This window comes from Mustela putorius, unplaced genomic scaffold (assembly GCF_011764305.1).
Source record: "Mustela putorius furo isolate JIRA1106 unplaced genomic scaffold, ASM1176430v1.1 tig00000813_pilon_pilon_pilon, whole genome shotgun sequence".
Taxonomy (NCBI): Eukaryota; Metazoa; Chordata; class Mammalia; order Carnivora; family Mustelidae; genus Mustela; species Mustela putorius.
In genome coordinates this window covers 10,059,703-10,626,808 of record NW_025421485.1, presented here as the reverse complement: position 1 = coordinate 10,626,808, position 567,106 = coordinate 10,059,703, and the positions used below count along the sequence as shown (strand labels likewise).

The window sequence follows — 567,106 nt, the reverse complement described above, 5'->3', positions numbered from 1 at the left end:
CAGTGCGGGCCATGGGACCACAGAGCTGAAGGAAAGAAACAGGACAAGGAAACACGGGGGAGCAGTATCTGTGTCCCCAGGCCCAGCGAGAAGAGAGGAGGCGGTTACCAGCTTGTAGGCTGCCCAGTGAGAGTTGGGGCCCCCGGGGCCCAGCCTGGCCGGGAAGGAGCTGGAAGGACGGGTGCCTCTCTCTTCCCGCCCGGTACCACCCGCCCCTGGAAGCCAAGGACGGGGCCAGACAGCTGCAGCCCTTCCCGGCCGCCCCGGCACAGAGCCAGGAGAGGACATACGGCCGTGCTGAGGGGAACAAAGAAGTTCCACCCCTGGATATAGGATGAAGTCTTAAAAGTCTGAGTCTTCCCACCGTGCCCAACACTGAGCTTGGTTATGGGGCCACAAAAAGTAACCGAGATGATTTCTTGGCCTCAAGGAGCCTACAGTCCAGCAGTAGAGAGTGTGCGCGTGTCAGCAGGCCTGCGCCAAGTTCCCACCGTGCGCTCACTGCTGTCCCGACGGGGATGTGTGTGAAGAGGGAACCCGGGTGACAGCGCCGGCCGCCGTCAGTCGCCTGCCTCCGGACCAGCCGGCTCAGAGCGCCATCTCGTCTCCCTCGCCTTCCAGAGACGGGACAACCAGACCCTTTCTGTCACGTGCCCGTGCGCGTGCGTGTGCTTTGCGGAGGGTATCACAGAGACCATCGAGGTCATTTAATGACTTTCTACGGATACTTACAAGCATCCTCAGACCAGGTAGCTTTATCGACTTGACACTTATTTGCTAAAATATTTAAATGGCCAAAAAGACAGACGAGGTGGTGATAGGCGTCTGTTAGGTCCGTGACTTCGATCTCTCGAGCTCTTCCTTACCACCCGTCTGAGGAAAAACAAATTCTTTCCTTCACTCCCGTTTAGGAAGGAACAAAATGAATGAGAATCCGCAACGGGGGGGGGGGGGGGGGCCGGCGAGCCCCGTGGGGGGGGGGCAGCAGCACGTGGAGGAGGGTCCGCCCCAGAGCCTGCGGGGAGGACAAGCCAGATTTGGGTTAAATCGACCTAAAGAAGGGTGGAATCATCTCTGAAGTGGCTTTTATCTTTTCCTAAAGAGGTCCTCCAGAGAGACACTCTTTCGTCAGATGGTTTTCTGTGTGCTGGGTCCCACCTGCCGGCTCTCCCGGGCTGACGTCCGCTCTCTGTCGGCAGAGGGGCCAGGGGCACAGCCATCCCAGCAAGGACAGGGCAGAGGCATGAGGGACTGGTGAACAAGTACGATATGGTGTCCTGGAACGGTGACGCCCACTAATGCGATCTGGGGGAACACGGGATAGTTGGGTGAGAAAAAAACGCATCTTTCCCAGCTTTTTTTATATCAACCCAAAGTCTCACATTAGTTGACCAGAAGGACAGTTGGATCCCAAGGCAAGCAGGCCATTTGTCACTGCAGGAATAATTTTCCCTGAGGACAGTTAAAGCAATTTTAAAAAGTAATAAAGGATTGAAAGGGGGATTGCTGGGTCAGAAATCAGACTTTTCAGAAAAAGCGTCGCGTCTCTGTACGTTGGAGTACGGAGCGGATCGGCATCAAGACCACCTGCCGGTCGGCTTTGCTGTTGTGGGAACTTCTGCGCCCGTGCAGCTGTGGTCAGGAGACAAAGTCCTTGCGGAGGGGCCCGTGTGGATTCGGCGCTCACGTCCTGTCCTGCTGACACCCGTCGACGGCAAGAGAGCGGCCGGCGCACCCGACAGCCCTGAGGGAAGCCGCGCCAGGATCGCATCACTGGAAGACCCGGCCCTGAACGGGGGCCCCGCGACCTCCTGGGGAACGATGTGCTCTGCACTGCTGGCCACGGGGGTGCAGGGGACCGGGACCGCGATCCGAGGGACGCCGCAGGGGAACAGTGGCTGATTCCTGGGAGACAAAACAGGCCGAGGCCGCTGTTCTGTGAACCGTGTGGTAGAGAGCACAGCCCGTTCCCTGCTCTCTGCGCACTGTGACCAGCTCTTTCCGTGGACAAGGAAGGCAGGACGGCTCAGGAAAGTCGGAGGCTGGACGGGGTGACCCACAGCCGGGTGAACAGTGGGGCAGACCTCTGGACCCGGCCACGGAGCCTGCGTGCTGTGAAATCCGGCGGGCTGTCAGCTTCCCGACGCCTGCCTGCCCCTCAGGAGATGAGCAAGGACCTGGGGCCCGCAGGGTGGCTGCGAGAGCGAGCGGAGGGGCTGCATGTCGGGTGGTGGCTGACGTGACCACGGAGGGCACTTTGGGCTCAGGCTTGGATTCAGTTACGCGGCTTCCAGGGACTATCTCAGTCCTCCACCTCCCGCCAAAGGAGCTTGGGTGAGGTACGCGTGAACGTACTAACCCAGAGCAGGCACTAGACAGAGGCTGGTCCCCCCAGCCCCTGGAGAGCTATGTTTTCGGGTCTCCCCGCAGTGACGGGACCCATGCTGGATCAAACATGTAGAGGTCTGGCTTCACTGAGGGCTCTGCTGTCACTGCCTAGGAAAGTGTCTTTAGACATGACTGAGGAGCCCTGAGCCTCTGTCTCTGCATCACCCCGATGACGGAACTAGAAGGAGGGATTCCCACAGAATTTCCAGCTGTCAGAGATGTTCTGATTCCCTGCGATCAGACGGGAACTTCCGATTCTGTGCAATCAGATGGGAACCTCTGATTCTGTGCAATTAGAGAGGAACCTACAATCCTATGTGATCAGGCAGGAACCTGATTCTGTGCAAGTAGAGAGGAACCTCTGATTCTATGCAATCACAAAAGAACCTCCGATTCTGTGCAACCAACAGGAACCTCTGATTCTGGGCAATCAGGCAGAAACCTGATTTTGTGTGATCAGACAGGAACCTGATTCTCTGCAATCGGACAGGGACCTCCAATTCTGTACGATCAGAAAGGAACTGATTCTGTGCAATCAACAGGGACCTCCAATTGTCTGCGATCAGACAGGAATCTAATTCTGTGCAGTCAGACAGGAACCTGATTCTGTGCAATCTGACAGAAACCTCCAATTCTATGCGATCAGATAGGAACCTCTGATTCTGTGCGACTGGACAGAAACTTCCGATTCTGTGTGATCAGAAGAAACTGATTCTGTGTGATCAGACGGAACCTGATTCTGTGTGATCAACAGGAACCCCCATTCTGTGCGACCAGACGGGAAATTTGTCTGAGCAAACCTCCCTCTTTCTCCCACCTTGGTACTCCTCGGGAAGACCAGAGACCACCTGTGGGATCCAGCTGCATATCCTACCACTGCCAATGCAGGCATCTATGCCAGATGTGGCCCCGAAGTCAGTTTTGGGAGCAAAAATGGTTGAGGCTCAGACCCACAAACAGTTTGAAGCGCTTTAAGAGCAGGAACGGGATAGTCTGCTGCAAAACCCCAGGCACCATCTTCCAGACTCCAGCCCTACGTCCTAGAACAGCTGACCACCAAGGAATCCACACAAACTCACGTAAGACTCAGACCCGCAACTTTGGGGTCTCAAATCCCCAGAAGCCAAGACCAGAAGGTCTTCCCCAGAAGCCCCCCGTGGCAGGTTGGGCAGGACCCGCAGGTCTCACAGAAGGGCTGCGTGAGGCTTGGTCAGGCCTGGCCAGATCTGTCTCCAGGAGAGAGACCAGGATGGCAGCATGGGGCTGGAGGGGAGGGCGGGCTCTCAGTCCAAACACTCAACCCTAGGCAACACCAGCTGCAGAGAAAGAGCACTGAGGGAGGGAATAAACTTTACTGACCCTCTTGGAGATGAGAAGCACCTGGGCAAGTCCTTTCCATCTACGATATCATCTATGATATCATTGACTCTTGTGTTATCCTCAGACTAAGCATTAATGCCCCCATTGACAGATAAGGAAACCGAGACTCTGTGAAGGGACTTCCTGGGGTCACAAGCAATTAGTGAGCTCAGTGAGCCAAGGCTGGGATGCACGCCAGCACCCAAGTCCCGCTCAAGTTCATCTCTGCTACGCTCCCAGCCAACCCCACTGCCCAGGTAACTGGTTTTCTGTAGGGATTCCTAAAAATTTAAGAACTTGTGGGTCCCTGCAGAAAACTTCATCTCACCAGAGAAACACTGATCAGTCACTGTCCCCATAAGACAGGAACAGGCTTGGGCTAGCCAGGGAGCCTTTTGAACAAAGGGCGCCATGAACTGTCCTGTGCGCCTGGAGGGAGGGGGCAGGGCCTCGAAGGAGGGCCCAGGAGATGCGGATTCCAGTTCTGTGGCCACAGCTGTGGCTGGGGGAAAGTCGCCGGACCATTCCCCGCACGTCGGTCCAGCCACGTCCAGGACACCTGTGGGTGTCCCATGGGAGCTATGCAGCAGAGCGGCCTTTCCATAAAACCAGCTGCTTATCAGGTGCTTTGTGAGAACAAAATTTAACTGCAATTTTAATCATTCTGGCCCATGATATCTGTAGTTCACCAGAAATCACTGTTCCATTCATGGGACGAGGCAGCGAGACACAGTTCACTGACTCGAGACACGGGATTAACGGTAATATTGGGAACAGATCTGTCCGATGTCCAGCACGCCTCACTGTGGGCTCAAGGGGCCCTCTGGTGTGGGCCTGTCGTGGACGGTGTGGCTGTGTCCCCCCTGGTGCTGGTGTTGAGGGTTGTGGTCTTTGGCAGGTGCCTGAGTATAGACGGGGTCACGAGGACGGGCCGTGGTGGGACCAGCACCCATGACGGGTGGGAGGCTAGCGCTCCCTCTTGCCATGCCAGGACGCAGGGAGAAGGTGGCCATCTGTCAGCCAGGGAGAGGGCCCTCGCCACAGACCGAGTCTGCACCCGGGTCTGGGAACTTTTGGCCTCTGGAAGAAATGAATACATGTGGCTCAAACCCAGTCTGGTCTCCCTATGACAGCAGCTGAGCTACGATGAGGCCCACCCTGGCTTTTTGCCTGAACTTTCCCTGGGACTTCGGAAGCCCACTCAGGCCCCCAGCCACTCTGACTCGCCCGCCCCGGGGCCTCTGCATGAGTGTCCACAGACCTGCCGCAGAGGCAGCTGCTGCCTTGAACCCAGGGCCTCACGTAGCCGGGGGCCGGCAAACACCCCAGGGAGGAACACAGGACTCAGAGAGAGCGAGAATCCAGAGGTGTGTGTTCAGGTCACGGGGGGCAGCCGACAGCCGGCGGCCCGGCCAGTCCACACGGCCCAGCAGCCAACACAAACCCAACACACACCCAACACACTTGGATACCTGAAGAGCAGATGACTTGACACCAAGGAAAAGGTTTTTAAAAATATATGAATGATGGGGATGCCTGGGTGGCTCGGTCAGTTACGCATCTGCCCTTGGCTCGGGTCGTGATCGTAGGGTCCTGGGACTGAGCCCCGTGTGGGGCTCCCTGCTCAGCGGGGAGTCTGCTTCTCCCTCTCCCTCTCCCCCGCCCCCAATCTCTCTCTCATTCTCTTAAATAAATAATAATAAAAACATTTAAATATATACATTTAAATGTTCATATATATATATATATATATATATATACATGAATGAAAACAGCACGTGAAGAGAGAAATACCTATTTTATTTCTATTTCTGTGTATTCTAAATGTGTCCGCTTGTGTGCGTGCGTGTGTGTGTGTGTGTGTTTTGGGGGGGAGATGAGCAGATACACAGATGCGTGCACACAGGGCGTCGGGAAGCCCGACCCCGGGAGCTGGAAGCAATTCCTGCCCACTGCTGGGTGGCACTAGGATCGTTTATTCCTAAATTCTTCTGTTGGCTTGCCTCTGTCTTCTAAACAGACAATGAAGATACGTATTGCTTTTATAACTCAGTCTTTAAAGAGTAGATTCTATTTATTTATTTTTCGGCGTACCAGAAGGCAGAAGGAATCAGGGAAAAGAAGTACTTCTCCCGTTCCTCTGCCGCCGGCCGGACCCGAGCGTCCGCACACCTCCAGCTCCCGATCTGTTCTCACGGGGTCCGACCCATGGGGGTGGGCCAGGCCGTGCCCCCAGCGGGCCAGGATCACTGGCACCTCCTGGCGTCTCCCCACTCCACTCCCCCTGGAGCTGACAGGAAAGCACTCAGGACCGCGGAGCTGCACTCACGAGGGGACCACTGCCTCCCCCACTGCGTGACTCGAAAGCTTACACGGGCTCGTCCCTACCCTTAATTTCTGACACCTGAACGCTTCAATGTGCACACATTTCCTTCCTGTTTCCTCCAAAAAGGCCTCTCTGAGTTTCCCAAGACCTGCACGGAAAAAGAACATCAGTGACAAGAACCAAGCGTTTCCCACTAGCATGCCGTCATCCCGGCGGCAGAGCCAGAGCCGGTCATCAGGGGAGCCTTGGGATCGGCAGAGCTGGCATCACCCCCGGCCAGCTGCAGCGGGCCACGTGCAACTGGTTCAGGGCCTTGACACCCCGGTTTCCCCGTGTCCAGTGCGAGATGGTCCCCCTGTCGAGGGTTGGCTGAAATGATATATCTCACGTATATGAGATAATGTAGGAGTGCCCATCGCAAGGCGCCTGCACAGGAAAACCCTGCAGCCCTTGCGAACGACCCTCTGCGGCTTCCTTCCCAAACGCCCAGCTTCGTTCTCCACATCTGTCCGAGGTGGCTGCTGCGTCAGCCTCCTGCTTTGAGGGTTTTCAACAGGAATTCCAGACTGTCCAGGAGACTGTGTGAGTCTCCGGTGCCTCGGACGTGAGATCCTGGGCGGGGGTTCTCCCCATGGTAAATATTTAAACGGAAAACCATATACTAGCCACTCAGGAAAGAAACAATTTAAGAGAAGTCTTCGAGGAACTTCCTCTAAATGGAAAGGAGCTTTTCCCTGACCACACATCTCTGTGAGCGACAACAGCCCGCTGTTCATGAGGGGGAGCCGAGGGCTGGCCCCAGGACGGGAATCGAGTCAAGCCACACGGAAGCCCCCGTGCTGGGGGACGCGTCCGTGCCAGAAAGCTACCAGGGACGTGCCGAACGGGACGCACAGGACCCATGTTTTGATGTCTGTGAACGCTAACTGTGTATGTCCACAGTCCCCTTGAGATTAGAATTTCCAGACTGAAAGCTATGCAGACGAATGTGCAAGTCCTCGGGCTGCCCTCCACACGCGGACCGGCAGGTACGGAGCAGAATGGAGAAGAGCTCCTGTGTGCTGTGATCCTTACCCGATTTCCGGGCTCCACGGAATAGCTGGGATTTTAGCGACAGAAAGGTCTCATCGCACTCCTTCGCTCGGTAACCACTAGTGAGCGCCCTCCGCGTGCCGGGCCTGCTCCGGACTTCTCGCATCGCCCTCCAAGCCGGGACCCTGGCACTCGGAGGGCCCAGGGAGCGCTCAAGACGTCACGCGGGAGCCCCGGACGCACTCCCGCCACAGCTCCCCGAGTCTGAGTGGTGTTCGCTGAAAATGCAGGACCGTTAAAATGCAGACTTGTCCCAGGGGTGCGTGGCTCTCAAGGATTCAGACCTGGGCACAAGGATTTCCTGGGCCCCCAAGCCTGCTGCCGTCCCCATCACAAGGCTCTGGTCCCTCCAAGGGTGAGACCAAGGGTGCGCGGCCCCCACCCGCTGTGTGTCAGTGCGGCCGGCCGGCCCCGCGCGCTCACGGGCTGAATGACTGAGGCGACGGTGTGAACGCCCATCGCGGACGCAGGAGAACACTTCAGGATTTGTTATTTATTTTCACTGACGGCAGATGAAAGAAAGTGAATACGTGAGATCAAAACCGTGAACGACCTTCCCGGTCACGCAGTCCGGCCTCCCACCGCACAGTGCAGGGACAGAACCCACAAGACCGCCGGAGGCTGGCTTCCCGATCTTGGCACTCTGAACACTGGGTCTGATAGTTCTTTGTTGTGGGACTTCCCTGTGCACAGCAGGAGGTTCAAATGTGCTCCCACCCAGCGGGGACAAGCAGAGATGTCTTCAGACGTTGCCAGGTCCCCCGGGCACAGAATCACCTGCGGCTGAGACCCTGGGTCGCCCGACACAGCTGCCCGACGGCAGCGAGCGGGGCCTCGGGGCTCCAGTCCGGAATGCCGGGTTTCAAAACGGGGCTGGTTTAGCATCTATAAAAATCTCCTACAAATCAACAAAAACAACCAAAAACCTCATTAAAAATGGGCAGAAGACTTGAGAAGAGATATCTCCAAAGAAGAAATACAGATGGACAATAAGGTCACGAAAAAGACCCCACATCCCTCATCACTAGGCAATGCAGATGCCTGGACAACGCGAGGCCCCGCAGCCGCGGAAGGCTGCAAAGACGGAGAAGCAGGGAAAGAAAGGAGGGAGGGCGGGAGGGAGCGTCGGTCGGCAAGATCTGGAGGAAGTGCACGGTTGTTAAGAATGTAAAATTGTGGGGCGCCTGGGGGGCTCAGTGGGTTAAAGCCTCTGCCTTCGGCTCAGGTCATGATCTCAGGGTCCTGGGATCGAGTCCCGCATCGGGCTCTCTGCTCAGCAGGGAGCCTGCTTCCCCCTCTCTCTCTGCCTGCTTCTCTGCCTACTTGTGATCTCTCTGTCAAATAAATAAAATCTTAAAAAAAAAAGAATGTAAAATGGTTCAGTGTAACAAACAATATGTCAGTTCCTCAAAAAATTAGAAATAGAAGCACTAGATGTCCCAGCAACCCCACTTGAGGGTCTGTGCCCAGAAGGACTGAAAACAGGGTCTCAGAGAGCTCTGCCCACCCATGTTCACGGCAGTGTCACTCACAACACGCAAAAGGCGGGCACACACCCGTGTCACCGACAAGTCGCTGGATAAGCACGGTGCAGCTGCCCGCACAGCACTGCTCAGCCTTTGAAAGGAGCGCTCTGACCTGAATGAACCTTGGGGACGTGATACTGAGATAATGCAGTCGCAGGAAGACAAATGTGTGTCATTCCACTCACGCAAGGTCCCTGGAGTGGTCAGATCCACAGGGACACAAAGTAGAACAGAGGTTGCCGGGGTCCAGGGCATGGGGATGGGGAGCCGCTGCTTCACGGGATGGAGCTTCCATTCTGCAGGATGGAAGGTTCTGGAGATGGTTGTACAACAGTGTGCACGTGCCTTGTGCGGCTGAACCGTGTACTGGAAAAGTGGGTAAGATGGTGAGTCTCTGCAGCATTTTACCAGGGTTGAAAATAAAATGAGAAGCAGGGTTGGAGGGGATGTCATGGGAGACAGAAAGCTGTTTTTGTCTTCCCTTTCCCATTCCTGGGCCACTGGCAGGATTTCAAAGAGCCGCTCCGTGAGCCGCCCCGCTGTCCCACTCCCCCGCCCCTTGCTCAGGACATGCTGCTCTTCCCTGCAAAGCTCTGGGAGGAAGCTCCGATGATGGACAGTATGTAGAGAACTAGGGATCTTCAAAACATGATTGATTTATTGGGTATTTCGTAAATCTTAAGCATCAACAGGCAGGACAAAGCTTCTGGACAAGAAAATTTTAAAACACAACAAAGAAAAATGAAAAACTCTGCTCTTGAGTCTACAGCCTCTGAGAAGAGCAGAAACAGCAGAAGAACTGGTAGGAGATTTTAATGTTTTTGCTTCTAGCATCATTTTGAAATTTTCTTTGAGTTAGGTTTGGCTCAGAACATCACCTGATTCCCATGGGATGATCATGCTGGTGTTTCTGGAAGCGCGAGCCTTGGCCAGCCCCCCAGCATCACCTGGGAAGCTGAGAGATGTGAATTCTCAAGCACGACCCTTGACCTACCAAATCCCAATCGCTAGGTGTGGGGTCCAGAGTCTCTACTTCAATAAGGCCTCAAAGGGGTCCTAAATTTTGAGAACCATTAAAATGTCAACTAGAAAATCTCCCAAGATTCTTCCAACCAAATAGTTTCTTACTCTGCTCTAGGTGGATACTAAGGGAGACAAAGGCTTTAAAAAAAAACAAAACCAGAGGCAACATGAAACACCAGACGGTCACAAGAAAGACCATGGGTAATTGTTATCCCAGATGTTAACTCACACTCGTTAACGCTCACGTGCAAAGGGAGGCTTCGTGGGATCTCCTGTGCTCGAGGAGAGCTGTGCCGGCTTAGTACTCCTCCGGACGTTAGAGAGCGGAGACAGGCGGCTTTCCATCGGCCAAGCTCCACTTCCTTTGCAAGGTTGCCGGGAAGAGCGCTGCTGCCTCCGGCCGGGGGCATCTGTGGGACGCCTAGAACAGGCCCCTGACAAGCACCTGCTCTCAGGACCCTGTATCCCCACCAGGAGCTCTGTGGGGTACACGGGCCCAGGGCCACATTACTCCTGCCTGCGTCTATCTCGTCAGAGATCTCTACCTGCCTCCCACTGTGGTGCGACCGTGCACGGGGAATAAAAGTGCAAAGGTTAATACAAAAGCCCAGGTTCCCGTGCGCTCTCCGCTACGGCAGTGGCTGTGGGAAAGGGAGTGTCGCCAGCTTTCACAGGCTCCCATGCAGCCCGTGTCTAGATTCCCGCCGTGGACACTGCAGCCGCCTGCTCAGAAGCGCCACCTTTCCAAGCGGACTTGTGTTCTGTCCCCATCTCCACCCTGCCTGGGCAGCCACGGGCTCAGGGACCACGGACCCGTCTTAGCTCTGGGTTGTTGGAGCCAGGCGGGGTCATCGGGCCTGGTGGTCATCCAGGAACAGGCCCGAGGACGCGTGGAAGGAGCCAGGCCAGCGAGAGACAACGCCTCTCACCTGAGGACAGAGAAGCCCGAGTCCTCCCGTTCACTGAGCGCCCGTTTCACACGGTGAGGAGCTCGCGCTCAGACCGGCCTGCGGCGGTTCCCTGGGCGAGGGGGCGTGAGGTCCTGGGCCTCTCGACTCCGACTCTTCCCTCAACGTGGGGATAGTCTCGTACCTTCCTTAAAATGAGTGAGGCTGGAACAAAGTCGTGCGGATGAAGCCCGCGGCAGTGCGCCCGGCACGGGAGGTAGCGCGGGCTCGTTACTGCAAGCGCCACTCACCGGATCCAGGGATAAACCCGATCAACCCGCCAGAGCGGCTGCCCTGCAGGTGCATAAGGACCGACCCCGGAAGGGAGTGGGGGTGGGGCAAGGGCAGAAAGAGGGGGGACGCGGCAGAGGGAAGACCTGAGCCAGGCATGCTCACCTCGGCGTGGGTGGCTCTGGAGCCGAGGGGCAGCGGGAGGGGTGCCCCGGCACGAGGACCCCGGGTTCTGCACAAGCCCAGCCCAAGACGAGTCTGGCTCCTCTGTCTGTCTGGCCTTCTCTGTCCGATCCCTCCCCAGATCCTGTTGCTTTCCACTATGACTGGAAACAGTCTCTCCCAAATTAGCCAGTGTCCACACATGAGAGGACTCCCACTGGGGACCCTCGCCTGAGACCAAGGGCCTAAAGCAGCTCTTCCTCCAGGAGGTGCGCCCCAGGCAGACGGCCAGAGGCTGTCCCCCTCTCTCTGACCCTCCCCCAGGCCATTCGTGCCCACACGCCCTCTAGCCTCTCACTGTCCATCCTTCTCATCGGACTATTGAAAAGTTGCGAGGAAAATCTATCATTCAATTTTAGCTTCTAATTCTCAAATCCTGAAAGACGTTTTTACTCCTCCTGTTCGTGACTGTTAGTCTGTTACAGACTCATTATTATGATTGTTATTTCATACATGATTTAATATTCCGAGCTAACCTAAATCCTCTATGGAGTTTGGAAAATACAAAGAAGGAATAGCTTTAGTGTTGAATGCAAAACATCCCCGGAGCCTATGTACACAGGCAGGAAGGAGGGCGGGAGGCATGACATGGACGCCTCGGGATTTTTTTATGCTTTCCCTAAAACTCACAGATTTTTAAATATCGCTGGCAAACTGAGGGTCCCACATACAAATGTCCTCGGGTCTTTCTCAATGAAGAAATTCTATGACCTTCTTGAAACGGAAGGTCTTGAAACACAGACACATAAAAGAGGGAAAGCTTTCTGCTTCATGGTGGTGGGTTCCGTGTGGGCGAACCGGAACGTTAATCCTGCGGGCAGGGCTGGGCTGGCCAGGCCCCACACATTTCCCGCACCCGCAGGGCACGGAGCCTGTCGGAGGGTATTGGCTGAAGACCTTCCACAACCTCCAGACATTCTGCCGTCCACCATGGGGCAAGGCCACTGAGAATCGATGACAAATCCTGGGGGCCCAGAAACACCACCAACGGGAGCTGAGTCTTTTTGTGTTTTCAATTATTGTTTAGCTCAGAAGGGGAACTAGGTTACTATGAACATTTTCTCAAGGAAAAGGAAAATCAAATCAATGCCAGTTGCCAGTCCTTACATGGAAAGCAGTCGGGAGCGCCACCCGGCTCACAGAGCGCCCAGTCAAATGGAAGGTCCCTTCGGCCTGCTCTGGGACAACTGTCACAGGGCTCGGTCCCTGGGGGCAAAACCCTTCCAGCTTTGACTATTGTCAAACCACAACAGAACTCAATCCTTCCTAGACCACACAGTCCTCATTGGTTTTCCAAAGGCAAAAATCAAACCTTCAGCAAAACCAGGTTCTCTGTACCTTAATCTCTTCTTATGAAACGCAGGGATTTTGCCTGTGCAGGAGAGGCCAGGGGGATCTTCCTCAGAAGGAAATGAGGGTTGTTCGCGGCAGCTCTGCGAAAAATGCGTGGGATTTTGATAGGGATTGCAATGACTGTGTAGATCGCTCCAGGTAGCACAGACATTTTAAGAATATTTATTCTTATGGATATGTTTTTGGATTGGAATGTTTTTCCATTTCTTGTGTCTTCCTCAGTTTCTTTCATAAGTGTTCTGTAGTTTTAGAGGGCAGCGTTTGCCTCTTTGGTTAGGTTTATTCCTAAGCATCTTATGGTTTTGGGTGCAACTGTAAATGGGATCGACTCCTTAATTTCTCTTTCTTCTGTCTCATTGTTGGTGTATAGACATGCAACTGATTTCTGTGCATTGATTTTATATCCTGCCACATTGCTGAATTCCTGTATGAGTTCTAGTAGTTTGGGGGGTGGTCTTTTGGGTTTTCCACATAAAGTATCATGTCACCTGTGAAGGGGAAGATTGAAAGGGAAAACCAAATCTGGTGGCATCACAGTTCCAGACTTCAAGCTGTATTCCAAAGCTGTGATCAACAGGATAGTGTGGCACTGGCACAAAAACTGATGCAACGGAACAGAATAGAGAGCCCAGAAATGGACCCTCAACCCTGTGGTCAACGAATCTTTGACAAAGCAGGAAAGAATATCTAATGGAAAAAGTCAGTCTCTTCAACAAATGGTGTTGAGAAAACTGGACAGCCACATGCAGAAGAAGGAAACTGGACCATTTCCTTACATCGCACACAAGGATAAACTCAAAATGGATGAAAGACCTCAGTGTGAGACAGGAACCCATCAAAGTCTTAGAGAAGAACAAAAGTAGCAACGTCTTCAACCTCAGCCACAGCAACTTCTTGCTCAACATGCCCCCAAAGGCAAGGGAAACAAAAGCGAAAATGAACTACTGGGACTTCATCAAGATAAAAAGCTTCAACACAGCAAATGAAACCGTCAACAGAACGAAAAGGCAACAACCCATGGAATGGAACAAGATATTTAGAAATGACATATCAGATAAAGGGCCAGTATTCAAGATCTATAAAGAACTTAGAAAACTCAACACCCAAACAACAAATAATCCAACCAAGAAATGGTCAGAGGACATGAACAGACATTTCTGCACAGAAGACATCCAGATGGCCAACAGATACATGAGAAAGTGCTGCACATCACTCAGCATCAGGGAAATACAAATCAAACGGCAGTGAGATCCCACGCCCCACCAGTCATAATGGCTAAAATTAACCAGTCAGGAAATGACAGATGCTGGCGAGGATGTGGAGAAAGGGGAACCCTCCTGCACTGTTGGTGGGAATGCAAGCTGGTGCGGCCACTCTGGAAAACAGCATGGAGGTTCCTCAAAAAGTCAAAAACAGAGCTACCCTATAACCTAGTAATTGCACTCCTGGGTATTTGTCTCAGAGATACAGAGGTAGTGATCTGAAGGGGCCCTGGACCCCAATGCTCATAGCAGCAACGGCCACAGTAGCCAACGCGTGGAAGGAGCCGAGATGCCCTTCAACAGACGAATGGACAGAGAAGACGTGGTCCATATACACAACAGAATAGGACTCCGCCATCAGCAAGGTGAACACCCGGCATTTGCATCGACGTGGAAGGAACTGGAGGGGATTTTGCTGAGGGAAGTAAGTCAGTCAGAGAAGGACGATCATCCTACGATCTCCCTCGTGGGTGGACTACAAGAACGAGTGCAGAGACCACAGGGCCGGGGCAGGAGCGGGGATTAAATAAGATGAAACCAGAGAGGCAGGCAAACCATAAGAGGTTCTCAGCTCTAGGAAACAAACCGAGGGCGGCTGGAGGGGAGGTGGACGGGGGGATGGGGTGACCGGGCGATGGGAGTTGAGAGTGCAGGAGGCAGCAGAGGTCACAGGGTGAGGACCAGTGACGGTGGGAACTTAGGTTACAGAGGGGAGGTGGCCCAGCTAGGTGAGGCCTCGCGGGTCAGGTGAAGAACTCGGAACTTCATCCTTTTGGGAGGGGGTGGGGGGGTGCTCTGTGGCATTCCGGAGGGAGGGGCCTGCCCTGGGAGGAGCCAGCTCAGGGCTCCGTGCAGATACCGCTTGGGAACTGCAGACTGGGGAGCAGGAGCCGCAGGTCACCTGGAGTCGGCCCGGCCCGCAGGGCCTCCGGCTGTGATGGGGGAGCAACCTAACACAACCGTGGGCTGAGCACAGCATCCAGAACCATCCAGAGCCACCACACTGACTGTCAGTGTCACAGGGCTCTGAGCTCTGAAAGTGGGTGGCACGTCGGCCCAGCCCACCTGGAGAACGGCCCCGCCCAACACGGCCCCCAGAATGGCAAAGGAAGCTTGGACGGGGCCACAGGGGCAAAGCCCAGGGCTGGGGTGGGCAGAGCTGGACAGCAGGGGCTACAGGAGGGGCAGTGGTGTGGACACGGTGGTGCTCTGAACTGGAAATGCAGGAGAGGCCGGGGAGGATGAGGTAGAGGCTGGGGCCTGGGGAAGCGCAGAGAGTTAAGTGAGGCCACCGTGTCTGTGAGGACAGCCCCAGCCCAAGGGACACCAGAAATCCCTAACCTGTCTCTCCTGCCCTTGGCTCCGCTAGGGGTCTCTGCCAGGCAGCACAGCCGGCTCGTTCCACGCTCTGAACAGACAGACACACAAGGAGGGGGAGAAGGGCCTGCATGAAGGGGCAGAGGCGGGTCCAGGCGGACCTCCCGAGGGACACAGCTCTCCATTGTGCCCACAGGAGAGGCGCTGGGTCAGAGGCCACCTACACGGGGCAGGGGGAGCAGGTGTGTCCACAGCTCCAGCTTCGCCAGCTTGCAGCTAGGTCTCCGAAGGACGGACGGGGTCTTTGAGAGCAGCACTGTGTCATGCTCACGAGCCGAAGCAAGAACTTGTGGGCCCCGACCTGAGCTAGCACGCGCCCTGAGCCAGCGGAGGGACGGCTGGCGGGCGGCAGGAGCTCTTCCAGGCCAGGTGAACCTTGACCCTGAGGTGCCCCAGGGCAGCTTCTAGAGGAATGCAGATGCCTGAGCCCCAGAAAACTCCCCTCAGCTGCGAGGAAAGCCTGCAGAGAGCCCCAAGGGGGAGCGAAGGCCCATCACCTGCTCCTGGTCCAGGCGTCCAGAGTCACACAGCCCCTAGTGCAGCTGCTCTTCGAAGACACACGTGGGACAAGGCCAGGTGATGCCATGCCCGCCGCGGGAGCAGACACGCACCCCACACGGCTCTGAGCCGCTCACTTTAAGCCCTTGTCCTTGAGGCGACACGTGCCCTTGCTGGGAAGGAAGACGTTTCTGACACGCTGCCTGTGGCCCTTCACCCCTGACATGGAGGCTTATGCTGGGGCTGGAGGCTGGAGGCGGGAGGCTGCTGGGGCTGGAGGCTCTCTAGGGCAGGAGGCCCGCCGTGCCCCCGTGAGACGCTCTGGACGTCTGTGGCAGCTGCACACTGTCACCAGGTCAGCGCTTCTCTGCCCCTCAGAGAGGCCCCAGGCACTTCCGATTCTGCCCATTTTTCATCCCGTGTAAGGCCACCGGATTGACTCCTTTGGGGGCTGTGCTGTTGCTACTGTTAAGAAACCCACTCGGTACCTGCCCCCGAGGGGAGGTGCTGATCCGGGGCTCTTCCGAACGCGTCCACCTGTGTGAGCTGCTCCCCCACATTTAACTTCAAACTGACGCCCGCCCTTGGAGAAGGCACAAGCCCTTGGCCTCCGCCTTTGGGGCCGTTCTGCTTTTTATGAAGAGTGATCGCCAGGACCTTGTCTGGTAGGGACGTTTCCAGGCTACGGGCCAGGCCTTGAACCCTGTCGAGGATGCGGGCCTGTGTGGGGCCCGGGAAGCCGCAGAGCTGCCCCCACCGTGGGGCTGCTGAGGGCCCCGCGGCCGCTCCAGGACCGGCCTTAGCACGTTCTTCCTTCTCTCTGACGTCTGAGGCCACACCCACACCTGGGCCCCTGACGAGACGCCGGGAAGTCAGAGTGTCACCACCGCAGTCCCCTGCCTCCGGGGATTGCTGACAAGGGTGAGGTGGCGTGTGGACGGTGCCGAACCAGGGACGCAGCCGACTGCGGTGGCACCCCCAGCCCCACAGCGGATGTCTGCCGTCTCCCCAGGCCACTCTCCTGGCTCTGCAGCCGCCCCACGGAGGGCAGACCCCCCGCCGGCGCTGGCCCCCGCCTTCCCCAGCACCTTCCCACCTTTTCCCTGGGGGTGAGCCCGGGAACGACCGTCTTGCGATGGGTCTCTGGCCGATCCCTGAATGTTCAGGTAAGGCAGGAATCATACAAACGGACGAACCTTAAACCATCTCTTCTTTACTTCCTTCCCTTCGCTTAGCTCAGAAAGCCGATCTCATTTATTTTTATTTATTTTATTTACTAGGTTCCTTTCTTTTTACCTTTTGAGCCCTTCAGCCGCGTCTTACTTTCTCGCTGATTTATGTGCCTAAGCCTTTCCTGGCGGCTCCCCACGTGGCTCGCAGGCTCCAGGACCCAGGGGACTGAATCTCGCTGGCAGCTGTCGCCCCGGGACCGAGAGCACGTGGCCTGCGACGGGCGCCCAGTGGAGACCGGCAGGGGGGCGGGTGAGCCAATGGTGGCTTCCAGAAGCATCTGCTCCTCAGAGCACTTCAGTCCTGTGGTGACCCGAACGCCCACCTTGCCTTCACAGAACCCCTGTTTGTCCCACACAGGGCTCATCCCCATCGGATCCGTCCACGGGCTCCACCTGCCCCTGGAGCACCTGTGCTGGAAAGCAGCTCCTGGACAGCTGAGACCACGGGCCATGGGGCCACAGGCTGGGTCCCCACTCCACCACCCCGAGGACCCCCAGTCATCCGTGGTTAGGAACTACTGACGGGGGACCCGGACCAGGCCTGCAGCAGCCAGCAGTGTGACGTGGGGCAAATCACACACCCCAATGTCATGATCCGTCCACCCTCCCCCTCCCCCCACCCCCATCCCCACCCCCAGGCAGCGGGGACAAGTCAGATCTGTGGCTGGTCTCGGGCTGTGAGGGAATGGGCGGCCAGGACGGGGGCTTGGGTGGGTCAGGCGCAGCCAGGCAGGCCCCCGCATCCCCCGGATAGATTTCCGTCTGTCACGCCGCTCCCTTGGGCAACGAGCAGCTGGCTCTCGCGTCGGCGGAAGGAAGGAGCACACAGCAAGGCTGAATCATGGCCCCGTGGGGCTTTCCACTGCGGGATCATTCGTGATCCTGTTCCTGAGCATAACCAGGACGCGTCCCTCGGTTTAGCACAGATTACCCCAAAGTCACGGATAATGAGCAAATTAAGTGCTAATCCCGAGAAGTAAAATCTGAGTCACAGCTAAACCACAGTTAATTTGAAATTTTGCTTTTTATATAGTGCAAACTAGCAAGGGCCTTATGTCAAGGAGACACAAAGACTGAAGACTTTCTCCCTATCATTCCAAACAGACAGAGTGCTGGGTGTGACCGTGCAGGCGTGTGGACGTGCCTGCCGTCCAGGAATCCGTCGCCTCAGCCGCGGGGCCTGCCTGAACTCAACCCCCACAGCAGCGAGACGGCCGCGGAGCTGGAGGGTGTGCGGGGAGGCCACGCAGCCAGCACTCCGGACGGAGACGCAAGACTTAGAGCATCGCGGATGGGGTCCTTACGGGCCAGCGGGACGCTCAATGGAGAGAGGGATGGCCTCAAACCCTGAACACCTGGGCACCCCACACGGCCAGGAAGGAGGCCCTCCCCCCACCGCGCCCTCAGGGGCCTTTCCTGCTCCTTTCGAAGCCTGCAGGGAGAGCCAGTGGGCTCTGGGAGCAGAGCAAAGAGGAGGCCAGCCTCTCACGTCCCCGTTTCGACGGCCTGCAGGTGCGACTCCCGCGGACCCCTGTGACCCGGCTGTGCCATTGGCCAGAGGTCCTGCAAGGAGAGACGCGGGGAACCTGCGAGCCCTTGCTGGCCGAGCTGTTTCCTTCTGTCCAGGCGACCTTTTTAAAGTGTCAGTGCTTTTTACGGTTCCTCTTAGAGCAGGTGGAAAGGAAGCACGGAGCTCAGTGTCGCGCACACACAAGCTTCAGAGGACAGTGGGACTCCAACGTCATTCTCGGCGCGGGAACGGAAAGACAGATGGCCCTTCCAGGACAGGCTGCGGGTAATTTGAGCCCAAGATTCAGGCCGTGAGGAGAGGCTATCGCCAAAGAATAAATCTGAGCCAGCGGCAAAGTAATCACTTTGGATTAAGGGCACTTTTCCGGGGCCAGAAGGAACCAAGGCTATTCCCCACAGAATAAATACCAGTTGTTTTTCACAATGAGCGAGGCTTGCGGAGGGACTATGTGCACGCGGGCCGGGGGCGGGCCAGGCTGTGCGACCTGCCGCCCCCTGCAACCTCCGTGCACACGCCCCCACCCCCCCCTTCCGTGCTCTGGCCCCTGCATGCAGCCGGCCTGTTGGGGGAGGGGGCACTTTCCCAGGCTGGGGCCTCGGGGGAGACCCACCTTACCCAGAGCTGTCAGACCAGCGGTGGAGGAGGAAAAGCAGTAATTCCCCACCCCTACCCCACGGCGTCCTGGGACCGACGCCACCCATCCCCACGCTCAGCATCTTTCGGTTTTCCTCGAAGTACCATATGCATTTACTGCCAAGTAAGAACCAATTCAGCTCCGCACACAGGCTGCCGCTCCACTCCGCTCCCTGGAGGGCAGGACCCTCTGAGCCCACCTGTCCTGGGTCCCCGTCCAGGGACAGGACATCCTGCTGCAACTTGTCCACCCCAAACCTCCCTCCGAGCACCCCCGAACTGGAAGAAGCCCCTTCACACAGTAGCAGGGGCAGCCCTGTGGGCAGCCCTGGCACTCAGCACTGGGGAAGCAGCACCCCTCCCCCCTGGCAGTCTGGGCTACCGCAGTGGTCCCCGCGGACCAGAACCTTTGCGTGGAGCCATTTCTCCGGAGACCTTTGTGCACAGGGAGCACGTCCCCTGCCTTCTGACACAGCGTCCAGAAAACGGCTTCGTCCTGTCTGGCTGCCTCCGAGGCCCCAGCCGAGCTGGCTCTGACCGTGATCCTCCCACGAGGCCCTGCTGCTCTCCCTGGAACCCGCCCTGAGAGAGGCGCTCGCTGTGAAAGCCACATGCGGTGCGGGTGCCACACAAACCCGGGGCTTCCAGCCCCTCTCCGCACGCCTCCTCCCCGCGCCCCAGCAGCTCCCGCGCCCAGGGATGCGGCAGCTATGAAGGCGGCGAGCCTTCCCTCCTAAAAGCTAAACGATTTCAAGTCAATACGCTTTTGACGGCCCTCCCGGCCTCCGCCTCTCCGCCAGGCTGTCAGAAACCCGCTCTTGCCGCAGTGAACACCGCCCACACTGGGCCTGGACCTCACGTCTTCGCGCCTCCTCCGGCTCCTTCAGCAGCTGCGAGACGGCCGGGGAGAGGGTCGGGAACCGAGCCGCGACCCTGTCACGGCCTCCAGCGCTCTGCTCTGTGAGCGGAGAGGAAGGGCTCGGTCTACACGGCATCCGGGCTGCAGGTGTCCGAGGCCCCTGGGACAGAGGCAACAAGCAAGCCTGATGCCTCCCCATGGCCTCCTGGGAAGCCCCTGGCGTTTCGGCGCGGTCCAGACCCGGACGGACGCTCTGCTCGCGACGCTCTTCTGCTAACTCCCTGCACCTTCACGACATCTCCGTGCCTGACGACTGCGGACTGTGTGTCAAGCACGGGGTACTGAGCACATGACCACATTTTAAGTAAATTATAGGTAAAAAAAAAAAAAGGACAGGGTTAGCACAGAAAGAGAAATAAAAACACCTCTTGCTTTTTGAATATCAGATCGACTCTTTTTAAATTTTGCCATGACTTATTTTTTTATTTAAAAAATGTGCACGCTCTCCGACCCAGCTGTGCTCTGCTGGCCTCCCGTCTGCCCTGCCCAACGCTGGCACAGGGCTCCGCAGGCCCGGCGCGGCCGCTGCGGCAACGTGCGTGGGAGAGCTCCCAGACCAGCCTGGCTGTGTCCCTGCAGCGTGGGGACACGTGCACACCAAGACCAGCGTCCGCCCCCTCCCCTGCAGACCCCAGTTGGAGACCCCGACACCCTGCCCGACCCCCACAGCTATCGGAGCTCCGGGCCGCAGGAGAACCATGTCTCGCTGCCCGCTCTCTGCTCCCCGCACCGGAATAGCAGGCGGACAGGACCCCGGCCGCAGCACGGCCTCGGGGAGGAGAGCCAGGATGGAATGTGGGGCTGAGGCCTTGCCCCAGAAGAGCCCAGACGGCTGCAGACCTGAGCGGGTGACGTTTACCGGGACGGGATTGTTTGTGGCACCGTGACGACCCAGAGCTCTGAGCCCAGCCTGCAAGCTGGGTGAGAAGGAAGAGAGCCTTCCGACCAGAGAACGATCAGTAGACGCCGCCCGGATGTCCACGGACGGACGAGTAGATGAGGAAGACGCCGTCCACGGGCCACAGAACCCCACCCCGCCTGCAAAGGAATGAAATCCTGCCGTCAGCAAGGACTGTGCTGTGAGACAAGAAACACAAGCACCCTGTGACCGCACTCCTGTGTGGAACGTAAGAAGCAAAACAGACGAACATAGAGGAAGGGAAGGAAAAATAAAACAAGATGTAATCAGAGAGGGGGACAAACCGTTAGAGACTCTGAATTCTAGGGAGCAAACTGAGGGTTGGGGGAGGGGGAGGGGGTCACCGGGGGATGGGCACGTGACGGAAGGACCGCTGGCTGTTACACGGGACGGACGCATCACCGAATTCCACCCCGAACTCAAAAAAAAAAAGAGAGAGAGAGAGAGAGAGTCTGTAGAGAAATTAATAGTTTCCTCCTTGCCATTTACAGTCACGCGCTCACGAAAACGACACACGTGCATTAAAATACAGAGAAGGAGACACACGTCCCTCCACGCAGCTGTCACATGGCGCCCTGTGGGCTTCGTATTTAAATTTTAAACGTTTATTTAAATGATAAAAGCAAACGTTTACCACCTTCGTCCCCTCTGTGGGTCCCTAACCCGCCCTTCCTGGGAAGCGAACGCCACCCAGAGTCCCGTGTGTCCCATTCCCGGCGCAGCTCTGTGCTGTCACCGCACGCGCATGAGCTCCCGCCACAGGGACTCCTCCGTGGCTCCTCACTGGATGACTGAGACTTACAAATGCCCACAGAGAGAGAGACCTCAGGTTCATTTGTTTTTGCTTATTAATCTCTCAATACATTGCAGCGCATTCATCCACAGGGATGGTCGTTTAGGTTATTTTGGTCTTTGTGGTTAGAAGCAATTTCGCAGCACACCAGTTTATGCCCGTCACCTCATGCCTGCAGGTGAAGTGTTTCGCCACAGCTGTGACCCCGGGGAGGACATGCAGCTGCCTCTACTGGACACTGCCGAGCCCTTCTCCAACCACGGGTGGCCACGGACACCTGCCGACAGTGACTGGAGACTCCCAGCACAGATCCCCAGCCCGCTGGGAATAACACCCTCATTCTCGAAGCTCCGGGCCATGTCACATTGTGTGTTCTCTTGCTCACAGAATGGGCCTTCCAACCACTGTCCTCCAGGCCGTCTGTGCTGGAATTGCCTTAATATCTTGTAACCAAGTGTCTGCTGCAGATCCCTCGTAGCACAGCATTTTGACAATATTGGTTTTATGTCATCAAACTTTCTGGAGAAATTATGTTATTTTCTTTTCTTAAGTGTATTAATTAAAGGTGATTTATGTAAGTATCCCTTTCCCTGGTCCGTCTGCGGATGACTCGGGCGTTGATGTAACGAGTGCCCACTCAGCATTACTGTGTGTCAGGCGCTGTCCTAGCCACTAGACCACGGATGAAAAAGACAAGGTTCCTGCCAACACAGGGCCTGCAGCGTAGTGGGGAACTAGGTACCAAAAAGTAAGCAAATAAATAAATACTGTGATTTCGAGTGTTGATCATATAAAACAACAGAGGGTAACCAGTTAAGAGAGTCACAGAGATTTTTCGATGGAACATTCAGAGGTTCAGAGGCTGTGCAGGGGTAAGGAAGAACTTTCCAGCACGGGTCATGGCAAGAGGGGAGAGCATAGAGCCCAACAGGCTCCGCTACGTCTGGTGACACAGAAGAAGGGCCACGCGGCGGGCGCGAAGGGGGCGAGAGAGCGGGCAGGCTTGCCCGCCGAGGTGCGGCTTCTCGTTCCTTCTAAGTGTGACAGAAGCCATCGTACGGTCTGAATGATAGGGCAGCCTGATCAGAAATAGGATTTAAAGGTCATCCTGCGGGGCGCCTGGGTGGCTCAGTGGGTTAAGCCGCTGCCTTCGGCTCAGGTCATGATCTCAGGGTCCTGGGATCGAGCCCCGCATCGGGCTCTCTGCTCAGCAGGGAGCCTGCTTCCCCCTTCTCTCTCTCTGCCTGCCTCTCTGCCTACTTGTGATCTCTGTCTGTCAAATAAATAAATAAAATCTTTAAAAAAAAATAAAATTAAATAAATAAATAAATAAATAAAGTCATCCTGCTCTGCAGAGGGCAGGCTGGGAAAGGGGCACAGGCGGAGGCCATCTGAGCCCATCCGGGGCCATGGCCAAGTGCAGACATCGTGAAGGCTGGAGGGGAGGGGTGTGTGGGGCTGCGCAGGGTGGTGAGGTGTGGAGCACACCGTGAGGGTCTCTCTGGTGGGACCCGTCAGTGGAGTCACTGGATCTTTGCCTTCCGTCTGGAGTTCCCAATTTTCTACAACTGACTTCCAGAGAACAACAGATCCCGAGAAGCTTCTGGTCTAGGCACAAGCAACGCTTGCTGGCCCTCTCCAGCATCTGCAGTAACGTCCTGTGGACGGAGTGCTCCGGCCTCACAGGCCCCTGGAGACCTTGCCACGCGGACCTCCGTGAGGCTCATGCTGGTTTCCCAGGGCTGCCAAAGCCGGGGACCAGCCTGAGCAGAGGCGCGCCTGGGGACTGCCCTCTGCTTTAACAGTCAAGGGCGGCCGGCCTCCTGCCTCCCAGGCCCACGCCGGCCCCACACCCCGCAAGGGATTTCTGCCCAACATGTAGAACCTTTCAGCTGACGATCGATGTGGAACTCTCTGGCTTCAGCCAATGATCACTATGGCCTGGAAGGATAGCCTCATTCACATGAAAGAATGACGGCTAATAAGAGCTTCTATCTGACCCTCTTCTGGGGCATTTTACACGAGAATGACATGTGGCGGCTTGGGGGGTAGAGACGTATCTTTCCAGTGACCCCCAATTCACACCCCGTAAACCCGGAGCAGGAAATCACGTCCTCATGCAACCTGCACTGCTGCCTGGAGAGATGCTCTGAGGGTCCGGCAGCCGGAACCAGAGACGGTGTGGGTGACCCTCATGGCCTGCCCGCAGCTCCCAGCCAGACAGCAGGACCCGGGTAAGGTGTCCTTTGCTTATGTGTGATCTGATGCCGCCAGCCCGCTGGGTGCCAAGCCTGGGAGCGCACGGTTCACCCCTCCCGTTGCTCCAGGGAAGTTGTGGGTAACCGCAGGACCTCGAGCAAAGACGGGACGGGAAGTCTGGGGTTCTGGGCTTCACACATGCCTCTCGACGGTGGCGTTAGTGACCCCATGACTCTCGTTGGGGGTAGGGTCTGCACACAGGGCAATGTCCAGCAGCACCCTTGGCCTCTACTCCCGCGTGCCGGCAGCACCTCCTGCCCTGCGGCCATGACGGTCGGGGATGTCCGCAGACAAGGGGCTCAGCTGTCCAGTCAAGAACCACGGACCTGGTGAATCACGGCGGCCTTGGCTCTTCTTGTCCCCCTTGGGTCCAACAAGTCTAGAGCGGCCGCCCAGCTGGCCCGACTCCAACAGCCCAGGACCCCAACACCGCTTCACAGCCGCTCCCTCCTGTCAGCCACCAAAGCCCCCTCTCATGGCTTCAGACATCCGTTCCCCGAGCATGGCCAGGGGGCTGCCCGCACCCACCTGGGGGGCCCGGCAGCCACATGGGGCCCCGCCAGGGACGTGCTGTGCTCATGTGGGCCTGGGCACACGGACATTTGGGTCTTCATCCTCCCAAAGCCTCCTGGCCTACGGCTCAGCCCAGCAAGCTTGTTTTCCGCAGAAATTCGGCAATCTCCACACACACTATTGGGCCGTCCTCGGAGACACGGCAGAGCTGCAAGTGTGGGATTATTTCCTTTTCTGCTTTTTCAAATGCTTTCTAATTAAAGGATTTCATTTTGCTCTGAAAAGTCCTCATTCCTTTTAGAAAAAATGTGCACACAAAATGCACAATTGTATAAACATAATCCTGTTCATTAAAAAAACTACAGTCGTCCAACAAAAGCTCATTCCCTTTCAAGGGCTGTTTTTCTTAACCTTCATGGTGAATAAACATCATTTTCACCATAAGGAAGCTAGTTCCTGTGGTAAATTCTGCAACAAATAGAGAAAGATATCAGCATCACCTGGGTGGTCAACTAGGAGTCACGCAGCCCTCGGGCGCCGGGAGGTGTCCGCCGCCCCTAGGAACAGTTTCTTAAACCCTGTTTGAGGGTTCTCCCTCCACCTCGCCCACCCCTCGCCGTGGGGAGCCCCCACCGCACACCCCTGCAGGCTGACCACCGGCCCCAGGGCTCGGCTCCACTCCACACAGGCCCACCGACCTCCTGGGATGAGGTGGGCAGATGCACCAAAGGAAACCACTCCCGGGAGCTCCCAGTGTGCAGGGAGTCATATGTGCTCGGTACGCGCACCCCAGACCCCCATAACCATCTTCCTCCACGCTGCGCGCACCTGCCTGAAACCAGAGCCCGAGGACGGTGGACTGCGGCCCGGAGCCCGGGGTGCCCACACACGTGCCTTGCCTGTCTGAGGCAGGACCTCACGAGACCTCCGAGGAAAACGCAGAGCGGCACAGTGCAGCGCAATTTAAACATCAAGGCTTCCGTTCCCACACTGGACCCCACAAAATAAAGATGTAGAGGCCACAAGACTGTCCACAGCTTTTGTGAAGCTGGGAAGCAGGTTGAGGAGGGTACCAGCTTCTCAAAGCTGAGGCGGTGGCACCCCGCAGCCGCTCCTGCCTTGGCGACCCAGGAGAGGAGTCAGGGCCGAGAGACCCGGAGAGCCAGGAGCACGTGGTCGGGGGCACGAGGAGCGGGGTCAGAAATGGAGAGCCCGCGATCAGTGGGCGGAGTAGGTGGACGACCCAGAAGGCCCTCAGACTCACAGACGACCCCTTCCCTCCCCAACCGCACCGCAGGCCCAGACGGGGGAAGGCCAGCTCTCCAGGCCGCCTGCCCGCGCACATTCCCCCGGCCGCCTGCCCCGCCGGCTGTGAGCCCCGACGGCCGCTGGCGGACTGAGCTGCGGTCGGCTGAGCAGAGCAAAGCCGCAGCTGTGGGCAAGCGCCCGCTGTTCCCCACAACCACACGGAGGTCAGCCCGGGGCACCCCGTGCCACTCGCCACCTCCAGCCCCCCCAGCCCTTCGCTGGGAACCCGGGCAGACAGCCAAGCACGAGGCTGCAAGAAACAAAGGTTGAGTAGGAACCTGAAGGAAACAGATAGTGACACAGAGAAAAAGGAGGGAAAAATCATATAGAAGAAATGCTCTCAGGCCTGGGGACCGTTTGATTCATTTTAAAAAATCCTAGAATTATAGAAAACAAGGGAAAGAGCCGTCTCTTCAGTTAAGATAATGAAACTGAAGATCCAGAGGACGAACTAGGACAGGGAAGACAGGACATGTGGCGAGACGACAGGGGCCGGGAAGATGGTAAAGATTTAGAGTCTGGGGTGCCGGTCGCCCCGTGCGCAACTCCGGGAGCGTGAGAAGGAAGCCCTGGGAAGGCCGTGGGAAGAACTCGGGATGTGTCCCCTGCGCCCCAGAGGCCCACGGAGTGCCCGCGGCCTGATGAGGCTACCGAAAGCTTCCAGAAAGGAAACATGGGTCACATGCAGTGAACGAGCACGGGACTGTGTCAGGACGTCACCAGCACTGGGTCTGGAAGACGCTGGAGCTTCTTCAACCAGCAAACCCAGCATGGGGTAAGTAAGGCATTTCCAGGCGTGCAGGAACCCAGACGCCAGAGCTCCGCTGTGAAGAGGCGGGTAAGCAAAACCCAGTGAACCACGGGAGGGACAGTGCAGGTTTAGGGTTCAGGGGACCCCGCCGCTGTGCGGGGCAGGGGAGGAATCCCAGCACCACGGCGACAGCGTATCCAGAGTGGCAGGGGCCGAGGCTGGACACGGACTTGGGGGGTGGTGGAGAGGCCGGGGGCAGCACAAACCGGTGAGTGAGTGCAGGCTGCGGATACGGCGAAGTGCCCGCAGAGCTCCCCAGCCCCTCCCCGAGACACCCCTGGGAAAGGCAGATAGGGCCGCTGGACGGCAGCACACAGACCAGAGCTCACCTTCAAAACTAACCCAGGCACTTTAGACGGAACACTGGGTCCCCACGAAAGCTCCAATTCAGGAATGACCCCCAGTGCACCACATTGGGAGGTGGGGCTGTGGGAGGGAAGAGCCCCTGTGACCCCAGGAGCTCCCACCCCCACCGCAGGGGAGGACATAGCAGAAAAGGGCCCTCAAGCCGGGACGCGCCCATCCCCCCAGACACCAGGCCTACAAGCCCCCAATCTCGGACTTCCAGCCTCCAGAGCCCAGGGAGATAGACACCTGCCTGTGGTCGGAGCCGCCCCAACCCGACGCCGCTGGTGACCCGTTGCCTCCTTTCCCAGAGCTGCCGTAAGGAGCACCGCCAACTCAGCAGCTAATGCCACAGAGACTCATGTCTTCACAGTCGCAGAGGCCAGAAACCCCCAGTCAAGGCGTGCACAGGGCTAAGTCTTTCTGGGGGCTTGGGGGAGACTCTGCCCATGCCTTTGCCAGCATCCTGGGTGCGGCCTGGCTGGCAGCCGATCACTCCACCCTCTGTCCTACTCTGCGTCCTTCTGTCCAGTCTCCCTCTCTGCTCCTGGAACCAGGGGACGATCTCATCTCCAAGTCTCCAGCTCAATGACATCTGCAAACACCCTGTTCCAAATTAAGTCATAGACATAGGGCTCTGGCACTGAAGACCTGGACATGTTTTCTGGAAAAAGACTTCAACCCACTATTTAAGGTTGCCCCACGAATCCCAAAATACAAGTAGAGGAGGACCAACCACTGCCACCGAGGCAATGTGTGTGGCGCCGGCATCCGCGAGGGGAAGCAGGGAGGCGACACAGCGGACGGCCTCGGCACGGCAGCTGGAACTAGGCACGCTTCTGGCCACGCTGTGCACGGGGCAGGGTCTGCATAGGACCACCGGGGCCAGACAGCTAACTCCAGTCAGCTAGGACTTTCTCAGGAAAGGCCACACAGAGAAAGAGCCTCTGGAAGGTGGATCAAACTAGAGCAGGACAGGGACACTAGAGAAAAAGGGAAAGAGGGCCCAGATCACAGGGGCCCTGGCTCGGCCGGCACAGCCAGGAGTGAGCAAATGAGGCGCGACTAAGCACAAGAATGAACCAGACCATCTGTGGGGGCCCCGGACCCACGAGGATGAGGGTAATGGCACAGAGAGACACGTGCCTCCTTTGTGGCCTCCAAGAGCAGCCCTAGGGCAGCCACTGGGAAGCTGCCATGCTCGGCTGGAACCCACCTCCAGCCCAGGTGCAGGGCAGGGCGGCTGTGGGGGCCACTCCCAGTAGAGGGCTTTTGGATGTGGTGATACAGGCATGCTGAGGTCCCTGGGAATCCTACCTGTGGGCCCCCCCACCCTCGGTAAAGACCATGTTCCAAGCTGTGACTCCCCTCCCAAGCCAGCCTTGTTTCTTCACTCTTCCCAGTACTTGTGGAGTTATTTCTTCTTCCAGAAATCTGAATTTCAGGAGACCTGGTTGGTTAGGCTCTTACTCATCACTGGGAACCTGGTGAGTTCTCATGGTGAACCCACACCTGCCTTCTAGAGATAGACCCCACTTGATAACAATGTAATATACTTTTTATGCAATACTAGATTTGATGTGACAATACTTCTGATATGGACTTTTTGTTTCTTTTCATGGGGACATAGGTCTGTACTTTTCTTAGACGATCATTAACTGGTATCAACATCAGATGGAAGCTGGTCTCCCCAAACGTGTTGGGCAATTCCCAGTTGCCTTCTACGTCCTGAAAGAGCTTGCATAAGATTGCTACAGGTTTATTTTCCACAAGAATTTCACATGAATCCCTCTAGGCCCAGTGTTTTCTCCACAGAAAGGTGTCTGATTATTATTCCAACTTTTATTCCCTGTAGGACTATTCAGTCTTTTCCTTTCCTCCTGAGTAAGTTTTGTCACATTCCATTGTAAGTGTCCTACTCGATACAGCTATAGAACACACAGTGATATTCCCTTGTTCTTTTCTGCTATTGGCATTCTGTGTCTTATTTTCTTTATTTTCCTTTCTAGAGATGTACTGATTTTATTATTATTTTCAAGGAACCAGTTTTGGCTTTCTTTATTGTCTCTATTGTCTTTCTGAGTTCTATTGTACTGTTTTCTGCACAGATATTCATTATTTTTACATTCTAATTACTTGGACTTAACTTGCTCTTCTGTTTCTGTTTCATCTTGTCATAAAATATGCATTTAAAGCCTAAGTCCCCCCTCTGGCCTTCTCTAGCTATTTCACACAAATTTTGATACATTGTTGGTTGACTGTCATTTAGCTTGTATTTTTCCCAGCTTCCAAAAGCAGCTTCTTCTTGGACCCAGGTGCTCTTTAAAAGCACCCTGATGTATTTCCAACAGCTTAGAGATTTTCTGGATAGCCTACGATCATTTACTTCAAACTTACTCTGTTGTAGTCAGAAGACTTTCTCTGTTACATATTAATTTTTTAAGAAATTACTGACACTTTCTATGGCTCAGTGTATCTTAGTAGACATTCTGTGTTCACTTGGAAAAAACATGCATTGTGTTGAGTGTGGTGCTCTGTAAATGCCAAGCAGGTCAAGTTGGCAGGAAACGTCATTCAGATAAATAATGTCAGCAAAGTCAGCAGCCCTGGGTGATAACTAGGATGTGCCCATTTCTCCCTTAGAACTGCTGCTTCTTGCTTCCTGAATTTTGAACCCCGGTGGTCAGGCCCACGCACACCTTGGATTGTGAAGTGTCCCACGTGCTCTGCCCACTCACTGATACAAAGTGGCCCTCTCACCTTCTAGAATCCTCTATGCTGGGAAATCCATTTTGTCTGGTATTGATGGAGCCATCACAGCTTTTCTGTGCTTCCTGTTTGCAGTCTAACTTCTTTTTTATTCTTTTATGTCAAACTATTTGTGTCTTCAACTTTGAAGTGCATCTTTTGTAAACAGCATGTAATTGGAGATTGCTTTTTATCCAACCTGACAATCTCTGCCTTTTAATTAGAATATTTAGTCCAATTAAATTTAATGTAATTCCTTACATGGTTGGGTTTACTGCAGCCTCTTCTACATCTCTGCCCCTTGCATGCTGATTTTCTGCCTTCTTTTGTGTTAATCAAATGTTTCTCAGGATTTCATTTTACAGCCTCTATTAGCTTCTTTGCTTTTCCTTTCTTTTTAATTATTTCTCATTGTTGCTCTAGAACGATATACATCCTTAAATGACCAAAGTCCATTTAGAGTCAATGCCGTAACATCTTGCACCTTCTGCCTCCCGTCTGATGTTTTACATCCGCATGTCAGGCCTCCCGCACCGATGCACCCACTCAGCGCCCTGCTCTTGCTCGGCTGTCTTACGGCCGTTTTGGCCCATTCTTTGTAAACGTCCCCTCACATTGTCATTATTTTCTCCTAAGCAGTCAGTTGTCTTCCAAGGAAATTATGAGGAGAGACGCCAACTTACATTTCCCTAGTTCCAGTTCTGGTGCTCTTCTTTCTGTGAATTCCTGTAAATTTGTGTTTTGCATTATCTTCCATCTGAGTTGTTTCCTTTAACATTTTCGACAGTGCAGGTCTGCTGGTGACAAATTCTCTTGGTTTTCTGTTTTTCTGTAAATGTCTTTATTTTGCTTACATTTTTGAAAGATATTGCATTGAAATAGAAAATTCTGGACATATGCCATTGTTTTTTTAACACTTTAAAGATGTTCTAATGTTTTCAGGACTCCTTTATATCTTATAAGAAGGTGGGCATCATTTTTATAACTGCTCCTCTACACGTGTCTTTTTGCTTGTTTTCTGGGGTTTAGGCTGCTTTCAAGATATTATCTCTGGTTTTTGGCAGTTTGGCAACAATACGCATAGTTGTGAGGTTTTGTATTAAACCTGCTTGCGGTTGGCTGAGCTTTCTGAATCTCTAAGTTTTCCACCAAATTTGGAAATTTTCAGCTAAATTATTTCTTCAAATGTTGTTTTTGCCCTATTCTGATGCTCTTAAGTGACTCTCTATGTGAGACCATTTTTTTCCTTCAACTTTTTTCTCTTTCACCCTCAAATTGGACAAATTCTATTGATTTGTCTTCAAGTTTAGACTTGAAGTTTAGACAGACTTTTTCTCCTGGCCTCTTCTATTTGATGTGGAGCCCATACACTTTTTATTTCAGCTGTTGTACTCTTCAGTTCTAGAGAATTTCCATCTGGTTTCTCTCTAGTTTTATTTCTCTGCTGGGATTCCCTGTCTGGGAACCTGTGAGGACCCTATGTTCCCTTAACTTGACACTTAATGTGTTTTACTTTGGAATATTAAACATATTTATAATAGCTGCTTTACAACCTTTTCAGACAAATCCCACATTTGGCAACCCCGAGTCGGCTTCCTTTAACTGCCCTCTTGACTCAGGTCACATTTCCTATTCTCCTATATATATTATTGGCCATTGCTGAAGAGACATTGTATAGACTCTGTGTTCTGTCATCTTCTTCAGAGGAAGGGCCCATTTCTAATCTATTAGTTAGTTCATTCACTGGCTACTCACCTTGAATGAATATACATTTCCATTGTTTTGTTTTCATTTTCCTTTTTTTTTTTTAAAGATTGTATTTATTTATTCGACAGACAGCGATCACAAGCAGGCAGAGAGGCAGGTATGGGGGTGGGGATGAAGCAGGCCCCCTGCTGAGCAGAGAGCCCGATGCGGGGCTCGATCCCAGGACCCTGAGACCGTGACCTGAGCCAAAGGCAGAGACTTAACCCACTGAGTCACCCAGGCACCCCTTCATTTTCCTTTTTACTTGTGCCCAAACTCTGTAACTTGGTAGGACTCAACCTCCAAAGGCCGTGTCTACAGGTCCTAGCAGGGCTTGGTTTCACACCTAGGGAAGATCTCGAGTAGGCCTGACTCCAGGAAGCGTTTTCTGATCCCTTCACTCCTGTGAGATGGTGCAGGGTGTTACAGAGGTGCTAACAGTGTCTGTCTACTCTGTTTGGGCTCAAATGTCATCAGCACTGTGTGGCCTCTAGTCTCTCTGTCCCCATCAGCCCCACAGTCACTACTCACCCGGGGGCCCCATACAGTGTAGCCTGGACACACGCAGCCCAGACCCCTACCGCGTGCTCACGGAGAGCCATGTGCGGACTCCCGGGCTCCCTTCTGCGCTGCTCCTCCTTCCTCGTGCCCACCCTGCCGACTCCGGGCGCATCCACTTCCACAAATACTGAGTGTCGTCTCCCTCACTTAGTGGGGTTGCTGTGCTCCTCTGGACTTCAGTTTTCTGTGCCATGACAGGAACTTTCAACCAGGCCAGGAGCGTGGGCAGCCATGGGGCACAGCTCGCCAGTGTCCCCTTTCCTGGGCTTATAGTCGCACAGTGAGTACGGTCGCCTCATAAATGCTTCCCATCTCTGTGGTTGTTGAACATAGGGTGGCAGTGGCTCAATAAGCCTTTCCTTTCCACCGAGCTCAGCCAGAACAGGCTGCAGTTGCTGGCAGCCTGGAAGCCCCGCCAAACCTCAGACTGCAGCACCTCCGTGACTGCCTCCTGGCAGGTAGATTCCCAAGTGCCGTCTCCTGCGCTGCCCTCCAGGCCAGTGACACAGGCACAGAGTCCAGCTCCGCAGAGGGAGCTCACTGTGGGGAAGGAGGAGGGAGAAAGGCCATCCACACGCAAGGCTCCCTGACGGTCCCACTGGGTTTAGGGGGAGCTCCCAAAGCACCGAGAGCCGCAGACCCCACCTGCAGGTTTCAGAGATAGCACGCCCTTGGAGACCCTGAGCTGCAGGGGCTGGGGTGGGGCGGGCTCTGCTCATCAGTGGGAGTCCAGGGTTGGCTGTAGGCCAAATAACAGGCTGTCTGCCGATGTGCCCAGATGCTGCTGTATTTTATAAAACATGAAACCATTTTAAACTATAAGTAAGTGCACAGTAGTTTTATTTATGCTTTTTTCTCAATCAACAAGTAGTACAAGGAAACCAGCAATGTTGGTGGGGAGCAAGGGGCTCTGACAGTTTTTAAGACAAAGGAGGCTTCATTTTGAAAGTGTCAGAAAGCATTGGTCTAGGTGAATGGGCAGTGAGCACTTCTGGAACCTTCCTCCCATGCCACATCTATGAGCCTTTGGTGCACACCGGTCAGGCTACATGGCGCCCGAGGCCACCCTCCTGGAAGAAGCCAGTGCAGACTGAGTGGCTCCCTGAAACACAGCCCTCTGCCTTTATTAGCACGCAGGCTGACGGTGAGGGCCAACATCCCTCATGGAAATTACAGAACTTATTCAGAGTGTCTGGCCACAAAGAAGCTATCCCACGTCTCCCGAGAGGTTACCCAAAAGAGTAATAAGCCAAGCCCCACACTGAAAAACCCAGCTGTAAATTCCAGGCGATGCGCCACGCTCCATCAAAGTCAGCACATCCCACTAGCAGCGGAGGCTGGAAATTTATGCGATGCAATAAAAGGAGAGCGAGGGCCTTTCTTGCGGAATCGCTCGGTGAGTGCCTTCTGCTCAGCCATATCCGTTCGCAGCTGCACCCCCAGGGCCAGGAGCACGGAGCCCGCGGGGCTGCTCTGCAAAGGCAGCCAGAGAAGCTGGAGGGGAAGCTGGGGGGGTGGGCCCGGCCTGGGGCTTCAGAGGCTCTGGCTCCGCTTGCCCGGGTCAGTGTCTTACTCTAAGGGAAGAAAGAAGAGAGAAGGAAAAGAACAGACCAGAAATAGGGCAGGAAGGGGAGAAAGCAGGAGAGCAGGGCCAGAGGAAGGGGACGGGACAGGAGAGCCCGCCAGTCTTCCTGGCCCAGCGGGGTGATATTCGGGGCCGCCAAGTCTGGTCCCAGATCTGCCCTCGGCCTGTCCACCCAGGAGCTCGGGCCCTGCCCTGCGTCCCCGATGTCTAGAGAAAGCCCGTCCCGTGGGTGGGCCCTAGCCGGAAGGCAGAGGTGGCGGCGGGATGGACGCCACAGTGCTGGTGGCTCCTGGCTGCCATCACAGTGGCCCCACCAGTGTCGCCCGCCCCGCAGCAGCCCCAGGCCTCGGCAGGGCGAGGGGGGCCCCCGCCATCCCCGCCCCGGGGGGGACACCCTTCTCTTTACTGTTTACGTATGTTTTATTTACGCGTGTTTGTCCTCTCCAGGTAGCCTCACAGGATACATTTTATCCCCTTTCCTACTGCTGTAAAAACGGGTTTTCATGCATTATTCATGATTTATCGATTCCCGGAAACATCCGGTGCACTTGGCGGGGAGGGGAGAGCCGGCCTCACTCTGCTCAGTTTCCGTGTGACCTTCAGCAACTGGCTCCCCCGCCAGCTTCTTTAGGTAAAAACGTGGATTCTTCTCCAAATCTCTAAAATCCTTGCATATGAAACAGTAATCGCCAGCCCTACATGACATCACTCCCACTCGCCCGAGCCCCTCTCTGGCCCCGCACCGCCCGTGTGGTTTGGCTGCCCGGGTCACCCCGCCACATGCCTGGGGTCTGCCCACACGAGTCCTTCTGTGCCTTGTCCTGCGCCCGGGTCCATCCGCCTGCAGGGGCCCTCCTTAGGGCCGCTCACACGGCCGCACCACACCCGCGGCAGGCGGCAGGCGGCAGAGCTCGGTCCTTTCCTGCTTGTCAGGCACACGCACGTGCACACGCACGCACACACACGTGCACACACCAGCGCAAACACTCCCTCCTCTCTGTCCAGCAAATCCTGCCTGTGCCGCAGGGACGCCGCTGCCCCATCCTGGCCTCTCGTGCCGTGCCTGGGCTCAGAGGGCACCGAAGAACACGCGGGTCCCACACGCTCTCGTGTTGCCCCAGAGCCCGGAGCACCACGCCTGCCGCTCCCCTGCCCTGAGCATCTACCCCTGTATCCTCTCACACACGTTTCTTCAAGACGGCCCAGCCGTCGCCCTGCGGACCCAAAGACGTCCTCAGCCTCGCTGCTCCAGCTCCAGACAGGCGCACCCTCCTCTGCAAGACCCCAGCCCACTCCGGGCTCGCTCGCCTCCCCTCTCTGCCTGAGACGGCCTTGCTGTCCTGAGCCTGAAGCCTGCCCAGGGGACAGCACTGAACGGCCACTGCAGGAGGCGCCAGGAGCCAAGGCGGGATGCAGGGACCTCTGTCCACCGCAGGTGAGGCTCTTCAAGCAGGAACAGCCCCCCCGCCCCCATCCAGTGCAGGTGAGGCTCCCTGAGCAGGTACCCCCACCCCACCCCACCCCACCCACGGCAGGAGCAGCCCCTGCACAGCACAGCCCAGAGACATGAGGCCCGGAGTCCACACCCCGCCTCGGGGAGGATCTGGGACACAGGCGGATGTCAGCACGGAGTCCTACAGGCACCATGGGCAGCGTGTCTGGAGGGAAGTAGAGCCACCATGGCCGCACTGTGACACGCCAGCGAGAAAGAAGACGACCGTCATCACAGACGCGCCAACCGATTCAAAAGCTCCTACGAATTCATGCTGAGTGCTCTCCTCTCCACATGCCTGAGGCCAAGGCCATGCTTAGGGTACGTGGACAAGATCGTGAGAGCCATGATCGTCTCCTCATCTGGGAGCCTTCCCCAACCCGTCTCCGTTCACTCCGACCGCATCACGCCCCGCACCGGGCTGGGTCCCGGAGACCCTTCCCAGCAGCAGCGTCACGATCCGGACACGTCTCCCGAGCAGCTAAGCCGCGTGGCCCAGATGGCTGCAGATTTCTAAGAATATTCAGAATGCAAGCCCCTCCGTGCCAAGATCCTTGCTCACTCGCTTGGAGAGAGAGCCGAGGACGCACATTTGTATGGGGCACTCTGCCCGCAGGGTCCTGCCCGCCGCAGGGACACGGAGCCCCGCACGTTCAGGCACGCGAGGCTTTCCCAAACCTCGCCCTTCCCTCGGGGAGCCAGGCCTGCCGCGGAGCCAGGCCCGGACCTGAGAAGGTGCTCTGCCCACATGAGCTCCAGAGAGCCGGGCTCATCCACGGGGGAGGAGGACACACCAGGTGCCGAGGAGGATGCGCGGGAGAAGACTGAGGCCGGAGGTCACCGAACGTCCAGTTTACAGCGTGATGGGCGGAAGGGAAGGTGGGAACTGGTCGGTGGTTATCTGTGCGCTTGACTTTGCCCCCTGGTGGGGACGGGGTAAAGCATCACTCTTTAAAAAAAAAAAAGTGGTTTGGACCCTGGGCTGCTTAGGTGTGTGCAGCACGGACACTGTGTGGCCGGCGACAGGAAGACAGGGCAGGGGGACGCACGCGCGCAAAAGCCCTCTTCATACCACCCGGGGCCTCGGACCTGGCGAGGACACGCACACACTGCCTCGTGTTGCAGACGGGGGTGCTGACCGTCAGGAGGGAAGCTGGGCCTCCAGGGGCCTGCAGAGCCCGTCCCCGGAGAGAACATCACCCACAGCCAGCAAATCGGGCTCCCTGCTCGGCGGGGGGCCTGTTCCTCCCTCTGTCTGCCCCTCCCTCTGCTTGTGTGCTCGCTCTCTCTCTCTCTCTCTGACAAATAAATAAGTAAACTTTTTAAAAAATAAAATAAAGTTAGACCAGTATGCTATGAAAAAAAATCAGTGAAAATGAAAAAAAAAATCTTGGAAATTGAAAAGTAGAACATCAAGCACTGAAAATACTGTAAGTTTGGATTACAAAGTAGAACAGAACAGAAATGTAAGAAATAGGAATGAAAATACAGGAAAATTAGAGTATCGGCCCAGGAGATCTAACATCAAAAAAGTCATAGCACCGGAAAGAGAGAAAAGAGCAAAGAGAAGAAACTATCAAAGAAACAACACAAGAAAATTTCCAATAACGGACAGGAATGTGTGTCCAGATGGACAGCACCAACCCGCCATCTCCCCCAAAGAGAAAGGACATTGCTGTGAGGGCTTCTGGAATCAGCTAATGAGAAGGTCCCCACGCGGCTGGAATCAGCTAATGAGAAGGTCCCCACGCGGCAGCGAAGGGATGGGCCCAGCGGTCACTCTGCTGGGGTGGCGATGCCGGCTCCACGACCCGCCTAATGTGCAGACTGGGACCAGGCACGCCCCTCCGTGTCCCAGAGCGCTTGTCCCATCCTGTCACGACGACTGCTTCAGCTCCCTGCTTCCACTCATTCACTGAGCTCCTCGGGGTGACGACTCTCTTACCTTGTGAGTCAACAGACCCTAACCCTCGGACAGTTCTCGGCACACAGCAGGTGCTCGGCAAGATTTTACTGGAGGGAGGGGAGGAAGGAAGGAACAGCGGACGGGAGAGCACGGCTGCGCCGAGGTCAGCTGAAGACTGGTAGGCGGAGGACAAAGGCAGCCACCAAGAAGCAGCACCCTCTTCAGCTAACAGATGGCGAGGAGTCCTTTCATTACCCATCCAGCAGTTATCAAGTCCCCACTGTATGGCCCGCGGTAGGGACACAGTCCTGCGCGTAGAGACGCTTACGGGACAGGACTGCTTAGCGGACAGGACCTGAAATCCGGCAGCATCTCGAACAGTACGGTCGTTCCTACGATGCGCAGGCCACCCACCGTGAGTTTCACAGGGTCGAGGACCTCCAGGCAGAGCCGCAGAGCAGCACGCCCGAGGCAGGTGCCACACGCACTTCCCAAGACCCTCCGTCGTCCTGGGATCACACGCCGGGTTTCACCGAGAGCAGTGCCGGGCGAGGGCCTGGCCGTGCCCGCGCCGGCCGCGCACCTGCGGTTTCTATCTTCGAAGCCTCTAATCCAGACACTCCCCACAGGCATCAACCCGCCCGGCTCCGGAGATGTGATGAGCTCGCAGAGCTCACAGCTGGAGGAGTTCGTCTTCATCAGCCGCGACGGATAAGCCTCGGAGAGCCGCTTCCTTCTCTCCCTCATTACTGTGCGGTCCTACCACTGCCGAGCTGTTGGCATAAAGATGAGCTGTTTCTCCTTCACTTAGAACAACCTCATCCTCGCTCCCTCTTCCTGAAGCAGTTACAGTGTAACGATGTCATGTATTTAAGCTTGATAAACATAATTACTATCAACATTTAATTGATTCTTGATTACAATCAATTATATTTCTGAAACAATCAAGCATCCTACAATTAAAAATAATTGATTCATTAGCACACCCCCTTACTTGACAATTACACAAATGCATTATTTATGTAATTAGACACATTTACAGTTCATTATTCCACATTTTATGCTATTGTTACAAAGCTACCAAACTCTCCAGCTCACTTTTTAATCTTCCTTTGGCTAATCTGAGAGAGAACGTTGAGTTATTCAAATGGACCAGTTAAAAATTGGAAGTTACCTAAAGCAGTACAATTAAGTTATAAATCAAACGCCTGAAGAGCGTGTCAATTCAAAAACAATAATTAGCTAATTTACTTCCCATATTTTCAGAGGAAGATGTCCGGGCCCATGTGAGTTGGCATCCAGGAATGTACTTCACCAGTTAAGCAGAATAATTGCTTTTTGAGGCAAAATCTTCCTGGCGCGGAGTGGGGTAAGACACAGTGAAGACGCGAGAAACGAGGCGAACCCTGAACGGCGAGTTTGGTTTCGGGGCGGAGGTGGGACGCGCTGGAGCCCTCCCCGCCCCTTCCCTGCAGGGCTTTCGGGCGTCCCTCCCCGCAGGCAGTGACCTGGCCCGCGGAGGGAGCGTCCTCACGGACATCGCCGTCGGAGCTGTCCCTTCTCTCCCGGCGTCTGTCCCCGGCCGGCTCGGCCCCAGACGGCAGCGCGGCAGGTGCGTTTTTGCTCCCCAGACGCAGCGCTGCGACCGAGTCCGTGCGTCTCCACTGCGGCTGAGAAAGGGTGACAGGGCCGCAGCGGACCGCTGAGTGGCCTCCTGGACGCCGAGGCCCTGGAACTGCGGCGGCCAACGAGCTGCAGCTGGTGGAGTGCAGCGCCCACCACCCCCGGGAGCACGGCACCCGGGCGCAGGGCCCCTGTTCCTAGCCCCGGCTCCCACGGGGGCTGCAGGGGCCGCCGGGGCACCTCCAGAGTCGCGGGCAGCAGCGGCAGGCCCTGGGACAAAACCAGAGTGCTAACGGGAGCCAGCGAGCTCTCCGATGACGGGGGTGTCGCGTCCCAGACAGAGAAGCCGCGGGGCTTAGCGACCCTTGAGGGGCTGAGGTGGGAGGAAGGAGTCCTGTCCGGGATCCAGCAGGATAGGCTTGCCCTCCTAGAGCCCTCTTCATAGAGGCTGGGGCCACCCCCACCGAGGGGACACCTGTCCAGGACCCAGACATCGCAACGTGGGGGAGCAGCCGGGAGAGCCACCCACACCCATCAGCCGGTTTCCACTGAGGAGGAGAAAGATACCACTAAGGGTCACCGTATATTTGGAAGAAAAGCAACAGCAAGAAAGACAAAACCCAAGCGGCACTGATTTCCCCTAGAGGAAGAAAAGGATCGTCCAGAAAACAGAAGAGACTCAGCGGGGTTCCGCGTCCACTTAATGAAGGTCGCTGCGGAGAAGAATTTGCGACTGAAGCACGCGAACATGTAGAGAACACCAGAAGAGAAGAGCTCAGCAGAAGATGTGAAAACAGAGCCAGAAACACTGCGCACCAGAAGGCTGCGTTCGCTTTCTAGAAGACAGAGACAGGAACAATTGAACGCAGAGAGAGACAGGAAAGGGGACGCGAAGACGCGGAGAATCAGTCCAGACTGGTCCGCAGGAGGATGACAAAAGGAAACAGGTGGGGTGGTGTTCTCTTGTAAACAGCAGGACAGATCTTTCCAGAGCTGAAGAAAAGCACGAAACTTTAGATCGGGAGCGTCTGCAAGTGTCTGGAAGTATGTAAAAGGGAAGGTCCATGTTCATGTCCACTCTATGCTGAAATTTCAGGATCTCAAAGATGGAATTTATATCAGTAAATTATGGAACGGCCATAAATGGAAAATGAATGAAAAATTTTAATATGTAAGGATCTCCAAGATAGGGGCCCCTGGGTGGCTCAGTCAGATAAGCATCCTGGCTCTTGGTTTCCAGCTAAGGTCATGATCTCAGGGTCGTGAGATCAAGCCCTACATCGGGCTCTGAGCTGAAGGTGGAGCCTGCTGAAGATTCTCTCTCTCCCTCTGCCCTTCCTTAAAAACAGATCTCCAAGATATATTAAAGTTAATAAGCACCATGCAAACAGCAAGCATCAGGGCTGAGGGCTATACTTACATGAGACGAAACAGACCATAAGCGGTTGCTACCAGAGACAAATCAGGACATCTCATAACAGCAGGAACACGGGTATATGGACCAACAGAAGAGAACTGAGCGTCCAGATAAAAAAGTGATTCTACAGGGAGAGAACAGCCTTTTTCAAAAAGGAACCCCAGGACAACTGGGCGTCCACATGCGAAAGAGTGAATGTCGATCCCTACCTCACGTCCCGTCTAAAACCCAACTCAGAATGTGTCATTGACTGAAGTGTAAGGTTCCCATAAAAATCCCAGGAATATATATTTATGACCTGTTATTGGGTAACAGCTTCTTAAATATGACACCAAGAGAATAAATGGTTTTTAGAAATTGGTAATTGGGATTTGATTAAAAACTTTTGTACCTCAAAGGACAATGTCACTATAAAAAATATTAAAAATTTAACCTGGAAAATTGGGGAAGCTATTTGAAAATCAAACATCTGATAGAGGTCTAGTACACAGAGCCAAGAAAGTATGCTTACAACTCAAAAATTAAAAATAATAATGATACAACCAAATTAAAAAAAAAGGAAGGGTACACATTTATCCCAGGAAGATACACAGACCCCCAATGAGCATATAAAAGAGATGCTCAACATCAATGGAAGGAAAGGAATGCAAAAGCACCAGGAGATAGCTCTTCACATCCACTAGGATGGCTACAGTTTACAAAGACAGACGGTAACAAGTGTTGGTGAAGACGTGGGGAAACTGACCGTCATACACGGCCCTGGCGGTGGAAATGTGCCGTGGTGCCTTCCTTTTGGAAAATATTTTACCAGTTCCACAAAATGTTAAACAGCGTTACCATAAACCCTGCAATTCCACCCATAGACATGAACCCAAGATCACTGCAAAATTCATCCACACAGTGTACACAACGTACACAACACACCGTGTAGCAGTGGCCAGCAGAGCGTGAACTGCAGGCCGTCACTGCTGGGCGGGCAACCAAGGTGGGGCCCACCCGGGAATAGAACACCCGTGAGTGTTCTAGGGAAGGACGGATGCGCGCCACAGCCTGGGTGGGAAGGAGAAGACTGGCAAGGGAAAGACGTCCGTGGCAAAGGGCCGCCCGGTGATTCCATTCATAGCACATGCTCAGAATAGGTGAGTCCGTAGAAACCAAAAGTAGACCCGTGGGTGCCGGGGGGCCGGGACGACGGGGGGAGGGGTGACCGCCAACAGGCACAGTGTCGCTTGGGAGGTAACAAAATGTTCTGAAATCTGTCGTGGTGGTCATGCGAGTCCGTGAATATACAGAAACCCCCTGGCTTGTATGCATCAAAAGGGTGAATTTTAGGATAATGAATGTGATATGAATTTAATGTGAATTACATCCATCTCGATAAAGTTATTTAAAGAAAAGAAAACGTGGACTCTAGAAATAGGAACTGAGATAAGAATTGATAAGATGCCAAATTGATAGGGGCGCCTGGGCGACTCAGTCGATTTTGTCTGCCTTCAGGTCAGGTCACGGTCTCGGGGTCCTGGGTTCGAGCCTGGCACCGGGCTCCCTGCTTGGTGGAGAGCCAGCTTCTCCCTTTGCCCTTCTGCCCTGTTTGCGCTCACTCTCTCTCTTTATTTAAATAAATAAAGTCTTTTAAAAAGGTGCCAAATCGATAGAAACTAGGAATAGCCTTAGTCAAGGAAATAATTTCCAGCAACGACTAACGCTTCAAAAAAATAAAAAATAATAAAAATGCATCCAGAAGTCCAAAAATGCATAGCATTTTTTAATTTGTGTAGATGCTAATCATTATGCAGAAAAATCAAGTGAACACTGTTAAAGGAAGGCTTGGGGGCTGGCCCGTGATGCCGCAGGACGGAACAAGGCATCCAACGCAGTGAGGAAGGGCACACTAGACATGTGGGCTACACACAGGAGAGATCATCGGAACACGGGGCCGACGCCAGGCGCCTGGGAGGAAGGGGTCCTGGAAACAGACAAACCTGGATGCTTGGAGGACACCACATGTGGCCACTAGAACTGAGGGTAAGGTTCCAACACCTGAATCAAATTGTGGAAAAAGCTTCCTTTTAAAATCCAGTAGGAAAAACGGGTTTCCTGTTACAAATACGCATCCGTCTGGGCTTCACTCTCCTTTCACACCAGGAAATCCTACAAAGCAATGAAACAGATTCCAGAGGTGAAAGGCCATTGACCCCAAATTCTATATTCAGAACACACACCCACTCGCCTCCCCTTGGGAATGCGATGCAGGTCATCAACAAAGAAATAAAGGAAAAGTCGCTCAAAAATTAAAAGTCATGGCGTAACAGACTGGCAGGCAGGATTAAAACCCCATCATCACACAAACCTGAATTAGTGTTCCTGCCGCGTGTAACTCTTGAAAACGAGAACACTGAGTATACTAGTGATGGTGTAAGGGGGGCGACCCACAGAACACCGAAGGAGAGGTCAAAGAAGATCAATGTGTCAGTTTCCTCAATTTATCTAGGGAAGATCAATAAATACATTTCATTCTTGATGTTGATATTTAAGCAATATATGCTTTTCTCCAGGAAAACAAGTCCCATAATTGAATCAATAAGCAATAGACAAAAAGCTGTGTATGAAATTGAAAATGTTATTCAAGAATTATCTCTCACAGGGTACCAGGCCAGATATTTCACAGGCTAGGCTTTGAGACCATCACAGCAGAGCAGATCATTTCCATGCCGGATAAGTGATTCCAGAGAACACAAGAAGATGTCACGCATCCCAGGAATTCATTTCACAGAGCTGGCGCATCCAAGAGACCTGAGCAAGGGCAGGTTGAACAGGAAATGAAAGGCAGGGATACAGATGCAAAAATTAGACACGAACTACCATGGTGGGACATGAAAGCCACGGCGGGGGTGGGGGCGGGTGCAGGCAGTGAGCCCAGGGCAGGAGCGGTAACACTGCAAACGTCGTATCTGCTCGCCGCAGGTGTAAGTCAGTGGAGACAAGCGCTCTGCACACATGAGGAAATGCCAGAGACAAGCACAAAAACTTTTTAATAAACTAAGAATGAGGACTACTTTCCTGAACGTGATTAAAAATATCTACTCCAGCCACAAAGCTGATAGCAGAAACCCAGCGCTACATGAGAGGTGGTGTTCCCTCTGAAACCGCGGAGAAGACAAGGCAGTCGGCCTTCCCAGCATTCCCCCAGCCCCCCAGCAAAATAAAAAAGGGGGGGGCAACCCATATCTCGCCCGCTAGCTAGCCATCATCCGTCAGGAAGGCAGGGGCAAAGTTGACATAATTCAAACACGCCTATGTGAAAAAAAAAGAATCTGAAAATATACACATTTATAAAATTCCATAACATGAATAGAAAAAGCAATAGTTTTCCTATACGGCAGCATTAACAGGGCAAACGTGAAAAAAGAATCCTATTCCTAACAGTAAAATCGAGTATCTAGAAGCTGACCTTACAAAGACTACGTCAGGCTCCTGGGATGAAAGCCACAGGCCAACAAGGTGCCATAAGAATGGATTTGAACCAGTGAAGGAAGACGGCGCGTTCCATATCCAAAGACTGATGTGGGGAAGATGCGCGCTCCTGCCGACCTGACACGTGAATCTAATGCAACTCAGGCAGAATTCCAGTAGGATCATTGATGTAGAATTGGTCAGAAAGGCCACCTAGAGTAATGAAAAGCAAGAAAAGGCAAGGGAAGTTTTCAACCGCGAGTAACTTGGATGCCTGTAGGACCCTTCATGATGAAATAAAGCGCAAGATATAAATGGGCGAGCCTCGAGGGCCAAAACACACACATTGATGGCGCCAATGAACGGAGACCCATGTGCCTGGACAGGTCTGGGCAGGTCGTGCGTGATAGACTTTGGCACTCAGATTTGAGGGGTGGCCCGCAAGAGATCACGAGCCCAGATGTGGGCGCCTGGGGGGCTCAGTCGGTAGGAGTCTGCCTTCAGCTCAGGTCAGGATCTCAGGGTCTCGGGATCCAGCACTATGTCGGGCTCCCTGCCTCTCCCGCTCCCTCTGCGGCTCCCAACTGCTCACGCTCTCTCTCTCTCACAAATAAATAAGAATCTTAAAATTTTTTTTAAAAAAGAGCTCAGATCTACCTGGCTGTCTGGTCCAAATCCTGCTTCCACTGCTGTAGCCATGTGACCCTGAGCTAGAATCTTACCTACTCTTTGTTTTAATTTTTTCATCAGTAAAATGAGGATATGAGTATCTATCTAACAGTTCTCTTGTGAGGGTTAGATAAGTTATTTTTTAAAGGTTTTTTATTAATTTATTTGACAGACAGAGATCACAAATTGTAGACGGATCTATGGTCCTGGAGAAGTAAAGCGCTTCTAACCGAGAGAGCGGGGAGGGAGGGGAGAGGGGGGGAGGGGAGGGGGGCAGGAAGGGGGCAGCAGACGGGGAAGGAGGCAACGCACAGAGGGACAAGTAAACACAGACCCCGGACAGCTAGGAGAAGGGCGAGTCTAGCGACAAGCCCTCATCAGCCGCGAGAGCTTGGTGCATGTTTGAGTTAAATAGGAGAGGACAGAGCATTTATACACGTTTAAAAGTGAAAATAAGCAGGTCAGGGCAAAAATAATCTCTGGCATCAGATCAGGAATTCCTACATTCTCCATCTTTATAGGAACCTTCAGAAAACAAAAATAGGAAACTGAAATGTCTCCAATCAATCACTTTTTTACATTAAAAAAATATTTTCTGGGGGACCGAGTCTCCTTGTTACAGCTACAAAACCCACACGAACACCAAAGAGCACACATCTCGTCCGAAACGTGCATCTACCTGGACCCAAGATGCTGCACGTGCTGCGCCTCGGGGGTCGCCGCCTCGCTGTGTGCAAAGCCGCCGCTGCTTCCCGGGGAGCCGGGGGTCCGCACAGTCAGATCACACCGGGGACGCCCTGCGGCCGCCGAGCCCATAGCTCCCTGCAGTTGTGGGCAGGGGATCAGGGACACCGAGAAGCCGCCCCACAGTCCCCAGGGAGAAGGCAGCAGGAAGAAGGATCGGCTTGGCCGGAACCCAGGCCCTCCGAGGGGCTGGCGGAACCCTGAGCATCGATCGAGCACCACCGGGATCCATCTAGGAGAAGCTGAGCCCAGCGGCAAGGACATCCCAGACAGTAGGGACGGTGCCAGACCAGTGACTTGGGGGGAGCCGGGCCCTCAGGCGGGACTCGAAGGATTTGTAAAAATCACCAGACGGGAGCAACTGGCCACGGTCTCTCCATCGCAAAAGTGAGATGTGGGCCTGGTTTGCTTCTAGTGCCTTCTCTCCACGGCTCCCTCCGTCTTCCCGCCACGGCCTGCGCGGGTGTGACAGAGGGGCACGGATGACCCCATGCCGGGTGCTCCATAGGCTGTCTCATCCCAAAGACCAACCGTGCCCATGGCCCCGGCGTACAGGTGAGAAAACCGAAACCACACAGGCGGCCCAGCATCCAGCCCTGGGCTTGCTGTGCTCCAGTGCCCGGCATCAGAGGCCGGGGAGGGGCCGAGCTCTCCTTCCCGGGGGAGGGGGGAAGAAGCCCCCAGGCCTCGTGGCCCGGGTCCTGCCCACGGACACACTGCCTTCTCCCTCGGCCTCCCCCAACACCCCTGCTCTGGACGCGCCCGACCCTCTCCCTCTCCCCACATGGAGGCGCCCTGTCTGTGGGATGACGGTGACCGCCGTGGAGGCGAAAACCCGGGGCCACTCGCTGCACCCCCGGGGACAGGCCGGCCAGCACACAGTGTGGACCCCAGGCGGTAGCAGAGGGAGGGCAGAGGGAAGACAGGTGCGTGTCCTGGAGTCCACGCGTTCGGACAAGAAGACCTAGCTTCCCTTCCTTCTCTTCCCCGGCATCCAAACGTGCAGGCCCGGCCACGTGTGCGCACGTGTGGGAACTCTCCGTCTGTGGAGTCTGCCGGTGCCCACGCGCACGGCCCCGCTGACTCTTCTCTGTAAGGAGAGCGTGAGGGTCAGGGAGGGCGGGCATGAGGGTCGCAGAGAGGCCATAGGTGTGAGGGAGGTGGTGCAGGTCAGACACAGGAGGGTGTGAGGTCGGAGACACGTTGTTCAGGTGAGGGAGGGAGGCTGTGTGGATCAGAGGGGAAGGGTGTGCGGGTCAAGAGAGGCCATGCGGGTCAGCGGGAGGCCGTGTGGGTCGGGGCTGGTTCGTGAGCTCTCGGCCTGCATCACGGAGCAAGGGCACGGAGACAGGCAGAGGGGAAAGCTAGGGCCCCTCTGGGTTTTGAGAGCATCAGAAGCATACAACGCTAGCTCGTGCTAGAGACTGAGGTTCGGGGAGATTACAATATTATTTGCCTCGAGACCTGACTCTTTTAATTTCGCTGGAGAACCCAGCTCTGGACAGGAAATCAATTGTCTGTTGTTATCGGCGGTGGAGAGGAAATCAGGGCCCACATCCCTGGGCTGCTGTCCGGGGTGTGATTTATTGGAAGCCAGGTGGGCTCCCAGGTGGCGATGACAAGTGAGAACCGAGCTCCATGCGGCGGCCCGGCCAGCACCAGGCCCGGGCTTGAAAGCAAGCAGCGCCCGGGCAGGGCGTGTCCGGCTTCCTCGCCCTCCTCCCCAGTGCAGAGACTGCGGGCTGTGCGTGGTGGAGAGAGTCCCGGGGGAACGTGCGGAGACATGCGGGGGACATGGGGGACATAGGGGGACATGGGAGGGCATGGGGGACACAGGCCTCGTGAGCACCCGGCAGAGGCCGCGGCAGACAGTTGCCGTCTCCGAGCTTCGTGACAGCGGCTGACTGTGGGCAGCAGAGCCGGCGCTCTCAGGCCTGACATCAGCGGCTGCGCCCGCGATCCCCCTGCAGGGGCACATGCCGGGCACAGGACACGCGGAAAACACACGGGCTCTGCAGAACCGCCGTACCTGGGTTTCTCCACGGAACGCACGTTGTTTCTCAGCTTCAGTAATTTCATCCTTTGGAAGGCGAAATCGTCCCTCTGCAGAATTGGTTTTTGATTTGCTGGTGTTTACCTGACAGGAAGCATCTCCAGGAAGAAATAGCTCTGCTCGGTGCCGCAGCGCCGTCTCGTCTCTCCTAAATTCCAGGCCATCTGCTCGCCTCGGTGCCCTGGAGACCATCCAGATAGCAGACATCACTCCATCCCCGAAACGAGTCCCTGGGCAGCTCAGACAGCCCGGGAAGGACTCGGAGTGCAGCGGCTGCCGTGGGGGCGGCGGGAGAAAGGCCAGTGAGGAGCGGGCTGGCCGAGGGCTCCCCAGAGGCGGCAGCCCCAGCAGGCCTGCAGGTGGCGATCAGGACCCACATGTAACCTCGGTGGGAGCCGCCTGCAGGTCGTGACCCCCGGAGAGGACACGAAGTGCTCAGATGGCCCCAGCACAGGCGTCCCCATGAGCCACGCCAGATGAGCACAGGTGAGTGTCCCTGGCACCACGGTCAGGGGGCCACCTGCCATCAGAGGTCAAAGGCCTGGCCTATAGGCGTGTGGGACCGGGGCTGGGTCTGTAGAGTCCGGAACCTCTCGCCCGGCCCACTGGGCGGCTCCGAGACCAGTCCCTAGATGAGGGGCTGCCTCTCCAAACAGTCATATACAAAACCGCGATTGTATTTGTTTCGGACGGCGTAAAGAGGTTTAACAAATCATACATATTTATTCGCTAACAAATCGGATTTATTACAAAACTAAAATACAGTGAAATCAGACAAAAGCCACTTAGCGTGTGCTCACCAGGCCCCATCCACCGTGCGCCTCCCCCACACCCACACGGCCCTGGGGTGAGCGGACACAGGCCTGCCCCGATCACATTCCAGCTGGGGACCCACGGGCAAACAGACAAGTGGACAGGATCCAGTTATCTCAGAGGAGCAGGGCCAGGGAGGAAACAGCGAGGTGCTGCCATCAGAGACCAACAGGCCCCCACAGGCTCCCCAGCAGAACCCAGCATGGATGCGCGGCTCCTCGGGGACCCTCCCTCCCTGCGGGCAGCTGTCTCCCAGCTTCCGGGCCATTCCCAGCTCCTGGGGGCTGCTGGCTCCTTCCCGGTCCCATCCTCAAAGCCAGCAACTCAGGGTGAGCCCCTCCCATGGCTTCTCTGACTCACCCTCCTGTCCCCTTCCCGCTTCCACGAGCACAGGATCACCGGGGGCCCAGCCGGGACCCCTGGGATGACGTCCCGGCTGGCCCTCGGCAACCGTTGTTCCCTCTGCCAAGCCCCGGGGGCCACACGTCATGGCGTCTGGGGGCGTCTGCGTGCCCTCTGCAGCGGCTACCCCACCCGGGCCCCAGGAAGGGCTCCTCCAGGATCCACTTGGACGCCGACTCAGCCACTGACACAGAGCAGATGTGTGCGAGCTGGAAAGGCAGCCCCTGAAGGGGCAGCGGGTGTCCAGCCCCCAGGATGGGAGGAGCCAGACCTGGCCTGAGGGCCGGATGGGCCAGCCAATGGGCACCCAAGCAGGGGCTGTGGGTCCGGTGTGGGGAGCCCCCCGGCTGCGTGAAAAGGGCAGTCAGAACCATTAAAGATTTTAAGCACAAGAATGACATGATCTGATTTATATTTTTTAAAGATCACTCTGTTATTTGACATTTGAAATGATATTTGAGATGTGTCTTGAGAGTACGGGTAGGATTCAGACAGATGGGGGGTGAGACGTGTGCTTCAGGTACAGAGAGCTGGGATGCAGGCCCGCAGGTGGACACAGCGGAGACGAGACACAGCGTGTACGTGAGCGAGGGGGCCAGGGCCGGGAGGACCGGGGGACCCTGAGCAGGAGGGGTCAGAGCCAGGAGGACTGGAGGACCCCAGGCAGAGAGGGGCCAGAGGCGGGAGGTCTGGGGGACCCTCAGAAGGGGTGCTGGGGGCAGCACAGGAACCCATAGTGATTCTCAGGTCCGGGGTGCGTGGACGGGCCTGTCCTCCTGCTCTTTAACAAGTGATCGATAGCACTGAAACGCGCAGCCGGCAGAGCCTTACATCATCATTAGTTGCCGTTAAAGAATCAATAATCGGAATGAGAGGGTCTCGGTAGAAGGTCAGATGTCGGGCTGCTGGGCCCGGTCAGCCCTGGAGGTGTCCACTCGGGGTCTGACCGCGATCTGCACACGGAGTCTCCGCATAACCGAGTTCTGTGGGAGTCTAGCAGAAAATCAACCCTTCTTGGCTCGGCCCTTCCAGTTTTTATTTTTCTTGTTTCCAACACATAATTCCACCTCAGAGAAGCGTTTGCTTGGGGGCCAGCAGGAGCACGCAGGGCAGAGCAGGGCCCCACAGGTACCTGGCGGGGGCCTTCACTGCACCCGGGGAACCCCGCAAGAGGGAGCCCTGAGGCTCTGTGTCCCCGCCTGGCGGTGCGAGACACGGGGACGCGCTCTTGTTCTGACCTTTGCAGGTGATGCGGAATGTGTGGGCCGGAACAGAGGATTGTGGGGACTCGTTAACCAGTAAGACGGAAAACAGACAGAAAAACAGTCAAATGACAGTGCGACCTCTGCTTCTTGGAGCCCCGCCCTCTAGGAGCGCGCTCGGTGTGGGCATCATGCGGCCCCGTCTGACCCCCCAGAATGACTCCGGCCGGCTCAGGGGCGTCAGCGGTCAGGCTCCACGACACCCACCTCATCTGGGGGAGAAGTGAAATGGGAACTCCTCTGCTGCGATCCACAGGCTTCTCTGCTTCTTGGAGCTGTTTAAGCCTCCACTTAAATGAGCAATGGTGGGCCGCGGGGCGGCGGGAAGCCTCGGCACCTGCCCGGCCCATTAAACAGAAGGAAGGAGACATGACTGACGACGGACGCAGTCTTCAGTAGACGAAGAGGTATTTTAACCCCCCTTTCCATCCAAAGACACAGACAGCCCCTCGCCCCACAGGCCATGTGGCTCAGGGCGTCACCCGGCTGGCCAGACCGGGCAGCTCCGAAGGGCCTGCTTCCTGGGAAGCGGGGACTCATCGCACTCCCCTGGGCTGCGGCTCCTCGTCCCAGGCTGTGAAAGAGTGTCCAGAGCAGACTCCGTGCTCGTGGTTTCAGCCCCGCCAATCTGTCTTCCACACGTGGCAGCCTTTTGTCCTCTCTCGCTCCCGCAGAAGGCGGGCTGGGGGTGGGGGCGCTGGGCCCTGCCGCGGGAGGAGCGGGGAGGGCCCAGGGCCAGTAAACACACATCTGGTGCTAAGTCTGCACAAAAGCGCCGATCTCTAGGATGGAAAGGGGGAAGCCAGGTCTGGGCAGGCATCTACGGGACCAGCCACGTGTAAGGGACCAAATGGTTCATCGCACGGTGACAGGATCAGAGCCGGCGAGGCACGGGATGCCGCGGACACAGCCGTGCCCTCTCACCCCCGAAGCCACCTCAGGAACCGAGGGAGCAACCGGTGGCAGGAAGCAGTGCCCCTTGCCTCTGGGAGCGCACCAGTCCTCTGAGGAGCCCTCGAGCTGCCCTGGCTGATGCCCCACAGACCCTGGATGCCATCCGTCCAGGCAGGGCGCCTGTCCCGACTGGGTGGTGGTGGTTTTCAGTAGCGTTGACACACAGGACGGGGGGCGACTCCCTGTCGTTGGACAACCTTTTTCCGGTGTAACTGCCTGTATCTGCCGTGCTGTGCTTTTTACCCCTGTGACTTCTTGATCCTATACACGGAAACGTGAACCTCCTTCATTCCGCTCTTGAAAAGAATGCCGGGCCCGGCTCCCCTGTGCACGGCTCGTGAGCACAGAGGGACGCTGCCTCCATGGGAAAGTACAGAAGCTCCTCGAGAAAGTAAGGGCACGACCACCCTGTGCTCGGCAGCTCCCTTCGGGACAGGCACCCCAAGCACTGAAGCCAGGGCTGGAAGAGACATTTGTGCGGCGATGTTCACGCGAGCATTTGTAACACAGCAACAGGTAGAAGCAGCCCAAGTGTCCATGATGGGAACGAAGGAGATGTGGAAATGGGTCCACCCTGCAGCGAGCGTGACTCTGCCCTGCAAAGGAGGGAGGGCCTGACACCTGCTACAACACGGATGAAGCTTCGAGACGGGCCCTGAGGTAAACCAGACGCCACAGGACAGCACAGTATAACAGGACTCACTCGCCGGACCCAGAGTGGTCACCCTCACAGAGACTCACAGGAGAGGGCGGCTCGAGGGGCCGGGGCAGGGGTGGGAAAGTAACATTTCACGAGGACAGAGCTTCACAGGGTGCAGGACGGAGCCCCTCACCGGTGGTGAGGCCGGTGACGGCTGCCCAGCAGTGGGCGTGTGCTCAGGGCCACGAGACCCCCTCAAAAAAATGGCTCAAGCTTTGAGTTTCACTGTGTATATTTTATTGTGATGAAAATATTTTCAAAAAGGAAAAAGAAAAAAAGGCCAGGTCTTCCAAGCAGTAGCCAGAGGAACAAGTTCATGTTGTTTGAACTCTTGGTGTGACGAGGTCCCTAGACACCCCACAGCGAGAGAACGGAGGTGTGGGCTCGGGTCCTGAGACCACCCCTTGTGCGCTGGCAACTCTGGACAAGCTTCAGCTCCCTCCTGTACAAAATCGGGGAGAAGCCCGGCGACCGTGCTACAGAAATCCAAAGGACGCCACACATGAGAAGCCACCACAGTGCGTCCAGGCGGGCAGGAGGCGCTCGGCAAGCCCACCGCTGCCCCCTCCAACAACATCGGACCATGAGGCCCTGGCAGAGGCACCACCAGCCCCAGCTCCAGAGGGAGCTCTACGTGGGACGGCGGTGCCACGCACCAGGAAGGAGCCAGCGGCATCGCAGCGGCAGCCTTCCATCGACTCATGGTCAGGAAACATCACCGAGGCAGGTGTGCAGGACCCTCTGCTCACGGCGCTTCTAAAACAGCAATGTGACCAAGGAAGAAGTACTGGTGGCCCATAAGCACCGTCCCCAGCTGACAGAGAACCGCGCAACCGAGCTATGCCCACGAGGACCGCTGGTACCAGAACAAGGGAAATGACCAGTGTCGTCAAGGGTGTGGAGCAACGGGACAGTCACACTGCCGGACGGAGCAGAGATGGTGTGGCCACAGGGACGCAGAGAGGCCCCGGTAGTTTCTGAACACAGGAAGCATGCTGGGCCTATATGACCCTGCAGACGCGTCCCGAAGTACATTCCCAGGGGACATGCCTTCACATGTGCACGCAACAGCCTGTGTACAAATGTGGGTGGCGGCATTAGCCATAATGTCCCCGAGAAGGGTACAACCCAGGTATCCGTCAGGCGCTGAACTGGAAACCAGACACAGTAGATTCTGTACGGCAGCACGATTTGGTAACAAACCAGTGCCAGCTGCTGGGTCACAACACAGATGAACCTCGGAAACATTCTGCCGAGTCAAGGAAGCCAGTCACAAAAGAAGACCCACAGTGTGGTTCCACTTACCTTAAATGTCAAGAATAAATAAATAAATAGTGCGCAAATATACAGAGACAAAAAGTAGATTAATAATTGCCCAGAGCCGAGTCAGAATGGGGAGTGAGTATGGACAGTGAGAAGTTGCTTTTCAGGGGGGCGCCAGTGCCCTAAAACGAGGTTGTGGGGCCCCGAGGTTGTGCGGCTGGCCGTACAGCTCCGAGAATGCACCAGCACCCACGGCCTGGCGCGCGGAGCACGTGGGGCCCCGCGTCTGCTCTCTGTGCCTCAGTAACGCCGCTTCTGAAGGCGATCCGGTCCAGGCTTCCTTAAACGGGCTGGCCGGAGCAGCCCCTCCGGCACGTGCCCAGCCATCAGACGGTTGACAGGACGGTAGCAAAGAACAGAAGCACAAACACAAAGCCAGCGTCACGAAGACCGCTGAGCGTGGACAGAAATGCGGAGCCTGGCAGAGGCCCCGGGGCCGGGCTTGTTCTTCACCGAGCACCTGGTTTCCTCCTCGGCTGTCGCGTGGCAGGCACGTTTCAGGAGAGAAAAGAAAGAAGTCACAGCCGACATGCGCCGTTGGTCGACGTGAGGGAGATGCCGGGGGCCGCTCCCCACCCCCGCAGCCGTGCCGTGCGAACGCCGGGGACGGGCGTGGGCGGGGTCTTCGGGCCCCGGTCCCCGCTGTGCGGCAGGACCGCCTTCCCCACGTGAGTGGCAACACTGCAGCAAACCCTGACACCCCCGTAGGCGTAATAAGAAAGGGCTTATTTCCTGAGCGCGTGTCGGCGTCAAGTGAAGCATGAAGCTTTACGTGAATCTGTTAATCTCTCGTAAGTCTGGAAACAGCGTATGTCGTTAACCGTTATCCCGCGTTACAGACGAGGAAACCGAGGGCTACTCGTGGGCTCCGGGAGACACAGCCGCGTTCAAGGTCCGAGCCTGACTCTGAACCCTCGCATGCCTCCCGCCAGGCGGCCGGCGCACGGGGCCTGCTCAGGGACAGCCTGGGCCACGGAGGCCCCGGCTGCTGCGGGAGTCCGTGGCCACAGGGGTGCATCCTCTGTGTGCCCCGGAAAGCAGCGGGGACCAGCACTGAAGACACACCGAGCTCCGACACAGCGATGCCGAGAGCGCGAGGACATGATAATGAACCAGCTTCCCCAAACCGGCAGAAAGCCCTGGAACTCCAGGAGACCCTAACCTAGAGCGTCTTAACCAGTGTGAGTTCGTGGTTCAACCACTTCGAGCTTCCCCTTCAGGTCCACCTCCACCAGCCACGGCCCCGGCGAGCAGCCCCAAGCCCCTCTCAGCGAGGCCCTGCCTGGGCTGGGACAAGCAGCTCAGATCCTCCCCTCAACATGGATCTTTCCTCCCCGCTAGCCCGCTGCTGGCCGAGCCCTGCCCGTTCCCAGATTCACCTCGCAGACAGAACCACGCACCCTGCACCCGACACAGCCGGCCTCAAGCACTCTCTGTCTCAGAGAACCCTCTCCTGCCGCCAAGCCCGAGGGCTTCCTCCGCGTGCCTCGTTCGCACACACACTTTCTTCCCACCCAGAGCATCACCATCGTTCGTGAACCACCAGAAAAAGTCAGTTTTCTCCCTTCCTCCGTTGCACAGTGCAACCTTCAGGCCAAGAGACGCCTCCCTCTGTGAGTTACGGGGGTGCACCCTACCCTCCTCGGCACGGACCCACAGCGGAGCCACCTTCTCCTTCCGGGCTGGGCGCGGAACCAGAAAGGACTCACATTCCAGCCATCCGGAGAGAAGGTCTGAGGACAGCCCAGGGGATGGGGAAGCCGGCCACCCTCTCTCTGTGCCACGCCTCTCAGACCTGTCCACAACCGCCCAGCATCCCTCTAGACACCATTTCTACATCGTGGAGCTGTGCCTGGGCTCGGCATCAGCCCCGCTGCTTCTCCTTCCGGCTTCCGACCAAAGTGGCCCTGTTGGACCTCCAGCCGGAAGCCAGGCAGTCAGCACTGCACTGTGCGTTCCCCACACCCGACACGAGGGACTCGCGAGCTGCTCTTCTCACCCGGTCTCTCCTCTGCCCCTCATTGACCACCTCCACAGGGCCCCTGGCCCTGGGCGTCACAGACCCCTCTGCTCTCCCTCTCCCTTGGTCCCCGCAGTGGCCACCAGCACGCACACAGCACATGTGCTCTGGACACCACGCTCCCGGGCCAGCACGACCCCGTGGTCACTGCCTTCCCCAGCACCTGGCACACAGCTAGGGCCCAGTCAGGGCTCACTCCAGCCCCAGAGCCGTGCATCCCCACGGGACGTAGAAAGAAGACAGGTGGTGTGTGAGCACAGTGGGGCAGCGGAGAGCAGCTGTCACAGCAAAGGACCTTCGGGGTTGGGGCAGGGCTGCCTGGACTAGGGACTCTGGACAGTCCCCTGGGAGCCACAGGCACCGTCTCTGGGGCGAGTGTGTTCTCACTCCCTCGAGCCATCGGTCAAAATCACCATGCGGATGAGGGGAAGGATGTGCTCAGCATAGCGGCTTCCACGAGCCACAGGACACATGGGCCCCAGCCAGTTCTGTGGCTGCCTCGGGATGGCCGGACCAGCAGAAGGGACATCCTACAAAATGCCCCTCCCATCTGAGACGGCCACACGTGACACTCCTCGCGCCCTGGGCCTTGCGGAGGATCCGCAGAGCTCCGGCTGGAGCCGTGTGGCTGGGGTGGTCTCCGCCTCGGCTCCAGGGCCATGTGGGCCACGGTGGTAAATCAGAGCACAGACCCTCCTCCTCACGCACACGCACCGCATACCGCACACGCCCCTCTCAAAAGGCCACGTCCCAGAACGGCCAGGAAGACAGTTTCCCCAGGAGTGGACAGGAGGCCGGAGGTGACAGAGGGTGGTGTGCAAGCCCACCTCTGCCTGGTCCGGGAACCTGCTAGGTCTACGCCTCTGCTCCCTTCCCAGACAAGCAAGGACACCGACCCCACGGAGGGCCCCAAGGAAGAATTACAGTCAGAGCTCCCAGAACGCCCTCCACCAGCTAAGAGCCCAGACTCATTTTCAGGGGCCTCGGCAAAGGGATGCATCAACGCGGCAAGGTCACCCTAGATCTCAGCACTGGGAGAAGGAGCGGCTTCTCCGCTGCTGTGTTAGCAGGTGGAGAGAGAGAAACACTCCCCTCCCCCCGAGTCAGGACCCGGCCCCCGCAGGCCATGCGTCTCTGCTTGTCTGGCCACCGCTGAGAGACAGAACAAAAGACAAAGTGTCTAGTTGGTCCCTTCCGAGGCAGGACACCCAGATCACAGACACAGGGCGACGTTCAGGCTGATTTCTTCACTGGGCGCTCGTCTTCTCCTGTAAGCCTGAGCGTGGCCTCTCCCCACATCCCCAGGACTCACGCGCTCACAGCAGCACACGCGTGTGTACCCGCCTGCGCACGTGCATGCCCGTGTACACACACCAGCACACACTACCCTGGGCACGCTGAGATTTCCCGGCTGGTGGCTCATTGCTGTGGGTGGGACTTCGTCTGCAGCCGCCCGGGAACAGAAACATCGGATCACTTCCACGCCACTTAGGCAGGGTCCGTGGGCCAGGCCTACACCCCTCTTCCTGGAGGACCCCACGAACCTCCTCCATCCACACATGGACTCGTGGCCCACGACAAAGCAGCGTCACTGGACCAAGGCCAAGGGAGGGGGTAGTCCTTTCTCTGGTCCCAGTCAGCACAGGGGCCACCAGAGCTCGTCAAAAACCAGTCTTCAGCTTCCAAAACAAACAGTCTGCCTTGAGTGGAAGCTTCCTGTGAAGCCACTGAATGAGAATGGAACCACGAACCACGAACCAAGTTCGTTAGTGGGCAGGTGACCTGGATTCAGAGCTTAACCCCATCCTTGCCGACCACGCAACCTCGGCTCTCCTCGGGCTTCTGCGTCCTCCAACATGAATGTGTCAGTGGAACACCTCCCTTGTGGACTTGCTGAGACAAGTGAACGCGGTGGGTGAAACATTTACGGTCCCCAGTACAATTCTCGTCCTACTGGAGGTGCTTAGGGTACACGTCCTTCCGTGCTGTCTGCAAAAACGTGAAGCTGGCTGGAGAAAACCTTTAAGAAAAAGTGCCCTGTTCTCCAGCTTTGAGAGCCTCACAGCCCCCAGTGCCAGTGTGGGGTCCCACCTGCTCCCACATCCCCCGGGGGCGCTCCATCCCTGCCCCCCGCTGCCACCAACTTGAACCACCATGGAGGGGAACACACGAGGGAGAGGAGGAGGCAGGAGGCCAGGCTGGGCGTCCACAAGCAGCGGGTCCAGCCCCGAAGGGAACAGGCTGTATTTGGAAGAAGGTGGCAGACACAGTAGTAGAAAACAAATTGTTTAAATTTTATTTATTTATTTTTTTTAGACTTTTAAGGAGTGGCAGAGAAAGGAAAGAAGAAAAAGATAAGAGAGGAAAGTTCACATTAAGAGATAATCAGAGATGGGGGCGCCTGGGTAGTGCAGTTGGTTGAGCATCTGACTCTTGATCTCAGCTCAGGCTGTGACCTGAGGGTCTTGGGTTCAAGCTCACATTGGGCCCTGCGCTGGGGGGTGGAACCTGCTTGAGAGTGTCTCTCCCTCTGTCCCTACTCCCCAGCCTCTTTAAAAAAAGAAAAAAGAAATAGAGAATTGGATAAAATACGATTTATGGCGTGGAGAAGGCTGAGATGTTCAGGGCACAACAGACAAGCCTTGGACGTCCGAGGCGCTCCTCTGGTGGCCGGCCGTGGAGCTGAGCTGCTGTGGGAGGAGGAGATGCAGAGCCAGCGCTGGGCGGGAAGGCCTGGGTGGGCAGAGACACAGGAGAACAGAGCCCAACCCGTGAGCTCGCCCTGCTCCCAGGAGCCTGGGGCCGCCAACAGCAGGTCACACGGTTCTAAAGTGGGGGAGCCGGGGCTGGACCTGACCTCTGTCCTCCCAGGGATGTGCAGCGAGGCGGACAGCGGGACGTCTTCTGTCCATCTGTCTTCCCCAGGCTGCATGATGCCATCCCAGTAACCCAGGGCCCAGACAGCAGCGGGCACGCAGACCCACGTCTCCCAGGCCACCTTGGTCTCTGGCCAGAGGTCACAGGGCAGGGACGGTTGCCAGCATTCCTGTGCTAACACGAACTCTCCAGCCCGCTTCCCGTGAGAGCCAGTAACTGGAAACCTCTTTTTTTCCCCCGTGGGGAGCCCATTCCTCTGGAGCATCCGTCCCTCTTCCCAGGGTCCTGGATCCCACACCGGTGTCCCACAGTTCTCCGCGCTCGTCTCTGCCTCGGCCCCAGACTCGCTCTGCCTCCGGCACTCACAGACCCCATGCTGTGTGCCGCTCCGGTAGCCACTAGTGCTCATGGGCTAGGGGGCCGAGCCGTCCCGTACAAACCACCCCAGGACACCGCAGCCTAAGAGAAGCACAGTGCTCGCCACCCTGAGGGGCGGGAATTCTGGTGCGCTCGGGGCGCAGGGCTCGGCTTTGTCGCACGTGGAGCTCAAAGGGCGGCGTGCTTTCCTCCCCTCTGTGAGCACAGCCGTCCTCCTCCAGGGCCGTCTCCTTCTCTCCGTGTGCTGTCATTCCCGAGGGTCCACCTCCAGAAGGACACAACGGACGTGCTAGATGGCAGCCAGGATCCAAGAGCAAAGGCAAGGCTGCCAGGCCTCGATGACCGGACCCAGACCAGCACAGCATCCTGTCCGTCCCTTCCTGCGGATCTGAGCGTCCCACGGCCGGCCTCACGGCTCCACCCTGAGAAGGGGTGGCAGGGCCATGGGGAATGGTCCCATTCCCTGTGAGCATTCCCACGAGGATCAATTCTGCCAACGGCACGAGCTGCAAGCAAACTGTCCTTGGAGAGCCCGGAGCCCTGAGCCGCTGATGGTCAGCCCCCGACAGGGCAGCCGGGCAGCCAAGTCCATGGCAGGCCCTCAGGAAACAGAGGCTGGTGTTAGCAACGGGGTCCCGGGAATGCCCTGGGCTCATTCATTCATTCACCTGGACGCTCGGACGCTTCCCCGGGAGTCACTTAGCTGGACAGGGTAGCCTGGGGTGAGTGCGTCCTTCATGCCGTGGAGAGCTCACCGGGGGAAGGCAGAGCACAGACAGTGGAGTCGGGCTGCGTGGAGATGGAACACCACCACCACCCCAGCGCGAGGCCGTCGGCAGCTTCACAAACGCCTCGGAGCCTCCACCGCGGGAACAACAGGACCCACTCGGGACAGTGCAAAGGATAAATGAGATCGAGATCAGGGCCGGGAGGGGCTCTCAGCACAGTGGGCCCGCCATCCTCATGGACGTGGGACAGTAGACACGGGCCCTTCCTCCAGGGTCACTCCCATGACCACAAACCTGACCTCTGTCCGCAGGCAGGGCAGACCCGTCAGCAGCTTCTGCGCCACTTACAACCTGCTGTGCGGGTGGCCCGTCCTCGTCCTGATGAGATCCGTGCTCGGTTTCCATCTGGAGAAATGTCATCCGTTCTGGTGATTTACCTCCCTCTGGTCTGTCAAGTTGGCCCATAACCTTGTTCTAGGGGACTTCAATCTCTCAGAGCCTGACTTGGATTTATTGAGAGAAATGTCCCTGGAATAGGAATTGCCTTATCGCCCTTTAGCAGGAAGGTCGGTGCCCTGGGAGCCCTCGGCCCGTTCAGGAGCACCACCAGCGCCTCTGTGGCGGGGGGGTCCCGAGCTGGGGCGTCCTCTGAACCCCAGCACAGAGGGACTGCAGAGCCCGGGCGAGACCAGCCCCCCGCATTGCTGTGGAGACATCTCGGCTCCCTCTCGGGGCCCCAGCAGCAGCGGCGGCAGGTGGGGGGTGAGCAGCAGTGACTGCCGGTGAGCCCCGCGGAGCCCCACCGTCCCGTCTCACCCACCGTGCCGTCCACGGGCAAACCCCACCTCTCAGGGCCCGGGCCCCCTGCCCCCGGGGTCCTCCTGCCTCCCCAAAACACAGAACTCCCCGGAGTCAAGGATCCTGCGGCCCTGGCACCACTCACCCAGACGGATGGCAGGTACGTGAAGGTGAACGGAGAAGGGTGCAGACGTCTCCTCCGCTCCCTTTAAGAAGGAATCGCACACGACGCGCTAATCCCCGCAGCAGACCCCACTCCTGCCTCCCGCCTCCCTCGGCGGAACGCGGCTGCCACGCTCCTTGGCCGAACCGGGAATCTGCGGCCTTGTCGCAGAGCAGGACTCGGACCCGCAGTGATTCTAATGCTGGGACACCCCGAACGTGTCCCCGGCGCCCCGCAGCACCAGACCCATCTGTCATGAAGCCGGCACCGGCTGTGTGGGAGGGAGGGCGACGTCCGACCCGCAAGACCAGTGTTGGTTTTGTGATACCAGCTTTGGGGCCACAGAGTGTGTCCTGAGAGAGGCCATGGAGGCCACAGGGCCCTAAAGATGATCACAAGGAAGGCCCCGGGGAGGCCAGCTGCTAGTCCCACTCTGGGCACCCCAATGTCAGCGCGGCACCCCGAAGACCTGCGCGCACGCACACACACACACACACACACACACGCACACATGCTGGGGCCCTATGCCGGCGCCGACATCCTGGTTCCTCGATCTGAGGGGACAGGCCTCTGCCAGGGTTGGTTTCTGCCTCCCCAGTTTTTACAGACTCCGTGCCTGGGCTCTTCTCCAGTAAAACGGTGGCCAGACCACCTCCCAGCAAGCCATCTGTGCACGGCCCGCGCCCCGGGGAGACCCGCAGACCACGAGGCAGGGCTTCACCCCACGCACCCTGTCCGCAGCGCCCACGGCTGCGCCGGGCTCAGACGTGTCCTCTGCACGCAGCTGCACTCGCCCCACTAGGAACAGCTTCCTGACGACCCCCTCCTCTTCCTCATGCCTGGTTTGACCCCCGGCTGGAGGCTGCCCAGGGCGTCTGACGCAGGCCCCACCTCCCCGCCACCCCCTCTCTGCACGAACCCCCACTTGTTCCCCTGGTGACGACAACCTTTCCTTGGGTGACAAGCTCAGATGTCGCCTCCTCTTGCAGACGTCTTAGCTCAGGCCGCAGAGCCCCAAGGCCTCTTCCTGGGCCAGCTGGCCCCAGGGGTGGGCGGCTGCCTCCCCCCGTGGCACCCCCCCGCCTCCTCCCGCCATGCCGCTCTGTCTAAGCGACCTGCAAACCTCGTTCTTCTGACTCGGCTCTCCTGTCAGCCCTGCTCGGCGCTTCCGGCCCCGCCACACACCCCACAGCAGCGGCCAGTGTATGTTCACGCAACAGAACTGGCCCGTGGGCTTCGCAGAATCTGTGATCGCTGGGGCACGGGGCGGGGGGTGGGGGGCACCGCCGTGAGAAGGTGAAAAGCCTGAACCGGGGCTCCTCTCCAAGACCGCAGCGGCGGCACGTCCAAGGGGGGAAGGTGGCCCTTGATGACCCCATTTAAGAACGTCTGAAGGCCCCGCACGTGGTGGGGGGCTTGACAAGTCCCTGAGAACGGCGCGCAAGGCGCTATCGATTATTAATAACCGAAGGCCCCGCGAGTGCTCGAAACAAAACCTCTCGTTCTCTTGAGTCACCTAATTTCTAATGTTGACTTACTTAGTGAACCTCTACGTATTTTCCATCTCAGTAAGTCAGAAGCGCACGCGGTGAACATACAGTCGAGGACGGAAGGCGGATGAGGGAGGGGGGAGGGGTGGGGAGAGGGGAAATGAGGGGGCGGGGGAGGGGTTGGGCAGGGGGAGACAGAGGAAGGGAGAGGAAGAAAGGGAGAGGGCAGGGGGGCAGGGAGGGGGCAGCAAGAGCCCTGCCCACCCTCCCCACCCCTACACTGCTCCTCTGCTCTGATTCCAGCTCCTCCGTGGCCCCTCCCTGCCCCCGGGATGGGGGAAGGGCTACTTCCCCCACGTAGTGGAGGGGGTGTTGGCTCCCCTACGGCACACGCCCCCCGGGGCAGGAGCACCCGCGCTCAGCCCCGAGCTCCGAGGCGTCTGACCGTGGCAGTAACCAAGGCCCTGCGGCATCCCCCTCCCCCCCCCCCCCGCTCCCCGTAGGCTCAGGGAGGGGTGGGCGCCTCCGTGCCCGGTCTGCCCCCTCCCCCTGCCTCTGACGCTGACAGTGACACTGCACCTTGTTAAGGTTGATAACATGACGTTCTATTTTTACTCATAATTGAGTCTCCTGTGCTTTGTCTACAGACTCTGCAAAGTTGAAAACCAATTAACCTGAATGAGTTAGCATCGCTAATCACTGTAACCGATAAACCCCACGTACGGTGGGGAATCACCTTCTCTGTGTCCTGGGTCCATGCAGGGGGAGGTAGACACGGCCACGAACAGTCCCTGGGGACCGGGCTCAGGACACTGCCGTCCTCACCCTGTGACCAGCACAGCATTTCAGCCAGTGGGCGGGCCAGAGCCCAGAGGGGTCCCCACAGGTCTGTCCACACACTTGGCCCACCGTCCCCGGTGCACAGAAGGTGGGCTGTCACCTGCCGCTAGACGGCCCTTACCCTGCTCCCGCGGACAGCACGAGCCAGCAATGGCCTTGGGATCGGACTTCCTTCACTCACAGGACAACGTTCCTAGGGGCCGTACTCAAGTGACTTTTCTTTCTTACACCTTACCAAATATTCAAAAGCAAGCCATTTTTGCTGACCTGTATTTGAGGGAGTGCGTTAGGTCATTCCTGCTCCCTGCCCCCCATCTCTTCCAGTCCTGCTTCGAGGGGGTCAGCTGGGGGTTTTCCTTCATTCTCTGCCCTTAGTGGCCTCATGTTTCTCCCCACCCCCCACTGAGGCTGACTGCTCCTGGGGAAGGTGCCCATTCCCCCCGCCAGGGGCATCTCTCCTAGACACCCCGAGTGGCAGGCTCCTGTGGGGGCTGGGGCCACCAGCAGCCGCCACTCGGACACCCCAGCTCTGCAGCACCAGCCCCCAGTACCTGAGACCCTGTCGCTTCCTCATTCTTTGTGTGCCCCCCATTTCACACCCCCTTAGTTAGCACCGTTCAGCAGTTGGCACAGTAAATGACAGTGGTGGCCGGTGGCATGGCCGTCACCGAGGGGCCCGCCAGGGAGGCTGGTGGGTCGGCGCTTCTGTCTCTCTGCAGACTTGCGTCCGTGCTTACCCAGTCCCTGCATTTCTCTGCACGACGGTTTGCCCCAGTGGTAAAGCTCACTAAAGAAGGGGCTTTGGGACCCTGACAAGTCGCCGTGCATCTGAGCCGCACTAACCGACAAAGGCCGGGGCGTGGGGCTCCGTGCTGGGTGGGCCCGTCCTTCCCAGAAGCACTCGTGCTGCCCTCCAGGACGTTGGTGCGCTCCGCTTTTTAAGACCGAATGCCAGCCTGATTTTAACGTCTTCCTAACTGAGTCGTCTCTTTTTGTTAAGTACTCCTTCAGTGTCTAAGCCTGGTGGTGTGACGTTCCCAGCAGCCCGTCCGGGTATGTTTCAAGGCTGTCGCTGTCGTGGAGTCCGCCTGCCCCGCCGGCCCCTCCCAACCCGCCGCCGTGCCCCTCTCGCTTCTTCAGACGTCCTCACTGCTCCATGGCCCTGGGGCCCCTTTCTGAGATTCCTGGTCACAGGGTATTGATTTTTTGTGTTGATCTGTAAGTCCCTTTCTCTTTTCTTTTAGAGTTTCTCTCTTTTGCTCTACTTCCTAGAAACTTTCTCCAACTTTATCCTTTTTTATTGACACAGTCCAGCCACCGCTTAAATGGGTCAGACCCAGGAGGAGCCGCACCAGTGGCACCCACAGGCCGTCCATGAGGAGCCGCACCAGTGCTGTCCGCGGGCCGTCCAGGAGGAGCCGCACCAGTGGCACCCACAGGCCGTCCAGGAGGAGCCGCACCAGTGCTGTCCGCGGGCCGTCCAGGAGGAGCCGCACCAGTGGCACCCACAGGCCGTCCAGGAGGAGCCGCACCAGTGCTGTCCGCGGGCCGTCCAGGAGGAGCCGCACCAGTGGCACCCACAGGCCGTCCAGGAGGAGCCGCACCAGTGCTGTCCGCGGGCCGTCCAGGAGGAGCCGCACCAGTGCTGTCCGCGGGCCGTCCAGGAGGAGCCGCACCAGTGGCACCCACAGGCCGTCCAGGAGGAGCCGCACCAGTGCTGTCCGCGGGCCGTCCATGAGGAGCCACACAGTGGCGTCTACAGGCCATCCAGGCAGAGAGACTGGGAAAGTTCACGGTAGAGACTGCGGGGCAGGGAATTGGCGCACTGAGAGAGTTCGACACTGTGACGCACGGTGTGGCCACAGTCTGTGTCTATACAACTGCCCATCACAGCTCCTTCGCACACGGGTCTCCAAGGGCCGTGTTGCCACCACGACCCCGCCACATTGCTGCATGCAGCTCTGAGGCAAGAGCCATGTGAGGACTACACGCCGACCACACCACTACCACGCACCTACCACGTGACGACCGGCCACGTAATCCCCACGCTACCACCACACGACTACCACATGCCTATCGTATGGTGTCCACGTGCTACCACACAACCCCCACGCCACTTCCGTGCAATGACCACATGGCCACGTAACCGCCACGCAACCACCACACGGCAGCCACACGGCTCCTGCCGCCAGCCCCACAGCGGCAGTGAAGGGGGCCTGCGCAGAGGAGAGCAACACTGAGACCAGGAGGACGTCGAGGTCCTCGCACCAGCTGCTGCTCCAGATCGCAGCCTCCCAGCCCAGCGGGAAGCTGGTCAGGCCACCTTCCCCCCATACACGTCGCTGCGTCTCTATAACATCTCACTGGTGCCACGAGGCCACGGGTGCCAACGCCTCCAGCTTCTGTGTCACTAATAGCAGGCCGGTCCCAGCACGGGAGTGGACACCAGAAGATGCTTTGGGTCCTGGCAAGGGAACCCTGTGTCGGCAGCCCCACCCCGGTGTGCTCCCTGCAGACAGACACCCCCCCACAGGGAGACCCGCTGCTGCACGGTCAGCACACTCCGCCTGGAGCCCGTGGCCTGCCTGGGTCTCCAGCGCCTCACGCACCCGGACAACTGCTTCCTCATCACGTCTCTGATTCGGTCCTCTTCAGGGGGAGCCAAATAGTTCTCCGGCAAAGATTTATGGAGTCCTTGCCACGGCCTTGCCACACTCCGAGTGCCGGAGACGCAGGGCGGCCACCACTGCAGACCCAGACGGCAGGTGGGGCGCCTGTGGCCAGGCCGTGAGAGCCCCGCACACAGCCCCACACAGAAACCTGCGGACCCCCGGGCGAGGCCAGGGCTTGCATCGGGGTCAACAGCCTGGCTGCAAGGTCGGCCTCAGCCCTTGCTGAGGAGACTGATGACGGAGAGGGCACCATCCCGCCCCCACCGCCACCCCCCGCCGCGGGCCTTGTCACAGCTGCGGTCAGGCTACCATGACCCCCGCATAATACAGGGAAGGGGGTGCAGACGCCTCTGCTTCACCCCCTGAGCCTGGCTCTGTAGGCCTGGAGGGGCCAGACATGGGTGCAGGGGAGCCCCCACCCCTCTGGCACGGAAGGTCAGAAGCACCCGCGTCCCAGGGACGGCCTCCACAAGGCCTCGTGCGTCTCAGCCGCTCCTGATTCAACCACTCAGGTAGACGACCCCCCTCATTCTTACCACCTGGTCTCTTAAAGGAGCTTCCAAACATTGTAACCACCTCGCAAATCAGATCGTGGGCAGAGCAGCCTTCCCCACGGTGACCCTCTTTGCTTAATTAAACCACATCTAATGAGTGACAGAGACAGGCCGAGCGGGCTGCTTCCCCGAACTCCGTGCCAGGAAGCCCTGCCGTCCCGTCTGCACGCTCCTCCCGAGCACAGGGGCTGCGGGGGCTGCTCGGGGGTCCTGGCGGCCGTGGCGGGCACCATGCCTAGTGAAGGACGCCGTGCTAATCAGGAGGGCAGCGGGAACCGGGAGGCTGAAGCACCGTTCTTTCTAATTATCTGCCACCCTCAACGGCAGAAATGACACTTGTGTCCCGTCAAAGTTAAGGGATGATGAATAATTTCTCTGTGCACTTGGCAGAGTGGCGCTCCGGATTCTGATGACAATAGCGCCTCGTCTTCACCCACCCTCTTCCCTGCAAAGGGCTCAAAATCTTCCCCAGGTTGCCTCAATCTCTCTTTCAACATTGCTGTGAGAAGAAACAAGCCACACCCATGGGTTCAATTAGCACACGAATGGGTAGGGTGCTAAGCCAGGATCAGAGACAGAAGATCATTCCTCAAAAGTCTAACATTCTTCTTGGTGGTCAAGCCAGGGAGAGACTAACTGCCCGCCTCAGACCGTACGTGGAAATCCTACTTGCTGCCCACGTCCCGGCCTGGAGTGCACAGGACAGCCACCGCGGGCACCTCCCCCACGCGGTGACTCGGGGACCCAGGGCTTCTCCAACCTGTGGCTCAGCCAGAAAGCCATGGAGGCCTGGCCGACCCTGTGCGTCTAGCGGCCGTGAGCACCGACAGCCAGCCAGCCCGAGGACCACACAGGAGGGTGTCTGACAAGGTCTGGCCGTGACACAGCTCGCAGCTGCAAGCACTCCGGGCCAGACCTCCATGCCGTGGTCACAGCTAACTGGCAGAGGGGCTCACCACTGCAGACGACCGCAGACAACACGCCATCACCGCGAGGGCCGCACCTACAACAGGAGCCCCCCCTTCTCCCTGCCGCTGTGCTGCCGGCGTCTCCCACCCTCTTCAGAGGGACATCGGAGGTGAAGAAAATACGCCTCATGCCAACCAACAGCCCTTCCGAGGTTTAAGAACAATCACCCTGTGCGCTGATTTCGAAAGCAAACGCACTTACCACCCAGACCCGCGGTTCCTTCCCCTCCTCCTTCTCGGAAGAGAAGCCTCCCCTGGTGCCGGGCAGCGTGGAGAGGGCGCCGCACGGGCCTCCCGCGGTGATCGCAGCCGGAGCTCTGGGCAGAATAGGGAAGGCCGGCATCCAAGGACGCGGACAAGGGTGCAGCCGTGGGGACCGCGAGGGGACCGCAAGCTGGACGGACGGCCAGTGCGGTGCTGGGCTGGCCGGCTTTCCTCTCAGGCTGGCTTCAGCAGGCTGGGTCTCAGACCCACACAGTGAGCAGGCCAGAAAGAATGCCCAGAGAACCCTCCTTCTGGCCGGAGGACTTGAAAAGGGGCCTCTGAGAGGGACAGCGTGCTGCGGGGAGGTCTGAGGGACCCTCTTCCTTCATTTCTCCCCCTGGTTTGCTCCAAACCATCTCCCGGTCATGAAGCTGCAGCCATGGCCGGGCTATCGGCTCCTCAACACCCAGAGAAACACCAATTCTCCGGAGATCCAGGAAAAGCGGCCCCTGAGCTCCAAAACCTTAGGGGAATCCCGCTTATTTTTCTTTCTTTTTTTTCTCTTGCCACCTTGCCCCCAAACCACCCCAGTTGTGCAAAAGCACAATACAGTGCACGGGGAGAGGACAAATCAGACTCAACGAAACCAGAACCGTCCCGCCGGAGGCCTGGGAAAGGACCCCTGTGGTCCAGGGCGGGCGGGGCACATCCCGAGGGGAGAGAGCACAGAAAGAAGGTCCAGCGAGGGTGCACGGGACGGGCTGAGCCCCAGGCTCCTTCCCAGCTGTGTGTGCAGGGAGCAGAGCCGAGGAAGCACCACAAAGCCTTTGCGGCCTGAGCGGACACCGAAATCCCTTCCCGCGGCTCGGGCGACAGGACTGGCGGTCCGAACCTAATGTTCTCCACAAGATTTAAACAAGGCCTTCTCCAAGATGGGGTCAGGAAGGAGAGAAACCACGAGAGACTCGGTCTCAGGAAACAAACTCAGGGTTGCTGGAAGGGTGGGGTTGGGCGGGATGGGGTGGCTGGGGGACAGGACCCTGGGGAGGGGGTGTGCGCGGTGAGCGCTGTGAACTGCGTAAGCCTGACGAGTCACAGACCTGTACCCCTGAAACAAATAACACGTTGTATGTTAATTGAAAAATTAAAAACCCAAGGGTTTCTTAACCTATGTGCTGTTGCTATCTTGGACTGAATAATTATTTAGGGTTGAGGGTGGCTCTGTCCTGTGCACTTGGGGGGTGGGCAGCGTCCCGGGGTCCTCTGTGGGGCAAAACCCCACCCAGCTCAGAACTACTAATTTAAGCAGAACTCGGGGCTCGTAGGCGGCTCAGCCGATTCTTCATCTCGGCTCGGGTGTCCATCTCAGCGTCCTGAGCTGAAGCCCTCTGCTGGGCTCCACGCTGCGTAGGGAACCCACGTACAATACAACACAACACAACATAGAGAATTCAGCACCTCACAATACAATATTCAACACACCCAGATACAATTCAGAATTATTCAATGTACTAAAACCAGGAAAATACAAGCAATTTTCAAGAGCAAAGACAACCAGCACACGCCAGCGTTGAGAGGACCCTGCTCTCTGAATTACGAGACAGACCTGAGAGCAGCAGTTGCGACCATGCTTTTCTGAGAGTGAGGCAAACACTTTGGAGACAAAGGGAAAAACACATGTCTCCGCAGAGAAGGAGAAACTATACAAAAAAAGGGAAGTTTTAGAACTGAAAAATCAGATATCCAAAGTGAAATGACAGATCGCCAGGGAGATTCAGCAGGAGCACGCAGCAGCAAAGGGAGTCAGGGGTCTGCAGACCCGCATGAACTCTGCCCCCTGCAGAGCGGAGGGCACGGCAGACACGGGAAGAACGGACGCGGCCCCCAAAACCTACGGGGCAGGAGCCCCTCCCAGCAAAGAAAACTCCAGAAGGCTCAACTGGCAAATGCAATGAAACGTTCTACTAAATCGGTTCCCCGCCACCGCTTCCCGGGAGAGAAGGAGCAGGAACCCCTGTCCGCGCATTCCAAGAGGCCGGCCCTACTGTGCGCCAACCCCGGACTGTGACGTCACGGGAAAAGAACAGACCAGTAGCCCTCATGAGCACAGACGCCAGCACCCTCTGCAGCACCGTAGCAGATAAGGCCTAGTCCTATTTCTTACAGACAACAAGTCATGGCCACGCAGCGTATCCCAGAACGTAAGATCGGGCAGCAACTGAAAAGTCCACCAGCAGGACTCAGCACAGTGACAGACGCAGACGCAGAGCCGCAGAATCATCTCTGTAGAAACGAAACAGAAAAAATGCTCGACAAAATTCAACGTCCTGTATGATAACGGCCCTCAGATAAACAGGGAGAGAGAGGGACTTCCTCGGCTTGACATACGGTATCTCCGCTTGGCGGCCAAAGACCAAAGGACTCAACCCCGGGCAGAGGCGCGAAGCCGGCGCAGCTCCTCCCAGCCCTTCTGTTCAATGCTGAAGTGGGGTTTGTGGCCTCCGGTGCGATGGGGTAAGACAGAGAAGCAAAAGGCATACAGAATGGAAAAGAAGAAATAAAACTGTCTCCGTCTTGCATAGACTCTGACTTCCACCTGGAAAACCCCAAGAACACTGTAAAACAAAGAAAGCTCCAAGAACTAGTGAGTTAGGCACACGGGGTAAACACACAGATCAGCCCACCAGAATAGAGAACCCAGCCCCCCCCACACACAAATACGCTCAAATGGTTTTTCAAAATATTGCAAAGGCAATCCAAAGGCCCACCTTGCTTACTGAGATGCGTGTGTAACAAAAGAAACCTCCTACTTCCCACCGCGCACGAAAATTAACTCAAGGGAGCCACAGGCATGACCGCAAGAGGGAGACCGATGAAGGTGTTCGATGAAAAACAGGAGACAACCTCCTCAACTTTGGGTTAGGCTAGTAGGTTTTAGATATGACATCAAAAGTGTGAGCCATAAAAGAATTAATAAAGCCAACATCAGCAAAATTAAAACTTATTTGCTCTGCGGAAGACACCATGAAGAGAATTTTTTTCAAAAAAGAGGACGAAGAAGCAGCACAGCCTGGAAAGAAATATTTGCAAATCAAACATCTGACTAAGGACTTACAGCCAGAATACGTACAGAACTCTCACAACTCAAAAATAAGAAAACATACGACCTGGTTGTTTTAGTGGACAAAAACGGGAACAGATGCTTCAGCAAAGAAGATTTATGGATGGAAAATGCAGACATGAAAAGCCGGCCAACATCATTAGTCATCAGGGAAATGCAACGTAAAACCGCATTTGGACAGCCTGTCCACCGACCACAGCGGCTGCATTTCGATGACAGATCACACGCGCGCTGCCAAGGATGGAGGTCACCGGGGACTCGGGAACCCTGTTGCGGGACGCACCACGGGGGCCAGCTGGGGAGCTGTTCGGTGACTTCTTGTAAAGTTAAACATACGTTTACCACAAGGCCCAGGATCCTCCTTCGAGGCAAGTGAGTAACGCAGGCTGTGATCACACAGAACCCGTGTAAGACGCTCGTGGCGGGTTTATTCATACTGAAATAAGGAGGAGCCCAAAGGCCCGTCCGCGGCGCTGTCCACGCACACAGTGGACCCAGCTCAGCAGCTCCCATGCGCCTCGCTCCGGGGAAGGCGCCGGACCGAGCGGCTACAGACCGATGCCGGTAACGGGACATTCCGAAGAGCACAGGGACGGAGACCAGATGTACGGCTGTCAGAACTGGGTGGGGGCAGGCTGACTCCAGGGGGACGCACAAGGCATCGGGGGGACGATGGCTTCTTTGAGGGGACTATGACGGCGGCCACACAGCTGTGCATCGGTCAGAAATAGGCGACTGAACGCTGATGAAGCACACGAATGTAAAAACTCGCTCTTCGGAAAGGAAACAGATCTTACAGATGTCTGCATGTGAGCAACAACAACCGGCTAACAAAACCCAAAGGGGAACCCTGTGCCCATGACCACAGAGGGGCTCGTGCCCGGGGTGGGGGCACTCTAGCAGCCAGATGAATGGGGTAAGTGGGGAGCGGAGATGCGTGCAAGCAGGCGGGCCGGTAGCAGCGAGCCTGGGCTGTGGGCGGGCCGTGGGGAGCCACAGTGCTGGGCAGGAAGTGGCCCCGTGGACGCAGGGCGGGGATGGGGCTGGCTTTAGGCCAGGCCGAGGAGGGCCTTCAGTGGGGGCCTCTGGAGCCTGACATCTTTCCGCGTGACCTCTGAGTCTATCCAAATTCTCTTGCTCTTTCGCATCCAAACTTGGGCTGAAGCTGGCGATGTGCTCCCCTCCTAAACGGGGTCCCGTGGTCTGTCTTCTCACGGCTGCCTGGCATTTCCAGACAGTTTCAGTGGTGGCTGCACCGTAACAACAGGAGAACGACCCTTTACGGATACGTCACCCACAACACACTGAGCGGACGTGGCTTGCCTTCAGGGAAGCAGAACTTTGGGGACCCAAACAAGGCCTCGCTCCCGGGTCCCCAGGTCCCCTTCCATCAGGCTGTGCCAAGTCTCCACAAAGGACTAGTACGAGAACCACCTATCCTCACCGAATCGCTTTCTCAAGAACCGGGGCGGACTAGGTCGTCTGCCCTGCTATTCAAAGACCACTTCAGAGGAATTTAATTCCAAGAACTGGAATTTAGTTCCAAGAATAAGTTTATTTTTGTACATGGATCCGTTTGGTTCTGTGTTTCATTTTTTCCTCTATACTGTAGTCTACTGAAAGATGAAATTTCTCGTCTGAAGGTAAAAATAAGCATATGTCATCATCCCTCTGAACAAGAGGGCCCTTAAACAGGGAACATGCCGAGAAAGCTGAAAGCCAGGCCCGGCCAGGCTCAGACCCAGAAGGGAGGCCCCAGCCCTGGTTCCTGTAGCCGGCGGACCCCTGGGGGCAAGCAGTGAGCAAGCACAGGCTCTCGGCCCTCCAGGTGGCTGGCCGGGAGGGACGGGCACCCCAGCCAGCTCCAGGGAGTGGAAGGGCCGTAGCCTGGACCAAGCATCTGCCTGTGCCCTCAGAGAGCTTCTGAGCTGGCTGGTCGCCGTCAGGTCCCAGGCACTGGTCCAGGCACACCAGGTGGCCCCCCAGTCCTTTGGATCCAAAGGGCCACGTGCAGAGGGATGGCCCCTGTGACCAAAGCTAATCTCTGTGATGCAAGCACGTGGAGCCCCTGCTGCTGAGCCATTTAAACGTTCTCAAACATCCCGAGGCCTAAAGGGAGAGCCGGTTACCGCTGGCACCAGGCAGGGGCTGGGGAGTCATCCCAGCACCCCCACCCCCTCCCTTCGAGGAGACGCGGAGGACAGCCACACCCATCGCAGGGACTCTGGGACCTCCCGCTCCTCCTGGCTTCTCCTTTCCCCGCAGCCCCGTTCCCCCGCCGTACGCCGTCACTCGCTTCACGAACCGCCACAAATGAAGGCAGACGGGGGCGGGGGGGGGGGGGAGTCGGGGGCTCCCGCCTCAGCCCAGGACGGATCCTGCGCTGGGGCAAAGACCGGCGTTCTCTGCCAGAGGCATCCGTCAAGGTGCGGCATGTCAGCGGCTTCGTGAGGCTTACTGACCCCGGGGTCGCCCCGCAGCCGGGTTTCAAGGCTACGCATCGTGTCGTGGGGCTGGAAAGCCCGCGCCTGGCCCATGCACACAGGGGACCAGACGAGACGGCCTCCAGGTACAAGACGAATGCCACGGCCCTCACGAGCGCGTCCTGCGAGTCAGCCCAGCTCTTGCTAAGTGGGTCTCACTTGAGGAAACCTCATGTCATTTCTTCCAGGGCAATCCCTTTGTTGTCCTGCCCTCATCCCCCGTCACACGCCCAGAGGAAGAGGAACCAGGGGCACCTTGGGGCACCTTCCTGGTGACCAGCATCCCGCAGGGGGGGCTCAAATGTGACAGGGAAATGCAGACGGCACGTCCCCTCGCCGAGGACGGACAGCAGGAGTGACGGGCTAAGTGCTTTTCGTGGAAGAGACCCCCGGCCCTGCCCAGTGCCATTCCAAAATGCGCTTTAAGCACAACAGCTGGGTTTCCGGCTGCCGGCAGTGAAGGCGGATCGCCGCTTACTTCGGCCGAACCCGCTCTGCCATCTCCAGCCCCGTGCTTGGCTTCCGTTCTCTGGCTGGTTCCAGGGCAGCAGATCAGGATTCCCTTTCTTTCACAAGACAAAAATTAGTCTATACACAGCAGGAAAGGGAGACAAATGAGAACGTGCTGTCTTCTTCATTGAAGGGGAGAGGGAGCGAGTTCAGACGTGCCCCTGAGAAAACCGTGTGCACGGGGCAGGGCCGTGCGCGTCCTTCTGAGGCGGCTTTGCACACTGCTCGGTGGCCGGGGCAGGGGCTCCGCCGCCCGGACACTCGGAAGAGCTAATGCGGCTCCCTTGCCTGAGTTCCTGCTTTCAGGACATTCAAGAGCAGATGAACAGACAGAAAGCTGAGGTTTTATTGAACCTAACTTATTCACTTCTCCCGAATCTGGGCCACGATCACCAACATCAGTTATGACCGGAGTGATACGACAGGAGGGGAGATCGCACGAAACCCCTGGATGAAGACAGGATTCTGGTGCATTTTTGTAACCTGAGAAAGCCGCTGGGGAACGTGAGCCCAGAGACGGGAGGGCTGGCTAAACGGGTCTGTTCCGCTGAGCCTTCCTTCCCAAGGCTTCTTCTCCCCTTTACTTCCACAAGTCAGGCCGTGACTACACCAGTCATCTGTGACAATGGCAACAGCCCCCAGCGAGTCCTGTTTTTCCCAGGCAATCCTAAGCAGCCACAGAGCAGTGTGCCTCCCACTCCCTGGCCGCCAGCACCCCGTGCTCTGGCTGCAGCTCCTGGGGCCCGCCGCACCCCCTGCCCACACCCCATGGCCTCCCCAGGCCTCTCCAAATATTGCCACCTGCCAGCCAATCAGCATCTTTCACCTTTTTTGATACCCTTGGGATTTTACCTCTCCTGTCATCCTACACAGGATTAAATACCTGTCCAGCGCTCTGAAGAAAAACCAGAGCTGGACTGTAAACCATCCAGAGAAAAGCAGATTTCATTCAGGAGTAAAAGAGAAGAAAACCGACATCAGTATAAACCCAGGCTCATCTCCAAACGCAGCAGGGCGAGCAGGGACTCACGGCCAAGGAGCACGGCAGGGTCGCTGGACTGGAGCCCACTCGGAGAAAGCACTGGGGCCGAAGGGGGCTTGGGGATGCGGCCTGGCCAGATTCCGCGGGTCAGATGCGGGGTTTGGGGAGATTCCAGCCAAAGCCGCCTCGCCAGATCCTTGCTAAAAGCGGACGATGCAGAGATGAACACAGAAGCCAGAAAGTCAAGGCCTAGGTGAGAAGTCCAGGGAATCGGGCCCAAAGTCTGGTCCAGAGAATCTCTGTCACCAGACTGAGTGCCCAGGGACAGGGACCACACCATGGTCCTTGTCCCCGTCCAGTGTCTGTGAAGGCCTGGAGTACCAGATACAGGACCCGTGAGCAGAACTGAGACCACACGGGGATGCGTTCTGAGCCTTGTCCCCGGCTTCTCACAGCCCTACTCCCAGGCACCCAGCAGCGTGAGGCCAAGGCACCTGCTCTCTGGGGCCCAAGGCCCAGCTCCCCCCGGAGCTGGGCGGCCATGCTGCTGGAGACCGGGCACCAGAGGACTGTCGTGGCCATGAGTGGACCCACACTAGTGTGCCACCACCTTGACTGGGGGCGGGGGACGCTGAGAGCAGGATCGGGTGGAGGTGGCAGAGGTCTCGCCAGCTGGCCGCCGGGGCCAGGAAGTTGGTCAGGACAAGCCTGCCTCCCAGCCAGCAGGTACGTGCACATCTGTCTGCTCGGCCCAGTGACTGCAGAACACAAGTCAAAGCCATGCTGGCAGGAGTAGGGGGAGAGCCTGGTCGTTGAGATCTGGGGGGAACTCGCCTTGCCAAGCGGGCCACGGTGCACACAATGTCATGGGAGCCCAGCCCAGCACAGAGAAGCTCCGGGTGGCGCTCTGTCTGGGGTCCAGAACTGCCACAGCCAGTGTCCCCCTTCATCTCCACCGTATGGCCTGGATGGACAGTGGGGCGGCGGTCATCGGGGTCCCCAGGGTCCGTCGTGTTAAGAGCTGGTTCAGCAGCTACCATTCCTTGGGGTCGACGTCGGGCCGAGCACCCCCTTCTCGGCTATATGACATAAGGCTGAGGACATACTGACAGACAGAGCTATCTTCATTTCACACAGGAAGACTGAGGCTCAGGACGTGAGTCATTTGCCACAGCGATGCCGGGGGTGAGAACAGAGTGGACCCCAAGCTCCGCACAGCCCCCCTGAACACGTGGCCTGGGGGGGACCCCTGGCAACCCCATGGCAGGCAGAGTGGCCGTCCCACCGGTGCCATGAAGGGACACCTCCAGAATCCCGCAAGGAAGTGGAAAATCCAACTAAACAGAAGAACCCTAAAAAACAAGGGCCATCCCCAAGTCCAGTCCCCTTTCCCCTCCGCGACGGTCCTTGTGCTGGGACAGGTTCTGGATTCTTCTCGAGCCCAGTGCCCTCCTGTGCCACTGTGTGTCTGCCGTGCAATGGGGAACATGCTCCAGGCGAAGGGCCTCGCGAATCAGCCAACGAGGTCGAGCAGAACAGCTCCCCTGAAAGGCTGCTCTGCAGGGCACTTGGGCCACCGGCTGCAGACACAGCGCGAAGGGAGAGAGGTTCGGGAAGGTGCCCTGCGGCCTTCCCCCGCTCAGGAGCGCGCAGGGGGCATCCCTGTCTTCGGGAGGTAATTTAATTGTCCAGGCTCCCGTCCAAGTCTCGACAGGATGACTGCTTTATGGTGCCCTATAATGGATTCCACCCCGCGCGGCAATACATCACTGCGTGAGCCACACGCGCCCTTCGCCCTCGCGGGTTTCTCGGCCCGTCCAGTGCCTTCACTTCCTGAGACGACCCCAGCAAGCCGGAGTTTAAGCAAGGCAGTAAGTCACGTTCATGTTTCTTCAGTTCCATCACACCCGCCATCGTGCTGTTTCAAAAGGAGTGCGCAGCACGGCTTGCCAACAAGGATGCCTGAAGGTCACGCAGACATAGCCCCACGGGACGCAGGAGGAAGGAAGCCTGACTCCCCGGAAGGCACCTGCCCCAGGAGCTCCAGCCCCTCCCCATCTCCTCCGCTCCTCTGAGGTGAGGTCCACACTGACTTCGAGGGCACACGTGTCTGTGGACCCTCCATTCCAGTCAGCACTTTGCAGAGCGGTGACTGTGACGCACCGGGCATGGGAGCTCTGAGCCTCAGCTCTGGGACCTTCCTGATTCTGCAGGGACCTGCCTGGGCTACAGGGAGGCCCGAGGCCACTAAAGCAGCAGAGCCTCGGGTTCTGCTCCCAATTCCTGCTCCCCCCACCACCGCTGCAGGGATGCAGGACCCCAAACCCCAGATCCGGCCCCCTGGATGTGTAGGTCCTTCACAGACATCCCTCCTCCGTAGTTCTGTACAAGCAGACAGCCCCGTGAGCCTTCCCAGGCAGGACGATGTTTTCTTAGTTTATAGGCCCAGTACTTGGTATACCACAGCAATCAGGCAAGAAAAAGAAATAAAAGGCATCCAGACTGGAAAAGAAGAGGTTGAAATGGTCTCTGTTTGCAGATGATACAATATTATACGTAGAAAACCCTGAAGACTCGGGCAAACACCTGCTCGAACTGATCAATCCAGTGACGTCGTAAAATCAGATCAGCGGGCAAAAATCAGCTGCATTTCTCTCTCTACAATGAAAACAAACTCTCCGAAAAAGAAATTAGGAAAACAATCCCATTCACAACAGTATCCAAAAGAATAATAAACTTAGGAATACATTTAACCAAGGAGCTAAAAGCTCAAGACACAGGAAACTATGACACTGATGAAATCAAAGACGACGCCAACATGTGGAAAGACACGCGGTTTGTGAATTGGAAGCCTTCGCATTCTAGAAAGGTCTATGCTACCCAAACGACCTACAGAGTCGAGGGACTCCCTCTAGAAAGCAGTGCAGTGGCGCTTTTCTCGAAAATAAAAAAGACAATCCCAAGATTCAGTGGGGCTTGCAAGTCCGAGAATGGCCAAAGCCCTGCCGAGCCAGAGCAGAGCCGGGGACAGCACAGGTCCCAGCTCAGAACCACGCCACAAAGTCACAGTGACCAAAACGGTGTGACGCTGAGGCTCACAAAGAAAGTCACTCCTGCTCCTCAGGAAGCCTGCTTGAGATCCCCCCGCCCCTGCCCCGCCCCTCACTCACGCTTTCCTGCTTGTGTGGACGCACATGCATGGGGTCACTTGCTCTCTCTCAAATAAATTAATAGATCTTTATTCTTTTTTTTTAAGATTCTATTTATTTATTTGACAGAGAGAGAGAGATGACAAGTAGGCAGAGAGGCAGGCAGAGAGAGAGGAAGGGAAGCAGGCTCCCCGCTGAGCAGAGAGCTGATGTGAGGCTCGGTCCCAGGACCCTGAGATCATGACCTGAGCCAAAGGCAAGGGCTTAACCCACTGAGCCACCCAGGCCCCTAAATAAATAAATCTTAAAAAAAAAAAAAAAAAGGACTCATAAAACACTGGGACAGAAATAAACCCAAATGCATATGGTCAGCTAATCTTTGGCCGAGTCTCCAAAGACACAGGATCAGTAAAGTTGTCTCTTCAATTGTCGGTGTTGGGAAAACTGGGTATTTACATGCAAAAATACGAAATTAGACTCTTACCTTGCACTGCTCACAGAAATTAATTTGAAGCACATTAAAGACCTGAAATTGTAAAAACCTACATGAAAACATAGGGAAGAAGATCCTTGATGCTGATTTTGGCAATGATTTTTTTTTAAGATTTTTATTTATTTATTTGAGATGCAAAGATCACAAGTACGCAGAGCGGCAGGCAGAGAGGAAGGGAAGCAGGCTCCCCGCCAAGCAGAGAGCCTGATGCGGGGCTCGATCCCAGGTCCCTGAGATCTTGACCTGAGTCAAAGGCAGAGGCTTCCACCCACTGAGCCAACCAGGCGCCCCGGCAATGATTTTTTAATATGACTCCAAATGCACAAGCAACAAAAGCAAAAATAAGCAAATGGCGCTACCTCACACTTTACATAAAGCTTCCACAGCACAAGGGGAAGCATCAGTAAAGCGAAAAGGCAGCCCAGAGTGGGACTGCATGTGGACAAACCGTGTCCCTGAGAAGGGACCGACATTAAGGATCTATAAGCAACTCACACAACTCAGCAGCAGACAGACAGACAAGCCGGACGAAACAAAGAACAGACGACCTGACGTAAAGATCAGTCAGATAACCTGATGTAAAAGTACCTGAGTACAGATTTCCCAAAGGAGGACACAGACAGGTCCAGCAGGCATGCGAGAAGGTCCTCCCCTTCGCTCATCATCAGGGAAATGCCACTGAAAGCCACAGTGAGATGTCACTTCACAACTCAGGGTGGACATTATCAAAAAGACCGAAAAGACAACAGGTGTTGGCAAGAAGGTGCAGGAGGAAAATCCTCGTGGGAATGCAACTGCTGTGGGGAAGGATATGGTGGCGACTCACTCAGAAACAGCCTCTGATCCGCAATCCCCCCTCTGGGAATCCATCCAAGGAAGGGAGCCTGGGGTCTTGAAGAGGTTTCTGCCCTCCCAGGTGCAGAGCAGCCATATTCACAACCGGATGGATGGATGGATGGATGGATGGATGGAGAAACTGTGCTACACACTTGTAGGGGGACATTATTCAGCCCTAAAAGAGAAGATAATCCCACCATTGTGACAGCACGGAGGGCCCTGGAGGACATGGCGCCCGCCGAAATACGCCAGACCCTGAAAGACAAGTACGTAAGCAGCTCACTCAGCGGCGGAATCTCGAACAGTCCAGCCGCGGTACGGAGAGAAGAGGATGCGGAGGACTCGGGGACAGGGACGAGGAAGCGCCGGTCCAGGGGGACAGACGGCAGGTCTGCGGGGGGAGAGCGTTCTAGAGACCCACTGTGCAGCTCCGAGCCCACTCAGACGGTGGGGGGGTGAGCACAGTGTGGGGTGTGAGAAATGCGTTTATGGCCCTGATGGGAGGTGCCGGTCTCAGGGGCGTGCACTCATCCCCAACCGCACCCCGCTGCGTCCGTTACAAACACGCAGCTTTCCCCGGCCGCGCTTCAATCAAGAGCGTCAACAAAACAAGGGAACATAAGTCAGACGGCCGTCCTTCCTTCCATACTTTGGTCTCAACCCTCTGAATATCAGCCAAGAGACGAGATAACCATTCTCTATATTAAAATGGGGATGAAGTCCAAGTCCAGACTGAAGTCAGACACCTGCTTGGTCCTGAACGATGTGGGCCACGTGGACACACACAGAGACATCCACAGCCCTTTCTCCCAACACAGGCCTGACCCTGCTGCTGGTCAGCTGTGTGCCCTGTGCCACGCTGTCACCTCCCGGTCCAGCCTGTGCATCCTGGTTCCCAGCGGTCCTTTCCAGGGGAGACGGGCTAGGGGTGGTGGGCAATGCTGAAGGCTCAGGGCGGCAAGACACAGAGAGGGCGCACCGGTAAAACCGGGGCGCCGGGCCACTTCTGTCCACCACGCTGGCTCGTGTATCCCTGCCAGCCAGCTCTGACCCGGGGCTGCATGCCCAGGGGAAGGGCGTGTGGCCAGGCTGCCACACTCGACTCCTGTCTTTGCCTTGACCTCACCAACTGGGGGCCCCTGGCAAACCCACCGGCCTCTCAAGGCCTGGACCCACCTGCTTAACTGTGAAGCCAGACACGTAGTCCGTGCCCCCGGGACGCCTGAAGCGTTAAGTGGGATGGTGCGTGCCTTGATGCCTGGGGTCACATCCCCGTCCTCCCCTGGCTTCGATCTGCAGGTCTCCTGCTCGTTTGGAGTCACTGGGCCGTGTCTCAGCTCTTCTCAGAAAGCAAAAGGCCCCTTTCATGAGCCCTCACGGATGAAAACCATCAGGACAGACACATTCTGTCCTCCAGGATGTTGAACAAGACGCCCTTCCCGCGTGGAGCAAAGAGTCCCAGACTCAGCTTGGAGCTCCTCCGCGGGCATCGGGGGAGGCAGATGCTCCCCTGTCGCGCAGGCTCGCCGGCCCAGCGTGTGGAGGCGGGCCGCCTCTCCGCTGTCTGCAGACTGGAGCAGCCCGGCCTCCTGCCCCATGCTGCCCGGGCCCCCCAGGGCTGTGAGTCTTCCCCGCCGCGACCTGGGAGGCTCCCCTGCTCTGGAGAGAACGTGGAGACCGCGTGCTCACTGGGGCACGAGACCCACCCGGACCCTTTCCGGAAAAGGGGTTTCTGCGGGCAATGGCAGTGGCCCCTGGGTGCGGGCCGCTCCCCAGGGCAGGGGCCGAGCCCGCTTCCCCAGTTCACAACCTCGCCGGGGCTTCTCCTTGGCCAGCAGCTCCTTCAATATCCTGACCCCAAGTTCCGTGTATTCCATATCAGACCTTCCACATCGTCACCCCACCGCATCAGCCCCGTAGGAAACCGGGTACAGTGCGTCGAGGCAGCCTCCTCAGGAAACATGGAGGTGACGGACAGACCCCACAGGCCAGAGATCACCTGGAGCTTCCCCCGTGGGCCTCAGTCCACAGGGAAGTACACCTTCGGTTGCTGACTGGCCTCGGTGGCCAACAAGCTGCGTAAATTTATTTACACCCACTTCCCAGGAGACAAGGCTGAGGCAGACAAGCTTAGTGACTCTGTCTTGGTCCTGGGGCCTAGCAGGTGGCAGAACCAGGTCTAAGCCATGTCACAGAGCTCCATCCTTCTGCTCGGTGTCTCCCGCAAGCCGGCCAGGAGGGCTGGGTTGGGGGCTGGGGGTGACCAGGATGCCCCACCATCTCCCTAGCTTGAGCTTGTCCCTCCACAGCATCTGAGCCCCGTATGACCTAAGGCACCACATCGTCCACATGGGTTTCTCATATATCCACAGAGAGTGGACAGCTGAGCTCATAACGCCGCCCAGTACTGACCCTCACCCCTGCCCCAGCCAGGGCCACTCCATCATCCCGCACCCTGGACAGGTCGGAGGGGCTAAAATCCTGGCTTCCCAGGGACAGCAGGGTGCGGCCAGAGAGATGCTGAGCCCGGCCCACCTCCACGGAGACCAGTGCCCAGGAGACTGAGGTATGCCCTGGAGGGCCCTCCATCTGCCTGGCCGGTGGGTCTGGTCCGCATTCTGTGTTCACAAGTGCCCAGAGCGGTCTGACACGGGTCGGCCTGGAGAGCGGCGACCACGCGAGTCCTTCAGAAACAGAGAGGGACCAAACAGCTTACGGAGTGCGGCCGCCGCTGAGCCTTCTGGGTGTCGGGCAGCATAGCCCGCACCTTCTGGAGGGACACATATGTGTCCCCAGGAAGCTACCACCTGGCATGGGGACATTGCCCGAACTCTCCACGTTCTAGTCAAGGGGCCCAACCGTGGCCCACCTCCAGCTGCAGAACCACACCGACTCCAGGCCCCAAATGATGCTAATCGGGGGAGGGATGACGGACAACGGTCACCACGACTGAGGCACTGGCCAGGCACGTGTGAGCTGCTCCCGGGCTGGGGAAGCAGGTGCATGCTGCACTGTAAGGTCATCCAAGGTCATTCTGGAGTCTGGGCCTACTTGGGTGAGCCAGGGGAGAGCAGGCGCCCGCCAGCCGGGGTTCTGTCGGGCAGCAAGCGAGGGACCCACGCGGGGGGCTGGCCTGAGCACTGGCGCGTGCCCGCTGCTGCTCTGTGGTTTTCTTCATCTCATTAAAAATTAAACAACATGGATCCTTCCCCATGGCCACCTGCAGTCTCTCCCGACACTCATGCACACACGCCGCCGGTTAAACACAAACAGACCCAATGGCTGTCCGCGGCGTCTCAGGGGGATGGGGAGGCCGCCAGGCTCTGGAACCGGCCTCCGGGATGCCTGTGCCTCAGTGTGGGAAATGCGTGGAGGCACCCAGACCCGGTCAGGGCCCCGGGGTGGGGGCGGAGTGGCTGCTGGCTCTGGGCTCTCTGGGGCAGGCCTCGGGGCACCTGGCCAAGAGCCCCCGGGACAGGCTCGGAAGCCTCAGTAGGAGTCAGTGGAGCTTCCCGAGGTGCACATGCAGGCCAAGGGGACAAGGGGCTTGATCTGTGCCGCCCAGCCAGGAAGCAGCGAAGAGACAGAGTGCCAGGAGGCAGGAGCCACCAGAGAGAGACCCTCGCCACCCTGGGTGACCACCCAAGGCACCGCTGCTCGGACTGCTTGTGAGCCCGTGTCCCCTGAGCCGCCTCTTCTCCTGGTACACGGAGAACTACTGAGCCCCCATGTCAGCCAGCTGGCAGGCTGCCCTGTCCACATATCCGCGAGCGAAGACCCGGCAGTACCGGCCCCATGCCATGCCTCACACGGCTCAGGAGCCGCCTCGTGTGTTACTGCCTTAGAACAGAGAGTCTGACAGTAACACAGCCCACGTGGCATTGTGACATGTCCCTCCTGCTTGCGACACACCCCTTCCCACGGTGACAGATGAGTCCCTGAGCCCAGGAGCATGCTGGTCAGTGGCCTCTGTCCTCAAGGAGCTCACACGGTGCTAGAGGACGGGACACATCCTAGTAAAAGACGGAAGGACTGCCAGGAATGAGGGCCACGGGGCCGCCGGGGAGAGGGACCACTTCCCGGGCAGGGCCAGCAGGAAGCGCTTGCTCAAGCTGTGATCTGATCTGAGCGGCCACACCTCGCAGGCCTGTCCCAAGACCCCTCTGCACACAGCCGGGACGCCAGGAGACACATTCTGGACACCGGGCAAATGGGACATCAATCAGGCCAATGCAAGGACCGCTGTCACTAGATATGTCAGCTTGGACTGTGTCTGACAAACGCTCATTGCAGGCTGAGATCTGGGGCAGACATGCCGGAGGCCACACTTGAACCCAGAACTCTGTCCTCTGGTGACCTCGGGAGCTGAGCACGTGTGGCCGACCCAGCCCACCCGCCCGAGACGGCGTCCCCGCGCACGGCCGTGCTCTCCCAGCTCCTCCCGAGCCACGGCGAAGGCAGCGTGAGCCCCACCAGGTAACAGGAGAAAGGCAGTTCTGACACCACCGTCCCCCACACGCTCATTAGGCAGGAAGACACAACGGGGCGTGAATTATTAGGTAATAACTCATGCCGAGAAGCAATTTTAGACACAAAAGTGGAAGGATTCATCATTATCATATATTCACTTCTATTTTTCTTTTTCACGCTGTAAAAAAATCACGTCTAAATCTCCTAGAACCGTCACGGCCGCATCAAGGAGCGGAGCGGGCCGTCCACCTCGACAGCTCGAAGGAAACCTGCTGCAGAGCAGGGGCGGCTCCGCGAGCTCCTTACCCCGGGCTGCTTCTGCTGCTGGGGGGTGACGATAGACACAGGTTCCTTATTGCTACTGAACGACAAAACCGCCGTGGGAGAAAGCTGCCCAGCCAACAGGCCCCTAAGGGCCAGGTGCGCCTGCAGCCAAGCCCCACCCCTAGGCCGGGATGCCCTGTGCTGGACAGCGGGCCCAGGGGCCCGGGGGTCACTGTGTTGGGACAACACTGGCTGGCGCTCAGGAAGCCTCCCCTCTGCCACAGACCGTGGCCCTGGGAAGCAGTTTGCGTGCCTGGTCCCCGAGAACCAGCCCTGAGGCCACAGCGGGGCTGGGGGGCCGCACCAGGCTCCCTCCGGCAGGGAGGATTTGCCCACGCTCCCACTGCATGCCACAGATGCCGCTAAGCCTGGGGATCCAGCCGTCTCCAGAGTGCCCCAATCTCCCACCGTGGCACTGACCTTCCCGAGGGGATGTTGGCCAGCACAGGTGTGTCAACGCCCTTGGAAGGCAGGTGAGCCCCGGCCGGCGTGCTGGGCTCCCACCCAGCCCTCCAGCTGCCCAGGAGGTGGGGCTGGAGGGCTTCCGTTGCAGAGTCCCCGAACCCGGGGTCCTCGGCTGTGGGACCAGGACTCCCCCCTGCATCTCGCCGGCTCCCTCTGCACCAGGCAGCTGTGAGGCAGGCACACGAACGTCACGGGCCGTGGCTCCTGCAGACGGAGGAGCTCACGGCGCTGCTCCCGTGACTCTGCGTGGGGCCCGCGCACTCCGTGCATCTGCCTCCACTCAGCCCTGACGTCGGCGTGCACCGCCGCTGAGAAGAAGGCGCCCGTATCATCTCACCAATCGTGGAGAACCTAACCTCGACAACAGGGACGCTACTGACGGGGAAACGCCGGACAGCCAGGGGTGCACGGAAACTGTACCTTCTGCTCGATTTGTCTATGAACCCAAAACGGTTTTAAAAGCTAAAAAATTTTAATTAAATATCTATTAATTTTTTAAAACCACACACACACAAACTTGCAAAAGAAAAAAAAAAGAAAGAAAGAAAATGGACTGGCCTTGGGTCCTGCCCCCAGGACGTCAGGCTCTTGAAGGCACTGCCCCAGCTCAGGGCTCACCAAGCCCCGCATAGCAGAGGGTCACAAGCCCACGGGCTCTGGGATCTGAAAGGCCCCCTCCCTGCTGAGGTGTGCGGGCCACAGGGAGGAGGGAAGGAGCCACTGCGGGCGGGTGGTCAGGCTCCCCCTCAAGCTCCCCCGTGTAGGTGCAGCCCACCGCACTGCCCCAGAACAGCAGGGGCACCTCTCCTGGTGCCACGTCTGCTTCCAAAGCAGGGTGCATAGAGGCCACGGCCCTGTTTTCAGGCCCCCACAATGAGGATGAGTCCAAGCTGCCCCCCCCCCACCGGAGACTCGCCAGGAAGTTCCGTGCAGCCCCTGCGGGAGCAAGGCTGCCCTGGGCTGGCCCGACACGAACCCTGTTCCAGGTTCCGGGTTCTGGGTTCTGAGTTCCAGGTTCCAGGTGGGTTTAGACACCAGTTCCCAAACGCCTGTTTGGCCCCGAACAGCGGGCCAGCCCCCGGAGTGGGAACGAGGCAGGATCTGGGTTTGTACAGGCCCATCCCCACACTGCGTTCTTTGTATGGAAAAACCCTGCCCACACGCGTGCTGCGGCTCAGGAGGACGACTCTAACAGAGACCGTGCGGCTGCGACGGAGCAGTTGGCGGCAGACGCCTGCACTGAGGCACCCCAAGCACACAGGGGGACGCGGGGCTTGGGCTCCAGGGGCACCATCATAGCCCACGATGGGTGTTGGCACAGAGCCTGGTAGCCCCAAGCCCACAGCACACCTGACTCTGCACGGGCCTGTTACGATCTCAGCCCACAGACTAGGGCCTCAGGGTCACTGCAGCTCAGGGGTGGGACTACGCCCCCCCCCCAGAGCCCCGACAGACCAGGAAAGAGGCCACCACGCCACGAGGCAGCCCAGCACCCAGGTGCAGCCTGTGGGTGCCCTGGAGCCCACTGCATCAAGCCCAGCCTTGGACGAGGCCACCCCCCCCCACCAAAGCCCCATCCCAGAGCAGCCACGAGCGGACGCGGCTGGTGGGCATGTTGCCCCAGAAGGTGTGGGCATGGTTTGTCCCCAGCGCTCGGACAGCCATTGCCTTGGCACTATCACAACCCCCCGTGAAGGACCATAGCCGTGAGCGCCGGGGGGCAGCTGGAGCTCCACGGGCCCAGGGGACTTCTCCGAGACGCCACAGCTCACAGCAGTCCAGTCTCAATTCAAACCTGCTTTTTCCAGACAGCACGGGCCCACGTCCCTTCCCCGGGGGCCCCGCCGAGGCTCCTCCACCCGCCTCTTCGGGACGCGCCTCCCTGGGGCAGAGCGGCCATGACTCAGCGGCAAGCCTCCGCCACCGCGGGCGCCCCACGCTCTTCTGCTGTCCGCGTGAACTGCCTTGAGTGCTTTTCACAACAGCCGATCGCTACAGGCCCCAAAAGTGTCCTGCTCTCTGAGCGAAGCACAAAGCCACCCCAGAGACTCCCCCATCCCTGTCCTCAGTGGACTCCACACCCACGGCTGATGCTTATGAAACGACGTGTGTGGTGTGGTGTCCGGGGGTCCGAACCCGGAGGGCCCAGAACAGGCTGCTCTAACAGCCAGGGGAGTCGACGTCCGCCCTGACCTTGAGGAACACCACCGACCAGGAGTTGGAAGTTTCGGATTCTCAACACGGGTATGTCCCTCATCAGTCTCTGCGAGGAGCTGCCAGGCCTGCACAGAAAGAACCAGGAATTATTGGCCCCACTTGGTCCTCAATCACTGCAGGGCTGGCAGCCCTGCCAGAACGCACCGGAGGGCCGGATGCGCGGTCGGGGGGTGGGGGCCAGGATGCGTGGTTCGGGGGGTGGGCGCCGGGATGTGCGGTCCAGGGGTGGGGGCCAGGATGCACAGCAGGGGCCAGGATGTGCGGGGCGGGGGTGCCAGGATGCACAGAAAGACTGGGATGCACGATGGGGGGCAGGATGCTCGGTGGGGGTGGAGGGAGTAATGCACAGTACCCCCCCCCAGGATGCAGGGCACAGGGAGCCCCAGCATCAGCTCACAGACTGCTGACCCCACGCGAGCACAGGCGCTCACCTCACCCCACAGCCCTGCCTCTCCCTCCTGTCTCCAGGCCCCCGCGACCCCCGGGCTGCTGCTGGGGTCCTCAGGCACTGCCCCTTGGGAGGCCTACAGACGCACGCCCGGCCCGCCCGCAGGTGGACGCGAGCCGCTCCCTCCCAGGAAGAAGGAGGGAACCAGGAGGGGCCCTTCGGTGCGGTCGCACGAGCCCCCAGCAGCTCTCCAGCCACCGCACCAGATCACCGGGGCCCCGCAGCTGTCAGGAAATCCTGCTGGGGGGCTGCTGATTCTCAGGCGTCCCTTCTCTGTCCTCTCCTGCTTCCACGGCATTTGGGTGGAACTGTGTCCCCCACCTGAATTCCCGTGTTGAAGCCCTAGCCCTCCATGTGACGGCTTAGGAAGTGATGCAGTCGTGAGCGTGGGCCCAGGTCAGGGGACAGGTGGCCTGTGACAGAGGCCCCACCCAGTGCTTCCCCCTCTGCCGTGAGGACGCAGCAAGCCAGGAACCTGGTCATCACCAGACCTCAGTCACGCTGGCACCAGATCTCAGACTCCAGGCCCCCAGAACCTTGTGAAATAGACACCTACTGTTTACGCTGCCCATGGTGAGCTGCTGTGCTCCGGCAGCCACAGGCAGAGACGCTGGGAAGGTGTCTGGCCTGCCCCGCACCCAGAGGACCCGTCACAGTTCAGGGCGCCCGCTGTCTACAGTCCCCCACCCCAGGCCCGGAGGCCATGCCAAGATGACTGCGCCTGACACTGGACCACGATCCCCACCACAGGCAACAGGCAGCCACAGATGAAAACCCGTCCTCTTCCTGGGGCGCCTGGGTGGCTCCGTGGGTTAAGCCTCTGCCTTCGGCTCAGGTCGTGATCCCAGAGTCCTGCCCCTCACTGCTCGCACCCAATCTGGCTCCGGCATCATCCCTTCCAGGCGCCCTCACCCAGCCCTCGCCCGCCACCTCACTGCTCCTCAGGGAAGAGCTTGTGCACCCCATGCAGCCACGCACGTCTGCAAGGCCCAAGGACAGCAGCCGGGGAGCCCGCGGGCCCCGCACACACCCACGCCTGCCCCCTCCCGCCGCACCCACCCGGCGCGCACCCTAGCCACTGGCTCAGCCCGGCTCCACCTTCTGCCTGGACGGTTCCCCATGGGCGGTGATGCTGGGGGGGGAGGTCTTCAGGAGACGGGATCATCACCCCAACTCGGGGCCCATCTCTGTCCCTGACAGCAGAGTGAAGAGGCCCGTGAACGCGTCTGCGACGCCCGATCAAGGGTCTACACGGAGCACAGAAGCCGACTTGCCGGGACTGTGGATCTTCTCCTGGAAGCGCAGGAGCCCGGAGAGTCCTACGTGGCATCTGCAGCGCGCGCGGCCACGGCCCGGGCTCGGCTGTCCCTCTGTCCTCCCTCCTGACCCAGGGGACACAGCTCGCGACGCGCCCTTCTCGGGGCAGAGCGGCCTGGCCGGGCCTCCTGCGCCCTGCATCTGTGAGCCCCACCCCGTCCCGGTTAGCTCCTGAAAGCGCCCAGCGCCTCCCTCGGCAGCCGCTGGCTCAAAGGCACCCTGAGCTCTTCCTCGAGCGGTTCTCATCGCAGGACTCGGGACGTGGCGGGGGACCAGAGACTCTTCCCGCTTCTCGCCCGCCCGGCTGGGGAGGCTCCTGCCCTGAGCCCCTGCCACACCCAGCCCGAGCTCCACGCAGCCCCGTCGTGTGCGCGGTCACACAGCTGTCGAGTGCGATTCTGTCTGCCCCGTCTGGGGAGCGAGCACCTGCGTGAGGACAGACACGTCCACGTCCGTGGCTGCAGCACACGTGTGACCGCGGTGTGCAGACCCCGCACGGCCGTGGAGGCCCCGCCTATGGCTGAGCCCAGGCCCGGCGGCCCGGAGGAAGGAGGACCAGGACCCCCATCCTGGGGGCTCACAGCCCCCAGGCAAACACACAGGCACCCCACGCGCTGGGGCTAGAACTCAGACCTGTGCCGAGGGAGAACCCTAGGACTGAGCTCATCCTATCAGGGCCATGTGACAGGCGCCCCAAACAATTGTGGGGGCCAGTCTGGGTCACGATAGGGATGCAAGCTCGGCGGGGACAGTAACTGCCACAAGGCCTGGGAGGGGGACCCTCGCCCTCCCTTGTGGGATGTGCGTGCCTCTGCCTGCAGAGTGGACAGCAGGGGCCACGATGGGGACATGGATGAAAACAGCTTCTAATCCGCCAAGGGGACTGCTGCACCTCCTGCCGCGGAGCGTTCAAAAAGAAACGTGACCAGGGCAGCAAGCGTCAGGGTCCACGGGAGTCGCTACCCCACCGCCGGCCCACCCCCAGCCTGCCAGGAGGGGGGCCCTGCCCACTGCCCTCCCCACCCCCACCTCTGCTGCAGAGCGGCCCCCTCAGGACCACCAGCACCAGCTTCTTTGGCTACAACCGTTGTCCTTTCTTCGTTTGCTTGCTGACCTCCCCAGGGCCGAGGCCCCACGACCCTCTCCTGACAGGAGCGTCCGTGCTCCCCACGCCGGAGTCCCATACTATGCGGGAGCTGCGGCGGCCTGGCCCGGCCCTTGCGTGTGGTTGCTGCTGGAGGGAGGGGCCCCAGGCCCCGTCGGGTCCTTCCTCTCCGCCTCCCGCACCGGGGCACACAGCAGCAACTCGGTGTGTGCTGGCTGGGTCGTCTCAACAAGGCCACACCCCCAGCCACGGTGCCACGACTCTTTGAACACAGGCCGGGCAGAGGCACCTGAGAAGGGGTGTGGGGAGCCCCGCACCAAGCCAGTTTCCCTGCACGGCGGGCAGCACAAGGGTCGGTACTGCTGGAAGGCTCAGGGGCTCCCCAGGGCTGGGCGCCCAGCCAAGAAATGCCGGCTCGGCCTGCACGTCGGTGAGCGGGGGAAGCGAGAGCTGCCCCACAGCCACGCACGAGCAGGGGAGCCCGACACCGGCAGCAGCAGGGCCGTTGGCTCCCCCCTGAGAAGATGCCAGGAGCCTTGTGGGCCCGACTTGGTGGTGGGTCGGGGAAGTGTCTGAAGGAGGGGACCCTGGAGCCGGTTTTCCGAGAATGAGCAGAGAGTTGTGCCAGGCGGAGAAGGAAAAGCGTGCCGGAAGACGAGGCCATGCGGCCTGGCCAGCGGTCTGTGCAGCCTGGGGGACCAGCAGCGTTCACGCAGCGCGCCCCTTGCCACAGGGACGTAAGACGTGGGTGGGTAGGCGGGGGGGCTCAGGGCACAGACACCGATGGTCAGTGGTGGACTGACGGATGAACAGCCGGTGGTGTGACCGCACACGGGCCAGCACCTCCGATCAGCCCGTCGGCTGTGTCCCTGGGAAGCCCCCAGGCTCTGCGGACTCGAACCCGTCACCGTCCTCATCGCCTTCTCCAGGGACCGCAGAGCGCAGGACGGTCGCGCTACACGGGGGTCAGGGACGAGCTGCCCCCCCCCATTCTGGTGTGCCTCGAAGGCCCTCTGCCGTTAAAGAGGACCGCGCAGAAGCTAAAGGAGGCCCATGTCGGCCCAGGACCGGAGGGAGTGACGTCTGTCTTGACTCACAGGCTCTGCTTCCCGTCTGCATGCGGGGCCCTGGGCCGGGCCTGAGAAGCCGCTCCCTCTGCAACGGGCCTCGCTGCGGCTTCCGGTGCTTGAGAGCGACTAAGAGCAAACATTTTTTCACGAGTTTCACAAAGACGGGGGCTGTGTCCACAGCGGCATTTCAGTCCCAGCGAGTACTTCATCTTGAGGCAGACCATCAGCTTTGGGGCACTGACCGCTCTTCTCCACAGAGACGACGTACGGCGGAGCCCAGGGGACTAGGAGCCCCTTCCCAACGCGGCGGCTCGTGCCGGCAACCTCCACGCTGCCGGGCCGATGCGCTCTGCCCCCGAGGGCCCCAGGTGACACCGGATGGCCGACGGGTCCTCTCCTGAATGCTTGCTTCCCTTGGCTTCCAGAACGCCCCATGCGGCGGGTCACTCGTGCCTCCCCCTGCGCCCCTCCTCTCTCCCTGGCAGGCCCCTGCCTCCTCGGCTTCCTGCCAGGGCTTGGCCCCGATCTTCCCAGCACCGACTCCACGGTAGGCAGGCCAGGGTGGCCCGCACCACCTTGGCGATGGCAGTAGACGCCTCTCCCCACACACCCAGCCTAGACCCCTCCCTGGAGCTCAGCTCAAACATCCACACGCTGCTTGAGGTGGCTGCTGGGCTCACGGGCGTGTCAACCACGCAGCCCAAACCCAGCTGCTCGGCTCCCTCACCCCCCACCCTGCAACCGCCCTAGTCGCTCTGACCAAACCTGGCCTTCGCCGGGGCCTTCCCTTGCCGCATACCTACTTCTAATCTGTCTACACATCCCACGGCCCCACCTGACCCAGCCTGAAACCAAGCACCTCCGGCCTCTCGGCCGCCTGCCGACCCCTCAATGGCACCTCGACTGGTGCCTCCCGCGTCCCTGTGCTGCACCTGCAGCAAGCCGCCCAGGTGGCCTCGCAATCACGAGTCCCAGGAGCCACGGCACCTGGGACGGCCGAGGTGGCTCCGCCAGGCCTCCCAGGGGCCGGCTCCCTACGGGGGGCAGGGAGAGGCCAGCACAGACAACCGATGTGGCCACGAGCCTTCTTTTCTTCTTCACTCCTCCCCCAGCACCCTTGCTGGACGTATGTGGGCCTTCCGGTTCTGGCTGAAGAACTTCCATGGAGTGGAGACTTTCCTGCCTTTTAGGGAAACAAAGGCTTGTTTCCTCGCACCCCAGCCCCCCACCCCCAGCGATTTCGTGTGAGCAGCATGGACAGCGGCAGCCACAGGGGCTCACAGCCGCCGACACTCGGGAAGGGGCCCTTCACCTCTGACCGCCCAGAGGGAGGGTCCCCCGCAGGAGCACTCGCTGCAGCCGTGGCCTCCCTCCACGGGCCCAGAGCAGTGCCGCCGCGCAGGGGCAGCAGAGCCCGTCTGTGGCCGGGTGCTGATGCGGGGAGCGCAGTGGCCGGGCAGCCCCGGGAAGGAGTCAGGTAAGAGCATCCATCAGCGGCTCTGGACGCCCCCGTGACAGACACCGAGACTGGTGCCATCGGATAGTCCAGAAATCACCCCGCACGCACGGGGCTGGCAGACGTCGGACACAGAAGCGAAGCAGTCAGTGCGGGAAGGTTCCTAACACGGGGCCGGAAGACTCGGAGGGCGCCGTGCGACAAAGTCTCGTGAGCAAAACCTCACACCTTATTGAAAAGAATCAGATCCAAACATAAAATCTAAAACTAGGAAGCCTTCAGAAGAAAATGAAGGGTGAGCTGGACCTCAACAAAGCCTGAAGCCCGGGCTCTCGGGAGACGCGCGAAGGAAGCGGAGACATGAAAGCCGGCGGGAGGCGTCTGCCCACCGTGTGCCCGACACAGGGCTCGCACTCGGAGCACGGGAGAGCGCACAGTCGCTAGTCCTTAAATACACAATAATTAATGGTCAATTTCACTTTAAAAAAAAAAAAAAAGCGGGCCAGGGGCACATCCAACTCTCGATATTGGCCCAGGTCGTGACCTCGGGGTTGTAAGAGCCAGTCCCGTGTCGGGCTGTGCTGGGCGTGGAGCCTGCTTCGCTTTCTTTCTCCCTCCCCCTCTAATATGAACAAACAAAATCTTTAAAAAAAAAAAATTCTCTCTTCCTCCTTCTGCTCATGCACACTCTCTCTCCCTCTCTGAAAAAGAAAGAAAAGAAAAGAGCTTCAGCAAAGGACCTGCAGACGGACAGTAAGTACGCACACAATCCTCCTCAGCATCCGCTGTGGCGGGAGCGCGAATGAGCCCTGCGGCGGCCACGCGCCTGGAGGCCCAGGGTAGAGGGGCGGGGTGGGGGGGGGCGGAGAGAAGGAGCAGCTCAGGGGAGCGCGCGCACTGCCCAGCCCAGCCCAGCAGCACACCACCAAGTGGACGCAAAGGCAGGTGTCCGCACGCTTTCTTTGTGAAAGGTCAGAGGGTAGCCATGCTCGACACTGGGGGCCGCACAGTCCCTGCTGCAGCTGCTGAGCTCTGCGGCAGCGCAAGGCCCCCGGGACCACACACAGAGGAACAGGGGGCCATGTGCCAATAAAACTTTATTGACAAAAGCAGGTGGTGGCAGGGATCTGGCCTGCAGGTATAGTATGCAAAGGCCTGCCAGGGAAAATGAAAACTGATGTTTACACAAACACCCACATGCCGAGAGTCCCAGCAGCCCCAGTCGTGACCACCTGGAACTGGAAACAACATGCGAGGCCCCTGGAAGCATCGACAGGTACTGTGCTGAGAGTGCCACCTCAGTCATTCGCACAGGACACCTCTGAGACACGGAGCGACAGCCGGGGAGCGGCACTGCAGGGGCTGGGCTGTGGGAGGGGAGGCGAGCAGCAGGGGTTTGGGGGTAAGGAACTGTTCCAGACGCAGACTGGGAACCTCTGCATGTGTTAAACTCTGTCACCAAAGCAACAAACAGTAACAAAAGCAGACGCAAAGCTTCCACCGTGGTCCCAGGCCACCAGTCCATGCCTCCGCTCTGGGGTTTCTGACCTCAGGTCCTGGGCCTCCTGCCATCTTCTCCTGCCATTGTCTTAGCAGTCTCCTTGTGCTCCTGGTCAGGCCAGGCCCCTGCACCCCGGGGCTCTGCATACACTCTCCCTTTGCACAGCTCTCCCACACAGTCAGCTACTGTGAGAGGCCCTTCACTCAGAATCAGATGCCCCCAACCCCGTCCTGCTCCTGCTTCCGCAGCACTTCCTCAGCCCTGCTCTGTACTGCCCCGGCATCTGTCCCCGTGTCTGCCTCCAGCAGAACAGATACACAACCAGCTGGCTGACAGGGGTTTCCCAGCGCAGTCTACACTGCCAGGTGGGCCCTGACCTATGCCTTACTCTGCCATACCCGTGGCACCTAGCACAGTGCCTGGCCCACGGGAGGCATGCGGAAGTTCTCAATAAACATCGTCCCCCTCCCCCAGGCCGCACGTGTCCTCCTCCCCCTGGGTCCACGGAGGAGGACCACGTGCTCTGTGTTTGGGACTACCAAGGAGCCGGTGTCAGCGCCACGACAGGATCTCACAAGGAAGAGTGATCTTGTGGACCAAGGGCAGGTGTGCCACTTCGGGGACGAGGAGTCGCACCTCCAGTACCACAGGCAGGATGCGAGCAGGACCCAGTATGGACCAGCAGGCAGGACCACGTGCCCGAGGCTGACATGACACCTGTTCATGGTCACGGTCAGAGCCCCCCAGGCCAGTGGCCCAGACGCCAGGGTCCACAGACAGACAGGTCAGGCCCAGGAGGCAGGAGTGCAGCAGCCCCTCTATGCATGGGCCTCCTTTCTGAGCAGGAACAGAGACAAGGCGGTATGGGGCAGAGTTCTTGAAAGAATGAGTCAGGAGCCCGTGTAGCATGGCCTTGTTTATTTTATTTTATTCTTAATCTCAAGAGAAAGAGGAATTAAAACTATGGAAACAGATTTTTTTTTTTTTTTTAGTGAAACTCCCAACACCCTGAAAGAGCCTGGAGAGAGGAAACAGTGACTGTGGCAGGACGGCTCTCGCCCAGTGAGGACGGGTCCCATCAGCGAGGGGAGACGTCGGGTGGGATCGGCCGCTGTCGGCAGAAGCTCCCTCGTTCCTTATAAAAGCTCGCGGGAAGAGACCAGCAACGCTGGTTCTCCCAGACGCAGAGCGACCTGGGAAATTGTCCCCAAGGACCGCTGCGCCCTCGCGGACTGCCGACGGAGGGTCGGGGCAGCGCTAGAGCAGTATATGATACTTCAGCGCCCGGGGCACCCTGTTGATGACGAGCCTCCCGTCGTAACTCAGGGAGGCAAAGAGCCAGGGGTCAGCAGAGGACCAGTCCACGGCGTACACACTGTCCTCGTGCTCCTCGTAGGTCGCGATGACGCTGTCCTGTGGAGGCTCCTGGCTCCTACAAGGCACCAGAGACACGTGTGAGCCAGGCGGCAGGGCGTCCTGCCCAGGCCCGGGGCCTGGCTCCCCTCATCCGTGGGACAGGAAGACGGATGGCAGCTGGCGCTGGGCCACAGACACCCTCACGCGGCCGTGAGGAACCGGGAAGCCACCTGCCGACACCGTGTTCTCTCCGGCTGCAGAAGAGCAGGGTCCTGCGAGTCTGCCGGGGCCCCGCGGTCCCGGGGGACGGTGACCGCAAACACCCACGAGGGCTGAGTAAAGGGTGAAGAGAAGCCGAAAGGACCCTGGGGACAGCCAGCGCAGCCCCGCCCTGCTCAGGGATACGGAGCTGACCCAGGGCACGCAGTCCCCCCCGGCTGGGCAGGAAGGGGTCCCTGGTCCTGGTCTCAGCTTCGGGGCGCGATCTGCCAGGGCTCCCACAACACCTCCCTGTAAATCAGGGCGACCGCTCTCCTTCTGCAGGGACCCTGACCCGACGGTGCCAAGTGACACCGCGTGAGCCCGGAGCACACACACGTCCCTGCCGACTCAGACAGGACGTCACGTCGTCCATTCTAAGTGGCCACACCCAGAACATGCCCCAAGGCCACGGCTCCCCTGTCCTCTTCTTCCCGTTTCTACTCGGCGCTCCTGGCCTTTCCCCAGCGACGCAGCCGCCCTCTGGGTCTCTCCCCGGCCTCTAGTGCTGTGTCCTCTATCCCGTCCCACAGACGGGCCTGCCGTGCCCACCGGGGCTTGGTTACAAACGCCGCCTGAGTTCTCTTGGGGACTCTATTCTCCTGAGTTTAGTAAGTCACGTGGACGGACCAAAGGAGCAGGACTGTGGGGACACCCACGCTGATGTCGCTGCCTCCACCAGCCTTCCCCCCCTGGGAACCACACAGGTGCCTGCTGTTCCCCCGCAAGGCTGCGCACAGAGAAGCTGGTGAAGGTCAGGAAATCATGGCCCCAACACCATGGCGACCGTGTTTCTAACTATGTGTCTGCGTGCTTGGACAGAAAACAGCTGTGAAAAGGCCCCAATACCAAGATCTCTTCTCAGACACGAAGCTGGGCCAAGCTCCGGTAGATGAAGGGAGAATTTGGACCACAGGACAGTAAAGAACCTCGAGCAGAAGGACAAGCCCTGTGGCATGGTCGAGCTCGGCTGATAAACGCAACTGGGGCTTATCCCAGACCTTCCTGCCCTGGATGCAGGAGCCGTGAGCCTCTGCGTGCAGCTCCCCTCACAAGAAAGGATCTACTCGAAATACAAGGGCTGTCCTGATTTAGAGTCCACACCACCGACCAAAGACACGGGCTCTCGGCTTCTTCCTCCACGCACAGAAGCCGCAGTCGCACTCTGCTCATAGCCCAAGGCTCTGATACGAGCCCTGGACCGGGGTGCCCCTGCTCTGCGCCAACAGAAGTGGGACCCACAGGAGTCCCGGGTCCCCAGGAGCCCCACTCTTCCCGGGGGTGTGAGCCCTGGTTTGCAGAGTTAGCCCCTAAACAGATGCAATTAGGGATGGAGAGCTCGCCACCAAGAGGCACGACAGCTGACAGGCTTCCCACGTTCCCTCCGGAGCCTCAGGGTGAGGGGTGCCGGGGAACCCCCGCATTTGGGGCTGAGGGCGCTGGCCTGGAGTCCGCACCCCGCCACAGTGAGGGCCGCCGACCGGACACACAGCTCCCATCCCAGCCGGAGACGAGGACACTGGGGACTGCCTGTGGCTCACAGGGGCTCACAGGCTCTCATTGCTGCCTGAGCCCGCGCTGGAAGACAAGTGATGGTCTTTAAGATGCCCTGGACAGCGCTCGAGAAGGAAATGGACAGACATCGACCAGGTTTGTGTTTCAGAACCCACACAAGATGGCATGAGCTAACCCACCCCGACCCCCACGCCCCTGTGGCCGGGACCAACACTCTCCAGAACTGGGAGTCCCAAGCCGGCAGTGGAGGAGGCCGCCCTGACCACACGCACAGACGGCCCGACAGGAGCCGCCTCCGCCGCGAGGGGCCTGGGAGAAGCGAGCCGCGCAGCACGGAGAGCAAGCGCCCTTACTTCCCCTCTGGGCGGCGCTCCTCCTGGTCACTCAGGTCGTCGTCATCCACCAGGTGGCCGAAGGGCTCGGATGAGATGGACACCATGTTGGACAGGATGACCCTGCTGTCGCTGCTGCCCGTGAGGACAAGCTGGTCGTGTGAGTGGTTGTAGCGGACGTTCCACACCCTGGAGGCAAGCAGGCAGTTCGGCTCCACTCGGCCCCTCCTGGACGGGGCAGCGCCAGGACCGCGGGCAGTGGACCCCAGACCGCACGGGCGGACGCGGGAAGCTCCCAGCAGAGGGCCGGACTTCCTGCATGTTTGTCTACAACCTTCTCTTCGGTCCCGGCAAAGAGAGACGAGACCAGATGGAAGCGCGAACCTCAGAGCGAGAGGAGGGCTCGCGGCCACCCTCCTCTGCCGCCCGCCTTCCCAAATCCTAACGGCCACAACTGCCCCAGGAGCAAAGGACAGAGTACAGATGACCTGGCAACGGGGCCAAACCCCAGGGCAACACCCACGAGCGGCAGCCATGGGGCCCGGGGGCACAGCCCTGCAGCGAGCTCAGTGAGCCGAGCGGAGTGCCGGCAGCCAGCGCGCGGGGTCGCGGAGGATGGCGTCTCTCCTCGGACTGTGCCCACCACAGCAACTTACAGAACCTGGCAAAACTGTACTCTATGCAGCATGCCAGGTTTCTGAATGTCCTGACCACAACCTCTACCTCTGAAACCAATAATATGTCATATGTTAATTAACTGAACTTAAATTTCTCAAAAAAGGAAAAAAAAAATTAATGTCCTGCAGAAACATGGATTCTGGTAAGTAATTCAAAGAATTTAGGGACACAGACCAGAAAAAGTCAACTTTCCTGGGATGTGCCCACCCTGGCCTGAGCAAAATCTCCTGACAGCAGTTTTGTTCTTACTCTTCTAGATGTTTCTTCCATATACACACACACAAGCCCCACACACCCTCACGAGCTCACGTGCACATGGGCAATCACACACACAAGCGCACACTTACACAAATAACACGCACACACGACCGCACACACCCTCATGAGCTCACTTACACACAGACAATCACACACAGAAGCATGCACTTACACAAACACACGCGTGCCTCACTGGGATGAAAGCTAGCTTACACCAGGCACACCGGCCCGGACTGGACTCTCACCTGCGTTAGCGCAAGTACCCAGCATGCGGTAAACGGCACGTGACGTGTCAGGAGTGACAACTGCTCTTGGGCAGCGTCTGCCCCCCACATGGAGCTCGTGTCCTCCCCACCCACCGCACCATCCCCACAGACCGAGCGAGCCCGCGCCCTGCCGATGGGTATGAGAACGGTTTCCCACCCCGCAGCGTGGCCAACGACGCTGCATGAACCTCTGTGCCCGCTGTTGGCACACACGTACTGGCACAACTGCAGGAGAACATGGGGCGATGTTTTTCTTCTTTCCTATGTTTATAAGTCACAAACATTCGGGTCTGGAATCGGTATTTCTTTAGGAAAAATCAAACCGGGTGCGCTGAATGATTCACAGCAGCACAAACTAAGCCGGTCTGTGCCTTTCCAAACAGGACAGGTGTTCGCAAAATAGGCTGCAAGCCACCCCACGCCCGCAGTGTGCAGGAGGCCCTACCAGTGGGAGTGCTGCTCCAGGGTCTTCACGGGCTCAGCGACGTTCCGGGTGTCCCAGAACTTCACCTTGCAGTCGTCCCCGCAGCTGGCGAGGTAGTACTGCTTGTTGGGGTTGAAGTCCAGGTCGCGCACCAGCTGCCCGTGGGCGTTCTCAATGCAGTATATCTGGCTGTGAGACAGCAAGGGAGGCACACGGGATAGGAAGTGCGTCATGGGGACCCCATGGTGCAGAATGGCCCAGCCTCCGGCTCCCCATCAACTGCCAGCCTCAGGGGACCGCTCGGCCCACCATGGCCAAGCAGGCTGGGGTTCCCCCAAGCAACGGGGCCGGCTTGGGTTCCAGGAGGCCTGGTGACCTCCCCCTCAGTGCCTCTTCCAGGGGTACCCAGCCGAGGCCTCTCCGAGAGCACATCTGTGACTCCCAGAAGCTGTGGGGTGATGCCGGCTCCTGGCTGTCCCAGTGTGACCTGGCCCCTGGAGAAGACATCAAGTTAGCAGGACGGTGACAGCCGCAGGAGTGCTGACTAGGTCCCAGGAGGACATGGACAAGGAAAGCAAACGGCCGGCAGCAGGCTGGCGGGACAGTGCGGGTGTGTTGGGAGACACAGACGGACAGAAGGACGAAAACACTGGAAAAGCAATAAAAAGCAATGAAGGGAAGGTGTGGGTCAGGGCTGGGCCGTCTGTCCACTCAGCACGTCACGGAGCACCTCCACCATGACCCGTGCCCCAGGAGACCCAGGTACGACGGTCACATGGCTGTTTACAGTGTATGCACGCCCATATGCACATGGCACAGACGCATGGACACACACATGCACACACACGTGCACATGAGGCATATGCACAGGCATGTATGTGTCCCGTCCTGTACACACCTGACCTCCACACTCCAAGCCGCTCCTCCACGGGTGTGGAATGAGAACATTCCATCAGTCTGACGCCCTTCTGATGTCAGAAACCCAAACGGGGTCGGGGAGTGGGGGGGACACGCAGGTCATCAGAGAGGCTGGACGAGGGTTGGAACCAAAGTTCCGTACCCGGTTGCGAGGCGGGGAGGCACTGCTGACCATGTTGCTCTGTGCATTTTCTCCCCCAGGTGTGACTTAGTTTCCCCAGCAAGCCCTCCCACTTCCCAGGCCTCCAGCAGGCAGCCTGGCTTCCTGTGATCACCTTGCACATCCCACAGCCATGCCAAGTGCGCACCCCTCCACCCTCGAGGCGGGTAAACTCACTCCCTTCCATCTTCTCCCACGCCACAATTCCTGACCCTAAACCACTTTTTTATCTTGAAATGATTTTTACATCCCGCACTTTTCCAATATCCTCAGATCTTTTCCTAAAAGAAGATACCCAAAACCCAGAAGACCTTCCAAGGGAAACTGGCAACTGTACAACACAAAATCCTGGCAGGTTGGTGGGTGCTAGGCGGACAGTCCCCCACACACAGAGCACCGGCCCAGGGTCTTTGCGTGGCCTGGGGGTCAGTGATGTCAACACCAAAGCACAATGTGTTCCAGAAGAAACATCCAAAGCATCTTGGCTAAATAAAACCAAAGCCACTCACAAAAGGAGAAGCAATAATCAGTGAGAACCCTGCCTGGGGGCAGGGCCAAGGGGACGGAGCTCCGCGGCCCAGAGCATGTCTGCTCTCGTTGTGGGGGGCGTGTAACGTCCTGCATTGGGTATAGAACCTCCTCGTGTCCTTTAAAGAACAAGGTGTGCACAGGGACTGATGGCCCGGGGACCCGCAGAAACGGCTCTCCCACAGCACGTTCCTTGGGCCGACGCCCTTGGCTCTCCGCTTCCGCAGTGAACCCCCTCGAGCAGATCCACGCACCCTGAGGAAGTGGCAACTGATTATTTATTGGCCTCTGAGTTTTCGGAGAGGCCATGGACCTAAATTTAAAGCTGTGCCCACCCCCCCCGAGGGCAGCACCCGTGACTCGGAGACAGGCGTCTCCGCAGCCTGGTGATAAATTACTATGTGCTCAGGGGTAAACTGTATCTTAACAGCGGCTGCTCGGCTCCCGTTGCCACGGCAACAGATGTGCACACCATCACTCCTTTGCCTATCAAACCACACCTGGAACAGAAAAATCGCTCTTATTTGTTCCATTAGAACCGCTGGCTGCAGCGCATAATGACTTTACATGACAAACCGTGCTTCCCCGAGGTGCCGCCCTTAAAGGCACAGCGACAGTCACAGGCCTCACCTGGGGCCGCGCCTGCCCACCTGTGCTTGCCAATCACAGGGACCGACAAGCCGGCGGTCCCCCTCTCCTTGCTGAGATGTGATGTTTCAAATCCCAATCCTGATTCTCACTACAACAGCCACCATTCACTCCAGGGACAGCCACACGAGACAGTAAATGGGCAGGGGAGGAACACTGGGCCCCACGGGGCTGCTGGCTCAAGCTCAAGCTGGGGCAGAGACACCAAACAAGACGTGCGCCTTCCTGCACAAAACCAGACGAAGACCGACAAGCCGGGTGTCCCCAGGCACGTGTGACCTGGAACCGCCCCTCGCGGACGGAGAGGGGGCGTCGGCGGGGTCACGCCATCACTGACCTCATGCTCCGCGTGTCCCACCCTCGGATGGTCGTGTCGTTGGCGGTGGCCACCTGGGTGCCGGTGTGGTGAGGGCTCCACCGTCCGGAGGTGAACTTCAGCTGTCCCTTCCCTTCCAGGGACGCCGAGCTGGCCAGCTGGGAGTGGGCAGTGTTTCAGAAAAGGGAAGGAGAAAAAACAGGAATGTAAACCTTTTTTCTGAGAATTTAAGAGGACATCCTATATTCACAGGCTATTATTGAAAATAATTTTTGGAAATAATTACTGAAAATAATTAAGAAGCTCTGTCTTTGTTTCTTTGCCTTTATTTGCACCTTATTGGGGAAAAAAACCCATCAAACTGAGCACAGCAAAAAACAGAAAACGTATGAATAGGCCCTGGATGGACTAGGACTTGCTAGGCTGTGCCCGGACCATGGGCTCCAACCAGAAGGCGGCACCACCGGGCACCTCGCACACCCAGCCTCACCAAAGCCGCACTCAGACCGGGTGGTGCGGCTGTCCCAGACACGCGTGCCGGTCAGACGCCAGTCTCAGGGCACACGCCTCCCACCCGTGGTGCCCAGATGGACGCCGGTCTCAGGACACGCGTCTCCCATTCGCAGGCCTCCAGGCTCTTTCTCCAAAGGTTTGACCAAGGCCTTGTGAGACCCGCTGGGGCTGTCTCTGGGCCAGCACCGCCGTGTCCTGAGAGACAAGGGGCTCCTGGTCATGAGCGGGAATAAGAGCTTCCCACCACGCGTGTCCCTGCCCACAGGCCCACGTGGCCCTTGATGGAAGAGGTTTTCCACTGGCCACACCATTCTTCCAATCTGGGGGTTGACCCTCTGCCCACACAGTGACTTCGGCAGGGAGAGGCGTCCCCGGAGCTCTCAGACACCCGTCCCCTGGGCGCAGCACCCCATTCCCATTACCTTGAACACCAGCCTCATTCTTTGGAGGAGCCCTGGGCGGGAACTGAGGGAGGTTTGACCGAGTCACGGGGGACAGGGAGCGTCCCTGTGACTGTCCTGGCCCTGCAGCCCATCTCAGTGCTCATCAGGGCCCCTGCAGCACAGGGTCAGGGCGAGCCCCCAGACTCGACGTGGACAGGCCTGGGGCAGCCCCACAGAGTCTGCGGGCAGTGCGAGGGGATTCAATTAGAGCCGTAGGGGAGCGCGCCGCCTCCTCTCTGGGGAGACTGGCCCATGTAAGAAATGTGATGGAGGACACATCTGTCGAGATGGACTTCTCCAAGGGACCCCTCATTCCAGCAAGCCCTGCAGCAATGGCCGCCCACCCAGGACACACTCCCCTGCCCCACCCCCTCTTCGGCAAGCTTTCCTGGCTCATCTTGTCCCAGAAAACCCTTCTCCAAAAACACACCTTTTTCCTGCCTTCCTGACGTGGTGTATCATGCAGGGAGCAGCCGTCCCTGAGGAGGCCGGGGCTGTGCTGAGCGTGCAGAAAGTCAGAAATGAAGGGACAGCAGCTGGGGTCAGAGGCAGAGGTCAGACACACAACCCAAGCAGAGAACACAGAGCCTGGCCAGGCCGGGGACAGCTGCATCAAGCGCCAGAGCCACTGGTGCCCATGAGTACCAGGCCGACATGGGCGCCCGGAGGTCCTGGAGACCACAGAGAGCCACCAAGGGCGGCAGCATGGGGCAGACCTGGAGCACAGGGCCTGAGGCCAGTCCTGTGGTGGTGGTAAGAGCTGAGGACGGGGAGCGGTCATGGGGCAATGTCTGGGGGAAGAGGAAAGGGGGCCGCCGGGGAGCCAGGACCCCACAGGCTCTCAGGGCGATGTCAGGAACCACCAGGCCCCCCACATCTCCCTCCTGTACCTGCCACACCCACTCGGGGCTTCTCTGGCGCCCCCCAGACCAGCGTCCTCATGGCACCAGGCCATGACAACCCACATGGACACCCCAAGCAAACCCCAAGACTCATCACAAAACTCCCAGGGAGGGCTGGCCTGGCTCAGCCTGTCAGGTGCCACGAGGGCCAGTCAACAGCAGCCAGCGGCAGGGGGTGACGCGAAGGGACAAACTGCCCAGTAACCACGCCCGGAGCAACAGACGAAGGACGCAGCTCGACCCGCTCTTCCCCTCCAACTCTCCCAATGACCTGGCACCGGGGCCCCTGGGGAGCGCGAGGCATGAGGGTCCATGGCGGGCAGTCTCACACAGGGCCCACAGGGGACCCACCACACCAGAGCCGCCACCGCCAAGCCACAGAAGAAAGACAACTGCCGACAGGAAACTCATGACAGGGACCCAGCCCCTGGGCCACGTGAGGAAGATGAGCAGGAGCGATCAGGCAGGAGGCGGAGAGAAACTGTCCCGGAGGAGCAACGGGCATGCTTTCCAGAGAAGCAACATGACCTCGGATGCTAAAAATGGCTCCAAAATGTATGTTAGAGACACACAGTGAGCTCATGCTTGGCTTGGCTATTCTCGCTCGTTTAACCTCCACGTGCACGGTATCAGCTAAGAAATCGTTTCATAGTTTCCCATTATGGAAAAAAAATTAAGTCAAAATTCCTACAGGTGCGATTTCAGTTTTCTGAAGATGGAATTGAGTAAGATCCTTTCACAGACTGTGAAAGGGCTGAGTGTATTTTCTAACTAATCAGCACTCAGTGCTCTAATTAATCTTCTATTAAACATACTGATTCATCATCAAACTCTTCAGAAACGTAAAAACATGAGGCTGCACCTTCAGAAGACACGTCACGTACCTTCGATGGAGCGACTTTTCTGTGAGGCCACCATGGAGAAGGGTCATGGCGTGGCCCCCAACAGGGAAGACCCGTGAGCCTCGTCCCCCGGCTGTCAGCACTCGCATCACGGCTGACCCACCGGGACTCCCCGAAGACAAGGTGTCTCCAGAGCCCACGCCACGAGAACAGTCCCCCAGACGCCGGCTGGCGGAAGCGAGTTAGGGACGAATGAACCCAATGACCAACCAGCAAGCAGCCGTGCACCCGTCAGCAAGTGCATCGAGGGGCCCCACCACACTGAGCATAGCAGAGGGATGGGTTTGGGGGGGTGATTGGTGGCCTGGCCCACATCTCACCCAGCGCCAAGGGCAGCATTCAACTCCACTGGTGACGCCAGTGGGTCATCAGCTACTGCTGTCCCGTCCCGGCGGAATCACTGCGGGCACAGGACATACACCCTAACACACCCATTTCACAGAGGAGAGCGGCAAGGCACAGAGATTTCATAACTGCACATCAACAACAGCCAACTCACAGCGGGCCATGGTGTGAGTTATAAGGGGGTCCAGACACTCCAGAGAAAACAGACCAGGTGGGCTGGAGCAGCCAGACAAAGGGATCATGAAGTTTCGGGACCCAGGACAGCCTCTGGGGCTGCAGAGAACTTGAATCAGCAGAAGACAGCATGGAGGGATTCTTGCCTGAACAAAGCAGAGCCGGAAAACAACCCCGCTGGGCTAGGGGTGGTGCTGGGTGTCAGACCAACAGGACGGCGAGGCGATGCAGGCCGAGACAGGCGGAGGCAGCAGAGCCCGGGGAAGGGTAGCCCGTCGGCACGAGGGCGGGAGGTAGGACAGCCCACGGGAGGCAGGCAGCACCCAGCACCTCAGGGCCTGCGTGGCCCCTCGCTGGTGTCAGCCGTCAAACAGCAGAGTCCTCCGTGCTGAGGGATGTCCCACGATGACATTAGCTCACATTCTCCCTGTCTCCCTGGCTTCGGTGAAGCTGGCTGCCACGCTCAGAGGCCCACGTGCAGGAAGTGAGGAGCCCAGGCCCTCGGGCCAACCACATCCTGCCATAACCTCATTCAGAACTTGGGGCCACCCCCGTCCGCGGTCGAGTCCTCAAACGAGACCCAGCTGCCAACACCTGCACCAGAGCCACATGAGGGACCTGAGGGCCACCCGGCTTCTAGGTCCCTGACATCCTCACGGACATTGCCCTGACACATGGGGGCCATAGGAAGCAGCCACCTTTGCAGACACCTGTTAGAGCTAGAGAAGAGACACAGGTGCCGACCAGAGGAGAGGGGAGACCGAGAGTGAATCCCAGCAGCTGCAGGACGGGTCGGTCGAGCCCCCTGACTTCGCAGCTGGGAAACCTGAGACCCCGAGTGGGTGGGCGCCTCACCCTGGGTCACACAGCCCGTGGGGCAGGGGCAAGACCGGCCTCCTGCTTCGACTCCTGGGCTCACTCTAGCACGTGATCTAACTGGGCAATAGAAACTCCGTGCCCCGGGTCCATTTTAGCGACACTCTGAAAGAGAGCTTGCCATCGACGTCTGGAGGCCTGCTCAGGGCAGCCGGCACAGCCTATGCGCTACGGCTAAGCAGCCACGTGTTCTGGCTTCCCAGTGACCGGAGACAGCTCAGCCACAACCCCAGAGAGTGCACGGCACACAGTCACCTGGTTTTTGATATTGAGCCCAACTATTCAGGGCCTCCCACCCCAGAAGGAATGACTAAAGCGACCCCACGAGCTGCTCTTCAGAGCTGTAACCGCCGCCAGGCCACGGACAAAGGAACACGACTCTGACGAAGGAAACGCTGCACCTTGTGCTGTCGAGAGCAGTGCACGTGGCCAGAGGCTCCCGAAGACAGAAGCGGCACTGCTTGCCACCGTGGCCTGGGGTGGTGAGGGTGCTGGGGACCAAAGACACATGCTGCCCACCTCCGAAGATCGTGGAGGAGCTGCTCTGCACCTCCTTGGCGGGAAGGCAGCAGGCGCAGCCATGGCAGGCCCTGGCTCTCAGAGCATGAGGGGTAGGAGCATCCCACACGGCCAAGTCCCACCGACATGCCCGGGCTCCCCAGCAGACGGGGGAGCGGCCACTCCCATGCGAGCCGTGACCACTGCCAGAGCCCCTTTGCTCCTGGTCGGGCTCTGCCACGAGCCCCTGCCCACCCCTGGGAATGTCGTGGGAGTGTCCTCTACCTCTCTCAGCTGGGAAATTCCAGCCCCAGCCTTGAACGTGAACCCCCTGAGCTGGAGCCCCACCTGGTCCCAAGTGACTGGAGAAGTGACCCAGTCCCTTTGAGCCCGGCTTTGCTCTTATCACTCCCCGGCACCCTCACCACCCCAGGCCACGGAAATGGAGGTGTTCAAGAGCCCACCCCGCAGGGCCGCAAACATTAAATGACCCCCTGAAGAGCGCGGCCGACAGGCAGAGCTCCAGTCTATCTTCGGGGGTGGGCAGAAGGCAGGGGCCGCTCCTGTCTTCCGGGGTGCAGGGTGAGTCACGGGACACGACGGAGCCGGTGGGAGCAGACTCAGCAGGAGAGCCCAGCCCGTCACTGCCCTCGGGACGTGCCAGGGAAGGGGAGGAAGGGCAAGGCGGCGGGGAACAGGGACAGCAGGGGCAGGACCCCCCGCTGCCCAGGCGAGTGGAGAGGGCCGCAGGGAGGCCGGGGTGGTCCTGCCGTCCCCCCGGCCGCATCCCAGGCTTCCCCAGGTCCCGGGGTGGGCGTCCCCGCCCCTGGGTGTGGCTGCATGGGCTCCCCTGCTTGGCGGGCCCGGCGGCTCCCAAGCCCCACCAGGGACTCTGTCCCCTGCCTCCCGGAAGCCAGCGCCCTCCGATCTTCAGGAAATGCACACAGGGCGTTAGAGACAGCACTGGAGAGGGGATCTGAGGTCGTTTTACATTTATTTTTAGCATATTTCAACCAGGACTCTATTTGCAGAAAGAACAGAACTAAAAGGGCTTTTCCCCTTTGCTGCACCGAAACCTAAGGTCTCTTTGAAGGGGAAAGGGTGTGTCCCATCCCCACAGCTGCCGGCTTGACCTTGGCTCCCCGCTCGAAACAGGAAAGGTCATGCGTGCGGATTTAACTTTCCTCTCCGAGGTGGATGAGAATACGGAAAATGGTCGCATCACGCCGACTGGACTCCGGTGACCCGGCGGAGAGGGCGGTCTGTTCCAGCTGATGAGCGGGGGCGCCTCTGAGGAACAACAACGAAGGCTGGAAAGGCCGGAAGCGCTGCCATGACGACGCGTCTCCTGCCTGAGCGCGGCCCTCACCTGCAGACTGGGGCACGACTGAAGCAGGAGGGGGCGCACACTGCTCTTCTGTGCCTCAGTTTCTCTCCTCTCGACCTCCGGCCCTGGCACCGCGATCCCGCCGACCTGACCCTTACTCCTAACCCAGTTTTCAACTGTGCCCTCGCGCCTCTCTGCGCGCCCCATCCCTCCCGTCCTCCTCCGGCCATCCTTCCGCTCCTGCCGGGCTCCCTCCGCCCACCCAGCCGGCCAGCTGTCCGGCGGGCACGTGTGGGTGGCTGGCCACGCCCCAGGCCCTGTGGGGCAGGCTACCACCATGTGACACCCACTGTGATATCGCCCGACTGGATCCATGTGGAAACCGGTCCCAGCTCTCCAGCGATGACACTGAGTCTTAGGCCACGCCACCTGCCCAGGTCACAGGGGAGTGAGTGGCTGAAACGGGACCTGATGTGGCTCAGAAGGCTGCCGGGCTCCCGGCACGGAGCCACAGCCCTCATCCCCCTCCCGAGACTCGTGCCCACCGCTGCCCCGGCCGGGTGGCCGGCCCACGCCCGTCCCAGCCCATGACCGCAACGCCGCAAACTGGATTTCCATCCCTCTACGCTGCGGACCCTCACACTGGGAGGTGAACCACAGGAAGGCCGAGGCTGTGTCTCCGTATTCAGAGTCCACTGAGGGGCACGGGTCCCACTCGCCGCTGCATTCCCTTCAGCACGCTCGGTTTGCCAAACGTACGATTCACTCTATCATCTGCTCTTACTAGAAAAAAATCTTTTGAGAGCTTGAGAAGCAAATGCTTGCCCGACACCAACACCCAGCCTGATCTGTATTTGATGATTCCAAGACCTAACGGAAGACCAAAGAACCCTAGTTGTCCCTGGTATTTATAAAATCAAAGCTGTTTGTAGCTATTACGCTACACGAAGATACACAACTTAGGAAACTACTCCATGTTTTCTTGACGATTACGGTTTTTTAAACGACCATCCCAAAGCACACCGCAGCGGCTGCTGTCGGCAGTGTAGTCAACGGAAGGCCCACAATGCGGACGGCGCTCAGCTACTTTGAATGCCTTTTTCCGAGGTTCAGCAGAAAACCAGCTCCCAGAGTGTTAACCCGTTTTCTGTGGACCAGTCTGACGAAGCCCGGTCAGCACCCTATTTACTGGGTTTGCCGCAAACAAGTGTTCACTGTTCTAACACTCACACCCACCCTCGACGTGACTGCGGCCACTGAAGACCGGCGAGAACCAAGGCTCCGGCTCTGGACATGCAGCGCACGCATGCCGGGGCCGCGACAAGCCCACCGTGGGGCGGGGCGGGGTCAGGAGAGCAGCCGCAAATCTGTCCCTCAAACCGCACCTTCTCCAGGACCTCCCCGGCTCCTAAGGCTCCGTCTTCTCGAGTGTCCAGTGAGGGAGCTGACCTCTGTGACCCCGAGGTCTGTGTCTTTACGTGGCCTCCCTTAAAATCAGTGTCTTTCTTACGTGGACTGCTTCAAAATCATGGGGGACCAACATTTGTCAACGCACCGTGTGAGCCCTCTTGCAACTGAGAAGGCCCACGGTGGGTGCCTGGGGACCTCGCGGACCCTCCTGCCATGCCCTTGCCACTGGCCGCCGCGCGCTGAGGGAGACCGTGCCCGTGGGACAGGCTGCACGCGTGCCTGGCGGCTTCCTCTGCCGTCGGACGGGGAAAGAGCTGCTAGGTCGGTGGAGACCGGAGCCGTCAGACCAGAGAAAGGACAGCCCCCGGCCGGAGGCCCGGCGAGGGCAGCAAACGTCGCCTCTGCTGGGGATGCGGACGGCGGGGAGGCTGTGCGCATGTGAGCCTGGGAGAAGCTTCTGTGCCTTTCCCTCACTTTTGTCGTGAACCACATAAAACCACTCTAAAGAATGAAGTCTGTTCAAAAAAAGGCCCTTCCTCTGCAAGAGGCCCCGCGGAGAAGACGGGACAGAGAGCAGGGGCCACGGCGTGGGAAGGGCCCATCCTCCGACACCCACCTGGTGGACCTGCCGCGCTGCCCCGGGGGCCTGGACACGCGGCCCCATGTGGGCCCCGTCACCCCAGGGCAGACTTGGGAGGGCCCCTGCAACATTCACGCCGGTGCTGGAACGGGCACCCCTGACCCCAGACAGGAAAAGAGCTTCTGTTCTGCTTGGGGCCGCACGTGGCGAACAGCGGGCCGGGCGTGAAGCGTGGTCATGGTGTGGCAGGCAACACACAGGCTCCCGGGAGGAAGGGGCACCTGGGGGCCCGGCCCGCTCGTCCCGAGGGCACCTCCTGCTCCTGCCCAGCACTCTCCGCCCCACGAACAAACGCATGTTTGATATTTCCAGGCACAGCGGAAGTGGCCCGACCTGCTCTGAATAATTTTCCTGCCACCGCCTGCCGCCCCCACACTGATGCGCAGTCGCTTCTGCCGTAGGCTTTAGACCTCACGTGACAGCATTTCTGCAAGAGCGCTGTGTCCTTGAAACCCATTCTCCTGAGAGGCGTTCTGGAACGTCAGTGCCTTCAGGCCCCGTGTCCCTGAGCAGGGGACACCCTGGGTTCACCCTTGAGAAACCCCCGTGTTGACGCATGGCCAGAGGAAGAGGACAGCCGACTCTCAAGGCACCCGTCTTCTCTGCGCTCTGCTGCTTGCGGCACCTGGAAAGCTATTTATTTCCACAGCGACTGAGAGCCGCGAGGCCCCGGAGACGGATGAGCACACTCCGAAACAGGGAGGCATCCCCTCTGCCTTCATCGGGGCCGGGACCCCGTGCAACCTCCCCCTGCAGACCTCCCCTGGGCTCTGCTAATGATTATAAATGGCAGAGAACCTCCAATTTAATTGCAAAAGGTAATGATGCAGCGAGCATAAGATTAGATTCACCACAGAAGGCAATATCCTCCAACGATAAAAAAAACGGAGGAGCTGGGTGTGAAGACGGCCGGAATCGATAGGAAGGTTTCGGTATTAAATACCACGGCCGAGGGCCGCCAAGTGGTATTGACAGAAGTGCTGAGGGCAGATAAAAACGAAGGAGAGAAAACTAAATTGGTCTCTGCAGAAAATAAGTTACAGATTAATCACTACCATAAAATCATTCCGAGGCGGCCGAGGGTCTGGAGAGAAGCCCCTGCCGGCTTCCAGGACGGGCTGTGGGCTCCGCGCACACCCAGGGCTCACCTCCTCCCTGGCCTCTCCCGCCCGGCAAGGCTCCCCAGCCCACGGCTCCCCCCAGCATCTCGGTGACCTGCACTCCATCAGGACAGCACTGTGCCCTTCCCGCCTCGGGTCTCTGGCTACACAGGGGCACCCTCGAGAGGGGAGTCGGTGGGGGATGGGAGGGTGCTTGCAGCCAACGGAGACTCGGACCCTGAGGCTGGCTCCCAGGAGGATCCCGCACTGCCTCCCCCCGGAGCTGCGGCCCCAGGCACTGTGTGACCCTCCAGTTTCCTGCTCCGCTCTAAAATCTGGGTGACAATTACATTCTACTCTATGATATACAAATACATCCTTTCCTCAATAAAAATACTGATTCTTTCCTTTAAATATTACTTACACGCTACAAGGACAGACCAACTCTTCAGTGTACGTGGAAGGCTAGGAAATCCCCTTCTGACCACGTGGAGTTTTAAGACACTAACGTTCTGAAGGGTCTGCCTTTGAAGCCATGATGGCGACCATCATTCTTCACACCATCTCCACCGCCTACCCAAGAGGATTTAGTACCGAGACAAACTGCGAGGGAGAAGAGCTAGCGCCGCATCACGGGAACAAAGCCACATGCAAGGAGCCACCGCTACAGAAATCCATCCCACACACGCTGCCCCTGCTACGTGTGGCCGTGGGGCGCCCTCAGTACCAGTGCCACCACAAGCTCTGTCAAGGCTCTAGATTTTTCTCTCTGAAGGCGTTACTTGGATGTAAACCAACGCGACGAGATCACAAACGGAATATAAAAGTCATAATTTAAAGTGGAAATTCTAAGGAATCAAACATGAACTATACCGATCAGCAACACATCTACTCCGGAGGACAAGGTACTGGAGGCGACGACGACCAGAAAGCAAAACCGGTTCCCAAGAAAGCCAGCGCTGACTCCTAAATGGTGTGACACACGTGGCCTGTGGGGAGCTGTGAGGACCCAGGCACTCCCGTCCTCGGAAACGGAGCCCTGAGGGCGAGGTGTGGGTCCCACGGCTCTGGCAGGGAGGTGCTCCCTGGCGGACCCACGGCCATACCCGCACCGTGTGGCGACTGCGGCCATGGGAAGGCGCACGCGTGCCAGGGAGGGAGGATCCGCTGATGGACCACAGGGGGCTGGGGGGGTCATGGGCCACAAGGGGGTCAAGGCCCCAGGGCGGTCACGGGGGATCACAGGCCACCAGGGTCAGAGGCTGTGGGGCAGCGGGGCCGCGGAGCACTGTCATTTTTACAACTCACACGGGAAGAAGTTCATAGCACCATGAAATTGTATTTTATGAGCACTCCAACCAAAAGGGAGTGTAACCAGACTTCAAAAACCTGGTCACTGATCTCCCTGATATGAGGAAGTGGTGATACAACATGGAGGCTTAAGTGGGTAGAAGAAGAATAAATGAAACAAGATGGGATTGGGAGGGAGACAAACCATAAGTGACTCTTAATCTCACAAAACAAACTGAGGGTTGCTGGGGGGAGGGGGTTTGGGAGAAGGGGGTGGGATTATGGACATTGGGGAGGGTATGTGCTTTGGTGAGTGCTGTGAAGTGTGTAAACCTGGTGATTCACAGACCTGTACCCCTGGGGATAAAAATATATGTTTATCAAAAATAAAAAATTTTAAAAAAATAAAATAAAATAAAATAAAACAAACAAGTAAATTGTTATGAAAAAAAATAAATAAATAAACCTGTGTTTGTAACAGCTTTAAAAAAAAAAAAAAAAAAACCTGGTCACTGAGAAGACGGTACACTTGGAACAAGAGAGTATATGTCCGAATATCCCACGGGCTCTTCTGGACAAATCATGTCCGAGGGTGGGCTTTTGTCAAGCTTCAGGTCTGTGCCCTTCTGCAGGGCCTGGAGGTGGCCTCCCCCGCAGAGCCCGTCGTGCAGTTCTCCGACTGGTAACTCTGTCCGCTCATCAAGTGTTTCATGCTCAATGTCAAAGCTGTGAGCTCGTCACTCACCACGGCCTGGCTGGAGCTTTCCTGCAGGTCCCACAGCAGGATGTGGCTGTCCGCAAGCGAGATGACCTTCTTCCCGTCCCCCGCGGGCTCCCACGCGACACTGCAAGGAAGAGGAGGACCCCCGTGAGTAGGCGCGTGGCCAGCCCCAGATGCCTTTGTGGCCGAGAGCCACCGCGCGCCCCTCCCGGGCAGCGAGGCCTTCCCGAGTGTACGGTCACGGCCGACACCCACCATGGCAGGACTCCAGATGGCACATGTGTGCGCGGCACTGTGTCCCTCCTGCTGAACGTCTAAGTCCTCCCGACTCAGCTGAGGTCGGGCGGTTAGGAGGTTAGGAGGAGGGGCTTGGGGGTGCTCAGGGTCACAGGAGGTGGGGAGGGCGGGCCTGTCCCTCGCTGCCTGTCTGCGGGGGTCTCCTTCTCTCCCGCCTGCCACTTGAGCGCACAGCGGGAGAGCAGCTGTCTGTAAGCCAGGAAGAGGGCTCTCACCAGATCGCGACCATGGGGACGCCCCGACTTGGACTTCTAGCCCCCAGAACCATGGCAAGCAAGGTCTGCTGTTTCAGGCCCCAGCCCAAGGTGCCTTGTGGTGTCCCCCCGAGCTGACGCATCTTCCCGGGAACGGAGGAACGGAGAGCTAACCAACAGGGCCAAGGATGGGAGGCAGCCCACTGCGGGCCCAGGTCTCAAGGAGGCCCTGCACGGACACTGCCATTTGGGGCAGAATGCCCACATCTTCTGTAGCCCAAGGAGTCGCGGCGATGGGAGGGTTCCGTGTCTGCCCTGCCTGGGACGTCATGTCCCTTCCTCAGGGGTCAGCCAGTGGGAGCCCCGGCTTCCTTGTAGCTGCAGCCAAAGCCACCCCACCTGATACAGTTCCCGTCCGAAAGATTAGCAGGGCACACAGATCTCGTCTCCTGTGCGGGACAGCCCCGGAGCTCGTCACGGGGTGGGTTTCTGCGTCGGCTGAGGATGTCCCAGCTGTGAGGGGTGTCTCACAGGAGGGGCTGCAGCCCGAGGGAAGACCCCGCTGCAGCCGCTGCTGCCGAGCCCAACCCTGACCCAGACCCCTGACCCAGGGCGCCCCTCCCTCGCCCCGCCCGCCCACGCTGTGGGTGCAGCTGGGGATGCTTGTAACCCAACACAAGTACCACCCAAAACCACAGTTTCTTTCTTCTGTTTAGTTTAAGAAACACAGAGTTCACGGCACTCTCACCACAGGCGTCCCGCTCCTCTACCGCACGAGCTTAGCGCATCTTCTGAAAAATGCACGACACCTGGTGCATAAAACAGACCCGATAACTGGTAGAGATACCAAGAAATCCGGCGCTGAAATCCGCTGCTCCTGTTTTGTTACGATAACGGCGAATCCTCATTTGAAAACACCTTTTTACAGCAAGACGGTCACACTTCCCCTGGTAGCCCGTTTCCATGGGTGACTTTGCAGGGTTCACGCAACGGACGGTGAAAGCCAAGGAGAAACGCAGGCAGGAAAGGAGAAGTGCAGCTCACAGGCCTGTCCGGGCGCAGAACGACACACGGACCTGCGCTCGACCCTTCCCGGCTTAGCTCAGTGGCTGCGACACATCCCCCCAGACCGGGCTGCCCAGACAGCACACATTTACCCCACACGTTCCACACACCGCGGGAGGCTGGCCACCCGAGATCAGGGCTCCAGCGTGGCAGCGTTCTGCTGAGGGGTCTTCTCCCAGCTCGCGGAAGGCCACCTTCTCCCCGAGTGCTTAGCGTGGTGGAAAGGGAGCCCACGCGCCTCTTCCAAGAGCACTGATCCCATGGGGAGGGTCCCACCTCCAGGCCCTCATTAGCTCCCAGAGGCCCCGCCTTCTCACATCAACACCCCGGACATCGGCATTTCAACATACAAATTTGTGGGCCCCAAAATGCCGTCCACAGAGCCATACACTGGGAGCAGAACGTTTAGGACACCGTGCCAGGGGTCCCAGAGCAGCTCTCATTCGTAACCTGAACGCCCCGGCACACACGCACACACGCACCAGAGGTCAGGATGAAGAGAGCCGCACGGCCATAGGGAGACCCCAGGGACAGTGACTGCCCCGTCCAGCGCTAGCCAGACCGCAGTCTGAAAGAGGGTGACACACATATGTAGACTGCCGAACGGAAAGCCAGAGATTCCCAGTAACTCGCAACCCACAGGGTAACAATGAGCCAATCTGATGCCAAAGACTGACGACCTTATGGTTTGACTGTGGTTTCCCCGGCCGGGCCCAAGGCTTCTGGAGAGCAGGTTCCCCTCCCCACAGGGAGCAGCGGTGTCTGAGCCACGTGGCCCGTGATGGGCGCTTGCTCGCGGGTTCCGAGGGACAGTGAGGGAGGCCAGTAAGAGTGGAGGCGCAGCGTACGCAGACGAGGCCCTTTCCAAGTACATTCAGTGAACCGCCGGGGCCTGAGGCCGGGAACACCGCCAACAGCCCCAAATGAGGAAGAGCTATACAGGCGTCCCGGCAATCCAAACCCTCCACTGAACCTCACGGCCTTATTTTATGTTTTAGACTGTACCGTCTCCCGAGCCCTTGCTCAGACCCCCTTCCCCTTCCCTCTGCCCACGGTTCTGACGTCGTCCGTCGGGGGGCCCAAGGCCACAGAACGAACCCGTGGGCCCTAGAGCGGGGGGTTTGAAGCAGGGCGAGCTGTAAAAACTAACTCCTGCGGCAGAGGGGAGCGGGGAGGGAGGGGGAGGGAGGGGGAGGGAGGGGGAGGGAGGGGGAGGAGGAGGAGGAGGACCGACGGAGAGCAGGCCATGAAGACTCACACACGTTTGCCTGAGGATCGATTCCAGAACTGTGGGGAACGTCGTGTGGAAGCGAAGTCTCGGGCTCGCTCCGGACCCCAGACCCAGTAGATGTCGCAGGACACAGCGGGCTCAGAGCAGGTCCTCCTCCGAACACGGCAGCGGCACTTACCCCTCTTCCCCCCCGCCTAAAGAGAGCGGTCATCTGGGTCTGGCTCTCCCAGGGGTGGAAGGAAAGGCGTGGAGAGGAAGGAGCGTGTCCTGTGGGAAACCACGGCTCCGCGTCCCTCTCGCAGTGTCCACACCCCCGGTTTCCGTCCGCCATTGCGCGGGCCAAGAGGTACCTCGCTCCGGGAACCGGCTTACGTGTGTCCGTAATGTCACCAGAGCAAACAACCGAATGAATTTCAAGCAGCCACAGAAGTAACTTTTTCTATCTAAAAAGAAAAAATATGTGATAGTTTAAAAACATGTTTAAGGGGCGCCTGAGTGGCTCAGAGGGTTAAGCCTCTGCCTCCAGCTCAGGTCATGATCTCGGGGTCCTGGGATCGAGCCCCGCATCGGGCTCTCTGCTCAGCAGGGAGCCTGCTTCCTCCTCTCTCTCTGCCTGCCTCTCTGCCTGCTTCTGATCTCTCTCTGTGTGTCAAATAAATAAATAAAATACTTTAAAAAATAAAAACATGTTTAAAAAGGCTTAAAAGGTATAGGAGGGAATAATGGCTTGTGATAGGAGACAGCCTGCTCTCCGGTTCTTACGGGGGGGGGGGGCGCGTTTAAGAAAACCACAGTGAGTATAACCAAGGACAGCAGCCGCATACACGGGCCACGGGGAAAACGAGGTTCGCAGCAGGTGCCCCAGCTGAGCCGGTGGGTGGGCCCTATGTCCTCTCGCGGACGGAAATCCCGGGCCTGGGTTGGGGCCACACGGGGGAGAGCCTTATTCCTGCCAGAGCCCTGTGAGACCCACTGCCCAGGAAAGGCCAGCTGAGCTTCTAGAAACACAGCTGCAGGTGGTTCTGTATCTTCAGAGGCAAGTCCCTACCCCATCGTGGCTTCGCCAAGCCCCCATCTCCCAGCAGGGGTGAACTCGCAAGGGTCTGAGCAGAGACCCAAGGCTGTGGGAGGCTGCTTGCTCCCCTGCTGGAACCAGGACTGAGGCCGGAAAGAGCAAGTCACTTCAAGAAAACAAACTTTTGCAGATTAGGACGAAGAGAGGCCGGCCACAGGAGGCAGGAGGGGCTCGGCTGAAACACCACTTCCTCCGGGAAGACCGCTCGGACTGCCCTCTGTCCTGGAGCAGCAGCCCCCGTCACTCACGTCGGCTTCCCCGCGAGAAGACAGACAAGCCCAGGCTCACCGGCGGAGCACCGAGCCCAGACTCTGACCCTCGCAGCAGAGACACTTCATAAAGAAGTGCTGGCAGGAAGAGGGACGGAGCATTAGTAAGGCTTCCTCCCGGCCGGGGCCCAGTGCCCCTGACAATGTGTGCAAAGTAAGACCGGAAAGGGTTCCAGTTACCAAGCACACGCAGCGAGGACCGGTCCGTGCTGGAGCCCCTTTGAGAGGGTTCGCTGCTCAGTCGCACACGGACCTCGTCAAGAAGAGGTGCTCCTCAACACGACTGTGTTGAGCTCTAGGCACAATCAGCCCCCGCGGTCTGCCTCCCAGCCCCACCCCCCTATGCCCCCTCCGGGCGGTGGACTATGGGGCTTTGCTCCTAGCTGACCAAACCGCAAATGGGATGCCCAGTGTGCCCCCGCAGCCCCGTGCGAACCCCTGGGCATCTCTGCCCAGGCGCCACACCACCCTACATTTCAAACGTACCAAACAGTGTTCGCTTCTCTACTGCACTTCTCTATCCCCGGGGCTAAAACTCTCCCACGGACAAAATTTTGGGAGTAAGTTTTTTACAAGTACCCTTCTCAGGTTCCACATAAAAAAGCAATAAAGCGTATTAAATTTTATTCGTAATGTCTGACTTCTTGCTTTTATACAAATCAGACCCAATCTGCCCTTGGTTTCATGAAAATCTTAGAGCTGCTGCTGGGAAATGCCGTCTCTCTGGCTCCTACTTTCCCCACAAACTCTGCAAAATCACCTGAGAACACGGCCCAAGAGCCCATGTTTAACCCATCTCTGGGCCTGTATCTGGCTTCCCAGCATCAAACTACAAAAACGGGACAAGGTCTCGTTCTTACAGAAATACCATCCTGGGGTGCCTGGGCGACCCAGTCGGTTCAGTGACTGCCTCCGGCTCAGGTCATGAACCTGGAGTCCTGGGATCGAGCCCCATGTCGGGCTCCTGCTCTGCCCTCTCCCCTGCTTGTGTGCTCTGTCTCGCTCACTCTCTCAAATAAATAAATCTAAGAAAGAGAGAAAGGGCATCCAGACAGTTTTAGCTCAAGTACCACCACACCTAGGAGACTGGCCTCAGCAAAGCTGTAGCAGCGATGTTTCGAGCACCAGTTACGTGCCACGTGTACACAGAATACTGTCAGACTTGGGTTCTGAGCTCCTATCTGTCCAAGCAACCCGTTTCTAACCACAGTGGTGGAAGGATCCAGGCCCTGCAGGCACAGTCACGTGGCCCATCAAGACAGTCTGCGACGTACAGGACAGTCACAGTCAGTCAACGCAACACGAGATCCATCTGTGGCTCCCACCACGGCCACTCTGCCCAAAAAGATGGCTCCAGAATGCCTCCCACCACACACAGCCCCCCAGCTGGGCAAGCGTGGCACCCCCCTAACGCAACACCCGCCCCCGGAAGTCAGTGCAACAGATGTGCTCAGCCATGAACCCCCCCTTGACGCCCCCTGTGCTTGCAGGATCCCGCACAGGGAGCCTCTGGGCCCATCGGAACCCCCACCTGCCTGCTCAGGGGTGGCTGTAGGGATTCCAGGACCCCCTCGTGAGCTCCGGCAAACGGGGTCCCCCCATCAGGGCTGCCATCCTGCAAAGGCAGGAGGCTTACAACAGGGTGAAACAGAGTGTGCGCCCGAGCACGTTTTCAGGTTAACGGGCATTTTGTGAAACTTTCATTATGGTGCACACATACATATGCACTGGGGACAGTCGTCATATAAAATGACCACTTCCTGATTTTGAAATTTGGAGAACGCTGCTTCAGATCACTGACGCTGGTCTTTTCTAGCAATTTCAAGTACCTGGGTAGAACTTCCTCTGCAGCACACAGTCCTCTTTTTACCTTTCCGGGCGTGCCCCAAACACTTAGCCTGGCTGAGATGACCCATTCCGTGCCCATCTGGCACTGTGGCGTGTTCCCGTGTCTCTGGGGACAGAGCTGCTGCCCCATATGAAATGGCCCTACATCACTGATCTTCTTTACTGGGGTTTGCTTTTAGGACAATTGAGTGTGCAACCCCAGCTACTGCACGTGTCCTGTCAGCACATGCTTCATGCTCCCTTTGACCCGGGCTTGAGCGGCAGGTGCACTCACAACTAACACGGTTACTGTTAAACAGCCCTCTGTGGGTGCGGAAAGCTCTCTCCCCTGAGGGAAACACATGAAGCCACAGCCCCTGCCTTCCTGAAATCCTGACTTGAGCTGCACTATTTTACACTCTAATTTAAAGTCAGATATGCTCGTTAAAAAAGCCTAAACTCCGCAGAAGTCACAGGCTCATGTATCGCTGCCCGCGGAAAGAACGCCTATCAACAGGGCATGTGGGGCATCCCGTCTTCGCTCTACACACGGACCTCGGCTGTCTCTTACAGGAACGCAAACCACTGACGACGTTACTCTGTAATGTGCTGCTTGACTTCCACGTCCGGGGTAACTTTCCATGCCAAATAAATGTAACTCTGGGCAAAGGCCACGCAGAATTCTGTTGTGTGGACACCTGCGATTCTTCCTCTCTTTGAGCTCTGATCTCCTCACCCGTCCGCTGGGGTGACAGTGGTGTGCCGACGCCACAGGTCCGGGAAGACCGGCACGCCAGTCCTCGGGACAGCCAGTACGAAGCAGGCGCTCAATGAGCCTCGACGCGCTCGGACACAGCTAGGTCTGTGCTGCTTTGACGGTGCACGGTGCTATTCTCCAGAGGCTTCTGGGGAAAGTCTTTTCCCGAAGACTGGGAGGGCAGTAGGACGGGAGATGAGGAACGGGCGTCCCGTGACCCAGAACCCGCAAACAGCCTTCCCACCCCCAATGCCAACAGCCTCCCTTGAAAAAAACTCTAAAACCCTAATTTGAAATTTGGCGGGAATATTAAAATTACCACCTTTAAATGCACCAAAAAAATTCCATCAAGATTTATTCTAAGAAAAAAATCTTCAGAAGAGGTTAGAAACTGAAATCCTTGCCCACTCTGAAAGGCAGCAGAGAGCTCAAGCGTGTCTCGCTGTCCTGTCCTGTCCATTCACACCCAGTGGCCTGGGCCCTGAGTCGCCGGCGTGACTTTCTGTGGCACCTGGGTTTTCCTCTGGTGATCTGTCCAAACATCAGCACCGGGCCCTTCCCCTCCGAGTCGGTGAGCAGTCTGGAGCTCCCCGTTACTGTCACACGCACCAGAAACTGGACTCAAGAGCTCCGTGAGCAGACCCTGTGCACGCGGCTTCTGGCCCTGTGGTGTTTTTATGGTGACGACAGGAAGGGGAAGGCTTCCCCACATCCTCATTCCCACGCTCCCTCTCCGCACCCCAGTCCCTGCTGAGTTTCCTCGGGCAGACCGCACAGGCTCCCACGACGCCCAGGGAAGAGCCGACCTGGGGTCTGGCTGCCGCAGCCCCCCCAAGGCAGCCTGTGAGCTGGGCGCCTGGCCCTGCCCCCAAGGAGCACGTCGCCGACCGCAGACGACCCTGAGGCAGGACAGGAATCCAAAGTACACGGGCCAGGAATCGATGGGGAGTGAGAGAGACGCCGACCTATGGCAAAGCTTGTTCTGCAAGTTCCGGATCTCTCTCTCTCACACACACACACACACCATACATACACACGTACACCCACAAATGTACACACACACACACGCACACCCTGGGGGAGCTGGAGCCGAGCCCTTTCCCTGGAGTATAACACAAGCCACAGCTGTGAGCAGAGCCTTCCTGCTCGGCCGCCTCGGTGTCAGGAGGACGATACAGCCACATTGAAGAATTCTGTCCTTCACAGAGGACATGCCTCGTGGAGCGTTGACTCTGCATGTCTACAGGACGTGCACTGAGGTGAGCCTTTGACGTCTGCCGTTTATTTCTGAGAGAATTTAAATCTGTAATCTCTGAATGACATGACCTGAAAAAGAAAGGGCACGAATCCGCCTTCTCGGGGCTGCGACAGTCAATCCCAGCACCTTCGTCTGATGGGGCAGAGGTTCCCCCCGCAGAACAGGGAAGGGAAGAACAGGTGCCTCAGACACCGTCAACTATGTTACCGGCAGCTTGTTAGCGCACTAGACAAGGCCTGCACGGGTCTGAGGGTGTGGGCGCCGGCCAAGAGTGTGCAGGGGCTTTGAGAGGAAAGAGCAGTGTCCCGCTGGCCACCAGCACCACTTCCCAGCCAGGGACACCCTCTCACTTCCCTGCGCCACCACATGGCCTCACTTCCCACTGCAGAGTGGGACACTGGCCTGAAAGCAGCAGCAGAGGCCGGCGGCCCTTCTGATCCCGCCCTCACAGGTGCGTGGGGGCAGGCTCACTAGGAAAAACCATGAGAAAAACAGCCATCAGACTGGAAACAGGACTAGCAGACCTGCAAGTAAAAGCAGGAAACCTAAGTTCACTCTCTGGGTCATGAAGTGGGTGACCAGATGCCCTGACTCACTGGGGGCCACTTGGGGCTGCTGATGCGCCTCCAAGCTTCCTCCGCCCACTGCCCTCCTGCACTGGCCTCTTGTCCTGCTGCGTCCACCCACGGGGCAGCGGAACTCCCAAGCAAGCAGCCAGAGCTCTCGGGCCCTTCCCAGGGAGTAGGACCCGTGAGGCACTTCCGCAGAGTGGCAGCACGCCGCCGCTCCCACCGCACGCGGTCTTGCCGCTGGGTCCCACTCCTGCCCCTCGTATTTCGTCATCTCTCCTGAGTCACACGTCAAAAAATACCTGTTGTTGATTTATGGGGAGCAACCCCCCAGATCATCAATGTTTGCGCCTAACGACACACAGCCTGGGATAACCCAAGCACGCGGAGTGGGACAGAAAGACAGATCCCATTTTATCACAGACCATCACCATGAAACTGGGGCCATAAACACAAGAAAATAACCTCGAATTTCTGCCATACTTGCTCCTCCAAACTAAGTTTATTTCTCCGTTCATAAAATCATCCATTTTTCTGCTTGATCACACTCTGCCAGTGAATTTGAGGGGACATGAAATCCCATTAAGAAGTCGAGAACAAAGTAGCATGTACCTGCTAGGAGTGGGCAATACCTCTTCATAATCGCAGAGGGGAAGGCACAAGCAAAGGGCTGCTTCTGTAAATAAACCCAAATAAAAAGTCTAAACTTCTGTGAGGCAGTTAACAAGGGCCCTAATGGCAGGAATGATGGTTCTAATCCGGCAGGTTTCACGCTGATCAAACGAAATACATGCCTCTCTCCTCCAGATTAGTGGCTCCAAATGAATGATTCACACTCTGGATGCCGGAACCTGGGGTGAGGACAGCTCAAAGGACACCAGAAATTCTTAAAACAACCTCGATATAAATTTAATAATTTAAATCCACAGCATTTCCCTGCCTTCCCTATTCTCTGAGCTGCTGGGGGTGGGAAGCGGGGGAGCCACGGAAGGCCGGCCCCCAGGGCGCGATCTGCACGAGGCAGCAGCCGCACGCGGCTGGAGGACAGGCTTCAACCCACAAGAAGCAGCTGTGCGAGGACTCCGAGCTCCCCTGCATTCGACAACCCATCATGTTCATACTTTACCAAAAGAGCAAAAACCTTAAGAAGGAAACACGTCTATTAAGTCATTGGTCACAATTAAAATTTTGAAAAACTCTAAAGCAATACAATACGTGAGTTCCCCAGCTTAGGCGTCTCTTTCCAAACGGAGATTTGGCAACCCGGCTGATTCCTTCTTGTTGGAAAAGGCACAACAGAACACACGACCGCTCTTCCCAGTGAAAGGAGAGTTTAGGAGTCCACCACCACGTCGAGAAGCTCACTGCCCAGCTCCGCGCCGTGCGGGTTCTCGACGGCCATGCGCGTGGGGACTTCTGGGGGTAGAGTCGCGTCCGTGCACGGCCTGGCACCCGGCAGGCGAGCTCGTGCCTCTGGTTATGAAAAGGCTGTGCACATGTGGACATCCCTCACCGGGACAGACTGGTAGTTCAGGAGACCCAGAGCACAGGGCAAGAACAGGCCGGGCACGACGGAGGGCACATCCTCTCCGACGCTCCCGTCTCTTGCGGAGGCTGACGCCAGCCGGCGGCAGCCGCATCGGTGCTCCGAGCTGCACATGTGCGGCTCCACAGAAAGGAGCAGTCTGATGAGAACGGCCCAGAGCGGGGAGGGGCCGTTTCCGGAGTTGGAGAGAGAAGACCCGAGCCCTGCTCGCCGAGCCCCGTGCTGCTGAGAAGCCTCCCCCGACAGGAAATGCTCACGGTCCGCGGGCTCCTCCCTGGGGTGCATGTGGGTGATGTACACACTGCCTGGCCCTCCCTGGGCATGGCTCTGACCAGATCACCGCGGTCCCCTCCTTCTGCCCCAGGGGGAGCCGCAGGGTACAGCCAGGGCTCTCAGCATGCTCTGCCTGATGGATTCTCGCCGGCCCTGAGGGCCCACCTAAGTCACCCCAGAGTTCACAGGTCTGTACCTCCAAGGCCACCCCAAAACTGGCCAGCGGTGGCTGGTGCTCCCACCACCACCTCCTCCAAGGACGTAGGAGGAGCACAAGCAGGCCAGCATGAGGACGCTGCCCCCACCTGGTGCTCCCCCACCAGCAAGCCCAAACCCCTAGGCCTTCCCAGGAAGTTCAAAGTTAATCTTTAAATGAAAACGCATCTTGGGGGTCATTAAGCCTCTGCCTTCTACTGAGTTCTGAGTCCACTGGGCTCCCTGCTCAGCGCGAGTCTGCTTCTCCCTCTGCCTCTCCCCGCCTTGTGCCCTCTTTCTCTCTCCTGCTCTATCCCAAATAAAGTCTTTGAATAAATAAATAAAAGTACATTTTGGAATAAAACTGTCTACCCAAATCCCAAGTAGCGGTTTGGGCATTTCCTCTTCTCTTGGGTCCGCATTTCTTTCTTCTTCCGTCACCCCATCTTCCAAACGGGAGAAAATGTTTAAAAGTCCCACGCATGGGGTTAGCGCACCTTCAGGCTTGAACTTTTTAAATTATTTAAACCTCACGTTTAAACAATCACCAACAGAACTAAATGCTACCTTCCTCCAAACGCGTCCCTTGCACACACCACTGCCCACGGGGAGAGCTCACACGTTCTGGGAGACACCGGCTGGTCGGTAAGCAGGTCGCCTGAAACACTCTCTGAGCCGCATTTGCAAAGGAACGTGGGCTGAAACCGTAGGAGGGATGCGCGTTTCTCTCCGGGTGGGTGTGGTTACACTCCGCGACCACACTTCAGACTCCGCGTGTGGCTTCTAGTGCGGGACACACCTGCACGTCGTGCTCCGCTAGTTTTTCACCACTTCCCTAACACGGAATCATAACAGCATCGGAGGGTACGAGAGTCCGGGACACGGGACAACCGTGCTCGGTGTACGGTGGAGACGTGAGCAAAGCTGAGAGAGGAAGGCTCTTCACGCTGTCCTGGAGCACCGTAAGACGGTCCTTTCCCTGCACAGAAGGAGGGGTGTGGGCCTCCTTCGGGGCCTCTGTAACAGCTACCGGACGTTAGTAGTGAGCCAGGAACCAGGGAAGAACTTACACCTCAGTACACCCAGGCTGGTAAGGCCAAAAAGCCGGGACACAAACCTTACGAGATCTGATAAATCTACAATCATAAATCGTCACAATCACTGAGAATTCTCCAGCACGGTTGACCGTAAAACCGTGCCAACGATCTCTGAATTCCAAATTTCTTCCTTATCCTCAAAGACAGCTTCTGTAAGGTGTCAAGGATACTCTTGAATTTATTTTGTTCACTGTTCCATCAGACTGGACTAAAAAATAAACGGGAAAAGAGAGATGGGCCGACTCCTTTCTTTTCTGGCCAAACTCCCTCAGCATCAGTGGCTTCACACACGGCTCTTCCTCTGCTCCCCTCCTGTCTCAACAGCACGGCTCACACCCCCCTCCTCCTCCTGATGGGAGTGCGCACGCCCACCGGGCTCAGCCTGCCTGGCCTTTCCGCGGGATGCTTACCTCCACCTGCACTTGGCAGAGAGCCGGCTCGGGGAGTGGAGGTCAGCCGGTCACCCTGTGGCTATCAAGCGCACTCGGCAGTGCAGGGACGCTCCCTCCCGTCCACCTGTCAGAACTCGAGGGGTGCGGGAATGTCATTCCTTTCCCTCCCAGCCCTGGAAAGTGGCTGGTTACTAAGTTTAGTGCCGTCTCCTTTAAAGGAGATTTTCGTGGTCCGTGAAAGCAGGTGACGGCATGACTACTCCGGACGTACCCCCGGGAGCCGGAGCACACTAGAGCCAGGACCACACCAGAGCTTCCACTGCTTTATGGGGCTTCCACTCACAGGCAGGCAGTGTCGATCGTAGCTAGGATGCTTAACTCCTCAGCAGCGGGGGCGTGAGGGGCTCACCATGACCGAGAGCAGGTGGAGAAGCCCGGGAGGACCCGCATGGCTCACCAGCCCCCGAGCCAACAGCAATGACGCTGCAGGGCAGACGACCGCTCACAGGGGCCCAGTGGGCCCACACGCGGGAACTCCCTGCTCCTCCCCACTGCCAGGGCTCCCGCCGGTGAGAACAGGACAGGAGGCCCAGGAGGACGTGCTAGGGCTGCCGTCACTCCACTACCGACGTCCATGCTGCGTTTGCGGACGAAGGCCCTGCACTGCAGGTCTAGTCGCTGACTCAGGGAAGAATGACCACACACCCGCACACACGCGCGCGCGCGCAAACACACATACACGCACACACACGCATAAACGCGCACACACATGCACACACCCAGGGGCAGCTGTGAAGAGTCCCCCCCCCAATTACCCACCCCGGGAAGGGAAGAAGGGCCAACAGCACGCACGGCAGGAGACTCACTCTTCCACCTCGTTTCTTACCACAGTAAGGTGGGATTTTATTCATTTTACTGAGTTATGTAGGTCTCATCCCACGCCAGAAAAACACAAGGCAGCTGACACACACAGCCTGAAGTATAATGGGGCGAGATACAGGGAAGATGCGGAAGACTTCACAATTTGGTCAAAGCATCCCCAAGGGCCTTCCCTTGGCTGTGGGCTGCACTGACCGCAGCGCGGGGGCACTCCAGAGTTCCAGGCGAGGTGGGATGCGGTGCCACTCCCTCCCAGCAACAGGCAGAGAGGAAGAAGGCTATGAGCTATTGACTGGCCCACTGAGGAACAGGTGTGTGCCACTCAGTGTGGGACACGGCGGCCCCGGCGAGTGTGGAGCTGGAGTGCTCACCGGAAGGAAGGAGGCACGTGCCCACGGGGACAGCGTCAAGTTCTCCCACACTCACCGCACACTGGCGGCAGGAACAAACCACAGGGGAAGGGAGAAAGTGCGCGAGAAATGAAGGGGGCTTTATTCCTTGCAAAATGAGGAATTCCCTGGAAAGCACAACTTACCGACACTTGTCCACGAAGGACTAGCTGGAAGACGTGTGGACGTTCTCAGAACTTATTCTGGTGAAGATGTATTTACACTCCCAGCAACAGAAACAACTTCCAAATCGCAGTGTGACGACCCCAAGTGGCTCCTTTCGCTCATTCACTCAGCAGGGAGGCGATTCTGGGCGACGTGTGGTGTCCCGGGGTCGGCCTGCCTGGCTCAGAATCCCAATGACTCCACTGCGTAGAAAGGCTGGATGCGTGCTCCTGCCTTCCAGAGGGCGGTTACCGGCTCCGCCATAGTCCCTGCCTTAGAGGACCCCGTGGGGAGGAGGCAGTGTCTGCAAACCTCAGGAGGGCTCCTGGTCACGGCCCCCTCACGAGGCAGAGGCCTGCGGCTGGCGCTGTCCTTGGTGCTGAGGGCGCCCAGCATGGTCACGACGTCACAGGAGTAGAGCTGGGCGCGGGGACAAGAATATGTGGGTGGGCGTGGAACAGCGACTATTTTAGAAAGGTCCTCTCCGAAGAGGGAACACCGCACCACAAAGCCGGTGGCTTGTTAATCCACACCAGAAGCTACGGGGCAACCCCTCTAGGCACAGCTTGGGACTTGCCCGCCGACACTGTGGACCCGAGAAAGGAAGAGAACAGACGGTTGGCTCGTCTGTATAATGTACCCTAATGAGTAGGGAGGGGCCACACTCCACAGAGACCCTGTACGGAGCCACGGTAGCTCACGATTACAACTATGAAGTGTTTCCTCCTTTTCGGGAATCTTCACCTACCATTGAGAAAAGGGGGACTTCCCCGTCAGTAACCCGATGCAGCCCCAGGGCAGGTGAGCACAAGAGACGGGGCGTGCGGCCCCCCAGCCAGCACTCTGTCTGCCTCCATGGGTGGGAGCTGAAACCAAACACAGTCAGGAGACCTTCGAGAATCTTCAGTGGTGGGTGGGCTGCGGGCACTGCTCCCTGCTGCGTGTTGGAGGACTGGGACGGGGGTGTGGGCCCACCTGTGCTGGGGCCCAGCTGCTCCAGGGCAAACAGAAGGCGAGTGGCACTGAGGACACGAGCCCGCACGGTGCCCTCTGGGGCACAGGGTCAAGCCCGCAGACTGGGCTGCGTGCTGTTCTTAGCAGCAGCAGGGCCAATGCCCGGCATGTGTCTGGGAGCCCTCTCTTGGCGCCGCTTCAGTCCCGAGTCTAAATAGGAAAGGAAAGCAGACTCAACTACCCAGTCGCCTCAAGTTCGACCACAAACAGCACCTTCTCCTTCATGTGCTCACCACAGCTCAATTGCCAAAAGCCAAACTCCCTACCTGGTAATAAGACGTCGCTGAAGACACTTGAAAAGAACCACACATGACAGTCCCAAAGGCCAATGAGGGTGCAGAGACTGGGTCCTCATATGTTGCTGGCGGGGACATCAAACACAGTCACTCCAAAGGAGGCTCCGGCAGTTTGTCCAAAACACACCTACAGGTGCCCCGCGAACTGCACACACGGTCACTCGGCCGGGAGAGATGAAAGCCGTGATCATGTGAGCCCCTGTCCATTCCTGTCAGAGCAGCCTGATCAGGATGTCCAAAGCCCGGGGGAAGCCCAGCTGTCCTTCACTAGGCAAATGGTCACACAAACCGTGGTCCCACGGACTACTACTCAGAATAAAGGGATGAGCAACTGCCGGACACAGGGGACAACAGGTAGGAACCCCAGGAATCACAGTGCGTGCACGAAGCCACAGTCAAAGCCTCCAGAGTGCACAATTCCATTCACAGAAGCTTTTCAAAAGGACAAATCTGCAGGAAGGAGCACAGACCCAGGCTTGTCGGGGATCCAGGACAGAGCAACGGGAGGACTGGGCTGCGACCGTAAACAGGCAGCAGGAGGGCTCCCGGGTCTGTGTGTTGAGTACGGTGCTGGCTGCAGCAACAGACACACAGGGTGACACGGCAGAGAACTCACTATGCACCGGCGGCAGGTCCTGTCAACACCCCATCCCCAGCGGTGACAGAGCGGAGGGTTATACCGTGTCACCACTGGGGGAGACGGGTGACAGCACACAGGGTCTATCTGGGTTGTTCCTGCAGCTACGGTGGATCACAGCTCCCTCTCCCCCTTACACCAGCAAACACGTACAGTGACGTAAGGGGTAACACAAGGATGCAAGAAACGCTTCGAACAGTAGCAGCGAGTTCAGAAGAGGGCGCCCTTCCAGTGTGAAAGTCAGGAAGACCGTTTCCCCGGATGCGCTTACGTATCAACGGGTCCTTCCTAACAAGTTCCCCTTTCACAGGGGCGCAGTCGTAGGGGGTGTGAGCCGCGGTGTGATACGGCGGTGTCGTTGCAGGGGTGCAGTCACGGCAGTGTGATCACGGGGTGTCATCGCAGGGATGCAACCACAGGGGGTGTGATCACCAGGGGTTGACCACTGGCATGTGATCACCAAAAGTGTGTCACCGGGTGTGAGGATGGGACTATGGTCACGGGGGTGCGACCACGGGTGTGACCACCGAGTGTGTGGTCACTGGGGTGTGAGGATGGGCCCGGGATCAGGGGAGTGCAAGCGAGACTGAACATCTCAGTGACATTCATTTCCTGACAAGAACCCAGAGACGGGGCGCCCCTCCTCTGATGGACACGGCACGGGCTATCTGAACACAGGTGCGAGTTGGGGCAGCCGACCAGCACCCCTGCTCCCCTGAGCTCCACGCCTCGGTTTACTCACCAGCGGCACTGAGGCCATCTGCACACACTGACCTCCCCACGGGCGCTGCTGCCTGCTCGGTGTCTACCCTGCTCCCGCACCACTCACATACACGCTGCACTCAAACGCACACGCGTGTGTGTCTGCACACGTTCCAGACTTGCTCTGCACTCTCGCAGCCCCTCGTGAGGGGGCAGGGCTCCTGTGCGTCTCCTTTTCCTGCAGATGATGCCTCTGGGAGGGGAAGGAACCGAGATCCGGCACACCGCCCACCACCGAGGACACAAAGGACGTCCGCAGACGGCGCCGACCCCAGCCCTGCTCCCGCTGCCACCCGAAACCCACTGCCGCTGAGACACCGCATCGGTCCCAGCTCTGCAGGGTGGCTCCTGAGCAAGCCCCTCTTCTATTTCACTAGTAAAAATTAATGACTCTTTCCTCGGGGGACCCACAGCCCAGAGCTCCTGACGATCGCAGGGCACGCCACAGCCTGCCCTGTGCTGCTTCGACGTTCACGCTGCGGGTCTCCCCTGGGGGATCGCGCATGGCTCCTGCAGGCCGGGTCCCCGACCCATGACCTTGGTGTCCCCAGAGCCTGGGAGGTGTGTGCAGCAGGTGCTTAATAAATAGGTGTTGGATTAAACTTACTTAATTATAGATTTGGTCCAAACAGAAGCTGACACACAGAGCTCTTTCTCACACATGCACACCTGAGTGTGCACGCAGAAGTGTTACTACACTGAGTAAAATAGTAAGTACTGTTGTAAACACCTGTACCGATGCTATGCACCCACAGTCCCTTCTAGAAAGCTCGGCCTTTGGAATCTGCAGCGGCTCCAGGGCTGAGGAGGCCCCCCAGGCATGGAGCCAAGCCAGGTAAGCACCGCTGCGCCTTGGCCACAGCATGCGGGCAGCGACAGGCCGGGGGCCTGCTGGGCGCTGGCGGCACCTCCATCCCAGCGCTGCTCGTGGCATGTGGAGGAGACGCAGGATAAAGATGCGGAGGGCTCGGGGGCACCGCACCCTCATTCACGCTACAGAAGAAGAAATTATGAACCTTCAGCCCAAAGTACACATCCACTAATTACACTGAGGGCTGCTGAACAGAAGTGCATCCACGAAGCTATAAAGCAACAGAACATTTAAGTGCTCTCCAGCGCCCGACCTCACCCTCATCCTGGCAGGTGCCCGGCAGCAGGGATTTATACAGAAGGGACACCAGCACACACGCGCCTTCACGGCGTCGGCAACAGGCTTCCCGTTACGCATCGAATCTGGAGGACAGCTGGGACTGAGAAGGAAGGAAGGGAGAGAGAGAGAGAGAGAGAGAGAGAGCCGACCATCCACAGCATGTCTTCACAAGAAAGCAGGGCCCCGAGCAGGAGCCATGGCCCCAGGACCGGGTGTGTGCACGCGGCCCAAGCTCCAGGCTTGCTGTGGGCAAGTGAAACGCGCAGAGCCCTACCAGGCCATGCTGCCGTGAGCCGTGTTGTCGAGGTGACAGAGCAGCTCCAGCGTGTGCGCAGGGCTTGTGGAATCGTCGGGGGACTCGTGGCCGCCGGGCTCCAGCTCCTTCGGCATCCTCCACACGGCCGCACACGTCAGGACTTTGCTGTCTGAAGCTGAAGCAACAGAGGGTCATGTCAGCAGAGCGCGGTGCACGGCCACGGCGCACAACCACAGTGTCCGCGGCGCCGCACACCCACCCCGCCGCAGACACAGGGCAGGTCCGCTCCGTAAAATATTCACACCCACAGGCCGCAGAGAGCCAGCGGAGCGAGGGGCTCAGACCCTGCTCGCCAGCGGAACAGCCACTGCTCCCCGCCGGCAGCCACCTCACCCCTGCTGCCTCGTGGCAAAACCATCATTCTGTTGAGAAGAAAATTTAATTTTCTTCAAAATCGATTGCCTTCGGTCCTTCCTCCATGGATTTTCAACACAGGGAGCAAAAGGTGGGGGTGGGTGTGCGGCGGACACAAACACCGAGTGCAGCTTGGGGCCACGGTGGGCACAGCTGCAGGACAGCCCCAGCTGCGGGAACCCAACACCCACAGGGGTGCCACCGGAGCCCAGGGTGCTAAGGCGAGAGCGCGTGGGAGCCCCACATGGACGCGCACACAGTGTTGTCCTGCCGCGGCCTGGTTCTCCAGGAGGAGCACAGCCCAGCACCCGAAGGCACCCATGGACACAGGGTCTCCCCCAGCCGATGGTGGCTGCTCACTGCCCGCCTCCTGGAGTCCTGACGCTTGGTTTTCAAGGTGCCCCAGGGATCGGAATTTGCAGAACACTTTGAAATGTCACCACGTGGATGAGGAAACTAAGCTTAGGTAAGAAAGACCAGGGATACCTGGCTTTAGGGAACATGCCAGGAGCCAGGTCTCTGCCCCTGTACACGACATTTCAGTAAGACAAAAAAGAGAGAACAAAAAAAAAGACGTAACATTATGTGATAAACGTGTAATCATAAATTCCTGAATACAAATCCTGTCCAATGTGCTTTCCACTTAGGTCCAAACTGCCCATGTGCTGCACACCTTCCCTTCTGAAGGCCTTTAGTACGTGACGGCGGAACGAGGAAGACGTCCCTGCTCTTCGTCAGAGCGACGTCGGGGGAGCGCCGTGAGGGGACGCGGAACAGAGAGGACACTGCGCGTGTTTCCCACGTGAAATGAGAACACGGCAGGGCCGCCCCCACACCGGGAGTGTCCCATGTCTCAGCTCTGTGGTCCTTCCACCCAAACACCAGCCAGGCAGACACCTGGCTTCACGGGTCGGCTAATGACCACCGTCACCCACAGTCAGAGGACGGGGGGTGGGCAGGCTTTCTGCCAGGGCTCTCAGACCCCAATCTCGGCGCTCATCTCACATGCCGCTTGCTGAGCCGTATGTATACACACCATGTCAGCCTTCCCATTTTACCCCGGGAAATGCGGCACGCCCTGGCTTTTCTACAAGAGAGACGGATTTTCCTGCGGAAACTTCCAGGCACCCAGTGTTGCTGCAGAGCCTGTGAGGCCGTAGCATCACTCTTAAAATATGAGGATTTCCACCTTCAGAGAGGGCTGGCAGCGCTGGGGCAGAAAGAAATGAAGTCTGCAACATCCACCCCGTATGGCACAGATGATACGAGTCACCCTCAATGCCGGGGAAAAGAACTGTGTAAGCTGCACAGGGACGGAGCCACCAGGTGAGAACTGGGCACAGCTTCCATGCGGGAGGTGCGCACAGCCTGTCTGCAGCAGAGTCCTCACAGACCAAAGTCCTCCTCTGGGCAACTCTGCTCAGGTGTCAGCAAGGGCAGCCTGTCCCGAGAACTGCTTGCTCACCCAGCACACAGAGCAGTTGGGGGTGAGACATTAAATGCTTTTCCCTCGAGAAGAGTAATTAGATAAGAATGCTTTGTACCGTGGCTGCTAGCTAACACCATACTAGACGCCCTGACTACTTCATATGGCGAGGAAAAGCAAAGGTTTAAGACCAGGAGAAGAAGAGATCAAAACACCACTACTTGTTAATAACAATGTAGGTAGAAAACTTAAGACAATCTGCACTCTACTGTTAGAAACAAAACAGGGAATTTAGCAAAATTGCTGAACACCAAGGTGATATATAAAAATTAACTGGATATCTATAGATTAGCAACAAAAATTTAGAAATTTTTAAAAAATATTAAGTCACATGAAAAAACCAAATATCCTATAAATCTCAAACTACAGAGGTGCAAGATGTGTATGGGGCAGAACGAAAACCATGGCTAAGAGGAAGTCAAGGCCTGCACATGGAGGGTATACCATGTCCATAGACACCTTCACTGCTGTAAAGCATCCAGGAATCTTCAAGTTCCAAAAGCTTTTGGATAGAAGCCAACAACCCGCTCCTGAGGTTCTACATTTACACAGAGATGTGAACTGCCCGCACAGTCGACGGAGCCATCATGGAGAAGATCGGAATCGGCTGGCTCACCAGTCTGCGACGACTCTGGTGTCGGCACATGGGTGAGGGGACCAGAGAAAGAACATGCAACCTAGAAACAGACCTTCCAAGGACAGCCAGCTGACTTATAACAAAAATGCTGCTGTGCTGGAGTGCAGGTCTGTTCAGGAAAAGATGCTACGTTAGTTGTATATTCATATCTCATAACATACACAAAGACCAACCCCAAACAGACTAAAGACCAAAATGTAAGAGACAAACTAATCCACAGTAGAATATCCTCACAACCTTAGGATAAGCAAAGATTTCTTAAACTGGGCAGAAAAAAATACTAATCATAACAGAAAAGACTGGTAACAAAGACCAGATTAAAATTAAGAGCTTCTATCTACCAAAAGACACTGAACTTCACAAAATTAAATACTTGGAAAGAATGATGGGGAACAAATGAAACAACGGCTACCTCGGTGGCTCAGTTAGTTAAGCATCTGCCTTCAGCTCAGGTCATGATCCCAGGGCCCTGGGATGGAGTCCCAGGTCGGGCTCCCTGCTCAGTAGGGACTCTGCTTCTCCCTCTCCCTCTGCTGCTCTCCCCACCTCATTCTCTCTCTTTCTCTTTCTCTCTCTCTCTCTCTCAAATAAATAAATTAATTAAATAATTTTTAAAGAAAAAATAAAGCAAAACTGGAAGAAAATATTCATAATACATATACCTGAGAGAGGGCTTATATCCAGAATATACAAATAACTCTTACAATTTAATAACACAAATAACCCAATTTTTTAAAAAATGGCAGAAGACTGAATCTGACACTTCACAGAAGAAAACATGAATGGTCAGCAAGCACCAGAAAGGATGTTCAACATCAATTGTAACTGTAGAAGGCAAAATAAAACCAAAATGAGATACACTACACACCTACCGGAATGGCTAAAATTTAATTCTCAAAAGATCAACAATACCAAGTATTGGCAAAGACATAGAACAACGGGTCTGTCGCAGATCACTGGACACAGTGTAACACAGCACACTACGGACAACACTTGGCAGTGGACAATTCAGTTACCAGGTAACCCAATGATTCCACTCTTAGTGCTGAGACTGTCACAAAGTGTGACTTGTTGATAACGAGCATTGTGGCCACTCCTGATTTCGGCAGCGAAACCTGGCCCCACAGCAATAGTGGCCTGGAGATGGTATGTGACTGCCAGAAGTCAGGGGTAGCAATTATCATAATGACCAACAAGGCAGCACGCCAGCCAAGGGAGGCCAACTGGCCGAGTTGTGGTGACAGATAACAAGAGACAGCATTCCTAGGAGCAAAACAGATGGTCTCTCACCAGAGCACAGCCTGCCTAATGCGTGCATACACACATACACACCCATTCCGAGGACACAGCAATGGAGGAGCAGGAGGCTAAGGGAAGTCACTGCCTTAAACGTCATGACTCCTCACCCAGACCAGACCAGACTTCAGACCTAAAACCCACTGACAGAAAATGTGGCCAAATCCCCAGGAATGAGGAACCCGTAGTGCCAGGGCAAGTGCCTTCCTGATGATTAGCCCAGGGTGCACCCAAGGCCTGCTGCCCCTTGGTGGTGGCCACACAGCGGGCAAAGGGTAGTACCCAAGTTCGAGGCCTACTGAACACAAGGTCTGAGACCCAAAGTGTCCTGTCCCCTGTTAGGGTGGGGACCTAGGGGGCCGGGAAATAAACAAAGTCCCGGACACAGCCTGGTCACAACAGGTCTCCTGGGTCTGCGGACCCGGCCAGGGCTCACGTCCACAGTCCGCGAGGGTGTAAAACAGGGCGGACGCTGATGCCCCACCCCATCACAGGCCGTGGAGACGCATCTACGTCAAGGATCGAGAGCACGGAAGGGCCTTGTTGAACTGGCCAGCTGGCCTCAGCACCAAGTCAGTGGGTCCCGCGGAGGGTCTGCGGGCCACTCCCTGCTCAAAGGAGCACCTGCTCCCAGCTGCAGCGCCGAACTGAGGAGCTCACCAGCCTTGGGTACGTGCCGCGCGGACACTGGCCTCCAAACCCCTTCCTTCCCACCCCATGAAGACAAGCGACTGAAGCTATCCACGCTTCTGGGAGAGAAGCTCTTCACGTGGTTTTGCTGCAGAACCGTGAGCACCCCTACTTGCTGTCACAGCCTGCTCCAAAGACATCTGGACACCCTGCAAAATTGAGCCCGAGCCCTGACAGTGATGGCCTCACACTGCGTGCAGCAGACCCCGGCCAGCGGGTGGGAGATAGCCCGCAGAGCTGCAGGACCTGACAACCGGGCGAGGTTTGAGGTCCGCTGCACCCGACATCCAAAAGGAAGCGGCACACTTCCTGAGGGCCTCCTTACCCTGGAGCCGACACGCTCTGCATCTGGGGACACCCCAGGCCAGTCCAGGTGCTTGGCAACACGGCGAGCTGCCGGCCGCACGGGAGTAAGGGCTAGAGGGCTCACACAATCTGGAGGACATGCTGGGGTGGCAGTTGTCAGTGACAGAAAGGGGACAGCAGGGGCTTCCTGGGAAGAATGTCAGGGTTCCAGAGAATGACATGCTTTTTAAAACACTGCTCTAGCCATGCTTCTGGGCCCTCCCAGGTGGACCAGGGGGCACGAAGGGACCAAGCGTCACTCATTACAGAGCGCCATCATACCCGCCAGGACACAGTTAAGCAGGACCACAAGGCACGGGACAACTCCACAGACTCCTGCTATGTGGTTCTGCGTCCCCAACACAAGAACACACGGGCCTGGGGAATGGGTACTTCTACATGACACTGTGTCCCAACACAAGAAGCTGCGGGCCTGGGATCTGGGTTTTTCTGCATGGTGGCATGTCCCTAATACGAGAACCCACAGCCCTGGGAACCAGGAGCGAGAGCAGGGCTGAGCCCACCTGCTCTTCCCCTAGGACCCAAAAGTCCCTTGTGCTTCCTGTGCTCCTAACTTGGGCCACACAGGATCAAAGGTCCTAATTCCCCTGGGGGTTGGGAGGAGCTCTTCTCAGGGACAGAGCAGGAATACCTTCAAGCCACAAGTGACAACGGCCAACATGCCACTGAGATTTTGTGGGTGTTTGCTAGGTGGCAATAAGTGACTTCTAAAACCATCTGGCCTCTAGCTATAATTCTCTGTGCCTGTACTTGCCCCCCTTTGGAGATGAGAAGACAGAGTTGGGTGAGCATCAGACACTGCCCACAAGGACGCCAATCGTACTGGAAGGCTGAAGTAACACGAGCACAAGGTGGGCAGGTGCCTTGAGAGAGGTCGGGTCAGGTGCGGCAGGGAGGAGCGCGCCTCCCATACGGAGCGGGTGAGTTGGCCACAGCCCCAGGGGGACTTGGGGCACGTGGAAGTGGACATAGGCAGTCCGCAGGTGGGGTTAAGAGCCCAGTGGCTTTGGAGGGTCGAGAAAGGCCAAGAGTTCAATTTGGGACGCGGTACAATGAATGAAAGCCGTAAGAAGTGAGGTCTGACGCCCTGCAGGACGGACCAGGAAGGGCATGGAGACGAGCGGAGGGCTGGAGAGGGTCTGCTCTGGACAGCAGCGTGGGGACTGTCGGGTCTGAGTGAGGGCACAGGGCCTGGCAGGGAGAGGACATGCTCCATCAAGGCCAAGAAAACCAGGCCCAGCTCCACACTTAAGAGCAGACGATCCAGCGTCAGTGTCAAAGACGCGCTGACCAGGAAAGAGGCCGGCAGCCTGGACACGAGTCAGGAGCCTCACTCAGGCAAGACACGGGCACAGCCACAAAACCACCAGGCAGACAGTGCGAGAAGAGAGCACACCGTTTCCATTCTAGAAGCCCCAGATGCACACTCCTACAGCGCGGCTGCCACGCTGGCCAGAAGGAGCGCAGCCTCCAGAACCACCGTGGCCCACTGTGGCGTCCACACAGCACAGGGACACTATGGGTACAGCACATTTGGACCTTCTTCCGCAGGCACCGTGCAGGGAGCCTGAGTGCAGCGTGAGTGAAGGCTCTCCAGGGCGGGACAACAAGGGAGCTGCCCAACCCAACTGGGGACACTCCACGGGGTGGGGAGGCCGTGGGGGGCCCCTGAGGCAGGCTGCCCCTGCGCAGACCAACAGTGACAGAACGGCGACTCGAGGCGGCGCCCAAGTCCGCGTCAGACAGAAAGAAACCGCACCAGCTACGCTTGCAAAATGTAGAAAACCATACATTTTTCTGAAAATCCATAAATAAAAGGAAAGAAGTTTGAGGAAATTTCTAGCATATGGAAAATTTATCTGGATTTTCTGAAAGATTATAAAATTTTGTTACAGAATTTACTCTGAAAATATGATGGGCCGCGGGTGAGTCCAGAATTCCTTGAGGAGACGGAGCCCCTAGATCACCCCGAGAAAGACCACAAAGTGACATCGTGTGCTCTCCAGGCACCCGCCAACACCACCCACCCTAGAAATGCGCAAATGTACAAAATCTGAATAAGCAGTGCGCTTTGGGTCCAAGGAACATGGTAGGCATCATCAGAAACTCTCCGAATCCTCAGAAGCAGCTGAAATTGAAGGTAAACAGAACTAAGTAAGAAACGCCAGAGTCTGCCCATTGAGACATGCAAACTGGTTCTGAAACTCAGAGGATTTTCATGTCTGCACGCATCTCGACAGAGCATTCAACGCAAATCCAGCAGCTGTCAAAGAAACTAAGGTGCTTTTAAGAAGGAAACCCCGATTTTTAGGAGGAAATGCTGTAACAACCAGCAAGGCCTTCTGCTTTTCTCCCTCCTGTCCACGCGTGTCCTGCAGGAAGGCCCTGTAGTGCCCAGGTCGCTATCGGAACGACCGCAAGCCCCACAAGGGCAGGCCCACCATCCACAAGAAAGCAAGCCCACGGCGCAAACCACAGAGAACGCAGCCACGTAAGAAGGGAAGGCCCACGCCACACGCAACGAACCGCACCCCCCCGTTCTGTGACCCGGGAGACTGAGGTCCAACGGCCGCCCCCGGGTGGCAGAGTCAGACAGGAAACGCCGTGGCCTGCCTCATCTACAGTCCACGGCTTCGGAGGAAAAAATACCAAGTTGTGTCCTGAAGGCCAGTCGGACGCCACTGACTGTTCCTCACGTGGAACGCACGAGCTGGAGGCACTTAATGAGATAAAGAGATAATCGGGGCCAATGAATGGAAGAGCCTGCCTGGGGCTGCCAACAGCGCCCGCAGACTGCGCGCTTGCTGTAAGGGATTACCCGGTCCAGGCTTAGAGGAATTCAAAGGAGATTAGGGCCTTTGTAAGCCTGAATAGCCGCTCCAGCCAGCTCAGCTAAAGGGCTAACGGTGCCCAGGCCCAGGACATAATCTGATCCCCAGCCGGAGGGGAGGGGCTTCCACCAGGCTCCGGGCAGGTGCACTCAGAATCTGGAAGCCGGGGCTATTTTTAGAATTCGACCTTCTCTGCGTCCTGCAGAGGCACAGAAGGATGAACGAAGAGCTACCCAGCCCCACTAAGCATTCCCCTGGGGCAGGAGAGCTTGGGGCTGGGCCTGCAATTGCCTTCGACCCTGGCTTGCACACGCTTTCGGGCACGCCGTGTAGAGATCACAGACCCTGGTGCGCAGGAGGGCAGAACGACAGCGGGGAGCAGGATCTGGCCGTCCCCTCACCGCACGGGTGTGGGGCTCCTGCACCCCGAGAAGCTGAGCCTGGTGCAGGGGCAGCAAGGAGCTCCCTGACCACAAGGACAAGGAGGGGTGGGGGAGGGGCACCAGCCAGGACCTCAGAGACAGGGGGGTGCAAGAACCAAGGCCGCTCAGGGCATGTTAACCCAGATGGCTCTCTGGCAGTGGGTAAAGGGAGAAGAGACCCAGCCAGGCACCCAGTATCCCCGATCTGTCCCCCCGATCTGTGTAACCAGCGCAACCTGGCCCTGGGCAGAAACCTGCCTGGAGCCACCAGGAAGAGCCCCGCCCCTGGACAGGTCCAGTCCGCAGACCACAGCCCCTGCTCTCAGGGGGACCCCGGCCTCGTTGAGGAGGGACCCTCTAACACTGCTGCATACAGACAAGGTTGTCCTCCAAGCCTTCCCCAGGTCTAGGACGGCGGCCCCACGGGAAAGGGATGGAAGGCTCCAGACTTGCCAGAGCCCATGATGAGCCCAGTGGGTACCACTGGCCGACAGCCAGACCTGAGGACTCGTGGTCCCAGTCCAACTCACAGACGGCCGGTGGCCCGACCTGCAGCCGTCACCAGACTACTGAGCACACCCAGGGAAGGGGCAGGCAGGCACGGGCAGGACCCCACCTACAGCAGAGCCGGGAATGACAGGAAGCATGACGGACGTCCCCCTCCCTCTCCAAACAGTCACCAAAGGCAGCACTGCGACGTCAGTGGGAATGGAGAGCTCGGGTCACCACTGAAGTCTTGGAAGATGCGGCCCGCTGACTTCTGTCAGAGCCACAGAGGCCCCGCTGGGCCTGTGCAGCAGGCGGAGTTCTTGGAGAACGACAGTGGCTTGTGACAAACTTCCTCGGGGACACCAGCTGCTGCCGTCTGTCGCACAACCCTGCAGCCCCAGCTTCTGAGACTCAGATCCGGGCGGGGGCAGGGGGGGCTTTCTCCTGGAACCATCTGGAGGGGTCGCCAGCAGCCGGCTCCACCGGCAGCAGGGACAACAGTCCCGGCCCTGGCAAACCTACACCGGGCTCACGGCTCCCCACCAGAACCTTGCCCAGAGGGGGCACACCTTGCTCCAAATCCTGCCCCTGCCTGTGTCTGTAGGGCCAGGAGCTGAGGAAGATGTGTGCCTCAAAAGTGATAAGGAAGGACAGGGCCGTCTATGAGCGGGACCACATAGCCACAAAGCCTGCAGTCCAGGCACCCCAGCCCTTCCTGGCTGGGCGCCCGCTCGCAGATGCCCTTTGGGCCCTGCTCTGTGATAAACCACGGGGCTCTGCTGCAATGGGGTCCCATGAGCGGCACACTCTGAGGGTGTCCAGGAAGCTCAGCCCCTGAATGGGCCCAGGTCCTTGTCTCCCCATGACCCGCCGCCCTGGCCTGGCAACAACCTTCCCAAGGCGCGCAGACACAGAACGGGTGCTGAGGCTCCCCGCCCACACAGCTCGGTGTGAGACCTCACGTCCAGGCTGGCGCTCTGGTTCCCAGGCCCCTGCACGGCCCCTCTGCACCCCACCCATAGTCTCACTCCCCACATTCCTGGGCACACCACACCCTGCTAGGACTGCTGGGACCACCTGATGCCAAGGGCGGCCAGTCAAATTCAGCACCCCACTTCCACGGCCACAGCTGCAGGCTGAGCCACGCCTTCCCCTGCACCCCTCCTCCTGACATCCAGCAACATGCGCCCCGACATCCAGAGGCATGTGGCCCCCCAATATCCAGCGGTGTGTGCCCCCTCCCCTAATATCCCATAGCCCGAGCCACGCCTTCTCCAGTACAGTCTGCACCCCTCCACTTTCCCTCCTCAGGTCTCCGACTGAGTCCTAGGGTCCAAGAGTCTTCTGCCCTTATTAGTAATTCCTTATACCAAAAATCCCTCTCTGCCGTGCTAGCTGGGGTCCACCTGCTGACCCAGACAGCACCTGGGGACCTCATCCAAATGCTGCATCACAGGGAGAGCGCAAGGCAGGGGCATGGGGTGGAGAAGGCTGTGGAACCCCAAGTGGCACTCCTGAGGGTCCGGCCATCTGGACCATGTTGGGGTGACTTCACCACTAGGAAGCCCAACTTTGGTGGCCTTTTTGAATCTGGGAGGTAGTAGGTGACCTGCTGAGCATGGGTTCCCAGCCCAGCAACCTGTCAGACTCAACCCTCAGTGGAGTTTAAACTAGGAGACGTTCTGCTGTCGGCCCAAGCATGGGGCCCCACTGGTGCTCGCAGTGTCCAGGACAAACATGACCACAAAGAGCCTCGGGCAAGCCCCCCGGCGGAGTCCCCGGCCAGACCCGGAAGCCCGCGACTGAGCAGTGCCGCTTACACATGCCATCACCGGCTTCCAGGGAACAGCTCCAGGCCAGCTCCCGGACCCCCGGACCCTGGAGGGCAGGAGTGGACCCTGATCGCTGGAGGCAGACACTGAGCGCCAAGTCAGGCCCGTCACAGAACGCGTGTCATCTGATCCACCGCGCCGCCAGGAGAACAGACACCGCCAACATCAAGTGGGAATTCTGCGCATTCCAAACAAAACCGGGCCCAGGCAGGTCCTGAAACCAGCGGGTTCCCAATCCGGCGGCGGCACTGCCTCTGCTCTGGGGACAGTCCCCCGATCCCAGAGGAGCAGCACCTGCCCTGGGCTTACAGACGGCTCTGCCCAGACATGGGGTGCCAGGGGTGCCCTACGCAGCCGTGTCTGAAAGGAGAGCACATGCCCGACGGTACCCACTGCCCGGGCGGGCGGGTGGGCAGAGACACGGCCGCGTGAGCATCTGCACAGAGGCCTCCGCCGTGGCCTCGCAATCAGGCTTGTCAAGAAGAGAAAAGCAAAGCCAGGAAGCAAAGCCGCACAGGTGGGCGGCTGAGAAGCGGCGGAGCATGAGTCTCCCCGCCCCACACAAAGGCTCTCGGTGGCGTCTCGGCCACAACGGAGGCTCGCAGGAAGTCCACCACCCAGACATCGGCCATCCCCGCCATGCCCCAGGTGCCGGTTCCCAGAACATCACCACGTGCGGGGAGCGAGGCGCTTCCGGGAGGAGAAGACCGTGTCCCACCGGCAGCCCCTTCTGGCCTGAACGCCCCGACTGCTGTATGAAATGCTCCTTCGGAAACACCTGGCGTGGCTTCTTGATCCAACGGACAACCTCACCCAGTCTCTGCGAGGCGGTGCTGTTACCCGCTGACCAGGAATGGAGACGACACAGTCCGCGTTGTGCTGCGGCAGTGATGCCCAGGACAGAGCTCGTGACGGCCACAAGGCAGCGCGAGGTCCCCATGCGAAGCCCAGGAAGGAAGTGAGGGTTTAAGATTATTTCTCTCATGGGCTCCTGGGGGGCCTGTTGGTTAAGCATCTAACTCCTGCTTTCAGCTCAAGTCGTGACCTCAGGGTCGTGAGGCTGAGCCCTTGTCCAGCTCCGGACTCAGCACCGAGCCTGCTGGAGATCCTTCCCTCCACTGCTCCCCCTGCTTGTGCACGCGCTCGCTCTCAAATAAATAAATACATTTCTTCTTAAAAAGATTATTTTTCTCTTTCAATAGGTTTTCAGCGTTTTCTTTCGGTTATCCACTTTCTAGATTCTGCGGCTTCTGACTCCAACAGTACAGCCGACTGAGCCTCTTGAAGAGAATGATGCTTCTATAAGACACTCATCTATATTTTTAAATGCACAGTTATACTTTCAGGAAAGTGAATCGCTATGATCAGGAGCAAACACTAAAGCTGTTGTTGAAGCCAGTGACGTAAGCTACAGCTGCCCGTTCCGTGTCTGCCTCCCCTGGGAGTCCACAGGCCACACAGTGTGCAGGAGACACGCACGCGGCCCTCCAAAGGGAGCGTATTGGGGCTGGGATCTTTGCAAAAGTCTGGACTCCCGAAGGGCTACTTTCTCATTAGGAGAATGAACTGGCAAAGAGTCCAGAGCTCATGGTTATCTCAGCCATGGCCCTGAGCACACAGCAGTCTACTTGAGACTCTATCCTGCTCTGGTTCTCACAGAAATCTGCATTTGAATTTAGCACCACTGGTATCCCGGGCGGGGAAATCCTCGGCAAGAATTAAACAAGAAGCCCCAGTCGTTGGCAGCCCCGGCACGCTCCGGGTGACGCTAACCCCCTGGAAGAACGCGCCCCGGGCCGGTCCCTCAGGATCCCTGTAGGTTCCGAGCAGCCCAGTAAGGCGCTTGCAATGGCACGAGATAAAACTCACACTGACAACCATGTGTCTGAGCATGAGTGGCCAGAAAAGGGAACCCCCGAGCACGAACGCCAATGACTTCAGACACTAGAATCTTTAAAATACTGAGAAAAAATGATCAAGAGAAAAAGACCACCAAAATTCACCAGGAAGTTTTTTAACAGAACCAAATAGAATGCCTAGAAATAAAACACGACTGTTGAAGTAAACATCTCCATTGGCAATTTTACAGCAGATTGGGAACAACTGGAAGAATCAGGCCCTCGGGGGCACCTGGGTGGCTCAGTGGGTTAAGCCGCTGCCTTTGGCTCAGGTCATGATCTCAGGGTCCTGGGATCGAGTCCCGCGTCGGGCTCTCTGCTTGGCAGGGAGCCTGCTTCCCTCTCTCTCTCTCTGCCTGCCTCTCCGTCTACTTGTGATTCCTCTCTGTCAAATAAATAAAATCTTTAAAAAAAAAAAAAAAAAAGAATCAGGCCCTCGGAATGGAGGTATGAAGAAGTGGCCGGAGGGTGGCCAGGATGTACAGATGGAGACGTGAGGGGGCGCCCAGCGCTGCCACGCAGCCCCGGAGGTGCAGGGGGAAGCAGAGGCTATGGGAGAGGTCGGGGAGGGAGTGGTCAGTCCACACAATCTAGAAGGACTCTGGAGTCAGACAGCTTAACAGTGTCTGAGAGCTTTCTTCGATGTACTGAAACTAAAACTGGATATCGCAGGCGACATTATATGGGAATAATTTATGTGAGAATGGTGAGGCAGAAGCAGGAGACTCCGCTCAGTGACACTGCCCGGACCCGGCGTCAGGGACGGACAGCATCCCAACAGGACACAGCGAGGGGCAGTGAGCACCCGTGGCAGACACAGCACGCTCACTATGTGCCCATCTCCAAGGTCCTTCCCGAGCATGGGCTGATGCCTCCGCCTCACAGCCCGACAACGCAGGGACATCTCCCTCACCCAGGCGTCTTTATGATCTCTCCTCTTTTTCTGTTTGAACAATTTCATTTATTTATTTGCGAGAGAGAGCAAGCGAGTGTGAACAGGGGAGGAGCAGAGGCAGAGGGAGAGACGGTATCTCCAGCGACTCCACGCTCAGTGCAGAGCCTGACGCAGGGCTCAACCCCATGACCCTGAGATCGTGACCTGAGCTGGAAGGAGGCGGACATTTAACCGACTGAGCCAGTCAGGTGCCCCTGGTCTCCCTTTTTTTCACTCAAGTGACCAAAGCCCAGGGGACGGGTAAGGTCCACAGTGATACATGCAGGGTCACCTGGGTCGGCTCTGCCACCAGGCAGGCCCCAACCCATGACCACACCCGCCTTCCAGGGGCCAGACAAGCTCAGAGAAGTGACCCACGTTCCCAGCCCGCCGGCGTGTCCGTAACCTCAGGGACTAGGGCAAGGATGCCGGGCAGCTGAAGGAAAGCACATTTAAAAGGTCGGTTCGGACACAGGCAGGGGCACCTCCTCTCCCTCGTTCTGGGTCTAAAAGGAAGTGTCTAATGCTCCTTGTAGGACAGGCCCACCCGCCAGGGGTGGAGACACGTCAGCTTAGGCAGGTCCAGTCTCCCCAGAGCGCTGCCCAGCCCCCTGCCCCGCCGGGAGCTCTTGGCGTTGTCCTCACTCACACTTCCCGAGCATCCCCGGAACATGTGCACGTGTAGCAGGACGTCCCCAGCCCCGCCGCCGTGTCCCCAGGCCCTGCAGACGCACGTCCATGGCCCCGTTGTGCCCGGGCACTGGAGTTCCTGCTGCAGATGTCCTCCAGGGGACCGCTTCTCCGCAGCTGTGGTCAGGAATGCGCCTCCACTCCCGAGCCGGCTCCCAGAAGGGACACCCACAGCGCTGTCCCCTCTGTCCACAGCCCTGCCTAGCGGGACACACAGCACCAGCACTCCAGCAGGATGTGGCCAGGCCTAGCCCACCCTCTCCATCATGACTGCCAAGCCCATGGCTGGGCCAGGGCTGCTTCTCTAGGAGGCAATGGGCTCTGACCAGACCTGGGTTGTCGTCTGACTACCAGCGAGGTCTGCTCATCTCGAGAACCCAACTACAGAGAACCTGCTCTTTCTAGGGATTAAGCATCGGAAGCTGGGGATCCACTCCTGTGCCAGCATCCACGGCACGCTGCCCAGCCTCACTCCCCCTGACGGCCTCCTCGCCAGCCACATGGGCACCCTGGGACCTCCGGCAGACCTCATCACTAACAGTGCGCTCAATCCACGTGCAGTCACTCACTTCTCGGGACCACAAAAAGGCAACAGGGACACTTGATTGGTGTCCCAGTGTTTGGTTTCTGGACAGGGACCAGCCACATGCCCATAAAAACAGGGAAGACGGGGAGTCATCCGCATCAGGTCGAGTAAATGGCACGTGCTACCTTCCGCAATGGGATCCCGAGATCGCCATCAACTACTCTGGCACCCACTTGTGTCGGAAAGTCGTTAATACCCCCAAAACACCTTCATACCTTCTCTCAGATAATGCAGTGATTTGCTGACTGATGTGTTTAGGTTTCTACTATGCGCTCCAAGCTAAAACATCGAAAGCTCGCTCCTAAAAATACCAGTCCACACGGCTTCTCCATAGAAACACTTAGCGTGTTCGGTAATCGCTGGGGACAGTGGGCAGAGTTTGCACACGGCGGGGCACAGGGAGGCGGCGCCGAGCCCCAGCCTCAGCTCAGCATGGGTGTAGCTGGGCACCAGGGTCTTCTCTGCAGCTCCAGGAGGACCAAGGAGGTGGAAGATGGAGCACATTCACGACACACCCATAAGACATGGGGGGTCGCATGGGGGGGTCGCACGGTCCCGGGAGAGCAGGGAGGACGCAGCAGCTGCGTGACCCGCGGACGGCAGGCACACACAGCCGGCGCCACCACAACGGCATCGCCCTGCACCCACGGCACAGGGATTTCAGAGCGGTCTCCTGTCACTGCGTTCCGTGACCCGGGAGCAAAGCAGTGGCAAGGACCCAGCTCAGCAGATGTCAGAGAGCCGACCATCTGCAAGGAGCTGGCCGTGAGGAGGGGCAGAGCGGGGACAATGCACAGTCTGTCCAGGCTCACCCTGTTCTAGGAATTACCCGGAGACAAGAAAGTCAAGTGCTGTGCTTCTCTCTTTTCTTTCTGGCTTTTTAACTTCGGGGCGCAGGGGGAAGGTAAGAAGGAGACTTTGGCCGTAACTCCAGGGCTCTCTCTTTGCACCATGTCTGCCCCGTGTGGCAGACTCCCCTACAAACACTGCACGACCACGGCATCTGCACGGGGCGCATCTCCCACCCCAGGTGCGCCTTGTGCCTTTATCACCGCGTCTGTGGAAGCAAATGTGTCCGTCCCTGCCGCACACAGGGTGGATGGCTCCCCTCCCCACACTGCCCAGTCTGTCCCACTCAGAGTCACCTGCTGTGTGAGTGGGACGAGGAGCCGCCCGGCCCCCAGTAGACAGACGCCACCTCCACACCTGTCTGCCCTTCTTCACCTGGCTCGGCTCCCCCCGGACTCTGAGCACCAGGACGGCGGGGCTGCGCCTGCCTGGCGGGGAGGAAAGGTCAGTGGATGTTAGCTGGGGAAGTCTGCTTGCCTTTCCAGGTCAGGGCAAATGCCCCATCTGACTTGCCTCTCAGAAAGCAAGCTGTCTGGGGAGGCTGCCTGGCACGGCTGCCTGAATGCAACACAGGCTCAGCAGGTTGACGGACCTGCTTCCTCTAGCCCCCAAGGCCCACCCAGCTCAGCTGTGTGTGCAGGGCCAGGGTGCTAAGATCGCAGACTCCTTGCTGTCTGCAAGGGGCCCTTATGGCTTCCAGGTCACTGCAGTCCCACTGTGTGCCCCCAAGTCATGCCTAGAAGGCACCCACACAGTGGCCGCTGCCGCCTTTCCTTGGCCCCTCTTCCTGGTTCATGCATATTCTGTCACTTTTCTCCTGCTCCAGGGGCTACGCACAGCTGTGGGGCAGCTTCCTGCACAGGGAGCCCAGCAGAGGGGATGGGTCAGGGCAGTGTCCGTGCACACAAACACCCCCCCCCAGCCCATGCACCACTCCCGTGCTGGCCCCGAGGGCGGGGCTCCTCTCCTCTGCGTGTGTATCTGCATCAGTGCTTGGCTTACACTCATCGAAAATCTACCCAACGTGAAGCCTAGAGGACGTACATTTGTCCACTGCCCCCCACAGGCCCTCCAGTTGCCAGTGGGCCTGCCCAGCTCCTGATGTCCCATCAGCCAGGAGGCCAGGGGGTGTGTGCGGACATCACCAGCCCCAGTGGCCGGCCTTGAGGGGGAAGGAGAGGGCAGGGAGCAACTCTGAGGAAAGAAATCATTATGAAGCACGAAACAGACTGGCGACTGGTCCCCAGGGAATTATCCTCTTTATGAAAAGGAAAAATAAAACTAAGCTAAATGACAAGGAAATGCAAATGGAAGGAAGCAGTCTGAGTGACAAGAAGAAAACAATGAGGAGGTTCAGAAATCAAGTCCTCAGCCCCAAACGGTCGCGATCCCGTCGCGAGCACCCAGCCCCGGGGAGCGCGACCTCATGCACCTCAAGGACGTTCTCGTTAGGCGGCCGATTCCAGAACAGAACCTGATTTCGTTAAGTCACGACGCTCAGTGTGAAAGGACTCCTGTACGCACCTGTCTGACTGCCCAAATTAAAACCCAATTTCAAAACAAATTATCTTCATTTCCCGTATCTTTTCAAAAGTCATTGTGATTACTTCAAATTCCTACAGATGGGTCAGAAAAAGAGAAAAAAAATAGAAACAACGAATGCTCTTTACAGAAATGAAGTACTAAAACCAAAGCTCGCATGAAACGCGCAGGGCCCGAACTGAACACAGAGGACCCTGCGCTAATTAAATTGAGTCGGCGTCAGATGGCAAGGCCCACTTCGAACACCAGACGCTTCATCAGGCGGAGCGCCTGAAAACGGGGATTCTGTGTTCAGTACGGCGAGGGGTGACCAGTGAGGACAGTGGGTCCAGCATCTTTTAGAGCAGGAAATCCCAGCCAAGTCAACTAAGTCAGCTCATGGAAACTCAAGGGCACACCCCATAAATACCATGGACAGGTGAGCCCGCGCGGGCCTGGTGTAAGCACTCGAGGCCCTGCGCCCACGCCAGGAGACCCCTCCCCGCAGAGCCCTCCCGCAGCCCCAGGCCTGCCCTGCAGCAGCTCGCACAGCCCAGCCCAGGACGCGGTAAGGGCTGCTCCTGGCCACACATCCTGTCACCCTGGGCTCAGCAAGGGAACCCATTCTCTGCGCCTTTTGTCGGGAGCAAACACGAAACCCCTGGCGCGCGGCAGACGGCTGAGCGTTCCCTCCCTCTCGCTCCCCTGCACACACCTACCCACACCCCAACTGCAGGCCCTGACTGTTTAGTCCCCTGGTTCATTCCCTCGTGTTTAACCTTGAAACCCGGCTGCAAATGCTCTGACATCAGAGCCTACAGACGGTGGCGGGCACAGCGCCGGCTCCTGGCGGGTGTGTGCTTTGATGGGCTTGGGGGCAGAGCCAGCTGGCTGCGAGACGCCGTTGCCCGGGGAACGGCCACTGAAGTGTGTGCTCGAGTGGGCACGGAGGCTCTCGGCAGCCGCCACGGCCGCCGCTGTGCACGGGGAAGCCCAGCTGGTGCCCATTAATGCTCTCGGTGTGGCGAGGACGAGGAGCCAGTTCCAGAAGCCTGACTCTTCCCACTGACAAATAGGCTTATCTCACTGCCTCCCTAATGAATGTCCCCACCGCACCCACCCGAACAGAACGGGGAGCTGCAGAGAGAAGCAGCTCAAGGCTGTGCCCTAATTAAACAATGCCGGTCGGCTGAACACGAGGGCGCAGCCCTGCAGCCCGCGCAACGTTCCACCCCTTCACCTACTGGAAACTCCTCTTTTCTCTCTTCATTTCACTTAAAGTGGCTTAAAATGCAGGAAGAGAGCGGGGGTGAATTCTGGCTGCACAGAGGGAAAAGATGCATTTTAAACATCTACGTGAGCACCAACCTTTCTAAAATGCACAGGGCAACTGTTTGTGAAATTCTGGGTCTCCCCATGAGATGCAAAATTCCCAAATTCCTTGGGGGGCTCAATGACATTTTCCATACATCCACACTTCTGCTTTGACAATCTCCACGTGCTCAGGTGTCTACAAACACCAGCGGGGCTCAGGGTGTCCAAAGTGGGCAGTCCTCACACGATGGCCTGCCGCGGGCTCAGGACGGGGCGCCCGGCCCACAGCCCACAGTGTGGCGCGGTGCATCCAGAAGGAACACTGCCTGCCGCACACCTGATCGCCACCGGCCAGCCGATACACAGCCACGGCACGGTTCTGGAACCAAGGGATTGTGTGACGGGGAAAGCAGACTCCGGAGCAGGGAGACCTGCGTTGGAAGCGAGGGCTGACTGAGTTGCTCCGTGACCCCAAAGAAGTGCTTTCCCATCGCTGGCATGGGAATGACCTCTCCTCCCTGGGTGAGCCGCAGGAGGTGAAGCCCTAGAGGTCCGCACGGAGCGGGTGCGTGCCTGCTCCTGGCTCCTGCCCAGCTGCCACCGTCTGGGGGGTGGACACCGAGGCATCGCGCGCGGGGGGATCTGCTGGCTGAGCCATCGCGCGCGGGGGCATCTGCGGGCACCCCCTTTCTCGCCCTGTCCGCTGGTCTGCCGTCGCACGCTGTCTCCCTCCTATCCTCCGTCTTGGGGAAGCCTGAGCTCCACGGAGCCACGCCTCTGCCTGCTCCCTTTCTGCGACCTGCCCTGAGCCCGTGGCTTTCTGGTTTCTTTGTCTTCCCCTCCTGGGCGAGTGGCCATTTTTAGAATGGCTCACGGGGATCTGGTTTTCCTGCCTTCGAGCAGCCTCCGTGGCTGGGGAGGCACAGGACTCACAGCCTAGGGTGCTATGACAGTGATGCCTGTCACCTCTGATGGGAGCCTTCCTGAGCTCCGTCTCCCTGCAGGCGACACCCTCAGTGCGGGCTTCCCTCGGCCGAGGCGCAGGCTGTGGAGACAGAAGCAGGACCCAGTCAGCCTGCAGGTACGTGCAACCTGAGCACAGCGGGCTGCAGGGGAGGGAGACAGAGGGGGACAGGGAGGGCAGGAGCCCCTGCAGCTGAGCCACAGGGAGACCAAGGGTCCGGAGAGGCCGTCCGGGGATTACCTACAGACCCAGTGGGCCTTCCTGGGGAAGCTTCTCCGGAAGAAGAACTCAGACAAGAACAAAAGACGTGTATGTGTAGATTTCCAAGACAGCTTTGTTGATAAGAGCCAAGTATCCAATTTAAACGTCCATCAGAGAGGAATGGTCAAGCGCACAGGGACTCCATGCCACCATGGAAGCAACCCCAGGAAAGACAACTGCCAGCTCCCACCCGGTTCGCCAGCCGGCAGTCCTCCTAGGTTGGCCTGTCCGTGGCCCCAGGCTGCCGGCCTCCATCCGCCCGCTCACGTGGTACCAAACCCCAGCCCAGAAGGCCAGAAGAAGGGGGTGTGGGAGCAGGCTCCAACCACGCCCTGGGGCAAGCCTTGGAGTGTGGAGTTCGGACGGACAGGGGCCAGACACCGGATGGCCCCGGCGGCAGGCAGGGAAGCGGCGTGCCCTCTACCCGCTGACCGCGCTAGCAGACCCCGCCCTCCGCCTCGGCCTCAGTCAGGACTCGGGGTCCCCTCGTGCCCGAACTCAGAGACCCAGTGCTTCAACCTCGCCACTCAGAACTGCTCCACATGAGCTGCAAGGCAGTGTCCCGAGTTCCGAAGGACAAAGGCCGCTGCCAACCACGTGGGACAGGCCCGCAGCAGGGGAGGGAGGCCCAGCTTTGCTATTACGCAGGAGCCACCGCCAGGGCTCCGAGGCCGGCACTCTTGCTTCTCTCGCTTGGGGACCTAGTGGCGTGGCGTGAGAAAGCCAACAGCCGTGGCGAGAGACCACACATGCGTGTTCTAGCTGCCGCCGCTCAAGCCTTCCCCACCCACAGCCTGTTTCAACCATGACGCACGGGAGCCACAAGCCTTCTGGGGACAACAGCTCCATCCTACCAGACCCGCCGGCCAGGCCCAGGCATCAGGGAGCAGAGAAGAACCAATCCTGCCGTGCCTGTCTCATTCCTGACCAGAGAAGCCACGTACCGCATAAAGGATTGCTTCCACTCAGCCAAGGCAACCCACTTACAAGGCAAAGGGCATCTTACAATGGCCACCATTCGGACGTCCACACGCGCCATCGATACCAGAAGTGCTGGTATGATCTGGTCACCGCTGGCCTCCAGTTGGTAGAGGCCACATTTCAGAAAGCCCAGGAGGTCCACAGAAGGAGGTGCGCCATCCAGGAGGCCGTCCCGCCTGCTGTGTCCCAGAGACACGGGGAGACCTGGGGTGAGGGACACTCAGGGGCTCAGATCTGGAGATATAGTGGGCGGTCAAGCTCCCAGCACGCACGCGTCCTCCAAGATGTGTTCAGTCTTCGCCTCAGTGACCTGGGAAGCCGATCCGTAAGCCCAGAGAAAAGGCAGCATGGCCTTGGGGCCAGGGTGCCCTAGACCTCCTTGTGCCTCACAGGGCCCCTTGCAGAGCACAGGCACCAAAACCCCACTGGCCATGCACCAGCAGAACGCCAGCTATTTTTGCGTCTGTCGGCCCGGCAGCCCCGCAGCTAGGTCCCTGACCTCCGTGAAGACGGAGGACTCGAAGCTCAGAGAGTAGCCGCCTGCCCGCAGGCCCCCCAGCAGTGAGGGGCAGGTCCAGACCCCGTGATTCAGGGCTCCACGGCCTCTGCAGGCCTCCTCAAGAGCAGGGTCAGGGTGTAGAGGCCACCGAGTGAAGACGCACTGACCCGCTCCCCGTGAATGTGAGCTCCCTGTGGGCAGGGTTCTAGGTCACACACATCCTGGTCTCTGGCATCAAGGCATCTGCCTGGCACACAGCAGGTGCCAACGGCCTCTACGGGGTGGAGGGACAGACGGATGCCGAGGGACACGTGCTCTGGCCGCCCATCCAGCATGGGATCCACCCACCCACTCTCTGACTGCCCACCTTCTATCAGACCCTCCACCTCCCTAAGGGGCAGACGATGCTGAGGGGGCCCCCACATAGACCCAAGCAGGGAAGGGTCCCATGTCCCTGCCCTCCAGTCACGACCCTGCCCCCCAGCTCTGTCTTAACCCGCACCTCCCCGGAGGCTCTGCCGCACTCCCTGCGTGCTCACATCACCCCCGAGCCCCTTCTTTTTCTCTCCACCGAGAGCCGTTCCTGAGAGGTGACCCAGACGTGCTGTGTGCGTGGTCACGGACAGGTGTGCGTGAACTCCTAGCACACGGCTCGGCTGCCATTCCAAGCCGCAGCTTTGTGGTGAGAGTATGAGAATCCTCTCGAAGCCCCAGGCTGGTGTGATGTGTTTGAGTGGGGTGAGAATCCGGGCAGAGGAACGCGGACGCGGAGGAGCTGGTGCCCCGGGTGGGGGAGGGCCGGGCCGCACGTGACCCTGAGACACCGCTTTTATTTCTGTCTGCTGGAGAGCGGATGTGATTGCTCTGCTTCTGTTGACTGTGGACAGAAGTCCTCTAAAACACAGATCACGGTCTCATCGAGAAACAAAAAGTGATCCAAACACTGGATTTTAAGCATATTTTGGGATCCATTTACTAGTTTCGGAGATTTCATTTAAATTACCTAACTCCTTGGAAAGTAACCACAGGAAAGACAAGCCGATGACTGTCAGGTGCCACATGTCACAGTGGAGGAAGGGTCTACGGTCATTCGGTCTGCCTGGCCTGCAGAAAGCTCTTTGCTCTCTGCCCGTTAGTACCAAGCAGACAGTGGCCCCTGTAATGGAGGAACACTACCGGTAGGAAACAGAAAGCACTCGCCAGCACAAAGCCAGGCCACCACGCGGTCCTGGGAAGAACAGATGCAGGAGGGAATCTGTTGCTAAGCAACAGGGCCTGCTCCCCCTCCCTCTGCGGGCCCTCAGGTGTCTGCGGGCGGACCTGTCAGCCAGGGATGGCCGCCACTTGACTCGAGTGCAAACGTGCAGATCCCAGGGGACAAAACCGACCTTGCAACCATCTGCGAGCTAAGCGGCCGCCCCGAGAGCAGGACCAGACAGCAGCATCACGAGGGCACATGCTCACCTCTGCGCCCGACCTCTGCAAACAGACGCATTGTATGCAGAACCCGGAACCAGAACGGGTTTTCCTGACAGTTTGCAGGGAGGGGCTTTCTCAGGAGACTCCGGGAGGGGCCGGGGAGGAAGGGCTCCCAGCTGGTGTACCCAGAAGGCAGCACCAGGGGAACACGTCCTAGACCGCACCCGGAGATGGGACGCCACCCTCCCGCCGGCCAGGGTGTGGGCACTTCCCATCACCTCCTCTGATTACACAGGGGTGCTCCTGTGCAGCGCCCGGCTTGCGGGGGTCTAATCTAACCCACTGCTGTCCTCATCGGCAACGCAACTGCTCTATCCACGGCCTCGCCGGCTCTAGCCCAAGGGGGCAAAGGACATCCACACTCCCTGGCAGATCTCCCACACTCTTCCTCACCTGTGGGCCCCCCTTCCTCTGCGACCCCTCTGTCACCATGTTCTTCTACCTGGGTTTTCTCCCAAATGACAGCTCTGCAACAAGCAACGCCAGCCTTACAGAGCTCTCTCTGTGCACACGGGGGTGCGCGACAGGACCCGAGACCCCAAGCTGCCTCCCAGACAACAGCAGGCACTGACAGTGGGGTTGAGCGACAGCAGGGTGACCAGTCCCAAGGGACCCAGGCTCTCCCCTCCACTGCCTGGGGCACCCCTCCAGCTCCCCGCACGGCACTGGCTCCCTCCAGGCCAACCCGGGCCCCCTTCTCTGTCCTGTCCCGGGCGAGCCCCTCAGCTCTGCAGCCCTCATGCTGCATCCTGTCCCCGGCCAGGCTCCAGTCATCCTGCCGGCCTGGAGGCAGAACGTGCCGTTCACACGCATGTGCCCCCTCCACATCCCATCTCTGGAGACAGCACCATGCCCGTGACGCTCCTAGTCTGAGTGGACACTGACACGGGGCCTGTCTTCCCGTGTGGGCGCCCCACCACTCTGTCCACCACTCAGTCCTCCGCGGCCCTGCACCACTCGACTCTGCCCCCCGCCTGCCTCTCCTCTGCCCGGCCCCATGCAGGCCTCGCTGGCTTCATCTGGAGGCCGGCCCCACCCTGCAGCACGACAAGCCCTTGTTCCGTGTGCTCCCACCGGCCCCCCGTGGCAACACCCAGGGAGAAGCAAGCTCCACGAGCTGTCCACTGGACGCACACGGGAATCGCGCTCCCGCACCCACCACCGCACTCGCTACCTCCCCGACCGGCACCCACAGGCCAACCTCCTGCCCCACGCGCCAGCCTGGCTCCTTGGTGCTCACAGGCTGCGGGCGGACCGGCTTCCTTGCTCTCTGCCGCCCGAACTCGAACTCGCCTCACGCAGCCCAGGCCAGCGCCCGTGCCGGCTCCTCCTCCTGGGAGGCACGGCCCCGGGATCGTGGCACACCCCCCCCCAACAGCGCACACACACACCTCGCTCAGGCACACACACGATATAGGCACACACCTTCTCACACTCGGTGCATACGCACACACAGCAGATACACACCCCCACACACAGCACATGCACACGCAGCCTCATACACAAGCAACTCGTGCACACTCTCACACATACTTGGTACATTTACACACGCTCGTTACATGTACAAGTCACACACTCACATCCAGCACATGTACACACTCAGCTCTTGCACATACACTTTCTCAATCACACTCAGGCCCAGCACATGCACAACTCTCACATGGCACACACACCCTCACACACATGAGGACACACACACTCATACATACAGGCCAGGTGTGTGCACACCCACATGGCACACGCACACACTCACATGTGGCAGGTGTTCACACATACACACAGCACGTACACCTTCACCATATGCGCAGACTCCCACTATGTGCACACTCACATGTGGTGCGTGCACACACCCTCACAGCACGTACAAACTCCCACTGTGTGCACACACACAACACGTGCTCATGCCCTCACAGCATGCGCAGACTCACGCAGTGTGTACACGCACTCACACAGCACATGCTCACAAACACAGCACACACACAGCATATGCAGACTCACGCAGTGTGCACACACACACACAACACGTGCTCATGCCCTCACGGCATGTGCAGACTCACGCAGTGTGTACACGCACTCACACAGCACATGCTCACAAACACAGCACACACACAGCATATGCAGACTCACGCAGTGTGCACACACACACACAACACGTGCTCATGCCCTCACAGCATGCGCAGACTCACGCAGTGTGTACACGCACTCACACAGCACATGCTCACAAACACAGCACACACACAGCATATGCAGACTCACGCAGTGTGCACACACACACACAACACGTGCTCATGCCCTCACGGCATGTGCAGACTCATGCAGTGTACACACGCTCTCACACAGCACAAGCACACAAACACAGCACACACACGCACAGCATGTGCAGACTCACGCAGTGTGCACACACACTCACAGCACACGCACACAGACACAGCACGTACAGACCCTCACAGCATGTGCAGACTCACAGTGCACACATGCCCACACTCACACGTGTGGCACGTGCACACACACGCTCTCACTCACCTTCCCGTTCTCCCTCCAGGCACTCCAGTTTCACTCCATCCAACCAGTCGGCCCGAGCCAATCCGCGCCCGCCCTTGCTCTGCCCGTAGCCTGCTTCGGTTTGTCCTTACAACATGTTTTCCACCAGAAGCAGATTTACACTCATGCACTGTTCACCTTCAAGCACAGCCCCGTGAGGGCACCCATCTGGTTCACCGTGGTACCCCCGGACCCACCACGGTACCTGGCGAGCTGTGAACGCTCAGTGACAGATGCCGAATGAGGAATCACAGCAGGTCGTGTAAGAACACAAAAGACTGTAAGAGATGCAAGGCACTTTTTTGAATGCAAAAGGATACAAAATCATGATCCCTTTTTAAACGTGTTATTTTGCCCCTAAAATGTGAAGGGACGTTGGGTACAGAGGGTTATAATTTGGGGAATCGAATTCCCAGGAACCACAGTCAAGAGAACACCTTTTCTGCAAAGACTCGGCCACAGCAATCAACCGTAGCTTACACTTATTTAGGAAAGTTCCCTAAAGGTTATCAATCCCAGTTCTGTCTTTGTGCTGAATTTAAGGTGTCCCTGGGCTCCTGAGCGTGAAAGTGATGGAAAGAAGAGTACAGAAAGTTCACAAAAGGCCTGGGTAGGCATGTGTGGGCCGCAGAGCCGAAGTCCCTCCGGTGGGAACAAGGAGATCTGGACAGGAGAGGCACAGTGAATGGGGGTCCTCAGTCACTTGGGGTCCTCCTCTGATTGGCCAGACTAATGGCCATCGAGTGAGGCAGGTCAGCAGGTACAGACGAGCTTCTGTATCTGCCTGAACAGAGCAGGAAGGACAGAGGAAAGCGATCTATCTCCAGTGCTACACGCAGGCCAGAGAGAGCCAGTGAACTTCTCTACGCTCAGGAGCCAACCCTCTGTGGGCTCATCAGGAAGTGGAACAGGTTCAAACCTCAGCTCCTGCCTAAGTTCCGGAGAGATTCCACAGTTCTGACAGGGATGAGGGCACCTGGCGGACCCGAAACCAGGTCTCCACACTGCAGAACACACCTCCAGCCGTGCCGGAAGGTGAGCCCTGCCCAAGGGCCGGCTCTCATCGGGACATGAGCCCCCGCCAACCTGCACGCCAGCCCCCACCTGGATGCAAGCACTCCCACCTGTGCGCCAGCCCCCACCAGAGCGCCCGCGCCCACAGCAGTGGGGGATGACGAGAAGTGGGGAGACCGCTCAGAGCAGAATCAGTCACACCCACTATTACACAGTCACTTGGAGGTCAAGAATTCAATTTTTTTGTAATTAGGATTCACATCGATGCAAAATGGGATGCCATCTTACGTGAATAGTACACAGTTCATTACATACCTGAATGCCTTCTCTGTATCAGATTCTGCTACGCATTGAATATTTATAATTTATAACCTATCTGCTTTCAAAAAGGATCTAGGAAAGATGGCTGCTTGCTAAATGCAGTATGATGTAGATCGAAATTATATTATAAAAAATAAGCTATGTCGCATTTTTAAAACTAGTTTCATCTAAATACCTGCTAAGACAATAGTTAAAAAAGTAATCAGCTCGCACGCATGTCTAGTAGGTAACGTATTTAAAGCGCGTGCGGGTGGACCCGGTGCGGCAATGAACGGAAGAGGCCGTACCCGGCACCCTCGGAACCTTCCCTCACTCCACGCACAGGAGCGCTGAGCCGCAGATGAGGCTTCCGTGTCACGTGGCATCACCAGTCAACAGCAAACTCGACGCTCCTGAGCGTCAGCCATGCTCCGGGCCTTCCGGAGAGCGTACGGCTGCTGTCACGCAGAGGCCCACAATGTCCCACAGCCGGGGGGTTCCAGGCACGGCTCGGGTGGAAACTGCCGGACTCCAAAGCCTGTCTGCACCCTGGTCTCGGGGCCATCGCAGGGCACCCAGGTCCCCACCACCGGACGACACAGTGGCCTAGGGCCCACGTGTCTTGCTCTCTGAAGAGGGACTTTAAGTTAACAGTGTCAATCCTGACCCCTGCTGAAGTCGCTCCGGGAGGGTCTAAAACTCCTAATGCCAGGGCCTCACTGGAAAACACCGAACTCAAGATGAGGCCAGGGACAGGGACCTCCACAAGGAGCTCAGGTAACCCTAGCGTGCCACCACCATGAAGACCTGTCACTTACTGCACACCACTGCTTGGCCGTCCTGGGACGGGCTCTGTAAACCATTCGCCCAGTGACGGTCAAGTGCCTCACGTGTCCTCCAGGCCTGGGTCTGCCGCAATGGTGATGTGACCGCCACGGCTCCGGTTCGCGGCTGGCCTGTGACGTGCTTCTCACGAAGGAACCTCTGATCCCCCAACCATCTTCCCAGGCAGGTATTATGACCCCCTTTTACAAATGGTGATCCTAGGCCTCAGAGAATCTAAGGAAGTGCCTCGAGGCCACAGAGGCGCATGGAGAGCTGGGACACACGGCCAGGTGCATCTGATTCCAGGTCTCCACGTTGCACTTCCTCCCACGCCACCCGGGCTCCTCGCACGGACAGACAAGGACCCCCAACACGGCTCTGACCCGGGCGACCCCAGCCAGTGCAAGAGGACAGCACCGGAGAGCGGGAGACTACAAGAGCCCCTCCCTCTCCACTGTGCGTCGTGGTCCCAGTGTGCCTGAGGGTCAGTGCCCGTGACTCATGTAAGAGACCCCAAACCCCAGGGAATAGTGCCCTGACTCACATGGGACCCCAACCCCCAAGGGACGGTGCCCGGACTCAAATGGGACCCTAACACCCAGAGGACAGTGCCCCTGACCTACGTGGGAACCTAACCCCCAGGGGACAGTGCCCCCAACTCACGTGGGAGACCCCAAACCCCAGGGAACAGTGCCCCGACTCATGTGGGAGACCCCAAGCCTCAGGGGACAGTGCCCCTGACCTACATGGGACCCACACCCCCAGGGGACAGTGCCCCTGACTCAGGTGGGAGTCCCCAAGCCCGAGGGGGCAGTGCGAGGTGGTGGGGCTTCGGGAGGAGTGGGTCGTGCTCTAACAATGGAATTGGAGCCCCAGTAGAAAGCCACTGAGGTGCTCCCGGCCCCTTCACCATCCAAGCACAGCCACTTGTGAACCAGGATGCGGCCCCTGCCAGACACTCAGTGGGCCTGACTCGGACCCCAGCCTCCAGAACTGTGAGAGACACATGTCTACTGTATGAAGGGCACCTGGTCCCCGGCATTTGTTACACAGCCCGAACGGGTTAGGACTGTGAGTCGACTCTTGTCAAAATAATAAAATATGAGGCAGAGATGGGTAGGACAATGTTTTGTTAAAAACACTAAGACTATATATAAGCCTTTGGAGCTAGGTCTAAAAAAATAACTGCCATTAGTTCGAAAAAAGTGGGAATCACTTGCTCACATTAAACAAGTCATTCTACAGCAAGCGTATAAAACCCTTGAGTTCACACACAGGCCTCCAGGCTAATAAAAACTGTGCTCTGGACTGCGCGTGTGTTCCGATGTCTCCGGGGCTCCTTCTGTCCCCTCATTCCCTCGCAGACCATCTTGGAGACGCTCAGTCACGATCCATAGGCTGCCAGTGGGATCCGCGCAAGGACCCTTGCTCAGGGCGCTCTGGGAACCATAGGAGCCTCACCACTAGCCTCCGCCCCAAGACCATTTAGCAGAGCCGACAAAGGGTGCGGTGAAGGGCATAGTGGCCTGGGTCGGCAGGTCCCCTGGGAGGACCTGTGCCAGGCCTGCTGCAGGGGCCCTGGCTTCTTGGCTCACAGCAAGGCTGCACGTTCCAGGGGCTGCCAACACCTGCCGCGGGGTTAGAGCTGGAGACGCGTGTGAGCTCGGAGAAAGGAAGCAGACCAGCAGCCTGCTGGAAAGCCCAGTGGGCCAGGGACCGTGTGCACCTCAACTGCACTCCACACTGGGCGCTTCCCATGCCCGGCACTCGTGGCGCCGTCCTGCCAGGGACAGACACTAGTGCGCTCCAGGCAAACCCAGCCACGGCGTGAGAAGGCAGTCGTCATTTACGGCAGTTATCAAGCCCTCCTCAACCTCAGGACCGGCCACCTGGATTCTGCCCAGACGCCATCACTCTGACGTCCCGAGACCGGCTTCAGTGCAGTGTGACACTGCCAGAACCACACAGACCGCTCGGCAAGATGCATCATCCCCGAACGGGATCCAGCAAGTCAGCAGCTGTGTGACGTCACAGACTCCACCACTGGAACGAGTATCAGCCATAATGACTCTCTGATGAGCTCCAGAGTGCACCTGACGTTTTCACTCCTCCGCTTCGAGCATTTAGTAAACACGGGTGCGGGGGCGCTTAGTCCTTGGAGCGTCCGACTCTTGATTTCGGCTCCGGTCATGATCTCAGGGTTTTGCACACCAGCCCACGTCGGGCCTCCCACTCAGCAAGGGGTCGGCTTCTCTGTCGCCCTCTGATCCTCCCATACCCTGCCCATACCCTTCTGTCTCTCTTCAATAATTAAAATTTTTTATTTTCTTTTAAGACTATATGTATTTATCTGAGAGGAGAGAGACTATGAGCATGGGCAAGGGAGGGACAGAGGGAGAGGGAGAAGCAGATGCCCTGCTGAGCAGGGAGCCTCATGAGGGGCTCAAACCCAGGACCCTGAGATCATGACCTGAGCTGAAGGCAGACACTTAACCCACTGAGCCACCCAGGCGCCCCCAATTTTCAGTTATTTATTTAAAATATTAAATAATTTGGGCGCCCTGGGTGGCTCAGTGGGTTAAGCCTCTGCCTTCGGCTCAGGTCATGATCTCAGGGTCCTGGGATCGAGCCCCGCATCGGGCTCTCTGCTCAGCGGGGAGCCTGCTTCCTCCTCTCTCTCTGCCTGCTTCTCTGCCTGCTTGTGATCTCTGTCTGTCAAATAAATAAATAAAATCTTTTTTAAAAAAATTAATAATCATATATATTAAACAGTAAACAAATTACTTTTAAAAGTAAAACTAAATATTACTGTATAATAATGATTTTTTTCCATGGGTCTAGAACCAGCCACAAGAGGTTACTGTAACCATGTGATTGCTTTCAACCAGCTCAGGTGACCTTGACATAGGTTTGTCCGAGACCTTGATTTGATCCTGCCCTCCTCCCCTGCACACCCACACCCTCCCCCTGCCCTCCTCCCCTGCACACCCACACCCTCCCCCTGCCCTCCTCCCCTGCACACTCACACCCTCCCCCTGCCCATTTGGCCATTCTTCTTTTGCACGGGCCCCAGTGCCTTGACCTTTCTCTCATCGCAGCTGTCTGTGTCCGAGCCCCTCATAGTCCCATCCTAGGGGGCTTCCAGTCTGGGAGCCAACTTTGTCTCCTACCTGTGATGAAGGCTTCGGCCTCGCCCAGCACCAGCTGGCGGACAGGCGGTGGCGGTGGGAACAGTTCTCTCTCATGGTGTCCCCGTGCGGCAGTGCAACACCTCTATTTGCCCGTGATCCTGGACAGGAGGCACAAGGCAGACTCCTGCTTGTTCCTCATGGCTCCAGTGCCTGGGCCAGTGTGGCACAGGCGGGGAGCTCCTCATGCACTGTGACCACGGAGGAAGAGGAGAATCCGTGCAAAGAAACACCCCGCACTGGACGTGTGCACGCAGCGGGGTGAGCGAGTAAAGGCGGCACAGTGACAGGACAGGAGGATGCGGACAGGGAAGGGAGTGCGCGGAGCCGCCAGCCCAACAGCCAGGTGCACCGAGCACCCCCAGCCACGGAAGGACACCGACCTGCTCCCCCTCCGCACGTGCGGGGAGCCCCATCTGTACCACACGCTCACGCAGACGGAAGCGCAGCACGTGGCCTGGTAAGCAGGAAGCATCTGATAAACAGTAAAGAAGGAGCCCAGACTAGCCGGCCACTGGAGTCCCTCCTCGGGCAGCCCCTGTTGTGTGGTGGCCTGAGTGCTGAGCTACTGCTCAATGTCCCAGTCCAGTGTAGTGCACGTGAGGAAGCACCAGACTTTCCCCCGCACCCCGGCCGGACAGCAAGCTTCTCCCATGAAGGGCCAGACGGTAACTATTTTTGGCTTTGTGGGCCATGTGATCCCTGCCACAATGACTCAAATCTGCCATTTCACCGGGAAATAGCCACGACACTATGTGAGCGTGGCAGTGTGGCCATAAAACTTAGTGGGTCGGCGGGCCCCCGCTAGCCCTTAGCCGTGCAGTCGGCTGTGGTCCTGGGCTACGGATTGGTTTGGGCTTCTTTGTAAGTAGACCCAGAGCATACCCTCCACATGCTCGCTCTCTCACCAAGCTCAACAAACACTTCCTCAGCGCTCGCTCTGTGCCAGGCCCTTCCGAAGGGTTGGGCAGAGTAGTGGGCGACACGGACTCCTCGGCCTTTTCAGACAGCCGTGACTCAGGGTAACTTTCTAGTGTCTCACTCTGTTAGTTGCCCCTTCCCTCATCCCGTAACAGATGCCGTCGGCAGAGACTGGCAGCAGCTCTGAGCTTAGCCATTTTATAGGGCGCGGTTCCTTGCGATGCGAAGACAAGGGATCCATGGCTTTAAGCTGACAAAAGGTTTGGGAATCACTGTTCTGGACGAGGCGCCACGGGTTTACAGACGGCTGGGGGCGCGGCCTGGAGTCAGCTCTTGTGGCATCAGATCACAGCCACTGCTTCCCCTGCATAGATCGGTCAGGCCTACGGCCGCGCCACAGGAGGGAACATGAGTCTGAAGGGACTCAGGGCTCCCAGAGTCACCCTGCTACTACCCTTGAAACCAGTCTCCAGGGTGTTTCCAAACAGGTTCTGGAAGGATGATCCTCCCTGACCGATGGCCGAGGGCCACGACAAGCACGTTGCTGCGTCCTCCACGTAACTCTGCGGGCTCCAGGCACTGCTCCGTCGGGACCCCACTCCGATGTCCCAGCTGCTTGACACTGCGTGGTGACCGCGTGGGCCACCTGCCAGCATGCTCTCTCCCCGACAAGCACATTTTGTCCTCCCACGGTGACACGGACGGCCCCTGACCGCCCCCACCACAGGCGTCCAGAGGCACCATGAACGTGTCACGTGTGGAGCGGCACACGGCTCTGGGGCAGCTTCACTGAGAGCCAGGCCTGTACCCACAGAGCACGTCATCGAAACCAGTGCCCCTCGCTCCCTGCTCTCCAGGCCCCCAGGCCTGCCCCCTGAAGTGAGGGGGAGAAAAGCCAACCTGCCTGGGAACAGCCTGTCCCAGAAGCAACCCCACCCCGGCGCTCCCAGCAGTGGTGAGCTCCAGACACACAGATGTCTCCAGGATGGGTTCCTGCTATTCTAGAAGAATGGGACGGGGCCGGCGGGCTGAGCGTGTGGCACTGCCGAGCCAGGAGTCTGGGTGCCCGGGAAAGCCCAGGTGGCCACGCGGCCACCTCGCTGGCATCTTCCCCAGGTCACGGTCATACAGTCTTGCTGGGTTTGAAAGGCCCCTGGACCCTCCCTCCACAAGCCCCATGAACCTGCCGCCTCCCGCCATGGTGCATGGCCCCCAGCGGGCTCTGGATGGACCGCGCTCCTCCGACCGATCTGGGAACCGCAAGCCACAGGAGGACGAGATCAGACCAAGTGTTTCCTCCGGCACGTGCAGCTCCTCTGCTCAGAGCGGGCCCGACGGCCGTGTCAGCCTTCTTAGCGGGCACATCCTGCACAGTGCACCGCACTGCACGCTGAAACCCCCGCTGGTGTGTGTGTTCGCGGGTTCGAAATGAAAACGCTGCCCTCCCCACCCCCACACTCCCACCCGCCCGCAAGGGCTGCGGCCACGTGTGTGGCACGGCTCCTCCCTGACAGCATCCACGATACCCTCATATCGCTAAGATGCCTGGCCAGCGGTGCCCCTCACGGGGACGAGCGTCCAACTCTGCTCGGCACCAGCTTCCTGAACGGGGACCCAGAGAACCTGGGCATCCGCCTCGGCCCCAGCACTGCTGGTAGGGAGCCCCACCACCCTCCAGCACGGGGGGCAAGATCAGAGGCCATGGCCCCCCCCAGCACCTTCCCCCGGCCACCCCTGAACTCAACAGCACCAGAAAGGGGCACAGGTGTCTGTGCCCACGAGCGGGGCCAGGTCCCTACGGGAATGGCTGGAACCTCAAACCGCCATTCTTTAAGGCCCAGACCGTTAAATTTCCTACAGTTCCCCCGACGACCAGGAAACCTCACACTAGACTCCTCCCCCCTCCTTCACTCTGCAAAACAAATGTCCTGCCTGGTGCTGAGGTGCTTTACAGATGTCGAAACTCCTGAATTCTATCCGGCCTGCTCAAGGGACCACCATCCCCGCACGGCACACATTCTCTCTCTGCACACGGACAGGGGGTGACATGAGGGACCACCTGCCTGAAGGCCATCCTGCCAGAGCCGCCTCTCTTCCTGGCTCCCGCCCTGCACCCCTCACGCACGCGTACCGTGTTTCTGCATCGGCTCCTGAAAACACCGCCCAGACGTCAGCGATGGTCTAAGACAGGCCCCTCAGCCTCTGCGGCGGGTGCGCTTTAGTCACCTCCCACAGAAGAGGTGACACGCTCTCGGTGCATCAGCCTAAATCCTACGGTGGCCCTGCCTGCAGCACCAGTTCCCATGACAGATGACTCAACGAGACACAAACACAAGTAGCCACATATCATCCATTTGCCAGGACGAGGGCAGAAAGTCCCGACCACATCACCCTCTGACCGTCAAGAGAGCGTCCGGAGCACACCTTCTGCAAGGACATGCATGCGCCGGTCTACAAAGTCCCAGAGTGAAAGAAGCCCATACACCGCCGAGGGCAAGAGCAGCTCCCACGGACATGAGCCCGGGCGCACGCTGGCACGGCCTTCACTGTAAGCGTACGCTCTTCAGGGCACACCTGAGTTCTCAACAGTCAAACTTCTTGGAGTCCAGGGGCACCTGGGGGCTCAGTGGGTGAAGCTTCTGCCTTTGGCTCAGGTCATGATCAGGGTCAGGGTCTTAGAATGGAGCCCCACCTTGGGCTCTCTGCTCCACAGGGAGCCTGCTTCCCTTCCTCTCTCTGCCTGCTTCTCTCTCTGTCAAAAAAATAAATAAAATCTTTTAAAAACAAACAAACAAACCTCTTGGAGTCCAGCCTGATGAAGGAGACAGGTACCCACACAGGGCACAGTCGTCAGGAGCCGGAAACCACTGTATCAAGTCAGGAGAGAGATTTTCTTAGCAAGAATCTGACTCCCAGACACATCCCCAAACAGGGTTCCGAAATCACCTGAGCCTGGCAGGGTCCCAGGACAAGCAGAGGCCAGCACTCGCCGGCAGGTGCAGGACGTACTCTCTGTGTTCAAGATGACATAACTGTCCTCGCTTCCGAAGTGCCCCCGGGGGTTTAGCGAGCTCCCGGCGAGGTCAGAGGATGGTGACAGAGACCCACCTTCTTCCTCGACACGCACCAAGGCGGGCATGCTGCCCTGAGGACACCTGACAAGGGGACGCTTGGATGGCGAGTGTCGGGCTCTCCCCGGGCAAGGTGCTGAGCCAGAGGCTCCTCCCAGCAGAGCCAGGCCAGGCACCGAAGCCTCTGTCACAACGCGGGGATCACCGTGGCTGGCGCTAACCCTTCGGTCAGCATGCCTCAACTGCGTTAGCTGCAAAATAAAGCAACTTTGGGGCAAGTGTTCTGGGTCTCATAACATTGCAATGATGAGTCAAACTCTTACTTTCAATTCAAAGACACCCACTGTGAGCTCAGAGCGACAGAATGAGGCGCCTGGATAGAAACAAACTCACAAGCGGCAAGATAGGGTTAACCACCTTTGAAGTCTCCGGATACTCCAATTCACCGCTGAAAATATCTCGGGCGTTGCCTATACAGGTGCTTCTGTCGGGAACACAAAGGAGGAAACAGGAGCCGAAGCTCCCCTCCGACTCCCGCGCTCTCACCCCGGGGGACGAGCTGGGAGGGAGCAGCACACCCCCGGGGATTTGACAGGACCAGCTCCGAGGCTCGGAGGGAGGAGACACGGCCACCCGCGCCAAAGCAGAACCCTAGAGGACTTGGTAACAGGCCTCCTGAGTCGACACAGGCTTCAGCAAACTCTCCCGGGCAGCAAGGACCTCAAATAAATCCACTTCTAGAATGCACCCCCAGCGACTGGAGCGGGGGGTCTCACTTCAGCCCCCGGAAAACTTCCTGGACACGGTAAAGCGAGCGTCACTGACCTCAACCAGCTCTGAGTCTGACCAGGCCTCGGGAGGGCACACGCGTCTGGCGACAGCCCGACACCAAAGTCCTGGCAGAAAGCTCTGGCTGGGTCTGAGATGTCGCCAGAAGCAAAGGGAAAGCTCGTTTTTTTCTAAGGCAGAGGAAACAGTTAACATTAAAATTGGGGTATTGTTTCCTTGGTTATTTCTAGAAAGATCTCTTTCTAAAGAACCTGCAGACACACCTCGCTCGAGTGTGCTCCGCCTCATTGCAGACAGTGTTCTGCAGACACCGGAGGCCGCAGCCACCCCGCGGCCACCGCGCGGCCAGCACGTCTCTAGGCACCAGTGTTCCCACATCTGCTAGCTTCGTGTCGGAGTCACATCTGGGCGACTCTCGGTGTCTTCCACACTCTTTCGTGATTCTGTTAGGTGACCTCTGACCCATGATGACAACTCACCGAGAGCTCACATGGTGGTCAGCTGCTAGCAGTAAACGGTTTCTAAACTCGGGGTGCACTTTTTAGCCGTGATGCTACTGCACACCGAACAGACCGCGGCACAGTGTAGACATAACTCATACGCGCGCTGGGAAACCAAGCGCACCGCCCAGCCCGCTCCGCGGAGATACTCTGCCGGAGCGGTCCAGACTTTCCCCGTGGGAATTCTCGCCGCGCTGACTCACTGCAGCAGGCTGACCCCGGATGAGCTGCCGAGTGATGACGGAAGGATGCTCTAGGAAGGGTGGTGACAACAATGAGACTCCTCTGTAAGCGGGACATTCCTGCCGTGTCCAAGTGGTCACTGTCAGAACTCAGTGGGCTCCCTGGCCCCTTGAGGGCTCATTAAACCTGACTTCCTGCCCCTCAGAACACCTGCCTCCAGACAAAGTCACGTTGGGCGGAGATCAGTTCAGTGTCCGTCCTTCCCACCCAACTGTGAACTTCAGGAAGGTCAGGGTTGACCTCTGGACACAGGCAGGAGTCTGGCACATGGTGGACAAGCACTCAGTAGTGTGGGAGGAGTGGCGGGGAGCACTCGGTGCCGCAGGAGGAGCAGGGAGAAGAGCCGGAGAAGAGCAGGCCTGCCCGGCACTGAGGGCCAAAGAAAGGGAGCACCCAGGTGACGGCCGACAAGGACCAAGGTTGGGAGCTGGCAGAACCTCGCTGCACCGCCGGCAGAAGCAGGGCTGTAACTGGCCCTGCCCGCCACGTGAGCACTCAGTCCGTGTCACTGCACCACTACCACAGCCACATTATGAAAAGGCCCCCAGGGACGCCTGGGTGGCTCAGTTGGTTGGACGACTGCCTTCTGCTCAGGTCATGATCCTGGAGTCCCAGGATCGAGTCCCGCATCGGGCTCTCAGCTCCACGGGGAGTCTGCTTCTCTCTCTGACCTTCTCCTCGCTCATGCTCTGTCTCACTTTCTCTCTAAATAAATAAATAAATATTTTAAAAAAGAAAAGAAAAGAAAAGGCCCCCAGTTCGGAGTCTCCGACAGCCCCGTCTAGAGCGTACCCATCAGATGCCAGGTACAACCCACAGAGCTGCCTCTGCACGAGAAGAGATCATTTGAGGCCTCAGGGACAGGAGGGCGATATCAGTCGTGCTGACGAACCAGGCAAGGGTGGCGCACAGGGGAGGGGCACTGGAAATCCCACCAGGGCACTGGCCTGACGGGAAACCTCTGTGGGCCCCACCCAACACCCAGAAGGCCAGACCCACAGCTGCCACCGGTCCCTGAGGCCACTGGTGTGCTCCTGGTGTGCCGGGAGCTTGCAACAACCTGGAAGTCACCTGCAATGCTGTCACCATGAGGCCCGACACCCCAAAGCCATCAGCAGCTACTCGTACCAGCAATGGTGGGAGCCCCTGCTGGTCCCGTGTGGCCAGCTGGGTCCAGCAGCACCTCAGTCGTATGCGGCAGGGTCCCTGTCACAGGGCAACTGCGCATTTGACATCTTATTCCATAATGGGAAAGGTGGTAATAACCTGGGAATTTCTCCCAAATATAGGAAACCTATTCAAAAGATGATGAGCAGCCACAAAGAAGTCAGACGTCCAGGATGTGACTTCTGAGGGCTTCCCCGCAGGCACAATGAGAACAAGGTGAACCGTGTCTTCAGAACCCAGAGAAGCTCCGCCCTCTGCTGGCTGAGTGCGCCACCGGGCCTGACAACAGCTTCTACCGTATTTCAAAACAGTACCTCTCTAGCCAAAACAGAAACCGCCTGTAATAAATAAGAACAAGTATAAGACCCAAATAAATAGCTTTTGTTTATTTTTAAATGGAAGACTTTTAAAATCTTATGTAATTATATAGGATTAAGTGGCAATTAATTATCAAAAATCCCTATCAATCAAATCTGTGATTCATAACAAAGCAAAAATAAACTACTGGGATCACACCAAAATAAAAGCTTTTACAGAGGAAAGAAAACCACCAACGAAACAAAAAGGCAACGGGCTGACTGGGAGAAGGAAGCTGGAGACAATATATCCAGTCAAGGGTTAGTACCCCCAATACAGAAAGAACTTCTGCAACCCAACACCAAAAAACAAATAATCCAATTAAAAATAGGCAGAGGACCTGAACAGACATTTTTCCGAAGAAGACATCCAGATGGCCAACAGACACATGACAAGTTGCTCCACAGCCCTCATTATCAGGGAGATGCAGATCAAAACCACAATGAGGTATCACCTCACACCTGTCAGAATGGCTAGAATCAAAAAGACTAGAAACAACAGGTGTCGGTGAGGATATAGAGAAAAAGGAACCCTCGTGCCCTGTTGGTGGGAATGCAAGCTGGTGCCGCCACTGTGGAAAACAGCACCGAGGTTCCTCAGAAAATTAGACACAGAAACACCAGAGGACCCATTCATTCTACCACTAGGTATTTACCCAAAGAAAATGGAAACAATAACATGAAAAGATACATGCAGCCCCAAATGTTTGGAGCAGCGTTACCTACAATAGCCAAGACACGCAAGCAGCCCAAGAGTCCATCGACTGATGAACAGATGAAGAAGGTGTGGTGTAGACACACAGTGGTGTAGACACAGTGGAATAGTACTCAGCCATCAGAAACAAAAGAGCTACAAAAGCTTATGCACAGCAAAGGAAATGTCAACAAAACCAAAAGACAACTGACAGAATGGAAGAAGATATTCGCAAATGACATATCAGATAAAGCGCTGGCATCTAAAATCTATAAAGAAGTTATCAAACTCAACACCCAAAGAACAAACAATTCAGTCAAGAAATGGGCAGAGGACATGAACAGGTATTTCTGCAAAGAAGACATCCAGATGGCCCACAGACACATGAAAAAGTGCTCCACATCACTCAGCATCAGGGAAATACAAATCAAAACCACAATGAGGTACCACCTCACACCGGTCAGAAGGGCTAAAATTAACAAGTCAGGAAATGACAGATGCTGGCGAGGATGCGGAGAAAGGGGAACCCTCCTACACTGTTGGTGGGAATGCAAGCTGGTGCAGCCACTCTGGAAAACAGCATGGAGGTTCCTCAAAAAGTTGAAAACAGAGCTACCTATGACCCAGCAATTGCACTACTGGGTATTTACCCTAAAGATACAAACATAGTGATCTGAAGGGGCACGTGCACCCGAATGTTTATAGCAGCAATGTCCACAATAGCCAAACTATGGAAAGAACCTAGATGTCCGTCCACAGATGAATGGATCAAGAAGATGCAGTGTATATACACAATGGAATACTATGCAGCCATCAAAAGAAACAAACTCTTGCCATTTGCAATGATGTGAATGGAACTAGAGGGTATGATGCTGAGCAAAATAAGTCAAAGAAAGAAAGACAAATGCCATATGATTCCACTCATATGTGGAATCTAAAAACAAAACAAATGAATAAACAAACAAAAAAGCGCAAACAGACCCATAAAGACAGAACAAGCTGACAGTTGCCAGAGGGGAGGCGGAGGGGAGTGGACAAAATGGGTGACCTCCAGCTATGGAGTGAAGGCACAGGGAGAAAGACGTCACAGGGACACACAGGGAGTACAGCCAATTCTGCTCCAACAGTGTCGTGTGGGGACAGGCAGGGCTACGGGTGTGATGATCCCAGGTAACACAGAGCTGACAAATCATCATGAGCACCTGAAACTACGGCAACACTGTGTGTCAACTATACTCAAATTTTAAAAAATGGTTTAAAAAAGCGTGATTTACAAAAACACGAAACTGTCTAAAAATGAAGAGTTCTGAAATGCCATCCTTTCCCTGTTGTGTAATTCTTGTAACCCTGACATAAGGGAACATATCCGGGTACCACACACAAAGGTAAGGACATAACCCACCTGGGTGAAGGAACCCCACGGCCTGACACGGCAGGCACAGTAAGGCTCGCAGAAAAGAGCTCGCTGTGCGGCCGGACGTGATCAGGACAGACCCCAGAGCTCCTCAGGATCGCCTGCCCCACCAGCCAAGCTAAGCGACTCTGTCTGTGATTCAACTGTCCATGCCCATCCTGCTCCCCATCCACTTAGTAACTGGGCCCCATTCCCAGGTCTAGCGGCATCCAGAAGTGAAGTGGACAAGGGGAAGGACAAGACACCAGAGGGACAGTTAACGTGACTACCTGTCCTCTGCTTTCTGTCATCACCGACAACACCAACCCTGTCTTTTCCATGGCCAGGCTGAACGCAGCCCGAGAGTTGTAAGCCATGCCTCTCCCGTACTTCAGGATCCAGACAGTCCTCTAAGGGTCCGCCACACCCACGCCCTGCAGACCCCATCCCCTCCCCAGAGGCACCAAGAACGAAGCACACCAGAGCACGCCGCGAGGGCCCCGGAAACTATGAGCGGAGCCACAGCACGGAGAGTAAGACGAGAGCTGCTCCATACACCTGGGCAGTATGAGCGCCCCAAGAACAAGACCCAGAAGTCCCCAGGTGCCGGGAAAGTCAGCATCTGAGTGAGAAAAGGCAATCAGGAGGCGCCAGCACCAAGACGAGTCGTCGTCGGCATTATCTGACAGGTTTGTTTTGTTTTAAGATTTTATTTATTTATTTGACAGACAGAGAGCACAAGTAGGCAGAGAGGCAGGCAGACAGAGAGGAAGGGAAGCAGGCTCCCCACTGAGCAGAGAGCCCGACGCGGGGCTCGATCCCAGGACCCTGGGACCATGACCTGAGCCTAAGGCAGAGGCTTCAACCACTGAGCCTCCCAGGTGCCCCCTATCTGACAGGTTTTAAAGCGCCCATTATAAAAATGCCACGAAGGGCAACCAATACCCAAAACCAATATGAAACAACAACAAAAAAGAAAACCTCAAATAACCAAATGGAAATCATATAACTGAAAAATATGAAAACTCAGTAGATGGGTTCAATAGCGAATGAATGTGACACAGAAAGGAATCCATGAATTTGGAGACAGAATAGCATACACCCAACTCAAATACCAGGGAGAAAACAGAGTAAAACACACACAGACTCTCAGAAACCTGCAGGACAACAGCAGATGAGCAACATTCACTCCCGGGACGTCTCAGGGCACATCGGGGAGGGCAGGGCTGGAAAATACCTGAGGAAACACTAGCTGGAAACTTCCCAAACTTGGTGAAACACACAGCATCCAGATTCAAGAAGCTGAGAAAGTCCCAAACAGGGTAACCCCAAAGAGAGCCATCCTAAGACACAACAGAGACATGTGGAAACAGAAGACAAGGAAAGAGCGGGCACGTCCGAGACGACGCGCCCCTGCAGGGCCGCCAGCCCCAGTGACGGCAGAGCTCCCACGGGGGCCATGGCGGCCACACGCAGTGGCACGAGGCTGTCCAAACGCCAGAAGAAATAAACTGTCAGCGGTGAATTCTGTGTTCAGTGGAAATACCCTGCAGGAAGGAGGGAAAATGAAGACTTTCTCCGAAGGAAAAACAAGGGAGTTTGAGGGGATCAGACCTGGTGTAAGAGAAGCTTCCGCCTTGGAAGAGAGATGAGAACAACACGACGGGTAAACATTAGTGCCGCGGACTGTCGTTCTCCTCATGACTCTGAAACCACGGAAAACCGTAGCCCGGGGCGCCTGGGGGGCTCAGTAGGTTAAAGCCTCTGCCTTCGGCTCAGGTCATGACCTCAGGGTCCTGGGATCGAGCCCCGCATCGGGCTCTCTGCTCGGTGGGGGGGTGGGGGTGGGCCTGCTTCCTCCTCTCTCTCTCTGCCTGCCCCTCTGCCTACTTGTGATCTGTCAGATAAATAAATAAAATCTTTTAAAAAAAATAATCAAACCATAGCCCAGCATGAGGACACAGGGGAAGACGGCTGTCCACAGGTCAGGGAGAGAGGCTTCCAAGGACACCAACCCTGGGCCACCCCGGCCTGCAGCTTCTAAGCTCCAGAACTGTGGGAAATTAATACCCATTGTTTAAGGGAGAGAAAACACACACACACACACACACACACGCACACATACAAAAACATCCATACACACAGGCACACACAGGCACATGCTTATGTATATGAAACACGTGATCAGTGATGATCAACGGATATAGAGAAAACACCGCAGGTAACGGTATTCTAAAACTGGAAAGAGCAAAGGCACGTAATTACTAAAATGTCCTCTACATCTTTCAAAGCAGGCTTGATAAGTTATACACATCGATTATCACATCTAGCGCAAACACTAAGAAAACTTGCAAAGCAGTATATTCAAAAACACTGTACGTAAATCAAAGTGAAATTTTACGAAATGTTCACGCAACCCAGAGAAGGCCAGAAAAGAGAAACAGAGCAATGATCAATGAGAACAGACAGATGACAAGATGCCGGCCGTCATACCCGACACCCCAGTCATTTAAGTGTAAGTGATCTAAGTAGGTCAATTAACAGACAAAGATGGGCAGAGTGAACGAAACAAAAGTCGCACACATACGACCCGAGTATATACTGTTTACAAAACGACTCGACCTCCGAAGCGTGGTCCGGAGTACTGGGCCTGAACGAGGCAGAAAGGGGCTCACACATGGCCGCTGCCTGCCCAGGACCAGGGACAGGGCCCCACAGGACAGACACCTGCCGCTGGGGTGAGGCTTGAACTCCCGGGCTCGCCCCTCCCTGCTCTTCTGGGAACACCGGTCCTGCTTATTAACAAGAGGGGAGTCGCGATAGAGATGGCTACCCAAACCGGAGGGCCAGGAAAGACACAGCCACGTGGGTAAAAGCTTCACTGCACACACATCTTTGGAGAAGTCTGGCCCCTTGAACTGGACTTAATATGTGTGGCTCAGGTCCTCATGATAGCACCTTGCACAGAGGTCAGGGTGACACGTTAAACTGGAACATCCCGTCTTCAGCAGAGCTCCCCTGCGGACAGAAGGAGCCAGCTACCACTCCGTAGCCACTGCGGGCAGGTGTCAAGCAGGACATCACCACATTCTGTCAGAGAGCAGAGACGACGAGTGACTTAGATATGAGGAGTACGTGGTCACTACAGCACTATGGTCAGGAAACAGTGTTTCAGGGGTCACCGAAGCCCGACCTCAGCAAATAGGTGTTGCTGTGTCTTCTTCCCTAGAACCTAAACAACATAAATGGTTTCCAAAGAATAGGATATTTAAGATATTGTAAAAATCTTCCCTTTCAATGCTTTTGTTAGAAAAGAAGTATCGGGGCAACTAGGTGACTCAGTCAGTGAAGCATCTGCCTTTGGCTCAGGTCATAATCCCAGAGTCCTGAGATCGAGCCCTGCCTCTGCTTGGTAGGGAGCCTGCTTCTCCCTCTCCCTCTGCCTGCCGCTCCCCTGCTTATGCGCGCACTCTCTCTCTCTCTTTCTCTGTCAAATAAACAAATAAATAAAATAGTTTTAAAATGCTAATAATAAAAAATAAAATTAAAGTCCTGATAATTTAAAAACAGAAAGTTAATCTGAAGTTGCCCATAGGTGTGTATTATAGTAACTACAACATGTAAGATCTTTAGGACATGGTTGTACTTGGGTATGACATCTCTCAGAACTCACACATGTTTAAATGTTATTTTGATCTACTAAACTTTGGTACACTACCAAATTTTATATGATTCTTCCCCTCAAAATATCATATTTTTTTTAAATAAACAAATCAGTCCTAAGTATTCTATACATTAGGAAAAATAATCGCTAGAGGAAAAATGGTAAATTTCTCCTGGAAATTTGATTCCGGTATGTTATCTATGAGATCCTGAGCCAATGAATTCCTCTGAACCTCTATCTCCTTATCTGTAAAATGGGGCACATAAAGATGTCTACACTCAGATTACCAGAAATATCACATTGAAATAGCCTGACAAGTGTTCTGAAAGTTGCAAAGCAGCATGCAGATCTAGCCGGGCCGCCATCTGTGCGCACACAGAAGCATCTCCAGCACTAGAAAAGTCCAGACCTTACACGCTGCAATAGCTGACACCAGGAACAAAACAGGATTTTATTCTCCTTGGCCTTATGTTTTACACTCGCAAATTAACCTGATTTTCAAAAAATACATATAGAATTTTCAAAAACACTAATTATTGGGGTACCTGGTAATTCAGTCAGTTAGGCATCCCACTCTTGATCTCAGCTCAGGTCTCCATCTCAGGGTCATGAGTTCAAGCCCTGCACTGAGCTCCATGCTGGGCATGGAGCCTACTTTAAAAAAAAAAAAAAAAAAGCCACTAATTATGAATTTCTTATCTTTTAGCAGTTCTTCCCTATACACAGTGTGCTAATTCTTTAGATGCATTATCTGGGTTTGGTAACGTGTATAGATTTTTACAAAGAGCTTATACGGGTTTAGAAATCTATATAGATCTTATCCTGATGTCATTCCATCCAAGACCAGCTCCCGTAAACAGCCAAGGCGTCTGCTATAAATAAGATACTGAAGCAAGATTCTTCACAGATCCTTCCTTCAGAATCTAATGGAAAATTCATGCGGAGACCCCAATTCTTGAATTCATCAACTTCACATGAAAGCGACTTGACAATCCTGATGTAGGTCAGTACCCAAAGGCATGAGTTACTAAATGTGGCAAACTCCATACCTTCAACAATTTGGGGGAAATGGAAAGCATTTATTTTCACATTTTAAAAAAACATTTAAAAAAATTAATGATAAACAATGTTTTTTTTTTCTTTTGTGGCTGGGGGGCGGGGTGGCTAAGGACAAGCAAATCCACAAGGGCGAGGACTTGGTCCTGTCCACACTCAGAACACAGCAGGCAGTCAAGTAGCTCAGACCCAGAAGCAAACTGACATTCTCTAAGAAGAGTCTGCGTCTCTTTCTCCACGTGTTTAATTCCACAGATACAGAGACTTGCGGGGAGCAGGGAGGCAAGCCTCCCACAACCTGTTTAACCATCTCCACTTCACAAGAACATAGGCAGGCACGCGAGGGGATCTACAGAAACGCAGGACTGGATGTGGACTGAAGGACCCAAGGCCCCGTCAACTGACAGTCACAGGAACCTGAGCCATCGTTGTCTGCTGCACACCTGCAAGGACAGACTGAATCGGGGCGTCCCTGTGTCTCTGGCCGACAGACGGCAGATGGCTGTAACGCCTTGCCCTGCTGCTCTCACTGGCTAGCCCACAAACAGCACTCGTCCCTCCTTCCGGCAGCTGAATATGAGCTCTCTCAAGTCAGCCCCTGGCCCTCCACGAAATGAACTGAGGCCACCTCTCTCTCTGCGCGGAGACAATGGCATCCCAGGTGTGCCCTGACCTCTCACCCCACCACCCCAGCAGCGAAGTTGCTAAGTTTGCACTGATGTCTGTGTGGCCACAGTGTAAGATGGGCTTACTGGAGAAAAACATCCCTGTTCTGGCCAAGTCTTTGCTAAGGAAAAGTAAAGCATGCCTATTTCAAAAAGTGTGTGCATCATTTTTTGGACCCAATGACAGGACTTCACAATGGTCTTCTTAAAATTGCTCTATGCTTCATCTCCTCCAGTCCCGTCCATGTTGATACAAAAGCTGGGTGTTCGTCCTTTCTGATGGAGGCATCATACTCCATAGTGTATATGGACCCCATCTTCCTCATCCATTCGTCCGTTGAAGGGCATCTTGGCTCTTTCCACAGTTTGGCGACTGTGCCCATTACTGTCTTGATGATTTTGGCCATTCTAACCGGTGTAAGGTGGTATTTCAATGTGATTTTGATTTGAATCTCCCTGATGGCTAATGATGATGAACACTTTTTCATGTGTCTGTTAGCCATTTGTATGTCTTGTTTAGAGAAATGTCTGTTCATATCTTCTGCCCATTTTTTGACATGATTATCTGTTTTGTGTGTGTTGAGTTTGAGGCGTTCATTATAGATCCTGGATATCAGCCTTTGTCTGTACTGTCATTTGCAAATATCTTCTCCCATTCCGTGGGTTGCCTCTTTGTTTTCTTGACTGTTTCCTTTGCTGTGCAGAAGCTTTTGATCTTGATGAAGTCCGAAAAGTTCATTTTCACTTTTGTTTCCTTTGCCTTTGGAGACGTATGTTGAAAGAAGTTGCTGTGGCTGATATCGAAGAGATTACTGCCTATGTTCTCCTCTAGGATTCTGATGGACTCCTGTCTCACATTGAGGTCTTTTATCCATTTCAAGTTTATTTTTGTGTATGGTGTAAGAGAATGGTCAAGTTTCATTCTTCTACACGTAGCTGTCCAATTTTCCCAGCATCATTTATTGAAGATGCTGTCTATTTTCCACTGGATATTTTTTCCTACTTTGTCAAAGATTAGTTGACCATAGAGTTGCAGGTCTTGTGGAGCATAAGGAATAACACAGAGGATATTCAGAGGAGAGCGGAAGTGCGCTGGGGGAAATCGGAGGGGGAGACGACCCATGAGGGACAGGGACTGCGGACTCTGAGAAACAAACAGAGGGTTTTAGAGGGGAGAGGAGTGGGGGGTTGGGTGAGCCTGGTGGTGGGTATTAAGGAGGGCACGGACTGCACGGAGCACTGGGTGTGGTGCATAAACAATGAATCTTAGAACACTGAAAAAATAAAATTAAATTAAAAAATAAATCAATAAAACATCAACAAATAAATAAACGCTCTACGCTATCCCAAGTGCAGTTTTCTAAGACCCTTCTGAAAGCTGCCTTCTGCCATTCGGTGCTTCTCTGTCCTTCAGTGCACAAACATTCCAGCTTTGTCCGCAGCATACAGGGCAAGCCCCGGGAAACGGTGAGAGTCCCATAGGATCACTGGGTGCCAGGGCCATCACAGGCCGGCCTAGACACCAGGCAAACGTCAGCATCAGATCAAGCACAGCCATAGCGCAAGGCCGCCTCCCGTCCAGGGGCAGCCAGCACCAGTCAGGGAATCCGGTTCCACCGTTCCTGAGACCTGTGGCGCGGCAGACACTGCTCCCGGCCCCTCTGCAGTCACCTTCGGTGACCTTCACACGCCGGAGAGGTGAATGCCAAGCATGTGTTCTCCAGATGAGGCCTGCGGTGGGGTTGAGGAAGCTGGCCCCCATTACACAGAACATCGTTTCCATAAGCTTGACTCCGAAATGCACCCCACGCACTGCTCAGCCCCCACGAGGTGCCCACAGGCCCTTCCAATGGCACGACGGAATGCTGTGCTCTGGGGAAAGGCACCCCCTCCCCCTCTAACTCCTGTCGGGCCCTGGGCCATCACTCTCTTCCTGCTCTGCTGATCACGGGCGTGTTCCCTCTGGGGTACTGACTGCGGTTCCCCTGAAGGCCAGACCCATACGTCGTTCACCTGCAGGTCCTCAATGGCCAGAGTCATGCCCTCGACAGGAGGCCCTCGACAGCCGCCGGCAGAAGGAACAGGAAACCAAGGAGGGCCTGGGCGGGCTGAGGGGATGCCCGTCTCCGCCTCCTCTCTGCAGTCCCCTGCCCGAGGAACTGTGCTGACCTGGCCAGGGCACCAAGGGAGGAGCTCCGGTGGGCTGGACAAGCGACCGTCTCCTGCTGAGCCTTCCAGAGGAACGCCTTGCAAGGACTTCACCTAATCACTCCCAGGAGCGGCTCCTAATGGTGACCTGGACAGATGGTGGAAGAGGCCCGAGGGGCGGCGGGGTGTCCGGCTCACCTCAATTCTCATGACCTCGTTCCTCAGCGGCCATGGCCCTGGTCTCACCAGAGCTGAGGAGGTGTCACAAAGGTGCAGAGCCTTGTGAGTCTTGCTTCTGACGACTCACTCTGACCCAACGATGTGCGTTCTACCAACGTCCAGGTGGAGTGAGGGATGGATCCTTCTGGAACAAAGGGTGACTCAGAAACCTGCACCTTCATTTTCAGGTTTCCAAACGACTTCCTTGTTCTTACACGTGGCTCTATCTTTCCCCCAGCACTGCCACACAAGAGGACACGGCTTCCTTTTGGATTAAACCCAACCTTTAACTCTGGTTTACCAGATCTCTGGGGGTAACCATGGCTGCTGCAAAACTGTTTCTGGCAGGGAAACTAGAGCCTTGGTGGCTAGGGGTGAACGGGAGATTTCAGTTTTGCTGCACAACCTTCTTTGCTATTAGAATTCTTAAGCAGGTACATGATCACATTTATAAAAATCTGTTTTTATAAAAGCAAAATTAAGATAAAATCTAGACACTGGGCCTCTCAAGAGCCCTTCCCGTGTGAAAGCCTGGGCAGCCCCTGCATGGCTACAGCTGGGCCAAATCAGCTCCAGCCTTGAGGGCCCGTGCCCACGCGGCCAGCAGCGTCTATGGTCGTGCGCACACACCAGCGAGGTCTGACGCCTCCTGTGGGGCTGTCCCAGGAGCACAGCGGACAGGCACTGCGACCTCCCAATTCCAAGTCAGAGCAACAGGGGATAAGACGTGTAGAGGAAATGGTGCCCGTGAGAAGCAGCAGTCCAGCCTGGAGCCGCAGCTCCCCAGATGGCCACCAGCCCACTGGGACAGCAGAAGGGCCTAGGATACCCACTATGCCCTGTGCTCCGCAAATAGCAGTGCTGGTAGGGAGAACCTCCCCTGGTGATTTCAGCTAAATCTCTGGTGTCCCAGACTTGAGAAAGTTCTCGATGGTCAGTGCTGCTTCGCCTTCCCCCCTCTGTCTTGCTGATAGCCACACCCTCTTGACTGCCCAACGTCACTCCCAGTGGATGGCACCTAAGCCTTCCGTCTGGGGCGTGCCCTCCAACAAGGGTTGGGATCCTGAAAAGTAAAAATAGCTTGCATGGGACATAAGTACACTAAAAAGTATTCCTTATGTCTCCGAAATTCAAGTTTGCTAGAGTGTCCTGTGTTTTCTGTCAGCCCTACATCTGCTCAACACTCCCATCTCAGCCTCAACACAAATCTGTAAGAGAGACACACGTCTCCTGTCTGCTCAGTGGACCCAGCATTTGCAGGAAGAAGGTTTAAGGCAGACAGATGAGCAGGAAAAGCAGCACAAGAACCACAGAGGCAGGTGGGAACCTGAGTGTGGATGAAGCCCTAGGATGGGGACGCCACACGGGAGCCGGGCACAGAAAGACAGCCTGGGGACACCGTACAGGGAACACAGCGTGTAGGGCCGGCACTTCCCACAGGAGTCACATCATCCCAGCCCCGTGTTCCCTGTTTCACGGAGGCAGGCTGAGCCTTGGGGAGGGTCTGTTCGTGCTCAAGGCCACAGAGCCGATCACTGTCGGGGCCAGCACGGGAGTCCGGCCCCTACACGGGGAAGCCCTGCGGGTTGCCAAGAAGCACCACCGCGGACCCAGATCGGCACTGGAGGGAATCTAGTTGTAGGGGTGGAGCCATAACCGTTGAGATGAGAAAGGAGGGCCCGGCTGGTCCTGGGAAGCGGGGAAGGAGGGAAGCGGGCTCCGGTGGAAGTGGGGCAGGAGGAAGGGGCGGGTGAGGTCGGGCACCGCTGGGCACATGCGTGCATCTGATCTTCGCCTCACCCAGGAGTCCTCCTCCGTGGCGGCCACAGGGTCGGCCCCTCCGACTCCCACGAGGTCCCAGCGACAGCTCCAGCTGTCCCCAGACTGAGCCGCCAGGGCCCCCGGAAGGCTCCCCTGGCCAGAGAGGGCGCCGCTCGTCCTCACTGCAGAGCAGGGCCGGGCAGGGCCACCTGTGAGCGGCAGGATTCGGGAGCACAGGGCGCACATGCCAGCCGTGTTTCACGTGGCCCTGCTGCTCTGTCAGCTCCTCCTTGTTCTAATTTCCCAAGGACCCGCTACAGCCTTCCTGTCACCTCACCTTCCTCCGCTGAACAGCGCACCCAGCCCTGACGTGGGGCGCTCTCCCCGGAGGCGGGGCGCAGCACGGACTCCTGCTGCCAGGGAACCAGCTGCCGCTCCCCCGCCCTTCTGTGGGGTCACGGGAGGAGCTCAGCGGGTCACCACTTCCCTAGAAGACTTCTAACCCCCGTGAGTCACCAACCCTGTGCCACATCTTTTTGCCTTTATTCTCCATCAGGGGTTTGCACTTGTAATTTTTATTTTTAAGGACCGTCTTCTGGTCTTTCCGTCTTCCTGAAGTTTTACCCAACATACTGAGAAGGTTTCTCTTCTCGAAAGTACTTGCGATTTTTGTTAGACCATTTTCACATAATTTTGTCTGGTGAGTCAGAGGACCGCTGAATGACATGATGACACGGACGGGCAAAGGAGGAGCAGCAGCAGGGCTCTCCCTGGGCCCTGGGCATCGCTCCCGCTCCTCAGTGATCTTTGGAGAGTACAGGTCTGATCTCAAACCCCCCCGGCCCTGGGCACGGATGCCTCGCTCCGACCTGCCCAGGGAGAGGCTGCTCGGAGAAAGGAGACTATCACCAGCCTGGGCCTGTGGCGCCCCTGCCTGGGGAGTCCTGCTCTCCAGAGGCCCAGGGCACACGTGTGATCACCACCCTACACAGCTCTTCAGAGGTGGCTTGTGGGGCGTGCGCTGCACTAGCCACCTGCCCCCACCCCCGCCGCCACCACCCTGCACCTGCCCCAGGACCTCCAACAAGACAGGCTATGCAGGACAGAGCAGCTCGACCCTCCCTCCTCCCCACCATGCCTATGGCCACACCCTCTGCCCCCCCGACCCCCCACACTGAGCCTGCCCCCTGCCAAACCCTCCCCAGGCCGAGTCTCCCCTACAGCACCCTCCTGACCATGTGTGCCCAATCACACCCCAGTCCCAACAGTGACTCAAAATGCCTCAGTGAAGTAGAAGGCAGGCCTCCAAGATCTCACCTTTAGTCAAAAACACAAAAGCAAAGTGTGAGCCACCTCACAGGTGATCTGCACCATGAGCCTCCAGGAACGTGTTAAGTGAGGACACCCCGGTCACCTGACGTTTGGTCTGAGATCTAATCAAGATGGAAACCCCCTCCCCAAACCTCTTGCCTAAGTAAATGCATCAATCAATCCAAAAATCCATTGCTGTTACGGGCTAAGTTGTATCCCACAAAATTCACATGGCAAAGCCCTAAGCCCCAGAACCTCGGAAGCTGCTGTATTTGGACGCACAGACTTGAAGTAAAGTGCAGCCGTCTGGGCGGGCTCTACTCCAGTGGCTGATGTCCTCGCAGGAAGGGGAGAGGAAGACACAGAGGGACAAGCACGTGAGGACAGCGGGAGGAGGTAGCCGGCTGCTAGGCATCGGGACAGCCCTCAGAGAAGCCAAGCCCACTCACCGCCCCCCGAGACTGCCAGCCTCCAGAGCTGGGAGAGAATCTGTCTCTGTCGTCTGAGGCCCCCAGTCGGTGGCACTTTTCACGATGACCCACAGAGACTCTTTTGTGCAAGGTACACAGCAGCCCAGACAAGAAGCAACCTGTGCCTGGGTCCTGGCCTCACCAGGCCACGACTGCTGCTGGCCGCTCCGTCTGCACGGCCTGAACCTGGCGGCCGCCCCAGGGAGAGGGGGAGGCGGGGGCTGGCACGCGTCGCTAGGCTGGGGAAGAACAAAGCCAATAGCATATCTGGGGTGGCGGGAGGAATTTGGTTTTTACGGTGTTACTGGAAAAATGAATTCAGACGGAGCTTTGTCTAAGCCCCCCTCGTGGCTGGAAACCCGGAGGAAGGACATTAAAGGAGGCGCGCTGACAAATGACGGGACATTAAGCTGTGAGGAGGTGTCCGGTGGGGTGCTCTGGGGATGAAGCCTTATTTAACATCTTCATTAGCGATCTGGAAGGAGCAGTAAACAGCACATTAATTAAATTTCCAGATGATACTAACTTCGGAGGTGCTACAGAAAGTCAGTGAGGACAGAGATACGATACAGATGGGACCCAAAGAGGTTAGCGGGAGCGCAGACACAATACGGCATAAAATCACACACACACACAAAGAAGAAGCAGCCGCAGCAGCTAATTAAAAACATGCCCTGTATTCCTGTATTCTGGAATCCTAACTACTGTCAGACGACTGTGTAAGAACAATGCAGGCGTCCTTTGTCACCTGAGCTCACCCCACTCAAGCCCTCGCTGTCCGAAACCAGCAGTCTGAGGGACTCGGCCATGCTCAGAGGACCCCTGACGACGAGAATTCTCACTGCTTGTTGAAAACTCAGAAGCCAAAGCAGATTCCGGTAACATGGCACACGTCAATCCCCAAGCGTGCACCCACGCCCGGCCTCACAGACAGACCCTACGAGGACATCCGCGGCTCCTGCGCCCCCACATGGAAGGCTGGGCAGTCTGGCGCAGCACGTGGACAGACACGGTCATGGGACCCTGTGCCTCCAGGAACCACACCAAGGAAGGGAGGGCACTGGGACTAACCCAGCTGCAGAATATCTGAGTCCGTAAAATATAATTATGTCTCTAAAGAGACAAAGGGGCCTGTCCTTAAGATCTTTGATCTCGCTGGCCTCTAAACTCCAACATCACAAACACCACCCCAAAGCGGTGACCATGGTAGCTCTATCCTTCGTGACAAACATTTTTACAATGGGTATGTTTACAAAATCCTTCCCCCAGAAACAACTACCTTAAAGCCTATTAACCTGCAGGCCAGGTGCTCAGAACTGAGGCGCACAGATGCAAATCCTGACCCCACTACTAACTAGTGCTACTAGCCTGGCAAATCCCTTTCCCAAATTCCTCACTGGGAATATGCGAACAATGACAGAAGACGAGGCTAGAGAGCCACGGCACCGCCACGTTCACAGCAGCCTCACCTCCACCAGCCAAGACACGGAAACAACCTAAGCGGCCACTGGAGAATGAATGGATAAAGAAATTATATCCAAAGAAAAATACATAGATACAGACACACACGGTGCACAGTGAAATAGGATCCCACCATAGGAGCAGGCGATCTTGCCGTCTGTCACAACAGGGACAGACCTGCAGGGCACCGTAGCGAGGGAAAGGAGTCAGAAACGAAGAAAAACAAATCCTGTATGATCTCACTCATACGTGGAATCTTAAAAAAAAAAAAGAGCTCACAGACACACAACAGATTGGCAGCTGCCAGCGGCAGGCAAGGGGGTCGGGCACAGAACTGGGCACAGAACTGGGCGGACATGGTCCAAGGTCCAAGCTTCCGTTACAACGTAAGCCGGCCCCGGGCACAGAACACACAGCACGGAGACTCCAGCCAGCAGTGCTCTGGCGCATTCGTGCGAGCTGCTGGGAGTAGATCTCGATGTTCTCATCACAAGAATGAAAACCACAAAGTGCGTGTGTAACCCAGTGGTGTTGTGACAGGTGTTAATCAGGCTTCCGATGGTGATCCTTTCCCAACACATACTCCCAAATGCTGAATCCTTCTCTTGTGTGCTTTAATACAACGTTACAGGTCAATGCTATCTCAAAAAAACTGCAAAAAATATTGTAAACAACTTAAAAACTGGATAATCCATGAAAATGCACTTAGCCGGTGACCTGGTACCTAAGCACTAACTGATAAGGGTCGTGTTCACGCTCGTCCTCATGTCCCTCCTGCACGCACAGCGATGGTGACGAAGGCCTAAGTACTCCCGGGGCCACGCGCACACCCCACCCGCAAAGGAGGCACGCCTGACCCCGGTCTCAGCACATCTCCCGCTCGCCGTCTCACACTCAAACACACCCCACACGCACAGCACACACTCCTCACACCCCAACACACATTCAACACATACACAAACCACACGCCCTCAACATACGTCCGCGCACAACACCTCACGCGGCACACTGCGCAGGCAGAGCGCACACCGAGCAGAGCCGCTGCACACACACAGCACACACAAAGCCGCACACCCGCGCACACACACACACAGCACACGCGCTCTACTGCAGGTGCAGCCGGACCTCCGCCGCCAGAAGGAGCGAAAATCTCTGGGCAAATATCAGGACCAGGAGTCACCCGGGTCCTGTCACGGAGGGTCCTCATACGAACCCAAAGGACAGCAGCTCACCCTGAAACCTAAGTCTTCGCACGCGCAGTTACCGGAGCGCCCGTGTGCGGACGAGCAGGAGCCCGGACACGGGGCGCAGCGCTGTCCGTGCCGGGCGAGGCCGGGCTGGGATTCCCCACACCCCCGACCCGCGCACCCACCCACCCACCCCACACCGCTCTGCACCGCCTCAGCCTCAGGCCCGGCGCGCGTGGGAAGGCTCCGGACTCGGCGCCGAAGCTGCGCGAGCGAACCCGCCTCCGTCCGCACGGCCTCTGCGTCTGCCCCGCGGGACGCAGCTCTCCTGTCTGCGCCCCAGGCTCTCGTCTTTCTTTCCTCGAAGCGCAGCGCTGGGTCTGAAGCAGCCAGAAACCCCAGCCGCCATCACCCCGTCCGGGCACTGGTGAAGTGCGGAGCGCGAACGGACGTCTCCAGCTGGAGACTCACGCTGCACTGACTTGGGACCTCGGCACGAACTGGCTGGATCGAAGCAGCCCCACTGGGCACCGAACTCCAGCTCGGAACGGCTGGAACAGTCAACCCAGAGGCCCAGAGAAGCGACGGCCCAGAAGGGACCCACATCCCTGCCGCGGTCACCCACGCGGCTGCTGCGGACAGGGGGAGGGTCCAGCCACAGTGACTTTCACCGGTTTAAACATGAGTCCAAGCTGTTGCCACACCTAATCTCTTCATTACAAGTGGTAAACACTAACACACAGGGACAATCAATCCCACATAACCTCTGGCTCTTTCTGGGAATTCAGAAACCAGCAGGTAAGCTAAATGCTTACGTTCCTTTCTATGTTTAAAAAAAAGAAAAAAAAACCCGGCCTCTGAAGACCACCGATGACCTCCCGGAACCACACAGCCCTTCCCAGCAAGGACTGCATGCAGGCCTGTCAGGAAGCCTGGAACAGAAGGTGCTAGGCTAAGAAACACGCCCAGGCCAGCAGGGTGGGGCACGGGGTCAAGTCTCCAAGCACCCTCTTGGGGGTGGGGCGGGCACCAGAGATGACGCAGGAAGCACACCAGCCTCGGGGGTGGGAAAGGACCCGAAAGGCCCCAGCTTCTCGGGAAGCCCACCGCAGAGCCGACGGCCGCAGGGCGCCCGGGCCTTCCCTCTCTGCTTCACCGCAAGCACCTTGCCCAGCGCCGTCCTCCGGCTGCGGGCTCTCCTTCGAGCCTCGGCGCACGGGTCTCTGAACATGACCGTCAGCGAGGCTCACTGCACGTGGGCCTTCATGAAACAGAACCAGCTGCAAGAACCACCACCTGCGGGGAGCCCCGAAGAAGGGCCCATCGGGGGTCACCGAGCCAGAATCCTCTACCAGACGCAGCGGCCTATTATTTTTTACTAGCAGTGGTCGGAGCGACATTGCCTGGTGACACATTTGAATACTGCCCTGAACTGGATCCCACACAGACAGAGCTGGAAACACAACCAAAGGTCAACCTCTCCCACAGACTGGCCATGTTCCCTGTTACATCCAAGGGCCTCGAGAGCCTTGAGGGTCTCTGGCAGCCTGGGGGTCGGAGGTCAGGGAACTGAGCTCAGTACTTGCCAGGGTAGGAAAACCCATCCATCAGGGACACCTTAGTTAGATGTCACTGATGAGCCCAATTCTGCCATGTGCTTTGCAAACAAGCTCTTCATGCCCTTGAAAGCATTTAGAAAAATCTCTGAGAAATGCAAGAAAGCTTTTAAAACAGCATCAGCCTAGGACGCAGCCGCCTGGGACGCAGCCGCGGAAGGTGGTGGGAAGAGCCAGAGTGAGGAGGACGCTGGTGCCCCCTGCTGCCCAGAAGGGGCCAAGAGGGAGCAGTCCGGGACCACACACACACACACACACGCAGCACAGACCTGTGCAAGCAGACACACGCACAGGTACACATGACAGACAGCATAGACATAACAGATGTAAGTCACACGTGACAGACATGACACACAGGACATAGAGACGCAAGAAGACACATGGCAAAGACACAAAGACCCACACGACAGACGTGCGACAGAAATGACACACACGCAGGCACACGGTCTGATACACAGGCACACGCAGACACATGGGCACACGACAGATAGGACACACCTAGGCATACTCGAGCACATGGCAGACACACCAAGCTTGACAAATATGACACAGACATGGCAGACACACGACAGACACGCATGACATGTGACACGCGCAGGCATACGGCAGACACACAGACACAGACATGCCTGACCGATATGACACACACGCAGGCACACAGACACACACTGAGAAGAAAAGGAAATCAAAGTGGCAAAGTCACGACGTTTGAAAACAGCCTATCTACTGAGTTTATCTGAAGCATCTACTTTCTTCTCAAGGAACCTGCGCGAGCAAAGGAGCCAGAACTCAGGAGTCAGGCTGCACACGAGGGCCGAGGCCCTACCGGAAGCACCTGGTGAACGGGAGCCCAGCGCCGGGGTCGGGGGGCCAGTGTGAACACCTGCAGCGGCGCAGGCAGGAAGTGCTGTGAGGCACACGTGCCCCGACGTCCCTGGGCGACCCCCACGCCGCTTGGGGGCAGTGGCACAGCCTCCTGGGGCAGGACAGAGCAAGGACAAAGGCTTTCCTTGTGTGCGGGACACAGGCCTGTCTCCCAAGGGGACCTATGGTGGACCACACCCAGCCGGCCATGTGCTCAGCCACGGTGCAGACTCCCAGCCAGGCCCTGGGGCACAGCTGAAACCGCTTCCGTCCTCCCACGGGCCCTCACTTGGCTTCTGGGAAGACGCATTTGCCTTGTAAAATTATCCGAAAAAAAAGCTTGAGTTTGGTTTTTCTAACCTTCATCCATGCAGAAGAAGTTCCCAGAAGAGTTCACTGTCCATACAACTCTGTCCCCACCGCCCAGACTGGGAGGTTCTCATAATCATGCTGGGTGATGGTGACCCATCTCCCCAACTGCCACAGACCCATCCACAGTCTGGGACCGCCTGCGTCTGTCACCTGCGCCTTGCACGCCAGAGAGGGAAGGGCGCCGGCTCACATGCGCGCAGAGACCTAAGGGAGCTAGCGCAGGTACACGACAGACGTAAGGGAGCAAGTGCGCGTGTGTGCCAGAAGTAAGGGAGTGAGCACATGTGCGTGACAGGTAAGAGAGCGAGCGCACGTGCACAAGAGACGTAAGGGAGCGAGCACATGTGCACACAGAGGTTAGGGAGTGAGCGCATGTGCATGCGGAGACATAAGGGAGCGAGCACACGCACAGGACGTGTTCAGGAAGCTAGCACAGGTGCGTGACAGAGACATAAGGGAGCGAGCGCACGCGCAGGACAGAGATGTAAGGGAGCGAGCGCACTTGCTCGCAGTCTGGTCAGAAGGGGAGTTTGCCCGTTTAGGTCACCCTGACCTGCTGCCAGTTCCTGAGAAGCTACTGCCCGCACGTGGTCGCTGCTCTGGTCCTGGGGGTAACTGAACACGGCCCCTCACCAGCCCTCCCGAGCAGAACAGAAGCTACGGAGGGAGGCCTTCTCACATGCAGTTTCAAAGATGACTTGAGTTGGATTCTTGGGTGGCTGAGCACGGGACTCTCGGTTTGGGCTTAGGTCATGACGCCGGGGTCCTGGGACGGCGCCCGCACCGGGCTCTGTGCTCAGCAGAGTCTGTTTTCCCCCCCTCTTTGCCCCTCCACAGCCCCGCACCAGGGGCCCGTGACGGCCACCGCTATGTGACAGCTTTCTGCGATCCGCTCCTGGGAGTGTGCGGGCAAGACCCCAGGCCTGCTTCTAGCGGACAGGGTGCGGCGAAGGCGCTGCGATGTCCCTCCCGCGAGTCCGCGGTGTTCTGCGGCAACGCTCAAGGTACGTGGGAGCTAAAATGAAGGTCAGCTGCTGTTAAGTTACTCAAAAGGGAAATTGGTCAAAAAAAGTTTAAAAGTCACTTTTCCAGAAGGGGACTGCCTCTACTTTCAAGGTCCCATGCCCCAGGGCGGAGGCAGAAGTCGCAGCAACAGCACAGCGGTGGGGAGACCGTGTCCCACAGGCGGGTGCAGGGACAGCCTTACACAGAACGGCGTCAGGCTTCCAAAGGGAGGAGCCACAAAACCACAAAGAGCAAGAGAGCCGGGGCGTGGGGGCCGGGGTCTCAGTGTCAAGTCTGTCACATCCCAAATGGCCAGGGAAGATTCCGGGTGACGGCGCCACCCCATCACAGTTGGCTGGACGTAGGGACCTCGATCTGAGGCAGGGCACAAGGAAGAAAGATACAGCAGCCTCTGCCAGAGAAGCCCCAGACACACTGCGACGGGGGAGAAGGGAAAGCCCAAGAGGGCCTCTGGGGAGGTTGTTCTCAGCAGTGGAAGAGCGCCAGTCGAAGCCACAAATAGATAAAGAACATAGGGGGCTCAGGGGCAAAAGAACCTTCAGAAAACAACTTTATTGCCCCAAAGACAATAAGTGTTAAAAACACAAAGGTAGGGGCGCCTGGGTGGCTCAGTGGGTTAAGCGTCTGCGCCGGCTCAGGTCATGATCTTGGGGTCCTGGCATCGAGTCCCACGCCGGGCTCCCTGCTCAGCGAGGTGTCTGCTTCTCCCACACCCCTCCCCCCTGCTCATTTGCACTATTTCTCTCTAATAAGTAAATAAAATCTAAAATAAAAAAACCAAACCCACAAAGGTCTATGTGAACTTAAATAGAAAGACCCCTGTGAAGAACCCCCAGGGAGCAGAGAGTCCCAGTGCAGGTTCCTAGACACGGCGCGCCCGGGGCCCCAGGCAGCAGCAGCAGCAGCAGACAGCCGCACACGCCAGCATCCTGAGGCCAGGTCAGGAAGGGGAGGACACGCAATGTGGGGCCCGTGTGCAGAGGCTGCCGAATGCCCATTAGCCAGCCGGGCCTGCTGACACTGGCGGAAACACCGTAGAGACTACAGAGCACAAGACAGACCATACTCCGCTGACAGAGAGATGGACCGTGGGGTTCTCCGCAAAGCCAGAACGGGAACACCAGCTACGGACAACGGCAGAGACAGGAGAATGGAAGAAGATGCGTGGCCGGCTGGGTGCCAGACATCTAGGTTGGCACAAACGTCAAAGGCCCCAAAGACTAAAGAGCCAAAGAGCACATAGGGAAGATGCTTACTAGGGCCAAGGATCCCCCCACGCACACACACGTGCACACATGCTAGCACACACACACGTGCATGCACACAACCGGCTGCCCTCCCAAAGGGCACAGTGAACTAACGCAGGACCCCTGTGTCTCTCATCAGAGACCCTTCAGCACATCAGTCCCCTGCCCCAAGGGGTCCCCGTGACTGGAGCAGCCGCGACGCCAGCCCCCGGTCTCAGACCGCAGGCCACTGACCTCGGCTGGCTTCCCTGCGCTATCGCAGCTGCTCCGTGGCTGCAGCGCCTCTGTCCACCCTCAACCCCTCTAGGTCACGCACTGATCCATCAGCAACGGAAGACCCGTGCTGCGGGGGCGTGGCAACACCTGCGAGTACTCACGTTTGTTGTAGCACGTGGCCAGCACACCCTTGTCGGCAGGACTGGTGCTAATGTGCCAGATCTCACCCACTTGATGGAGGAGGACGTTTTTACTTATAATGTTGTTCTCGTCATCGAAGTCTACGATGTGGATCTACAAGCACAGTAACAGCACGTCAGGACTTGACTTCCCACGTACCTTAATTAAATACAGTGATCACAAAGAATAATCGAAAGCATCTTTAACATTTTTACTTAACTTACTGTTACCACACCAAGAGCATAGACTTTTATGAGCTCACCTCCCTGGGTTCTTCCCAAAAGACAGGTCTGAAATCCCCATGGAGTTTTTTGTTTGTTTGTTTTTTGTTTTTTTTAAGTACGAAAATGCTTAATAGTCAAATGCAATTCAATGTGTCCAACACTTTCTCATAATCACAGAAGTTAATATTCATAAACATAAGGCAGAGGCATTTATTTGGCACCTAACTTAGCCCACCTAAAATAGTCCTTTAGCCTGCCATTTTAATCTGATCCAAGATACTATTTTATTTTCAGTTTTCCAAGAAACTGAAAACATATCCACTAATACTACTTGCCATTCTTTTTTTTTATTATTTTTTTATTTTTTATAAACATATTTTTATCCCCAGGGATACAGGTCTGTGAATCACCAGGTTTACACACTTCACAGCACTCACCAAAGCACATACCCTCCCCAATGTCCATAATCCCACCCCCTTCTCCCAACCCCCCTCCCCCCAGCAACCCTCAGTTTGTTTTGTGAGATTAAGAGTCACTTATGGTTTGTCTCCCTCCCAATCCCATCTTGTTTCATTGATTCTTCTCCTACCCACTTAAGCCCCCATGTTGCATCACCACTTCCTCATATCAGGGAGATCATATGATAGTTGTCTTTCTCCGCTTGACTTATTTCGCTAAGCATGATACGCTCTAGTTCCATCCATGTTGTCGCAAATGGCAAGATTTCATTTCTTTTGATGGCTGCATAGTATTCCATTGTGTATATATACCACATCTTCTTGATCCATTCATCTGTGGATGGACATCTAGGTTCTTTCCATAGTTTGGCTATTGTGGACATTGCTGCTATAAACATTCGGGTGCACGTGCCCTTTCGGATCACTCCCCATGGAGTATTTTTAAGTGTGCAACCCACGTAGCCCAGCCCCCCACACCCCTGGTGCTAAAGAAACAAGGCAGCGAAAGCTCCGTCCCCAGGTGGCTTGGTCAGGCCAGGGCTGTCACTAGGGCTGGGGGTGTCAAGGGTTGTGCAAATGAGCCTAGAGCCTCAGGGCTGCCCGTGGCCGTGGGGCACATGTAGCCGCCACCCAGCCAGAATCAGGGCACCCACACAGTGCTCACGCCAAACAAGGCCTAACTCAGTTCAGGCACCAGCAGTGAAGGAGTTGGGAAGAGGCGAGAAAGCGTCACACACGCACACATCTTAAACATTTTTCCATAAAGGAGTCCGACGGCTGCCAATGCTCACAATCGCACCATATGTAAACATGAGAGTATCATATTTCAGCCACGGAAGGTTATGTATGCTCCCTGAGTGATATTCTGGACAATTTTTACAGGAATAAAATGATTGTCACATTCATACTTTTATCAGTATCTAAGTCAATGAGGAAAATAAAACATTTGTTTTAAAAATGAATTTATACTAAGAAATTATTCATGGATCTTCATGAAGATCTATGTCCGGAAATGTTCACGGCGGCATTGATTATGGCGATGAGAAATCAGAAGTCAGCTGAATGTCTGGCAATGGGGAACTGCTCAAATAAATTGTGGTATTTGACTATAACGTAATACTACAAGCCATTCCATATGCTATAAAGGACCATTTAGTGCCAGGGAAGAGGGTCCGTAACTTATATTTAAGGGGAGAAGAATGAGCAGAGCCGTGTGAGGGCTGCAGGCGGTGTCTGCGTGCATGATCCAGGGGACAGCCAGGAGGTACACGGTCGGTCACGGTCGGTCACCCCCAGACAGCGGGACCACGGCAGGTTCTTCCTTCACTTCTTTGGGGGCTTGTCTGTAGTTTCCACATTTCGTGTGTGATTAATATGCACCACTTTGCGATCGGAACATTAAATGCTGTTTTAAAAAATGTTTCCATGGCATCCAAAAGCCTCACACTCCACCCTCGGTTCAAAGAGCCTGGTTCTAGTCTTCACGACTTCCTCCTCCACCTGGTTTGGATGGCAAAATAACCTCCGGCCCCGACAAAGGGTAGCTCTGGACCCAGAACGCAAACCCCACGCTGACGCTGCGAGCCCGTGTGGCCCCGCGCCTCCGATTCCCACATGCGCACTGAAGATGAAGGATCACCAGACACCGAGTGCAGGCGTGCCCGGCTCACCACGGCGCACACTCGGGCCGTCCCCCCTCCTCTAGGGGAAGAGATGAAGAATCGTTGCTGCTACTTTTACTTTTAAAAAACTGCTTTCAGAGCACCTGGCTGGCCCGGGGGATGAAGCGTCTGCCTGCGGCTCAGGTCGTGACAACAGGGCTCTGGGATCGAGCCTGAAGTCAGGCTCTGCGCGGGGCCCCTCTGCAGGGAACCTGCTTCTCCCCCTCCCCGCCTCCACCACGTGCACGCGCTCTCTCTCCCGATCCCTCCCTCTCTCTCCAGTAAACAAATAAAATCTTTTATAAATAAATAAATAATAAAAATTACTTTCAGCAAGCTCTTCCTGCCACGTAGCCCAGTGCAGTTTCCACACTGGGTTCAAAGGTACAAATCACGTTATCTTAGAACTGTTTCCTCCCCACACATGAGGGAATTTAACCCGTAAACACCTTCTCCCTCTGGGGACATGTTACACATTAAAAAGCTATTAACAATTACTAAGTAATGAAGTGATTCCTGAGAGAAGTATCTGGTGGACTGAAGTTAAACACACACGTGTCCTGAGACCCAGGAGCCCACTGCTGGGCCTGTACCCAAGTGACACCAAGGCAAAAGACGGGCACGGCACAGCTCACAGCAGCTTCGCCGGTGATCGCCAACAACGGGACACAGCCCAGCCCGTAACACGGGCTGAGGAGCTATAGGTGACAGTGGGGGCAGTACCATGGCCATGGCATGGGGCTGGGGGTGTGCACAAGTGTGTAAGATACACTGGCTGTTCACTTCAGACACACAGGATGCCTCACATGCAAGTCCACCAGACTGAGCATAAGAACAAAACTAAAAAGAAAAAATTTTAAAAAGTCATTCTTTATTGTATCCAATGACTTAAACATTTAAAAATAAGAAATCTGGGGGCACCTAGGTGGCTCAGTGGTTTAAAGCCTCTGCCTTCGGCGTGGGTCATGGTCTCAGGGTCCTGGGATCGAACCCCACATCGGGCTCTCTGCTCAGCAGGGAGCCTGCTCCCCCCCCTCCGCCTGCCTCTCTGCCTACTTGTGATCTCTGTCGGTCAAATAAATAGGTAAAATCTTTGAAAAAAAAGAATAAATAAGAATTCTGTGATGCTGATGAAATAGTGACAATCCACACGGGGAAGGCTACAGTAAAATCAGTAAATGCTGAACATCTGAATCGTTCTTTCAAAAGATTTATTACAATACATAAATAGAAACTATATAAATGTTGAAACTGAAATAACTGGATTTCCTAAAACCTGTCCCAGGAAAATAAATGAACAACACAAAAATGATGGAGTATTAAATAGTTCTAAAAATCATGCAAAGCATGGGGCGCCCAGGTGGCTCAATGGGTTAAGGGCCTGACTCTTGGTTTCAGCTCAGGTCTGGAGCTCAGGTCCGGGAATCCGGCCCCACAGTTGACTCCGCGTGCCGCAGGGAATCTGCTCCTCCTCTTCCCTCTGCAGCCTACCCTGCACATACCCACACACACGCTCTCTCTCTCAAATAAATAAAATGTTTTTTAAAAATCATGATAAAGGGAGCACCTGGGTGGCTCAGTGGGTTAAGCCTTTGCCTTCAGCTCGGGTCATGATCCCAGGGTCCTAGGATCGAGCCCCGCATCGGGCTCTCTGCTCAGTGGGGAGCCTGCTTCCTCCTCTCTCTCTGCCTGCCTCTCTGCCTACTTGTGATCTCTGTCTGTCAAATACATAAATAAAATCGTTTAAAAAATCATAATAAAGAACAATTATAAACACAGAAGTTTTATGAAAGCATAAATTTCACGAGCAGAATATAAAGTGGCTTGCAATTATATAAAAGTCATGTGTGAACATACAGGGCAATATACAAAATTGGGAATAATTTTTGTGTTGCTACAGTAAAGAGGAAATTTTTTTCTTTCTTCTTTATTATTTGCACATTTCCTGCTTATCTGGAAATCCATAAGACCGAAGAAAATGAATGAAGGCACTTCTATGTACTATTTTCCTGTTCCCTCATCTATCCCTCTGCAAGGCACCCAAATGCCAGGAGGCCCACAGGCGGACACTCCAGAGCCCCGTCGGCAGAATTCCTGTTTGCTGGCTCGGTCGGCCCACCGTGAAGAAAGCCCAACGTCGCGGCACCGATTCACAGCACCCCGCCCGCGGACCTCTCCCCCAGTCCGGAGCCTGTGGCTGCCGGCCTCTCCTGCCCGACGCCCCCCAGGTCACTCTCACCTGGGGAAGCCTTCCTTCTCACCACCTCGCCAGGATGCCCTCTTCTCCGTGTGAGGACACAAAGCCCATGCCGTCCGCATGCCGTCCACATGCCGTCCACATGCTGTCCAGGCCTTGGAGCCTGATCCCAAGTTCCTCTCGGCTCCTTTCTGCACTTCTGGGCACAGGGACACAGCAGGAAGGAGGGACGGGTCGAAGACCTCCCCCTCCCACCAAGTCCGTCTCTCCTGACCTGACGCGCTCGGGCACTGCTCCGGCCCGTCACACCTGACGGTCCTCAGATTCTCCCACACATCCTCATTCACAGTTTCCAGACAGCCCACAGGATGCATCTTCGTGAAATGTTTTAGTCTAGGCATGTTCGGGAAGAACGGTAAGACTCACCATAAACAGAGATCAGAGTAATACTGGCTAGCCTGTAAGACGGGCCAGGCGCGATGCTATCTGACACACATTATCTCCATTAATCCTGAAAAGAGCCATGAATAATCATCAGCCACAATCTACAGGGGAGGAACACAGGCTTGGAGAGCTGACATACGGTGTCTCCTGCGGTTAGAAGCAGGAGTCCAGAGCATGTGCTCTGAACCCCCAAGCTATCCAGGGCACACCGAGGCCCCTGCCCTCCGCACGGCAGCAGGAGAGCAAAAATCAGCCGCTGCCGCCAGAGAGGGAGGCCATATCTCCAGCTGCCTGTTCTCAGGGCACCACCGGCTCCCCGGCTTACACTGGGCGGGCCAGGAAATATTCTGTGCAAGACATCTCTGCAGTTACAGAGCAGTTCTGAGAACAATGCAAGGAAAACACCACGGTGTGTGCACACGATTACAGGGGTGCAAAGGAAGGAGCAACTAATATTGGTTAAGAGTCGGGCGGACGCGCCGCCGTCACCCTAAACTCTGCACACCACGGCTGAGTCCCTAAGATGCTTTCACAGCTTATAATGAAGATCAAACTTGTATATTGTGAATTACTATTACCTTTAAATAGTCTTTTAAAGTTGGATTTACTAGTGCTGGGCTAGGGGCACAGATGACTATGGAAAGTTAGGAGTAAGAGTCATACAGTTCATTAGGAAGCCAGTCAAGATGTCGACGCTCCTCATCTTCCTGGGGAACGGGGGCTTCAAGAAAGGTGTCCCTTGCCACAGACCCAGACTCCGCCGTGGCCCGGGGCCAGGTCTGAGCCGGACTCCAGGCCACTGCACTGTCTCTCCATCTCATCTCTCCCACTGAACTGAAGGTAAACAAACTCTTACAAATTAGAAAGAAAAAAATTTTAAATATGGATAAAATTAGAAATCAAAAATGAAAAGCTCCCTTCCTAGGGAACGTTAAGGTTCCGGTGGCTGGGCCACGGGCACGTCTCCCTGCTGGGGCCCCTGAGCCAGCGGGATGAAAGGTCTGGCCCGTCCACCACCGCAGACCTCACACCACACTGTCCACCACGAGACACGAACAGGCCCTCCCGGCAGTTCCTTCCGAAGAACATGGTGCAGCAGGCACTAGACCTGGAGAGGGCGTCCTCTGGCGGGTCTCACACCTCCAGAGCTCTCTCCTCCTGGCTCGAGGCAGGACCACAAAGCTCCATTTCAGCATCAGTCCACTCTGCTTCGGGGGGATACACGGAGTCTACCGTGATCTGGGACCAGGGGACCTGCGCCCAGTTTTGATTTTGCCGCTTCCCGGCCGGTGGACCCTGTGCCGGTCACTCACTCTCTGGGCTCTCGCTTCAGCGTAAGTATACTTAGGAAAATGGATTCCTAGGATTTCTTCATTAGACTTGAAACACAGTGATCCTTCAGCTAAGACTTAAACCGATCGGTTCCTGTCAAACACGCTACGTGTTTCCCGGTGCTCACTGCGCCCGTCGGCTATCACTTACCTGTCCGTATTAATACTCCTTCCCAACGCAAATAAGCTCCAGTGTATGGACAGCCTTTGTCCATGAAGCCAAACTACACTTGGGAGCCACAAAAAAGAAAGAAAAGAAAAAGACCCACATTCCACACCGTCCTTGCGCCCAGTGGGGGCACTTCTTGGACAAGCAGCGTCCTCGTGCGCGTGGGCTACTGTAACGAACAGCACAGGCGGTGCCTACACACAGGGGCATGCAGTGCTCACACCCCTGGAGGCGGGAAAGCCGAGCTCGGGATGCCACAGCATGCTTGGGTCTGGGGGAAGCCATCCTCCGGGGTCCGATGACCACCCTCTCCCCGTGTCCTCACGTGGCAGAGGAGTAAAGACACTATGGGTGCACCCCATTCACGACGGCTCCACTGCCATGACCTAAGCAACTTCCAGGGGCCCTACTCGCTCCTACCATCACCGGGGGCTGGGTTCCAACCTCTGCACCGGAGGGAGACCAACATGCAGAGCCAGCAAGTGGGCAGGACGGAGGTCCTTCGCTGCGGCTGGCCCAGGGCTGGAGAAAAAGCTGGGAGCTAACAGGTCACTGGAAAACCCCCAGCAGTCTCTATCATCCCATTTCTAGACAGAAGCCCAACAACTGAAAAGCTATAGAGTAGAACTCTGTTTTAAAAAGAAATTCTGAGGGGCGCCTGGGTGGCTCAGTGTGTTAAAGCCTCTGCCTTCGGCTCAGGTCATGGTCCCAGGGTCCTGGGATCGAGGCCCACATCAGGCTCTCTGCTCAGTGAGGAGCCTGTTCCCCACCCCCACCCCCCGCCTGCCTCTCTGCCTACTTGCGATCCCTCTCTCTCTGTGTCAAATAAATAAATAAAATCTTTAAAAAAATAATTAAAATCGAAATTCTGAGATGTAATCAATACTGAGAAAAGGGGGTGGGGAGGGGCAGCAGAAGAAGGGGTGAGGGAGGAGAGGGGGTTCCGTTCCAGGTCAGGGCAGGGGCGCTGAGTCTCGATGTCTGACAAAGGCCCAGGTGTTTCTCGAGGTAGCCGGGGCCATGGAGGACAGCTCGCAGACAGATGCGGCTGAGGAACGAAGCTGACCGTAATCAAAACACAAACACAGGAAAATGGAGTTTACAAATTAAAAACAAAAGTTAGAAAGGAAAAGATCAATCCAGGGGAAGAAGCCACTGTGTGTCACCCCTTCAGGGACCCACCTTCTCCCTGAGCGTGCGGGGAGAGGATGAGTCTGCGTCCTCCGTCACGCTGGCTCTTCCCCCAGCGGCGGCAGAAGCGGGAAGTTAGCGACAGGCAAAAGGAATCTTGGGGAAAAGCCCATGCAGAAGCGAACCCCTTGTTTGGAGTCTCTGCCTAAAGCCCCCACCGGACAGCCAGCGAGCACACGGCCTCCGCGGAAAGCGGCCCACCGTCCCGCCCGCCCCGTAAGGACCAGCAAACGAAGGACCCACACAGCCATCCGCTCCTGGCGCGGAGCCGCGTGCAAACTAAGGGCAGAAACTAGAGCAGTTCCTCTGACGGAGAAAACAGGCCAGCGACTGTGACAGCTTCAAAAATTTCCAGAAAAGAGCCCAGCTGAATTAATTAGGACTGGTTCGGGGACTGGCACTTTCTAGGGAATTAATGACTGCGCAGGAGCTACTGGCCCGAGGCGCAGCCGGGGGCTGTTAACCCTCACCAGCCAGCGGGGCCAGCCGTGGGAGGCGGGGGAGCAGGGCCGCAGGGCCAGGGCCCCCGATCTGGGCGGCGCTGCCTGATCTGGGGGCAGCTCCCAGCACTAGCGCCGTGGGTGTGGGTGTCTGCACGGAAGCCTGCAGGACGCCTTCAGGCCACGAACCCCCCCGCCCCCCCCCCCCGTGCTGCAGGTGGAAGCAGGAGGGGGAGGCGGGGGAAGGAGAGCAGCTGCGCTCCTGCCATATTCCAGCTCGCCCGCCTGCGAAAAACCCCAGAACTGCTCAGGACCAATCCCCTGCCTGCTGGGAAATGAGGTCAATGACCCCCACCCACCGAGGTCGCAGGCGTGGGAATGGCCCCCACCCGGCCCTGAGCAGCGCCCCGCTTCCCCGTCCGGCAGATGTGTGTCTCTCTGAACCGCAGTCAGTGGGCAGCCTCTGGGGCACAGGACCCCCCCCCTTCCCAGCCTGTGCCAGCACCCAGGAGGTGGTGCTGGGGAGGGCACAGCCGAGCGGGCGCCACAGGGACCGTTGCTAGCACCCTACGAAGTCCTGTTGCTCCATGTGGAGGCACAAAGCCGGGAATCCCCATCCTCACCGACCCCCGGAGCCCGGGTCACCCTCACTGTCAGCAAACAAGCAGGGAGGGCCTCCAGGAAGGAGGGCTGGGAGGTCAGGGGGAGCCAGTTTTCTCCCCTTACAAATGCGCTCCAGAACCCTGTTCTGATGAGAACAGCGGTGGGCGGGGCACCTGGGTGGGGAGGTGGCTGAAGCCTCTGACTTTTGGTTTGGGCTCAGGTCATGATCTCGGGGTCGGGGGATCAAGCCCCACAACGGGCTCCATATTTGGAATCTGCTGGAGATTCTCTCTCTCCCTTGGCCCCTCGCCCCTGATGCAGGCTCTCTCTCTCTCAAATAAATAAATCTTTAAAACTAATAGTAATAACATCAGAGGGAAACAGAGGAACAAGCGTGCTGCTCCTGGAGGACAGCAGAAGGGCAAATGCTGTGCCCTCACCGCCCCGGGGGTGTCCTCTTGGGGCCGCTGGCTGGGAGGCAGCCTCGGGAGACATACACCCCACGTGGGAGGACACACGCCACGTGAGCAGGGAGTCAGGCCTATCGCACAGGAGTAAAACACACGTTGCAGGGACATGTGAGCTTGGCCTGTGTGAGGGGAACACACGGGTTGGGCGTGTAGGGGCACAAGCTCAGGATCCGGCCCTCCCTGCTCTGGCGGCTCCCCAGCCACCCCCCAGGAATGAGACCCCCGGGCCGCGGGCCAGCACCATAGCCCACCCTCGCCAGGTCCCTCCTCCCCGCGAGAGCCCACTGGAAACCCTCTTCCTAAGAAAGTCATTCTTCCTGACATTCTGCCAGAAGGAACGTGACACACACATTCAGAAAAGTGAAAATCAGGAAAATGATCTACCTCACAAATGCTCACCTCACCCATAGGTTACTGTGGCTCAAACTTTGAGGCTGTTTGACCCGTTTCCTCCGAGTTCTTTACCGTGTGTAAGACTCGCGTTTGAACTTGATTCACCACTGTTCTGAGGTATAACTGACGTAATATTCTATGGGCCCCATGGAGACACCTAACGAGTCAACATTTGTAGCCACTAAGAAATGGTCTTTTTTGACACTACTGAGATCACACAATAGATAAAATCCTAACATTTCACTGAATCACCGAACGATTCTGAAATTATGCCATTAATGAGTTTATAACTTAATGAGTGCAATCTATGATGACGACTCCGCCACGAGGAACCAGGTTCAACGGGGTCCCATCCTGTGAATCTGCCACCATAGAAAGCAGCTCCCGTCAACCTGATTCCCGCACATTTTGATGGCTGCTAAGTGTTTCACAATTATTTGTAACATTATAAAAATATTCCTTGTATATAAAGGTTTTCCTACTGTAAGGGCCTACTTAGCCAGAGGGAGCCATTGTGTTGTTTATGCAGCAAACTGAGACTGACCCTGCCCCTCCCAGAGGAACTGACTTAAAAACAAGTCCGGAAACCAGTCCCAGGTAGCAAAGCCCAGATACAAGGGTGGGTCAGGCCAGGTGGAGACATCCAATCAGTGGGGTGCACATACTGTCTCCCTAGCTACCAAGGAGAGTGGGCTCTGCCTTTTGGGTGCCAATTCTGACCAAGGTGATAGGCTAGTGCAAATATCTACTAGGGTAAATTGAAATTCCGTTGGCCACCCGTGTGTGACCTAGCATGATTGTACAGTTGTCTCTGTGTGTTGCAATCTCATTGGCCACCTGTGTGTGCCCAGGCTCAACCACATGGCCTTTGCTCTATAAAAGTTAGTCTGTGAGGCTGGGAGGGGTCGCCTCTTTGTAAGAGACGGCCCCGACCGGTCGGTTTGATTCTCGATGCTTGGTGCAAAATAAAGCTTTGCCTGACCTTCGCTTTGTATCAGTCTTGCTCCTTTGATCACGGACCCATTATTGGGGGACCTATCACTGGGGGCTCGTCTGGGATCAAACGATGAGAACTGAGCCAGCATCAGAATTTCTGGGAAAAGCCTCCAGAGGTAAGATTTCAGGATCCTGTCTGTCTGTCTGGTTGCAGAGCTCCAGGGTATAGCCCACCAGGGAGAAGCTAGATGCAGCCATGCTCCCCAGAGCTGGAGTGGACGCAGGGACGCCCCATCCCACCACTGGTAGATCGTCAGGGGGTTCGAGTCCCCCTGTGCGGTCACAGGATTCAAGTCCCCCTGGGCAGTCAGGAGATCAAGAAAGTCCCCATCTGTGGCAGGTTCTGGGTAAGGACCCCTGGGCCTGTGGTTGTCTTTGTCCTTTTGTTGTCTGTTGTTTATTGTGTTTGCAGGGGATGGAGAAAGTTCCCACCAGCAGCAGGCTCTGGATGAGGATCACTGGGCCTGTGGTTGTCTTTGTCTTATCTTTTTGTTGTCTGTTGTGTTGTTTATTGTGTTTGGAGAAATGGGGCAAGCGGGGAGTAAGGGAACTGTGACACCCCTAAGTCTTGTTCTTTAGCAATATCAAGGATTTTCAAGGTAAAGCCACCCAGTCGGGTAACAAGGTTTACCCGTTTAAACTAAAAACACTGCCAATTAGAGTGGCCCATTTTCTCCACAGGGTGGCCGCTGGAAGGAATGTTTGCCTTGGCTCAGATCTACTCTACCCAGAGTAAGGTCTTCGATCTCCATCGAGACCAAATACCATACATCATGGCCTGGCGATCCCTGATAGAAAAGCCACTGTCATGGCTCAAGTCTCACCTTCCCCTACTAATGAAACCACCTCTCTCCCTCTAAGGCAGGGCGGATCACCAAAACCAGAACAGAGAGATGAGGGGACCAAGGAAGAGGACTGTCCTACCCCATCGGACGTGGAGGATGTGGAATGCCCCCCATCTGCCCCCTAAACCTGATAAACCTGACTCTCGGTCCTGAGATGCCCTTACCAGTCCCCCTCATATGCAGTTGGGGTCCACCTATGGGACCACCAAGCAGAAAGACCGCCCTGATCCTTCCCCTTTCCTCTATCCCCCTCTGCCTTCCTCTACCTCACCAGTTCGATCAGCGCCAATGCTGCCTCTCCATGAGGTTGCTCTATCAGACGGGAGAGGGCGCCCCCACCTAACCTCTATCCCTCTCTCCGCTTCTGACCTCTGTAACTGGAGGGCCCAACACAAATCCTTCTTGGTCCACCCTCAGGATTTAATTAGTCTCCTGGAGACTGTCTTTCTTACCCATCAGCCCACCTGGGTGGATATTCAACAGCTCCTGATGGCTCTCTTTAATGCGGAAGACAGGGATCGCATCACGCGAGAAACCCATAAGGTGATAAGGAGACCTGGCAGGGACCTCGATCCCTGGCGAAGGGAGGTCTCCTGCCCGAGGGAACCCCCGACTGGGAGTCAAAGTCCAATGAAGGTGAGGAGAGCCTGCGCCTCTACCGCCAGGCTCGACTGGGAGGCCTCCGTGCAGCTGCAAGAAGACCCATAAAAAGATCTGAAATTAGTGCGGTGACTGAGGGTAAGAATGAGTCTCCGGGAGCTTTCCTAGAAAGGCTTATTGGAGCCTATAAAATGTATAGCCCGACCGACCCAGAGGCACCCAAAAATCAGAGGGCAGTGAATCTTGCTTTTGCCAGTCAGTCAGCCCCAGATATAAAGAGGAAATTTAAGAGGAAATATAAAGAGGAAATAACTTCAGAAAATCGAAGGATTTGAAAGGAAGAATCTGACTGAGTTGGTGGGAATAGCAGAAAAGCTGTTTAACAACAAGACTGCACAAGAGGATGAAAAACAGACCAAAAAACTGGTTACGGTTTTGGCATTGCGTGAGGCGGGGAGGAGACGGGGAAAGAGCGCAACGGAAGGGGAAAGGCAGGTAGGGGTGGTCCGTGCGAGGAAAAGCCTGAGCACAGAGAAGACAGGCGGGAAGACGCAGATTCAGACCAGTGCGCTCACTGTGAGGGAAACGGGCGCTGGGCCACGGTGCGCCCCGAACGGCAGACGGCAATGCCGGCCCCCAGAGACCGAAGGGGCCGTGGTTCGGAGCCCTCCCCGGACCTCGGGTAAAAACTGAAGCGGAGGGGAAATCAAGTGATTTTTTGGTGGACACGGGAGCCCAATTTTCCTCATTACTTAACCCTATGGGAAAACTATCTGGACAGAAAGTCTGGGTACAAGGGGTGAATGGCACAGAAAGACATGAACGGACAACAGAAAGGACTTTAAATTTGGCCTCAGGAGTAGTCAAGCATTGATTCTTGGTCCTCCCTAACGCCCCGTATTACCTGATGGGAAGAGATCTCCTCCCCAAACTACGAGCTGGCATTCAGTTCTCGGAAGGAGACATGACTGTAACCTTGAGACAACCCACTGTGCAGATGCTTGTGGCAGCAGTAGATGGATACCTTCTTTACCAGCCAGTCGCAGAACCAGAGCAGACAAGAGAAGGGAGCCTTCTCCAAACCCTACAGGTCGAGTTTCCTGAAGTCTGGACAGAAGGGAAGCCCCCTGGCTCGGCCAAGGGACAGCCTCCAGTGGTGATACAATGAAAAGCAAGGGCCACGGCTGTTCGCGTCCGGCAGCACCCCCTCCCCTGGGAAGCAAAGGAAGGGATCAGAAAACACATGAACCGCCTCCGCGGAGACGGGATCCTAGTGCCTTGCAAGTCTCCATGGAACACACCTTTGCTGCCCATTAAAAAGGCCGAGACTGGGGAGTACCAACCCGTCCAGACTTGCGGGAAGTTAATAAACAGGTTGAAGACATCCACCCGACAGTGCCTAACCCCTATACCCTACTCTCCCTCCTAGGCCCCAGAAGAACTGTGTATACCGTCTTAGATCTCAAGGATGCATTCTTTCTGCATGTCTTTAGCAAAGGAATTCTCAGCACCTTTTTGTTTTTGAGTGGTCTGACCCACAAGAAGGATTCCAAGGCCAGCTCACCTGGACAAGACTTCCCCAAGGATTCAAGAATTCGCCCACTATCTTTGACGAGGCGCTACATGAGGATTTGCGTGAGTACAACCCAGGAGTCACTCTGTTACAGTACGTTGATGACTTGCTAGCAGCCACTGAGGACTATGAGTCATGTTTGCGGGGGACGAGAGCGCTCTTACAGACTCTGCAGGAAAAAGGGTATCGGGTGTCAGTGAAGAAAGCACAGCTCTGTCAGAGCCATGCCACTTATCCAGGCTTTGATCTCCACGAGGGCATGCGTTCACTGTCTGAGTCCAGGGAACAGGTGATCACCCAATACCCCCACTCCACCACGTCCCGACAAGTGAGGGAGTTTCTTGGGACGGCGGGCTACTGTAGGCTGTGGATACCGCGATTTGCGGAGATTGCCCGACCTCTCTACGAACTGGCAAAACAGGGCTCACTATGATAGAGTGGACAGCTGAGGCAGAAGGAGCATCTCGGGAGTTACAAACAGCCTTACTGCGTGCCCCAGCATTGGCCACCCCAGCTGTTACCAAGCCCTTCCACTTGTATGTGGATGAAAAAGCAGTGGTGGGCAAAGGAGTTTTAACTCAGACTCTGGGACCCTGGCGAAGGCCAGTAGCCTATCTTAGCAAGAAATCAGATCCAGTGGTGGCTGGGTTCCTCCCTTGCCTCCACATAATTGCTGCCATGGCCCTCCTGGTCAAGATGCAAGTAAATTGACTTTGGGTCAAAATCTCATCTTGCCACCACTCACGCTATCAAGGGCCTTCTCCAGACTCCACCAGACCGATGGATGACGAACGCCCGAGTGATGGGGTATCAGGCCCTCCTCCTCAATAAACCAAGAGTGACCATCCGGCCCCTGGCGGTGCTAAATCCAACCACACTGCTGCCAGAAGAGCTGGCTGACCACCCACACGACTGCAGGGAGGTTCTAACCCAAGTCACAGGAATAAGGCTGGACCTCAGAGACATTCCCCTCCTGGATGCAGAGATGACTCTGTTCACAGATGGGAGTAGCTACATGGTCGATGGAAAGAGGTATGCGGGGACTGCAGTGGTTTCCCCTGAGCAGAAACTCTGGACAGCAGCCCCGCCACACAGAACCTCGGTGCAAAAAGCGGAGCTGATTGCACTTACCAAGGTACTACAGATGGCCAAAGGTAAAATCACCACCATCTATAAGGACAGCAGTACGCCTTTGCTACTCTCCATATACATGGGGCTTTTTACAAAAAGGGGCCTATTAACAGCAGAAGGAAAAGGAATTAAAAACAGAGGAGAAACACTGGCTCTCCTCCAGGCTGTTTGGGACCCAAAAGAGGTGGCCATTTTGCATTGCCTGGGACACCGAAAGGGGACTGATCTGATTTCAAAAGGAAACCAATTAGCAGATCAAGCCACAAAGCAAGCAGCCAGAGAAACAGTGCAAGAGCTGGTGACACTCCTGGCTCCAGCCCTACCAGAAAAGCTGGACTATTCAGAGGAAGATTTAAAGTATTTACAAAAATGGGCTAAATTGGACTATGAAGGGGACTGGGCTAAGACTAAAACAGGAAAGTTAATTCTTCCTTGAAGTCTAGGTAAGAAGTTAGTAGACCAGATACATCAGAGTACTCATTTGGGGACACGCAAACTCAAGGAGCTTATAGGCAAGCAGTTCCAGGTTTCTAAATTAGGGCGTATGGTTCAGGATATAGTTGACAGATGTGCTCAATGCCAGGCAGTTAATTCAGGAGGAACTAGAATGAGAAGAGGGAAAAGAGAAAGAGGTAAGGAACCAGGAATTTATTGGGAAATAGATTTTACAGAGATGAGACCCAGAAAACATGGGCACAAGTACATGTTAGTTTTTGTAGATACCCTTTCAGGCTGGGTAGAGGCTTTTTCCGCCAAATGTGGGACGGCAGGAGTGGTAGCCAAAAAGCGGTAAAAAAGTGGTAGCCAAGAAGAAATAATTCCTAGGTTTGGGCTGCCTCTCACGATCGGGTCAGACAACGGCCCTGCATTTGTGAGTTTGGTGTCATAGGCATTGGCCAAGGCCGTGGGCACTAACTGGAAACTACCTTGTGCCTACCGGCCCCAGAGTTCCAGGCAAGTAGAGAGAATGAACCGGACTCCTAAAGAGACCTTGACAGAGCTAATTCTGGAGACTGGCGGTGGATGGGTCGGTTTGATTCTCGATGCTTGGTGCAAAATAAAGCTTTGCTTGACCTGCACTTTGTATCAGTCTTGCTCCTTTGATCACGGACCCATTATTGGAGGACCTAACACCTATGCTTTGGGTATAGGAAATAAAGGTTAAAGAACATAAACATTTATTTATAAATCTCCACATATAGGTCACGAGACCAGACGCCAAAATGACTATGTGAATTTAAAAACACAAGCGTAGAGATTTCACTATACCACACCCGGCACCAAACACTTTCAAGGCCATCTTAGAGTCACTCCCCCTGCGGGACAGTGGTAACTGGGCAGAGGCCCTGCTCCAAGACACACGGCTTTTGTCCATTTCCCCAGGATCCAAGCAGTTCACTTCTTCACAACATCCTCAGCACACACGAGGTACAGAGAACACATGGCCTTATCTCCAGCTTGGTGATGAGGAAAATGAACTCCAGCAAGATTAATCCATTCGGTCAAGGTCAAACGTCTGCGTCGAGCCATGAGCTGAAGGCTGATCTGTCAGCCGCCAACCGTTCTCACTACAGCAGTGAGAACAGCCCCTCCTGTTGTGTGCGGCAGTGAAAGCGTGGCCCTTGACAGATGATGGCCTCATCTAGACTCAGCTGGCAAGAACACTGTGTGTCCCCCGGCAGCCTAGGGACAGGCAGTAGCGCCGACCATGTGCCTGGAGAGCTCCTCAGTCACTTATGCGGCAAACCCTACATGACCTCAGACGGAAACCACAACAGCCATGCTGCACGGAGCACGCTTACATCGCTGAGCTCGATTATTATGTAAGCTCGGATATTTAAATCCCAATGAAAGTTTTATTTTGTTTGTGTGGCATTAATTTGCCCAAGTGTTGCTTGAAAAAAATCAAGAGCAAAATTATTATAAAAGTAAGAACAGGCTTAGTAATTAACATGTATACATTTGTCAAACATAGTTACCTGATTATCATATTTGAGAGACTGCGTCCCGACCAAAAACCGAATGGCATCTGTTTCTGCAGTCTGAGGTGTGAGGGCACGTGCCTGCGGGAGGGAAGGAAAGCGCACACACATTTAAGCAGTTCGACTTGACAGAGTTTAGAAGGCAGTTACCTTCTCTGCGGCTGCTGGGGCGGCAGTAGTTCAAAGTGCCCACTAGGCAACTCAGAAATGTGGATGCAAGGCCTTCAACTTTCGTATACATTGTGACTAACAATTCCATTCAAATGCATACATAGAAACAATTATAAACGGGCACAGAAAATAAGCAATAAAGATGTAGATGGTATTTTTAATGAAACCACAATTTTCAACGGCAACAGACTGGTGGAACAAATCATCCTTCAACAGTGCAGCAGAAAACCGCCCCCAGCAATGGCAGAAGAGGTGGTTTAAACCAAGCTCTGGCAGAGGGCAACCGTTAAAATGAAACAAAATACTATGAATTTGTTCCAAGGCCTCCTTTAAGGAGTTCCCACAGCGAAGAATAAACGCCACGATCTTGGGAAGGAGCAAAGCATCGAGGAGCAAGCCTGACCTCCAGCCCGCTCTCAGAAGGGTGGCTCGCAGCTGACACCAAGGAACGCTTCTGACGGGCCCCTGGACTGAGGGGACAAACACGGAGTGCAGGGCCCACCCCGGAGAAGGGGCCAGCGGAGAGCTAACAGTCAGGATTGGGGTCCCGGAGGGCAGAGGCCAGGAGTGAAGGTGTCAACCCGCACAGACTGCTGCTCCAGGTCATCGTGGTCCGCAACTGGATTCTAAGGAACTGAGCAGACGGGTGCTCCTGGGCCGGGGAGACCCGCCCATCCTCCGGAGGAAGACAAAGACCTCCAAAGGTTCTACAGTTTTTCTCACAATGTCAAACGCTCAATCAAAAATAACTAGTCCGACACCCACCCCAAACCAAATGATTAAAAGCCAAACTGCAAACAACAGAAAGGCCTGCTGAGCATTCAGATGGTCAGGCTCTGGGCAACCAGCTGTAGAACATCAGGCTTTGTGCACAGGTTTGCTGGGAACACTCTTAGGAAGGACACCATGGGGGGAGCAGGAGCGAAACATGAAGGAAGCAGGAGTGGCCAGAGGACACAGGACTGGCCAGAGGACAGGGAGGCCAGAGCCGGGATGGCTCCTCAGAGTGGAGCCATCATGGCCAGGCCCATCTGCGACCCTGCCCCCAACCCCACCAATCAGTCGTTGGCAGCAGGCTCTCCTGGAGGGGGTGTGACTTAGGGCAACGTGGCTCTGCTCAGCTGAGGGCAAACTCTAACAGCACCCACCGAGAGCTCCCAGCCACCCATAATCCCAGAACCCGCTGCATTTCCTGAAAGAGGAATCGGGGTGGTGCACCACAGCAGGAATTACGACACCTGTGCTTAATATTGTCAATAATTAAAAGACCTGGGACGCCTGGGTGGCTCAGTTGGTTAAGCAGCTGCCTTTGGCTCAGGTCATGATCCCAGCGTCCTGGGATCGAGTCCCGCATCGGGCTCCTTGCTCCGCAGGGAGCCTGCTTCTCCCTCTGCCTCTGCCTTCCACTCTGTCTGCCTGTGCTCGCTCTCACTCTCTCTCTCTTACAAATAAATAAATAAAATCTTAAAAAAAAAAAATAATAATTAAAAGACCAAATAAAAAATTTCAGGTGAAGAGTCTGAAGCCTCAAAGGAAAAGACTGTTCATAACTGGTTAATGCTCGTGGGACAAACACAACCAAACCCACATCTCTTTCAGTATGACCAGGAAGTGTGCCAGGACCAATCCCTCCATCCCCACAGCTCGTGCTCTGATGCCCGTGGGAGGAAAGGTGGCAGCATGAGAGGGACGCAGGAAGCCCGTGGGAGGCACAGGTGGCGGGGAGGTGGGGGCAGTAGCTGCGGGCGTTGAAGATGGAAGGAGTCCGTGGACCAAGGAGTACAACAGGCCCCTCAAGAAGCTAGAAAAGGCAAGGGAACAGATTGCCCCCGAGCCTCCTGGGAAGAATGCGGCCCTACCAACGCCCTGATTTAAGCCCCATGAGGCCCACATGAGGCTTCAGAACTACAGAATTGTAAGGTACAAGGCGCTGTTCTTTAAAACCATTAAATAGGGGCACCTGGGTGGCTCAGTGGGTTAAAGCCTCTGCCTTCAGCTCAGGTCATGATCCCAAGTCCTGGGATCAAGCCCCGAATCAGGCTCTCTGCTCAGCGGGGAGCCTGCTTCCCTTCCTCTCTCTCTGCCTGCCCCTCTGTCTACTTGTGATCTCTGTCTGTCAAATTAAGTAAATAAAATCTTTATAAATAAATAAATAAGTAAAACCATCAAATTGGTGCTGACTTGTTCTAGCAACGACAAGAAACTGATACCACCACACACAGTTCACCACGCAGGCCACTGTCCACATGCTCTCTTCCCACATGCAGCTAGAAACAGCCAAGACGTCCCACGTCCTCCTCCACCACATCTTATTCCTACATGTGTTTCTCAATTTCTTACTCATTCTTCCTAAAATAGGGTGAGCAGGACCCCTGGCGGACTCAATTAGTTAAGTGTCTACCTTCTACTCAGGTCATGATCGCACGGCCCTAGACTTGAACCCTGCATCAGGCTCCCTGCTCAGAGGAAGTCTGCTTCTCCCTCTGAACCCCTCCCCACTCATGTGCACGTGTTCTCTCTTTCAGATAAGTAAATAAATAAATCTTAAAAATAAATAAATAAAACGGGAGTAGATTAACAGTATAGCAGCCATCCTGACCAGTCAGTCTGTCTCATTTTTGACTTGGTTTCCACAGCAGGGGTGAACAAGACCTTTTCAGTGTCCACTGCCAAAAGGTTTGGAGACAACAATTTCATGTCATGCTCTCAGAAAATTCAACCATAGCCCTATGTCCCTACCCCTCCTCACAAAGGGTTGCTGGCATAAAAACGTTAACTACAAGAACACGTCAGTTAACAGCAAGAACATACATGTCCAGAGCAGTACCCACATTATGAGACGTCAGGACGAAGAAATCCAGTCTCGCCAACCAGCCTACAACCTGCTCAACAGAACTGGACTGCAGTCGCAGACCTCTTGGCAAAACTGATGAATTCTTTGTGAGTCTATACACCTTCTGCCAAAAATACACCAAGTAGAACTCTGCACGTGATACCAGCAAATTCACAGATGCCCTGAATCCTGCTAATTCAAGCGCCGCTCGCTTAGAATAAAAGCACTGGTGAGGAAGCACCCACACCATTGCACAGACAAAGCCCAGCTGCTTGGAAGGCAGAGCCCAGGTCAATGGAGGGGATGCGGGGCAGGCTCCCCCTTCAAACAAGAACACAAAGACTCAAATGGAGGTACATGCCATCACCCCAGACAGAAGAAGCCTGAAAGCCCCTAAAACGGGGCCCAGAAGAGGACTCATCTGAGAGAAATGATTATTTTCCACGAAAAGACTCATTCATGCTTCGAGTCAGCAAGTGCGAGCGGACTATGTGACCCCTGCACCGCGGCTACGCATGGAAGGTGCCACGGAGGACAGGACACTGGCCCTGCCCTCAGGAAACAGATTCGCAGGAGACAGTGGACAAGACCTAAACACCGCAGGTGGGAAATGACTATATCTCAGAGCCCCTGGCCCAGACCACTCAGCAGCAAATCAACATTGATCAAAACACACCCATGAGCTTGACTTCCAGCAGAAGACAGCACTAAGTGCCATCACCGGAAAGCAGGGAGAAATACGCTGTTAGTTGCCATGAGATGGAATGAAAGGCCAGCTCAGACCTGCAGGGGCTGCTGAGGCCATCATGAGCCAGCAGCCAACCTGCTTCATCCCAAAGCAATTTACAGAGCCCGGAGCCAGAGCCCGGAGCCAGAGCCCGGAGCCAGAGCCCGGAGCCGCAGCCCTGGGTAAGCATGCAAGGAAATGAAGTCAAAGAGCTCATGTGTTTCAGAGACAAAAGCTGCCACAGTTTAGAAAAGCACCATGAGTTTGAGACTCTGCATGCTGTCACACACAGCAAGCCCCTTCTTTTTTAAAGCACTGAAGAGGAGGGGCACCAGGGTGGCGCGGTCAGTTAAGCGTCCACCTCTTGGTTTCAGCTCAGGTCGAGGTCTTGGGATCGTAAGATCAAGCCCCACGATGGGCTCCATGCTTGGCTCAGAATCTGCTTGAGATTCCCTCTCCCCTCCCCTGCTTACATGCATGTACGCTCTCCAAAATGAGTAAATAAAAATAAAAAACGGAAGAGAATTACTCTTACCAAAAAAAAAAAAAATAAAAACCTGAATCTTTAAAAATTACAGTGAAATCTCAAAAACATTGAATCTAAGATCATTTTAGTACTTTATTAGGTTAAAATAATAATAACTCTGGCCATTTGGGTGACAGATATGTGTCCATAATGCTGGTCTTACGATGAAGGGAATGATCAAATGACCTTCTTAAATCTAGTCATGGTAATAGTTCTGAGGTGCTCCAATGACCTCGTTATTACAAGATCAAATTTTAGGTATAATAGGCCATAAAGTATCTGCATGTATTTTACCTTGGTTCATCTTCATAACACAATGAAGGAAACCCAAAGTCAGGATGGACAATATTATTGCTCCTTAGAAGATAAAGACGCTGAGGACCAGAGAGGCTCAGTGACTTGGCCATGGTCACAAAGCCCCTAGAAGAAGAAGCACCCGGACTCCCAGCCGGTTCTCTTTCTGCTGTGGTGATGTGGGGACCTGGCATAGGTAAGATACCTGTACACGGGACTGAAGGCAGAGCACGGTCACGTTGTTATCATTCTATACCCTGTTCTCAAATAAAGGCCATGGCATGTGCCTGACACCGCTGTCTTCCCCGCACCTCGCCATTTAGTGAGCTGACCCAGGACGCGGCAAGTGCAGATGCCGGGGAGCCAGGCTCTCGGTGGGGAAGGTCCCCTCCACGACAGGACGGCAACCCCAGGCCTCCCCGGACTTGCTGCGCACTGAGCTGTCCCTTGGGCGACTCAAAATTGTCTTCACGGGCTTATTAGTCCGAGCAAGTAAATGCTCCCTCTGCTGACCATCCGGCCCCGCTGCCCATCAGAACTTCGCCCCCACGAGCCGCGCCCCAGGCAAGCACAAGGCGCAGCCAAGGTGAGCAGGTGGAACAGAGCCGGTGCTTTCCACGGTAGAGACCGGGCGGCTGGACCTTCTATCGGAAGCGGTCTCCCCACAGAAACAGCCTCTTTTTTTTTTTTTTTAATTTTATTTATTTGACACAGAGAGAGAGAGCACAAGTAGACAGAGAGGCAGGCAGAGAGAGAGGGAGAAGCAGGCTCGCCGTTGAGCAGAGAGCCCGACGCAGGGCTTGATCCCAGGACCCCGGGATCATGACCTGAGCCGTAGGCAGAGGCTTTAACCTACTGAGCCACCCAGGCGCCCCAGAAACGGCGTCTTTACCGCGAGCTGCCCCCCCTCGCTGTCCCCCACCCCCCACCCCCCCGCTAGGAAGACCGAGCAGGAAGCCGGCGACCACCCTGCGACCTTCCTCACACAGCAGCACCTCCTCAGCGCGCGGCAGATCACTTGCACTTCGCAAACAGAAAGAAAGAGCGAAAAGGAGGCAGAGCCCCACTTCTTCACTCTGTACTAAGTAAACACCTACTTCTCCGCCCCATCTCGCACCCCCAGACCGCAGAGGTCCAGAGTGCGGCAGAGAAGCACCAAAGCTCTTGAGCTGCTCACGGAAAACTGGGGCAACAGCACTGCTCCTGGGGACGAAGGGGCCACACCACACATGATCACTGGTACATTCACTGACACCCTCACTCGTGTGCGTGCCAAGGCTGACCGTTCAGCCCCACCAAGGGGCTGCCACCTGTCCCTCACCCACTCTGCTCTGCCCTGCCTGCCCCTCTGGAGCCCCTAGTGCAACCCAGCCCCGTCGTACAGCGGAAAACGGGCCTCACACAGGAGCAGCGACACAGAAGGCATCAGCTGGCCTCCTGCAGAGGTCGCCACCTGCCCTCGTGCCCAGGGAAGGGGAGCCCCGCTGCCCGTGGGCAGCAACACTGGGCAGCCCTCTCCTCTGTCCCTCTTTTCTACTCTGATTTCTTCCCCTAACTGGGAAAATCAAGTCACACACACACCCTCGTTCTTTGAGAATGTCTTACCTTGACTCCTTTGCTTCTCAAGCTGCTGCCGACCTCCTTCTTCCATTCACTGCCGTGCTTAATGGCGGCGTAGACCGGGGGAGCCTTCCCGGACCCTGAGCAGTTCCTCCCCTTCTGCTGACCCGGCCGCCCTGCAGCCGCCCCGCAGCGCTGCTTTCCCTGCGGCCCCGGCCCCACAGCCTCAGGCACCCCTGACGAGGGACCCCTCTGTCCTCTGGCCCCTGAGGACCCCGTCCATCACCAGGGGTTCCCCTTGCTCACACTGTGGCTTTGTGTCCGGGCTCCATCCTGACTCTCCCTGGGCCGCACTTCCCTCCAAGCGAATCCCCCTCCCACAGGCAGCATCACCGTAACCAGGCCAGTGGCCACGCCCACTAGTCAGTAATCAGGTCCGCGGCCAGCCGAGAGGCTCACTCCCTAGGCCTCACTGCACTGGCCTGAGGCCCCTCCCCAGGCCTGCCTGCCCTTCTGGCTACCAGCCCGACCCCTCCCACCCCTGCCTACCAGGCGGACCACATAGGATCCCCCAACCCCGCATTGCGCCCTCCCCAGCTCCTCTCCAGCGCCACCACCCCTCTCTGCTACGTTGCTTGGACGGCATTTCCACAACCACGCACCCAACCTGCCTGACGTGAGGATTTTCACTCCAGCTCGCCCTCCACCTTCCGACCTCATCAAGTCAAATCGGGACCTCACGTTTCTGAGCAGTAGGCTGAAGTCTAAATTTTGCTCTTCTAAACTCTAGGGAACAGAACAGCTAGTGACCACAGATCGAAAAACACGAACATGACACAAAAGCAAGAGGGAAAGTGAAAGCGGAGACAGAAACATCTATAATCCAAACACACACCGTGAAGGAGAGACTCGAAGGCAGAGGTCCGAGCCAGGGGAGGCTGAGGACGGCCCCGGCAGCATCCCCCTCATGCCCCGCAGAGATGGCAGCCCCGTGGGCATGGGACGGCCGCACAGGGGCACAGCTGGTGGCAAGAGTCAGAGCAGGCCGGGCAGGCCAGGCATCCCGTCTGGAAGCACTCTGGTCACCCAGAGTGGAGGGGGTGCTGCACCGTGGGCAGCCGGACTGGGCCGTCATCTCTGCCGGGGGACGAATGAGGGCCGCCGACTCCCTCACAAACCAGACCCAGGCTGCGGCAGTTCCTGCCAGCCGGGGCCAGGTCCGAACCCGCGCACAAAGCCCACAGCAGCTGGACAGAAAGGCTCGCCCACAAGAGACCAGGATCAGAGGAGCCCAGGAGCCCTGCAAGGGCTCCACCAGGAAGGACGGCGAGGCAGAGTGGCCGGAAAAGCCCTCAGAAGACACACACACGCCGACCACATGCTGCCACAGGAGAGCCAAAGCTCTCTGTACACACTACACATGTACACACTGTGTGTACATGCTGTACACGCAGCCAGGCCTGTACGGCCCAACAGAGCAGTCCTTCTCCAACAGTGACAGAGGAAAAACGGAAGAGAAAAGTACACGGGGGAAACCAAGGCACAGCTTGGAGAAGACAAGGCACGACGACCTCAGCTGAGGTCTGGGCTCACGGAGCTCACCGAGGGAAGCATAGAGCCACCGCAGGAAGGACACTCGGACGGACCCCCACTCACAGCAGACGATGCGGGCGGGGCTGAGAAAGACCGCAGAAAGTTTCAGGTGACAAAGGACATCAAGTGCAGAACCATACAATACCCAGAAAACAGCAAAATTGAGAAGTCAGTGCTCAGAAGGAGATTCACAGTCTCGATGCTCACGTTACGAAAAGAGAATGACATCAAATAAAGTAGGCTGGCAACTGAGGAGTCTTGAAGAACACCGAAGGCTGCTCGCCTGGCTTCCGCTCTGCACTGGGGCCTCCAGGAGGGAGGGATGCTGGGCTGTTTGCTTCCCTCCCGCCACGTCCCAGGGCACACAGTAACGTCTGGCACACCGCAGACCAGAAGTACTGGTCGACAGAATAAATGAATGCATTTCCTAGGAAAGCACGAATGACCAAACCTAACCTCAAAACAAAGGAAGCAATCAGAAGAGCTGGTGACCACAGATCCAAAAGCCAGTGTGGGGAGAGCACCCGAGGCTCAGGAATGGGCAAGGCAGACACGGTCAAGCCACTTCAGTGGGATGCGATGGTCACTCGGCAAGTCTGCTGGAGGACTGGTGGCCCTTGCAACCACAGAAGGTCTTCTTTTCCTTTTTTGAAAGATTTATTTATTTATTTGAGACAGAGAAAGGGGCAGAGAGAGAGAATCTCAAGCAGACTCAGTTTAGCGAAAGTCCTACGCGGGGCCCTATCCCATGACCCTGAGATCATGACCTGAGCTGAAACCAAGAGCCAGACACACAACCGAGCCACCCACGCACCCCAAGAAGGTCTTCTTAATGCACAAAGTTTCAAAGAAATAAGTGTGCAAGAGAGAAATAATCTTGTTTGTAGAGACTTTTGAATAGTCATAAAGAACTACGGTTCTGTTAACTAAGAATTACACATTAAACTCAGCCTGGGAAGGCTGATTTCTCCTGCTCAGGACACTGAGAGTGTGTGCAAGGTATCAGAAGTCTCATTCACACTATTTCAAATTCAGACCATGCTGGAGAAACACCCATAACAAAAATCACGATCATAATTAGCATAATGCACACAATAGTCAAATACACAAATCCATAAAATGTAACTGTAAGATGGCTTTGTGCTAAAATGTGTCACTGTTAAACTGTGTGGTCTCTGTGCCTAGTCTGGGAGCAGTCAGTTCGGTGACCATCTGACCACGGTTACTGGACATCCTGTAAAATGACTCTCCTCCCTTTCAGGAAAAAGCCGTAAACTCTGGCGTGGACACGGTGGTATATTCCTTGTCTTGTTATTGTAAATAGACTCTGGTCATCATCTCGCAAAGCAAGTACGACAGGGACAGCATGTCAGGCCAGGATCGTCTAGACTAGTAAGAGAAACACAGGACAAAAGGACGCAAGACAGGTAAGTGGGACACCCAGCAGAGAACATGCAAGGGTACCAGTACATGGCCAGCAAGAGCACCATTAACTAGGAAAGTCGGGGCATGCATATACAAAAATAAGGCATCAAACTTAAAATTCTGGGTGCCTAGGTGGCTCAGTCATTTAAGTATCCACCTTCAGCTCAGGTCATGATCCCCGTGTCCTGGGACTGAGTCCCACATTGGGCTCCCTGCTCAGTGGGAAGCCTGCTTCTCCCCCTGGCTGCTGCCCCCCCTGCTTGTGCTCTCCCTCTCTGTGACAAATATATTTTTAAAAAAAAATAAAATCTTTATGAATGAATGGTAAAGAGAAGAAACAATTCTAAGTTGAATGCAGTTGTCAGGGAATCGGGTAAGATGGAAAACGTTAATGACAGGCAATCAGATAAGATGCAGGTAAGATCCTGCAGATCTTAATCAGATTTTCAGCAATCTGACTCCTTAAAAGACAGTAAGAATTACTTGGATTTTCTTTTTAATTTTCAATGCACAAAAATGAAAAGAACTAGGGGCACTTGGGTGGCTCGCTTGGCTAAGTAACTGCCTTCGGCTCAGGTCATGATCCCGGAGTACCAGGATTGAGTCCCCTATCAGGCTCCCACCTCCATGGGGAGCCTGATTCTCTCTCTGACCTTCTCCTCTCTCATGCTCTCTCTCTCACTGTCTCTCAAATAAATAAATAAAATAAAAAATAAAATAAAATAAAATCATAAACACACATCAAAAGTTGCTTTCTACGAGCTAAAAGATGTCAATCACATATCATAATGTTCCATACACAAATGTGCCCTGCATTTTTATTTTAATGACCCCTGTATGGTGCTCTTCTGACTTTATTGACATAGAAGGAACTTATTTTATCCTTGAGCCCCATTACCTCAATCATTGGTCAACAATCAGATCCTCATCATCTTTTATTGTTTTTAAAGATTTATTTAAGACAGAGAAAGCATGGGCACACACACAAGCAGGGGGAGCAGCAGGCAGAAGAAGGGGGAGAAGCAGCTCCCTACTGCACAGGGAGACCGTGTGGGTCTGGATCCCTGGACCCTGAGACAATGACCTGAGCCAAAAGCAGGCGCTTCCCCAACTGAGCCACCCAGGAACCTCCAGAGCCCTACCTTTTGAAGTAAAGTGCTCTCCACAGTGATTTGAATGTCACTGACAACCAAAAACCTCCACTGTGACTTCCAGTTCTTTTTATGTTTACTCTAGTATGGATTCTGCAGATTCGAGAATTTCATGGCCCACATACTGTCCAAAGTAAAGAAGAATAAAAATCTGCTACTTCTTTTAAGATAAAGGAGAAATTCAGATAAAACATTTGATGCCCAAGGCAAGGATCCACTCCTTGATACTAATCCCAGGAAATAACATTTGTTATCTCAAAGATCCAACACTGAAGATCAAAACCTCTGTTATTCAGGCCATTTCTTAAGGAGCTAAAGAAGTGATTAGGGACACTGGAATCAGATGCACACTTTAGGAAGTACGAGGTCAGGGACCCTCAATCTCCCCACAGGCTCCCTCCGCATGTGGCCACACGTGCACCTTTTCCAGGGGAAAGCAGTGCAACTTTGTAGTTAAGCGGCTTTGAAGTTGGCTTAGGTTTAAAGCCTCTCTAGGTTAGAATCCCAAGTTTATCGCTTGCTGGCTAGGTGGGCGTGGCCCACAGAAGAGCATCTCTAAGTAGGACTGCGAGAGACGTGAAGTCCAGGCAGTCTTCACCAGCACACAGGATTGCTCTCAGAAGCTGCTAGTTAAGGGGCGCCTGGGCGGCTCAGTGGGGTAAAGCCTCCATCTTCGGCTCCAGTCATGATCCCAGGGTCCTGGGATGGAGCCCCACATCGGGCTCTGCTCAGTGGGGAGCCTGCTTCCTCCTCTCTCTCTCTCTCTGCCTGCCTCTCTGCCTACTTGTGATCTATGTCTGTTAAATGAATAAAATCTTTAAAAAAAGAAGAAGAAGAAGAAGCTGCTAGTTAAGGCAGTCTTGGGTGACTGAGCCTGCAGCCAAAAGCTAAACACAGCTCCTTCCTCATAGGACACTTTGATACTGCCTTGTATGGATTTATCTGTAAGAATTTTTTCTTATGATAATAATTAGAACATTTCCTGAGTGTGTATTATGTGCCAGGCAATGTTCTAAGTGCTTGAATTAAACGTATTAACTCATTTAATCTTCCTAACAGCCACAGGGGATCCAAGCTCATTTTCCCATTTTACTGGCAAGGAAACGAACCCAGGGTTACGAGGTAAGTGTTGGAGACGGGATTTGAAGATTTTATTTATTTATTTATGAGACAGAGCTCACAAGCGAGCAGGGCAAGGGAAGAGGGAAAGGGAGATTGAGAGAGAGAGTCTCCAGCAGGCTCCCCGCTGAGTGGGAGCCCCAGGCAGGGCTGGACCCCAGGACCCCGAGACCATGACCTGAGTGGAAATCAAGAGTGGGACACTCCACCAAGCGAGCCCTGCAGACGCCCCTGGAGCCAGGATTTAACCTTGAGGGGCTACGGTGGTGCCCAGGCTTTTAGAAACTAACAGCACTGCTGCTCTCACTGTACGCTTCTTGACACCCACGAGCATTTATATTTCTTACTTTTGTCTTTTTTTTTTTTTAAAGACGCTTGTTTACTCATTTGAGGAGAGAGCGAGCATGAGCGGTGCAAAGGGGCGGAGGGAGAAACGGAGTCCCCCCGAGCGGGGAGCCCCAGGCTGGGCTGCGCCGCAGGATCCCGAGACGGGCCTGAGCGGACGGCAGCGCCGGGCCAGTACTTACACCGTTCGCGCTCCTGTGGGGCGCACGACCGCGTTATCGCGTACCGCACACCGCAGCGAACTGGCTTTTGGCTCCGCATCTGTCCCTGAGTGCCTTAAGGTTCCCGAAGCCATCAGCCGAGGTGACGCCGACGCAGGGCCCCGTCGGGCCGGCGCGGGGCGCCCTCGCTGCCCTCCCGGCTCCGCCCGCCCGGCCGCGCCCCTGTCCGCGCTCCCCGCACGCGTCCCTGCTGTCCCGCTCCACCGCCCGCGCTCCGCCTCGCCGCTCCCGGGGGACCCTGCGCGACGCGGAGCGGCCGCGCACAGCCCGGGGTCACGGTGGCCGCGCCGAGCCCGGGACCCGGGGGGACAGCCCGGGCTCACGGTGGGGCCCGGGACCCGGGGGGACCCTGCGCGACGCGGAGCGGCCGCGCACAGCCCGGGCTCACGGTGGGGCCCGCGCAGGGCAGTCAAGCGCCCCCGCCGACCTCGGCCCCGCGCCCCCAACCACAACTGCGCGCCGCAGGGCACCGCACGCGGCGGCCGTGGGCCCCGGCGCTGCGCCCTCGCTGCGGCCCGCAGGACCCTGGGCCTTCCCGGACAACCGAGTCCGTTGAAGGCGCTCCCCGCAGCCCCCGGCCCGCAGCCGCACAAGGGGCCGGGCCGCGCCCGCCGCGCTCCGCAAACAGCGCGGCCCGGGGGCTCCCCTGGACGCACCTGGAACTCCAGCCCATAGATGACCGGAGCGTCGTCCTCCATGCTGGGCCGCTCACCGCGTCAGGCCCGTGCTCAGAACCCGCGCGCCTCGGCCTCAGCGCCCATTCATTCCCTCCCTCCCCGGAGGCCCCAACTGCAGGCCTTCTGGGCCCACCTCGGCTCCCGTAGGCCTTACTTCCTGTATTTTCCTGCTGCGTCATCAACACGCTCCTCTCCGGCTGCCAATGGAAACGGCTCGAGGCTCTGGCGCATGCTCACTTGACTCCAAACGGGTTCTCAAACCCTCTGGCCGCAGGAGGCGGACCCGGCGGGGAGGAGCCTGGGCCGGAGCCGGATCTCCGGGGGCGGAGGACGGGTCGGTCGGTAGGACACGGACTGGCTGGGTCGGTGGGCGGGCGTCCCGCAGACGTCCCCCGCTCGGAGCCCTCCCTGCTCGGTCCCCCCGGACGGAATCGCTCACCTGGCCCTGCCGGGGGTGGTTATCATTCGTGCCCAGCAGGGCGCAGGGACAGACGCTTCACAGGCCCTGCCTTGAAGTTCTTGCCTCTAACCCTGCGCCTAAGGTAGCATTCTTCCGTCTTAGCGGTGAGCGGCTGCAGAACTGACCGTGGACGGCACCGACGTAGTAAGTGCGGAGCTGGACGTGTGCCTGGTCTGTGGACTCGCCAGGGCACCGCCTAGGATCCCTGTCGGTGGCCGCGCTCACTCAGGCCGCAGGCAGCCCCCCTCCCGGGGGGATAAGCAGTGCCAGCCCTGCGCCAGGGAGTGACCTGCACCGCTGGCAACATCTGACCAGCATTTGACTCTGAATAGGAACCTGCTGAGAAGACCCTGGGTTCCCTGGGGATGTCCAGAGATGGTCCTGGAGGACACTGCTTAGACAGCATTCCTTGACTACGCCTGCCTTGACCATGTCCTCAACAGACAGAAGGGAAACTGCACGGAATCCCAAAATGCCGTAGGAGAACCCCCTTCACTAAGCTGGGTTCCTCTGCTTTCCGGGACCGCACACCTCTCCGACTATTTAACTTCCATCTTCATGGCAAATGGCAAGGTTTGGAACAGGTGTATGAAAAGGTGCCCAACATCTCTGATCAACAGGGAAATACAAACCAAAACCACAATGAGCTGTCACCTCACATCTGTAAGGATCACTGTTCCAGCATTCCCAGTTCCGGGAGTCAAAGGAGATAAAATCACCACGTCAAAGAGACATCTGTGCTCTGATGTTCACTGCATCCTTAGTCACAGCAACCAAGACAAGGAAACAATAATTGTCCATAGACAGATGAATGGATGAAATGTGGCACACACGGGCGCCCCCCGCAACGCACACACGCACAGTGGAATGTTATTTAGCCTTAAAAATGAAATCCTATTGATGAGGGAGCAGAAGGCTGGCTGAAAACAAAGCAAAGCCGGCACCTTGCACCCCCTCTCCACCCGCTCCCCTCGGAAATATGTGTCACATTCCTCAAGCACCCCTGACTGCCCTAGAAGGAAAACTAGTTAACTTGCAGAGATCACAATCCTACAAGGCAGGAGTCTTCCTTGGCTTACAAATGTCCTTGAGTTGTACAACAAAGAAGTTACCCTATCAATACCCCAATTTCCAAAGGCACATAACTCAGTTCCTCAAGCCCTAATGTTGCCCTCCCCTCCATAAAAACTGAAGGAGGCTGAGGTAGAAGGAAAAGTAAATAAATTTCTTCTAAACCCAAATCTCACTAACAAGGACGCTTGATAGCAGGAATGTAACATTCCACCAGGAGACTCCCAATTGTCTTTATGTTAGTGCCTCATTAGAGGGAAAGTGGCCTTGGTTTGATAGTAACCAGGCCTTCAATATCCTGACAGTCTTCTTTACCCCAATAGCCCTTCTGAACACCCCTTTGTCCTCACCTACCCAACTCCTGTGTATATAACCAGCCACTCCTCACATGCCCAGTGAAGCATCTCCGTCTGCCCATGGGTCCTGTCCCCATGCTCTAATAAACCACCTTTTTTGCACCAAAGATGTCTTAAGAATTCTTTCTTAGCCGTCAGCTCTGAACCTCACCTCGGTTCTAGAACTTCATCACTATCATTTGCTAAACATGGATGAATCTGGAGGACATTCTGGTAAATGAAATAAGCCAAACACAGAAAGACAAATACTGTATGAGTACACACCTACATTTGAAATATGGAGGGGGAAAAAAGCAGCCTTTGAACTCATTGTAGGAGTAGAATGGTGTTTACCAGAGGCTTAGTGGTAAAGGGAAAGCAGCAAGTGATCAAAGGACACAACTTTCCAATTATAAGGCAAATAAGTTCTGGAGACCTGATGTACAGAATGATGATTACAGTTAATAATAAGATACTCTATACTTGAGGCTTTTGAGAGTAGATCTCAAGTGTTTTCATCACACATCCACAAAAAAAGTAACATTGGGGTGATGGATGTGTTAATTTGATCGGCTTGGTTCTCATTTCACAATGCACACGTGTCAAGACATTGCATTGTATGCATTGAATAGGTACTATATTGTCAAAAATAAAAAATGTAATCACGTATGAAAAGAAAATAGGAATGGATTTTCTCCGCTGTATCCTAGTGCCTAGTGCTCCGCCAGGCACAGTTAATACTCAACAGATATCCCTCAAACAAATAAGGAGCCCTCAGTGATTGCAGTAAAAAAATCTAGGAAGCAGCGGCCCAGATCGCTGTGTCTGATCGCCTGAGACTCAGCTGTGGAGCTAAGAGAAAGCTCTCTCGCACGGCCGGATTAAATGTACCCACGTACGACTGATACCATCACTGCCGTCTTTATCATGAATGCTGTTACACGGGTAGTCCGGATACACAGCAGGAAAAGTAGAAAATACTGATAAGCATAAAGAAAAAATTCTACAAATAAGTGTTTCCTGGGTGCTCTGGCCAGGAATAAAAAGAATAAAATGAAAAGGCCTTCTCTCTGCCACCTGCCCTTCCCACCACATCCCAGTAGTGTGAGCGTCAAACTAATTTCCCTCCCCACCCCCAGGGATGACGCAACTGGCCCCGCCCATTCCCCGCCCCCCGCAAGGCCCGGTGCAAGTCCTGCCCACCGCAGCAGGAAACGGAAATCTGCTGGGCGGCCGTCCATGCACTGCGCATGCTCGTGCGCATGCCGCGGAAGCGGCTCGGAGAGCGCGCGCAGGCGCAGAGGCCGCAGGAGGGACACGGTCCAGTCCCTACTTCCGGTCTGCGTCCGACTTCCGCGCAGTGTCCGGTCGCCGCGGCCGCTGAGCGCCTCCGCAGTCCCCGGGGCAGGTGGCAGGTGAGACTCAGGGCCGGGAATGTGGGGAGGGGTCGGGTCGTCCCTAAGCTCAGCCCCGCCGGCCCAGAGCCCGGCCGCTCGGGAAAGCCCCCGTCGGCGGCCCGTGCGCTCGTCGCCGCTGCTGCGGGGCCGGGGGTCTCCTCTCCCGGCGCCCGCCCTGGGGGCTCCTCCGCGGGGCGCGGCTCGGTGACGCCTCGTCCTGGGGGGTCCCGCAGGCCCCGGCTGCGGCCCTCGGGGAGCGCGTGGCCGGGGAGGCGCCGGAGTCCGCCGTCGGCTCTCCGTGGACGCGCGGACCTGCCGACCGAACGCGGTGCGGGGGACGTGCGGCGGCGCCGCTGTCGCTGCGCGTCGGTCCTCGCGGAGCCGCGGGCGGGCGGGCCGGAGCGGCCGAGTGCGTGCGCCGCGGCACCGAGAGCGCGTGCTTCCCGGGACGCCCGGGCGCGGCCTCCCGTTCCCGCCGCCTCGGGTCTTCCCGGACGCCGGCGCGAGCTGGGCGCGGAGCGGCCGGACGGACCGTGAGCCCGGCTCGCTGCGGGGGGGGGGGGGGGGGGGGCCGCAGGGCGGTTCGGCCGCTCGGGGCCGCGTGCAGGGGCCCCGCGCCCGGGTCCTGCTGACGCCGGTGAGCGCGGTGTGCGGACTGCGGCGCGGTCACTCTGCAGGGCCGCCGAGCCGTGAGGCTGCGGCTTAGCAGTTCCTCGGACCTGGTGCCCGGGGCTCTGGCCTGCGCTGCTGCGCGGGCGGGGGTCCGACCCGCAGCCTGCCGGGGGCACGGGCAGAAACCGGAGTCCGGTGCCCCGGCGTCCGGCAGGGACAGTCGCCTGTGCCAGGCCGTCTGGTTTTCTCGGTGAGTGGCCCTGCGCGTGGGAAGACGGTGCGCGGGGAATGCCCGACCGGGCGGGTCCTCCACCGGGGCTGCGGGAGTGTGCGGTCCGCCGTCCGCGGGGCTGCGGGACTGTGCGGTCCGCCGTCCGCGGGGCTGCGGGACTGTGCGGTCCGCCGTCCGCGGGGCTGCGGGAGTGTGCGGTCCGCCCTCTGCCAGGGCTGCGGGACTGTGCGGTCCGCCGTCCGCGGGGCTGCGGGAGTGTGCGGTCCGCCGTCCGCGGGGCTGCGGGAGTGTGCGGTCCGCCGTCCGCCGGGGCTGCGGGAATGTGCGGTCCGCCGTCCGCCGGGGCTGCGGGAGTGTGCGGTCCGCCGTCCGCGGGGCTGCGGGACTGTGCGGTCCGCCGTCCGCGGGGCTGCGGGACTGTGCGGTCCGCCGTCCGCCGGGGCTGCGGGAATGTGCGGTCCGCCGTCCGCGGGGCTGCGAGAGTGTGCGGTCCGCCGTCCGCGGGGCTGCGGGAGTGTGCGGTCCGCCGTCCGCGGGGCTGCGGGAGTGTGCGGTCCGCCGTCCGCCGGGGCTGCGGGAGTGTGCGGTCCGCCGTCCGCCGGGGCTGCGGGAATTTGCGGTCCGCCGTCCGCCGGGGCTGCGGGAATGTGCGGTCCGCCGTCCGCGGGGCTGCGGGAATGTGCGGTCCGCCGTCCGCCGGGGCTGCGGGAATGTGCGGTCCGCCGTCCGCGGGGCTGCGGGAATGTGCGGTCCGCCGTCCGCCGGGGCTGCGGGAATGTGCGGTCCGCCGTCCGCGGGGGCTGCGGGAATGTGCGGTCCGCCGTCCGCGGGGCTGCGGGAGTGTGCGGTCCGCCGTCCGCCGGGGCTGTGGGAGTGTGCGGTCCGCCGTCCGCCGGGGCTGCGGGAATGTGCGGTCCGCCGTCCGCGGGGCTGCGGGAGTGTGCGGTCCCGCCGTCCGCCGGGGCTGCGGGAATGTGCGGTCCGACGTCCGCGGGGCTGCGGGAATGTGCGGTCCGCCGTCCGCGGGGCTGCGGGAGTGTGCGGTCCGCCGTCCGCGGGGGGGCTGCGGGAGTGTGCGGTCCGCCGTCCGCCGCCGGGGCTGCGGGAGTGTGCGGTCCGCCGTCCGCCGGGGCTGCGGGAATTTGCGGTCCGCCGTCCGCCGGGGCTGCGGGAATGTGCGGTCCGCCGTCCGCGGGGCTGCGGGAATGTGCGGTCCGCCGTCCGCCGGGGCTGCGGGAATGTGCGGTCCGCCGTCCGCGGGGCTGCGGGAATGTGCGGTCCGCCGTCCGCCGGGGCTGCGGGAATGTGCGGTCCGCCGTCCGCGGGGCTGCGGGAATGTGCGGTCCGCCGTCCGCGGGGCTGCGGGAATGTGCGGTCCGCCGTCCGCCGGGGCTGTGGGAGTGTGCGGTCCGCCGTCCGCCGGGGCTGCGGGAATGTGCGGTCCGCCGTCCGCGGGGCTGCGGGAGTGTGCGGTCCGCCGTCCGCCGGGGCTGCGGGAATGTGCGGTCCGACGTCCGCGGGGCTGCGGGAATGTGCGGTCCGCCGTCCGCGGGGCTGCGGGAGTCGGACCCGTGCTCCGCGGCATCGGTGTTCGCGGAAAGAGGATTTACGTTTTCGCGGCCTGGAGGGACTTGCGAGTCCAGCGTCCCGTCCGAAAGGGAACCTGAGCTACTGCGATTTTCCTTGTTGTTCCTGGGTTGTCCCTAATGAAACTTCATCTCAAATAATCGCTGAAAAGTCAGTACTTTAAAAATACCGTAAGGTGGGGCGCCTGCGTGGCTCAGGTAAGCCTCTGCCTTCGGCTCAGGTCATGATCGTGCTCTTGGGATCGAGCTCTCTGTCCCTCTGTCCGGCTCGCTGCCCAGCAGGGGTCTGCTCGTCCCTCTCCCTCAGCCCCTCCCCCCACCTCTGCCCCGTCTCTCTCTTCTCAGGAAAATAAAAATCGTAAAAAATATATAAATGATATAAATGATCTTTGGCTTCAAGAAGCTTACAGTGAGGGGCGCCTGGGTGTCCCAATGGGCTAAGCCTCTGCCTTCGGCTCAGGTCATGATTCCAGGGTCTTGGGATGGAGCCCCTGCATCGGGCTCTCTGTCCCACGGGGAGCCTGCTTTCTCCTCGCTCTCTGCCTGCCTCTCTGCCTCCTTGTGATCTGTCTGACAAATAAGTAAATAAAATCTTTAAAAAAAAAATTTTAGATAAATTGATACACACAGTCGTTGTGTCGGAGTTTTATCTTTGGCCTACCCGACCTGCAGAAAACTTACATTTCTACTCGCAATAAATAAGTTTTCCCACAACTCTCTAGGAGCTGTCGTTTCTAAAAATCTGCCTTCATAGACTTTTTTTCCCTAGAAACTCGTTGTTTTCAATGTCTGATTCTTTACTGCTGAAGCAGCTGTTTCTTGCTGTGAGTATCCCGTCCACGGAATGAGTGGGTCTTGCACAGTGATTAGCTTTCTCTCGCTCCAGTGAATTGTGGGAAGTAGCTCCGTGTGACCTGCACAGTCCTTCTCTGGTGCCCCCATTTGGGTCTGTCTCTGTGTCTAAACACGTACACATTCACCGGACTCGTACTTATTTCTGCTAATTTTGAAGTAGAACTTTCTTCAGCCTTCCCTGTACCTAAGGACAATGTGATTTTTCCAGTTCTGATATTCGTTAACTTTTCCTGTAATTGTATCAGACCTTTTCTTATAGCCTGTGTTACTCAGCCGCGAGCTGTTGGTGTAGTATCGGGTTTCCGGACGTACAGCGTGAACCGTTTTCATTCTGAGAGAGGCTCCGAACCAGCAGTTAACCCAGCTGTAGTCTCTGGCACCTCCCAGGCAGCAGGCGCTGTGCGGGGGGCTGCGATGTGTCCGTCCCCGTGAGGATTAGTCGGGAAGGACCAAACTCCGTTCCTGCCGGTGTCATTTACTGCCAGTGATTTGGGTTTTTTTTTAAGATTTTATTTCTTTGACAGTGACAGAAAATATGAGCAGGGGAAGGGGCAGAGGGAGAGGGAGAAGCGGACTCCTCAGGAAGCAGGGAGCCTGTTGCAGGTTCAATCCCAGGACCCTGGGATCGTGACCTAAGCCAAAGGCAGATACTTAACCCACTGAGCCATCCAAGCGCTCCTACGAGTGATTATACTATTTTATTTTAAAGATTTTATTTTAAGTAGTGTCTGTCTATACCCAGTGTGGGGTTCAAACTCACAATCCCAAGATCAAGAGTCATATACTCCATTGACTGAGCCGGCCAGGCACCCCACTACCAGTGATGTTAGGCGAGTCCTGTCACTGCTCTGATTCTCGGGGTCCCCTTCTGTGTACTAGGGCACCGATGACATTGCATTCAGCTACTGCCCAGGTGAACGGAAGTTGTGTTTATTGTTCCCTTGATCTTCCTGCCCAGCCTGTGCTGTGCAGAGAGGACCCCGGGGACGGCCCCACGTGTGCCAGCCCACCCATTTGCTCATGTTCTCCAGGCAGCCTCCAGTCTGCCTTGCCGTGAAATAGTACCAGAAAAAGGCTTTTGTTCCTTTTTCCTTTCATTTTTTACTCCTTTGTAGCTAATCAGGTGCATATGTAACAAATGGGGAATTAGTCACTGTGCTGGATAAGAAACTTCTCCAAAGTGCTTAACTTTGATTCTCTACTTTAAAGTAATCTTGTTTTTAGATCCCAGGGTGACCAGGCTGTAAAAAGGAAGGACAGCTAATTTGGAAAACTGTGGAAGTGTTGACAAAGAACCACCCTTATCTAGAGATCAGCTAAGTATAGTTTCTAAAGGTCAAGCAAGCATTTTTTTTTTTTTTTTGCTAGAGAAATCCTCATCTTTTTTTTGTTTTTAAAGATTTTATTTATTTATATGATAGAGAGAGATCACAAGTAGGCAGAGAGGCAGGCAGAGAGAGAGGGGAAGCAGGCTCCCTGCTGAGCAGAGAGTCTGATGTAGGGCTCGATCCCAGGACCCTGAGATCATGACCTGAGATGACCTGAGTTGAAGGCAGAGGCTTAACCCACTGAGCCACGTAGGCGCCCCGAGAAAACCTCATTTTAATTGGACTTTGTTCACTGGAAGAATATAACTATCTACAATAGCTTTTTTTTTTTTTAAGATTTTATTAATTTATTTGACAGGGAGAGAGGGAACACACGCAGGAGGAGTGGCAGGCAGAGGGAGAAGCAGACTTCCTCCTGAGCCAGGAGCCCCCTGCAGGGCTCCATCCCAGGACCCTGGCATCCTGACCTGAGCTGAAGGCAGACGCTTAACGACTAAGCCACCCAGGCGCCCCATACAGTAGCTTTTGCTAAGAAAGTTCTTCAAGAAAAGAAGCACATTTTCTTTAGAATTCAAACTCCTTTTTTCAGTCTGTGGCCTCTGCCACCCTGTGTCAACCCAGCGTTTCAACTTGAACCAGCCCCAGTTTCTCCGCTTCCTAGCGGCACAGCTTTGAGCGGGCGTGACCTCCCTGAACACCACTTCCTCATCCGCAAGGTGAAGGACATGGTGGCGCTTGGACCACAGGGTGGCTGTGAGGACCGAGTGAGACACGTAAAACCCTCCGAACAGGGCCGAGCCAGAGTACACCCAGCAGCTCGTCTGGCTCAGTAGCCCTGGCGGTCAGCCTGCCTCGGGGAGGGGACTCTGTCGCGGTCCGGCTTCTCTTTCTTGGGCTCAGTTCAGGCAGACGACATCCCAGGGAGGACGTCAGAGTGTATCGGCTTCATGGGAGAGGGGTCTGCAGCTGGGCCGGGAAGAGCAGGCACGGCGTGTCGTTACTTCATTGTGCTTTCACACTCACGCTGTAACCTGCGACTTTCCACACCCGGCCCCAAAGCTGCTACAGCTCTTCTTTTTTTAAAATTTCTTTTCAGTGTTCAGAATTCATTGTTTATGCAGCACACCCAGGGCTCCATGCAGTTGGTGCCCTCCACAGTACCCACCACCAGGCTCACCCAACCCCCTACCCCCTTCCCTCCAAAATCCTCCGTTTGTTTCTCAGAGTCCACAGTCTCTCATGGTCCGTCTCCCCCTCCGACTTCCCCAATTCAGTTCACCTCTCCTCCCTCCATGCTATTTGTTATGCTCCACACATAAGTGAAACCATATGATAATTGACTGTCTCTGCTTGACTGATTTCACTCAGCATCATCTCTTCCAGTCCCGTCCATGTTGCTACAAAAGTTGGGTATTCATCCTTTCTGATGGAGGCATCATACTCCATAGTGTATATGGACCACATCTTCCTCATCCATTCGTCCGTTGAAGGGCATCTTGGTTCTTTCCACAGTTTGGCGACCGTGGCCATTGCTGCTATGAACATTGGGGTACAGATGGCCCTTCTTTTCACTACATCTGTATCTTTGGGGTAAATACCCAGTAGTGCAATGGCAGGGTCATAGGGAAGTTCTATTTTTAATTTCTTGAGGAATCTCCACACTGTTCTCCAAAGTGGCTGCACCAACTTGCATTCCCACCAACAGTGGAAGAGGGTTCCCCTTTCTCCACATCCCCTCCAACACATGTTGTTTCCTGTCTTGTTAATTTTGGCCATTCTGACTGGTGTAAGGTGGTCTCTCAGTGTGGTTTTGATTTGAATCTCCCTAATGGCCAGTGATGATGAACATTTTTTCATGTGTCCCACTATAGCACTTCTCCTGGGAGAATGTCACAGGCACGATCCGTTCAGGTTTCTCCACCTTTTATAACCCAAACCGGACATGTGGACCCATAGATCACTACACACGCACAGTACAATAATACAGCTTTCTCCAGACATGCAACCCAAGCAGACTCAGCCGTTGTCCCTACTGATGTAAATCCACAAGAACTGCACCGAGGCTGGTAGCTAGGCTGGAAGGCAGGCAACAGGGCCTTTGTGTTTCATTGGCTTCTCGCCTACTCTGCCAGCTAAGAATAAATAAAATAATAATAAGTAAAAGGCCGGCGACCCCATCCCTGTTAGGAAAGCTAGTATGAGAACAGGAAGTAACAAGTGTCATCAAGAATGTGGAGAAATTGAAATCCTCGTATTCTCTTTCAGGGAATGTAAAATGGTGCAACTACTATGGAAAACAGTTTGTTGGTTGGTTGCTCAAATACTTAAAAATAGAACTGCCTTATGATTCGGCAGTCCTGCTTCTGGGTACATACCCAAAGGAATTAAAAGCAAGGACTCAGAGAGATACTTGTACACACGTGTTCATAGCAGCAGTCACAGTAGCCGAAGCGTGGGAGCAAGCCAGGTGTTGGTCCGTGGACGGGCGGGGAAACGGAAGTAGCGTGGCTTGTGACTCAGCCTGAGAAAATGAGGAAACTGACCTACTGCAGCACGGGTGAACCTTGAGGGCGTTATGCTAAGTAGAATAAGCCAGTCACAAAAGGGCAAGTAGTATGTTGTCCCTCTACAGCATGTGTGGGACAGCGTACTACGTGGTACCTAGAGTGGTCAGAGTCATGGAGTCGTAAAGCAGAAGGCCATTATCAGGGGCTGGCAGTGGGGGCCGGGGAGCGCTGGGCAGTCATTGCTTAATGGCCACAGTGTTTCAGTTTTGCAAAATGAGAGGAGTTCTGGGGGCGCCTGGGTGGCTCAGTGGGTTAAGCCTCTGCCTTCGGCTCAGGTCATGATCTCAGGGTCCTGGGATCGAGCCCCACATCAGGCTCTTTGCTCAGCGGGGAGCCTGCTTCCCCCTCTCTTTCTGCCTGCCTCTGCCTCCTTGTGATCGCTGTCAAATAGATGAAATCTTAAAAAATAAAATAAAATAAAATAAGAGTTCTGGAGATCGGTGTGATGGTTGCACAGTGACAGGAATGTATGAATACTACTTTGTTGTGAACTCAGAAATGGATAAGGTGGTAAATGATTAAGGTGGTTATGTTACATACCTTTTACCACGATCAGTCGATCACTAGATGGTTGGAGAAATGGAGTCTTGAGTTGGGAACCATTTGAATATATACCTGATAAACATGTATTCATAGACTGTTTTTTGGAGCAGCTGTAGTAGGCTCGCTGTGAAATTTTGAGCAGAAGGTCGGAGATTTCCCGTGTTCCCATCACCTCCCCCACCAAGCAGCGTGTCTGTTACGGTCAGGGACCTTGTGCTGACACAGCACAATCACACAAAGTCCACAGTCTGCTTTAGGGCTCACACTTGGTGTTACGTGTCCCGGGAGTTTGGGCAAAGGTATAATGACACGTATCCACCATTTGTTTTTAAGTTTAGAAAAGAGTTTGAACAAGAAGGTGAGACCAGCTCGAGAACTGAGCGGAAAGCTGACGAGGCCGGTTCCTGTCTGTCTTTGCTTCAGGGCACCATGGAGAACGCTCACAGCGCCGAGCAGAGCGGGACTGGGGACTCGCGTCCGGCCAAGGGACAAGCCGGGAGCAGCGCTCCGCAGGGAGAGCAGGGGCACCTGCTTTATCACGAGGAAACCATCGACCTCGGCGGGGACGAGTTCGGGTCTGAAGAGAATGAGACTACGTCGGAAGATTCTAATAACTTTGTAGATAAGCTCAACGAGCACATGATGGAAAGCGTCCTCATTTCTGACTCTCCGAATAATAGCGAAGATGACGCAGGTGACCTCAGCTGTTTGCGGGATGTTGGGGACCCTGCAGGAGGCAGCGCAGGTCCCAGACTGGAGAGTCTCGAGGACGAAGGAGCCGTGGACACCCTGAGCAAGGACAGTGGAAGTGACGGAGAGGGTGCATCCGAAGACATCTCTGGCACGACCCCCGACCCAGAGCACAGTCAAGTCACAGGTGTGCCGGCCTTGGGGGAGGAGGGAGCAGAGGACCCTGGCCCAGGGGACAGGAGCCCTGGCCCGGAGGGGCCGGGGGGCGCTGCACCCTTGAGGCAGTCCCCTCCCCACGAGGAGCCCATCCCCGTGTGCACCATCTTCAGCCAGCCGCTCCCCGCCCACTCCCAGCCGCCGCCGCTGCTGCTGCGGGACGGCTTCGAGTCCCAGATGGTGAAGTCTCCGAGCTTCAGCGGTGCCAGCGAGACCGTGGCCAAGACCCCTCCCCAGGCGGTGCAGCCAAGCCCCAGCCTGAGTAAATTTTTTGGCGATCCCGCCAGCACTAACTCCTTGGCCTCAGACTTCTTCGACTCGTTCACGACGTCCACTTTCATCTCCGTCAGTAACCCCAACGCAGGCTCTTCGGCTCCAGAAAATCTGTCTTCGCTCTCCACTGCAGGGGGAGAGAGGTCCCCAGGTGCCGCCGAGCCTTCTCACTCCCCAGGGATGGAAAAGTCAGAAGCAGGGGTTTCCACAGCTTCTCTAGAAATCTCTCAGTCTCCAAAACCGTTTTCCCAGATCCAGGCTGTGTTTGCGGGGAGCGAGGACCCCTTTGCCACAGCACTGAGCATGAGCGAGACGGACCGCAGAAGTGACGCCTGGCTCCCCGGGGAGGCGACCAGGAACATCCTGATTTCAGTAGCCACCCAGCAGTACAGCACAGTGTTTGTCGACAAGGAGAGCCTCACCATGCCGGGCCTCAAGTTTGACAACATCCAGGTAGGTGGGAGACATCCTTAGGGGGGGTGTTGGTGGCGGGACTCGGCGGCCACTTCAGTTCCTCTCGTCTTTTTGCTTTCTCTCCCTCTCCTAACCCCTGCTATGGGGGGGGGCGGGTATGCCCACACGCGCACACGCGCGCGTGCCTCTCAAGGACTGAAAAGTCCTCATTTCTCAGGGATTCCTAAAATCCTCATTTGGAGAGTCTGTGTTACGTCACTAGTTAATTTGGAACTCCGTTGATTTCCCTGATGTCATATATTTAAGGCAGTGGTCAAAGTCTTAGAAGTACACGCCAGCAAGGTAGAGAGTTACCTCATAATTCTTTGATGTAATGGGGAACTTCGTGTGGTCGGGTTATTTGTGACATGTAAGCTTCAGCAATCATAAGTCCCCCATTCCTTTCATTTTAAATCTGGGGAGTTTCGCATTTTACATGCTTGATACACAGTTTTATAGACTCATTAAAAAAAGTGGATGGCCCAACAAAGTAACAAATCACATAAATGATTTCAACATTGTATATAATAGTGACATAGAGAACTTCAATCTACCAATTAAAGACAATAAGATTATCTCCATTTTCTGTTATCTAATTAGGCATTTGATTTATGATTACTCCATGTTTGCTAAAGTGTGAGAAAATGGCCTGTCTCAGGCAGCCCTAATGGGACCATAAGTTGGTACAAACTTTTTTAAATAAAGTTTTTAAATCAGCATCCAAATGTGCATATTATTTGGTCCAGAAAGCCAGTCTGAGGAATTTTTTTATAAGAGAATAATGTCACCGGTATGCAGATACCCAGCTTTTGGGATGCCTGTCAGAGTGTGGTTTATTATGGCCAAGCATCTGAAGGGACCCAAAAGTCGTTACCAGGAGGCTGCTTGAATACATCTGACTCGTTGGTCCGATGGAATATTAACGGAGGCGGGGCTCCAGGGGGCTCAGTCAGTGAAGCATCTGCCTTCCCTGAGGTTGTGACCTCAGGGTCCTGGGATCGATCCCCACTTCAGGCTCCTGGGCTCCCTGTTCAGCAGGCAGTCCTGCTTCTCCCTCTACCTCTGCCCCTCCCCACCCCCTGCTTGTACACACTTTCTCGTGCTCTCCTTCGAATAAATAAATCTTTTTTAAAAAATAAAAAAATGCTTAAAAATAATGATACAGCGGAATTTTTTTTAAAGATTTTATTTATTTATTTGACAGATGGAGATCACAAGTAGGCAGAGAGGCAGGCAGAGAGAGAGGAGAAAGCAGGCTCCCTGCTGAGCAGAGAGCCCAATGCAGGGCTCGATCCCAGGACCCTGGGATCATGACCTGAGCCGAAGGCAGAGGCTTTAACCCACTGAGCCACCCATGCACCTCATACGGCAGAATTTTTAACGAGGTTTATATTTTGTTGTTAAATTTGAAAACCTGGGTACCAGATGGCATGTAGCATGCGTGGTACAGGAAGAACGTTCACAAGTACGTGTCGTGTGCTTGTTAACGCAAGCGTGTGGGAAGGAGTCCCGCTGCAGGTGATGGCAGGGTTGTGGCCCAGCCCAGTGCATGGGGGGCACCGCTCCGGCCTGGGGGCAGACCTTGTGCACGTGCATCACCGCCCGCTTGGGGAAGCAGGTGCCATGTCCTGCACACGCACGGCTGGTTGGAAAGCCCGGAATGTGGGATGCGTGATGTTGTGGTGTTGGTGGACTGCTGTGCCCCATGAAAGGGCCATACTGGGAACATGGAGCTGGTAGCTCTTTGCTAGGGACCTAGTGGTGCAAGCCCATAGGTTCTGGACACTTCGCGTGGCAGTCTTGACTGTGCGTTCAGGTACCAAACGCTTACTGTGCACACCCCGTGCACCAGGCACCCTGGATGCTTCCATCTCCGATTTCAAGCAAAATATACAGAACATAAACTCCCTTTTGTGGGATCTTTGTAACGAATTCTGGTTATGGACTCTGAGTTCAAGGGACGCTTGGATGTGCAGGATTTGATTGGCGCATTCACACACCCCCTCCCCACCCTTCCCTGGCCCTGTCTGCCTCCACTCTCCCTGCGGGGTGGGGAGGGGGCGCTTCAGTATTCTGCTTCCTGTTCCTTCCGTCCCCGCCGTGGGGAGCACAGGTCCCCGCCGTGGGGAGCCTGTGCTCGGTGCCTCTGTTCCCGCAGCCTCCGTGGGACTGGCCTTTTAGCACTTCCGTCCCGATCTGTTGTTTGCGGTTTGCGGCCCCCGTTGTAGTTCAGAGGAAAATTGGACCGTTGCCCTGGAAATGACTTTGCCCAGGGGTTCTAGGGCACGTTTGGAGGTGTGTGGAGGGGTTGCACTCTGGGTGCCATGAAGTCTGGGGTGAGCACACGACATTGCATGGTTGGGCCTAGAATGCCAGAGAGCCTGCGCGCTGGTTAGTGTCGGACCCGAAGTACCGAGCTGCCCCACGTGTCAGTCCTTCTTGAGTCAGGAAACATAAGCGCCGAAGTTCGGGCTGCTTTCCCCTGGATCGGGTACACAGGCCGTGTCCCGGGTCCTCCCTAGCTCTGAAGCTCCCGGGACCTACCTCCCCGGTCGCACGCAGCCGCCCGAGAGAAAGTCAGGACACCGCGCAGGTCCGCAAGGGTCCGGGAGCTCCCGCTGCCCGGGCAGAGTGCGGGAGCCGACCAGGCGCGGCCTGCCTGCCTTTCAAGACCTCCTTCAGGTCCTCCGGTGGTGCCTCCAGTACCGCGTCCAGTTCCCAGAGCACGTCCGCCGCTCCCACGTGGCAGGTGTGCCGGACGCGCGCTCGCCGTCTCTTCATCTGGATGTTCCCAGCCCCCAGGCGGCAAGGGAACCGTGTGTTTACCCTTGAGCCGACGTGAAGGGAACCGTGTGTTTACCCTTGAGCCGACGTGCTGTGTTTATTTGGCAGAAGACTGAAGATTGGGTTCTGTGTTCACTTTCCAGCACACCAGCTTTTGAAACCATTGATTGGGTTTACTTATTAATTACCCCCCCCCGTCACTGTTATTACCACAGAGATGTTCACTCTCAGTCAGCGTTCTAAAACACGGGTTTTCTCCAGGTTGCTCACCTCATTAAAAATTACCTTCCTGGGGGACAAACCTTGAAAAGATTTTAATTTGTTTCTCTGTGTAGTGACATCTGCGGTGGTCTTAGCTAAGTTAGGAGCTGGAAGGGGAGCGTGTGACACCGCCTTCCTCTTCAGTGACATTAGAGGGAGGACACAGGCATTTTCAGCTCATTATGGTTGCCTGTGGCCTCTGTCCTCCAAAGAGTCAACAGAAAGTTTGTGGGGAAGTGGTAGTTCGTAACTTTTTGGAACCAGTAAGGAAGGGACGTGGAGAATCACTGGATGGTGCTTGTTCATAGAGAGACAGAAACGGGAAAAGGGAATAAACGGAAGCAGCAGAACTTCGGTGCTGAGGGTGACGGGGTGTGGGAGGTGGTGGGACCAGGCCCTTCTCGTGGGCGTCAGGATTCTCCAGCCCATGCCGGCAGAGCGAGAAACCTGGCACACACTTGGAGACTAGCTCCTTCCACCACCCCTTTCTCACTCTGTTCCCCCATTCGCACCTTCCCCCTCACCCTTCCTGCCCCTCGGAATTCACTGGAATCCCGTCAGAGAGGCCCACACGGTCCGTGTGGAAACCCCTTGTCAGGAGTCTCCAGAAGCACAGGAACCACCTGTTCTGCAGCTCCACCAGCCCGGTGTTCTCAGTTTTAATTAGTCTGTAGAAACCACTTCCGTCATCTCCATTTTTAAAGGTTATTTTTTTCTGGACATGCAGTATGTTTGCAGTTGGCAGGTGTTCTTTTCCCCCATTCAGCATTTTAATGATGCTCTTCCATCATATTCTGGATGTGAAGTTTGTGATAATTTTAAGATCTTATTTATTTGAGAGGGAGAGAGCACAAGCAGGTAAGAGGGGGACGCAGAGAGGGAGAGGCAGACTCCCGGCTGAGCACGGAACCTGAACACAGGGCTCGATCCCAGGACCGTGGGTTCCTGACCTCGGCCACAGGCAAGCACTTAAGGACTGAGCCACCCAGGCACCCTTTTATATCTGCACTCTTCTGTTCCTAATATATGTGTTTTCCTCTGGTTACTTTTAAGATTTTATCACTGGTTTTCAGTTCTTTGACCCTGATGCGCTGTCACGTGGTTTTCTTTTCTGTTTCTGTTGCTTGGATTTGTGGATTCCATTGGGATGTGTTTTCGCACTTGGGAGTATTCTGGTCCTTACTTCCTCCAAGAGTTCTCAGTTCCTCCCTCCCTTGTCTCTGCTCCTGGGACTCCAGTTCCACACGTTACTCAGATTTGCCAGAGGTCATGGAGGATCTGTGTTTGCTTTGGAGTTTTCTTTCTTTTTGCTTCCCGTAGAAATTCTTGCAGTCATGTCCCGAAGTCCGTATGTCTTTCCTTCTTTACTTTTTAGTTTGCAGCTGGTGCTTTTTGATGAATTTTTCATATTTTTTATCTCTGAAATTTCCGTTCGCTTCTTTTGCGTATCCTTTTCTTTATCCAGTGTGTTGAAGTTCTACCTCAGACCCTCACGAACATTTGTAGTAGCAGCCTGAAGGTTCTCCTCCAGACGGTCTGCCGTCTCCGCAATCTCTGGGTCTGTTTGTACTTATCTCTTCTCTTGGTTGTGGGCCACGTGTGCTGGCTTTGTCGTGTCTCGTCATTTTTGATTAGAGGTTGGACATCATGGGTTTCCTGGTTTTGGTCGGCGTTCTGGTCGGCATGTATGATATATGCAGATTGACATGATCTTTTTCAGCTTTGTTTTTAAGCTTCTTAGGGTGAGGTTAGAGGAGCTTTTACTCATGGGTGGCCTTTCTCACATCTCTTGAGAGCCTCCGTGTTCATAGAGAGTGTTCCACAACAGTTGGCATAAACTTGACGTCTCTCAACGTGTGTGAGCACTGAAAAGTGCTCAGCCCCCCTGTTGTTTCATCTTCTAGAGCACCCCCTGCGCGTGGACCACATGGTGTCCAGCAGTGGAGTCAGGCTTCTGCGCAGCGTTCCCTCCTTTCCAGCTCCCCAGCCACCCCGGCCTCTCGGGTTCCCAGCTTGGTCTCCTCACCTCAGCAAGTTCACCACACCCTACCTGCGACTCGTCTTCACACTGATGTGCCTTTGAATTCAAGAGTTCAAGTCATCTGTCCCAGTCTTGGGATCCCAGCCCTCCACCGGGTCAGAAACAATGGCTTCCTCCCTTCCTCACACCAGGACAGTCCCCTGCCGGTGCTGCTTTTGCTCACCACCCACACAGGCGGCTCCTGAGCTGAATCTGCTGAACTGAGCTGAAGCGTGAGAGCTCGGGAAGATGTGCGGGCCAGTTCAGGCCATTCTGTGGCAGCCCCCCACGGCTCTCCTTGTTGAAGCATTCTCAAATTCCAATGTGTTTGGGGGCCTCACAAGAAAAAAATATTCAGAGTTTGTTTATTTTTTGTTTTTAGGGTTTTTTTTTAAGATTTTGTTTTTTTGACAGAGAAATCACAAACAGGCAGAGAGGCAGGCAGAGAGAGAGGAGGAAGCAGGCTCCCCGTGAAGCAGAGAGCCCGATGCGGGGCTCAATCCCAGGACCCTGAGACCATGACTGTGGAGCCGAAGGCAGAGGCTTTAACCCACAGAGCCGCCCAGGCGCCCCTTTGGTTTTGTTTTTACAGCTTTATGGAAAACACTTCATGTGCCATACAGGCCACACATTCAACATACAATTCACTGGTTTTTGGCATTTTGACAGAATTGTGCGGCCATCACCACAGTCAGTTTTTATCTCCTCCAAAAGAGGCCCTTCAGATTGACCTCGCATCTCCCGCGCCCCTCCCCCAGCTCCAGCCAAGCACCGATCTCTCTGTCTCTGGATTCTCCCATTCTGGACGTTTCACGCAAGTGCAGTCATACAGCGTGTGGTCTCACGTGACTGGCGTCTGTTACAGACAATGATGTTTTCAGGAGCGCCCCATTTTGTAGCCTGCGTCACTCCTGCATCATCACTTTTTATTGTCAGGTGACGTTCCAGCTTTGCATGTTCCACGTTTTACCCATTCTTCCTTCAACGGGCATTGGGTTTGTTCCCACTTTGGGCGGTTGTGAATAACGCTGCTTGTGAACATCATGAACAGGTTTTGTGGGGTCACGTTTCCATCTCTCTTGGGTGCGTCCCTCAGAGTGGAACTGCTGGGTTCCATGGCACGGCACGGCATGGCATCTCTCGGGTTTATTTTTTTTCAAGATTTATTTGAGAGAGAGAGAGAGCACGTGAGTGCACACGCGAGAGACAGAGAGACAGACTCTCAGGCAGACGCCCCGATGAGTGTGGAGACTGACGCAGGGCTGGCTCCCGGACGCTGAGATCATGACCTGAGCTGAAACCAAGAGTCAGAGACTCAACCAACTGAGCCACCCAGGCACCCCTGGGGTTCACATTTTGAGCAATGTCTTCCGGATGGCTGCACCATTTTACATTTCACCAGTTTGGGGTTTTGCCTCGTTTTTGTTTCTTTGATGTTGTTTGTTCAGGAGATTTGGCTTACGCTGGGAGAGTGCACGGAGCAAGGAGATCACGTGCTCCCGGAGCTTCCCCACTGGGGTCGGGGCAGAGAGCTCCATGTGCGCAGGGTCAGGTGCGTGGCCCACTGTCTCTTCAGACCACTGCCCCACGACCACTGTGGCTTCCTGTTTCCCGGACAGTAAAGCCCGCATGCTGTGAATCAGCTGCTCTGGCTTCCATGTTGTCTTTGTCCCTTAAAATCAAGAAGGGACTGGTGAACAGTCCCCAGACTGCAGGAGGGGCAGCGGCCCGCAGCCGTCTGTGAGCTGAGACCAGCCCCTTGCTCTTGCATAAACACATCTGATTGGGGGCGGGAGGGGGTGGTTGGAGGGGGACAGACATCTTCCCCGTTGCCTGCCTGAGTCCTGGCTCATTCCCAGCTGTCTCTCCACGTTTCCTGCTCTGGCCATGGATGCACTAGGCCCTCACTGAAGAGTTGCCAAGGCTTCCAGGTGGAGCCCCCCCCCCCCCGGGAGCAGCAGCATAGCTCTAAGAAAATTCCAGAGTGGGAGAAATTTGCTTCCCTCTCCAGCAACCATAGGAGGATGTGCAGTCAGGTGTCTTGACTCCTGGGCCATAGTCCCCTCCGGCTCAGTGACACAGCAGCAGTAGGTTTGCGGGAAGACATGTCCCATCCCTGGGCCCTCATAGGTAAGACGTTTGTTAGTCCTGCATGTGCTCCTGTCTCAGGAACTTCTGTGCTAACAAAAATGTTAACCAGCGGAGAATTTTAAAGGCAAAAATTTTTTTCAGTGTGGTCTGATTAACAGAGAATGTTGCAAGGATGGAGGAAGTTAAATTGATTCTCCCTCTGCCGCAGCAAGATGGGATTCTTCCCTTTCCCGGGTCGCAGCTCCTCCCACTCGGATAAAGCCCTTTGTCTGACAGGAGTTGCGTTCCTGGAAGCTTTGTGGAGCCGTATGGCTCAGCTCTTTTTATTCTGCCCTTTAATTGTCCCTCCTGGACCAGTTAGCCCCTTCTGGCGTTTGAAGCATTTCATCTCATGCTCTGAAAGCAAAAAATCATCAAAGTGCTGCTTCTGGATTTTTGCTGCCATATAAGTGAGAGGTGCGGCTTGGCCTCTTGGAGCACCGGGCTCAGCGCCCTGGGCCAGACCAGACTGGTGACCTGCACTGCCCCTGCCAAGGCCCCCGCTCCCCCCTTTACCTGTGGATGGGCATCCGCAGACCCCTGCAGCACCTCTTCTGTCCTCCTGCACGCATTGTCCACAGGCTGGTGCGTTTTACCTGTCAGCATTCTGGGCGACCGTGGGAGATTCACCTTGCATGCCTATGCCAAGGGTAGGACAACAACAGGAAGGGGCAGAGACGGTTGTGGAGTCTGTGGGGGACACCTCCACGCTGCCTTCCTCTCTGGCCTGCATCAGTGTGCCCCCGGTGGCCGTGCACTGCTGGCCCTCAGCGGTCTGCGGCTGGAAGCAGGTGTTGTGCTCGCCGAGATGGAGAGAGTTCTTGGCCCCCAACACCCGCCTCCCCAGGTTGCATTGCTCCCTGGCCATTCCAGCAACTGAGAATCCGTCCTCCCCTGGCTGGGCCAAAGCGCCCCGTCCACTGCATCCGCCCCTCACCTTTCCATTTTCCCCTATGTTTGGTTCCACTTTTTTTTTTTTTTTAATCTTGGTGTAATTGATACACATTGTATTCATTTCAGGTGTATAACACTCAATATTTGCAGATATTTCAAAATGGTCTCCACGATCGGTCTAGTTAACATCTCTCACCTTCAATATTCTGGAATTGTTTTTCTCCTGATAAAAACTTGTAAGAGAGACTCTCTTAGCAGCTTCCCGGTCTACACCGCAGTGTTGCCAACTGTAGTGGCCGTTCGTCCCCAGGACTTTCTGTACCTGAAAGTTTGCGCTTTTGACCACCTTTCCCGTCTGGCCCGTCTCTGCTCCCCACCCCTGCCTCTGGCAGCCACCACTGTGTTCTCTGTTCCCTGTGAATTTGTTTGGTTTTTGTGTTTTTGTGTTTTTAAGATTCCACGTAGAAGTGAGGTCATGCAGGATTTGGCTTTCTCTGACTTCTTCCATGTAGCAGAATGCCGGCAGGGTCCCTGCGCGCTGAAGCAGGGACAGGATTCCGTTCCTTCCTGTGGCTGAACACTGTTGGCTGCGCGCATGCTGCCTCTTTATCTGCGCATCAGTCCACAGACCTGCGGCTGTTTCCACATCCCGTCTGGGAACAGGGCGGTGCAGACCTCTTTTCAAGTTAGTGTTTGTATGTCCTTCAGATAAGCAGCCGGGATCAGCACCGCAGGGTCCTATGGCGGTCCGGTTTCTGACTTTCCAAGGAACGTCCCTCCTGTGGCACGGCGGCCGCACCATCTAGTGTCCCATCGGCTGTGTGCCGTGGTCCCGCGCATCCCCGTCCGCCCCAGCCACCCTCCTCGTGAGCTGTGGATTCCACGTCTCGGCCCTCGCACCCTGTCCGCGGTGGGGGCGAGCCTAAGGAGTCAAGCCGTGCAGCCTGAGTCCCCCCGCAGAGGTCCGTGAGGGCACTTCCCGGCCCACAGCAGGACTCCCGTGTGCAGCAGGCCTGGCCGAGCTGGTGGCAGAGGACCCGCAGGGGAGGGCAGTCTTCTCTTCTCTCTGGGCTTGGGGGTGAAAGCAGGCCCCGAAGGAAATCCGCGGCCAGCTCCCAGAGGCTTTCCCGGAGACCCAGGCAAACTGCTGGATTCAGGAGGCCAGCCCATTCCAGCCCCCACCCAGCCCTGGGGCCTGAATCCCCCTGCCTGGCGCATCCCTTGTGTAAGCCTGGTCTTGGGGCTGGTGATTTCCCCCTCTTCTGAAAGAAAGCGCAGTTCTAAAATACCCATTTTATTAAAGGTGGTGATGCTTGAGCATCTGGGTGATTGAAGTTTTACTGTACTATAACCACGCTTTAACCTCCATACACCAATGGAGAAAAAAGAAATCTCGTTTAGTTATGGGTTCTGGTTAGCTGAGTTTAATTAACATTTTATTGTCTTGACATATTTTCCTTCCATTCCTTCCAGGGGGACGCAGTTAAAGACCTGATGCTTCGCTTCCTGGGCGAGAGAGCCGCGGCGAAGAGACAGGTCTTACACGCGGAGTCCGTGGAGCAGACTTTCGTGGGGTTGAAACAGCTGATCGTAAGTAATGATGGGTTTGATTTCAGTACTGTTGTTTCTAGAAGGCCGGCCTTTCTCTGTCATATTTTCCCTGGAGTTAATTACTTCGAATGTGTTATCTAAAGCCTTGCGTGTCCGTAAAATTTTGTTGAATTAGATACCAGTCCTGTGCAGCAAAAAGTGTCATATTAACATACTTTTAATTTTAAGGCCAATTAGTTAAAAAGCCTTTATTTTAAATGATTAAACTACTTGAAGCAGAATATACTTCGATTAAGTATATGCTTCATCAGATATGATAACTAACGATAACTAATTTTCATTTTTATGTTGTTTTTTTTTTTAAATACTTTGTTTTCGCCACTTGGTGTAAAGGGTTTATTATTTCACCAGAAATGCACACGAGAATCCTTGTCCGTGACAGGAGTAAGTGTGAATCATAGGCAGAGACGCAGCCCCAGATACTAATAGAGAGCTGTCTGAACTACAGGCACGTTAACATGACTGGGTGGGTGCTTCTGGCGGTCTTGAACCCCGGGAACCTGTACGCCCCCCACAGCTACCTTTTTCCTCTTTACCTTTCATCATATTTGAGGGAGTGTCTGTCCTCAAAAAGGTGAATATGGATCATTTGTTTAGGTGGCCAGCAGATATTTTATATACAAAGCAGATAAAGCTTAGGGACACCCAGGTGCCTCAGTCAGCTGAGTAATCAGCTCTTGATTTTGGCCCTGGTTGTGATGTCAGGGTTGTGGGATCAAGCCCCACGTCGGGCTCTGCGCTTGCTGTGGAGTCTGCATATCCCACGCCCTCTGCTCCATGCTCTGTAAAATAAACAAGATCTTTTTTAAAAAAATGATTAAAGTTTCATTTTTAGTAAATATAAATCAAGTGCTTCATTGGGTTTTTTGTTTGTTTGTTTGTTTGTTTGTTTTTACTGAAGTGATTCTGGAGCTATTGCAATGACTCAGAAGCTTTGGGAAGAGAAGATGCAGAGATAGGCTGGCTTTTCGCTTATTTAAGATTTTTCTTTTTTAAGTTATCTGCACACCCAGTGGAGGGCTCAAACTCACACCCAGAGAGCAAGAGTTGTGTGCTCTGCCAACTGAGCCAGCCAGGGTGCCCCGGCGATAGTCTGGCTTTTAAAGGGGTGGGAAACACCTATTTTTTAAACATCCATATGCTTTATCATTTGTTAATGAAGCGATAGGTCTTTACGGGCCAGCATTTCCGAGGTCGTGGGGCGTTTGTCGCACCCACACTCCTGCGTTTCCGGGACAGTTCTTGTCATTGCCTTGGTTTGAACTTGCAGCAGCTGCTGTGACTGTCATCACGAGGGCCGGCGGCCCTGGACAGCCACATTGTAGTGACCAGTTGTTCTTTATCTTTTTAAGTAAACTCGACCCCACATGCGGGACTCGAACTCGGGACTCCAGGATCAAGGGTCCCTTTCTCCCAGCTGAGCCACCCAGGCACCCCTGTAATGATCCGTTTGAAAAGCACACACACAGCCACACACAGTCCTTGTAACTAATTTGTTCTACGGGCAGTCTTTTTACCTTCCTTGACTATTTGTGCTGCTAATAAATACATAGAGTGGCTTGGGGGTTTTTCATACCTTGAAAATACATAACACCAGGAGAAATTTTATTAGAGTCCTAACAAGGAGATCTATGTAAGGTGGAAAATATATTTATAAAAAAATTACCTTGCCGTGGTATTTTAATTATGTCCTAAAATAATTCCTAGCCTCTTTAAGATTAGGAAAGAGTTTTGAAATGTATTTCCCTAAGTAATGTCGGCGCATTCTAAGGTTGTAATTTACAGGGAAGTGAATGTCACAGCCTGTGGAGAAGGACATTTTAATCACGTTAATGGTGTCATAGATAGAGTTAATGATTCCTTGTGAGTCGTAGATGGGGAAGGTTATGTACATACCATTAGTTACTTGAGTGACTTTTATTGGACTATTTTTCTCATCTTTTGGAAGTCATCAAGTGCCTGTATTCAGTTTTTGATAGTTCTATCTTATTTCCTAGTATTAAAAAAAAAATTAACATTTATTTAAGTTGAGATTTTTTTTCTCATACCACACTAACTTTATTTTCAGAGTTCTACATGTCATTTCCAGTAATTGTGAGATTTTCATAAGATTTTTCTCTACAGAGCTTCAAGTTTGGGAGGGTATGCTTTAAACTATAATTATAAAAATAATTTTTTCACCAATTACTTCTGACATCTGTCGAAATGGAGGAGGAGCACCAGGAAGGGGGCTAGAAAGTGGACAAGAATGGGGTAAAAATAGCAAAAAGCACTCTGAGAAAATACATAATTAAAATTTCAAATAGGCAGTGTGTAATCCAAAGCTGTGGTTCACAAGGCTGCTGAGGTGAGGTCCTGCTGGTTTGAAAGGAGGGAGTACCAGCCATTAGAACGCGGCACGTTGGGTCGTTCTGGCCTGTCTTTAAAGAGTCTCGTCCTGTTCCTCAGACCTGGCACATTGGGCACAGGCCAGCCCTGATCTCCCCTGACCTGTTTCTGTTAACAGAGGGGCCCCAGGCCCTGCTAGGTCCTTGTCATCACTCGGGCAAGTCCGAAGAGCAGAAAAGACATCAGAAAGCTGAAGGCCATGCCCTTTGGAGTCTGGAGAGGTAAACTGTGGGCACATACACCCACACGTATGCGCATGCTTGGCGTGCGTGAACAGGGAGATGTCCCCAGGCCTTCTGCATGAAGCTCGTGCAAGGACCGAGCCTGGAGAAGAGGGACTGCAGCGGGAACCACATCTCTCCCATGATAGCCGGGCAGGGGCCAGACTGGGTCAGGGAAACGCCAAGGGCGCAGGGTGCGAGTGACAGGACGGAGCCCCGCTCGCTCGTGTGCAGAGAGCAGGTTGCTAGGGAAAGGAGAAGCGGAGCCGTGATGGTACCGAATTACTGGGATATCCAAGTGGGAAAAGTTAAAAAGATCTATCTCTTAGCACACACAAAAGTAAACTCCAAATAAATTGAAACGAGTTTTGAATTTCAGAAAATAGAGTAAATTTTTAATGACTCAGGGTAGAAAAGCATTCTTTAAATCTTTCAGGGAGAAATGAATAAATTTAACTACTTTAAAACTTGAAACATATATAACCAAAACACTGTAAACAGCATTAAAAAGAGACTACAGGGGCGCCTGGGTGGCCTAGTGAGTTGAGCATCTGCCTTCAGCTCAAGTCATGACCTCAGGGTCCTGGGTTCGAGCCCAGGGTCCAGCTCCCTGCCCAGTGGAAAGTCTGCTGCCCCTTCTGTGGGCCCACCCCCCGCTTGTGCTCACTTTTACTTTGTCTGTCTCTTTCTCTGAATGAATAATAAAATCTTTTTTCTTAAAGTGAACATTAATACGCATTAATACCTTCCAACCATGCATAAGAAACAAAAACAGCCCAGTAGAAAAAAAGGCAGATGATATGGAGAGGCCACTCACAGAAACCAGATAGCCTGCAGACGTGGGAGCAGCGCTTATCCTTGCTGGGTGTCCCCGAAATGTGGTGCGTTTCAGCCGCCTGAGCACAGCAGCCGCAGGCGTCCGTGGCGGGAGAGAGTCCGTGGCGGGGAGAGTCCGTGGCGGGGAGAGTCCGTGGCAGGGGAGAGTCCAGTGGCGGGGAGAGTCCGTGGCGGGGAGAACGAGCTGGCCCGCCTGCTCCGGACCACCCGCCCCCGTCCTTTCTCCCTCCATCCTGTACTGCAGGAAAACGCTCGTACCCGTGCGTGGAAGGACGTGCTCAGGAATGTTTGTTCCCGTGTCGGTATTTGCCCCAATTTCATTGGAAAACCTTAGCACTGAGTGGGGAAAAGAAAGCTGTGCTGCACAGTCAGTTAAATCCCTTGGAGCAGTTGAAACACGTGCGGGAGAGCCGCGTTCATCAGTCTCAGTAGATTTCCCTAACAGCGCAACCCTGTTCCCACAGGGCAACGTGCAGAAAGGCTGCCGTCGCCCGCCCGCATGTGTCAGCGCTTGAAAACCAGCCGATCATCCCTGAGCCACAGCTCTGCGTCCAGGGCAGCCCTGAACACCTGGACATGTTTGGTAGCACATCTGTTCTGACCGGGCTTATTTGCTGCCTGCCTTCTGTCTCTCCCCTGCTCCCCTGCTCTGCCGGGCGGAGTGAGCCCGGAGAGCCCCCTCTAGCTGGCGCAGCCTCCTGTGGCCTCGGCTCTCCTGCAGGCCGTCACCTCCTTCCTGCCTGGGCGTCCCTCTGGTCCTTGGCCCTAGGTGCGGCTCTATCCCTCCACGGTCATCCTGGCCCATCTGCACCTGTGCAGGTAGCCCCTCGCTAGGGCCCCCCATTACTGCCGGGCTCCTGGTGGATAAGATAGTTACGGACTTTGCTGATCCCACTTGGTGTGAACAAAAATATTCTTGTCTCGAAACATTTTTGGTTTTGTTTTTTTAAGGTTATTTGTTTGGGTGGGGAGCCAAGAGGGGGTGGGGAGGGGCAGAGAGAGGGGGAGGAGCGGATACCCAGCTGAACGGGGAGCCCGACACGGGCTTGATCCCAGGACCTGTGAGATCGTGACCCGAGCGGAAGGCAGACACAATCAGCCGAGCCGTCCAGGGCCCCTGGAAATCCTTTTGAAATGTCAAAGTAAAGTTGAATTATACATGAAGAAATACTTTGTATTCTCTTACCAGGAGAAAAAATGACTTGGGTAAATGTAAATGCTAAATGCTAAATTTGTCTGACAACTTCTCGGTGTTCTTTCCTTTCTTTTTTTCTTTTTAAATTGTGGTATGAGGAAAATCTACTGGCATGTGTGGCTCCTAAACCAGAAGGTAATCCACATCCAGCTTAGTCTTTAAAGGAGCCGTGCTCAGTCCGCGCCGGCCCTGACCGCAGTGAGCCTGTGCGGCAGGAGGAGATCTGTGTCCCTCTGGCTCTTGCCTCTCTCCCAGGCTCCTTGTTCCCAAACAGGCAGCCAAGGAGGGCAGGGAGGCATCCACAGCCCTGCCCCGTGCTGCTCATTGTCTTGAGGAATGAGGTCATTCTGACTCTGGGAAAACTGGCCGTCAGGTTAGTGTAAGTTTGCTGAGATGTTGCTGTAGACCAGCAGTGTTGGTCAGACGGGGGCTAGCCCAGCGCGGAGCGCTTAGGAGCCACACCTGTCCTCCTGCGCCTCCTGCACTCACCCACCTGCGGGAAATGGTGGGGAGAAGCCGTAACAGGAGCACAGACCTTCTGCTTTCTCTTCCCAGTTAGGAAAGAAGCCGCTTTTTTCCATTTACTGGAAAATGAATCATTAAGATGATGGGTTTGGGCTTCACTTTTAATAGTTGTGATCCAGTTGGGGATGTAGAAGACATCACAGTGTGTGAAATCATAGCAAGAGCAGAGGCTTTTTATATGATACATTTTATTATTTTTAATCATTTATGGACCAGTTCATATTCACAGAGTACCTGCAAATAATTTTATCACACATTTAAACGTTTTATTGGTGGTGGGTATCTGTACATAATAGACATGAAATAAGATAGGAGTCTTTACTGTGTTGTAAATGTTTGTTTCAGAACATATAAATATCCACGATCAGATTTCCTCATCTATATAGTTTTTGCACACGCACAGATTCCACGTGCCTTTGAGGGCTGTCAGATCGCGTTGGAGCTCGCCAGGGTGGCACTGTGTCAGGCAGCTCCTTCTGCAGCTCAGTCCTGCCCCCCAAGACAGAACCTCTCCGTGTGCTGTAGCAGCCATAGCCACCATGTATACCTGCACACGGGGTTTTTTAAGAGTCTTATCTCAACAAGCATTAATTTGGTTCCTGCGTAAAGCACTGTCGCCGGTCATCAGTGCGTGCGTGCGTGCGTCCCTTCCATGTAGGGCGGAGGTGGATGGACGTACCATCCATATCCAGGTGGCCACGACACGACGTGCTCGTCGGCTAGTGCTCGTCGCCCCCGGTGCAGCCTGTCCTCTCCTTCAAAGCCCTCTGCCCTCCTTTTACGAACAGCATCTTAATCCAGAAAAATGGTTCGCATGGCCACCGTCTGTTAACATGTAGTGTCTCTGTGTGTGTGTGGCATGTCTACATGTGACTGCGGAAACTTGTATGTACATATGTGTACGTGTACTAGACTGAACTTCACCTCAAAGCTGTTTATGATTTTGTGTCTTTTTAACATATCTTAAGCATTGCCTGATATTAAAGTGTCCGAATTAAACAAATGTTATTTACTACATAATCTGATACAGTTGTAAGTAACTTTAGGGTGGGCCACTTTGTTGTGAAATCTCTTCTCCATATGTGATTACTTCTTCAGGAGGAACGTGGGGGAGCAGTTAGGTCAGAGCCTGGCGGCTGGGAGGCTGTGAGTGCGCGCCGGGCTCAGGAAGGTTCCGCCCGTGAACATGTACCAGCAGCTGCCGGCGCGCTTGCTCTAGTGTCCGCGGGTCAGCCCGGACGTGTATCTTCTCTGAAGCCACTCTTTATCATTTCTTAGGCTCGCAATGGCATTTGTTGCCTTTTTTTTTTCCCGCTAATAAAGATCAGTCACTAAGAAGTCATCCTTTATTTCTCTTTCTTTATTAGTGTACAGTTTTCCAACAACTTTTTTGTAGTTCTGTGAACTTACTATTTCACCATTTTTTGAGCACATGTACATGTAGGTATAATGCTGAGGAAGTACTTTTAGAAGTTAAAAAGCACAGACTCGACAAGGCCACGGGCCCCGGAGCTCACCTAGAGGGAGACAAGACACAGTTAATGTTAACACAGAACGGCAGGCTGTCCTTGCTTCGCACGCAGAATGGATGAGACGGACGCTACTTCACAGCACAGTCTTAACCCTTTCCTCGTTGTCAGTCCCCTGAGCAGCAACTTTCCACTTTGTTTCCTAATTGCTCCCTCCCCCCTCAGCCCCAAATGAAGGAGAACACTAAGGAATACAGTGTGGTTGGGTAGGGCCAGTAATTATTATCCAAGAACCAATTCCATCCCCTTGGGGGCTGTAGCCCCACTGGAATGTGTGTGCGGAGGAATCAGCAGGAGGGCTCACCTGGGGCAAGAGAGGGGTCGCGAAGCTCAAGTCTGAGCCCAGCCGTAGGGTGGCCGTGTGCCACCGGTAGCTGGACGGCGGGATGAGCAGGTGGGGCAGGCACGAGAGGGGTTCCAGCTTCCCCACAAGCTGTGCCCCCCTTTCCACCTCCAGGGCGGCCAGCTGACGTCACAAGGGCGGGACGAGGCCCGGTTGAGCCGCCGGATCGTAAGTCACCGAGGTCACATGGGTAGTAGAGGGGGTCGGCCTGCTTGTCTTCTCTCCCACCCCTTACCTTCACCTGGTGATGCTGGGTCCGCGCGGATGGCCTGGCCGGGCCACCGAGCCTGCTGTGAAGTCCCACATCCAAGCTCCACACTCACGTGACGCTCAATAGGACTGCCCATTTCCCAGGGACCTTCAGCGTCGCAGATGTACCCAGCCTTCTAGATTTCGCTGGTTCCACGCACCTTTTCAGGTTGTCTCTGCTTCTTTCAAACCCCCACTGCGGCCCCCACTCCTGGCTGGGGTTGGAGTGGTCCCCCGCCCCAGCTTAGAGCAGACCTGGAGGCCATTGGACAGTCGCCCCCCTCCCAGTGCCAGAGTCCTCCCCTGACTCCTGGGACCTCGTGCTCTTGATTATGCTTTCTGCCTCACGTGCAGACTTTGTCCAGCAGCGCGCGGCCTTCTCTTGCTGTCCCACACGGGAGCGTCTGGTTACAAGGAGGCACAGAGGAAGCTCCTGTTCAGTCCCGCACCTGTTAGCTTGGGACTCACACTTCACAGGGTCCCCGGGCTCAGTGCTGACCTCGTTTTCCATGAGTTTCATCCCATCCGACTCCCTGTCCCGTCTCCCCATCTGACCAGCTCTCAGCTCCCGGGCAGTCTTGGTGTCCCTGTGTCGGCCTCCTCAGCAGCCCCGAGCACTGTGGTCTCCCTGCTCCGGCCTCCCGCTCCCCAGCTACGCTGTGTCGCACAGGGTCCTCAGGGCCTGACGCCCTTCCCGCCCGTGCCCTCTTCACGCGGACCCCTGCGCGCTGCCCCAGGCACGCCTCTCTGCCGGACGTCCGACCCGCACACGGCAGCTGCTGCCTTTTCTTTTCCGCTTGAACGTCTCAGAGGCCCCTCACATTCCACATTGTTGGAATCAAATTTCAGAGTCCGAGCTCTGATCCTTTCCAGCCTTCCCTGCCTCCGAGACTGGCCCTGCCGCCACCGCCGTCTGGCTGCATGTCGCACTCGCGGGTCCATCCTGCGGCCTCGCTCCCCACGCTGCCCGCATCGGACTGTCCCCTGGCCTTGTCTCTCTGCCAGGTCTGCACCCCCCCCACCACCACGGGTACGGGTGACCCGCCACCACGTTTCCCAGGCTCGGCCCGGAGAGGACAGGTGTTCTCCTTTGTTTCTTCTGTCTGTAGCAGACGGGACCTTCTGTAAGGTTTCGTCTAGATTAAAACTGTGAAAAACATGTACGAGCACAAGCCCATCTTCTGTTACTGCTGCATTTGACATCAAATCAGATTCATGCTTCCTCCTCACAGGGACGGGGGCTGAGGATTCCGGAATGTGGGTAGGACATGTTGCCCTTGGAATCCCGCAGAGGCCGGCCTGGCCTTGCCTGCCCCTCGGCCCACGACGCTGGGCCTTTGCCCCCCGGAGCTCCCCCCACCCCCCCGCCCGCCTCGCTGCGTCTCTTGCGCATGCTCAGCTGGAGTCATCTCCTAGGAAGACAGCCCCGAGCAATCTGTTCAGACCTACTGCCCCCAGCAGGAAAGGCCAGCGTGTGTGGCATGGGCAGTTGGGAAACGAGCAGTAATTAATTGCCCGCGGATACAGGATCTGCTTAGATACAGACATAGAAGTGGTTCAAATGTGGCAGAATAACGTTCCCTCTCACTTTTCCACATATGCAGTTAGAACACACACAGCCGCGCCTACGATGATTCTGCAGAAGTCCGAGCACCGACCTTGGCCTGTGCCTCAGGGAATTCCCCTCGTGGGGCCCGCTGGCTGCTGTCCGGAGAGGCCGGGAGTCGGTCCCCACTCAAAACAGGCCCCTCCATGGCAGGACCCATGCTCGCCGGGTACGCGCCAGGGTTAGTACCTGAGAGGTGGGCGGCGCGCTCCAGTGTGTTACACAGGACCGTGTCGTTCCCGGCCCAAAGCCCTTCCGCGGCTCCCCAGCCCCTCAGGAGGAGTCTGGATCTCTCGTGGCCTTGCTGACATCCCCATGCTTGTCCTCACGCCTGCGCTGTCACTGCCGTGTGCCGGCCACCTGACTAATCGCTGTCCCTCTCGCCCGTGCCGTCGTCACTCAGGCAGCTCCCCCTCGGCCGGGAGGGTCCTACCCCTTGACCCCGCTGTTCTCCGTCACGTCTGGGCTCCAGCAGCTTTCCATCCCTGACGTTAAGTCTGGCCCCCAGGTAACGTTCCCGTGGCTTGTGCAGCAGGCACTGTGAGCTCACCCAAAGTTATCTCTCTCGTCTTTGAAAAAAACAGTGTCATATCTGCCTTCCTTGCTAGATCCTGAGACGAATGCATGCAAGGGTGCACATGGCCCCAGGGCCTGCTGGGCCTGCCAGGTGTTGGCCAGACAGGTGAACGGCGGCGTCTGCGGCGTCCAGAGGCATTAGTGCCCGGTGTGCTAAGGAGATGGGCAGCCAGCATCCACTTCTCGCTTCTTGGAAGACTGCAGCGTTCTCCCTGAGGACATCTTGCTGTGCGTTTGCCCGGTGGCCCTCCTGTCTGTCGCATCAGGGCTGAGGATAAACAGAGCAAGCCCCGCTTGATCAGCCAGCGTCCTGGTCGTTGTCATGTCGGTAAAACGGGATGACGTCAAGCTTGCAAAACCACTTATTGTCCCGCGCAGCTCCTACAGACTCAAAGAAACACATCTGGCACATACCATAAAGTTAAATTATTGATTTTATTTTATGAAAATAGCGAAATAAAGTTATGTGGCTGCAGAGGAAAGCAGTCATGGGGTGGGGGAGCTTTCCCACAGGAGCTGATGGACTGAGCGCGGTGTTCTACGCAACTCGCGTCACGGACCTCTACCTCTGAAACTAACGGTACATGACATGTCAATTAATTGAATTCAGATAAAATAAAATTTTAAGAAACAATTCTCCGCCCTGTGTTCTGTCCGTTGTTAAGCTTGAATGTTCTTGGGATTTGCTTGTCTCACGCTGCACCTCAGGCTCGGCGCCCTTCCTGCCTGACGACCCGCACAGTGTTGGCAAGTGGCGTCCTCGGTGCTAGCCACGGTGTGGCCTCACCGTCACCGCCAGGGGTGGCTGGCGCTGGGCCTGGTGCCGCAGGCACCACGTGTGGGGGTGGCTGTGCTTTTGGTGACGCTTCCTGCTGTGTCTTACAGAGCTGCAAAAACTGGAGGGCAGCGGTGGACCTGTGCGGGCGCCTTCTCACCGCCCACGGCCAAGGCTACGGCAAGAGCGGCCTGCCCACCAGCCACACGGCAGACTCCGTGCAGGTACGGCCCCTTGGGTTGGTCATAAAGTGGGGACACGGAGGGGATGGAACCTTTCGTGGCACGAAGAACAACATGAAAACAAAAAACAGATTTTTCTTAGCTCAAATTTAATATCAATGTGAGTTCCTGATCCCCACGCTGCCCCCGGACCGGAGCCCCTCTGAGCCCTCAGAGCTGACTGCTCACCCGCATCGCTCTGTCCTCTCCGCGCCTCCCCTCTGCCTCCTGCTGTGGCGACTCCCTGCCCTGCAGCGCCTGCCCGAGGCTGCTCTGTCCGCCCCCAGCCCTGCCCGCCCTGCCCGCCCTCCTGCCCGGCTCCTCTTCCAGCCCTCCCTCGCCCTCACACCCGCGCCCTCTGGATTCCATTCTCAGCAACAGTCGGCAGGTGAGGCCAAATCAGACAAAATCATGTACATCATTTTTCTTAAGCTCAAGAGTAAGTTTTATAAACGTGTAACTAGGCACATGTGCTAAGAAGCGGAGCGCAGGCTATGTTATACTGGGAATCAAGCTCTGCGGCCAGATTAGTACAGAGTAGGAATTTCTGAACCCGACGTTCATAGGTAACCCGTTGTTTCACTTGTATTCTGTGTTTTAGCTGTGGTTTGTGAGGCTGGCACTGCTGGTGAAGCTGGGCCTTTTCCAGAATGCCGAGATGGAGTTTGAGGCCTTTGGAAATCTAGACCAGCCTGATCTCTATTACGAGTACTACCCTCACGTATACCCAGGGCGAAGGGGTAAGGCAGTGCTGCTCATACTTATGCCTTTGCATGTGTTTTGCTTTGCTTTGCTTTGCTTCACACAGTGTAAGCATCCTCCGTTGCCCTAACGTATCCAGTCTGGAAAAACCAAGTGAGTAGCCTAGCAGTGAGCCCTGACTTACGGTACAACCTCACTCAGTTTTCTAGACGTGCTTCTTGGACATCCCACCACGCAGCCCTTCCCTGTCCAACAGCCCTACTCGGGCACCTGCTGAGGGACAGCGGCAAGACTCGGTGTTAGACCTGAGCGGTGGTTTTTGTTCGGACTTTCTGACTGTGCCGCCATGTACGCAGTAATCTTCATCTTGACTACTGCAGACACACAAACAAAACAACGTTCTTGCAACAGTACTTCATGCCATTGTCTGCTGGTCTCCAGCCTGATTTTAAAGTGGATAATGTGCTCAAAAACCTGGTTGCAGCCCCCCAGCGGGCCCCAGCCATCATTTGGAAGACTCTGGGTGGCAGCACAGGGTGGTTGTCAGAGAGCAAGAAACTCAGACTGGGGAAGGGAGAGCACAGAGGACAGAGAGCCTTTCAGGGCACGAGCAGCTTTGAGGTAGAACAAGTGGCTCTTGATGGAGAACCTTGTAGATCTGTCGAAACCCATCCCATGTTGCTGTCAAGCGGAAGCCAGCTTCGGGAGGACTTGTGCCATAGTGGCTGAAGGCCAGGGCTCCTCTGTCTAGCTTCCTAGTAAGTCCTGCTCTCTGCTTAGTCGCATGGGACCCTGGGCAAGTGATCGGCGTCTCTGTATCTGGCGTCCTTACCAGGACAGCAGGGCTGATGCTTCCTAGGGCGTTTGTGGCAGTTGGGCAAGGTCTTACACGCAAGGTGTGGTGATGACAGTGTTGGCTTTTGTCGTGTTCTGTTCTTAGTTCGTCGGAAACACGCTGTAGATGGCCGCCGTCCTCTGTGAGATCTGCTGGCCAGCATCTGTGGGGTGTAACTGTGGAGGGACAAAGCAAAGTTCTGGTTGTCAGGAGACAGAATCTGAGCCAGAGAGAAAATAGAGTACAGCGCAGAGAGTACAGAGGCCTGATGAAGAGCGAAGATCGTGATGGCCATAGCGTTGTCGGGATCTTACATCAGCATCTCACCTGGTTAACATGAGTAGTAGGTGAACGCATGAGACAGAAGTACAACACGTTTCTCAGCTTCCTCTTGTGCTGTTTTCTCTTAAAACTTGGATCCCGGTTCTGTAGTGGGGGACACAGGGAAGGAGCAAGCTTTCTCCTTTATCGGGTTTACCCTCCGTGAGGGGAGTACAGGAGCCAGGCAGGTGACCGAGTCTGCCCAGGCTTGAAGGGGGTTTCTAGCATGGTGCTCTCCTGCCTTTTAGCCTCACTAGTGTTGTTAGTCCTGTGTCTTCCTTCTGACGAAGGGAAGCTACCCCTTGTAGAAGAGAAGTGAATGGGAAAGCTGGGTTTTTGTAGCTAAAGCTGGGTAGAAATCAGACCGGTTGGCTTGACGAGCTTGACAGGGTGGACATGAAGCAGTGTGGCACGTGGGCGCAGAGGGGAGGAGACAGCAGGCCCCTCCCAAACTTGTAAAAGTCTTCCCAGCCTGTGGCCTGTCAGGTCGGGGCGGGGACCCAACGGAAGCTGGGAGCCACTGGGAGCAGTGTTCCTGAGGACAGCCCAGCCTTCTGGTGTCGCCCCAGGTGGAAGAAGTGGGTCAGGGGCTGCCCAGGCCCACCGCCCATCCGCGCCGCCACCGCTGCAGGAACTGTGACTGCTGTGGGCCCGGCTGGGTCTCTGAGCACGTCTCCTCCTATGCTGCAGCCCCAGGAGGCCGAGGGCTGGTGGGCTCTGTCTGTGGGGGCCCGGCTGTGGGGAGCCCCATATCCTGTGCGATGGAGCTTGAGACCACGGTGTTCGGAGGCTGCGGCCTTCTCCTAGTTGCTCGCGGGATACTTCTCTAGCTCGCAGGTGAACGATTTCCGGCCATTTGAGCCCCCTCCCGTGTCTGGAAGGCGACGAGCAAACTTCCATCCCAGAAGGAGATCAGTCTCTAGCCACTTCTGACGGCTCTGAAGGAAAGGTGCCCAGGGAGGAGTTAAGGGCAGTGGCCAAGGGGGTGTTTGGGTATATTTCTGCTTGATAAATGATGCCTGGTGACTTTGGTAATCAAGACAGGACACGATAGGGGATGCTACATTGAGTGTCTACCTTTGGTTCAGGTCATGATCTCAGGGTCCTGTGATCGAGTCCCACATCAGGATCTCTGCTCAGAGGGGAGCCTGCTTCTCCCTCTACCTCCATTCCCCCTGCTTGTACTCTGGCTCGCTCGCTCTCCCACGCTCTCTCTCTCTGGCAAATAAATACAATTAAAAAAAAAAAAAGGACAAGATATTCTCATAGTTACGAGGAACAGCTATGTTTTCCTTCAGCATAAAAAATGTTTCTTCCCACCCCGCCTGAATGCAGGCAGAGCGCGGCCTCCAGGCCCGCCCCACGGCGTGATCGTGCTGGGGGCAGGAGGCTGCCCCCATGCAGATGTGGGGACTGGCAGTGGTGTTGATGGGTGTCTCGTCTGCAGCTGGCAAGACTCAGCTTTGACTACACAGGCCCATCTCTTGGGAGATTCAACTCCTAGACTCCCTAAAGCACACAGCTTCCCAAGTGCTCTGGTTTCCGCCCCTGTTGAGGTCTGTGAGAACAGTAGGTTCAGTACAACTGCGTGCCCACCAGCTACTCTGCGTTCCCCGTGGGGGTTTAAGATCCAGTAAGAGCCCAGACGTCGGGTGAGTCCTGTGCTGGCCGGGGCTGCTCCCGAGCCTTTCCTCTGCGAGCACCGCAGTAGCTGGCGTGCTCCATGGTAATGCTTGCTCCGTCCTGCAGTCCGGAGCCCCTGCCCTTCTCCACCCGGCTTTCAGGAGCGCGCCTTGGTGCCGCTGGTGCCGAGCTTCCTGTAAACTGAGGTGTGAGGCTTCAGGGTCAGGTGCGGCACTCCCTGTCACCCCAAGCCTCAGTTTGGAGGACATACATTCCCCAGGAAAACACGCTTCTGATTCTGCCGGAAATTAAATTGCACTGGGATGTGGATAAAGAGAAGATGGTAGCCATGCATCACTAAGCAGCTAATTTAAATTATGAAATAGACATAAATCCTCCGTACGTTATCGCTAAAGTGTGTGAACATTCGTCCGCAGCAATATGCTGACGGTTTCCTAATTTTTTTCTCATTTTGTGATGTGACAAGCTTAAATGCAGGATTTTGATTCATTCATTTCATTTTAACTTGCAGTATATAAGCAAAACAAGTCATTAAGATATGCTTTAAAGAGGAGGCGATACCACTATAAACAAATAAATAAGTTTTATGAACAAGCTTTAATATATTTTATTTAAATATCAGGCATGATTTTTACACATTCACAATATTCATAGCAAATTTGTCCTGAGTAAAAATTATGAAGTGCTTTGTTTTGTTCTTTAAATTTTCATCCCAGAAAGGAAGAGTATTGTGGTCTGATACATGTCTAGCTGTTCCGTAGCTAATTTCTGCCTGTCTCCAGGGTGGAGCGTGTGTTTCCAGAAGCTCCACACTGTCCCTTACTGGGTTTGAACGCTGCCTCCTGCTTGAACAGCGGAGAGCATTGAGCCACCCCAGGCTCCACCCTGTCCCCAGGCCCCGTCCTTACTGCTTCCTCCTCCTGTCAGACGCCACCGCTGGCCCCTGTTGCTCAGGGCCTCAGAGGTCAGAGGAGGAGCTGCTGCGTCGGGCCCTCGCTCGCACTTTCGACAGCCGGGGAGAGTGTTGCTTGAGCCCAGACCCGGTGATGAGCAGCGAAGCAGTGGGGCCTGAGCAGGGTTGACACTTCAGGGGCACACTAGGCCACCAAGCTCTCCCTGTCCTTGTCACCAGGTGCAGGAAACTCCAAAGATCAGCGCTGGTGGTGAGGGTAGAAGCTGTCAAACGAAGGGACAAGCTCCACGGGACACATGGCCTCTGCGTCCAGGGGCAGAGAGAAAGAAAGATAGTGTATTGTAAGGTTCGTTCTTTCCGTAGCGCTCTGATTTTGAGGCAGAAGTCCCCTTCCCGTGAGCTCTAACTCCGGCCTGTAGGGCCCTCTCTGACCTGGAGACGCCGGTGCACGGGTTGGTTTGCACGGTTGGCCGCGTTGGGTCTTTCCGTGTCACTCGCTTCCTGTTTGCCCCATTCTTACCACTTCTGTCCCTGGGAAACCCAGTCTGGGGTGCCGCCGCTTTGAGGCCTTTCTCATCTTCATTCGGCCAAAACTGAGTATTTGGCAATTAAGTACTTCTTAATTGAGAAATTAAATACTTAATTAGTAAATTGAGTAAAAATACTCAATTAAGTACTTAATTGGCAAGTTTCTTTGTTCAATTAATTGAACAACTTTTAAATACAAAAAGGAATTTTATTAAACACTCAAATAATTAATAAATATTAACATTTTTTCCACATTTACCTCAGCTATTTGTGTAATAAGCTCGGGGATGCGTTACCGACGTGGCCTTTCACGTGCCTCAGTCCCGTTCCCCTCCCAGAGGAGTCACTCCCGTGCGTGTGTCACGTGTGCTCATGAGTCTTGTTTTCATGCCACGGCACGCACACATGTGCACACAGACGCGTGAAAGTGTCTGGAGACGTTGTAAGCGCACACGGCACGCACACGTGTGCACACAGATGCATGAACGTGTCTGGAGACGTTGTAAGCGCACACGGCACGCACACGTGTGCACACAGACGCGTGAACGTGTCTGGAGACGTTGTAAGCGCACACGGCACGCACACGTGTGCACACAGACGCGTGAATGTGTCTGGAGACGTTGTAAGCGCACACGGCACGCACACGTGTGCACACAGACGCGTGAACGTGTCTGGAGACGTTGTAAGCGCACACGGCACGCACACCTTTCTTCGCTTGCATTCTCCCACAGAACGTTGTCCGCTTCCGTCCACATCCTACAGAGGGACTCGTCGGAGGTTCCACTTCCGGGAGTGACATGCGTGACAGTCCTGAACAACTGTCCTTGGTCGCATCCCTGTGCACACATTCTTGCGCGTCTCTAAGGCACACGTTAAAAGTGCCACTACCTGGCTGCATGGCGTTTGTATTTTCAAATTTTTTTTTAAGATTTCATTTATTGCTTAGAGCGTGCGCACAAATAGGCGCGTGGCAGGACAGGGAGAAGCAGGCTCTCCGCCGAGCAGGGAGCCCGACGTGGGGCTCGATCCCAGGACCCCGGGGCCATGACCTGAGCCGGAGGCAGCCGCTTAACCGCCTGGGCCCCCCAAGCGCCCTGTATTTTCAGTGTTACGAGAAGTAGCCAGATTGCTTTCCGAAGCAGCTGTGGTGATTCACACTCCCAACGCCACAGCCTTAAGAGGTCTTGTTCCCGCACCTGTGAATCCGTCATTACTGGCCAGGCTTCCGTCTGGTGGCTCTGAAGGTCTGACCTCACTCTTCAGCGTCATGCTCCTGCGTGAAATGCCTTTTGTACGCGGAAGCGGCCGCTGGGGCTTCCTCTGCAGGGCTCACTCCCAGGCGGGTCTGGGTTCCCGTCGGTTGTCTTCTGCTGCCGGCCTGTCGCAGTTCCTCACATATTGCGAGTATTTAATCTTTTGCCTTTTGTGACTCTTGCGAACATCCTCTCCTGCTCCGGGAGTACTGTTTCCAGCGCTAGAAGATACTGTAATTTCGACGTACAAACGTCCGCAGCCTGTCACGTTTCGGAGTGTCCTCACCTTGCTTCCACGTGCTGCTGTGTCCGAAGTAGTGGGGAACCGGACCAGGCAGGCTGGAACAGGCGAAGCGCCCACCACACAGCTTTCTGGAACATTCTCCTCTCTGAGCCCCTGTGCATGGTTGCTGTGACCATCCTGGGGACGTGGAAGTAGCTTTACGAGGCGGGTTAGTGGAAGAGAGAGTGTGTAGCAGCTCACGCGCCCAGGGCCCGGAGCCTCGGAGGGCCGAGGCGACGCAGAGCTCCCCGGGCTGTGTGTCAGGCGCTGTCACAGACCGTTCCTCGCGTGTTCCCCGAACGTTCCCTGACCCCCGGCTCCCTGCCGCCTCAGCTTTCTGTAATGGGAACAGACGGGGTGCGCATTCGGCTTCGTGAGCATTCCCACATGGGTCCGACCTCCTTGACCCCGTAGACAGCCGCCCCACGACTCCCTCCACACGCCGGGAGCAGTCAGCCTCCTCTGGAAGCCCACTGCCACCCCATCTTTTGCGGCAGGGGTTGCAAGAGGAAATGGCAAGGGGGTTGTGGGCCCCAGCCTCTTGCCAAGATTAAGAATGTTTTTGTTTTTTGTCTTTAATGTTGACCACTGAGGAATGACTGGGAGTGATAGGGTTTAGCACACCTGTCCAGACCCTGCACACGGTTTCCCTTTGGAGAGTCGTTCTTTGTATGCTTGTAATCACCTTCTCTCTTTAATTTGCTTTTAATTAAATCATATTTAGTCTGTAATTGTTAATCCTGGAGCACACTGCTCTGCCCTCTGAAGGGCTTGTCTTCATGAGACTTGTAGGCGGGGGTTGTACCTACGGATGACGCAACGAGATCATTCATTGTGTCTCTTCACTAACGTCTTGTTCTGGTGTGGCGTGTCTGTGACAGTGGATGAACCAGGGTCAGCACGTGGTTGACAGCTGTTGATGGTTACGTTGGGGCTCGTGCTGTGTATCACTCATGTTGTGTGTGCATCTGCACAAACACTGAAGTGTGCATCCCCGACGCGGGTGGGGTCTCCATCGTTTAGATCCGCGACTTGTCGGACAGTGAAATTGCCCAGCGTCCCAGCACCACCTTTTTAATCCGCTGTGTGGAATTCTCTCTCTTGTTCAAAAGAAAGAGCCGTGATGAAAGTGGGCGGGCAAAGCTTACACGGCGCTTTGGGTTTTCAAAGTGCTTCTCGACATTAAAGAGTTCACTCAACTTTCTCTGCGTCTGGAGGAAAACTTTGAAGCCAAAGGTGGGAAATAAAGTGTATTTTGATGCTGCTTAGTGTGGTGCTTAAGAAACGCAGAGGCAGGGTGTCTGGGTGGCTCAGTGGGTTAAAGCCTCTGCCTTCACTTGGGTCATGATCCCAGGGTCCTGGGATCCAGCCCCGCATCGGGCTCTCTGCTCAGCCGGAAGCCTGCTTCCCCCACCCCTGCCTGCCTGCCTCTCTGCCTGCTTGTGATCTCTGTCTGTCAAATAAGTAAATAACATCTTTAAAATAAATAAACACAGCAGCTCCTCTCATACAGAGTCTAGGTCTGTGTGCTGAGTGGGAATTCTTAGAGCTGCGTACGATGGTGTCCTATGAAATCGTATTTCGGGACTGAGTCCTGACAGGTGCCAAGTCAGACCGAAACTGCTGAGGCAGACACTTGACTTGGGCACTGCCCTCTTACCCTTCCTCACCTCCGCCCTCCTCCGGAAGTGAAGGTGGATCGTCACTGGTCTCTCGTCCTCTGCTTCTCTCCGGAGTCACGTGGTTCACATTTCTGGTTCCCAGTCCACATCTGAAAGCTCTTCTCCAGCGCGTCACCATACATGATGGCTCAGAACTGATTGCTCAGCGTGCTTCAAACGTCTCGTTTTGTTTTCTGTGACAAAATTAGTTCACCTCTTGGAGTTCACCTCTTTTGCTCAGGTCACATTTCCAGTTTTTGCCAGAGCTCTTGGGCATTTATCATTCGATGCCTATTTTCCTCACTCTGAGCAAGCTGGTTATTAATTTTACTTCTTTTCACAGGCTCTTCATTTTAATAAACTTTGGCATTTCCAGTCTTTTCCTAGAAGAAATCCTTATAGACATGGAAGTGTTCCATTTGGGGTTCCATTGCTATCATTAGAACACCCCTGACCCGGGGCACCTGGGGGGCTCAGTGGGTAGAGCTTCTGCCTTCAGCTCAGGTCATGATCTCAGGGTCCTGGGATCGAGCCCCGCATCGGGCTCTCTGCTCAGCGGGGAGCCTGCTTTCCCTCTCTCTCTGCCTGCATCTCTGCCTACTTGTGATCTCTGTCAAATAAATAAATAAAATTTTTAAAAAAGATTGTTTAAAAAAAAGATCACCCCTGAGCCTGTCTCACTCAAGAACGGCTGCAGTGACAGACCGGGTCACACACAGCCCTCCCAGACTCCCGTGGAGGCGGCATGTCGGTGGCTTGTGCACCAGAACGGCCCTGGATTTCCCGTTTACCTAATAAATCACCGGGAAACTTCAGGAGATGCTCCGTTTGCTTGTGGGACTTTGTAATTTAAAATGCAGAGCCAGGGGCACCTGAGTAGCTCAGTCAGTGAAGCGTCTGCCTTCGGCTTGGGTCATGATCTCAAGGTCCTGAGATCAAGTCCCCTGTCAGGGTCCCTGCTCGGTGAGGGGGGTGCGTCTCCTTATGCCCCTCCCCCTGCTGATGTGCCTCTGAGCTGGCTCTCTTTCAAGTAAATAAATAATCTTTTAACACAATGCAGCATTGAAGGTGCGGGCAGTTTTGTTGAGGACTGTTCTTACAGTGAAGGCGGGGACACCACGTTCTTTGTCAGCCAGAGCCATCCAGCGCCCCGTGTCCCAATAACTGGGCAGTGAAAGAAGAGACGCCAGGGGTGCGGCTCCTCCTCAGGCTGTCGGAGAATCGAGAACAAGGCAAGACCAGCAGAGCCAAGGGAGATGTCCGGGGAAACACGTGCAGCGCCGTAATGCCCGGGCAGAGTCCTCCGATTGTGTGCTGTTAGTGCAGGCCAGAGGGCCCGTGCGTCCCCTGTAGGTGCTCTGCTGGGCGTCTGCACAGCTGGGCCTCACGGCAGGGTGGCCCCGTCCCAGAAGCCCTGCCCTGTCCCGAGGACGCCCATCTGCCCAGCACACGGCAGAGTTGTGCTACTGAAGGAAGGGGCACCCCCTGCACAGAGAAGCTAAGTGTCTCCACTTGTCTGAGTCTGTTCTCTGCCCAGCATGAGGCCTGCTTCATTTCTGAGTCCTCTCTGCCTCTGTGCTTCGCAGTGTGGGCTCGCTGCATGGCAAAGGACCCTCGGAAATGAATTTGATAGGAGTATTTTCATTTAATGTTTCCTAAATGATTAATGAGAATGCTTCCAGCAGCCTGGAGTTAGGGCGTGACTATACTTGGGAATCTTCTAGAAAAACAGATCCACTGGGAATGATTTGTCCTCATAGATACTGACTAGCCCTGTATTTCAAGGCACGCTGTCCCTGCAGGAGAGAGGCCTCGGGCTCGTGGGAAAAGCGTGCACATTTCAGCACTCAGCACCCCTCAGCCTTGAGGGTTTCACGGAGTCCCAGCGTCAGACACCGGAGGTGGGGTCTGGCCGGACTAAGGCAACCAGGTAAAGGTGCTTTGATGTGCTTTTCCTTAAAAGTCCAAACACCCAGATTCGTGTCACCGGGAGCCACGTTGAGTGCGACCTGCGGCCACCCCGCCCGAGGCTCTCTGCCGACAGTGTGGTGCCCATGCTGCGAGGGGCACAGGACTGGCAGGTGCACACGAGCAGGGACAGAGAGGTCCGCAGGCCGCGCCCAGAGGGCGCAGTACTGCCAGCCCGAGTGGACAGCAGTGCCCTCTCTGCCCCAGAACCCCAGGCACATCCTGTCTGCACGGGAGAAGCGGGGGACAGAGGCCTCATGGCGGCAGGGGATCCGGGACTCCGCCGAGTTGTTCCCTCTCACTGTTACATCAGGGCAAGGGAGCACGTGTTAGTAGTTCTAAAATAACATGCTGTGTTTTTTCTTAACATAAAAGAATTTTTGCTTCACTAGTATTAGTTTTGTGATTTTATGTGTGTCCCCACATTCAAGGAAGACGTGGGTGAATTCTGTCTTACCCCCCCGCCACGAGAAAGCCGCTGTGAGCTGCTGTGCAGATGCAGGACCGAAGGGAGCCGAGAAACCCTACATTGGGGGCAGGAGTGTGGGTCGCCTCTTCCCCGGGCCGGCTCTGCGCACAGGGGCCGACGCACGGACGTGCCCAGCAGGGCTCACATGCACTCACGGTTCTGCACTCTCCCATCTCCTCGCCCCGGTCCACCTCTGAACACCTTGTATTTGTCCTAGAAAGAGCAGCCAATAGCGGGGAAACATCATGTAGCTAAGGAGGGAGACTTGCACCATGCGGTGTGTGATGGATATTGTGATGCTGACGGCCAGTCGGGGCTGGGCGTGTGCAGGCACGTCCAGGCAGGTGCAGATGGCAGCTGGGTGGCCCTGGGGCTGGGACGCTTTAAACTCACGTCAGGGAGGTCGTGGGTTGGAGCAGGGCTTTTTCAGTGTTCCTGCGCGCTCAGGGCCCCCGGAGCCTAGGCGGAGACAGGGTCTCACAAGGTAGGTCCCCACAGAGCCCCAGTCAGCAGTTGGGGGAAGGACCATGCTGAGAAGTGGGGTTCCGTGCATTTCCCCATATTCCATAGGGGTTCCCTTAGCTTTGAGTTCCCTCGGGTGTCTGATTGCTTTCCGAAATCTGTTGATATCTTCCTCTACCTGCCTGCGTATCTTTAATTTTAATTTACTTTTCGTCTCCTTCAGCTAAAAGTAAATATTTCATTTGAAGCCGTGAACTTTGCAGCTTCTCATATACCATAAAGAAAATTTTTTTATACAAAAACATTTTTATAACATTCATCAAACTGCAGACCACTTTTCTTTGGTTTAACTATGAGCAGACTGCTTGCTTCACCAGTGGCACTCCACAAGTTCATGTACAAAGTAGCCAGTACTTAGAAAGTATTTTCCGTAAAATTCAATCTATACCTAGTTAGGCACTTAGGTCAGCTCACAAAGGTCTCTTTAACCATTAAATGTATCTTGAATAGAGAACTAATATCACTCCTTCAATTATAACTGGCTACCATATTTAGTATTTCTTTTTTTTTTAAGATTTTATTTATTTTTGTATTTGATAGAGAGAGGTCACAAGTAGGCAGGGGGCTTTGGCTGTGATTGCTTTGGTTCTGCAGATGAAGCTGTGAGATGGACACCTCGGCACTGCGGAGTCTTCCTGTCTGTTCCGGGAGCACTTTCCCGTCATTCACTTCTTCTCGGCCTTCTCTCGCCAGAGCCTTCTGATTTGCCTCATAAACACTTTGTGCATGTATTGCCAGATTTATATCTTCCTATTTTATTTATGTTGGGGTTAACATAAATAGTACTGTTTGGGGATTTTGTTTTGTTTTGTTTTGTTTTTGTTTTGAAGTATTTCTTTCTCTTTTTTTTTTTTAAAGATTTTATTTATTTATTTGAGAGAGAGTGCGCCAGCGGGGAGGAGAAGCAGAGGAAGAGGGAAAAGCAGGCTCCCCGCTGGGGAGGGAGCCTGACGCGTGGCTGGATCCCAGGACCCCGAGACCATGACCTTCAGTGGCTGAGCCACCCAGGCACCCCAATGCTCTTGTGCTTTTTATTTCAAATTTCAGTTATTCATTGCTGGTGTAAGTCAGACCAGTTGACTTACAGATTAACCTTGTATCTGTTCCTTTACTTGCTTATTTCTTGAGGAAGGTTGTTTTTGTTTTCGTTTTTGTTTTTTATCAGTTCTTTGGGATTTTCCCTGTAGATGATGTTACAATCTGCAAAAACAGTTTTATTTCTTCTTTCTAACCTATACACCTTTTTCCCTTTTTTTTTTTTGGTCTTATTGTATTAATTGGGACTTCTAGTATCATGTGCAGTAGGAGTGGTAAAAAGAGGACATCCTTTCAGGATCTTAGGGGGAAAACATTTAGTTTCTCATCGCTAAGGCTGTTGTTAGCTATAGGTTTCTGTAGATGTCCCTTATCAAGTGGAGGAAGTTCTCCGTTCCTTTGCTGAGAGTTTTTATCACGACGCATTTGGTCAGATGTGGTTTTCGCATCTGTTGGTACACCATGGGCCTTTTCTTGTTTAGCCTCTTTGATGTGGTGGGGTACAATGATTTTTGAGTGTTGGACCGGGCTTTCGTAGCTGGAATAAATCCCACTTGGTCATGGTATATAATTCTTTTTATGCACCTTTGGGTTTAATTTGCTAATTTTTTGTTGGATTCTGTTTAATTGGATTTGATCTGCTGATTGTTGATGATATCTGTATCTGCATTCCTGAGTCGTACTGGTCTGTAGTTTTCTTTTCCTGTGATGTCATTGTCTAGTTTGGGTATTAACGTTCTGCTAGCCTCATAGAATAGATGAGGCAGTGTCCCCTCTGCATCTATTTCCTGGAACAGAGTGGAGAGAATTGGTATCATTTCTTCCCTAAATGGTTGGTGAAGTTCACCAGTGAAACCATCTGGGCCTGGTGCTTTCTGTTTTGAAAGGTTATTATTTCTTGGTTTAATTTTTAAGTAGATAATTGGCCTATTCAGATTATCTCTTCCTTTTTGTGTGATTATTATTAAATTGTATCTTTGAGGGAATTAGTCCGTTTTATCTAGGTTACAAAATTTGTGGTCATGGAGTTCCTCATGGTATTCCTTTATTATCTTTTTAATGTCCATGTAATCAGTAGTAATGACCTCTCTTATATTTCTGATATTAGTAATTCATGTCCTCTCTTTCATTTCTTTGTTAGCCTGGCTAGAGGCTTATCAGTTTTAGTAATTTTATCAAAAAAACAACTTTGAGTTTTATTGGTTTTCTCTGTTGATTTCGTGTTTTCAGTGCCCATTGAAATGTGCTCTAATTTTTATTTTCTTTTTCTTCTATATTGCATGCCTCTCTCTAGTATTCTAAGGTGGAACATGCGGATTTTGAGATTTTCTTTCTTTTCAAATATATTCATCTAATGCTGTAAAATGCCCTCCTAGCACTGCTTTTGCAGCATCTCACAAATTTTGATAAGTTGTACTTTAACTCTCATTTAGCTCCAAATGACTTTGCATGTCCTTTTAACCGCAGACACGTCCTCGGGTGCGAGGGCACTCGTGGTGGGCACAGCTCGTGCTTCTGCCGCCTCGTCTTGTATTCAGCTCATTTACAAACCGGTTTGGGAACGTGCAGTCGAAGGTTGTGTCTGTGCTTATCCTACAGAACTTACAGAGTTCTAGAGGTGTTCTCTGTCTGCAGGTGAATTCTGACCCACGCGGGAATGATTATCACCTGCTCTTGACTTCATACGAAGGGTTGGAAATGACGCAATGAATGCGTGGCCCGCCAGGGTAGCGCAGTCCTGTAGTGAGTGATGCTCACGGTCAAGATGCTTCTTCCCAGGAACCGGAGACAGCTCATTTCAGAATGGAAATTCAGTCATTCATCCTCTTCAGACATAGGAATTATGTAGTGCTCTAGTGTTTTAAAAAAATTTTTTTTTAAATTCAGTAACTGTCATCTTTCTTTTGTCTGGACTTACAATCGCCGCAGAAGCTGCAGTTTGCGGAGTTCCTTGTTTCTGACTTCCCTGTAGGTCTTCCTTCCGTCTTCGTTAAACGCTACCGAGTGTCCCGGCATGTCCAGGAAGGGGCAGCTCGTGGTGTGGCTCGCGGTGCACTCGCCCTGGCGATTAGCGGTCCGGCGGGCGTGCAGAGGACGGCGAGGCTGAGTCGCCGGCAGGTGTCCTGTAGCTTGTTTGCTGACCGTCTCCAGACTGTACTTCGCACGCAGACATTTCCCTCTAGTCTGCTGGAAGAGCCTCCTCTGACTCTGCAGGGTCGCCCCGTGTTGCCCCCTGCACGTCCATTATCTCCTGTGTGAGCAGCGCAGGCTGTTGGTTATTTAATGGTTTTATGTACTTCGTGTACAGACCGTATGTCAGATTCCAGTCCTGGGAGAAGAGATATGGCATCAATAAAGACATCCCCTCATCCTGGGAGACGTAGCCACAACCAGACACCATCTCAGGTCACTTCGGGGGCAGCCCTTCTTCGGAGAGCTGCCCTGTCCCCCCGCAGCTCGCTCGCCGACGGTCCCCGGGGGCCGGGCCTGGGGGCGGAGTTTTCATGTGCAGCTCCCTTGCCTGCTGTCGGGCACCTGTGACAGAGCCTTTGCCCAGAGCCACACACACACGCGGGCACGCACACACGTGTACACGCACTCACACGTCACCGAGTCAGGCTAAGCTCCAGCCTCGACCTGGGCCCGAGACTCCCCTTCACTCGCATTCCTTGCCTCATCCTCACGTGCTCGCAGAGCATCCTTTCGGGGTCTCCTTCTAGGGACGCCAGCCTAAGTCAGCAGCCTCCCGCTTGAGCTTGTCATACCAAAAACGCATTTCAGAAATCCTTGAGTGTTTTGCGGCTTCTTTTACTGGAGGAGGAGGCAGCCCCTAGTTAAAGCACAGCTTCGGCAACAGTAGGGACCTCTGCCTTTCTCCTCTGGCCGTTGTCTAGAACGTACGTCTACACGGCTTTACTGAGAAAACCGGCAGGTATTTTATCACTGGCATCGTTAGATATTTTACCAAGAAATGCAGGGATTGTGTCGGCCCGTCTGCGGGGACATTGGCTGTTCCCTCCTTGAAGTGTGTGAGGTATGGAAGCGTGCAGAAGGACCGCGGACTGACTCAACTCTGATTCTGATTCCAGGCTCCATGGTCCCCTTCTCCATGCGGATCCTGCACGCGGAGCTTCAGCAGTACCTGGGGAATCCGCAGGAGACCCTGGACAGGCTCCACAGAGTGAAGGCCGTCTGCAGCAAGGTAGCGATGGCTCCGTGGCCGGCTGCTTTGTCCCCCTCCCCCCCGACGGAGAGTGCGCACCGCATCCCTTCCTGCTCAGCCCCTCCCGACGACTGCCGTCGCCGCTGCCCCAGAAAGGGGGCCCCAGTGCACCCTGACCCGTACGCTTTGTTCTCGCTGAAATCGCTTTAGGGGACAGTGAGTGTTTTTTGGCAACACTTGGGGCCCGAGATCCTTGTTCCTTAGTTGTTGCTGTTGTGGAGGGACGATGGCCACACAGTATTGCGTCTGTCTCGGGGGTACCACGCAGGGACTCAGCGGCTGTGGACATTAGGGAATCCTCGCCGTGGAACGCTGTGACGGTGACGCTGGCTGTTGTCTGTGCTGTCCGTTAGCTGCCTGTGTCTTAGTTACTGTCCACCTGAGGGTTTACCCCTCTTGGTCCGTGTCACCTGTTCTGGTCTTCCCCTCCCTCTGGCAACTGTCAGTTTGTTCTCTGCGTCTGAGTCTGCTTCTGTTTTGTTCGTTTTGTTTTTTAGATTTCACATGTGGGTGACGGCATAGTGTTTCTTTGACTTCTTTCACTCGGATCCCCGTCCGTAGAGCCACCCATGCCGCAGACGGCAAGCTTTCACTCCCCGACAGCTGAGTAGTACTCTGTCGTGTGTCCGCGCCGCACCGTTTTTACCTGCTCGTCCGCCGACCGACATGCAGGTGGCTGCCACGCGTGGACTGTTAGCATACACGGTCTTGTAGTGAACACAGAGGGGCACACGTCTTTTTGAATTCACGGTTTCATTTTCCTCAGATAAGTGCCCAAAAGCAAGCTTGCTGGATCGTACACTAACTCTGTTTTTAATTTTTTGAAGAACCTCCATGTTGTTTTCCAGAGCGGCTGCACCCGCTTGCGCTCCTCCGGCGACGCACACGGTGCCGCTTTCTTCACGCCCTCCCGACCCTTGTTTTTTCTCGCCTTTGATACCGGCCGTTCTGAGAGGTGTGAGGTAACACCGCGTTGTGGTGTTGGCGTGCATTTCCACGACGGTGAGGGACGCGGCGCCTCTTTCCATGTGCCCGTTGGCCGTCCCCACGTCTTCTTTAGAAAACTGGTCTGTTCGGGCCCTCTACCTGGTTGAGTTTTTTTACATTGACTTTTCTGAGCTCTTTATATATTTTGGATATCAGAGGCATCATTTGCAAATACCTTCTCCTGTTCAGTAGGTTACCTATTCAGGTTTTGCTGATTTCCTTCGCTTTGCAAAAGCATTTTAGTTTGATATAGTCCCATTTGTTTATTTTGGGGTTTTTTTTTTTTGTTCTTGCCTAAGGAGACAGATCCCCAAAAATATCACTAGTACTAGTGTCAGAGAGCTTCCTGCCTATGTTTTATTCTAGAAGTTTTATGGTTTCAGTTTTTACATGGAAGTCTCTATCCATTTTGAATTCATTTCTCTGTCTGGTCTAAGAAGGTAGTCTGGTTTCATTCTTCCACATGTGGCTGTCCGGTTTTCCTGACCGTGATCGGAAAGACTGTCTCTTCCCCGTTGCGTATGCTTGTGGCCTTTGTCGCAGATAAAGTAACCGTAGAAGGACGGCTTGCGTCCTCAGCTCTGTCCGACCGCATTGCTCTGTGTGTCTCTTCTTGTGCCGGGACCAGACCGTTGGGGCTATTAAGCTTCTCGTGTAAGAAACCAGGGACTGTGATTCCTCCAGCTTTGTTCTCTTTCTCAAGACTGCTTTGGCTGGGGGTCTTCTCTGTTTCCGTATGAATTATAAGTCGCTTATTCTAGCTCTGCGAGAAGTGCCATCGGTGTTTCGGTAGGAATTGCGTCGATCCGTTGGGGATTTCGACAGGACTCTTCTGGGCCTCAGCATAGAGTCTCTCCGATTCTCGCACCATCGCCGGTTCCTTTCGTCGCTGTCTCCCAGCTCCCTGAGTGCAGGGCTTTCACCTTCGCAGCTAAAATTATTCGTGGGTATTTTATTCTCTTTTATGTAGTTGTGAATGGGGTTATTTTTTTAATTTCTCTTTCTGATAATTTGTTATTCTTGCATACAAATGCAGCACATTTCCACATACTGATTTTGTATCCTGTAAGTTTAATGACTTCATTTATTGGGTCTAATAGTTTCCAGGTGATGCTTTAGGGTTTCCTGTGTGCGGGATCGTGTCATCTGTGAATAGTGGCAGCTTTAGTTCTTTCCGATTTGGAGGCCTGTCATTTCTTGTCTGATTGCTGCAGCAGGGACTTCCAATAATAGGTTGAGTGAAAATGGCTAGAGCGGGCAGCCTTGGCTTCCTCCTCGTCTCAGAGGGAGCGCTCTCAGTACGTGACCACCGAGCACGTTAGCTCTGGACTTGTCGCACGTGGCCGTCCTCCTGTTGAGGTCACTCCTTCTGTACCCACTTCGTTGAGAGTCTTTATCGTAAACGGACGTTGTGTCACATGCTGCTTCTGCATCTGTGGGGACATCGCGGGTCCTCCTTCGTGCGCGTGGCCTGTCGCGTTGACGGACTCGGGGTATTGCACCCCGGACTGCTTCCCACTTGCTCACAGCGTGTGACCCTCCCACTGTATAGTTGAATTCCGTTTGCTCGTACTTTGTTGGGGACTTTGGTATCTGTGTTCATCAGAGATGTTGGCCTGAGACTTTCTTTTTTGTTTTTCTCCTTCCGTGGTGTCTTTGTCTGATTTGGGTATCAGGGTAATTCTGGCCTCGTAGAATGAGCTTAGAAGTGTTCCTTCCTCTTCAGTTTTATGGAATCGTTGGAGAAAGATATGTGCTCTTTTTAAAACGTTTGGTGGGATACACCTGTGAAGCCGTCTGATCCTAGACTTGCGTGTGTTGGGAGTTGCTTGATTACCGATTCAGTTTCATTACTGGTAATTGGTCTGTTCGGATCTGCTGTTTCTTGCCAATGCAGTCTTGGAGGAGTGTATGTTTCTAGGAATTTATCCATTTCACCTAGCTTGTCCAGTCTGCTGGCATGTGATTCTTCTTTAGTGTTACCGGTCGATCAGAAGCTGGGATGTACTCTCCTGTGTAAGCATCACGTGCCCTTGAGTGTGGCGGACCATCCACGAGTCCTGCAGATGCTGCGGGCCCCTGCCTTGTGCCTCACAGGGACACTGGCACAGTCTTTAACAAGATAATGGTTTAAAACGTTCCGGAATCAAAGCAAATTATATTGTATAGCGACAGTTGTCATTCATAATACTGGCTCCAAAGGCTGATGAGATTCAGAAGTGCTTTCTGAATTGTTCTTGGTTGGGAAGTAACAATTATGTAGAAAGCACCAAGCGACATCAACAGAAGATCAGATCATTCCCTCTAGTGTGATTAGGAGGAGATGCCGGATTTTGAGTCTCTCCATCGCCAGATAATCCCCCTGGGTGAGCTTCCTCTCCTGCTGGGCGGCCCCGTGGCTCCCCTACAGGTGCCCCTTCCCTTCGCCCGCTGGCCCCATACACAGGGAGGCTGGTTCCGACTGGATATGCCCCCCAGGCACTCTGGAGCCCGAAGAGGTTTGTCTTTTCCCTTTCTCTTTTTTTGGAAGACTATACTTTTTTTTTTAAGTTTGTTTATGTAACGTGTATTGTATTACCATTTGCAGAGAGGTAGGAGAGTTCAGTGATTCATCAGCCGCATACAACACTGTTGCGTGTGTGACGTATGATGTCACTCACACGTGGGGTTTAAGAGAGGTTTGTGTCTGACCCAGCTGTGCGTCAGGATGTTTCTGACTGGGCTCGTTCACCTGGCAGGTCTGTCTGGGCACCTGCTGTGCATGGCAGGGGGAGCGGGGTGGAGACCGTACACCTGTGTCCTCTGCAAGCGTCCTGGGCAAGTGCTTGTCTTACCCCACCGTGTTCTGTTCAGGCCTCTCGTCAGTACATCCTGGTCATGCAGAATTACCTGGCAGGAGGTCTGTGTTCAAGCCAGAGTTCATTTACTCAAGACGGACAAAATCTGAAAATAGGAGAAGCCAGCACAGCACTCTTGGGACAGCGTGGCCTTGGTGGGTTCAGGTTAGTTCTGTGGCTGGATCACTTGTGCACAGGTCTGCTCTTGGCGCGGCCCGTGGTCCTTGGCCTTCCCCTCGCAGACGAGAGGTCAGAGATTAGGCCCCCGGACTCGGAGGTCCCATCCAACACTAGCAGGCTGGTTTTCTGAGTCCATCACAGCCAGTGGGAAACCCAAGGAAAGATTTAAACCAGAGGCTGTTGGCCAGCACGGTTCCCGGCATGCTCTGTGCTCCTTCCTGGGTCTCTCAGCCTCCCCCCGCCCCCGGCTGTGCCAGAGGTCAAACACCCGTGGTGACCACGCTGGTCATGGGGTCGCCATCAACAGGCGAGCTGCGGTCACACCGGAACAGCTGCTGTGCCTTGTGTCACACCCTCGTCACCTCCATTACTGCTCCCAGTGGCTCTTGAGGTCATGGCGTCCCCGTTGTGCAGCTGTGGAGACGGAGCCTCACGGACTGAGTCACCAGGCTGGGAAGGTGAACTGGCAGAGGAGCCTGGGCTGAAACAGGTCGCCTGGTTCCAGAAACCGGGTCCCTGCTCGTCCGTGGAGTCAAACTGCAGCCGCCTGCTCCCCGCACGTGCGCCGTGTTCCTGCCGCCTTGGGGTGGGGCCACTCCCGCTGCCCGCGCTCTGCCAGAGGTTGGTCCCCGTGGGTCTAGGGAACGGAGGGCTGTTCGCTCTTCGCCGGGGAGGAGGCCAAACCACGACGTAGCGTCTCCTCGGGTGACAGTCTCCACCGGCCCCTCCCTCGGTTTTCCTTCCCCCGCCTGCAGCCCTGTCCCAGCCTCCTGCCTGCCCCGGGCCGGCGGCGCTGAGGTCTGGGGCACGGGCTCAGCACAGCCCTGGCGCACACGGCTTGGCCCGGCAGTGTCCGGCGGTGGGCGTGGAGCCGGGCCACCCGCTCGGGTCTTCAGCACAGATGGGGACAGGCGGGAGGTCAGTGCCGGGACTGCGTGTGGCAGCCTCGGACCGATCAGGAGCCTTGACGCTGGTCTGAGGTGCTTTCCTCAAGGACGGTCTGCGCACCCGAGTCCTCGTTTCTGCGCAGAAAGCGGAGTCACTCGGTTCACATCCCCTGAAGAGCTCTCTGTCTTGTGTTTCCGGTGTTCGAGTGGTGTCTGTTGCTGGTCTTCAGGGTCGTTGTTGCGGGCCGGGGCTCTCACGTGAGATGCTTGGGGCAGGGTGAACGTGGACACCCAGGTGGTGCAGGGCTGCCACCCCTCGGGAAGGAGGCAGCTGGGGCACCTCAGGCTGCTGGAGCACGCTGCTGTCTGTGCCGGCAGTCGCTCTGAGCCGTGCCGTCCGGTCGTTGCCCGGAGCGCAGGCCCCTTCGTGGAGCCCCAAACGGGAAGAGACCGCCTCCTTCTGCAGCAGCCGCAGGGAGCAGCTGGGGCGGATGAGGAACCGCCACCACCCGTGGCTGCAGCCCAGGGGGCCGGCGTTCTCTGTGCAGGTCGGGGCTCCATCACCCACCTTGGGAGACAGCCCAGTTGGGGGTCTCCCCTTGATTCCACTCTGTGCCACCTTTACCACAGAAGGAGGGCACCGGACATGGGGTGTCCCAGAGACATGGGACCTGGGGCGTCCCGGAGACAGCGGACGTGGGGTGTCCCAGGACCGGCCAGGCCTGGGGTATCAAGGCTTGATGTGGTTTCCAGGTTATCTCGGCCATTACAGCTATGACGTGGGAAATGATTCGTGACCCAAGACTAGCTGTGGAAGCCAGCCGCAGGGCGGTGGGCCGGTCTCGGACCTGAGTCCCAACCACTGCAGGGAAGTGCAGCTGCTTGTTAGCTGTGCGGGTACCAGGAACACGGGCCGTTTTGTTTTCTTTTCCCAGTCACACGTTGTGTTAGCATGTATTCGTTTTACAGTTAGTTGTTCTTTGTTGCCAAAAGCTACACGGGCCTGCGGGGCAACCGGAGGCGAAGGCAGGCCGGTGGTGCTGCCGGTGGCAGGAGGCGGCCCAGGGGTGGGTCTGGCTCCCAGTAAGCAGGGCAGCGTGTGGCTCTCTGTGGCGACCAGCCGTGGGACAGAGGAGGCCAGGCTTTCCCCAACGTGGAAGACTCCCCAGAGGCTGGCATAGATTCCACATATCCTACTGGGGAGCCCAAGGTTAGGTCGTGGCGTGGGTCCTGCCGCAGCCCGGCTTCAGCAGCACGTCCCTCGCCTCTGCCGTGAGGTCGGAAGTGTTTGGCTAAGTGTGACTACACCAGTGACTGCACCAGACTCGATTTAAACGAGTCTGCCGTGCTCCCAGGGCGTGAAAAGTGGGGACCGCGGTCGGAGCAGCCGGTGCCTCCTTCCTGCGGGCCGGCCTCTGGCTGCCCTGCAGGCTACTCTGCCGTCAGCCCCAAGACACCTTCCCAGGCCGGTTGGGAAACAGCCAGAAGAACACGTGTCTGGCCCTGCTGGCCTGAGTAGATCCAGCCCGTAAATAATGATGCCAGAGTAGCTTGAGGTGTGGGCTGTCGCTGATACAGACCCAAGGCTGTGATTTTGAGCTCAGCTTTGTCCCTCCCACACCCCAGGTGAGCCTGGCAGCGGGCACTGTGTCAGAGAAGTGCTGGTTTAGAGAGCCCCCAGCGGAAGGAGTTGGTGGGGGAGACAGGTGTCTGCGTGCTCTGGAAAACTCTAGAAAAAATGCACTCGGCAGTGTCGATGCGGGTTATCTCTACTGATGGGTGCTAGTAAGGCAGAGAAGAGAGCTGTTTCTGGGAAGGGTTAATATCTTCTAAGAGTGGACCCGAGAACGGCCATTGTCAGCCCCACTGGCCAGCTTCTCGGGAGCGCTCGAGGAGGCTGGCCATCAGCATGCCAGCGACGTCTGGCCACTGCCAGGCCTCACCTGACCCGGACGGTTCCGCGGCCCCCTTTGCTGCTGCTCCAGCAGAGAGCAAATTGATTGCGGCTCAATCAGATAAGGTGGGAGTGATGGGCGGGTGGGGAGACGTATTTGAGAGATTGGAGACCGCTCCTGCGTGAGAGATTGGAGACCGCTCCTGCTTCCTGGCTCGAGGCGCGTCTCTGCCCTTTGCGGTAGATCCGCAGGCTCCCACTGTGCGTCCCCGGAGAGCACTCGCAGGAGGTGACAGGAGCGTCCTCGTTGTTGGGGATCAGGCTGGGAGAAGCTCAGGCTCCTGGCCCCGTGCATGTTCAGAGTGTAGCTCACGGGAGCCCCCAGGTGTCCCTGTCATTGGGGTTTTGCAAGATTTGTCTTAACTCGTGGTGGAAATTTACACCCTCAGACGCGTCAGGTTGCATCCTTGCAAGTCTTAGGATGTGGGCTTGGGAATGTGGGCCGCGCCCTCGGCAGCTGCGACCTAGCATGAAATCTGATGCCCCAGAAGTGAACCAGGAGGCACGGAAGTTAGGGACCGGTACAGCCCGACTGGGGCGGCTAGCCCAGCAGGGAGCGGGCCTCGGTGGAATGAGGAGGTCTGGAATTCTGCGTTCCACACTTGGGTATCTTGGAGTTGTGTAGTCTCTCCTTCTGTGACCTGCATGGAAAGCAGAGAACGTTCTTTCAGGGTGTGAACTCCCGGAGGACAGTGTCTGTCCACAGCAGTGGTTGGGAGGGGCTAGAGTCAGGCAGGCAGGGAAGCTTTCCTGGCGGAGTTGATGCGTGAGAGCCCCGAGCTCCTCATCTGTAGATGTGGGGGGTCGGGGGGTCACCAGCTGCCTCAGGGCTGTGTGCAGTTTAGATCGGGGTGTAGACCAGCGACTTGGCGTGGTGCCTGGTCCATGAAGTGTTTAATATTTCTTGAGTGGCTTGAAGCAGCTCCAGGAAACCTCTTTTCACTTTGGAAAGCCTCTTCCAGAAGTTCCCCTAGGAGACTGTGGTGAGGATAGGTAGGTTTCGAGACTTTCTAGAGAAATCCAAGCCCCTGTACGGAAGACTTGCTCTCATTTTGGTCTTGACTCAAGTAGGTTGTTAATCTTTGAGTCCTTGAATTAGGACCAGCCACCAGCTGTCTGTACACTGGATGCTTCGTGCATGAAACCTGTTACCCAAAACTCCCCACTGTCCCCTGCAGCCCGTGACAGTCCACCAAAGGGAGAGGTACGAGGCTCCTTCCCCAGAGCTTTCCCTCAAACTGGCCCCCAGACCATCGGTCCCCAGAATGTTATCCGAAGCTCATTAAAAGTCCAGGGTTTGGGGTCATACCAAAGGCATACAAATCAGAACCTGAAGTTTAGAATACCAGATGCCAAGGTCACATGTGTGCTCCAGGGTCCGTGAACTTAGAGGATTTCTGGAGGAGTGTGAATGGCGTGCTGCTGTGGACCGGGCGGGTGCATCCTGCCTTGCTCGCTGTGGGGAGAGACCCAGGAGTACTTGTCAGTGTCTCACCTGGCCATGGGCCTCCATCATTTCGTCAAGGACAGGAAGTGGGACCTTACCACGGCTGTAGACTAGACAGCTGGGGCTTTGGGCTGGCGGTGTTTGTGTCCCTCCTCTTCGCAGGACTGACGTTCTGGAGGTGAGCACGTGAGGCCTGTGTGAAGTCTGCATGTTGGCATCAGGGGGCGGGGCTCCCGCTTCCTTCCCTGGGACATTTCTGTTGCTGCCCTGCAGCTGCCCACCCTTCGCCTGCCAGCTCTGCCCACACCTCCCTCCGCAGTCACTGCTCCAGCCCCCGGACTCCTGGTGCCCTGTGACTCAGCTCAGGCTGCAGATACGGTAGTCCTGGGGGTGGGTCCTCGGCCACCTGCGGAGAGGCCATGGCGCGAGGCCACCCCGTGACCTTGCTGTCACGGTGTCTGCGGCGTGCCTCTGGGTAGACAGCCGCTCCTCCCCCGCGCCCCACCCCGTGACCGGAGGACGCTGCGCCGCCTGTTTCTTCAGCCGTTCTGCGCCTTCGTCCGGTCCGGCCTCCGTTCCAGCCGAGACGCAAGGACTTCCTTTCCTGGTCAGATTGGCTGAAATATGTCATCTCGCCCTGTTTAGACCCTACTAGCTACCCTCTGTGGTTCCAGCTTTGAGCCCAGCGTGTCCAGAGTGAGCGAGGGGCTCCTGCAGGTGCCGACAGGCCCTGCTCACCCTCCCTGCCGTGTCCACGGGGCCCGGGCGTGAGAACGCCCAGAGCCTGTGGCTCACTGAGGGAGACGTTAACTGGCAAGGGATCCCATGCACGAAAGGATTTTTCCCGAAAGCCCGTGCCCTGAGGCAGGAAGGACCGCTCTGACCCAGCGTCTCTTCAGTCGGCACTTTCTTCCTCTCCCCCGAGAAGCCTTCGCTCTCCATGCTCTGTTTCCCTCGTCCTGCGCTCAAAAACACGTTCTCTACCCAGATTCCAGGGGCAACAGCCATTTTTTCTTTCCAAGAAAGGCCTAAACACAAAAGAAGAAACCCAAAGTTAGGACCCAAACCATGGACACCGTGGAAAGTGACAGTTGCTCTGAGAGTATTTGATACGTTTAAAAAGGCCACACCCGCCGCGGGTCCCTGGAGGAACAAGCCGGGTATTTTCACAGAAGTTAATAATCATCCTCATGTGTAACACGCTTGACGCCTTTCTTACAAAGAGAAAACATCTGCCCGGTGTCTGATGTCTCCGAGAGCTTTATGAGCGCCATAAACCCAGTCTCCAGCACCCGCCAGAGAGGCTTCCCCTCCGCTAGGCCTCCCTGGGGGGCGAATGGAGGTATTTAAAATGTGTCTGTGTGAAACAGCCCTTGACAAATTGGTTTTCATACAGGGAAGTCTGCTCCTCCTAGAATATATTATGACAAAGTCTAGAAGCAAATTCATTTTTTATGATTTTGTTGTTCTTACTTGGAATTACTGCAGATCCTTACAAATTTGGAGCAAGGCTTAGCTGAAGACGGGACCATGAGCAGCATCACACCGGAGAACAGACAAGGTCAGTAGCCAGACTTCTCATTAAATCATTATCGAGAGTTGTCAGAAGATTCAGCCCCGAAGGTTTTCTTGTGTCTCGTCCTTTTCCATGCATTACTCAGTAATGCCCTGGTCCCTGCATGAGTTCACTGCGCGTTCCCGAGTTGGGAAGCCAGGCACCGGGCCTGGCACTGTTGGTACATGAAGAGCAGACACAGGCGTGAGGGCTGCCCACAGGCAGCCTCATTGAGTACAGAAGACCCGCCTATACCCAGTAATCCAGAAACCAGTGTGGCTTCCATGCTGGGTAAGTGCTGGGAAGGAGGGGAGCTCAGGCCTTCCTGGAAGGGGTGCTCCTGGGAGGGTCTGCCTGCCAGAGCCACAGCCTTGGCAGGGGGAGTGTGAGGCCCTTTGGGCCTGCCGAGGAGAGGAGGAGATTTGCACACAGCCGAGGCCAGGCCGACAAACTCAGTCTTGTCACTGAGCACTGCCCTGCTAGGAGCCAGCTGCATGTTGAGATCCTGCCGTGTCTTGAGAACAGTAAGGATGAACTAATTGTGCTTCAAAACCCAACTCAAATGGTGCCTCCCACGAAGCCCTTCCCCTACCCCTCCTTCCTCAGGGCCCGTCCTCCCTGTCCCCCCCAGCATCGGTGCCACTCTGTCGCACCTCCGGGGGCCCAACTTGGAGCGGGCTGTGCTGACCGCTGGCCGGCGTGCCTTATTCCGGCATGCCGTGGGCTTCCTCGGAAGCAGCTCCGGGAGGACCGGGGGGCCAGGAGCAGGCGAGATGGCCCGGGGAGGGGATCGGTCGGGGTGGAGGGCCGAGCTGGTGCCCCCGGGGCTGTGCTGACCCTGGCTGTGCCCGGGAGCACGGGAGGAGGAGGAACAGCGTGGGCCCGTGTTTGCCTTCGAGCCCGGCCGCCCCGGGCTACATTTCGGCTTTAAACACAGCGTCCTCTGAGAGATTGCAGGCGGCCAGGCGCGTAGGGCGGCGCGTGTGTGCACGTACACGGTGCACGTACACGATGCACGTACACGCCCTTCCCAGCAGGGTAGCTGCAGGTGAGTGAGCGAGGAGGGAGGTCGCTACCCTCCGACGGCCCGCTCTCGGGCATGTCTGCACGTGGCCACTTCTCCCCGCAGAGGGCCTGTTGCAGGGGTCAGCCGGGAGGTGCTAGATCCCAGAAAGCACTTCCAGGGTAACAAAGGGTCATCCTAAGCAGACTGCAGGGTGAATAGGGGAGAATTGGTGCTTGAAAGAAGCCTGGAGATAAGCCACGGTGCACTGAGACAGCCGTGTTTTGTGTTCATTAACAAAAGATACTGTTCAGAATGAAGGGAGTTAAGTGCGTAATTCTGGCACTTAGCTTTATGTGTTCTTAAGCAGTCCAAGAGGAAGCATAACTTCTAGAAGGTTGTCACCCCGCAGTGGGCCACCGGTCCCGGCAGCAGCGGGACGATCAGATTCAGAGTAAGGCAGGCCAAAGTAGAGTCGTGCAAGTATGCCCCCCGCCCTCGGCTGAACCGGCCGGCCAGTGTGCCCCCGCCCCCTGCCTCCCCACCCCCTCCCTGCTCCCAGTGCTGCCCAGCCCGCTCCCACCATGCTTCCCGTGTCCCCCCATCCCCCTCCTCCTGAGCCGGCTGTGCCCTCCTGTTCCCTTCCCACCTTCCTCCTGGGCCCTGTGTGTGACCACAGGCCACCACTGGGCAGACACCCGTGAGGAGCCGGCTTCGGTTCTGCGTCCTCGCCGCCCTCCTCCCTCCCCTGCGAGAGTGCTCCTGACCTTTAAGCGGTACGTCTGTGCCCTTCCCACACCGATGCTCAGAGTCTGACGGCCGGACGAGAGTAGAGTTTTCCTCGGAAAGGTTCTGCAGTGGGGCCTGGAGAAGGCAGAGCTCGGGGTGCAGATGCTGGTGGGCCGTCCTCTGCCAGCCCCACAGCCCGGGCTCTTGCCGCCAGGCGGCGCCCCCTGGAGGTCACCCGGAGAGGTGTCCAGCGTCTGGGCAGTGACTGCAGCCGCCGGCAGGCCCATGTGTGTTCACTGTCCGTGAGCATGGCTTGGGTTGGGCTGCGTGGTCTCCTCTGCCCTGCGGCTGACCCACTCCCCTCCCGTTCTCCTTGCTGTGGCATTTCTGCACCTGTTCTCCTTCCTGAGCCAAGGGCACTGGCCCGACGCCCCGGGCTCAGCAGGGGACGTGCCTCCAACCTGTGCGCGCTCACCCCTCGCCTCTCTTGCAGCCTCCATCCAGCTGTGGGGGTCCCGCCTGGGCCGGGTGATGTGCTCCATGGCCAACTGCTTGCTGCTGATGAAGGTGCGTCGGGTCTGGGAGAGGGTGTCTCAGAAGCTGTGCGGGGCGCCGGGACCCTGTGAGGAAGGGCCCCGCGGGGAGCGGGAGGCGCTGCCGGAGCAGAGCGCTCAGTGGCACTCTGACTCTGACATTGGCTCACAGTGAAGGAGATCTCAGCGGACGCTGAGTTGACAGTGTCAAGTCGGATTGTTCAAACGTGGGTCTCGATGATTTAATGAAAATCATCATTCATCCTCCCGCCACCCCCCGGCCTCTGTGGTTTTCTCTGGATTCCATCCCAGAAAGGTCCCGGGGAAGAGCGGTGATTTCCCTTTTCCTGACCAGGCGGGCCTGTGGACGCCCATGGCCTCTGGAGCCGGGCTTGCCCACGACCCCTGTGTCTCAGGGACGTCCCCCCCCACCCCAAGGAGGCAGCCCACACGTCCAGGAGGCTGACGTCAGGAGCTGCTCCTTTGTTTCCTCCAGCCTGGTCTCCGGTGGGCCCCTGGCAGCTGAGAGCGGTGTCCTCAGCTCCTTCCTCCTCTTGGGACCTGGCTCAGCTGGGGCCCCACGTAGGGGGACAGGGAAGGCTGCCGCGGGAGTCGCTGAGTCCCAGACCCCTTATGAGCTATTATGAGACCGAGAGCCTGAGTCCCCCACAGGTCAGCCCAAGGTCATTCCTGAGCTTGATTTTCAGCAAAGCAGAGCAGGTGGCTCCTCGCGGGGGAGTCCCATGGTTGGCCCTGCTCTGACAGCCGCGTTACACATCTGTCCCTCACGGCCCTGTGTGTGAGGTCGTGCCCTGGGTGCGGCGTGGAGGGCTTGGCTGCGGGCGTGCGTTCCCAGCACAGCCCTGCGCCTGCTCGGTCAGGGAGAGGACGGGTGGTCTGGGCACGCCCCCGAGCAGCCTGCACTGGGCAGGTCGGGACTCCCATCCAGGTGGCCCTGTAGGGGTGGGACACAAGGGCACACAGCGACTCTGCCATGCCCTTCGTGTCCAGGAGCCCTGGGCCCTGGCTCTGACCTTGACGCCACGCCCCTCAGTGCAGGAGTGCAGAGCCTCCTCCCTGCTTGTGGGGGGGGGGGGTTCGGACAAGGTGGCGGCCCTTGTGGTGACATCCGTCATGGTCTTGCCCCAGACGTGTGTGTGGGCAGGAGGGAGCATCTTCTCTCCCACCTGCAGCCTTGGCAATGAGCAGGTCCCTCCCTAGAGCCTGGCCCTGTCCCCTCTGCCCCGGCACACGGGCCATTCTCCCCGGCTCTGGAACCCCATGCCCCAGCCTCCCTCCTTGGGGCCGCAGCAGCCGCACGGGAGCCCTAGCAGCTTGTGCAGAGGAAGAGCCGCCCGCACAGTCACGGGGCTGACGTTTCCTTCGTCAGGGGCTGACACTGCCCAGGAGGGACGCTAGGTGTTCCACCGGCAGACTTGTATTCGCATCGCGAAGACACAGTAGTAGACGATGACGGGATAAAGTGCCTGTGCCACCCGCCCAGCGACGGTGAGACGCGAGCGGGCCCCATGTGACTTTGCTGCCTGCTTTGCCGGGACCCGAGACAGCCTGCTCTGGTTTCAGAAATACTTCATGAGGAATGCCATTGAATTGGAATTTCCCACACATCTGATGAGTTAAAAAGAGGGAACTCCATGCCGTGGAGGCCTGAGCCAGCACGCGTGCCCCTTCTCTGGCCACGTGGGGAGCACGTGTGCGGCTCAGGGCGACTCATGTGGCTCATGCTTGGCCGACAGCATGTTATGTCATCAGCCACTCAATTATGGTCAGTAACGTTTCTTTACAGCGAAACAAATGCTATTTGATGATGGGAAATCAGCTCGTACATTACAGCCCCGAATACCCGTGGGACGTGCCGTCGGGCTCTGGGACCGGACTGCCGTGGCCAGGGAGACTGGCCCAGTCCCACGCTATAAATCACACTCCCTCTCCTTGGACCCGTGGTGGGCCTTGGGTGCCACGCGGCAGGAGCCACACTGGCCAAGCACACGGGCAGAGCGCCTGCTGCCTCGGGGGGCCGCCGAGACCCCCTACTGGCCCCACGTAGGCTCCAGCCAAGGGGCCACGCGGCCACGTCAGCTGGCTTCAGCCCCCTTCGGATGTCCACGCAAACCCTCTCGGGCCTCCAAAGCAGCAGCTGCCGAAGCAAGAGGCTGAGTGCTGAGCTGATGAAGCAGGCCCGTCCTGTCAGCAGGTCCCTTGTGGCCTTTCCAGCCTGGGTGCGCCGTCCGCCACAGGCTGGATGCTCCCGGAAGAGCTCACTTGAGCCATTTTCCATTTAAGAGGCTGTGTTCCCTCCTCTTCCAGTAAATAAACCGTCTCAGGCAATGATAATCCCTTAGGGAAGCTCCGTGACCAGCTCCCGCTGGGCTTTATTTGGTAATGGGCTCCGTAAAACATGGCCAAGCCCATCCGGAGGCCACAGCCACTCCTAGCCCGTGTCCCCCATGGGCTGCTGGCACCCTTAGCGCCGCCGCCGCCACCTGGGGTCTGACGGGCCAGCCTCCCCAGCCTTCCCACGCGCGTCTCATGCCTGTGCACCTAGGGTGGTGTTTTCACAGGTCCGCAGCACAACAACCCCATCAGGGATCGGCGCCTGGTTCACTAACCGTCCTCTCGGACCAGTCGTCTCCTGAAGCACTGGCTCCTGGCCGGAAGCGCCAAGGCAGAGCTGTGAGGCCGTGGTGCTGGCTTCCGTGGACTTGCACTTCCGTGGAAGTGGGCGGGCCACCGCGTCCACAGGCCGGCATGTGTCAGTGACACTCTAGCGCTACCAGGAACGTCAGACCTGCCTTCGGTTCTCGCTGAAGCGGCAGCAAGGGGCCTCTGTTGAATTATAGGACGCGACTGCCCCTGGAGCCCGCGGGGGCGTCCCGTGCACTCTGCTGGGGCCCTACACCAGCCGCCAAGCGGGGCCTCAGCACACACTTGCACACCCACTCCCACACTTACACTCACAGCTGTGTACACATTTCACTCATGCTCGTGCACACATTCAGGTATCCACTTGGTTTCTCATCCTCAGGCTTGCACGCACACACTTGGTCGTGCTTGTACATACGCCCATGTACGTGCTTGCTCTCTTACACTTGTGCTTGCACTCACGGTTGTGCATAAGCCACACATCTCACTCACTGGCACAGTCATGCACGTGTGCACGATACACAACCCTCAAACTGCACAGCCCCGCTGTGGGCGGCTGTGACAGTTAGCAGAACGCCAGGGGGAAGGACAGGCGGGTGCTCTCAGGGTCCTTGTGAATCATTTGAATAAGACTTGTCTTAATGAGCGTCACTGGAAGGTTCCAGAATGGAGAGAGTTTTTTCATTCTTCTCTGAAACTGGGATTTTACTGGTCACCTGTCTGTTTGTAGACCACTCCAGTGAGCACATGGGTAGCTTGGCTCTGCCTGCAAATGTGGAGGAATAAAGCACTTGTGGGGGTGACCGCGCATCTGCTGCCGCATGGCTCGTGGCCACGTGCTGGGACTCCAAAGAACACAGCAGCCATGCTGGGCCTGCTCTATGTAAATGTCCATGATCGCTGCTATTCCGAAGAGCCGGGGTTTGGGGGAGCCCGAGACGAGCCAAGGGCCACGAGGAGACCTTGACGCCCGAGAGAGATGACGGGTTCCACCTCTTTCTTGTGGATAAACAGGCTTTTCCTGACTCAGCATCTACCGGGACCCCCCGCAGGCCAGCACTTGGGGGGCACCCGGGGAAGCACAGAGACGGCCGGGCCGGCCCGCTCCCCCATGGCGGTGTGGAAGCACTCCGACGACCGAGAGAGGCTGGCGAAGGCCGCTGGTAGCACGCACGACCCGGCTCGGTGGCCAGCGGGGTCATGCACCCAGCTCTGGCATGGCCAGACTCGTGGTCACCACCTCCCAGCGCGGCAGGGGGCGCCCCACAGAGGACTTGAGGCCGGCCCCTGGCTGTGGTGTTTGGTGCAGGGTGTCGTGTGTGTGTGAGGACTTTCCCTCCATTTCTCGCGTAGGAAACCTTAAGAGATGCTGTTCATAAATTCGCTCTAGGGACTTGGCAGAGAGAAATAGGATGAAAGTCACCCGTTCATTGGTGGTTTTGTCAGGAAAGAGAGACTGTGCGGCGAATTCCTGTTGCCGTTGAGGTGGCAACATTGAGGAACCATCAGGCCCCTCGAGGGCCCAGCTCCGGCCCTGCGGCTCCCGCCCCCCAGCGGCTCCCGCACTCCCGGGCCCGCTCTCCTCGTGTGCATGTGCGGCCACTGAGCCACTAGCGTTCTAAACCCGAGCGTGACCTTTCTAACCCACAGTGTCCCTGGCGTTCTGCCCGCAGGATTACGTGCTGGCCGTGGACGCGTACCACACCGCTATCCAGCACTGCCCGGAGCAGGAGCCGCAGCTGCTCAGCGGCATCGGACGGATCTTCCTCCAGGTACGACCACACCGGCCGCGAGCTCGGGCGGCCCGTCCCCTCTGGGGCCATCTGGGGCGGCCCGGGACGCATAGGAAACAGCACAGACGCATCCGGGAGGGGGGCTCGGGCGGGTGGGCGTCTGCCTTCGGCTCCAGTCAGGATCCCGGGGTCCTGGGATCGAGCCCACATCAGGCCCCCTGCTCCTCCCTCTGGCCCGTCCAGCGCTCTCTCTCTGAAACAGATACAATTTTAAAGAGAAAAGAAGTAGCTCCATAAATATGTCACCTGTGATGTTAGGGGTTTCGGTCTTCACAGTAGTTCTGGTTGGACTGTGTCAAGTCCCGCGGGCTGTAGCGGCATCAGGAAGCCGAACTGCCTGACGGGCATCTCCCTCGACTGCGATTGGTGAAGCCCGAAACGGGACTCAGAAGTCCCCTGTCGCACCCAGAAGAGTGGTGGTAAAACCACACAGAGCCTTCCCTGAACGCGGCTGGTCCTAGAGTCACTGGCTGCTGTTTGGCTAGAAAGAGCAGAGTCCAGCGTGCAGCAGCCCCAGCAGGGCCGAGGACGAGGCAAGAGCAGCGCCAGCGCCGGGACGCATCTTCCTGACCGTCCGGCGCTGGGGTGATGCGCGCCCCCCCCACGCCCACCGCCCCCCGGCCGCCCGCCCCACCTTTGCAGGCTGAGGCCACACGGCCTCTGCCCGCGGCACCCCCTCCGCCTGTAGGGCTTCCACCATCACGTCCCCGAGCCGGGGCTGCGGGAGGAGTGTGGGCTGGGAACGGTTGTGGGTAGTCGGAGAACGGCCAGGCGTCTCTGGGGCACCGCTCACGGGAGCACACGCTGTGCGGAGCCGCTCCCCCTTGGGCGTTCCGGCCCTTTCACACGGAGGCAGACGGGGCTCCCCGGCGGCGGAGATATGAGTGTGCCAGGAAGGACTCGACCGAGGGCTCTCTCAGCCCCGGGCTCAGGTTCTCCTCACCAAAGGGGTCCACACACCGTCCTCCATACCACACACACACGCACACGCATACATTTGCACACACTCCTCCTACACCCTGTCATACACACACACACACTCCTCCACACTGTGCACACATGCACACGTACATCTGTACACACTCCTCCTACACCCCCAGTCCATGCACACACGCGCGCGCACACACTCGCATCTCCTACTCCTGCCCCACCCCCAGCCCAGACTGTTTGTTCGTGGGAAGCAGATGAGACCCGCACTGGGTCCAAGGACAGCCTGACACGGGAGGCCAGCTGTGACAGTCTTGGAGTCCCTGGGACAATAGATTTCTAGGCACTGATTTTTATATCCTGTGACTTTACGGAATTTGTCAGTTCTAGTAGCTTTTTGGTAGAGTCTTTAGGGTTTTCTATGTGTGGTATCATGTCATCTGCAGATAGTGAAAGTCTGGCTTCCTCCTTACCAATTCGGATGCCTGTTGTTTCTTTTTCTCTCCTGATCGCTGAGGCTGGGGCTTCCAGTACTGTGTTGAATGAAAGTGGTGAGTGGACGTCCCTGTCTTGTTCCGGACCTTAGGGGAAGGGCTCTCGGTCTTTCCCCACTGAGGATGATGTCACCTGTGGTTTGTCCTTCATTACGTTGAGGGATGTTCCCTCGAACCCTACACTGCAAAGGGTTTTTATCATGAATGGATGGTACTTTGTCAGACGCCCTTCCTGCATCTACCGAAATGGTCACATGGCTTTCATCCTTTCTCTTATTGATGTGAGTATCACATTGATTGATTTGCAAAGGGTGAACCACCCTTGCATCCCAGGGATAAATCCCATTTGATTGTGGCAAATGGTTTTTTTTAATGTTCTGTTGGATTGTGTTTGCTAATATCTCATTGAGGAATTTTACATCTTTGTTCATCAGGGATATTGGCCTGCGGTTCTCTTTTTCGGTTGTGTCTTTGTCTGGTTTTGGTGTCCTCGTCACGCTTGCCCCACAGAGTGAGTTCGGGGGTTTCCTTCCTCTTCTGTTCTCTGGGACGGTTTGGGACACACAGGTATTAGCTCTTCTGTGTAGGTTTCCTGGAGTTCCCCGTGAAGCCATCTGGTCCTGGACTTTTGTTTGTTGGGAGATTGTTTATTACTGATTAAATTTCATAGCTGGAAATTGATCTGTTCAGATTTTCTGTGTCTTCCTGCTTCAGTTTGAATGGTTTATGTTTCTAGGAATTTACCCATTTTTTTTTCTCAGTTGTCCGATTTGTTGGCATATAATTTTTTGTGATGTTTTCTTACAACTGTTTGTTTTTCTTTGCTATGGGCCATTTCTCTTCTCTGACTTGTGATTTTGTTTATTTGGGCCTTTTTTTTATGAGTCTGGCTAGAGGTTCATCAATTTTGTTGATCTTGTCAAAGAACCAGCTCCTGGGTTCATTGATCTGTTTTACTGGGGGGGGAAGGGTTTATTTTAACTTTATTTCTTTACTTACTTGAGAGACAGCGTGAGCAGGAGGGAGCAGCTGTGGGAGAGGGAGAAGCAGATGCCCACTGAGCGGGGAGCTTGATCTGGGGCTCAACTCCAGGACTCTAAGATCATGACCTGAGCCGAAGGCAGATGCTCAACTGAGCCACCCAGGCACCCCTGGGGTTTTTGTTTCGTTTTGTTGTTGTTGTTGTTGTTTTAGTTTCTACATCATTGATCTCTGCCCTAATCTTTATAATTTCCTTCTTTCTGCTCATTTTAGGTTTTGTTTACTCTTCTTCTCCCTCTTTTACGTGTAAGGTTAGGTTGTTTGAGACTTTTCCTGCTACTCGAGGTAGGCTTGTGGAGCTACAGACTTTCCTCCTAGAACCGCTTTTGTTGTGTCTCGGACGTTTTGGACCCTTGTACCCTCATTGTCACTTGTTTCCATGCAATCTCCGGTTCATTTGATTTCTTGGTTGACTCGTTTATCAGTTAGCAGCTTCTTAGCCTGCCTCTGTGTGTTCGCGGTCCGTACAGGTTGTCCTCCTGTTCTGTGTCCTCTCTGATACATTGTGATCAGAAAAGGTACATGGAGTGGCTTCAGTCCTCTTGAATTTGTTGAGACTTGTTTTGTGGCCAGGTATGTGATCTGGTCTGGAGAATGTTTTGTGCGCACTTGAAAAGAAAGCATTCTGCTGCTTTAGGATGCGGTGTCCTGACTATATCTGTTCGAGTCCTCTGGTGCCGTGTGTCATCCGAAGCCGTCGTCTGCTTGTTAACGGTCCACTCAGATGCTGCGTCCGCTGACGCGAGCGGGTGCTGGAGTCTCCGCTGTTGTGACTGTCAGCGAGCCTCCTCACGTTTGTCGTGAACTTGCGTGTATTTGGTTGCTCCCATGCTGGATGCGTGAATATTTACCACTGTTACACCTTCTTGGATGGTTCCCTTTATTAGTATACAGTGTCCTTTCTCTGTCTCTCTCTTAAAGTCTATTTTGTCTTACGGAAGCATTGCTAGCCTGCTTCTTTCCACGTCTGCTTGCGGGATAAATGTATGTCCTTCCTTTCACTTTCACTCATCAGGCATCTTTATGTCCAAAATGAATCTCTTGGCAGCATACGGAGGGTATTTTGTTGTAATGCACTCTGTCACCCATTGTTTTTTGTCTAGAGCATTAAGTCCATTTGCATTCAGAGTAATTATTGATAGATTTGTACTTAGTGCCATTTTCATTACTGCTTTTTGCCATTTTCGTTACTCCGTGTCTAGCATGGACCAGCGTGGGTAGATTTTGATGGGAATTCTCCCAGAGAAGTCAAGGGACGCGTAGGTTTGTGCCGGTCCTCTGGGCGAGGGGACGCGTGGCGGGCCCAGCTGGAGGGACTGCACACAGTGCAGGCAGGTTAGGAATGAATCTGGATGGCCGTGTGGCTGTGCTGGGGGCAGGGGAGGGCACGCTGCCTGCCAGCAAATCCCTCAGGAACTCCCCCTCCTCAGACCCAGGGCAGTTTTCAAACTGCTGCTTCTGATCTAGATCTCATGGGCTGTAGGCTCTGCTGTCCCTGTGAGGGCAGGGCCCCAGCTTCCCAGTACCTCCGGGCTCTCCCAGAGCCAAGCCTGCTGGTGTTTGAAGTTCCAGCTGCCCAAGGTTTGACTCCCAACCGCATCCCCGTCCTTCCTACTCTCTGGGATGTGCCGGCTTCTCGGCCTTCCGTTGTGGGGTTTGTGCCGCCCTGAGCTCATCTTCAGGGTTGTTTGCGTTGACGTTCTCTGGCGGTAAGTAAGGCCATAATTCACCGCGTTCCGAGCTGTGGCGCCGGCCTTGCCCCGTGGCCCGACCGGCGCGGTAACGGGTAATGACCAGCGAAATTACCGACCGGCGCTCTAACGTGTAATGACCGGCGACATTACCGACCGGCGCGGTAACGGGTAATGACCTGAGACATTACCGACCAGCGCGGTAACGGGTAATGACCAGCGACATTACCGACCGGCGCGGTAACGGGTAATGACCAGAGACATTACCGTTCCCCCACCCGCTGCAAGCGCACGTTCTGAGGTTAACGTGTCGGGCGGCTTGCGCGTGGATGTGCACCTCCTGATCCTGTCTCCTGAACTGACTTTGTCAGAGCAGATTGGAGACATAAAAACAGCCGAGAAGTATTTTCAAGACGTGGAGAAAGTCACCCACAAACTGGATGGACTGCAAGGCAAGACAATGGTCTTAATGAACAGGTAAACCTCTGAAGACTATTTTCTCAAATTTCCCAAGAGCTCAGACGCTGAGTAACGCCCCTTGGGGAAGGCGTGCCACCCGGTGCCCTAGACCTGATCCCCAAGCCCCTCACCACCCAACACGCCCACTGATGTCTCCTTGAACTTAGGTACCTTTCAGTCTCAGCAGATTTTAAAATGTTTATATTGTCCCTGTTTTCAACATAAATTTGCATAAATGTTTATCCTCTCTAGCCTCCCCCAGCTGCTTCGATGCCTCATTTACATGTCCACAGGGTTCGCACACACAGTGTCGGGGTGGGGGTGGGGTGTCCTTAAGATGGAGCCTGTGCCCAGTGCAGAGCTCACGCCACCGCAGAAAGTGTCCGTTTATTCAGCAGGAAGGTACTGAAGTCCTAGGTCACCTAGCAAGAGTGCGATCTGCCCGCCAGGGCGCGATGTGCTTCATCCAACCGCGGTGTCCCCCCAGCCCCCGGCTGCTCAGAGTTACGCCGAGGAGATGGGGCACGCTCCTGCCCGTGCCCTCCACCCCTCTGCCTGCCTGCTCCCCTGTCCTTTGTGTTCCAGAGCATTCCTGCACCTTGGCCAGAATAATTTTGCCGAAGCCCACAGATTCTTCACAGAAATCCTCAGGATCGACCCAACAAATGCCGTGGTAAGGTCCCACGAGAGCCGGGGACTCACATCCGGAGCCCGTGCGGCGTCCACGGGCGCCTGTCCCAGCGGGGTTGGGAGGTTCCCGGCAGGGCCAGCCTCGGCGGCTCCCCCCGCCACTCGCCCAGGATGGGGCCCCCGTGCAGACCGCCAGTGGCCGGGTCCGACCCTGTGCGCGCCTCCCCCCCTCCAGGCCAACAACAATGCCGCCGTGTGCCTGCTCTACCGGGGCAAACTCAAGGAGTCCCTCCGGCAGCTGGAGGCCATGGTCCGGCGGGACCCCAAGCACTACCTGCACGAGAGCGTGCTCTTCAACCTGACCACCATGTACGAGCTGGAGTCCTCCCGCAGCATGCAGAAGAAGCAGGCGCTGCTCGAGGCGGTCGCCGGCAAGGAGGGCGACAGCTTCAACACGCAGTGCCTCAAGCTGGCCTAGGGCCCTCGCCCTCCGGAGCCCCAGGGCCTCCGCGAGCGGCATGCGTGGGAGCTCCTACAGGAAACCACCGGCGGACTCAGTAAAACCTTTCGTGGGTGCGGGGAGCCGTCTTCGTGCGGAGCCGCGCGGAGGCCGGACTGCGGGACTGCCGGACAGCTCGTCCGACTGCAGCGAGCTCCGTGCCTGCGGCTCTGCCGGCGGATAGGAGTCCGGGGGTGACAGGCTCTGGGGATGGCGGACAGGCGCCGCGGTGGCTCCGAGGAGGCACTGGGTCCCTTTTTTTTATTCTCGGAAGCTGAGCTGCTTCATCTCATAATTCTGAATATGCTCGGAGAAAAGCTGAAAACTATCATAAACCGTCCTCCGTCTGTAAATCCCGTACGTCTGGGCATAAAGGCAGAGAAGCACCAAGCCGACCGCCCTGCCCCTGCTCTCCGTCCCCGTCACACCCCAGAACTACGCGCGTCACTTTGATTCACCCGGTTCCTTTCCAGCTGACGCCACACTCCGTGGCCAGGCCCGGCGACAGGGCAAGATTCCACCGTATTTCTTCTGTGGTTCGTCCGTCACAGGGAGGAGAGAGGGGCCCGAGCGCAGCACGCCCCGAGGGAGAACACGGAGAGTGCACAAGCGGCTGCGCTCGGGGGTCTCTGAACCAAGCACGCCTCGATTTCGCTGTTTCTTCATCGTGCGTGTCGGGGCAGTCGCTTCAGTATTTAGAGTAGCGGGAGGCGTTTTCCGCTCTACCCGCGAGGTCCTCTGGTTGGTCTGATGAGCCAGGTGACAGATAAATGGGAGAAAGGTCTCATTACGTACAAGGGACCCATAAGGACAGGAGCCCCAAGGACTAGCCAGGCGACTGAGGCTTCTGTGCCATCCTGAGCTAAGGCAGGGCCTGGGGAGAGCGGGGGATTCACAGAACTTTGCCCCCCTGGACAGGTCAGAGTTTACAGCCGGGAACAGCTCCCCCTCTGAGCGAGACCCCCACCCCAACCCTTCTATGTCGTTCGGGGAGAGGTCAGTGTTTTCCGTGCCCTGCTGCATCCTGACGGTCTTCAGCTCGAAATAATCCATTTGCCGAAGTAGCCTACGGTGGGGGACACATCCTCCGCTGCCAGAGCCCTCCCTTCGCCGTCTCCAGGACTGTCTGCCGCCGGGGCCGGAGCCGTTCACTGACCCCGTCGCCCAGTCCTCACAGGAGCTTCGTTCCACGAAGCAGTTGGGCCTCATTTCGGGAGGCAGCTGTGCAAGAGGCTGCCGAGTCGGGCGGGGGGCGAGTAACCCGGTGTTTGCTAAGAGACCCTTCTGTGGGGACAGCAGGAAACCAGCCGAGTCAGTGGCACAGGCCGCCGCCCACTTTCCAAGCCCTGGCGCTCGGAGCAGCTTCAGATGTGTGGAAGCCATCGGACGGTTGGCCCTGGCCTGCAGTGTGACCGTCACTGGTGAGCTTTCCGCGTGGCCCACACAGCAGTGGGCACAGAGACTGTCCACACGGGAGCCGGGGTGGTTTCCCCGAGTTGGGGGGGGCAGCTCGGCCGCAGCTGCCATGGCTGCAGGAAATGGCCAGTTCTGGTTCCCGACAGCCCCAAGTGAGCAGGGCAGGGGGAAGTGGAAACTTCAGTTTGGAGAGTTGCAGCCAAATGCAAGAGGAAAGTAGAAGTTGGGACCTGGCCCATTTCACAGGTAGAAGACAGAACCTCAGAGCCAGGAGCAGCATAGACTCTGCGATCCGCGGAGGCATGTTAGGGAAGCACAGAGTCCGCGTAGACTCTGCGATCTGCGGAGGCGTCTTAGGGAAGCACAGAGTCCGCATAGCCCCCCGACTTCCATCAGAGCACCCAGAGCAAGACTAAATCTGGTTCCCAGTGAAGTCATTTCAGTGACCCAGCCTGGTTATTTACAGAAGTGCAGAAAACAGGGCTTACTGTATAGGCTCTATTAAATCTGCTTTGCTGGAACTTTCCATAAAAGGTCCTAGATGAATCTCAGAAGCCTCTCCAGGCTAAGAACCCACACCAAGGACCTGCCGTCAGACTTTGCCTGCAGTACATACAGATTTAGGTGAATTCCTCTCTTCTCAAGGTCCCCAAAATATCCTGAGGTTTCTGGGCCTGCCAAGATGTGCCCTTCCATGCAGACAGGCCGGGCCACCAGGCATCCCGTAAGCGAGAGGCCAGGATGATGTGCCCCCAGGGTCTCACTGGCTCCATAAAGTCAGCCTCAGTTCCCAAAAGCTGATCATCTCCGAGTCGTGACGTCGCTTTCAGATAGAATGTTCTAGTCAGGCCTAGTAATGTAACGAGCCTTCTCAATCATGTCCTGTCACCGGAGTGGAATCTGAGCACAGTCATCACAGATAAGGCCACTAAGATGAGAATCCTAAGTTGGCAGATCCTGGAGGGATCGGGTAGCAAGAGACACTGTTTCCTCTTTGTTCACAAAGGTGTATCTTAAATCGTTGAAACCTTACGAGAAGGTGGTTTCCTTAAATCTGGAAAAACAAAAGAACGGGCAGTGTTTCAAAGCAGAAGTCCCGGAATGATTGTTCTCCTGAATTCATGCAGCCCCGTGTGGTACTTGTCCCGCTTGAATCCGTGATCCGTTAGTTCCAGAAAGCCTTACCCAGCTCACTTTTTGGTTGGGAGATTCTCAGAAGCCCATCCTTGTCGAGTCCATTCCTTGACTCTCCCTGAAGGTGAGGTGCCATTGCGGGAATGCTGTGGCCCCAGCATCACAGCGAAGCAGCGGGTCTGTAACCAGACAGGACCTTCACTGCCCGCTGTTCACGACCCCAGGCGAGTTCGTTATAATGGAATTGACCGAGCAAGGTGCTTATTTCCGTACATTTTAAGACAACTGGAATTCCAACCAACAGTCTCCAGGACATACTAGGTTTCTAGGATTTTCATGTAATTCATAGGACATACTCATACTCCCCCTTACGGCACAACCTAAGAAAGTTCATCATCATGTATGTGACGTGCTTTCCATAGAATTCCACACCAGATAAGCTTCCTTAACCCAACGTCATTCTTAGTAGAAGTGGGAACAAATCTTGTGAGATGGTCCAGGGACCCTCTGGAAATTCTCAAAACGTAGTTCAGAGTCAATGAAGGCCTTGTTTAGAATTCGATTCTGGGAATTTTGTCCAGAATATCAGCACGTTTGGACACTTGACTGAAGAGGGTCACAGACCATCGTCGAAAAGAGTACTTGATTAGGTCGTTTTCTTCAGAGTGCCAGAAACTGAAGACCTGGTGCACAATCTTGGCTCCTTGGCACATTATTTAAAAGGTAAAGAAACTTTCACAGTCTGTTAACAGCAAAACTGAAGTCCAAGAAAATTTCATTTTAAGAGTAAAAACCAATTTTGTTCCACTTGCTCTGATATTAAAACTAAATTTTAACCTTAGCCAGCTTGACTACACATTGAAATTTCTCTTCAAAGATGTCCTTTTCTGGGGACTCAGTCCGTTAAGCATCGGACTCAAGTCATGATCCAGGGTCCTGGGATGGAGCCACCTCAGGGGCTCCCTGCTCAGCGGGGAGCCTGCTTCTCCCCCCGCCTCTGGCCCTCCCCCTGCTTGCGCGTGCATGTGCTGACAAAGAAAACCTTTTTTTTTTTTTAAAGATTCTTTTTCCACAAACCTGCAGCTTTCTTCAGCCTCACCAAAAGCGTATCTGTTCCTCAACTCCTTTTACCAAAATCACACTTTCCTTGCGTACAGGAATGTTTTCCTTATTATTTCTAGTAGCTTCGATCACATTAGAATTTTTGAAGCCTGAGAATGCCAACAGCAGTTGTGAACTCTCACATTAGTATTCTCTAGATTGTAAAGCGTATACCAATTTGCCTGTTTCTAGAGACCTAGGCTTCCTGTTGGTACAGTTTGGTTCCGTGTGGCACAAAAATGTGTCTGCTGATAGACACAGATATCCTTAGGTTCCTCTCTAACGGGAGCCAACGAGGCAGACCCGTCCCTCTTCCCCTCTGTTGAGAAACCGCTCCCTCAAGTCTGCATTTCCAAGCACTGCTCTGAGTCCTGGGGAAGCCACGGGTAGCAAGTCTACACCGCAAAGGCACGGAGAGGCTCGAGTCTCTGGCTGGACGTCAGGGGCTTAAGCACCTGCTCCCACACCGTGGCCGCCCGCTGCCGAAGGTTCCCTTCCCTGTTCTGAGGAGCACAACGGTGCTGTCCCAGAGTCGTCCTCTTCACCGGATCCGCGGCCACCGCGGACACAGGAGCAGGGGCGGTTTCGGGGCTGGTCAAGACGGACGGGACAGGAGCTGCTTCTGGGGCCGCACTCGTGGCGTGGAAGAGCTCTGCAGGACCTTGTTACCGGATCCAGAGAGCGGGAGCAGCCCCCGTGTCAACGGGCGGGCCCTGCTCCCCCCGCCCCAAGCTCAGGGACCTCAGGCTGCCGCTTTCCCTCCGGGGACAGTTTTATTCTAGCTTGGGAGAAAGGCCTACAATGAATTAAGTTAAAAAACTGATCCTGTCAGACTCCGGACATCAGCTGTGATCACAGGTCGGGCCACACCCGGGGTCCCCCTCGTCTTCGTTATCACTGATCTCGGGAGGTCGTCCACACGAGGCCTCCGTCTCTAGGACGTTCTCTGTGGCCTTGGACCTGGGAAGGGCATCCCCGCAGCCTCTGGGGTCGGGCGGCGCGGCCAGAGGGGAGCAGCCGGGCTCCGCCGGCCCGTCTGGCGCCTCGGGGACCGCTTGTAAAAAGCTGCTGAGAAATTACAGCTACAGCCGTTCTTTCAACGATGATTCTGGAATTTTTAAGTCTTGTGGAGGTTTCTGCATCTAATTAAAGCAGGCGTCGCGTTCTGTCTGATTTGGAGACCCTTGATGTTCACCGTGCTGCTTCGTGCTCGTGGCTCTCCCGACGGCCTCTCACCTTCGTCCCCGCGGCCGGCGTGCCCCGAGCGCTGGCCGCGGGGTGCGGGGACCCTGGCTGCACGGGGCGCCGGCACACGCGTCTGCCTCCCACGTGGCCGCAGACGGGGTGCACCCACACGTGGGTCGGGCCGGATCTTGGAGCCGCCGACCTGACCAAGCCCAGTTCTTAGGACACGGAACAAGCTTAGAGTCTGCCATTCCCGCAGCTTCCCGTAGCTTCCGGGCTCCCATTCTAGAACAGATGTTAAGCCGCGGTGCTGGGACGCGGGGTTTGTAATTCTTTGGATTTTAGGAGGGAGTTTGTACTGGACGTCCACTTTAGTTCTGCCGGGACTCCTTCGCTGGGTTAAGGGGGTCCCTGGCCGGGCCGCTACGCTCCGTTTCCACCCGGTCCTTCCCGCAGACACCAGTGAGGCCGCGGTCTGTGCCGGGCGCCCCCTAAAGCCGTTTTCCTGCGAAGAGCCAGTTCAGAGGCTCCGGCGGTGGAGGCTGCCGTCACGGGAGGGCAGAGGCTGCCGTCAGAGGTAGAAAGGTTTACGGGGTGAGGAGCGCAGACCGCGCCCGCAGAATGAGGAAGGGGCAGCCGTCTCGGCCCCGGGAGCTCACGCTCGGAGTCAGCCGCCAAGCCGAGACCTGCTGGGCGCGAGCGGGCAGACCGGGCTAACCCGCACGTCCGGCTTCCCGAGAGAATCGAGGTGCCTCCGGTGACCCGCTGATCTCGGACCCCGGGCAGGCGCTCCCGGAACGGGGCCGTCCCAGCACCCGCGAGACGACACTGGGACCGAGGACGACAGCCCTTGACAAATCGGGAGCTCGTGCGGCGGACAGAGCCGCGGTGGCTTCGGGCCAGGTCCCGTCAGGTCAGCCGCGGGAGTGCCCCACCCGGCGCACCGCCCAGGGCGAACGTGCTGGCACGCCTCAAGGCCGGGCCGTGGGGCCGAGCCGCCCGCAGGCGAAAGTGCATGAGACAAACACAGGGTTAACCGCCGCAGCCGAGCTTGGGCCTCTCGGAGCCAGACTGACGCCTTAGAGGAACGTGCCCCTGGGCGGGGGGCTGTGGTAGTTCGGGGCGCACCTCGCTGTGTGGAAATGCCCTTCAGGTTGGTGCGTGACCCCCTGCTGATCGAACCGTCGCGTGACCGGCTCACGCCCACGTGGGGTCCCCAAGCTCGGCGGCGAGCACTCCGCAGCCCTTGAATGCGTCTCCCGTGCCTGCTTCCGAGCTGCGGCCTCTAGAAGTCCCTGGGCAAGGTGTCTGCCTCCCGGGCCCACCATGCCCAGCGGCGCGGGTCCAGCCGCCGGTCTGCAGGGCGGGCTCCCCGGGCCGGGGCCTGTGTTCTGCCCCATGGCAGCTGCGCTGTGGGACAGAAGACACAGAACCCGACCAGCTCCGAGAGTAAAAGACCAATAGAAACCAGGCGTGCTTGTGACAACCGTCCGCCAGCTGTCACAGCCGAGGAGCGAGTGCTGCTCTCGGAGCATACCAAGGGCCAGACGGTCTGTTCTCCCTTCCCCGAGAACCACAGGCGGAGACCGCGGCTCCGGCCCATACAAGCCCTCGCCTTCTGCGGGCCGCGCTGGTCGGAGGCCCCGGAGCTCGGGCAGCAGCCGCGGCGGGAGGCGGGTCCGGCCGGTACAGACACTGCTGGCTGCGCCGGCTGCAGGGGACAAGACGTTTCTGCTGCGCCCGCCGGGTTCCTCAGCACAATGATCTCACTGACGCATAAGGGAGGTGAACGGCAGAGTTTGATTGTGTAGGGACGGGGACCCGTAAGAACATGAGCCCCAAGAACAACCAGACGGTTGGGGCTTGTGCCATCCTGCGCTACGGAAGGGGACGAGAGCATTCGTGGGTCGCACGGGAAAGCTCATGGCCGGTGCCCAGTCTCTGCGCAAGACCCTGTCCAGACTCTCCGAGGGAGTTGAGAGGGAACAGTTTCTCTTGCTTCTGCTGGGTCTTGATTGTCTTCAGCTCTGACACTCTGCACTTGCAAGTGGCATTTGGGTCCCATGTCCTGCTCCTCAGCCATGATTTCCTGCTTTTAAAGAAAATCTAGAGTACCTGAGAATTCCCTCACCAGGGAACTGCTGGCAGGAGTCCTTTAAAGATAGCTCTTGGGGCGCCTGGGGGGCTCGGTCGTTAAGCTTCTGCCTTCAGCTCAGATCATGATCCTGGGGTCCTGGGATCGAGCCCTGCATCGGGCTCCGTGCTCGGCGGGAAGCCTGCTTCTCTCTCTCCCCCTGCTTGTGTTCCTCTCTCAGGGTGTCTCTGTCAAATAAATAAAATCTAAAAAAAAAAAAAAAGGAAGTAGCTCTTGGGGCACCTGCATGTCTCAGTCCACAGAGCATGTGATTCAGTGTCCAGGTCAGGAGTTCGAGCGCCAGGTTGAGCACAGAGATTACTTAACAATCTAGCTCTTCTAACACATTTTAAAATACCCATTTTTAAGACTGTGATATAGGGGCCTCTGGGTGGCTCAACCGGCTAAGCCTCTGCCTTCAGCTCAGGTCAAGATCCCGGGTCCTGGGATCGAGCCCGCATGGGGCTGCCCGCTCAGCGGGGCCTGCTCGTCCCTCTGCCTGTCCCCTCCCTCCCACTTGCGCGCTCTGTCCAATAAAATCTTAAAAAAAAAAAAAAAGACTGATACAAACATTTATTGCATAAAGCAAAACTGTGTTTCTATCCATTTTTGTAATAAAAACAAATATAGTACTTACCTGGCAAACCGCCTCATCACAGCTCTTCAAATACAGATTATACGTTAAGAGAAAGAGCCAAAAAGACTGAGATATTGAGGTTTTCAAAGCTTTCTCTCTGAGAAGAAAAATAAAACCTGGTGACGTCACTGGAACCCTTTCAGCTTGAGGGTTTTCCTCCAAATCCGGCAGCTCTGGGGAGGTGCGCGGGCCCGTCCCTCCAGCCTGCGCCAACAGCACGAGGGGTCCCGTGGGGCCTGTCTGTGGACCGCGAGCTCGCCAGCCCCAGGTCACTTGTGCGTGGGGCAGCGGGCACGGCACAGACTCCTGCAGGACGGACCCACGGTTCCCCGGCAAACTGGTATCTGTGCCCCGGATTCACCCCTTTCCCCAACCTCGTTTGCGTGACCAGCACTGCCAGGCAGGAGGGCGCCAGGGCGGCTTGGGAGCTGCACTTGACCCCGCGGGCTGGGGCCCGGGCCTCTGCAGGGCACCCAAGTGGCCACCTCGCCCCTTCAAGGCGGGAGAGGGAGCCGCTGGCCGCCCGGGAGAGCCCGTGCGATCCATCCAGTTCACACACTTTTCCTTTGTGTTAAGATTTAAGTAAACCCATCCCTAGACCGTATCCCACAGCCAAGCAGAGTGACCCACTAACCCTGAGTGCGCCCTGCTCTGCTGGACCCTGGAGGTGACATAGACCCGGACCAATGCCCACCGCACTCCACCAAGGCTACTCCGTCAGGCACAGTGGAGACAGCCCCGTTGTCCTGGCAGCCGGCTGCCCTGCGGCCCACGTGTGCAAGCGTCCAGCGGGGCGGCAGAGGGGGCTGGGGGTGCTCCGCGCCCAGCGGCATTGGTGGGGGATGGAGGGTAGGGAGAGTAGGGGGTCGGCGCCCCGCGGCACGTGGGGGGTGGCGCCGGCCGGTCCCCAGGAGAGGAGGGGGCTGCACACAGCTCCACACCACCAGCACCGGGTCCCCCGCCTTTCCTCCTCCCAGGGTTCCAGGCCCCAGCAGCAGAGGCTGGCCCGCCGCCCCGGGATCTAGGGAAGGCTCCTGCCGAGCACCGCTCCCTCTCCCTTTCCAGGGTGGCTCACGCGGCCTCCACCGGCCCCAGGCCACAGGGTTGCTGTCCTGTTCGCAGGCCCGACAGGACCAGACCACGTGCCAGCGCATCCCAGCCGCAGAGCACGGCCCCGCGCGCTTGGAAAACACTGAGCCGGGGAGGGAGGCCGGAGCAGAAGCGGCTCAAGGTGGCTGCGCTGGACTCCAGGGCGGTGGGGGCTTCCGGCAGCCCCGAGCCTCTGGCCCCGGCCTGCACTCCCCCAGGGGCCGGCTCGGCTGCGGCTCTTCCTCCAGAGCCTCGGGCGTCTGCAGCTCCGGCCAGACCCGGCTCCACAGCGGGCTCCGCTCTCCCCGCACCGGCTCGGCCTCGCGGTCATCGCGGGGCCGGTGCGAGGCTCCTGTCGCCCGCTGGGCCTGAAGCGAAACCACGCTCGAGGGAATTCCAGGGACAGGGACAGCTGAGCGGCCATCGCTCCCGGGACGCGCCGCAGCGGCAGAGCTGTTTGCACGGACTCGAGCTTTCTGACCAACGAGCGCAATCCCGGACGGAAAATCTGCACCTGCCCCTCGGGGCCGGCGGGCTTCGTCCTCCTCCTCCTCGGCTGTTAAGGGAAAAGCAACCGGACCCTGGTTTCCTGTGACCCTGGCGTCTGAGCGACTCCGGCGTGTCCTGTGTGCTGCACACGAGGACTCTTCCAGTGGGAAGGTCACCGGGGTCACGACGGTCAGCAACACTGCTCCGTTCCCAATCACGAGCATGAGTCGTTTCTCCAGCAGCCAGCTGGGGGCGCTCTTGTTCAGGGAGGAATGTGGAGGCCTGGTGGGCAGCCTGGAGGCGGAGGCGGAGGCAGAGGCTGGTGTTCTCACCTACAGAAAGAGCTTAAATTCCAGATTCCCAAAGGGAAGCTTTTCAGCTTTTTTTTTCTTCTTAAAGATTTTATTCATTTGACAGAGACAGCGAGAGAGGGAACACAAGCAGGGGGAGTGGGAGAGGGAGAAGCAGGCTTCCCGCCGAGCAGGGAGCCCGATGTGGGGCTCGATCCCAGGACCCCGGGATCCAGACCCAAACTGAAGGCAGACACTTAACAACAGGGCCACCTGGGTGCCCCGGTTTTTCAGCTTCTAGCACCCATGTGCGGTGGGCTGCGCATACACCCCCCCAAACTCATGGTGAAGGTTAGACCCCGGGGTTGGCGTGAGGAGGCAGGGCCGCTGGGGGTGACGGGTTAGGAGAGGCCGTGAGGGCAGGGCCTGCGCTGGGATTCCCATCTGAGAAGGGCTGTTCCAGAGCCACCGCCCCCTCTGCCACGTGAGGACGAGCAGGCAGTCCCCTGCGAGACCCGTCACCCAGCGCCCAGACCTGCAGGAAACTGAGGGGGCGGGCAAGCCCCAGCGCGGCGTTTTGCCCGGGCGGCTCGCTGCCTGCCGCCGAGGCTTGCGGGCAGGTCGGGGCCACTCCTGAGGGGCACAGAACGCAGAGGGTACTGGGGGCCGTGGGTTCTGCTCCAGAGCTGCGGCCTCCAAAGTCCGTGTGTGATCCTTTTTTTTTTCTTTTTAAGATTTTATTGTCAGAGAGCGAAAGAGAGCACAAGCCCGGGAGCAGCAGGCAGAATCAGGGGAGAAGCAGGCTCCCCGCAGATCAGGGAACCCGAAGTGGGGCTCGATCCCAGGACCCTGGATCATGACCTGAGCCGGTGGCAGACGCCGGTGACAGAGCCCCCCCCCAGCCCGCATGTAATCCTGATGTGGCTCTTTCTGGAAATTTTAGGACCGCCGTGGGGCTACAGGCTCAGCAGGCACAGGGCCCAGTGGCCAGGGCAACACTCTGCCGATGGGTCTCTTATCTCCCTAGACGAACCCAAAGCCATTGTGCCGACTGCGTGAGATGTTTTAAAACCCAGGCTGACCCGCTCCTCTGGCAAAGCAGGAAATGCTGGGTGGTTTCTTTTCCCAGGCGTGGAGTGCAGGACGTCCGTGCCCGTGTCAATCCAGAACTTATGCTGTGGCTGCACACGCCACGCTGGTCCGACTTCACACGCACAGGATCTGTGGGACGCGGAGGGCACTGTCTGGGCTGTTGGCCCGGGCACCCCCCGCCCCATGTAGCCCCTCGCAGCACGACTGCTCGGTGGGCCCATCCTCACCCCGGGTGCCACCCCAGCTGCGGCCGCCCAGGACCGTCGCAGGGAAGCGCCGGGACCAGAGCTGGGCAGGAAGCGGGACAGCACGTTGCTGCTGTGCGGAGACGTCCCACCTGCCAAGGATGGGAAGACCGACTGGTGGCCCGGAGGCAAGGACCAGAGGCAGGGGGGGACACTCCCGTCCCTTCACCCAGATGCAGTCCTGGGTGTCCCACCAGCCTCGCGCTCCTGCTGGAAGCTCCCTCCTGCTGGCTTTGTGTCACTTGCAGCGAGGAGCTCGCGTGACGCACGTTCCGTGGACGAGACCAGGCGGGGAGCCAACCCCGAGGGCTGAGCCTCGGGCGCGGACATCCAGCCGGCCCCCAGGGGGCGCATCTCCTTCCAGCACCTTCTCACCACCTGGGGTGCAACACCCCCAGCCCTCAGCCCCTGGCTCCCCGGGCCCCCGGCCCTGTTCCTGTCCTGCTCACCCACAGGCCTGATTCCACTGATTTCCGCTCCCCCGAAGCTCTGGGCGGCCAACAGCACCCCGCGGGCAGAGGGCAGCGCCGCCGACAAGGACTTCCACTTACTGTCGCCACGATCGATTCTGTGCAACACGATTCCTCCGCAAACGAGTGACCTCAACCCAAGTTTGACGGCAATAACAGGGGATACACTTACCCTCATTCACAAGGCCACCCGCGGACGGCCCAGGGGCTCCCTTCCCCACTGGCACGCCCGGGGCCCTCGCTGCCTGGCACTTCCGTTAGCTTCCTCCTCCGTGACCGTCCAGTCCGCACCCCCCTCGGCACAGCCACCGCTAAGGAAGTTCAAGCCGCCTGTGGTTTATCTGCCCTTAAGAAAAGACAAATGCGGGCGCCTGGGTGGCTCAGTGGGTTAAGCCGCTGCCTTCGGCTCAGGTCATGATCTCAGGGTCCTGGGATCGAGCCCCGCATTGGGCTCTCTGCTCAGCAGGGAGCCTGCTTCCTCCTCTCTCTCTGCCTGCCTCTCTGCCTACTTGTGATCTCTCTCTGCCAAATAAATAAATAAAATCTTTAAAAAAAAAAAAAAAAAAAAGACAAATGCTTCGGGGGCACCCAGGCAGTCAGTCACTTGAGCACCTGCCTTCATCTCGGGTCACGATGCCCGAGACAGAGCCCCATCCAGCTCACGCTCCGTGGGGAACCTGCCCGGAGAGAGCCTCTCCCAACCGCCCCCACGCTGTCTCTCAAATAAATAAATCTTCAAAAAATAAATAAAAATTTTAAAAGGGTGCGTTTGCAAAGTAACGTCGACGGAGATCTCCTCGTGCAGCGAGCGGGCGTCTCTCTCAAGCAACAACCGCACGAACAAAGGCGGCGAGCAGGGCTGTTCTACTGGGGAGGCCGACCTCTGTGCTCCCCGGGAGGACCCTGAGGTCTCTGAGCCCTAACGGCGATGCCTTTACGAAGGATTCATCCTCTGCAACATTCCCCTTGGACGAGCGCCCAACCCCACGGGAGTGCTGTCGTCAGGAAGAGCCTCCCCGACTTCCCCGCCAGGGGTGGACACAACCAGGGCGCCCGCCACCATCCTCCCGTGCCCACACACACTCCAATCCTTAAACTGAGTCTGCAGGATCGTCGCAACTTGGGCCGTGGGCACACGTGCCCAAGACCCACGTGGAGGCAATGAAAAAGGCATTTTAATACGAAGATTTTTAATTCAGTTTAAAAAATCCTTAAAACGATCTGCCCATCAAAACATGAAGTTGATTTGGGATTTTTCTGTTACTGTAACAAATTAGGCAAAACTGTATCTCAAAATTATTGAGGAAAAAGATAATGCAGTAGTTTTCCTATTAAAGTCAAAATTTGCTTGTAGAAGAGTTAACAGGCAAATCAACCCAGAAATCTCCGTGAATAAATGCTAATGCAGATAAAATAGTGTCACATACATGCACGAGCAACCACGACCGTGGTGATTAGGGACCATAAGCCAAGAGTGTAAGATTAGGGCAGCTACTGAATTTTGAGCAAGAAAGTGGCCTCAGCAGGTCCGAGTGTCCCTCCACTCACAGGACAGCTCAGCCCCGACAACACTGCCCGCCAGGTTTTGGGAGACGGGTGCCGTCTATCTGGCCGGTCCTGTCCTCTCCTGTGACACGCTCTCACGAGGCAGGCACCGCGCAGGTGGACATCTGCTTACAGTCCCAGAGCCGGTAGGATGGCGCAGCCCCGGCTCACCCACTGAGGGAGGGGACCCTCATACAAGCTGACCTTGAATTAGGGGAAATGAATGTGGCTTGTCCACCGTCCCAGAGTCGCTGCCACGTAAAAAACCACTTTTATAATGAAGCTCCCTTCATTAAACACACTGATTGGATAGTCCTGCCAAGGAAAGCTCACCAGGGTCCATGTCTACGGCGTAAGAGGAAGAGAACAGGCTCTCTGCTGGGACTCAGGACCAGGGCGAAGGCGGCCTGGCCCCTGAGCGCCACTACACTGTCTGAGCCAGAAAGTCCAGGTACTGGCCCCGGGCCTCGAAGTGGTCAGCGGGCCGGTTGTACGCCGTCCACACAGGTTCGCCCACAAACAGCCGCATGGCCTTCACGTAGTTCTGGAAAACACAGACACGTTGGGATGTGAACCCTGCCTCCAAGACAAGGTCGCTGGCCACAGCAGTGGTCCTAGCCGCACACGTTCTCCCCGCAAAGCCAGTAGGTATGAGCTGCCGGCCGGCAGGCCTCAGGCTCAGGCAGCAAGGCCTCTGCTGCAGGGGTTCGGTGCTGATCCCCACTCTCCACAACCTGGCGTCTGCCCAAACGCGCACGGACCTGCCCGCCGGCGCCCTCACACTGGACAGGGCCCTCAGGCTGCTGAACACCAGGGAGGCCAGCGTGGCATTGCCCCTCAAAAGCAAAAATGGGGGGTGCCAGGGTGGCTCCATGGGTTAACCATCTGCCTGTGACTCAGGTCATGATCCTGGGAAACTGGATCAAGCCCCACCATGGGCTCCCTGCTCAGTGGCGGGTCTGCTTCTGCCTCTCCCTCCCCCACTTCTGAACTCTTGCTGTGTCAAATAAAATCTTAAAAGTAAAAACGTGGGGATATTGCAATCCCATTTTGGCTTTGGGGAAATTGACCGTGGCAACGACCTCCGATGTGTGCTGGTCACAAAAGTAGGAGGCTCCGGGTCCCAGCACCGGAGAGCAGGAAGGGACGGGACAAGGCTGCCGGCCTCGGGGGGCCGCCCACGTGGGCAGGAGCCCGCGGTGGGGACAGCGGCAGCGGGACGGCAGCTCCAGCCGGCCCGTGGGGCAGAACACTGGGGTCCACGCGCCCACACGCGGGCCAGGGCCCTCCTACCCGCTCGTCCAGCGAGAAGCGGTGGTAGATGCCGGCGGGTAGCGTTATCATGTCCCCCTTCTCCATGAAGATGCGGATCCACCGGTCCTCCTTGTCCCGCACGTCGAAGTAGCCGCTGCCGTCCAGGATGTAGCGGATCTCGTCATCCAGGTGCAGGTGCTCCTCGTAGAACACCTTAATCTGGGAGGACGGAGGGGGCGGCTCAGCCGTGGCTCGCGGCGGCACGGAGGCGCGGCGGCCCGGAGGCGCGGCGGCACGGAGGCGCGGCGGCACGGAGGCGCGGCGGCCGGCCGGCAGGAGCGGGGACCAGGGCCAGGTCGCCAGACTCCCGCAGCGCAGGAACCTGGCGCCGGGCCAGCAGCGGCCAGAGCGTGAACACGCCACCGCCGCTCCGCGTGTCCACCACAGCTCCAGGTCTCCACCAGCAACACCCCGGGGCTGCGGGTCCCCGACGCCCCCGGGGCCCTCAACGGAGCGGGGCGCACGCGGCCGGCCCCTGCCGCACAGCTCACGGTTCGGGGCCGTGAGGACTCCCTCGCCCGCGGGGACCCCCCGCCCCTCCTGCCGCACACCGGGTCTCCCGCGCCTCACGCGCACGGGCACGCGGCTGTCCCGCGCCTCAGACGCATGCGCGGTCATGCCGCGTCTCCCGCGCCCGCGCCCCACGCACGCCGTCTCCCGCGTCACACGCCGTCCACGACCCCACCGGGTCACCATTTCCTGGAAGACGCCCCTTGTTCCAATCGTTGTGTTGGTGGGAAAGCGCTCACCCCAACCCCGAGAGTGCAAACCCTCCGCTGTGGAGCCGGTGCAGCGGACGAACCCGCAGTAACCGCCCGCCCCCGCCCCGGGCCCCGCGCCGCCTCCGCCCCGCCGCCCCGCCCCAGGGCCCCAGGCCGGGTGTCTGAGGCGCCCCTGGAAAAGCCACGGACGGTCGCGACATCGCCGCTGGCAGCAGGAGCCGCGCCGCCGCCTGTCCGGAGGCCGGCGGGCTGCGGGGACGCGGTGTCGCGGCGGAGCGGGAGCGGGAGCGGCCGAGCCAGCAGCGCTCCCCGCGCGGCCACCCCGCCCGGAACGGACCCCGACCGCGGGCCTCGACCGCACGCACAGGAACAGGCACCGGGTCGCCCCCGGCCGGGCCGTGACAGCCGGACAGAAGCCCGACGCCGGGGCAGGGGCGCAGGCGCCCACGTCCGCAAGCACCGCCGGGCCGGACGCTGCGGGCTCCGCCGCCGCCCTGCAGCCCCGCGGAGGTGCAGCAACGGGCTGTTCCACGGAAGCACAACGGAGGGGAGGCGCGCGCGGAACACGTAACCGAGGCCACCTGGGTCGGCCTCGGGCGGGGGCGGACCTGCCCCCCCCCCCCGGCCTCGCGCCCCGGCCTCGCGCCCCGCCTCGGCTGCGTCTGCGTCTGCGAGGACCCGACCCGGCCGCGGCCAGGCTGACCCGAGCGGCTGCGGCCGAGGGCGAGGAGTGGTCGGTGCGCCGGCCGGGGTCCTCGCGCGGACCAGCCGTGGCCGACCCCGACGGACGGAGGCCGGAAGTCCGGTGGCGCCGACTGAAGGAGCCGCGTCCGCTCGCGCCAACCAGCTCTCCCTCCCACACAGAACTCCCCGGCCCATAGGCGAACGGGCGCCAGTGACCCCCAGGCAGCAACGAGGGCCCCGCGGGGTCTCCAAGTACCCGTGACGGCACCGGGGCTGATGCCAGGCCAGGTCAGGGGACGTGGGGGCGCCGCGCGCCTGCGGCTCCCCCAGTCAAGTGGCGATCGGGAAAAGGATGGCCACCGGCCCACGCGACAGAAACCCTCCGAGAGGCTCGTCCTCGCAAAGTCTGGGACAGTCCGAGCGTCAGACGCCCTGGCCTGTATCCACGGCCGCCAGGACTCAAGCATCGGGAGCCCGCACTGGGGTGACCGAAGGGGGCCGGCGGCCTCTCCCTGCAGACCCAGGCCAAGTCAACACCGCGGGACAGACGGCCACCACGCTGGGCACCTGCCGGGGACCGACCCGGGCAGGGTCTACCCAGGTGGACGCAAACACCGAGTGGAAGTCTGAGAAGAAACATGGCCTTTATAGACTCGAAATAGAGTCTATAAAGGACAGATTTCCTGTCCGTTATGAGGGGAGACGGAAGTTCGCAAGGAAGAACCTGACGAACAAACCTTGATCAAGTTTCCTGTCAGCAGGAAGGGTCCTGTGACACCACAGCCTCCCCGCAGCGCACACCGCGCACACACCGCGCCTTCTGCGTGGCGTTCCCGCCAAAAACGCAAGGCTTGACTCTACTCCTGGAACACAAACAGCACATAGGAGACAGTACAGGTTTGTTTCAGAGAAACAGGACAGAGAAGCCTGTACCAGCAAGACTTTTCTTCCGCGGGAGAAGCCACTCTGGGGACTAGGACGACCGAGAACACAGTTACTGCCCTTAACAGCACACGGGTCTTTGCAACGCAGTAAGACCAAGCAGTGCTGGGGCTCCTGGGTGGCTCGGGCTGCTGGGCGTCCGACTCTTGATTTCGGCTGGGGTCCTAGGTTGTGAGATCGAGCCCCACACAGGGCTCTGCACCGACCGTGGAGCCTGCTTAGGATTCTCTCTCTCCCTCTCCCTCTTTTCCTCCACATTCTCTTTCTCTCGCATGCGTGTGTGCACACGTGCACTAAAAAAATTTAAAATTAAAATTAAAAAAAGGAAAGACAAAATCACTGCCAAGAAGACGGGTAATCTAACATGCATGGCAACACACACCATGTAAATCTGAGAGAATCCATGACCCGGGGAGAAATGGGCCATCATCTTGGAAGTACCGTAACACTCATGCTCCGCCCGGCACAATCACAGCATGCATGTGTCTGCCACACCCGTGTTCTCACACCGCTTTTGTTCTCAGTCCAATCTGCTGGGACACCTGCCGGTTTCCTTCCTCTAAAACACACACACAAGACATCCAAGCTGATGGAAGAACAGTGTGCAAGACTTTCCCAGGATCCACCAGAGGACTGAAGTCACAGGATAAAATGCCACCCTAAGCTCTGAAACAGGTGGACACAGGGCCCCGTGCAGATAAACTGGTGTGACGCCAAGCAGTCGTCCTGGCAAACTGCGGCAGGCTGAGTGTGCCCCAGCTTCAAAGTGGGAACCACCCGGGAGCCCAGGATTAAGGGAAGCCCCACAGTTCTATGGCTTTTGTATCTAGAAACCCCATCAGGTTCTCAGGATGAAGATCCCAGAATATCCTTTCATGTTGCAGGCAATGAGAGGGGAAAATAGCCATTTTTAAATACTCCCAGAATGTCCTGCACCAAAGGCCAGTACTCCCAGGGAAACAGCTGCACCGGAGCCTTATCTGACTTGTGGGAAGACCCTGTCCAGTCCCCTCCAGCCTAAAGGGTGAAAGAAAAGGCCACAACAGAAGAACTAAGCCCACGAAAGACTGGCCTGAATGGTAACAGGTAACATCACAGATCACTTCTTCTCCCCAACAGCGGACCGCATGACAGGGCTCCAGAAGAGAACAGAGACTTGAGGCTTCAAAAGAAGCCGTGTGAGACACAGAATCTACGGGAGGAAGAGCGCTTAAAGAAACAAAGACCCCAGGGGAGAAGAAAATCCAGGGAACTAGAAACCAAATCCCTGGCACCATCAACAGCAAATGGAACTCCCGCCCAGATAACACACACCCTCACGCTAAAGGCTGACTTGCCTTGGTTCCTCTTAACAGAGGCTACACTCTGGCTTTAACCAAAATGACAGGGCGTGCTAAAAGCTAAGAAAAAAATCCATCTCTAGAGACAAAGCAAGGCTGAGAACCAGACAGAAGTGTGACACACATTATGGAAACTGAAGCTCAAGGTTACATAGCTATTAAGTGCTGCAGCCAGAATTTAAAAATTTTATTTATTTACTTGACACAGAGAGAGAGGGAGAGAAAAAAATTTTTTTTATTTGACACACAAGCAGGGGGAGCAGCAGGAAGGAAGAGAGGGAGAAGCAGGCTCCTCACTGAGCGGGGAGCCCGATGCGGTCATGACCTAAGCCGAAGGCAGATTCTTCACCAACTGAGCCACCCAGGCATCCCAAGAAACCCACTTTAAAACAAAGACACAAGTGAGTTAAACGCAAACTTTTAGAGAAAGAAACACCATGTTAATAGTAATCAAAAGCAAGCTCAGGGAGCTACATTAATTTCAGACAATGCAGACTTCAGAACAAGGAAAATCCATCAGGGATACGGACGGGTATCATGTAATGACAAAACGGTCCAGTCTCCAAGAGGACATGAAAATCTCGACACCTAACCACAGACATCAAAATACACGAGGCTAAAAGTAACAGAAGGAGAAGAACACATGAATCCACTATTTTAGTTGGAGATTTCAGCACCACCCATCAACAGACAAGTTCAGTTAGCAGAAAATCAGCAAGGAGTAGCTGCTGAGTAGCACCTCCAGTCGACATCCGTGGAGTGAGTCACCCAGCAACGGCAGACACACTCTTCTCAAGCCTGCACGGTGGCTTCACTAAGATAAACTGTGCTCTGGCCCATGAAGTAGCCTCAGTATATTTCCAAGGACTCAAGTCTCACAAAATATATTCTCTGATTACAGTGGAATTAAATTAGAAGGCAAGAAAAGTGAAGTCTCTGGAAAAGTCCCCATATAATTGGAAACTAACACATATCTAAAAACCCACAGAGGTCAAAGAAATCAAAAAGGAAATTAATCTGGAAGTATTCTGAACTGAATGAAAATGAAAATCATTTGAAATTCGTGTGATGGCACTAAAGAAGTACTTGGAGGAAATCTACAGCACTGAACACCTATGTTAAAAAAGAAGGCTGCAAGTCCATGACCTCAGCAACCACGTTAAGGAATTAGAAAAAGTATGGCTCAGTCAGGGGAGCGTCTATCCTGACTGCTGCTCAGGCTGTGATCTCAGGCTCGTGAGATCGAGCCCCACGTCTGGCTTCCTTCTTGGTAGGGGCCCGCTCGGGACTCTCTCTTCCTGGCTCTCTACTCCTCCTCCCCCCACCTGCAAGCTCTCTCAAATAAATAATTAAATCTTTAAAAAAAGGAAAAAGAAAATACAAAAAGAAGCTTGTGTTTAATAGGAGTGAATGTAACAATTCCCCTCTTCAAAGAACTTAGAGCTCCCTTACCTTGTCTTCATAATTTGGCAGTTTATCCTTGCATATGGTTATGATGTCCATCCAGCAGTAGTTTCTCTCTTTTCGGATCTTTTCTAATTCTGGGTCATTCTCATATTTGTCAGCATCCAACTATTAGAGTTAAAACAACAAAAAGGAGGTCACATTAATGCAAACAAAGAAATGTTCTGTTACTGGATTTCCAGTATGATTCCACTCTAAATTTATCATCCAGTCCTCTGTCAACTGCAGACTAACCTTCCTTCTCCTCCGCTCCCCCTTTCTCTGGAGGGCTTCCCCATTCTCTGCCACAGCTAAGGAGAGTGCAGTTGTACTTAATTCCTGCCTCCCTTCTCCCCAGCAGTTCTTCCTGGGGGATTCTACGTTCACATTCTAGTCCCACTTCAAGGAGCCCAGGTGAAACACCCATGACCAAGCCTGTCCAAGGTCACCAACCCCACCTCCACCCCAGTCCTGCTCCTCCAGCACAAATCCTCTGCAGGTCTCTGATCTCTCTGTGACATCTCTTTGTCAGCTGCTTCCCTGGGCTGGATGCTCTGGAAGCCTACAAATAAAACCCAAGTTCATTACCCCGGGATGAGAGCCCTTCCATCATGTGGCCCCAGTTGCCATTTCTATTCTTCTGTCCCTATCACCTGTTTAAACACACACACACACACACAAAACTTCATTCTAAACCAAGCAAAATTATTTGCTCCAAAAGAATCTTCACATCCCCACAGCCTTGCTCCTGACAGCTTCACACATCCAGAAAGCTCCTTCATCATCGTCATTCATCACAACCTTATCTACTCAAGGTCCCATTCTGAGTTGAAGGCAGACACTTAGCGACTGAGCTACCCAGGCACCCCTCAAGGTCCCATTCTATCACGTCTGTGATGAAGCACTCGCCAGGACCCCTCCTGGGGTTAATCTCACTCCTGCTTCAGAGTTAATCTCACTCCTACTTCAAACTACTGGCAATGAATTGAGTTCACCTTGCATTACGTTGTGATAAAATGCACATTTTACCACAACTCCTGAACGGCAAACTCCAGAATATCTTAAACTACTAGTCATCAACTCGTTAATTTCTACAAAGATGCCTCCCCAAAAGTCATGAAACCCACCTCGGGATACGCGCAGGACTGCCCCACACTAAAACCATCTGTCACTCTGCTTTGTCCCTAATAACAGACGCGCAAAACTTCTCCATCGGTTCCCACTGATCGAGAACAGCTATTATGAAGCAAGTATATAAGAATACACAGGACACAAAACCCAGAGAGTAAACACCATTTACTTATTTACATGTTTACGTATACTTCATGCCGCACACAGGGCTTGAACTCATGACCCTGAGATGGAGAGTTGGAGGCTCTGCCGACTGGGCCAGCCGGGCGCCCTGACTTATCCAGAGCAGAACTAGAAGGCCGGAGGAACTGGGTCTGACCCCGCGGAGAAACTGGAAGATGCCTTTAAAAGGTGGTCTTTCATCCTCTGGACACATTCACAAGTTGACCAAGATCTCCTTCTCCAAAAAGAACGAAATCCCCAAAGCGCCGTAAGTGAACTCTGTTTAGTTGCGGAGAAACTGACTTTGTGATAAAACCGAACGTATGTCCCCGTCGCAACGGGCACTACGGACCATCGGACCGCCTCAGAGATGGTCCTGCCCGCAGGTGCGTGCTCTGTGCCCACAGGTGCGCGCTCCGTGCCCGCAGGTGCGTGCTCCGTCTTGGCGTGGGCAGAGAAATAACTGGAAAAACCAACACGGCCCCAAAGCGGAGCGATCCGGGGAGCGTCGTCTTCAGGGCCAGGAGGCAGCCGGCCTCGCGCCTGCCCAGCGCCGCAAACAGGAGCCTGGCGGCCGGCAGGAGCGTCCACTGCGGACGGCCCACGGGCTCAGGGCAGGTGGACGCCCGGCCTGCCCGGCTGCTTACCGCGGCGCGCCCCACGGCGCCCCACAGCCAGTCACTGCTTTCTCTTGTGGGGGGGCGGGGCAGGGGGCTCAGTGGGTGAAGCCGCTGCCTTCAGCTGGGGTCATGGTCTCGGGGTCCTGGGATCGAGCCCCGCGTCGGGCTCTCTGCTGGGGGGAGCCTGCTTCCTCTCCACTTGTGACCTCCGTCAAATAAACAGATATCGCCTTTAGAGGAAACTTGATTCGCTCACGCGTCAGAGCGGTCGAGGGCGCACAGGCAGGCGGGGCGGAGGGACCCGGCGGGGCGACCCCGCCCCGCATCTCGCCCTGCGCCGCGCGCGCACCGCACTCTAGACGGAGCCGCCGCGGCCGCCGAGTCGGGGACCCGCCTGCGGCCCGTGCGCTCTGCGGACACCCACGGGCGCTCCGGGCGCTTCCTGAACGCGCCGGTCCTGCCGGCGAGAGACTGGCCGCGCGCCCGGTGCCGACGTTTCATTTACTTGAAACAGCGCGCGGGGCACGAGCGGGGCACGAGCGGGGCACGCGCGGGGCAGGGACAGAGGGGGAGGGGGAGGGGCAGCCGAGTCCCCCCGCCCCCGGCCGTCGGCCCGAGCGCGCTCCGAGCCTCCCCGGCAAACGGCGGCGCGCCCCGCACGCGCACGAGCGGACGGCCCGCGGGCTCGGCGGCCGGGACCCTGCAGCCCAGGGGGTGAGGGCGGCCCCACGCTCGGACACCGGCCCCTGCGGAGGACGCCGGCGCGCCACTCGGGCCCCGCACACTGCCCCAGGCAGCCCGTCCCCGGCCTCCCGCCCGTGCGGTCCACTAGCTGCGCGCGGCGCGCCCTGGCGGCCCACAGACCCTCCCCGAGCCCACCCGGACTGCCCAGCGGCGGCCCTCGACCGTCCGCGGGGCGCGCGCACGGCGGCCTGGGCGGGCCACGACGCTGAGCCCGCGCACGGCGCTCCCACCGCCTAAAGCTCGGCCAGCGCAGAGGCCCCGGGGTCGGGCCATCCGGCCCTGCTGCTGCGCATGCGCACCGCTCCCAGGTCGCGATTCTCAGCGCCGCTACTGAGCATGCGCACCGCTCCCCGATCGCGATTTCCCGGGCCGCTACTGAGCATGTGCAGGATGTCCCGGGCGCCCCGGACCACCCGGCGCCCCCTACTGAGCATGCGCACTGGTCCCAGGTCGCGATTTCCCGGCGCCGCAACTGAGCAGGTGCCCCGGGCGCAGCCCACCACCGGAGCCCCCCGTTACTGAGCATGAGCGTCCCTCTCCCTGCCACCCCCCGGCGCAGTCCCGGCCGCGGTGCCCACTCGCTGCACGCTGGGGTGCACGGAGCTCGGGACACCTCGCGGGGCCGCCCCCGCCCCCGCCTACCTTCCAGTAAAGCACCCCGAGCCGGCGCAGCTGCTCCAGGCCAACCGGGCGGCTGGGCTCGGCGCGGTGGGGCCGCCTCGGGTCGTCGGCGGACTCGTCCATGTACCAGGCCTGCACCATGGCGGAGCGGGGGCGCCGCGAGCACCCCTGTGCGCCCTCCGGCCCCCGTCCCTGACCCCGGCCAACGGCTGCGCGAGGCGGTGGACGAAGCGCTGCCGCGCCGCGCGGGGAGGGCCCTTATCCCCGGGGGGCCGGGCGGGGCGGGGCGGGGCGGGGCGGGGCGGCGGTGGGAGGGGCGGCGGCGGGGGCAGGGGTCACGGTGCGCGGAGCGAGCTGCTGCAACAACTTAGGCGGTGGGAAAGGGAAGTGAAATGCCACCAGAACCCACGCAGCCCCGTGGGGAGCAGCGGGACTTGAAGTCAGGTCCTGTACCCACCGAGGACCCTAGGGTCATGGCGGGGGGCGGGGGCCGCGTCCTCGCCTCCCCCCAGCCTGCCCCGCCCTCTATTTGTAAACTGCCCGGCTCCCTGCCCCGGAGGACTGGATACGTTCTAGGGGAGAAAACGAGCTTGCCCTTCCCAGTCCCTGAATCGATCCTCTGTTGAGCGGATTAGAAAAGAAAAGGTTCATTTTCTCAAGGCAGTCGGCCGGGAAAGATCCAGTCATCTCACCATCGGGCACAGCCTCCAACAGGGAACCAGGTCACTCGAAGGCTGCGGGATTGAACCTACCCCCGGGACAGCACATTGCCAGAGTGAACAGCCCACTCCGAACCCTGGGAACCACTGCCCATGAGGCCCAGGCAGATTTTCTGTCCAGTCTGCTGCTGCCGTCCACATCTGGGGGGAGCCCACCTCTCCGCTCTTCCCGTGACCAGCTGCTGCTGTCCCCCAGGGACGCCTTCCACATCACTGCCCACTTCCACCTGCACTTCAGACAAGACTGCATGGTCTTACCTCTGATGGGGACCCCACCCACCCCAGTAAAGCTTCAGAGTCACCCCTCCCCGCAGACAGCTCTCACGAGGTAACCCAGGACCCCCGAGTTGACGCACAGTCACTTATTTCTGCTCTTGTCTGCCCTTCCTGAAACGCGTCCTCACCTCCCTCTGATGAAGTTCTAGAACATAGATGAGGTTTGGTGGGGTGAGGTCTGGAGCCAATGACCAAGAAGAAATAGAAGAACAGCAGAAATTCCCATCTTTCAGACAGAGAAACCTGTCTGAAGAAGCCTACTGAGGCCATGCTCCCAGAAAAGTAAAGAAGGCCATTACCAAACCCGCCCTGACTCCTGGGTGGCGTCCCACGCAGCATCTGTCAGAGCTTCCTGTGTGTCAAAAGCGACCAGAGGCATCCCTCAAGATCCTGCCCGCCCAGGAAGGCATTCCTGCCGTAAAAGGCCCTGGAGGGATGCCGGTGCCCTTTTCCCCATGGCATCGTAGGCTGCCGATGTGTGCCTGGTGAATGGACCAAAATACTGTGCCATACCATGCCACCCTCTGTCCTGAAGACTGCATACTGTTTTGCCATTTTTTTAAAGGATTTTATTTATTTATTTGTCAGAGAGCGAGAGCGAGCACAAGCAGACAGAGTGGAAGGCAGAATCAGAGGGAGAGGAAGAAGCAGGCTCCCTGCGGAGCAAGGAGCCTGATGTGGGACTCAATCCCAGGACGCTGGGATCATGACCTGAGCCGAAGGCAGCTGCTTAACCCACTGAGCCACCCAGGCGCCCCTGTTTTGCCATTTTAACCCAGGGAAATACTAGGAAGGTTTTACAAGGGGAAATTACCCGATTTTGTAGCTTTAAGTAGTCTGTAGAAGACACTGACAAGACACAGTAAAGACTGAAATCCATCACGGTCTACGCGACATTCCAACACATGTGGTCCTTACAGCCAACTTCCCTAGGAAATGGTCCCCAGGTTGTGTCTTAATTCAATCGGATACTGGTTTCGGCGGGCTCCCAGTGGAGGTCACCCAGCCAGAAGTGGCTAGACCAGGGATGTGGAGGGGGTCACATTAGATCAATCAGGAGGAAACCTCACACGGGAGTCTTAAGATTGGCAGCTGTCCTGGTGACTTAGGTGGCTGTCCCGTGCCCAAGAGAGACAACTTTCTATAAGAACAGGAATAAAGAGAGGGCATCAAGTTTCTAAGTCTTATTACCATTCCGGCCAGGGTACTGACTTCCAGTCAAAAGGCAGACATTCTCCTCCCCGTAGAGTAGCCACGGGCTAGAGGACTACAGCCTGACAGTCAACATGCAAGTGTTCCAGTAAGACCGCACTCCTTGAAAAGCCCCTGAAGTGAGAGTAAAGGGAAGAGGAGAGAAAGTACTCACCAGTTTTGCACCAGAGCTCAGAGTCCAGATGTAAAGACTCAGCCCCACATTGGGCACCAAATGATGAAGTTCTAGAACATAGGTGAGGTTCGGTGGGGTGAGGTCTGGAGCCAATGACCAAGAAAGAATTCCTGCAACATCTCTGGTGCAAAATGGTGGTTTCTTAAAGCACGGGGACAGGAGCCGTGGGCAGGAGAGCTGCCGCCCCGCTATCCTGAGGAGTGGCTGACTATACACACAGGAGTTGGGTCGGTGAGGACAAAAGCAGGTGTTCAGAAGGGCTGTCACGGTAAAGAAGACTGTCAGGATACCGGAGGCCTGGTTATTGTCAAGCCAAGGCTGTTTTTCCCTCTAATAAGCACTAGCATGAAGACAGTTGGGAGGTTCCCGGAGCAATGTCACATTCCTCCTATCAAGCATCCTTGAAATGAGCTCTAGGTTTAGAAGAAATTTAACTTTATATTTCCTTTCATCTCAGTCTCCTCCAGTTTCGTGGAGGGGAAGGTGGTGTTAGGGCTTTAGGAACTGCGTTGTTTGTCTCTGGAAGTTGGGCTGTGGAGAAGACAGCTTCCTTGTTGTTAATCCGAGGGAACCTCCTGTCTTGCAGGATTGTGATCTCGGCAAGTTAACTATTTGTTTTCCTTCTAGGGCAGCCAGGGGTGCGTGAGGAATGTCACACATATGACCCAGGGGAGTGGGTGGAGAGGGGTGCAAGGTGCCGGCTTTGCTTTGTCCCCAGCCAGCCTCCTGCTCCCTCATCACCCCCAGTGCCCTCTTGGTTCCTCTCCTTGGTGTGACCACAGAGTTGTGGAGTGTCCTGTCCCCTCCCCACACACCCCCTACGTGACCTCGTGTCGTCCAGGATACGCAGGGACTTCCGCAGCCATCTCCAGCCTGGATCGCTTTGAGACCCAACCTGGTGTCTAACTCAGCATGGCCACATATGTGGTGAATTCGTGTGTCCAACCTAACTCCGCCGAAGCAGAACTCGACTCCCCACACGTCCAGATAGGTCTCCCCAGCCTTTCCCGACCCTGCCAACAGCTGCATCACCCACCCAGTGCCCGAATCCCAAAGTCTAGGGGTTTTCTGTTTCCTCTCCCTTACCCTCAACGTCCAGCCAAATCGAGCAACAGCACAAATGCACACACTTCACCCCCGCCCCGAGCGCCCTCTTCTCGGGACTGCGAACACTGACTCCCGCAGGGAACCCTGCTCCCACCTCTGCCCCACTGCAAGCCCTTCTCTGCACGGCATGGATTTAAAAGTACAAATGGGGCACCAGGGTGACTCTGTGTTGGGCAGTCGACTCCATCTCAGCTAGTCTCGATCTCAGGGTCGTGAGTTCAAGCCCTTCATTGGGCTCTATGGGGGTGTGGAGCCGACTTAAATTTTTTTAATAATAAAAAGTAAATAAAAATACAAACGGGATCTTGTTACTTGCCTGCTTAACCTCCTTGCTCGACTGCCGTGGCTCCTGACCACCTCTCCAGCCCGTCTGCCTCCTGCCTGCTCTCTGCCTTCCACACACTCAGCGTCTGAATCTGCCGCCGTCCTCTGCGCGCTTCTGTTCCTTCCCTGCACAGGCCTTCCCTGACCCCAGCCCTACACCTCTGGGAGGTCAGTGTGTGTTTTACTAGCCTTCCAAGGACCAGTGCCTCGCTCATCAGAGGCAGTAAAAGCAAGTTTGCTGAGTGACCGTGGAAAGGACGGGCAGAGAGCACGGCATGAGTTCTCACGTTACTGCAACTGCCCTCCTAACTCAGACCGGACCTCGTGCCCTAGGAAGTAATGGCACTTGTGCTGGGGAATCTCGCAAAGGCTTCATGCCTGCCCAGCCTTCCAAGCAATGTGGGCACAACTTACCACCCACACTTTAAAGACGAGACAACGGGGGCACACACAGCTCAAGGGACTGCTGGCGGTCCGGGGCCCAGGAAGGAGCAAGGCCGGGGTGCGAGGTGGGGACCCAGCCCCAAAGCCTGCAAACGCTACCACTACCACACAGTGCGGGAAGGCGCGAGGCTGCTCTCCTCCGGTCGGGAGCGGTGGTTGGAATGGGAACAGGGCAGGGTCTCCAGCGCCTGCTGGGGCCGCGCGCAGACAAGCACGCTTCACCATCTCGGGGGGCTCCATCTCACTCGGATGCTTTTTTTAACTATTGGGGAGGACAGAGGGAGCTGTGTTACGTTGTTTAAGGAAAAAAAAACAAAAACCCACATACTTTGGAAAAGCAAGACCATTGGGATGCCCTTGGAACTGCTACCCAGCGCAGCCCCTGTGGCCAGGAGCGGTTCAGGCAGGCAGACTCCGATCACAACGGCGCTCGCTTCATTCGTGTGGCCGTTGCCGGCCCACGGATTCCTCCTCTGAAGGGAAGTCCTTTGAAATTGAACTACTTCCAGAAGAATAGCCAGCAGCAGTCAAAAAATATGTTTTGTGACCAAAATTTATCACCCTCAGTAGGCAACTTGGGAAGAATCTGCTTAGATGTTCTGAAAGACAGATGGTCTCCCTCGCTGCAGCCCTGGGCGCGGGCCGTCATCCATCCCGGCGCTATGCAGTGCTCCCGGCCCAGGGCCCCCCTGGCCAACAGGGCAGGGCAATGGCAGAGCAGAAGGCCAGGGGCCCCGAGACGCGGCAACACGAAGGATGTGGACGTGCTTCTGTGCCGGCCGCAGACACCCTCTGTGAAGGCACCGAGTAGCTCTTTCTGGCTTTGCAGGCCAAGAGGCAAAGTCGAGAGAAATAGATCAGTCCTTTGGTAACAACCACTTTAAAGGGTAAAAGCCATTCTTAGTTCATAGAACATAAAAAAACAGGCATCAGGCTGGAACCTGCCGACCCCGTTCTATCCCATTAATACTATTCACATCGCATCCGGCCACCAAGTATTTTATGCCCATGGCCTGCGGGGACAGCTCTGAACAGGTTTGGGATTGCGCGCTACTAACGAGCTATGGAGTGAGCCTACCATTAACTCGCCAGCGACGGCCGAAGACACGTGTCTCCCTGGCCAGGCGTGAGGCCCAGGGTGGGGCTTCACAGCAGGAGCCACTGTCAGCACCTCTGACAGGTTCCCTGGACACCAGTTCCTGGCCAGGGATGCGAAGAGACACCCGCATGGTCCCCGAGTTGCGCTGTAGGCAAAGAACCCTGAGCTTAGGACCCAAAACCTTGATTACCCTGGGCAGGAAGCACACCTGTCCTTGCTCCAGGGAGACACTACGTCTACCTCGCAAGGCCACCCATGAGACAGATCTCCCAGAGAGGAGCGCTGGGACCTCATCTGTGCATATGCAGAGATGTCGGAGACCCACGGAGAACTGTCTCCTGTTCCAGTTCTCCGGCGACTGCTTCCATGTCATTTGAATTTGGTGGATAGTCTTAGCAGTGTGGCCGACGAATCACAGCCCTGCATGTCGGAAGTGTGGGCGCGTTGCTCTTACTCTGCTCAGTTTCCCACACGGACTCAGGGGTCATTGGGATTGTGTCCTTTCTGGAGCACAATTGCTGGCAGAACTCGTGCGTTCAGTCCAAGATCCCCGTTTTCTTCCCCGCTATGGACCAGGAGTGGCTCTCCCGGTCCAGAAGATGCCCCTAGTCCTCTGCCCATAACACAGAAGCTCATTTCTCCAACCCAGCAGGAAAGGCTTTATTCCTTTGAATTTATTCTTCTAAGAAGACCTCACCTGATTAGTTCAGGCTCACCAAAGATAACCTCCACTTTGATTAGCTTAGAGTCCAGTGGTTTGGGGCCTTAATTACGGAGAAAGCCGGCAGCTGGCTTAGTGAGCACAGCCTCTTGTCCTCCCCCGCGTCGCGTGGGAACCTGGCTTTCTCCCTGCGCCAGGGCCGGGGCTCCACGGGGGCTGTGAGGCTCGGCCTGCCCCGGTGGCCACCCACATGGGTCCCAGGTGGACCTCAGGCTCCACAGAGATCCAAGGGGTGGACGTGTGGTTCTAACTGGGCCATCTGGAATCTTCCATGACACCGGATCTCCAGACAGCACATACAAGAGCTCCTTTCTCTTGAATTCCAAGCAAGCACGGTTTTAGAGCTGCTGGCCGTGTTTCCTGTGCTTGCAGGAAGCCCGCTGCGGTAGACGAGCACTGAGCCAGGCGCAGAGGAAAGAACGGAGGCCGGGAAGGAGGGACGGAGGGAGCTGTAGCCAGTCTGGCCCAGTCCGGCCCAGCTTGAGGCAGCTCCGCCTAGCCTTCTCAACTCCCCGAGCTGGCGCATCTGTTTTGTTTGCTTAGCGAGCCGGACCCCGCAGCCCGCATCCCAGAGCACTGGAGATGGGAGCTTCCTTCTTAGAGCGCGAGGGCATGAGCGTGGAAAGGAGCTTCGGAATAGCACTAGGATGCTGTGCGCTAGGATGCTGGGGCCCCTGTGTGCGGAGCCCCAGGTGAGGGGGCAAAGCCGCCGAGGGCTGCCAGTGCATGAGTCACCGTGGCTCAGTGCTGCCACGGGTCACTGCTCTGTACACACATGTGGTGACAAAAACGAGGCAATTTCCCTCAAGAATGTCCTGGGTGCTTTAACCCACTGAGCCACCCAGGCACTGGGTGGGGTCTGCCTTCAGCTCGGGTCACAACCCCAGGGTCCTGGGATCGAGCCCCACATTGGGCTCCCTGCGCAGTGGGGAGCCTGTTCCTCCCTCTGCTTGTGCGCCTGTTCTCTCTTTCACTGTTAAATAAAGAAAAGTATGTCTTAGATGAAGCCATAAAACTTAATTTTATTAAATCTTGACCTTCGAGCGTACACGTTGTTAATAATCTCTGTGACGGACTGAGCAGTACACGGAAAGCATTGCTGCTGTGAACCAGAGGGTGATGGTGGTGAAGAGGCCTGTAGGAGCGAGCGGCAAGCCCAGCTGGCCACCAGGTCACCGGGTCACGGGGCTGAGCCAGCGGGGTGTTTGGCAGACAGCCTCTAGAGAACGAACGACGTGAGGCCGCCTCGGCCGAGTCTGACCGTGCTCAGCGCCGGGGCAGGAGCCAGGCCTGCAGGCTTGGACTGGACACGGGAGCGCCGAACAAGCAGCCCTTACTGAGGACGCTGATACCGGCTGCGAGTTACGAGCAGAACCCTCCCTTCCAGAAAAAAGTTTGTGATCGTTTTCTAAGGCTTACCTAGAAACGTCAGGAAGTGCTCTGCTTGATTAAAGGTGATCTTCTGCCTTTGTAAGGTTCATTTTACTGTCCTTTAACCCAATTCCAGTGAAACAGTGACATTCAGTCATTGTGCTTCTGTCTAAAGCACAGACTAAGGTAAATAAATAGAAGTAGAGAGGAACACTGGTTTTAACCATTTTCAGTCTCTGCTCAGGCACTGCCTCAGTAAGGACAATACGTCGACTGGCAGGAAGCATTTTGAGATTTCCACCACCCAGTGCATCCGATCCTTGAGAGCAGGTGGAGCCGTGCGTCTGACTGCTGGCTAAATTACTGACGGATGTAATGTAAACAGCGCTAAAACCGTGCTTGCTTGGAATTCAAGAGAAAGGAGCTCTTGTATGTGCTGTCTGGAGATCCGGTGTCATGGAAGATTCCAGATGGCCCAGTTAGAACCACACGTCCACCCCTTGGATCTCTGTGGAGCCCGAGGTCCACCTGGGACCCATGTGGGTGGCCACCGGGGCAGGCCGAGCCTCACAGCCCCCGTGGAGCCCCGGCCCTGGTGCAGGGAGAAAGCCAGGTTCCCCCGCATCGCACAAGAGGCTGTGCTCACTAAGCCAGCTGCCGGCTTTCTCCCACAGCGAGCGTGCGGGGCTCGGCACACGGCTCTCGGCGCGGGTCCTGGGCCTCGAGGCCGTCCTGGCTGCTGAAACCCCTCCCTGTGAGCCCACACACAGCTGATGTCTTCTAAATGGCAAGCCTGGAGGGCTTTCTGGAAACAGCGAATGTTAAGGGAGAAAGGGCGTCATCAGTAAGAGCAGGCATGCCGGCGCTGGAAGCCGCACGGGAGCGCCCGCACAGAAAGGACTGTCTCAGGCACACTGAAAGAAAAAGCTAAACATATGTTTGCTGAGAAACACAAGGGCCGTCTATAACTAAACGGAGGGTCAACACGAAGACCTCGGGAATGAAAACTGTGGGACCGTCCCACAGCCTCCAATTCAAGAAAACCAGGCAGGTTCCCTATCAGACTTGACTACAACGGACACTAATGAGACTATTCTTTCTGTACGTATATTTGAAAAATTGCAATGATATTTACAGAAAGTATGGTGTTTTGAATTAAGAAACAAGCCATTTGTGCATGAACTTTTCTTAACTGAAAAAAGGGAGTATGGGCCTGAATTTCTTTTCTTTTCTTTTTTTTTAAGATTTTATTTATTCATTTAACAGAGAGACACAGCGAGAGAGGGAACACAAGCATGGGGAATGGGAGAGGGAGAAGCAGGCTTCCCGCAGGGCAGGGAGCTCGATGCGGGGCTCGATCCCCGGACCCTGGGATCATGCTGAGCCAAAGGCAGACACTTAACAATTGAGCCACCCAGGCACCCCTGGATCTGGATTTCTTAACCGGAAGAGCAGTGCTCAGACGTCACTGCTTGGAGGCCATAGTCAGCAAAACCTGTTCACGCTAATTTTTCTTAATACGTCTTTGAAATAGGACAGAAGACATTCATAGGACTCTAGGCTCTCAAATGCAGGCTTATTTGCAGCCTTTCAATGAATCATCCCCCATCCCTGTGCTTCCAGGATGAAAATAAAACCGCGTGTTCATTCAGTGTGCGGACCCCTGGCTCATTCTCCAGTTGTCTCCCTATCCGGGATCGTACTGTCCCCCTGAACACTTGCTCAAAAGAACTCTTCCCCAAGTGTGTTGCACGTCACATACACAGAGAGAAATGATTAGCAAAAGGTGTTTTGAGGTCAAAAACTATAAGGAAACTGGAGTGCCTCAGTGGCTCAGTGGGTCAAACGTCCAACTCTTGATTTCAGCTCAGGTCAGGATGTCAGGGTCGTGAGATGGAGCCTGGTGTCAGGTCCCGCACAGGGCCTGGAGCCTGCTTCTGAGCCTCCCTCTCCCTCTGCCCACCCTCAACCACTTGCTTCCGTACCCTCTCTCTAAAATAAGTAAATAAATAAAACACTATTTAAAAAACTGAGGAAACCTCCTATGCCATCTCTCTTCTGGAGTGGTGAGGCTCAGAATGGAAGAAATGGTTTATGGGTCACAAAACTTCTCCCCATGGCGGGGTGCAGGCACTAATCCAAAGTGTCCCACCCAACTTTCTTTGGCAAACACTGTCAAAGGCGCAGTGAATCACCAAACAGTAATTAGCAGAGGTTTCCTGGGGATATGCCCAAAAGACCCTTTCCAAACTGGGAGCCCGTCACCAGAACAAGGACAGGGCTTAGGGGGTGAGGAGACAGCAACTTCCCGACTCACAGCGAGTGGTTATGATACTAGCATTTTACAGAATTGATTAGCGGTTACCTCATATCAACTTTTGGGAAACAGTATACGTTTCGCTTATGATTTCTGGGGGCATAAGAGAGAAATGACTCAGGTCAAGCTAGTCTTGCAAAACAAGCTAGATTAATCTTTGTTTGCATGACCCAACGGGTTTCGTCTGCTCGGGGAATGTTCAAAGCAGGTCTCTGTTTGCTTTTGACTTTAACCCCACCATGCTGGGGCCAGGGACAGAAACACGAGAACCCCAAGCATCTACCACAAGCGTCGGACTAAATCTTCTTAGTAACGAAACCCACGAGAATGTAGAAGTCATCGGTACTGATATCTGGACTCCAAGGAAAGCGAACCTCACTCTGCTGGAAAATAAACTCTGACCAACATAACAGACTCTCACAGACCAAACACGTGGCGGTGAGGAGCTCCTGACTCCGGCACATTGGAGCCATTAGACTCACACTGGGGCCAAGGGTCCGAAGTCACCCCTGGAGGAGTCAGCGGTGGGGGGAGGGGGGCTGGTCTCACCCTGGAGCCTGCCGAGGCCCCTCCCCCACCCCTCCCTCCACCCCGCTCCGTCCTCGACCTGCTGCCTCTGCCCTGCGCCCCGCCCGGCCGAGAGCCTGAGCCTACCTTCCTGCACGCTCAGACCCTTCAGATCGATGCTTCACCGATTCGTCCAGCAAATATTTACCGGGTACCTGCTCTGCGCCAGGACTTGCTCCAGGCCCTGGTTAGGCAACAGGGAGCCAACAGGGACCAAATTCCCAGAACTTAAAGCCTCCTTCGGGAGACAGACGGAAAGGCCACAGCCGGCGCGTCAGAGGGTGGCGAGGGGTAGGCAGGAGCACCGAGCAGGGCACGAGGAGCAGCAAGTGACGGCTGTGTGGGGCGCAGTCGGGGGTGGGGGGACGGGGAAGCGGAGCGGCCCGAGTGCCCGGAGCCCAGGAAGCTGGGACGCGGGTCGGAGTTGAGGGAAGGGTTCCGAGTGTCTGGAGGCAACACCTGCCAAGCGGAGTGAACAGGAAACATAGGGCAGAGGGCCTGGGTCCTGTGTCACAGGCGTGCGTCAGCGCGGGCGCCAGGAGGAGAGAAGGCTGCGGGGGGGGGGGTCATGGGGGCGGCGGTAGGGCCAGAGCGTGTAGCACTCGCCTTCGTCACAGAGGCTGGGGCCTGGGTCATGACAGGGGGTGTGTGTGCGCGCGCGTGCTGGGAATGCCCAGATTCTGGATCCGTCTTGCATCGAGGCCCACCAGGTCAGATGCAGCAGTGACGGGAGGGGCAGTGGGGCGCTCTGGGCGCAGCCCGAGCTCCCGGGGGGACGGAGCCGCGGCGTGCTGTGGTGGGGGAGCCCACGGGCTGCGCGGATTCGAGGTGAGGCTGCCACCGTGGGGCTGGGTTTGCAGATGTCTGAGAGGAGATGCTGCGGGATGTGGGTAGAGTCCACACTGGGGACACAACTGGCAGGAAGGTGCCCAAGTCTCACAGAAGCTGGAGCAAATGAGTGTGAGCTCAATCCGATGAGTGCAGCGGGAGGGTCTGGGGGTCGGGGTTCCGGGGTTCCAAGCCAGCAGCAGCTCCCTGCCGTGGTCGGGAGGAGACCCAGGACCCCGCATTCTGCCGCTGCCTGGCTTCCTCCTGCCTCCTGTCCTGCCCTAGCCCTGGTTTTCAGTCTTTGTGGGCTCCAGGCTCTCCCCCCTGCTGGCCGCGAGCACCCCGCCCCCCCCGCCCCGGCCGCAGGAGCTGCTCACGTGGCCACCTGTGGGAGAGTGGCCGACTGAGGGAGCAGCAGGGGCAGAAACCCAGGAACTCCACATCCACTCGGTCCTTAACGCTCAGTCTGTACCCGTTTATATTAAACACAGTGTGTTAGTTGCTAAAAATCAGGAAAGTAACTCGGGGCTTCCGCGATGCTCTCCATTCACATCCTTGATGTGTCCGAGAATGCTTCCATGGAAACCCAGAGCGAGACAGCACCCAGCAGTCCCACAGACGAAGCACTTGGGTCCAAACACCCGAACACCAGGATGGTCCCGCCCCAGCAACACGCTCACTTGAGAAGACGGCACCGTGAGTCAGGGACGTCCGCGCGGCTCAGGCGGGTGAGGTCCTGCCTTTGGCGCAGGTCGTTCCTCAGAGGCCCACGTCGGGCTCCCTGCTCGGCGGGGAGTCTGCTGCTCCCCCGGCTTGTGCTCTCTCTCACAAATAAACAAAATCTTGAAAGAAAAAAAGAAGAGAGAGAGAGAGAGAGAGAGAGTACACATAAGTCGAGACACGCTAGTTATCGAGCCTCACGCAACCGCCACTGCAGACTACCGGGGGGTGCGCCCGCGGGGCCCCGTGCGGGGTGGGTGTGCTGCCGCCAGCCAGTCTCCGCGAGGGCTAGCCTCCTGCCAGGGCTGTCACCCAAGCACCCCCTCTCAAGAGGGTGAGTCATCAAAGGGACTTGTGTGGTCTGAGGTCGAGTGTGAGCCACCCACGGTGGGCATCTGGGCGGTTTCCCTTGGAGTCTTAAGCCACCCGGGGGCAACTGTGAGTCCCCTGCAGCACGCCGGGGTGCCTCGTGCGCACCTCCAGGGGGCTCGGGTTAACCGGGCTTACTTGGGTAAGGGGGTTCCCCTGCGGCCGAGCAGCATGGGGGAGGCAAGGAAGGTTCCCTGGGTGTGGAAGAGTGGAAAGAGCGTTCCAGAAGCCGAGGGGAGGCCGAAGTCAGACTCAGAGAGGGTGGGGGAAGCAGAGGCTGGAGGTGAGGGAGAGGACAGGAGCCCTGGGGCCACGGAGCTTCCAACAATCTAGATCGTCTCTACTGTTCTTTGTGCAACGCAAGCACAGAAAAACCCCACAGTGCATTTTTGGACAGTGGGGACACGCCACAGACAAGCACGAGACGGCACTGTAGCTTTTATAAGGGGGAGACGCGCACGTACTTGAGAACGTTTTCGCTCCGATGCATCCCGGTACCGTTCGTCACCCGCATGCGGGACGTGCAGCAAGTGCCGCACGAGGCAGCTGGACATGGGGCTGTAACAAGGGACGTAAGGACAGGGAGGAAGAAACGAAATGTTATCCTTGGCAGGTGACAGGATCGTAAAACCCAGAGAAAAGAATGGGAGCAGTTTTAGACCAGGAAGAGCCCCTACGTTGGTATCACAGAATCCACGTCAGGAAAGACGGAGGCTCTTCCATGTACAAACAAGGATCTGTCTTAGCAACAGCTTGAAATGTAAGCACACTAACTTGGAAGAAACAGCAATTTTGAAGACGTCACAGAAACACTGGTTTTCTTTGTTCCCGTTTATTCATTTAAGACATTCTGTTTGCAGCCTTTCCCCCCAGCTGTCCTGAGGCATAACTGACAGATACAACTCTGTGTATGGAAATGTATGTGATGCTTCAGACGACTTCATGACTTTAGCACAGTTTTAAGTTCACAGCCAGGTTAGGAGGAAGGTACAGAGATTCCCCGAGCCCCCCCCACACACTCCCCCACCAGAGTGCAGATGTGTGACAGATGCAGATGTGCAGATGCAGAGTGCAGATGCAGCTCCTGAACTGAAGCACCGTCAAGACCCGGAGTCCAGAGCTGACCTTGGGTTCACTCTTGCTGTCGTGCTTGCCGTGGATCTGGGCCAACGGTAACGAGGTGCATCATCTCTAGGGCATGACGAAGACTATTTCCACGGCCCTAAACCCCGTGTGCCCTGCCTATTCATCCCTCCCTCCAGCACACCCCAACCTCCCGCAACCACTCTTCTTTTAACTGTCTCCGTAGGTTGGCCTTTTCCAGAATGTCACATGGCTGTGATCCGCCAGTACGTGGCCTTTTCAGACGGGCATCTCCTACTTGGTAATGTGCACTTAAGACAGTCCGTGCCTTCCCGGCCCGAAGGCTCACTGCTTTCCAGGAAACCTGGATGCCGCACGGTTGACGCGGTCACTTGGCTTCCACCAGGCTTTGGCAACTGCAATCAAAGCTGCTACAAACCTGTGTGTGCAGGGTTTTGCGTGGACCTGAGTTTTCAGCTCCTTCGGCTCCACACCGAGTGTGGCTGCTGATCGTGTGGTGAGAGCATGTTCGGTTTGCAGGGAACCGCCCAACCGTCTTCCAAAGACATGGCTTCGGGAGACATGGCTGCACCATGCTGCACCCAGCAGCGGCGAGCGTTCACGCCCTCGGCGTCCTCGCCGCCATCCGGTGTAGCGAGCGTTCTGGGTTGTGGCCTCTCTCACAGGTGTGCAGGGCTGTCTCCCTGCGGTTTTAATCCGCGTGTCCCCACCGGCGTGTGACGGACCGCGTCTTTCCCGGAGCTCACTCGCCATCTTCGGTGAAGCGTCTGTGAACGTCACTGGTCTACTTTCTCATCGGTCGTTGTTTCCTTATCCTGGAGTTGTAACAGTTCTTTGTGTATTTTGGGTAATAGTCCTTTCTCGGGTGCATCTTTCGCAAATACTCCCCCCCACCCCCCAGCCTGTGGGTTGTCGTCTCATTCTCTCCACGTCTGTCACAGACGTTTTTTATTTTAACAAAGTCCAGCTCATCAGTCCCTTCCTGGATCACGTCTTTGGCATCGGAGCTAAGAAGGCACCGCCATGCCCAAGGGCATCTAGGCTTTCTGCAGTGTTCTCTTCTAGGAAGTTTTAGGGTTTTGCATTTTACATTTAGGTCTATGATCCATTTTGAATTAATTTTTGTGAATGGCATCAGGTCTGGATCTAGATTCATTCTTCGGCACGTGGATGCGCAGTTTTCTAGCAACATTCGTTGAAGAGACTATCTTCACCCCATTATAATGCCTTTGCTCTTTCGTCAAGGATCAGGTGACCATACTTCTACTTTTGGCTAATTGATGATTTGTGTATACATTGTTAAAATGATTATTGTGATTGAGTTAATTAACACAGCCACAGTCTCACAGGAAACGTTTTATTTGTATGTGCATATGATGCTTAAGATTTACTCTTAGCAAGCTTCCAGGATACAATCCAGTATTACCAACTATAGTCACCATACTGTACACCTGTTTCCTTCCCTGGAGTACTTTTAAAAAGGCTTAAAGAAATTCATGGGAAGCCAAATACACAAGTGACCAACAGATTTATGAAAAGACGATGCCCAACCTCTCCAGAAATCTCAAATGTAACTCAGCAAGGAGTCTGGTAAAGGCCTTGGCAAAGAGAAAAGAGGAGTATTTCAAAAGAAGGTTTGGGGAGACTTAATATTAGCAAGGGTACATCCTTACAGATCTTCTTTTGGAAAAATGCATACTTGTGTCAAGTTTTCTGAAAGAAACTTGGGATGCACACACACACCGTACATTTAACCTGGAGTTGCCTCTCTCTCTCTGGGGATCGCAGAACAAAGGAAGAAGCCTTCCCCTACGGTAGATGACAGGACAACTGGTCCTCCCATGACGTCTTTCTAGACAAACTGTTCTCCTGCCCTCACTGCAGAGCATAAGGAGACCCTCATCTCCAGGTCTCAGTGTGCACTTAAGGGACAAGTACCAAGGGGTTAGCAGGGAGGGAGACATCACATCCCCCAACCACAAGCTCTTCCATGATGTCGCTTACGGAGAGGTCCTATCTGAAGCCTAAGCAAATTCACTATGACCAGTAGTGACAGACAGACAGACGCCCTCCTGAGGGAGGGTCAGCCACACAGCCCAGGGCAAGACAAGGGTTATGCGGAATCACGACACTGTGGTGGCCAAGGAGCCACAAGAGAATGATTCAAGAATCTTTCTCAGAGCCCTTTTAAAAAAACCGTAAAGGGGGTACCTGGGTGGCTCAGGTCGTGATCTCAGGGTCCCATATCAGGACCTCTGCTTGGTGGGGAGCCTGCTTCTCCCTCTCCTCCCACTCATGCTCTCTCTATCTCGGTCTCTCTCTCAAATAAATAAAATCTTTAAAAAGAAAAAAAAAGTAAAACCATAAAGGATGTGCTTCTTTGGGTATTATGGGCAGAGGAGCCACATAATCTTAAATCCGTTAATTCCAATTTCTCCTTTTACATCTCATTCTCTTGCCACCCAATAATCACCAAGGAGTTCCCCACCACATTTTAACAAACACCCAAAAACGAAGCCACGGGAACCCCCGCTGCGGGAAGTCACAAGGGCCGCAGCGGGGAGGCCCTGGAGGAAGCCTGCGGCTCTGGCTCCCACGGGACGGCGGGCTTGCTCGGCTGGGGAGCGAGCTTTCTGAGTAAGAAACCCATTTCCAGACCAGCTGAAACTCCTGCAGTCTTCTGCCTCCCCAAGTTCCGCCATCCCCAGACGAGTCTTCAGATCTGGTGAACTTCCTCCACAAAGAACCACCATGCCGTTAATAACGAGGTGGTGATTAGAGAGGAGATTTTTAGCCTGTGTAAACATTTAAGAAAGCCCCTGAGAATTTTTTTTTTTTTTTTTTTTTTGAGAGAGTGAGAGAGCGAGCGAGCGAGCGCACGTGCATGCCAGCCAGGGGAAGGGGTAGAGGAGAGAGAGAGAGAAAATCTTAAGCAGGCTCCGTGCCCAGCACAGAGACTGACATGGGGCTCGATCTCACAACCCTGAAATTATGACCTAAGCTGAAATCAAGAGTTGCACACTTCACCAACTGAGCCACCCAGGCGCCCTGAGAATTCTAAGAATTGAACAAGATTACTTACAGTTGTAGAACACACCAGAGCCAAGAAAGGTCACCAGACCCTTTGTGAAAAGTGCAGCCACTCAGGGCCTGGCCTGCAGAGCCTTCCCCTGCACTAGGGTGCTAGATCTTGCCTGACAGGGAGGTACCACAGCCCCTTAAGGGTGTGTCTTAAGAGATGGACCCTTGGGCCCTCCGCACAGCTGGGCAGGGACCCTGAACCCCAGTGGCTCTGTGCAGAGATTGGGGGAGGGATCGGGCAGACCTGCACACAGGGCCTGTCCCAGACGGCGTCCCAAGGGCACAGGCGGCCTCTCAGCAGCTGGCCCAGCACACACGGTGCCCTCAGGATCCGTCCCTGAGCTGCTGGTCACAAGGGGACTGGGTGGGCCTGGGCAGCCCTGGGAGTGATATCGTCTGAGGTTCTGGCGGCTGCACTGTGGGTGGGAGACGGCAGACCCGCCAGGAGCTCCTACTCGCAGATGGTGTGCCCACAGCAGGGCTCGGACGTGGGAATGAGGTGCTCAAACTGTCCTGAAAGCCTCTGACAACAGAATGAAGGCGGCATGGGACTGTCACTGCTGTCACTGCTCACAGCAGACGGGTCCCCAGGTCTGGTCCTCCCAGCCTGACCACAGTCACCTTGGTCAGCCTCAAGACAGGGGTTTCGTGGGCTGGTCAGGTATTTAAAGCGAAAAGTGGGGACACCAGCAGAGGCCCAGACACCAGAAAGTCTGTAGCTGCTCATCAGTCCCCATCTTTGAAAACCGAAAACAAGGACTTGCTGGAGGGAACTCACTTCACTGCTCTCTGCCTCTTAGTTCTCTGACCAGGGCTGGTCACACAGAAGGAAGTCAGGATTCCTAACTCTAAATAGACCTTTTTCTGGTTTAAAAAGAAAATCACGACCAAATATAGGAGTAATAATTTCATTTCTCTATCATTCTGCATCTTTATTTTCATTTTTGTTCTTCTGCGCTTCAGCAAAACAATGGGGATGCCATGCACTCAATTCCATTCAGGAAAACCTGTCACCTAACAAAGCAAAGTTGTCTCACTGACACAGTCACAGAGCGGAGTCTCGGAAGAATCACACACACGGCCTCCGTGGCGGGGTCGTGCTGCCCGCGTGGCGAGCGGCGAGGACAGCCAGCACCCAAGGGGCAGAGGCCCAGACCCCAACTTCATTTCCTCCCCCAAAAAGAGGAGACTGGGCTGCACCAGGCATCCTTCACTGGGGCCCCAGCTCGGAGCCATTCACAGCGCCACCCAGGCGGGGGGCGGGGGCTCATAGATTTCTCTCAATCCAGAGGCCAGAAGACCAAGATGGAGGTGTCAGCCGACTGGGTTTCTGGCTTCACTCTGTCCTCACGTGGCCTCTCCTGTTGTCGGCGGCAAGAGCAGGGAGGGAGTGAGCTCATTTGACTTAATTACTTCCTAGAGGCCCCATCTCCAAACACAGCCGCGCCGTGGGTAGAGCGTCAACACGGGAACTCGGGGCCACAGTCATTCAGCCCGTCACAGCTCGGACTCAGGTGCTGGCCTCTGGGTCTTCAAGTGTGACGTTAAAGCACCTTGTGTACCCACAAGAGGCACTGTGCCTGTTCTGGGTGCCCCAGTACCAAGGATGCGGGGGCCCGAGCAGCCCGTGGGACCCGAGGATGCGGATGTGAAGACAGAGGCTGGATGTCAAAACCACAGCGAGCCCTGCCCCACTGCTCCAGGCTTTCCGCCCGCGGTGGTCCTGCGGGTGGGCGCGCCGTCCCCTCCGTCTTCCAGGAAAACACAGCTCTAAAATCGCTCCTGGGCGCCTGGGGGGCTCAGTGGGTCAAGCCGCTGCCTTCGGCTCAGGTCATGATCTCAGGGTCCTGGGATCGAGTCCCGCATCGGGCTCTCTGCTCGGCAGGGAGCCTGCTTCCCTCTCTCTCTCTCTGCCTGCCTCTCCATCTACTTGTGATTTTTCTCCGTCAAATAAATAAATAAAATCTTTAAAAAAAAATAAAAAAACAAAATCGCTCCTGTATTTGAGCATTTATTCCGACATGACTCAAAATCAAGAGGACAGGCAGGGGCTCACACGCGGAGAGGCCGTCTCCCTGCACCTGCTCCCGCCCACCCTGGCCCCCGCAGGGTGCCCTCCGCTCTGGCACCGACGCACCGAAGGCGCCAAGCCCTCCGCGCACCGCCCGAGGCCACGGCGGCAGCCCCCGTATGCTTTCCTGCTCAGGGACTGCGAATCCCGTCTGCGCCTGGATGCCCGCAGGCGGACCTGCACGGCAAGTTCCGAACAGCAGCGAAGGCTGGGTCAAAGCTACCCGCGCTCCTCTCAGCACGCAGCGAACTTCATTCTGTGCCGCCCGCGCCGGCACGGAAGCGCGTGGTTTCCAGCAGCCTCCCGGACTGCTGGCTTTGCGGATAAATCCTGTATTACAAGGTACGGATAGGCTACAGGGAGGTCTCGGTGCAGTCAGTCTGCAGTCTTTCCTTGCTCGAGGGTGCGAGTGCTTTATGACCGGCCATTCTATTATTAGGCATTTTCTCACTTTCTACTTTAGGTATCAGAGAAATGAGCCTCCTGTCACAGCAGTTCCAATTTTTTTTCAGAATTTGTCCATGCTTAGGTCTTTTTAAAGTTTTTTTAGTTCAAGGGGTGCCTGTGGCTCAGTCGGGAAAGCATCCAACTCTTGATTTTGGCTCAGGTCATGATCTCAGGGTCGGGAGACTGAGCTCCCCGTTGGGCTCTGCATTCAGTGTGGGGCCGGCTTAGGATTCTCTCCCTCCTCCATCTCTGCCCCCTCCTCCTGTGCATACCTACTAATAAAATAAAAAATAAATAATAATAAATAAAGCCGTTCATAACTTTTTGATTTTTATGTAGTCCTTAATTTTCTTTTATGGTTAATGGATTTTGAGTCCTGGGTAAAAAGGCTGTTTACAGCACTGGTGATACGGCCCTTTATACGACATTCTTGGGTACCCTTGGGATTAAGCGCTAGAGCTCTAGGAAACGCGGCCGGAGCCGGCACCTGCCAGTCCTCTCCCACTTTACTGACCCTGTTAGTATTCATCCAAGATCCTTCCTTCCACTGTGGCTCTCAGGAAGCACCAGGGAGGAACCCTAATTTTGAGGCCTATTTTGATGAAAGCTGAAGATCCCGCCATGTTCAGACGAGCGGTCCTGTGCCTCTCACTCGGCCTCCATCCCCTTGGCACACAAACCGCAGCTGTCTTCACAAACTGGCGCAGGTTCTCTGAAGTGTCTGAAGGCCTTCCAGGCACTGGGGACACAACACGGACAGGAGCCCCTGCCCGCCTGCTCCCCTGCTGGAGGGTGTGTCTGGGCGCCGGAGCCGCGGCCGGACGGAGAGCCAGATGCTCCGCTCTGACATCCGGCTCGCACCAGTTTCTGCAAGTCCCATCAGCACAGGACATGAAGCGGGGGCGTTATGGAGCAGCCTCGTCTCCTTGTTCCAGAACTACCGGAACAGGAGCATGAGGGAGACATGTAGCACGGAGGCCGAGGTCTTCCTCTGAAGGCCCCGGTTTGCCTGGCCCGGGACGCCATCGCTGCAAACGAGAGGAGCCTGTTTACGACCCCGCAAGCTGCCCAACCGCCAGCACTGGGGTTTTGGTTTGGTTCTACTTAGCTCAGCGGTCACGTGCCCGTCCCGAGGGACAGCACAGACCCTCTGGATTTTCTCAAAGCCCAGCAGTGGAGTCACCTCATCGCGCTGGCGCAGATGCTACAAATAACTTGTGAACAGCGTCCATCTGGCAAGCGTCAAGCTCCCACTCTGAGAGCGGAGCGGCTCAGAAGCTTCTGCATTCCACCACGGAGGACTACGTCGTACACTGCGGTCACTCAGCTCCCTCCAGCTGCCGACAAAGCTGACAGAAGACACATTTCTAAAGCTGTTATGCAGCTTCGTTATGCAGCTACTTTTTATTTATTTATTCTTCGGTGTGTGGGGGGGGATCTCAAGCGGGCTCCACGCTCAGTGCAGAGCCCAATGTGGGACGCAATTTCACAACCCTAAGGTCATGACCTGAGCCAAAGTCAAGAGCTGGCCGCTTAACCAACTGTAAGAGCACTTTTGGATCTTCCCAAATCTTCACCTGAAACAGAAGCACAGTCGTCTGGAACAAAGCTAGGGAACCAGCAGCACGGGACAGGGATGGGGGCTCACTGGAACCCTCCTGTCCTGCTGAGGGGGCAGTAAAATGGTAGACGATGTCGGCTGGCGTTCCTTAAAATTGAATCCACGCCTGCCACGTGACCCCGCCCATCCCCCTCGAGAGAAGTAAAAGCACATGTTCAGGAAAAGACGAGTACATACATGATCACAGCAGCTTTATTTACAAGAGCCGCACCCGGAGGCCAAGCCAACACCCGTGAACAGGAGGAGGCCCCACAGCCATGGTGCTCCGCAGTGACAGAAAGGAGTGAGCTGCGGACAGACGCAGCTGTGCCAATGCCAGAATGAGGACAGGACGGAAAGAAGCTCCGGACACGAAAGGAGTTTATACTGTAGGACTCCGTTTATATAAATACCTTAGAAAATACAAATTATCTACAGAGACTGGAGGCAGACTGGTGGTCGCCCGAGGATGGGGTCCGGAACTGAAGGATTTCAAGGCGGTGTGAGAGAACCTGGGAGGGGACAGGCAGCTCCTGCGGGGGCTTCACTGCAGAATCCCAGGTCCGCTTTACACACGTGCCATCTGCTGTCCGTCGAGCGCACCTCCATAAAGCTGTTAGAAAGCAAAATGGTTTGGTGACTCCACAAAGCTGACACATGGAAATGAAGGACAGGGTCTGCCCACTGCAGCCTGCACACCTGTGGCACAGAGCACAGTGGGGCCACTGGGCCTCCACGGCACCGACAGGTGTTCACTGCAGTGTCACAGGCCAGCTGGAGGCCAGCGGCTGGAGCGGGACAGCTGTCCCTACCCGGGTGGTGAAGAGCCACTGCAAGAAGGCCTGAGGGCTACAGCCATGGAGCCCAAGAGCCACTGCAGCTGACCCCACAGGGACCCAGAGTGAGGGGCCAGACAGGAAGGGACAGTGGACAGAGGAAAGAGAAGGACTCGGTGCAGGTGCGGCAGGGCAGGAGCGGGGAGAGCGCCGGAGGCCAGCCGCCGTATTTTTAGCATGACTCCAAGTTCAACAGAAAAGAGAACTCTGTGAAGTGAGAGAAACTATCTGAACTAAATGTTCAGGAAAACGCACGATGGGAAAATACCAATCCCGCACCGAGCGAGTCTAAGAAAAAGGAGGAGAACAGACACCGCTACAGAGAGTGAGGGCAGGCCAGAAGGACGCACCCGGCAAGCAGACCAAAATGAGCTGCTTCAAAACCCGAGGAAAGCAGACGCGAGACCGGAGGACGACACACCGGCAGGAGCAACTGCCAGAAATAGGGCGGAGAACTCCAGGAGACTAGACGGGCAAGAAAAGAATTTCAGAAATGAGGATCAGAGCAAACACACACAACAAATAATGGCTTTAGAAACAGGACTCAACTGGAGAGCAAATTTTCGGAAACAAAAGAAACTTAAAAAGAGATGAAGAAGAAGCAGACACAGAGGACGGACAAATCTGACTTCAACACAGAGAAACTGAGGTTCCCCAAAAGAAGGCCAAAACACGGAAACCTGAACACTGAGCCGCAGTTCCAGGAAACCTGAAACAGCGGAGACCCCGCGCGCCCCCGCGAGCACCGACCCAGCGCGAGCACCACAGGACACCGTGTAACACAACCGTGGAAAACAGACCTCGGAACACTGAAGCCAAAAGGAGACATGACTTGCAAGGAAGACTCACTGGGCTTTTCACGCTGGGAAAAAATCAAAATAAAGATTCCAGATGCTCAAGGGAGGAAAACGTGAGCCGAGGATTTCACACCCTACAAAACGGATTTCAAACAAAGCAAACAAATTAAGGTCAACGTGGGGAGGTCCGGGAGCACGGTTCCGAGAGGACACTGACCAAACGCTGCTGTGTAACCACGGACTACACACAGTGAGACGAGATGGGGCGGGGTGGGGGGAGATTTCACTGTGCAACGACTGACCATGTGCATGCAGTGCTGTACTATCAGAGCTATCAGAGTGGAACACGAATATGCGTGTCCCCGCACTGCTTGTTACAGCGCAGTAAAGCAAGTGTGCAATTAAGGAACTTCTGTCCCAGGATTCTCAGTGTGGAAGGAAGCACAGACACAACATGGAAGAGCTGACTACTCTGAAATCCCAAGTTCCTATTGGAAACATCCATACGAGCTCAAGGACTTTATCTTTAAATGTGTGTACACGTGTAGGTTTTCTAACTCTGTGCACTGAAAAGCCCCAGAGGCAACGACCAACCCTACAGCGACAAGCACCGAGCATCTGAAATACCATTTCTGCCATTAAAAGAAATGGGGATTCTAGGGAGTCTGGGTGACTCAGTCAGAACAGCACGCAACTCCCAATTTTGGGGTCGTGATTTCAAGCCCCACACTGGGTACAGAGATTACTTACAAAACAAAACAAAAAGAAAGAAAGAAGCTAGAGTTAGAGAAAGAGGCAATCCCAGATCTGGAGCCGGAGAAGTACCAGATGGGTCTGGAGCACCTTCACATGGGACTGCAGTGGGGCTAGGGGCTGGGGGCTGGGGGCACACGCACGTAGGGTCTGCACATGCGTGCGGGTGTGCACGCACGGACTGCGAGTGAGCCTACTGTGTACACCTATGCGGTCAGTGCACGTGTGTCCGCACATGAACATCAAAACAAATAAAGAGGGGCACCTGGGTGGCTCAGTGGGTTAAGCCTCTGCCTTCGGCTCAGGTCATGATCTCAGGATCCTGGGATCGAGCCCCGCATCGGGCTCTCTGCTCAGCAGGGAGCCTGCTTCCCCCACTCTCTCTGCCTGCCTCTCTGCCTACTTGTGATCTCTGTCAAATAAATAAATAAAAATCTTTATAAAAAAAAAATAATAAAACAAAACAAAACAAAAAAACAAATAAAGAGCCAACCTGAAGATCGTCCTGCTACAGGCCAAAGAAGCTACAATTTGGGTTCAATAAATAAAGTGCAATGACCTGAAACCTATCCAGAAGGCTCAGGTAAATGAGTTCATGACACACATGTGTTGTAAGAACGTATGAATACGAGCGAGTTGAGAGGCAACGTGGGCGGTGTGGGAGGCAGGGAAGGAAAAACTGAAACAAGACGGGATCAGGAGGGAGACAAACCGTAAGAGACTCTTAATCTCACAAAACAAACTGAGGGTTGCCAACGGCGGGGGCGGGCAGGGAGGCGGGCAGGGAGAGGGTGGCTGGGTTAGGGACGTTGGGGAAGGCATGTGCTATGATGAGTGCTGCGAAGTGTGTAAACCTGGTGACTCACAGACCTGTGCCCCTGGGGCTAATAATACATTCTATGTTAATAAAAAAATTAAAGAAAAAAAAAAGCATGGGGGCGCCTGGGTGGCTCAGTGGCTTAAAGCCTCTGCCTTCGGCTCAGGTCATGATCTCAGGGTCCTGGGATCGAGTCCCGCATCGGGCTCTCTGCTCAGCGGGGAGCCTGCTTCCTCCTCCTTCCTCTCTCTCTGACTGCCTCTCTGCCTACTTGTGATCTCTGTCCGTCAAAAGAATAAATAAAATCTTAAAAAAAAAGTATGAATAAAAAACCTTAAGTGGCCACCTTCTAAGGACAGGGAACTAATTAGCTTTGCACTTATCCTGCCTTTCCTAATCGAGCACCACTGGGTAACCAAATAGCAGATGAGAGGCCGCATCTTCTAAAACCAACCCAGCCAATAAATGTCAGCAAAATCACAGCGTATCACCATTTTAGAGGCTCTGAACCATGAACAGACCGACGCACTGGGCACTGGCAGCGCCAACCCCAGGAAAATGCGAAGAGCCTATACCTGCAGATGAAAACACGCGGCTGTTTACCACTCGCTGGAGGTGTGGAGCCTGATTCTCGTCAGCCTCTGGGTCCAGCTCCCAATTTACGGGAAGTACAGAGGCCAGAAAAATGCTGGACCGTGCCAGGACAATGTATGTGGCAAAACCTAGACCGTGGGAATCAACAGGACCAATGGCCCAGGTTCCTCCACAGGTAACCCTCACAAGGAGACCAATATATGCAATAAAGAGACTTCAGAAATACGGAGTCTAAAAAAAAGTAGACAAGGTTCAGTTACCACGAAGAAACACAAGTAAGTCATTTCTATACCAGTCAGGATTCGCTTCGGAGGGGAGGGGCTGGGGTTGGAGAAGCACATGGAGAGCCTTCTGCGGTGTCTGGCCAAGTTTTAGTTCTTGGCCTGAGGGGAGGTCATCAGGGTGTTCACCTTATACAAACGACAACTTGAGGCGCCAAACACTTGTGTCATTTTCTGTGCCTTTTTATGATAAAGTAGTAAGAAAAAAAATGAGGCGCCTGCGTGGCTCTGTCGATTGTCTGCCTCTGGCTCGGGTCATGATCCCAGGGCGCGGGGATTGAGCCCCAGGTCAGGCTCCCTGCTCAGCAGGGAGTCTGCTTCTCCCCAAGCCTCCCCACACCCGCCTTGTGCTCTCTCTCACTCTCTCTCAAATAAAAATAAAATCTTAAAAAATAATAAATTTAATAAATTTAATTTTTTTTTAAATGATCAGACCAAACTTTAACTCGCATTGTGCTTTTTTTTTTTTTTAAGTAGGTGCCACATCCCGTGTGGAGCCCAATGTGGGGCTTGAACTCACGACCCTGCAATCAGGACCTAAGCTGGGATCCAGAGCCAGATGCTTAATTGCCTGAGCCACTGAGGGGCCCCTGCTTGCATAGTGCTTTTAACAAAAACAGGCCAAGAAATTTTAGAAGATTTACTCCTGCATCTTGCTCTGTAAGACGCTCCCAGATGGCAGTCAGGCTGCCGGGGTTGCATGCAGGCTTGCCTTGTACCAGACCCAGCCTGCTAAGACCCAGCCTGCACTCGCTTGGCCGAGGCCTGTGCCCAGGCATGGGCTGCAGCCACCAAGGAGCACTGCCTTGCTCTAATCCACAGGTACGTGCGAGTCCACCGGCACACTCTGAGACTCAGTCCTGCCAACGAGAAGGTTAATGAACACTTTCAGAACACTCCCAGACCTTGTCTGTGTCTTCAAATCACTGATTACATCAAAGTCCTAAAATTTCTGTCCAGATGGCAATGAAACTGTGAATGGCATCAAACCCAGTAAAGCATAATGCTGAAATTTCAAGTCGTGCTCAAATCCTGAAGGATGTCAATTTGTTAGAATTTAACCACCTTTTATCATAGTGTATCCCAGAATGATGGATTTATTACCTTTTTGCGGGTTGTATCTGCCCATCTAGTGCAAGTTTTATTTTTCACACCAGTAAGGAAAGGCAAGCAAAGAGCCACTCACTCAAGTTGTCCAAGAATGACGACCTTGCTCAGTCCTCAGATCGCTTTGCTCCTTCTCGAGCTAATCTGTCCGCCTCTTCATTGCCTACAAATCCCGAATGACCAGGAACATGCATCTGTGAAATAAATTTATTTTTCCTTTTACCTTTCCTGGTTGTTTTTACACAAGCAACACACAAGTACATCCTGACTCTTCCCAGTGGGGGCAGGGGGAGGACGCTCCTCCTCCTGCGCCCCCTCCACGGTTCTGCAGGGCAACCTGTATGCCCTACACACAGACACAGTGCAGGCACTTACAAAAATCCCATTTTGATTCTGACAAATTGGATCGTACTGTTTTTACTAATTTTTATAACCTGAATGATGGAACTTGGAAAGCTTTCCAAGTAAAACGTATGCCTGGGCACAGGCCTCGGCCAAGCGAGGCTCTACAACCAACGTGAGGCCAACGTGGGACTTGATCCCACGACGGTGAGATCCAGACCTGAGCGGACATCGAGTCAGACCCTTAACCCACTGAGCCACCCAGTGGCTCAGCACTTCTGTGCTTTAACCACTGTTTCCATTACACTGGGGAAGGGCAGATTTAAACTTTACATCACCAAGCTGTTCTCAGTGGTCCTGGAGTCAAAGAGCAACACAGAGTTAAGACAATGGTTGCAGTTTAACTTGCTCTGTATTGTTGGAAACAAGTTTGGTTGTTTGTTTTTTTTAAGATTTTACTTATTTGACAGAGACAGAGCAATAGAGCATGAGCAGTGGGGAGGGCCAGAGGGAAAGGGAGAAGCCAACTTCCCACTCGGCAGGGAGCACAACACAGGGCTTGATCCCAGAACCCTGAGATCATGACCGGAGTAGAAACCAAGAGACACTCAACTGACTGAGACAGCCAGGCTCCCCTGATACCTTGTGCTTTTATATAGGACAGATTCATATGGAGGATGTGTGGGTAGAGAGTCGGACTGTAGATCTGCTGGAAATTTTATTTCCTAAGAACAATTTTATTTTTTATAGTTTTTTTTAAAAGATTTTATTTATTGATCTGAGAGAGTGGATAGGAAGAGAGAGCGTGAGCAGGGAGGAGAGGGAGAAGCAGGCTCCCCACTGAGCAAGCAGCCTGATGCAGGGCTTGAGCCCACTGGGATTATGACATGAGCCAAAGGCATTCACTTAATTGATGCAGCCACCCAGGTGCCCCCTGAAAAGGGAGTTTTTTCTTTTTTTTTTTAAATTTATTTGACAGAGATCACAAGTTGGCAGAGCAGCAGGCAGGGCAGGGGCGGGGGGTGGGTGGGAAGCAGGCTCCCTGCTGAGCAGAGGGCCGATGTGGGGCTCAATCCCAAGACCCTGAGATCATGACCCGAGCCAAAGGCAGAGGCTGAACCCACTGAGCCACCCAGGCGCCCCTGAAAAAACAGTTTTAATAAAAACTATCTATTGGGGCGCCTGGATGGCTCAGTTAGTTCAGCCTCTGCCTTCGGCTCGGGTCATGATCCTGGGGTCCTGGGATTGAGCCCAGCGTTGGGCTCCCTGCTGGGCGGGAAGCCTGCTTCTCCCTCTTCCACTCCCCCTGCTCATGTTCCCTCTCTCGCTGTCTCTCTGTCATATAAAAAAAAAAATCTTTAAAAAGAAATAAAAATAAAAATAAGATAAAAACTATCTATTAATAAGAAAAATATTTCCGTTTTGGAAAAAAAGTCATGTCCCTAAAGTCTTATCACACTTTAATTTGAACAAAATACCTTATAAATTAGTTTTATTTTGACATTATGGCTGATTCTAAAGAAACCAACAGGCTGACTCTCACCAAGGCACTTTAACAGTGATGAGGTTCATGAAGGGTAGTGGGAAGAAAGGCAGGTAGGGCCAAGCGTCCTCCCGACCACCGAACCAAGAGGAAACAAGCGTGAAAAGGACTTTACACTGCTCTGGAAAGAGCCCTCCACCCTTTCCCACGCTGATGACAAAAACTTGATTGGGCGACAGGCACAGGGAGTGTCAATCAGATTAAAACAGCCTCCCGACAAGCCCAGAAACCCCCTGGACTTAGAAACGCTGGTCCCCTCCCTCTTTGGGAGCGTCGTACTGTCCGTCACTCTGAACTTGGCTTGGCTGCCCAGCACTCTTCATCTGGCCTACGTCTTCATTCTTCCAAGCAGCATGACCACAACTGCAGGCACCGAAGGAAAAAAGTCCTGCAACATGACATGCGCCCAGACGAGGCCCTCCCAAGCACTGCCGAGACAACAAGAGGACACTGAACCCCCCTCAGTCACGCGGCCCGAGCAGTGTGTTCTACACACAATCACAGCAATAACAAGCAGCGTCACTTGCAGGATGATCAAGACTCAAATATGTTGCAATTGCTAACACACGCTATGGTATTAATGTTATGTAAACTTTAAGTCATTAAATCACCTACAGACAGTACTGGTCTCCCCAGTTAACTCCGAATATTTGGTCCTAGACACCTGGGTGGCTCAGGCAGTTAAATGTCCAACTCTTGATTTCGGCTCAGGTCATGATCTCAGGGCTGCGAGACAGAGCCCCCGTCGGGCTCCACACGGAGCGTAGGGCCTGCTTAGGGTTCTCTCTCTGCTGCCACCCCCGCCTTCTCTCACCCGAGCGTCTGGTCCTCACAGCCACGTAAGAGGACCGGTTCGGACAACACGCACCCACTGGATGTCCATGCCCTGGGCGAGCTGCTCCAGCGCCACGAAGTCCTCCCGGTTGATCACCTCCTTCCCCGTGCTCGTCTTCCACCCGTTCTTCTTCCAGCCTTGAACCCAGTTAGTGATGCCTACAGGAAACGCACGCAGTCCGCTGAGCTCGCCTGTCCTGGTCTCTTCCTCCCTACACTTCCCCCTTCCACCTGCTCTACTCGTCTCCGCAGGGGCACGGACCTGCCGCTGGCCCACACGGGCTGGACTCCGGGGGCACACGCCCGGCACACTCCTCTGCTTACCCCTCGGCCTCGACTGGTGCTGACCCACAGCTCCCAGCTTAAGAGGACACCGCTCTGCTTCTTCAACCCCCTCCCCGCGTCCTAAACATGATTATTTCTCAAAGGAGCCGTCAGCACGCCACCTTCACTTACTTACGCGTGTTTACACTCGAAGGACTACAAAAGCAGAGACACAGCTACCCGCTGCCCTATCCTAGGAGCCTGGCGAAGACATGTCTAATGTGGCAAACTCCAGAGCAGCAGATCTGGGCTCCAGAATCCCCGGTTTTCTCTTTATACCGGACAAACCAAAGGTTGTCTTCATTCACCATTTGGGTCCTGCCCTGATACACCTCCCACAGGAGAAGGAAATACCTGTTTCCCTTCATGTTTACCAGGAAACACCAGAAGTAAAATGTAGAAACTTACCATTTATAGTAAACATACTGTCCGTATACAGAACCAGCTTCTTGATGTTTTGAGCCTTTGCCTGCTCGATGGCTTTGCAGGCTGCCTTAAAGAAAGAGGTCAGTCATCATGCTACAGAAGTTGTCCGATTTTCAACATTACTGAAGTTCAAAATCACTTCGCTATTTAAACATTCCTTCTTTTTCTGTGCTAAGTGTAATGATTATGCGCTCTGCGTGAAATAATGCCACACATATGGTTCTGTTTGTGCATCTATGGGAAATAGCTTTTAAAACTTTTCTGGAAAATTCCTATCCATCAGAGTCACTAGTAACCCCAAACCAAGTTTCTTCTGGACTTTGAGTATCCTGTGCGCACACAGTGTACGCGGATCGCTGCTACGATGGTCTTACTCTCAGTGGGAAATGTGTCCGACAACTTACATGAATTTCTGCTCTTTGGTTGGTCTGCCGTCCAGGAAGCCTAATGCCTATGTTCCTGGTTGCAAAACAATACAAAGGAAAATGAAATCAATTAAAAAAGCTAATTCCCAAAGGGATTCCTTAAGCCTCTCAATGGAGGACAGGCTTGATACATTTTTTTGACATATGAAAGCATCATACAAATATACAGCCTTTAAAAACCAAACCAAGAGGGGCGCCTGGGTAGCTCAGTGGGTCAAGCCGCTGCCTTCGGCTCAGGTCATGATCTCAGGGTCCTGGGATCGAGTCCCGCATCGGGCTCTCTGCTCAGCAGGGAGTCTGCTTCCCTCTCTCTCTCTCTCTCTGCCTGCCTCTCCATCTACTTGTGATTTCTCTCTGTCAAATAAATAAATAAAATCTTTAAAAAACAAAACAAAACAAAACACCAAACCAAGAGTACTAGCATTTTATGGAAAAGCACCAAGGTATGGTCTTGTGAAGAATACTGGGCCAGAAATCAGAAGCAAAGTTTTCTTTCTGGCCCTGCAATTCATTAGTGTGGGGTCCTGGGTGAGCACTAAGCCCACAGACACTCAGTGCCACACAAGCTGGTTGCTTCTTAGAGGGTTTGCAGCTAAAATGAGATCTCAAAGGGAAAGAACTCTATAGACCACAAGTCGAGAGAAATATAAAGTCTTACTCAACAGTTTATACTCCATTACGCCCAACACTGCTGTGGGCACCTGGAAATGCTGGAGACAAAGCTCAGAGCTGATGTGGCTACTTCACAGGCTCAAATTCGTCTTTTACACTGAATCTTAGGGCTGCCCAGGGTATCTGAATGATCACGCTTTGCATCCCCCTGAGCTTGTGCCTTGTGAAAAACTAGAGGGCACCTCTAAGCTCACACGTCCTCAGAAGAGTCTTGGGAACATGACAGGTTCCAAGACTGGCAACCTTGGACATCCTTGCCAGAACCATCCCGCAGGAGGCATGTGACTCTCCTACGGGGCAGGGAAGTCATTTTGGTAGAAGATGTCATCAGCGAGACACAGAAACTCCCCTAGATTCAGGGTGAAGAAAGCCATGCTGAGGTAATTTACATTCTGAAGAACAAGCTATCAGTGTCGACATGAACCAAAGCTTGCTCCTTTGCAACCTCTGCCAAAGCTAACCAAATAATCAGCAGATCTCGTGTCACTCCTTGCCAAGTTTTAGACTGTGATTCACTTAGACTTGAAGCCTTTTTTGTTTACTCACAAAGGATGGCCGGGCCCCCAGTAAACACCGATGCCTGCTCGTGCCCTCCTCCGCCCGTTACTGGAGCAGCAGCCATCAGTGTAGACGACAACAAATTCTCCTAAAAGAGGGAGTTTCATGAGTGGCACTGGAACCAAAGCACAAAAAACTGAGATTCATTTAACAAATTCACTAAGCTTGAATTCACATTTTAACTGAGAGAGTATGTACAATGTGATCTATATTCTCTATCTAGAAAAACAGGATCAGTCCCTTATAAAAGGGGCCCTCAACACCTTTTGATTAGCATGCCCTCCTATCTTGGATATGGCAATTTAAAGGTAAATTAAAGGTAAAGGCAGGCCTTTTGTGAACTCAGAACCCGCTGCTGTTGCATTTCCCACTACAGAGGTCAGAACAGTGTCGCCATCCCTCTCCCCACACTCACTCCCCAGAGCCGTCTTTGCAAACAAGTAGTGTCTTCGCATGATAATGACCTGTCCCCCAGAAGGTCTAGTCCTCTGACAAGTGTTGGTCTGATTTTTTTTTTTCTCAGTATATTTGTCTCTAATAAACTACAGTCCCGTGTTTGCTTTGTTCCATCAAGACAGAGGCTCAGGGGCACCTTGGAGTCATGATTATTATATGGAAAACTAAAAAATCCAAGATAAATACCCATGTAAGAAAATGTGCTTTTGTCAACCAAAGGCACGGATCCCGTGGTCTGTCTTGTCTGCTTTGCACAGGGCTCTGCGTTTTCATCTCCATCCGAGGGCTCACGGAGTCGCTTGTTGGCTTTCACTTGTGATTCTTGTTCATGCTTATCTTCTGTTCCTGAAAGATCAAGTCTACTCAAAAAGGAGGAAAAAACGAACACAACACGAAATGCTTAACAATCCAGAAATTCAGTATGTGACTTAGTATCACTAAATCAGACTTAAGTATGCTCTGCGGCCCTACAAAGAGGAAATCGCTTAGGACAGTCCATACCGTGTCAGATTTTCAAGTCCTATGAGCTTACTCTAAAGTTTCCCTAAGCTCGACAAGGCGATAGGAACAGAGGAGCAACATCTCTGTTAAAGCAGAAACCTGGTTTTGAGATAGTAGAGAGAGCAAAGGTTTGAATCCCACCGGGATGGTGGGCCGTTTGACTACCTGAGGGACTCTGTCCCCAGAAAGAAAACAAGGACTCGAATTTTGTAGATGGGATTACTCTAGGTACGTCAACCCCATCAATGTCAAGTTGAGAACCTCCAGGAAAGCTGAGAGGGCATGGGTAAGTGGACCTTAAGTCAGGAGACAGTGGGCCACACTGACAACAGGAAGCAGAAACCCAACAGCAGGAGGGACCGGGCCCCGAGCTTTCCTTCAGGAGCCCAGCCATGGGATGCAGGCTTAATCCCACAGGCTTCTCACACTCTCCCTCAGGTTGTGTGGGAGCAGCGTTTCCTACATTCTCATTTTATGGAGTGGGAACAGAGGCACAGAAGCAGCAGCCAAGCTTGTCTGCAAAACCACCACCAAGCCCCACACTACAGAATTCATTTTAAGCTCATCCCTAAAGCAGGGACGGAGAAATGGGGCTCCAGTGTTGACGGAACCCTTAGCCCGTGTCCGAGCCAGAACGTCCTGCCTGCAGTAGCTTCTCCACCCACACCTGGCAGAAGACTGCCACGGGTTATCTAGGCAAAATCTGACCGGAGCCACTATGGAGGGCAACGTTTGGGTCTCCACTCTGCGGTATTTACCTTTAAAATATTCCTCTGGGGGGGGGGCGCCTGAGTGGCTCAGTCGATCAGGTCACAGACCTGAGTGCAGGGACCTAGCCCGGCACCCGGCTCCCTGCTCAGTGGGGAGTCCGCGTCTCCCTCTCCCCGCAGCTCCCCCTGCTTTGCTCTTTCTCTCACTCTCGCTCTATCTCAAATAAACAAACTCTCGAAAGAAAAATATTCCTCTAGGGACTCTACGTAAGTAAACCCCAAAACACAAGTACAAATCAAAGGGTAATTTTGTAGAAGTTTAATGCCAATACAAATATTGATTTTATTTGTAATAACATAGAAAGTTAAATCGGAATCCAAGTTTTTAAAGGACAGACAAGACTCTGAAAGAAAAGGAGCCCATTTCGTCAGATAATTTTCCCTTCACAAAATTGGATTAAGTTAACCCCAAATCAATTTACAAAAATCATGGTAACCGCCAAATAGCTCAAGAATCCCAAATTAAAAATATACGTCACATTAAGAGAAAATTTGGGAAAGGGGCTACCACTTTTGCTTTGACCCAGTTTGGAAGGTGAAAGATGTTCAATCCCAATTCACATATGTAAGTCACTAACGTGGAGATCTCTGAGCTTTCAGAAAGAGGATTCATAAAGAACTGTCTCGCCTTAGGACTGAGAGCACCTGATCAGCAGAAACTTACTTCTGGTGCAAGAACTGAAGTATGAATGAAAGACTGAGTGGTTAAGGCAAAAGAGCAGTGAGAAGGAAGCATTGAGAACCCAGCCGAGACAAGAACCATACTTGCGCATTTGTTTTCTGTCCCAAACCCACCTCTCCACCGGGGCAGAAAACGGTAAGAGCCACAGCACAACTTCCTTCGAAGCTGCTGGGCAGACAGAGGGTGAAGCAGATCACAGTGAGTGAGGTCCGCCCTGCTTCTGCCCCGCCTGGTCGCGCAGGGTGGACTCCTAAACGCGACTCCTCTCTGACCACCACTGTCACGGCCTCCCAAGGAGCCGCTGTCCAGAGCCGGCGCATCTCAGAGGGACTGTGGAGTGTCTGGCCGACAAACATGGATTCAAACTCGTCTCTCTTCTCAATCCACGAGTAAAAAAATCTGTGAGTCAAGCTAATGAGACAATTTACCGCCGAACCTGGGGGTCTGAAGGCCCGCCCAGTCGAAAATCGGTATAATCTGTGACTCCTCAAACACTCAGCAGCTACCGGTAGCCTACTGTTACCTGGGAGGGCCGCTGTGAACAGCGGACTCACACGTGTGTGTCTCACATGCCGCCGTCTCACAACAAAGTACCAGAGAACAGGCGATGCCAGCAAGGGGCACCGCGGTGGCCCGGTGGACGAGGGGTGGCCCGGTGGACGAGGCGTCTGCCTGGAGTCCAGATCCCGGTGCGGGGCTCCCTGCTCGGCAGGGCGTCTGCCTCTCCTCCTTCCTCTGCTCCTCCCCCTGCTCACGACTGTACTCTCTCTCGCAATAAATAAAATGCTTTCAAAAAGAAAACGTTAGGAAAACCCTGAGGAAGAACACGTGGGCGGCTCGGTCGGGGGCGTCTGCTTCTGGCTCAGGTCGGATCCGCAGTCCCGGGATCGAATCCCACACCCGACTCCTCGCTCCGCAGGGAGCCCGCTTCTCCCCTGCCTGCCCCGTCCCCGCTTGGGCTCTTTCTCTGTCCTTGACAAACAAACAAAATCTTAAAAAAAAAAAAAAGAATCCTAAGGAGAATTTATGATAAATGTGTATTTTATGACAAACGTGACACAATGAAGTCCACATACAAGTTTCCTCGCGCAGCTCAAGCTCGTGTTGTTCAAAGGACAATTATATTCTAAACCTTTGTGCTCCCACGCATCAGCCCTGGTTCTGCACACGCGATGCTCCTTACACCGAGGCTGGACTGACGACCTGTTCCTTGTGCAACACGGGCCAGCGCGGGAGACTCGGCGGGTGAAGCCGGTCTCAGGAACCCCCGCACCGAGCCGCGCGGGCCGGGGAACAGATACGCCCCCCGGAGCCCCGCAGCCCACTCGGTCGGCAACCGAACAAGTCCTTCCTGAAAGGCAGAAGTAGGGGCGCCTGGTGGCTGAGGGGTTGAGCAGCGGCCCCGGCTCGGGTCGCGGGGCATGGAGGCCCCCGCTCGGCCGGGCCCGCTTCTCCCCGGCCTGCCCCGTCCCCGCCTGCGCGCGCGGACAAATCATAAACAAAATGCTAAAGGACACACTTAAAGATGAAGTCCAGGAAGCCCCGCGCGGAGGAGCCCCCGCCTCCCGGCCGTCCGCAGCGCCGCTCCAGCCGACGCCGCTAAGCCCAGGTGCTCTGCGGCCGCCCCGCCGAGACGCGGTTCCCGCGGGCTGCCGAGACGGCCGGGCTGCGTGAGGCCGCGGACACGAGCGCACACGCTACCTTCCGCGCCGCCCGGGCCGGCGGGCCGCCCGACGAAGGCCCAGGCCTCCTCCTCCGTGGCAAACTTCTTAAAGCGCGCGGCCGGGAAGCGGTCCACCTGCGCCCGGCACTCGCTCCTGCAACAGAGCGCCGCGTTACCGCCCGCCCCTCCCGGCCCCGCCGGCCCCTCCCGGCCCCGCCGGCCCCTCCCGGGTCGGGACCGCGCGACCCGCGCTGCGCTGCCCGCGCCGCGGGGCCTGCAGTCCGGTCCCGGCCCCGCCCGCGCCCTGGGCGCCCTGCGCCGGCCGACCGACGCCCGCGCGTCCGGGGCTCCGTCTCCAAACGCCCCAGAAGCGCTGGGCCGGGCCGGGTCTGAAGACGGGCCCCGTTAACCCTTTCCGGACGCGTCCGCGGCGCCTCCGCTCGTCCGCCCCAACGCAGGAGCGCGACCCCGGGCCCCTCCCGAGCGCGGCGGCCCCGACACAGCGGCGACTCCCGCACGGCGCCAACCCGGCTCCAAGGGCCGTGCCGGGGATCCGAGCTTGGCCCGGGAAAGGCGACCTTTCCAAGGACCCCGAGGGGCAGGCCAGGCGCGGCCGCAGGCGGACGACGTGCGGCCGCCGGGGAACGTCCCCGGACGCACGCGGGCAGGGTCAGCGGGGCCGGGCGCGCGGGCTCCAGGTGGCCTTTCCCACGCCGCCCACAGCGAAACCGCGTCGGGGCCCGCGGCCGGGACCGGCGCGCCCACGTCCGCGGAGGCCGGCGGCGGCGGGGCTCCCGGGCGCTCCAGCCCAGGCCGCAGGCCGCAGCCCGGGGCCGCCCCGGCTCGGCCTCGGAGAGCGCGGCCCACTCACCAGGTCTGGAAGACCCCGGCCTTGCGGCCCCTCCTCACGGCATAAAACATGCTGAGGCCGCTGCGGCCGCCGGGGCTGCCGCGCACCGCGGCCAAAGCAACCCTGCGCGCCGCGCCCAGAAGCCGGGTCATGGCCCACAGCCGGCCATGGCCCCGCCGCTTCGCTTCGCCGCTCGCGCCTCCATCACCAGACCCAACTTCCGGCGACGGCGCGGAGAGATGACGCGCGACCCGCTGCGGGGCGGGGCCGGGGGGCGGAGAGACTAGGGCCGGGTGCGTTCTCGGCTCAGTTTCCCGGAAGTCAGGGACAAAGCCCGGTCTGGGCGGTCCCGGAAGGGGTGGGATCTACAGGGGTGGGTGGGGACTAAGGTGGGGTGGGCGGGGCGGTGAGGGGCGTGGTCGGGGCCGCAGGAGGGGCGGGGTCGGGGCGGGGTCGGGGCGGGGTGGGAGGGCGGGCCGGCTGGGGGCTCCTGCGCCCGCCGCTCCGCGCCCCGCGGCGGTTTGCCGGCCGGTCCCGGTCGCTCCGCGCAGTCCGGGCTGTGCAGCTGAAGGAGCGGGTGGCTTTCCTCCTAACTGCCGTCGTGGCCGGGGAACTGGCACCGGCGACGGAAGAGAGAGCCGCGGCCGGAGGGAAGGGGAGCGCCCACCCACGCGGGTGCGTGGCCAAACCCGTGCCCTGGGACCCAGGGGGACAATTTAGTGGCAAAAGCAGTTAGTTAGCTTCTGCCTGCTTCTTGACTTTTCGCGCGGTGAGCAAAACCACTTCTCGGAAAAGCCGTGTCCGCGGACAAGCCTCGGTGATCCAACGACCCTGGTGTCCTCCGGGCGCTCCGTCGGGCCGACCTCACCGGACACCTGCCGTCCTCGGCCCAGGCGCGGGGACGCGCGGCTGAGTGCGGCGGGCTGAGTGCGGGCGTCCGCGGGGACGGGGACGCGCGGGGACGGGGATGCGGGGGACGGGGACGCGCGGGGACGGGGACGCGCGGGGACGGGGATGCGGGGGACGCGGGGCACGGGGACGCGCGGGCGAGGGAGCCGGCCCCGCAGGGCGGACTCGGACCGGGAGACTGCGGGCAGCGCGCGGGAGACGGCCTTGAAGGGCGGAGAGTTCGCCCACGGGCGTTCGGCGGAGCGCGGGAAGAAGGGGCAGCAGAGGGCGGTCCGGTGTGTGTCCGAACGCACAGCGCGGCCGCGCAGACAGCTCCGCCTTCCTCACGGAGATCGAGCGGGCTGCGGCCCCTTCCTCGCTGCTGCTGGTACCGCACTCCCGCCCCGCCCCGCACAGAGCCGTCCTGCGGCACCTGGCCGGCCCACTCGGAAGAGCGTGGCTTCTGGATCTCTGGGTTCTCTGTTGGCTGTAGAGCTTACTAAAAAAACAAATAACCTTAAAGTGTGATTTAGAAATTGTCCCTAAAAATCATTAATGGTTGATCATGATCTATCTTCTCGTGTGGCTGTGAAGCCCGGAGACGGCCCTGCTCTCAGGGTGACAGCAGCCCCTCTTTTTACTGCAGTTCCTTCTGTCTTCACTCGAGGCCATGGAGCACCGGTGGCCTCTGGGTGAGCTCAGGCTACACTTAGGACAGTTTATTTCTAGACTTGCTTTCCTCAGAGACATCACAAGCTCATCCTGTCTGGGTGGCAACAGGTTGGGTTACGGACGCAGACGGCACTGGAAGACCTGGTTCCAGGTGAGGAGGCTGACTGGGGCAGTGGGAGGAGAGCAAAAGTCTTCTGAGCTGGCATAGTCCGTCTGCTCTGAAATGTTGACAGAAGTACAGGTCATGACACAGCTGTGCCCATCGTGTTGCCCCGGGGAAGAGGAGGCTGAACCCTGTCGATGTGCTGCCCCTCCCACTGGCTTGATCCTGGGCTCAGATGCACCTGGGACTTTCTTCTCCATGTAAACTGGCTGGCTGTGGTCCTTTATCACAGAGCACGCATCATCCTGCTAAAGTTGCAGGTTATATCTGAATATGTTACGAAAATTGCCCATGTGGCTTTCTATAATTCCAAAACTGTTTCTTCTGCTGTTTCATTAACCAATTGCTCATCTGAAAATCTTTCCGATCTTAAACTCTGGCTCCAAGTGGATGTGATTTACCCATCCTGGGCAAAAGCTGGCCCATTCTCAAGACGGCACTGAGCACCGGCCCAGAAGTCAGTGAGACTGGACAGCATTCCAGATGAGAGAACTAGGTTTCACTGACACAATTATGCATAATTATTAGCAGTATGATACTAACTGAATAAAGCAAGTCCCCACGTGGAGATAGGACATCCTTTGTATAAATGAAAACGTATACTCCGTGAGTTACACATGCGTGCAGGAAGCCGTAATCTAAAGGTAGACAGGCGTGTCCTCCACATCAGACACTACCGGCATTTGCAAAACGTAAATCACTGCTACTCTTCTCACGTTGGGGGCAGGGGATATGGTTTGTTTGGTTTTTTTAAAGATTTTATTTATTTATTTGACAGAGAGAGACAGAGATCACAAGTAGCAGAGAGGCAGGGAGAAGCAGGCTTCCTGCTGAGCAGAGAGCCCGATGTGGGGCTCGATCCCAGGATCCTGGGATCATGACCAGAGCCAAAGGCAGACGCTTAACGGATTGAGCCACCCAGGCGCCCCGGATATGGTTATTTTTAATAAAACATATTACTTATATTAACTTGAGGTGCATTTACTGTTTAAATGAATAATTTAAAAATTTTCTCCATTTTATGTTCCACGTGGTAAATATCACTAGTCATAACCTACAAAAAAAATTCTCCAAGGTCTTCGATAACTTTTAGAAGTTCAAGAGTCCTGAGGCCAACATCCTTGGAACTGCTGACCTAGAAAATAATTATAGATCAACATAGGAACACATGAAAAATAATATATTCAAACTCTGTGCTTGTAATTCCTGTTTATACTTTGCATGCAAATTGTATTTTTTAATAAAAATTTCTACCAGTCTATAACATGCTTCTGTAAAACACATTAGGATTTCCCAAAATGTGCAGTTTGGGATAGGTAAGTGTATGAAGCCATCCGTTGCTTTGGAAGAAACACTTTTGTTCATTAGCTACCTGCAGTGTGCAGACGCTGTGGAATCACTTTTTACCGTCAGAGCAGATGCTCGGGCAGCCAGCTCAATGTCCCAGTACCAAGTACTACTCTATGCGCACAGCCACATACGTCGACCCTCACAGAGCGGTACTAACGTCATCTTGTATTCCGATGAGAAAGCTGAGGTTTTGAGTGATCAAGTACCTTGCCCACAGCCGTGCAGACAGGCAGGGCTGCGGCCAGTACTCAGGCCCCAGCCCAGCACCCATCCTGGTAAACCTGTCATGGCTCTCACAGTGTGGCCCTCAGACCAGCCACGAAACCATCACCTAGAGCTTGGCAGCAATGGGAATTCTGGGTCCTGCCCCACAGCAGCAGGGTTGGAACTCCACCAGCTCTGTGGCAGAGTAGGGGAAGTGAGCGGGGAGCTCAGCAGTGTGTGTTTTGGCAGCCCCCCGCCCCCGGGGTTGAGGACACCGTTCCCCTCGTAGCCAGCCGCACTGCTTCATTTCTGGCACGCTGTTTGCTTCCCACCCCAGTCCTGGCAGACCTTAGGTTTATTTGACAGAGAAGGCAGGCTCAAGCAGCTTTTGATGACTTGCCCAAAGTCACCAACTTAATTCTGGTACTGGAACTTGGTCCGCAATCTTCTCGCTGTTAACTTGAAGCTGTGACCAGCATCAGTGAGGAATCCGGGGGCCGTAAGGTGAGAGCAGAAGCCAGCGAGCTCATTTTGCTGCCTTTCATCAAGGAAGAGAGGTGGAGCCCCAGAGCCAGGGTTCTCTCCATGGGCCTGGCCACTCTGACAGCAGCCCACCAGACTCCATCCCCTCTGAGCCACCCATGGGGCACAAGGATCACCTGCTGCATTCAGGATCTTACAGCTCACGCCCTGAGGTCCTGGGGTTAAGACAGTCACCCCCTAGAAGTCAGGCTCATCCAGAATCTGGATGAGGTGTGGTTTGCCACTAGGGTCAGTTCCTCATCTCAGTACTCCCAGAGAACTCGCAGTGACCCAGTTGGCTCCCGCAGGCATGCACTCCCCGACAAGGGCACGGCTCAGGGGCTCTGGTCTTGCGGCACGGCTGGGTGCAGCTCTAGGTGCCGAGTCCTCTTGCATTTGGATCATTTGTTGAAGCCAGCAGGGGCAGCTCAGTGACTGTGAAGACAGAGAAGTCGTACTGGAACTTGCCTTACTTCACTGTGTCATTTCCTGTGATCACTTGTGTTCTAACTTAGTGAAATGGCCGTGACGGATTTTGGGGGCACCTGGCTGGCTCCGTGGGAGGAGCGTGTGACTCTTGATCTCAGGGTTGTGAGTTCCAGCCCCATGTGGGGTGTAGAGATGACAGAAATAACAATGAAGAGCAGATTTTAGTTTGTACATTAAATATTTTACTGAATTTCAACGATGCTTTGAAGATTGAAATTTACTCTTTTTAGGGATGCCTGGGTGGCTTAGTCGTTAAACATCTGCCTTCGTCTCAGGTCACGATTCCAGGGTCCTGGGATGGAGCCGCATCAGACTCCCTGCTGGGCGGGAAGCCTGCTTCTTCCTCTCCCACTTCCCGTTTGTGTTCTCTTTCTCGCTGTTGATAAAATCTTTTTAAAAAAAGCAAAAACTAAACCAACAACTTTCTAAGGTTTAACAAATTATTCTTTTAGATGTTAATGATTGATTTTAGAAGAGTGAGTTAGGAAGATAATGATGACCACGGCGTGGTGGTAAGTGCAAATACCATTGACCGGAGAAGGACGCGAACTGTAAGCCCCTCAGCATCACACATGTGGGGGAGGCCCCTGCCCCCTGCTCGCCCCTAACACAGGCACCCAGGTTCCTACTGGTTGTGGGTGGTTCCCAGTCTCAGTCTGAACAGTTGCAGGAAATGCCCCCATGGGGCCCCAGGAACATGGTTACTGGGCAGAGGGCATTTCAACTGCAGTCTGTTCCAGAGACAAGGACTCCTGGTATCTCCCTAAAGATGACCTGTTACCAAGAACAATACCAGCAAAGTGTGGTAGCGGAGGACCAGCAGGTCTACAGGGCTGTCAGTCACCTTCCTCAACCTCCGCAGGCCCTTGGTAATGGGGGTGTAGTTACTGGTGTGCTAGCCCCGCGGAAGGGTTGTGGGACTTGTGGAGTGCACAGGATGAGCACACTGGAGTGCGTGAATCCTGTCCCCCAGACCCCTCCCGTTCTCCCCCAGCCCTGACCTGTGCAGCTCACACACACGGGACAGCAAATTCCAGCTGTACAGTTTACTACCTGGATACATTCGATGAGTTGCCTCAAGTCTGTTCTCTCATCTGAAAACTGGAGATAATGACGCCATGTGTGTGTGTGTGTGGGGGGGGGGACTGTGAACACTGCATGCAGCTTCTAATCTGGTCTGATACACTAGCGTGTTCCCAATGTCACGTTCCTTCTTTCATCCTGTATGTTTCATGAAGGCTCATGAGAGTGATGTTGCTTTTGATGAAATATGTTGAAGATGAATAGAGTATCAGTTTATGATAAAAATCAAGTGAACTTCTCTGTATCTTAAATATTCGTATTTGAACGATTACCTCTCATCCACCTGATAGGTCACCCATGTCTACAGATCAGACACTGCTACATGGGAAGAGTGATTGAGACCTTCCAGAAGCCAGTGACCTTGCTTCATTCTATGCGTGGGTTTTCACACTCGTCGCAGGCTTCCGACTTCACTTCCTTCCCATGCTCCCTACCTGCCACCGGGTAATGATTTTGAAAACCCTGGCAGTAAGTGGTGGGGAGAAATGAAATCTTTTGCTAAATTCAATCCATTAATTCTTGATCGGTCAGACAGGTCCATAAATTTGTTTTACTTGCAAGGACTCTGCGGTAACTCTTGTCACTTTATCAGTAATACGGGGAGCAGCCGTGTGGAAAGGAGCAGCTTTGCAGTCTGGGTGCGCTCCTCTGTCTGACCTCTAAGCTTTCTGCCTCAGGTGCTGACATTACACATCCCCCACCCCAGGGGTCCCTTTAAATGGGGACTTTACGCAATGGAGAGCTAAGATACAAAAAGGGGAACATATCTTTGGTGTTTAACTGCACCCTCACCCCTGCAATATTCTGTCCTGGACCAGAACCACCCGGGCAGAGTCTATTGGTTCCTCTAGGACGAAACTGTAGATTCTTTAATTCATTTCCTTCATGCTGAAAGGGATCTTTCTTGGTTTCCCGTTACTACTGCAATTCCTCTTGACATCTGGCCCCTTGTTACTCACTGTGGTCCCTGATCAGTCTCAAGGGCATAATCTGGGGGCAAGTTACAACTGTAAAATATGGAGCCCCAGCCCAGAACTTCTGAATCAGAACCTGTATCTTCCAATGATTACCAGGTGATTCCTCTGCATGTTAAAATGGGAGAAACACTGATTTTTAAAAAATATTTTGTGTTTTAGTGACAAATGAATGCATAGTTGGGGAATTCAGGACATGACATGTTTGATTTCAAGTAAGCATTTTCTTTAAATAGCTGAAGATTTATGTAATTGTGATGTAAAACACGGGACTCATTGCAATTACATTGTGTTATAATTTACACATATTGGTGTCTTTTATGAAACAATTCTAGCAGGATTCAGACAATCTGAAAATAATGTAAACCTATGGGAAAATTTCTACTTGAAATGCTAGATAGGATTTAAAGGTATAATATATAACAGATTTCCCAGGTATTTAAAAATTTGATTTTATATACTCTGATCATACTTTCTAACATCCCTAATTGGCTTTAGGAAGTTTCAACTGGATTAGCATTAAATACTTACGTTTACCCAAAGTCTTCTGAGAAATCGAAGTTCCAGTTCCACATTTATGACTTTCTTTCATGACCTTATTTGTTTGACAAAGAGAGATCACACGTAGGCAGAGAGTCAGGCAGAGAGAGAGGGGGAAGCAGGCTCCCTGCTGAGCAGAGAGCCCGATGCGGGGCTCGATCCCAGGACCCTGAGATCATGACCTGAGCCGAAGGCAGAGGTTCAACCCACGGAGCCACCCAGGCGCCCCAACATTTAGGACGTTTTTGAGATTTGAGGGAGCGAGAACGTACACATGCAAGTGTTGGGGGGAGGGACAGAGGGAGGAGAGGGTTGTGTAAGATGTAAAATCGCTGTTCTGGGACGTGTGTTGTTTTATTCCCCTCGTGGAAAGCACGATAAGGTCATAGATACACAAGGAAGGCTAGTAATCAGTCGCAGGAACTTTTTAAATTTTTGTTTTATTTATTCGACAGACAGAGACCACAAGCAGGCTCCCGCTGAGCCGAGAGCCCGACGCGGGGCGCGATCCCAGGACCCCGGGACCATGACCCGAGCCGAAGGCAGCGGCTTCCGCCACGAGCCCCCGGCGCCCCGGTCATGGGACTTCAGCGCACTTACCGAGGATCATCACACTCGGTCCCTTGCGCCCAGACTCCGGTCTCTGATCCCGTCTCTCCAGGGAGAGGGGCCAGGGCTCGGTGGAGGAGCGGGCGACCGCGGTCTGAGCACGGTCCGAGCTGCGCTGGGTCGCGGTGCGCTCGGCGGCGAAGACGCTCGTGTCAGGGCGCGTGGGCGCAGCACTACCGGCCGGGAGAAGCCCGCGTGCTCCCAGGGACCGACGCGCGAGCCGGCTGACCGCTCCCTGGCGCCGCAGTGTCCGGAGAACCGGACGGATCTCCCCGACGCGGTGGGGCGTCCGCAGAGAAGCTCCGCGGACGCCGGGGAGTGGGCGCGCCGGTCCCGGAGGACCCCGCGGGGCGGCCCGGCCCGGAGCCCGGACAGCGTCCGGCGTGAAGGCCGAGGCTCTCCGGGGCGCAACCGGACTCCGGTGTCGGGTTCCTCCCGCGGCTTCGGCGGGGAGACGAGTCCTCGCCTTAACCGAGTGTTGCTACACGTCGTCTTCGGGACGGACTTGCTCGCGCGGCCCGGCCCCGCCCGACGCCGGCCCGGAGCTGGCGCCGCTGCCCGGGCCACGCCCGCCGAGCGCCGCCGACCGGACACGCACCGGCCCCCGGAGCGTCTTCCTGGGACGGTCTACGCTGCGACCGCTCTTCACTCGTCCTTCCGGTTTCTCTCGCACTGTTCCCGCCTCTTCCGCTTCGCCGCCGCGATTTGAGGAGCTCTCGCGAGACTCAGGCCTCTTCCTAGGCCGGCGTTCTCGGCAAGGTAGGTTGGCGGCCCCCGCGCTCTTGGAGTTTTCGTCCCACTGAGGAGAACGCGTGGCGGAGCTCGGCCTCCATGGCTCGGTCCTGCTCCCCCGGCGGGGATGCGGCCGATGACCCGGGCCGGGTCTGCCGATGGCTGGTGCGGGGTGGCGCGGGGCCGGGCGCAGGGCGGGCGGGGGCGCCTCAGCGGGCCGCGCTGTGCTCGCAGGGGCAGCCGCCATGTTCAGCTCCAGCGCGAAGATCGTGAAGCCCAACGGCGAGAAGCCGGACGAGTTCGAGTCCGGCATCTCCCAGGTGAGCGCGCGGGCGGCGTGCGGGCGGCCTGGCCCGTCCCCGGCCGCGGCTCCAGTGCCCCCGGCGGCGTGGCCCGTCCCCGGCCGCCAGCGCGGGACGCCGGGGAGTGGGCGCGCCGGTCCCGGAGGAGCCCGCGGGGGCGGGGGGCGTGCGCGGGTGTCCCGGTGTCCTCGCGTCCCGCGTCCCCGGCGTCCGAGCGCGTCCTCGCGTCCCGTGTCCCCGCCGGCCGAGCGCGTCCCCGCGTCCCCGGCGTCCGAGCGCGTCCCCGCGACCCGGCGTCCGAGCGCTGAGCCCCGCGGCCCCGCAGGCGCTGCTGGAGCTGGAGATGAACTCCGACCTGAAGGCGCAGCTGCGGGAGCTCAACATCACGGCCGCCAAGGTGAGGCGCGGGAGCTGCTGGCGCGGGCCGGCGCGGGGCTGTGGGGGGCGGGGCCGCGGTGCCCCCGGCCGGGAGTGACGCGCTGTGCCCCGCAGGAGATCGAGGTCGGCGGCGGCCGGAAGGCGATCATCATCTTCGTGCCCGTCCCGCAGCTGAAGTCGTTCCAGAAGATCCAGGTGCGGCTGGTGCGCGAGCTGGAGAAGAAGTTCAGCGGGAAGCACGTGGTCTTCATCGCGCAGGTGTCGCGTCGCGGGGGGCGGGCCCCGGGTGGGGGGCGGGGGTCCCCGCGGTGCGGGCCGCTGGGCCGGGCCGCCGACGGCCGTCCTCCCGCGAGCGCGTCTTCGGCCGGGACCGGACGCCGCGGGCAGGCCTGGGCTGTGCGCACTAAAGTCCTTCTCTCCGCGGACCCGCGGCCGAGCAGAGGAGGATCCTGCCCAAGCCCACCCGGAAGAGCCGCACCAAGAACAAGCAGAAGCGCCCCAGGAGGTGAGGGTTTCGCCGCGTCCAGCCGTGCCGCGCCCGGGGCCCGCGGGTCATCTCCGCTCGCCGCTCCGGGTGCTGAGCTCGGGCCCCGCGCGGGGGCCCCGGTCCGGCCGTCGGGCTCCGTGCCGAGCGTGCGGCGACCGTGCGGCGACGGTCCGTTCGGGACTCCTGGCCGGCGCGGGTTTCTGCGGGGACAGCGTCGTCCGGAGACCGCGTCCCGTGGGCGTGCTGACCGAGGAGCGGCTCCCTGTAGTTCCGCGTGGGGTACACTCGCAGGGCGAGAATCCGGGGCAGGAGCAGGCAGGGCAGACACGGAGCTGCTGTCTCCCGACGCGCCGTGCACTGTGGCCGGGGCTGCGGACCCTGCGGACCCTGCGGGCGCTTGCTGCGGCGCGAGGCCCTGAGCGCTCGGGCGTCCGGCAGCTGCGGCGCGAGGCCCGTTGCTTGGCGTCGGCCCTGAGTTAAGGCTGAGGAGTGAGGCGGGTGTTCCAGGCTGAAGGGCTCCTGCGACTGAGGACACCGCGTCCCGGAAGCTCCACCGGCTGCGGGTGACTTGCCATAAACTCCGGTGCCGCGCGTCGTCGGCTTTCTGAGCGGGGCCTTGCGGCGTTTCACAGCCGGGGCTCGGATGCCTGCGGGGCTGCCCTGTGGGCCAGCCTGGGAGGACGGGCCGGGTCTCTGCTGCCGGCTGGGCAGCCTCCGCACGTCCGCAGCTGCTGTGCCGTCGCCCAGAAGGAGGGGAAGGGCCGTAGGGCCTGCGGAGGTGCGGTTTCGGCCACTGCCCGTGCGGCTGGGATTTCTGACGCCCCGTCTGGCTTGCGAACCCCGGGAGGTCGTGATGGGCTCCTGCGGGCAGATGTCCCCGTGGGGAGGGTGCTGGGGAGCCGGGAAGGGCGGGAGCCCGAGCTCCGGACCTTGAGTCGTCCGGTGCAGGACTTGAACCTGCTTTGTGGGCAGTTGGAGTCCATGAGAATCGGGGGACCTTTTTCTGGGTAGTTGGTGAGGAGACCATGGAGAGCGTCTGGTCTGTCAGAGGCCGAGTTCCTGCTTCGAGTCTGAACACGAACCCTTGCTTTGGCTCCAGCGGAGCGGCCCACCCACAGCCCCCCGTCCCTCCCATCCCAAACGTGTGTGTTCCGCAGGGGCTCGGGACGGCTGGCCTGGCTTCCTGGTGGCCTCTGCACATCGGGGCCTTGTGTGCAGGCTCTGGGCGGCAGGCACGGCGGTTCGGCCGCTTCTCCCGCCTGCCGACCTCCTCTCCGTCCTCGGTGCTCCACCTCTCCTGCGTGGACGGGTCCTGGCGTGGACTGGTTTGGTTTCTCGTCTCAGCAGGGTTTCCCCCCCTTTCCGCTGCGGCCTACAGCTCTGCGGCTGGGGATGCCCAGCCGCGTGGCCTTGACCTCCCCCTCGTTAAAGCTGATGTTGGAATCTGAGGAGATGCTCAGGCTGGCTTGGATGGCCTGTGCGTTTGTTCTAAAGGAGACAGTTGGCAAATTTCGCATTTGTGTGCCTTCCTAGTAATTCCCGTGGCAGTGATCGTTCGGGCCCTCTGTCATCTGCTTTCTGGAAGGTGATGGAGGCTTTGGGAAGGGGATTTCCCGTGGGCTTGGGAGCAGTAAGGCCTTTGCGGGTGTTTGAGAGCCCCCAGAAACTGGGAGCTGCCGGATCTGAACTGCAAGCGCGTGGGGTGCAGCGTCCATCTGCTGAGCGTGAGGCGTTCTGGAGGAGTTCTCACGGCAGGGTAGGTCCGGAAGCACTGGAAAGAACCACCTCTTCACGCTCTCATTCTTGGCGTCTTGCTGGACACGGCAGATCCCCCCAGCGCTTGGAATTGGTCGAATCTTGCTGTTGCCATGCAGCCAGATGGGTTTTGAACTCGAAGTGCCACCAGGAGAGGAGTGAGGTCACAGCGGCAGTTTATGTGATGGGGTGAAGACGGGGTTCCAGGTGGGGCCGCCATCACAGCGGGTGACGGAGCAGTGCATCCCTTGGCCTAGAGAACGAGGAGGAGCCTTGGAGCTGAATTGGAGGCCATGGAGAGCTCTCGAAGGGTCTTGCCTAGTAATGTGGGGCGATCGTAGGTTTTCTACATGAACTTGGCAGCCTTGGAGGGGCTGGTTTTGGACATGAGCAAGACGTAAAGAAGCTTCTGCAGCATTTTAGTTGAGAAATCGTGAGTGGAGAGAAACCCAGAGAGCGCCTGAAAGGGGAAGCCCTCGTGAGCCTCCGTTCCCTGGAGACGGTCACCTGGGACTTGGTGTGTGCGAGTCTGTACGGTTTTGTGGTTAACAGATCCCGCGCTTCCGGAACAAGTCAGTAGGGGTGTGTTACCCCGTCTGGTGCGCGTCCTGTTTGAAAACTGGTGTCAGTTTGGTTTCAGAAACCTGGGGTTTGCTGTTGACGTGTGGGCTTTGGAGGGGCTCCCCGGAGGGCAGGCCCCCGCAGCGTCTTACTTTTGTCCCCGCGTACTTTCAGCCGCACTCTGACAGCTGTGCATGACGCGATCCTGGAGGACTTGGTGTTCCCAAGCGAGATTGTGGGCAAGAGAATCCGTGTGAAACTGGACGGCAGCCGGCTCATCAAGGTCCATTTGGATAAAGCGCAGCAGAACAACGTGGAGCACAAGGTCAGCGGCGGCATTGCCGGAGGCTGTGCGGGGTCGGGGGAAGCAGCGGGACCGACTCCTTGTGCCGCCAGGTCCAGGAGGAGTGACCCAGCCCGCTCCCATCCGAACCTCTGCCTGCTTCCCTGCAGATTGTACGACGGGTTTTATAGTGGGGGTGGTTTTGAAAATCGGAATTCTCTGCCTTTTAAATTAATAGGAAAATTAGAAGTAAAGGAATTCCTTTTAGTAAGTTGTTACATCCTTTGGGGGTGGGATCTTGGTAGTGTTAGAATCTGAGAGGACTGTCCCCTCACGTCATTCCTGGTGAAGTGTTGGTAATGTGGACAACCCCTGGGCCCCTCACGACTCTTGTCTGCGTGGCCCAGAGGAGCGCCGCGCTCCGGCTCCGGGATGTGACTAGAACCCTGTCCCTTAGCGCAGGGGGTGAGCCCGTCCCCAGGCTTGTATATTCCTTGTCTCGCCAGTCCCTGGTTGCTGCGGGGAGAAACCACACAGGGTACAGCCTCACAAAACCGTCAGGCTTCCAGCGGAATGTGTATGTTTAAAAGTTTTGTGATGAATTTTTTCTTTCCTTGTAGGTTGAAACTTTCTCTGGTGTCTATAAGAAGCTCACAGGCAAGGATGTTAACTTTGAGTTCCCCGAGTTTCAGTTGTGAGCAAAAATGATTAAATAAAACTTTGACAGTATTCGGTTTGAGGCGTGATTTTCAAGAGTTGAGCGATGTCGTCGTATAGCCAGCAGCTCCCTGCGTAGGCTGGAAGATTTTGAAAGAGAGGGTGCCTGTGGGATGTGCCAGGCAGTCTGATGCGTGGGAGAGAGAGACTTGGATCCAGGGTTGTTGTACTGGGCACAGTCCTAGGACACTGGCCCAGGTGGCTGAGTATTGGCACTTGGGCAAGTTCAACCGAAGGATCACACAGGTACCAGAGGCGTGAACGATCCGGTAACGTAGCCAGCCTCCTAGTCCCTGTGCCGCGCTCTAGGAGAATCGGATGCTGGGTCTCCTGGGAAACGTGCCTGCCTGGAAGTCCGGGGTTCAGAAGCACCTGAAATCGGGCCAGGAACGGTTCCTTGGAAGCGGCGTGATAGAGCAAAATGGGGGAAAGTGGTGTTCTCACTGAATTTTTTATTGTGGTAAAAGACCTACAGAACTTACCATTTTATCCTTTCTTGAGTGTCTGGTTGAGTGGCGGTGAGTGCTTACGTGGCTGTGACACAGACCTGCAGACTGCCAGGTGGTGTTGGACCGAGGCTTCCTGACGGCAGCCTCTTCCCCTCTTTCAGATTCCCTGAGTTCACACTTTCACTGCCGGTTTCGTGGATGCACGAGACCCCTCGGGTGTAGGTGGGATGAGACATTGGGGTCTCCGTGTGGCTGCACGGCTCTGAGCGGAAGCATAGCCGGCGCTGCGCTTGCGTCTGTCCTAAAGGGTCCTCTGAGAAGAGTGTCCACGTACGCGAGTCCGACGGACGTCTGATGTGCTGTGTCCCTCCCCCAGCTCGAGCCCGTGCCGATCCTCAGTCTTGCCGACTCTGCTCCCATGCCTGCCCTTTGTTGGAGATTCTTGAAGCAAGTTCTAGACGTTTTATTACTTAGGAATCTTTTAGTGGTGACAGTTACTAAGATTCAGTGTCAAATGAAGAACCACATTTTTTAAAGTTTTCTATGTTCAGTTTGCGTGCATATAGTACGTTACTCATTCTTGATGTAGGTTCAGTGATTGATTAGCTGTGTGCGACGCTGTCCCAGCACATGCTCTCAATACCCATCTCCCGGTTACTCCCTCCCCTCCGTAACCCTCCGTCTGTCTCCCGGAGTCGGAGCCTCTCTGGTTTGTCTCTGGTTTCTCCCCATCCAGTGTCCCTCCCTCCCCCGTGGTCCTCTGTGCTGTTCTGCTCACACCCGAGCGAGACTGTAGGGAAATTGTCTTTGACTGACTGACTTCACGGCATCATCGCCTCCAGTTCCATCCGCGTCCGGGCAGATGGCGGGCGTTCTCCTTCCTGACGGGTCCGTGATGCTCCGTTGTGCAGATGGGCCACGTCTTGCCCATGCGTCTGTTGAAGGGCAGCTCGGCCCCTTCCAGTTTGACTGGTGGACGTGGCTGCTGCGAGCATTGGGGAGCATGTGCCCCTTTTCACTACAGTTACCTGTGGGGTAAATACCCAGTGCATTTGCTGGGTTGTAGGGTAGCCCTGCTTTTAACTCCTTAGGAACCTCCGTACTGTTCCCGGAGTGGCTGCACCGGCTTGCATTCCCACCAGCAGCATAAGAGGGTTCCTGTGTCTTCACATCGTTGCCAGCACTTATTTCCGGTCTTTTTAGATTTTTGCCATTCTGACTGGTGTGACGTCGTATCCCTGTAGTTCCGATTTTTATTTCCCTGATGCGGAGTGATGTGGAACGTTTTTTCATCTGTGTGTTGGCCATTTGTGTGCTTTTGAAGTGTCTTCATGTCTTTTGCCCATCAAAGAACGAATTTTTCAAGTTGCTAAATCACATTAAACCAAGCTTAAAATAAAATTAGCTTAATCATAAAGCTTTCCCTAGAATTAATATTTATTTGTGTCCATCTAAAACTTTGGTTTTTATGACCACATGTATGCTTTTTTAGGACTCGTGTGCTTTCTATGATATGTTAATGACCACACAATACTGGAGATGACCTCAAAACTTGACTCTGGGGTGTACAACGAAATAGTTGGGGCACTAAGGTGCTAAACGTCACTACAATTCTCCTCGGTAAACTTGCTGTTGAAAGAAGTAACGCAGTAGACTTGAACAACACGGGCCAGGGCTCCGGATTCCAGTGTCGTTGAAATCCCCTCCGTCCAGGACTCCACTCTTCCCTTGCTGTTGACTGGAAGCCTCAGGGAAACGGGTAGCACCTTGGGGCTGGCTTGGTTCTGGGGCATGTGATTGGATCTCAGGGTTGGAAGTCCGAGCTTCGTGCTGAGCGTAAACCACTTAAAAATCATCTCTAAAAAGAAAGAAAACCCATTTACAGTGGCCCACTGTATTCACCAGAAACAAAATCCACATAGAAGTAGACCCTCCAAGGGCCAGCTGCATAGGCTATTCTTGAAGGGCTCGGTCTTAAAGTGCAAGGGTCGGGATGTATCATCACAGGAGGTGACTTAGATCTTTTTCCCTCCTACTTGCGTATCCGGTCCCGTCTTTCCTCCCCGACTGACAAAGGTGCACGAAGCTGCAAAGCTCCTAAGTAGTGGAACATTTTTGAGCTTTTTTGAGGCGCTGAGATGCCTAATTTTAGATCTCTACTATTGATACTTGATATTTGTGAACATGTGTGACCGTACAGTGAAAGCACAGGTCGCGGCAGCAGGGACCCTCGGGTTCCCAGAGATGGTTCTGGCTGCAGAGATCCCGGTTACTGTTTGAGACGCTGCTGATGCCCGCGGCTCTGGGTGAGGCTAAGACGCTCAGTCTGAAGCCTCTTCGGCCGTTCATTTTCACTCCGAAGGCTACACAGACACAGTCCAGTCCGTGCTCGGGAGGAATGTCTTTGAGGCTTCAGTTCCATTTAGCACCTTCCCTCCGCGCCGCACTGAAACGGGACGCGGCAGCGCGCGTCTTCAGTCGAGCCAACGGCGGGGCACTCCCCACGCAGTTGCTGCTCTGCTCCTGTTACTTGGAACTGTCCGCCGGGCAGTTTGCAAGCCCGGAGCAGCCCAGATGGCCAGCGCTGACCCCGGTCACGTAGTCCATTGCCGTTCGGGTCTGCGCCCACGTGCGTATGGTCACCGCGGGGCTGGGGCTGCCGCCTTCCCTGAGCTGCCTTGTTTCTGTGACTTCAGATCTCATTCTAGAACGGAGGACGGGCCGGGACTAGCGAGGTCTCCTAGTTCTTCCAGTTCGAAGGGTCACGGCCCCGAGTCCTGGAGCCATCACTGCAGACTACCTCTCAGCACCGGTCAGGGAGGTGCGTGTGCTTAACAGTGCCTGGCGTGGAGTCTTGTCAGCTTGGTGTAAGAATGTAGGAGCTTTCTGGGGTTCCTGGGGGCTCAGTCAGCTGGACGTCCGGCTCTTGGTTTTGGCTCATAATCTCATGTGGGGATCGAGCCCCGCATTGGTCTCCACACTCCGTGGGGACCTGCTTCAGACTACCTCTTCCCCTGCCCCGTCCTCCACTTCAACTGTCTCATGCTCTTTCTCTCTCTCTCTTTTTTTTTTTTTAAAGAAAGAAAGATTTTATTTATTTAACAGCACAAGCGGGGAGCAGGAGAGGGAGAAGCAGGCTCCCCACCAAGCAGGGAGCCCCATGTGGGACTCGATTCCAGGCCCCTGGGACCATGACCCAAGCGGGAAGAAGATGCTTAAACAACTGAGCCACCCAGGTGCCCCATAAATAAATAAATCTTAAAAAAGAAGAAAAAGAATCTTTGAGGTTTCTTGTCCTTGAAAACCAAATGGGTCGTATTACTTCCAAAGGGAGGATCAAGAATCAGGGAAATCAGTCTCATGATGAGCAGAGTGTTCGGGCCCGAGAACCATCCCAGAGACACAGGGAAACCAGATGACCGAGCCAGGTCTGTCGCTCTCCGACCTGTGAGTGCAACAGAGGAGGAAAGTCTACATTTTTCTCTCTTTTATCAATCGGTTGCTTTTGCCATTTCATTCCGTGTGGCCTTCCTGAAGTCTTCTAACGTCCCCGGGCCTCCGTGCCCTCTTGGTAACATGAGGGGGTTGTGTAAGGATAAACTCTTAAAGTCCCTGCCCACTTAAGGGACACGGTCTGGGATGTGGTGTCCGAGCCGGGACTGGTCTGGGAGGTGGTATTCGAGCAGGGGGCCTACGGCAAGCACCTCTTGGGGGAGCACAGAGAGGGCATTGCTGTGTGAGTTTCTGACTGGCGTATTTCAGACAAGATGTGACTTTGGACAAAGGCTTTGAGCCGAGACAACCGGACGTAGTTCGCGGTCAGTATATGTTGATGACTTCGCTGTAATCAGGATCATCGACTTCACGGCTAGCCCGCCCGTCACCCTCGGATCCAGCCATGGTTGAATGGCGTGCCAGTGCCTGGTGAGGACGACGGTACGGCTCGGGTCCCCTTAGGCTGTGAAGCCGGCTCCGTGCCAGGTCCTCTGGCAGACCCGGTAAGTTAGGGCCTCTGTCCTCGGAGGTCTGCCCTGCCCAGCAGGCGATGCAGACGTGGACGGCAACCAGGAAACTAGACGGCCTTGACTTGCGTCGCTGAGCGGTGCACCTAGGGCTTGCTTTCCTCTGGCTCACAGAGGCCATTCCTTTGGCTTAGGCTTCCCCGGAGCAAGGTGTGCAGGAGCGGCTTGGGAGGGGCCACAACCACACGGAAGGTCGCAGCCCAGGGGTCCCCGTGTGCAGTGCCCAGCTGGGACAGCCGGCCCTGCTGTTCACCTTCACGCTGCTTCCCCGGCGCAGGAAGAAGCCTTGTGGGGCTGCTCACCTCGGGCCGTTGCCGGGCCTGACCATGTGGTCACGTGCTGGCTCCTTGCGGCTCCCACGTGGCTGCCGTGAAGACGGGCGCCGTGGCCAGCAGGTCTTTCCCTCATTTGGTCCGGGGCTGATTTGTTGGCTTTCGGGTCCTGTGCTGGAGCAAGAGTGTGTGGTCTTGTGGGGCGACCGAGGAGAGCAGGTGGGGAGCGAGAAGGTCAGGACAGCACCACATGATTCGTGGGTGTCTCGCGCGTGGGGCCCTGCGGCGGGCCACCTACTCTGTCAGCCCCAGGCCTCACAGCACCCTGTGAGGGAGGCAGCGGTTGGCAGAGTGGTCCCTGGTCCAGCAGCCCCAGCATCGCCCATCGCATGGGAACTTGTTAGAATCGGGGGTGCCCGGATCCCCTACCAACTGCCGGCTCAGAAAGTCTGGGGCGGTGGCACAGTGGCCGGTGCTTTCAGAGGTCTTCTGGGTGGTTTTTGCTCGCTCACATTTGAGACCCGGTGATTTCGGGTGCCGTAATGACCTTGGACGGCACGATGTCGTCTGATGAATGGCATTCACAACTGTCTCGCTGGTGAGCTACACGGTGACGCCAAGGCCGCATCTCCCGGCCACGCGGTAGGCTCCAGCTCCGATGAGCGCAGCTATGGTGCCTGGACCCCCGACCGCCCGGGGACCACGTCCACAAGGGCCGGGTGTGGGCCTCGTGCTGCTCTGCACATTCAGGAGCTCTGGAGAAGCAGAGCCGTCAGGCCGTCAGGCGGGGGCGGGGGTGGCCCAGGTTAATGTCCTAAAGGACGGAGTATCCGGAGCGGTGGAGGCCTGGCTGGGTGACCTTCAGGAGAGTTCCCACCCAGAGACAGATGGGCCGGGTCTGGCTGTCTGTGCAGATTTCTCCGTTATCTCTGGGGAATGTAAACAGTCACCGGGAGCTGAGCCAGAGTCTCGTTCTGACCCGCTGTGCGGCCAGGCGGCCCGAGGGGCCCGAGTTCCGGGGGAAAAGCCTGCGCCCAACAGCATGACCTCGGGCTTTCAAGAGAAGGCGGGGAAGGCGGGACAGAGGGAGGGCTGGGAGCCAGAGCAGCCCGAAGGGAGAAGGGCCCGCTGGTTTCTCGGGGCTTTGGGGGCGTGCTTGTAAGGCAGGTGCACACAGGATTTCTAATGGCAAACGGTTCTGACAGCCTCCTTGAAGCAGGTGGTCAGTATAGTGTTGTCACTTACTCTGTAACCAAGACTAATTCTCAGTTTGGGCACTTAAAAAGCCCTGAGCAGTTTGGGACACAAAAGAGAAGTGACCAGGTGGGTGGTGAGACCCCAGGAGAGTGTTGCCAGGCTGGTGGGCTGCTGGCTCTCCGCGCTCCAGAAAGCCCGGTTCTGGGGAGACCGTGTGGGCCCCGACCTGGCACGTGCCCCAGCGGCGGCATCTGGGCAGGCACTGTCCTCTGCCCCGGCTCTGGAGCTCAAGCCGGAGTACCAGCAGCTGGCTGGGCGGGCTGCTTGTGAGGGCTGAGCTCGTGGCTGACTGAGCGGGCCTTGCTGGGACCCAGGCCCTGGCCCTTCCTCCAGCGGGCGTCCCACATGGGCCGAGGGAGCACACCCCAGCACACGGTGCCCCGTCAGTTTCCATCGCGTCTCGGGCCTTGTGGTGGGAGGCACTGGGGTAGCCAGAGGCGTCCTTGTGATCTGGCTATGGAGGTCGCGTGTGAGCACTGTCACCTGCTTGGGTCTATGGGGGCCGCCTGTGAGCGCTCTCGCCCGCTGGGTCCTGGTTACTCTTTGTGGTGAGGACCTTCCAGTCCATCGCAGTTCCCAGAAGCTGGTGCTCCGTGCCCCTGACCCCACGGTGTGACAGTATCTCCGGTCACACGTCCTGGGGAGGGAGTGGGACCAGGGTGAGGCTGAGCTGGGGCTGTGTTCCTCTGCACTGAGGTGGGTTGAGTTGCTCTGACACCGGCTGTGACAAGGAGGAACCTTGAGGACATGATGCTCCAGGAAAGAAGCCCATCACGTTGGACTCCGATCACACGAGATACTTAGAATGGTCGGGATCATAGGACGTCCAGCAGGCGTGGCCAGGCGGCCAGGAGGCTGAGGTGGGCTGTAATGCATTGGGACATGGGGACACAGCGGTATGGGGACAGAGGTTCAGTTTCACACGGTGCGACCATCATGGAGACGGACGGTAGGGCCACACGGCATCGCGAACGTAGTTAATACACTGGGCTCTACACTAGAGCGTGATTACAGTGGGGAATTGTCTGTTCAATAATAAAAACCTCCAGGCAGTTGTCTGGTTTGTCCCACTGGGCAGACTGATTCCTCCTGCTACATCCTTCATCTGAGAATTGTTTTAGCTCCTGCTCCCTTTGTCTTTTCCTATACATTGGAGAATAATCCTGTCTCTGTCTACAGAATGTCTCTCTGGGATTTGAACAGGAATTGTGTTAAGCTTGTAGGTCACTCGAGGGACAATCAGCGTCTCCCCCCGGCGCTGAGCCTCCCAGTCCGGGAGCGCGACTCGGTGTCTTAGGGCTGCTGTGATTTTCCTGGTTGGCACTTAGGTCCAGACGTGTTTTGTTAGATTTACCCCGAGGCACTGCATTTCTTTGAGTGATTATAAGTGATTTTAAGTTTTGGAGTGTATGTGCCCGTTGCCAGCTCGTAGAGGTATGCCTGGTTTCCAAACGTTCATGTTGAGCTCTGAGCCCCACATAGCCCCTTCTGGATTCTAGGAGTTTCTGTGGACTTTTTTGTGTGTTTGTACTGTTTCTGGTTTTGGTCTCCGGGTCACACCAACTTCATAAAATGAATTGGAAAATGCTCCTCCCGCTTCTTTTTCCTGGAAGAGGTGTGAAAAGTTGGTGTTAATTTTTCTGTAAAACTTCGGTAGAATTCTCCCGTGAAGTCATCTGGCCTGGAGCTTCTTTCTTGGGAGTTTTTTGTTACAAAGTCAACCGCCTTAGTTGTTAGGGGCTGTTAAGCCTCTATTTCATGTTGGGTCCATTGTGGAAGGTCGTGTGTTTCCCAGGAAGTCGCCCATTGGATCTAAGCTTTCAGATTTATTTATGCTATTTGGTGGTTTTATTTATTTATTTAAAGATTTTATTTATTTACTTGACACAGAGATCACAAGTAGGCAGAGAGGCAGAGAGAGAGGGATAAGCAGGTTCCCTGAGGAGCAGAGAGCCCGATGTGGGGCTCGATCCCAGGACCCTGGGATCATGATCTGAGCCAAAGGCAGAGGTTTTAACCCACTGAGCCACCCAGGCACCCCTATTTGGCGGTTTTAATAAAGAATCCAGGGTTCCTGGGTGGCTCAGTGGGTTAAAGCCTCTGCCGTTAGCTCAGATCATGATCTCAGGGTCCTGGGGTCGAGCCCCAAGTTGGGCTCTCTGCTCCGTGGGAAGCCTGCCTGCTTCCTCCTCTCTCTCTGCCTGCTTCTCTGCGTACTTGCGATCTCTGTCTGTCAAATAAATAAATAAATAAAATCTTTAAAAATAGAATCCAGTCTTTTTCATGGATTTTATGATGTATATGGAATTTGACAGCTTTTTTAAAAAAAGATTTTATTGGGGCACCTGGGTGGCTCAGTGGGTTAAAGCCTCTGCCGTCAGCTCAGATCATGATCTCAGGGTCCTGGGGTCGAGCCCCGAGTTGGGCTCTCTGCTCCGTGGGAAGCCTGCCTGCTTCCTCCTCTCTCTCTCTGCCTGCCTCTCTGCGTACTTGCGATCTCTGTCTGTCAAATAAATAAATAAAATCTTTAAAAAAAGAATCCAGTCTTTTTCATGGATTTTATGATGTATATGGAATTTGACAGCTTTTTTAAAAAAAGATTTTATTGGGGCACCTGGGTGGCTCAGTGGGTTAAAGCCTCTGCCTTCAGCTCAGGTCATGATCTCAGGGTCCTGGGATCGAGCCCCGCATCGGGCTCACTGCTCAGCGGGGAGCCTGCTTCCCCCTGCCCCCGTCGGCCTCTCTGCCTACTTGTGATCTCTGTCTGTCAAATAAATAAATAAAATCTTAAAAAAAAAAAAAGATTTTATTTATTTATTTGTCAGAGAGAGAGAGACATCAGGAGAGCACAAGCAGTGGGGGAGTGACTGGGAGAAACAGACACCCTCCCACCCCCGGGCAGGTAGCCTGATGCGGGACTCGATTCCAGGACGCCGGGATCGTGACGTGAGCCAAAGGCAGCCAATTCACTGACTGAGTCACCCAGGAGCCCCTGAATTTGAAAATCTTTACAAAATTCGTAATCTGTTGTGACGTCTTTCAGTCTAAATAAAAATGCATCTTTGAATGTAGCCTTTTGTGGTCGTAATTGTATGTGTGTATCTTTTTCTCTAAGAAGTCCCCTGCCTTCCTCCGTAAGAGGCAGGAGCCGGACCGCCCACCATAGACCCCTGCTCTGCCTTCGTGAAGCATCAGGGAGTGCCGTGAGTTTGGGTCTTGCGTGGGGTAGGTCTGGACAGGCAGTAGACAAGCAGGGAGTGCCTTGAAGTGAAACCCTGCAGGGAGAGTGGAAGGAAGCGGGGCGGCCACATTCATCTGTCTGATGCGGCACCTGAGGGTGACCGCCCTCGCTGCTTCCCTTGACGCCCAGCGTGCTCAGTACTCACGCTTCCTTCTTCAAAAGGAGAAGAGAAAGAGAACAGAGCAGATGCCAGAGTCAGGCTGGGGGGCTTGGGGTGAAGAGCCCGAAGGGCATCTCCGGCGGGTCCGCGACCCCGCAGTGGCTTCCCGCGTTCCCACACCCTCCATCACCCTCCCGCAGGACCGCGGATGTATTGCAAACAGGAAGCTCTTTGCAGATAAGGCTGAGACCCAGCCTGATTTGCTGGGAAGCCTGGCGGCCCGGGCCACGCTCGCCTGGCCTGTGGGGCTCAGCGGCCTCTGTAAATAGCAGCTATGAGGCTCTCGGGCGCAGTGTCCTCGCGGGTCCCTGACGGTCAGGACGTCCCCTTCGCCTGGCGTGCGCTGCAGGTAGGGGCGCTCTGCCGGGGGACCTGGCAGCCCTGGGGAGCGGGGGGGGGAGGTCTGCCAGTCCACAGGGACACGCTGAATGAGGAAGACAAGGTTCCTGAAGAGGCCAGAGGGAGGACTCTGGTGGGGGGGGCATGGGATCTGTTCTTTGGTCCCCGCGACGGATGGGGTCTGTCCGATGGATCTGACTCTAGAATTCCTAAGTCTGAGTAATTCAGGAGCTCATGCTGGAGACTCCATGGGGCCAGCTCACGAGGGCACTCACAGGAGGAGGCTTTTCCTCTCTGCACTCGTTCCAAGAGGTGGGGTTGTGTGTTCTCGAATCCCCATCCCTGTGTGAGAGGTGGCTGCGGCAGCGTGTGAAGGTGGCCGGAGCGTGCTCCTGGGGGGCGGCCACGGCCTGTGGCTGGGGCCACGTGGGCTGCAGCGGTCATCTGTGCTCATGGCCCGTGGCTCTGTTCTGGGCTCAGCAGTGGGGCAAAGGCAGGACCGGAGCAGGGACTTCTGGTCTCCCAAACCGGGTGGGACGTGGTGTGACGGGGTCCCTCCTCCCTGGCCAGCTGGCTTCCAGCTGAAGTTAGGTCGTGCTTAGGAACTTAAAAGACAAAGTGGGAAAGCCGTGGCACGTGCATAGCCAGACTTCTGATCTGGTGGGAAGCACTTGCCTTGCCGGGCAGAGTGAGCCCGGGCGTCCACCGCGATTCCAGCTCATCCACGGCTTTGAGAAATCTGGGGGCCGTGAGAGGACAGACGGTTTGCAGAAAGCTGGGGGAACGGCCTCTTCCTCCTCAGTGTGTGCCCTCTGGTTGGGCCCTGGGGAGACCCCGTGTCACCGTGGGGAGCAAGCAGCTGGGTGAGGGTGGGGGGTGTCTGTTCTCGGAGCCCCTGGTGCTTCCAGATGGTTCTCAGGCTGTACATGCTGCAGAGCTTAGTGAAAAGGTAGGATTGTGAGTTTGGTAAATTATACTACATTTTTTTTCATTGTCCATTTCTTTATTTTTTTAAAAAAAGATTTTACTTATTTGAGAGAGAGAGAGAGAATTTCATTCTCACAATGAAATTCTACTAAGAATTCCAAATTGAATTTCCCCTCGGAAACCCTGGCTTCCTGCACCCAAGGGGGAGGGTGGAAACCTCCCGGCTCTGGCTGGATCAGGATGTGGTTCTTAGGGCCCAGGGGGCCGCGGCTTCTCTGTTTACAGACCGGATTCCTCTCCTGACTCCCAGGGCAGAGCTGGAAGTAGGAAGAGTTGGAGCCCCCCTCTCCCCTCACCAGGGCTGCCTTGAGGAGACGCAGATGCAGGAGCCAGTGGTGGGGCGCGGGTGGGGGGTGGTAGGGCTGCGGGGAAGGTTCCGGCTGTGGCCCCCGGGGCCTTGTGCAGGCTCTGCACGGCCCAGGTGGCGACCGCTGTGGCTGGAAACCGTGTGTGGTAGCCGGGGGTCGTGCTGAGCAGCGTGGCTGTCCCCGGACGCAGCTGTTCTCAGCCGGACACGAAACTCCCACATCAGCTTCGGACCCTGAGACGTTAAGAAATATCTAACCCCCTCCGCCCCGCAAACACCGAGAAGCAAGTATTGTAGACTTGAGCCCAAATGTAAGTTTATCATGACTTTTTTTTAACATTATCATCACTGTTAAGAGCTACATTCTGGAAAGAACCCACATTTGCGTCTAGAGCAGCAGCTCAGCTCGACACGGTGAAGGACACAGCGTCGCAAACAGGCTCTTAGGAATTCCAGGTCCATTAATGCAGGGCCGGAGCCACCGCGAGCCCGTCCCGCACCGGCCATGTCCGAGGCGCTGACCCCGGTCCCGCGTGGACCTGAGGCACGAGGAGCTCTGGGGCAGCGAGGAAAAGCAGTCGCAGGGAGGGGAGACCTTAAATTCTCGGGGCTGCCGTGGTGAGCTTCTGTCCGTCCCTCATTCGCTGCTTCACGCAGCCTTCCGGTCCTCAGCTCAGTGCCCGCTAAGCTCCTGCCCGCGGTCCGAGCCTTTCCCGGCTGCAGGAGCTGCTCACTCATGGTCCACTTCCAGGGCAAGTCGCCGGCCCGGGACCCAAGGCCCAGCGGCAGGGGGAAGCGAAAGGGGCAGAGCTCATCCCTGCGGGCCGTGGGCAAACCTTCACCCCTTTCCCTTCTCCTCAGAGTTGCTCCCTCACGCAAGTGAAGGCGGCAGGCCCAGCGCCGGCTGGGGGGTGGTTGGGGGGGGCTGGGAGGGGTCTGGGAGGGGGCTGGGTGGGGGGGCTGGGAGGGGGGCTGACTGTCCAGCCTCCAGCCTCCTTGGCACCATCGCGTTGAGGAACCAGGTCCAAGGTGGTTTTGGGAACTAAATGAGGTTTGTGTGGCCACGTGTGGTAGTAAATAGTGGCTCCTTGTCTCTCGCAAGCGTGAAACAGCACAGTGAGAGCTGCCACCGTAGCGTAAGGAGGTGAGCGGCCCCCGCTCCCGGGCTTGGCGCTCGGACGGCCGACAGGAGCAGAAGGGAGAGGTCAGGTGCGCCAGGAGGCCCCAGTCCGACCCCACCTCCCCACCTACTAGAGGGGCGCTCTGGGCAGCCGACTCCCCTACCCTCATCCCTGGTTCCCCGGCCTGTGAAACGGGAGCGATGTGCTGGGGGCGGCCGGCCTTCTATGGTCCCCTGTCGGGGACACCGTGCGTCCTGTGCCCCCGCCGAGGGGAGCAGGGCCCTCGCTGCAGGGTGTCACAGAGCACACACGGCTTCTGCCTGCATCTGTCGCACGGAGAACCTGGCTGGAGCAGTGGCTGGGGCACAGGACCTCTCGGCTCAGAGGCTCTGGCTTCCTGGGCCCGGAGGGCCTGCAGGCCGCGGGGCCCTCCCCGTGTGCAGACAGTAGTGCTGCGGCCGTCTCGGCGAGCACTTGCCCCGGCACACTTCTCCGTGTTTCACGTAGTTGCTCTTTGCACGGACTCCTCCCTCCCCTCCACGCGGAGGGCACCAGCCAGTGATGGAGACATGATGAGCCCAGAGTCCTGGTCCCGGGGCTTCCAGGTGCACGGCCATCCCCAGATCCTGCGCTGTGTGGACATCAGAGTCTCAGGGGTGGCTCTCTGGGTGCTGCCCCCAAGACTTCCTCACTGGCCCTCTGGGGAAGAGTCAGCGTACCTGATCCCCATGGGGCGCAGGGCCAGCTGTGTCCTCCTGTGTGTCCCGGCCTCCGTCTCCCTCCCACACCCGTTGGTGACGGGTGCTGTCACAGGGACAGACGACTGACGAGCTAGGGCTGCCGTGAGCCCCGCAGCAGTGCTGAGCGGAATAGGCTTGCTCAGACTCTGCGCACAGCCCGCAACGGAAAGCTCCATGCTGGGCCATCGGGACACTGGTCAGTTAGGAGCACACTGGCGCGCGGTGGTGCTAGGAGGCCACACGAGACGCGCGTTCACAGCCCAAGAGCGCAGCTCCAAGGGGTTTGGAGGGGTCCTGGGCCCAGGGACCATGGGGGGCCGGCCTGCCCTGGGGAGCTGGCTGGGCTCTACCCTCTGTTCTGGGCGGCATGTCAGAGTTGTCCTAGGACCACACGTGTGCCTTTGTGTGCGTGACGTCTCAGCCACAGAGATGCAGAGGCGAGAATCTGGCAGCTGCGCTCAGGTTGGGGGTCCCAGCGTGGCCGGGACGGGGAGGCAAAGGTGGGCCGCGAGGGAGAGACCTGAGGGCTGGGAGGGGCCCCGACATCTACCAGCACCCCGGCCCCAGCCTGCATGCGGTCACGCCCCGGTGTCTGAACGCTCATCGCTGTGTCCCCTTCCTTGGTGCAGGAGCCTGTGTCCCCCGAGCGCTCGTGATGAAGCAGCGTCTGGCTCTGATCGGCCTGGCCTTCCTGTGGCTGCTTCCGGGGGGACACCCTCAGCAGACAGCGGAGGACGCCTGCTCCCTGCATATTCTCGTCCCAGGCCTCAAAGGTAACCTTGACCGCGGCCTCCCGAGTGTGGCTGAGGCTCGAGCGCTGGTGCTGCCGCCGCCCGGGGTCTGAGCAAGATGCGCCTCAGTTTCCCCATCTGCCAAACTCTGGGTCGACTACATAAAGTCTACTCTTCCTTTGGCCAAGGGATTCTGAAATTCTGAAGCTAGCCGCCTATCTGCACCCCATAAAGGACACTAACATTCGTTCCAGGTGCCACACACATACCTCGAATGACTTTCAGAATGAGATGGTCTCATCTGGCCCATTTTGCAGATAAGGACATTGGAGGCTCAGGGACATTTGGCAGTTTGCCGGACCGGGTCCCACCGCTTCCAAGCCAGTGCTCCGACACTGGTTCCTGAGAGCTCCTAATTTCTTCTTTAAAAAACAAACAAACAAACAAACAAACCCCAAAAGCTCTTCGCTTGCCGGCTTGCTTGTAATTTCCTTCCAGTTGGAGTCTGCTCTGCCGAGCAGATGTGGCGGCTGGGGGTACCGGCCCTGGGAATGAGCATCTTTGTTTAGAAAAGACCCTGGTTTCTCCACAGCACAGGCAAGAGATTCCCAGATCTTGTAATTCCCAAGAAGGGTGGAGGGTCCACTGCAGGATGGACATGTGGGCTCCAGCTCAAACGCTACAAAAACCCTTGAAGCAGGCGCAGGGCTCGTGACACACATCAGGTGGGCAGGCTTGGGCCTCTGGCTCTCGGAGCCAGCCACCAGGGTGCAGCGGGGCCGGCCCAGGACTCACTCCCCAAATTCCCTTCTGCCCTTTGCTTCCTGCTCCGTCTGCACGGACCGGCCAGGACCCTGGGCCTTCCGCGCGAATGTCAGCTCTCCTTGCAGAGACAGAGGGAGCAGACTCACACTTAGGGGCTTTGGACCCGTGACGAGAATGACCGCCCCCCAAGACAGAGCCGGGAGTCTCTGGAGACCAGACCGTCGTGGGGGCAGACGGGGCTTGTGAGGGCAGGCTGCAGCTGAGGGCGGCCGGGGCAGATGGCCTCAGTGAGCCGGACGGGCGGTAGGCGCCCTGGAGGACGACGCTGAGGCAGACCCTGTGCCCAGGGGCTCGTCCTGCAGCAGGTGAAGCAGACTCGTCCCCAGGTCGTGTGGAAGCCGTGGAGGGTGGTTTGGGCTGTGGAGCCTGCGTTCCAGACGCCCTGATGAAGCAGCAACGTTGCCCCATAGTCTCGATGGCCACAGTCTGTGCACACCAAAGCCACAGTTCCAGTAGAGAAGCTTTTTCCCCACAATTTGTTTATTGGAGAGAGAGGCAGCGTGCGAGGAGGGGGTCGGGGCAGAGGGGGAGGGAGAGAGAGAATTGCAGGCAGACTCCACACTGAGCGCCCAGCTCCATCTCCGACGCGGAGGTCATGACCCCAGACAGAATCGAGAGTTGGACGCTTTTTTTTTTTTAAAAGATTTTATTTATTTATTTGACAGACAGAGATCACGAATAGGCAGAGAGGCAGGCAGAGAGAGAGGGGGAAGCAGGCTCAATGCTGAGCAGAGAGCCCGATGTGGGACTCGATCCCAGGACCCTGAGATCACGACCTGAGCTGAAGGCAGAGGCTTAACCCACTGAGCCACCCCGGCGCCCCAAGAAGCTTCTTACCAGACCTCCCGAAGTCCGCGCAGTCGGGTGTCCTGTGCATGTCTCCGGCTTCACTGAGCTGTGACTGACAGGTGGAAGCTGCGTACGCGCCAGATGACGGGTGAATTCACAGCAGCCTTGTGAAGTGACGTCACCTCCCGTTGTCCCTGTTCTGGGGGTGGAGGTGGAGGCCAGGACTGGGGGTTTCTTGTTCTGGCCCAGGAACCAGGGGACCGACCGCACACCTTTGGGGACTTTGCTCCTCTGAGACACGCCAGCGGCTGGGGCCTGCTTCCTCTCCCACTGTGGGGGGACGTCCACTGTAGAGGCAGGTGCTGGAGAGCCAGGAGCACCCACGGCCCTTCCTCAACCGGCCGCAAAGATGGCCAAGTGCCTACACCAAGTACCTGATGTCTTCCTTGTTGGGTCAAGAATGACCCAAATGCCATCGAGGCAACAGCTTTGTGCTTAGACCTTCTTGAGACTGGCAGGGAGACGAGCTAGAAGTGAGTACTAGCCACGTGTGCTTTGCACGTGGGAGGGAGGAGGGAACAGGTTGCCAATGATGAAGAATGAGCTGGACACTTCAAATGTTAGCCTCTCCGGGTAGAGACATAACTTGTCACATAGAATGTCACACGGTCATTGGTGCCAGATCACTGCCTGCTAAAGGAAAGGCTGTGGGAAGAGGACATTGGGCTCCCCGGGCGCACAGTACGGCGTGCGCGCGAGTCTGCAGGGAGAGGCTTAGAGCAATACGGTCCTGAGGTTCTCATCAGCGGGGCCGCAGCTCTGAATGTCCCTGAGACCACGGATAGGGCGCAGCCCCTGTCTTCTAGGGTGCAGTGCACCCTGTCCTCGGGGTTGGGGGGCTTACCCAACCAGGGGCTCGGGAGGCTCTCTGCCTCTGAGCTCTGGACGCCCCCCTCCCAGGGACCACCCCTGCTCCCCAGCACTGGGCGAGACTGTGATGCAGAATCTTGGGGAGAACAGTGTTCGAGGGACTTTCTGATGATCTGAGATGAGACCCATGAGAGGTCACGCTCTTAGAAAGTTTTTCATGATATAGTAGTCCTCTCTCCCGCCTTAGGAAGAGGACTTGTGGGCTCAAGGTAGCACTTGGTGCTGCCCAGGGACTTTCCGTCCTCGGAGCCTTGCTACACACGCAGGTGCCACACTCCATGCGACCTGCAGCAGCAGGGGCGTGGGGGCAGCCGGGGAGCCCGCGACCGTCCTGAGGCCTGTGTCCTCACTGCTTTCTCTCTGGGAGGAGTGCGGAGCTGGGTGCGCAGCGTTGGTTCACTGGCGGTCTGGTGATCTCAGTCCTTCCCCGTGAAGGCTTGGATGCACTAGGGAGGGGTGGTCGAGACCTGCTGCCTCCTTCTCCGGGCCTGGCTCCTCCTCCGTGGGGTGCACGCGGTCCTGCCTCCCGTGGTGGGGCGAGCTCGCTGCATGCACATGTCGGGGAACACAGCAGGCAGCCTCTGGGGCTCCTCTTCCTCCACAAAAGAAAAGCTGGCGGCGTGCTTGGTGTACATTTCCTACAAGTGCAGACAGAGCGCCTTTGTGGTCAGGGCCGCTCCGGGGTGCGCTGGGAGACCCCGAGCTGGCGGGGTGTGCTCTCGGGCTTCCCGGGGTTCCTGCTCAGTGGGGGAGCTGGCACGCGGGAGCCGGTGCTGTCCCGCAGGCGGTGACACAGGCTCACCTCGGCCCGGACCCCCTCAGGGGTACACTTCCCGCTCTCCCTGACACACGGGGGGGCCCCGCTCTTTCTCTGGGCACCGCCCCGTCGCCCAGCCCTCGCTGGCACCTGCGCACCTGTCACTTCCATCCTGGCCCCTCACCTGTGCGGGTAGGGCCCCTCTCAGAGTGTTTGCCCGTTGGGCGCCTGGCTATGGTGGGTCCCCACAAGTCACTTCATCGAGCCCTTTTCTATCTCTCAGTCTCGATTATGGCTTTTTTGGGTTGAAATTATTGTCGTATTTTATCTTCCTTTACCTTATGTCCTGTGCAGCTAAGGAGAATTCCCAGTCAGCCTGACTCACGCCGGAGCCGCCGTCTTCACAACCCCGGCCCCGGGTGACACACGGGGTCTTCTCCTCACTCCCGAGTTCTGCAGCGTCACCGCGTCGCGTCTACGTTGCTTTCCCTCGTCTGTCATGTGTGGTTCCCTGTGGCGCTTGCGCTGTGGCCTTCCGTGCCTTCCCCTGGTGCTGGGAGGCCACAGCTCTTAACCTGGCCAAACCCTCACGGCTTCAACTGTCTGTTCTCCCTTTTCTGGAATTCCTCTGCGGTGCACATGGGCGTCTGTGGGGCTTTTCTTCACTCTCCCCTTGAGAACTTGGAATCCAAACACAGCTCTCCAGTCCTCGACCTCTTCCCGGTGCTCCGTGACAACATTCTCCGTCCTGACGCGTTGCGCGGCGTGGCTCGCGTCCTCGGCCACCCGGCTACTCGGCCTTTCTGTACAGAGATTCATTTCAAAATTACTTTCATGTACACTGCAGCTTGATGAGCCATTCCCTTGTTAAATGAATATTTGGGCCATTTCCAGTTTTTTTACTGTGAAGAATAAGGTTGCGATATAAGACAAAATCAGAGAGGGAGACAAGCCATAAGAGACCCTTAACTATGGGAAACAACCTGAGGGCCGATGGAGGAGGGACGCAGGAGGCGCGGGCTGACTGGGTCACGGCCGTTAGGGACGGCACGTGCCGTCGTGAGCACCGGGTGTTACAAGCGACTGACGCGTCACTGAAATCCACCCCTGAAACTAATAATACACTAGATGTTGATATATTGAATTCAAATAAAATAAGATTATTAAAAAATATATATTTCATAGGCGCCTGGGGGACTCAGTCGGTGAAGCCTCTGCCTTCGGCTCAGGTGATGATCTCAGGGCGCTGGGATCGAGCCCCATGTCGGGCTCCCTACTCAGTGGGGAGCCTGCTTCTCCCTCTCCCTCTGCCTGATGCTCCCCCTACTTGTGCGCTCTTTCTCTCTCTCTCTCAAATAAATAAATAATTAATTAAAAAAATTAATTTCACGTTTTCACGTGCAAGATTTCTAGTTGGTTCTTTTTTTTTTTTTTAAATTTCAGTGTAACAGCATTCATTATTTTTGCACCACACCCAGTACTCCATGCAATCCGTGCCCTCTATAATACCCACCACCTGGTTCCCCCAACCTCCCACCCCCGCCCCTTCAAAACCCTCAGATTGTTTTTCAGAGTCCATAGTCTCTCATGGTTCACCTCCCCTTCCAATTTCCCCCAACTCCCTTCTCCTCTCTAACTCCCCATGTCCTCCATGCTATTTGTTATGCTCCACAAATAAGTGAAACCATATGATAATTGACTCTCTCTGCTTGACTGATTTCATTCAGCATCATCTCCTCCAGTCCCGTCCATGTTGCTACAAAAGTTGGGTATTTGTCCTTTCGGATGCAGGCATCATACTCCATAGTGTATGGACCACATCTTCCTATCCATTCATCCGTTGAAGGGCATCTTGGTTCTTTCCACAGTTCGGTGACCGTGGCCATTGCTGCTATAAGGGGTACAGATGGCCCTTCTTTTCACGACATCTGTATCTTTGGGATAAATACCCAGGAATGCAATGGCAGGGTTATAGGGAAGCTCTATTTTTAATTTCTTGAGGAATCTCCACACTGTTCTCCAAAGTGGCTGCCCCAACTTGCATTCCCACCAACAGTGGAAGAGGGTTCCCCTTTCTCCACATCCTCTCCAACATATGTTGTTTCCTGTCTTGCTAATTTTGGCCATTCTAACTGGTGTAAGGTGATATCTCAATGTGGTTTTAATTTGAATCTCCCTGAGGGCTAGTGATGATGAACATTTTTTCATGTGTCTGATAGCCATTTGTATGTCTTCATTGGAGAAGTGTCTGTTCATATCTTCTGCCCATTTTTTTTGTATGATTGTCTGTTTTTTGTGTGTTGAGTTTGAGGAGTTCATTATAGATCCTGGATATCAACCTTTTGTCTGTATTGTCATTTGCAAATATCTTCTCCCATTCCGTGGGTTGCCTCTTTGTTTTGTTGACTGTTTCCTTTGCTGTGCAGAAGCTTTTGATCTTGATGAAGTCCCAAAAGTTCATCTTCGCTTTTGTTTCCTTTGCCTTTGGAGACATATCTTGAAAGAAGTTGCTGTGGCTGATATCGAAGAGATTACTGCCTATGTTCTCCTCTAGGATTCTGATGGGTTCCTGTCTCACGTTGAGGTCTTTTATTCATTTTGAGTTTATCTTTGTATAAGGTGTAAGAGAATGGTCAAGTTTCATTTTTATACATATAGCTGTCTAGTTTTCCCAGCACGATTTATTGAAGAGACTGTCTTTTTTCCACTGTATATTTTTTCCTGTTTTGTCGAAGATTATTTGCCCATAGAGTTGAGAGTCCATATCTGGGCTCTCTACTCTGTTCCACTGGTCTATGTGTCTTGGTGTTCACAGCTTTGTAGTAAAGCTTGAAATCAGGTAATGTGAGGCCCCCCGTTTTATTTTTGTTTTTCAACATTTCCTTAGTGATTTAGTGTCTCTTCTGATTCCATACAAATTTTTGGATTATTTGCTCCAGCTCTGAAAAATACCAATGGAATTTTGATCGGAATGGCATTAAAAGTATAGATTGCTCTAGGCAATATAGACATTTTAACAATGTTTATTCTTCTAATCCAAGAGCAAGATCCTAGCAAACAGGATCCAACAGCACATTAAAAAGATTATCCACCATGACCAGGTGAGATTCATCCCTGGGCTACAAGGATGGTTCAACATTCGCAAATCAATCGATGTGATAGAACAAAGTAATAAGAGAAGAGAGAAGAACCACATGGTCCTCTCAATTGATGCAGGAAAAAGCATTGACAAAATCCAGCATCCGTTCCTGATTAAAATTCTTCAAAGTATAGGGTTAGAGGGAACATTCCTGAACTTCATCAAATCTATCTATGAAAGACCCACAGCAAATATCATCCTCAATGGGAAAAAGCTTGAAGCCTTCCCGTTGAGATCAGGAACACGACAAGGAAGCCCACTCTCACCACTCTTGTTCAACATAGTGTTAGAAGTCCCAGCAACAGCAATCCGACAACAAAGAGAAATAAAAGATATCCAAATTGGCAATGAAGAAGTCATACTCTCTCTCTTAGCAGATGACATGATTCTTTATATGGAAAACCCAAAAGACTCCACCCCAAACTACTAGAACTCATACAGCAATTCAGCAACGTGGTAGGATACAAAGTCAATGTGCAGAAATCAGTGGCTTTCTTATACACTAACAATGAAAATACAGAAAGGGGAATTAGAGAATCGATTCCATTTACTGTAGCACCAAGAACCATAAGATGCCTGGGAATAAACCTAACCAAAGAGGTAAAGGATCTGTACTGGAGGAACTACAGAACACTCATGAAAGAAATTGAAGAAGACAAAAAAGATGGAAGACCATTCCATGCTCTAGTTGGTTCTTTTCAGTGCTTTTTACTTTTTTTTTTTTTTTTTTTTTAAAGATTTTATTTATTTATTTGACAGAGAGAGATGACAAGCAGGCAGAGAGGCAGGCAGAGAGAGAGGAGGAAGCAGGCTCCCTGCTGAGCAGAGAGCCCGATGCGGGGCTCGATCCCAGGACCCGGAGATCATGACCTGAGCCGAAGGCAGTGGCTTAACCCACTGAGCCACCCAGGCGCACCATCAGTGCTTTTTACTTTTCATTGTAGGTGTTTATCTTCTCTTGCCTTTATGAAAATATTCAGCGTCTTATTTCAGGGTCAGACGCTGATGGCCCCAAGGGTCACGTTCCTCTGGTAGTTATCTTCCAGGTGTTGGTGTCGCTTGGGTGTGTGCAGGCTCTGGGTGGTGGGCTCAGTCTGTTAGTTGGTATTTCTTGCGGGTCTATCAATGTGTCCCCAAGTATTTCTACTGTGATAGTTTCCTTTCTTAAGAACCGTAAAGTACGCAGAGACTTAAGGGCCACGTGTGTGCTGGGCGTGTGTGATCCCACCCTTCAGCCGGGGGCTGCGTGGAGCCTTCCCCCCAGGGGCACGCAGGTGACCACAGGCTGTTGCTGGCACTCTGCTTTTCTCTGTGTTTGGGGAAGTTTACCTGAGATGCCCCCTCCTTCAGGCCAGACGGTCAGTTTGGGGCATCTCGTTGGGGCATCTGTAAGCTCAGTTAAGCTCCTCACCAGGCTCGCAGGCCCAAGGAGGGTCACAGAGAGCTGAAGTAGCCTGGACGGTGGCCGGCGTTGGGTGCACTGGGGGGTTACGCGGACCCCTGCTGGCACACACAGCCTCATGGGGGAGCGGTACAGCCGTCGGGCAGACGAGCCGCGTGATATGGTCACTGGGGAGAAGAAGCAGCCGGTGAGCGGATCAGAAGCGCAACCTGGAGGGTCCGATGGGACGGTGGGACGGTGGGACGGTGGGACGGTGGGACGGTGGGACGGTGGCCGCCACGACCTGGGCTCCCGAGGATGGCTTTAGAAATGAGGCATCATTTGTCTCCACGTTCAGCCTGTTGGTGGTTTTAAGAAGGGACATAACAGAGGCGCCTGGGTGGCTCAGCGGGTTAAAGCCTTTGCCTTCGGCTCAGGTCATGATCCCAGGGTTTAGGGATCGAGTCCCGCATTGGGCTTCTTGCTCTGCAGGAAGCCTGGTTCTCTCTCTGCATCTGCCTGCCTCTCTGCCTGCTTGTGGGCTCTTTCTCTCTCTCTTACTGACAAATAAATAAAATCTTAAAAAAAAAAAAAAAGAAGGGACATAACATAATGGGGTCTGTGTTTTAGGAAGAAGGTTTGGGTGTGGATTAGAGTGGGGTGGGGAGGAGGCCTGGGGAGGGACCCTGACGTCTCCGTCCAACTCCAGCCTCTGCTCCTGCCGCCGCCTCTGCTGCCCGTGGGCGTCCCCACATGCATGCGTGTCTGTCCTGCGTGGGCCGCGGGAGCACGGTCCTCAGAGCCGCCGGGAGCCCTGGGCCGGCCCAGCTGGGCCAGGGCAGGGAGCGGGCCGGTCCGACCCCACAGAGCTTGGCAGAGGCTGCGCTCCGCTGATGAGGGAGACGGAAAGCAGAGACGACCCCTGGCCTGGGGCTTGCCGGCGGGAGAATCTGTGTGTCCGCGAGAACCAGGAGCATCACGGAGGGACTCACCTCTGGGAGACGCCGTCGGGTCGACGTGCGGTGTGCGAAGCGTGGGGCATCAGGAGACGAATAGCCCAGCTCCCCGCTTCAGTTCTGAGTGAGACCAGCGGCAGATCAAAGATGAGCAAGTGGCCGCCCAGACACGCCAGGACCCGTGACGAGGGCCGGCGGCATGCGGCCAGGGGACCCGAACCAGGTGGATATGCCCACCGGCTCTCAGGCTCCCCAGCCCCGAGTGTGTGGCTTCCCCTCGTGCTGAAAGGACGCAGGCATGGGCACGGCAGCGCCTGTTTATTCTTCCCTGGTGCGCCGGCCGGATACACGGACAGCCACATACACAGGGACACCTGGCACCGGAGAGCCTCGAGATGCCCGCTCTCCTCATGCTGCCCTGAGGGCAGAGGGGCAGGCACAGGGGTTCTCAGGGAGCGCTGTGCACCAGAGGGCAAGCTAGCCCAGAGGGATACTTGGAGAAGGGGTCGCAACGTCCCTGGACGGGGAAAGGAGGGCCCAGCAGCAGAGTCCCCACGCGGACCCGGGGCGGGGCCCTGAGAGCCTCAGGGATGGAGGGTGGGAAGGGGGGAAAGCCCGTGGGGGTGGGGGATGGTCAGGGTAAGAGAGGAAATGTCTGCCGCTGGGGCAGGGGACCGGAAGGCCAAGGGGCGTGGCTGGCCGCCACAGGGTGAGAAGCCGAGGCTGGGATCTGTGCTCAGAAGGAGGTCCTAAACGCCGTGACTTCTTCCGCAGGGGATGCTGGAGAGAAGGGAGACAAAGGTGCACCCGGACGGCCTGGCAGAGTCGGCCCCACAGGAGAGAAAGGTACCTGCTGCCCCTCGGCCCCGCCAGTCTGGCCCTTCCCAGCCCCCGTGGGGTCTGCCCAAGAGGGTGCGGCCGGTGCTGCTGCTGCAGCCACAGGGAGAGGAGGGCGTGCGGATGCGAGGGGGGCTTGGTGCCGGCGTAGCGAGCCAGGGTGCAGAGTGCGCCGCACGCCCAGAGACAGCACGTCCTGGGAGCGGCGCACAGCACCGGCCATCGTTTGGCTCCTCATCAGCCTCCTCTGCAACATGGGGTCATTCGGGAGTGTTACATGCACACGTGCAATTGGGAGGGTGTGCGAGAAACTCTGAAGGTGTGCCAAACGTTACGGAGGCACGGGAGCAGATCAGGAGGCGTGTGATCAGTGCTAGAGGAGCGTGAGCAGATCAAGAGGCGCAGACAGATGAGGAGGTGTGCAAGCAGTGAGGAGGTGTGCGAACGGATGAGGAGGTGTGCGAACGGATGAGGAGCTGTGCAAGCAGTGAGGAGGTGTGTGAGCAGATGAAGAGGTGTGCAAGCCATGATGGAGGTGGGTAAAGAGAGGAGGTGTGTGAGCAGATGAGGAGGTGTGCAAGCAGTGGTGCAGGTGTGCAAAGGACCGAGGGACAGACCTGGGGAGGGCGTGGGGGGTTCTACAGGGGAAGGCTCCTGTGGCCAGCCGATTCTAATTGCTGAATCTGTTTCCTTCTAAGTACAGTCGTGTAATTCTCCATTTCCCCTGGGGTTGTGCTGAGTCTTACAGGGAGCAGTTGTCCGTGCAAAGTAGCCGCGCAGTAAAGGGGTAGAAGTGCTTCGTCAGTGTTCGCGCTCTGTGCTCTGGGACTCAAACTGCGGCCCGTCCCGCTGGTCCCCCAGCCAGTCCTGCAACACTGGAGAGCGAGGCGGTTTCCAGTTTCTGGAAAGTTATTATGACGATGCAGATAAAGGCCACTGAGTATATATATATTCAAGCCCATGCACTGTTTTTTCACTTTTTTGAGGTACAATTTATGGACATTCTCCTTTTGATGTACAAGTGATGACTTTGATAGCTGCGTCCACCCGGGAACCTTTGTCACTTCGAGACCCAACATCTCTGTCACGATCCTTCCATTAGCCTTAAGGATTTCTATTTCCTTTTTAAAAAATTTTTAAAAAGATTTTACTTATTTATTTGATACAGACAGAGATCACAAGTAGGCAGAGAGGCAGGCAGAGAGAGAGGAGGAAGCAGGCTCCCCGCTGAGCGGAGATCCTGATAAGGGGCTCGATCCCAGGACCCTGGGATCATGACCTGAGCTGAAGGCAGAGGCTTAACCCACTGAGCCCCTCCAGGTGCCCCTGATTTTTATTTCATGTTTTCTCCTTTACTCATTAAAAAAAAAAAAAACAACAAAAAGCCAGTTAAAAAAAATAAATGAACTACTGTCCTAGTTCAAAGTTCGAAGCATATAAAATGACTCACAGTGAACGCTTTCCTACGTCCCAGGCCCCTGGCACCTTCCCCAGCAACAACGCTGGTGGTTGACTTCTCTTTACAGACGTATTTTATGAATCAGCAAGCACACAGGCAATACACCCGATTCTTCTCTCCTCTTGTACGAACAGTCGCACCATATACATATGGTCCTGAATTTCCCTCTTTGACTTAACAAAGCGCCCGGATCCTTCCACAGAGCACAGGCACGCCCCCTCATCCTCTTGTGCGATGACCTGCTCTCCCATGTGTGAACTTGCCACGCTTTAACTGGTCTCCCATTCCTGGAGGGGTCTGCTGTAGAGAATGATCTCGGATGTGTCATTTGTAAATGTCTGCGAGTACAGCCTGAAGATAAACCGTGTAATTGCTGGATCAGAGTCTGAAGATAAACCGTGTAATTGCTGGATCAGAGTGAGGTGCATTCGAAATCTGGGTAGAGGTGCCCTCGGGGAGATTGAGACAGTGTCACAGGCAACACAAGGAATGCGTCTCCTGCTGCCCTCCCTGACTTAGGGAAGCCGCCCGTCTGACAGTCATAAAATGCCACCTTAGTGAGTATGACTTCGCTTCTCTTATTATGAATGAAGTAGAGTCATCATCTGGGCATTTAAAAGTCATTCGTATTTCTTTTCTGTCTTTTGGGTCTTCTCTTATTTTTTCTTTGGTTGTCTTCTTCTATCTTTAAAAAAAGTTTTAGGTTCTTATTCTTGATATCTAAGATACTTTTGTACTTGTGTTTTCTGTGCATATCTCTGAGTATTTCCTTCGAATAAGTTGCCTTAAGTGGAATTTGGAACTTTAAAGAGGCCATCTGGGCATACATTCTCATGCCGGTCCATGCACGTCACCCCTGAAACGAGCAATCTTCCCGAGGTTTGGGGAGCACTTCACCCCTGCAAATGCAGGAGTGAGTGAAGCAGGAGCACCTCTCCCGGGGCCCCTGCAAGAAACAAGGTAGTGGCCATCCCCGCAGAGGCCAGCCCAGCTGACCAAGTGGAGAGCTGACCAGGGGGCCGGCGGGGCGGAACTCTTCTCAGAGTTCTTGGGTTGTGATAAGTTAACAGTATCGCAGAACTAAAGTGCTTGTAGTTTTTATTGTTATACTTTTTATGGAAGTGGGAAGGAGAGTAGACAGATTGTCTTATTTTATTACTGAACTAATTATGAAATTTGCAGAGCGATAGAAGGGATTTCCTCTACTTCTTTGTGTGGGCGATTTTATGTTTCACAGTCAGGAAGGAGATAGCTCCCCTACTCTAGACAGTCTCAAAGTCATTTCACAATCCTATTTCATCGATTTTTTTTTTCAAAGTAACCATGTTTGAGCTCAGCATGCAAGTGGCAGTTGAGTCCTACCTTCATTAAGTAACTGCCTTGTTTCCAGTTTTTCCAACATATGCTACGGTAGAAAGTTTATCTACACCTGACGAGGTGAGAAAATCACCATAATAAAACCACTGAGAGATTGGCACTTACTTTAGGATATTTCTTTTTTTGTGCCTTTTTTTGCTTTCCTATAATTGTAGTGTCCACATAAATTTGCATCTTACTTCTTTTTTTAATTAAAAAAATTTTTTTAAGTAAAACAAATTTTTTGATGTAGTGTTCCATGGTCCATTGTCCGTGTACGACACCCAGTGCTCCGTGCAGTCCGTGCCCTCCTGAATCCCCACCACCGGGCTGCCCCATCTCCTCCCTCCCCCCCTGAAACCCTCAATTTGCATTCTAGTTCTTAAATTTAATGTGATCATTTTTCATGCTGTGAAGTAACATTAGTGGATGCCCAGTGTCCACGGGTAACTTAAAAATCCCACCCTGGGCGGAGTGCTCTAGTGTGGAGTTCTCTGTGGGGTTAGGGCGGAGAGAGGAGCCTGGACCGGCCCTTTACAGCCCCGTGCGGCAGCGGCCGGGTTAACCAGCACCACTTCCTCTGAGCACGCCAGTCCCCGAGTCTCGAGGGTGGGGCTCATCAGGAGTCTGGCACCGCCACTGACGGAATGAGCAGCTCTAGTTTGGGGTGTTTGCTGAGTGCAGAATACAGAGAACACGTGAACCCAAGTTCATGTACTTGGATCCCTGAGAGGTGGAAGCAGTTATGCGGAAATGTCGGAAGTATCTTTTGGGGCGATCTTTAAGAACAGGATCGGCCCTGACGTGACACATGGGAGAGAATCAGACACAAGAATCAGATACAAGAACAGACACGACTGATTAAAATATTTACACAAAGACAGAGAAAGGACAGGAAAGAAATAACCCAAAACGTCAGTAGTGATTTCTGGGTTGTAGGATTACAGGCATTTAAATGTTCTCTTTACTCCTTTCTGTGTTTTTAGTACTCCCAGCAAAGACTGTGGCCTGATTTTCGATGTCAGTGCATTTTTGTAACCGGAGGCACAGGTGTGTAGCCTCTGGCGGCCCCCCGCAGACATGCTGACGCGGTGCTCCGGGTCCAGCCGGCCGTGGAGGGCCGTGGGCGACCTCAAAGGCGCTCCGGCCCCCCTGCAGGAAAGCTCCCAGGAGGGGTGACCTCAGCTGCCGTGGCCTCTGTATGGCAAGGGCGTGGGGCGGGAACTGTGCTGGGTCTCGGGGTCCTCCTGCCCTCTCTCCCCCGCTCCCCTGCTTTCCTCCAGCCCCGGAGGCTTCCTGGCTCAGCCCGGTTGAGCCGAGCAAGGCCACTGTTCAGGTGCGCTGCTCCTGATGTCCAGTCTCTGACTTCTATAGCTTCCGGAAGGCTCTTCGCTCAAGGGGAGTGAGAGTTGCAGAAACCAGAGGCGGGTGTGGGGGGCAGCGACTTGCCTGGTTTCAGGGTGTGGGCAAATGGACTGTTGACTTTTTCATTTTTCAGAAATTATTTTCCCTGGAATCATTTTTTCCGTGTAAATATTACTGGGCTCCTTGGGAGGTTTTTAGAATTTTATTTATTTATTTTTTAGACTTTTAAAAGAAGATCTTATTTATTTATTTGAGAGAGAGAGAGAGCACAAGCAGGGGGAGCAGCAGGCAGAGGGAGAGCAGGGAGCTCGATGCGGGGCTCAATCCCAGGACCCCAGGGTCATGACCTGAGCCGGCGGCGGATGCGCAACCGACTGAGCCACCCAGGCGCCCGTAGAATTTATTATTGTTCAAATGTCTCACATTTTACTGATTATCGCTCCCGCCTGTGAGCTTTCTCCTGTGTCCACTTGCGCTGCGTCGGGTCGCCCGACTGGAGCGCCCCGTTCTCGTCTAGAGACTCCGCCACCGATTTTCAGTTCCCGATGGGTCTCTGCCTGCGGCCTTTCAGCCGGTGTCCGTTTTATCTTGCGACGTGATTTCTACTGGTGATAGCCTTTGGGAAATTGTTGGAAGACTAATAGCTCCTGTTGGTGACCTTGCTAGTGTGTGACGGCGGTGTGCGAATTCCCTGTGGGGTTACGGGACTGCCGTTTCCGGAGCCGCTCCCCGGCCTCGGCCTCTCTGGGCTCCCACCCTGGTCTGTCCTGCGGCAGCCCTTCCTCCACGTGCCAGCTGGCTGCTTTCTGCCGGCTCTGCGTCCCATCGAGGACCTTCTGGCCGCAGGACAATCTCACCGCTGATGGCTCCTGGGACACATGCCCGTCTCTGGGGAGAAGCCAGGACAGGCTGGAGGCCACAGCTGGGTGGGGGTGGGGTCCCTGAACCCGCGTCCCTGCCCCCGCTCAGGCAGCTGTGGCTGGGTAAGGCAGGGCACAGAAGGTCAGGTACTATGCTTCTCGTGGAAGACAGGATTGCAGGTCCCCCAGACTCACTGGGAAGGGGAGGCCGTGTTCTGCAGACACCCACTTGCCCCGACACCGGCTCAGAAGCCTTGGCCAGTTGGGCTCTGACTCGGCCAGCCAGGGCGTGGGTCCCCTTGTGGTCCTGGGCCGCAGGCAGTGGGTCCTCCCGCTCCCTTCTGGAGGTGCTCTGCTGGGACGCAGCGGCATGGGACTCAGAGCCCCTCTTCAGCATCTTGTCCGACAGCTGCAAAAATGACCATATGTAGGCCTTTGTCCTCAAAGTCTTCCATGTTTCATCTGAGGCTCCATGGCCTTGAGCTGTGTGAGTTCTGGCTATGCCCCAGAGCCACTGTTCTTCTGGCACCTTCTCTGGGTGATTCCCCCTGGGTGAGGAGGGTCCCTTCCTTGGATGTCCATAAACCACTTTCCGTAAATGCTGTAGAGCAGGGCTTCCTGCCTTTTGGATCGTCCCAGACTGGACGGATCCGTGGTCGCCGACCCTGTCTTCCTCCTCAGTCCCTCCTTCGGTCTTGGACGAACTCCTTCCTTCGCTTCCAGGGCCAGCGAAGAGGCGGCAGGAGTCGCCCAGTGCAGAGCGCTGCTCCCGCTCCGGCCGCTCGAAGTGCGGGAGGGACCCTCAGGGTTCATCGAGACCCCGCCTACTGCCCACTGCTCCACGGGGACCACCCGCAGGAGCGCGCCCAGCCCGGCCTGCGTGGTGGGTCTCACGGGCTCCCCGGGGTGGGGTGCGGGGCCGTGCGTCCTCCTGGCCCGGGGCTGCTGTGGGCCCCGGCGGCCGGTCCCTCGCCCTTTGCTTCCTCGGCGGGTTGCTCTCCCTGCCCTCTCCCTGTTCTTTCTCTTTTTTTCATGCTCCGTTTGAAAGGTGACAAAATACGGTTCAGCTAAGGTAGAAATATTGGAGAAGAAAAAAATATTATCCTCATGTATAAGATGAGGTTATTTCAGTGAAATTCATGCTGTGAGGTCCCGGGTGTTCGGTGGGGCGAGCTGCACAGGTGGCTCGCGTCCTCACGTCGGGGCCCGAGGGAGACACCCGTGGTTCTCCAACTTACTCTTCTCCAGGGGAAGCAGCGTGAGTGTGGTGGTGTGGGGGGCCGGGGCCGTCACAACCCTCCTGCCCGGCCACCTCCTCTTAGGGCTTCCCAGGGCGCGAGGACCGAGAGACTCAGAATCCATTAACTGCCTAGACTCGCCGACCACCCTGGCATTGAGGCCTGAGGGACACGTCCCCTGGGGTCCTCGGGAGTGGTCCTTTGTGGCAAGTCTTGCCAAGTGTGCGGTGGGCACGGCGTGCCACAGCCCTGTCATGCCCGTTTCTTTATACACCAGACTCCAAGCAAGATGGTGGGCCCCTGGGGCAGGCGCCCTCACTCTCTTCTTAGGGCTCCAGGGCCTCCCGGGAGATGTGGCACCTGAAAGCTCCTCACCCATTGGAAAAGCTCTTGAATTCAGTATCTTCGAATATCTTTGCAATCTGTAGTGACCCCATGCCCTGTGCTGAGGGTCTGGGCGGTGCATCTGTGGGCCCTGCTCCAGGAGGTAGAGGGCAGGTCTGTGGCCACGCCAAGCCGGGCTCTCTGCCGTCTGCTGACCGCAGGGCTCGCTCCCCCGATGCCTCTCAGACTGCAGGATGCAGCAGCCCGCTGGGCTCTCGTTAACGTGCGGCTGAGATGCGGGCATCCATCGGCAGACGCCGCCCGGAGCTGCTGTTCGCGTGATGTGGCCAGGGCCTGCCGGTGGGTTGGGAGGTGACGGGTCCTGAGTGCCCGCACGCCCTCGCAGCCCGCTCCACCGCTTGTGCCCACGTGGGTCAGGCCGCAGGGGGACTGCCTCTGGCTGATGTGCGTGTGCTGGGCGGGGGTCTCAGCTCAGCCCACGGAGCAGCCCACGGAGCAGCCCCCCAGCCCGGCCGGGAACTTGAACAAGAGGAAGTGCGTGCAAGCTGACGAATCCCTTTTCCAGAACCACAAGCCAGGCCAGGGTGTGCAGACGCCTCCCGCTTTCCTCTGTCCTCCATTGGAGCAAGGACACTCCCCGCCTTTCTGGCCTGCGTTGCTCTGCGGCAGCGGCTCAGAACTGCGTGGCTGACACTGCTTCCAGCGTCACCTTCGTTTTCAGGGCTCTGCGTCCCCAGACGCTGCTCAGACGAGATCGGGGAGGCTCCTGGGCCACTTGCCTTAGGCTCTGGGGACCCTCCTGGCACTCGGAGGTGGAGGGTGACCCCATGTCAGTGACAGGCCCTTCATTACAAGTCGCTAGGGAAGCTGAATTCTGAGTGCCCCTTTGCCCTGATCCCACTTCAAAGGACTGTGTGAGATCGTCATTAAAATTAATAAGAGTTACCTGCCTGCAGTGAGCGGCTCCCGTTCTCTCGTGCCTTGTGCGTGTCTGGAGGACAGACGTGGTCTCGCACACGTCTCATTAGCGGGTGCAGGGGCATTACCTCGGCTCCCGGCTCCCGGGGGCCTCGGCAAAAAGCTCTTCAGGCAGAAGGGGACGGGGCTGCAGCGTCTGGTGCATTTCTAATCATCTCCTGCAACCGAGGGACAGAGACGTGTGTGGTTTTTGCAAGAAGCTTCTTGTCGTTTGGAGGAGCAAGAAGACCTTTCTGGAAGCGGGAGAAGGCGGTAGAGCTCTTGCTCTGACCCGCGCTCCTTGGACAGCCTCTGGGTTTGCAACCACAACAGTCTTCTGCCCCAGGTTACCTCCCAAGAAGTGTCTGCAGGTGAAAACAAGTGAGCTACGCCAGCCACCTGGGATTGCCCTGGAGAACCTGTCAACAGTCTCAGGGGATTGGTTCTCACCCTTTCTTTTCAACACACCGGAGAGATAAAACATTCCTCCTGGAGGGATGGCCCCTCCCATGATAGGTGTAGGGGGTGAGGCATGGCACCGGCGCGAGTGTATAGGGGCTGGGGGACCTCTGGGTGCCCTGGAGGTCTGGGCTCAAACCCAGCTGATGGTTACCAGCCTCACAGCCTCGGGTGGTGTGCTTGTACACATGCACGTGTGTGTGGCATGTGTGTATGTGGTTGAACAGGTGCAGACATGTTTGCACACATGTGTGCACACACGGGGCCTGTGCATTAGCATGTATGGGCGTGAGCATGCACGTGTGTGTGTGTGTGAACACTGCCCAGCACCAGCGAGGGTGGCTCTTCCCGGACTGCTCCGTCGGAGCACGTGTGCAGCGGGGTGGGCTCTCTGACCGCCCGTGGGGCCTCCTGTACGGCCACAGCACCATGGGGCAACGACCAGGTCTTCTCGAATCTCAGGGCCTGCGGGGCCGGCCCAGTGGAGGAGGCTGAGGTTAGAGCAAGAGGGACAGGCTGGTGTGGGTAAGGCAGGGCAGCCCGGCAGCCGTCCCGCTCCCCGCTGGCCGCATGTCCTCAGCCTCTGAGTCCCAGCCGGGCGGTCACAAGCCTGCGGCGCTGAGTCCTCAGCCTGGCTGCTGGAAACTGGCTCAGTGCAGGATGTCCCTGGTGCCGGGAAGCCGCTGTCCCCAGCCTGGCGCGGGTCGGGAGCCCCGGACGCGGAGCAGGGGCCCCCGTCTGTGTGAAACTGTTCCCAGGTGCTCAGCGACACAGGTGCCGACCACCGCCGTGATGCGTCTCGAGGGATGAGGACGCTGAGGCTCAGAGTGGGTGACGTGTCCAAGGTTGCACAGCTCTGCCCTGGGATCAGGGTCTCATCTGCCTGGCTGTGGAGTTCGTGCTCAGGGTCACAGAATGGCAGTCTTCCCTCGAGTGCTGTGTGACTCGAGGTGGGTCACTCTGAACTCGTTTCTCTTGGGGGTGCAGAGAAATTGTCCTGGTCTTCTAGGGCTGCCGTAACAAATCCCACAGACGGCGCTGCTTAAACACGGACATTTGTTCTCCTGGGGTTCCGGAGGCTGCTGAGGCCAGGTGCCGAGTGGCCGGCTCCAGCCGGGGCGCAGTGAGGCCTCCTCCCTGGCAGGGGCACCCTGTTCCGTGAGGCCTCCGGTTTTCCTCGGAACGCGCCAGGCAGTGTCCCTCTCTTCTCCAGGGGCAGGAGCTGGGTCTGGTACCCGCAGGGGACAGTGGCGCCTGGCGTGAATGTTTGGCTGTGTGATTCAGAGATGGGCGGACAGCCCACGGCTCTCCGGTCCTCTCTGGTTATAACTTGTCCGCGACAGCAGGTGTGTGCTGGACCCCAGGGCGGCCCAGGGGTGCGTCGTTCTGCGGGGGTGGGGAAGGCACGTTGGCAGCTGTACTTCTGACGGCGGGTGCCTGCATCCAGGGCTCTCCTCCGCCGGCACGCGTGGGGCGCCGGAGCTGTCTGGGTGGGTTAACAGGGCGCTGGTGTCGTTTCGAGTTTCTCAGCCCGGGCCTCAGGGAGAAGGGCTCCCCTCCTGCCATTCTTGCTGGGGTCTTCCCGGAGGGCAGGGACCCTCCATTCACGTGCCGGGTCCACCCTCACTGCCGGCCTGTGCACTGATGTGATGCCCACACTCCTCCGTACCGTCGGGTTTTGGGCGGGAAGGCACATCCCTTTATTCCCCGGGCTCTGGCGACCCTGCCCCGTCTCGTGGGAATTTGGCCGGGGTGTTCCTGTGTGTTGGAAACAGTCCTTCCTGCTGGTCAGTGCAGGTGCGAGTCCCTGGGTCTCTCTGGGCCTCTGTCTTCCCATCTGAAGAATGGGTTTGCTGGGACGGTCTGCACCGAGACTTCCTGCTCGGGCACCATCTTCGTTGGAGCACCGTAGGGACCTTGTGTTGTACTTACTCCGTCTGAACGTCCCCACGAGGACGGGTACGGAAGGTCACAGCTGACCGCTGCTGACTGCTGAGTGACAACAGCAGAAGGACCTCACGTTTGGGGGAGACAGGAAAGTTAGGAAAGCTTAAACACGAGGTCCTCCTGACCTTTATCCTGCAGCTCCAACTGACTTTTCCCACGCTCATGGTCCATTCTGGATGCCAGGAAGGGGGTGCACTCCAGAGTTAGGGGACAGAGAGCTCAGCCGTTTGGAAGCAGGCTGGGGACGGGAGGCTGCCCCCGTGGGGGCACACAGGGTGTGTACGCCTCCCAGGGAACCCTGATTTTCTGCAGAATGCTCTTCGCCAGCGGCTGTGCAGAAACGCTGCAGTCAGCTCCGGGATTCTGACCTCATCAGTGGGCACGAGCGTTGGGACAAGGGTGGGGACGTGGCCGGCCGGGCTGCGGAGGCAGACACCACACGCTGGACCACTGCAACAGCAGACCTGTGTTTGTCACTGTGTCGGCGGCTGCACGTCTGAGATCCGGGCGCCGGCCTGGTCAGGCTCTGCCGAGGAGGTCGTCCTGGGCAGCAGATGGCCGTCTTCTCTCATGCTGGAGAGAGACAGCGAGCTCTGGTGTCCCTCCTGACTGCAAGGGCCACAGTCCCGTGCTGGGCAACCCGCCCCCTCCCCACGACCTCATCGGACCCCACTCACCTGCCAAGGCCCACTGGCAGCCCCCATCACAGGGGGCCAGGATAGCACTGGGCGGGGAGGACACGCTTCAGTCCCCTGCGGGAGGTGACGGTGGGCAGGCCACGCGGGGGCACTCAGCCTGGGCGGGGGCCGCTCCTCGGAGGAGCAGACAGCACGGACTGAGTGCAGAGGGAGAGGCAGCGGGGCGAGCAAGTTGGAGGGGCGGTTCCGGGGAGAACAGGGCTTGCGCGGCTGCAGGGCCGAGTCGTGGAGGTGGAGCAGACCAGCGCGGGGTCTCTCTGGCACGTGGCATGAGAGCCGCGGGGAGCAGGGGGCAGAGCCACGTTCTAATCCCTGGGTCAGTCTTGGGACAGGCTGTGGCGGAAGGGGCCCCAGAGGCGTTCCAGACCGTGGCTTCCAGATGGCGGGGAGCGTGGTGGTGGCCGAGCACCTGCTCCTGCTTCAGCGGGAAGTAAGGCCCCTTCCTCACTGCCTCAGGCAGGCGGCAGCCTCTCCCCGCGACACTGAACTTGGGGCACGTTTCCCACAAGCCAGCGCTCAGCGGTGAAAGCCCCGCTGTCTGGAGCAGGGTTGCCGGGGGCGAGTGTGTGACGGGCTGAGTGCTGGGCTCGGGGTGATTGAACGCGGTTTGCTCTTGCTCCCTTCGCTGCTGGCTGCTCTGGGGGCTCAGCAGTAGGGTCACTGGGGGTGAGCCTGTTCCGGGGACCCTGGTGGGGGGAAGGGCCGGTCAGGAGCCTGGAGCAGGTCAGCAGTGACCCAGGGTCCTCTGGCCGCAGGGGCGGGAGGGGCAGGCCTGGCTCCGGTGGGCCAGGACGGAGACGAGGAGCGCGGAGCCAGTTCTCAGCGCTGTCCCCCACGGACCCCGGCCCCACACAGGGATGGGGCGTTGAAGGGCTGCCTCCCACTAGGCAGCGCCACCTCCACACCCTGCTGCTCCTTGCTCGTGGCCCTGCGCTAACTCTGCCCCACGGGGAGCCCCCCCATGCTCGGCCCCAGGGTCCCCGTGAGCTCCCAGCCAGAGGTCCATGCCTGGCCTCATCCCAAGGCTTCTCTGCCGTGTTCAGCCGCTGACCCCGCTCCGGCCAGGGCCTCACGCTTGTCCCTGTCTCACCACGCAGCTCCGACCCTGTGGGCACCCCTCCTTCACCGCCCCGCAAGGTCCTCTGGGCTGCCCCTCCTGTGGGGCCACCTCACCGCTACCACTCACTGCTGGTCTGGGGCCTTCGCAGAGGCGGCCGCTGCGGGCCCCGCCAGACATTCCTGCCGTGCGGGTGCCCCCGGGAACAGCCTGCTTCCCGCTCCTCCCCCCTTCCCTGCCTGCCCAGGGGCCTCCCCAACGTCACCCGCTCCTGACCCCTTCCCAGAGGTGGCCTTCTCCCACCGCCCTCCCTGCCCCCCGACCCTGCTCCTGGGCACCTGTCTTCGGCTCTCACCTGCTGCCTGGCCGGGTGCCCTCGCCCCTCCCAGCCCCTCTGCGTGTCACCAGACGCGGCAACCCTGGGTCCCCTTGCCACTCTCTTCTAGCTCCCCACCTGGAGGTTTGTGTCCCTCGGGGCACCTTCCCCACCCCTCACTCGCCAGGGCTGCCTCACAGCCCCTGTCCTGCGTCAGCACACCTGTTACAGGTGTCCGACCGCTCCCCGCCTGCCGCCGGGCTAAGTCCTGCTGCGCCACGCGGAGCTCACAGTCCACAGGATCTGTGGCCCGAGTCGTCTCTGTCACGGCTGGGCCAGCCTGGCCTCGGCCTCCCTGGGGTCCCCGCCAAACGTGGTGCCAAGAAGGGGGCACTGGCTCTCAGATCTGCAGTCGCAGCTCTGTCTCGGTCCTGCCGTACACCGGCCGCATGACCCAGACCAGCCTCTCAGGCCCTCGGGGCCTTGTCTGTGCAGGGATCGCTTCTGTGAGCCAGCAGGAGCGTGGGCGTGAGGGTGCTTCGTGAATAAGTGTGTGAATGTCAGCCATTTCTGTGTCACGGGGATGCGTTTCCATGTCAGCCGGGCTTGTCCCCAGGCCTGTGTTCTGTCCTCTGACCTCTGTCTGTCTGCAAAGCTATGAGTTCCGGGCTGGGAAGTCCTCAGGTTTAAGGTGAGAGTCGGCGTCAGAGCAGGACAAAGCCTTATCTGTATGCAGCACGAAGTCCCTCCTGTCCCCTCCCTGCTGCGGAGGAGCTTGTGCTCAGTTTCCCTTAGTTTCTATGTTAAATGAAGTCTGACCGCGTGTTTCTTTTACTAAGTGTTCTGTGTGTGTGCGCTGTTTGCCGGCTGGGTTTGCGGTCTGGGGTCAGCAGCGGACCAGCAGGGACGGCCCGAGAGTTCGAGAGTTTGAGAGCACCTGGGGGAGGACACGCCCTCCGCCCGCATGACCCCTGCTGGGAACGGGGGAGGACCGCCGTCCTGGGTCTTAGCGCGCCGGTCAGTGAGGACGGTCCTGTGGGGTCAGGGCGTGAGGACGGTCACCGGGCCAGCCTGCAGGGATGGGCAGCGTGGGAGAGGCTAAGTGAGCTGCAGGGCTGACCCTCCAAGCTGCACGCAGGGAACGGTGGCGCTGTGTGGCCAGGCCCTGCTGGAGGACTAGACCCCTCGGAAGCGTGTGACGGAGCATCCCTGGACCCTCCTTCCCGCCCCCTCCTCCAGCTTCCTGCGTGAGTGAGGCTCCCCCCTCGGGGGAAAGGAGCCTCGGTGGTCACTGCACACCCCGCTGAGGCTTCCCGGCTCCCGAGAGCAGCCCGTGTGCCCTGGATGGAGCGTGACTGCTGGACGTGGGCCGGGCTGGGGCGGAGCAGCTGCTGGACGTGGGCCGGGCTTGGGCGGAGCACATCTCTCTACCGATGTGAGCGCAGAGCAGGAGGGGCCTGGGCTGAGGTCTGGACGGGGACCCACCGGTGGTCTCCTTGGTTCCGCAGTGCGCGTGGCTTTTCGGGGAGGTGTGTCCTCCTCTGGGAAATCTGTCAACAAGTGACCATGAAGAGCCTTCGGGGGTCAGTCACGGAAAGATGAGAGCCGTACCCGGTCCGTCTCCTCTCGTGTGCGTGCACGTGCGAGTGTGCGTGGGTGAAGTTAAACGGGAGGTAGGCTGAACTACCTGCGCACCAACCAATTTTGATCTTGTGTTTTCCGCAGGAGCCGTGGGCGACAAAGGACAGAAGGGCGGTGTGGGTCGCCATGGAAAAGTCGGTCCCATTGGTTCTAAAGGTATCTGCGACGCACCCCGCGTCCCATATTCCCTCCCAGGCTCCCGGGGCGGGCGCTGGAGAACGCGTGCAGACTGGCCAGTTGCTTCTTTCTGTGAGCTCTACACGTGATACCTCTGGTCCCAGGGTCTGCCTCTGGGGCCGCTCAGGGTTGCCGGCTGGCTGGGTGCCCACCAGGGTGGGGTGAGCATGCCCCGACCTGCGGATTCACGGGGCACCCTGGCGGAGAACTGGGGGCGGCTACTCAGACAAGACCTTTCACTGCCACGTCTGTAACCAGTTTAAGGAAGCACCGAGCCCCATCTGAGTAACAGGAGGCCTCCAGAAACACTGTCCACTTCCAGCTTCGGTGACTTTTTCAAACCATGTTGGGGGGGTGGGTTTCCATGAGAATGGGACCCAGGAGGCAACAGCCAGTTGAGAGCAGCCGTTTAGGGACAAGACACTTGTCCTCGTCTGCGGCTATCTGGCGACCTCATCTGACCACACAACCCTGCAGCGGGGACAGGCCAGGAGACTAAGGCCCAGGCAGATAAGGAAGGCTCCGAGACACCCAGTCAGCAAACACTCTTGGAGCACCTGGGACGTCCTGCGCCTAGCCCCCGGGCCCCGAACTTTCAGAGAGCGATCCCGATCCCGTGGAGGTCTCCCCACCTCCCCCTTGGTGCTAAGGAGGGGCCCAAGGCCGGGGAGGACTGGTGATTGGGAACGTGGCTGAGCCTGTGTGGCAGGGAGGGGCTCAGGGTGGTCTGCCCAAGCCTGGCGCTGGAGTCCTTCAAGGCCTCATTAACCTGCCGGGGGGTTGAGCTGTGAGTGGGTTCGGGTGGTCGGTTCTGACGGTGCCAGGCACCGCCCCCGGACGCAGCTCGTCCCTGGCAGGAAGGGGTCCTCGGCAGGAGGGTGGCAGAGACCAGCCAGCCCAGCATCTGTCTGGGGAACCCTGCGGGGAGCACCTGCTGGCACGGCTGCTGGCTCGCTCCAGAGCACGTCGGTGTGTGCGGCAGGAAGAGGGGCCGCTGTGCTTCCCAAAGGCTTTGAGAGATGGTGGTAAAATCGTCGTAACGTGAAACTGGCCGTGTTAGCTGTTTTCAGGTGCGCAAGTCCGTGGCAGTAAGCACCTTTGCAGGTTGAGCAGCTGCTCAACCTTCTCACCCCCCGAGAGGAGCCGTGTCCTGGTGAGGCGGGGTCTCTGGTCCCTCCCTCGGCCGCGGTCCCCCCTCCTCTAATTCCAGTCCGTGAGTCAGTGTGTCCGAGGCCCTCACGGGTGTCTGAGGCCCTCACGGGTGTCTGACTTACCCACTCAGCGGCACGTGTCCAGAGATCATCTCCTTCCTTCTTAGGGCTTGATCATGGCATCTCTATCTGTTGAGAGAGAACTGGGTTGTTGCCCCTTTGTGCTGGCCACTGAGTAGGGACACGTGTGCCTTTCATGTACGACGTGTGCTCCGGGCAACGCCAGTGTCTCACCGAGGGGCCGTGTGCAGACAAGCCCCTCGTTAGCTTAGTTTACCTGATCTGCTTCCTGGGCCTGGTTGGGCTGACCTTGCAGACCTCTCCAAGCCCCGAGGCTGACCAGGGAGTCCCAGGGATGCTGCAGACAGGGCTGGCAGGCTCCCCCGCTCCCCACGTGGACAGGATGCATGGAATCCACAGGGGGAGGGGGCGCTGCTCCTGCCCCTCCCACACGACTGGGACGTTCAGGTTGTCTCGGGGAGGAGAGAGCGCGCTGCGGGAATATTCAGGTGCCTTTAATAGACTTGTCTAATTTTAGAGCAGCCAGAAAGTGTTGTTGGCACGCTGTGTCCAACCCCTTGGCTTTATACGCTGGGAGGCTGGGGGGTGGGGTGGGTTGTGTGGCGTGTCCTCTGTGGGAGGCCGTGTCTCAGGCCAGGCCGGAGCCCACGTGCTGCACTGGGGGGGACTGTCCCCAGGTCCAGCCAGGTGCCAGCATCACTGTCTCCCGGCCGCCAGGTGGGTGAGACTTGGAGTCAGATTTAGTTGTTCCTGACCCAGGGGTTCACGACATGGTCTCGACAGACCGTTCTATGACACAACCGGGACTTGTTGGACTCGACTTAAAGAAGGGGGTCCGGTCATCTCTCCGATCTCGTGCTAGGCGTATGTTCTAGGTCACATCGACAGAGCCCGAGGTAATCACCTTAGAACACAACTCCCTGTGTTCACAGCAAAGACAGGGTCTGCGGGAAACACTAGGGCATCACACATGGAAGAAACGACATTGTGAACTTCGGCAGTTTCAGCCTCAAGGGACGTGCCCCACCTCTGCTTGACCTTGCTTTCCTTTTTCAGGCGAAAAAGGAGATTCTGGTGACATGGGACCCCCTGGCCCCAATGGAGAACCAGGTATGGCACACGGGCCGCCGGGCTTTAAAACATGCATGAAAATTTGCACTTGCCCCTGTTTTATTGAGAGATAATTAACATATCTTGCTGTAAAGGTTTAAGGGTTACAGGACAGGGGTTTGGTTTACAGATAATGTGACACGATCACCACCATCGCTTCAGCTAATATCCGTCTTCTCATAGAGACACAATAAAAAGAAAAGAAAGAAGAGAAAAGGGGAAGAATGATCGCTGGGATGAGAACTCCAAGGACTTGCTCTTACCAGCTCCCCCGTGTGTCCCACGAAGGGCCGTGGTCCTCACCGCGCGCACCGCATCCCTGGTGGGCGTCTGCACCTGCCGGCCCCTTGCTCCGGCTCCCTCCCCCCACACGTGGAAGGGGGAGCCTGCAGGGTTGGCCCTTCTCTGCCCGACTCGCTTCCCAGCAGTGATGACTTAAGGGTCCATCCTTGTTATCACAAATGACAGGATTCCCTGGGGCGCCTAGGGGCTCAGTCGGTTGAGCATCTGCCTTCAGCTCAGGTCATGATCCCAGGATCTGGGATCGAGTCCCGCGCCTGGCTCCCTGCTCAGCGAGGAGTCTGCTTCTCCCTCTCCCTCTGCCTCTTCCCCTGCTTGCGCTCTCTGTCATGTTCCCTCTCCTTCTCTTGTGCGCGCACTCGCTCTCTCTCTCTGAAATGAATAAACAAAATCTTAAAACAAATGACAGGGTTTCCTAATTGTTTGCAGCCGAGTGTCACTCCATGTATACATGTCACAGCTCATGAACCCTCCTCCGCGGATGGACACGTAGGGTGGCTGGCTGGTTTTGGTTCCTCTTGGAAACAGTCTTGAAGGGCTCCCATTTCTTACGGGGCTTATAATGTCGGAGAACCAAGCAGGAGGCATCACACGCTGAGATTTCAAGCTGTGCCATGAAGCAACAGGAATGGGGCTGCTGTGACACTGGCACGGTAACAGTCCCACAGACCAATGCGGCTGCTGTGACACCGGCACGGTAACAGTCCCACAGACCAGTGCGGCAGCACCGAGAGCCCAGAAACAAACCCAGGCACATTCAATAAGGGAGCCATGAACACTAATGGAGAGAAGACAGTCTCTTGGGAAAACAGGACCATATGTAGAAAAGAATGAAACTGGACCCCATCTTACATTGCTCACAAAGACTAACTAGAAATGGGCCAGAGACTTAAATGTAGGACCCGAGACCCATGAAACTCCTGTAAGAAAACAGGAAGGAAGCTCCCCGATGCGGATCTTGGTCTCGGGTTTTGGGGTATGATGCCCAGAGCAAAGGCAACAAAAGGAAAAGTAAGCAAGTGCGACCTCATCAAACTCAAAAGCTTCTGCAAAGCAAAGGAAACCACCAACCAAGTGAAAAACTATTAGCAAACCGTACATTGGGTGATGAGCCGATCCAAAACCTGCAGGGAGCTCATACAACACCTCAGCAAAAGAGCCGGTTAGAAATGGGCAAGGCAGCTGGACGGACATTTTTCTCAGGAAGATGCGCGGAAGGGTGACAGGTACGTGAGAGGAAACGCAGGCTCTCTAGTCATCAGGAACCAACACCACCATGAGCGGTCACCTCGCACCTGTCGGAACGGCTGTGACCAAAACACAAGAGCAGCAGGTGCTGGCGAGGAGGTGGAGAAAGGGGACTGTCGTGCACTGTCGGCGGGAGTGCAGCCTGGTGCGGCCGCTCTGGAAGACAGTGCGGAGGTCCTCCAGAGGTAAAAATAGACCTAACGTGTTCTCCAGCGATCCCACTTCTGGGAGTGTATCCAGAGCAGGCAACACTAACTCCGCCGGATGTCTGCACCCCCGTGTTCACAGCAGCGCTGGTTACAGTAACCAAGACGTGGGGAAAATTGCACTCGGCACGGAAGTGCGAATCATGCAATGAAACCCCTGTGGTCCGGAAAACGGAGTACCCGTGGCTGGCATCCCCTCTCCTTGTCTGTCACACCCTCTCCTAGACTATTTCAGTATTCGACTCCCTTCTACCTGAGTATTTTCATGTCCTTCTTGGGACCGCAGTGCTCACCGACCACACGGGTCGGCTCAGATACCCCCGTCCCCAAGCGCGTGTTCCTCACTTCGAAAAGCTTCCCCCTTCCTCTGACCACGCGCTCCTCGGGAAGCACGTCTGCGCTTTCTCATTCCGGAGCCCCCTGCAACCTCCTCTGAAGCCCGAGAAGGTCACCCGGGACCCTGGCTGCTCAGGAGACGTGTCCAGCTTCCTGGTGCCGATGGCGGTGGCCTCTCTACCTGCCGTCCTGCGGCCGCGGCCCTCTCTCTGTGGAGCTTGTCTGCTGCCTGTCCTCCTCCGCGCGGCTGCTCCAGCCACATGCCCCCTCGGTGGCCCCTCCTGTCTAGACTTACCTGTCCGCATGCTTGGCGCACGTCCTCCATGTCCCGCTGTTGACGGGGGTCCAGCCACCCCTCGCTCACGTGGCGTTTCCCACACGGGTGTTGTCCTCTGTCCCACGCTACACACATCGCCCCCCATGGTTCCACGCTGTCTCCGCCATCCTCCACGGTCCCAGGCCGTCTGCACCGCCGTCCTGTGTCCTGTCCCTGCATCAGCACCTCGTTCAGGCTCTTGTGACCTCCCTGTGAGCTTGCCGTCAGGCCCTGGGGGACCGGGTGGGGGGATCCTGGAGCCGAACGGGCTTCCCAGTGGTTGGGGCTGACCGTCCCCTCCAGACCGCCGTGTGTGGGGGCACGTGCTGGGATCTGCTTGTTGAATCAGCCCATCTTTCTGTGTCTCCACCAACCGTGCCTCCACTTGCTGTCATTCACCCTGATGGTGACATTCAGAGAGTAGCTCCGGGCAAGCTCGGAGCTTGGAAACTGGCGACGAAAGAGATGTCTGAGTAAGAGCCCTTGTCTGGAGGGCTCCTCCGCGCTGCGGGGGGAGGAGGAGGAATGGCCGGTGGGCGTGGATTTGGCCACGTGAGGTCACGGGAGGGATGGCAGCGCCTCTCATGGCCGCCTGTGGATGCGGACGGTCCCGCAGGGAAGAAGAGTGGAGGGGCGCGGGGCCGGCCTGGAGGCCACGGCACGATTTGAAGGCCACGGAGGAACCAGCCTCCTGCTTGTCACCGCAGAGAATAATCCAGAAAGCAGGGCAGCCCTGGAGGGCGTGGGCGCGGGTCTGGTCTCAGACGGGCTCTGCCCCAGAAACGCGCCCGGGCCGGAGTGTCAATGAGCCGCCGAGTGTGGAAGCGAGGGTGCTCCAGACTCTGGGGTGGAGGACGGTGAGGTTCTGGAAGACGGGCCCCGTCTCCTGCCGGGGATGTTCTATCTGGAAGTGCGGCTGCGCTCAGCGCCGTGGGCTTTGCAGGGAGAGAGGAGGTCCTGCCTGCGGGCTGTGGTACGGCCAGGGCAGGCCGGACATGCTCCGGTCCGGGGAAGGCAAGGGGCTGGCAGTGGCCAGGTCCCCGAGGCTGGGGACGGGGAGCGGGGCGCCGACAAGTGGAGCTCCTCATGGCAGCAGCTCAGGGGCCCCGGCAGGGCCAGGACCCCCGACCAGAGGTGGCACGGCTGTGCTGCGTGAGGGACCCTCAGGCCCTGGGGCCCCGCTGTCCTCAGACGTGCTGGCTTCTCTGCATCTGCATGTCCCTGCCCCGAGCCCCTTGTCCCCTGAGCTGCGGCCACGACTCTACCCCCAGCCCCATCTCCCCCACCCTCCCCTCTTCCCACCCAGACCTTGTCTCAAAACGGGTCAGTCCTGGTGCCGCCCCGTTGATGTCCCTGGGCTGCTTCTCCTTGCCTTCGGGATGAAGCCCGGAATCTGCGTCCCGGCCTCGAAGGCCCATGGGGTCTGCTGGCCCAAGAAGCCTTCTGTCTGGGTGGGGGGCCGCTTTCCTGAGCCAGCCCCCAGTCGCCTCTAACACGGGGGGCCGGGTCTCCGCAGGCATCCCGTGTGAATGCAGCCAGCTGAGGAAGGCCATCGGCGAGATGGACAACCAGGTCACGCAGCTGACGACGGAGCTAAAATTCATAAAAAATGGTATGCTCTCCGCGTCTCCCTGCTCCCCCTCCCCCCCAACCCCGAGACCGAGGGGCCGGGCGGCGGGTCCCGCCCGCGCCCACGCCCACGGGCGGCGGGACTCGCGTGTGGGGCGCACCGAGCGTGTTTACAGAAACGCGAGTGCTCACTTTCCAGCACTGCCCTCCCCCGCAGCTGTCGCCGGCGTGCGCGAGACGGACAGTAAGATCTACCTGCTGGTGAAGGAGGAGAAGAGGTACGTGGACGCGCAGCTGTCCTGCCAGGGCCGCGGGGGCACGCTGGGCATGCCCAAGGACGAGGCCGCCAATGGCCTGATGGCCGCCTACATCGCGCAGGCCGGCCTGGCCCGCGTCTTCATCGGCATCAACGACCTGGAGCGGGAGGGCACGTTCGTGTACGCGGACCGCTCGCCCATGCAGACGTTCAGCAAGTGGCGCAGCGGCGAGCCCAACAACGCCTACGACGAGGAGGACTGCGTGGAGATGGTGGCCTCGGGCGGCTGGAACGACGTGGCCTGCCACGTCACCATGCACTTCCTGTGTGAGTTCGACAAGGAGCACGTGTGAGCGGGCGGCCGGCCCCTCCGCCCCGCCCCGGGCCGCCCCTGCCCCCCGTGCCCCTGCCCCCTGCGCTGGCGGCCCCCAGCCCGCCGGCTGCGTTTCTGGGCCGTGGACAGCGCGGTGCTCGGGAGGGAGGCCGCGGGGCTGGCTGGGGGCCTGGTGGCCGAGGAAGTCACCTGTTAGCCCTGCGCCGTCGCCTCCTGCTCCGTGGGGAATTGTTACTCAGCATCGCTCTGCCTTTGTCCAAACTATACAATAAAAGCTTGAAATACGACCGCAGTTGAGCACAAACAGTGGCAGCAGCGTCTTCCGTTCCCATCGGCCCTTCCATTCCCGCGTGGAGAAGAAGCTCTCCCTCTGGCCCACGTGTCTGCAATTGCGTTAAAACGTCTGCTCCTTTTCACTGTGACCTAAATAGGGGACATTTTGCTTGGGGCAAGCGCAGGTTTCGGGGGAAGGAAACCAAAGCTGTGTGCAGCTGACGTGCGAGCGTGTGGTGTCCTCGTGGTGTCCTGTCCCGTGGGCGCTGCCCATCGGTGACGGACGACTCGCCCTGGACCGAATTTTGTGACAACAACATTAAGGATCTCACGGTATCCATGGATCTGGACTCTCCTTGGGGTGCAGGCGGACCCCCTTCTGCCCACCGGTGGTGGTCGTGGGTTGGGTCAGGCTCCTTGTCACGGGGGCCTTTCCATGGGCAGCTCCCGCATGGCGGCGGCTGCGTCAGAGACACGAGCGAGACCTGATCTGGGAGGTGGTGCGCCGTCCCACCACGAGGGCGTTCTGTCCACGAGGGGTGACCCCCCAGGTCCTGTGCGCGCTCAGGGAGGGGACATCACAGCGTGTAGACACCGGGAGGCAAGTCCGGAGGGGGCCGCCACAGCATCTGAGGTCCCTTTCCTTTTTGGGCATCAACCACACTTCTTCATGTTTCAAAGAATACAGCACAAGGGCATGGCCTCTGCCCTGAGGCGGCTTTCCAGCACCCCGCACGGAGCCCCTGCTCTTTCAGTCTGAGCGTGGGTCAGAGGTGAGCACCGGCCTTCTCATGGGCTCTCCTGGCTCGTGTGCTGTCCCGGGGGAGCCCCGGCCCCTCGGGGTCTCCTCCCCCCTTGGAGGCAAGGGGGGCAGAGGGCAATCCCTCTGAGCTCTCATGTCCCCTCCACCTCTGGAGAAGCGGGAGGGAGCTCAGCGGGTCCCGCTCCTGCTGCCCCTCCTGCATGTGGCTGTCCTGCCTTGATGCCCACTCAAAGCCAATCTGATAGGAGATCAACCACGGGGCAGAAGACAGATCATTGCTCCTAACTTAATCCCCGACTTCTCAACAAGGGACCTGTTCCCAGGGCAGGGGGGAGGTTCCTGGCTGGGGTGAGAGCCGGGATTCACGAGGTGCCGCTGACAGCACGGAGCTCTGCTCCTTCAAGCCCCCGCCCTGGAAGCGTGGGCGGAGGTGGAGGAGGGAGCCCAGCCCAGGCAGCTGGTGGGGCTGCAGACCCGCGGGTCCACGCTGCCATCCAGCGGCGGGAGGAGGCCATGCGTCTGCAGCCGGGAGCGCGGGGAGTCGGCGGGACACAGATGCTGGGGGTGGGGGCTCTTTAGGATGGGGGGTGTGTGCGCGCATGTGCGTGCTTGTGCGTACGTGCGCATGGGTGTGCATGTGCGTACGTGTGCGTACGTGTGCATGGGTGTGCATATGTGCACATGCGTATGCGTGTGCGCGCTAGAGAGGAGGGAGCAGTGAGAGGCAGGGGGAGATGCTGCGGAACAAAGGGCAGGCAGGCAGGGAAAGGAGAGGCTCTGGCCCCCGGACCCAGGGGAGCCATGTCCTTCAGAAAACCCTCAGCCGCGTGGTTCCTCCTCCACATCCCCAGGGCGGTGGCGGCCATCTAGACGGACAAAAAAAGCCCACTCCGGGGAAGGATCGGTGGTTCTGACTGTCGGAGGCGGCGGAGCTAGCTCTAGGAAGGGGATAGGATTAATCTCCGGTCCCAGCGTCCCCGCACAAAGCCTGGTCCAGGCCGGGAAGATGACACAGGGGCGTTTCTGTGGGGGCAGGCTCGGGTCCCTGACTGGTGTCGTGAGACTGTCCATCATTCTTCCGGGGGCAGCATAGTGTCCTGTTCCTGCCTCATTCAGACTTGAGCAACGACTCTCGCTGTCTGCCTGTGCCGGCCGGCTGGCCGGCTCCCCCTGGGGCTGTTTGGACAGCGTGCTCACCCTAGTTCCTTGGGGGACTGGGTGGGCAGGTGAGGACCGAGGGACAGTCACCAGGCGTTACCCACATCAATCCAGCAGATCCGAACCAAGGGTGGGAGGTGTTTCTTAGCCGTAAGCAAGAAAATCAGAGTCTGGCTAATTTAAGCAGAAAGGGGATTCGTTGAAAGGTTTTTGGAAGTTCACAGGAATTTTGGAAAGACTGGAGAGCCTTTGGGGACCATGTAGAAGGGAACAGAGCCCATGAATCATGCTGCAGAAGGGCCCAGCTGCTGCTCTTGCCATACAAGCTGCATTGGTATCTCACTGGCTCACCTCCAGAGTCTGGAGGGCAGGTCTGTGTGGGTACGTACTGTCCTGTGGCCATTTTGTGCAGCTGCACAGGTTGTGCACTGCACAAATCCAGAGAAGCCATTTCACAGAACTCCCACACGTGGCGGCTGGTGTCTGTGCCCGAGCTATAGAGGAGGCTGGGAAAGCAAAGCACAGAGTTTTCAGTATCTCTGGTGGAGGAATACTGCTTTCCAAGTATGAGCATAAACCGAATGCGCTGTATCGGTTCGTCTGTGCCGTGCAACGGCCTACCCAGAGCTCAGTGACTTCAAATAGTAACCATGTTTTTACCCATTCCCCATGATTCTAGGGGTCAACCATTTGGGCTGGGACAGCAGGGTGGTTCTTCTGGTCACGGCTGGGCTCCCCTGTCTCTCGGCAGCTGCCCAAGCAGTCACGCCTCGGTGGGCAGGCCAGGATTCTCATCCTCAAGTGACCAGCCCGGGGGTGTGAACAAGGTGGCAGTTCCAGAAAGCAGGAGTGGGCCCACAAGGCTGCCTGAGGCCCAAGCCCTGAGCAGGAACGATGTGGCTCTGTCACCTTCTATAGCTACGTGCGAAGGTGCGTCCGGATTCAAGGGGCCACATGGGGTGTGAGAAGACGCAGCGGGATCTGGACGGTTGTGGCAACGTTTGCAACCTGCCACCCACAGGGAAAGGGCAGGTATGTCCCGACAGGACAGTGGGAGCAGGAGGGACCTTGCAGGTGGTCAGTAGGAGTTTGGTGCGCGTGAACAGGAGGGAGGAGCCCCGAGGGGACGCGCGCTGCAGCCTGGATCAGGTCCTTTATTTCTGTCTGAAGGTGCAGCAGGCGCTGTGAGCTGCGGTGGGTCCTGCCGCTCAAAGTCAGGGTCTGGGAGGAGGTTGAGGCACAAGGTGGGTTGTGAAGGCAGACGTTTCTAGCATAGCGCTGGGGCTCAGGGGCAGTGGGCTGCTTCTGGCTGTGGTGTCCTGGCCCGTGTCAGGCCGTGCCTGTGGGGCCATGCCCAGCCCCGGTGACCCCGAGAGACACCCCGCCTGCTTCATCCACGGGCGCAGATGGCACAGAGACAGCACCCCGAAGCAGGAAGAGCCCACGCCTGCAGTCCGCGTTCTCGCTGCCGTGGGCCACCCTGGCCCCAAACCTTTCTACCTGTCATCCCCCATCAGGGGCCCTCGTGGGGGTCAGTTACCCACTGCTAGGTCACAAACAACCCTACAAGCCGGCAGCTGTGTACTGTCTTGCACGGGTTCTGTGGCTCAGGAACGTGGGAGCAGCTGAGCCGGCTGGCTGGTTCCGGCCCCGGCTCCTCTGGGGCTGCTGTCGAGGTGCGCCGCGGGCGGCTCTCAACTCCAGCCTCTGGGTGAAGGGTCTGCTCTCGCCGCTCCCATGGCCCCGACGGGCTCCATCCAGCTCCGGGCTCTGGGACCACCGCTGTGCTGGCTCTCGTCTTCCTCCCCCCCCCACAGCGCCGTCGAGAAGCACGGGCACAAAGCCAGGAGGGCTCGGTTTCCACGTCGCCGCATGTGGCATGGAGCACGTGGAGCTGAGTGAGGCAGGGGACGTAGACTCTAAATTTAATTCAACTTCTATTAAATTAACTTAAATTTTATTTTCATTTATTATTATTTATTTGAGAGAGAGAAGGAGAGAGAGTGTGAGAGAGAGCACAGCGGGGGATGGGCAGAGGGAGAGGGAGAAGCAGACTCTTGGCTGAGCAGAGAGCCTGATGCGGGGCTCGAAACCAGGACCCCAAGATCATGACCTGAACGGAAGGCAGACGCTTTACAGACTGAGCCACCCAGGCGCCCCTTAACTTCAACTTTAGATTTGATTTTAAGTAGCTAGTGGCCGGACAGTGTGGCTCACAACACCCTGTTCTCCAGGTCCTGGACCTGCCGCCCGGCACCGCCTTGCCGCGTGCAGAGGTCCAGACTCCCGGAGCCTCCCAGATCTGCAGTCAGAACCTACACCGTAGCGGCTGTCCCGTGGCGCGGACGCGCTCCACACTCAGGGAGCTGGGCTCCAGGTGCAGACAGGCGGCTCCGCAGCCTTCTTGAGCTCCGAGTATCCCTCTTGGCTGTTCTCTGTGCTCGACTCAGGTCACGGGTGAAGAGAACCCCAGTACAGGGTCTGCCGCTATGGACAGAGGCACAGATGTGGCTTGTGTTCTTAAGAATTCCCCCTGGACGGCTGGACGGACGTGTCCGCACGGACCTGAGGACCTGGGCACCAACCAGAGGCTGGGGAGTACCTGGAGGGGGCGCACTTTCCACATCAGGGATGGGGGTGCAGGAGGGGAGAAGGGAAGGCCAAGCTGGTGACGAAACAAAGGATGGTGACAGACGTCCACACCGCACTGCCAGCCCCCAGGCCTCCAAGGCCGGGTGCCGGTGCCGTGTGGACGAGCCGAGCTCCTGCTCCCGTTCAGCCGCTCATGACTCAAGTGACCTTGCATGAATCTCCGACCTCCTGAGCCTCAGTTTCTCCATCTGTGGACCCGGACATGACTGCTCTGCAGGGTGGGGTGACAATGCCACCCGCTGGGCGCCACGCACATTGGGGCCACTGTGCTGTTCCCGCCTCACAGAGAGCTCTTCCTCTAGACCGTGGGCTCCAGGGCAGGGACCGGCGTCTGCTGCACTCCACAAGGCGGGGCCCCTCTCATCAAGGTCCACGGAGTCCTTTAAATCATGTGAACCTCGCGGCGCATCCGCCTCTTCCTGGGCACTGAGGGTCCTTCCCTGTCCAGTCCCCCAGAGGCTGTCCTCTCTCGAACCGTGGCTGTGTGTGCAGAATCCGTGCGTTTGCTGGAGGCTCAGAGACACGGCACTGGCCGTCCTGTCCCAGCTGTGCTGAGGGGGTGTTTCAGGAACAGGCCAGTGGGGATGGGCTCTTGTGGGGGATCAGGCCTGGCTGTGTGCCCCCAGTGAGGTCCCTGCAGAGACTCCCTTGACTTCTCCAGGGAGGGGCTGCTCCATGGCCGAGCCCCCGCCCCCAGCCCTTGTGACATCACAGAGGCTCCGCCAGTCTCTGGGAAGTTCTGTCTTGCTGGGTGAGGCCCCTCTAAACTTCCTCCTGGCCAGCAGTGAGCACCATGGGACCCTGGCTGGCTTGTGGGGAGCAGGAAACCGGGTGCTGAACACTGAACTTGGGGTGCTGCGTGAGGTTGGGTGCCGCTCAGACACACCTTCCTGCTTTAAAGCTGTCTGTGACGGAGGAACGGGCCAGGGAGGGACTCAGCGCGATGAGCCTCTGATGGCATCCATAGGTAAGGCCGGGGCCAGCGGCGTCCACGGAGCGTGGGGTGGGCGTGGGACCAGTGCCGGGTTGGGGGTGTTCCAGACCCCATGGCCCGTGATGCCGGGCTGGGCCCTGTTCTACGCCCCGCGCTCCCCTCCCCACCCCTGCTCCTCCAGCCCCCCCGTGAGTCGTGGGTCTTTGCAGAGCTGGTCCGGGGGTGAAACAAGCTGGTGTCCTGCCCACAGCAGAGCCGCAGCGCCGCGCTGGGAGCCTGGCCTGGGCTTTCTGCCCGCCAGCTGCACCCGCTGCTGCTTGAACTCCCTCTGGTTTTATGCCAAATATGAATCAACTCCTTTTATCTCCAAAAACCTCACACTTCTGGCCGAAGCTTCACTGAAGTCCCCGCAGGTGCAGTGGGTCGCTGGGGGTCGCAGAAAATCTGCTCCCGCGGTCCCACACCTATGGGCAGAGCCCGGCTTGCTGTCCTGCTCTCCTGCCGTCCTGCACACCCTCCACGCGTCTTGTCTTTTAAGGCAGATCCTGAGGGGACAGTAGAGCGTGAGCGGCGCCTGAGCGTGTGGAATTTCAGGATGATACTTTCTCCGTCAGAAAGACAATGATCGCCCGCTCTCCAGAGGTGACTGTCCTCAGGCTCCTCACGGCGGACGAATCTGATGCGACTTGTAGAAAATGCTCCCGCACACTCATGGCTTGCCCCTTTCAGAGGGGATCTTGTTCCCTCACAAGGAATTATTTTTGAAAGCCTCATTTAAACACCCAGACTTGGAAGTAGACGCACGGGTGGTGCGGGTGGAAGGCGCCTTTGGGTGAGGGAAGGTCAGGTCCGGCGGGCGCTCCCTCCCGCACAGAGACCTTGTCCGCCCCGCGGACAGGACGGCAGGACACAGTGGACGGCTGGGGAGATGAGCAGAGCCGGGTGAGCCCACGCCACCCAAGGTGCCGAGCTGTGAGCTCCCACGGCCAGGCAGAGGACCTGCTTCCCCACAAGTCCCCAAGGACTTGGAGCCTGGGCCGTGAGGGACACGTTCGGGCTTCGTGCCTCAGGAGAGAAACCCAGACACAGACCGCGAGCTCCCCCCGTGCAGCCGGGGTGCGGTGTGTGGTCAGGCCTGCACAGTGTTCTGGAACCGCATGGGAGGGGTCCCCTCTTTTCCTTGGCACACTAAAAGAGATTCCAGGAAAGTTAACGCACGGTGTTACGTTACTTTCAGGCGTAGAACATGGGGGTCCAGCAGCCCCACGGATCACCCACTGCGGCTCACGACCCTGTCTCCTCCATCCCCGTCACCTGCTCCCCCCCCCGCCTCTGGGGACGTCCGTGTGTCTCTGTAGGTAACAGTCTGTGTCTGGGTTTGTCTCTCTCTCTCTTTTCCCTTTGCTCGTTTGTTTTCTTCCTTAAATTCCACGTGAGCGGAACCATATGATACTTGTCTTTCTCTGACGGACTAACTTCACTCAGCGGAGTACTCTCCGGCTCCATCCGTGTCCTTACAAGTGGCAAGATTTCATTCTTCCTGATGGCTCAGTGACAGTCCACTGTGTGCCTACAGCACATCTCCTTTCTCCGTGCGTGAGTCGGCGGACACCGGGCTGCTCCTTATCTCGGCTGTCATAGAGGATGCGGCTGTAAACCCGAGAACTCGTCCCTTTGGACGGGTGCGTCTGTGGTCTCCCATGAATCTGCAGGAGTGTGAGAGCTGGCTTGTGGGGTCGTTCTGTTTTCTTCCTCACATGTGTATCCTGGGGTGGAGAAACTTACCCTATCCTGGCCTTCCAGAGTGTCTGGAGAACACACATAAGGAATTATGCAGCTCCTGGGGAGACAGTGAAGACAGTGCTGTTTTCTTCATCGTTAACGAAGGGGTGGGTCTGTGGCTTCCTCCCCAGGCCCCTGGAAACCCGTCCCCGCCCCTTTCATTGCCGTGTGACACTGGCCAAGCGCCCGGCCTCTCTGGGCATCTCTGCAATGGGTGTGATCACAAGTAACGCCCCAGCTGGCGTGAGGAAGGCAGGAGAACAGGTGTGAGGCAGGAAAGCAGGCGAAGAGGCAGGGTTGGGACCCAAGATGCCCCTTGTCTTCCGGACGCCCGTCTCATGCTGTTACACTTATTTTAGGGAAAGCGTGGCAGGACCCAACTGCAACCAGACCCAGACCTTTAGTGGAGGCGCCAGCTTGGTGGACAGGCCTCCAGGTGACCAGTGGGTGCTGTCGGTGTTCCGCCGCGGGGAGGCCAGGATGGCCCGAGACGGGTCAGGCGGGCCTTTGCCGGGTCGGGCTGGATGCTCCCAGACAGCAGGGTTGGCTTGGGGTCCCCGGTGGCTCTAGTGAGTGTCCCAGGTGCACCTCTGTGTGTCCCTTAAAATGGGCACAGCTGATGGTGCCACAGCCTCTGCCCTCAAGGATCCGATGACTCCGTTTTCTCTCCTGCTTGCTCGAGGGTGCGGAGCGGCCCTTGTCCGTGGGCCCCGGGATCTGTGAACACAATCCCGCCTGCAAGATCCCCCTTGCTGTGTGAAGTCCCTTGTCACGGGGTCAGGCATGAGGGAGCCAAAGAGACGGGCTGGCCTGGGTCAGCATGTTCCGGCACTGACAAGAGGCCGCCAAAGAGCTCTAAGATCACGGAACGTTGTGTCTAAATTAATAAAAAGGGATATTAAGACAATGGTGCTCCCTACAGTGGGGACCGTTGCTAGAAGCTTCTCCAGCAATGGAAATCGCTCTTCTGGGCTGCTCTGTGCAGAAGCTCCCAGGCACACCTGGCTCCTGAGCCCATAAAATGCGGCCGGTGCGACCAAGAAGCTGAGTTTTATATTTCATTGGACCTGAAGTTGCATACGATGTGTGGCAAATGGTCCCCATCTTAGCACAACCGTAAAATACCCGGCCAGTGTTACGCCTTCTGCACACCCAGGGCCTGGTAGGGACGGTCTCTGCTACTTGTAGGCCTGACCTCTGGTACGGTCGGGGAGGGTGTGAGCAGCAGGAGAGAACCTCGTGCTGAACTTCACCTGCGCCCTCCCCTCTCTGCTGTTTCTACGAACCAGTCCCGGGCTTTGGGCTCCTTGCCCATTTATCTCTGGTGGCGCGTCTGCTGTGTGCGGGGAGGGCTGGTTTCTGCGTTATCTCAGAGAAACACATGCGAAGCTCGTGGCCGCCGGCTCGTGGCCACAAGAGGAGCTTCAGCAAGAGAATGTTGGTGTCTGCGCGACGGTGTCCCGAGGCAGCCATGCCGCCTCCGCTGGCGCCCCAGCTCGGGGCGAGCGTGCAGGCTGGGGGGAAGCGCCGGGACATGGGGGCGGTGGGAAGGCCAAGGCAGGAGCCCGGGGGAAACCTCTGCCCCAAACCGAATTCACAAACCGAAAACAGATGGGTCCGAACGCCGGGTTTCACTTGGAAAAGCAAACATTGGCGTTGAAAATCTCCAGCTGGTTTGCGGGGCTCTTCAACAAATGCTCCTGCACACTAAGGGGCTTCAGGAAAGCGTGTTCATCCAGTTTGAGGAGCAGGCTGTATGGCCTCCCCCTGCGGGTTCCCCTGGGGCCGCCTGCGCCACAGACACTGGGGCTGGGAAGGCCCTGCCTCGCTGCCTGCACCATAGAGGGCACTGCGACCCTGACCCTGAAGTTGGTGCTTTCTTGAGAGCTGCGAGTTTATTTATTTGCAAAATGGAAACATTCATTTGCAGAAGGGAGCAGGGTTTTTTGTTTGTTTTGTTTTGTGTTTTAAGGAAGTGCTGAAGTGACTGCCTAAATCTGAGGGTCAGGATTTGGGGGTGGGAGCACTGATCCCTTTGAGAAATGTGGAAAATGCTCGTCTGTCTGGCTCTTTCCCCGCGCATCTGCAGCCTCTGGTCCATGGCGGCTGCGTGCACTTCTTGGTGGAGGTCACCCAAGGCACAGTGAAGAAAAAGATGGACTACAGCAGGCGTGAAAAGAATGCCCCTTCCCGCTGCTCTGGCGAGGAGGGAGGCAGGATGACAAGACCCGCAAGGCACCTGCCCCGTGTTGCCAGAACACCCGGCGTTTTCTGTCCAGCTGGGTAGCTGGGAGAGGGGCCTTAAGCTGTTGGCTTTGGCGGAATGTTAGCGAGCTCCGTCCTGTTGCATATGGAGCTCGCCGCAACTGCCAGGGAGAAAATGGGGACTTTTCAAAAGAATGACCAGGTAAATCAGATGTCACGGGATTATTCAAGAAAATTAAATATGCGAGAAGGCTTTGTCCAGCATCCATGGCTGGCTGGGCTCCGTGTGATCTTGTCGGGGACACGGGACGGTTACTGCGCTGCCGTCGGGGGAAAGCCCACGTGGCCCACAGGTGTGGACCTGGCACTGGGCGGGCTGGCCCCCAGCTCGGAGGTCCTGAGCCCAGGTGGGGCCGCTGGAGAGCCCGGCCGAGCCTGAGCCGGGACAGAACAAACCTGCCACGTCTCGGCTTTGACGAGCTGCCCCGGCCGTGGCAGAGTGAGGTCCACGCAGGAGCCTTAGACGCAGGCTGTGCGGGGCGCGTATCTGACTCGTGGTCCGGCCTCCGTGCGTGGCGGTGGAGAGGAAGCCCGGCACGTCCCCGCACAGTCGAGTAGAGCTTTCTGTGACGGACTGTTCTGCGTGTACTCCACGGCGTGGAAGCCACGTGTGCTCCCGAGTCCACTGAGCATGGAAGCCACGTGTGCTCCCGAGCCCTCAAAACGTGGCTAGTCCGAGGGAAAACGGCACTGTTCATTTTATTAGATTTATTTAATTATAATGAAATTGTATAATTACATCATTAGATGTATGAGATGGCCACACATGGCCAGTAGCTTCTAGGTTGGATGGGGCAGGTGCGGACAGATGTTGTCCTCTAGCTCGTGGGTCCCGCAGCCTCCCCTCCCTGCGTGTCTCCCCTGCCCCTCCTCCTCCTCGAGTCCTGGCTCAGGAGTCCATTCCCAGTGGGAGCCCCCGGGCCCCCGAGGTCCCGGCGTGCTAGAAGGGCGTCACTGCCATCTTGATCACCAGCACTGCCCGCTGTCGTGTCCGTGTCCTGCCCGCGGCTGTCAGCCCCTGAGGAGCAGGTGTAATCCCCGCCTTGGCCCAGGGCCTGAACGTCACAGGACGGTGCACACGATTGCAGAACGGCCTCACTCGCCGTCTGTGTTGTCCCCGTAGGCCAGCACTGTGCTAAGGGCTTTCATATGTCGAACAAAGTTAGGCGCATCTGGGTTGGAACTGTGGCACCCTTCCCAGATGTGTGGTCTGTACACTTCACTTGGCCTCTCAAAGGCGCGTTTCTTCATTTGTAAGATGCCAGCAATACCGGCATCTCAGCATTCTGCGGATTAAAAGAGAGAAACCCCACGCACTGTGTATGACTTTACTGAAAACTCATGATCAACGTCAGCAGATTTCTCCGGCACCTTTTCATCCTCAGGAAGATTTTAGTCCAGTGAGGGAAGCAGTATTTTAAAACACGGAATGAGTTAGAAAACATTATTCATTCACTCATGTATGGAGGAAATATTTACTAAGCATCTCGCACGTGCCGGGCCGTGTTCCAAGCCCCAGGGCAGTGTCCGTGGACCAGACGGAGATCACTGTGCTCATGGGGCTCACGTCTCACTGGGGGAGACGGACGAGACAATGACAAGCAAATTACACAGTATGTGTGTCTGCTGTGGAAACAGAGGTAGATGGGTTCGGGGTGTGGGAGGTGCTGGAGAGTGGGACTGTTGCTGTGAATGGGGCGTCAGGCTCACTGAGAAGGTGATCAGGCTTGAAGGGAGGTGAGGGCGCCTGTGCAGAACCCCAGGAAGAACCTTCCGGCAGAGGGGGCGGGACATACCCGGGGCTGGGACGGGCGAGTCGGGGGGGGGGGGTCGCGCCCTGTGGACCTTGAGGGACACCGGCTCTTACTCTGGCTGGAAGGCGAGCCACACCCGCCAGCCGTTTGACAGGGGCCCTCTAGTTTGAGAAAGGTGGCGCTGGTGTCCTGCTGGGGGCGACGGCGGCTGCCGCGAGGGAGGGGTGGCCCCGGGGACCAGAGGGAGGGGAGTTCGCAGGGACCAGCTGGGGTGAGCGAGTGATCCAGGAGAGAGATGACGATGCCCCCCGCGCCCCATTCTCTCTCTGTGTGGATAAGGCATATAACGCGTATAATTTCACCGGGGAAGATTTCTGTGTGTTCAGAAGGAGAGGAGGCTTCTCGGGCCCGTCGTGCGTGTGCCGTCACCCGCGACAGCAGCCCTCGGGCCACGGCCAGCCTTTTTCATCCGCGCCTTTACGCACTGCCTCCTGCTGGGGTGATGCGGAAGGAAAGGCCATGTTCTGCCGTTTCCGGGTTCTGGATCCAACTTCTGGGCCGACGTGATGTTGGGATAAGTAGGATTCGAGGTCTAAGGGGAAGAGGAGACACAGGGGAGGTGATCCTGAGATTGCGTGAGCAGCTGGAGGACGGGGGCGTCCAGGGGAGGCGGGAGATGAGAGCCCTGTGGGAGGCGCGCTGGCCCGGGGACGCGGTCACACATCCGGGAGACAGGCGGAGTGGGCAGGTGGAAATCCAGGAGGGCGATATGCATTTGGGGACAGTCGTCATGGGAGTGCCGTTAGAAGCCAGGAGACGGTGTGAGGCCACCGGGGTACGTGGGGCGGTACTCGGCGGAGCCAGGGGCCCCCGGCGTGAGCAGCTCAGGGAGGCCTGTGAGGGCAACCGCAGGGAGCCGCCGGTGCTTCCCGAGCTGCAGGAGCTCATCAGCGCAGACGTCGCTCCAGCTCCCACTGCCGAGAGCAGGTCCTGGGGTGCGATTGCTACAAAAAGTGTCCACAAGTGTCATAAGGAAAGCTGCCATTGTCTGAATCATCATCGTCCCGTGATTTCGGGAGAGAGTTGACTTCTCATGTCCATCGACCATTTCCGTTTCTTCTGTCGTGAGCGGATCTTACTGAGACACTAGTTTTTGTGGGGCTTTCTCCTTTCACCACATGAGGGGCGGAAGAACAGTAGGAACAAGGCGGGCATCCACTGGCGTAGGAGAGGGGCGACTGCCAGGCCAGCCCCGACTCCCCCGTCCACACCTCTGCCCTTCTCCAAATCTCTGTGTTCTCAATTTCAAAGTAAGTGTGCGTTGGATTGAGTAATGTTAGCCCCACTCGTGATGTAGCAAAGGGCCCTGCATCCCCTTGGGTGGAGTGACCTCTGTGCCTTAGTCTCGGAAGGTTCCAGGACACTGCTCTGTATGGGTGTCTGGGGGCGTCGGTTTCCCCTGCAGGCAGGGCAGGCATTCGCCTCTGCACCCCATTTCTATCCAGGGCCTGCCTCCTAATTGCTCAAGTAAATGTTTTTTGAATGGATCTAACTACACACTTTGAAAGCAAATTATCCCTTTCTAAGTTATGTTATGTTAAGTTATGTTAATTATTCCTTTCTAAGTTTTGTTATGTGCTTCAGAGGGAAAGCAGGCTCTAATTGCAAAGTCACTTGTAGGGACCCTTGGTGGGCAGGCACGTGCCCCATCCCCCGGGGGAGGGCCTCACTGGCTCGCGCGCCCTGCGTCCTGCCGCCCCCTCACCCAGGCTGACTGAGCCCCCTTTCTCGTTGCCAGGAGGCATGGCTGACTCTCCCCGGGAGGGCAAACTGGCCAGGGGTCCAGACTTCACCCAGCTTGCGGACATGGCGTGTGAGTCTGTAGGAGGAAAGGTAAGTGGGGGGGTGTCGTGGACGAACGAGGGGTCCGTGTACCCACCCGCTGAGCACCAACGCCCCCTCTGCAGAGAACCTGCTTAGAACGGCAAGAATCAGACTCAAAAATGCCAAATAATCTTTTAAAAACTGGTGACGATTCTGGCAAAGGCAGCATGGTTTTAAGCTTAGAACAAAGAGACATTTTGCGTCCGTGCGAAGGGCTCTCTGTCCTGCGTGTGTTCTCGGTGCTGATCCGTGGTCCCCGCCCGCGAGCGCAGGCGTACCCTGCCACCTTGGTAGCTCCAGCAAGGGGCGCGGCGCGGGCCGTGGGCCGTGCACACGCGAGGGGCGCGCCCTCAAGCGAACTAGGCGAGCAGAGAGAGTCCGTTACCGTATGGTTTCGCTTACTCGAGCACAAGGAATATCACGGGGGACATGGGGAGATGGAGAGGAGAAGGGGGTTGGGGGAACCAGACGGGGAGACGGACCATGAGAGACTGTGGACTCTGAGGAACAAGCTGAGGGGTTTGGAGGGAAGGTGGGGCAGACGGGAGGGCCTGGTGGTGGGTATCGTGGAGGGCACGGACTGCATGGAGCCCTGGGTGTGCTGCATAAATAATGAATTCTGGAACACTGGAAAGAAATAAAAAAATAAAAAAAAAAAAAAGGAGACAGACCTGGGAGTCAAGGCAAGGGCAGGGGCCGGGGGAGTGCATCTCCGCTGGCCGGGGGCAGCCCGAGGGAGCGGGAAGCGATGGGGAAGCCCGTCCAGGTGAGTGTTGCTCCAAGGAGGCTTCAAGCGGGAGAGGGAGCCAGCGCGGCAAAGGGGTGAGGGGCGGTTTCCGTTGGGACACCAGGCAGACGGGGACGCTGGGCAGGGGAAGCACTGCGTGCTCCTTGGTTTCGTGTTTCTGGAAGTCGTCAGCTGGTGCTGGGGAGCAGGAGCCTCAGGAGGTCGGAAAGGCCCCGTGTGCCCGCAGAGGGCTTCTGCCAAGGAGCCGGTGAAGGATCTGGACAGGCGAGGGGCTCTAGCGTCCACCCGCCTGTGCTTTGCCCTGACACATGCTCCGGGCAGGTCCACCCCGGCACTGCAGGGACTCCCCTCCACTTTGCGTCCCAAACAGCCAGCAACTGCGAAACTGCCAGGTCTTCCCCTGCCTCTGAGGTTCTGGGCGGGGGTCAGAGACCAGGCCTTTCATTGGAGGCGAGCTGTGCTCAGAGACGGACACGGTCATTTATTTAACATGGGTTCTCTGTGGAAACTGTAATTTCTAATAATAATTTGCAAGCCAGTAGCACACAAGATAATGTCTCCTAAACAACACACCCTAAACCAATGATAGGCTAATTACACTGAATTAAACCAAAAGCTCGGTGCCCCCTACCAGCTCGGGTCCCTACACCTGGTGGGCAACAGCCCGGTATTGGCAGGAAAGGTGGGCTGGTCTGATGGTATCACCCAGGGGCCGTTGTGGGGTCCGTGAGGAGCAGCCTCGCCAAGGCAGGGGCAGATGTCCCTTCTCCCCCGGCGACCGCTGCCCGGGAACCTGTGCCGACCGAGAGCAGCCGTCCCTGGTCCTGGGTGAGGTAGGGATGACAGCAGCCTGTTTTGTTCAGAAAATCCATTTTATACCCGTTTTCCTGGTGCAATTAGCAGCAGTGCCCTCACTCTCCAACATGTCCTGCTGGGGTTGAGAAATGATCGGCCAACCTTCCATCAGGATGTCCTTCAGTGAGCCGGCAAACCACGGGGGCGGGGGGGTTGTGGCGTGTCCTGGGCCACTGCTCTGCCAGTGAGACAGTCACAAAGCCCAGTGTCCCCCGTTCTTGAAAAGAAGAGCTGGTGGGTTTTCTCACCAAGCGTAAGACGTTAGCGCCTCCTCGTCCGACCGGGAGAGAGTGGACACCAGCTTGGAGGAAGGATGGAGGCGGGCGACGAGGTCTGGACCTTTACAAGCATCCTGGGTTAATTACCTGCTGTTTCTCTCCCCCTGGCAGCGGCACATGTCTTTTTACTGTGTCCAATAATGTTTCACCAGGGCATGAAATAAAATGGTTTTTAATTTATGGTTATTTTATCTTCTTTCTTTGTCTAGATTTTATTCGCAACAGATGACTTTTTTGCTCCTGCGGAAAACCTCATAAAGGTATCATAAATTGGCATGAAGTGTGGGCACAGAGTGATCTGAGTGGTTAGAATCCACCGGAGTACTGGGGATGGGAGTCCTGTAACGTGTACCAGGAATGAGCAGTTCGAACAGCAGAAGCCTGGAGAGACCAGCTCCGGCTCAGGCTCAGACACACTGGAGACGGACTGCACCTGACAAAGCGGTTTGGGACTGCGTTGCTCTGCGGGGAAATTACCGAGATCCTTGTATATTGTCCTCTGTCGAACGTGCAGTTCGCAATCTGTGACCTGTGCTGGCACGCCTCTCGAATGTCTGGAAATTGTAGGAAATTGAAAAGTGTAGGACATGCTTACTAAAAGATGGACAAAACCCCCAGCAAATACTGACCAATAAGGGGAAGAAATGGAGGCTTGGCTAGAATCCCGTGACCTTGTTATACTGGCTGTGGGGGGTGAATTCTTGCGAGTGGGCGGATAAGCACAGGTGTGCACAGAGTTCACACGCACGCACACCGCATGTGACAGCAGCCGGAGTCTTGGCTGTGGCCAGGGTGCTGTGCTCTGCGTGTCGCTGGCCTTCTGGTCGGTCTGGTGACAAGGTCACTCTCCTGGGCAGGAGCTAGCCTGGTCTAGAGCACGTTAAAGGCAGGGGCTCTCTGTGAAAGTACTCCTCAGAGAAAATGATGCTGAAATGAAGAACGGAGATGTTGATTTACTTGTTCTAGGTCACGCAGCTTTAGCGTTTTACCATGTCTGTCTAGAGGAGACATGAATGCACGCACGCCTTGACCTAGCTGTCCCTCAGATTGGTACTACTTGCATAAATAGGCAGAGATATGTAGAAAACAGCCATTCCAGTGTTGTCTGGGGCAGGGGGGACCCACGGGAATGCCCATCCATGGGGACCTGGTTAAAGAGCCCGTGATACGAGCGTCCAGATGTGGGTGACCTGTGGCCCTGAGGAGAAGGAGCTGGAGCTCTAGACGCCCACGACGGAGTTCCTGGATGTCGCACGGACACAAAGCAGTCGACAAGACGCACGCCACGTGGTGAGGTGTGGTTGTCGGTGACGTGCCGGGCTCCGCAGGGGACGAGACGCAGAGCGGGGCCTCTTCTCCTCCATGACACTTGCGTGTGTGCGTCTTTGATACGCGCGTGCGTGTCTGCACACGGGTGTGTGCAGCATAGCTGTAGAACACACGTGTGCGCATCAGCACAGTCTCCTTCCTGAGAAAAAAATTGCGGTGAAGCTGAAGCCCCGCGCCTCGCTGTGCAGAATTAGCGCTGCCGTGAGACCAACATCGTCTCCGAGCACTTTTCACTGTTATAAATACACATAAAGTCCGCCTGGAGGAAGGGGTACTGCTGTTCGGTTTTGAATTTGTAGACATGCTCTGATAAAGCACCTGACGTCACGGGACAGGTCTCGCGGAAGTGTGCGTGCCCTGCCCGTGCCCAGGGACCGCGGCCTGGCGGCCTCCCGCTGCCCACCACCGGGTCCCTCACCCCACCGGAACCCTTCCCTGTGCTGACACGCGTTTAGGTCGCTTGGCTTTTACCTGTGACAATCCCTCCTGTCCCCCTGGGGCGGGAATGCTCGCGCGGGAAGCCCGGCCCTCCCGCGGGCGTTGACGGTGGCCTGCTGCGTCTCTGCTTCAGACGGACCGCCCAGGCTTCGGAGCACACGAGCACGCCGAGTCTGGGACGCGGCTGGATGGATGGCAGACCAGGAGGAGGAGGACTCCAGGTAACGCGACGTCTCTGTCTTTCACTGCGGCGAGGCTTAAACACGGGTCCGAAAGCCAGTGCACGTCTCGGCTCGGCTTTGTCGCGGGCCCTTGGAACGCTCTGTATCTGAGGGGTCCCTCCTGAACCCCAGCTCTGACGATGCAGGAAGGGGTCCCCTGTGCCCCTGCAGCGGGAAGAGGGCGTGCACGAGTGTCGGCGAGGCTGTGGGGAGCAGGCGGGGAGCTTCTGAGGTGGGCCTTCAGCCCCGTTCCTCGGGGCAGCTGCTCTTGTGCCCACGAGGCTGCCGTGGAAGCAGCCTCACTCCCTCAGCCCCGGTCCCGTCCCTCAGGAGAAGAGCTGGGATCAGACACAGGTCCCTCTGCCACGGCACACACCTCCTGTCACCCAAGGACCTACTTCTCTTCAGCACTACTTATCAGGCCCAATCAAAATACTCCTTTTAAAGTTGAAGAAATGCTTATAAAAGCAAACAGACCCAGCACGAGGCTAATAACTGATTCTTCTGGGTCTGTCTCAAGTGTTGCAGAGATGCTGGGTGCTTCTAAGGTGCTCCCGACGTGACCAGATTCCAGCGAGTCTGGGCATTTAAAGGCGGGTCTGCATGGGACTGTGAGTAACCAGGAATTACCTGGTGACGGGTGCCGTGGAGACTTTGAGACTTCAGCTAAGTCTAAGCCGGGGACTCGGGGCACAGGAAGTCCCCCGGTAACGGTAAGCGTGCCGTTTCCAGGAGGCCCAGGTCCACCCTGAAGGCCTGGGCGGGGTCTACTCACACTTGACCTTTCTGGATGGTTGATCTCATCTCAGATTCGCTGTTGTAGAAACGGGGTTCAGAGAGGCCAGTTTTCACTTTGGAACCAGAACCGGGTCTCCCTGGTTCCATGGCCTATGTATGTCCTGCCGAGTCTGGAGCACGGGTTCTTGCGGGGCACGGCGGCCACACTTGGCCATGTTACAGGAGACGTTTTGGTCACAGCGGAGCCTCCCCCGTGTGCACTTTTCTGTGGTGGGAGGAGGGGCTGCTGTTGCTGGTCTTCAGCTCTGCTGGAGCACACGTTTCACCTGACCGGGCCGCCCTTGTTTCTGTCGCGCAGGTCACGACTGGTGCATCATCAAGCTGGGGATACAAGGGATTATCCGGGGCTTTGACGTGGACATTTCCTACCTCATGGGCGATTATGCTCCTCGGATATCGATTCAAGCAGCCAACTTGGAAGAAGGTGCCCTGGGAACCACCGGCCCCCAGATGGGCACAGGGGGCAGGTGGGGTCATCCGGGGCAGCCCCTGCTGTGCACCGCCCACCCACACAGGTCCAGCGACTTGTCCAAGGCCACTTGACTGCCACTGAGCTGTAGAACTTGGATTCCCAACGCAGGGTTCTATGAGTTCTGGTTTTTAGCTCGACCAGAGATGGGGGTTGTTACCCCCAGCCTCTTCCGGCCCCTTGCAGAGGCGCGCCTGGCTGGCACCGGGAGGTCTGGGGAGCAGGTTGCAAGGGAGGGTGGCAGGGACTAGGACACCGGACAGTGTGGAGCCGGTCTGGGCCCGCTGTGGACGGAGGTGGTGGGGGGCACCAGCGTCCTTTTGGCTCTCCCAGGGTGCGTAATGATGCCATAGGCACGGGGTTTTCGGAGAGGGTCCCTGCTGCTGTGTGCGGTGCTGGACCGCATGAATCGGACAGGCTCTGCAAGTTAGGCCTGGGTTGGTGGTCCTTCAATTGGCACAATCTGCAGCTGGTCCTTTTAGAAACGGGTACCTTTATGTGTGTGTATATACCTGTATTTAGGGACGATAAATCATGTCTGCTGGCAAATTGATGCTGAGAGCCCAGCGTCCACAGCCCTGTACGAGGCTCTGTGGAAGGACAGGCCGTGCTCCCGAGGACTGGGGGGGGATCCTGAGAAGTTAGGGGATGCTAGAGGGATGCTACTCTGGAGGCAGGAAATGACTAAGGACAAACAGTGAGGTACCTTCCCCAAGCCCAGCCATTGTCTGAGATATCACCCCAATGTCAACTCCAAGATGCCATGGGGGGAGTCCTGCTTCGGGAACTGACCTGGCGATGCTCCGGAATTTCCAGTGATCCAACCTCTAAACCCTCTAGTCATGATACGTTTGTTGCCATTGGACTTGGAAGTGGCACGTACTGTTCTGACAAGCAAGTGTCCCCCAGGCGCCTTGCAGGACGTCTTGAAGTCACTTAGTGTTTTAAATAGCGAGGAACTTCATCTTGTGTCCGTTACTGTGGTCATCTGGTGCTCTGAGTTGAGAAGTGTCATCTTTGGGGTTATTTGGCAAAATGAAAATGAACGTACAGCCCACTAGGAGAGTGTATTCTCTTTGATTCCGAGCACGAACCCTAACCCTACTGGTCAATCTACCTTTAGATAAACAACCAGAAATCCCACAGAGAGGCGTCAGGACGGAAGCCGCGGCCACGCCGGAGGAGTTTGAGGCGGTTGCCAAGGTGCGCCTGGGTGGGGCTGGGCGGCGAGGGACGGGCTCCGCGCTCCAGCCACGGCATTCAGCCTGGCGCACCTGCCTTCATCTACTGGCCCAGCGGGACTTTGCAGGTGCTTCTGCAGGGGTTCGTGCTACCCCTGTGCAAGGGAAAGACGTGGCCTGGGCGAGGTCTGCAGTAGTGGGTCTCAGGGCGCTCTGCTTCCCCGGGCTCGTCCGCTGGTGGCTTTTCTGATGAGATAAATACGGAAATCCATAGTAATAGCTTACATATTTATTTTTTTAAAATTATGTATTTATTTGACAGAGAGACACAGCGAGAGAGGGAACACAGCAGGGGGAGTGGGAGTGGGAGAAGCAGGCTTCCCCTTGGACAGAGGGAGCCTGACGCAGGGCTCCATCCCAGGATTCCGGGATCGTGACCTGAGCTGAAGGCAGAGGCTCATCCGACCGAGCCGGCCGGGCGCCCCGCTTACGTGCTTCTTACGTAGACTTTATGCCTGATGAATCTGATAGACCAACAACTTGGGCTTGTGTCCTGGTACATTCTTGTTTTTTAGTTTGTCTAGTAATTTATACTGTGTTTTACAAACGTGTTGATCACAACAGACTGGAAAATAAGTAACAGCCACCGTTTGAAGAGCGAGGATGGAGAGGAAACAGTCACAACGTCAGGTCAACTGGTCAACCGGACGGCCCGGTTTTTACTGAATGTTACTGTCACTATTCCGGTTCCTTCCAAGGATCCCCAGAGGGGATCTCAGACCTTGTCCTGCGTTCCCAAGCTCCCTGCTTGCACTCCTGCCCCGCTCACGCAGTGGCTATTTTAATCAGGATGAAAACCTGCCCCGGCCTTTAATCTGCTTATCAAACCTGGGACTTAATCTTTATTAGTATTTTTATTAAAATGTTTTATGAGGCATCCATCATCAATTTTTATTCTCACGTGAGCACTACGATGAGTCCCCAGGAGCCACTGCTAACATCTACATATCTATTGCTAGCTGAAGTCCGACGACTGGAATCACCTGGTCCCCATGACAGAGCTCCAGCCAGGAAAGCCTGCTTCCAGCCACAATTACTTTCCCGTCGATTCCCAGCAGAGATGGAGTCATGTAAGGCTCAACATTTTCCCGGGTAAATATGACGTGGACCCATCTGCCGTTCTGGTTCTTCTTTACTTAATGTGGGCGTGTTCCAGAGTGAAGTCACTCATCACTCTAACATTTCAGGGCTATGATTTGCCTTTTCTGTGCTCTAGGAAACTCTCGTCCCAACCCAACCATCCACTGGTAGTTACTGAAAAGGCATCACATCAGGAAGTGATGGAACTGAGCTGTATGAGGTTAAATATCTCCTAATGATTTCTAGTTCGCTGGGCACACTAGCAGATCAAGCAGTGTGTGCAGATGACCCTCCCTTTCTTCTATTTAGCAGCTCTATTGTAATGTGATCCACCTTCCATGTGATTCACTTACTTGAAGTGCACAGTTCAGTGGTTTATAATATACGTTGATATATGGCATGAAGTCCGTGGAAATGTACAGCCAAGTACAACCATCACTACAGTCAGTTCTAGAAGGTTTTATCGCCTCAGAAGGAAGTCCCATACCCTTACTATCAACCCTCATCTCCCCCAGCCCTCAGCAACCACGAACTACTTTGTCTTGACAGGCTTCACCATCTCGACATTTCATGTAAATGGTCTTAGCACTGGGTGTGGTGAAAAAATAATGAATACTGTTTCTCTGAAAATAAATACATTGAAAAAATTAAAAAAAAAAGAAGCAGGACAAATTACTTAAAAATAAATAAATAATAAAATAATTCAAAAGCAAAAACAAAAACAAAAATAAATGGTCTTTTTTGACTTGCGTCTTTCACCGGTTTCCGGGCTCATCCATGTTGTAACATTCTTAGGAGCATTTTGTCATTTTCATGGCAGAATAATATTCCACAGCACAGAGAAACCACGTTGTTTCTCCAGCTCATCAGTTGATGGGCATTTGGGGTTTCCGCCTGTTGGAAACACATTACCTATGGGTAATGCTGCTATCAATATTTCTGTACAAGTTTCTCATTTGGGCTTACATGTAGGATTGGAATTGTTGGGTCAAGGAGTAACTGTGTTTTAAATAAAGCGACCGCGTTATTATATTCTCACCAGCAGCATGAAGGATTCCAACTTCTCCACATCCTTGCTAACACTTGCCATTAACTGACTTTTCGGTTGTAGACATCCAAGAGGACGGGAAGTGGAATCTCACTGTGGTTTTAACTTGCATTTCTCTAATGACTAATGATGCTGAGCATGTTTTCAGTTCCTTACTTTGGCCATTTGGAAATGTTTAGATATGCATGTGCACGTGTACACCTGTATTTATAAACATGTTTTTTTTGAAAAGTGTCTTTTGTCCATTCTTAAGTTGTTTTTTTATTATTGAATTGTAAGAGTTCTTTATATATCCTGATACATATTATTTAGCAGATATATAATTTGCAAATATTTTCTCCTGGGGTCCAAGTGTAAAGGGGCAGAAAGCAGTAGGACAACCTGAAGGGACATGTAGGGTGACAACAATTTGCTTTAAGTGAATCACCCTCAGAGCATGGAGGGATGTGTCTAATATCTTTCATAGTTTTGATTAATGCTGAGGCTAGATATTAAGCCTGTAAAGAAGAACCTTATTTTTTAAAATATCAAGTCAGCTTTACACTCAACAGATAAGCATCTTCTAAACCATCAAAGTTGATCACCATGTCCAGTGAACCAGAGCAGTGGTGACATAGGCTAGCTTCTGCTAAATTGCTCCCTCTAGTATATTTTTAGGGTGTTATGCTAACATAGTCTGGTTTTATTTATTGTAAATGTCAAGACTCTTCTACTGAAAAATTTTCAGATCCCTCAGTTTCATCAAATTTTTCATGTAAAAATTTATAGGGTTTTGTTTCAGTAGAATACTCTGATTAATGGGAAAAAGCTCTATATACAAAGCTTGCTCCCATCGTCCAGGAAGTACTGGTCTAACAAATAAAAACATTCACTTTATTAGGATCAGATAATGTGAGTTGATGTCGGCAGGTACTCTCTGCTCTGCAGGCCTAATCTTGGCTGCTGTGGCTCTCAGAAGTGATCAGGTTTTGTGACTATTATCTTTTCTATTCTCAATCGTATTGCTAAGCAACGTGTTGTTATAAAAATAAAAACATAACGTTCATATTAGTCTGTGTAGGATTTAGCAATGCTAATTTGTGACATCAAACATTATATCTATGGTGAATTTCTCAATTGATTGTCTTTTGACCTCCTTGGAATTATTAATCCAATTTTAAAAAGTGTGAGCGCCTACTATGTGCCAGGACCAGTTCTAGATAGATCATTATTCTGGATTTTAAAGATTTTTATACTCTGGTTCTGAGAGACTGATATCAGCAGGGGCTTAAACAAATAAAATGACAAGTTAATTTCAGACTGTGACTTGAACTCTGAAGTAAATATGGGAGCGGTGATACACCGAACCTGGGGAATCAGGCAGAGCCAGGCAGAGCTGGAAAGAGGAAGCTAGAGAGTGAGAGGAAAAGTCTTTCTGAGACCATGGCACTAAAGGTGAGACCTAAGAAAAGCAGTCTTTTGGAAAGCTGGGAAATTTGTTCCAGTACAAAGGAATGGTAGGTGCAAAGGCCCTGGGGCAGTAGGGTTGGTGTATTTGAGAAACAGAGCAGACAGGTTGTGGAGGGCTGTGTTGTTGACAACCTACAAGCAGCCACCTTTTCAAGGAGGAAGTAACTATGGCCTCTTGCCTTCTCAGATGGTGGAATTGCACGTCTTAGAGTGTATGGTACTGGACAGAAAGACTGGGCTGCAACTGATCCCAAAGAACCATTTGACCTGGTGGCCATCGCTCACGGGGGTGCCTGTGTAGGATTCAGCAATGCACACTTCGGGCATCCAAACAATATGATAGGTAAGAGGATGCTCTGGCAGCTGGCCTTTATTTGGGACATCTGGGCACCATCATTAAGCACCCCACATAGTCTGAATGATTTAAGAGGAAGTGCAGGAGTGGGTGAGATTAACCATCTAGCCACAGGATTTGATGCCTTTATGATATGAAGTAAATCAATAGCAATTTTCCTTCTTAATTTTGGCTTAAAGGGAAAAGTAAAACTTACAACCCTCTGGCTGTATGCAAATTTACCAAAACATTAAGCTGAATGAAAATGGTTTGTGTAGTGATGCTCAGGACCATGAGGTCTGTGATTTAATGATGCCAATGCATTCATTCTCACATTTAAGATAAAATCCTGTGACATTCCCATTAAACCATGTCATTCTTGGCAGGAGTTGGCAAGCCCAGGTCCATGGCAGATGGCTGGGAGACGGCGAGAAGGCTGGACAGGCCTCCAGTATTAGAAGTAAGAAGTCCCAAACAGCCACAGTGAAGTTTTCTAGATCTTGTTTTAACTTACCTCAAGGAAATGCTTATTTCAGAAACCCCTCAGGCAATGTTCCAGAAGTAGTTCTCCGTGTTTTCCAGATTCACCGCTGTCACAATCACATCCTGTCCTGTTGCATCACTGTCCAATTTTTTTATTTTTAAAATTTTAAAAAGATTTTATTTATTAAAGAGCGAGCAAGCATGAGAAGGGGCTGAGGGAGAGGGAGAAGCAGACTTCGTCTCGCCTGATGAGGGGCTTAATCCCAGGACCCTGTGAGTTCATGACCTGAGCCAAAGGCAGATGCTTAACCCACTGAGTCACCCAGGCGCCCCTGTTTATTTATTTTAGAGTGAGAAAGAGCTAGAGTGAGCATGTGGGGAGGGCAGAGGGAGAGGGGGAGAAAGAATCCTTAAGCAGTCTCCCCACTGAGCATGGAGCCCTCAGTGGCTCAATCTTACAACCCTGAGATCACCACCTAGGCTAAAACCAACAGTTGGATGCTTGACAGACTGAGCCGCCCAGGCATCCCCCAACCCCATTTGTTTAATAAAGAAGTGAGGATCTACAATTTAATGATAGAAAACCCACTGATAAACTCTTTGGTTGACATGGAGAAGAAAATAGTAGTTTAATCATTTTTGGTATCTGCGTGTCCCTGAATGAGATCAGGGACAGGGACGTGTGGCTGTGGGATGGATCTGGGACCCTAGGGATGGCTCAGCTGTTAAACATTTTGGCCAGTGACTAATGTGAGATGCGAAAGTCAAAACAAAAGCAAACAAAACACCTTTCTCTGTGTTAAAACTTACTTGTAAACCCCCTTTCTTGGGTCAGTTTCCATGTCAATCAATGCTTCCAATGAAAATGAACATAACGCTGTTGTCAGAAACTAAGGTTTGGAGACAGATCATATATTGGTATGGATTTGACCAAGAACATAATTTCACTGAAAGGTCGAAACAAATTTATTAGAGGATCCGGGGCATGGTTAGACACAGACCCTTCTACATGAATTTACAATTGACATAGAAAGTCATGTAAGAAATTTATAAAAACTTACCAATTGCCCATTAAACTCTTGAGTCCACATGAGGCATTTAAGGAATAATAGGCAAAGGGGCAATTAGCACAGAAAGTAATTTACATATCAGGGTCTAGGAAACACTCTTTTATAGTAAGAGATAAAAGAAATATCCTACGTACATGTCAACATTTTTCACTTGCTGGTTCCAGAATTAGTTTCTCAAATGGCACCAAGCTGGCTTATCTCTCTCTTCTTCCTTTTGGATTCCAGAATGACGAGAACGGCATTCTCCTTGTTCCGGGCTGTGAATGGGCAGTTTTCCGATTGGCACACCCTGGAGTAATAACGCAAATAGAAATCGATACAACACATTTTAAAGGTAAGTGTGATGTGGACAGGGAAGGCACATGACCCGATGCTGGCTGTAGAGATAATGTGGTCCTGTGGGAGTGGGGCTCAGGACAGTGACTTGGAATCAGCTTTTACCCTCAGTTGATGTGTGGTTTTGAGCAACTTCCTTTGACTCTTGGTGCCCTACTTTTCATCTCTATAAAATGTCAGAGTTGAACTGGATGACCCCCAAAGTTGGACGAGATTTTGTGAAGACCCTTTATAACTGGGGCCTGGATCTCTCTTGGAAAGACTGAGATAACCTTGGTTAGGACATGACAAGAACTGGATGGCATCTTCTTATTTTGGGGGAAGGGGTACAAAGCATATTGGTTGGGGTGACCATTTCTGCTCCACACTGTACTTTTAAGACAAGGGGCTACACATTTTCAAAACCATGCTCTTCCATTAAAAAAAAAAATTGCACAAGCACCCTTGGTATTCAAAACCTACTTTCTTATGAAAGTATATATGTGTCATTAAATTGGCAAAGTTCAAAAGCAGATATTAAACTTTTATAACTGTTGGGTGAAATTTTCATACATATTGGATTGGGGGTATTGTGATTGTTTAGTTGTCAGTGAACGGTGGCAGTTTATCCTTGTATTTTGGATGCCTTAATGTTTAAACGTCTTGGGAATCATTGTGACTTTACTCAGTAACCACACCAAGACACACATACACACACACATAAATATTCTTTTTTCTTTTTTATTAACATATAATGTGTTATTCATTTTAGGGGTACAGGTCTGTGAATTGTCAGGCTTACACAGTTCACAGCACTCACCATAGCACACACCCTCCTCAATGTCCATCACCCAGCCACCCCATTCCCACCCTCCCGCCAGCAACCCTCAGGTTGTTTCCTGAGATTAAGAGTCTGTTATGGTTTGTCTTCCTCCCTGGTTTCACCTTGTTTCATTTTCCCTCTCTACCCCCATGATCTTCTGTCTTGTTTCTCAAGTTCCCCATATCAGTGAGACCATATGATGGCCGTCTTTCTCTGACTGACATATTTCGTTTAGCATAATACTCTCAGGTTCCATCCATGTTGTTGCAAATGGCAAGATTTCATTTTTTGATGGCTGCATAGTATTCCATTGTATATATACCACATCTTCTTTATCCATTCATCTGTTGATGGACATCTAGACTCTTTCCATAGTTTGGCTATTATGGGCATTGCTGCTGTAAACATTTTGGTGCACATGCCCCTTTGTATCACCACATTTGTATCTTTAGGGTAAATACCCAGTAGTGCAATTGCTGACTTATAGGGTAGCTCTATCTTCAACTTTCTGTGGAACCTCCATGCTGTTTTCCAGAGTGGCGGCACCAGTTTGCATTCCCACCAACAGTGTAGGAAGGTTCCCCTTTCTCCACATCCTAACCAACATCTGTTTTTTCCTGACTTGTTAATTTTAGTCATTCTGACTGTTGTGAGGTGGTATCTCATTGTGGTTTTGATTTGTATTTCCCTGATGCCGAGTGATGTGGAACACTTTTTCATGTGTCTTTTGGCCATTTGGATGTCTCCTTTGCAGAAATGTCTGTTCATGTCTTCTACCCATTTCTTGATTGGATTATTTGTTCTTTGGATGTTGAGTAAGTTCTTTATAGATTTTGGATACTAGCCCTTTATCTGATATGTCATTTGCAAATATCTTCTCCCATTCTGTCAGTTGTCTTTTGGTTTTGTTGACTGTTTCCTTTGCTGTACAAAAGCTTCTAATCTTGATGAAGTCCCAATAGTCATTATTGACCTTGCTTCCCTTGCTGTTGGCGATGTTTCTAGGAAGAAATTGCTGTGGGTGAGATCAAAGAGGTTGATGCTTGTGTTCTTCTCAACGATTTTGATGGATTACTGTCTCACATGGAGGTCCTTTATCCATTTTGAGTCTATTTTTATGTGTGGTGTAAGGAACTGGTCCAGTTTCATTCTTCTGCCTGTGGCTGTCCAATTTTCCCAACACCATTCATTTAAGAGACTTTCTTATTCCCATTGGACATTTTTTCCTGCTTTGTCAAGGGTTAGTTGACCCTAGAGTTGAGGGTCCATTTCTGGACTCTCTATTCTGTTCCTTTGATCTATGTGTCTTTTTTTTTTTTTTTTTTATGCCAGTACCATACTGTCTTGATGATTACAGCTTTGTAATAGAGCTGAAGTCTGGAATTGTGATGCCACCCACCAAATTTGGTTTTCTTTTTAAACATTCTTCTGGACATGGGGATATGGAGAGGAGAAGTGAGTGGGGGGAAATTGGAGGGGGAAACGATCTATGAGAGACTGTGGACTCTGAGAAACAAACTGAAGGTTTTGGAGGAGAGAGGGTGGGAGGCTGGGTGAGCCTGCTGGTGAGTATTATGGAGGGCACGTATTGCATGGAGTACTGGGTGTGATTCATAAACAATGAGTTTTGGAACTCTGAAAAGAAATTTAAGAAATAAAAAAAAAACATAAAAAACCACATTCTTCTGGCTTTTTGGGGTCTTTTCTCATTTCATATAAATTTTAGGATTATTTATTCCATTTCTTTGAAAAAACTTGATGGTATTTTGATAGGGATTGCACAAAATGTGTAGATTGCTTTAGGTAGCATGACATTTTAACAATGTTTCTTCTTCCAAGTCATAAGGATGGAATGATTTTCCATTTCTTTGTGTCTTGATTTCTTTCATGAGTACTTTATAGTTTTCTGAGTGAAGATTCTTTGCCTCTTTGGTTAGGTTTATTCCTAGGTATCTTATTGTTTTGGGTGCAATTGTAAATGGGATGGACTCCTTATTTTCTCTTTCTTCTGTCTTGCTGTTGGTGTATAGAAATACAACTGATTTCTGTGCATTGATTCTATTTCCTGACACTTTACTGAACTCCTGTATGAGTTCTAACAGTTTTGGAGTGGAGTCTTTTGGGTTTTCCACATAAAGTATCATATGTGCAAAGGGTGAGATTTTGATGACTTCTTTGCCAATTTGGATGCCTTTTATTTCTTTTTGTTGTCTGATTGCTGAGGCTAGGACTTCTAGTACTATGTTGAATAGCAGTGGTGATAGTGGACAGTCCTGCTGTGTTCCTGACCTTAGGGGAAAAGCTCTCAGTTTTTCCCCATTAAGAATGATACTTGCTGTGGGTTTTTCATAGATGGTTTTGAGGGCATTGAGGTATGTACTCTCTATACATACACTGTGAAGAATTTTGATCAAGAAAGGATACCGTATTTTGTCAAATGCTTTTTCAACATCTGTTGAGAGTATTCTACGATTCTTGTTCTTTGTTTTATGAATGTATCACATTGATTGATTTGTGGATCTTGAAACAAACTTGGAGCCCTGTAGTAAATCCCACTTAGTCCTGGTGAATAATCCTTTTAATGTACTGTTGGATCCTATTGGCTAGATTTTTTTTTAAAAAGATTTTATTTATTTATTTGACAGGCAGAGATCAGAAGTAGGCAGAGATGCAGGCAGAGAGAGAGAGAGAGAAGCAGGCTTCCTGCTGAGCAGAGAGCCCGACGTGGGACTCGATCCCAGGACCCTGAGATCATGACCTGAGCCGAAGGCAGTGGCTTTAACCCACTGAGCCACCCAGGCGCCCCTGGCTAGAATTTTTGTTAGAATTTTTGCATCCATGCTCATCAGGGATATTGATCTGTAATTCTCCTTTTTGATGGGGTCTTTGTCTGGTTTTGGGATCAAGGTAGTGCTGGCCATATAAAATGAGTTTGGAAGTTTTCCTTCCATTTCTATTTTTTGGGAACAGTTTCAGGAGAATAGGTATTAATTCTTCTTTTAATGTTTGGTAGAATTCCCCTGGGAAGTTGTCTGGCCCTGGGCTCTTGTTTTTTGAGGAGAGTTTTGAATAACTGCTTCAATCTCCTTACTGGTTATGGGTCTGTTCAGGTTTTCTATTTATTCCTGGTTTAGTTTTGGTAGTTTATACATCTCTAGGAATGCATCCATTTCTTTCAGATTGTCAAATTGTATGATGTATAGTTGCTCATAATGTGTTCTTATAATGACTTGTATTTCTTTGGGGTTGGTTGTGATCTCTCCCCTTTCATTCATGATTTTATTAATTTGGGTCCATTCTCTCTTATTTTTGAGAAGTCTGGCCAAGGGTTTATCAATCTTATTCTTTCAAAGAACCAGCTCCTAGTTTTGTTGATCTGTTGTACTGTCCTTTGGGTTTGTATTTCATTGATTTCTGCTCTTATCTTTATAATTTCTCATCTCCTGCTGGGTTTAGGCTTTCTTTGCTGTTCTTTCTCCAGCTCCTTTAGGTGAAGGGTTGGTTGTGTATTTGAGACCTTTCTTGTTTCTTGAGAAAGACTTGTATTTGTATATATTTTCCTCTCAGGACCAGCTTTGCTGTGTCCCAAAGATTTCAAACAGTTGTACTTTCATTTTTATTTGTTTCTGTGATTTTAAGAAATTCTTCTTTTTAATTTCCTGGTTGACCCATTCATTCTTTAGTAGGATGTTCTTTGGCCTCCAGATAATTTGAGTTCTTTGCAACTTTCCTCTTGTGATTGAGTTCTAGCTTCAGAGCATTGTGATCTGAAAATATGCAGGGAATGATCCCAGTCTTTTTTTTTTTTTAAGATTTTATTCATTTATTTGACAGAGAGACAGAGATCACAAGCAGGCAGAGAGGCAGGCAGAGGGAGAGAGAGGGAAGCAGGCTCCCTGCTGAGCAGAGAGCCCGATGTGGGGTCCTATCCCAGGACCCTGAGATCCTGACCTGAGCCAAAGGCAGAGGCTTAACCCACTAAGCCACCCAGGTGCCCCTGATCCCAGTCTTTTGATACCAGTTGAGACCTTATTTGTGACCCAAGATGTGATCCATTCCGGAGAATGTTCCATGTGCACTAGAGAAGAATGTGTGTTCTGTTGCTTTGGGATGGAATGTTCTGAAGATATCTGTGATGTCCATCTGGTCCAGTGTGTCATTTAAGGCCTTTATTTCCTTGTTAACCTTTTGCTTAGATGACCTGTCCATTTCAGTGAGGGGGGTGTTAAAGTCACCTACTGTTATTGTATTACTGTTGATGTGTTCCTTTGCTTTTGTTATTCGTTGGTTTATATAATTGTCTGCTCCCATGTTAGTGGCATGGATATTTAAAATTGTTAGGTGGTCTTGTTGGACAGACCTTTAAGTATGATATGGAGTCTTTATCTCTTATCATAGTCTTTGGTTTAATATAGAATTTGTCTGATATAAGGATTGCCAGCCCAGCTTTCTTTTGATGTCCATTAGCATGGTAGATTGTTTTCCACCCCCTCACTTTAAATCTGGAGGTGTCTTTGGGTCTAAAATGAGTTTCTTGCAGACAGTATATCAACGGTTTTTCTTTTTTAACCCATTGTGATACCCCATGAAAGACACAATATATATTTAAAGTGGAGCTCTTCTTCAGCGGTAGTGGACTTAAGTGAATTATTTAAAGAAGTATTTATCATTGTGACCTATTTTTGGAAGACTATTTTAGATCTGATTATTGGGTCAGTTTTCACTTTTCTTTTCTTTCTTCTTACTTTCTTTTTATTATATTCAGTTAACCAACATATGGTACATCATTAATTTTTGATGTAGTGTTCCATGATTCATTAGTTGCTTATAACACCCAGTGCTCATCACCACATGTCCCCTCCTTAATAACCATCTCCAAGCTACTCCATCCTCCCACCTCCCTCCCTTCTATAAACTTTAGTTTGTTTCCCAGTGTCCAGAGTCTCTCATGGTTTGTCTCTCTCTCTGATTCCCCACCCCTCTTCAGTTTTCTCTCCCTTCATCTGTGGTTCTCCATGCTATTCCTTATGTTCCACACATGAGTGTAATTGACACATACACATGAGTGTATCCACACATAATTGACTCTCTCTGCTTGACTTCTTACACTCAGCATAATCCCCTCCAGTTCTATCCATGTTGATACAAAATTAGGTATTCATTTTTTCTGAACGTTGAGTAATATTCCATTGTATATATGGACTACATCTTCTTTATCCAATCATTTGTTGAAGGACATCTCGGCTCCTTTCACAGTTTGTTTATTGTGGACATTGCTGCTATGAACACTGGGGTGCGGGTGCCCCTTCTTTTCACTACATCTGTATCTTTGGGGTAAATACCATAGCTGATGAAGAGCTCATCCTGGGTCAGTGGTGATGTCAGCTGTACTCTTTTCTCCTGGTTTATAGGTGCTTGCATTTCTGATGGTATCTTTAATCCATGGGTGTCTGCATGAATAGTTTAAAATCCCTTATTAATTCTGTGAATGATAGTTTAGTTAAAACCAGGTAACAGTAACCCATGTAACCAGGGTGCCTGGACTATTCCATCAGGAACTTGCTGCTGTTTGCTGTCTAGGTTCTGTGCATCACAATTTGACGGTAGCCCTGGGGTGTGGGGCATGTCAGGATCCAGCTGTCATCTCAAATACACAAAACCTAATACACATGTGCATGTGTATACATATTAAAGGAATGCAATCAGAAATAGTGGGTTTAATGTTCTCCTCCTGCATCTGTTGGGTTTCTGTGTGCACCCAGGGGTGTGCTCACCCACCACGGAGATCACTGTTTTAAGAGATGAGCTGCAGGGGGCATGAGAATAATGCATTCTTCTTTTTCCTGTCAGATTCTTTTTTTTTTTTTTGAGAAAGAGAGAGTGCACAAGCAGAGGATGAGGCAGGCAGAGGGAGAGGGAGTAGTAGGCTCCTTGCTGAGCAGGGAGCCTGAAATGGGGCTCAATGCCAGGACTGTGGGATCAAGATCTGATCTGAAAGCAGATGCTTAACCAACTGAGCCACCAAGATGCGCCTTCTGTCAGGTTCTTGATCAGCAAGCCCTCCTCTGCTGATCTTAAAGTCTTAGGGGACTCCCCAAAACGTTCTCCCCACAAAGAGCATGGCCCTGAAACTCCACTGGGCACAGCCCTGATGAACTGCAGAGAGAAGAGAGATGTGGGACCTTGTGTCTCATCTGGGGAGCAGTCAGCACCCCTGGAATACAGCACTTGGGTGGGTGCTGCTCACTGACTGGTTAACTTAGCTCTGTCTTTCTCTGTGCCTCATGCGAAGAAATATGATGCCATAGGGAAAGTATCTTCAGCTTCATGAGAGCTTCAGATGAGCCACACATCCCTGTGCAAGTACTTAGCTGAATTTGCTTCTGTTCAGAGAGAATGATTTGTTCTTCCTGATAAAGGCTTATCAGGTACATTTACCTTTACAAGTAAAATGCTGTACGTCCAAACTCCAACATGCCAGCCAACTCATGTTGGCCTCATGATGTCAGGTTGATTTTGATTCCTCTGAAAAACACACACCTAAATTCATCGGGCAATCCAACACCATCACTACTGGGTGCATTCCTTCTCCCACATACATCACACTTTTAGCTTCTTTTCAGAGAGAACAATTTGTTCTTTGCTGGGTATTTGATTTGATTAAAAAGTCCAAGACCCTGTAAGTCAAAGTGCTACACAAAATGGAGAGTCACCCTGCGTTTGCTCCGACAGGCAATTCTCCCGACAGCTGTAAGCTGGATGGTTGTATCCTGACAACTCAGGAGGAAGAAGATATGATCAAGCAGAAGTGGAAGCTTCCGGGCCATAAGTGGAAACCGCTGCTGCCAGTCACTAAGGTGTGGTACCCATGGGGAGCTGGGCAGGCTGGTCCCCAGCCTGGCCGCGTCCCTTAGATGCACCGTGTTTAACAGTAACACGGACAAGCTTCTAAAAAACGTATTTCATTTGTCATGAAAACACATGCTCTTCATACTTTTGCATTTCTAACAAGTTTTGTTTTAAATCATCATGTGCAAGGAATATATACGTATTTCCGTATATATGTATATGAGAGATGTTTCTGCAGTATATTAACTTTTTGGAAGGGATGAGTAGCATATTCAAATCTCTAACTGCGTGTCCTCTGTGGAGTGGATGCTGAGACATTCTGGAAGTGTCCGCTTCCATCCGGTAGGAAGATAGTCATTTGCGGGTCAGAGTGGGGTGTGAAGGTTGCTCCCATGGAGTTATGGGTGACGACCTCTGCGAGGTCACTTGCTTTCCTTATCAGTGTGTCTACTTCAATGACTATTAAGAACCACAGATAGCATGGGCCTGAGTGTTCATGTCAGTGTTCCCCAGGCTTGTGATCCCAACTAGCTTTTCTCTGTGGTCAGCCAACTCACTATCAGTGAGTACCTGTCACGGTTCATGGGTGTTGAGCCCACAGGATGGCTGGCTCCATGGGCCTCGCCCTGTGTTATCACAAGGGTGCCTCCCTGCTTCTCTTTCAGCTCTCCGCCAACAACGGTCACTTGTTCGACAGCCTGACCCTGGAGCTCCAGGACGTCATCACACACGCGAGGCTCACCATCTCCCCGGACGGTGGCGTGGGCCGCCTGCGACTCAAGGGCTTCCCCAGCTCCATCTGCCTGCTGCGGCCCCGCGAGAAGCCCATGATGAGGTTCTCCGTGAAAGCGGGCTTCCGAGCCAACCTCTGACGCCCCGCAAGGCCGAGCGCTGGTCAACGCGGTCCTACACGTCTCCTGAAATGTTCTTAACACCCCAAACTTAAGAGGCTTCTAGCAATGAATCTTACCAAGATCAATGGGATTCCTGGTTATTTAATAAAGTGGTCACTCTCACACGCTGGCATCTGTACTTATGGTCGCTGTGAAGTGTGAGGTAGGTGAAAAACTGGCTGAGGCTGTGAAAGGCAGGTGGTCTCCTAAAGTTTACTTGACAAAACCACTCCGAGATCTTGATGTAGCACACTCTGCGCCTCTTCCGTCTGTAGATGTGGCTGCATATCCATAGCCTATCGCCTTCAACAGAAGTTTAAGCCCATCAAAACCACTGGAAAAATGTATTTCAGGGATCATTCACTGTCTCAGCTCAAGAGGACTGGCCCATCCCTACCCAGAAAAGGAATAGCTTCCACAGGGGCGCCCGTGCCCTGCGATTGTTCTTTCTCCCCCAAATGAAAGTGGATTCTGAGGGTCAGACTGGTGAGGAGCCGTGTGCCAGCTGTGAGGAGAAATCTAGTTTCTCACAGGCTCTGAATGGTTCCATACAATTCTTCCTTGAGGAGTTTTGATGGCGGAGACAGTCCTGATGCGCACCCCCATCCCAGCAACCTGTCCTGCACAGGAGGCCGGCCAGCGCAGTGGGAAGGCTGTGGTTAGTGTGGGCTGGTCCTCAGCACCCTCCCACTCCTGCCACCTTGCCAGAGAGGTAGATCACAGAGAGCGGCTGTCTCCCTTCCTTTCCCCGAGCTCTGCTCGCGGCACCTGTCTAGGCTCGCGGAGGCTCCTCCCCGGTCCTGGCTCTCCGCCCCCTCCCCTGTCCAGGCTTTCAGATGCCCGCCGCTCCCCTGCGCCGACTCCCTGCCTCCCCTCCCCTGGCCATCGTCCTGCCCCTCTCTGGGCTGCAGGCCACAGGCGGTCACAATGGTCGGCTGGCGTCAGCCCGCGCAGGGACCCGGGGTCGCACCGCGGTCCCGCGCCCACTCCCTGGCTGCGCCCCGGCTCGAGGGCAGCGAGCGGTGTCCGGTGGCCCTGGGGCAGCGCGGCCATGGGCACGCGCGGGCCGCACGTGCTGGTGGACACCACGCCCGCCAAGACCATCCTGGTGTACCGCAACGGGGACGCGTTCTTCGTGGGCCGGAGGTTCGTGCTGCCGCGGCGGCCCGTGGCCACCTTCGAGGCGCTGCTGGACCAGCTCACCGAGCGGATGGAGGTGCCTTTCGGCGTGCGGCGCCTGTTCACGCCGACGTGCGGGCACCCGGTGCTCGAGCTGCAGGCGCTGCGGGCGGGCGGCAAGTACGTGGCGGCCGGCCGCGAGCCCTTCAAGAAGCTCGAGTGAGTGCGGTGCCCCCTCCCCGCGCGGCCCGCTGCCCTCGAGGTGCGCCAGTCCCCCCTCTGCCCTCTGTGCGGGGTGACCCGGAGAGTGCGGCAGCGCAATGTTGCCCGCCGTGGGCTGTGACCCGGCAAGTGCGGGAGGCACACCTGTCACCCTCTGCCCTGTGACCGGCCAGCGCGAGCGAGGGACGCGCACTGTCGCCCCTTCTCACGGTGACCAGGCGAGCGCAGAGCCGTGTTCTGTGCCTGGTGACTCACCAGTGGGGCAGCACTCCTGTGCGCACAGCCCCCTCCTGCTGGTTGTGGCCGGGCTGGCGTCCACCTGCCCCCCGCCCCAGGTGTGTTAGAGGGTGTCAGAAAGGGCCTGGAAAGAGGAATGGGCGGGCAGTGGCCCTGAGGGCAGGCCGGCCTGAAAAGTCCACCTGGCTGGAAGATCTGCAGGAAGGGAGGGAGCTGGCCCTGCGGGGAGAACTGGGGAGCAGCTGGAAGGCAGGAGTCAGATAAGGGTCATCCTCTGCCTGGCTTCCCCCCTCCTCACGTGTTGGGCCATGCCTGGCTGGGCATTCCCGGATGAACGCACTTGCTAAGGTGTGAAATGCGTGGGTCTCCAGCAGAGTCTCCTGCTAGACTGGGGCCTTGTAAGCATCATCTCCAGACTCCTGGCCCATGAAGCAAGGCTGGCCCACAGCACAGACTGAATGTCTGCGGAGAGCAAAGAGACCCCCTCCCCAGTGTCTGCTGAGGTCAAGACAGCCGGCGGGAGAGATGTTAGCTGTCCTGGGGAGATACACTTGTGTGTGAAATCCTGATGGAAACGGAGTGGCCATATTCAACTTGTGAGTCCTGTTGGATGGCGTCCCCTCAGAATGCCAGTTTGAGGCTTTTTTGTTAAGCCCGACGCTGGTGTCACAGTCCCTTTGAGGTCTTACTGCTAGTGGGCTTACACAGCACAGTTCTATTCATCTTCTCAGGAGTACTCCAGTGCTTCTTACAATTTCTCCGAGCTTTCTTAGTAACTGTCGTTATACAAGTGTCTCCAGAACCCCGAATTCAACCTTGCAGTTCTTCAACAAATAGCCGGTGTTCCCCCCTTCCCGTGGGGTGGAGTCCGGGTGCTGGAGAGGCTGTGAGAGCTTTACGATGCAGGTTTACGGGAGATAAGAAGCAAGTCACCATAACAGAGAGAGGGGTCACGACTATGAGAGGTTCTGTTTTGGAGCAGGGCCTCTGAAATGGCTTCTTTACAAAATGCAAGGGGGGGAAGCTCTTCCTTATCCTTCAGGAATTCCTGACCTGTGGCAGGATCACCTATTTCTTGTGTCTGCCTTTAAAAGACACACTGCCTGTGTTGGCACTGTTGCTAACTCATTTCTTTTATGGTGAAATGTATTGTATACACAGCAGTGTACACAATATTCTATGTAGAGTTTAAGAAAAATCTGTCTAAGCCACATTCGGGATCCCGAGAGGACGCAGCTGGTGTTTGGCGACCTGCCACTTCCGTCCCCACCCTTTCCCACAGGTGACACCACTCTCCTGGTTTCTGTATCATCTTTCCATGATGATCGATCCTCAAAGGACAGATTTTTCAATGTTCTCATGTTTGTGTACTTCTGGTTTTCTGTTGGTTGCTTTTCCACATGATAATAAGCTGTGATTTTCATCCCCGTCAATAGTATGAGGCTGGAGGTCACTGGCCTCTGTGGTCATGTGCTCTTTCATGGACCAAAATGCCAGTTTACTTCTCCCATCTGTTGATGGCTAATTTGGGTTGTTCTAAATTTTATGCTGGAATAAATGAAACACTGTTGTAAACATTCTTTGGCTTGTCTGAAGAGCGTTTGGGTAAGACTCTCTCTAGAAGGGTGCATTCGTTACCTACTGCCATATAACCAATCACCCCAAGCTTTTTGGCTTAAAACAGCTTTATTTTCTCACAGTTTCTGGGATCAGGAATTCAAGAGCAGCTTAGCTGAGTGATTCTGGCTCTGAGACTCTCGTGAGGTTGCAGTCAGCATGTGGCTACTGTCATCGGAAGGCCGGACTGGGGTGGGTGCTTCCCGGCTCACTCTTCACCAGGGGGCAGGAAGCTTCACCCCTGCAGTGGGAGCCTCTTCATAGGTGACTTAGCAGCTGGCTCTCCCCAGCACCAGGGATCTGGGTGGGAGCCTGGCTGACGCTCCTCCTGGTTTTCTGTCATGCTGTCTTGTCTCTCTATCTGCTAGTTATCTTTGGATGCGGGATATTACTCTCAAAACTTATTGGCAGAAATAATTTGAGGCCTAGGGTGATAATGTCTTTTGCCAAAGTTGATTTTTTGTGTGTTTTGGCCAGATACCTGTCATCCACTGTTCATGATCACCTTAGTGCAATTTCAGAATATGTGATAATTTGGGCCACCCAGATGGCTTGATGACTGGATGGATCCCACTGGGGTCCCAGTTCACAAGTATGGATAGTTCACAAGGAGCCCCGTTGCTGGTGCCCTGAGCCAAGTGCTTCTGCCTGCTGGCCACAGAGCCCATCAAAGACATGGTTCAACCTCTCAGCCATCTGTCTGTGGGCAGCAAGCCCTGGGCTGCAGTGGCCCCAGATAGTGGGCTCACATATTTGGATTTTCTTTATTTCCTGGACCTTGGCCTGGTAATTCCTCATTATTTTGTTAGATGTCTTATGTTTTGAGAAAATGTTGTCATTTCGTCTGATTTTATTAGTTTTTAGTGGACAGGTTGATCAGAGCTACTTAGTCCAGTGTCCCCAGGGATGGAAGTCTTCTCTCCCTCATTCTTCATGTATATTTTTATAGATGGATGATTCTGTTTGAATGACAGGGTCCTTCAGTCCACAGAAGCTGTTCATCCTTCTCCTTTCTTTATTTGGGGAAGATTTTATTTTTTTATTTATTTGAGAGAGAGTGATAGAGAAAACAAATTGGGGGCAGGGGGCAGAAGGAGAGAGAGGATCCCAAGCACACTTTCTGCTGAGTGCGGAGCCCAGCACGGGGCTCGATCTCATGACCCTGAGATCCTAATCCGAGCAGAATCCGAGAGTTGCATACATAACTGACTGCACCTTCCGGGGGCCCTGGAAGGTGTTTTCTATTGTCTTTAAACTTCGAGGTTGTTGATGAGAAATCAGTTATCACAATTTACTTATTTGAAAGTAATATTTTATCTATTCTGGCTATTTTGAATGTATTTTCTTTAACTTCAGTGTACTGTGGTGTAAGCGATTTGTCCAAGTAGCCAGTTGATTGAACTCTCTGGAGTCTGGTGTGGTAACTTTCAACAGCCCTTGTCTTTAGAGGATGCCTCTGTCTTACACTTTCTGTGTTTTCTGCCTTGGAGTTGATGTGGGTTGGCCTGTCTCACCGACACGAACCTCGGGGAGTCCTCCTCTTTGTCCGAATTTCTCTCTTTTCTTTGGGCTTTAGGTACTTGGTTCACATTGATCTTTTGGCTAATTTTTCTGCTGTATATAAGATGCTATCAAACCAATTCATTGAGTTTTAACTTTAAACTAATTTTTCATTTCTAAAAATTCCCCCTCATTCTTTTTCAAATCACGTGTATCGTTCTTTAGACTTTCTTGGTCCTGCATGTCCTTTCACACTTGCTTTTGCTGAAATATTGTCCTTGTGCATCTGAGATGCCTGTGTTGGAAAGCTGTTTCTATTTCCTGTTATTTTAGTTGTTTTTTTTCTCAGTTGAGAGAATAATCTTGTTGGTTTACTTTTGACCGTAAGTGACTCCTTTTATGTGGATGTTAGTTGAGGAAATTCCTGCAGGGCTGAGATAAAGGTGAGACTCGTTGGAGAGGGCTGCTGAGCTGATCTTCTGCAGGCTGCTCACCCAAAGACACCCGGGGTCCAGGTAGTAACGTGGGACTTGGGAACCCACCCAGATAGTGTAATTTTGTGAGCAAGCTGGCTTGTGATCTGAATTCTCAATTGCATCTGCAAAGATGCAAATTAAACATCCTATTGTTTTTTTTTTTTTAAGATTTTATTTATTTATTTGACAGAGAGAAATTACAAGTACACTGAGAGGCAGGCAGAGAGAGAGAGAGAAGGAAGCAGGCTCCCTGCCGAGCAGAGAGCCCGATGTGGGACTCGATCCCAAGACCCTGAGATCATGACCTGAGCCGAAGGCAGCGGCTTAACCCACTGAGCCACCCAGGCGCCCCAAAACATCCTATTGTTTTTGAAGGAAAATCTTAATCCATTGACATCTGAGTTGCCAAGAGGCATTGAATTAATGCCCTGACATTTTGGGTTAAGTTTGTGACAGCGCTAATCCTGCTAAATCCTGTTTGTTACAGCGAGCCTCACTGACAAGAACACATTCCTTCATAGATGTCCGATTTTGTGATGATTGTTTTCAGGCTTGACCATATGCTATATCATGATTTATATATCACTGTAACCAGCTGCAAACAGAATTATTGTGTCCTCCCGAAATTCCCAAGTTGAAACCTAATCCCCAGTGTGGGTGTTAGGAGGTGGGGATTTTGGGAGGTGAACCGGTCATGAATAGGATTAGTGTACTTGTAAAAGGGACTGGACAGCTCAATGCTCTTGCTGCCATGTGAGGACACACGAGAAGGCAGCCGTCCATGGACCTGGACGAGGGCCCTCGCCAGAACCCAGGCACACAGGCCTCTCAGACTCCCAGCCTCCAGAACGGTGATACACAAATTGCTGTTGTTGAATCCACTCTGTCTGGGTGTCTTTACTACCATCACTCCAGTGGACTTTGACACTCTGTACCCTGAATTCTGATTTCCTACAGAATCCAGTGTTCAGGTAGCAGAATATGTTGCTACTAAAATTGACATTAAAATCCTCTTCAGTGTATGTATAATGAAGAGTATTTAATTCCCCCCCCCCCAAACATTTCCTTGTAAAATCAGTCTGTGTTTTATGTATGAGCTGATGAGGAAGGAAGCCTGGAAGCATGGGCCAACATGCCCAAACATGCTCGGTACATGCTTCTCTTTCCTCTGTCCTGTGGGTCGGGGAGTTTTCTAATAGACCCTGTTAAGACCTTTGATTTGGTGGGGAGACTGTCATAGTTTATTTGAAATGTTTTGGACACATGGTCGAAATACCGACACTTGGAGGCATTTCTCTTCCCAGATCTCTTCAGGTTTGTTAGTGTTTTCCATGAGGGAGACAGCGTGATCCTGTTCACTGGTAGGGGTGGGGAGTGGGGAGGGTCAGGGCATTTCCAGGTGTCCTCGAGACTTTGGAATCATCTGTGTACCTTCAGTGATGTACATAGATCGGTGCTCTTTGCTTGTGAAGTTCATCATGGAGAGGCATTTAAATTTCATTTTCTTCACTACTTTTTAGATCAATGAAGTATGAAATTGGAATCCAGACTTAGGTGACTAAAGCTCTGACAAATCTTTTGGCTTGATTTCTGCTGGTATCAGTAAGCTAGCACTTGTTGGAATGTATGTTCTGTAATTACTGAGCCACTGGGCAGTTAAAGTTAATTTTCTCTAGCAAATAATCTTCTAATTGTACCACCAGCAAATGAACTTTGCAGTGAAACCTAATGATGTGTTAGCTGTCCTGGGGCTCTTCTCATAATAATGGCTGCAAAATGGTACATTGAAAAGACAAACACCATCAAGTCTGTATAGAATCCGATCATTATTCAAACCCTACATTTTCTGGGATGAATTAGAGATGAGGAACATAGGTTTTTCTTCTATAAAACAAAATATTATAGGCTAGTAATTACGCTTCAAAAAAAATGTCCAGTAAAGCCTAGAATTCATGATTTCTTTTGTGGAGAAAACTGTATTCACAAAAGAACGTAAATCAAGACATGGGGTGTGTGTGCCCATGACTGGGGGAAACTCCAGAGAATCTGAGTTATACCAGGAATTTTTCCTGGTTGCCTTATTATCAAAAATCAAATGTAATGTTTGCTTACAGTATGGAAGAGCTTTAAATCACACTATCATAGTTCGCCTGCACCCAGCCTTTACTTCTGTCTCCTTTTCACCCGTTTGTATCCTGAGGATAGTGGGTATCAGGAAAAGGAGGCAGCTGAACCAGATGTCAGATACCGGGAGTGTGGTCTCAGGGACAGAAGGCCTGGGTTGCAGTGAATCCTGGCTCTTCCTATCTCAGTAGCATTTAGCCAGTTACATGACCTTGCTGAAGATCTATGTCCTCATCAAAATGGGGTGAGTTCATAGCCGATGTGGTGCTGTGAAATTTAATGCATGCAGTACTTTAAAATGCCTGGATTAATTCAAATGGGTGGCTTCTTCCTTTCCTTTGTTCTCTGGAAGCAGCACCAAGTGACTTTGCACGTTAATGTCCAGTTTCTGCTCAAATGTCGGCTCCCCTCTTTCCACCCCCAAGGAAATCCACATCCTACAAAGCCCTTCTCCAAACACTGGCCTAAAGACTCCAGTTCACTGCATCTCTGAGGAATTAGTTTTTTTCTCTCTGTTGTATTTGTCAGTTTTTTGGAGTGAAACATTGAAATGATAAACAGCATTTTGTGTTTTTTGGTTGGATCTTTTTATGCATTAGTTTTTCTCCCCCCCCCCATGCTTGCTTGTTCACTTTTTAATTAATTAATTAATTAATTAATTAACATATAATGTATTATTTGCCCCAGGGATACAGGTCTCTGAATAACGAGTCTTACATTTCCCAGCACTCCCCATAGCACAGACCCTCTCCAATGTCCATTCCCAGCCACCCTATCTCTATTCCCCCCACCTCCAGCAAACCTCAGTTTGTTCTGTGAGATTAAGAGTCTCTTCCGGTTTGTCTCCCTCCTGATCCCATTTTTTCCTTCCCTACCCCACATGGACCCCACACAGCCTCTCAACTTCCTCATATCCAGGAGATCAAATGTAATTGTTTTCCTCTGATTGACTTGTTCCGCTCAGCCTAATAGCCTCTAGTTCCTCCACATTGTTGCAAATGGCAAGATTTCGTTTCTTTTGATGGCTGCGTGGTATTCCATTGTGTGTAAATATATACCACTCTTCTTTTTTTTTAGTTTTTTAAAAAAATTTTATATTTTAAATTTCTTTTCAGAGTTCCAATATTCATTGTTTATGAACCACTCCCAGTGCTTCATGCAATCCGTGCCCTCCATAATACCCACCACCTGGTTCCCCCAACCTCCCACTCCCTCTCCTCCAAATCCCTTAGTTTGTTTCTCAGAGTCCACAGTCTCTCATGGTTCATCTCCCCTTTCAATTTCCCACAACTCACTTCTCCTCTCCACCTCCCCATGTCCTCTGTGTTATTCCTTATGCTCTGCAAATAAACAACACCGTATGGTAATTGACTCTCTCTGCTTGACTTCTTTCACTCAGCCTCATCTCTTCTAGTCCCGTCCATGTTGCTACAAAAGTTGGGAATTCATCCTTTCTGATGGAGGCATCATACTCCATAGTGTATATGGACCACATCTTCCTTATCCATTTGTCCATCGAAGGGCATCTTGGTTCTTTCCACAGTTTTGCGACTGTGGCCATGGCTGCTATGAACATTGGGGTAGAGATGGCCCTTCTTTTCACGACATCTGTATCTTTGGGGTAAATGCCCAGGAGTACTATTGCAGGGTCAGAGGGTTCCCCTTTCTCCACATCCTCTCCAACACTTGTTGTTTACTGTCTTGTTAATTTTGGCCATTCTAACTGGTGTAAGGTGGTATCTCGATGTGGTTTTGATTTGATTCTCCTGATGGCTAATGATGGTGAACATTTTTTTATGTGTCTGTTAACCATTTTATACCACATCTTCTTATCCATTCATCTGTTGATGGACATCTAGGTTCTTTCCATAGTTTGGTTATTGTGGACATTGCTGCTCTAAACATTTGGGTGTACACACATGCCCCTTTGTATCACTACATTTGTATCTTTAGGGTAAATACCCAGTAGTGCAATTGCTGACTTATAGGATAGCTCTATCTTCAACTTTTTGTGGAACCTCCATACTGTTTTCCAGAGTGGCGGCACCAGCTTGCATTCCCACCAACAGTGTAGGAGGATTCCCCTTTTTCCACATCCTTGCCAACATCTGTTGTTTCCCGACTTGTTAATTTTAGCCAATCTGACTGGTGTGAGGTGGTATCTCATTGTGGTTTTGATTTGTATTTCCCCGATGCTGAGTGACACAGAACACTTTTTCATGAGTCTGTTGGCCATTTGGAAGTCTTCCTTGCAGAAATATCTTTTTGTGTCTTCTGCCTGTTTCTTGATTGAATTATTTGTTTGTTGGGTGTTGAGTCTGATAAGTTCTTTATAGATTTTGGATACTAGCCCTTTATCTGATATGTCATTTGCAAATATCTTTTCCCATTCTGTCAGTTGTCTTTTGGTTTTGTTGAGTGTTTCCTCTGCTGTGCCAAAGTTTTCTATCTTGATAAAGTCTAAATATTCATTATTGACCTTGTTTCCCTTGCCTTTGGCGATGTTTCTAGGAAGAAGTTGCTGTGGGTGAGGTCAAAGAGGTTGCTGCTTGTGTACTCTTCAAGGATTTTGATGGATTTCTGTCTCACATTGAACTCTTTCATCCATTTTGAGTCTATTTTTTAAATATTTTATTTACTTAACAGAGACAGATCACAAGCAGGCAGAGAGGCAGGCAGAGAGAGGGGAAGGGAAGCATGCTCCCTGCTGAGCAGAGAGCCCGATGAGGGCTCTATCCTAGTACCCTGAGATCATGACCTGAGCCGAAGGCAGAGGCTTTAAGCCACTGAGCCACCCAGGTGCCCCTTGAGTCTATTTTTAAAAAAATGTTTTTATTATACTGAGTGAAATAAGTCAAGCAGAAAGAGTCAATTATCATATGGTTTCACTTATTTGTGGAGCATAACAAATAGCATGGAGGACAAGGGGAGATGGAGAGGAGAAGGGAGTTGAGGGAAATTGGAAGGGGAGGTGAACCATGAGAGACTATGGACTCTGAAAAACAATCTGAGGGGTTTGAAGGGGCGAGGGGTGGGAGGTTGGGGGAACCAGGTTGTGGGTATTAGAGAGGGCACGGATTGCATGGAGCACTGGGTGTGGTGCAAAAACAAAGAATACTATTATGCTGAAAAGAAATAAAAAATTAAAAAAAGTTTTTATTAACTTTTAAATTTTTTTCAGTGTTCCAAAATTCATTGTTTATGCACCACATGCAGTACTCCATGCAATACGTGCCCTCCATAATACCCACCATCAGGCTCACCCAACCTCCCACCCCCACCACTCCAAAACCCTCAGATTGTTTTTCAGAGTCCATAGTCTGTCATGCTTCATCTCCCCTTCCAATTTCCCCCAACTCACCTTTCCTCTCCATCTCCCCATGTCCTCCATGTTATTCCTTATGCTCCACAAATAAGCGAAACCATATGATAATTGACTCTCTCTGCTTGACTTCTTTCACTCAGCATAATCTTCTCCAGTCCCATCCGTGTTTTTTTAAAATTTATTTTTTATTTATTTTCAGCATAACAGTATTCATTATTTTTTCACCACACCCAGTGCTCCATGCAATCCATGTCTTCTATAATACCCACCACCTGGTACCCCAACCTCCCACCACCCTGCCGCTTCAAACCCCTCAGATTGCTTTTCAGAGTCCATAGTCTCTCATGGTTCACCTCCCCTTCCAATTTCCCCCAACTCCCTTCTCCTCTCTATCTACCCATGTCCCCCATCCATGTTGATACAAAATTTGGGTATTCATCCTTTCTGATGGATGCATAATACTTCATAGTATATATGGACCACATCTTCCTTATCCATTCATCCGTCGAAGGGCATCTTGGTTCTTTCCACAGTTTGGCGATTGTGGCCATTGCTGCTATGAACATTGGAGTAGAGATGGCCCTTCTTTTCACTACATCTGTATCTTTGAGGTAAATACCCAGTAGTGCAATTGCAGGGTCCTAGGGCAGCTCTATTTTTTAATTTCTTAAGGAATCTCTTCACTGTTTTCCAAAGTGGCTGCACCAGCTTGCATTCCCACCAACAGTGTAAGAGGGTTCCCCTTTCTCCACATCCTCTCTAACACATGTTGTTTACTGTCTTGTTAATTTTGGCCATTCTAACAGGTTTAAGGTGGTATCTCAATGTGGTTTTGATTTGAATATCACTGATGGCTAATGATGATGAACATTTTTTCATGTGTCTGTTAGCCATTTGGATGTCTTCATTGGAGAACTGTCTGTTCATGTCTTCTGCTCATTTTTTGATGTGATTATCTGTTTTGTGTGTGTTGAGTTTGAGGAGTTCTTTATAGATCCTGGATTTCAGCCTTTTGTATTGTCATTTGTGAATATCTTCTCCCATTCCATGGGTTGCCTCTTTGTTTGTTGACTGTTTCCTTTGCTGTGCAGAAGCTTTTGATCTTGATAAAGTCCCAAAAATTAATTTTCACTTTTGTTTCCTTTGCCTTTGGAGACATATCTTGATAAGTTGTTGTGGCCAATGTCAAAGAGGTTACTGCCTATGTTCTCCTTTAGGATTCTGATGGATTCTTGCCTCACTTTGAGGTTTTTTATCCATTTCGAGTTTATCTTTGTGTATGGTGTAAAAGAATGGTCGAGTTTCATTCTTCCACACATAGCTGTCAACAAATTAAGCCAACTCCACACAAAAGAAGGGAAATAATAAAAATCAGAGCAGAGATCAATGAGATAGAAACTAGAGATACAGTAGAGTGCATCAATGAAACTAAAAGCTGGTTTTTTGAAAGACTCAATAAGATTGATAAACCATTGGCCAAACTAATCCAAAAGAAAGGAGAGAAGACCCAAATTAATAAAATTATGAATGAAAAGGGAGAGATCACAACTAACACCAAAGAAGCAGAAACAATCATCAGAAATTATCAACAGTTATATGCCAATAAGGTAAGCAACCTAAATGAAATGGACGCATTCCTGGAAAACTATAAACTTCCAAAACTGAACCAGGAAGAAATTGACAACCTGAATAGACCAATATCTAGTAATGAGATTGAAGCAGTGATCAAAAACCTCCCAAAAAACAAGAGCCCAGGACCTGACAGATTCCCTGGAGAATTCTACCAAACTTTCAAAGAAGAAATATACCTATTCTCCTGAAGCTGCTTCAAAAAACTGAAGCAGAAGGAAAACTTCCAGACTCTATTTATGAAGCCAGCATTAACCCGATCCCCAAACCAGGCAAAGACCCTTCCAGAAAGGAGACTTTCAGACCAATATCCCTGATGAATATGGATGCTAAGATTCTCAACAAGATCCTAGCTAATAGGATCCAACAGTACATTAAAAAGATTATTCACCATGACTAGGTGGGATTTATCCCTGGGTTGCAAGGATGGTTCAACATTCACAAATCAATCAATGTGATAGAACAAATCAATAAGAGAAGAGAGAAGAACCACATGGTCTTCTCAATTGATGCAGAAATAGCACTTGACAAAATCCAGCATCCGTTCCGGATTAAAATGCTTCAAAGTACAGGGATAGAGGGAACATTCCTCAACTTCATAAAGTCTATTTATGAAAAACCCACAGCGAATATCATCCTCAATGTGAAAAAGCTGACAGTCTTCCCTTTGAGACCAGGGACATGACAAAGATGTCCACTCTCACCACTCTTGTTCAACATAGTATTAGAAGTCCTAGTAACAGGGGTGCCTGGGTGACTCAGTGGGTTGAGCCTCTGCCTTTGGCTCAGGTCATGATCTCAGGCTCCTGGGATCGAGCCCTGCATTGGGCTCTCTGCTCAGAAGGGAGCCTGCTTCCCCCCGCCCCACCTGCCTCTCTGCCTACTTGTGGTCTATCTGTCAAATAAATAAATAAAATCTTAAAAGAAAGAAGTCATAGCAACAGCAATCAGACAACAAAGAGAAATAAAAGGTAATCAAATTGGCAATGAAGAAGCCAAACTCTCTCTCTTTGCAGATGACATGATACTTTATTTGGAAAACCCAAAAGACTCCACCTCCAAACTACTAGAACTCATTCAGCAATTCAGTAATGTGGCAGGGTACAAAGTCAATGTACAGAAATCAGTGGCTTTCTTATACACTAACAATGAAAATACAGAAAGGGAGATTAGAGAATCGATTCCATTTACTATAGCACCAAGAACCATAAGATACCTGGGAATAAACCTAACCTAAGAGGTAAGGAACTACAGAACACTCATGAAAGAAATTGAAGAAGACACAAAAAGATGGAAGACCATTCCATGCTCTTGGATGGGAAGAATAAACATTAAAATGTCTATACTGCCTAGAGCAATCTATACTTTCAATGCCATTCCATTCAAAATTCCACCAGCATTTTTCAAAGAGCTGGAGAAAACAATCCTAAAATTTGTATGGAATCAGAAGAGACCCCGAATTGCTAAGGAAATGTTAATAAAAAAAAAAAACCCACATCTTCTTGAACCATAAATGACTCTTAATCCCACAAAACAAACTGAGGGTTGCTGGGGGGAGGGGGTTTGGGAGAAGGGGGTGGGATTATGGACATTGGGGAGGGTATGTGCTTTGGTGAGTGCTGTGAAGTGTGTAAACCTGGTGATTCACAGACCTGTACCCCTGGGGATAAAAATATATGTTTATAAAAAATAAAAAATTAAAAAAAAAAACAACAAACCAAAAACCAAAAAACAAAACTTGGGGCATCACGTTGCCTGATTTCAAGCTTTACTACAAAGCTGTGATCACCAAGACAACATGGTACTGGCATAAAACAGACACATAGGCCAGTAGAACAGAGTAGAGAGCCCAGATATGGACCCTCAACTCTATGGTCAAATAATCTTTGACAAAGCAGGAAAAAATATACAGTAGGAAAAAAGAAAATCTCTTCAATAAATGGTGCATTTTGAGTCTATTTTTATCTGTGGTGTAAGGAAATGGTCCAGTTTCATTCTTCTGGATGTGGCTGTCCAAATTTCCCCAAACCATTAATTCCCAAGACCATACTGTTTTGATAATTACAGCTTTGTCATAGAGCTTGAAGTCCGGAATTGTGATCCCACCAACTTTGGTTTTCTGTTTAAACATTCCTCCTGCTACTTGGGGTCTTTCTGGTTCCATACAGATTTTAGGATTATTTGTTCCATTTATTTCAAAAAAGTTGATGGTATTTTGATACAGATTGCATTAAATGTGTAGATTGCTTTAGGTAGCATAGACATTTTCACAATATTTGTTCTTCCAACACATGAGCATGGAATATTTTCCATTTCTTTTTGTCTTCCTCAATTTCTTTCATGAGTACTTTATAGTTTCTGAGTATAGATTCTTTGCCTTTTTGGTCAGGTTTATTCCTAGGTATCTTATGGTTTTTGGTGCAACTGTAAATGGGATGGACTGCTTAATTTCTCTTTCTTCTGTCTTGCTGTTGGTGTATAGAAATGCAACTGATTTCTGTGCATTGATTTTATCCTGACATTTTACTGAACTCTTGTATGAGTTCTAGCAGTTTTGGAATGAAGTCTTTTGGGTTTTCCACTTAAACTATCGTATCATCTGCAAAGAGTAAGAATTCGAATTCTTCTTTGCCAATTCGGATGTCTTTTATTTCTTTTTGTTGTCTGATTGCTGAGGGTAGGAATTCTAGTACTATGTTGAATAGCAGTGGTGATAGGGAGAGTCCTGCTGTGTTCCTGACCTTAGGGGAAAAAGCTCTCAGTTTTTCCCCATTGAGAATGATATTTGTTGTGGATTTTTCATACATGGCTTTGATGATATTGAGGCATTTACTCTCTATCCCTATACTGTGAAGAATTTTTGATCAAGAAAGGATATTGCATTTTGTCAAATGCTTTTTCAATATCTGTTGAGAGTATCCTATGGTTCTGGTTCTTTGTTTTATTAATGTATTGTATCACATTGATTGATTTGCAGATATTGAACCAAACTTGCAACCGAGGAGTAAATCCCACTTGGTCATGGTAAATAACTCTTTTAATGTACTGTTGGATCCTACTGGCTAGAATTTTGGTGAGAATTTTTGCATGCATGCTCATCAGGGATATTGGTCTGTAATTATTCTTTTTAATGGGGTCTTTGGTTTTGGGATCAAGGTAATGCTGGCCATATAAAATGAATTTGGAAGTTTTCCTTCCACTTCTATTTTTTGGAACAGTTTCAGGAGAATAGGTATTAATTCTTCTTTAAATGTTTAGTAGAACTCCCCTGGGAAGTTGTCTGGCCCTGAGCTCTTGTTTGTTGGGAAACTTTTGATAACTCCCTTAATCTCCTTACTGGTTATGGGTCTGTTCAGGTTTTCTATTTCTTTCTGGTTCAGTTTTGGTAGTTTATACGTCTCTAGGAATGAATCCATTTCCTCCAGATTGTCAAATTGTATGATGTATAGTTGCTCATAATGTGTTCTTACAATGGCTTGTATTTCTTTGGGGTTGGTTGTGATCTCTCCCCTTTCATTCATGATTTTATTAATTTGGGTCCATTCTCTTCTTTTTGAGAAGTCTGGCCAGGGGTTTATCAATCTTATTAATTCTTTCAAAAAACCAGTTCCTAGTTTTGTTGATCTGTTGTACTGTCCTTTTGGTTTGTATTTCATGGATTTCTGCTCTTATCTTTATAATTTCTCATCTCCTGCTGGGTTTAGGCTTTCTTTGCTGTTCTTTCTCCAGCTCCTTTAGGTGTAGGTTTGGTTCTGTATTTGAGACCTTTCTTGTTTTTTGAGAAAGACTTGTATCACTATGTATTTTCCTTTCAGGGCCAGCTTTGCTGTGTCCCAAAGATTTCAAACAGTTGTGTTTTCATTTTCACTTGTTTCCATGATTAAAAAAAATTTATTTATTTGACAGAGATGACAAGTAGGCAGAGAGGCAGGCAGAGAGAGAGAGGAAGAGAAGCAGGCTGCCTACTGAGCAGACAGCCTGATGCAGGGCTCAATCCCAGGACCCTGGACCACGACCTGAGCTGAAGGCAGAGGCTTTAACCTACTGAGCCACCTAGGTGCCCCTGTTACATGATTTTTAAAAATTCTTTTAAATTTCCTGGTTGACCCATTCATTCTTTAGTAGGATGCTGTTTAGCCTCCAGGTAATTTGAGTTCTTTCCAACTTTCCTCTTGTGATTGTGTTCTAGCTTCAGAGCATTGTGGTCTGAAAATATGCAGGGAATGATCCCAGTCTTTTGGTACCAGTTGAGACCTGATTTGTGACCCAGGATGTGATCCATTCCGGAGAATGTTCCATGTGCACTAGAGAAGAATGTGTATTCTGTTGTTTTGGGATGGAATGTTCTGAAGATATCTGTGATGTCCATCTGGTCCAGAGTGTCATTTAAGCCTTTATTTCCTTGTTGACCTTTTGCTTAGATGATCTCTCCATTTCAGTGAGGGGGGGGCGGTGTTAAAGTACCCTACTATTATTGTATTATTATTAATGTGCTTCTTTGATTTTGTTATTAGTTGGCTTATAGAATTGGCTGCTCCCATGTTAGGGGCATTGGTATTTAAAATTTTAGGTCTTCTTGTTGGACAGACCCTTTAAGTATGATATGGTGTCCTTCCTCATCTCTTCTCAGTCTTTGGCTTAAAATATAATTTGTCTGATGTATGGATTGCCATCCCAGCCTTCTTTTGATGTCCATAACATGGTAAATTGTTTTCTACCCCCTCACTTTAAATTTGGAGGTGTCTTTGGGTCTAAAATGAGTTTCTTGTAGACAGCATGTTGATGGGTTTTCTTTTTTTAATCCACTTTGATACCCTTTGTCTTTTGATTGGGGCTTTTAGCCCATTTACATTTAGGGTAACTATTGAAAGATATGAATTCGGTGCCATTGTATTGCCTGGAAGGTCACTATTACTGTATATTGTCTCATTTCCTTTCTGGTTTGTTCCTTTTAGGCTCTCTCTTTACTTAGAGGACCTCTTTCAATATTTCCTGTAGGGATGGTTTGGTGTTTGCAAATTCTTTCAGTTTTTGTTTGTCCTGGAAGCTTTTTATCTCTCCTTCTATTTTCAATGACAGCCTAGTTGGGTATAGCATTTTTGGTTACATTTTTAAAAAAAATTTAGTTCTCTGCATATTATATATTATGCCTGTCCTTTCTGGCCTGCCAGGTCTCTGTGGATAGGTCTGCTGCCAGTCTAATATTTCTACCATTGTATGTTACAGAATTCTTGTCCCAAGATGCCTTCAGGATTTTCTCTTTGTCACTAGGACTTGTAAGTTTTACAACTAGATTACAGGATGTGGACCTATTATTGATTTTGAGTGAGGTTCTCTGTGCCTCCTGGATATTGATGTTTGTTCCCTTTGCCATATTAGGGAAATTCTCTATTATAATTTGTTTCCATATACCTTCTTCTCCCTCTCTCTTTCTTCTTCTTCTGGGATCCCAATTATTCTAATATTTTTTCATATATGATATTACTTATCTCTGAATATTCCCCTTGTGGTCCAGTAGTTGTTTGCTTCTCTTTTGCTCAACTGCTTTGTTCTCAGTCATTTGGCCTTCTATATCACTAATTCTCTCTTCTTCCTCATTTATCCTAGCAGTAAGAGCCTCCATTTTTTATTGTACCTCAGTAATAGCTTTTTTAAAATTTCAGTTTTGTTAGATTTTAGTTCTTTTATTTCTCCAGAAAGGGATTTTATTTTTCCAGAAAGGGTTTCTCTAATATCCTCCAAGGATATTAGATATCCTCCAAGCTCAAGCACCCACTCCTCAGTGCACCCTCAGAGAATAGGAGTTGATCCCTCCTATCTTCCTGGTCTCCGACCACACTCCGTGCTCACCTAGCCTGTGACTGAGTGTTTCTATCTCTGGTGCATGGCCCTGTTTAGACTGTCCAAACCCAGCAGGTTCCCACAGGGTGGTCCTGCACTTCTCCTTCTGCAGGAGGAAGGTGAATCTCATGCTTTTTTCAAGCCTAGCTAGCACCTTGGTTATCATAATTCTGAACTGTAGTTCTGACATATTACTATTATCTGTATTGATTAGGTCCCTAGCCATTGGTACTGTCTCTTTTTCTTTCTTTCTTTTTTTTTTTTTGAGGTGAGTTTTTCTGCCTTGTCATTTTATGCAGATAAGAATAGATGAATGAAAGAACAAAATACTAAAAGGGTGGCAAAGACCCCAGAAAAATATATGCTAACCAAATCACAAGAGACCAGGTACTGGGGGAAGAAGAAAGGGGGAAAAAAAGTAGGTTCATGCTTGCCACAGTCCCCACTGTTCCCTAAGACTGCCCTGGAAAGCATTGTCATTATTTGCCTGGCCTCTGTAAGCAGCTGGCTTGTGACTCTTGACTCAACTGAATACTTTGTAATTCTTTTTCCTTCCAGCTGCGAACTCTTTGTCAATCCTTCTCCGAATATTGCTAAAACTGTCAACAACAGCAACAATCTCAGATATATGATTTTTTAAATCAGGAAGAAATCTTAAAGGATATAAAATTAAAGTGTTTATTATCATGAGAAAGTACCTGTTCTATTTTTGAGGCATATGGAGGACTCTCTGAAAGTCCCCCACTGTCAAAATTTGTACTGGTGAGGCTCACATATGTGATATTCTGGTGACATTTCCCAGTGTTCATTTTTGGCAGAATGGGGATGGTGATGTAATTCTGTGTGATAGGAGGGGATGGTGCAGATGATGAGGAGCTAGATAGGGAGGGACTCTGCTTGGACTCTGGCCAGTTTTTGGGACTCTGGGTGAGCTCACTTCTGGGCTCTTTGGTGAGCTGGTAAATAAAGAGGTTGGAGTAGATGATCGATACTGTCCTTTTGGATTAATAAGGTTATAGGAGGGAAAGAGTGCCATTCAGGCAGTTTCCCATGGGTGTTGCCAATGGCAGCCAGTGTGGCATTGTCTTGAGATGACTTTGCCATTGACCTTGCTGTTGAGTGTCCATGTCCCATGTGCTGCTCTTTACTTTAGTTGAAGTTGTTGTGGATTTGCTTATGGGAATGCCAAAAAGGAGTCCTCTCTGAAAAGACTCTGAACTTCCATCTCAATATTTACCTTCTAACTAGGTTTTTCTTTCTTCTTTTGCAGTTATATTCATATAGAGCCCAGAAAACCTGCAAAGATGAGAAGGTTGAAGGAAGTAAGTGTTCACTGCTAATTACTAAAGTTGAGATAAATTGGGTGACCTGGGAAAACTTTGAATGTCAGCACTGAATGATACCACTTTTACTAAATCAGCGGTTTGTAGGCAATGCCTATAAGAGTGTGTTTCTCTTGAAGCCCGAATCTACTGTGCAAGCTTGTCATACTTGTCAAAGCACTTAAGTAACTAACACGATGGAAGTCAGTAAAAATACTCTAAGACCATGCCTAGGAAGATCGTCATCTTTGAGACACACTGTGCAATTATTTGTTGAAATATTTCACTTGTCTTTTGTTTTTGAGGATTTGAACAGATGGGTGTCAAGAAAAGCTATTTTAAGTTATATAACATTGAAGCTAATTATAATGCTAAATTTAAAGATTTGCCCCAAGTTCTTAACATTTTTGTGCTTGACAGACATTTGAAAGGTCTAGAGGGTGGAGCCTTCCATCACTATGTTCACATTACCTGACTCTTAGCAAAAAAAAGAAAAAAAAAAAAGAAAAAGAAAAAAAAAGAAAAAAAAAGAAAAAAGAAAGAAAAAAATCCATTTAATAAGTATAAAAGAAATCCTCCTTTTAAAATAAGCAACAGAAACTTCTAGGTTTTAAATAATATATCCTGTAGATATTTAGGTGGTAACATGATTTTTAATTTTTTTTTTTAAAACAGACTTGTCATTCTGTTGGGTATTTCAAAGGTGAGATGTTTGAGAGTATTTACTCCTTTAAGTGGTAGTTTTGGTATTCTTTCATTTTCTCTGTCATGAGCTGGCATGTAATTATTCTTAACACCTGGTCACCTGCTTCCCTCTTTCCAGAAGGGCAGAGAGTGGGGATGAGCAACAATTCTGAAAAGTTGCTCTCAAGTTTCAGTCCATGTGCATGCTTTATTTGGGTGACTTAAAAGATAGGGTATGATTATCACTAGTCATTATATTTTTAAGACAAGCAGGAAAGTTGCAGGTTATATTGTCAAACCCCCTCATTTTCTAGTCAAGGAGACTTTGACCAGAGAGGTTGAGTGACGTGCCAGATGTGAAGTCAGGATGCTAGAGTGGGGACTGGCATGCACTCACAGTCACGGGAGTATAGTCATCCCCGAAAGTTTTGTAATTTTTCTTTTTATTTTTTTCAGGTATTGAAAACATTTTTTATTTACTTTTAAAATTTCTTTTCAATGTTCCAGATTCCTTGTTTATGTACCACACCCAGTGCTCCATGCAATACATGCCTTCCATAATATCCACCACCAGGCTCACCCAATTTCCCACCCCCTTCCCTCCAAAACCCTCAGTTAGTTCCTCAGAGTCCACAGTCTCTCATGGTTCACCTCCCCCTCCACTTTCCCCCAACTCCCTTCTCTCCATCTCCCCATGTCCTCCGTGTTATTCCTTATGTTTCACAAATAAGCGAAACCATATGATAATTGACTCTCTCTGCTTGACCTATTTCACTCAGCATAATCTTTTCTAGTCCCATCCATTGTTGATACAGAAGTTGGGTATTCATCCTTTCTGATGGAGGCATCATACTCCATAGTGTATATGGACCACATCTTCCTTATCCATTCATCTGTTGAAGGGCATCTTGGCTGTTTCCACTGTTTGGCGACTGTGGCCATTGCTGCTATGAACATTGGGGTACAGATGGCCCTTCTTTTCACGACATCTGTATCTTTGGGATAATTACCCAGTAGTACAATTGCAGAGTCATAGGGAAGCTCTATTTTTAATTTCTTAAGGAATCTCTGCAATGTTTTTCAAAGTGGCTGCACCAACTTGCATTCCCACCAACAGTGTAAGAGGGTTTCCCTTTCTCTACATTCTCCCCAGCACATGTTGTTTACTGTTTTGTTAATTTTGGCCATTCTAACAGATGTAAGGTGGTATCTCAATGTAGTTTTGATTTGAATCTCCCTGAAGGCTAATGATGAAGAACATTTTTTCATATGTTTGTTAGCCATTTGTATGTCTTCATTGGAGAAGTGTCTGTTCATGTCTTCTGCCCATTTTTTGACATAAAACAGACATGTACACCAGTGGAACAGAGTAGAGAGCCCAAATATGGACCCTTAACTTTATGGTCAACTAATCTTTGACAAAGCAGGAAAAAATATACTGTGGAAAAAAGACAGTCTCTTCAATAAATGGTGCTGGGAAAATTGGACAGCTATGTGTAGAAAAATAAAACTTGACCATTCTCTCATACCATACATGAAGATAAACTCGAAATGGATAAAAGACCTCAACATGAGGTAGGAATCCATCAGAATCCTAAAGGAGAACATAGGCAGCAACTCTTCTACGTTGACCACAGCAACTTATTTCAAGATATATCTCCAAAGGCAAAGGAAACAAAAGTGAAAGTGAACTTTTAGGACTTCACTAAGATCAAAATCTTCTGCACAGCAAAAGAAACAGTTAACAAAACAAAGAGGTAACCCACAGAATGGGAGAAGATATTCACAAATGACAATACAGACAAGGAGCTGATATCCAAGATCTATAAAGAACTTCTCAAACTCAACACACACAGAACAGACAATCATATAAAAAAAGGGCAGAAGATATGAACAGACATTTCTCCAATGAAGACATGCAAATGGTTTTGTAATTTTTCTTAGAGTTTATGTTTTTTCATCTACAAAATCTGATTGTAAAGAGAGTCCTTATTGAGAAGAATGTCAGAAAGCTGTGCAGAAAAGCTCAGTGAACGAAATGGGCATCACCCATAGTCTTACCTCCCGAGGTCGGTGCTTTTTGACTTTGTCATGTCTGTTTCCAAGGGCTGTTCTGTGCTCTAGCCCCAAGCATGTATACATGGAAACACACACGTGTACAACACATGTGTACAGATGTGCTTATGTGTTTGCAGAAATGGGGTCCATCAGTACACACTCTTTCCCAATCTCCTTTTTATTTACTGTATGTTGTGACTGCTTTCTCATACAGTGACTGATCTTCTGCTACATGTTTTTAATGGCTGCGAGATATTCTGTCACGTGAACCTGTCTTAATTATCTGACCCACCCTATCAGCAGATCTTTAGGTAATTCTGCTTTTTCAATATTTTGACAGTGATGTAAAGGATCCCTTATATACATATTTGCTCAGAGTCGTGACTGTACATACAGAGGTGGAATTAGAGGCACAGTTGTAACTTCTTTAATATTTACATCAGGAGGTTTCTGAGAAGTTGTACTGCTTCTGTACACCCATAACTACCCTTGGCATTGAGCAGCATAGAGGGTGTGGCTGAGCGTGCTTGGTGCCCCCTGCCTTGGGCCCTCTCCTTTTGCGGAGGAAGTCCCTAAAAATGGATTGTTACTGTTGTTTGATGTGTAAGTGCCTGTCTGGGTGGGAGTATAGTGTGTTTGGGGACATGTATCTGTGCTATTGCCAACCCTGAATGAGCACAGCCAAGAGTCTTGACTGAAAGGGAAGATTTGATCCAGGAAATCTGTTCTCATGAGTGGACTGTAAGTGCAGCCTGAAATCAAGATCTGTGTCCTGCTGTCCCATACGAGGACAGAGCACCAGAGTCACAGAGCCGAGATTCGTGGGTCACGCTGGTGGGCAGCTCTCTTTCTTGCTGCCTGCACTGCTTACCTCACTACCTGTCTTACCCCTCTTTCATCATCTCTGATTACTTACTACTACTTTATGCACCATATCCTTCCTGCTTCATGGCTTTTGGGGCACATCCCCATAATTCTGGGTATAATAAAACAATGAGTAAAAGACCAGTCTTTTATGGACTATTTTAGCTGTTTATCTTATTCTAGGGATGGAAATATTTTGGTAAGGCATCCGATGGAAAAATGCATCTCCTGATTTAGAAGCAGTGCAGCAGGCAGGCCCTGTGGTGGTTCTCGGAATAACCTGCTCCAGCCCCCTCCTCTCAAAGTTGCCAAAACCACGTTGGACACCTGCTGAGGAATCCCCACAGCAGCTCCAATCACATTGGACACTGCCCTTCCCTTGCCCTCCAGCCCAGCCCTGGAAGAGCAGGGAGGAGGAGAAGGCTGAAGGCAGGCAAGATAAACATCATGCCCTCTGCCCACTGGGCTGGGTCAGGCCTATACGGGGGCAGAGGCTCTGCTCGTGATGTAGGATTCAGATCTAAATTAGAATTGGCAGGGCTTTTTCTGTGTCTGCTGGGATGATCTTGGGGATTTTTGCTTTTTGTTTGTTAATATTATGGATTACATTGATTTTTTTTTTCTTTTCTTCTTCTTTTAAAAAAAATTTTTTTTAAATTTATTTATTTTGAGCATAACAGTATCATTATTTTTGCACCACACCCAGTGCTGCATGCAATCCGTGCCCTCTATAATACCCACCACCTGGTTCCCCGACCTCCCACCCCCGCCCCTTCAAACCCCTCGGATTGTTTTTCAGAGCCCATAGTCTCTCATTATTCACCTCCCCTTCCAATTTACCCCAACCCCCTTCTCTCTAACTCCCCTTGTCCTCCATACTTTTTGTTATGCTCCTCAAATAAGTGAAACCATATGATAATTGACTCTCTCTGCTTGACTTATTTCACTCAGCATCATCTCCCCCAGTCCCACCCATGTTGCTACAAAAGTTGGGTATTCGTCCTTTCTGATGGAGGCATCATACTCCATAGTGTATATGGACCACATCTTCCTTATCCATTCATCCGTTGAAGGGCATCTTGGTTCTTTCCACAGTTTGGCGATGGTGGCCATTGCTGCTATGAACATTGGGGTACAGATGGCCCTTCTTTTCACTACATCTGTATCTTTGGGGTAAATACCCAGGAGTGCAATGGCAGGGTCATAGGATCTATAATGAACTCCTCAAACTCAACACACACAAAACAGACAATCATACCATATCAAAAAATGGGCAGGAGATAAGGACAGACACTTCTCCAATGAAGACATACAAATGGCTATCAGACACATGAAAAAATGTTCATCATCACTAGCCTTCAGGGAGATTCAAATTAAAACCACATTGAGATATCACCTTACAGCAGTTAGAATGGCCAAAATTAACAAGACAGGAAACAACATGTGTTGGAGAGGATGTGGAGAAAGGGGAACCCTCTTCCACTGTTGGTGGAATGCAAGTTGTTGCAGCCACTTTGGAGAACAGTGTGGAGATTCCTCAAGAAATTAAAAATAGAGCTTCTCTATGACCCTGCAATTGCACTCCTGGGGATTACATTGATTTTAAATTATTGTCCTTTTTATAAATTTTTAGATTTTATTTGCTAAAATTTTGTCTGGAATTTTTGCATCTGTGTTCATGGAGGGATGCTGTTATGCAGGTTTTTATTCTTTTAATTTATTTCTCTAATTTTGGTATCATTTCTTCCTTAAGTGTCTGGTAGAAGTTGCCAGGGGAACCCCCTGGACCTGGAGTTGTCTTTGTGGGAAGGTCTTTAACTACACATCCAGCTACCTTCCCAGCTATAGGGCTCCTCAGGTTGTCTGTTTCTTCTTGAGTGAACTTTGCTAGTTTGTGTCTTTTAATTTGTCCATTTCATTTCAGTTGTTGAAACTATCACAAGAAATCATTTATTTTTAATTTCTAAAAAAAGATTTATTTAGTCAAACAGAGAAATTCAATTATCATGTGGTTCCACTTAATTATGGAACATAAGGAATAGCACGGAGGACATTAGGAGACGGAAGGGAAAATGAAGGGGCGGGAAACGGAAGGGGAGATGAACCATGAGGGACTGTGGACTCCGGGAAACAAAGAGGGTTACAGAGGGGAGGGGCCTGGGGGAATGGGTGAGCCTAGTGGTGGGTATTAAGGAGGGCATGTACTGCATGGAGCACTGGGTGTTATATGCAAACAATGAATCGTGAAACACTACATCAAAAACTAATGATGTACTACTGCATGGTGTTTAACAGACTAAAAAAAGATTTATTTACCTATTTTAGAGAAAGTAAGTTCATGGGAGCTGGGGGAGAGGCAGAGAGCGGAAGAAGGGAAACATACTCCCTGCTAAGCAGGGAGCCCGACGCAGGGCTCGATCCCAGCACTGTGAGATCATGACCTGAGTCGAAACCTAGAATCAGGTGCTTAACTGAATGAGCCACCCAGGCTCCCCAGGAAGTCGTTTATAAAGTTCTCTGACCCAGTAACGTCTGTGGAACCCAGCAGTGTGACCTCCCTCATGCCTGCTGTTCCTGGGCATCTGTGTCTTTTCTCGTTTTCCCGATGGGACTGTGTAGTTTTGTTACTTTCACCAATCTTCGCCAAGAAACGACTTTTGGTTTTATTGGTTTTCTTGATTTCTTTGCTCTGTTTTCGGTTTCATGGGTTCTGCTTTGGACTTTCTTCTGTGTTGTTGGGGAGGGAGCGCCGCTCCTGTGTGGGGTGACTCTTCTGCCCCTTCGCTTTCGTCCCTTTCTCCTTAGGACACCCTTTCCCTGCGCTCCCCCGTGGCCCTTCCCTCCCAGGGCGCAGGCCTTCAGGGATGATTTCTGCTGTTTCGTCAGAGGAGGGAGCTAACTTCGGTTCTCTGTCATGTGATACATTTGCATTTTTGTCAGAGACACTGTGGACGCACCATCTTGGCCCAACGATGGAGATTTCCATTGCGGCCCGGGGCGGATGGGGGCGGCCAGCTTGGGCACGTGCTGGAATCCAGCAGGCAGCCTTGGCCCTCCTGCTTCGCCCTCCTGCCAGCTTCGCAGGGTGGACCTGCTTCTCCTAGCCTCCTCGTTGAAGCTGATGTGGGAAACTCTTCCCCTCCATCGGTCACCAAGTGTCAGTATCTTCATTATTTCTTTTAACTGCACAGTTTAAACGTGCGCACAGAGTGAATCGCCTCTGACCCCAGGCATCCTTGGGAAGTGTAAGTGTGCTGGCCTGTGCTCACCCGTTTTGGTCCCTTCTTTCTCTGCTTCTATCTGTATCTCCCTGTCCTCCACCCCCACAGTCTCACTCTTCTTTCTTTCTTCCTTTTGGGTGCTTTATCTGTGTGCCCTCGTTCGAGCTCTGCAGGGGTCACAGGCTGCGGACGCCAGGCCGGGACGAGTGGTTAGTCTCATGTGTTGCAGTTTCATTTTTACAAAAGGAGTCATTGGTTTGCTACATTTCTGCAGGCAATGGCACCGGGCGGGAGGGTGTGAAGGGGGTAACTCTCCACCCGCTGCCTTTCCGTCCTACATCACTGCTCCAGAAGGGCTGAGCTCTGCAGATTCCTGGGCATTTGGGGGAAAGAGTTAAGCTGTGTGCGTTTCTGTTTGTTTGTTTTGTTTTGTTCTGTTTTTGGACTCACAGGATCACAGAATGAAAGCCAAAGTGACTTTGGAGGTGGTCTAGCGTGACCTTTCCCTTACTGAGCAGAATGGGAAGCGGGGAGCCCACCGCACTTTCCGTAGGGTTTCTGTGATCAGTGGCGATTGTGTGTCTCTTTACAAAAGCATCTCTTCAGGCTCTAGGCTCGGCCCCCACCGTCAGGTGGTGCAGGGCCTCTCTGTTGATTTAGCGTGCACGGCCCCAGGCCCATGTTCCAGACCCTGATGAACGCCGTTCGCTCATGATGAGATTCCCACCTTGATGTGGCTACGTGACTCAGTCTTTTCTTGGTGCTAGACTCCTTGGTGCTACCCTTTTTGGTTTGATGTTTTGCATGGAAAAGGCTGTGAAGATGTTCACTGAGGGTAGTTGGAGGAGCTCGCTGAGGTGCAGAGAGGGGGGGCGCAGGAGGCCATGAGGCCGCCGCCGGCAGCAGCAGCAGCAGCAGCAGCTGCTCTCAGTCGAGCTCGGACCCTCCCTTTGCTGGGCCCCGCAGTGCATCATCTCGTCTCGTGCTGGGCACGCTGAGAACAGACCTTCGGAGACAGGCGCCACTTTCATCTGCGTTTTCGTCCACATCTGCCGCCTTCACCCACGTTTCATGCACGGGGACACAGGTGCACAAGCTGTTCCAGGTCCTGTAAGCGGAAGGGGACTGGGCCAGAGCCAGAATCGCAGAGGCCCCCCTCAGGCTCCACGCACCACGCGGCATAGGTTCAAACCCCCAGTGTGCCACATCTACAACTACGTGTTTTCTGACGGCGTATCCAGGCCAGGACGCTTGGCAGCAGGGGTTCTTGGTGAAGACACTAGCAGCTCTGATTGTTCACCACGTGGGTAGTTTGCCTGGTTGTTTGGAGGGTTAGGTTTGAGCGCAGCGCCTGCCTCCACGGGGCATCCAGTCAACCACTGCTGCTGCCCGGGACATACACCTGCCGTGACCTTGAGTGTTCTTCTGCACTCAGTGTAGATTTGGTTTAATTCGCTCGGACTGTTGGTTCAGGAGCCCTGCAGGCTCTCAGCGCAGATGAGCGGACACATGATCCCTGCTGTCCTCACCATCAGACAGTCACAGAAACCACCTGTGCTTTCTTAGGGGCTCATGTGCAGTACTGGGAGAAGAAACCCAGAATCATGTATTTAATTGCTGGGGTTATTGAATTAGGCAGGTGATATCCAGGTTAATGAATCATTAACACATAAAAAAGCAATTAGCTCATTGTTTCCATAATTTTATGCAATGAAGCAGAAAGCTGTTTCTTAGGGTAGTTGTACTTTAATAGAATTTTGCAGACGATAGTTCCTGTTGCTTTGTTTTTAAACTAGGTCAGCCAATTCATGGTAGTTTTTGGTATTCTTGGCTGTGATATTTTGCCATCAGTGTGCAGGTGTGTAGAACCTTATCTATAGAGCGATGGGCTGTCGGCTGCATTTCCACCACGTTCACTGACCTCACTTCTCCTGGGATTCTTCCTGGAGTGTCGGCTGTTTCTCACTTGCCATGACAACATTTATTCCTTCATACTCACAACCTTCTTCTCAAACTCCTGCTCTGGGCCACTCATTCTTCAGGCTCTGGGGATCCTTAGTCCAACGTGACCATCACGATCTCTGCTTCTCTGGACGCTTACATTCCCGGGAGGAGGAGTCAACCATAAGTGAACAAGTAAACACAGACATACTAGACGGTAGTAAATGCTAGATGGAGATAAATCAAAGGCGTGATCGATCAGGGAGCACCTCTTGAGGGGCTGCTTCTAAGCCGAGTCCTAAATGCAGGAAAGAGGAAGGTGTGTGAAGACACGAAGGCACATTCCGGGCTCAAGGTCTCGTGCAGGGACAAGCTGGATGTCCGCGGGCTGCGGGAACGCATGCAGGGCTGTGGTGTGGGGAGGAAGGGAAGGGTGCGGATTTTAGTGCACGTGCGGCTCTCTCCACCACGGGGGCTCTGAGTCGGGGGGACCATTCTGACTGATGTTCCCCAGGGCGGTCCCGTGGGGAAGGGACCGTGGGGCCGGGAGGACCAGCGGCCGGGAGATGGGGCCGCCTGAGCAGCACGATGGACGCGCGTGGGTCCGGGACAGGGCTCGGGGTTAAAAGGGAGAGCCGCGGGGATGGTTTAGTTGAAGGGGTGGGGGAGGAAGAGCCTCAGGGTCTCCCCGATTCTGAGGTTGGGCACATGGAGTCGGAGCGCAGGCAGGCAGCACGCTCCGGGCCGAGAGGACGTTCAGGGCTGGCGCGGAGGGAGGCGTTTGGCAGATCGGGGCCCCAAGCCCGCAGCAAGCGCTTCCCGTGCCGGTGGGTCCAGCCGCCCTGTGAGCTGTTCCTCGGGCCTGGGTCAGAAGGGGAAGGGGTCACAGGTAGCCCGAGATGGGGACGGGGAGGGTCAGCTGCACAGGTGTGTGGATGCAGCCTGCAGGTGTGGGCGGGGCTGCAGGTGTGGGCGGGGCTGCAGGTGAGGGCGGGGCTGCAGGTGAGGGCGGGGCTCCAGGTGAGGGCTCCGGGTGAGGGCTCCGCGGACTCCCGGTGCCGTGGAGCTCACAGTGCAGCAGGGGTGGGGTGCAGCCCGCAGGAACTGCAGCGTGCGGTGTGGGGGGCACCCGAGGGCCCTGATGAGGGCCTGCTGGGCAGGGTGGTTGATGGTGAGCACTGAGGGGCTGCGGTGTGCCTGGTGGGAGGAGCAAAGGTGCAGAGCGGCCGCGGCCCCGGGTGGAGGCTGGCAGAGTGCGCAGCGGCGGAATGAGGCAGGCGGGCAGGCTGGGCTCGGGCAGAGGGCATGTGGAGGCCTCGTGGCTCGGGTGGGGCATTCGGGCCCTGGAGGTCTGGAGGGTGAATCGGACCCACGCTCTCCAGCCTGCTGGAGACAGAGAAGGGACAAACACTGCTGGGGAGCGAGTTTCAGGAGGTCATGATGGAGAAGCCTTGAGGCAGCTCCGGGACTGTGCGGGGTCATGGTCTTGACAACGGGCCCTCCCCAGTGTGTCAACAGCACAGTCCCCTCCTCTTGCTTTTCTGCACTCTTGCAAATGATAAGACTCCGGGGAAGAGAGATTTTGGTTGCCTCCGGCAAGGCTCCGAGGTCCTTTTCCTCCATGTGTTAGGCCACAGGGGGTGTGAGGTAGAAGCGGAATGAGCCCCAGGGGTGGCTAAGTCCCTCAGGTCGGATGCACAGGAAAGGATCAGGCAACGGGGGAGGTGTTCTCACCTGCTCATAGGGCATTCTAGCTGAACCCCATGGCCTGACTTAGAAGCCACCCACCATTCTTGGGCCGCACGGTTTGGCCGACCTGCGTGCCTGGGGAGTGTATCACGGATGCTGGCTCGTCAGGTGCGCTGCTGGGCATGTCCGGAGCTGCTGTGGATCTCTCTGGACCTTCCGGGACGGCTCTAGCCCGCTGTGCACCTGCTCACCTGGCTCTTACCCCAACCGGAAGGCACAGCCCGCCGATCCCAACCCCAGTCACCTGGCGCTGCTGGGCGGGAGTCCTGTCCCCCGCCTCCCCCCATTGAGGAATCCGGCCCTTCCTGGGGCCGCCCCGTGAGGCTGTCAGCCGGGCCGTCCCCACATTTGCTTGTTTCGGGGCAGGTCTATGCGGTCTGCTGCTAGTTAACAGGTGTTTGTCACTTTGAACTGAATTCTGACTCTTTTCCTCTTTTCAGATCAAACCAGTGGTACATTGTGATATGAATGTGCCTTCCCGGTGGCAGACGCTTCACCGGACCTCCCGGCACGTTAAGTGAGTAAGGTCCTGTGAGCGGTCACAACTGCTGGGCTCCTTAGAGACAGCGAGAGTTCAGCTGGACAGACTCACCTTCACCAGCCCTCCGCCTCCTCCCTCCTCCCCGCCCCTCCCCCCCCTCTGGCTCCCCCTCCCTCCTTCCTCTGACCCCTCTCCCCGCCGCCCCTCCTTTCCCTGGTTTGGAAAACAATCCAGCTGCCCCGCTGTTCAGCAGTTTCCACGGGGGTGGAAAGGCAAGGGGCTTCCCACACAGAATTTAATCTTAGGCTCTTATTTTTAAAGCTGGCAGTTGCCGCTGGTGGGTGTTGAAAGGAAGCTTACGGGCTCTTTCCCCACACTGAGCTCTTACTGGCAGAGGAAGACCAAAGGCAAAGACCTGCGGGGTTATAGCAGGTCGCGCTCCTGCGCGGTGGCAGGAGGGGGATGTCTGGAGTCTCCATTCCCCGCTGGAGCCACAGCTGATGTTAGGGTCAAGGTGCCTGGGACTGTGTGTCAGGGCGATCGAGACGGCTCTCTGGGCCCGTCTGCTTTAGATTTGGGGCTGCAGAAAGCACACACTCGACTCAAAAACATCATTGGCTCAAATCCCGCTTTCATCTTCCTATTTCTGTGACTGGCACATGCCCCATGTCTCTGCATTGGCTCCCTTGCTTGTAAAACAGGATGGATGATATCATGCGCCCGTGTGCCGCGGGCTCCTTGGGGACACGACCAGCAGCCCCGCCCAGTGTCGGTCCTGGAGCAGGAGCTCTCCGAGGCCTTCTTGTACTGGGATGTTATCATATCTATGATGAAAACCTGTGATGTGGAGATGGAGCCAGTGTCCTCCCTTTTACCATGTTCTGTTCCCAGGGCACAGAATCCCGGGGAGTTTCTGCAGAACGGTGGGCTCTCCGTGTCCGAATAGCACCAGCTGGGGCGTCTGGTCCTGGCCGTGGTCAGCACCTGCCATGTCCTCGACCCGGTGTCCTTCCTATGCGTGCTGACCAGGGAGGGGCCGGGGGCCATGGCTAGACTCCTCAGAGCCCAGACTGGGAGGCAGAAGGAGGCAGGAAACATGACCTGTTGATTAGCCACATGTGCCCCTTTTCATGTCTATTTAGAACCTGGACCATCATTTCCATAGAATACCTCTCCTTCAGCACCTGGGTCTTTCCACTGTGCCTTCTCTAGGCCTGAAAGCCGTTTTGAAAAGATGAGAGGCACAGAATTTCCAAAGTTTGTGAAAGACGCCTTTCTGAAGAGTGAATAGAAATCTTAGGAAACAGTATGGACTTATGGATCGTGCCTGACAAAAGGGCATATCCCTAAAGCTACTTTTTTTTTTTTTTTGGCATGAACCAAAATATCAGTGATTCTCACTTCTTTTGATGGATTTTTTTTTCCTCTATTACGGACCATTTACACTTGCAGCATGTGCTCCACGCATTAGATCGGTGTGCTAGAAATTCCACTAGATGGACCCAAATATCCATTCAAACGCAGTGTCTTCTCTACAGAGACCAGATGATGTTTGCTTGGAGAACCTGCAACTATAAAAAGCAAGCAAACGAAATAGTTGTGGTGGGTTCCAGAGTCTTTGATGTTCAAGGGAGAAAGGAGTTTCTCCCTTCTCACAGGCTGGGGAGCTGTGGTGGTAGTGGGGTGGCTTGCTTGAGTGTGCCCAGGTTCAGAGAGAGAGCCTGGGGCTCCCCTGGCTGTCTGGGTCTCCCCAGAACTGAGCACGTCCAGACCACGTGCATTTGAAGTGTGGAGGGTGAGGCTTGGATTTAGGTCCTGCTTCTGCCATGAAGCAAAGCTGCGTCACATGGTACCTGTTGGGTCACCATCATCACCATCATCAACACCTGAGGAAGGTCCATTTCTAGATCCATGTGCTATTTCTTATTTTTTAAAAATTTAAAATATTTCTTATTTAGTAATTTAAAATATGTTCTACTTAAAATATTTATTAAACCTTAATGAGCATCACAGCTGGTGCATAGAGTATAGTTTTATGCCTTTAACATCTCTTATTTGAGTTATATTTCTAAAAACTAACTACTTTTTGGGACCAGAGTAACATATGCCCATGATAAAGAAATAAACAGCTTTAAAAGGTATGTGTTACAAGTAAGAGTTCCTCCCACCTTCTGTCCCTAGATCTGTAGTGACTTCCCTGAAGACAACGGCTGCTAACCGCTTCTCGAGGATCCTTACAGGACAGGTTCACAGACCCAAGCATTTGGGTCCTACAGACACTGTTGGGTGCCCCCTTTTTTCCACCACACAGTGTGTCTTGGAGATGGTTCCTTACGAGCACATGTGGATAAGCTGTGCTTTACGTAACTGGCTGCACTGTTTCCCAAAATTCAGATGTGCCCTCATCTGACCATGCTGGGCTTTGACCGCCCCTAACCTCTCCATCAGGGACTTCCCTGGGAAACCGTTCTTGGGTACTCAGTGGGGTCGGTTGGTCATCCAACCACCTGGAGTGTCGGGTGGCAGGTGGACCGAGGCTCGAATTCCGGCAGAGCAGGAAGCTCTGGTTCATTATTCAGCTCAACCAGCAACTTTGGGAGCTGTGTTAACTCTGGCACGCCCTCTGAACTTGTAGCTTCTTAATTTATAGATTAGAAAAAACATTTCTTTCCTTTCTTGGTCTTTAAAAACTAAAATATTCAAATGGGTAGTTTCCCCCCATTTTTACATTCTTATTATAAATACATGTGGGAACCTGGAACCCTGTAAAGAATAAAATAAAAATACCTTGTCCAACTTCTCAGATCCTCCTCGTAGCCTGAAGGACACTCACATTTCATGGTCTCTTCATACCTTCTGGGGTGAGTGTGTGTGTGTGTTTGTGTGTGTGTTTACAGCATTAACTGTATTTGACCATAACCCCCTGTAAATACAAATTCTGCATCAACAATTCTAAGCTGCTGCGTAGTTTATCACTATCTGGCTGTGCCAGTTTATTTGACCATTTCTCAGTACCTGGACCTATAGGTTCTTTTCATATTTTGTTTCTGTAAATAATCCTATGAGAAATGTCTTTATCTAGGAGTCTGCTCCATTTCCAGGGTTGGATTTCACAAGAGGGACCATGGTTACGGACCCTGTTTGTCTCTTTAGTCTGTGTGACCAACTCGCTCTGAGGAAGAGCACGACACTTTCAGTGACAGCCCCACTGGGTGTGTGTGTCTTAGTCGGCTGGATTCTGCTGCCGCCACAATTTTTTTCTTGGGGAGGGGACACAGTTCTGTTCGTAAGAGTGCCTATTTCCCCACACTCAGTATAAGAATGCATGTTAAGTATCTTTAAAAATTTAGACAGACACACTGCATGACCTTGTTTAAACACTCACCTCTCTTATTACAAGTAGTAATCTATGTTTGGGAAGACTTTTGGGATAAGACATTTAGGAAAACCAAGAGATGAAAACATCGTGGCAAGTATTTACTGCAGGAGGGCTATCACATAAATGCATTGTACTATAACTTGCACAGAACATTTTCCAGGGTTTATTTTGGGGAAGTATTTTCCGTAGAGAAGAAGGTGGTCTCTGTATGGGTTTGAAGCCCCTTGCCATAGAGCATTAGGAAAGAAAACCGAATTTTTGTACTTTGCACAAATGTATTAAAGTTTATATTTGCTCTGAAAGAAAAAGAGATGTATTCATCCAATTTTAAATTATTTGTATTACAGGAAAACAACCACAACAAAATAACAGTAACCATGAATAATGTAAAAAATGGAAAGCCAGAATTGTAAAATTGAGCTCCTTAATGTTAAATGTAATTTATTACTTTAAGACTTACAGAAACAAGACTCATCGTTTACATTATTCTGAGTTACAAGAGTGTGAAACTGTTGCCAAGTGACTTGGTTCAGGTGGCAAAGCCTCATGAACAGGAGAACTACACTGAGTATTCTTCCCACCGCCAGCCCCTTGCCCCGACGCAGAAAACAAAATAAATCCACTGGGATCATGGGGAAGCTGCCTTAAGACTACATGAGTGAAATCAATTGTTTCTGTTATCTTTTCGGAGGATTGCACATTATTTCCTGTGGGACATTACCGTGGCTCCATGGGAAGGGAAAGGAACTGCATTTTTAAAGGCAGAATTCTCCCTTTGTTTGCCAAAAGGGCACCATTTTCTTCCATTTTACTCACCACAGTGGAGGTCTGTTATTTAAAGGGAGTCGTGTCCTGTTCACCTGGACATTGGATCGTCTGTGAAAAGATGTTTCCCTGCAGAGTCGCTGTGTCACCACGCTTTCAGCATTGAGCTTCTTGGTGACAGTCCTCGGCCGGTCACGGTCCTTGGCAGGTCAGGCTGGGCATCTGAGGGCTGCCTGGAGATCGCATGTTGCTTACGGTTCCCTAATCATGGGTCTCTTTTTGGATTTCCAGTGTTCCCCCTCAAGCGTAAGGCACTAATGAATGCTTTTTTAAAATTTTTATTCTTACAGTGTTTTCACAAATGGAAGACTATTTATCCCACCTGTAAAAGTCATCGTACCCAAATTCAGTCTGATGGAATGGAATAGTGTGCTGGCCATGATTGGGGAAAAAGTCTTCCCTCTAGGAGGCGTGCGAAAGTAAGGCTCTGTCCCCTGGGGGAGATCCGGTCACTGCATGGGAGTGTCCTCCCCGGACCGGCAAGGACCCCATGTGGCGTCGTTAACTCTGATTTTAACTATTTGAATCAGACAATATTTACTGTCTTTAAAAAAATTTATTTATTTTTTAAATTTCTTTTCAGTGTTCCAGAATTCATTGTTTATGCACCACACAATCCGTTCCCTCCACAATACCCACCACAGGCTCACCCAACCTGCCACCCCGTCCCCTCCAAAACCCTGTTAGTTCCTCAGAGTCCACAGTCTCTCATGGTTCACCTCCCCTTCCAATTTCCCCCAACTCCCTCCTCCTCTCCATCTCCCCTTGTCCTCCATGCTATTTGTTATGCTCCACAAATAAGTGAAACCATATGATAATTGACTCTCTCTGCTTGACTGATTTCACTCAGCATCATCTCTTCCAGTCCCACCCATGTTGCTACAAGAGTTGGGTATTCGTCCTTTCTGATGGAGGCATCATACTCCATAGTGTATATGGACCACATCTTCCTGATCCATTCGTCCGTTGAAGGGCATCTTGGTTCTTTCCACAGTTTGGCGACCGTGGCCATTGCTGCTATAAACATTGGGGTACAGATGGCCCTTCTTTTCACTGCATCTGTATCTTTGGGGTAAATACCCAGGAGTGCAATTGTAGGGTCATAAGGAAGTTCTATTTTTAATTTCTTAAGGAATCTCCGCACTGTTTTCCAGAGTGGCCGCACCAACGTGCATTCCCACCAACAGTGTAAGAGGGTTCCCCTTTCTCCACATCCTCTCCAACACTCCTCAGACTCAACACACACAAAACAGATAATTGGTACTTACTGTCTTTTTACCATACTTATTTTTATTTATTTATTTATTTTTTAAAAAGAATTTTATTTCTTTATTAGCGCTAGAGAGAGAGCACAAGCAGGGGGAGGGACAGAGGGGCAGAGGGAGAAACAGACTTCCCGCTGAGCAGGGAGCTCAGTGTGGGACGCCATCCCAGGACCCTGGGATCATGACCTGAGCTGAACGCAGACGCTCAACCAACTGAGCCACTCAGGCATCCCACCACACTTATTTTTAACTAATTTATTTCATTTTCCATTCAGCATAGTTTATTGAACATCTGCCATGTGCTAGGTATGGTGAATGGGTGGATGAGGATACGGGGTTGGGGAGAGGTGGGGTGGACAGTGGTGGGGTGGACAGAGGGGAGACAGAGGTGAGGCGGCCATGGCTGGTTGTGGGAGTGAATCCAGGGACAGGCTGGTGGACTTAGACCAAGGGGTTGGTGCGGATCGATGGACCAGAAGGAGGGACAGTGGGAGCAGCAGCCTAGCAGGCTGCAGAGGGAAAGGTCGAGGCTTCAATGTTGGGAACACGGCCGGGGAGAAGGATGCACAAAGTCCTACATGGGAGGGGCTGACAAAGTGTAGGGAAGGCACAAACCTTCTCAGTCAAAAAGTCTGAGACGTGATGCTGGGTGTCTGAAGTATCGTCTGTATGGACCGTGATGGTCCCCATGACGGTAGGCGTTGGGGTGGAAGGGCCAAAACATTCACTCCTGTTTCACTGGTCAGTTGTCTCTCTTGGGGGGTCAGTTAAAACGTAAGCAATTGATCTACGATCGGCAGTTGTGACGCCAGTGATGAAGACCAGGCCTCTGTGTGAGCAGAGCATAACTCTTGGGCGTCGAGAGTCGCGGGGTCGTCGGGAGTGCCGAGGGGATCCCACATGTGCCAGGGAAGTTCGATGTGACCTAAAAACCAGGACTGCGGGCACCCAGATGTTCCCGAAGGCAGGTTGATAAATGTCAGCGTGTTACTCCGAAGGAAAGAGCCAGTCCGCGGAGCCGGCGGACGTGTGTGCGCTCCTGGACGGAGCCGGAGGTGGTGGCAGAACTGATCGCACGTCACACGTGGAAAGCCAGAGGCGAAGCGAGCAAGGAAACAGGAGGTTCGGAGGGAAAACAGGACATTCGATTAATACGCTTCTGGTTTTTCTCTCCACCTCTGCCCAGTTCTTTATGGTTGGATGTAGAAAAGGTGCAGAGCTTGGGAATGAAAGAAATGCTTGGAAGTACCAATGGTACGTCTATTTGGTCTCATCACGGCAGAGAACACTGAGCTTCCTGAGAACAGACATTCAGAGAAACACGCGGGCGACGCGTCTCATCCTTGCGGGGCTCCCGCCGCTGGAGGGAAGACCCGCAGCCCCTTTGGCGTGTCCGGGACTTGTGCTGTCACGTCCGACTTGAGCTGCTCCAGGGTCCATTCCCCTCTGCTCTGCCACTGCCGAGAGCTCGGTTCCCTGCGTCCACCGCCCTCCGCCTGACCTGTCGCCTCGCACAGCCCCTTCCTCGTTTCTGCTGACGGTGCCGAGGATCCCCCGGGCCCCCGACAGGAACCCAGACTCCATGTCCCCCGCGTCTGTCTCCCGCTTCGCAGACGCCGGACTGACTCCTTCCCCTCCCCGACGGGACCAGAGGCCTCGGTGCGTTCTCCTGGGCTCCCCCCTCAACGAGGCCCGTCGCGCTGCCGTGATCCACGGTCTGAATTTCGGGTTATCCTGAGGAGGGTTTCTTTGCCTTTTTTTAAATGACAGCCCGGATTGTGGCAGCGTGCGTGGTCGCCCGTGGCACGTGACCCCGCGTCGGTGTCCTCCAGGGGCTTTTCCTGCCATTCGGCTTCTTCCTGTAGAAACGCTCTCGGGGTGAGTCGGGCCGGGGAGCCTGGTGACGGCGACGGCCTTCCCGGGCCTTCCCGGGCCTTCCCGTTTCCGCGGGGGGTCGGCGGCTGCGAGTTCTTTCCTTCCAGGTTCGCAAACACCCGGTCCTCGTCTCGGGCCTTCCGTGCTGCTGTTGAAGACTCTGGTGCGGGTGCGGCTGTGGCCGCGTTGTCCCGGCTCGTCCGGGGAGGACCCTCCTGGGGGTGAGCGCGTCCACGCGCCCGCCCGTGAGATTTCCCGGGCTCCCTCCTTAGTGACGCTCAGTGACTCAGTTTGAGCCTGTGAAGTTCATCTTCCGCGTTCCTACACATTTCTCTCCCTTTCACTTTTGTTACGTTTTGAGATTCTCTCGGGCAGCGGCAGTCCTGCTCACCCTCATTTCGGGGCCTTTCTCCCGTGCGCGGTGTTTCTCGTGCCGACCGCCTCCGGGATTCGCCCTCGGTCCTGCCCTCCCGGCAGCGGCTGGAGCCGTGGCACGGCCTCCGCGGGGCGCCCAAACCAGTTGTCTCCGCGACTCAGTGTTCACATCCATATTTCTGTTTCTTCTTCACACTTTCTTGTTTCCTGTGTGTAACTTCTCCTCTTACCGCACTTACGGTGTTTTCATGTATGTATTAAATTCTTGGCCCACTTGCTCGGACGCGTCTGCTTCTGGGGGACGCACCGGCCTCACCCGGCCGCCCTGAGCAGGAGACGCCGTCCTCCAGCCCGCACGGCCCTGCTGCCCCTCCGCCCTGTCGGCCTCCGGCCACCCCTCGCCTGCGGCCGGCGTCTGTGGCTCCGGACTGCGTCCCGGGGACGCCTGCACCGGCCGTCTGGGTCCCCAGTGCAGGGAAGCACCAGCGGTCCCAGGAGGGCCCTGGCAGGAGAGGAACAGAGTTGCCGGCACTGTGCTCCTTGTCACGGCCCCTGCTGCCCAGGCGGCTGTCGGTGGCTTCCTGTCGGGAAGGTCTTCCTGTCCCTCCGGGGCTGGTCTAAGGCAGCCGTCCTCACGCAGTTCTGGAGCCGCTGCCGCAGGGACACCGGCGTTTTTAGAGAAGCGCGTCCAGCTCTGTCCTGGATCGGGCCGGGAGGCCGTGAGGGCGGGGCCGCCGTCTGCGTCTTAGCAGCCTTCCCGCGTTCTGATGCTGAGGCTGGAGAAGGACTGATGGGCAGAGGACGGTTCTGTGGCTTCAGCCTCTTCCGCGGGAACGTGTCCTCTGCCCGCTCCGGATCGCTGCCCAGACCCCCGATCCCCGCGTACACCCTCTCTGTCCCGCCCGAGCCTCCTGTCTCAGGCTGGGCCCCTTCCTCCATCAGCTGCATGGGCGTGATGCCCCCGCACCGGTCAGCGGCCGATGGCTGGCACCCAGCTCCTGCCCGCTCTTCCATGGCAACTTCCAATCACTGCGGCAACCCCAGGGATCCCTTCTTCTCCCTAGAACATTCCACGTCCCAGAATCCACTCTGCGTGTGCCTTTCACCTTCAGCGACAGTTGACCCCGTGTTCTGGCCTCTGGCCCCTCCTGCTACCCCGGACGGCTTTGCCGGTCTTCCCGAGAGGACCCCGCCCGCCCTCTGCAGCCCTCTCGTGCCCCCACCTCTGTGAGGCCTCCGTTGAGTCTGGTTTCCTCCTCTTGGAAGTCTGGGTCTTTGCCCTTCGCTGGTCCCATTTGTGTTGATAGGTTTGTGTACAAACCCGGGTGACCTCTCTACTCGCATTTATGTCCAAGACGGCACCACCTTGTCCAGCGCGTGAAGATGCTCAGCACTGAGTGAGTCGAATCATGTCCTACGTGAAAGAACGAGTGGACGGACACTTGCCAGTCCACTTGCCAGCCCAGAGTAAGAGTAGGCAAATAGGAGTCGTCTGGGGCTTATAAAAAGGCATATTATTTGCTAATAAATACCGGTTTGTTTTCCAAGCATTGTTAGAATAATACAAGCCAATTTGTATCAATTTTTGCTGTCGTTAAAATTAATTGAACACCAACCAAGAGCTTAAAATGTTCTCAAGGGCCTCTGAGTACTTGTACATAATTGAAAATATACTTTAATTAAAAATCTAAAAATGGGAAGCAAGCCTAGCCTTGGAGGGGCAGCTCCCACGGGATTTAATGAGCCCGTTTGGATTACACTTGCTTACGTGTTCGGCGCTCGCCGGTAGCCCCCGTCCCGGTCGCATCGCCTGCGGAAGGGCCCCCAGCCCGCGGCCGCTGCTCTGACTCTCCCGCCATCTCTTCTCGCTCTGTTCACAGGTTATTTACCATGAACGGGCATCTCTTGGAGAACTCAAAGGACCTACAGGACAACCACTTCTACGTGGCCGCAGGACTGGAGACCTTCAAATATTTCCCTTACTGGAAGTCCTCCACGGTGCCCAGCGAGGTCCAACAGTGAGCCCGCTTCCTACCTTGCCCTCCTGAGTTGGGAGAGTTCGCCTTTTTTTTTTTTTTTTAAAGATTTTATTTATTTATTTGACAGACAGAAATCACAAGTAGGCAGAGAGGCAGGCAGAGAGAGGGGGAAGCAGGCTCTCCGCTGAGCAGAGAGCCCAATGTAGGACTCGATCCCAGGACCCTGAGATCATGACCTGAGCCGAAGGCAGAGGCTTAACCCACTGAGCCACCCAGGCGCCCTGAGAGTTTGCCTTTTTCCCCGGGATTGCCCCCAAGTACATCCGCTCAGCTCTTGGCTGCTTTTCCGGAGTGAAGCGACATACTCTTGTTTCATACAGGACACAGTTTTGGATTTTCACAGGGAGGCGTGAGACTCCCTGTTGTGTGATGTTGTGAGAAGGACAGGGAGCCCTTGTGTTGCGTGTACGGCTTCTTCTCGGGGGGGACACTGGGAGACTCGGACAGAACGAGCATCAGTGTGTAGATCACATGGGCCCCGGGACACAGTTGGGACGGCCCGGCCTCCGTCCACGACCTGGTTCTGTTTTCTTCCTTCGCCCGGGTTCCCTGCTCTGGAGTCCGGAGTGGCTGTGGGGCGGCAGGCTTTCCTGGTGGAAACCGTGGTGATTTTGACCGTGGATCCCGGCCCCGCTAAAGGTGCACCATGGTGTGTGTGTGTGTGTGGACTTTTGGGAACGTCTATGAGGGAGACATAGGCATTGGTGGGGTCTCCCATTCCATCACCGGAGAAAGCTAGAGTGTTGACTGTCACTTCTTGGGCTTTGCTCACTCCCTGGCTCGGCATCTGAGTTTGGCCAGAAAAGCTCTTGTGATGGTGCACAATGTTCTCCTGCCCGAGGGACGCCCGGGGCTTTGCTCTGAAGGACCCCGCAGCCTCGTGCGCGGACCTGCTTGCCCAGAGCCTGCAGGTTTGCTCACGTGGACAGGCGTGGACTCTGTCCGTCTGCTGGTCTCGCAGTTCAAGAACCTGGAAGTCCCCTGACAGGGCGGCCTGACATACGTTCCCAGGGCACAGCTGCATCTGACGCTTCCTCAGGAGACTTTGGGGTCTATTAGTCTGGGGCCCTCCGTGGCGGAGCTCCTGGCGCTCCACCGTGTGTCCCTACTGGGTCTCCCGGCTCCATGGGAGTCAGGAAGGAGGTGACCTGCGAGGCCGGAGCTCAGAGGCGCACACTGATCCAAATCCTCAATTTGTTGCCCAGATTCAAGCCTGGATATTAGGGCTGTGTTTGAGTTCGTTGCTTCTGGGTCCTGTGGGATGACACGGTGGGGCACGGGATGACAGGGGAGCAGCCTCAGGTGTGCCTGCCAGTGGATGGTGAGCCCTGGGGGGACTGTGAGCCCCGGGGGGACTGTGCCCTGTCAGCCACGCCCTTTGTCCCCTGCGCTGGACGGCGGGACTCTGCCTCTCCCTGATTTGGTACCTGGGTGTCCCGTGCCTCGCTGTGCTTTACAAGTAGCCCTCCTCTCAGCAGGCTGGGGTCACGGTGTGTGACTCAGGTGCATGGCCCCAGTTCCCACCCCGAGGGAGCTCCTGATGTCCGGGTCTGGCTGGGAGGAACGGTTTCCAGCTTCGAACAGGACTTTGCAGCCTGGACTGCTCAGCCCCTGGCTGTGTTCGCACGGCATGTGGGGCCGCAGTGGTCTGAGGACACCTGTCAGGGACCCTCCCCGTGGCTGCTTCTCCGTCACGTTGCTCATGGTCATCATCTCGAGCAGAGGACTGTAGGAGTTGGTCTTGTGCTGGAGGTGGCAGGCGGTTCACCCCTGCACACCCATGAGTTCCCCGGCCTAGAGCCGAGGGACCTGAGACGTGTTGTGCCTGTTTGCCCTCAGCCGATGTTAGGGTTTCTACCTTGAGGCAGAGAATGGCTTGTTTTGTCTGTCTGTAGGCGATGACCGCCTAGCATATGGATAGGTTGGGGGCCTGCCTCCGAGCCTGGCAAGCAGGGCTGTTCCCTGATTTTATCCATGTGTTAATTTGTTCCTGGTTGTCCTAACTGTACCGTGGGTAGAAGGACCTCAGGGGCTGCTGGACGGCGGTGCTGGTCCTCTCTGTGTCCGTGTCCGCTGCTCTCCACAAGAGCCCCCCGTCCATGTGTTTTGTTTTTCTCTGTCCCCTGTTCATGTGTGGACCCTGAACTGGGTCTGTTGGTTGCTTAAGTATCTTTCTCTGTGCAAAGAGGAGAGAGTCCCCCGAGTTGCTAAGAGACTGAAGTCCGTTCCCCACCCACAGCGTGGTCCCCAGAGGCGCCCTCCTGCCGGAGAGCGGGGTGCCTGTGTGTTCCTTCTTGTGCGTAGCACTGGCAGGGTTCAGCCCCTACAGAGGAATTGGCGGGATGTGCTCCCGGGGCTGCGTCAGAGGGAAGGGCGGCAGTTAGATGGGGGTGGGGGGGGGTCTGCCACGTGGTGGAAGGAAGCTGGGCTGGGTTTTGGACGGGGCTGGGGTCTCTGCTCCTCCCCTGGTCAGTGGTGCCACATTCACTGAACCTCATGTCTCCGAGCCGTGCTTCCTCTCCAGCAGGGAGAACATGGCGTGTGTGTCACAGGTCCCCATTAGAGCTGCATGAAAAACCCGTGTTTGTGGGAGTGACCATCAACGGCCAAAACCCTCAAACATGTTAGGATTTTCCTCCAGGACTGTATAAAAGCTTTAGGGCAGAACGTGTCCGTAGACACGACACCCTCGGGCCAGAATGCCACCCACCGTGATAGAAATGGAAACCGTCGGATTTCCCAAGGTCTCCAGGAAGGATACTGAGCAAACCTCAGTGAGGGCCCCTTCTGCTCAGAGGCTGGGAGATGCTGTTGATGTGAGCCCGTGACGTGGGGGACCACCGTGCCTTCCACGGGGTCTTGCCCTCCCAAATGCCACGGCTAAGGCCTGCATTTTTAGGAAGATGTATTTTGGCTGACTTTTATGAAGTTCTAGCTGACTTATCTTTTGTCTTTCAGAAAGTATGCAGACATCGAGAAATGCTCACGAGGGAAGAGAAAAGTGAGTCCTTTTTGGGGCGCCTGGGTGGCTCCGTTAGTTGAGTGTCTGACTCTTGATTTTGGCTGAAGGCATGATCTCAGGGTCGTGGGATCGAGCCCCGTGCCGGGCTCTGCACTGAGTGTGGAGTCTGCTTGGGATCCCTTCTCCCTCTCCCTCTGCCCCAACTGCTCACGCTCTCTCTTTCTAAGGAAAGTAAGTCCCTTTCACACAGTAAAGGGGAGAACTGGGCTTGGGGACACTTGGCAAACCTGCCCCCAGGGCAGCCCCCGCAGCGGGACTGGAGCTTCTGGGTGCAGTGCTGGCGTCAGGCTTCCCGCTGTGCGTGCGGCGACGAGACGGGGGAGCTCAGGGTGCGGCGCTGGGAGGCACCCGGAGGCGTCCGTGATATGACCCAGTGAGCGTGAGGTGGAATCCGTGTGGCGTAGGGACAGACTGGAGGGAGAGGGGCCAGGCCTGCTGTGCACCCTGGGCCTGGGGCGGGGCGGGGGCACGTCAGGCACAGAGGCGAGACGCGCTCACGTGTGTGTGCGTGCCTACACGCAGTGTGACACACACAGCCGGGACGAGAGGAGCGGCTGCGCGCGTCAGGACAGAAGCCTGGAAGGACAGGCAGATGCCAGAGGCTGGTGGCCTTACGGGTCCTTATCACCCGCCGCTCTGATGACCACGGGCCCCCGCCGTCTTGTAAGATGCTACCTCAGTGGCCGCACGGACCTTATCGTTCACTCAGCAGAGCTGTGGCGTGTCTCCCGCGTGTCTGCCGTCCCCAGCTCCCAGCCCGTTGGCTTGGTCCTCCCTCCCGGGACCGACCTGCTGGGAGGGCCCCCATGTGCTGAGCTGTTCCTTCCCCGCACCTCACGGCCAGACCTTCCCGTGGCTTTTCTCCTGGCGCCGTTCCAATGTCATAACCGCCGTCTTAGCCGCTGTCTTGGAAGTACTTTGGCTTCCTCACCCGTCTGAACCACCCGGAATCTGCCGGCAAGAGTCCAGCCTTGGCTGAGCCCAGCCCTTGCCCGTCCGCGCTGGTCCTGGAGGAGCTCAGTGTCGCCGAGGTAAGGACGCAGCCGACCTGACTCCTCACCCCGAGCTCACGACTGCAGGCCTCACCCTACTGCCTTTGCTGGAAAAGCCCGACTGCGAAAAGATGCCTTTTTGAGTATGTTTGGCTCAGTTTTGTGAGGGACTTTTGCATGTTTGTTTATAGATGAGATTCGCCTCCAATGCTGCTTTTTCATGGGGTCCTTGCCTGGCTTTGGTGTTAAGGATTTTCTGAATTGACTCTTGTTATTTTGGAAGCTTCCTGACGTAAATGATCGTCTTATTTATTTTCTTTTCTTAATTAATTAATTAATTTTAAAATTTCTTTTCAGTGTTCCAGAATTCTCTGTTTATGCAGCACACCCAGGGCTCCATGCAGTCGGTGCCCTCCACAGTACCCACCACCAGGCTCCCCCAACCCCCTACTCCTGCCCCTCCAAAACCCAGTTAGTTTCTCAGAGTCCACAGTCTCTCATGGTTCACCTCCCCTTCCAATTTCCCCCAACTCCCTTCTCCTCTCCATCTCCCCATGTCCTCCATGCTATTTGTTATGCTCCACACATAAGTGAAACCATATGATAATTGACTCTCTCTGCTTGACTGATTTCACTCAGCATCATCTCTTCCAGTCCCGTCCATGTTGCTACAAAAGTTGGGTGTCCGTCCTTTCTTCATCTTATTTATTCTCAATTTTCTTTCTCTACAGGTTGCCTTTGGTATTAAGTGTTTGTTGATTGAATGAGTGGACGAGAATCGTCGAGAATGCAGAATGGATAGACATGACTCTGCCCTAAGAATGCGTTTCCTCGCGTGCAGATGTATTTCATGACAGAGCGCTTGTGTGAGGTCATGATCTCAGGGTCGTGGGATCTCGTGTGTAGCGTGGTTTGCAGGAGGGGGTCGTGGACATGGGGACATTGGCAAGCAGAGCGCAGGTCCACGTGGTCCAGAGAAGGGGCCGACGTTCCAGGCGGAGAGGGAGCCTTCGTGGATGTGCACAGGTGTCCAGCCTCCGTTTCCTCAGCTGCCTCCACGGGTGTCTCCACGTGCGGTGTGGACATTGACTGTGAATGTTGAAACAGCCCAAGTGGCACAACCTTGGAGTCCCCTACTCGAGTGACCTGGGGAACCTCTGGGCACAGAGAACGGAGCCACGGGTTTGGGGTCGTCACGGCTTTCGCTATGTCCTCGTTTCATTATGCTACTGCGGCTCTGGGTCCCGAGAGGGGGGTATTTTACTAAATATTACTAAATATCTTACTAAATATTTGTTCTATTTGGTCTAAAATGCGGCAAGTGTTTGTTCTGATACCCTCTATATGCTTTCTCCTCTCTTTTGGAACGATAACAGGTTTTAAGGACGCTGTGTAACGGGAAGGATCTTAAACGTGAGGGTCACAGACATTCACACACTGCAATGCAAATAAAATGTGTTATTTCAGAAAAAACTAGATCTTATCGTTGAAAATGTTCTGTGATGTATGACAAGGCATGGCATGTAACGGCAGAGCAAACACGTTTTATTCCAGAAAAAAAAAAAGAGGGAATTTCTAAAAGACCAGAACAGGCATTGATTATGACAAAGGTTGATGTAAAATCTGTGCTTTTCTTGTACAAACGCCTCTCAAGGTGTCTCACCTCATTCGTTGTTCTGCGTGTGGAGGTCTGTGTAATATGTTGGGCTGAGAACTCCGTACGTACAAACTTTTGCCCCGTGTGAGGAACAGGTGCATTTCTAAGGAAGGAAACTAGCCCACGTGCCAGGCTTCTCTGGCTGCACGAGGCTGGGTTTTCTTTTATTTTGTTATTTTCCTTTTTGAGGCTGGGTTTAGAATCACTCTCAGCAGCCACGTGACGGCAAGCACCGTGGCTTCCTTACGGGCCTCGTCTCTTGCTCAACTTCTCTGATTTGTCTTCCGTGGGAAGTGGGGTGCCTCCTGCGTACGGGGCATGGCCGCAGGCGTCGTGTGTGGCTTCGCGGGCGTCGCCTGTCTCTTCGGCCGAGGCGAGCGCGGTTGGCCCCGCACGCGCTGGGCATCGTTGCTGCAGACGTCCTCACGGTGACGTGGGTGTGACTCAGAGTCGAAGTGGAAACTTACCGTATTCCCAGAAAGGTACAAAGATAGCGCGGCCGCTAGAGATTCGTGGATATTTTTGCAAAGGAAGAGCTCACTCTTCTTTGGCACCTGAGGAGGGAAGTTGGCTGCGTGCAGCTGAAGATTCAGGCTCGGGAATCTGTGACAGTGTAACGACCGGCGCCCAGGCCTAGGGGGTCAGCGCAGCCACACGTTATTACGTCTCCCAGTCCTGCGTGTTGGCTGGGTGGGTCTTGGGCTGGTGGCGCCTGCCTTCCTTTCGGGTGGCCTTCAGCTGTAGGGGCCGCTGGGCTGCTGTTGGCTTTTGGAGCGCATCTGCCGGCGGTGCTGCGCAGTCCCCGTGCAGTGGGAGGCACGCGCCCACGGTGTGTGCAAACCTCCCCTGTGTCCAGAGAGGGGTCTGGTGGCCAGGAAGCACTCCGCCACGTTCTTCCGCCTCATCTCGTGACTGAGGCACCTGCAGAAGCCTTGCTTCCCGTGCTCCCGGCAAGAAAGCACCAGCCTAAAAACGTGCAGAGCCACTTGGGAGAACATTCCAGAACAGTAGTGGTGCACTCTGTCCACAAGGCACGGCGAAGCCCCGATGTGCTCAGCTGTGAGGAGAGATGGCTCAGGGCAGCCCGACGCGGGGTGTGGGATCTCGAGCCGAGCCGAGCGGTTTGTTTCTGTGGTTTGTCCTCCTGCTTTACGTCTGGATGTGCTATGTGATAAAAACCGACGTCTAAAAGCTCCGAAAGGGCTGTTTCAGTGGAAAACAGAACTTGCAGGTAACAGAGTGTGTGGCGAGCTCAGCTGGTAGTTTGTTACTTAGCGGCACGAAAAATAACCACGTGTCTTCTGATTCATGGCATTTGATTCCATGAAATGAGGAGAAACACAATGGCCAGGTGCTCGTCTGTCTGGGTGACCGGACGCGGGAGAGGCCGCCGGGCTCCGGGTGTCCATTAACCTGCCCGTGACTGTTGAGTCCTAGGAAAATACCTGAATGAACCTGTCCTGATTTTGTTAGATCAGATTCCGTATTATAGCAACTCATTTGCCACAATTTTGTATCTCTTACTCTCCAAGAAGTGAGGCTAATTTAATAACTGTTTAAAACTTCATTCCCATATTAAAATGACGATTCTAATGTGCAAGCCTCCATGACATGTTGGTAAATAATTAACAGGCATTGTGTTTCTATCAGAGCCACAGCCAGGATGTTCATGTTACCGACTGCTCTTCTGGGCATGGAGTGCAAACGGTGGTGGTGACCTGAAATGAACAAGAGATAAAACAGTTAAAGTCCTGTGTGCGTGTGTGTACGCATGTGCACACATGTATGAAACAGAGAGTCGCATACCGTGGGCCACCCATACTCTAATGACCAGGTCTAAACTGCAAAGCATAGTGGGGAGTAAGTGCATCGGCGCTAACATTTGCGGGCTCTTAACGTCAAGACTGTTGCAGTATCACATAACATCCAAGGCTGCATTTGTGTCTCCTTCCAGTGGCTTGAAGAGGCAATAGGTTCAAATGTTGGCAAATGTTCCACTTTAATAATGCGTGGTATAGGTCCTGGTTCTCTGATGTCAGACCCTCACCCACTGGGAAGCAGGATGTTCACTCGGGAAGCTGGAGCGAGGCCTTCAGCGTGCAGCACCAGCTTCCCCTGGGAGTGGCTTGACTCAGAACTAACTGCCTGGTTCCTGTCCCTCCACCAGACACGCTCTCCACTTCACCCACGTCACCTCGGGAGGCTGCCTTTCCTGTGCCTGAGCACGACGGTCTGTTACAGCCGCATTAAGTTTAGCTGCATCGAATGAAACAGGCTCCCGAGAAAGGTGATAGTCCCTACAGCACTCCGGAGAAGTGAACACGGCGTGCCTGGGGGATGTGCCCTGAGAACGTTTTTAATGGGGGGAAAGATGAATGAAAGGGAAGGGAGCACCTGCCCCTTTGTAAGACGTCGTGTTGGTTTGAGACTCGGGACTCAGGGCAGGGAGGAGTGGGGACAGGGTGACCTGCAGGAGTTTCTTTGTGTGGGGAAGCCACACATTCTCTGTTCTCCACCCAATCCGCTGTTTCTGCGAACTGCTGTGGATCTGCGTTGCCCTGACCATGAGAGACACACAGGCTGGGTGTGTAAAGCTGAAGGCGGCCCCTTGCTGACTTTGGGGAGCACAGACCAGCCGGGAGCCGGAGGGCAGGGCAGCAGATGCGTGGCCGTGGGCTGCGTGGGCCGTGGGGGTGGGAGTGTGGGCGATGGCTCGTCTGCTTGGGACACGGTGACGCTGGAGCAGGACCAGCCCTGGAGGAGGTGGCGGCTCTGGAGAAGCATCTGGGGTGTCCCTGGCAGGTCAGGACAGCAGGGGCATAGAGGCTGCCTCAGGGGCACGGGCGGGCAGCTGGGCGGGCGCTGTGGACCCTGCAGTCCGGCCCCCAGCTTTTTAAAAATTCCATTTATTCATCTGAGGAGAGAGAGCACAAGCAGGGGGAGCTGCAGAGGCAGAGGGAGAAGCAGGCCCCCTGTAGAGCAGGGAGCCCGACGTGGGGCTCAATCCCGGGACCCCGGGGTCACGACCTGAGTGAAAACCGAGGGATAGAGATGCTCAGGTGCCCCAGCCCTTCCCCTGTCTCTGTCCTAGTCTTCTTGTTCTTTTCCTACTTTCCCCACATCTTCTTACTCAGTTCCAGAGATCAGCCGAGATTTCCTGAGCAACTGCTGGGATGACTTCCTCGTCACGAGTCCGTGTTGTGAGGTCCCTGCTTGCTTGGAGCCGGGAAGGCAGAGAACAGGGCCCGTGTTCTGTGATGACATGCAGGTGTTCCAGGAACGTGGCCCCAGGACCCTGGGCTCGGCGTGCGCTGGGATCTGAAAACAGGGAGCAAGGGTGTTGCCGGTGGGGAGGGCCTGGACGATGGGCGAAGCCTGAGAGGGAGGAGGCTGGGCCAGGGCTGGGAAGACAGGCGGGCTTAGACGCGAGGGTCCCAGCGCCGAGCCGAGGCACCGAACACCTCCCTGAAGTTGTGACGGCTCCGCGAGCATCTTGAGAGTCACAGGAGAAGAAGATTCGCGCCGGCGCCGCTCCCTCACTCCCCGGGCAAGTACGTACCGTGCGCTTTCTGCGGCCTCCCGGCTCCAGGCTCTGGGAAGTCATTAGACAAACATCTCTGGCCCCAAGGGGCTTCCAGCCTTCTAGTGCTGAGCCGCGAGCCACGGCCCTCCTGACCAGTCACGCACACTTGAGGTTGCTTCAGTGCTGGGCCACGGGACGAAGCGGAGGGAGGCAACGGGGTGCGCGGGTGAGCGCGGCTCAGACTTGGTGAGCAGCTGACCTAGCACGGCTCCAGGTTTCGGTGGTTGTCGTAGAAGTACGGAGCTTCTAGAAACGAGTGCGTTCCCGTCAGGTGCGGTGGTCACGTACGAGATTAAACAGAGATCAGATTATTGAACTGACGCCCGCTCTTATCTGCCATCACGCTGGCCCCGAGTCTTTTGCGTCTGGGGCCACCTTCCAGGTCGGTGGGGACCCACTCAGCTCTGTCGTGTCACCGTGCCTGGGGCCGGGGGGCTGGGGGGGCGGGGGACCGGGGGGCCGGGGGGCCGGGGGACCGGGGGGCCGGGGATTGGTCTTGCTTTCCCTGTGCGCTTTGCTCTGCCCCATGGTCGCACTGTGTCCTCGTGAGGAGCGTGGGACCCTTCCTGTGTCACTGTCCTTCGGGTATTACTTCCGAGGTAGCAGTGGACACAGGGTGTCTTGTCAGGAAATGGCTGTGAGGATCGGGGTCAGCGACGCTTGGAGTCAAGCAGGCTTTCTGAATGCTATCCCCCAGCTGCCCCAACACAAGCGGCACATACTGTGTTCTCGTTCTACGACCCGTGCTGCCAAGATCTTGTTTCCTTACTTGTGGACATGATTGCAGCTTTTAGGAAAGCCCCTTAAAGTAGGTGGAAAGATTTCGCTTGGTTCTTGTATTTGGTCGTGGGACTACCTTATGCTTTAATTTCTGCAAGGACAGTGCAGCCGGTCGTTGGTGCCATACATATATTGACGGTACCGGGAGGCGCCGCAGAGAGCTCGGGAGAAATCCCGATTTATATAGTCCTGCCAGCGTCAGTAAAGACAGAGAACAGGGAAGCTGGAAAGGTGGTGTGCGGGGCGGAGCGGGGATGTGCTCCGAATGCGCTCCTTGTCCACTGTGACCCCTTGTGCTCGGTCATTACTGTCTGTAGATTTCTTTCAGACCATCCGAGTTTCCCTGTGTCTCAATCCAAAACCAACCTGTCTCTGAAAACATGCTGAATAGCCTTTTATCAGAGATGCTCCCCTTGCTCTGGGGTTCCAGGGCAACAGCTTTGTCAGTGTGGAAAACAGCGATTTTATGAGGCTTCTAGGACCTCCTCAGACTCACCTGCCCCCTTCCAAAGCCTCCCCTCATTTTGTCGGGACTTGTGGGGGGATGGGGGCCCCTCCAGGGGGACGACTGGTCCCCCTTTCCTGGGAAGGGCTGTCCTCGCCGTGGGAGGGAGGTGTTTGGCCACTTTGCTGAAGAGAAGTGTAAGGGACGGGGCGTCCAGACCTGGGTGCCAGGAGGGAACGCACTCCCAGGTGCCCCAGCGAGGCTCGCCTGGTCGTTCTCAAACCAACGGGTAAGACTCAGGGGGCACTGCTGTTCCTCACACTTTTAATTTTTAATTTGTGCCTTAGGAAGACGCCAAAGGAAAAGAACCTCATAAGTACGACGACATTCCCTGTCAGGGAGATGATTCTGTTTTTTATGCCAAAGAGGGAAAGAAGAAAATGCTCGTGGAGCATTTAACGCACGGCGGCACAGGTAACGTGAGTTGGTCCGGCTGTGGGCGGGAAAACCGCTGCCATCTTAAGAATGTGCTTCTCCCGGGGCCGCTGCTCTGCAGACACAGGGCTTGTAACCCACTGAGGCACTGGACGTGTGACTGTCTGGGTCACGAGTGAGACATTCAGCTCCAGGGGCCGTCTAGTGAGAGGAGAGAAACAGCATCCGGGCGCTGAAGGCAATGGGCTTCCCCACCCAGGAAGCCCTCCGGATCAATGCAGGAATTCTGTCGTCTCCGGGAGCATCTGGGCGGGCGCGCTTTCCCCTAAGGACGGGCGACGCAGTAAACAACCTGCAAACTTCTCAGCCTTTGGAGGGAAACGTGAGGCTCAAATCCACCAGAATTGTGCGGGTTTACTTTTTAAGTGTGAGGGAATTTGAAAGAGTGAACTTTGGAGCTGACTTTAAAATGAAATAATTAGAAAAAAATACTTTTTCTGCTCTTGCTTCTATTCTGCGGAGCCCTGGCTGGGAGCCAGCTGCCCCACGTCCCATCGGTGTGTGTCCCAGGGGCGTCGCCGGGGGCTGGTGGCACAGAGGCTAGGACCAGGGGAAGGAGGGCAGCGAGCCGGCTTCCTCCTCTTTGTGCACCGGTGTTCTCTTAGCTTCCGGGATCCCTCGGCCAGTTCCCAGGGGACATCCTGACCTCCCTGCGCGTCTCTCCTGCGCCCGGTCCCCGTTGGGCCTCCCCACCCCGGATGACGGCGCTGTCCGGCTGTGCACCAGGCCCCGGTGTGGACGCTGGGCACTCACAGCGCTCCTGCCTGGTGGCACGGCGGACGCAGTGTGTGGTTAGAGCCTGACCGTGGCCAGCATGGGCCGAAGACCAGGGCCTACTGACCCTGTAGTCCGCGCAATAGACTTTAATCAGTGCATGCAAAGTTTCCTTCTGGACAAAGCCTGTACTGCATGGCCGGGCCTTCTCTCCGGGAAGCAGCGTGGTGTGCTGGGGCCCAGGTTCCAGGTACGGCCCTCCCGAGCGTGGTCCTGAGCGGGCTCCCGAGCGTGGGGCCCTCCGCACGCTGCTTCTCTACAAACGGCCACGGTAGGATTTTCAGAGACTTGTGTGCGTGTTAAGTATCAAGCAGGCAGAGGAGGGCCTGGCACCCTGTGGGGGCCCGACGGACGCTGCCCTCGGACATCTTCTTACCTTCATCCCTTCCGCCGAGGACTGTGTGACGGTCCTTCCGGGGCTGAGGGCTGGGAGGGGCGGGGAAGGACAAGAAGTCGAGTGAGCTGCGGTCACTGAGGCCGTCACGACCGTGGTGACATCCTCTGGGGGCTGAGGGAAGCGGCCGGCCCCTTGCTGTCGCTGAAGTCCTGTCAGGGTGAGGACAAGGTTTTCGAGCACCTGCGGATTCTGAGAGCCTGTGGCACGTGCGGCTGTGGGGCCGGTGAGCTGCTTCTCTGTAGGCTCAGCCGACTGCTTCCCAACGTGCGGTTTTAATACCTCGTCGGGTCAAACGCATTGAGTTCATTACTTCAAAGGAAGTTCTTGAAGTAACCAAGGTGCATGTCCTCCGACTAGGACTTTGGTGTCGGGCAGGGGGTCGCTTTGTGGTGATTTTGGAGTCGGCTGGACACGTGTCTGCCAAGTGTTCGGCGAGTCTCATCTCTGGGACCGAGCCCCGTGGGGGCAGGACGCAGGGACGGCCGTCCGTGCAGACACGGGGCAGAGGCAAGGCCATGGGGTCCTGTGGTGGGATGCAGGGCTCCGGGGCCAGCGGCCCGCGCACCACGTCGGAAACTCAGTGGTACGGAGCCGCGACCTCGGTTTGGGCCGGAGAATGTGCAGGGGACGTCGGCCTGAACACCTGTTTGTGCTGTTTTCCTCCAGAAGGTGACGTGTACAAAGCCCAGACTCCCCACACGGAAACCCAAGGAGCACCGGAAGTCAGAGAGGACGATGGCGTGCAGGTGGAGGCGCCCGCGGACCAGGTGGGTCACGGGGGTCGCACGACCCTGCCGACGGCCGTCCGAGCTGCATCAGCCCCCCTGCCCGCCACCCCCCCCCCCCATGCTCGCCGGGCCTCTAGCATGTTCTGTGCCCCCCCGGTCAGTTACTGCTCATCTTCCGGGTCCCGCATCACACCTTTTCCTGCCTGCCCCTCCCCCCGGTGGGTTCTTCTGCTTTGGGGACTGTTCTGAGCACTTGTCATGGTCTGTGGCTGCGTCCTTAGGTGTTTTTTTTTTTTTTTTTTAAAGATTTTATTTATTTGACAGAGAAAGAGAGATCATGAGTAGGCAGAGAGGCAGACAGAGAGAGAGGGGAAGTAGGCTCCCTGATGGGCAGAGCCCGATGCGGGGCTCGATCCCGGGACCCTGAGATCAGAACCTGAGCCGAAGTCAGACACTTAACCCACTGAACCACCCAGGTGCCCCTAGAGAGTTTATTTTTTAAGTCATCTCTCCATCTAACATGGGGCTCAAACTTACAGCCTTGAGCTCAAGAATCATGTGCTGTCCCAAGTGAGCCAGCCGGGGGCCCGTTCTCATTCTTCTCGGCAGACCTCCAGTCCTCCACTTGGCACTGAATGCTGGAGGTCTACCCGGGTCAGGTCAGGCCAGTGATTGCTCTACATCTTGAACTCCCCATCACTAGGGCGGCAGTCTCTCTGCAGGTCTCTTTCCCGGGGTCCAGATGTACACACAGACACACACAGGTAGACACACACGCATCTATCCACGCTGCGTCCAGACACACACACATCCAGAGAGACACACCCCAGGAGCTGACACCCCTGCTAGATGTGCTGAGACACTAATTCAGCACAGCGGGAATGCGCGGCTGTCCTTCCACACCGTCCGCACACGCTGCGCGCTCCTGTCTCAGTGGCTGCGTGACACGCGTCCATCCAGTCAGACAAAAAACAAACTCCGAGATGTTCCTGGGACTCACTGCTTCAGCCCTTCTGCACCCAGACCACCAAGTGGTACCTCCTGCGTGTGTCTGGAAGCACCCGTGCTCTCTGTCTCAGTGCCATCCCTCCTGCCGTGACTACCACCGTCCCCGGCTAGATGACCGTGACCGCTGGCCGGCCGACGACCCCCCGCACCGTGCCCCTCAGTCTCCGCGCGTCCTCCCGCAGGACGACCGCAGGAAGATATTTCACGTTGTAGGCACAGCAGAGGAAACGTTCCGTGGTCTCCTGTGTTGGTAAGGCCGTGGCAGCCCATTTAGCTCCCCGAATCCCTCTTACAAAGCATATCACAGTTGAGGTTTTATACTTAATTGTGCGACTTAATTAACGTTCATCTCCCTGTGTGGCTGAGCTTCTCAGGGGCCGCGCTGGTTTGCATTCTCCGTCACCATCCTGGGTCAGGACTGCGGGGCCCCTCATTCTGTGTATGTTGCTGAATACATGGCATCGCCGTTGGCATCGGCGACCCTTTGAGAGGATGTGCTTGTCATGTTTGTTTCTTGCTGTGGTTGGGGCGGTCCCTACATCACGGTGACTTTTCTGTGTGGACCGCAGGACGGCAGTGCTTATGCAGGCTCTGAGTTTTCGGAACGTTTGGACAGCCGAGGTCCAGGCTAGGGGGACCACCTAGACCACATGTCTACACAGCCCCAGACTCGGTCTTGCACCTTCCAGGGTCAGCTGGCAGGAGCTGCGGGGTCCTTAGGTCTCTTCATGGGCACCTGCTGTGGCCGTTTGCTGGGAGAATCCTCCTCCACCCTTGAACTCAGGTGCAGCTTCGTAGCCTTCAGTGATGACACGTGGGCGGCTGTCATGGGCCGCACGTCCGAGCAGAGGCATTGACAGCCACAGTGTCCCTCTGCCTCTGAAGTCATGGGAACGCAAGGAGTTGATGTCTGTTGGTCTGGCGTCCTGGGTGACGGATGAACAAGGGACCCCCTCGCCAGCCCGCAGTGGACACGGGGCGCGCCTACCCTGATTGGCACAGAAATAGAGTGACGTCGCTCTGAGGGACCCTTTCTTTCTTAGCCACAGGACCACGTGGCTTTCCCCTCGTGGAGAGTACCCAGGGCAGCAGTTAAACACAGCTCACTGATTTTTGCTGACAAGTCACAAAACCTGGGACATGATGCCCACGGACGCGAGGTGGCCCGCCGTGTGAGGAGCAGGACTGCCCGGGCTGTGGCGGGCCAGGCTTGAATGTCGGGGAGGTGGGCGCTGACTGGGGTCCCAGTGGCACACGGAGGTCCATAGGCATCTGCTACCCACTGACAAGAGGCATCTGGACGGATGATCCACTCCTTTCCCCCAGGAAAGGGGCTGCTGGTGTTTCCCCTTAACCATGTCCCCGACAATTTCATTCAATAGGTTAGCGTTTCGTAAGTGGAGTGAAGGTAAAACTGCCGGTCGGGGGGGTCGGAAAACCAGCCACACCCTCAGCTCCGCCCACAGAAGCGGCGCACAGAGCTCTGCCCCCCACCTCCTTTGCTCCTTTCTCGGGGCTTGGCGTCGCTCGACTGCCACTACGGCCGCCGTGTGTTTTCTCTCCAGACACCCGCGGAGATAGTCAAGGAAGATGAAGAGACACTTCATAGCGGCCCTGATTTTGAAAGCCACAAGGTGAGCCACTTCCACTCTTACTTTGTATTTGGTGCTGTGGGAGGAAGGCGCGTCCTTATCCTTTTAGCACGTGGGGTGGAGCTCCCGTGGGAGGGAGAGGGAAGCAGAGAGCCCACCGCGGTCCAGGGCGCGGCGCAGCGTGGCGGTGGAAACCTCGCGTGTTTCCCAGGCAGGTGGTCCCTTCGATCCGGTCTCTCGGGTGCCAGAGATCATGTGAGTAATTTTAATGGCTCCTCCGCTGGTCCTAATGACCTCTTACTGTGCGTCCAGTCACGGACTGAGAAACTGTTTTCCCAGCAACTTTCAAGGTGTATTTTTAGAGGGAGCGTGGCGAGCGGAAGAGCAGCAGGTGTGTCGGTGTGTAGGCGTCCGCGGACGCCACGGACCGTCTGCTTTGGGGGCGCTGGTGTTGTGTAGTAGCTGGTGTGGTCAGGGAAGCGGGGACGCGGGGCGCGCGCTCCACGGATGGCAGCACGAGCCCGCCCCGCGGACCCGGGCTGCGTGGTTCTGCGTCTGCTCCGTCCTCCGCCACACGCTGAGCTGTGCCTTCCAAGCAGGAAGCACGCTGCTGGGGTGCATAACCTCTGACATGAGGTGACGAGTCTATCTGATGTATGTGCTCTGGGAAAACATATCTTTAAATTTTTTATTTGCAGAATATTTGGCAATTCAAGCTAACTAACATATCCACCTCAGATAGTTATAATTTCCTTTTTTGGGGGGGGGGACAGAAGTGCACGAGCAGGGGGACGGGCAGAGGGAGAGGGAGAGCCAGGCTCCCCGCTGACCAGGACCCTGAGATCATGACCTGAGCTGAAATCAGGAATTAGACGCTCACCAAACGGAGCCGTCCAGGCACCCCTCTTGTTTTAAACTGTTTGGACCCAGGCAGGAGGTTGTGTGGTTAAGTCTGGGGTATCAAGTGTGAGTCTCTTCTAATGCTGAAGCCTCCTGAACTATAAGGAAACTTGGGGTGCAGCAGCCTTGTGAGCCATTCCTTTTCCACTCGTAAATGTGCTCCGCATTTAGAAACAGAGTAAGTGGCCCAGAGGGTGGGTGGAAGGGCCTGGGGCTACACGGAGCTGTCGCCAGCTTCCTGCCCACCTGGGGAGGGCGCTTGGGGGGAAGTTTGTCTGGGTTTCTCACCACCGGTGGGGGTTATGATGTAAACCAGACGGTCGCAGGGAATGTGCTTTCAAGCGATTCTCTTCCCCTTCCTCCTGTTCTTTTGATGTGGAAGTGGTTTTCCGTGAAGGCACACGTGACGGGAGGTCTTGGAGACGAGGAGGAAAGAGGACACTTCGTTGCTGTGGTGTCGGAGTGAGCGTCTGTCCTGGAGCGCCGGGAGCGGTGACACGACAGCTCCTGCCTGCACGGGGGGAGGAGCGGAGACGGACACTCTGTGCTCAGGCGTGGAGTAACCTATGGCCGTATTTCGGCAGGAAGAGGGCACAGGCATCGTGAGGACAGTGACTTTGTGCGGCAGCCAGAGTCCCTGGTGTGGTCTGGCCACTGACGTTTGTCACGGTGCCTTATTGACTCGCTGTGTGAATCTGCTGGGGCCTCGGCGAGTTTCCGTGTGTATCAGTGACTTGGCATCCATCAGTAGATTTAATTCGTTAGAGTGAATCAAAGTGTCTTTCTTAATGCATTATGGGAATAATCGCAACCCCAAGCGATTGGCTTTTAACCGCCTGGTTTTGCCACCTCAGCTTCTGGGGAAAGCCGGTGACACGGAGCAGCGGAGGCCCCCTTCTCTCTTGTCTGGACATTGCTGACGTGTGGTGGGCAGGGGGGTCCGGGGAGAGCAGCCTGCCCGTTTGCCAAGCGCTGGCTCTGCTGGGCGCTGCGCTCGTCCCTGCTGCGGGGCCTGCCTCTCCTCACACGCACGCTTCCCCGGGCGTCAGCACCCAGCTTTGTGGCCCCCGAAGCAAGGAGATGGACGAGGACGTCACGTGCCTCCACCCGTAGTTAGGAAGTGGGGGAGCTTGGATTTGGATGCGGTTGTGAGTGAGCGAGGCTCTGTTTCCTCCAGTGTCGTGAAGCCCGTGCTCGTTGTGCCTCATTTCTCAGCAGAGCTGTTTCCCGGGCCGGGCTCCGTGGTCTGTTCGCAGTGACGGCAGGCGTCGCGGCAGGTGTCGCACTGCTCACAGCCAGAAGAGCCTCCCTGCTCCGACGTCCTCATGGCGCCATCTTTGCTTCCCGCGTGGCCCGAGCAGGACTCCCTGTGCCTTTTCCTTATGGGCATGAATCGCCTCATGGAGTTGAAGGGTTTTTGCCCTGAAATCTAGCCCATGTTTTTGAGAGATCGGAAAGCGACAAGCGTGTTATGTGCACTGTAACAGGTGGTAGTAATAGCAAAGAAACGACATCCAGTGAACGCTTCCTGGGCAAGAGGCCAGTTGTCTCTCCTGCGCCCGCTGTGGATTCCTTGGGTGGGGGTCGAGCGTGAGGCTTGGCGTCACGTGTCCTTCACCGTGTCCGGGACCGAGCCTTGACGCAGTAGGGGTCTCGTGACCATTTGCGATTTGCTCTGAGCTCCTGTGGCTAGGGTGCTTAAACTGAAGTCTGTCATCCTGGGGTAAAATGAAAGTGACCTTGCAAAGCTGTAAGACAGCGTATTATTGTGCACATTATTTTTAAAATACAGATTTCTGTTTGATCAAAGGAGTTTCTGTTATCTAATTTTTTTTGTAGTAGAATATGTGTATGTAAAAACACAGCACTGGCCATTTTGACCATTTTTAGGAGTACCGTTCAGTGGTGTGAAGGCCCCCTGCCGTGGCGTGCGGCCATCGGCGCGGTCTGTGTGCAAACACCGTATTGTCCTGAGCAGGATCTCGGGGCGCATCGAGCACGGGGTCCTCGTTGCCGCCTCCCCCAGCCCCTCTCTGCGGCCGTGAGGAAGGCCTGGGGCGGGAGGAGCTGTGTCGGCGTCAGGGTCAGACGCGGCTCTCTTCCGGCCCAGAGGGGGTGCACAAGGGTTTGTTTGGTCCTGATGCACGTCTCTGGCCCAGACGGGGTGACACCAGGAGAGGAAGCAGAACCGGAGCCAGGCTTTCATCGGACACTTCTTCATCCTCAGGACACCTTACATACGTCATTTCTGCGGATGATCTCTGACATGTCGGAAATACTGTCACCTTAAAGTGCGACACCAACATTAACGCATCTGAAGAGCTCAGACAAGTGAACTAGTCAAGACGAAGTGTGTACTTGCTAGCCAGGTGTTCACGGCACACTGTTGTCGTTGAGCTGGAGGCTTGAGAACCGCCCGAGGGGAATAGCCCACCAACACACGCATTAGTCACACGAAGCAGAAACAAGGGAGGCATCCTTGGTGGCTGATGCACAGTCGATGCTCTGGTGTCGCGGGTGCTGGGAAGCGGGACGCGGGACCTGCACGCGGGTCTGAAGGCGGGGGCGGGGCCCTCGGGTGAACACCCCGCAGCAGCCGAGAATATGGTGTGTCCTGTTCTGCAGCAGGTGCTTACTGAGAAGGGCGTGAGAACGACTCAGGAGAGGAGGGGTGGAGCCTGACGAACCGGGCGGGGAAAGGGGAGGAGCGAGGCGGGCCGGAGCCGGAGAGGAAGCCCTGCAGGGTCTGCACGACTACCAGGACAGTGAGGGGGAGCACGGGTGTGTTCGACACGGTCCTTCTTGCACAGAGTTGATTACTGTATTTTTTTAATAATAGGAGAAAGAAGATGAAAGTCCTTGTGAAGACAGCGACAGGAAGGTTTGTATCAACAAATTCTGTAATTCTTGTGTTTTGTGCTCTGAAGCCAGACCTAACAGGGGAATCAGTGGATTCCAAAACCCTGCCAGGCACCTTTCAGGGCTAAGACCTCTACTTCGCCGTCATGCACCGCAGCTCTGCTCCCACAGACAGGAAGCAAACTCAGAGGGAAGGAAACATGGCTAAGACATTTCGGATAGGCGGGCAGATCCACCCGAAGGGCAGGTAGGAAGAAAGCAGGAGGGCCAAGCCTCCCCGCGAGTCGTGTGTTAGGGAGCGCCCTCCAGAAGCCAGCCACCAGCAGGCACCTGCGGATGCTCACTTGGGCTTTCCAGGAAGCCCTAAAACCTGCATCTTTGGGCCCTGGCCCTTGGGCTGAGGATGGATGTGTCCATGCATGGGGCCACAGGAGGAACGCAGGCTCCCCAGAGCCGTGACACTCGTAGCCCCCCAGGAAGGTGTGGCTCTGTCTGGACGGCTGGCCCCACGTAGCAGACAGGGACACGTTCATCCCCACGGTCCTGTCTTCCTGGCAGTATCTCTGTCCCTTGCAGAATCAAAGTCTCACTATTGGGGCACCTGGGGAGGGGTGGTTCAGTCCGTTAAACTTCCGACTCTTGATCTCAGCTCAGGTCTTGATCTCAGGTTGTGAGTTCGAACCCCATGCTGGGCTCCATGCTGGGAGCAGAACCTACTTAAAAAAAAAAAAAAAGGTCTCACTGTTATTTGTTGGATGATTAAGTGACCGTGATGATTTTTTCAGAGTATGCAAGACTTGATTGACTTATTCCTTAGTGCATGTAGACTCCTCGTGACTCCGTGGAAAACTTGGGCCAGAAATGCTAGTATTTGGGAAGGTTGCCTAATCAAAGCCAGCTGGAAAATCAGCCGGATTTGACATGAGATCAACCTGCAGTAGATGCTCCGTCCACCACTTCCCCCACGGGAACCTCAGGACAACGCTGTAGAGAACCAGAGCTCAGTTTCTTCCTGTGAAGTTTGGTGGTTTATTTATAGCAAAATCAACTTCCAGGATAGAGATAACATGTACAAAATGTACTCAATGTTATGACTTTTATTTATGCTCTCCGAGACAACTGAATTGTAAAAGAATCCTCGCAGCACCTGAGGTGGGGCGCACACATGAGCTACAGTACCATCTGCGAATACACATGTCGCGTGCAGATGTGTGCTCAGCCGTGTGGAAGCAGACGCGCCTGTCTCTGGCAGATGTGCACGCAGTCAGGCAGAAACAGACGCACCTGTCTCTGGCAGGTGCACACAGCCATGTAGAAGCAGATGCACCTGCAACATGCTGATGGGCACGTGGCCACATGTAAGCACCGTGTTCCTGTCCTAGTTCTCCTGTAAACTTGTGAAGTGCCCCTCAGTAAGTTTACTTCTCTGCACTTCATTAACCCAGTCAACAATTTTTTACTGATTTATAGGTTTACATACCTCAAAAAAACTGATCGAGAAAATGGGTTTGCAAGTTCTTGAAAAGTGCAACATATCTGTATTTAAAACAGCATTTGCAGTATTTAAAAAAAGATTTTATTAATTTATTTGACAGAGAGACAGAGATCAAAAGTAGACAGAGGGACAGGCAGAGAGAGAGGGAAACAGGCTCCCTGCTGAGCAGAGAGCCCGACGCGGGGCTCGATCCCAGGACCCTGAGATCATGACCTGATCTGAAAACAGAGGCTTCACCCACTGAGCCACCCAGGTGCCCCTGTTTGCAGTATTTTAATGAAAGTGTTTTTCACTTGGAAATCAGACACTTGGCCGTTCCCACTTGTATCTCTCTCATTAAAATCAGTGTCATCAATTTTCTTATCTTGAATTCCATCCCCTGGAATGCTTCCAACCTGTCAAGTCTGTGTAAAGATTAGGAATAGCCACGAAGTGTCCTCTCCAGTGGGTGAGGAGTAAGTTATTGGGGTATTTATTCTCCCCTCTTACTGAGATTCCTACCAGAGGTTAAAGCCTTTAGAAGGAGGCATTCTGTTTTATTTACATGTTCACTTTTCTTTCTTTTAAAAAAAATTTTTTTTTTGAGACAGAGAGAGAGAGATTTAGAGAGAGAGAAGGGGGGAGAAAAGAGGAAGAGCAAATTCTCAAGCAGACTTTACAACTAGTGTGAAGCCCCACCCAGGGCTGATCCCACAGCTCTGAGATCATGACCTGAGCTGAAATCAAGAGCCAGACATTGAACTGACCGAGCCACTGAGTGCTCCTATATTTTCATTTTTCTTAACACCAGGGGCACACAGTGCCTTACTCACTCACTGCTGGCATTAATTATTTTGAAAAATTGAATTTTCTTCTATGATATCCCATGTTTAAAAATCAAGGCTACTTTATCAAATTATAAAAATAATGTTTGTTATAGATTTATTAATACAATAAAAATGGTAAAAACACCGAATTCTTCTACTTAGAATCTATTTCCACTTTTGTGTGTATTTTTAAGGGCTATTTTCCATTAACTTTTTTATATCATGTCTTAAAGGGATCATGACTTTGCTGATAATAAAAAATATTTTAATTAATACTATGAATCAATATTTAGGGTATTTTCAGTATTTTAGGGTTTTTCTTTGTATACTTCAAATGTTGAATTTACTTATTAAAAATAGATTTGAACATTTTTGATAAGAGATGTCACTCACATTAAGAAAAACCTCAAACAACCAAAGACAACATATGAATTGTGCTTATGTGGGCTTCCTCTAGAGCGATGTTCCAGGTTGCCTTTTGAGTATTGTCTGTTTTGAAACTTGGATCTCATGCCAGAATCAAAAAAGACAATTTCATTTCTCTTTTACTGGAATAAATGTTCCATTTGATTTCTCGTTTGGTATCTTTGCTATTGGGGTGAAAACTTGAGAGGCTTAAGAAAACAGAAGGAATAATTTACCCGGTGATACATTTAAAAATGCAAAACAAAACAAACCATGAAACCAGATGTTGAATTATTCCATCCTGCATTAGACTGATAGTAAGTCTCTGAAAGTCACCAAAGAACATTGGGAATGCTGTAGGGGTGCAATTTGGAGGCTTTGTTTAGGTCTTGCATTTTAGGGTATCACTCGGACATACGGGTCCCCTATATTTAGAGGCATTGAGACAGGTTGCTATAGTGACAAGTTCCAGGTGCGGAATGTGTAAGAGGATGAAATGATGACTGTAACATTTTTTTCCTCAAGAGCTTCAAATATCAAGCATAAAGTGATTAATAGTAAGTGTGTAATAACAAGTAAGATTTTGAGCATATGTACTCATCAATTTATAAAATGGTCTCTCATCTTTTTGAGGGGAATTCTGTGTGTTTCATGACCATGTGATGTGTGATGAGATCGAGCCAGGGTCCCTCCGAATGGGTGGTCATGGCCACTGTAACCAACATCTCAGAACTGTTGAGCTTTCTGTGTTCAGTGCCATCAGTGTGACAGAAAAATAGCAGATTGTCTGCCTTTGAAGCATTTATATTGTAGCCCATTGGAAAACAAGAAAACAAGCGATGTTAATAGTGTGGGCAGTGAGAAGAAGTGGAACCCAGGTGTGGGGAAGCGGTTGCAGATGGTCAGAGGATTCCTGTCTGTACAGGTGTGAGCTCTTCTGTGGGGGGCTGGTGCTGTGTCCCCCTGCAGCAGAGGGCTGGCCCCAGCTTTTTCTGAATGAATGCTGTATTAGGTGGCACTGATTCTCATACTTAACCTTTGAGCTTATGTTTCTGGCCTGATTTCCAGTCTCTCCCCAATGCCAAACTTCATCTGGTTCAGCGGTCACCTCTTCCAAGACATGTCTGAATCACCCATCTGGTCATAGTGTTCTCTACTTTTAGCGACTGTGCTGGCTATTGTAGTACGTTATTTCCTCAACTGTCCCCAGTTATTTTGTGTGTGCTTTCAGGTTTTCAATAACTCCCCATTCCATGCCTTCTGTTCGTTTTTCTCTAATGAAGAGTCAGCCCCTTGGGTAGGAGTGTACATTCTGCTCAGAGCCTCCCTTCCTTACCCACCAAGGAACACTGCTTGTTCAAAAAATTCCTCACCGAACAGTCCTGGGAATTTTAGGATGAGAATTTGGCAGGAGAGAGAGGTTTGGCCTTCTTCTAGCTTCTAGTCTTCAGTGTTTATGTTGTTGAAAAGTAGGAAATTTCAAACAATATGAATTTGGGTGAAGTCATAAGAAAATTAAAAAAACAAAATAGAATGAAACAGTGGTAATTTTGGTCCCATAATTATAGAACAAGAGTTAGGTATCATTGATACATGTGAGCTTATTTTCTTAAAAAATAGAGTTGTGTTCTATTTAGTTTTCTGGTTTTCTTGTCATGTTGACTCCACCCCAAATGCTACTATGCTTAGACATACTTGAGAATCAAGTCTCACAAGACAGGAGGTTTGGAAAGAAATGGGCAACTTTCCCGTTCCCCCACTCTTTGTGGTCACTGAGGCTGGAAACAGTGGTCCTCATGCCCGACAAGATCAGATAAGAAAAGTGGGTACTTGATACATCACTAGCTATAAAATGAGTGACAAAACAGTGAGACCTTTTAAAAAATAATCAAAGTAATGGTTTATATCATCTGACATAAATCACAGTTAAATGATTTAATGAATTTAATACATGCTAAGCTCAGAGCATGAGGCATCTTCCTTTGCGTGTAGCTACCGCTGGACACACTGTGTAAGCATCTTGTTTCGGTAAATGGGGTGTGAACCTGGAACCGTGATTCGCTCTCGTATGCTCCATCAGTCCATCAGGAGAGGGTTTTCATTTAATTAACATTGTCAGAGATGCCAATAAAACCAGGGAGTTTTTGATCTAGCATTGTCTCTGACTCAGGGTTTTTTGTGACAAAATGAAAACGGCATTGATTCTTTCATTGATTTTTGAAATTCATTGCCTGCCCAGTATCTTAACCATTTTTTCCCTTTTTATTATCTTGATACCATTCTGTCACTACTGCAAAGTATTTTATTGCTTCTTTGAGAGATGAGGTTCATATCGATCAACACTGAAGTCGCAAAAGCTAAGTGTAAGTCATCAATAATGCTAAGTGGGGTATGGTGAATTAACTATTAAGTAATGAAATTTTTAGAGAATTACATGGCTCTAGAAAAATAAGGCTTGGCTTCCTCTATGCATAGGAGATGCATTTGGATTTAAACAAAAAAAGAAATTTGCACTTTAAAACAGTGGAGATGATTTATCTTCAACTATATTTCACTAATAAAACGTAGTGTATTGAATATGTGTTTTATAATAGGATGAACCATGAGGGGGGCTCCATTGAAACATTTCTGCTGAGTTCGTGCAATTTTAGAGATCCTGGGTAGGGACCTGGAGGGCGAGGTGGAAGGCTTCGTTCCGTCTGGAGAAGCAGCACGTGAGCGAGAATCGGTGTCATAGGAAGAGTAAGCCCGGGCTCTGTAGCTAACAGCGGCGTATCGTTCACTCGAGAGCAGATCTTACCTGTTCTGGCCATATGTATGTGCAAAGCAGGTGTCTGTGTGAGACGGGCGTGCTCATGACCTCGCCTGCAGTCCCTGTGGCACAGGGACACTCCTTAAACACCACGACATCTTGCCAACTGAATACATGGTTCTTACTTGTCCGCCGTACCTCAGGGCAGCTAGGAAGAGACCAGCAGGTGCAGGCCGGCTGTTTCTATTGCCTTCTGTCTGGGAAGCGTCCACACTTCGCTCCCGCTCCCTGCGGGGCCTGCCCGTCCCTGACCCTCTCCAAGCCGTGTGAGCAGCAGGCAGACTTCCTTCCAGCAGCTGCCTCCGAGGTGGGACTGCCCCCGGCTCCCTTTGCTCCCGGCCGGTCCCGGTGTGTCTCGGGTGTGTCTGCTACCCTTGTCTTCCCTTGTGGCTGTGCAGGGAGAAAGGGAGGATGGAGATGCTCAGGTCGGCGCGCAGCTTGTCCTGAGCCCGCGCTGGGCTGCTCGCGTGCTCGTCTGTTTGCTCATCCAGCAGCTGTCTACATTGCTCTGTTACAGAAAATCGATTACTAGCAGACGGACACAACTCTTCTTTGGACCCGTCCGCTAGGACATAGACAAGAACAGCACCAGGATTTGGCTGCGAGCAAACTCTTAATTAAAGGCATCAGCAGAGGAGCCTCCTGTAGGCTGGAGCAGAGCCGCATAGAACTTATAACGCATAAGCAGCAGAAGCAGGACCCAAGAGAGGGTCTTTCTGCATTCCGAGAGGTGGTCCCCTCTGTGCTGAGCTCCAGAATGGGGGCCACAAGGCCCATTTCTGTCTTCCGTGGGTGGTCCTTTTCCCACACTGCCGCTGGCCTCAGGCAGGCAGGGCTTTTGTTTTTGTTTTTTAGACTTATTTACTTATTTCAGAGAGAGAGAGAGAGAGAGTCGGGGGAGGTCAGAGGGAGGGGGAGAGAAGCAGACTCCCCACTGAGTGTGGAGCCTGGTGTGGGGCTCAGTCCCGCAACACATGACGTCAGCCGAAACTGAGTCAGACGCTCACCCGACAGCGCCACCCAGACATTAAAATATCACCCACAGGCACACGAACATCACAGGCACACGAACGTCGCAGCCACAAAAGGAAAGCGTTTTATTCACATTTACTTGGTTTTCCATGTGAGTTATACAGATGCTGCCTATAACTTTTAAAATGTATGAATTATTCTTAATTATGAAAATATACATGGTCAATTTAGAACATTTTGTGTGTTGCCAAGCAGTCTGGACTTTAGGTTCGAGTAGCACAGGGCCATAAATATAATTTTTGGACACAGAGCGTAGCATTTTAAATTCTCATTTCTGGGAAAGTTTAATGAGAGGCCTTTACTGGCTGTCTACACCACACTCCGGGAAGGTACTTTTAGGTGAATTTATTACTTAGTTACCCCAACTAATAGCCATATTTTGGAGGAAAAATATCTTCTCCCATGAGTAGATGAGAGAAAAGAAGATCAAAAACAGGAGGAGGAAGCGAGCCGGAAGGCTCGCGGGCCCTTTGAACGGACGAGGTGCTTCAGCCGCCTTCTCTCTCGATTCCTCGTTCTCTTCTGTGAACCTGGACACCTTTCCCTGAGAGAAAGCAGAGAAGTAGTCAGGACCTGTAGCCTGTAGCCGTCTGTGAAGCCACGTGGTATCGAGTCAAGTTAAAGCATGTTTTTCATTCATCTTCGGGACTGAAGGAGGACCCTCCCTCGGCGGAGCAAAAGAACTTCTATAAATAAAATTCGTATTTTTGCTTGGAGATAGAATGAGTCTAGGGAAAATAGTTCTTTATTTTTGAACTTGTGATCAGTCAAAAAACAAGTTTATACCTCACATTGAAATGTCTTAATGCAGTTCACAAATCGGTAAAGGTCACGAGCGCAGCGTGCATGTGAATTTCAGCAAACTGTACAGCTCTTTGGGGTGGAGTGAAAGGCTCCTCCACACCTCTCCGTTCCATCCTCAGAATCCGAAGCCTGAGCGACCTTCAACCTACTTCGTCACTGTTGTCCAAACGTGTGTCACAAGGCCTGCACACTTGCCACTGACTGACAGCCTCATCAGGATACCGGGTCTGTGGGATCGTAAAAGTGTGAGCCGGTGTGTCTGGGGGCTCAGTCGGTCCATCTCCTGGCTCTTGACTTCAGCTCAGGTCATGATCTCAGGGTTGTGGGACTGAGCCCCATGTGGGGCTCTGTGCTCAGCGGGGGTATGCTTGAGGTTCTCTCTCCCTCTGCCCTTCCCTGTGCTCGTGTGTGCACGTGTGCTCGCTCTCTCTCAAATAAATAAATCTTTAAAAAAAGTCTGTGCCAGAAGCACCCCTAGAAATGACTCTTCTCCGGCCTTTTCATGTTACTGAAACGTCGTCTCTTTCTCTCAATACTGTGATTTTGGAGATTTTCCTATTGCAACAGAACTGCCTGAACCCAGTTCCAGATACCCAGTAGCCTCTGTGTTCGGAGCCCGTGGAGCTGCACAAGTCTCTGTGCAGGGTACAGAGACAGGAAGGTGTGGACCTTGCCATCAGGGCACGAGCGGCTGCTGTCCTGGGTCCTGCGGAAAGGCTGCAGCCCGTGGGGACGAAGTGTGCTTTGGCTCCTTGCGGGTTTGTTTGCTTTTCCTCAAGCCCTCGAATGCTTGGAGGGCTCAGTGGCGTCTTTTGGAGACAGTGATCTCGTCCAGATCTTCATCTATCTATTCTAGGACCGAGTCTTCTTCTCTTTTCCAGCCCATGTGTTTCTAAAAGTACATGACGGTGGCCCTTCCACAGCTCCTGGTATTTTTCTGGAACTCTGGGATGAGAGTCAGATATGGTGCCTCTGGGTGCCAGCGAGGCAGAGGGTGGCCGTTTCAGGCTGGAGAGACTCCTAGGATGGCTTCTTGCTCAGCATCCCTTTTAGTCAGCCTGCGGCTTCAAGCCCCAGAGGAAGAGACACCCCTTCGCTCCCCATGAGCCCAGTCTCCATCCTCCTCCAGAATTTCCTCTTTCTGCCACTCACGGGGGTTGCCGTGCCTGTAGGTTCTGTCTGCCTTGTCAATGTTGTTAATCTCTCCCCTGCTCATGGACGTTTGTCCTGCTCCCCGGTAAGCAGAGGTGCCTGCTTTGAGACGTTGTCCTGGTCGTCCAGCAGGTGGCTCCGATGGTGGCCTCCAGCATGGCCATCGAGCGGGTGTACCCGGCTGTCTTCACGTGTTCCTTGTCATTTGCTTTGTGCATAGTCCCATGTGAAGAGGGTTGCCGTTGCTGTCGGTGTCAGCTGTGCCGCATGTGTCGGTGTCTGGCCTCCCCGCTGCCTCTCCCGTAGCCGCGCCCCTGTGGTGGGTGGACTCAGCAAACGTTTCTCATCTGCTGCCCCATCCTTCACTTGGTCGCGACACTGCATGTCAATCTCTTGGTCCCAAACTCCTGCATTCCGTAGCATGACACTCCTAGTCCCAACAGCCTGTTGACTTCTCTGTGTTGCCCGACCCCCAAGCAGAGACCTCCCCTTCTGTCGTTCTGGTTCTCTCTGTTGCTCCCCTCATGGGGAGTTCACCGGATGGCTGGGGTTACTTGAGTCCTGTTGACCTTCCCTTCTGATCCCCGTCTGTGTCCAAATGTCATTTCTGTCCTTTGTCTTCAATGGCAGCTTGCATGGCCGCACGTCGTCCAGACGCTCACAGCACATAGGACCTTGTGATGTTGATGAACCTCTGCATTTCCACTTAGGTGTCTCCTCAAATAAGACATGTCTGCAATACCACTTGGTTCCTCCTCGTCTCGATTGTGGCACCTTCGCTCTTTCCTCAAAAGGCACCAAATGGTGCCAACTTTCCAATGTTCCCAGCTCTGAGCCTTCCCTCCGGCCCCGTGCCTCAGTACTCGTTGGTGTCAGTCAACCCCTCGCGTCATACCCTCTCTGGACTCTACGTCTGCACATGTTTTTCTCCTTTTGCTATGTCCCTGCTCTTTCCAATCCTTCATGGTCCCTACCTAAGTCTGACCACTTCTGTGAAACCATCATTGGCCCTCCAAACTTTGGCAGTGTTTTTTAAAAAGATTTTATTTATTTATCCGACAGAGAGAGATCACAAGTAGGCAGAGGCATGCAGAGAGAGAGGAGGAAGCAAGTGAGCAGAGCCCAATGAGGGGCTGAATCCCAGAACCCTGAGATCATGACCTGAGCCGAAGGCAGAGGCTTAACCCCCTGAGACAGGCACCCCGGCAGGTTTTGAGACTCTGCACAACCTACTCCATGACCATGAGGTCATTATAGATGGTTATTAACACTGCGTTTCATAGATTTGTCATTTGCTGCCTAAGGGACATGCATTTCCCATTTGCTAATTAGTCCCTCAGTATAACCATGTATTTCTTCATTGTAAAGACCACAACTTCTGTTCCCTGCTGCCGTTAGCAGTGACCTGCAGAGCCCAGGGTGCATAGCACATACTCAAAAGGTAATTGGTGATTGGCTACATTTGAGATTTTCAGGAAACAGACATTTATTTTTAAAATTTTTTTATTATATTATTTAGTTACCATACCGTACATCATTAGTTTTTGATGCACTGTTCCATGATTCATTGTTTACATGTAACCCCCAGTGCTCCCTGCAATCCGTGCCTCCTTGATACCCACCACCGGGCTCACCCCCCCCCCCCCGAAACCCTCTGTTAGTTTCTCAGAGTCCACAGTCTCTCACGGTTTATCTCCTCCTCCCATTTCTCCCAATTCAATTTTCCCTTTCTTCTCCTAATGTCCTCCATGCTATTCCTTATGCTCCACAAGTAAGTGAAACCGTATGATAATTCACTCTTTCTGCTTGACTGATTTCACTCAGCAGAATCTCCTCCAGTCCTGTCCATGTTGCTACAAAAGTTGGGTATTCATCCTTTCTGATGGAGGCATCATACTCCATCGTGTATATGGACCACATCTTCCTTATCCATTCGTCCGTTCAAGGTCATCTTGGCTCTTCCCACAGTTTGGTGACTGTGGCCATTGCTGTTATGAACATTGGGGTACAGATGGCCCTTCTTTTCACCACATCTGTATCTTTGGGGTAAATACCCAGGAGTGCAATTGCAGGGTCATAGGGCAGCTCCATTTTTAATTTCTTGAGGAATCTCCACACTGTTCTCCAGAGTGGCCGCACCAACTTGCATTCCCACCAGCAGTGGAAGAGGGTTCCCCTTTCTCCACATCCTCTCCAACACATGTTGTTTCCTGTCTTGCTAATTTTGACCATTCTAACTGGTGTGAGGTGGTATCTCAATGTGGTTTTAATTTGAATCTCCCCGAGGGCTAGTGATGATGAACATTTTCTCATGTGTCTGTTGGCCATTTGTATGTCCATACAAATGGAAACAAACATTTAAAATGAGAATCAAAATTTGTTTTCTGTCTCTGCAGCTGAAATTTCCCTTTATTTAGAGAGGAGCGTTCCCCCTTTTTCTCCTTTGTGCCTTATTTACTGAGGAGCTACTTTCTGTTCTGTTGTGTGTTGCCCCTAATTTTGTTTTGTGGCTTCTAATAAAAACAAACAAACAAAACTCATCCTTAAGGATGACAGCAAATCCACAAAGGAAAAACTTAGCAGGAGCAGACACATTTTAAAGAAACATTTTCTTATCTTGCTTGCACTTGATTTTTCCAAGAGGTCATGGTACTTACATTATCATAAATATTAACTGAAATCCTGCCATTTTCCTAGTGAATAATTTTTAAAAAATTTCTCATGTTCCTCCCACCCACCTCCCTCTAATAACCATCTGCTTGTTCTCTGCAGTTAAGGGTTTGTTTCTTGGTTTGTCTTTTTTCCCCTTTGTTCCCATTTTGTTTCTTAAATTCCACATATGAGTGAAGTCATATGGTATTTGTCTTATTCTGACTTATTTCACTGAGCATGATGCTCTAGGTTTATCCGTGCCATTGCAAACTATAAGATTTCATTATTTTTTATGGCTTAGTATTCATTGTATTTATACCGCTTCTTTATCCATTTATCAATCAACAGACACAGGCTGTTTCCATAATTTGGCTACTGTAAATAATGCTGCAGTAAACATAGGGGTTCATGTATCTCTTCGAATTAGTGTTTTTGTATTTTGGGTAAATACCAGCCATGCGATTACTGGATCAGAGGGTAGTTCTCTTTTTTAACTGTTGAGGACCCTCCCTACTGTTTTCCAGGGTGGCTGCCTCAGTTTGCATTCCCACCGACAGCACATGATGGTTCCTTTTCCTCCACATCCTCGCCAACACCTTTTGTTTCTTGTGTTTTTGATGTTAGCCATGCTGACAGGTGTGAGATGATATCTCATCGTGGTTCTGACCTGCATTCCCTTGGCGATCAGGGATCTTGGGCAACTAGTTGTGTGTCTGTTAGCCGTTTGTATGTCTTCTTTGGAGAAATGCCTGTTCATGTTTTCTGCCCATTTTTAGTTGGATTATTTGGGGTTTTTTGAGTGTTGAGTTGTATATGTTCTTCATATGCTTTGGATACTAACCCTTGATCAGATATGTCATTCAGTAGGTTGCGTTTTGGTTTTGTTAATCGTTTCCCTCAGAAAGTCGTTACTCTGATGCGGTCCCACGAGTTCACGTTTGCTTCTGTTCCCCTGCCTCAGGAGGCACGGCTAGGAAAAACACTGTTACGGCTGATCTCGAAAAATTATTGCCTGTGCTCTCTTCTAGGATTTGTATGGTTTCAGGTCTCACATCTAGGTCCTTTGTCCATTTTGAGTATATTTTTGTGTGTGGAGTAAGAAAGTGGTCCAGTCTCATTGTTTCACATGTTGCTGACCAGTTTTCCCAACACCATGGGTTGAAGGGACGGTCCTTGTCCCATTGTGTAGTATTGCTTCCTTTGCTGAGGCTTAATTAACCACATAATTGTGGTTGATTTCTGGGCTTTCTAGTCACCCCTTGATCTATCTATGTGTCCATTTCTGTGCCAGCATCATGTTGTCTTGACGACTGCAGCTATGTGCTTTCGATCTGAGACAGGGGAGGGGCGAAGGGGCGTAACGGAGACTTTGCTGAGCAGACTCAGTGCGGGGCCCAGAGCCCGGTGTGCGGCTCCGTGCGGGGCCCAGAGCCCGGTGTGCGGCTCGGTCTCACGGCCCTGAGAGCACGACCCAGGCTGGAACCAAGAGTTGGACGCTCAACCGACTGCACACTCAGTCGCTCCCTACAGCTTTGTAATATGACTTGAAGTCTGGAATTGGGAGATCTGCAGCTTTGCTTTTCCTTTCCAAGGTTGTTTTAGCTGTTTGGGGTCTTTTGAGGTTCCATACAAATTTCAGTATTGTTTGTTCCAGTCCTGAGCAAAATCCTGCTATTGTTTCAATAGGGATTAGGTTAGATGTGTAGATGACTTTGGGTACTACAGACATCTTAACCATATTTGTTCTTCCAGTGCACAAGGATGGAGAGTCTTCCCATTGTTTTTGTCTCATCTTCCGTTTCTCTCATCAGTGTTGTGTAGTTCTCAGAGTACGGGTCTTTCCTGTCTGTGGTTAGGGTTATTCCTAGATATTTTATTGTTTTTGGTGCATTTCTAATTGATACTGTTTTCTTAATTTCTCTTTCTGCTGCTTCATTGCAAGTGCATGGAACACAATCGATTTCTGTAGTTTGATTTTTGTATCCCGTGACCTCACATTTTTTAGAAATATTTTCTTATCTCATTTATATTTAATTGTTCCAAGAGGTCATGGTTTTTACATACCAAAATCCAGTCATTTTCCCAGTAAATAATTTTGATATCAAAAGTAGGCATTTTATTTAAAAGATCTCATTGCCTTTATCCCGTAGAAGAGGAGGAACACATACATGATGTGTAAGGGAGTTTTGTTGTTATGACAGATGTTTAGAAAGGCGTCTTAACCTGATTTCAGAGTGCGTCTGCTTGGACTGTCCTTACGACTTCAGGGTGTTTCCAGTGAGATTTTCATGGTGTTATCTTCTACCCCCGTTCTGGCCTCTTGGGGAGTTGTAATGTAGATTGAGGAAAATCTACCTTCTATTGAATTATTAGTGACATTTTCTTTCTAGGTCGGTTTGGAGTAGACTGGTTTCCGATTCAACACTTGGAAATATAAAGTGAGGTAGGGATGAAAGGAATCACTGACGTGCGTCAGGTTCACATTTTTCCTTATTAATAATACGGATGACTGAAAATCAAGGAAATACCCCAATCACCTAAGTGAAACGTCCCTACTCTGAGCCCATGGGGTCCAGGGCAGAGCTGATGCAAACAACACACATTTTCCTCTTTCTGTTTTTCTCCCTGGGAGGCGTTTTGGGTGAGGGAGGGTGGCAGTCACGGGAGGGGAAACCACTGGATCAAGTCACGGGAGGGGTAGGCAGCAAAGAAACAGCTGGGATCACAGTGAGGCAGGGCCTTGGGGAGTGGCCAGGTAAGCCCTGCTGGTGACCGTGCAACCTGGCAGAGAACGAGTGTCGCCCTCACTTCCGTGAAATGTTGTAGAGAGCATTTATGACAGTTTAAAGGAAGTGACTAGGTTTTTACAAATAAGTTTTTAAGTGTTTAATCTCAGAGACTGTATAAGGCCTTACCGATTGCTTACCGCAGGCTTTCCACGATGCTGCAGGCCAAATCGAACAGTTTTGGTGAGAACAGTGATAAAATGCAAATAGAGAAATACCTCATTTGTGTCTCATTTTTAAGCAATGCCGAGTTTTGCAGAAGCGATTTTGCATACAAGTGATGCCTCTGAAGATAAAGCCACAATTTCTTCATTTTGAAAATCCCGTCTCCTGATGAAATCAGTCGTCATCCTGCACACAGCAAATCTCTTTGCTGGGTTGTTTGCTCTTTTCGAGAGGATTGAGGTCCCAGGCTTCTGTCTCACTGCCAAGTGGCTTCCGCTTGCTGTGTCTTCTGGGTTCTCCCGGGAACTCTGTGCAGTTTGTCCTGCCGCCTCTCACGGTGGGACGAGGAGTGCCTCCTGCTGCTGTCAGCGTCTCGCTCCTGATGGACTCACCGGACCCACCAGTGGGAGGCAGAGGGAGGCTCTGAGCACAGTTGCTCTGAGGGGGAGATGGAGACTTTCCCAGGAACGAAGCACGTGAACTTCCACATGTGGCCTCATGAGGTGGTTCTGATTCCTCTTTGCCCTCAGTTCAGCCTGGGAAGTGCCTCTTGTGGGGTTCTGGGCCTCGCGTCAGGGAAGGCTTGCTCGGTGCCCCTGGATTCTTGCGCCTCTGCTCTTTCTGCTGGTGTAAAGGTGGCCGTCTGGACGGCTTCTCGCAGCTCGGCTCGCCAGAGCCAGGTAGACCAGTGCCAGAGGTATTGTCCTGGGTTTTTTTTTCTTTGAGAGCTAATGTGTTTTGGGCTGTATTATTGAGCCGTAACCTACATACACTGGGATCTGGGGCATTCTGGCAAATGTACGCAAACACAGCATGAGTGGGGAGCAGATGACAGGTCTCCGTCCTTTGGCAACGTTTTCATTTCCACAATTTCACCCTCACGTTTGCAGGTGCTCAGCAACTCCGAACGGCCACCTGCCAAGCTGGGCAGAACGGCTGTGATTTCCTGCAGCCAGAGCCACCGGCGGCAAGGAGCCTCCCGGCCAGGGGCTGCGGAGGTGGGAGGCCGCCCCTCCCCACCCGCAGAGAATCCGCTTCCGTGCTGTCCCCCTTCGGTGCTTTCAAGGGCTGTGGTAGCTGCTTGTAGGAACCATAGTAATTTCTTTAGTTTTTTAATATCCGTCGGAGCGAAGAATCCCCTGGCTCACCACTTCACACCAGGAATCCCTTCGTGGGTCCGTTTTATCTCCTTTTCAAATGACGAATGTCTAATTTACATGCAGTGAACCTCGCCCTTCTCAGTGTGGCGATCGAGGAGTTTGGGGACATTCAGTCACGTCCCCGCCCACTCCGACGAGCACAGGACATCCGCGGCCTCCAGCTCCCTCGCGCCCCTCGTCGGCGACCCCCGTCCTTCCTCCCCTCCCTCGTGACGGGGCCACCACTCCGGGCCAGTCTGTCCGAGGTCCTGCCTCTTCCACAGTGTCCTGCGGCAGGAGCTCTGTCTTCCACTCACTGTCACCCACGTGGGTGGGGTGCGGTGACCGGCTGCGGCCAGGCCGGCGGCTGGGCAGTGACAGAATTCATCTCGCGCAGAACAAGGGAGAGAGGTTTATCGACAGGCAGCAGGGGAGCCGCGGCAGAGGAGACTGTCCGCCTGGAGGCAGCGGCGGGGACGGTGTGGTTAGGGGGAAGGTGAGGAAGTATGGGGAGGTGTGGGACTTTCCTTTTTTGGTACCTGTGCCTGGTTGGAGGTAGCCACGGCTCAGCGAGGGCCCGTGGATGTTTCGAGGCGGGTCCCCTGGTGGGCGCCGCGGGCCCCACTGCCTCACGCGGGTTTCTGCGGCTGCCGTCCACGGCCCGCGGGCGGCCTCTCCAAGATCCGTCTGACTCGTAGGAACCCACCAGCCGTGCCCTCACGTGCTGAGCCACGGCCACATTGCACACTTGCACACGCAACGCGGCGTGTTCGCCCGCTCCCCAGTTGAAGGACTTTGGGTTGTGCCCAGTCTTTCTGACAAGGGAGACGTTGGGGAGGACGGGTCGGCGGTGGATAGCTTGGAGTGGCCCACGGGAATCTGTGTCAACGGGGTCCATAGGGTCTTGCTCTCCAGCTCCGTCCCTGAACTGCCCGGAGGGAAAAGCTCCGCAGACTGGGGATAGACCCACAGGCCAGAGGAGGGGAAATTTTCTTGTCCACGCGGATCCACGGTCTTCCTTGATCTTGGTCCGGACAGGCCAGGCCAGAGTCAAGGCACTCGCCGTTTCGTGGAAAGGTAGATCGCCTTCCTGAGCGGCTGTCATGTTTTGGCAAATCACTGTTGAAGGCACTAACTCCTGCGGTGACTAAACCTTGTCCAAACTTCAGTCCTCAGGGTCTGGCTGTGGCCAACTGTCCCACGCCCGAGGACTCCTGCTTATAGCTCAGAGAACAAAGTTTCAGCTGCTAACACTGATGGTTTCTGTTTCAGGAAGACAATTCACGAATGTCTTTTAAGAAAAGGGTTCCCTTAAGACACAACAAAAAGAAAAAAGGTATGTCATGTAGATGGTGAAGAAATAGAAATGTGTATATATTCTGTAATAATTCAGCTCTGGGTGAGGATACTGGTGTGATCCTATTGTAGACAGCTGGTCTTTCTCATCTCTAGAAACACAGTTAAATGTCCAGAGGACGTTCAGTAGACAAAGGTCTCATGTCTCGCCCAGCACCCCTTTCTGGCTCCTCATCTCAGCCCCATAATAATAACATCACCAGATTAGAAATTCTTTCCTAAATTGTTTTCATAACTGTTTACTTATCATCATCATTTTTTAAATTTGTAGTTTTACTTACTTAAAAAAATTTTAAAAAGATTTTATTTGACACAGAGAGCGAGCGAGCACAAGAGGGCCACAGAGACAGAGAGAGAAGCAGACTCCCTGCTGAGCAGGGAGCCTGATGTGGGGCTTAATCCCAGGACCCCAGGATCATGACCTGAGCCAAAAGCACCCCTAGAGTTGTAGTTTTAGAGGAAGTTTGGGGTATATGCCTTTCTAGTGTAACATAATGACCACAAAGAGTGGGAACTGACATTGTACAGTATTAAATGACATAAAGCTTGGGAAATGCTTTGCAAATCGTAAAAATCCTATGGGCATATGAGCTGTTTATCTTTTCAGTAAGGTGGAGATTTTACAGATGAGGGGGCTGGGGCACAGAGTGGGTAGGTGTCCTTTCCAAGGTCACATGTTATTTCCAGTTTCTGAATTCTCCGAGTTGCAGCAGAACTCGGATGGCGTGTCTTCTGGGGTCTGAGGGTCTCGAGTCCGTGGGTAGGGGCAGAGGACCCTGCAGGTCATGCCATAGCCTCGATTCGTGGCTCAGATCTGTATCAGTACCTGCTGTGCTCTTTGGTTCTAATTTAGTTCCAAAGCAACACCTGCAGGCCTTTCCCTTGGAAGGGTGAGGGTTACAGTTCCGTGAGATGATAGTGTCTTCCCAGTTTACCTCACGGCAGAGATTACCTAGCTCTGTTTGTTGCTCCCGCTCCCCCTGTGGACCTGTGTGTGAGGACCTGGGCATTGTTCCCCTTGAAGAAAGATAGAGGGTGTCTCCACGGGAGAGGCTGAAGGGGGCTCTGCTGGCTCGTAGGGAGGAGATGCGCCCAAACTCCCTAGTCCTGTGGGCTGGCTGTCACCTATCATGTCTCACGGGCTGAAGTCTCTAGCAGTGTCCATGGCTAAAATAAACTAGCTTCCAGGAGAGCCTTGAGGGTTCTACGTGAAGGAGGAGAGCACTGGATTCTTGTTGGGCAGCGCTGCCAAGCGCCAGCGGGAGCCGATGTCTGGGGACCAGTGAGACTGGGTTAAAGGAGAGGCAGTGGTTTTCAGGCTCTCAGGCAGCAGTGAGGTTCTGCATGCCAGCTGACCTTTTATATTATTCCTCCTTTGTGAACTGGGAGTGGGGGACGCAGGCTGACGGAGGACCCATCCTACCTTATTATGTTTGGGACTTCAATTTTAAATTTTCATTATAATTGTTTAAATCTCCACAATCAAAATCTTTCAACAATTTCATTTTTATTTAAGATTTTATTTATTTATATGAGAGAGAGAGAGGGAAACTCAGTGGGGGGAGCAGCAGAGGGAGAGGGAGAAGCAGACTCCTCACTGAGCAGGGAGCCTGACTCTGGGCTCGATCCCAGGACCCTGAGATCATGACCTGAGCTAAAGGGAGATGCTCAACCACTGGCCACCCAGGTGTCCTTCAACAATAATTTCTACTGGATGTTGGGGAAATAGAATCTCCAGTGAATGCTGGCGAATGCCGACCTCTTGGGTTTCCCCTCTTCTTGGTAACTTAAGAGGAAAGTCATCATTCAGTATGATAAATGCCAAGGAGATGGCCAGAGAATTGTTTTGTTTCCTCTGAAAGAAAAGAAGTGGATTATAAAGTGCCTCCCTTGAATGTACTGCTAGAAGGTGGGGTTTGCCTGGCGTGGGGCTCACGTGGGGCCCCTGATCACCACCTCGCGGCCAAAGGGAACCAGCTGGGCACCGCGGGTAAGTTGTCCGGAATGTCCATTTAGTTGTAGGGTAAGGGTCTGAGCCACAGCATCTCTTCGTTATTTGATTTTTAACTGAAGGATGCTCTCCAGGTGACATTCATGCCAGAGAAATCCTCGTGAGCAACCCCTAACCTGTCTCTCCTCCCTGCCCCTCCTGTGCCCTCCCCTGCACTCAAAGTCTGGAATACTTTAAAAGAATCCCATTAAACACTACAGGCTTTTATGGAGCCGTAAGCATAGGAAACATACTGGACCATCTGCTTTAACGGTGCTCTAAAAATACGCACAGATTCCGCAGCGTCTCCATAGACGGTTCCTTTTTAAAATTTTCATTTCCACAACCTTGCCAGGTGACAATCCTCATTTTCCAAAGGAGAACAGAATAGCAACCTGCCTTGTCCTCGGTGACCTAGGTGACAGGAGAAACAGCAGAAATGCAAGCAAAGCCCTTTCTCTTCCTTGCAACGCTCCCGTTGTCAGGGAGGTGCCGTGCTGGCCGCAGGTCTGCCCCCACGCCAGCGCTGAGTCTCCTTGATGAGGTGACTATGAGTGATTTGATGACTCCTCCTGTTTTTTTTTTTAATTTTTTAAAGTTTATTTTTATTTTTTTAAATAAATAAATTTATTTACTTTTAGCATAACAGTATTCATTGTTTTTGCAACACACCCAGTGCTCCATGCAATCCGTGCCCTCCCTAATACCCACCACCTGGGACCCCAAGCTCCCACCCCCGCCACTTCAAACCCCTCAGGTTGTTTTTCAGAGTCCATAGTCTCTCATGGTTCACCTCCCCTTCCAATTTCCCCCAACTCCCTTCTCCTCTCCATCTCCCCATGTCCTCCATGCTATTTGTTATGCTCCACAAATAAGTGAAACCATATGATAATTGACTCTCTCTGTTTGACTGATTTCACTCAGCATCATCTCCTCCAGTCCCGTCCATGTTGCTACAAAAGTTGGTTTCCCAGTGGCCAGGTTGTCTCTGTGCTCTACTTCATGCGTCTGTGGTTCAATGACAGACTTCAAGGTCTCCGGGCACTTTTTCACTCGAATACAGTCCAGTCTGAAGCCACTGGAGATTGTGGCCCAGTGCAAAGATTGATTTGGGAGAAGGCAATGAGTGCATTTCACACCTCACTTAAAAAATGTCACCTTTCAGGGCACCTGGGTGGCTCAGTGGGTTAAGCCTATGCCTTTGGCTCAGGTCATGATCTCAGGGTCCTGGGATCGAGCCCCACATCGGGCTCTCTGCTCAGCAGTGAGACTGCTTCCTCCTCTCTCTCTCTGCCTGCCTCTCTGCCTACTTGTGATCTCTCTCTCTGTGTCAAATAAAATACAATAAAATCTTAAAAAAAAAGTCACCTTTTCCACCGAGTGCTTGTGGCTGTTCGTGGCCACCTGTCCCAGCGGCCTCTGTAGAAGCGGGTGTTTCAGGGCCCGGAGTTCTGGCCCCTTGAAACCCCCATTTCCAGAACAGTGCTGTGCTGTCTTACATTCTGTGTTTGCAAGATTCTGTTTTCTGGGGCCATGAGGCCATTTTAAGTCCCTGAGGTTTAATCCAAGATGGTAATAGCTTCATTTGTTTGTTTCACGTTACTGGGAATGATTCGTGGCTGCGTCCCATTGCTGTTATTTTTCTTGTTTTTGAAAATTGGGAAGTACTTCAGAGGGTGACCATGCTTGGAGATGGGTCTTTGTGGAGGTCATCAGGGAAGGGGAGGTCACTGGGGGCCCTGATCCCCACTGACCGATGCCCTTACAAGAAGAGACCAGGACGTAGACACACACTAAGGGATGACCACATGAGGACACAGGGGCAGGATGGCCACCTACACACCCACGAGAGAGCCCCGGGAGCAACCAATACCGCTGACACCTTGACCTTAGCCTTCTGGCCTCCAGGACCGTGAGACAGTACCTTTCGGTCCTAGCGGCCCTCCAGCTCTGCCGCTGTCTCTCCTGCAGCCCCTAGGGTCTGCCTGCACCCGGCACGCTCCCCACCCTCACCCCCCAGCCTGGGGCCCCCATACTCAGCTGCGTCTTCCTTGGGGGAGCATTAGAGTCCCATGTCTCTGTGTGCCTTGTCCCCAGCTGGTCAGAGCTTGGGGCAGGGAGGTGTGGTTAGAATTTGTCCCATGAGTTGGAACCTGTGACGACCAGCGGGGGCATGGGGCGCCGCGCACAGTGCTGTGGGCACTGGCATAACTGGTGGAGGGAAGGCTGTGTGTGACTTGGGGAACGACTCTGCCGCCTCAGGCCGAGGGTGACAGCAGGTGGTGGGTATTAGAGAGGGCATGGATTGCATGGAGCACTGGGTGTGGTGAAAAAATAATGAATATTGTTTTTCTGAAAACAAATAAATTGAAAAAATTAAAAAAAAAAAGAAATATTTGAAGAGAAGGAACAAAAGAATCAGAAGGAAAGACCGATACGTTTCCCGCTGGGATCCGGTCAGCTCCTTCTGTCAGCTTTTCTCAGCTGATGAGCATGTGAGGGGCTGCCCCGTCCCTGCCGGAAGCTGCTGGCGCTGGGCCTGCCACGCCCAGGGGTGGGCTTCGGTTCACCGGGGGCTCTTTGAGTTTTGAATCTAATCCTTGCCTTTAGCCAGAACTTGAGCTGCGTGATTCTAGAGAAAAGTGTTCGCTATACTTTCCTCCTTAGATACTTCCCTTACTCCTAAACCCAAGTCGTTTCTGAGAACCTCACACCTCTCTCTCTTTCGTGCTGGCCAGACTCACGCCATTCCTCTATAGGAACCGGTCTGGGGTCCTTCTGGGGAGGTACTGTGGTTTGGTCCCAGAAAACCGCAATAAAGCCGGTACTCCAGTAAGCGGATACTGCAATAAAGCAAAGTCAGATGAAGGTTTTGGTTTCCTACTGGATAGAACAGTTACATTTATACTACATTGTACTACATTCTACCTAGCAGTATGTTTACAAAACAATATACATACTTCAGAAATACTTTATTGCTAAAAAGTACTCTCATCGGAGATTTCAGCCGGTGGTAATCACCGCCCATAGGTCACCATAACACATTTAGCAATAGTGAGAAGGTTTGAGTTACTGCAAGAATCACCAAGTGTGGCATGGAGACATGAGGAGACATGAGCAGATGTTGTTGGAACAATGGTGCTGACAGACATGCTTGATTCGGAGTTGCCACAAACCTTCAATTTGTCAAAGAAACAAAAGTCAAAATACAAACCAGTATCTGCAAAGTGCAGTAAGGCAGATTGCAATAAACTGAGGTCTGCCGCAATACGCAGCCCCTCTCCGGTTTCGTAGGATTGATAATGTCCGCTCTATTACATGATCTTTCAAGGTCATAAAAATTATTTCTTGGTGTCTGTACAACAAGTTGAATTTATATGGCTGTTTTCCTCTTCCGAGATGGGACACTCTGTGCCTTATACGCAGGAATGCAGGAAAAGGGGCCTTTGTCCTACCTGAGAGCCATGGAAACAGGGTATAGGCTTTCTCCCGTTTATTGACGTCACTCCTCCAGAATGGTCTTGTGGAGAAGCTGTCATTGGCTACATTGACACTGATAAGAGAACATTTATATGTAGTTACTTACAAATTGTATGAAAACTGCTTGGGAATTGATGAGAAACAAAGTGTTAGTTGGAGGAGCTGAGCGTTCAAATGAACTATAAGAGTTTAATCAACGATGTGTGTGGAGGGAAGCGTGCTAGACCGAGAGCCGGCGAGTCCCCGCCCTGCCCCCCGGATCTGTGGCATCCAAGCAAGTCACTCAAACTCTTTGAACGTTACATTCTTCATCTCCAGAGTCGATAGCATCTGGCACTGTTGTGCTGTTAAATGAGGACAGGAATCTGGAGGTATACTGGGAGCTCTAAACAGCATCCGAACTTAGAGCCATTCTCCATTCTGTGCCGGCTTCCCTTGGATCTCCCCCAAGCTCTGCGGGTCTGTCTGGTGTTGTGGAGAGCACCTCCTTCTCCTCGCTCGGCCGAGGGCCTCTCCCGCCGTGTCACCTGCCCCCTCCTGCTGTGTCTTGCTTTGATTTCCTGCCATCTCTGCACACCTCCTTTGGACGGGTCGTCCAGTTGGCATTCTCCCTCGTTGCGTGCTTAAAAATAGTCAGGCTGAAACTCTTGCTGACATCGAATGGCCCAGGATGGAATTCTCACCGGCTTTCACCATACACTTTTGTTGAATTTCTTGGCAGATTTCACAGGAATAATACCTATAGCATAATGTGTTGTCATTCCTTTCCAATGAGATGCTGACATGTTTTCATCAGCATGAAGAAAAGAGAATAAACAGCTTACGACATGATGGGAATCAAGTCTAGGAAGGCACCTTAACGATCCGACAGCTATCCCTCCTCCCATCATTTCTCTTCTGATGAGCTTCTACTGTCATTACTATCTGGGTCTTAATTTTATGTGTAAAATAAAAGGCAAGGACAAAATCGTTGGTTTTCGGTCTTTGAAAGGAAACAGGGCAATGTTCTATAGTGGAGAACCGCAGGGGTCAAGGTTAGCACCACCAGTGATAAAGTAATGTCAGTCTCGTATACATTTTCGTACGGTGCAGGGGAAGGACGTTGCGTCTCTCTGCTCTTGCTCCGCCCAGCCCGTAACTCTGGTCCACGCATGAGAAGCGCTCAGCCACACCCCACCTGGGGGACGTTCTGTGAACACCCAGCCAGCGTCCTGGCCATGGGAAGCGAGGAGAGGCTGAGAAGCTGTCACAGTTCAGAGGACACTAGGAGACATGCCCGCTGGCTGCAAGCACGCTGGTGAATTCGGTCCTGGAACAGAAAAAGGATATTAATGGAAAAACTGGTGGAATCCAAATAAAACCTGCAATTAAATAGTATTGTCTTAATACTAACTTCAGTTTTTATTAATGCACGATGGTTACGTCAGACGCTGACTCCAGGCAGAGTGAGGTGAGGGGGAGGCTGGAGCTCTGTCAGCATCGCAGAGGGCACCGGACATGCGCTGTACATGACTTGGTGGTGACGAGGTCCAAGGTGTGGTCTTGGGAGAAGGACGGAGGACAGGCTTGCCAGATGTGATGAGAGGCAGAGCTGGCCCAGGGTTTGCCTCGAGTGGCTGCTGAGCTCTCTAAGGGCTGTGACAGAGGCTCTGGGGGAGGGACTGTGGATCGGGAGAGTCAGGGAGAGAGGGGTGGGGTGGCCTCAGGGAGAGGAAGTGGCCGGTGGGGCCCGAGGACAGGACTGGGAAGGGTTATAGGAAGGAGCAAGGGCTAACGGTCTGGAACGGGCAGCGAGGAGGAGGACCCGCCCGTCCCCACTTCCGAGCGTGTGGAAGGGCCAGCAGCCATCGCTGGGGAAGACTGTGCAGAAGCTGTGTCCTCAGGAGGGTGTGAGGTGGGTCACTTTTTCTGCAGGGCTCTTAGAAGCTTGTGTACCTCGGAGCCGCCATCTGCATCTGGAAGTTTATCCTGAGGCTGTTAATTCAGACGATTTCGTATTCTCCATTGCCAGACTGCATGTTGATTACAACTTGAAATAGCAAGCGGTGGTTCTGTGACTTAAATTTATTTCCATTTTAGGGGGCTTTTCTCTATGTCCCAAATTTTCTATCATGTGCACATTTGAACACAGAAAACTGAAATTATTTTAAAAATAAAATAGCCTATACTGGCCGCAGTCTGGCTCATTAGGTTACCCTGTTTTTCTAGGTCCCCAGTGGGAAAAGAATCCTTCAAGCCACCATCAGAGATGTTGTGACTTCAAACTACTTTTCGATTTAATTTGAAATTCCCTCTAAGGACTTGGAAAATGTCTTTCCTGATTTATTTTAAAACATTCTAGCCCACAGAGAAATCAGATGCCTAGGTAATAGTTACAATGTACAAAAATTAAATGCCATCTAACTCTGGGCTTCTAACTTTTTGCAAGGGAATTATACCCTAAACCAAAACATTGGATTTGTTTTCACCAATTGGAGGCTGAAATCTTCATTCACAGTGAGAGGCCACCGTCGACTGCGGCAGTCACAGAAGTAAGTGACAACGGAAATGAGGTTTCCGGGCAGCGCTGACTACCGTTCTCACAAAACGTTCCAGTCATGAATACTTTGAAGCGGACAAGTGATGGGATTCCCCGTGGACAGAGGCAGGTTTTCCTGACCTCCTCCAGCTGCTGCGGCGAGCCTGGCTCCGGGCGGCCTCTGGCCTCCCACGACGTCCTCGCGACCAGCCAGCTCCTGAAACTTGGGTTCCCGTTCATTCTCCTCTGCCCCAGTTTTCAGATGCCGCAGCTGCAGCCGGTGGCAGTTTAATCTTTCCGATCGAATCTTGTAACCGCGTCTCGAATTTCTTCCTCCAGAGGTCGTCAGCTCCCCCAGCTGCCCTTGTCCGTCTTGTCCGTCATTTCTTGCCAAAATGTCAGGCTTTCAGAAGAGCTTCAGTCTAGCTGTTTGGCTCCTGGATTCAAGTTCACCGACAGGCTTCTTAGCAGAAATATTTCTGTGTTAATCATGCCAGTGGAGACCTGGACACAGCAGCACACTCAGAAGCATGTATCCACGATAGGAGCGATATTTTCATGCCACGGTCCTGAGCTGGCAGCAACTCGGTAAACCTCAGGATACCTGAAGGCAGAAAAGAGAGCCAAATTGCCAGAGTCAAAGCCAAATTGCCAGAGAAGCTGTTACGCGGGGCAGACCCGCATAGGCTGCGGGAGTCTATTCATGTGGTTCCAGGTGTATTAGTGGGTTCTATCTTGCAAGCATTGATGTTAAGTCCTGCATTTCTTTCAGTGTTTTTCATTTTAGACCAAATGCTCGATTTTTATTGCTGTTTACTGTTGTTTTTGAAAGGCAGCTGCTGTGCAAGTTGAGCTGGTTTGCATTTTCTGGTTGCTCGAAGGGTACACCCGACACCTGCATTACACGGTTTACTGGTGTAACCAGAGAGACTCTGGTACCTAGCAAATCCTGTGCAGAGTGAAGGAAATGCCACCACGTGTCCCTAACTTTCCTCGCTGAAGCGGCACGAGGAAGCAGTTTAGGAAAAATGTGCTTTTCTTTAGAGGAAGAAAAATAAGGTCACTGTTCTGCCAGTTGCCCTGTGACTGCAGGAACTACAGTTTGCATGATGTGGGCACCACTTTCTGTGTCACGACGCACGGTTATCCTTTGGCTGAAATTGCTCTACACTCCCTCAAGCTACATCCCGTGGTTATGCTCCAGCCAACTCTTTAGGCGTAGATGGTCCATCGAAATCTCACGGTGTGTGAGCCCTTTGGTTAGTTTACTAATATCTGGATTTCTCTCTCTTTTCCAGCATCTCTCAAGAACCTCAGCGAGAATAAAAAAGTGGTTCCATTTCCTGGTAAGAGAGTGAATTATCGATGATCATTTGCGGGGGCACGTGTGACACATGCAGGTGGCTGTTCTGGCTCACTTTGTCCATTTGTGAGTTTCCCCATTGAAGAAGTCCCACGTGGGTTACTTTGTGCATCACCTGAGCCTGGGCACCCACCGGCCCTTCCGTCAACTGGCCGCCTCCCACTGGTATTACGTGGCCATGAACAGATGACTTACTCCTCACTAAGCAGGGTCCCCTCTAAACTGTACGTGGTAGGGCCGGGTTTTTCAGAGCGTGACAAGTGCAGGGTGAGACCCGCCGTACGGAGGTGCTCTCTGCCAGCCCACAGTGCAGTGCAGGCGTTATGCCATTACTGTAATACTTCACTGCACACTCTTCTAATATTTTGTAGGAAAAAAGGGGGGGGGCAGAGAAGAGGAAAAGTAAAGCTCCTGAAACCTGTGACAAGCAGTACAGATTCCAGACAGGAGACTTGAGACAGAGGAGGGCGTCCAGGTGATACCTTTTTAGCCCCATGGAGAGGTCCGCTGGGTCGTGGGCTCAGCTCTGATAGGAAACTGGGCACGTGTGTGTGACAACAGCATCATCTCATTGGCGACTGCACTCAAAGGACAAGGAGAGCTCAGGGAGTTTGGAAATATGTTTTATTGCATAATAATAGAACACATTTTATTTTCTATTAATATTTAACATAAGCTTATATTACATTTTATGGTAATCTATTACTCACGTAAATGTGCTTTAATATCTTAATTCTATTTTTAATCTCCCACATTCTAATTTTAGGAATGTGTTTTGGAATGCTCTATGTGTAGGGCTGGGGGATGGCTGGTTCTTTTATTCTTTATTGCCTTATTCTGCCATTTATCGGACATTTTCTGAGTCCCTTCCCGTGGTGCGCTGAGCTGGGTGCTGGAGACACAGGGCTGAGTGAGGCAGCCCTGCCTGCGCGGAGGGGCAGGTGGACGGTGAGCAGGGCCACAGCCACCCGCGGGAGGAGCGCGAGCGGCCCAGGCTGCTGAGCGGGCCCCCTGCGCCCAGCGCCTCCCCGGGTTTACAAAGAGCGGCTTGGGCCGTGCTGGCTCTCACTGCCTCGGCCTCGTTGGCTCACGGTCAGATTACCTCGGGGCAGTTCCTAGCTCCCCCTTTGCTGTTTAAACTCCAGCATGACCAGGAGAGGATCATGATCCATTTTTCTCACTCTGCTTTCATTCACTCACCACCATCAGCTGCGTTTTTAAGACTCGCATTTTACCCTGTTTCAAGAAGGAAATAACCGGAAAGAAATTGAGCTGGAACCTTGAAAGCGAAGGCGACGCCTGCGGTTCTTAAAGGAGCGGGCCGGGACTCGTGTGGACGCGGAGGGAAGCGGTGTGACCTGCCGGTCTGTGCAGTGTGGACCCGGGTCTGCGCCGGCGCTTGGCTGAGCCCCAGGCGTGTGCGTGCGTGAGGGGGGCTCAGTCCTGTTCTCCCCCCGCAGCTCACTTACGGCGGGCGGGGGGCGCAGGTGCACACGCGGGAGGCGGGCAGGGGGTGTCTCGCCGCCGGCCCGGGCCGGGAGAGGCCGCAGGGGCTATGGATGGTGCAGGAGAGGGCAGGATCCCTCGGGGGAGGGGAGGGTCCCACGTGCGCAGCTCGCGGCAGGGCCGTGGTTTCCCGCCACCCAAACGCAGAGGGCCTGTCAGGCCTGTGAGAGGAGGAGGCAGAAGTGTCCGGCGACTCCGTGTAAGGTGGTCTGCTGGCTGGGGAGGCCGCGTCACTCAGCCCCTGACTCAGGACTGTGCGCAGGAGCGAGTCCTCCTCCGTTCGGGGCCCGCGTGTCAGGACGGTGGGCAGGAGCGAGTCCCCCGCGGTTCTGGGCCTGTGTGGGGCGGAGGCCACACTGGTGTCCCTCCTTCCGGCTGGGACACTCGGCCGTCTTCCCCACAGGGCCTGCCGGGGAGCGGCAGGAGGCGCTGCCTCTGATGTTGGCCTCCCAGCCAGAGAGGCGGGACTGGGTCACAGCAGGAGTGTGTCCCCACGCGGAGGGGGCTGGCAGGAAGGGCCTAGCTGGCTCTGCCCACGGGGAGGGGGGGTGCGGTTCTTGCTGCAACCTTGTGTGTCATTTAGAGGGTTTGGGCCTTATCTTGTCACTGTGTCAGAGCAGAGGTGTGATATGGTCAGATCAGTGTTGAAGGTGATGACTTGGAGAACAGCAGGGAAGGGAGAGTGAGCCGCACCTGCACTCACAGCATTCTGGGGGGTGAGGAGGCCGGGCCTGGCCTGCGCTGTTGAGAGGAGCCAGCGTTCCCTGAACGACAGAGGCCTGGGGTGGGTGTGGGCTACCACTAGAAAGAGAATGGGCTTTGCAGGAGTTGACCAGATTGATAAGATTGGCCACAGGCTGGATATGGGGAGCGCGGATAAAGTTGGAGTTGGGGCTCTGGACTGGGGTCTAGGTCTTGGTTCTGCAAAGGTGAGAAAGAACAGGTTTGAGGGAGGGAAAGCACATCGGCTGAGACCCCTGGCTTCTCTGAGGTTCCAGGAGGTCTCTCACTGAAGGTGTTCTTCCACGGGCGGTCTCAAATAGCTCTTTCTCCAGTTTCCAGGAGCAGCCTTTGATTCCCTATGCCCAATGGCCTGTATCACTATAGGGATAGATGGTATCATCGTTGACGACTGTGGTTTGGCAAGTGGTAGTACCTCTTAATAAGTACCTCATAATCTTTCTGCTCCTAAAGGTTGTTTTCATGTGTTGGTTCCTTTTCTGGAGAAAGACAGTGGCTCTGGAGTCTTCTGCACTCTGATTCTTCCTTTTTGATATTACTAAAAGTGTCTTTTTTACCTCAGTGACCTGAGAAAAAGCAAGAGTCTTCCCTATGGTTTTTCAATTTTTAAACAACCAACAAATATATATTTAATATTTGGTAACACATCATTTATACTTGCTTTTCTCTTAAGCTTCTCTGTAACCTATTTTATGGTTATTTAAGATCTTATATCCAAGTGAGAGTAAAGGTGACGATGTATGTAAAGCATATTTTAATTGTAATATCCTGTGTATTATTTTTACTAAAATATTATCACTATCAATATGAAATCAATGATACAGTAGCAATGTTTGTCATTTTATGATTTATTTCACTTGGTTTAGATGGCTACTATGTTGATTGGTGATTTTGTCTTATTTTGTTTACTGAAAACAAGAAAAAGAATCATATGGCATTCTAGAGGAAAGAAACACACCTGTACTACTAGAAACCCCACTAGAAATAGAAGACCAAAGAGAACCACCAATGGAACAACAACCACAAGAGTCATCATTGAAACAATCAGAAGAACAACCTGAGGAACTAGAATTGCTCAAAGAGCCATATTGGAGACAAGCATCCCAAGAACAGACACCTGACAAGCAAGAATCACTTGAGTGGCCATCCTTGGGACAACAATTCCCAAAACAGATACCTGACAAGCAAGAATCATTTGACTGGCTGTCCTTGGGACAACCATCTCAAGAAGAGATACCTGACAAAAAGGAGTCATTTGTATGTCCATCCTTGGGACAACCATCCCAAGAACAGATACCTGACAAACAAGAATCATTTGAGCAACCATCACCGGGACAAAAAGAGATGACTCAGGGAAAAAACATTAAACAACAAATACCATGAAAACAAAATATGAGCCACGTTGTAAGGAACAACAGTCAGAAGCTACAAAGGATCATAAGGCAAATGAAAATAAAATTAGGCATTTTTTCACATTATACAGAAGAGGTATGCTAGTACAATATTAAAACTGTACATTTCATATTTTGGTGGCCAACATTAAAAACGAATGACCAAGACTCAATTCACCTGGAATTCCTTCCTCTGTTCCCTGAATGTGAAGCTGGAAGGGGAGGGAAGTGACTAGTGAGACATAATGTATCTTGCCCCCTGGCTCAGACCTTCATTTCTTGGGATATCAGTCCGTATCTGGCATTCCAGAGGGACTCCTCTGCCCTGAAATTGGCATATACTTACACCTTGACCTATGTTTACTTTCTCCTGTTTAAAAGTGAATTCAGGTATCTTATAATTATACATGTTATAATATACATCCAAGCACTTATACATCACACACACGGACACACGTATGTCTTATATGTTAGAAATTGATGGTAGAACCCATGGAAAGGTACAATTTGGTGATGAAGAGAATGGACTCTCAAGTCAGATGAAACAAGTTTAGCTTCTCCATTAGGTGTGTGAACTATGTCACTCATCCATAAATTGGGGTTAATAATCATACCTAATTCATAGGTTGTTGGAATAATTTAAAGCAATAATGTTTCTTATAAAGTGCTTAGGACAGTCCTGGACACAAGAAAGGCACTAAACTATGTTAGTTTATTTCATTTTGGTTGTTTTGGTTTTTTTTTTTTTTTTGTTATTTAGTGAGAGAAGACAAGCAGATTCTCTGCTACGATTATTTGTGGATTTGACCCTTATGGTTAACTGAGCTTTCCTGCCAGAACAAGGATTTTAGAATCGTCAAGGTCTTCACTGTTGTTAATGAGTTTTACAGTGTTGGCTTGTGGACGGAGAAAGGAGAGCTGCCATTCCACCATAATGATGGCTCCTTGACCTCATGGTGGACATGCCTAGAGCATTTATGACCCATAAGTAGGAAACTATAATCACACGGAAACCACCTTAGCTTTTTTGGTTAACTAGTAAGTGTCTGGTGGAGAGCCCACTGATTGTGATCTAGCTCCATGCTTAGTACATATTTTGGTGCTTGAAAAATAATTTTAGGATGGCATTTCCTGCTCCCGTTAGCCAGAGGCTTCTGTACCAGTGTCCTGGTGTGTGTCATCGTGTGAAGAGGATGCACTGGGGATGAGAACAGCAGGCCCAGGCCTCGTGCCACCTTTGTTGACTGTACGGTCTTGAACGTCTACTTGTCCTTTCCGAGCATCACCTGTTTTCCATAAAATGAGAATGTTAGAGCTGGGAGCAAACCCCGAGATGGCAGACGATGCAGCTGGCATTGTTCCATGGTCAGCACAGGGGTTTGGAGGCTGGTCCCGAGTCCCGTGTGACGGTAGCTTTAGGTGGCAGGGACAGGACTTGAACTCATGTGTTTCTTTTCTTTCTTCCTTAAAAAATTTAGTTCTAAATTACTGTAATACGCAACCCATCTTAGTACAGAATTATTGTATAAATCAAATGAAATAAACTCTCCGAAATTCCTGGTACCACCCTGGTGTAATACAGACCCATTTCATTTTGACAGACACATGAATACTGTTTCCTGTAAAATATCACATCTGGATGAGGTTTACACTTGGTGGGTAGATTAAAGGGGTCTGGGTGTCAAGGGGATGGGCTACTTAATTTCCTTCAGAGAGTTATTAAGTATGAAAACCAAATAAAAAATGCAGACCCAAATAATGTCATGGCGTCTTAGCACATTTGAAGGTGGGGCTGCAGGTTGGAAGGGGAGAAGATGGACAAAGGTTCGTCTTTATTTCATTTCATTTTAATTTTATTTTATTCTGTGTTTTATTTTATTTTGTTTTTAATCTTAATTCCATCCTAGCTAGCATACAGTGTTACATTGGTTTCCAGCGTACGGGACGGTGATTGAACACTTCCGCCCTCGGGGCTCATCATCGCAACCCCGTCACCTCCTTCCGCATCCTCCTGCTCGCCTCTCCTCTGGTGACTTGTTCTCTGCAGTGAAGTGTCTGTTTTTTGGCTTATCTCTTTCTTCTGCCTTTGTTCATCTGTTTGTTTCTTAAATTCCACAAATGAGCAAAATCGTACAGCATTTGTCTTTCTCTGGCTTATTTCACTTAGCATAATACCTTTTAATTCCATTTGTGTGGTTGCAAATGGCAAGATTTCATTCTTCTTTATGGCCGAGAAATATTTCATTATAAATATACCACATCTTTATCCATCACCTGTCAATGGACACTCGGACTACTTCCATATCTTGACTAATATAGGTGATGCTGCTATAAATAGAGGGATGCACATATCCCTTTGAATTAGTGGTTTTGTATTCTTTGAGTAAATACCCAGTAGTGCATTTGTTACTACTGGGTCGTAAGGTAGCTCTATTTTTAACTTTCTGAGGAATCTCCATACTGTTCTCTGGAGTGGTGGCACCAGTTTACTTTCCACCAACAGTGTAAGAGGGTTCCTTTTTCTCCACATTCTCACCAACATTTGTTTTCTGTGTTTTTTATTTTAGCCATCCTGACAGGTGTGAGGTGATGCCTCATTGTGGTTTTGATTTGCATCTCAGGGAAGGGGTTCTTTAGATCAACTATTGAACTAATGAGATATAAGATGGAATAATTTCAAAATAAGTTCTCAAGGTTGTTTCTGTATCCATACCTGCCTGGGAGCAAATTGTTGTTTCCATGCTCTGTCATTAGCTTTCATGAAATCTATAGATTCTCAACATGCCACATGCTGCTGTCTAGAAAAACACCCAGAATTAACAGGAATACCAGCTCTTGGGATCTGGGAATAAAATGTGGTCAGATAAGTTTCAGAAAGTTCTCTTTTAACCTGCTTTTTTATGTCTTGTAGATGGCCTGGGAGTGGACACCAATGAACTAAAAAAATTACCTTTCTATCACTTGACGTCAGTTTTCCTCCAATCATGGTGCTTCCCTCTCGCATACCGACTTGTTAGCAGTGAGAAAATTGCATCTGGTTTGAAATAAGCCCATGCACTGTGTCTTCTCAAAAGCTAAAGATGAGGGTTTTCCAGTGGATTCCATAGTGTTCTAATTCCTTTTCTTGGTAGTATTTTTTTTAAGTAAACATTTAAAAGAATGAAATGTAGTTCTTTGTGATTAATTTATACTTAAGCCTCGGAAAGATCATTAAAAAAAAAAACAGAGGAATTTAGAATGACCTGTGCTCATATTCCTCTCATTTATTTTTCTTGGAATGGGCATGGTAAGGTATTGTTGTGCATGCCAGTGATCTCTCTCTCTCCATATATATATATGTATTTTAGAGAAAGTGGGGAGGGGCAGAGGGAGAGAGACAATCTTAAGCAGGCTCCATGCCCAACACAGAGCCCAACACATGGCTGGATCACACAATCCTGAGATCATGACCTGATTGAAATCAGAAGTCAGATGCTTAACCCACTGAGCCACCCAGACACCCCTAAATCAAACTAGTCTTGTATAAAAAGTTGAACATGAACTTGTGTTTCCTTGTGGAGTGATCTTATTGGTTGGACTTGTGAGGGTTGCTGTGTTGATCTCCAGAACCTCCTACCAGTAACACGCTGTGGCCGAGGCATAGCTTGGAGTCTCTTCCTGGAGCACACCCAAATGGCTGAAGGTCTCATGCACTTGGAAACATATGAAGGTTTTCAGGAATATTTTTGCAAATTTAAAATATGGTAAAACTCATTTGTTTCTCTGTTAACTAGGCAATACTGTGTGCTTCTGTGTTTGTGGGAAAGAGATTGTTAAGAGAAGTAAGTCTTGTCTTGTTTGTTTTTTATTTAAACCAGAAAGCAGAACAGATTGGAACTCTGTTGTCTGTATTTCTTGTCTGCCTCAGATACACTAACAAAAACTTGTAGAGAAATAGCTTTTGAGTTGCAGAAATGCCTTCAGAGACATTAACACACATATCCCCCGCATTCCTCTCTACCCGAGCATCTTGTTTGTTGTTTTCTTCAGTTTAATGATTGTCTCTGCAAACTGCAGGACCTACAAGTCCCCACTCCCATCATTTCATGGACGCTTCTCCTCCAAGTGCTTGAGACTCCACACTGGGTCGGCAGTGAGAGAGTCAACACCCACATTGCCTTTTTGGGCTGATGCTTGGGTATTCGGAATATTTTGCACATTTCCCCCTTTGAATCATTTTCTCTCGTATTGATGTTTCTTTCATGGAGGGACAGTTTAAACATGGGAAATCTTATCACCACGCAGAGCCCCCCTGCCACCATCAAGAAGATTTCCTCCAGATGAAGCTATGAATTACCATTTATATCTGGATATATCTGGAATATATGATCCTTCTCCTTTAAGCTCCTTGATAGATTTACTAAATATATTTGATTAGGTTTATTTATTAAGTGAATGGAAAAAATAAGATCTGAACCTATGTTGATAAAAATTAAACATTTTCATAATGATTTGATGAACTATTGCTACATGTTAGCCCCCACCAACCAGCAAGCTATGTACATGTAATGTAGTTGCATTTTCAAGAATCAATTTGATCACTTAATTAATTACACAAGGTTGGTGGACGTCATCTGTGGACTCTATTTTCTTGTAATTATATGTTTAGAACAATGAATAGTTCATTTTTCCTGGATGTCCACTTTTTGAAAATATAATGAGAATCAAAGTTCTAATTGGTCTGAGCCTCTACAGTGCCCTGTGGAATATTTTGGTTTATCTTTCATAAGAGAAAAATGATGAGCAAGACCCACAGAAGCCCTCTGCTCACAGAACTTCTATTCTGGTAGGAGAAAGAGTCTGGTTGAGGGTTAGGAACACAGCAGTCCACTACCAATATAGCTTACTCCCTAAATGGATTAAAATATCCCCAGGAGAGGAACCTGAGAGGCTCAGTCAGTTAATCTGCCTTTGGCTCAGGTCAGGATCTCATCATCTTGGAACTGAGTCCTATATCAGGCTCTTTGCTCTGTGGGAAGTCTGCTTCTCCCTCTCCATCTGTGATTTTCTTGCTCTCTCTCAAATAAAATGAAATCTGAAAAAAAAAAAATCACCCCCACCAAAGTTCAGCAGAAAGGAGGAATCCTCCCTGGAGAAATCACACTGTCTTAAATACACAGCATCCTGCATTCAATCAAAGATTATCAGGTGTGATAAGATACAGGATTCTGTCACTGAAAATCGAGAGACTAAGCACCCAGGAAAAGCGCAGATGATATAGTGATTTCACAGGAGTGCAGATGTTAGCAGAGAAGAACTTTACAGTAACAACAATCAGTATGTTCAGGAATGTGGAAGGAAAAGAATAGAAACCTCTACCAAAGACATGGGACCTACGAAAAGGGGTCGAAAGAAAATTTTAGAACAGACCCATATGGTATCTGAAAGTAGCAATGAATGGAGATAACATGTCAAGTACAGCAGAAAACAGGATTATAAATTGATAAACTGATCAATAGAAAATGCCTGACTGAGGCACGGAGACAAAAAAGAATAGAAAGTATTTAAATGACTCTAGGAGGTACCCATGATGGAGTGAGAAGGTTTAATAAAAGTGAAGGTGGAGTCTCAAAAGGAGATTTCACCTCCCACTGAAGGACAGAGAGGATGTGACAAAAGAAGAAATGAGACTTCGGGAGAAGCAAACCTGTTAATGGCAACAGAGAAGTGAGTCAGGAAAAGTAAGGAGATGGAGGGTGAGGGAAGGTTTTCATTTCTCTGCCCTTCTGGTTCCTCGGCTTCTCCTCCCCTTTCCTCCACACACTTCCCCATTTCCTCCCTCCCCTCTCCTCCCCTCCTCTCCTCTCCCCTCCTCTCCCCTTTCCTTTCCTTTCCTTTCCCTTTCTTTCATATGATTGATACTCAAAATGTTGGAGGTCATTATTGGAATGATTCCATTGGAAGAGTGAAGAGACTGTCTTTCTTCCACTGTATATTTTTTCCTGTTTTGTCGAAGATGTGAGATGGGTTGATTTTAAGAAACTACACGGACAGGAGGCAAGAACACGTGGAAGGAAATATTTGGACATTTGTCACCACTTCTGTTGTAACAGGAGGGAATGGGATACTGATACAGATGAAGTCACAGTTGTAGGTTTGCTGGCAGGAATCTCTTGTTGCTTTAATATGTTTTAATGAAATACGCACTGGCGTTAGCAATGGAGAGTGAAGAGGGCATACAAGAAACTGTAAGAAGGATAAAATACACTTACTAGGAAAGGGGCAGTGATAGTGCCAAATTCAAGGTTGGGGCTTGAGATTAGAAAAGGAACAGAGAAAGTGAGGATGGTAAATTCCTTCAGTTGGAAGATGAAATGTTTTTTTGGGGGAAAAAGTTTGTAATCTTAGAGAAGAGCTTAGAGAGGCTTACAAGGGGATACATGATGTTTTTCAACCTTAAGGAATACTTTGATACAGGAGGCCAGACTAGAGAGTTATAAAACTGCTCTTAAAAGACAAGACAAAAAAAAAAAAAAAAGACAAGACTAGGGAGGAGAGAAGATAAAACTAGGAAAAGGAGTAGTAGTTACTATATCAGGAAGAATTATTGGAGCCTAAAGAACTAGAATGCAGGGAGAAAGGATGAAGTTTAAGGGAGTGAAATAGAATTATTTCCCTAAAGGCAGCCTAGAGTCATGAACCTCAAGACAGGAAACCCATTAAAGATACTCATAGGGACTCAGTAATAAGCATGATTGGACAGCTTCCCTTAAAGGCTCGGGATTATGAAGAGTTAGATGTGAAAAGAAGAAGGTAAGAGAGAGTATTTCAAGCACTACCAGATGAATGAAGATGCCAGAGCACTACCAGATGAATGAAGAATTTTAGGCAGAGAAGCAGGTCTAAACTTTATGGGTAGTTTACAGAGTTAGTTCTCTAAGGGAAGGAACACAAGGGCTGCTAGGGGGCAGGCAGGCAGGATACTAATATGTGGGTTACATGGTGGACTGGGGAGCAAATAGATCGGGTGGAATTTTACAACACAGAGATAGGAAGGCACACAATTTGTTCAAATAATAAATACTTTGGCAAAACAAAATTTTACCAAATAAAGGCATCCAAATCAGCAAAGAAGTCAAATTCTCATTCTTTGCAGATGATATGATACTTTATCTGGAAAACCCAAAAGACTTCACTCCAAATCTGCTAGAACTTGTACAAGAATTCAGTAAAGTATCTTGATATAAAATCAATGCACAGAAATCAGTTGCATTTTTATGCACCAACAAGACAGAAGAAAAATTAAGGAGTCAATCCCATTTACAATTGCACCCCAAACCGTAATATACCTAGGAATAAACCTAACCAAAGAGGCAAAGAATCTGTACTCAAAAAACTATAAAAGTACTCATGAAAGAAGTTGAGGAAGACACAAAGAAATGGAAAAATATTCCATGCTCATGGATTGGAAGAGCAAATATTGTGAAAATTCCAATGCCACCTAAAGCAGTCTATACGTTTAATGCAATCCCTATCAAAATCCCATCCATTTTTTTCAAATAAATGGAACAAATAATCCTAAAATTTGTATGGAACCATAAAATACCTCAAATAGCCAGAAGAATATTGAAAAAGAAAGCCAAAGTTGGTGGCACCAAAATTCCAGACTCCAAACTCTATTACAAAGCTGTCATCATTAAGACAGTATGGTACTGGCACAAAAACAGATACATAGATCAAGGGAACAGAATAGAGAGCCCAGAAACAGACCCTCAACTCTATGGTCAACTAATCTTCAACAAAGCAGGATAGAATGTCCAATGGAAAAATGACAGTCTCTTCAACAAATGGTGATGGGAAAATTGAACAAGCCACATGCAGAAGAATGAAACTGGACCATTTCCTTATACCACATGTGAAAATAGACTCAAAATGGTTGAAGGACCTCAGTGTGAGAAAGGAATCCATCAAAATCCTTGAGGAGAACACAGGCAGCAACCTCTTGACCTCAGCCACAGCAACTTCTTCCTAGGAGCATTGCCAAAGGCAAGGGAAGCAAGGGCAAAAATGACTATTGGGACTTCATCAAGATCAAAATCTTTTGCACAGCAAAGGAAACAGTCATCAAAACCAAAAGACAATTGACAGGATGGGAGAAGATATTTGCAAAGGGCATATCAGATAAAGAACTAGTATCCAAAATCTATAAAGAACTTATCAAACTCAACACCCAGGGAACAAAGAATCTAATCAAGAAATGGGCAGAGGACACAAAAAGACATTTCTGCAAAGAAGACATCCAGATGACCAACAGACACATGAAAAAGTGCTCCATATCACTCAGCATCAGGGAAATACAAATCAAAACCACAGTGAGATACCACCTCACACCAGTCAGAATGGCTAAAATTAACAAGTCAGGAAATGGCAGATGCTGGCGAGGATGTGGAGAAAGGGGAACTCTCCTACACTGTTGGTGGGAATGCAAGCTGGTGCAACCACTCTGGAAAACAGCATGGAAGTTCCTCAAAAAGTGGAAAATAGAGCTACCCGATGACCCAGCAATCACACTACTGGGTATTTACCCTAAAGATACAAATGTAGTGATCCAAAGGGGCACGTGCACCCGAATGTTTATAGCAGCAATGTCCACAATAGCCAAACTACAGAAAGAATGGATCAAGAGGATGTGGTATATATACACAATGGAATACTATGCAGTCATCAAAAGAAATGAAGTCTTGCCATTTGCAATGATGTGGATGGAACTAGAGGGTATTATGCTGAGCAAAATAAGTCAATCAGAGAAAGACAATTATCATATGGTCTCCCTGATATGAAGAATTTGAGAGGCAACATGGGGGGTTTAGGGGGTCAGGAAGGAAAAAGTGAAACAAGATGGGATCGGGAGGGAGGCAAACCATAAGAGACTCTTAATCTCACAAAACAAACTGAGGGTTGCCGGGGTGAGGGGGCGGGGAGAGGGTTGTTTGGTTATGGACATTGGGGAGGGTATTCTATGATGAGTGCTGTGAAGTGTGTAAACCTGACGATTCACAGACCTGTACCCCTGGGGCTAATAATACATTATATGTTAATAAGAAATAAAAGGTTTAAAAAAATAAAAATTTACCAGTTTTATACCTTTCACTGTGAGAGTTCCCTCAAGACTTGAATTATGGAAGAATGTCAAAAGACAAATATCATTTCAGAAGGAAGGGAACCAAAGAAAGCACCTTGATTTGGCAGTGTCAAAACCTAACGGGGCAGGAAGCTGTGCTTGAGTCTGGCACATCAGACCACTTGGCCATCCTGACACTGCGGAAAGATAAACTCAAAATGGATAAAAGACCTCAACGTGAGACAGGAATCCATCAGAATCCTAGAGGAGAACATAGGCAGTAATCTCTTCGATATCAGCCACAGCAACTTCTTTCAAGATATGTCTCCAAAGGCAAAGGAAACAAAAGCAAAAATAAACTTTTGGGACTTCATCAAAATCAAAAGCTTCTGCACAGCAAAGGAAACAGTCAACAAAACAAAGAGGCAACCCACGGACTGGGAGAAGATATTTGCAAATGACAGTACAGACAAAAGGTTGATATCCAGGATCTATAATGAACTCCTCAAACTCAACACACATGAAACAGGCAAACATATCAAAAAATGGGCAGAAGATATGAACAGACACTTCTCCAATGAAGACATACAAATGGCTATCAGACACACGAAAAAATGTTCATCATCACTAGCCATCAGGGAGATTCAAATTAAAACCACCTTGAGATATCACCTTACACCAGTCAGAATGGCCAAAATTAGCAAGACAGGAAACAACATGTGTTGGAGAGGATGTGGAGAAAGGGGAACCTTCTTCCACTGTTGGTGGGAATGCAAGTTGGTGCAGCCTCTTTGGAGAACAGTGTGGAGATTCCTCAAGAAATTAAAAATGGAGCTTCCCTATGACCCTGCAATTGCATTTCCTTGATTTTTTTTAAAGTATGTTTTAATATAGTCTATTATTAATTTTTCACAAAATTATCAATAATTGTCTTCAAAGTAACATTTGGGTTAATAAATTTGAAATTTTTGACACCTTAATTTGACTCTTCTCTATTTACTGTCAGGTTTTTAATTGAGAAAATACTGTCTCAGAGGTGCCTGGGGACCTGGAAATGCAGAGCAAATTTTGCTAAATATAGAAAATTCTCAATACTATTCAATAATACTGTAATTGAAAATATTTCAGGCAAATACTTCTGTGGTTATTGTCTTTGTTGATTCCATTTAGGGCACATTCCATTGACAAATATTTTTATAATCTCATCAGAGAAGTTGTTCTTTTGATGATTCTTTGGATGCTTTATTAAATTTATATGCTACAAAATCATGATGCTTTTGAGTTTTATTGTGGTACAACATATAAATTCAAACAATTAAAAATAGCTGTTCCATCAGCAAATTCCTCCTACAAGTTGAGATATTTTCAAGCAAAATTATAGAATTTCAGAATGAAGTCATCCTCTCCAGTTGACCTCATCATTCAAAATGTTGGGCATTTCCCTTGTTTTTGTAAGGATAAATGTCCATGAGTCCTGTTTTCAAGCTTATCCCCAATAATTGCAAGTTGTCCAGACTTCCAAATCAAGTTTTTTTTTTTTGGTTCTTTGGGTTGAATTATCTATCAAAGCTTTCAACAGATTTTGAACAAACAACAAAAAATTTAAAAAGCATAAGAAATATTTTATCAAGTGTAGAACCATTAGTTTGATGTACGAAGAAGTTCTTCAAAGCACAAACATTTCTGCAATGATGGAGGACAGGAAGCAGGGAGAAAAGGGCCTACTGGCCTGTAGAAGCTGTTTTTTGTTTAACAACATTATCACAAAAACACTGTAGTTCACATGCTCTTTGATATATAAAAATAATTTTGACAGCGATGGCTGGCTGGTGGGACATCACAAGCACAGCACAACCATTCTGAGTGCCACGCAGATCCAGAAGTCCTCAGCATCGCAGGAATATTACGGAGCCACAACACAGTGGTCCACTTCAATGTGGACTCAGGTGATCCCCGCAAAACCCATGATTTTGACGTATGTTAAAATTTTTAACTGAATTCACAATAGCATTCACTGTAATGTCAGGTGCTCTCATCTTCAACAGAATAGAATTGCAAAAATTTATTTTATGAATTTGGATGAAAAACTGAATCATCATTGGAATCAGTTAAACTGATATTCCATTTCCAGTATCTGGTGACACGGTGTAAAACTGGCATGATCTGACTCTGCAGTATTCCTCTGGATGGAGCACATTAACAGCTGTTGCTTCGCATTTCGTACATGAGCAAGAAAGCTCAGAATGAGACAGATTAATTTACAAAACCCATCATTTGACCTAATGCAAAGGGAGAAGATCTGATAACTTGACCAGTTTCTATTTGGTTTGGGGTACCAACCAGCCGGTTGGGTCCGGCTGGGCTGGACTCAACTCAGACCATCTCATAGCCCATGGGACAGACTTTTGGGGTCCTTTCACATCCTTTGTTGAGCAGGCTTGGTCCCGAGTGGCAGGGTTCTAAGCATGGTGGCCTGTGAGGAAGATCCCAGCATAGCAGGCATACACCTGCTTTGTTCTTCCAGATCAAGGCAAAGGAAGCATTAGGAGGAGTCTACCTGACATCCCAAGTCCCAAGGAACATCAACTATTCCCAGCTGAGGTGGGCTTTGGGAATTGTCTTATCTGGTTCTTCATGGTGGGTATTTTCTTGGGTAGTTATTTCTTCTGGATGTACAGATCACTTTTCATCAGAGGAGTCTGATGGTCTTGGAGCCTGCTCTGTGGGCAGCCCCTCCTCTCTGCTCCTCCTGCCCCCGCCGCTGACCCCCCCCGCCCCCATGGTCTGGCTGAGTTCTCCTGGCTTGCCTGCTCTGTGGCCTGGAGATTGTCTCCAGGCAGAAAGCCCAGAGACTGTGGCCCCCTTGTTGATTTCCCTTCTTCAGGGACCACAGTGGTGCTGGCTGTCCAGTGTCAGAAAGATCACATACTTTGTCTGGTTTTCTAGTTGTTTAAACAAAGAGAATGAATCTAGTCCCTGTTACTACCTCTTGGCTTGAAATAGATTCCTGGGTTTTACCATTAGTTTGATGGTTTTGAGGGGATTTGTTTCTTGCCATAATTTCTCTATATCAGAGAACATTCTCTCGCCTTTTTGTCCTTTTGGAAGGGAAATTTTGGGCAGACTAAATAATTTTTGTAGAGAAATACTTGGAAAGTGAGCTGAGAGATTTTGCCCAGTGGTGGTAAACAGCTGTAGACTGTAGGGTTCTCATTCTTCCAGGCAAGGGGGCTAGTTTTCTTCTGAAGGTGTATGAAGGGGAGACCGAAGGGACGGAAAGGTGTTGTATGTGCCTCCACTTGACTCGGGGCACCTTACAAGGGAGCAGGACAGGATTTTAGTGACTCTGGCAGCGGGTGCCCTGCAGGGACCGGGATAGAGGTGTGGCTACTCACTGAACTGTGGTCGCAGAGGGCTCGCACACCTGTGAGCACATCTTGGGGGGGGTAAATCTGTATGAAGGGGCATCGTGCATACTCAACGTAATTGTCTCAATGAGTCAGGACGAGCATTATGAAAACAGATCGCTGTGTGATGGTGCGTAGGATGGAGACCTGATAGGTCTTCAGTGTCCTGCTGTTTTTGTCCTTCTCTTTCTGGCTCTGCCCTGCAGTGAGCGCTTCTTACCACCCCACGGAATTTGTCTAAACACTTCCTCTTTCCCACTGTAATTGACTACCTTCAACCTATTGTAGACTAGAAACAAGATAACAAAACGTCATAGGAACGTACAAATCAAGAGTGTTGAAAGCTCTAGGTGAACTCTGGGGCTCTCATTTGTTGAAAGTGCATGCATTTGGAGCACAGACTGAGCGGGTTCGTCCCAGCTGCAAGCCTCCGGGGCTTGCTTTGTGGGTCTTGGATAAGTCCAGGTGGGACAGAGAAGTGATGCGTCTTTGTTCTGAAACAGGCAGCTCCCCTTCTTTGGGTCCCTGGGTGTTTCCTACAGTTCTTCTGAGGCTGGCCAACAGTACACCTTATCTTCTAATGAAGTGTTAGTGATGTGGAAATTCATTTAGGAAGAGGGGGGCACACGTTGTGCCTGGAAGTGGCATCTTGGCTGTATGGTTGTTTTTGAGCAGTATCTCTGCTTATTGTTCACTAGGCCCATGTGGAATAACTCACCATGGGTGACTCAGCAAAGTGACTAAAAAGAAAATTCAGTGAAAACCTGGCATTAACTGCACATCACGGATCACTGGATGCTCTCAGCTGAGAGCTGAGCTGAGCTCCTCAGCTCCTGATTCTTATTTTAAATGCTGGAATAAAGCACATAGAACAGAACCGAATGTGAACTTTGGTTTGGAATGGCGTACTCAGAGAATTTTAAAAGAGATGTTAGATGTGGTATATCTTTGGCATTGTGCACCTGTAACACACACATTAGTTTGAAGGTTTCCCTGTCACACCTTTTGGTAAGAAAACAAGTTTACATGCTAATTAACCTCTTTTTTTGGGGTGCAGAGGGAAGCACACATAGGATATTCAAAAATTTGAAGTTTGAGAATTGGTGAGTTTAAATTTTTCTTATTTTTCACAGTGACATATTTATTTTATTTTATTTTTTTTTTAATTTTTTTACAATTTTTTATTTTTTATAAACATATATTTTTAACCCCAGGGGTACAGGTCTGTGAATCGCCAGGTTTACACACTTCACAGCACTCACCAAAGCACATACCCTCCCCAATGTCCATAACCCCACCCCCCTTCTCCAGACCCCCCTCCACCCAGCAAACCTCAGTTTGTTTTGTGAGATTAAGAGTCACTTATGGTTGTCTCCCTCCCAATCCCATTTTCTTTCATTGATTCTTCTCATACCCACTTAAGCCCCCATGTTGCATCACCACTTCCTCATATCAGGGAGATCATATGATAGTTGTCTTTCTCTGCTTGACTTATTTCGCTAAGCATGATACGCTCTAGTTCCATCCATGTTGTTGCAAATGGCAAGATTTCATTTCTTTTGATGGCTGCATAGTATTCCATTGTGTATATATACCACATCTTCTTGATCCATTCCTCTGTTGATGGACATCTAGGTTCTTTCCATAGTTTGGCTATTGTGGACATTGCTGCTATAAACATTTGGGTGCATGTGCCCATTTGGATCACTATGTTTGTATCTTTAGGGTAAATACCCAGTAGTGCAATTGTTGGGTCATAGGGCAGTTCTATTTTCAACATTTTGAGGAACCTCCATGCTGTTTTCCAGAGGGGCTGCACCAGCTTGCATTCCCACCAACAGTGTAGGAGGGTTCCCCTTTCTCCGCATCCTCGGCTGCATCTGTCATTTCCTGACTTGTTGATTTTAGCCATCCTGACTGGTGTGAGGTGGTATCTCATTGTGGTTTTGATTTGTATTTCCCTGATGCCAAGTGATATGGAGCACTTTTTCATGTGTCTGTTGGCCATCTGGATGTCTTCTTTGCTTCACAGTGACATATTTTGACCTATTTCTGGCATTCTGCATAATGAGCAAATTCCAGATTGCTGTGGGAGAAAGTCCAGGGAATTTCTGCCTCCTAGGGGTACAGGTGCTGGCGAGCTGGCCAGCAAATTGCAGCTCTTAGATGTCCCAACTTCTTTTATTTCTATTTAAAAAAAAACCTGTTCAACAAAAACTTTGAACTTGTCACAAAACACTAACATTTGGTATGTTTTAATTTCTTTTGAAAAATTTTAAGACCCAAACCACTTATACTTTTTACACTACAATTAGAGCTTTAATGCAGAGACTGGTAGAAAACATAAGGAGATGAAAAGTATGGGAGACCAACTTTGTCATTCTCAAGATCAGGTACCCCGTTTATTAGCTCCGAATCACTGGCTCCTCATTATCCTTCTAAAAACGTTTTCATGATAATTCCTTTTATATTCCTTTCTTAAAAGGTGTTCTTTCTTTCCTTTTTAAAAGATTTTTATTTAGGGCGCCTGGGTGGCTCAGTGGGTTAAGCTGCTGCCTTCGGCTCAGGTCATGATCTCGGGGTCCTGGGATCGAGTCCCGCATTGGGCTCTCTGCTCAGCCGGGAGCCTGCTTTCTCCTCTCTCTCTGCTGCCTCTCTGTCTACTTGTGATCTCTCTCTGTCAATAAATAAATAAAAATCTTTTTAAAAAAAGATTTTTATTTATTTACTTTAGAAAGAGGACACTGGGGGGAGGGGCAGAAGGAAAGGGAGACGCAGACTCTCCGCTGAGCAGGGAGCTCAACACAGGACTCTATCCCGGGACCCGGAGATCGTGACCCAGCAGAAGGCGGGTGCTTACCCGACTGTGCCAGCCCGGCCCTTCCTCCCTCCCTCCCTCTCTCTCTCTCCCTTCCTTCCTCACTTTCCTCACTCCCTTCCTTCCTTCCTACCATCTGTCCCAGCTTTATCCTGATGCAGTTGATACTTAGCATCCTTTGAGTGTGAGGTGTACAATGTGTTGTTTTGATATGTTGTGTGTTGCAACACGGTTGCCACCGTAGCTTTAGTTAACACCTCCATCGTATCACATAATTACCTTTTTTAACTATTTTTTTTAAGTGAGAACACTTAAGATCTACCGTCTTAGAAAAGTTGAAGTCTACAGAACAGTATCTTTAACTATAATTGCACTAGACATCAGCTTTTAACACTCATTCATCTTAAAACTAGAAGTTCGGACACTTCCACCAACATCTGTGATTACATTTTTGAAATAGTTACATTATTTCTTCTCCTCTTCCCATATACCCATCAAGAATATTCTGGGGGAAAATGTCTTAGCTAAGAGGCAGTGGTGTGCTGCTAGATGCTGAACAATTGGCTTCCTGGGATGGGGCGGGGAAGCCCTTCCTGTAAGCATCTGTCGCTTCTGAGGTGTGACTCTTCCCACGGCGGCTGATCTCCAGCTGTCAAAGTGACACGCCGGGCGGCGCTGTGGGGAAGAGCCGTGTGTCATCAGCTTCTGTGACTCTGTGAGCAGGTGCCAGCCTGCCGCTGCAGAGACAAATGGGCTTAATGGAAACACAGCTTCCTCTATTAACCTTCCAAAGTTCCATGTGTTCCTGGAACTATTTTCTCAAAACCGTGAATGTGGGGCAAACTAAACATTTGGATTAGTTATCTAAAAATTATGATTTCTCTCCAAGTATCTTTTTACTCCGAGAGTGTAGTTCTCATATATCTGTGGTAAAGACAGATCTGTATTTTTTTTTTAACTAAGGAATTTTTTTATTTGAGAGAGAGAGAGAGAGAGAAAGGGCATGAGCAGGGGAAGGGTGTTGCGACTAGCAGACTCCTCCCCACTCAGGGACCTGGATGCTGGGTTGGATCCCAGGACCCTAGGATCATGACCTGAGCTGAAGTCAACTGTCCAACCGGCTGAGCCATCCAGGTGCTTTTCCTGAAGACTGTTAGCAATTTTCTCAGAAGAGCTGAGTTTAATAAAATTACAACAGAAATTTGTATACAACCCGGTCATTTCAAAACTCTACTTTTGTCCCAAACACTGGACACATCAACTTGATTTCAGCGAGCCAATAATCCTTCAAGAGCAAATAAAAAACACCTGAGGTGGATGTGAAGTGTGTAAACCTGGTGATTCACAGACCTGTACCCCTGGGGATAAAAATTTATGTTTATAAAAAATAAAAAATTTAAAAAAAGATCTGTATTTTTTTAAAAGACTATTTCTTCGAGAGAGAGGGCACACTAGTGCGGGAGAGGGGCAGAAGGAGAGGGGGAGAGAGAAATGTTAAGCAGATTCTGACTTTGAGTGCGAAGTCTGAGGCGGGGCTCTATCTTAGGACCCAAGAGATCATGACCTGAGCTGATACCAAGAGTCAGATGCTTACCTGACTGAGCCACCGAAGCAACCCCCCCCATTTTTTAAAAAGATAAAACAGATTTTGCACAAAATAATAAAGAGTCATAAAAATTTTGTACAGTCAGATGGAGTTCTCATTTTTCTTTTACCAGAGCTAGCCCAGCAGTCAACGAGAAACAGCAAATAGATGCTTTCTTTGTAGATCTCATCCATTTATACTGATACTTGGAAAAAGCTAGCATAACATTTATATAGTTAACTTTATGGTATGCTTTCTAGGATTCTAATGAATTTGTCAGAGAAGTGCGCATTTAATTTTGGGTGAAATAATTTTTCTCGGTCTTTTCAAACATTTAAAGAAATCTTTCCTTGACTTGCCATGTTTGGGATGTGAAAAAAAAATAGATATTTTGTCTGTGTGGTATAGACACAAGGTAAGGCTAAGCTTTCCTCCAGGACGAAAGGCAGGCTGATGGTCCACCTGTGATGGTGGAGCCCTCACTGACCTTGACCTTCACCTCTGGCACGAGGAGGGAGCAGGGGCCGCGGCTCACCCTTCTCCAGCTCCAGTCCCCGAAACCCTCTCCTTGCGCTCCTGTCATTTGGCTTTTCAGGAAGCTTGGTCTTTCTTGACAGAGTCAGGACACATATTTCTTCCTAATTCCATGTCATTCCAAACGCGTCTGATAAGACTATCGTTCACCTTTGTGTTTCCGTGGTGTAGCGGGCGGACGGCGGAGAGAAGAGGCTGTGTTCGACAGCTGGCCGGAGGGCGCCTGGGCTGAGTTCATTCTCTGCCAAACCCTGGAGCGGCGATCTCTTGGTTGCCATTTCCCTTGTAATCTTCTTTGTTTCTTATTTGCAAAGAGAGGAGAGGTCTCCTGATGCAAAGTCCTGTGGAGTCCGAGAGTCAGGCCAGCCCAATGCCAGGTGCAGCCCAGAGATGCCGTGGAACCGGCTCTCAGCTGGCAGAGGACCCGCCTGCTGCTGACCTGGGCTCATTTTCTTGCCTCAAAGGGTAAAGAGAAAACCATCAGATCGGCTCTGGTTGGCCTAAGACTTTCTTTCTGTTTCGATGTTGGAGGATTGCAGTGGCTGTCCTTAGAATTTTTTAAGCTGATCGGTGGGCGGCTTAGCTTATTTCACAAGTCCTGTGAAATAAATGTCAGAAGACTTAAAATTCCGGGCAAATGCTCTCACTGGTCTGAGTCAAACTGTGGTTTGCAGAGTAAAGCAGGGAGCCTATCCTCTAATAATGGGTCCATTTATCACTGAAAAGTTACTGCATTTAAAGGTCCAATATGATGTTACTAACAATTTTATTTGAAAGAATCCAACTTTGTCTGGATTCCCTTAAAAAAATCTGACTGTAGTAGTGTAACACTGACCCATATGTTTTATGTAGTATTGGGCTTGGGTTAGCAGGAGAGTGGGTAAGATCTCATAAATGTTAGAGTGCATTATCTATACTTTCAACAATTTATGGAGCCAAAAATCATTCTATTAATTATCAAATAATAATTAGCCCCACTTTCTCCCAATCTCTAATTGGTTAAGCAGGTGCATGATGAAGTTGTATGGTATGGAGGAAAACACGAAGAGAGACATGTAAATTGATATCATTGTAGATCTGTATGGTGACCACATTTATGCCTTTTCAACCAGATGTTTTCCAAGAATATCTTTAAAGTATTTCTAACTATGTGCTCCCTCGAATTCCCGAGTTATGATGGTGTTCAGGGAGAATGTGTCAATGTCTAGCCAGCTTCCTGGGACTTGGAAAAGCCCTATGAGAACTCTCTGATCCTTATCAGCTTTTCTCCCCTTCCGTTGAAAGGGGTCAAAGCTCTTCTGTGGGGATTGGTAACACAAGTCTTGTCATGGCACCTCATAACTATTTTGTCTAAGTGGTCATTTTTAGCAGAAATTTGGGGTGGGGAGTGTTATATGAATGGTGGACTATGCCATTGCTGAAGGCTAGACAAAAATTAGTGTGTGTGTGTCTTATATTGCAAAACTCTCTTGTGCAGCTAAAATCTCATCTGGATCCAATAATATTTAAAATACCACTTGTATCATTTGTTTAGTATATTGATATGACAGGAACATTTGTGATGAACCTCTGAGTTTTAGCAGTTGGTTTAGGTGAAGAGTTTGTAATTTGTCCTTTTTCATGGGGTGGCTTGAACAGTATGACCCTTCTAGACAAGATTTTGAAGACTCATGTGTTTGATGATTTGTCTGCATTCTTATTTCCACCTGCTCTTTCGAATGGATAAAAATCACTTGTGAGAAGCTTGCTCAGACAGTGTAAAGGAAATGTTAAGATCCCAACAGAATCACACAACACGTTGTGTGAGATATTTAAAAAGAGAAAAAGTTGCAACTGTAAATATGTTAAAAATGTTAGTACAAAAAACTGACCTGCATGTGATTTTTAAAAGTGTGTTTCTTTGTTAACATTAGATTTTCACTTCCTTTCACTGTGTATGCAGCATAAAAACCTTTCCTTAAGGGAAAAATAATGGGCTCAATGCCACAGGCACCACAACTGAAGATTTCACAGGGCGGGCGACTCGGCACAGAAGCCCGTCCAAGGAGCTGGAACAGTGTAGAGGGTATGATCCAGCAGAGAACTTGCTAGTGCCACGTCAGGAGGGAGAGGATTCCGTTAACACTTCCTGAATAATATCTCAGTCTATTACGATCCTTTGCTTTGCTTTTTATCAACTTAATTGAAATACACAATGAACTGCATCCACTTGAACTGTGTGTTCTGAGGAATTTTTTTTATGAGTTCAAAACCCCTCTTTTTTAATTAAAAAAAATTTTTTTTATTAGCATGTAATGTATTATTAACCCCAGGGGTACAGGCCTGTGAATCTTCAGGTTTACACACTTCACAGCACTCACCATAGCACATACCTTCCCCAACGTCCATCACACAACCACCCTCTCCCTACCCGCCTCCCCTCGGCAATCCTCAGTTTGTTTTGTGAGATTAAGAGTCTCTTATGATTTGTCTCCCTCCCGATCCCATCTTGTTTCATTTATTCCGTTCCTACCCCCCAAACCCCCCATGTTGTCTCTCTACTTCCTCATATCAGGGAGATCATATAATTGTCTTTCTCTGATTGACTTATTTTGCTTAGCACAATACCCTTTTGTTCCATCCACTTTGTAGCAAATGGCAAGATTTCATTTCTTTTGATGGCTGCATAGTATTCCATTGTATATGTATAACCACATCTTCTTGATCCATTCATCTGTTGATGGACATCTAGGTTCTTTCCATAGTTTGGCTATTGTGGACATTGTTGCTATAAACATTTGGGTGCACGTGTCCCTTTGGATCACTACGTTTGTATCTTTAGGGTAAATACCCAGTAGTGTGCTTGCTGGGTCTTAGGGTGGTTCTATTTTCCACTTTTTGAGGAACCTCCATGCTGTTTTCCAGAGTGGTTGCACCAGCTTGCATTCCCACCAACAGTGTAGGAGGGTTCCCCTTTCTCCACATCCTTGCCAGCATCTGTCATTTCCTGACTTGTTAATTTTAGCCATTCTGACTGTTGTGAGGTGGTATCTCATTGTGGTTTTGATTTGTATTTCCCTGATGCCGAGTGATGTGGAACACTTTTTCATGTGTCTGTTGGCCATCTGGATGTCTTCTTTGCAGAAATGTCTTTTTGTGTCCTCTGCCCATTTCTTGATTGGATTCTTTGTTCTTTGGGTGTTGAGTTTGATAAGTTCTTTATAGATTTGGGATATAGGTCCTTGATCTGATATGTTGTTTGCAAATGTCTTCTCCCATTCTGTCATTTGTGTTGTGGTTTTGTTGACTGTTTCCTTTGCTGTGCAGGTGGTTTTGATCCTGATGAAATCCCAATAGTTCATTTTTGAACTATTTGAACTTGCTTCCTCTGTCTTTGGCAATATTGCTAGGAAGAGGTTGCTGCAGCTGAGGTTGAAGAAGTTGCTGCCTGTGTTCTCCTCAAGGCTTTTGATGGATTCCTTTCTCACATTGAGGTCTTTAATGTGTGTCTATTTTTGTGTATGGTGTAAGGAAATGGTCCAGTTTCATTCTTCTGTATGTGGCTGTCCAATTTTCCCAACACCATTTGTTGAAGAGACTTTCTTGCATTGGACATTCTTTCTTGCTTTGTTGAAGACTGGTTGACCATAGAGTTGAGGGTCTATTTCTGGGCTTTCTATTATGTTCCATTGATCTGTGTATCTGTTTTGTGCCAGTACCATACTGTCTTAATGATGACAGCTTTGTAATAGAGCTTGGGGTCTGGAATTGTGATGCCACCAACTTTGGCTTTCTTTTTCAACATTCCTCTGGCTATTCGAGGTCTTTTCCAGTTCCATATAAATTTTAGGATTATTTGTTCCATTTCTTTGAAAAAAATGGATGGGATTTTGATAGGGATTGCATTAAACGTATAGACTGCTTTAGGTAGCATAGACATTTTCACGGTATTTGTTCTTCCAATCCATGAACATGGAAATTTTTCCATTTCTTTGTGTCTTCCTCAATTTCTTTCATGAATACTTTATAGTTTTCTGAGTACAGATTCTTTTTTTTTTTTTTTAAAGATTTTGTTTATTTATTTATTTGACAGACAGAGATCACAAGTAGGCAGAGAGGCAGGCAGAGAGAGAGGAGGAAGCAGGCAGGGAGCCCAATGTGGGGCTCCATCCCAGGACTTGGGATCATGACCCGAGCTGAAGGCAGAGGCCTTAACCCACTGAGCCACCCAGGCGCCCCCTGAGTACAGATTCTTTTTCTCTTTGGTTAGGTTCATTCCTAGGTATCTTATGGTTTTTGGGTGCAACTGTAAATGGGATGGACTGCTTATTTTCTCTTTCTTCTGTCTTGCTGTTGGTGTATAGAAATGCAACTGATTTCTGTGCATTGATTTTATATCCTGACACTTTAATGAATTCCTGTACAAGTTCTAGCAGAGTTGGAATGGAGTCTTTTGGGTTTTCCACATAAAGTATCTATCTTATCATCTGCAAAGAGTGATAGTTTGACTTCTTCTTTGCTGATTTGGATGCCTTCAATTTCTTTTTGTTGTCTGATTGCTGAGGCTAGGACTTCTAGTACTATTTTGAATAGCAGTGGTGATAATGGACATCCCTGCTATGTTCCTGACCTTAGGGGAAAAGCTCTCAGTTGTTCTCCATTGAGAATAATATTTGCTGTAGGTTTTTCATGCTTTGATGATATTGAGGAATGTACTCTCTATTCCTACACTTTGAAGAGTTTTGATCAAGACTTTGTCAGATGATTTTCCAGCATCTACTGAGGGTATCATATGGTACTTGTTCTTTCTTTTATTAATATATTGTATCACATTGATTGATTTGTGGATGTTGAACCAAACTTGAAGCCTGGAATAAATCCCACTTGGTCATATTGAATAACCCTTTTAATGTACTGCTGGATCCTATTGGCTAGTATTTTGGTGAGAATTTTTGCATCCGTGTTCATCAGGGATATTGGTCTGTAATTCTCCTTTTTGATGGGATCTTTGTCTGGTTTTGGGATCAAGGTAATGTTAGCCTCATAAAATGAGTTTGGAAATTTTCCTTCCATTTCTATTTTTTGGAACATTTTCAGGAGAATAGGTATTAATTCTTCTTTAAACGTTTGGTAGAATTCCCCTGGGAAGCTGTCTGGCCCTGGGCTCTTGTTTGTTGGGAGATTTTTGATGACTGCTTCAATCTCTTTATTGGTTATGGGTCTGTTCAGGTTTTCTATTTCTTCCTGGTTCAGTTGTGGTAGTTTATACATCTCTAGGAATGCATCCATTTCCTCCAGATTGTCAAATTTGCTGACATATAGTTGCTCATAATGTGTTCTTATAATGGTTTATTTCTTTGGTGTTTGTTGTGATCTCTCCCCTTTCATTCATGATTTTATTAATTTGGGTCCTTTCTCTCTTCTGTTTGAGAAGTCTGGCCAGGGGTTTATCAATCTTATTAATTCTTTCAAAGAGCCAGCTCCTGGTTTCATTGGTTTGTTCTATTATTATTATTATTATTATTATTTGGTTTCTATTTCATTGATTTCTGCTCTGATCTCTATTATTTCTCTTCTTCTGCTGGGTTTAGGCTTTCTTTGTTGTTCTTTCTCCAGTTCCTTAGTTCCTTTAGGTGTAGGGTTAGGTTGTGTATTTGAGACCTTTCTTGTTTCTGGAGAAAGGCTTTTATCACTGTATATTTTCCTCTCAGGACTGTCTCTGCTGTGTCCCAAAGATTTTGAACCGTTGTGTTTTCATCATCATTTGTTTCCATGAATTTTTCAATTCTTCTTTAATTTCCTGGTTGACCCATTCATTCTTCAGAAGGATGCTCTTTAGTCTCCAAGTATTTGGGTTCTTTCCAAATTTCCTCTCATGATTGAGTTCTAGCTTCAGAGCATTGTGGTCTGAAAATATGCAGGGAATGATCCCAATCTTTTGGTACCAGTTGAGACCTGATTTATGATCCAGGATGTGATCTATTCTGGAGAATGTTCCATGTGCACTAGAGAAGAATGTGTATTCTCTTGCTTTGTGATGGAATGTTCTGAACGTATCTGTGATCTCCATCTGGTCCCGTGTGTCAGTTAAGGCCTTTATTTCCTTGTTGACCTTATGTTTGGATCATCTGAGGGGGTGTTAAAGTCCCCTACTATTATTGTATTGTTGGTGATGTGTTTCTTTGATTTTGTTATGAATTGGTTTATATAATTGGCTGCTCCCATATTAAGGACATAGATATTTAAAATTGTTAGATCTTATTGGACAGACCCTTTGAGTATGATATAGTGTCCTTTCTCATCTCTTATTATAGTCTTTGGCTTAAAATCTAATTTGTCTGATATAAGGATTGCCACCCCAGCTTACTTTTGGTGTCCACTAGCATGGTAAATTGTTTCCCACCCCCTCACTTTAAATCTGGTGGTGTCTTTGGGTCTAAAATGAATTTCTTGTAGACAGCATATTGAGGGGTTTTGTGTTTTAATCCATTCTGGTACCCTGTGTCTTTTGATTGGGGCATTGGGCCCATTTACATTCAGGGTAACTATTGAGAGATATGAATTTAGTGCCATTGTATTGCCTGTAAGGTGACTGTTATTATATATTGTCTCTGTTTCTTTCTGGTCTAGTACTTTTATGGTCTCTCTCTGCTTACAGGACCCGTTTCAATATTTCCTGTAGAACTGATTTGGTGTTTACAAATTCTTTGAGTTTTTGTTTGTCCTGGAAGCTTTTTATCTCTCCTTCTATTTTCAATGATAGCCTAGCTGGATATAGTGTTCTTTGCTGCATGTTTTTCTCCTTTAGTGCTCTGACTATATCGTGTCAGTTCTTTCTGGTCTGCCAGGTCTCTTGGATAAGTCTGCTGCCAATCTAATATTTTTACCATTGTATGTTACAGACTTCTTGTCCTAGGCTGCTTTCAGGATTTTTTCTTTGTCACTAAGACTTATAAGTCTTACTATTAGATGATGGGGTGTGGATCTATTCTTACTGATTTTGAGCGGGGTTCTCTGCACTCCTGGATTTTGATGCTTGCTCCCTTTGCCATATTTGGGAAATTCTCTACAATAATTCTCTCCAATATACCTTCTGTTCCCCCCTCTCTTTTTCTCCTTCTGGAATCCCAATTATTCTAATGTTGCTTCATCTTATGGTATCACTTATCTCTCAAATTCTCCCCTCATGGTCCAGAAGTTGTTTGTCTCTCTTTTGCTCAGCTTCTTTATTCTCTGTCATTTGGTCTTCTATATCACTAATTCTTTATTCTGCCTCCTTTATCCTAGTAGTAAGAGCCTCTATTTTTGATTGCACCTTATTGATAGCTTTTTTTGATTTCAGCTTGGTTAGATTTTAGTTCTTTTATTTCTCCAGAATGGGCTTTTATTTCTCCAGACTGGGTTTCTCTAATATCTTCCATGCCTTTTTCTAGCCCAGCTAACACCTTGAGAATCGTCTTTCTGAATTCTAGATCTGACTTATTACCAATGTCTGTATTGAATAGGTCCCTAACTGTTGGCACTGCCTCTTGTTCTTTTTTTTTTTGTGGTGAGTTTTTCTGCCTTGTCATTTTATCCATATAAGAACATATGAAGGAGAGAAAAAAATATTAAAAGGGTGGTAAAGACCCCTAGAAAATGTGCACTAACCAAATCAGAAAAGACCCCAAATTGTAGGGGGAAAAAAGGGGGTAAAAAGAAGTTAAAAAAATTTAAAAAAATTAAGAAAAAAATAAAAGAGAAAAGAAAATATATATTAGACTGGTGAATAGAACAGAGCCACCCACTTAATTTTGGGAGTATTTTGGTCTCTTTAAGAAACTACCTCCCAAAATTTTAAAGAAAGAAAAACATATATATATATATAGTGTGTGTGTGTGTGTGTGTGTATGTACAAAAATAAGGGTGAACATGATCAAAGGATAGAATATGACAATAAAGATGAAAATTTTTAAAAAATTCTATAAAAAGAAGTTGATAAGATAAGTTGGTTGGGAAAAGAAAGAAAAAGAAATTGGAGAGATTTTGCTCAGGCTGGAGACTAGAACAAAGCCCTGTGCTAGATTTAGGGTATAGTTTGATCTATTAGAAGAAGTTGTATCCCAAAATTTTTTTAGAAGAAAAATCCTGTGTGTATACAAAAAATAAAGTTAGATACAATGAAGGATAAAATACGACTCTAATAATGAAGGTTGAAAAGGTCTTTTTAAATGAAAAGTATTGTTAAGAGAAACTAGTTGAAAACATTAAAAGAATAAAGAATGAAAGTTAGAAAAAATTAGAATAAGAAAAAATTTAAAAAAATTAATTAACTTTGCAAGGCTAAAGAATCATGGTGAGAAAGCCATGAATTCCATGCCTTGCTTTCTCCTCCTCTGGCATTCCACTGTTCTCTTGGTCAGTGAACTTGGTCTTGGCTGGATTTCTTGTTGATCTTCTGAGGAGGGGCCTGTTGTGATTCTCAAGCGTCTCTGCTGGAGGCAGAATTGCATGGCCCTTACCAGGGGCCGGGCTAAGTAATTCGCTCGGGTTCGCTTTCAGGAGCTTTTGTTTCCTGAGCGCTTTCCATAGAGTTCCAGAGGATGGGAATGAAAAGAGGAGCCGAGAGCTTGGGGCCCCACTCCTCAGTGCGTCCTCAGAGAAAAGCACTCAGTCATTCCCATTTCCCTGGCCTCCAGCTGCACTCTGAGCTCACCCAGCCTGTGACTGAGCATCTCTGTCCCTGGCACAGTCCCGCCTAGAGTCTCCAAACCCAGCAGATCCCTGCGCTCTTCCAGGGGGTCTCCCTGGGTCTTGTGGGGTCCCTGCTCACAGAGCAGTGGCATGACTGTGCCACGGGTCATGGTTTAAGGTCACCCTGCGCTGAGAGCTCACTCATCGGCTCTGTCTCTGTAGCCGGTTTCCCTGCTCTAATACCTGCGAGCTCTGTGACACGCAGACATCCCCAATCCTTCGGTGACCCTGCGGGACCTGGGGCCACACTGTCTCCATGAGGGTTTCACCCCGGTTTAGCCTCTGGAGCGACATCCCTTTTAAAAGTCCCAATTTAGTGCTCTGTTGCTCTGCTGCTGGCTGGGAGCCGGCCCCTCCCCACCACGGTCTATCTTCCTGTTGCTTTGGATTCACTTCTCCGCTGGTCCCACCTTCCAGAAAGTGGTCGATTTTGTTTCTAGAATCGCTGCTCTTCTCTTCGATCTCCTGTTGGATTTGTAGGCCTTCGGAGCGGTTTGGTAACTATCTAGCTGATCTCCTTCTGACCGATGTCGTCTCAGCTGCACTTCCCCGCCATCTTGACTCCTCCTCAAACCCCTCTTCCGTTTTGAAGAATTTTGAAAAATGTGTGGACCCATGAGCCCACCACTGATTCAAAATACAAAATGTTTGCTCACCCCCAAAGGGGGCCTTGTGCCGCCTTGGTGGTCCTTTTCTTCCTACAAGCCCATCTCCAGGTCAGCTGTCACTAAATACTAGCTGTGTTTTTCTAAACTGTATTAGACATTAGGTACCCTTTATGCTTTGTTTTCTAGCTGTTATGTCTTACAATTACCAATAAAATAGTATTTTCTTTTTTGGAAAGGCTGCTATTTATTTATGAACCTGCAAGGAAAACTCTTTTCATCATGGGAGTGCATGTGAGCTTTGCAGGGTCCTTTGCAGGTCCCTCCTGACACTGTATTCATTCCTGGGGTGGCTGTCACGAAGTATCATGAATGGGACGGCTTAAGCACATGTCTGCTCTCACAGAGCCAGACACAGAAGTCAGAAATCCAGGTGTCAACAGGGCCACGTTCCCTCTGAGACTCTGGGTCAGATCTTTCCTGGTCTCTTCCAGAATCTGGCAGTGGCTGGCAACCTTTGGTGTCCCTGGGGCACCACCCTACTGGGTGCCTGTGTAGTCTCAGGGCGAGCTCCTTTTGTGTCTGTCTTTGCTAGGCATTTCCTCTTCCTGTAAGAACACTAATCATTGGACTTGGGGTCACCTTAACCCAGCATGACCCCATCCTAGCTAATTGCATCTGCAAAGACACTGTTTCCAGGTAGGTTCATATACATGGGCACTGGAGGTTAGGACTTGAACATATATTTTTGGGGACACAATTAATCCATAACACTCAGCTGTGTCTTTGGCCCTGGGGGTATAATTTTCTGCGGGGTGTCTGCTTTAAATGATAGCATGTGAAAAGCCCGAGAATTGAGAGTAAAAGGCAAGAAAGGGTGTAGACTGAGTTCCCATTGCTGTGGGAAGATCTAGAGAAAAGCCAGACTGAGGCTGAGGGCTGGGCTGCCTCAGGCAAACCCCTGCATCCTAGCTGGGCTGCCATCTCACGGAGGACTCCTCTGAATGAGAGGAAATCCCCGCGAGGACTAGGCTGGGCGGGGCGGGGCTGTTAGAACAGCGCCGTGCAGAAGAAACCGAACGTGGGCCACAGATGGGAGCCATATGGGCAACTTCAGATTTTCTAGTAGCCACATTGAAAGAAGTAAAATGAAGCGGGTACAATTAGTTTTAGTAATACATTTTATTGGACCTCATATGCCAAAATGTTCTCATTTCCAGGTAATCATTATGGAAGTGTGGAGGAGGCCATTGATCCCTTTTGTAGTAAGCCTTCAAATCCAGTGAATATTTTCCTTGGCAGTACATCCCGGTTAGATGACATTTCATGCACTCAACAGTGACATATGCCAGTGGCCCCCATACTGGGCAGTGAGGGGACAGAATGGCCCTTGGAAGTCGCGACGCGCTGTCTTTGGAGCTCAGTGGTGGGACGCTCCTGTGACATGACGCCGAGGGTCTGCGCTGGCCTCTGTGGAGTCATGCTGCTTCCAGAATGTTTGACCCAAAAGTTCACCATCTCTGCAGGGTGCCCCTCAGAAGCGGGGTATGATGATGAGGAGGTGATTTTGCAAATAAGAAAATCAGCCAGAAGCACTTACATTACGACATTACCCAAAGTCACGCATCTCGGAACGAGGGTCAGGCAAAACGGCTGCTCTCCAGCCTGATGCTGCCTCTCCCCCGGCCTCCACCCTTAGCCTGGGAAGTGAGGGGCCGGGACGCCTCCCAGCGCTCCTTCCAGCACCAGGTCTGTCCATCATTATGCATCAGCAGCATACTTGGCCCAGCCGTGCACATGCAGACATGCTGTTTGGCATTTGGCCGTCCATCTTCCAGGATCTTAACAGCTGGGGGTTTGGAATCTCTGCATTTCCATAGCTCCAGGGTTTGGCTGGAGGAAAGATTAATGATAAAAGCAGAAAACAAATGGTCTGAAATCCAGATACCTCAGCCAAGTCTCACATGGCCAAGTCTCAGTAGTGATAAATAATAAAATAATGACATCACTCGACTCTGGAATCCAATATGGTGTGAAAGGAAAAGAAATGGCTTATCATAGCGAGTTCCAGCTATATTTTATATTGTTTTACTTCTTTTCAATGTGTTTTTCTCAGTTGCTTCCACACGACGAGCTGTGTTTCTATCAATTACACCCCGGCATTCAGCATATGAAACATTCCTCAACTTACAGATACATTTAATGTGCTTTTCCTGTTGCCCCAAAAGCTCAGGATGTAGGTGGAGCGTAATCTCTCCGATTTCCAAATCGTGGGGGCATTTAGGCATGGGCCGCTCTGGAGACGTGGTCTTGGCCCCCAGCCCTACGCACGGGAGTCTTCGCAAGTGAACCTGGAGGAGACGTGGCTTCTGCAGGGACCCACGCTTCCCCATCCACTGTCCTCCGCTTTAAATCACGATCAGACGCAGGACTTGGTTCTCTGAAAAAGTCACTGATTTCCAGGTGAGCACCCAGAGCAGTGGTCCCTGGTTCCCCCATCGGTTTGCAGGAGCACATCCTCTGGATGGCCACAGGCTGGGCTTGGGGGTCAGAGCAGAGTCCGAAAGCACCGCTGCATGTAAGAGGCGCTTGTCCCGCAGGTTGGAGCCTGTGTCAACAAACACATCTGCGGGATCCTGCGGCCCGAGAGAGCAGTCGGTCCGGAGCTGGAAGGCTGAGCGGTGACAGGGAAGGGCGCCTCGCTCTCCTGAGACGCGCGGCTCCTCCTGGTAGCTCTTTCCCCAGGGGTTAGGAGCCCTCCGTTCAGATGAGGGAAATGTGCTCCATGGGGAAGAAGCTGTGGTTTAAGGCTGCGTGGCAGGGAGGGGTCTGGCCGGCACATGCCAGTACAGGGACATGCATGTGGGGCACAGGGATGCCACCTGCAGGCAGGGACACGGGCACCGGGTTTCTGCACCTGGCGCTTGGAGTTGAGGATGGTGGGGATTAAAAGGGCTCTATGGGGCCTCCATGGTGGATCCCTTCGTCCATCCTCCCGCCGACATAACCCGGTAAGTGCCTGATCCAAGCTCGCAGGAAGCCAAGTCAAATACCGAGCAGTGATGACCGTCCACTACGTGAACACGGCACCCAGGCAAGACGGCAGGAGGGCTCGGTCCGGGCTGGTGTCGGGGGCTGGGTACGTAGTTCCTCGGACAGCGCTGGCTCCGAGGGGACAGCCTCTCTCCACACCCCGTCCCCGTCTCCCCATCTCAGATGGGGGTCAGTGAACGCTGCCCCACGGACAGGGCTTTCAAGGTTGTGCGCTGGCGGGGTGCCCCTGCCTTCCCCGGCCCCGGGAGGCCAGGTCCCCAGAGCAGGACCCTGCTGACTCTGTTGGCAGAGACTCAGGGTCCCCGGTAATCCTGTCACTTCCCCTGCGGGAGCCTCCGCTCCTGCTCCCTTTACTGACGATTCCAAACTCACCCTTTGGCCGCACACCTCGAAGACGCTTCAGACTTCATTGTTCCTGCTTTTCGGCAATAGCTGGGCCCGTCACTTCACGGGCAAGTGGGGGCTCTCTCCGGTCTGGTCCTAATGCCTTCAGGGAGCCGTAGGTCCACAGCTCTCCCTTTCTCCTACTTCCAGAAACATGAGCTGTGGCGGAGAAACGAAATCCTGGCTTTCATTTGATTTTAATTAACTTACATTTGATGAAGTTAAATCTGAATCCGCGCCGACCACACCGGAGAGCACAGCCTGGGCTCTTCCTTCCTTGTTAGTTCTCACGGTTGGCGCTCAGCCCGTCTCGTTTCTCAGCTCCAGCTCCAGAGCTGCCGGCAGCTCGAGGGCAGCTCCAGGGCAGCTCGAGGGCTGTGCTCCTCCCTTCCAGCGTCCACACGGGCCTGGAAGGTGGGATTCTCAGTCCCAGTTCCGGAGATCCAGAGAGCGTCTGAGCCCGGGGCCAAGCGCACGTCTCTATCCACATTCCGTGTCTGTGTTTTCCACGGGCTGGGACCAGGGTCCCCCGGGTTAATTCCGAACTCCGTGCAGCTTCGGCTGAAACACGTGTCCATGAAAGAAGTGACTTAAGAGATGTTTGTTGGAGTCAGCATCCTGCAGTGGGGGAACCACTCAGCGGAGAGGGACAGACCTGAGCCCCGTTCTCAGGGAACCCACGTCTCATGTGTCAGACTAACTGGTGCTATCGTTTTGGGGGCCCGGGAGTGCCACCGGCCCCAGGAAGGACCTGTGAGCTGCAGGGCACCAGGAGCTCTTGGAAGAGGCATCTGGGCTGCTGTCCATCTGGAGTGGGCTTGAAGAGGACGCGTCCTCCAGGCCGCAGAGACAGGCCTCTGGAAGGAGTCCAGGGGGACTCCGGATGCTTGGGGTCAGGGCCAGTTCAGTGGGGCTGCCCTGAGAGAGGGACTTGGGATGAGCAGATATGAGACCACAGAGGCCAGCAGGGGTTGGGGGGGACATCAGGAAGGCCTCGGTGCCTTCTCTGGAAAGCAGCAGGCAGACCCCGAAACCTCTGTGGGGACTGGCAGTCAGGTCTGTGGAGGGCCTTCGGATGGCGTGGTGGGATTCTGTCCAGAGGGTGGGCAAGACTGGGGGCTGTGGCACCTCTCTGGACACTGGGGGAGGATGGTCTGGGGGAGACAAAGCTCTGGGCCAGGAGACGGAGGCTCACGAGTGTGGGGTGACGGTGGATGGGACCCATGAGGGTCCTGCCTGTGTTTGCACCGTGCGCCCAGCTGGCCCTGTGGGAGTGGGGGGCTGGCTGGGGGCTGACAGGGGGCGGCTGGCCCAGAGGTGCTGAGTGATTTCCCAGGAGGCCCTCAGGATGCTGCAGACCCGGGCTCAGATGACAGAAACGCGTCGCATCCCAGGCTGGAGGCCAGAAGCCCGAGATCAGGGGGTCTCAGGGCGGTTCCTCCCGAGGCCATAAGGCAGAGTCTCTCCTGTGCTTCTCATGGGTGGAAGGCTGTATTTGGGGTTTCTAGCAGCTCCCGGCCCTCCGGTTCACGTGGTGCTCCCTTGTGCGAACGCGAGAGTCTCAATTCCCCCTTAAATGAGGACCTGCTGGTGCTTCTGGATGAGGGCCCACCTGCTCCAGCGTAAACTCCTTTAGCCCAAGTGTATCCACGATGAACCTATTTCCACGTAAGCTCCCAGTCTGAGGTGCTGGGCTTAGGGTCTCAGCATGAGAATTTGGGGACTTGATTCAAGCCACAGCAAGGTCTGGCAGCTTCGGAAGGACATGGGGCAGGGGAAGGGGATGGTGAAGTTGGGGAGGCCCTGTGGGGTGACACACTGTCAGGAGGGTGGCTGCTTCAGTCAACGTCCATCCCACTAGGAGCGGCTTTTAATGGTCACCTGCTGTCTAAAGGATGGGGGTGTTTCAGGGTTTGGCATTATGCTGTGCGTTTAGTACGTTTTCAGTAAACGCTGCCGATCTGCTTGGCTGAATTGGTCAGGCCACCGCTGCCCATGTGACCTTGCCCTCGTAATATATGGGGGCCGTGGTCATCCCCAGGGGGACTGTTCCCCTAGCAATCAACCCACTAAAAATCTTTATATTTAGGATTTGTTGACGCTCACTCATGTGTGGAGGTTATCGTAGGACGCACAGATGACACAGCTCCACGCTACACCTAGAGCAGGAAAGACGAATGGCAAGGCAGCTTTCCTGTCAAGAATGGAATCCTGTTCTCTGAAAATAAAAACTCTGTGTGCTCCTTGTGCAAACTATTTGCAGAAACTACAATTTAAAATAAAAAACAATCGGCCTAATCTCATCGCCCAGAGATAGCGGCCATCACTGTTTTGGGGTGGCACAGGCCGATGAGGGGACCCTCGGAGCCCGTTTGCACGTTCCACTCCATAAAGATAATCATAAGACGTGACTTTGCGGAGGCGAAGACTGCACGGTCCCCTGCAGGAAACCGGATGTTTCATGGGTGTGATCGCTGTGCGGGGGCTTCATGGGTGTGATCGCTGTGCGGGGGCTTCATGGGTGTGATCGCTGTGCGGGGGCTTCATGGGTGTGATCGCTGTGCGGGGCTGCTGTCCTATTGTCCCTTCTGCCCTGGGGTCCCCTGCCCTGATGGGAAGGAAAGGAAGTGCCCTGCACCCCTCTGGCAGCTTTTCTCAGGCTGAGGCCTCGACTGGACCCCTGGTACCGCCCGAGAGTGAACGCCCTGGGCTTGGCTTTGCCTTTCTCCGGCCGTGGGCAGGAAACGGGCTGGAAATGGCACTGCCGTCCGGCTTGTGGTGAAGCCAGCTGACATATGCAAAGTTCGACCGGTGCCGGGCACATCCGAGGTGTTCTGGGAGTGTTGGCTATTCTCAGCAGCCTTTCTGCTCTCACTTGTCTCTCTAAGATGCTGTGGACACGCGGAGGGGAGTGTGCAGAGTCCCTGGGCCGTGGGCCCCCACCTGAGACCTGGACCATGTCCTGGTCCCCTCCTCATGGCTGTGCGCAGCTCAGGGTCACCAAGGCAAGTGCAGGGGACCACCTCACTTTGCCGCAAGTGTCGGGGATTTAAGAACCCCAGTGGGCAGGTAGGTGACCACCATTCATCAAAGCACTGAGAAGGCATTTTAGCGTTAATAAAGACATGACTTTCTAGGTCATAAAGTAATTTCAGAGCCCAGGTTTTCCTCCTCGTAAAATTGGGACAATTGAGTGTCCGTGTCCCAGGGCTTCATAAAGATTAAATGAGATACTATTTCTAAACACCAGCTGGCGAAAGGCAGAAGGAGCTCAGCAAACTCTCCATGCTTCTGACTGCACGTGAAGCAGCTCAGCCTCTGTCCTCGGTTTGAAAATCAGATATGCTTCGTAGACACAGGTGGAACCCCGAGAAACTCCTAAATGCGAGGCAACCTTTTGTTAGTGGGATCACTGACTTTGATAGAAGATGCAGAGAGTCAAATAATTATTTTTTTGATAGAAGGAAAGATTGATCACTCCTTAGTTGTGAGGACTTACTTGGAAATGAAAACACTGTCCGTGTTTATAACATTCACCGCTCCCGCCCCCAGAGCTGTCTGATGCCACAGGCTAGGGTTTCTAAAGGCAAGATTGTGTGTACTTAAGACGTTCCTGAAGGACTTTAGATGTTCTGCTAAAATAAATCTGTTGCTTCTCCCCTCCCCCTGCTACTTCTGCTAAATGATAAACCAAAGAAAGCTGTTGTGTAGGATGCTTTCTCCGTCGCTCTGGGCAAATGTTTCAATTCTTTATTGTTTTTGAAGGACTTACGTGTAAACATATAAACAAGAAATCCATAAACAATGTGGCAATTATTAACATTTATTGTCTAAAGTCTTCCAAGTTAATCTCTTTTTCAACTATACCGGCCCTTTGTAGCCATAAATGTTTAGATAATTTTGGTAATTGTAAGAAATCTCTGCATCTATTGGACTCCTATCTATTGGATAATCACCTTCCTTACTGTAGACTTTAAGTCACAAATACTTTCCAAGTCCATTGTTGGACTTGACTTTTCTCTTTCTCATAATCATCAGAGAAGTGATGAATATTTGAATTGGATAATAGCAACCATAGATAATAAAGAATCACTTCGGGTTCCCTGAATGCAAATCCCAGGCCATGGCAATAACTCCTCTTATTATTTTTAGAGTGACTGTCGTCAGCAAATGGCGACTCTAAATTAATTTGGGGGCTGTGAGAACGATAGCCAATGATGCTGACACTGAGCAATGAGCCACAGGAGAAAGTGCGGCGAGTCTGGACCAACCGCCACACCGGCCAGCACGAGACCCACGCTGTGTCCACCACACGACTTCTGCCGTTTCCACCGAGTGAAATGAGAATAAGGAAGCTTGACACAGAGCTTCTTGGAATTAATGGGATCAAGAATGGAGGAACGTAGGTCTCATCTCAGTGTGAGAATAAGAGATGTGACTTGTTTCTCAACGATTTGAGATTAATCACCGACTTCTTGCCGTTCCCTGAATATGCCGTGTGTTTTCACATCTCCCACCTTCGCTCATGCTGCTCTATTTGCAAGTTCCTTTCCCCCTTTCTTTGGCTGATCAAAACCCACGTACCTCTTCAGGCTGACAGATCTTACCTCCTCTGTGCCGAGTCTGTGTTTCTGCAGAATGTTGTCTGCACTTCAGAAGGGTTTTCACAGAGCCTGTCTGATGACGAGTGTGTCTGTGTCGTGAGCCTGAACCCTTTCTTTCTTATTCTTTATTTCTAGCCTGCCTTGTTAGAGACAGGATTAAAATGCCACCAAGGGGGGAGTCCGTTGTGGCTGGGACTTCTTCCTCCTCGAGTGACCCCATATGGTGCCCTGCACCTAGGCAGTGTCTGTTAAGGTGTGTCTACCCCCATGTACCTTCCCCTCCCCCACTCCCATTATCTGCCAAAGTCACGAGGGAAGAGAGGCCATCCGTCCACGAAGACCCTGAGACCCCACCTCGATTGTTGATTCCATTCCTGGAAGCTCTTCAGATTTTGTTTCTCAACTAAATGAAAAAAGATTATGGAATAAATAAAGGAAGGACAAGAAATCAAGAGATTCCTTCTTTTATAGTCCAGCCAACCAGATAGTCTTAGATAAATTGTTTCCATTTGGTGGAATGTAAACTCTGTAACATTGTAGCAAGTTCATGGACAGTAACGTTCACTGAGCTCAATTTTATACCTAGAGGCAGACATGCCACGCTTGTTTGTTTGAGCCAGGTTACACTAGCATGTATCTCACCGCAGGACTTCGCCCATGGGATATTATTATTTTTGAAACATGTTGAGCGTTAATTTTTTAAAACCCAATTGTAGATAATATCTCAGAAGGAGAGAGTATTTCTTCATTAAATGGCTGTGGGTGAGTAATGACCATATGGAGGGAGGATGATTACCTAGAAAAGGCTCTAAGGTTATTTGGTTATTTTGGAAAAAATATGTAAATAATAAACATGTAGACATGTGGGAGATACACATTAATAAATGGAAATATTCATTTTTATCTCATTATGAAGCTTTCCTGGGATGCAGAGCAAACACTAGCAAAAAAAAAAAAAAAGCCTTAAGAAGATTTTTTTCTAAGGTACAAATAAATGTCATATTTGGGAAAATGAAGAATTAGAGCTGGTCGTCTACACATTTCTAATAATTTCTATACACTTTTGGAATTATATATGTGTGAAATAAGTCATAGTCAATTTTTCTCCTTTTCCACTCAAAGTAAAAAAGTGGGTGTGGGATCTCTTTCTGAGCCCAAGAGCATTTGGCACTGACTGAGCCGGGGGAGGCAGAAAGCCGGCCTCTCACGGAAGCAGCACATCGTGTGAGCTCACGAGATGCGGTGGGGGTAGAGGCTGGAACCCGAGAGGAAACGCGACGCTGCGGAGAGCAGCACGGTCCCGTCACGGGCCGGACCGCGTGGAGAAGGACGTCACACCTGCTTTAGGAGACAGCGCTGCGTTGGTGCAGAGACGCTCTGGGGTGAGCCTGGCCTAGAACCGCTACGCGGCAAGCCAGACTCCAGAGCGGGGACCACGGTGGTGATTCTGAGGTGTGGAAGGAGGCTGGGTGCGGCCCCCAGACCCCACTCTCGAGGCCCCGCTGTCCGCAGAGGCCTATGGCTGCCTTCCCTGCAGCTCCTGAAGCCTGGAGGGCCGGTCCCGCGTGCGAATTCACGGAGCTTGTAAAGGGCACATGGTGCTGCGTGGTTGCACGTGGTCCCGGGGGCCTCCCCTGTGCAGAGACGCCCTTGAGTCTGTGTGTCCTCCGGGTCCAGTCCGAGATGAACGTGACGGAGTCTGTCTTAGCCGTTTTACGGTTCCTGGAACAGACTGGGAGGAGGGCTGGCCCTCAGTGACGTGCTCGCCCTGTCTGAGAGGGCCCCGGGAAAGCTGGCCAGAGAACAGGACAGTGTTCTGGAGCACGCACCAGCCGTGCCCGTCATGTCCCCCAGGACCTGGCAGACGGAGGGCCCGGCACACCTGTGGTCTGAAGGCCTCACTGCTGCTGCTGTGCTGTAGGGAGCCCGACCCTTTGGTTGCGCAGCGAAGTCCGCACGTACACTCCATTCAAATAAGCCCGAGTGAGGAGGAGGTCAGAGCCGCCTGGGCTCCACGGGCCCCGCAGCCATCCAGCTCCACGTTGCGTGGCCGAGGGCTCGCACAGCAGCTGCTGGGGCGGTGGGGTGCCCCCTGCAGTGTTTCCTGCACTCACGTGGAAGCCAGCCACTGCCTCATCTCCTGCACGCTCTGGTCTGCACGACCCCCTTCCTGGGGTCTCCTTGTCCCGGGGCTGAGACCACACAGGTCACCCCGCCTATGAGCCCCAACTCCAGCCTCTTAGTAACTGCTTCCCTTGCTTGTGGAGGGTTCAGGAGTTGGAAGACTGTACGACCGTGTTCGAAAAAGCTAGTTATGGAAATGAACCAGGTCAGGACACTTGGGGCCCCGCACACCAGCATAATGCTTGGGGGCTGGTATTCGTCCTCCTTTTCATTAAAGACTCCACCCAGAAAGCCCGAGAACATTCTATAGCTCTGGGCCCATCAACTGGAAGCAAGCTAGGCATAAATTCATCAGGAGATGTTTTTATTAAAAAAGAGACAAATCATCAAACATTACAGGTTTAGTTTATGGGTACAAGTTCAATGATGTCCCACAGTCTCTCAACACCCACAAAGGGCATCTCTTGGTTGGAGAACATTCTCATGCTGAGAGAACAGCCTCTGTGTCTTCCTGTTGACTCTGTCCCCTGCTGATGTGTGGGCTCTGCCGCCTCTTGCTGTGTGCCTAGAACGGGCTGGTCCTCCACACTCTAGGTTTGGGAAGGCTGTTTTCCTGTTTTCCAAGTAGGGCTGGAAGGACCCAAGGATGGCATATGCCCCAGACCGCCCTGGGTGGAGGGTCCGGACGACTCCCAGGAGAGCAGCCAGGCGAGGAGGACTCCTGGGTGTGAGGAAGCCCATGTCTGTGGCGAGAAGACCTGGAGCCCAGGCGTGAGCCACATTCTGGCTTTCCTGGGGAGAAGGAAGGCGAGGGAGCTCCGAGGGTCGGAAGACGGTGGCTCTGTCCTGACCACAGGGCCTGGAACAGCCCAGGCCGCTTCACCCGCCTGCAGAGAAGCAGACGCATTCCCACCGCCCACGAAAGAGACAGCAGCCCGTAGTTAATCAGTGAAGAGGAAGAATCAGCAAAGCCATCTCCAGGGACCTAGTGACATCATGCTCTAGCCGAGAGAAGCACAAGGGAAGAGAGATGTGAGCCCCTCTCCGGGCAGCTGGCTGAGCTCTGCACCCGAGGGCTGATCTGAGTGCACGGCGGGGGCAGAGAGAACTCGGTCCGCTAGTGATGTGTGTGCCCCCAGCATGGCTCCCGGACAGGCCACATGTCGAGCTCCAGGCCTTGCACACGTGATGAAGGAGGCACGAGCATTCCACGGGGCAGAGGACTGAGTCTGACACTCAGTCCAAGCAGAACACCATTGTGGGTTCAGGAAAAAAGCACTGCATCAAAAACTAATGGTGTATTTAAGGTGACTAACGTAATACAATAAAAAAAAAGAAAAGGAAAAAAAAAGATTTTGCTCCAGAAGAAGAATCTGGCCCCATTTAGAAATAAGGTCTGGGTTTTATTTACAACATCACAGTTTCACGGGGGGACACTGCCCCGAGAGGGCAAGATGAACTCTCAGCGGGGTCCACACCAGCGCTGTCCTTCCGGTGAGTGAAATCCAGCTCGTCCGCAGGTGCTAAGCGCGAGTGTAAAAGCCCGGGTGTCCAAGGCTTAGGAGGAAGAAAGAACGTCGGATCTCTCATGGATCATTTTTGCACATTAATTTCGTGTGTAAATGATAATACCTCTGCAGGTTTCAAGTTAAGTAACACGATTAAAGTTAACATCACCTCTTGCCTTTTACTTTCCGGAACAGGACACCAGAACACAGAATTCCGCCCTTGGTCCATGAGATCTTCCTACTGGACAGCGCTGCCCCGGGGACGCTTGCTTGTCTGGATGTCAGCAGAGGCAGGCAGGTGGAGCTGTCCTGCGTGTCTCCCGGCTCTCCCTCCTCCCTCCTCCTCCTCCTCCCGTCTCCCCCCCCCCTCCTCCGTACCCCACCACCACTCCTCTTCTCCCTCCTCCCCTCCCCCCTTCTTCTCTGACCCGGTTCCTAGGATCACTCTGGTTCTTAGCCACCCTGTATTTGCTCTCGCGTCCACAGCCGAGCTGGAGCGCATCTAAGATGAGCCTGGTCCCGAGGGATACCCCGCCGTCCCTCTGAAGCTCAGCCGTGGGCCGGCCTGGGAGCCTGCAGGACGTGATCCCGCCCGGCTCAGTGTGAGCGGAATTCTCCATTCTCACTGTCCACTCACCTTCGTGCCCCGAGGAAACAGTTTCCTTCATGATCTCGTGTCAGCCACAGAGCCCCAAAACACTCGTGGATTTGGTTAGTCTCTCCCGTAAGCTCCAAGCGGGATTTGTAACGATAGGATTATCCACTGTCCGGGACTGACTCTCCAATCCCGCTCCTTCCCGGGCACTGTGCGGAAGACGATGAAGGTGACAGGTCAGCTCACCTTTAAGGAACCGAGTCTGGGGAGGAAGGCTGCTCGCTGCCATCGCGTGCCGTCGGGTGAGACGTGATTGGTCGGCTACCCGACGCAGCAGGAACGGCTCTGCCTTGGAGCCCAGCAGGTGCTTCTCCTTGGGGATGTGACCCACGTGCTTTGACGTTTCAGTGAGTCACTCAGAGCTTAGGAAATGTTGAAGTATAGTGCATCCCTGGGAGCCCGGGAGCAGCGCCCACGAACATGAGGTTGGAAATGTCCTTCGTCATCAGAATGGGTGTTCCAGCAGAGGCTGCGTGTGTCACAGATGAGACCTGGAGGTGGAGACGTGGGTGCGGGGACCAGGCGTGGGGACAGGAGAGCAGAGTGGTGGAGAGGGTGAAGGGCAAACCTGTGATGTTTGGGTCTGGGGTTAGGTCACCAGGATGGAGGAAGGTGCTGGGAATCAGCTGGCCAGGAGTCGGGCTAAGTGCACAGAACTTCATCCACGTGGCCACCTGTCAACCTCATCTTTTCCCGGCAGGGGTGCCACTGGGAGGGCATTCTCAGCTCTGCCACAGCCTGGCCTGCTGGGAGATTCAGGCAGCCAGAGCCCTTGGGGCGGCCAGGGGGAGGCCCGCCTCACTCTGCACCTGGCCCCTGAGCCTCGGGGTCGTGTGCTCGGCTGACCCTCCCAGGACATCATGGGGGCCCACGTCAGAAATCTCTGCAATGTATACCTAACAGAAACTCCAGGAATTTCAAAGTAGAAATAAGAGTGCTAGCTACATGTGGAAGTTTCTATGTGTATGAGTTTATATGTGAGCGAGTTTCCTGAACCAACTGTTAACATTTTGGCTCAGAGTTCAAGGTCAAAGAAAACAGAACACGAGTGGAAAGGACTCGGACTGAATGGGTATGGGCTTTCTTACACCCACTGGTGGACCTTCACGGTCCTGACATCAACCTCTGGAGATCATCCGCACTCTCTCTTGGGGTTTTGACTTTCTGGAATCTCCAAACCTGTGTCGGGTTGGGATTGTAGCTCTAGGACCCAAAATCCGTGCTCTAACTAGCAAAGTCCTCAGAGGCAAAGTGCTTTCCTGTGGTTTTCGGAGGCTGTTGGTGGAGGGCCTGGTGCAGATTAGGTGCTAAGTCCGTGTTAGCCGAATTGAAATTACAGTTAAACTTGGAGTAGTTTATTGCCGTAAACACACACGTAGGTGTCTTTTGTCTGATGTAGTCAGGGTGAGGTCTGTGGACATGGGGAAGGCTCTGAAGCGGCGGTGGAGGACAGAAGAGCAGGACCCAATGGGACATTTGAGGTGGTGGCTTTGGCGACATCTCATGCCAGCTTCACCCTAACAGACTGCCTGAGCCGGGGATGCCTGTGAGTTCCCATCTCACTGCGTCACCAACCGCAGGCGTAGAATCCCACGTCGACGTCCATGAGCAGATTGATAGGGGAAATGAACCGTGATATGAAGACGGAAGGCCAAAGCTTCTCACATGCCAGAGACTCGCTCTTTGATATAAAAACCTAAATCCTACAGCAGGAGACAAGGCGTGGTGACAGATTTACCTTTGAGAGCTTCTGCCTTGAAGAAGCAGGGACTGGAAGCTGCTTGCACGTGCCCACTTCCCGGTGCTCGGAGAGTCCCCACGTCCCTCACCCCGAGGCCCTGCAGGAGGACCGTCCTCTCCGTGTGCACTGACCCGGCACCATAGCTCCGGGACCCCCCCTCCCAGCCCTCCAAAGCCCCTCCTCAGGCTGCATGGGCCCAATTACATTTTCCAAAATACAAATGAGTTTCCATTCTTTCCCCTCAAAACCATGGCTATTTATAAATGGAACGAGAGCTTTGAAGGTCACGACCTCCCTGGCCGACCTCAGGACCTTTGGCTCTCCCCTCTCATTCCCGTGCTCAGAACATCGTGGGAACTCAGCGCCCATAAAGCACGGTGGTTCCTGTAATCCTTAAAGAAACCTGCTTCTTTCTCTCCTCCATTCTCTCTTGTTTCCTCTGAGGCAGGCCCTCGGGAGCATCGTGCTTTCTGAACGTTGTTGTTCTTTCTCCGGCGGGAGCGGATTTTTTTTTTAACTCTTTAAATTGATGTTCCATCTGCCGGAGACATTTCTTAAAAGCATTAAGGTGCATCTGTGTAGTGTTAATTTTTAAAAATGCTTTGCCTTTTAGAATGCCCTTTCCTACTCAATCAATAGGGCGACCTCAGCCAGAAGGCTTGGAATATTTATTTCTTGGGGGTCTTCGTAGAGAATACATCACATGACACAAGCACTTGGAAATTCAGTGTCATAATTTACTTTCATGACTCCGCGTGTGTCCGAGTCTAAAGATTCATTGGGACAGTGGATGCCGGCTTATGCTTTTATTAGCTTTTCTAGTTGTAGAGAAAGAAAAACTTAAATCTTAAAAAAGTGTTTTAACTTACTTTTCACCAATTACATTGGAATTGTGGTAGGACCTGGGTGTTAATTGTATGGTCAGTGCTGAATTATGTTTCTCTTTGGTCTGATTTTTCTGCAATTTATTATACTGCTG

General features: G+C 54.1%; 7 protein-coding genes across 28 annotated transcripts; 4 read left to right on the top strand and 3 right to left on the bottom strand.

Annotated features, from left to right (window-relative positions):
* Positions 1-92,861: 92,861 nt before the first annotated feature.
* EIPR1 (EARP complex and GARP complex interacting protein 1) lies at positions 92,862-216,765 on the bottom strand. 4 transcript variants are annotated; one of them, XM_004745729.3, is made up of 9 exons: positions 216,583-216,763; positions 203,959-204,042; positions 187,235-187,367; positions 128,368-128,524; positions 110,781-110,880; positions 99,637-99,773; positions 97,067-97,234; positions 95,441-95,608; positions 92,862-93,390 (listed from the first exon to the last, which is right to left on the bottom strand). In XM_004745729.3, the coding sequence occupies exons 1-9, from the start codon at positions 216,622-216,624 to the stop codon at positions 93,216-93,218; spliced, it is 1,164 nt and encodes a 387-aa protein (XP_004745786.1). In that variant the 5' UTR covers positions 216,625-216,763; the 3' UTR covers positions 92,862-93,215. The 4 variants fall into 4 exon arrangements, with proteins under 4 accessions (XP_004745786.1, XP_044940866.1, XP_044940865.1 ...); XM_045084931.1 differs by lacking the exon at positions 216,583-216,763 and adding an exon at positions 200,840-201,017; XM_045084930.1 differs by lacking the exon at positions 95,441-95,608 and having other exon boundaries at positions 216,583-216,765.
* Positions 216,766-219,712: 2,947 nt separating this feature from the next.
* On the top strand, positions 219,713-291,877 carry TRAPPC12 (trafficking protein particle complex subunit 12). 9 transcript variants are annotated; one of them, XM_004745732.3, is made up of 12 exons: positions 219,713-219,884; positions 228,013-229,221; positions 238,784-238,900; positions 249,276-249,389; positions 249,988-250,126; positions 264,610-264,722; positions 274,524-274,596; positions 276,816-276,889; positions 281,193-281,291; positions 285,842-285,942; positions 286,510-286,597; positions 286,790-291,877. In XM_004745732.3, the coding sequence occupies exons 1-12, from the start codon at positions 219,720-219,722 to the stop codon at positions 287,030-287,032; spliced, it is 2,535 nt and encodes an 844-aa protein (XP_004745789.3). In that variant the 5' UTR covers positions 219,713-219,719; the 3' UTR covers positions 287,033-291,877. The 9 variants fall into 9 exon arrangements, 7 of the variants coding, with proteins under 7 accessions (XP_004745789.3, XP_004745788.1, XP_004745787.3 ...); XM_004745731.3 differs by having other exon boundaries at positions 227,928-229,221; XM_004745730.3 differs by having other exon boundaries at positions 227,923-229,221.
* A 7,631-nt stretch (positions 291,878-299,508) lies between these two features.
* ADI1 (acireductone dioxygenase 1) lies at positions 299,509-309,879 on the bottom strand. Of its 2 annotated transcripts, XM_004745735.3 has the most exons (4): positions 309,625-309,879; positions 306,335-306,454; positions 301,174-301,353; positions 299,509-300,424 (listed from the first exon to the last, which is right to left on the bottom strand). In XM_004745735.3, the coding sequence occupies exons 1-4, from the start codon at positions 309,742-309,744 to the stop codon at positions 300,305-300,307; spliced, it is 540 nt and encodes a 179-aa protein (XP_004745792.1). In that variant the 5' UTR covers positions 309,745-309,879; the 3' UTR covers positions 299,509-300,304. The 2 variants fall into 2 exon arrangements, 1 of the variants encoding a protein (XP_004745792.1); XR_006608086.1 differs by lacking the exons at positions 299,509-300,424; positions 301,174-301,353; positions 309,625-309,879 and adding an exon at positions 307,634-309,618 and having other exon boundaries at positions 306,419-306,454.
* A 20,471-nt stretch (positions 309,880-330,350) lies between these two features.
* Positions 330,351-345,630, bottom strand: RNASEH1 (ribonuclease H1). 3 transcript variants are annotated; one of them, XR_006608085.1, is made up of 9 exons: positions 345,408-345,630; positions 344,575-344,690; positions 341,107-341,265; positions 340,453-340,552; positions 339,214-339,268; positions 338,792-338,876; positions 338,040-338,218; positions 335,420-335,534; positions 330,351-330,768 (listed from the first exon to the last, which is right to left on the bottom strand). XR_006608085.1 is itself a non-coding variant. In XM_045084923.1 (9 exons), exons 1-8 carry the CDS (start codon positions 345,536-345,538, stop codon positions 335,448-335,450), a joined length of 858 nt encoding a protein of 285 aa, XP_044940858.1. In that variant the 5' UTR covers positions 345,539-345,628; the 3' UTR covers positions 330,351-330,768; positions 335,420-335,447. The 3 variants fall into 3 exon arrangements, 2 of the variants coding, with proteins under 2 accessions (XP_044940858.1, XP_044940859.1); XM_045084923.1 differs by having other exon boundaries at positions 338,094-338,218; positions 345,408-345,628; XM_045084924.1 differs by lacking the exon at positions 330,351-330,768 and adding an exon at positions 334,693-335,093 and having other exon boundaries at positions 338,094-338,218; positions 345,408-345,629.
* A 7,858-nt stretch (positions 345,631-353,488) lies between these two features.
* On the top strand, positions 353,489-358,107 carry RPS7 (ribosomal protein S7). The gene is made up of 7 exons (XM_045084922.1): positions 353,489-353,639; positions 353,847-353,932; positions 354,240-354,311; positions 354,407-354,550; positions 354,733-354,797; positions 357,270-357,420; positions 357,999-358,107. The coding sequence occupies exons 2-7, from the start codon at positions 353,858-353,860 to the stop codon at positions 358,074-358,076; spliced, it is 585 nt and encodes a 194-aa protein (XP_044940857.1). The 5' UTR covers positions 353,489-353,639; positions 353,847-353,857; the 3' UTR covers positions 358,077-358,107.
* An 8,971-nt stretch (positions 358,108-367,078) lies between these two features.
* Positions 367,079-436,426, top strand: LOC101670087 (collectin-11). 7 transcript variants are annotated; one of them, XM_013052881.2, is made up of 16 exons: positions 367,484-367,845; positions 371,620-371,763; positions 381,273-381,344; positions 395,118-395,189; positions 397,499-397,552; positions 415,497-415,591; positions 417,673-417,723; positions 419,364-419,451; positions 420,548-420,673; positions 421,842-421,921; positions 422,919-423,051; positions 425,724-425,879; positions 426,257-426,330; positions 427,649-427,757; positions 435,294-435,418; positions 436,076-436,426. In XM_013052881.2, the coding sequence occupies exons 2-16, from the start codon at positions 371,646-371,648 to the stop codon at positions 436,280-436,282; spliced, it is 1,560 nt and encodes a 519-aa protein (XP_012908335.1). In that variant the 5' UTR covers positions 367,484-367,845; positions 371,620-371,645; the 3' UTR covers positions 436,283-436,426. The 7 variants fall into 7 exon arrangements, with proteins under 7 accessions (XP_012908337.2, XP_012908336.2, XP_012908335.1 ...); XM_045084919.1 differs by lacking the exon at positions 367,484-367,845 and adding an exon at positions 369,008-369,440; XM_045084920.1 differs by lacking the exon at positions 381,273-381,344.
* Positions 436,427-437,219: 793 nt separating this feature from the next.
* On the top strand, positions 437,220-525,463 carry DCDC2C (doublecortin domain containing 2C). Of its 2 annotated transcripts, XM_004745736.3 has the most exons (13): positions 437,220-437,641; positions 455,664-455,715; positions 466,673-466,749; positions 471,208-471,336; positions 476,313-476,450; positions 479,430-479,472; positions 487,298-487,424; positions 489,283-489,383; positions 491,918-491,986; positions 495,684-495,725; positions 512,224-512,287; positions 521,594-521,641; positions 524,825-525,463. In XM_004745736.3, the coding sequence occupies exons 1-13, from the start codon at positions 437,355-437,357 to the stop codon at positions 525,286-525,288; spliced, it is 1,641 nt and encodes a 546-aa protein (XP_004745793.3). In that variant the 5' UTR covers positions 437,220-437,354; the 3' UTR covers positions 525,289-525,463. The 2 variants fall into 2 exon arrangements, with proteins under 2 accessions (XP_004745793.3, XP_004745794.3); XM_004745737.3 differs by lacking the exon at positions 495,684-495,725 and having other exon boundaries at positions 437,232-437,641.
* The last annotated feature ends 41,643 nt before the right edge of the window (positions 525,464-567,106 follow it).

Coding starts and splice junctions, on each gene's coding strand:
- EIPR1 (XM_004745729.3), bottom strand. CDS start 216,624: ATGGAGGACGACGCTCCGGTCATCTATGGGCTGGAGTTCCAG. Junction 128,525..187,234: donor GGCCACGTGCTACAACAAAC/GTGAGTACTCGC, acceptor CTGTTGCTTCAG/CTTCAGACAGCAAAGTCCTG. Junction 97,235..99,636: donor TGGGACACGCGGAGCATGAG/GTCAGTGATGGC, acceptor GCTGTCTCACAG/CCAGATATACTGCATTGAGA.
- TRAPPC12 (XM_004745730.3), top strand. CDS start 219,720: ATGCTCGTGCGCATGCCGCGGAAGCGGCTCGGAGAGCGCGCGCAGGCG. Junction 219,885..227,922: donor GTCCCCGGGGCAGGTGGCAG/GTGAGACTCAGG, acceptor TTTGTTTTTAAG/TTTAGAAAAGAGTTTGAACA. Junction 276,890..281,192: donor ACTGCTTGCTGCTGATGAAG/GTGCGTCGGGTC, acceptor TTCTGCCCGCAG/GATTACGTGCTGGCCGTGGA.
- ADI1 (XM_004745735.3), bottom strand. CDS start 309,744: ATGGTGCAGGCCTGGTACATGGACGAGTCCGCCGACGACCCGAGGCGG. Junction 306,455..309,624: donor TCGGGGTGCTTTACTGGAAG/GTAGGCGGGGGC, acceptor TAACTCTAATAG/TTGGATGCTGACAAATATGA. Junction 301,354..306,334: donor TGCCAAATTATGAAGACAAG/GTAAGGGAGCTC, acceptor CCGTCCTCCCAG/ATTAAGGTGTTCTACGAGGA.
- RNASEH1 (XM_045084924.1), bottom strand. CDS start 345,538: ATGACCCGGCTTCTGGGCGCGGCGCGCAGGGTTGCTTTGGCCGCGGTG. Junction 344,691..345,407: donor GCCGGGGTCTTCCAGACCTG/GTGAGTGGGCCG, acceptor GCTCTGTTGCAG/GAGCGAGTGCCGGGCGCAGG. Junction 335,535..338,093: donor AGGGCATGGACATCCAGTGG/GTGCGTGTTGTC, acceptor TTTATTTCACAG/ATGCATGTTCCTGGTCATTC.
- RPS7 (XM_045084922.1), top strand. CDS start 353,858: ATGTTCAGCTCCAGCGCGAAGATCGTGAAGCCCAACGGCGAGAAGCCG. Junction 353,933..354,239: donor TCGAGTCCGGCATCTCCCAG/GTGAGCGCGCGG, acceptor GCGGCCCCGCAG/GCGCTGCTGGAGCTGGAGAT. Junction 354,551..354,732: donor ACGTGGTCTTCATCGCGCAG/GTGTCGCGTCGC, acceptor GCGGCCGAGCAG/AGGAGGATCCTGCCCAAGCC.
- LOC101670087 (XM_013052881.2), top strand. CDS start 371,646: ATGAAGCAGCGTCTGGCTCTGATCGGCCTGGCCTTCCTGTGGCTGCTT. Junction 419,452..420,547: donor CAGGAGGAGGAGGACTCCAG/GTAACGCGACGT, acceptor TCTGTCGCGCAG/GTCACGACTGGTGCATCATC. Junction 435,419..436,075: donor CGCTGCTGCCAGTCACTAAG/GTGTGGTACCCA, acceptor CTTCTCTTTCAG/CTCTCCGCCAACAACGGTCA.
- DCDC2C (XM_004745736.3), top strand. CDS start 437,355: ATGGGCACGCGCGGGCCGCACGTGCTGGTGGACACCACGCCCGCCAAG. Junction 437,642..455,663: donor GAGCCCTTCAAGAAGCTCGA/GTGAGTGCGGTG, acceptor CTTCTTTTGCAG/TTATATTCATATAGAGCCCA. Junction 521,642..524,824: donor AAAAGTGGTTCCATTTCCTG/GTAAGAGAGTGA, acceptor ACTGAAAACAAG/AAAAAGAATCATATGGCATT.